Source organism: Balaenoptera ricei, chromosome 18 (genome assembly GCF_028023285.1).
Source record: "Balaenoptera ricei isolate mBalRic1 chromosome 18, mBalRic1.hap2, whole genome shotgun sequence".
NCBI lineage: Eukaryota > Metazoa > Chordata > Mammalia > Artiodactyla > Balaenopteridae > Balaenoptera > Balaenoptera ricei.
Window position 1 is genome coordinate 8,685,765 of NC_082656.1, and position 481,993 is coordinate 9,167,757.

Sequence of the window (481,993 nt, forward strand, 5' to 3'; positions counted from 1 at the left end):
CAAGACTAATCCCCCGAAGTCAGAATCAGTGTCCTCAGCCATTAGCGGGGGTTAGTAGGTAATGCCATTCGCTCATCCAGTACGTGATAATCGAGTGCCTCATGGGCGCCAGACGATGTTCTAGGTGCTTGGGACACACCGATGAGCAAAATAAACAGACCGCTGTCCTCCTGGAATTTACGTTTTAGAGAGAAGGGGGACATTATAAATAATCAAAATGAATAAGTAAATTATATACCTCAGACTCCACCCCAGCCCTACTAAAAAAAAAGGAATCTGTATTTTAACCAGCTCCTCCAGTGATTTTTATGCATATAAAAGTTTGAGAAACACTGTGAGTCTAGGAATCACTGGCTTTTCCATTCACAATTCTGCATCCAATTATCACGGTTGGATTGGCCTTCTGCCATATCGACACCCAGCTTGTTCTTGGTAACAGGCAGTTAGGACATCTCTTGGCGATGGGAAATAGTACTTGTGAGCAGATATTATAGGCAACACTTACCAAGTCATTTTGAATTTTGGACTCCTTCCTTGGCTATAAATGTGCCTATTTCTTATACCGAGCAACTACTGGCTATAATTAAGGCAACTTTAATGGCAGCAAGTGGTTTTGTTATTTTATGCCCCTTGCTATTCTGGACCAATTTATTTTAGTTCTGGTACATCTGGTTATACCAAGAAATATGAATTCCTTTGCTACATAAAGGCGTTTTCACTCTTTTCTTCATTTTAGCACAAAGAGGTGGGCAGGTAGTAAGAGCCAAAGACAGTGGTCAGAATTGCCTGAAGTGCTCTCTCATCTGCACACATCCACCGCTGCCGCTTCCAGAAGGTTCTCTTCCTGTTCCTCTGCCAGAACAAAACCTTCATTTTGGTACCCAGTTCCTAGTTAGTCTATTCCATTAATATTTTCCTGCTCATCTCCAAATGAAGTCATTATTTTTAACTTTCAACTCATATAGCACCTACTGTTTCTGTCTCTGTGATTCATTTCGAAATGAATCATATACTGACTTATGCCAGCTCTTCCACACTTGCTTTGAACTGTCATTTATGTCTCGTGAACTGTCATTGAAGTCTCAGATTATTTTTTACATTCTCATACTTTTAAATCGTATTTTCCAGGATAGATTTTAGATTCCTTACAGACAAGAACTCTGTCTCACATATCTTAATGCACTTCACGCATTGCCTTGTACACAGTAGTCATTGGATACATACTTGTTGATTTTAGTGTGCATTTGCTCTATGGGTAAAGGTTTTTCCTTTGAAAAGCCAAGAATCCAGTACATAAATTATAAAATTTGGGGCTGACATCACACAGACATTTCCATTTGCTATTGGGGTAAAGCTTTAAGTAATATTTTAAGGAACTGAATCATATTTAGCTTGGAATGACATTTCTCAGGCAGCTGGTTTGTTCCCAGCATGTGAGATGATAGAAACTGGATTCCTGTTTGAAGAGCAAGATAATTGGCCTCCACCGTTAGAAAACAAGCTCAAAGGGAATTTAGAATTCAAATTGAAAGCTATTAGTTTTTAGTATGGTGTTCTTTGTGCAATGTCTTCACCAGACATTTGACAGAAAGCTATGACTCAATTGTAAATAGAATTGTCATAAAAGCAGAAAGAATATGAAAAGCATAGAGAATTTTTTTCACATAACACTGTGGAAAAGCAATTCTGTACTGAATCTAGCACAGTTCCCAAAGAAATGGTGTAGATCACTACACTACAATGTTTAATCCATTTATTCTTTTTTTTTTTTTAATTCTCTTCTTTTAAGAGGTTTTCTCTCTTTTTTTTTTTTTGGCTGCGTTGGGTTGTTGAGGCATGCAGGATCTTTCATCGCAGTCTCTTTGTTGTGGTGCTTGGATTTTCTCTCTCTAGTTGTGGCGCACGGGCTTCAGGCGCATGGGCTCTGTAGTTTGCGGCACGTGGGCTCTCTCTTTGAGGTGCGCAAGCTCAGTAGTTGTGGCGCCTGGGCTTAGTTGCTCCGAGGCATGTGGGATCTTAGTTCCCCGACCAGGAATGGAACCTTCCTGCATTGGAAGGCGGATTCTTTTTTTTTTTTTTTTAAACATCTTTATTGAAGTATAATTGCTTTACAATGGTGTGTTAGTTTCTGCTTTATAACAAAGTGAATCAGTTATACATATACATATGTTCCCATATCTCTTCCCTCTTGTATCTCCCTCCCTCCCACCCTCCCTATCCCACCCCTCTAGGTGGTCGCAAAGCACCGAGCTGGTCTCCCTGTGCTATGCGGCTGCTTCCCACTAGCTATCTATTTTACATTTGGTAGTGTATATATGTCCATGACACTCTCTCACCCTGTCACATCTCACCCCTCCCCCTCCCCATATTCTTTACCACTGGACCACCAGGGAAGTCCCTAATCTGTTTATTCTTAACTATGCAGTTTACCCAATAAGAGGAGATTAGCAGGAACTCCAAAAGTGAGAGATTATTCTAGAGCTAGGATAAAAGATTACTTTTCCCGTGCAGTCTTTTTGTCTTCAAAAGATGCACATTCTTACTGTATCCTCTTTCCTCTTTCCAAAGACCTTCCCTTTATATTGATGAAAGGAAGAAATGGGCTATCCCATTCTTCAATTTATTTTTAATAGCTTAGCACGTCATTCTATGCTACATTGGGCCAACTGGGATCTTGCTAGAAACCAAACTGCCAGACTTCTAAGTGGGATGAGCTGAAGTTGCCTACAGAATTGAATCTTTGGAAGGTGGGGAAAACAAAATAATAATAATATTAAACATTATTTATTATTAATATTAATTAATAGTTAATTATATAATTATTAATGCTGATTATTATTATGCTAAACACTGAAAGCTTATTTTGGAAAACACACAGCCTCCTTCTATTTCATGACTTTTCCAGAACTTTTACATTAACTGTAAAATTTCATATTCTAAAAGTAAATCTGCTTATTTAACCCAGAGTAAACAGCAACCAGTGTTTTAGTTTGAACTGTAGCACCCATACTCAAATTTTTAAAAACCTGGTTGACTCTATTTCCCAGACTCAGATGTATCTAAAGATAGGGAATGGACTTGGAGGTCCCAGTGTCCAAGAAGGATCCTGTTGCACCAAAACCCATCTTTGTGGTTAAACATTTCCTTTTTAGAATGAATTTGGTCTTCCTTTCATTTACCTATTTGGTTCTTCAAACTGTAGATGTATTTGTCCACATATAAATACTGGGTAAAAGATGAAAAAGATGACTCTTGGTACTTTTTTGTGAGGTGTTTACTGTGACCTTAACATGAGTAGAAAAAGTAATGGCCATGTTAAAGATGGTTTCATACAGTCAGTGTAAATAAACTCTTATATAAACGAAATTTTTAAATGATCGAAATCACTGATTATTTGACTTAGGTAACATCAGCTCTCTCTGAAATATCAAATCTGTGGCTCACATATTCTTTGAGGGAGTTTTGCAAAAATTGAACTAGATTTAGAGAAGATTGTCATTAAGCCACAAGGTATTTAAGCCACTTGTTATATGACAGAAGTTAAAAAAAAAGAAAGAAAGAAAGAGAAAAAAAGAAAGGAAAAAAAGCCTGCTTAGAAGAGAGAGGGGACTCATTAGAGACAGAAAGAATGAATTTTAAATAACTTCAGGGTTAACATCTTCCCATATTAAATTATTTAAAAATATTTTCATTGTACTTTCATCTCCTTGGAATTTAAAGAATCAAACAATTTTACTTTCTTAACAATATGAGCCAACACTAACTTGGGTACTCTGAATCACAGCCATTTGGGTGGAAAAACATCTTTCCTCTGAACATAACTAAAGTAGTAAAGTAGGATGAAGAAAACAGGGTTAGGAGGCATTATTTGAAAGACCATTTCAAACAACAAGAATCAGTCATCTCTGCATACTCTCTATTATTAAGTGAAGGGACCAAAGAAGGGAATTGATTTCAACCAGCTGACATGTTTTGGGTTCAGGTTCTGGCATTATTCCTAGCCAGCTCACGTGATTGTCTTCAGTTACTAAAGACTTACTGACCAAGCGATGTGCTGTCCCGCGATGGATAAGACAGACACAGTTCTTGCCTTTGTGCAGCTTACAGTTAGTGGAAAGTTCTTTTGGAGGCCCTCTTTGTTCAAAGGGCAGGGTCACCCCAATGCCCAGTGATTCTACATAGTATTTACTTCTTTGACTCTTTGAAATTCCCCACCTTAAGAAGCTCTTCTCCCTCGAATTCCAAAATATTATTGTCTTCATGTCTTCTCTAATTTTAGTTCTGATCTTTTTCTTTCTTTTTCATGTAAGCATTGTTGTTGTTATTGGCTTCACGCTGGCCTTGCTTACTATTCTAAAGTCTCTTTTGGGGGCAATCTTCTATTTCTTTGGATTCAATGATCACCCAGATACAGTACACCGATGACCGCTCCGTCAGCCCCAGCTCTGACTCTCCTGAGCTCCAAACACCACGTCCATAGTCCCTGGATATTTCCACGGCCTGTCTCTCAGGTAACTCAAGCTGAACTCATCCTGTATTTTCCCAACCCCCTCCTGTCTTATGTATCTTAAGAGCATTATCCATCTCTCAAGCTAGGAATCTTGGGGTCATCTTTGACCCCTCCCTTTCTCACAGTGTGGGTTCTCCCAAGTCTGCCGTTTAGTCCTATATTGTAGGAATATTTGTAGGACTTGTAATATTCTAATTACAGAATCCCTTTCTATCTGTTTAGTTCTCCACATCTGTATTGTCTCTGTTCCCGTCTCAGGTTCACCTGCTCCACATTGCCTTGAACTGGTCTCCCTGCATCCAGACTTTGTCAGCTGCCTTCCCTGCTGCTCTGGGGTGGGACGGACAGATCGACAGATCGTGGGTGTGCAAGCAGGGGGATCCGCCTTAGAATCCTGCAACAGGACTGTTGTAAGAATTCAATACACAGCACAGTGCCTGGCCCATAAGTAGTTCCTCCTCCTCCTAACACTTATTTCTCTATGTTTTCTTTTTCAATCCCCTCATCTTTATTTTGTACTCAAAAACGTTTACCTAAACTCTTCTAACAGTTTAACTACTCTAAGTTTTCTTAATATGTTATCTGAACCCATTCATTAGAATGTGAGCTCAACAAAGGCAGTGGTTTTTCTCTTTTCTTTACTAGCGATCCTCAGATCCTAGAAGTCTGGCACATAGCAGGCCTTATGTGTTTGAATGAATGAATCGATCAAGGAATGGCCAAAACTGTGGAGAGAATAGCTACTACGGAGCAGTTAGGAGGTAGTGGGGAAGAACCTGTAATCTCAAATGTAGGCAGTTTGCTTCAGAAGGAAAAGGGAGGCGGCTGGGGAGAGAGGGGCACAGACAGTTACAGACACAATTAAATTGTGATGAGTGAGTAGAAGGGTGAGTGCAAGATGCCAGGGGAAGGTCTGGAGAAGGGTATTTATATTGAGAACGAATGGATAACTGTGAGTTGGCCAAAGGAAAGGGGGACTCTGTGAACATCTTTCCATAATAATAAATGTGTGTCTGTATCAGTATAGCTGTGTAGTCTCCTATTGTATGTGTGTTCAACAAGGAAAATACCATTCTTTTTATTCTTTGATAATTCGATCAGTGAAAAATCTCATTGTTGCTTGCATTTCTTTGATCATTACTAAGATTGAACACTTTTCCCATACATTTATTGGCTATCATTCACTCACCTCTGAGGAATTACTTGTTCATGACCTTAGCTTACTTTTCTGTGGGAGTTTATACATAATTTTTAAAAATGTACATAGTCAAATCTACCAATCTTTTTCTTTATAATTCCTGTCCTCATAGCCATACTTTGAAAATCTCTCTGTACCCCAAGATTGACTTTCCTTAATGGTTTGAGATTTCAGCTTTATCCTATTCTGAATTCTTACTGATACTTGTATTTGCTGCTGGACTTTCTACTCTGTTTTGTTACTCTTTCTGATTACTTATGTTACCACGTTGTTTTAATTATCGTGGTTTTAAAACATACTTTCATGCTAGGAGTATAAGCCACTCATTATATATATTATACATAATGCATATTATACATGTATACATAACACATATGTAGTTGTAACTTTTCATATTGATATGATTACAAACTTATACAAGGGTTGCAAGAATGTTACAAGGAACTCTCCTATACCCTTTACCCATCCCTCCATCCCTATTTCCCTGTACACACACACACACACACACACATATATTTTTAGCTGTTTGAGAATCAGTTGCAGACACAACTGCAGTGCAGATACCCTAAATCCTTCAATGTATATTTTCTAAGATCAAGGATATTCTCTTATAATTCTACAGTACATTTATCTAATTAGGAAAAATTGGACAAAGTCCATATGCAAAATTTGTCAATTGCCCCAATAATGCCCTTTATAGATATTTATACCATGACCACCACTACCTTCCCCTCCTTCCCACCTCCCCACCCCCATGCCTCACGCCCCCAAGTCCAGGATTCAATCCAGGATCACACATCACATTGAGTTGTTTTGTCTCTTCCGTCTCTTTTATTTTGTAACAAGAGGTCCTCATTCTTTGTCTTTCTTGACCTTTTAAGACTACAGGTCAGTTGTAGAATGTTCCTCATTTGAGGTTTGTCTGACGCTTCTTCATGATTAAATTCAAGTTAGGCATGTTTTTGGCAGGGATATCATAGTAGCAGTGCTGTGTCCTTCTTGTCATAGTATATCAAACATGCTGTCAGTTTGTGCCAGGACAGGGGTGTTAGCTCTGATCACTGGTTAAGCTAGAGTCATCCAGATTTCTCTGATTATTTTAGAATTATTTTGTCACATTCCCAGAAAAATCTATTTTTAAATTGTAAATCCACCTGATTTATAGATTAATTTGGAAAGAATTCGATGTTTTCTCTATTTTTAACTCCACTTTTCTGTCTCTCATCAACATTTTGGATTATTTTTTCTTCTTATGAGTTCTACAAATTTCTTATTCAGTCTTAGGTTTTAAATATTTCTGACTAGTTGGAAACAGCATTTCTCTTTTCTTCATGTTTTCTTTCTTTGTGTGGCTGCTAGATAGAATTCAACGTATCTTTGTAGATTTGTATAACTACCCATCTCTGATAGTTTTTATAGTTTTTCATGATTCTCTTACATTTTTTAGGTGAATAATCTTATTACCTGCAAATAATGATATTTGTCTCCTGGGTTTGAATTCAGAGTCTACCATTTTTTAGTTTGAGTATTAACACTTTCTAGCCACAGTTTCTTCATCTGTAAAATGGGTATAGAAGTACTTTATATCACTGCTATGAAGAGTAAATGCTAAAATACATATAAAACTCTCAGGACAGTATTAGCAAGAGATCAAGCTCTCAATATATGTAAGCTAGTTTTAGAAATTATAGTAAACTAATCTCAGAATTCATGGCATAGATCCTGTACTTAAGTTTTTTTTTTTTTTATGGACTGAATCTTTGTGGCAAATTTATATCCCAACCAATTATTGCTAACACATAGGAAAGCAATAAATTTTTCTATATTATTGTAATGAGCTTTTTTACTAAAATTACTAATTCTAATGCTTTTTACAGGTTTTACAGGTTTTACAGGTTTAAATTCATATAATCTGCAAATAATGCAAATAGTTCTTTCTCTTGTTTGATTACATTAGTCAGAATTCCTAGATCAAACTGTTCAATACTATCAGTTTCTGATTTTGCTGAGACTATCTAGAGTGTTTCACCATTTTAAAGTGTTGACTGGTTTGGGATTATAATTCTATTATATTAACAATTTATTCTTCTAATCCTAGCAAACTATAATTTTTTAATCAGGAAGTGAATTTTTTTAAATTTAATTAATTTATTTATGGCTGTTTTGGGTCTTTGCTGCTGTGCGTGGGCTTTCTCTAGTTGCGGCGAGCGAGGGCTACTCTTTGTTGCGGTGTGCAGGCTTCTCATTGCGGGGGCTTCTCTTGTTGCGGAGCACGGGCTCCAGGTGCGTGGGCTTCAGTAGTTGCAGCACCCGGGCTCAGTAGTTGTGGCGCACGGGCTTAGTTGCTCTGCGGCATGTGGGGTCTTCCCGGACCAGGGCTCGAACCCGTTTCCCCTGCATTGGCAGGTGGATTCTTAACCACTGCGCCACCAGGGAAGTCCAGGAAGTGAATTTTATTAAGTGCTTTTCAGCATCTACTGAAATGAGAATCTGTTTTCCACTTTTTTCTGAGATTAATTATAATAGATTGAAGTAATTAATTCTTAACAAATATTCTAACGTTGAACTGTCTTTGCATTGTGGAATATCTATTTTGTTATAATTTTTTTTACACTCGCTTGCTTTACTAACAGTTTATTAAGATTTCTGCATCTATATTCCTAAGAGATATCAGACTATAGATTTTTGTTTTGCTTGCTTTTTGTTTGGGGGCACTGTATTTTTCTGTTCTTTGCAGCAAGGATCTGTGAGTTTTATTAAATGAATTGGAAATCTTCCCATCTTTTTCTGTTCTCCAGAATGACTTGAATAACATAGAAGTTCTGTTCCTTAACATTTGCTTATAAAATAATTTGGTACTAGTGGCTTTTGGAAAACTGGGTTTTATTTTCTAATCATTGCTACAATTTCTTTCATAATTATCAGCATTTTGGGATGTCAAAATTGTTTCATGGGTCACTTTGGTAACAGCTTCCTCTGAGATCATCTATTTCTTACAGATTTTGGAATTTGCTAACATAGAGTGTGTATACTGTTCTTCATCGTATATTTTATGTTTTATTCCTAAAGTAGTGTATTTGTACTTTCTCCCAGGTTCAATCTACCTTTGGCAGAAGCTTTGATCTTTTATTGTTATTTTAAAGAGCCAATTCTTAGGTTCATCAATTCTACAGTTTTCTAATTGATTACTTTCTGGTTTTATATGTCTCAAATCTTTCCCTTCTACATTCTTTAGATTTATGTATGTCTCTGTCATCTTAGGTACTATATTTAATTCATTTTGATTTGTTCCGATTTAATAACAGTAATCTTAGTTGTGTCCCATAGAGTCACAAGAGTTTTGGAACTGGAGAAAAGTGTCAAAACCATATCATTCAAACCCTTTGTTTTCCATATTAGGAAAGCAGACAGGTTAAAGACTTGTTCACAGCCAGCCACCTGCAGAACCAAAGTATCAAACAATTTTCCTGATCCTCTTTTCCTACTCCACCACTCTTCCTGGATGCTTAACCAAGAAAAGACACGAGAATAAAGCAAAGAGGGATAGTTTCTGGTGGGAAAGTGACTTGTTTACAGCTTGGGAAACCCCTCAAAAGGCCAGGACTTAAAGTAGCCAGCTAAGGGCTTTCTGAGCACTGTTTTTCTGTCTCTGGGACAGAGGTTAGTTTATGTTGACACAGGCTGACTAAATAAACCTGTTGATTCAGGAAGGGTGCAGGGCCTGTAGAGGGCGGCTTTGGAACTAGACTTCAGGCCAGTGGAGCCACACCTGTCGTAAAGGAGTTCACGTTGCTTCAGCTGCCCAGCTCTGAACCAGACCTCCCAGGTGAGAGAACCTCCCTCTTCCCACTCGGAGCTCCAGTCTGACCACTCCTCCCACCCCTGCCCATTGTCCCTGCATCCTGACCTGATTGCGTTTCCACCCCAGAGCCGCCTGGAAGGAGGATTGCCATCTGCTTGAATTATAGCTCCCAGGGTAGGGCCAGGAAGCTCAGCAGTGGGGGCGGGGAGAGAAGAGCAAATGGAATAAGAGCAGCTCAAGTGATCAACAGGCTGGCCTGTGTGTAACTGTGCTCCCTCCATTTTTCTCCTTTCTTGCCCTGACTTGTATTAGTGAAGGTGGTGGAGTGGGGCAGGAAACAAAGTGGTGTAGACACGGATTCCAAAATGAGTTTTTCTTCCTTTTTACTTACAAAAGCTTATGAAAGTTCATTACTTTCATTTAGCATTGGATATTGGTGACCTTTTGAGAATGAAGATGTAAAAAGATGGATGTGTGTGTACAGACATGTATTTCTACCTACATATGTATATACGCACACACATTTTACACACATAGAAGAGTCTGAAACCCAAGGGAGTCTTGTGATGGAGCATCTTTATATAAAGTGATGAATGTTTTTGCCTTGGGAATAATTTTACTCCTTCTTTAAGTGTCTGTTTTGTCTGGGTGTTTTACGTTTTATATAGAATAATGCTCAGTATATTTTTTTATTCCTATTTTTTGCCCTGCATGAAGATAAGAGATGTTTTACTGTTGTTACCTGGAATTACCTGTAAAAGTCAATGCAGCTCACAAAAATTCCGAGTCAACCGATGTTTAGTAAGGACTAACTCTGTGCCCAGGGGCTTTCACAAGAATTATCTTGTTTACTATCCCTTAGCCACTTCCTGCATAGTGAATGCTGTCATTCTTGCTTTACAGATGAAGATGCAGAAGCTCAGAGAGGTTAACTCACTTACCCTAGATCACACAGCTAATAAATGCCAGAATCTAAAATCAAACCCAGATCTTCTGATTTCAAGTTGGATATTCTGTCATCTGCCTGCCAGACCAAAGCCATTTCATACTACATGGTCAATTCCTCAAGGTCTAGGATAATGCCTCATTTATCTTCATACAGTGCATTGTCAGCTGTTTCCCAGGGGATTATATACTTTGTGTATTATTACCTTTTATTGATTTTTATTTTTTCAAGGTATTACATGAGCATTCTTTGAGAGGTCAGGTAACAAAGCTATAAGACCTTTCAAAACTAGTCATCTCCTGACCCACCACCCTACATAATAAGTTTTTTGTTCCAGAATTATTCCATGCAATTTGATTTAGAATTTGAAAGAGAAAGGAATAAGAAATTGCTGTTACTTAGCAAATACTATATCCCAGGCAGAATGAGTTACATTCCCCCAAAGGTATCTTATTTCATCCTCAGAAGGACTCTCACTTATCCTGGGACTCCAGCCCCTGTGCTATTTCCACCTCACTGGACTGCCCCCAGTGCCATGAGAAACGCATCTATTATCAAGTGTCAAGATCATCACCACGATGGTTAATATACCATGTGGAAGTTCAGCTGGTTTCGGAAGTTCTTCCCTCTAGTCAGAAATTGATTGGTTACTAATAAGTTAAAAACAAAGTTCAGGCAATCTGCACCAGAACTTATTTTAAATGAAATCCAAGTATTCATCCCTATTTTCTTCCTTCTGAAAACTGATGTACATCTTATAACTTTATTTGAATTTTTGTAGTTAGAAGCTACACAAATCAGAAGTAGTATGTAATTTTAAGTAAATGTTCTTCTAAAATATTGCATTTTACCCTGCCCGCAGAATGGCACATAGATAACCCTTTGAACTAGTGAACAGACAGCATGTTTTGCTGCATTTGTGAAGTTCGGCGCAAACACTGGACCATTTGTTGGCACAAATTAAGTTTACTATTTTGTATGTGTGCTTATATTCATTTTTCTATTTCAATTGTTCATTCAATACCTATGATGAAAATTTCATCTCTCCTCCTCTCCCCGACCCCCCACTGCTTTTTATTATTCAAGGTTTACCCTGGCTCTTCTTTATAGTAGCCAGACAATTCATCTGGTCAGGTAGCGCTGTTCTCCTTGGTTCATTACACTGTAGATTCCTCCAGCTCAGGAATTTTTTTCTTCTTTTATTCCCACCTCCCTTCCCTGGACTTACATTGCTGATACATAAGAGAGCTCAGTAAATGTGTGGTGCATTGAATGGAATGGAACTGTAGCATCCATCGGCCCTTGGTGGGTGTCCTGGTTGTACGTCCACCAGCCCTGTGGTGTGTTCAGAGACCAGTGCTTCCGGAAGCGGACTGAGGTCCCTTGGAATGGGGCTGCTGTCATTGCCCAAATCTATTATGTATCATTTAGAATCGAAACTAAATGTCAATTAAATGGATTAGCACTAGAATTCTCTTCCCTTCTTTCTCTTTACTTGGTATAACTTTAAAAAAAAAAAAAAGACTTTTTTTGTGATTATTTGCACTCACTCCTTTTGAAACTTAACCAAAGCAGTTGTTTATAGTCATGTTTGAGCCATCTGTGAATCAAGAAAATCAGCCTTAGAAGGTTAGAGTCAAGTGTTCAGGCCTTATCTTGCCATATCAGCCTTTTACCTACATATTTCAGTGGGTATTGAACTCATTTTTCTTTTTCTAACTTCCTCTCTTCTGCTGATGTCCACTAGTTAGGTATTTGTGTTTAAGTGTATGAAAATATAACTCCTGCAGCCCCAAACTGCTTCTAGAAGCTGCAAGGACTCAGAAGACACGGTTCTCCTGGCATCCACCTCCGCTCCCCGATCTTAGCCCCGGGAGCCTGGCATGGGTGACCCCAATAAGTAAGGAGAGTGCACCTCCAGCTCCACAGCCGAGCAAGCAAAGGTGTGTAAGACATGAGTTACATGCTAGCAAGGGAGACGGATGCGTGGGCAGATCAACTATACAACAGTGTAGGAAAGGCGATGGTAAATAGTTGAGCAAGGGAGTTAGGAGCTCAGAGGGGCAACTAAGGCAGCTGGGAAAAGCCAGAAACAGTTTCTTAATGGAGCCTGGGGAATTGGGGTTGGGGGAGGAGAGAGGGGTGGTGCAGGGAGCGAGCGAAGGGAATTAAGGTTGAGGAGAGGGTAAGAAAAGGACTCCAGGAGGAGGTGGCCACGTGAACTAGGGCACTCACTGAGCGATGGCTGGGAGTGGGGAGTGTTCAGGGCACCAACCGCGCGCAGCTGAGCATTGCTGAACAGGCAAGTGCAAAGAAGGCAGTTGTAAGAGGTGAGAGTACGGAAGCGAACTGGCGCAGGTCATGGAGGAGAGGCTTGGTGGTGCCAAGGTGCTGAATGGAGCCATCATTGCCTTTCCACCTACAGACCCAGGGAGCCTTGAAGACAATTTAAGCAGAAGGACCTGCCATTTGTCTTTTCAGTGGAGCCATTTGGCACCAACAGTTAGGACACATTTGAGGGGCAGAGGCAGAGAGAAAACCATCGCAGAGTCTAGGCAAGAGTTAATGGAGACCTGCCTTAGGACAAGGGTGACAGGAATAGAGGAAGCGATGAATTCAAGGTGGTAAAATTGGCAGCACTGGGTAAGCGGTATGTGTGGTGGCAGGGAGAGGACGGAATTTAGAATGATTCCCAAGTTAGAGACTCAAGTGGTCAAGAAAATTCAAGAGGGGTAGCAATTTAGAGCCCATGATGATTTCAGTTCTGGACCTGCCGAGCCTTGGGTGATCTTGAGTATCCAGATGGAAATATCCATCATGTAGTTGGATGTGAGCCCAACGATGACGTGGTAGCATAGATGTGAGGATTTTATGTATCTGAAGAACACACAGCCACTACTTGAGAATGCGAGCACAGGGTGATTAGATTTTATCCCTTGGTTAATAGTGCCTGTCTAAAAATTCCAGGCTGCTTAGACATACGGGATAAAGATATAGACGTGCGCACACACACACACACACACATATACGTGTGTGTGTGTGTGTGTGTGTGTGTGTGTGTGTGTGTATATATATATATATATATATATATATATATATGTTCCCCCTGCTCCCTTCCCCCACTGAGGATTAATAAAATAGTAAATATTCTGTGAAGCATTGCATCAGAAGAAGCGTTTGCAAGGAATGTAGACAAAACAACATAAACCAAAACCACATACCTCCTCCAAAAAAAGAGCAGTGCATGTAGAAAATTACAGCTTTGTATCCACGTCAAGGAAGAGTGTTTGACAGCTACAGGATGTGAGAAGATTCAAATGACCAGCTTGTTTGGTTTGGGGAAAAAGAATGTTCACATGAAGTCACAAGAGAACCCCTTATGTCCTCCGTATCGCATTAAAGTCACCATTAATACATCCCTGGCCCACTCACCCTAACAATGTGTTCACCCAGCCATTTTTCCCACCACCCTGGCCCCCGTAAGTACGAAACTGTACAAAATACTACTGATTTTTTAGATCTGGGCATTCACTAAAGTCATTTTGATATTTCAAAGTGGAACTTAAACTGTAGATGTTTTCTAGGGAAAAGAAGCTTCGTATGGATATCTGTATAGCACGATATATACAGCTGGCCCTCCATTATCTGCTGGTTCTGCATTCTCAGATTCAGCCAACTGCGGCATTTTACAAAGGGACTTGAGCATCTGTTGATTTTGGTATCAGCTTTTGGGGGTCCTGGAACCAGTGCCCCTTGGATACTGAGGATGATTGTGTTACCTTACTAAACAACAACTCAATACAGGGAACTCTTGTATTAAGTGATTTAAAGAATTTTATTTCTTATGGCTCCTCTCCTGGAATGGCAAAGAAATGAAACATTTGTAACAGTTGATGAATATTATATCATTTTTTCAAGTCTGAATTACACTGAGAATCCTATGCTAGTTTCTCCAAGACTCTAAAATTTTCCACAATTCTTAAACATTTCATTACTGTAAGAATTCTCTCTCAGTGTAGGAAAGGGGAATTAGAGAAACTACAGTTATAAATACCTGGCCTTTCAGGTCAACAGTAAATAAAAATAAAGGCCTGATAGATATAAAGACATACAAATGCTGGAGCTGAGGTAGTGGTTCATCTTTTGAGAATTTCAGAAGAATTACTGTGGGAAAATGGAAAACCACAAAACAGCATTTATTAAATTACTAGTCAAACTTCTACATCTCTGTAAAGACCAAAATGAAACCACAAGCGATCATAGATGGAAAAAAACTGACTTCCCTAATAAGGTAGCATTTCATCAAGGTGGTGTGATAGCTGATCTTTGTGGAGAAACTTGTTCAACAACAAGAAGAATACAGGTTTGTGTATAACAGAGTAACTGCTGATTGAGTGAGAACACTTGAGTTTCAGTTATTTTCTGTCTACTTTGAAGACAATCTGTAGAAAAATATAATTATATTTTGACTTCCCTTGCCCCCTTCCAACCGTTGGCATGTGTTGCAAGAGTAGAAACTCACTTCTTCAGTTGCCTGGATAACTTATAAAGACAGTTTCTGTGGCTTGTATTGGACTCCTGAGCCTGATATAAATTGTTTGAAGTTACTTTCTCTGGTCCATTTTCTTTAGCACAGGCAAAAGTAGTTGATTTTGTATTGATTGCATAGCACCGAGGTCTGTTCTCCTTGTATGGGAGGGGGGACCTGGCAAACAATGTGCAGGGATTTAAAGCTTGTTCGTTTCTTCTACATGGGCAGTCAGGATGCCCAAGAGGCCATTAACAAATGGCTTTTTGTTTTGCAGAACATTAGGGTCAAAAGATACTAATAGTTGTTTGTTATGTAGAAAACAGGAGGAAAGAAAGTTCTCTATTCAGCCAAGTTTGGAAAATGCCAGTTAAACGGAGTTAAGTAGGATTGGTTCTTTGCTGCAAGATTCAAGAGTCTTCAACATGGACCCCTGCATGGTGACTCTCCAAAAGAGATTTGTTCGCAGAATTTCCTAGACGTTTCTCACCTGGGCACAGCTTTGTCACGAGGGCTTTCACAGACCCACTGTTTGAAAATGGTGGGTTAAGGCACGGACTCCAGAAGTTCTGTGAACATTTGACCGTGTGGCCTGGGGAAGGGGGTTAAACCAGAGGCCTCAACTGATACACAACTTTGGTTTCTTCGGCCTATACACTGTCTTTAAAAACATGAAGCCAACATTTACAAATCAGGGTATTTCAATACAAAAATCAGGGTTGCAAGCTTCTCTTGAAAAATCAGAGGATGAGGCAAACTGGGCCTTCAGTCCTCCACAAGCACAGTCCACTGGACCTTGGGAAGCCACTGCCCTTCAGGGGAGAGATGTTCACCCCATTCATCACTGTCTCCCCACCCCGTTTCCATACACACGACAGCCTCACTCATTAATCTCCCTTGGGTGGCTCCAGACATACTGGCCCCTCCCAGCCACATGGTACCCTTCACACGGATGAGAGGGGGCTCTGAGGTTGAATCTGGGCGAGTGGTGGATGGCAGGACAAAGCCTGGAATCTGGAACCAAATATGCCAAAATGTTGACAGTGGTTGTCATGATTCATGAGGTTATAAAATGTTTTCTGCTTCCTTTTATTTACTTTTCTGTGCTTTCCAAATATTCTGCAACAAACATATTTCCTTTGTAATAAAAAATAGAATTAAAAAAAAAACAAACAGAAAGAATCTGAAATAGGGATTTTTTTTTTTTTTAGATTTAGCTACTATGAAAATATCTCCCTTCCTTTAAATCCTGATTACTAATAGAACTTATAAAACCAGTAAGAGAAGCATGAATTTATGCAAGAAACCAAAAATAGGTCTGCTTCAAGAGTTGTCTTAAGATCCTGTCTCTTAGCTATTCATCATGAGTTAATGATATAAATTTGTAGTTATATTTTATGGAGGTGGGGTTGAAAGATGTTGGTTTGGCTTATATGAAGTTTGGTTTCTGATACTTGGACCTTTCCTAGCTTCTAGAATATGATAAAAAAATAAATCACCTTTTATATGGAAAACGATAAAAATAAGTAGAAGGATAGTTAGATCTTTCTGAGATGATAGAGGAAGCTGGGAGAATTGAAGTGGAAAATAAAGGCCCACCTTACTTACTGGTGAAGATAGTTCCAACTTTTGATAAAATTTCCTCCAAGCTGGCTAGGACTCAACAGTGAGTAAACAAACATGACACAATCTTAAATCTTGCGTGAAACAGACATTTGGAATCCTGAGTTGGAATTTAATTCCTGGACAAAGGAAATAAAAGGGTGGCTCCTTTCAGCACCTGAGGGAGAGATACTGGAAGGACACCATTTGAAATTTCTTGTTTGATTCAGTTGCTCTTTCCTGGTCATAAAAGAAGGCCCAGAAATCAGGGTGGGGCAAAGGAGATGCTTTGTGGATAAGGATAAGGAACCAGGGAGAGGGAAGACAAAATCAAAAGGGAAAAGCCTGGAGGTAGCTGGGAAACGAAGACTCAGAGGGGAAATGTATATGTTAGAGAGTTTGGTATTAAAGGAAGACTGGGCTTGGTTGTGATCAGTTACTGCTGCGGTTTCTTGGCCTCTCTTAACGAGTTTCCTCCTCTATCAAGTAGAGAAAATGGTAGTACTGCATGAGAAATATCAATACTTAGCATAGTACGTGACTAGAGGGAATACACAATAAATACTATTACCAGCATTGGATTAAAAGAAAATGTTTGTTGCTATGTTTTATATTGACTCCCAGTTTTGGGGTAGTGATAAGAGAATGTCTCATAGGGTATGACAACAAAAAACAAATTGGTATTTTGAGATTTGTTTCATGGCCTTGTACGTGGTCCATCATTGTTTTAGATGTCCTACATAAATTTAAGACATTGTTTTTGGGTACAGAGTTCTCGGCCCACTGGATCAGGCTTTTTAATTGTGATATTTAAATCTGTATTCTTACAGTTGCTTTTTTTTTTTTTTGGCTGCTTAATATCAGTTTCTGAAAAACTTTACTTTTGTTTGCATAAGAAGCAATACGATGTTTGTAAAAATGCTAACCATATAAAGCTAAACTGGGGTTTAAATGGCCGTGAGTTATAAAGTTTTTCTATTGCTCACACCTGAATTTGCACAGAATAGCGCTAGCTCAATGACTAGGACATTTCACATTTTTTCATTAAATGGGTGGTGTCACCTGAATAATCAGTGCAGTGTTTGATCCAGCTCCAAAGCTATTGAAGGCATTCATGCTGCCAGTTACCTCTGGAAAGTTCAAATCCTAGAATCTAAAGAACATCAGCAGTGTCGGAAATTGTGGGAAGAATCTTCAGACTAGCTCATTTCATCCAGTGCTTGGGTGTTTAGCAAGGCTGCACCTAAGTCACCTAAGATAACCGACGTTTATCCTGATCTTGAAGTTCTTTGCCCTAAAAGATTGCACACTTTTTCTTGGTAGCTTGTGAGGAAACTTCCTGTTAAGAAGTGCCTTCTTTTTTTTTTCATTGTAGTTTTTTACTCTTTTACTTCTCCGTTCATTCTGTAATATTTATTGAGCACCTTCTCTAGGCAACTCACTGTAACAGTGAATGTGTTACCTGGGAGTATCATGTAGACATCTTTCAGGCATTCTTGGAGTTCTACAGTGTGTAAATTAAACACTAAAGGCATAGTTCAGGATAAGAAAATTCTTAAGTGAAAATGACTCACATAACACTTGAGTCCATGTATATTTTTCTCTCACTCTTGATGTAGATGATGGAATCAGAAGATTGTTTTCACTTTTATTTATTAATTTTATTAGCTGAAACCCGGAACATGTCTGAATCCTGGCCGAATGCACTGGGGGAAGGTATAACGTTGCCTTTTTAAAAAAAGTTTTATTGAGGTATAATTGACATATAATAAATTGCTTATTTTTGAAGTATAGAAGTTGATTAGTTTTGACATATGTGTACACCTATGAATCCATCACCCCCCAACATTTTAAATCTAGAACACTACGGAGAAGTGTGGGTTGGGGCTTTGGACTTCACGTCATCGGCACCCAGATGAAAGTTGCAGTCGTGGTTGAGAACGTCCGCTGAGCGCCACTAATACTGCTGCCATATGAGTGACAGCAGTCACTTGCCAACCTGGTTTTAGCTACCGCATTTCTGAGGTTACACCATCTAGTATTTGGACAAAATATTTTAAAAGCTTCGATTCTCTTATGAATGCAAATTTCAGTTTAGTTCCTTAAGCCGAAGAATAACTATCCGTCCTTCCTCTCAGAGACCATGTGGGTGTGTCAGGGACGTAGTACAGGGAGGGAGATTTGTTTATGCTGTACCTTCTCACCAGAGAACTCCACAACAAGCCCAGAAAAATGTGTCCTTAAGCCCTACCTTAATTTGAGAAAAGGCCCTGCAGTTATGCTGACATTTTGCTGAGACTTGCAAAATTGAACAAAGAGGAATGCAAGTGCAAATGAAGTAGGATTTCAAGCCAGTAAGACCTGGTTCTAAAGATTTTTTTAAAAGGTACAGTCTGCATGACATTAAAAACTTGCATAAGAGTCTGCTTCAGCAAATCTCTGTATCATAGATTCTGGAATAAATAAAGATGATTCAGGAGAAGGGTTATTTACTGGAGCCAGATTTTTTTTAATGTCTTTTTACATTTTGTTAGGAATTACCAAATTGTTTGAACAGGTTGGAACCAGGTTTTTAATACTGATTTTTTTAAAGGAGGTGTCTTCTGTATGTCTCATTTGTGGTGGTGTTTGAACAAATATGTAATAATGCCAACTTCTGGTTTTTCCTTCTGTTCCCTATTTGCTAGGATTGCTCAATCTCACTTTTTCAATGTCTGTAGTTTTGCATGATATAATGCCCCAGGGTAGGTACGGGATTGCTGTGCTTGCCATTTTGTGGGCATTTGGTGTGATGTCACGTCTTAGTGCCTTTGCACTGGTTCCCTTCATCTGCCTTGTGAACTCTCCTCTTCTCCCCTGAAAACGCTTCACTTCCCATTCCCCTCCCCATCAGGAAGAGCTGACCAAGTAGCTTTTTTTATGTCACCTCTGCACAGAGTGATCTCTGTGTTCCAGTAACTCGTTTGTTATAGGTCTTCTCCCTTCCTAGATGAAGAGGTTCTTGAGAGCAGAGACCTTGGACTTTGCATGGTGTCAGACACATAGTAGATGTGTCCACTCAGGAGGCTTGCCAAAGAGAAGGAATGAGGGAAGGAGAGAAGAAAGTACCCTTCTAAGGAGCCCCTGAAGAATCTGAGCAGAATGGACCTGAGACATAGGAGGAAAACAAGAGATAATAGTGTCATGGACGCCAAGGGAGCAGAGAATTTGAAGAGGGAAAGGCTGGTCATTAGTGCTAATTGCCAGGGAGAACCAATGAGATAAGTACTGAAAATCTCCATTGTATTGTTAGCAACTGAGAAAAGATTTCCTCAGCCATGGTCACACCCTAGGTAATACTGCAGGTGTGTTAACAACACTAAGCAAAGACGTGTTGGCAGTAAGAGGTGGCAGGTGACCTCTCGGAGGGATGCATCAGTGGAGTTGCTTGGCTTGGTGATATCCTTCATTCTGACATTCTACACGATGATTTTTTTTTTTTCCTGGTGGCAAACCCACTGAATAATTGGTCCTCTCAGTTTACAAACTGAATAAAGAGTTCAAAAATCAGAAATACTTGCAGGATATACAGTACAGCAGAGTCAGACTGAGATTTGGAAGCTAATCGGTTGAATCTTAACAGGCCTAAAATCTTGGTGGATCATTTCTCAAAAGGTAATGAGCAAGGTGGTTACAGTTGTAAAATTGTACAGTTCTCAACTTGCAGCCTTCTCAAAAAATCCAAATAATTTAGTAGTGCTATTTAAAAGCTATCAAAATTCACAAGGAAATTATAGCTGCAAATGAGGAAATAAATGTCTTTCTATGGAATATTTGAACATTCTAAGAGAAAGAAGACAGTGTCTTATTAGCAGGAGGAATAAAATGTTCATGAGATGGTAACAGCATTTAATAAAAAATACACAAGTTCTTAACAGAATAGAGTCACAGATGTAGAAAATAAACTTATGGTTACCAAGGGGGAAAACAGGGGAGGGATAAATTGGGAGACTGGGATTGACACATACACACTACTGTATGTAAAATAGATAACTAATTAGGACCTACTGTACTCAATACTCAGTAATGACCTATATGGGAAAAGAATCTAAAAAAGAGTGGATATATGTTTATGTATAACTGATTCACTTTGCTGTAGAGCAGAAACTAACACAACATTGTAAGTCAACTATACTCCAATAAAAATTAATTAAAAAAACAAAGAAAGCTCTAAGGCTTTTGGTACCACACAGATTAAATTTAATCCATTTTGGTAAAAAAAAAAAAAAAAAACACAAGTTCTTGAAGAATAAGAAATTAAAATAATTCAAAAGAGATTAATATATTGGATTTTTAGGAGAATGGAAACTTTTAAAACGTAATGGTTATTAAAGGTATAGGAATAGAAAATGTCCGGTTATATATTTTAAATTACTTAACTATGCTATAAGTTTCAAGATTTCTTTTAGCTCAGAGCCTAGTATATCATCATTCCTTTGACTACCTGAAAAAAAATGAAATTCCACTTTTGGCTGGTAGTATGAAGAGGGAGGAATGGACTTAACATTACAGTTTGTGAATATTCTCGTTTAGCCCAAACCAAGCTAAATTATTTGTGGCTGATTATCACTCATGTTGTCAGCCAATGTAAATATTTTGAAAAGAAAGTTTACTTTTTTTTATGTTCACAAATTTAATAATATTTTAAAATAAATAAAAATTGTCCTTTTTTTCATTACCCTAAAATTTGAATAATAGCAAATTCAAGCTGTTCTCACTTTTCTCTTTGAGAAAATATATTAAATGAGCTAGATTCATATCTGTTTATATTCTCAATGAGTGGAGAATAGTTGGGCAGGAGAGGAATTAAATTGCGCATATCAGGAACCCTGAGCCCTCTCTTACATCGTTTTATTTTTAGAGGATCAGGAGATTAGGGGCACCTTCACAAGTAGGGTAGGATTTTTTTCCCTAATTATGATTTAAATCTCAGGAAAATGGAATACGTTTATCTAAAATGCATTTTAATATGCAAAGTCTCAACATGAATACTTTATTATTAAAGCATAAATTGGAATTCTCCTTCTGTTTTTTCATACTTTCATTCCATGGATCTTAAAGATGTCCTGACAGCTGGGTTACACGGGGGAGGCCCAGTTAGATCAGCCAGACCATTCCTCCCTCACTCAGTGATGCAATGGAAATCTGCCTAAAACCAAGAATTGTGTTAGGAAAATAGAGAAAGACTTTAGAGTTCTTTCAGATTTCATGTATACATTTAATAATGCAACATGGTGTTCTTTTGTTTTGTTTTGAGTATGGTGTAGTTTTTTGTTTTTGTTTTTGTTTTCAGTGTGGTGTAGTTTAAAGCATGGCCTTGGGCATAAGCGTTGGAGTCAGGTCAAAGCTGTGTTCAGATCTCTCCCCCAGTTCCCCGGGCATTTGGCAGTCTCAGTGTGCTCATCTGTAGAACAGGGGGATTAGGAAGAATCAATGAGATGATGCATGTCCAAAGCTTAGCACAGAACCTGGCTGGTATTAAGCGTGCAATAAACCACAGCTATTGTTACAATGCCTTCCAGATGCATACACTCTTAACCCTGTGTTTGCAGCCAGCCTCTCCAAGGTGCAGCCGTACCTGTTCCACACTCTGTGTGATAATAACACCTTTCCTCTAAGACTCCATTTCATCTCATACACACTCTTATTTAGCCCCGTGGGGATACCGTGAATTGGGAAAGAAAGTCACTAAATAGCTCGACTTTCAGCTTGTCTTTTGCTAGATTTCTCGCTGTTAGCATCCAGTATTTTGTACCCTAGGGCTCTACCCTGTTAGGTATTCAAAACTTAAACAACATTCTTGAGATTTACATTATGGAAATGCATTCTTTCTCCTATTAAATCGTTATCTCAAACTTTAAGTAATGCTTTACTTTTTATTTCTTTACTAGAAAAAAAAATGTATCTTCATTAAGCTAAGGGAGATTCAAGAAGTCTCATGGGCTTTTCAGAATAGTTTTGTACAAGCCACTCATTGTTTTGAAGTTCGTGATACGTTCCAACTTGACAAAATAGTTTTAAGTCCTGCAAGGGAAATGGTGTAGATGTTTCTCAGAATTAGTAAAATAATTTAATAATCTAATATGCAAATAGCTTGCTGGATTATAATTATAATTTATGGGTTATAATGCAACCCTAATCTGGACACACTTGTTAAAAAATACTTTTCTCTTCAGAAAATCTGTTGTAGTTTGAAGACCTATTTGCTAAAAGGAGAAACGAGAATGAAACTTATACTTGTGTTGAAGTGTATCCTCAGTTAGGTGAAAAGACCCAGCTCCTAAATTCTACCAAGTAATACAACCTACTTGGCAGCCAGGAAACCTAAGTAAACAGTGATTTCTGAAACAACCCCTAAATCCTTTATAATGGTATGTATCTACTGATTCCAGGCGCTGGGAAGAGAAAAGGCAGATTTTATCTTCTTTATCTTCTGACTCACACTGCAACCAGACAGAACATAAGAGGGGGGTGTGTGTGTGTGTGTGTGTGTGTGTGTGTGTGTGTGTGTGAGACCGAGACAGAGGAGGGGGTTGGGGAGAGGAGACCCAGCCCTGGGACATGAGGGAATAAATGATCGAGTTATGATTTCTGCACAGTCAATTAAAGAAAAAAGGGCAGAACATTTCCACATAAATAGAGCAAGGGGGAAGGGAACAAAGGACACAAAATGCAAACTCCGGAAGAGAAAGAAAGAAAGTATGGGACGGGTCAAGCAGGAATCTAGTAAATGCTGCTTTTTCTCGGACCACCAAACCAGTTGACCACGTTAGTTGAGAGCAAGGCAGAATCCCCGCAAAGATCACAGAGTTTCCTTTCCCTTTGCTGAGTGGAGGCTGCCATCACTTATAGGTCACAGCTCATTTGCTAGACCTCTGACTTCGCCGCCAGACAGCTGACCTTTTCAAGAAGCTGTGTGCCAGGTAGAGCGCAGGATGGAAGGGGTGGGTGGGGAGCTGCGCTGCTGCCAGGTACACGCCCACCGCGGGTTCCTTCCTCATCTCCCCAACCATCTCTCATCTCCTTCGTCCAGCCAACTTCCAGTCGGCTGCCTGCCAGATAAGGAATTTAATAAAGACAGATGTTTGTTCTGCGTGTGTAGTTTGAAACAAAAAGGTAGGAGGAAATGTAAAATGTTTCCCAAAAGCTTGTAAAAAAATCTTGAATAGTTTGGAAAGTAATAATAATTAGGCTTGCGATTTGCATAGGTATTCATTCTTAAAGAATAAGTTGTGTTTGCTTTATGACATCGCACTAATAAATAATACAGGTAATTTAGGGTAATGAATAAAACAGAAATTTCACACAGTAACCATCACTTTTATTACCCGTGTGCCACATCTGTTCAAATTCTTCAGTCTTCTGAACCTTAATGATATTTTGGATCTCTCCTCCCTGGTGCTATTAGCTGTGGATAGGAGGGGCTCCTTCGTAATTCTACACCTGTTCAAGTACACGCCTATCAACTTGCTAAGCTTCCCAAACAAGTGCGGCGTAAAGCATGAGAACATCTGAATCTGGGGTGGAGACGCAGATGGCTGAGGCTGGGTTTGGCTTTTCAGATTTTGTTGAGAAAATCTAATGTATTTCCTACCATGGCAGTTGATGACGGCAATTTATATTCCAGGACAAAGAACAAACTAAATTCATCTCAAAATGATTGTAAATCATCAAGACGGAGTAGCCTGCCACCTGAACTACTCATAGGAAATGACATTAAAGGAAGACTTCAAAGAAACATTAAAAACTTGGAACCCATTCACCTGAGGCGCCCGAAAAAGAGACCATCCATATTTCCAGGTAGGATTTATTTCAGTTGATGCCTGCCAGTTAAAAAAACAAACCAAAAGCAACAAGGACTGTATTTTGTTTGTAATGATCAGATGTGTTACATTTAAAATTAACTTGGGACATGTTTGAGAGCTTGAAGCAGCCAACTAAACATGTTTGAGTATAAAATACAGAATGATTCTTTCATCTGAAAACACCCCCATCTTTTTTCTTTCTTTATTTTCATATCTTTAAGGGTCTAAATAGGCGGCTGTTTTATTATCAGGCAGCAGGATCAGGGAACTGCTTTGCTTGCAATCCTGGAGAATTCCATGCTGCATTTCATTCTCTGGTGTATTTTCTTTATTTTGCAAGATTATTGGATTGTTGAGTGAAGCTGATATTTGTGTGCCCCAGAAATTAACACCATTAAATACTCCAATGCATGCTTCAAATTCCTGTCTTGCATCAGAGCCTAAAACATTTGTAGTAAAGGGCTCAATTAAACAATGTGGATGGTGAAATGTATTGGAGCACAGAAGACTCAGGGATTTCAATCTCGATAAAGAGACTCTGATGGCAGCTTTAGATGTCCATGCCTGGTATTAGAGGTGTGTAGCTTGTATAAGACACCTGTGATTGTGAACTCTCACTGAGGTGTCACTGGTGGGTGCGTGGTCACTGGAGAGGATGAATTATGTAGTCAACTTATTTCAATACTGTTTGCATTGGAATTTCCTAGAGAAACTGAAAGTGGCCTTTTTGTTGTGATTGATTGATTGGAGTCTTTAAGGAGGATAGATTAGACCCAACTGCTGAGGGCTAACTCTGTGAGGATAGAAAATAAACAAGAATAATTCATTCAAGCTTTACTTCATCATGAAAATGAAATGAACCCCCCTAACAGTTGAGTCTTTTTAAAAAATATTTATTTATTTATTTATTTGGTTGTGCCAGGTCTTAGTTGCGGCATGCGAACTCTTAGTTGCGGCATGCACGTGGGATCTAGTTCCCTGACCAGGGATCGAACCTGGGCCCCCTGCATTGGGAGCGCAGAGTCTTATCCACTGCACCACCAGGGAAGTCCCACAGCTGAGTCTTTATATTGAGGTGGGAGCTCAATGGATTCTCGTCTAGACTGTGTCCCTAAATGGTCTCCAAGCCACCTCACCGACCCCTGTGGCCTTCAGGTACATTATTTTTTCTGCCTATTTCTGCTGCCATTCCCCTCCTTGGGGACAGCAACAGGAGATGAACTCTTAACATCCTCCCTATCTGCTAGGGTCTCCAGTTGACAAGGTAGAGAGTTGCCTGCCTAAAGTTTGAACAATAGTGGCTACTTTTTTTTCTAAATTCCCTTTCACATGAACCACAACTTCATTGTCATGTAGGTCTCACTAACTTCTTTTTACAGTGGTTGACTTAGAAATGCCACCAGGCTGCAAATCCCACCACAGCTCCTAAACATCAGCTGAAAACAGAAATGTACGTAGGTTGTGATAACCATTCCTGTTATATGCTGTGTGGTTACACATAAAGAGCGGATATAATGTGGGACCTGAGCGTCAGAGAAATTAAGACGCAACTCAAAATTAATAACTGGCAAAACTACGGGTCAAACGTGGGTCTTTTAACTCCAGTGTTGAAGCTGTTTCCCTCTATTACCCTGCACTGCATTGTCAACTGTTGTTCTCATTTGTCTGATGAGATGCAAGATTGAAGACATGTCAGCGTTCCGATGTGCATTCACTCTGACCCTTACGTACACACAGACAACTTTATCCTCTCTCTCAAGTCTCCTGTTTTCAGTCCTGCACTGAATGATTGACTGATGGGTTGATCAGCTTGTTCATTCACTCATGAAATATTCATTTAGTTCTTGAGCTGGTCTAGGGTGGACCTTGAAGAACCTAGCTACGTGTTACTCTTGTGTTCTTATCTCCTGTTTCTCCTCTAAGGGCCGTCTCACACTGCAGATAGTTATCTACCCAAAATGCAAATATGTTTGGTTCATTCCCTTACAATTCTTCAGTGGCTACCCTCGCTCTTCGGATAAAGTCCAGACTCTTTAAAGTGAAGTACCCGAGACTGCCTACCTGGCCACTGCTTCCGTCCCCGGCGCATCTCTTTGCTCTCGTCCCCTTGCAGTCGTGCAAACTCATCCAACTTCAGATCCCTGTGGTCCATCATGCTTGCTCTTCTAGGGTAGGTGCTATACAAGCTACCTGCGTAGTTTCACTCAACTAATTCCTACCTTGGCTTCAGGTGTCAGCTTGACAGCCTTTGTAGGGAATGTCTAGGAAGTTTTCCTGACCCTCCCATCTGGGTGGGGTCCATTCTCCATCCTTCTCATAACACCTGGACTTTGCCCTATCACAGCACTTATCACGTTGTATTGTAATTATCTGTTTACTTGTCTGTATCTTCCACTAGCCAGTGAGCCAGGGACCATATCAGTCTTGTTAACCATTGTGTCCTTTGTACCTATCACAATGCTTGGCACATAGCATGAACTAATAAATATTTATTCAGTTGACTCAAATCGTGCTGGACAGAATGAACTCTTGGCATGCCTTGTATGCTCTGCTTTCTTCCACTTTTGCATCCTCCCTCACCTCCCAACACACCCACAGGTGCACACACACACGCCTGTGTTCCTGTTATGCCCTTTCTTCCATTCTCCACCTGGGCTCCGAGGCCTAATTCAAGACTTCTGCCTTCTGTAATCACCCAGTCTTCCGATCTCTTTGAGTTCTCCTTTAATGCCTACCACCCACCTCCTTGGCCTCAGTACTGCATAAAGAGCCCTTCCCTTTCTTCCTGGGATGGTGTTCAATTGTCTTAGTTTGTGAATGGGTTCAGTGGTCACTTTGTCACTTTGTGGCAACTAAGTTTCTATTTGTATAGAAACTCTTTGAAAACAAGGGCAATATCTTATATGGCCCAATTGTATCGGAGAGGGAATTGCACATAGTAGGTGGTCAGTTAACATCTGGTGGTGAATTAACTAATTTGCTGTGAGGCTGTGTCCATCCTGTGGGGCCTATCTGATTCTAGCTCCAGGAAAGAACTAGTTGGCAGTAGAGACTATCAAAGGGGAAGGTCTTTATACTGATTTTTATCACCATAGGAACTCCTGGTGGGGGAAATGCAGGTACCCCTTGTCTCAGTGTGTAATTCATTTGTTAAAACATGTGTTAGGATTCTGCTATATGCCAGGATCTATTCTAGACCTTGGGAAGAGAGTAGAAAATAAGACAGTTTCTTATGTAGCTGATGGGAAAGAATTTTCCTAGCAGGATGCCTTGCATATTGTGCAACCCGATAAATACCTCTTGAGAAAAGGAGTGAAGGGGGTACCATACTCACAGCAGTGAATCTTAAAAAACAAAACCAATACATTTATTTATTTATTTATTTATTTATTTATTTATTTATTTATATACAGAGAGATGTCAGAGGAGCTAGTTAGAGTAGCAAGTATTAAATTTATTTATTTATGGCTGTGTTGGGTCTTCGTTTGTGTGCGAGGGCTTTCTCTAGCTGTGGCAAGTGGGGGCCACTCTTCATCGCGGTGCGTGGGCCTCTCACTATCGCGGCCTCTCTTGTTGCGGAGCACAGGCTGCAGACGCACAGGCTCAGTAGTTGTGGCTCACGGGCCCAGTTGCTCCGCAGCATGTGGGATCTTCCCAGACCAGGGCTCGAACCTGTATCCCCTGCATTGGCAGGCAGACTCTCAACCACTGCGCCACCAGGGAAGCCCCCACCAATACATTTAAAAATCATATTTTTATGATTTTTACAAAAACATCAAAAACTAACCGTTTTTCTTCCCTTGAAGAAGCCTCAACCGTAGAACTAGATTGAGTTGTTCGGTTGAAGTTCTTCCATCTCGGCTTCACCAGACCAGGCATTAAGAGTGTAGGTAGGGGGCTTCCCTGGTGGCACAGTGGTTGGGAATCTGCCTGCCAGTGCAGGGGACACGGGTTCGAGCCCTGGTCCGGGAAGATCCCACATGCCGCGGAGCAACTGGGCCCGTGAGCCACAACTACTGAGCCTGCGCGTCTGGAGCCTGTGCTCCGCAACAAGAGAGGCCGCGATAGTGAGAGGCCCGCGCACCGCGATGAAGAGTGGCCCCCGCTTGCCGCAACTGGAGAAAGCCCTTGCACAGAAACGAAGATCCAACACAGCCATAAATAAATAAATAAATAAAATTAAAAAAAAAAAAAAAAGAGTGTAGGTAGGTCTCTAGCGGGCGGCTAGCCTTGCTTCCTCGTCCTCCTGAAAGAACTCCAGCAGCTCCAGAGCAGAGGGCTCAGCTCTGTGAAAAAAAGCAAAGGAGGAGAGAGATGTGGTCCTTACACATACCTCATCCATAGGCGCGTCAGATTGAAATGAGCATCTCATCCTGCACCTAGAAGAAAGCGGGGCTCAGGTGCCAGGTGTCATGGGTTGTTCACTCAGCACTCGTAAGCAAGCAAGTTAGAGTGTTTGATCAGCTCATTCTTAAAATAGCCTACTGATTTTACGATCATCTGTTTGAAAAGCAGGGAACCATCTGCTTGGAGGAAACAGGCAGTTCCATGTACTTCCTTGTTGCTTAGTCAGAGGATGAGTGTGGGACCTCAAGGAGGAGGGCCCTCTGGTCAGGACTCACACGGCAGATAGGCCAGCACGTAAGCTAACCTCCATTCTCATTTTTCAGTCAGTTCTGTTCCAAAGGGATGTTTTTTAAAAAAATCCTAAACAATCTAAAAAAGTTATTTAAAATCATTTTAATAAAAAAAACAGATTTTGAACATTTTCTAAAGTAGAACTGCTTTTTTTTTTTTTTTTTTTTGCTGTATGTAGGAGTTTATTGGAAACACAGGGAAGTAGTAAGAACACTGGCAGCTAGATGGTTCTCGCCTCCCTGAGGGTGGCCAGAAGGAGACAGCGCAGCTGGGCAGTTGGGTTCGGGCTCCCTCCTGGGCGCCTGCTTATCCCAGGCACAGGGAAAGACACTCTGTAATTAAACCCACCTCCTCCAGTTTTGTGCTCGATGTTAGGATTCTGTCACTCTGGGGACTTTCCTGGCTTCACCTTCCAATGCAGGGGGGGCGGGTTCGATCCCCGGTCGGGGAACTAAGATCCCACATGCCTTGCGGCCAAAAACCAAAACATAAAACGGAAGCAATATTGTAACAAATTCAATAAAGACTTTAAAAATGGTCCACATCCCCCCCAAAAAAAATCTTTAAAGAATAAAAAAAAAAAGAATTCTGTCACTCAGGATCCCTGCTGAGTAGTGATTTGATGACGTTTGAGCAGGGCCTTCCAGGGACAAGGAGGACGGGGGAGGACCTCCTTAAAGTCGCACTGTAAACAGTGCTTCCCGGGATTGTGTGCAGTTGGATTCGGTGGCTCCTCCTGGTGATGACAGGACCCATGTTTCGTACACCTGGGTGTCTTTGATGTGGGAGGTGCCCTGGAGGTGGTGAGGTGTGCAGGCAGGGTGGAGGCGCGTGAGAAGGACCATGTCACGACCTCTCCGGAGCTGCACCCCCGTCCATCTGGTGGTGTGACTTCCTACCACGGCTGCTTCCAGAGGTGGCTGTGCTCAGGGCCTAAGACAAGGGAGCCTCAAAGGCACGAGTCTGAACTTGTGCTCTCATGAAAGGATTTCAGACAAAGTATTTCACCAAGGAAGTATCTACCTCACAACTGGGTTCACGTTCTGATCCCCCATCTTACTAAACGTGTATTGGACGAGTCACTTGATCCCTGGGAACCTGTTTATTTCTTCATCTGTGAAATGGAAGTGAAAACACCAGTGTCACAGGGTTACATGAAATGCACATGAGATAGTACCTGACGATGAAATGATACACAGCTGGAATTGACTGTGTTCGCTTATTCTTTGTTGATATCAAAGGTTTCGTTTCACATAATTTGTACTTTACATGGGTGGGTGTAAGTGTAATTGGAACACTTTTGCAAATCTTCATGGATGGAAAGTTATCCTAAGTCGTCAATCAAACCCTCTGCTAAGGTAAATTCTATATGAGACATCACTAAAAGACCTATTAATTTTCCATGAAAAGAGGGTAACATGGAAGCTCTTCTTAATAATAAAAATATCCACATATTTTCTCAACATGAACCCGTTAAACTTGAGAGTATTGTCATGTCAGGCCTCTGAAAATTGTTCTGTATTAGAAACAACACTATCTGTGATTTCAAAACTTACTTGTGGCCTTGTGTTTAATGATTTTGCCTAACTTTGTCTAACACCTTGCTTTTGGAAATTCAGCTTAGGCTTTTTTTTTTTTCCGGTTGTACCACGTGGCATGTGGGATCTTAGTTCCCCGATCAGCGATCTAACCTGTGCTCCCTGCAATGGAAGCACGGAGCCCTAATGACTGGACCACCAGGGAAGTCCCAGCTTAGGCTTTTCTTTGAACTAAAAGTTGGACTAGGACGGTAGTTCATTCACAATTACATATAATATATAGCTTATATATAAGATTATAAATGAATTCACCACTTGAAATTAATCTTTTTAAATATTAGGAGTATTTAGACTTCCAAAAGTTTTGAAAGTCAATGTTTGACATTTTGATTTAAAATATTATAGCATTTCTTACTCAAAAATACTAATGCAACAAAAACTGAGGTATCCTGCTTCCTTAAATAATCGTATTTGTTTTTTGGACAGGTTTATTCAGGGAGGTGAAATTTCTGTTCTTGTTTTGCTTTGTTTTTTTTTCTAAAAAGAAACAAAACCAAAAACTTTTAATGAGGATATTAGTGGTAACCCAGTTACTTTTAAGGAAAACAAAAATGCTAATACTAGTCACATGTGTGATAAACAAAGGGAAATATGTTTTACCTTTATGCAGGGACACAGAATAAGCAGAAGGCATTAGATTTACGGCTTGACTTCAGGCTTTTTCTCCTTGTCATAAAAAAATAAATACAAATATACGGTTCTGAATACAGGACTTACGATATAAGTATATTGAGAAGTGGCTTAAATGCTCCTGTTCTGAAAGCAGTTCATTTCCATTTGCTGATCTATAGCAAATGTATAACTTTTCAGATTTGAGAGCTCCCACACACTTTAAATCTAACACTCTAAGGTCTAGTAGTCACATCTAGACTATGAAAAGATTGTGTTTTTACATCCACATAACTTTATATTTACTCAAGATACTTCAGTGATAGTTTTAAGCATTTTAATTGTTTTCATAAATAATGTACTTTTAACAAATACTTAGCAGGGTGTATGGCCATCCAGTTACTCAGTTATGCAGAGAAATGACCATACCCCAACATTCTTTTGCTTCAAATACTTTGGGACTCTGTACAGAATGATTACCTTCAAATTTTAATTAGAATATCTCCAGCATTTCTTTAAAATCTAGGAGCTTAAACAGGTAGTCATTTTTGGGTGACATGCATGTAAAAACTCTCATTACAAGATGGTCAGAGTATTTTAGGTCACGATTTCCAAACCTTTCCATACTAAGTGGGGCATGAGTTAATTTTTTTGTGCCAAACAACAGATTATCAGATTTACCTTTGAACATCCTGGGAGTTCAGAGCACAGAGATGGAGGAACCACAAAGGTGGTGTATACTTTTGTCAGTAGATCAGATTTCTCCATGGTGCTCCCTCAGCTGTCAAATCATGCTCTTCTCTCCTACCCTGATACTTAAGAAAGACTAAGTCATCTCGATGGATAATCAATACTGGATGGCGTTTTGGAGTAATTATGGGCCAGAGATATTCAATTCAAAGAAACATTCTTTAATTTTAAGTATCAAAATAGTGCCCAAGGATAAATGGAAGATATGCACATGAGAAAGACTGCAACATCTATTCAACAAAAATCTAAGCTATCTTGCTGAATGACTACTAGATGCAAAATGCTACGAAGGACGGGTTGATGGGTAAGACATTGATACACAGCAATTTGTTCTCCTTTCTAATTTTTTACTAGGAGAGCAGGGTGCACTAATTTGGGTGTTCATGCTTCTCTGGCACAAGTGTTTAAGCTCTGTGTTGCACCAGCTAATGGCAATACTGACACCGTGTCATCCGGCACGGAAACCCTAATTGGCAGTGAAGCATCTCCCTACAGGAAAGTCCCAGGGGATCTTAATTGTCCTCTGCATCAGGGTTTCTTTGTGGGGGATTGTTTACCTTTTGTAAATTGTGACTCTTCTGCACCCTCTAAAACACTTCTGGCCTGATCAGTCGCCTGGACTTGAGTTTTGTCAGCTCAGGAACCTGAGGACAATGAGGAAAGAATACCAGGGCCTGAGTTCAGATCCAGCTCTGGGAAGGACAGGTGGAAGAAAGCCACGCTCCTCCCTAAGCTCTGGGCCTCTGGGCAGGGCAGGCAGATCCTGGGGCACTGCTGGCATCTCTGTGCTCCCCTTCAGGCCACACTCCGCTGATCTCCCTCATCCGGGCTGGAAACAAAATAAAGATCAAGCCTCCTGGATGCCAAAATAAAAAAACAAAAACAAAACTCAGTGGGAAAGAGTTATAAGTTGAGTGTTCCTCCCCAGGGCCCAGCTCAGGAAGGGTTTCCAGTCTTCTGAGATTTTCAAATGCTTGTACAACTAAGGGAATATTAACTGAGCAACTTAGGGCATTCATTTTCAATTAACTGCGCAAATGCAAATTACTGGAGAAGGTTTTTCAGAATCCACAGGCACCAGCCCTGGAGATTTGATTGAGGAAGTCTAGGCTGGGGCTGGGCTTCTAACCGCTTTGTGAAAATTATCCACAGGTACATGGGACGTTTGTCCCATCCCCTAGTTGAGAACTGCAGACTTAAAGGAAGTGGAAAAGATCCTCAAAGATCAAAGTTATTCTTAAACTATCCCCTGCTTCACATGTAGGAAGCAGTAGGCATCTATTCATGGCAGGCCCCCGGCCCCTGCCCCTTGTCATTCAGTCCCCTCTCCCACACACCCAGCCATCACCACCCTCAAAGGTCAGTGTGTTCTTGGGCAGGAAGAGAACCTGTATTTTCTCTCCTAATAGTACCTGGATTTGAGTTCCATTATATACAGGCTTCCTCCTGGTTCCCCCTCATAATCTTACACACTACCCATCTAGGTCTTTGTTCTAACCTCTGCTCACATCAGAGGGTAAAACACTAGGACTGTTTCTGCCACCTCTTGATCAATTTTTAGAATGTTAACGATGTGCTGAATGTTTGTGTACCCCCCCAGAATCCATATGTTGAATAATCCCCAATGGGATGGCATTTGGAGATGGGGCCTTTGGGAGGCTGTTAGGTCATGTGGGTGGAGCCCTCATTAATGAGATTAGTACCCTTGTGAAAAAAGACAGGAGAGAGATGATCTCTCTCGATTTCTCTCTCTCTGTCTGCCATATGAGGACACAGCGAGAAGTCAAGAAGAGGGTTCTCACTAGACACCAAATCAGCCAGCACCTTGATCGTGGACTTCCCAGCCTCCAGAACTGTGAGATGTAAATGTTTGTTGTCAAAGCCACCCGGTCTATAGTAATTGGCTATAGCAGCCTGAACTGACTAAGCCAATTGGATGAATGAGAAATAATTGAGTCCGTAAGAGAAGAAAAACTCTTAATACAACAAACAATACAAGTAATATAATAAAATATAGAAATGTTTAATGAATGAAAGTTGATGAATATCATGCACGATACTTAGTGCTGCACAGAATTGCATTATTCAGAAATAAACTATAGCGACTTATTTTCTTTTGTTATTGAATCACATCCATCCAAAATAAATAGCAGTTGGGCAACTTCTCAAAAGAAATATTGCCAAAATGTAATTACTTTTAATAAAGATGCCACAAATTACTACATAATTATTTAAACAAAAGGCAATGCAGTTTTGGAAGACTGTAAACATCCCGATGTTGTGACCTTGTACTTTGTCTTAATTTCTGCTGAATTAGAAAGGGCTTTGCTGTTTCAAATATACTCATGCTATTATTCAGTCCTTCAGCAAAAAAGTAGGTGACTAAAGTCTGTGTGCTTAACCATGCTTGACGAATATTTATAATGATAGAAGCCATTTTACTGGTGGTAAATCAGCTTCTGATTTCCACACCAGACACTCCCACAAGCACAAACATGGTTGGACAGGAGGCAGGGAAGTGGTCCGGAATCATATCCTTCACGGACAACCTGAAATGAAACTGCAAAATCTCCATCAATGGGGTGATAGTTGCGGGTAAGGGGGTACAGAGTGAAGCCCAGAAGGAATTTATCTAACATGCTCAGCAGAGGGAACTTAAGAAAAAAAAAAAACAAGCAAAAAGAAAATAATGTTACACTTACATCTGTCCCCCACAGCAGGGAATTTGCGGGGTGGTTTTTATTTTGAAAAATTTACTGCTATGGACGGGGCAAAATGACTTGCAGAAATGAAACTGTGTTTGGTGCTTGCCGCTGCGGAGTGGGGAAGCTCCCTGAATGTCACCGAGATGGTGAAGAGGAGGGTGGTGGCAGGAGTGTAATCCTTGTTTATTTGATAAGTAATGGTTCTCTCTTTAAAAGGCTCTTTTAAAGTTTCCCGACCTTGAAAATAACGATGAGTGAACACATGACTAGATAGAGTGAGATAGAAAGAGTGGAAAGTTTCTGTTCCATCCTCTCCCCCAGACAGCAACGGATTCTATATCTCTATCCAACCGCTGCCTCGGGGAATTGACTTATAGGAAACTGAAGCGGTGGGAGGGAGACAGAGCAGCCGGGAAGAGTCCACTGGCTTCTCCTCATTGCCACACTGCTCCTTGAAAGGCTCCCCAGCTCAGCCCGCACATTATTGCTTTAAAACAATGTTAGGATCTAGCTCAGTCGTATTTGCGCAGCAGAGATAGAAATGACCAACATATGAGCTGCTGATGTTTAGACAGAAGCCCAGCATTGCACGTTGCTTTCATTAAGTTGGAAAATACCGTGCGTAGACGTTGATGAAAAATTTACTCAAAAATCCACCACACTCTTTCAGGGGCTACAGTACAGGGGTACATATATGGTTCTGCTTCTTTAAAGTGTGGACATTTGAGATTAACACTGTAAAATAGATTAATATGTAATTGTTGTACACAAAATACAGGTTAATCAGCCAACTGGAATTCTGTCCCTGCTCTGGGCCAGAGTGTTTACAAGCCTGGGATCCTGCTTACTGTCCAGTACAGTTATCATATTAACATCCCACATTGCTGTATGCGACTCATTGCTACATGGAATGGCTCATAACATCTGTTTAAAAGCAGCATAAGAAACTATTGCATAGTTTAGGACGTTAAGTTTTAAAAGTTATAAAATGTTGTGAATTTCATCCCAAGTGGCAATATTTCTCCAATCAATTTTTTTTTAAAATCATACTTCAACATTAGTAATAAAGAGATTATTTTTGAATTTTATTTTTTTTTATACAGCAGGTTCTTATTATTTATTTATTTATTTATTTTTTTAAAGAGCTCCTGACTTATTTATTTATTTATTTTATTTTTTTGGCTGTGTTGGGTCTTCGTTTCTATGCGAGGGCTTTCTCTAGTTGTGGCAAGCGGGGGCCACTCTTCATTGTGGTGCACAAGCCTTTCACTGTCGCGGCCTCTCTTGTTGCGGAGCACAGGCTCCAGACGCGCAGGCTCAGTAGTTGTGGCTCACGGGCCCAGTTGCTCCGCGGCACGTGGGATCCTCCCATACGAGGGCTCGAACCCGTGTCCCCTGCATTGGCAGGCAGATTCTCAACCACTGCGCCACCAGGGAAGCCCTCCAATCAGTTTTTAAGGAATATGATTAGATGAGAAGTATACCTCACTTTCAAAATATTTTAATTTCATCATTGGGAAAATTGGAAGGACACCCATTTTAAAGTCGTGGGAATTCTTCAAGCTTCGATCGTGCCAATTCTGGGCATTAATGAGCTAATTCAGCTTTTTGGTCATCATTGCTATTGTTTTATTCAATGAGAGGGCATCTTAGAAGACTTATGGTGTTTCTCCAAAAGTTGAATTCTTAATTCCTTGCTAATTATTCATCTTATAGATATGTCTTTGAGTCCTGGGATTTACTGTTTTTTCAGAGCTCAAACTGCAAAAAGTGCTTGGTGGTTGTGTTGTTGAAGAACTTAGACAAGCATATAACTCACTTGACAGGGAGCACAGTGGAAAATCAGAGCATTGTTGAATTATGGATCTGAAAGAAATCTTAGAGAGCATCTAATTCAATGCACTCATTTTACAGATGAAGAAATACAGACCTACACAGACAGCTTACATTGAGGGTCTCCTGCTTCCCAGCATAATCTTTATGAGATCATCACCAAAACCTAGTTTTAAGAACCTCTGGGGTCATCTTTTGTGAACAAGAAAGTGAGGAGAAAATGATGCCCACAGCTTTCCTTGTGGGTCCCAGAGGCAAGCAATCCACGCACCAGCCTGTGTTTATCCAGCCTCCACACACCCACCCTTCTGCACAGGACACTGCAGTGGAGAGGCAGGGCAGGGGGAGGCTGAAGCTTTAAAAGGTACATGTCAGTCACAGGTGGTGACACACCCAGCTGAAGGGCGAGCCTGGTCCCGTGCACGGCATCAAGATCTCAGCTGGCTTTATTTTTCATTCTGTCCTTAAGAGATGAAAAGTCTGTTTCTTTGATGAAAGGAATCAAGCGAGAGAGGAGTAATTTTAGTTTTGGGAAACTTTTGTTCAAGGAAATGCACAGGAAACATGATTGCCCTCAGAGATGTGATCCAGAGGAAAACCTAGACCCTATATAAACATTTCTTTTGTGGGGGGAAAGCTGTAGGACTATCTTCCTCTTGAACGGTGAAAAGGTCTGCTAAATTGTCATTGTCCTCACAGACTAAGATCACCATTCCCGTGTCACAGTGGGGAAGCTAAAGCATATGGAAATACTCTGTTCAATGTTAGGAGAGCAAATTTGAGACAAGATAAGATTTCACAACTTTTCAGTTTCAAGTTCTCCTTCACCAAATATTCTCTGAGGTTTATTCCATTCTCATGTTCAAAAAGTTATAACCCAAAGCAGCTTTAAAACCCTATATCTTAGTGATTGAACAAAAAATGTATATATCTCTTTTTTCCACACAGGGTATAACCAAATCCCTAATTAAAAATCAGTTAATAAGACCCCTGATTAAAGGGGCATCGAAGGTGAACAGGAGACTTAGCCTGACTGAGCTTGTGGAGCAGCTGTGTACCTGCATCTATCATTGAGAAGTAAATACTTTGCTCAACTGAGGGAAATGTATTACTTTTTAAGGTTGTCAGGGCTCAATTTAATCTTTGAGAAATAGGTCACCCTGTTGTTTTGTGTGGCCCTCAGTTTAAAAAATTATCTAACAGCAGGTTCTATACCTCTGAAGGGGTATGTAATAAATAATCATTACTTTGGGAAAAGGATTCTAGAAGAGCTCAAAATAAAGCAAAAAAAGGTTTTTTTTTTTAAAGCTAATTTCTTCTAAGCACTAGGGTTTGAAAATACAGAAGTTTCTTTTTTTTTTTTTTCTGTTTTAAAGTTTTAAAGTAATAGAAGGAGAAGATCATATAACCTCACATAACCTAAAAGTCAGCTGGGAGCAATTTGCTCTTAAAATTTAAGTAAAGATTGATCAAGCGTCCATGCCAATACCTACAGAAAGTCCCAGGCCCAGCCCGCAGATCTCTGTAACTTCAGAGACACTGTCCTTCTGCTTAAGTTCCTGCTTCTGCTAATGTTTTGTTTGTTTGTTCTTTTTTGCCGTTTATGGATTTTCCCATTATCTTCTTATGCTGTGTGGATTCAGAAGGGAAGTTCAGCCTCTTTCCTTGATTTCCACAGACAAAAACTCAACCATAAAAGCCTGTGTGTATAGCAGATTCTGTGGATGTCCAGAGAGACAAAGAGGATGTAGGTTTTAGATATTCATTCAGCACAGACAACGCTGATTTAATATTAGATGCCCCTGTTCTTGAAAAGCCCTTTCAGCCACCCTGACATTTGAGATTTCTAAGTGCCTACTCTACCAGTATTCTTAACCCCTGGACATCTTGGTGACTTCTTTCTTCTTTTCTTTTCCCATCGATTCTTTCAAATTCCTTTCTACCACACCATCCCCAGAATTTCATGTTCTTCTCCCTCTGTCATATAGAGCAACTCTGATCTTACCAGCTCCTACCCCCAACTCTTCCTTTGGCCTGTCACAGCACATCCAAAACCAATATAGGTGCTCATGAAAATCAAAGGACCATCTGAGATTACTCCCTTTAAGCCCATGGTCATCATAAGGCTACATAAGAACCATCTCAAATTTTGTTAAAATTAAATTCAGATGCTGGTTCATCTGGTTTGGGGTTGGCCTGGGAGTACTTACTATTAATAGTCATGATTTGATTCTGATTGAGGGATATTCCACTCATTCTTTGAGAAACTCTGTAGTCTAATAAGAGTCATCCTCTATAGGAGGCAGCTGGATTCTAGTTAACAGGGTTTTTCCTCCTTTACATATAGAGTGTACCTACAAAATCCTGCAAAGACCCCACTGTGATTGGGGTTAAACATCTCGCTATCATCCTATTGCTCGACCATCCTATGGTGTAAGATGTAAGCCCAAGATCACTCTGCTTAGAAGCTCTGTCAGTTAAAACTTTGGTAGACTCATTAGTAGGGGATAAGACTCATATTTCCTGTCTTAATAGGATTTATCTTGTCAAACATGTTTGTATTCACTTGAACAGGGCCAGTGACCCATGTAGCTAAGTTACATAGAGGACACAGCTTGCTCTGGGACAACCCAGGGAACTTTGCTTCCCATCTTCCAACGATGTAGAACAGAAGACAGTCTTAAGGGATCAGGAATTAAGACCATCTTGGGTTAGCAGGTGTTCACGTTATATTATATTTTTAATACCCACACTAGTTGTGGTAATTTCACATTGATTTGGGCAGCATTATTCAATGAGATTAGCTTTGTTTTCCACTCAGTTTACAGGATAGCTATGTCCCTTTTAAAAGATAATTTAATTACAAACCAGAAACTGATCAGAGCGTTATTATAAAGTGTATAAATTATCCATACTATGAATTAATAAATTCTCTTACCTAATATAATGCATTTTAAATAATTTGTTTTACAGAAATGTGGTGCACTTTTCAGGAAGCTGTCAACTGTGTTGTGTAAAGAAATACGTATATATCTATCCTATCCTTCCTAATACATCTACTGTCTTTTGTCTAGTTTCTGTCATCCTTCTACCTCAATTCTTAGCTCTTTGATTAAAAGAGCTAAATTTTCTATTTTTTTAATGTCCCTGAAACATTTATCTAATGATTTCTGCCCTCAGTGGATGTTCAGGAAAATGCTTACGCCCCACCCAGAGCTGTGTCATACTCTTCCCTCTTCCAGTAACAGTGTGTGGACCTAGATACGTAATTTAGCCACCCTGTACACCCTAGAATATTCCCTGAAAAGTGGGATAAAAATAGTATCTAATTTCTAAAATCTGTACTATTTTAAGGACCCCTCTGGAGTCTAGAACTGCATCCCTGAAGTAGTTCTCTCATCCACTGGTAGCTTTAATTCCCTTAAACGTTGAGATATTCTGTAACACCCCGCACCTTCTTTCTGATAGTGCCTCTATCGTGTTTTAGCCCCTTTACTTTCAGGATCAAGCCTACACTCTTGAGCATGGCTTTGAAGACCCAGGAGCCCTCCCAGGCTGACCCCGTGCTCAGATGGAAGGCTTCGTCCCTGCCCCTGACCTTCCTGCACACGTTCCAGCCACATGGAACCACTGATGCCCTCTGGCCCTGCTCCCCTCTCATTGGGGCGGGTCTTCACACAGGCTTACTTGTAAATCTGCCCACCTTGCTTTTCTCTGTCATATTCTTTTTCAAGGCTGAGCTCAAATGTCACCTTATCTCCCAAACTGTCCCTTAACACTCCCAACCTCAGATGGTTTTGTTGTATCTTACCTTTTGTTTCAAACGTCTTCACACACTGTTATGGTGTTTAATGCTGTTTGTATCGTTAGTACTACCCGCTCTGTTCCAAGCCTTTTTTTAAAAAATAAATTTATTTATTTATTTATTTTATTTTTGGCTGTGTTGAGGCTTCGTTGCTGCGTGCGGGCTTTCTCTAGTTGCAGCTAGCAGGGGCTACTCTTTGTTGCGGTGTGTGGGCTTCTCATTGCAGTGGCTTCTCTTGTTGCAGAGCACGGGCTCTAGACGCATGAGCTTCAGTAGTTGTGGCACACGGGCTCAGTAGTTGTGGCGCACGGGCTTAGTTGCTCCACGGCATGTGGGATCTTCCCGGACCAGGCCTCGAACCCATGTCCCCTGCATTGGCAGGTGGATTCTCAACCACTGCACCTGAAGGCAGATACTGTGTATCCCATGCATGAATGAATGAGTGAGTAAATGAATGAATGGATGCTTTTCCTATCTGTCTATATATTAACTGCCTGGTCTGTCTTAGTGATCAGTAACATGCACAAAGCTAAACTATTTCCCAAGAATTGATAGTCATCCTTAGTATTAGTTTTCCAGTGAAAGTGGTTTATTTTCCTCTCTCCAAATCCCTCATCACCTGGACTCCTGTTATTTTACTCTTGCCTTAATATATCCCATTTCGAGAAGATTTTTTGCTTATAGTATTAGTTACTTCAAATCCTTTGCAGATTTAAGTAAGTGAGAAGTATAATGCAGCATCTTCTGAGCCTCATGTGAGCTGCATAAAATCTTTTTCCATCAAAGGCTGCATCATTTTTTCCACTTCCCTTCCCCACTTACTGTATCCTGGTTAAAACCGATGTCAGCTCTGTATGTGTCCATCAAGTTGCCTGATGTTTTGAGTCAGTACCCTTTATTAACTTATTTTGCTCCTGCATCCATGATTGGCTAGAATTATTTGACAATTTCTTTTTGGCTAACATAGATTTACAAAACAAAACTTTCTAATGTACTTCGCTTTTGCTGGTACCATTATGCATGCTGCAATAGCAGAGAATATAATTGTGTTTTGTGCAACAGTGTGGAAGAGTTAAGTAGAAAGAAGGAAAAGAGACTCAATGAAAAGAGATAAATGTAAGCTTGTCAGAGAATCAAAGTGAATTTCCTAAAATTATTAATATGGTGACAAGTATCTGCAACTTCTGTATTAAATCATCGGATATAAAGTCTTATTCCTAAGATACCTCATCAGAATGATGGTTCTTTGATGTATGGAATGGATTGTTTACCTGATGAAGGAGCACAACAGATATGTCAGGAATAACCAGCTTTACAGCTGACAGCAAAAGCCTTCGGGCAAGGACTTTATACGTTTGGCACAATTATACTTATTGTGTATCAGTGCTGTATAAATATTTAATAACAGTTCCTCCCACACCTATTCCTGGCAGGTCAAGCCTTCCTGACTTGTTATGTCCGTAATCAAATATATTTTTCCACATTAATCTTTTGAGGTGTGGTGCCACTCTTAGGCTGGTTTCTCTGGGACCACCCATCTTCTCTAGGCTTGGGGTGTGCTCTGGATGACTGGAATATAGATAAATAGCTGTGAAAAAAATCTCTTCATTTTTAGAGTTCAGTGACTTACAGAGTGAGCTATATTTTCTCCTAAAGCTGAAACAATCACCTTTGTTGAGGTTACACCAATACCTGGGCTTCTCCATCCAGGCTCTGTAACTCACAGCTAGACTCTGGGGAGCTCACTTTACCTCTCCTGAGGTCAGTTTGCTCAGCTGAAAAAGATCTAATCGCAAATATTGATTCTGGCCCCAAAGTTTTAGCGTACTGCCTATTTCCAGATATACTATTGGTGCTTCTTTACTCAGAAGACATAAATTAGCTCATTCTTAAGTCTGTCTTTCTAGTGAATGTGAGAAATGTGCTACTACTTAAATATTTCATCTGTTGTCAGACTTTTTTCTTTAAGAGGAATTTACCTAATATTCACTATATAGAAGAAGAGAATCATTATGGGAACAGATTGGAGTTCCAAAGGACATACATATAGAATACCATAGCTATTTAATTATGTGAATTTTAAAAGAATAACACCTTTAAAGTGATCTGAAAGAACAAAATCTACTGGCTCTGGGAGACAAAAGTCTGCTAATCGTGTGAACTCTGTCCCTTGGTTTCTTCATCAGTAAAATGAGATAAAGACGTAAAGGGGGACTTCCCTGGTGGTACAGTGCGTAAGACTCCACGCTCCCAGTGCAGCGGGCCCAGGTTCAGTCCCTGGTCGGGGAATTAGATCCCTCATGCATGCCGCAACTAAAGATCCTGTGCACCACAACTAAGACCCAGCACAGCCTAAATAAATAAATAAATAAATATTAAAAAAAAAAAAAAAAAAAAGACGTAAAGGGCCATTAGGGGCAGTTATAGGAGTTTCAACTGGAAACTTTCTTGTAAAAAGATACTTCCAAGGCTGGTGTTTCGAGTTTTCTGACGGTGCTAGTGTCTTCATCTTCGTCCCTCACACTTTCTGTCCCGATCCCTCTCATGACTTTTGCCACAATTCCTTTATGTCTGGCTCCCTTTGGAGCTACCATCTTTGCTCATGCAAAGCGATATTTGTTATTGGTGGTGCAGCAACACTAATCAGCCCACAGAAGGATTTAATCTGTCTTTTGGTTCCATCAACAACTTCCTCCAAAGCCCCAAGTTTATTTGCCAAAAGTGAAGTAGTTAAGGCCCCGTAAAAAAGCTGTGCAAATCCTTTTGGTTTTATTCACCTTGTCTTCCTCTCCTATCTGGGAACTCCCAGTCTGCAGAAGTTTTGTTTGTGCACACTGAGGTTTCCAAGGGTGACTCGGGTAAACCTGAAAAGTTCTTTGGTCCAGGCCACCATCAGGATTATTTCTACCTGTAGTCACTTTCACTTTCACAGAGTTAAACAATCATTCAGGAAAGTGAACCCCAGGTAGGTTTTCCTGCAGGTACACAGAGAGCTCTGTCTATTGCACTGAATCTTCACAGTCAGGTGACCAACACCTAACAGTAACTATTGTGCTTCCCATTACAATGATTTACACCTATGTTACTCTCAAGTTTAAATTATTAATATAATCTATTAATAGTTAATACATGGATATATTATCATATAAGCCACTGACACTGTTTCTAAGTACGTTATGTCTTATTTATTCCTCTGTATGCCTTTAAAAATGTATACTTCTAAAAAAAAAAAGTATACTTCTTCCAAGTCCCCAAATACTGATTTTGACCTCTCCATCACACTAGGATCACCTTGCTTAATCCGATCTTCATTTCTATATTAGTAAATCTTGTAATTTGTATTGTTACGATAATTTTTCCACATTGATTCCCCTACCAATAGCTGTGATTCATAGAAGAATCACGTACCAGTTCATCCATTCATTCATTCTGTAAATTCTTTTTGAGTACCTACTACATGCCAGGCAGTGCACTAGAACTTGTTCGTAAGTATTAAAGTGTCCTATACAGGTATACCTCATTTTATCATGCTTCGATTTATTGTGCTTCACGGATACTGCAGTTTTTACAAATTGAAGGTTTGTAGCAATCCTGCATTGTCAGACAAAGCTTAGCATTTTTAGCAATAAAGTATTTTTTAATGAAGATAAGCTTGTAAACATAATGCTGTTGCACATGACAGACTACAGTATAGTGTAAACATAACTTTTATATGCACTGGGAAACCAAAAAATTTGTGGGACTTGCTTTATTGCGATATTCGCTTTACTGTGGTGGTCTGGAACTGAACCTGCAATATCTGAGGTACGCATACCTCAGCTGAGCCTTCAGTGACCCATATTAGTGACATCAAAGATCACTGATCACAGATCACCATAACAAATATAATAATAATAAAAAGTTTTAAATATTGCAAGAATTTCCAAAATGTGACACAGAGACACAAAGTGAGCAAATGCTGTTGGGAAAATGGTATTAATAGACTTGCTTGAGCAGGGTTGCCACAGACCTTCAGTTTGTAAAGTAGCCAATATCTACAAAGTGCAATAAAGTCAAGTGCAATAAAGCAAGGTATGCCTGTATTTCTCCCTTCCATTCTGTCAATTTGCTTCATATTTTGGGGAGCTCTGACGTTTGGTGCATACATAATTGTTATATCTTCTTGGTAAATTGACCTTTTTATCATTATATAAAGTTCTTTGTCTCTTGTAACAGTTGTTGGCTTAAAGTTTATTTCTTGTTATTACTATGCCACCCCCACTCTCTTTTGATTATATTAGGATGGATTCTCTTTCTCCATACTTTCACTTTCAACTATTTGTGTCCTTCAATCCTTAGATCTAAAGTAAGTCTCTTGTAGAAAGCATATAGGTGGATCCTGTTTTGTTTTGTTTAATCTATTAAGCCAATCTACATCTTTTGATTTGGGGAGTTTTAATCCATTTACATTTAAAGCAATTACTTATAGAGAAGGACTTACTATTGCCATTTTGTTATTTGTTTTCTGTAAGTTTTATAGCTTTTTGTCTCTCATTTCCTTCCTTGCCTTCCTTTGTGTTTAGTTGATTTTTTTGCAGTGACATGTTTTGATTTCCTTCTCATTTCCTTTTGTGTATATTCTATAGATATTTTCTTTGTGGTTACCATGAGATTACAAAACATCCTAGGGTTATAACAATCTATTTTAAACTGATAACAACTTCAATTGCATACAAAAACTCTACTCATTTACATCTCTGCCCCACCCCTAGTTTACATTATTGATGTCACAAATTACATCTTTATATATCGTGTACCTGTTAACATAGATTTATAATCATTGTTTATGCTTTTGTCTTTTAAATCCTATTTTAAAATGAATGGTGGAGTTACAAACCAAAATTACAAGAATTCAAGTTTTTATATTTGTCTATATATTGACTTTTACCAGAGGACTTTTACAGTCATATGGTTTCAAGTTACTATCTATTAATCGAATCCTTTTGTCTCAACTTTAAGGACTCCCTTTAGCATTTCTTGTAGGGCAGGTCTAGTGTTAACTCCCTCAGCTTTTGTTTACCTGGGAATGTCTCAATTTCTCTCTCCTTTTTGAACAACAGTTTTGCCTGATATAGCATTCTCAGTTGATGGGTTTTTCTTTCAGTACTTTAAATATATCACCCCATTCCTTTCTAGCCTGCAAGATTTCTGCTGAGAAATCCACTGATGATATTATTGAAGATTCTTTGTATATGACAAGCCACTTTTCTCTTGCTGCTTTCAAGATTCTCTCTTTGTCTTTGACTTTCTACAGTTTGATAATAATATGTCTCAGTGTGGGTCTCTTTGGGTTTATCCTACTTAGAGTTTATTAAGATTTTTGTATGTGTATATCCATGTCCTTCCTCAAATTTGGGAGATTTTCACCATTTTTTCTTCAAATAAATTCTCTGCCCCTTTCTCTCTCTCTTCTCCTTCTGGCACTCCCATAATGCCTATATTAATCTGCTTAGTGGTATCTCGTAAGTACTGTAGGCTCTCTTCACTTTTCTTCATTCTTTTTTCTTTTTGTTCCTCAGATTCAATAATTTCAAATGACCCATCTTCAAGTTTTCTGATTCTTTTTTTCTGCTTGTTTGAATTCATTGTTGAACCCCTCTAGTGAATTTTTCAATCAAGCTATTTTCTTTTCATCTCCGTAATTTCTGTTTGGTTCTTTTTTAATAATTTTGATCTCTTTGTTGATAGTCTCATTTTGTTCATGAATTTTTTTCCTAAATTTGTTTAATTGTCTTTCTGTGTTCTCCTTTATCTCATTGAGCACACTTAAGAAAATTGTTTTAAAATCTTCGTTAAGCAAGTCCGAGACTTGTGTTTCTTTAGGGTTGGTTTCTGCAGATTTATTTTGTTCCTTTGAATGGACCTCTTTCTCTGTATGTTTTCCTCTTTCTCTGTATGTCTTGTGATCTTCTGTTGAAAATTGGGCATTTGAAAAACCATTTTCTCAGTCAGTCTTTGTGGACTGGCTCTGCACAGAGGAGGATCTTCACTAATCAGCCTGGAATGAAGGCTTAAGTTTCTCTCAGACTTTTTCTGGGGATATGTCTTCCCTGCTTTTTTCCCCCTCCAATTCTCTTATACATGGCTGTTTTTAAATCTCTTAATTTTTTCTGAGTCTTATCCCTGCTCATTCTCAGGACCTTAGATGTTCTGTTGTATTCCTCTGCCTGTAATCTCTTGCCCCCGGGTGCCCATGGGTCTGCAGTTACCTGAAGTTGTCACAGGCCACTTCACCCACCACTGCTTTCAGCAGCCTCCAACCTGATATACAGAATATGTCACCATTCCCATCAATGCTCTGAGTCAGGCCAGAAAGAAACCAGTTCCCCAGACAAACCAGAATGTTGCAAGCAAGTTCTACTCTTTCCTTCTGTCTTGAAGGAGGGACCAGAAATTGGATGGCATCCTCCTGACCACATCATGCTACACTGGGAAGGGGGTGGGGTAAAAGTGAGCAAAAAAGTCACAAATGTCCTGTTGTTTTGAGTGTGGCTTTTTCTTCGTTAGGCATTCACTTGGTTGCCGTGGATGCTTAACTGGTTCTAGGGTTCCCACAAAGCTACTTTGGTCCATATGTTGTTGTTCATTTGGTATTTCCATGGGAGAACAAGGGCCTGGAGCTTCCTATTCTGTTATCTTGCTGATGTCACCCTTATTAATAAGTAACTCATGATCCAGGGAGAAAGAGAGACATACAATAAGAATGACATAAACAGATTTGTGTTCTTGAAAAAAATAACTCTTAAGATTACACATACTTGTACAAGAGAAAATAAACTTCAGAGCCAGAGAAACCATTGGAAACCTGTGTATTAGACTAGGTGAGAAATGATAAGAGCCTGAACTAAGACAGAGGCATGTGTTCAAGAGATATTGAGGAGGTACAGTTCTAAGGCTCAGTGGCCTATTGGAAGCATGCTCCAGGGATGTGAAGACAGAGGAAATATGGAATCAAGAAACAGACAAGTAGATCCCAGTAATTCTGATTTTAAGCATGTTTCTTAGGCATTCTAAGCTCATTTTCTCATGTATTAAGTAGGATGGTTGTGAAGATTAGAAAAGATAACACATGTAAGTGTAGTATATTGTAGGCAACTAATAAGAGTTAGTTTCTTTTTTTCCCATCCCCCTACCTCTAACCAACATTACTAGATTTTGCAGTTTTCTGGATGGTGGCGCTGCTAACTAAAATGTAGAATAGGAAAAGTGCAAGCCAATCTTTTAAATCTCTGGGTTTGTTGGGGTTTTTTTAAACTCCTACTCTTCAGCAGTAATACACATTAGACAGATTCTGTATAAGGACATGTTTGCATTAATGTTTATCTTTCTCAAATAAGCTGTCCTAAGTGTCCTAAAATTATTTTCTGATTCCCAGAATATTCCCGTAAAATCAGGCAGGAAGCAAGGTCACTTTTAGCACACTTGTTGGTTCCAGGTATTTCAGTAAGTTTGGAGCAAAGTGATAAAAATAACTTCTGTCTCCTGGCTCTTGAGCCAATACTTTGTTATCAACTCTGAGGCTTTTAAAAAATTCTGTGAGAATCTCTCCAAATGGCTCTAGTTTGACAGATTTACAGCCATGTAAATAGATGTGTGCATTCATGATGACAGTTTAAATGTTATGTTTAGAGATTATGAAAGGAAAATAGAAAAAGGAATTTCAACTAGCCCTTTTTTTCCCCCTCAGGGTACTGACCTTTTTATAAATTATGTTTCTATAGGCCAAGATTCAAAGTTCTATCACTACTAGAGAATGTTGGTTTTCATGCAACTATTATTTTGTATGGACTATGTCTAGCTTAACAAATCATAATGTAGTAGCTTATAAAAGATAAAAAAAGGACAATTTAAAAACCTCTTTTTGAAATATTGTAGAATAATCAAAATAGTGTGTTTAACCCTTGGGAAATAATGCTGTAGTTAAGATCTATGTGTCAAATTTTAAAAGATGATCACTATATATCCAGATATTCCATTCTGATAGGAGAAAAATCTATTGGCTTGTAAAATACGAAATCTGAGAAATTGGGATGATCCAGGCTTCTAGCTGGGGAATGACGTAAGCAGTTATTGCAACTGTACCCCTGGGTTCTTTCCTCTAAGTCATACTCCCCTTTCCCACACCACCAAGAAATGGAATTTTCCAGAATCCTGCATTTTATTAATCATATGTTTTGAAGTATTTTCAAGAAAAATAAAAGCTATAAAAATATCAAGTAACAGCAGCTAATTCGTTTCTGCTCATCCAATAGCTGTGGTACATTTCCTGCATCTCATTTCTTATCTAGTGAAATAGCCAAATATGTCATCAAATGTCACCTCCCATAGAGAAAATAATGACCACATTTTTTGGGTGCTGAAACTGATGAAACACTGTTGGAATTCTTATCATAACTCATTGTTATGCACTTAGAGATATTTTTCTTTAGCAAAGTCCTGATGGCTGGAAAGTCACGATTGTTCAGTGAGTGATGTCTTTATCTATTTTCACATGTGATTGTTATTCAGAGATTTGACTCCAGCAGATCATAGGGCTGCATTTCTCAGAGATGATACATGGACACTCACAGACACAGAGAATAGTTTTGCCTCTTAAAGCCTTATCTCTTGAAAGGCCTGGCTCAGGTGATAAGGTTGCCTCACAAAGGCCTGATGTCATGAGGCAGGTGCCCATCTGGATAACTGCCAACTTTCCAGACTCACCTCTGCACTCCAGGCACACTGAACCCAAAGCAGTTACACCATTTTCCTCACCATGTGCACCTCCGACCCAGCATTCATGCACCATCCCTCACCCTCACGCTGTCCCTCCCCACTGGCTGAAATAGACTCCACCAATGCCCTCCTTGCCCTATAATTTCCAGGCTCCTTCAGAACTCTGCTTGGGCATGAGCCCTTCTGGGAAGCTTAGTATCCATGCTAGGTTGGGTCCCTTTCTAAGCACTCCCAAGGGCCCTCTGCAAACCTTGGTTTTAACATTCTAGTCACTTGCTTCTCTTCCCCATTTGACAGTGAGCTTCTTGAAGATAAAAACTATGAACCTTGTCTTTTTATTAAGAATACCTAGGATACTGCCTGGCATCTGGGGGGACTCAACAAACATGTGTTGAATGAATAAGTGGACAAATGAATGATTGATTTCATCCTGGTCTGTAAATGAAATATTGACAAGAATTATAAATAACTCTTACCAAGTTTCTTCTATGTGCCCAGCATGGTGTTGGGCTTTTTAGAGGCATTCTCTCATCTAATCCTTTTAACAACTCTATGAGTCACATATCTTATTGTCCCCATTCTATGAATGAGAAAATCGAGACACAGGAGAGTTAAATGACCAAGATCCCACCATGCAGACAGATTTCAACTTTAGATTTGTTGAGCCCTTTACACTCAGTCTGCCCTGAGGGGAAGTGCCCCAGATCCAACAACTCAGAGTACAGTCTGTGGAAGAACCCATAGTCTGTGCCATATTATTGATACAATACAGAATAAAATCTGGTGAAAACTGGCATCCATCATGGCTACAAATGAAGGTCGGGGGAAATTGTCAAAAAGGGGCCATGTACACATGAGATGTCTGTGTGGAAGAGAGGGGTAGCCCAGACTGCAAAATATGCCTGCATCTTTTTGGTGGTCCCTGGGGACTTTATTCTGAAAATCTCAGAAATTTAAAACAAAAAACAAAACCCTGCCAGCTAGTGTCACTGATGTCGGCCTCCTGGCCCAGGTGGCTCCAGAGCCACTGTAGAGCTAGATTTCTCGAAACATTTCAGAGAGAAGAGTGTTGTCTGTGTGAAGATAGGGGTCATTTCTGTTTTTGTAGTTTGTGTGCAACACCGTATATCAAGCATTTAGCACAATACTTGGCACGGAAGAGGTGCTAATTAAATATTTGTTTAAATGAAGCCATGGGTGGGGTAGAGAGCAAATGCTTTAGAATCAGAAAGAGTGGGGTTTGAGACTTGTATCTATCACTGATGAACTAACCGGCCTTGGACAAGTGACTTAACCTCTCAGAGCTTCCATTTCCTCATGTAAAATGAGGACAATATGATTTACCTGGCCTGGTGATTTACATGGCTGCGTGGGTGTGTAATGATTATAGTAAGCAGGAGGTAACCACAGGGAGAGGGGGAGATCCAAAGATTGCCTATAGCAGAACAGTGTCTCAAGTAAGAGGTAAATAGGTGGGAGAGAAGTATGCAGGAAACATAACTTCACCTAAAAGTAAGAAAGCTGCAGAAAAATAGGTATAATGTGTGGCAGGAACTCGCCAGAAATGTAATAGAAAGGGAAAGAACCAGCGTTTCCATTTATATATTTATTTAGGCCTCGCCGCACAGCATACAGGATCTCAGTTTCCCAACCAGGGATCGCACCTGTGCCCCCTACTGTGGAAGCATGGAGTCTTAACCACCGGACCTCCAGGGAAGTCCCAGAATCAGCATTTCTGATCCTTACAAAACTGATTAGTTATTTCCCACTTGTTGACATTTTAGCCCCTTCTATGGGTAATCTCATTATTTTCATACTGGTTTCTTTTTTACCCCAAGTATGTTATAATTATAACTCACATAAATAGGAAACAGATTTTATAATATAGGGATTTTGAAGGATTGTCTTTAAGTAGATCTTGCCATTTTTTAGAACACATGAAGTTTATTTTGAAACTCTTATTTGGCCTCCAGCGTGCTTCCTAGAAATCTTTTTAGAAGACTAATTTGGCATAAAATAGAAATTACAATTTGGTAAGAAGCCCAGAATCCTCATTTGTCCCTTTTTTTTAGGTATAGTGTACTCCATTTAGGTGTGTGTGTGTGTGTGTGTGTGCACGTGCACGCGCACACTTCAGTAATATAGTGTTACATATTGCAGATGCTGGTTGAGGACTCTTAAAAACAAAAAAAAACTAAGTAAACAACAGTAACAACAACACTGTCTGCAATTCCTGTGCTGATCTGCTCAAAGACTCCTCCTTATTCTCCTGTCCTTTCATACTCATGGATTGCTGTCTGCACCGACCCCGCCAAGCATTTCTTTCTGATTTTCCAAGCACTCCTCCATCATTTAAAGAGCACCTCCAACCTTATAAAGTCTGAAGGTTGATTATGAAAATACCTGCCGACTGGCAAGTGGACCCCCAAGCTCTTCATCATCAGATCAGGACACCAGCTTCCTTGACCCTCCCAAGAATGGATGTGCTTTTCCTTTAACTCATAACATATCTTTCCTTTATTTTATTTGTGGTTTATATAGCTTTAGAGCTTTTTCTTTAAATTGAAAAAATAATTATGAAGTGCTTCAAAAAAAAAGAATAAAAAAATACAATGTCAAATACCTATGCACCCACCCTCAAAATAAAACAGATGCTGATAATGTAAGAAATTAAACTTTGCAGATACAGCTAAATCTCCATCTCTGTCTCTTCCCCATTTCTCCCTCCAAAGAAATAACCATTGTTTCCTGACATTGGTAAACTTCATTTCTATGAAATGTCTTAGTAGTGCTACTATATATTTATATATCTGCTCAAAATTATGTCTTGCCATGAGCCCCAACTCTGATTTCCTGACTCCACACTGACCAAGCTCCTAGGTTCCCAAGACCAGCCACTGCTCCCTGCTACTGTGTCCCAGGGTCACCGTCATGTCACCTCATGTCTCACTGGTTGTCAGTTCCTGGGGCATTTTAGGAACCCTGAAATTGCCCCTTCTCTCTTACAGACTTAGCCACGCGTGTTAACAGTTGCATATTGTACTTTAGCAAGCACATCTGAGTGATTTTAACAGGAGTGTTTTCTGGTGATGTTCTCCACAACACTGCAGAAAGCAGAAGTTCTAACTTCATTTTCATGGCCCAGTCATTCTGTAATAATTCTTTCATGTCTCGTGTTAATATTTTGACGAGACTATGAATAATTATGTACCATGTTTTGCATCAGTGTGTATTAGGACCCTTATCTAGAACCCTCATCTAGAAGAGCGAGTCTCCCAGGCCTGTTTCCTCAGTTACCTTCTAACTGTAAGATTCTGTGATTGTTATGAACTGTATGTAACATGAGATGATAAGAATTTAGGACTTGACAGAAGTTGTTTTTCAATAAGATGAACTAATAAATGTCAGCATAATACGGCATAAAATATTTTATAGCAATTTTATTGTAAAAACAAATTTCATTTCCATTGTTAAGAGTACTTTCTAGAAGTGACCATAGATATTTTCTTAAAGAGACATGTATGGTCATGAAGTGAAATGATTTGTTTAATAAATGAATATGTTGGTTTGAGCAAATTACCTCAAATGTTTGCATTCTTTTCTTTAACAATGGGTATTTTATAATCTTTTCCTTTAACAAAGCTTCTTTTGCCCTTATCCACTCCTTAGTCAAGACCACTGCCAAGTTTTTAATTATAAAGTAGCTTACTTCATAGGTTGAAGGAGATGAATCCTGGCTGATTCCTGGAAGGATAAAACTAGAAATCCCAGTTAAGTAAAGTTTCACCCAAAACATTCTGTTCCGACAGAGTCATTTTTCCTTTGAGAAAACCTGGCATAGGACTCCCTCCCCTAGGCCGAGTTAACACCTATGTTTTCCAAGGTCTCTAATGCTTTCTACAATCTCCATTTGTTCTCTTAAAGGCCAGTAAACTTAAGGTACACAGTGGGTTCTCAGTCAAGCTGAGAACTAACACTGAGTAATTTAATATCCTTCCTGATTAAGCGTGTCCTTGTGAGATGGGTGGAGATAACGCATTCCTTGGGCTTCACTGCCCGGAACCACGCACCGAGGCCCAGTCCCAGGCTGTCAGCATCAGCTCCGTACCACCCCATCCCACCCAGCACGGGAGTTGCATAGGGTACCATTTACATGTATGGAGCTTCAGGACCACCGGCCACACCTCGGCCAGCTCCCTGTTCCCAGCACAAGATTTGCACTCAGTGTCAAACCATGACTGGAAGCCTTTTTAACGCTGTAACAGGATAGTTATAGTACCCCGTTATAAAATGGTTTGAAATACATATTATATCACTTGGAGGGATGAACATAAGCTTAGGAAACCTGATTATGATGGAAAACGAAGGGCCTGTTAAAGGGGCAGTGTGGTGGGAGAACCCTGGCAAATGATTCTGGGAGTTTTAAAGAAATCTTGAGGTAGAAGTCTATCAGTTCTGAGAGCCTGGGGGGAAGGTGAGCTCTTTAAGGTCCCTTGTCACATGGGAGTTGTAAATGGGGTTCTCTTTTGGAGTATGGGGAAAAGAATTGAAGTGACATCCAGACCGAGGGACAGGAAATCTGGATTCCAATCCCAGTTCTGCCTCAAAGTGCCATCTTAGGATACAGGGCAAGACACAGACCCCGTGGTCCACGGTTGCCTCTGCCTGGAGTTCTGCTGAGGTCGGAGTGATGACCTTGGGAGTTCTTTTCCATCTCCAAGGAGCATGTACACAGCAGATCCTTTCCAAATAGAGCTGATTTTAACTGTTTCCTTTAGTACTGGTGAGCCAGCTGTGGAAGTCTGGCACACATCTGCTGCCTTGATTTCATAGACGCACTCTCTTCACCTCGTTGACTTACACAGGATTGAGTGGCCTGCCCCACTGTTCCCTGGAAACCATTCTGTTCCCTTGAGATTCATTCCTCCAGGTCTTTGCATTAGTTCAGTGCTGACATTAACTTTTTCACTCCTCTAGTCTAGTTTCACTACCAGGGCATCTATTGCTGATATTTCAACCTTCCCACCATGCTACTGCCCTGCATCTAGGTCCATTTATTCATCCATGTATTCATTCAACAAACATTAAGCATCTCCAATGTTCCAAGCCCGACAAAGGCTCAGACTGAGGTTGCAAAGTGGACGGAGAATGCATTCCTTAGTAATGATCACAGTATTGTGAACACTTCTCCAGTAAAGGTCAACACGGTGTCATGAGATCCACACAGGAGGCAGCTCTTTGCTCTGTTATGTTCCTCAAACACTATCAGCCAGTAAATGATATTCCAATCATAACTCTTTACTTGTTTCCATATTATTGAACAATTTCTTCTACTTTGTACTCTAGTTATTCACTGAAGTATATCTAGTCACTTACTTCTCTATCCCCCATCCAGTTTCCTCATAAAATGGTACTTACATTTATTTCTCTTTTCTCAAATGGACATTGTATGGAAAATATTGAGAAGTAAGCTACATTGGGAAACCGCTCCACAAAGAAAAGTTCTCTCTAAGACATTGTACTTACTAGAAAAGACATAACAAAAATTAGAGATAAAAATGTAACAGTCGACCAATTATATTTACAGTTGGTTTATTCAAATGTTTATTTATATTCTTAATGGCTTACTCTAGAGGTATTTGAATGCCTAATTTTGAGGCATACTCTGGAGATGTGAGATTTGTTTAGAGTGTAGCTAGAAATCAAGGATGTGAGTTTGTGAAGAGAAAAAGCAGAAAAAGAAATCTGGATGAAGGTGTGATGAAAGATGGCAATTAAATACCATGTTTTTCTGAAAAGAAGACAACCACTTTACCTATGTAGTTTAACTGGAAAAAGGGGGAGCACTTACATTTAAGAAAACCAGTATCTACTGATGAAAGGAAGTAATGGTTAACATGTTTATTGATAGTTCCACAGTATAGAAGTAGTTAGATTCAAACAGCTTAACCAAAGTAAAAGTGGGAAAGAATTTTAAGATAGAAAACACGGTGCCTATAATGAAAATTATACAGAAATGTGAGGTATATAAACTGAAGATAATAATAGAATCATGCATTAGAAGGAAGCTGGGCGGAGGCCTCAGCTGTTTTTTCTTCCAACCCGAGAATACCCCATGTAATACCCCCGATATTTAACAACCTGTTGGATTGTTAAATGGTTCTTTGACCTCTTCTGGAAATTTTCAGTTACAAGGATTTTCATACTTTTAAAAAATCAGTCTATTGCATTAATGAACAACTCTAATTGCTAGAACCTGGTCCTCATGACATAACCAAATTCACCCTCCTGTACCGTCTACCTGGTTCTGGGCTCTGAAGACACATGAAGTAAATCCAGTCTTTCTTCGTTGTGACAGCTCCTTTGTAAATACTTGAAGAAACTGGTCATGTTTCTTTTGAGTTTCTCTTCTCAACCTAAATATCTCCCAGTTTTCAAGTAATTCTTTTTTCTTTGGCTGCATTGGGTCTTCGTTGCTGCGTGCGGGCTTTCTCTAGTTGCAGCAAGCGGGGGCTACTCTTCATTGCGGTGTGCGGGCCTCTCATTGCGGCGGCTTCTCTTGTTGCAGAGCACAGGCTCCAGGCGCACCGGCTTCAGTAGTTGTGGCTCGTGGGCTCCAGAGCACAGGCTCAGTAGTTGTGGCGCACGGGCTTAGTTGCTCCGTGGCATGTGGGATCCTCCCGGACCAAGGCTTGAACCCGTGTCCCCTGCACTGGCAGGCAGACTCTTAACCACTGTGCCACCAGGGAAGTCCCTCAAGTCATTCTTCATAGGAGCTTGTTTTGATACTTTTCAATATTGTGAGCCTCAGTTTATCAAGTTTCCTTTTAAAATATGGTGCCGACACCTCTGATGTGGTCTGAGCGCTGCTGGAATGACAGATGGGCTCCTTATTCATCCAGCTCAAGATTATATTTCCTTTTGAAGGGTAGTCCTATCATGTTATTGTTTATAAAGAGAGTTTAGTACTTTCATTCCCAACCTTTCTGAGCTTTGGGTATGTCTATTCGAGGTTTTTTCTTTGTTTTGTTTACAAACACTAATTATGTTTGCTAATTATGCTATTTCAGGCATAATTCTGGGCCCTGCGGACAAAAGATGAATAAGATTCTGGCTGGAGGATTTTATGATGTGCTAGTGGGAGCGACAGACACACAAAAAATAATTACAATATGACGTGTGACATATCTGTGAACTGAGTGCTCTAAGAACATAGGAAAGGGAATGAACTGCCTTGGGGAGGGGCAACTAGTAAAGACTAATCATTCATACATTCATTCAGTAAGTCAGTGTTTACCGAGAATCTTCTATGTGTGAGGCGCATAAATAGACACTCATTTGTATGATTATGAATCCCCCAAGTATGGTATCCGGCCTATATTTTTCTGGATTATCTATGAAAGTTTAATGAAAGATTTTGCAAACTTCCTTGCTACATTTCTGTGATCTTTTAATCTACCAATATGAGAAGAGGTTAATTTCATGAACAACTATTAGTTCGTAGTGATTACTGATTTCTTTTCAAAGTACTGAGAAACTACTTGTGTTATAATTTGCTCTTGAATTTGAACATAAAATCCATGTTATAGCTTTGCAGTTTCTGGAATATGCTTCTCCCCTTTCTTTGGAATTTACCACTTCTTCCTTTTTTTTTTTTTTTTTTAAATTCCAGGGATAGGTAGGTAGGCTATTGGTATGACTGGGTGAGGGAGTTTTTTGTTTGTTTGTTTGTTTGTTTGGCTGTGTTGGGTCTTCGTTTCTGTGCAAGGGCTTTCCCTAGTTGCGGCAAGTGGGGGCCACTCTTCATCGCGGTGCGCGGGCCTCTCACTATCGCGGCCTCTCTTGTTGCGGAGCACAGGCTCCAGACACGCAGGCTCAGCAATTGTGGCTCATGGGCCTAGTTGCTCCGCGGCATGTGGGATCTTCCCAGACCAGGGCTCGAACCCGTGTCCCCTGCATTGGCAGGCAGATTCTCAACCACTGCGCCACCAGGGAAGCCCTACCACTTCTTCCTTTTGTTGTAATTTTTCCAAGACTAATAACAGCAGTTTCATGATCACATCTACAGTTTTTTCAGGATGCTCATTTATGATTTATTTGGGTTTGAGGGCTGGAACTCAGAGTGGCTGGGCCCTCTCTTACTATCTCTTACTTATACTAGGCTTTTATTCCCTCTAACTCATGTAATTTAAAAATAAGGCTGACTGATTAAGAAGATAGACACAAAATGCTTGAGTAATTCAGTATCTGACCCCAGTCCTGAATCCACCCCTCCTTCATTCAGTGCATATTCGTAAGTTGCGACCCAGACGCTGGCTTTGGATGTATCTGAAAACAGACATCTTTAGCTCAACACATTGTTCCTTTATACCCTTAACTTTGGTTCATTCTGGGCTTCTAGCCTTCCTACTGTAGAATGCACAGATTTGAGCTGCTTCTGTATATCTGCTTCTGAAATTCTTGGTCCCCAAAGAGGTCACTTTGCAATTACATGAGTATCTTTATCTGTCTCTGTTGTTATTTTTCATTAGTATCATTTGGGATGTGGGTTCAGAATATTTTTTAAGCTGTATTCCTTTTAAACTTCCTGGCCAAAAAAAAAAGTAATTATCTTTTCTTTGAAATAGTAATAAATGATAAGAAAAGAATATAGGGAATTCCCTGGCATTTTAGTGGTCAGGACTTGGCGCTTTCACTGCCGAGGGCCTGTGTTCAGTCCCTGGTCAGGGAACTAAGATCCCACAAGCCACGTGGTGCGGCAAAAAAAAGAAAAGACTATAGAACACCTTTAGGCAAATTTGGGGGGTGGGGGGAACGTTACAAGGTTAATGTGCAAAAGAATAAACAATGGTCTACGCACAGCATTAGGTCGAAGCTAGTCTATATATGACCAAGAGTTGTGAGGGTAGCTCCCTATCTTAAATATGCTTGATTTTTTCTTTTAGTGCTTAAGTTATTTTTTAAGTATATAGTTTTTAATATAATAGATATTCACATGATATAAAACATAAGAAGTGTAAAAACTATACAGTGAAAGCCTTCCTCCTTTCCCTATACCCTATCCATCCAGTTTCCCATCCTCCCCTACCCCCTCAGGTTACCACAATTATTGTTTTCTTTATCCATATGTAAATAAATATGAATATAGATTACCTCTCTTTTACGCAAAAGGTAGCATATGATAAAAATGGTTTTGCAACTCGCTTTTTTACACTTAATATATCTTAGAGATTTTTCCATGTCAGTAATAGAGAAGGTCTTTGCTCTTTCTTAAAGATACATGTATTCCCTTGATACATGTACTATTTTTTAAAATTTATTAATTTATTTATTTTTGGCTGCATTGGGTCTTCGTTGCTGCGTGCGGGTAGCGAGCGGGGCTACTCTTCGTTGCGGTGCACAGGCTTTTCATTGCAGTGGCTTCTCTTGTTGCGGAGCATGGGCTCTAGGCCTGTGGGCTTCAGTAGTTGTGGCTTAGTTGCTCCGCGGCATGGCATGTGGGATCTTCCCAGACCAGGGACCGAACCCATGTCCTCTGCACTGGCAGGGGGATTCTTAACCACTGCGCCACCAGGGAAGTCCCTATACATGTTCTATTGTTTACTTACCTACTACCCTACTGATGGACATTTATGTTGTTTCCAACATTTCGTTATGACAGACAGTGCTGCAGTGAATAACCTGGTATATATATTATTCCAAATATAAGCCAGTATATCTGCAGAACCAATTTCCAAAAGTGGAATTACATGTATTTGTAATTTGGATTGAAGTTGTCAGTAGCATGGATCCGCCAATAACATGAGAGTACCTATTTTCCCATAATCTCACCAGCAGATGTATTGTCCAGCTTAATTTATTATTAAAACTTATTATAAACTCATTTATAACAAACAAAAAGTTTAAATTTCCCTGATTCCTATAGCTATGACATTTCTTCACGCCCTTTGTGGGGAGCACACCTTTGCTTACCTAATTTTCCCTAATTTCAGAGCATAAGGTGCCCCTTGTCATGTTCCGGGTTTCAACCTTGTTCCCCTACATCTGTCAGGACTCAGCTTCTCATCATCCTCTTGCTCTTCTGAATCTCCTGATGTCGCTTTCTGTTTCTTCCCAGCACCCATGAGTGTGCTCCCACTCCCCTTATTTAAAATAAGTAAATGAGAAAACCCTCCCTCGGCCCCCTGTTTCCCTGAAGCATCCGTTTTCAAGGTATGGTCTATTGATAGACCTTAAGAGGTCTTCTGTTGTGAAGAGATCCGATCCAGAGGCTCTGTAGAGAATTGTGTTGTGATGTAACATAATGTATGTGAATTCTTACTCTTCTCTTGTAAATAATAAGCAAGTCACATCTGCTCCTGTCCTATTCTATGTCACAGATGAATCCCCAAAGGAGAGCCCAGCACAGCCGTCTTTACAATCCCAATACTGTTTATCTGATTGCCTGCGAGGCACAGATTCCCGGAGTCTTATCATCTCAAAGGCAACAAGCTCAAAATTGAACCCAGCTTCCCATCTACACCGGTTTATCTCCTGGCACCCTCTCTCAGTTGGTGACCTCACTATTCACCTGATCGCCCAAACTAGAACTCAGGGAGTAGTCCTTAGTCATCTCTCTCCCTCACCCCAAATCTAATCAGTGGCTTTCTGTTACCTCGTAACTATTCATCGACTCTGCACCCCGACTACTACTGGCCTGGTTCAAGTCCTCAGCATTCCTTACCTGATCTTTTGCAACAGTCTTTTAACTCATCTCCCGGTCTACTTTCTTGTCCCCGTTACTCCATCATTCACTAGCTGTGTTCCCTGATGTGAAAATCTTACCATCTTAAAACCCTTCACATATATCTACCACCTACAGAATGAAACCTAAACTCCCTAACTCTTGGTGAAGAGCCACTTATGGTCTGGGTCCTCCACCTCTCCAGTCTCCTTTTGCCACGTCTTGCCCCCTCATTTTTATTCCAGTGACTCCAGTTGATTTCAGTTCCCTTCATTCTCCACGTCACATCTCCTGTCCGTGTCTGTAAAAGCTTTCATTGATTGAAAATCTATTACACGCCAAGTCCTGAGCCATGGAAATCATATGCACTGCCCTAACTGAATGGCCTTCTTTGTCCTCATTCCCTTCACACAGTTAGCTCCTAGTCATCCCTCGAGACTTAGCTCACGTGTAACCCCCTCTAGCGGGTGTTTATTAAGCAACACACCACCCACCGCATACCTGCCCCACACAGGCTGAGATGGGAACTCCTCCCTCTCCTCCCATGTGGTTCCCAGTGGCTGCCTCTATGCCTGCACTTACCACATTATCCAAATCACATATACAGTTTTCAATTTTCTAATAGTCATAATAAAAAAGGAAAAGGAAGAGGGCAAATTGATTTTAATAACATTTTCTATTTAACCCAATATGTCCAGTATGTTACCATGGGAACATGTGGTCAATATAAAAATTACATACTTGAGATATTTTTCATTCTTTTTTTCTCCTAAGTCTTTGAAATCTGATGTGTGTTTTACACAGCACATCTCAAGTGCTCAGTAGCCACGTGGGACTATTGGGTACCATATTGGATAGTACAGGTCTAGTCTATGACTCAGTGAGGACACAAACCAGGTCTTGTGTCCCTGGCACAAAGCCCAGGACCTGGCATGTAGTAGATACTCAATAAATGTGGAAGTAGAAGAGCGGAAGGGAGCAATCTGCAAATCACCTGCATGTGTAACAAGTATCATATTTATTCAGGTGTTTTTCTCTTTTACATTTCCTTATGTTCAAAACTGCCCTATTGTGCAAGGGATGTGCTTAGAGAGGGTTGCAGCAGAAATACGAAGTGAAAGAAGGAATTGTTATTTAGCTTTCTGACATCCAAAGCCAAGTTTATTTATTAGTTTAAGAAAGAAAAACGATTTTTAATATTTTTTAGCTCTCATTGACATATCAAAATTTAGATCTTACAGACTATCAGATATACTAAAATCTGCTTATAATTCAACACGTCCAAGAAATACCTACCTGTCCTCAGTGATAATAAAAGGAATTTTGTATGTAGTATACAGAACTATGTGTTAATATATTTAGGCTATAATAAGAAATTAACAAAAGAAATATCACTATGCAAGGTGGCCAAACGATTTTAATGAAACTGAGACCTGGTTATGGAGTGTTTAGATAAAAGATATTGTACTGCAGGGTAAGGAACAAAGGTCCTAATTTAAAAATTAAGAATGATAAAATTCACGAATCATTTTCCAGGTTTTTGGCCATCTACACAAGAGGTTCTTTAACATGTGGATTCTTGCTCCACCTTTGACCCATTCAAAATGTTCTAACACTCTGAAAAAATGTTGTAAGATAATAAATGTAGGAGAATGCTAGGGAGGAAGGATAGGGAGAGTGAAGACAAAGGGCTGATCTGTTGCTCTTTGAGTTACTAGAAAAGATCATTAAGGCCAGGTAGGATACACACGGTAAAAGAGGGCACCTGAACAAACAGGTATTGAATTTAGAGAATGCCTACAAGACTATTCTGGGCTACGTTCCCAGAGCAGACTCAGAAGTTACCTGCCCTGCCAGGTACCTACTAATCTATCCCCCTCAGAAGGGAACATTTTCTCCATGACTGTATGAGGTGCCTCTTGAAAGCGCCAAGTCTGATTTTTTTTTTTCCAATTACATGCTTAATTGGTAAAGTGCTAAGTTTTAAATAATTATATCAAGTAATTTTTGATGGTGGAATGAATCCAGTATTCCCTGAAACTGCCCTAATGATCCCACTTGAAGGAAAGACTTCACAGACATTTCAGTGTACCTACAACTGAGAAATTGATGTCAGCCTCTAGATTGAGGCTGATGGTTCCCCGGGGAGCATGCTAATTCAAGGTGAACTAGAAGACAATGTGAGATGCCATCTGTGAAATAAGAAACTGAACACTTTATTTAAATTCTTGGTTTTCTCTTAGCTTTCTAATCAGAAATGTAAAAAAGAGGTGCTTGGTATAGCCTCCTGGAATAAACCACTGAAGTTTCTTTTGGCTTTCCATGTGATCTTATTATTTCATATTTATGGAATGTATAAAATATACCGAGGGCTACATCCTCCATTTTTTACCTCAGGCGTTCAACAGCTTTCGACCTACGTGGACCCGCCAGTTGCACACACTCGGTACCTACCAAGTGGCTAGTTGGGGTCACCATCTTCCCCACTGTGTACCTTCCTCTAATGAAGCTTTCATTATCCCACGCAAATACCCGTGTTCTCCATATCCTATCCCTACCAAAATGCCCTCAAGAAATGATCTGGAACTTTTACAGGAAACTGATAGAACAAAGCCTCATCAGAGGCTTGAACAATGGAGGCTCCTGTGTATGTCTGTGTGTCTGTTTCTAATATGACAAGGAGTCTTGCTGTCTGCTCTTTTCATGGGTTGAGGAGGATGAATTAATTCACAAGGAAGGTTAAGATTTATCAAGAGCAATTGGCTGCTCTTTCTCAGAACTAAAGATGGGGTGTTTTTTGAGGGGTGGGGGTCCTAAAGGCTGGGCCTGCTTCCTGATAAGCTGTCAAAAAGGGATGGAATTAATTTTTTGGTTTGGGTGGAAGGTGGGGTGGGAATCAGTGGAACGTGGCTCTGTTGATCCCCTTGGGCAGGAAGGGGACAGAGTTGCAGGTTCTGGGAGAGGTGGATGCCCGTGTGCTTGGATCCATCCTGTGAGGTAGAACCTCAGAGGGAGTGGGGTTTGGGTCCATGGAGCTTTGACCTTGGGAGACTGAGCGGGGGGAATCTGCGGTGAGCTTCAGGCAAAGGGAATGGAGCTCCTGTGGGGCACTTCACCTCAAAATTCAATCCCATTTGGGGCAGAAAGGGGAGCGGATGAGGCTTGACCTCCACACGGAGGAGCAGCTTCAGACAGCAAAGAGGCTCTGAGCCCAAAAGCAGCATGTGGGACGCGGATGGGGTCAGAGGACTTAATGCGACTTGTTCACTTTCAAACGGTTGATTTTATACATGTGAATTTCACTTCACTTAAGAAAAATAAGGCTTAGTGGTAAGGACTTAACCCTGCTCAGCTCAAGAACTGGAAGTCTGGCAGACCTTGTTGGAGCTGTCAAAGCCACCAGGGGTTCTCGAATGAGCTGGTACCAGCTCTGATTTATTGGAGAAAATTAAAAAGTGTGGTATTACTTGACCGTCACGTGTTGTGGAGCAATGCCTAATATCCTATAAAAAAATATCGATGGTTTTTCATTGCCCACAGAAATAAAAAAAATCTAAAACTGTTTTTCTGGCATTGCAGGCTCTCTTTGTGAAGCTCCAAATCTTGGAGTTTCATTTCCTGCCATCTTCCAGACACCCTGGTTCCATTGCCGTTCCCTGATGTGATTTTTGCTTGGCTATCTCTCTGCCTTTACTCTGTGGTGAAAATGGGCAGATGCCAGTTTGGGATTTTTAATGGGTTCCATGTGTGGGGACCCATTAAAGAACCTAAAGAGCCTTTGACTCTTTGACTTCCAGCAGACCTGCTGTCCATCCCTCTCCTTCCTAGCTCCCTATTTCTCCTCCACTTGCTGCCTCTTGAGCCAGTATCTTCCTGAACCACATAAATATCTGATATCTCAGTAAAAAGAAATTCCAGGGGCTTCCCTGGTGGTGCAGTGGTTGAGAATCCGCCTGCCAATGCAGGGGACACGGGTTCAAGCCCTGGTCCAAGAAGATCCCACATGCCGCGGAGCAACTAGGCCCATGAGCCACAACTACTGAGCCTGCGCATCTGGAGCCTGTGCCCCACAACAAGAGAGGCTGCGACAGTGAGAGGCCCGCACACCGCGATGAAGAGTGACCCCCGCTTGCCACAACTAGAGAAAGCCCTCGCACAGAAACGAAGACCCAACACAGCTAAAAAATAAAATAAATAAATAAATAAATAAGTCAGGAGCTCTTTTAAAACAAAACAAAACAAACTGCTGCTCCTCTATTTAAAAAAGAAAAAAGAAATTCCATTTTGCATCTAATCAAACAATTAAATACCTTGTCATTTCTTGATCTGATATATTCATTTGTTCACCCAACAAATACTCACCAAACATGCCAAGTATGATGTTCGGTCCTAGGAATCCAAAGATGAATAGGTCATGGATCCAAAAAAGGCCTGTAATTCTGAAAGAAACTAAGAGAACTAGTTTTCCAAGAAGAAAGGCTCATCTTCAGTTGTGAAAGTTATTTGATTTTATGGATGCTTCTTTACATCTGTTTGGAAGGATTCCAGAGTACAAGTGATTGAAAGATGTTTTGAAGACTTTTTTGTGTTTGCCTCATTGACACGATCTTTGTTTGCTTAAAATATGAAACAATTAATAACAATCCCTTATCATCCATTGTGGTACCTCACACCTTTTTTAGTAAAAACAATAGCTAAAAGGCCACATACTCTGATGCAGGATCTCTCAAAGTCCCTTTTTCCAGTCCATTGCATCTTTGAGTATGAAGCATGAAAAGTTTGAAACGGCATGTCATGGGAGAGCTAATTTAGCCAAAATAGGGCATTAAACAGCATATGGGTCATAGTTTAAGAAAACCTAGATGTAGGCATGTGAACATGACGTTTTTTCTCTTCCAACATAGGTGCCAAAGGAGGGAAGAACAATACACTGGACTGTATCCAGTTAGAACAAAAACTATATAAGAAAAACAAAGGCCAGAATTTTCATTTTCCCAAGAGATTAAATCTGGATGGGCAAAGATGATAGTGTCCCAAAGGACAGAAACATCTCTGGGGAGATGCTGAATGCGTCTCAAGTTAATATCTCCAGTCGTACATGAGTACTCTTCTCTTGGCTGGAGTATTTTAATAGATATTTATTTTGAAAAAGAGAGGCATAACAAAATGTATCAATTTAAATTCTATGATTTCTATGACATGACTTCAACTAATTTCCCACAGGTTTTACTCTCTTCTATAATGATGTTTCATAAACTTGTCACAAGAAGGAAATACTTTCTTTTAAGTACATTACTTGGACAATGGTGAATAGATGATGTGGAAACTTACCTGAAATAATGAAGTACATTCTGGAATGTAAATTACCCTCTCTCCATCCATAACATTCTGTTTGTGGCTTAACTATTGCCTGTTCATACTGATTTTTCCAGCCCCTAGAGTTTATGGGGAAGAATGTTTAGCTCTGACAAAAAAAAAAAAGTGTTCCACATATTATATTGTTTAGCTAAAAGTTTTTGCCTTGAATTTTCTGTGTCTGTTTTATACATGAATGGTTCAGCTGTTACTTTTGGAATATTTGGAATATGATTGGTTATATTAAATGGATCTACCACTGGAACATGCCCAAGTTATAGAAGATCATAGTGAGGAATAACATCTTCTATTTATAGAGCATATTATGTATTCGTATGTAGCCTGATATTTAATTATCAAGCTAATCATAGGAATCAAATAATACTATTATTCCCAATTTGCAAATGAAAAAACTGAGACTCTGAGTGTTATGTAACTTACTAAGAAACACACCTATAAATGGCAGAGCTGAGTTCAAATCAAATTGTTTTGACTCCAAATCCAGCATTGATTCTATTTTTTCCTTAAAAATTATTACTTTTTAATGTTTCTCTGAAGCAGTATGGCTCTGGAATCAGGAGGCCTGAATTTAAATCCCAGTCCCACCAATAACTAAACATGTGGCCTGGACAAGGTACTTGACCTCTCAAAGCCTCACACCCTAAGACCATAACATCCAAATGATGATTGACCTACCTCTTGGAATTGTGAAGATTCAATCAGATCATACTTGTAAAGCTCAAGCATGCAGTAATCCACTCAATAAATGTTAGCTATTTTAATTTTTTTTCTCAGAACAATTCTTAAGGAAATGTTTTGAGTTGACATGAGATTTCAACTCTTTTAACCCTCAAGTTCTGAATGTCTGTCTGGTCTTTCTTCTCATTTTTCCCACCACTAACTCTCTTTGGCAAAGATATCTAACCATGCATGAGCCCCCCATACTCAATATTTCTGTTTGGTACTCTCTTACCGCACCTAGCAATAATCTTGGAATCCCATTTTTACCACACTGAGAGTCAGTCTCCTTCTTCCATTTCTTTCATAGTATGAATTTCCCCTGCTTATAATTCAATTTAATTGACACAGTTGGGGAATTCTCAAGTAATAAGTCAAAAAATGTCAATCCTGTTCTTCAGGAACTGTAATTAGATGTATATTAGAATTTCTCATTCTATTCTACTGGTGTCTTAAGCTCTTTCATATTTCCTGTCTGTTCCTCTGTCTGTGCTGTATTCTAGATAATGTCTTCAGATACATTCACAATTCTTTCTTCTAGCTGTGTTGAATTTGTTGTTAAATCTGTCCATTTCTAACTTCAATTATTATATTTTTATTTCTAGAAGTTTGTTTTCTTGCCTAAACCATTTGGATATCCTTTAATATTTCTGGTTCCCTGAACATATCTTCAATCTTGTCTTGTACGTATTTAAACATAGTAAATATGGTTATTTATCTGAAATCCTTGGGGGTCTATTTTTGCTGTCTGTTGTTTCTGCTAATTATTTCTAATGGTGCCTTATTTCCTTGTGTATTTAGCTAGTTAGCTAGTTAGTTTTTTTTACTGTGAACTACTTATTTTCCTTGGAATTTTATGTGTGACAATTCTTTGAATCCAAGGCAGAGATGCATTCCTTCAGAGGGGTTTGGAATCTGTTTCTACCAGGACACTACCTGAGGGCACTACCCATCAAGGATCACTCAAAATCAGATTTTTGGTCTGAAATACTTTGGACTACCTAAGTAGTGTGAATTTGACCACCAAAGTAACATAAGGACTGGTTTGTGAGCCCAAATTTTCAGCAATGATTATTCTCAGCTTATTGCCTAAATTTGAAAATATACTATTTATTTGGCATTCCCCTGGGTGTGGCGGAGTGGGTGTCATTTTCCATTCACTTACACTAAGGGTGTAACCTTTTGCAGTCTCAACTTTATGTTGGAGAGGAACTCAAACTACCCCCCCCCCCCAATCTAGGAGCAAGTCCTAGACTTTTTACCCACACCCTATGTGGTCCTAAAGATCAAAGTTAAAGTTCATGCACTTTAGCAAGTGCCCTCAGAGAGAGAAAGTCAGCTGCAGTGCTGCACTTAACTCTGAGATCCTTCACTTAGGTTTTAGGTCCAAGAATTTAAATATTTTATGCAGAATATTTAAGCTGTTTCCAGAAGGAGGGTCAGTCCATGTACCTATTCTCCATATTGCTCAAAGCAGAAGTCCCTACCCATATTTTTACCAATTCCATCTTTGTTTCAAATTTGGTACAAATTTGGTAAAATTGGCAACCAGTAGGGAAAAAAAATTGATTCAATAACATCAGAAAAATATGGTTAAGCAATCAACTAAGTTATTCCTTTTAGAAGATTATACTGTTTATGCACCTGAGCTAACTCTACAATCACTACATGATAACTGTCTAACAGGGGTGGCAATCACACTGGTCCTCGCCCAGAGGGCAGCCTCAGACTGATCCATCCAGGCTCACATTGTTCAAGCCACCGTCACTCCATAAGGTATATAGGGCCCTCAACCTCTGGCTTGTAGGGTCCAGAACTGCTGAGTATCAGAGTGAGAGTTGTCCACACTAGAAGGGCAGGCAGACAGTGGGGAGGGGTGGGAGTGTTAAGTAGACTCTTCGGGATACAGTGGAGCATATCCAAGAAGTTCAAAGAGCAAAGGGCTAATAGACCACCAGGTGTTTTCCCGAGAAAACAACAAGAAAGTTAGATCTGGGTTAACTAAGCTTCTCAGCAGCTCTCTAGGCTCTTGACAGAAGATCCTTTCACCTTGACCCTACTGCCCCCAACCACAACTTCCACCCCCTTGGGCTGCAGCTTTCTCCCTCAGCCCTCTGCTATTCTTAGGCTGATGTCATTTATTAAGCAGATAAATATCTATATAAGTAGGCATCGAAATCTTTCTCTATGGAGCAATTTTCATAGCCTTTTGAGCAAGACAAAGACATGTTTGGAGCTGTGAGTTAAGGCAATAGTTTTAAGGTTTCTTTTTTTTTATTTTTTTTTTTATTTTTTATTTTTTTTTTTATTTTTATTTTTTTTATTTTTTTGAAAATTGGAAAGATTTTATTCAACGACAGTTATAGAGGAAAAGTAAGAAGAATAGAATTTTCTCACACTTTTAACGTATTGCAAGTTATCAATAATTGTTGAAATGAATGAAGATGAATAAAGGAGAAAAGATTCTCTAAGGAAAGAAGAAAGAACTGCTTCACGGGTCTTCTTTTCCTTGTGTCCCCTTCATTTTTTTTTTTTTTTTTTTCACACACACACACTGTATTTTATTTTTACAAGAGATAAATCGACTGACACCAAGCATTGTACATGGATGACCACAACAAAAGCAACAATGATTGCAATTACAAAACATGAAACACACTCATACTATGTCATAATATTGACATTCAGTCCAGTAATCCTCCACTGTAACAGCTCCTTTACTTTGCAGTGAAAATTGATTTGTATATTCTTTGCCTCTGAGTCCTTGTGGAATTTTTTTTTTTTTTTTAAATTCAGACAGAAAGTCACAAAAATTATACTCATCCTCATCAGTTCACTCAGTCCCATGTAATTAATTTTTTTTTTCATCTTGATCTTTTGTTAGCACTTTTATGAGTTCATCAGTTTTTCATTAGAGTTCTGAAAATGCTTATTCATTCAGTTCAGCAGTACAGTCCGTTACCAGAAACCTGTACTTGTCAGAGTCTTTTCCATGTATTTCTTGAAGATGAAACCCTTTTATAGGAACATATTTGCAAAATCATCAGAGTACACCCAGAACGGTCTGTAAATGACAAAAGACTTAAAAATGACCACGGTTAAAGATTTGATGAAAGTTCATAATAATGCAGTTGACAAGAAAATTAGTTATTTCTGAGATATACATTTTAAAGTAATAACTAGGATTATTACTTATAACATTATACCAGAACATATAAGATTTTTAGAAATTTCATGTAATGTCTGAAACATTTATATTAACATATTTCCATACATATTTCCATACAAGTACAAATATAAGATTTTTAGAAATTTCATGTAATGTCTGAAACATTTATATTAACATATTTCCATACATATTTCCATACAAATACAAATATAAGATTTTTAGAAATTTCATGTAATGTCTGAAACATTTATATTAACATATTTCCATACAAATAACCCAATGAAAGTTTAGTATTAGTTGTTTTGTTTGTTTTTTTATACTGCAGGTTCTTATTAGGCATCAGTTTTATACACATCAGTGTATACATGTCAATCCCTGTGAGTTAAGGCAATAGTTTTAAGGTTTCTTAAAAAAAAATTTCCTGAACCAGTTAAATACTTAGAAAATTAAAAGTGCTGGGCTTCCCTGGTGGTCCAGTGGTTAAGAATCCGCCTGCCAGTGCAGGGGACACAGGTTCGGGCCCTGGTCCAGGAAGATCCCACGTGCTGCAGAGGAACTAAGTCCATGTGCCACAACTACTGAGCCTGCACTCTAGAGCCCACGAGCCACAACTACTGAGCCCGCGTGCTACAACTACTGAAGCCCGAGCACCTAGAGCCCGTGCTCTGCAACAAGAGAAGCCACCGTAATGAGAAACCTGTGCACCGCAACGAAGAGTAGCCCCCGCTCGCGGCAACTGGTGAAAGCCCGTGTGCAGTAATGAAGACCCAACACAGCCAAAAATAAATTAATTAAAGAAATAAATTTTTTAAAAAGACCCTAAAAAAAAAAAAAGTGCTTACAAAGAGTATTCACTATTTTGTTTTCTAAGTATGAATGTATATTTTTAAACAACTGCAGCCTAGTTTCTGCTGTTTTATCAATTTGCTGCATAAGAAACCACCCCAAATGCAGCGGCTTAAAACAGCGACATTTATTCTCGTCGTGCCTCAGAGGCTTTTCTTGTCTGGACCTGCTGGCCTGGGGCTGAGCAGTCCAAGATGCCCTCATCCATATGTTTGGGCCCTCAGGGTGGGCAGCTAGGATGGATGGACAGGGCCTTTCTTCACTTGGCCTGTAATTCCAGGAGGCCAGCCCAGGCTTGTTCCTGTGGGGTCACAGGGTCTCAGCAGCAAGAGAGGAAGTCCCACTGCCCAAAACAATGCACATGGCGAGCTCAGATTCGAGGGCTAGAGAGATGCAGTCCTCCTCTTTCTGGAAGGAGCTGCCGGTCACATTGCAAAGGGATGAACAAACAGGTGAGAATTGTGACCATTTCTGCCGCGGTCTACTACAATTATAATTATCATTTCATAGAAAAAAAGCATCTTACCAAAAAAAGTTAGAATAAAAGTTCCTCAAATTTAAAATATTTAGCTTTATGGAAAAAAAAACTCACCACGTTGTCCTTTATTATTCCTCTTCCTATTATTATTACTGATACCATGGACTGTTGAAAACTTCATTCCTGTCCCCATTATTCTAGAGAACAGTGCAGGGAACTATGATGTTATGAAACTGAATCTGGCACCATTGCCTCGGATTAGAGTAAAGGGTGGGAAGACTAGGGGGAGGGAAGCCAGGTAAGAATCCAGATAAAAGATAATGAGAGAACATGAAGTGACTACTGAAATAGTGAGGGAGCAGGGAAATATGATAACTAACTCAGAGTAGCATTTAGTACCAGGATAGAATAGGCTGTGTGTGTGTATGTGTGTGTGTAAGTGTAGGGAAAGGATGGAGTCCTAATTCTGAGGCTTCTGCTTTGGTATTATCCAAAAATTTGATAATCATCTGTATTAGTTTTCTATTATTGAGTGGCAAGTTGCCACTAACTTAGCAATTTAAAACAACACCCACTTGTTATCTCACAGTTTCCTTGGGTGAGGAGTCAGGCATGGGTCAAACCTTGATCTCTGCTCGAGGCTCCGTAGGCCAGAATCAAGGTTTTGACTGAGCTGGGCTCTGACCTGGAGGCTCGAGGGATGAATCCCTCTTCAGGCTTACTCAGGCTGTTGGTGGAACCCAGGTCCTTGTTACTGTAGAACTGAAGACCTGTGTCCTTGTTGGCTGTGAGCTGGGGCGCTTTGCATCTTCAAGCCAGCAATGGCATGTTGAAACCCCCGTTTGCTTCCAATCTTCTGCTCTCTTCTTCTGCCACCAGCCCAAGAAAGCCCTCTGCTTTGAAGGGCTCCTGTGATCAGATCAGGCCCACTTGGATAATCTCCCTGTTTTAAGGTCATTTCTGCCATATGACATAACATTACATAACATGATCCTGGAAGTGATATCCCATCAAATTCATGGGCTCTGGAGATTAGAGCAGGGCAGCTTTGCGGGACAATTATAGAAAATTTGCCTGCTCCGTCATCTCTTGGAGAAAACAGTGATGGAATTAAGGAGACTTTTTTTCATGAAGGTATAATTTTATTGTGAAATCACCATCACCTCCCAGGATTATTGCTAGACACTCATGGTATTAAGAATAAGGAAATGTGTCGTAAATATAAAGAGCTGGAATGAGCACAGATTCACCCATTTGGACATTGAAATCCACTGCCACTGCTCACAAGCCGGATCATCTTAGGCAGGTCAGTGACATCCAACAAACATCTCTCCTCCTGGGGGTTTTGTTACTTGCTGCCACTAGGTGTCACTTACACAGCTTAGGAGAAGATCAGTTCCTGGTGGCTGTTTCCTCTGTCTCGGGGCTGATTTGGACGGATATCTGTGCTACCCCCCTGTTGTGGAGTCCAGAATTCGAGCTCCTGGTCCCTGGGGATTCGGAAGCTTGGAGGGACCTTGAGGAATCCAGCTCTCCCAAAGGTGCAAGCCACACATTCGCTCTGGGAAGGGGCTTCTCATCAGTGCAGTAGGGGGTGAGGGGTGCTGAGGAGAGGGGGTGGGATGCATTTGTCATGCCTTTGGCCTCCTTCACCAAGATCCGGTGGCCCGGCTGGTTTTGGCCGGGAGGTGAAGTCTTCTTTTGCTCTGCCAGCCTCAGCACGTGGCTTGGGACCATCGAGACAGGAGTGGATGGTATGGGCCAAAACGAAAACCAAAGTGCCGACGTTCAGGGTCCCAGGTAGAGTGGTGGAATTCTTTGTTACAAAGGCCCCTGTGAAACTTGGCTCTCAGGGCCAGACAAAGTTCACTGTTGTTCTTTACTGGGTCAAACAAATGAACTTTAGCTACACCTCGGAGCCCCCAGGTTTCTAGGTCAGGAAGCTGGCATGAGGGGGCAGAGCCACTGTGGACTTGAGCCCAGGACTATTGCAGGTGCCTGATAGAACATAACTGACTTGCAAAAGAGAACTTTTGCCATGAAGAGCTTCTCCTGCAGGATGTAGGGTGCAGGCTTAAAAAGAGACAACAGCTCTTAATCGATGCTGATTGTCTGTTGTTATCAGTTGTGGTGAACGAGCGGTGATGTTCATATATGCTTTTTTATCACTAGACCCTTATTATCAAACTCCTCTAGCAGTAACTGCCCGTGTCTTTACAAACCAATGCCACTGAGGAAAATACAGACTTCACAGGTTAAACAGTGTATTTTATTAATTCATATCATCTCTGTACAGAGATCACTGATGTTTCAACAGCTTAGTGGTATACGGAAGGCTTCAGTATTTAAAAAACACACAGAAAAATGTAGAAAGTGAATTATAAGTGAAGTGCTTTTTTTTCTTACCATGTATTATGAGAAAATCAATCTTGAGAATTATCCCCAGAAGCTGAAGTCTGCAACCTTTTATGACTTTCTCAAAAGGGCATTAGAATATGAAGAAATTACAGGAAAACAAATTAGTTGTGTTTTTTACAAAAAACATTTGCCCAAGCAGATAATGCAATACAAAAATTAAGTAGTGAAGGAATGCAGAAGATGTAAAAGTAATGCAGGCTTGTCCCCGTAATCTAAGGGGAGACCGGGATCTGGGAATACCCCACGGGCCCCAGGCCCTTCCCTCGGCTGGCAGGGACCTGTTGCTTAGTCAAAGACCTGTTTCCTTGCTAGTGAGTCTTGGCTTATGTCTAGAACATAAATTCATGTAGTAGATAAAACCCTGTGATCTGTGCAGATGGCCATATCTTTTTTGAACATCATTTATAATCAGATCCTGTTTGCTGTTTCACCTCTGCCATGACAGTTCTGAGTAGGTTTATTTTTTTATATTAGAAGTGTATTTGGTGATGAGAGAGCTCTCCGATATTTGCAAAAGGAATAATAGTGATGAGTGGCATTTTCGAGTTTTCACTGTGTACTAATATAATCCTCATAATGACCCTTAGAGATAGAGATTATTATTAGTATCTCATTCTATGGAACAGTGAGGCACGGGAGGGTTTAGGAATTTTCCCAGTGACATGGCTACGGTGTGACGGAGGAGGACTCTCAGTGGGGCCGGAGGACCCCAGACTCTCATCTAGGGCATCTCACCACCGTGCTTCTCGGGAAGCATATGCTCGCCTGAGTCTGTGCCTGGAGCCCGTCACGTCCCCAAAGACAGTGTGGCAGGAGCGTGGCACAGGCTAGCAGTCCTAAAGGGAGGTCCCTGACCCTGTAAATACATGAAATGGGCTTTCACCTTTGAGTCTTCTTTCTACCACCCATTTCAAAGGAGGAATTGGTTTTTCAGAGCCCCAGTCTCCTAATTTGTAAAACGGGTTTAATTTCTTTCTCTACTTAAAATCTATACGGTATAAGAATCTCCATAATGTATAGTCCTGTGCTCATGAAACTATAATGCATTATCTCATACCAGATGTTATTGTAATTATCTCTTATAATTCAGCTTTAATAAATAGATAAGGCCTGAATTATATTTTTACTTGAAATTACCACGCCACTTTCTGATAATTACTTTTATATTCTTTCAAAAATATCTAGATTATATTTTGCTTCCTGACAGATATTTTGTGAGTTTTGTGTTTCCTCTGGAAAGAAAGGGGTGGGGGGAGTACACCATTGAAAAGCAAGTTTCGAGCGCTTCCTTGCTTGTCTCTAAGATCGCATTTAATTGAGCATCTCTCCTCCCAAGGCTGTGCGGACATCCTCATTCAGCCTAGTGTAAGAGAGCATTTTGAGATGAATTCTTAATCATGTAGAATTCTTTTAAGAGCAGAGGCCAAGGGGAAGTATGCTTCCAGGCCTTAATGATTACCTTATTTGTCCATGACAAAAGCTGTCTCCTGGAGGTCACTTTTTCTCCCAGGATATTCTAGAATGTGAGTTACATGGTTGAGTCAGAAGAACATAGTAAATCAGATCTCATCTCCTGCACATTAGTGAGTGTCGCAGCAGGGCCAGGACAGAGTCGCCTCCTTGCGTAGATTAAGCAGCTGAGAGACTCCACCCAGCAGCCACGGGAGAAATCAAGTGTCTCCTCAGAAATGGACAGCAGGCCAGGATGCTCTCGATCTTAGAAGCAGCAAATTTGGGCAATAAAAAGATTAAAAATGACAACCAGTTAGGATGGATCACCTTTCTTAAACTCAGTCAAACCTTTATTAAAAAAAAAAAAGGAGAAATTGTTTCAGTCTCTCAAAAAATGAGACATCATCTTCTACTCCAAAAACAGTCAGGGTTAGATTTGTGTTTAGCTGGTGACATATTAAAGAACCATTTTGTGGGCTTCCCTGGTGGCGCAGTGGTTGAGAATCTGCCTGCCAATGCAGGGGACACAGGTTCGAGCCCTGGTCTGGGAAGATTCCACATGCCGTGGAGCAACTAGGCCCATGAGCCACAATTACTGAGCCTGCGCGTCTGGAGCCTGTGCTCCACAACAAGAGAGGCCGCGACAGTGAGAGGCCAGCGCACCGCGATGAAGAGTGGCCCCCGCTTGCCACAACTAGAGAGAGCCCTCGCACAGAAATGAAGACCCAACACAGCCATAAATAAATAAATTAAAAAAAAAAAAAGTGTCTTCTCTTGGGGAGACCATTAAAAAAAAAAAAAAAAAAAAGAACCATTTTGTGAATTAGCATTTTCCTTTTCCTCCCAATAAAATAATTTTTTGAGCTGTAACTTTTTGTTCAAATTATTGTGTTGTAACCTAAGCAATGTGATTTTGTTTAGCCTTATACAAGTGCCATGACTGTCAATGTGGCTCAATTCCTGTTTTAACTTTCCTACGCTACCATCATCTATTAATCCAAAATTCCGAAATCATGTACCTCAAAATAATCAACATGCAGATCCTTTATTTAAAACAGAGTTTCCTCTTCCGAATGCTTAAAAGATCATATTTATGCTTATGGTAAAATTGCTTAAAAAACAGACTTGTGTAACCGCCCCAAATGAATCTCTATTATAGTTATTTACTGAATATATATAAATATGACTTTAATTTTGACATTGATATAAGATCAGTCAGTTCAGTTGTAGCCTTCTCGTGAATATTCCCCGTCTTGCCTTTCCCTCTCGGTGAGACAGTCCCTTGGCTGTTTATGGTCCTTTTCTCCCTCCATCCCCAAGTTTTAGCCTACGTCACTTCTCTCGTCGAGCCATCTTCCTGGTAGCCCACCAGCAGGTGCACCCGTGGGAACTAGGTGAAATATGCATCCCTTCTCTATTGAATTCAAGGTACTTAGTGTCAGGGTCCTCCTAGTGTGAAGGAAACTGCACATAGTATTGCATGTTGAGCTATGTTGCAAGCCTGTGAGGGCAGGGATTTATTTTACACTTCTCTGGGTTCCCATTTTTAATAAATAGGTCTTAATGGTTTAAATTATTATATCTTCTTACTTTCTGACTCCTCTTTTGTTTTTTTAATAAATTTATTTATTTATTTTTGGCTGTGTTGGGTCTTCGTTTCTGTGTGTGGGCTTCCTCTAGTTGCGGTGAGCGGGGGCCACTCTTCATCGCGGTGCGCGTGCCTCTCACTATCACGGCCTCTCTTGTTGCGGAGCACAGGCTCCAGACGCGCAGGCTCAGTAGTTGTGGCTCACGGGCCCAGTTGCTCCATGGCATGTGGGATCTTCCCAGACCAGGGCTTGAACCCGTGTCCCCTGCATTGGCAGGCGGATTCTCAACCACTGCGCCACCAGGGAAGCCCCCTGACTCCTCTTTTGAATGAATTTTTTCATTCCTCTTAGGTGGATGGCAATGGCTTGTTCAATGCAGCAGTTGATGGTAAAAATTTTCTCTTTATATATGTCTGCCTTTCTTCTCTTTTCCCAAATCCACACCAATGCCACTCACTGCAGGAAGAACACAGAGATCAAATGGGGCCTGCTAAAAATACCCATGATGCAGAAACATAGAAGACTGTAGGAAGCCCTGTCATGGCATGCAAAGATAAAAGAGGAAAAACTAAAAAAAAAGGAATTTGACCTCAGTGTTAGGAACTTTGTCTTTACATTTCTTTAGGAGCCTAGAACTAGTGATTCTCAACCTATTAGGTCCACTCCCCGTTTTATCACAAATATTTTGTCACATCTCCTTTATTATCCTGAAATGAAATTGAAAGGTAATACAACCCACCTATCCATATAATTTCTTTTAAAAAAATCTGTATTTAAATATATGTATCTGTATCTCATATCCGTAATATAAAAAGAGAAAGGTAAGGAAAGTAATTCACGATAAACTACCCTGACCGTCAACACATTCCGTCTTCTGACACTGTCACATGGAGAGATATGCTGAAACAGTCAGATGCACACCCCTGTCCCAGAGCCGCCGTGAAGGCACAGCCCTTCGTGCACACTGACCCAGGCATGGCATTGCCTTGGGCGTTATGATTTTCCAAATTGATGACCAATTCTTGTTAAAGCTCCAACACAATAAAGTACAGTCTCTCCTCCACTTACGTTAAGTAGTTGCATTCCTTGAAAATTTAGAAGATATTTAACTTGTGCGAAAACACTTTGTTCACATGTACAACAGCTTCCAGACTTAGATCATTATAAGTGAGTTTTTCATGTACAAGGATGTCAAGGGGAGCGTTTGAATGTCAGTGGGACGGGAGAAAATTCTTTGTGGGCAGGAAAGCTCCAGGCATTGCAGAACATTGAGCAGTTCTGCCCCCGCCCATGTAATGTCAGCAACCCCTCCCCCATCACTGGTATGACCAAAAGCATCTCCACACATTTTGAAAAACCCCCCTAAAGAGTGGTTTCACATCCTTTAAGAACCACTGCTATCGAACATTAAGGATGCCTGGTAATAAATTTGATTCTATTTTATTAAAGAGTATAATTATTATAGAAACTTACATTATAGCCACCATTGTATTGAATGATCACCATTTGTCTTGCTACTAGACTGTAAGCCTATGGAGGGTTAAGACCATATCTTACTGTATGCAGAGTGTCCAGCAGGGCCTCAGGCAATTAACTGGTGCTCAGTAGCTACCCGTTCAAAAAATAAAGACATGAACATCTACCCCATTTTCAAAGGAACTTTCCTAAGTAATACATGCCGCATTTATCAAACTGCATTGTTAAGATATTACTATTAAGCTATTAAATGCTAGACTGTGCAAACCTAGAAAATAGTCAATGATCTGTGCCCAGCTGGAGAAGGTTATCTTTCTTTCTTTGTTGAATTTTTTAAACATAACATGTAAGAAAAAAGATGCTAGCAACCACAGACCCTGCAGTGTTTTCCCTTAAGAAAATACTATTCCGTTGTTATAAAACAATTAAGAGCTTTTTGAATACAATAGGGCAGAGAAAAACAACAAAGATAGTCTATCTGCAAGGACATTATTATCCATTTGGAGAGATGGGCTACACATCTAGAAGCATTAAAGCTAATAAGCAAGTGCCATGAGGAATAGGGATGTCATTAAATACAGTGAGAGACTAGGAAGAGATGATCATTCCTCCCTGGAATGGGAGAGTTGTGTCATTGAAAAAACAATGTTCATGGTCTGATTTTGGATTGAATGCTTAGTAATCACGTTAAGCAAGTTAAAAACAAGAATTAGAAAAGAGAAAATGTTATCTTTTGTTTTTATTTTATTTTATTATTATTTTAGATTATTATTTTTTTATTACCTTCATTCAGATAACTAATATTAGAATAGCTGAGCACACAAAGTTAAAGGAAGGCTGTGTTCCGAGCTATGCTTGGGTTTGGGATCAGAAATCACTTGCAGCTGTGCCACCTTAGGCAATAACTTAACACTGATGAACCTCAGTTTTCCCATCTTTAAAATGGGGGTAATACTTGATTCATAAACACGCACAGGTCTTTGGATTAAGTGCAATAACCTGTCAAATAGCCCATTATGTGGCACATAGAATACACTTAATAAATATTAGGTCTCTTATTAGATTAAAATAAGATATTTAACCCCTTTAAGTTTAGGTGAAATTTGTGTTCAGTCATGGAACAAGCAAAGCTTATAAAAATTACGTCTCATCAGCTAAGCAAGTGTTTATTATCTGAGTGACCTTGGATTCTCCGAACTTCAGTTTTCTCATCTTTAGGATAGGGATAATATACCAAGCTCGGAGAGTTATTATGAGAATTAAGTGAGGTGATGCATGAAAAATGCTTAGCATAGTCACGGGCACAAAGCAATCTCTTAATAAATGTTATCATTGGTGCCATTATGTTACTAGTATCACAATGATGCCTACTATATGCTATGTACATGTCCTGTCTCTATCTTTATTACAGTCCTAAGTGGTGTGTGTTTTTTAAATTTCATCTTTACTGAGGTGTAACTGACATATAAAATTGTAAGATATTTAAATTTCACATTATGGTGATTTGACATACATACACACTGTGAAAATATTCCACTCATCTAGTTAATTAACACATCCCATGGTATGTATTATTAATGTTCCTAATTTTATATGGCCAGGAGCTGAAGAATGGGGAAATTAAATGGCCTGCTCAGGGTCACCAATTGGTTAACTGGCAAAGTTGGACTTGAACACAGATCTTCCAATTCCAAGTCTGGAGTGTTTTCCATCATGCCTGTGCTGCCTCAAGCCATTGTAATGTGCCAGGATAACCCTTTCCTTCAAGGCCCACTGAGAAAATGATTCATAGGGCAGTTTGGAAACCACTGGACAGAATAACAAATGTTTCTTGAGACCCCAGAGCCTCAAGTGACATTTTATATATAGTACCAGTCCTGCCTAGTACAAGCCCTGCTTTTCCAATGATGAAGATAAAGATGGAACAGATAACCCTATTCTTGGCAACTCCTCTTTGTCGTCAGTGCACGTCTCCCAATGCTTTCATGCTGGCGTCACGGGCTGTGGGAGTTGGGTGGGAAATTTGACTGCTGGGAATAATTCAACACAGTTTACCTTGCAGTACTGAGCACTGCTACCTGGGGTTGTAAATACGTTTGACTCATCGCCATCTATGTCATAGCAGAGTTTTTTAAGCTGGTTGCCAATCAGTGTTGATCATTTCTTTGGTTCCATTTAGAGTGGTGATATTCCTTATGAAAATTAATATTTTGGAGCTACAGCTAGAATATAAACAAACATGCAAGTGGAGGCCCTACAGACCTCGACATACGTTGGGTTGCAGAAGTTGCCATCTTGGCTGCATATGTAGTGCTGCTCTGGGCACATGGCAGAATTTCAGCAAATTGGAAATTAAGTTTCTGGGAGCCAACCAATGTTAAACATCTGCCAAAGTGAATTATGAAACAAAAATTTTCTTTATTGAAAATGTTGGTGCTTTTCAATTACCTGAACATTGTAATGCTCAGTATTTCTGAGCTATGCGAAGGGCCTGAAATCGTGACATTGGGACTCAGCATCTTCCATGGGATGGAAGAAGGAGGGTGGCCCGTCCCCCTTACTCTTTTGTATTCAAGGACAGACCTACTTTTCAAAATCTCTGTAAGGTCATCTGGTGATTATTTTTTAACTGAATGGCCATGATTGAAAGTATATAGGCTCATCTGCTAGAGCAGAGTCTGTGCCAGAAGAATCTTTGGAACAACAGCAACAAAATTCATGAGATTCTTGTGAGTTTCACTATGTTCTTTGAATGCTGGCTTCTTGAAAGATCTATGGGCAGCCACAGGCACAGCGAGAATTAGGCACAGCCAGAATTCACCATCTGCCACTACGCTTGGGAGTATAAGAAGAAGATGATGATAGTTAATATTATTAATTATTCATCATGAGACATTTATTAAGATACCACAGTCTTCTGCTGTTGGAGCTCATGCATTAAATTAAACAGACATAAGAAACAGAAATGTCTATCTTCCTCAAAAAAAAAAAAAAACAACCTGAAAAGAGCTGACTTTAAGCAAACAATATATAGTAAACTATACTTAGAATTTTTTTTTTCTGTGTTAGGAGATAATACATTCAGGCTGAAGACATGCAAAATATAAGTATGTGGGCCTGAAACTTTGACTAAAATCCACACATGAAGACAACTGTTTAAATGTGGACCTTTACCTGTATTTCATTCATCAGTAGTAGAATCAGATTAATAAAATTTCAACTTTGAAAAAGGACCCTGAAGTAGCCTAACCCTGTGCCCTCTGACAGAAGCTTCTCAATAATATCCTCATAGACAGCATGTTTGGCTTCTGTTCACATACCTCCAGTGACAGGAAACTCATTATCTCCAGAGGAAATGCATTCACTCAGCATATTTACTGAGCACTTACTAAGTAACTGTCTTTGTGGAGCTTATCTCTAGCCAGAGGAGTCAGCCATAGATGATAAATTCAGTACTTAAGTAAATTATATGTTAGGGTGTTCATTCATTCCATTTTCAGATGTCTCTTTTTGCTGGAAAGTTTTCCCTTATAGTTCCTTTCCTATAATGATGTTTAGGTATTTGAAGAAAGTGCTCATTGCCCTCTTAATTCACCTCATTTTCAAATTATACACTCTTAGTTGGTTAAGCAGCTACTTAATACCTACCAGTTTGCTACAGCAGTCATAACAAAGGACCACAGACTAGGTGGGGTAAACAACAGAAGCTGGCTCAGAGTTCTAGAGGCTGGAAGTCCAAGATCAAGGTGTTGGCAGGGTTGGTTTCTTTAAGGTCTCTCTTCTTGGCTTGCAGATGGCCATCTTCTCCCTGTGTCTTCACATGATCTTTTCTCTGTGTATGTCTGTGTCCTAATCTCTTCTTATCAGGACACCAGTCAGATTGGATTAGGACACTAGTGACCTCATTTTAACCTAATTACCTCTTTAAAGACCCTACTCCAACTACAGTCACATTCTGTAGTCCTGGGGTTAGGACTTCAACATATGAATTTAATGGGGGACACAATTCAGCTTATAACATATATTCTTAAACTGGAACACCCACAAGCAGGCAGAGTACTCCACAGAAAGAATCAGGCAGGATGGTCACATCCCATGTGCTAGACATCTAGATTACCTTTGAAAGCCCCAGCCTATTGACTGACATTGAACTTGCAGTCAACAAAAAGTGCCAAGCCTTTAAATGAGGGGTCCCCAACCCACAGTACTGGTCCATGGCCTGTTAGGGACCGTGCCACACGGCAGGAAGTGAGCGGTGGGCAAGCTAACGAAGGTTCATCTGTATTTACAGCTGCTGCCCATCGCTTGCATTCAACATTAGATTCTCACAGGAGTGCGAACCCTACTGTGAACGGTTCATGAGAGAGATCTAGGTTCTGTGCTCCTTCTGAGAATCTAGTGCCTGATGACCTGAGGTGGAGCTGAGGCAGGGATGCTAGCGCTGGGGAGCGGCTGCAGATACAGATTATCATTAGCAGAGAGGTGTGACTGCACAGAGATCATAATAAACAATTGCTTGCAGACTCAAATCAAAACCCTATCAGTGAGCGGCAAGTGAAAACAGGCTCAGGGCTCCCACTCATTCTGCATTATGGTGAGTTGTATAATTATTTCATTATATGTTACAATGTAGTAATAATAAAGTGCACAATAAATGTAATGTGCTCGAATCATCTTGAAACCGTCCCCCTCCTTCCCCCCACCCCCGTCTGTGGAAAAATTGTCTCCCACGAAACCGGTCCCTGGTGCCAACAATGTTGGGGGTCTTCCCTGGTGGCGCAGTGGTTAAGAATCCAGCTGCCAATACAGGGGACACGGGTTTGAGCCCTGGGCCGGGAAGATCCCACACGCCGCAGAGCAACTAAGCCCGTGCACCACAACTACTGAGCCTGTGCTCTAGAGCCTGCGAGCCACAACTACTGAACCCGTGTGCCTAGAGCCCGTGCTCCACAACAAGAGAGGCCACCGGAATGAGAAGCCTGCGCACCGCAACGAAGAGTAGCTCCCGCTCAACACAACTAGGGAAAGCCCGCACGCAGCAACGAAGACCCAATGCAGCCAAAAATAAATAAATAAATAAATAAATTTATTAAAAAAAAATAGGTTGGGAACCGCTGCTTTAAATGCGTTGGTTTTTTTTTTTTTTACATCTTTATTGGAGTATAATTGCTTTACAATGTTGTGTTAGTTTCTGCTGTATAACAAAGTGAATCAGCTATATGTGTACATATATCCCCATATCCCACCCTCCCTCTCCCACCCCTCTAGGTGGTCACAAAGCACCGAGCTGATCTCCCTGTGCTCTGCAGCAGCTTCCCAATAGCTATCTATTTTACATTTGGTAGTGTGTAATTAAATGACTTGGTTTTAAGTCACATCTTCTTCCATCCTTTGCATAGATTATTCATTCGTTCAGTTATTCATTCAGTGAATCTGTCCTGAGCACCTGCTACTTTGGAGGTACTGCACACACTGTGTATGCAGCAGGGAAACAGGCAATGTCCCCGCCTTCTTTGGAGCTTAAATTACGTCCGTGAAGCCTTTCAATAAACAAGTGAACACACAAATATGTATTATAAATTGATACGTGCTACGAAGCAAATGAACATATAAGAGAGGCACCCTACTTCTGATAGTTTTTGGGGGGCGTGGCCAAAGTACAGAGTTTGAAATAAAATATTATATTTTAGGTTTGGCCCATATTCCGTCCTGTCCCAGTCGTTTACAGGAGAGATCCTGGCTGTCATTTATTGTATACAGTGCCTCCCCGTCTCCCAGATCAGAACAATACCACTGGAAAATGTCATAGAACTAACAATAATATCCATCAGCTATACATAACTAAAGGTCTAGCCATCATATATAAAGTGGGACTCTAATTAGAAATATTAACAAGAATCAAGCTGCCCACTGCTAGCTTTTCTGTATCACTAGCCTGAGCCTTAAATGTTCCTCTGGTTGTGTCACATTTATCCCAAAAGGCCTTTGAAGTTGTCTGTTTGATGATTCTTAAAAGGTCAAGTCCATTTAAAGTGTTTCACTCATAATGTGGGGTAATGAAAGTTGTTTTCAATTTAAACAGAAAGAACACCATTTGCAAAACAGAATGCCCATGTTTATGGTATCAAGGCTCAAAGGTGATGTCCATCAACTTCTTTCAAATGGACCTGACCTGCCCATGTGGGGCTACTCCAGAAATCTGGGTCCAAGGCAGTGTGGGTCCAAGGCCAGCCCTCACCCAGACCAGCTCCATGGTGCCCTCTCTCTTCTTACCTTGGGCATCCTTGGCATTTTTAAAAAAATTTATTTACTTATTTTATTTATTTTTGGCTGCGTTGGGTCTTCATTGCTGCGCGTGGACATTCTCTAGTTGTGGCGAGCGGGGGCTACTCTTCGTTGTGGTGCACGGGCTTCTCATTGCAGTGGCTTCTCTTGTTGCGGAGCACGGGCTCTAGGTGCGCGGGCTTCAGTAGTTGTGGCTCACGGGCTCTAGAGCGCAGGCTCAGTAGTTCTGGCGCACGGGCTTCGTTGCTCCGCGGCGTGTGGGAACTTCCCGGCCCAGGGCTTGAACCCGTGTCCCCTGCATTGGCAGGCGGATTCTTAACCACTGAGCCACCAGGGAAGCCCATCCTTGGCATTTTAACAACCAGTTCTGCACGTGCTGCTCTGGTTCATCCTGGTTTCCCCCACAGACACAGCCTCTGTCTTTGTCCTCAGGCAGCACACCCAACATTGGGGTAAAAGGTACCCCACATTGCTCGGCTGCCACTCCCCTGAACTGACTGACTCTCTTTCTGGTTGGGGTAGGGAGAGTGCAATCAAATTCAGAGAATTGGGGACTGAGCAGTTCATCCAACAGGTGCGTCAACCTAGACCATCACCGGGCTACCGACCCCAAGGTGATGTTGCCTTCACATCTGTGGTAGCATACTGAGAGCAGTAGAGAAAATGAAATGTTTTCATACACAGTCAAACCTCACCTTTAATTTAGCATGGACTACGGCTTGTCAAGCTTCCTGAGCAGAGAGGTACTGTGGTAATAAGCATTTGTTCACGTAGGTATTATTTGACATTAGTTTGCTTATTGAATCGGCACATTATAATCCACGATATACACAGAGTAAGTTAAATTGCAACAAAATTCATTCATTCATTTATTCATTCTTTCAGGATTCCTTGAGCACCTATCTTGTCCCTGTATTCTTCTGGGTTACTAGCATTACAGCCAGGAATAAAACAGGCATAACCCCTGCCCTCACAGATCTTATATTCTAGTGAGGATGGGAGACAGACTATGAATGTGGACATATGTATTCTTTAGAAAGTGAAACATGCTTTGAATAAAATAAATGAAGGAAAGGAGGATACAGTGACAGGGGGAATGAAATCTTACCTTATAGATGGTGGTGGTCAGGGCAGATTTTGCTGATAGGCAGAGACTTGAAGAAAGAGAAGCAGTAAGGCATGTGGACATCTGGATAGAGAGAGTTCAGGTAGAGGAAAGAGCAAGTGCAAAGGCCCTGGGCTTGACCTGTTTGAGGAGCAGCAAGGAGGCCACTGTGGCCGGAGTGGACCTAGTGCTTCTTCATTGCTGGTGTTTCAGAAAGTGTAACAGAAAATTAGATCAATTCTTCACTAGACTTGCTCTGTTTTGTTACTGCTGTTGTTCTTGTTGCTAACTAAAAGTATGTGAGAAAAGGGTGTTTTAGTTCTACTAAGTCTATGTTATTAACTGGCTGAGTAGGTAATCCCAGGTGTGTGTGTGTGTGTGTGTACAGACATGTATGTCTGTATATCTACATATATACAAGTTTAATGAAATTAGGAGAGCAGTTGAGACATACATTTTTATGTTTAAATGTGAGAGTGAGACTCATCTACCTGATTTTTAAAAAAGCCCTTTGTGGCCTGTGATGCAGTCTGCCCTTAGCAATCACTTCTGCCGGTGCTATCCTTTTCATCCTCCAAATAAGGCACAGGAGTTGGGTAAGAGCCAAAGTAGTTAGAAATGTAAATAAGAGCTCTGATTCTTGGCAGGATTCCGCACACCTGTGTTAAACTACCACAGGCGCAATCCCATTGGTGCAGACAATTTTATAAGCAAAACCTGAGGGGCGGGGGAGGTTACTTCCTGAGGCCAGTCTTCTTTTCACGCACAGTCAGCCTTCCCTGACCTCCTGCTGGCCCGCTTCTGGGTACTATGCATCCTGAGAAATGTTGGGAATTTTTTTTTTTCGGTTACAAAGATAACAGTTCTCACGCTTCCAAGTGTTTCCATGTGTCAGATTCTGAGGGGTGACCTGTGTTGGGAGCAGAGCGCATGCAGGTGATACTGTGCTGGTGAGCCTAGCTCAGCTTGTCTAGCGGGAGTGGTTCTGACAGCCCAACGGGGCCATGGCTGTGACCTCAGAGGACGCCAGAACACTTGAGGTACCAGAAGAGCAAATGAATAAAACTTTACCTGCTTCAGAATTAGACTCTGAAATGCACCAATGTAGCTTCAATTGGTCCTGAGAGCAAGTTTGCAAATTTAAGAACAGTGTTTGGACTCATTCTTTGGCCATAACCAATATTTAAATATTTAATATTTTATTAAATATTTTAATGCTTCAGTCTCTCCATTGGTGAAATTCAGTGGTGTGGTGGACCTTCACGTGATGTGAAGGTACGCTAATTAATTGGTATCTTCTCAGGAAAAAAAACGTCACAGTGAGCCGTGGTGGTCCTTCTTGGTTGGAGCTGCTTCTCTGTGAATGACCGGCTGGGTAAGTGTGTCCCAGTAAAATTAAGTCTTGTCCTTGACAAGTGTTTTCAGAGCATTATAAGATTTCATGGATCACATCCTGTATCAGCCTGGTTGTTTCTAAGGGCTGAACAAATGCACTTAAAGAAATTTTGTGGTAATGGCAGAATATATCAGAATTAATCTCTAGAATTACATCTCTCTGCTTGGATATTTTAGTAAAAACAGGCATGTGATTTTTAGTCTTTGGTTTGTATGAAACAATTAGTTGTTCTCCGTTTTATTGTGTCTGTGGATTTTTACAGAAAACCACTTGACAGATGCACAACCGAAGAGTACATTTTGTATATTTAATGTATTGAGAGGGATGTTATCATAGCCGTTGCTTGTGGGCTCACCCACAAAAATAAACTTCAGCAAGCGTTTTATAGAATCTGTGATGTTCCAGGCACCATGCTAGAGGCTGGTAATTCAGAGATGAGGGGCACGATCTTCCACTTCTTTGAAGGAGCTCTCAGTTTAGTGGGAGGCAGACAAATAAACTAATAATCTCAAGACTGTGTAACAAGTGCAACTGGAGCCCAATGAGGAGCATGGGGGAGGGTTAGAGTTGAGAAAGAGGGAAAGAGGAGAATATACAGTGCAGAGCATAGCCGTATGGTGAAGTGATGTTTGGACTGCGGACAGTTCCCTTTGGCTGAAGCACAGGGTTGCATGAAGTTAGAGAAGTAGGAAAGGGTCTAGGATGACAACCAAAGGTTGAGCTTTATCCCCAAAGTGATAGAGGACCATTGAACAATCTGCAGCTGTAGGCAGGACTGCAAGACCAATGAGAAGACTGTTGGCATTGAGCCCGGCAAGGAATCATCAGGACCTGAGTTAAGACAATGGTGGTGGTAATGAAGATGGGAAGACAGATACAAGAGATATTTAAGAGGGAGAATTGACAGGGCTTGCTGAGTCTTTGGATGTGAGGGATGAGAAAGAATGGAGTTCTTGGCTTTCTAACTTGAGTGACTTAGTAAATGGCGGTGCCATTCAGGCAGTAAAGGAGACAGTGGGAACTGGGGAAGGGAAGTGGTGAGTTCAGATTTAAAGCTGTTGAATTTCAGGCACTTGCATGGTATCTAGGTGGAGACAGACAACAAAATGTAAAAAGGTACACATGGATGGAGACCTCAGCGGAAGATCAGAAGCGTAGAAATAATTCAGGAAATGTAAATTGGAGAGCGAGAGGGATTAGGAAGGGTATTCAGAAAGGGTGTGTGTGTTTAAGAAACTCTGCTGTAAGGAGGAGAGGGTGGTGCGTTGTTTCATCAGGTGCTGCTGAATCCATAAAATTGACTTTTCCCAGCCTAACTGGCCACGCGTCAGGGCATTCTCTATCATCATCAAATCAACAGGTTCCTCGCAGCACTGTTTGAGAGGATAAGGGTTGAAGTTGTTACATTAAAAGTCAGTCAAGGTCAGACAACTGTCTGGGACTTTCTAACACCTCCTGCTATTCCTGTGTAGAAAAAGAGTTTCAAAATCTCATTAGAGATGTTCTGGTCTTGATGCTTTGAATAGGATGGATGTGGGACAGCTCCACAGAGAAATCTCTCCTTATCATGTCAGAAGGAACACCTGGCCTCCTACCTTAACAGGCACTTGGTGGTTTGTAAAAGAGCACTGGATTTCAGTTCTTCCACCACTGGAGACCTGGGGTGAGTCCCTTCCAGCTTAGGCTTGGGTTTTCCCTCCATATAATAAGTGGATTTGACTATATGACTTACAAGACCCACTCCTCCAGGTTCACCAGACTTTGATTCTGTCGTCAGAGTTTCTATTTGTTTTCCCTTCCCCATCCCTCCCATGCTTTGCTTCTTCTACATGATGGTTTCTGTAGTTTTCGGTTTACAATACACTGCTAGGAAAGAGCCCCATCTACAACTGACACGGTTGGAAATTGTGGCAGGGAAATGAGAAATCAAACACCAAGAAAATTGAGACTACTTTCTTCCAGCTTACTTTCTCCTTGGCTTTTCGCCTCTTTGGGCTGCCAGCTTACTCCTCCTCTTGGCCAAAATGGGAGTTTGTTCAAACAGATATCTGGGAGCCTGAAAAATTATGGACAGCTTCTCCATGGGGGAGATTCAAGGCCTGGAGCCGCCAGGATAAAGTCACTAATGTGCTTTGACCCCCTGCCATTGGTTAATTCTAATGATTCATTTACCCCAGTAGCTGTTCATTCAGTGATTACTTACCGAGGGCCTCCTGTGTGCTGTTTATTGGGCTCACCTGGGGTCCCAGGGTGCCGGCCTGAAAAGGTGAACACAATGAACATGGAATCTACCCTAGTGGAGTTAATAGTCCAAAGAGGGAGGAAAGAATATTGGAAAAAGTTACACAATAAAAGCATAACTACAAATTGTGACAAGGGCTATTAAAAAAAAAAAAAGTAAAAGTAGCAATGAGGAATTTTAAAAGTAGGTCTGGATTTAGACCAGTATGTCAAGGGAAGGCTTCTCTGAAGAAATGATGCTTAGACAGAAAGACAAACAGGATTTAGCCAAACAAAGAGAACAGAGAAAGCATGTAGGCAGCGGAGCAGCGCTGCTTAGACCCTGAGGTGGCCAGAGAGTCGGGGGTGGGAGAGAAGGGGAGACGGGAGACACAGGTGTGGCCAACCGGGCAGGAGCTGCAAAACCAGGAAAGTTTGAGAAGAAGAGTGGAGGTCAGGGCAGCAAATGCTGCTGAGATGCCACTTCAGTTAAAGACTAAGCAATGTCTGCTGGCTCACTGGAGGCTACTGGTTACCTTAGCGGGAGTGTGGCCACAGGAGACTGAAGAGGAAATGGGGGGACAGGTGTAAAAGCAGCTGCGCTAAGACACTAAGCTATGATGGGGAAGTCGGGAAGAGAAGGTAGAAATTGGAAGGAAATGTGGAATAAAAGGAAGGGTTTTGTATTGTCTGTTGCTGGCTTTTCAGATGAGAGGTTTATTCAGCGTTTTAATAAAGACAGGAAAGATCTCATAGAAAGAGGAAGGTTAAGATACAAGAAACTGAAGGAGTGAGGTCCCAGCAAGGCGGCAGAGACGGGTCAGAAGCTGCGTTTCCTCCATCCTAACAGGAGATGCGGGACGGTGGTATTGGGGATTTGGTGGCAGAAAAATGGGGGCCTTCACATCCGATGCCACCTGTGAGGCAAAGTCGTCCCTGCGAATGGGATGGCAGGAGGGGAAAATGCAAGACATGACAGCCGCAGAGGAGGGGGCCCTGCTTACCCCATGACCCCTGGCGGGGCAGCCTGGTCCCCTGTACCTGCTGGCAGGGCTCTTTTCTCCTCACCATCTGTCCCACTGATCCTGTCAGCGTTCTTAGAAGTGTATGAGGAAGGTGTTTTGAGTTTGTTTCCTGTGGTTTTCCAATGCCAAATTACACCACTTTATGTAATTTCCTTATGAATCCAGAATATTCTCCCATGGGAGCAGTGCATTTTGCTCTGGTAATTTTTCTTCCCTGTTTTATTTCTAATTAATTTCATGATCCTCCCCCCTCCATGTTCTTGCTTTTACCCTTTAAGTTGCTTATACCCTTTGGCCTTGTAATCTGAAAAGCACATGATTTTGTGTCTGTCTTTTCTGGTTGTTTTTTGTAACTACATCTCACAGTTCAGTCTGCCTTCCATCCCATTTTTATAGAACACGTTATGAAGTTGGAATCTTTCATGCAAGCCCACTTGCAAAAATATTCAAATACTTTGCCTTGTGTATTTTTTGGCCTTTCTCTCCCCCGACACCCCCTCTCTCTTATGATGAGGAACTTTCAGGCAACATTTATGGCAATAACTAGAATGTCTGCTAGATCTTTCCTTTCCTTCCCTCTTCCCATTTCTGTTAGCCACCTGGCACTCACCAGGCCCTGCTGCTTTCACCTCTGGGCTTTGTATTTGTTGTTTCCACTCTGTGTCCTGTGCTTGCACTCTCCAGATCCCTGTCTCTTTGCTCCAAGCACCCAGAGTCTCTGTTTTTCTTCTGGATGACAGTCTGAAGCAGGGGAGCCCCCTTGGAGGTATGAGTGCTCTTGTTTGGGGTTCATAAGTCCATACCAAGTAGCTTTAGAAATAATGACGGATGAGGAAGGGAACTAACACTTGGTGAGCATTTACCTGCTAGGTGCATTCCTTATGCTGTATGAACCCTTATGGTAATCCTGCTGTAGGGAGTGTGGGCCCCAGTTTATAGACAGATAAACAAATCCCAGAGACATTCCTGACTTCTTGAGAAATATTTCAGGGCCAGGACTGGAAACTGTCCTTCTTCCCTGCCTGAAGCTCAAGGGGACCGGAGGTTATCACTGTACATCCTCTGGACACTTATGAAGGAGAGGCCTGGGTAAGGACCTTGACTTGCTTCAGACGCTGCACTCCCTCTGATGTGAGGGTGGCTTGCCTGGCAATCAGGAGTCTTCAGCCCTCGAGTCCAGACAGGAATCTCCTTCACCACTAGGTGGAGATGTAGCAGCACCGCAAGTGGTCCCCAGGCAAATGGAAAAGTAGACCTGGGGACAAGCCTTCTAGGGCTAGGGCATTCGAACTTTTTTTTTCCTCTTTAAATAATTTCCTGACATAAAACTAACCATTTTGAAGTGACAGTTCAGTGGCATTTAGTACATTCACAATGGTGTGCAACCACTGCCTCTATCTATGGCTCCAAAGTAAAACCCCTTAACCATTAAGCAGATTCTCCCCAATTCCCCCATCTCTGCTCCCTTGGCAACAGCCAATCTGCATTCTGTCTTTATGGATTTACCTATTCTGGGTGTTTTTAATAAATAGAATCATACGATATGTGACCTTTTGTGTCTGGCCTCGTTCTCTTAGCATAATGTTCTCAAGGCTTATCCACGTAGCATGTGTCAGTACTTCGTTCCTTTTTATGGCTGAATAATATTCCATTATATGGATATACGACAATTTGTTTATTCATTCATCCATTGATGGACATTTGGGCTGTTTCCCCCTTTTGGCAATTGTGAATAGTGTTTCTATGAACATGGGTGTACTATTTGTTTGAGTCCCTGTTTTCATTTCTTTGAGATATATACCAAGAATGGAATTGTGGGGTCATTTGGTAATTCTACGTTTAACTTTCTGAGGAACTCCTAAACTTTTCCACAGCAGCTGAACCATTTTGCATTCTCGCCAGCAGTGTATAAAATTTTTTAAACTTTTTTGACTAAGACGCACAATGAGAAATATATTTTACATTGCAACCCAGCATTCACATGTGTGTATGTATTTATATAACATATGTATATATCATACATATTTATATGTCATACATATATATATAAAAACAGAAGTTTTATGAAATAGGGCTCACCCTTATTACTACATGATGCACCCTGATGTGTCCTTCCTATTCTATTTTAATAGAAAAATAGGCTGGTTTTGATCCACCAAATTAGTTCCACAACTCAAAGCAAAATGAAATCTTAGCTGTTAAGATAAGAGTACTATTCTAAATGTAAGTAATAACATATCTCCTTTCCATTTGGATAGTCAAAGAATTTAGGCTATCATTCATCAGTTTAGCAATGCACAGGTTTGGGGGGGAGCTTATTTACCTTATGAAAATGACATTTTAATATAGTATATTCTCAAACATGGACAATTTAGATCATATACAAATATAAGTTGTACTGCATGTACTTGACAATGTGAGGATTGTAATTAGATGTTATTCTATAGTCAAGCAATGAATTTTTGGGTGGGTATTGTACCTATGGTTTCTAGGGAAAGTCCTGTGGTACATGTTATTTTCATTTATTGAATGGTTCAGTTCTTTATGTATCACTTGAATATTTCATAGTAGAGTAAGATACTGCAGCGTGCCATGGGATGACAAAGAGCAAGTGGTAAGAGAAAGAAATAGAATCAAGAGAATTGGAAGAGGGACTTCCCTGGCAGTCCAGTGGTTAAGACTCTGTGCTTCCAATGCAAGGGGCATGGGTTCCATCCCTGGTGGGGGAACTAAGATCCCACATGCTGTGTGGTGTGACCAAAAAAGTATTAGAAAAAAAAAAAAGAATTGGGAGAAAAGCATTAGAAGCTTCTCAAATCTGCAGTGATAATTTATGACCATCTTCGAGAACCTGAAACTGTGAGCTTTCCTGGAAGGCGAGGTGTTTGGGAGCAGTAGAGACTAGGGGTTAGAGGAAATTCTTTTAGAAAGAATGAAGGACTGATACAAACAGGTCCACTCCTTGGGCAGATGGGGAAAAAATTACATTTTACTTCTCATTAACCTCTAACTGAAATTTTGTATTTTCTTCATTTATGAATATAGGCAAAAAACCTAGTATTAGCAATACCTACGACTTCACTACTAATTGAAATCAGAGATAAGTTTCATCCCATTACAGTTACTTTAGGTAGATTTCAATATTGTTTATGTTCATTATTTCATTTAAAAATTATAACTCTTAGGCTTGTCTCTAGATTATGTTTAGTGCATTGTTAAAGAAATGCATACATACAATACCATAATTTAAAATAATTTGATTTTTTAATCTGATTTTTAAAATAATTTGATAACTGTATTTCAGAATAACTGGTTCCCCCTCCTCATACACTGCTGGTGGGAATGTAAATTGATACAGCCACTGTGGAAAACAGTATGGAAGTTCCTTAAAAAATTAAAAATAGAGCTACCATATGATCAATCAATTCCACTCCTGGGTATATATTTAGAAAAAATGGAAACACTAATTCAAAATAACTGGTTCCCTTATAATCCCACGTCTTTGGTCTCAGTCATGTAAACACATTCTGAGAAGGAGCCATTGGCTTTGCCAAAGGGGTTCATGCCCTGAAATAGTTAAGAAGCCCCTAGAGCTGTCCTCCCAGTAAGAGCCAGTGGCCGCATGCAGCTCCTGAGCGCGTGGACTGTCGTGGCTGGTCCAAACTGAGACGCACTGTAAAATACACAACACGTCTCAAATATTTAGTGCAAAAAAAATTCCACTAATTTATACTTATTGCATGTTGAAATGATAATATTGGGGGTATATTGGGTTAAATAAAAGATATTAAATTGAATCTAACCTGTTTATTTTTAGTTATTATAAATGTAGGTACTAGAAAATTTTAAATTGCATATGTGGACATCACTGGCCTAGTGTCAGACCTGAGCTCCAATCCTGGGTTGACCACATAACCAGCAATTATCTTCATTGTTGTTATTATCATTATTCCACCATGTCCTAGCTGTCAGATCCCCATCAATTGCCATTTCCTCATCTCTAAGGGTAGATAGAGAGCGGAGGAAGAGTATTGCTATGTTCATTCCAGACTGAGCCTTCTTCCTAATACATTTCTTACTCTCAGAAATGCCCTGCCACCGTATCTTACCCAGAAGTCCAGCAGAAGCCCCACAGCCATATCCCTTTTCCTTATTCTTCTGCTACTTGTTGTCTTAATGAACAAAAAAATTTAATTATATACGTGAGAGTGATATACAAAGGTGAGGATATAAGAATTCATAGACAAAGTGAACTTTTTTTAATTTAAAGAATAAGAGAAAAAGAAATTCCAAGGGATATTCCCTTGGAGAGTGAAGAAGATGGAAATAAGTTTTGAGGTCGGGTGGAGTCCTAGGCAGACTACAGATGCCACTCACTCATCCTGTATTTATCCAGAGAGACTCAAGTGGCATTTGGATAAGACCCAAGCAAACCACCAGCAGATGCTTGGAGTTTGGAAATGGCCACTCAAATAGCGGGACAACCCTGGTGTGTTCCTAAACTAAAAGTCCAGCAGGCTACGTTCAATAGCTGGGAAGGTGACAGTGTGTTTCTTTAAGAGGAAAGGGCTGAGGAGGGACATCCCACCCTTTTGTTTGTCTGATCCTTAAACTGATGGAGCCCTGAGCATCTTAACACTAGTGCCCTGGGAATCCAAAGCCCTTTCATCTACAGAATCTCCTCTGAGATCATGAAATAACTTTCTGTAGACAGCAGATAGTAGCGTATCGCGTGCATCTTATGGATGAGAAGGGAATAGCTCAAGCACAGATGTGGATCACTGTGGCAGTACCTGGTGGGAGAGGGGCTGACTGAGCTTGGGTTTCTCCATAGGTAACACCACGAGGGTCAGAAGCATGACCTTCCACCTCTGTTTCCCTAGGCTTCTCAGAGTGACCTCACCCACCCCAACCATCTGCAGAGATCATTGTTCTCCCTTCTGGCTCCTAAGCATTTGGAGCTGCTCTCCCCACCAGCCTGTTAAGCTGCTCCCTTCCATCATTCAGCCGGTTTCTAACAGCCGCACCCTCCTACACAAAGCACTGCCTGTCTGGTCGAAGCAGGGTGGTGATTTCCCCACCCTTTCTGAAAACATGCCTTGCAAAAGATTTTCTCTATCCTCTAAAATATACTTGCCCCTTCACAGTTACATTTTCTACTACATTTGAACTGTGTCTGTTGGAAGAAGCATACGATGTAGGTGTTTCTCTGATTCACCGTTGCTGGGCTCAGACCACAGTCTTCTAAAGGTAGGAATCAGAGGGTCCGAACCACACGACCCCAAGAACAGATGGTCACTTTGAAGATTTTGAAGGTTTAGTCAGTGATGCCCAGTGAGGCAGACACTTGTTTTTAAAGCATTATTTCCGAACAAAGGGATATTCAATATGGCTTTAATTCCTTAGCTCAACTATTCTTAATCTCAGTGGTGATGATCTGGCTTCAGCTATGGTTTATCCCTGGTTTACAGGATGCGTCCAGTTGTATAGTTCCTATAGAATTGTATAGTTGTACAGTTCCTAGTTTTCCTCTGACCTGAGTAAAGCACTTTGACGTTGGCTCATTAATTTCCCAGTAGACAACTCCCATTATTTTCATATCAATTTATCTCTTTCTAATTCCCAATTATTTTTTGGTCCTGTGTCAACTTCTCCTACTAGTCAGCCAGTGTGTGCTTTATATTGGATATCTTCGATACTAGCTTTATCAAAACATAATTGAGAAGGTGACTCTGTTGCCAAAAAATTCAAATAATAAATGCCAAAGACTTACATAAACTTTATTGCCCAGTGTTCTGCTTTCATCATGCCATGGTTCCTCCCAATAGTATGAAGAATCCAAGGCTGGCCTGCCCAAGAGATGAGGCAGTTTGGTGATAAGAAGCAGCATCCTTCGTTCAGTAGAAAAGTAACTTGTCCAGGGTCATAGTATCAAGGTCAAAATTAGGAGCACAATAGTTTCCTGATTCCCAGTCCTTCAACTTTTGTTCGTAGGTAACTATAAACATGTGATCATACCTAGAAGAAGGAAAAAAATTTTAGTGTATGTAAAATTTAACTAGTAAGTGTATAAAAAAAACTAATCAAAACTTCTAATTTTGTCCAGTTTCATTGATTTTATAGATTTCAATAACTATACACATTAAATGGTACCTTTGAGCAAAAGTTGATCTGACCCTTATGACTTAAACTCTCATGTTTATTTTTATGCATGAAATTAGGACCATTAATGGGAATATTAGCTCTAGCCCTAAAAAGTACTTAATTTTTATCACTCAGTAATGGAAATAGCCTACCACATCTCAAAAATTTTAATGTAACTATGAAAATGCTCCTTTTGGGCTTGTTAAATTATCATTCCTATGGAGAAGAACCAACATTTTCTTAGTTCTCATTTAGATGGCAAATAGTGTTTGGGGAAGAGTGATGATTAAGATAAATAGAATTGTTTTTTACTTTATTATCTGTGCATTTTTGGTAAATAGTATGTGAAGCAAATGCCATTTTTTACTTCTTCAGAAAGGACTTAATATTTTATAATCATATATTAATTGTTAGCTGTTGTAGCTAGTTATATTGGAGCTGTTTGTATCTCAGTGTAAATAATTTTTCAGGTTGCTGGTGGTATATGAAAATAGGGTAGGAAAGTAGTACCTTTGTGATGAAGGTAAGTGGAAGAAACCTTTCCACATTTTCTCTTTACATGCACGTCTGTCAGAACAGTATTAAATACTAAGTGTGCCTTGCATTTACTCTGCAGAAATTGAGGTCAAATCTTTATATTTATACGTGCAAAATATATATGAACCACAGCATCTCCTGGGTTGGGCTCTAGGTTAATAATATCCAAACATGCAGGCCCTACCTTGAGAGGTTAATGGGAAGAATAAATTAGGTAAATATTGAGCTGATACTAAGCTAACCAGAACCCTGGGCACCGGAAGTTAGAAGCACTAAAATATTAAATACTTTTTTTTTTTTTGTACGTGCACGTTTAGGCTTTTATCTTTGCGAACTTCAGCCTTCCCCTGGTAGCCAGCTGGGGTGGGTGGCTGGACCGGGAGGACCCTCTGTGATGAGCAGGGTTCCTCTCTCCCCCTTTCCCTAATCTGGCCCTGGAGTGAAGGGGGCATTTTGCACTGGGTATTCTGGGTTCATTGCTAGCTGTAGATCTGCTACTGAACAGTTGTCTTCTTCCTGTGCGTTCATTTAATTCTTATAAAAGAACCTGTGAGATAAGCGCTATTTTTCAGACAAGGAAACTGAGACCACGAGGTGTTGAAGACTCTGGTCTCCTATATTGCTCCCCTTCTAATTAATATCCCTTGAATATTTGCTCTCAAAGTCTCCATTCATTTGTCTGGAACAGTGTTGAGGGAGAAGCCCAGTTTTCAGTTCGCCAGTTAGGAAGGTGCTGGGGTGGAGACCTGAGTTAAGGGACACTTTAGTCCCAATTCCTTGTCCTGGTGTCTCAGTGCCCGTTGCAGAAAGGCACCCCACAGATGACCAGCAGACCTACCCCTTTGTTCAGCTTTGTCCGTACAGGTCCTCTAGTTACAGCGCATTTACATCGAGGGCTCAGTAAGTGTCCATCTTTCTACTTGACTCTGAACTTGTCAAACACCCTGGGTGACACGAGCTCATGAGGGAAGGAGGCCTTCCCTGTGAGAGCAGCAAGGGGACGGACTTCAGGCTTGTCCTCTCCTCTTCTCCTGCTTAAATCTTTTAGGGCTTCCCATTGCCCTAGACCAACGTTCAGTTCCTTTGTCATGGCCAGGAGAGATGAGTGGGGAAGAAAAATGGGTTCTGCTGCTGTTTTTTAATGAAAACAATTTTAGGAGACATGATTTTCCTTGTTTATGTCTGAATCTGTGCAGCAACAAGCTGTGCTTTAATGAAGTTCTGTCACATTCAAAAAATTTAAATGTCTTTCAATTCATTTCAAAGAATTATTTGTACTGGATAGTAATGGAGTAAATGTTTTCCAAACTTGCGGAATCTATTTTTGTGAAGATTTGTATACGTGGGTTGGATTATTTTAAGGGAATGATGATTGCATTCCGTGTTTACGAAATGAGCGTTGTGTGCCATCACTTCCTATTTTTTTCTCTAATTTCTTAGCATAGGATAGATCAGCCCAAATTATGCATAGACCAAAATAGCAGCTTGTAATTTATGTCAATCATTTGTTCTTTAGGTTATCTCTAAAAGGCCTCTTATTCTACTGCTTAAAGAAAATCAAAACCCTTTCTCCACAATTGTCTCCATTGATCTCAACTGCTGTCTTTCTAACTCAATCCAGGTGATGCTTAATTTGACTTGGAACTGTTCTTATTAAGAAACAATATATATTAGTAGGGATATAATATATTTAGTGCTGTTTTGGAATTTGAAAGTCCAGATCAAAAATTGATACAGGAATTTTTTTCTTACATTAAGCAATTTTCCTTTGTTTCCTCAGGATGCTGGTAAAACATTTCTCCTCTGCCTCATACATTCTGTGCATGAATGTACATGTCACTCTGTGACAATAATTACATGTGTGTAGCCACGTGCAGCCATCCACAGGGAAAGGGGGCGGATTCCAGTCCTAACCCAATCAACTCACTCAGATGCTTTAAAATCATTAGATAATGGCTCTCCATGTTGGCAAGCAACCAGATAGTTTGCCTCGCTTTGTTTTCACATTTGTTTTTAATACCACACATTTCGGTCTCCAAAAAAATTGTCAAAAATGCTAAGAAAGGGAAAATTGAATATGAATTAGAGCACAAACTGATTGCACTTCTGTTGCACGTTTTTGTCACAGGCAACAGCCAACACTAGGCACGCATGACAAGTCAGTTCTTTCACTCACTCACTCAGTGTGTGTATTTTGCATGAGGTCTTACCATGTGCTAAGAGGTGGGGGGGGATACACAACAGAGGGGGGACATGGGACAGATGGTTATAATAGGAATCCAGGTAGGATGTGGGTAAATGCCATGGATTGTAAGATACAATCCATGCGCCCTTTACCACCCTCATCCCACTGCCATTCAGCAACCTGGGACCTGGGTGACCATTTGGCCTCTGCCTTCCTGAAACACTCTTGTTTTCTTAGTTCCTGCTGCACCACCCAGGCTATCCCCAGCCCATTAGGTATCTTGATCACAAATAGGCACCCCTTCCTGTGGGTTGAGTATTGGGTAGATGCAGTCCCACACCAGGGTGGACACAGCTCATCACCACCCGTTGACAGCTTGGAGAGTGGAGTTCGGACTAGATGTCCACCCTTAATCGCCCCACTCCCACCCCAGGTCAGGCGTCCCTTATACAGAACACAACCTGTGGGATGAATCAAATTAATGTGAAAAATCATGGCATTCTTCTCTGGGTTCCTTTTAGGTAGGGCTACAGCCCCTCAGGGGACAATTCCTCCTCCAGACTAAAGCCAGACAGGAAGGCAGTGAGTAGTCCTGGAGAGCCAGTGGGGCCTGCAGCACTCCTTTTAGTGATAACAAGGGTTTTAGCACCTCTTCCTGAACTTTCGCTAAAGAGGTTGGTAAGCATGATTCTGGCCTTGCTTGTGGTTAAAGTAAATAAATAAAATTTAGAATAAATGACTCAGGCTCTAAAATTTGCTGGACCTCAATTTTACCAGCCATATGACTTTGACCTTTGGTCTTACTTTATGCCTCTTTAAACCTCCATTTTCTCATCTGTAAAATGGGGCTATTAATAGTACTTCATAGGGTTGGGGTAAGAATGGGCACCTTTAAATGTGATAAAGTAGGGATTTTCAGGACAATATTACTTTTCAACAAATGTAGATGGTGTCATTAATTGTTATCACTGTCTCAGGTCACTTTCCAACTCCCGCCCACCCCTACCTTGATACCATTTCCTGAGGCCTCCCACTTTTTCTGTATTACTGCTACTTTTCTCTCAGCCTCCAACATCTCTGCCTAATTCCTTGCCTAAAGATTCATGTTCTCCTAAGATTCTTAAGGAAGGGTCCCTCTTTTTTACAGATATGAAAGCTGAAATAGTTTTAGTTCATCTTAAATGACAACTGAAGTCTCATAACAAGCCAGGGACAAATTCAGATTTTATTTTGTATTTTAAATACCTCTGTCCAGGTGCCCATTCTGACTACATTTTTCATAAGCCTCCCCCACCCACCTAGAGAGAGAGGAAACCAAAGGGTAAATATGTCTTATCCCAGCTTGCAGCAGGTGTCATGCTATTTGGTTTGCAGGGCTTTCAACAAAACAAAAGGCCTTTTCTGTCCTTTTACAATATATGCTCTCTTTAAAGGTACTCGAATGAGAAAAAAGAAAAAAAAAAGCCTACACTGGACAAGATTTCGGCTTCTAACAGACAGAAACTGGGCTTAGTTGCTGATTCACTCTTCACAGGGAAAACTAGATGCCATTAAACACATTCTTTTCTAAATAGCATTTAAAATTTTATGAGAGCGTCCTCTTGAAATAACATATATGAGTGACATTCTCAGCAAATTAATATGTTTGTAGTAGGATTGAAAACTTTTAAAAGCCAGTTAAGATCTCTTTTATAAAATCAACAGAGAAAATTCTGTCTGCTTGAGTAACAGTATATAATAGCATTTGGTTATTGAGCTGTTTTAAATGTCTCCACCTTGCAATCCCCATAGTTACCATTGGTGTTCAAAGGTGATAGAGCTTAAATGGTACAAAAATGTATTTAACCTAAATTTAAAAGTTCTAGACTCCCTAAGGGTTCATAATAAATATCAAGATAGCTAAAATTTAATTAAGCATTTACTGTATGCAAGACAGTATGCTGAACACTTTCATTCATAATGTCATTTAATCTTTCCAGCAACTCAATGAGGTCAGTACCACTATGGATCCCCATTTTACAGATGAGCAAACTAAGGCTTAGCAAGGTTAATAGCTTGCCCTAGGTCTCAAAGCTAGGAAATTCTGATGAGTTTTGAGAGGCTTTGTGCTCATTAACTCCAAGGCACCCTGCAGCCTCCCTGTTCATTCATTGCCAACCACAGTGAGGGAGGCACCAGAAAGGTGGGCGTGGATATTTTTGTTTTCAGATGTAACAGCCATTTTGGTAAATCCTTTGGGTCCTGTTTCACCTGGAATCCATATATTCAAAGTACAGGTGATAGAACTAAATTAGCTCATGAAACAGAAGTCAATCTGAGGAGACTTCATGAGAAGCAAGTGCTGTGAGTGGAGTTGGAAATCTTGGTGGTGGAGTGCTTACCTTTTCTATAAGGAGTCTGAAAAGCTCATTGTATTGATAGGGTCTTAGGGCATTTCAGGACATAGTCCTAAAAGTTCTCTTTAGTGTTGAATTTTTAAAAATTCTTAGTCTTAGGAAAAGTGTACTCTTTCCCTACTATTTCTCAAATGAACTGTTAGTCTGGAAAGTCCTATTTGTGTGTTGATTTTGAGTGGGGGAGGGGTGCTCACTTTTTTGGTGAAATAATTATTAATATAGTTTATTAACGCCTTTGGAAAATGTTAGTCGTAAATGTACTGGGGAGGGGGAAGGACTCATGGTTGATGAGATGCTTAGCCAAATCCCACCTACTCAAACGTAGCCTGTCAAGATTAAAGTTCTCGTTTAATCGTCTAGTCCAGCTAAATAATAACATGAAACAAAGCTAACTGAAATCAGGACACCTGATATCAAGATTTCATGGAGTAAAAAGCCATTGTGCCGCAAGGAATATAACGCTTTGCTTCTTATCTTTTGATAACAAATAAAAATAAGCTTTCCTGGGCTCGGTGGCTCGTAGAAAAGACAGGCTTGAAGGTCCATTGTGGAGCCTGGCATTCGGTAAACAAGCCTGAGCGGTTCGTACTGTCCCCTTCGGACGCACACGTGGGGGCGGGGGAGCGGGTGCCCCTCAAAATGACAGCATTTCTGGGAGCGAGCAGCACAAAGTGCAGCTTCCACTGCGCCCGTGAAAGGAGGGGAGGAAAAAGCCCAGGCCGATATCCTGTTATCAAGCTTTCCTGCTGCAGCGGGGCGGGCGGAGGGGGCTTTTCAGAAAACGTCGCTGCAAACCAGATCCAGGGGTGCCGCTCGGCTTCCTGCGGCGACGCGGGTGTGTGGATTTCGGGGGGCGGACGCCGGGGGAGCCGCGGCGATGCAGCCGCGGGCGGCTCACCGGCGGCCGTTCTGAAGCCGGGAGGTCCCTCCCGCAGCCGAGCCGGGACTGAGGAGTGGCTCAGGTTGAGCCCGGGGGGCGGAGGCTGCCCTCCCAGCCCATCCCTCAGCCCTGCGGCGGCCCGGAGGAGCCGTGGGAGCCGGAGCCTGTCTGCGCCGCGTCCGGCAGGCCGGCCGAGAGACCCTCCCTTCCGGGGCAGGTGGGGGACTTCCTCGGTGGGTCCCGTACCTGCCGGGCCGAACCTGTGGGCGGCAGGCAGCGGGCGTGGCTGGTTATAGCAGCTCAGAAATGAAAGCAGTGGCCGCCGCCGCCGCCTCTCAGGGCTCGGGATCAGCCCCCAGCAAATAAGGAGCCAGTTCTGGACCCGAAGGAGGAGGAGCGGCCGAGCATCTCTTTCTCCCCGGCTGCTCCGTGTCCTTTAAATGAGGACTCGCTGCTGGCGCTGGAGGTAGATCTGCAGAGCCTCCCTCCCGGCCGCTGACCCCGCTTACATCACTAACCTGTGACAAGCGCATCTCCACGCCCGGTACCTGCTCCCCCGGCGGCTCCGGTCCAGTCCGAGGAGCAGCCTCTTTGTACGCCGCCGACATGGCCAGCCAGCAGGATTCCGGCTTCTTTGAGATCAGTATCAAATATTTACTGAAATCCTGGAGTAATAGTGAGTAATAGAAAATAACCTTTTGTTTGTTTGTTTGTTTGCTGGGTGTTGCCTAAGGTCCGAGAAATGAAATCTCAACTGGACGCATAGGCTTGTGAGCCGAGGAAGTTATTTTTTTTGTTTTTTTGGGGTTTTTTTTGCTTCCATCTGCTATGAAAATCAAAATGTCAGAGACTGAACTAGCTTTCCTGAAGTGCAAAGGCTGCGGTGGAATGACAGTAGCTTTGGTTTGATTAAATTTTCAAGTGGGATGGCCCTTCAGACTCTGGCCAGCGCAGGATGGGGCATTCCAGGCTGCATCTCCTGCCTTGGTGTTTGTTTAATGTGTTTAGGTTTTATTGAAATATTTTGTGAAGTGTGGTTTAATCAAAGGGGTGTGGCAGGGTTTCAGAGTACTTCATAATTGTTTTATTAGGGTATTGTCTAAAGAAAAAAAGTACTTAATAGTCCAAAACCTGACTCATCTTTTTTTTTGACTGTAGAGGCATTTGCAGATTTATTTGATCTCTCCCTGTCCATGTGGATGTTGTTCAGAATGCTATTACAGTATTTGACTTTTTGAAAAATCCTGACGTTTGTGATCGTCCCAATAATGTGCTTTTCTGAAACATAAACAAGTGAGGTGCTGACCGTAGAATCATTTATTAGGATATCAGAATGTTATGGCTTCTGAAGTTCCATTTCTGACCTACTTAAAGGTTTTTGCAGTCAGATATTTCCAAAAGACAACCTCTAAGGCATCATGGATCTGGAATCAAATTAAAATGAGGCCTTCAGGTGATCAGTGATGCCTTGTATTTTCTGAACAGTTTAAAAACAAAGTCTTCTTTATTTCACCAACCAGCCTTTGTACTTGTTTTGGATAAAAGACCGGCTGGTGTTACAGATCCCTAATTGTTTGAAATTTTAAAAAATTTTCCAAGAAAAAAATTTATGTTGTATTCTGTGCATACTAATGAACCTACCTGAGCTCAAAGAGCTGGCGATTAATTATCTCCTACACAAATGACTTGTGGCCAAGATTTTTCTTATGTAAACAACCCGGGCAGGAGAACCTGTGCCATAATTGCTTTGAGAAAAGAGCCAAAGTACCTTCAGCCTGAAGGTATTCAGGGATATTCATCTCTAAATGCTATCCATAGAAACCTTCTTTTCCAGATCATTTTGCACCACTGTATACACTATGGGGCTTGTCTGAAGCTGTTTTTCTACAAGTGGGAAGCCATTTGGGAGTAATACTGTCACCCTAACACAGCATTCCTTTGTTATAGTCATAATTCATTTATCTTGGATTCATTACTTGTGTAATACTTCACACTCAGAGGGTGAATATTCCTTTGTCTGTTTGCCCTTTGATTAATGAAAAGAATTTGACATACAAGGTTCTTTATGGAGCAGTTTTCCGATATCTGGAGAGACTTAACTGTTGGACATCAGTGTGTGGTTTTGAATTATTATTTTGAGTACTTTAAGGCCAGATTATTTTCTTCCATCCATTTCTGTCATTGCCTCATTAGATAGAAAATTATGTTGTGACAATCCTGAGGCCAATGGGATTTCTTTTAAAATCTTTCTCCCCTTTTGTCTATTTTCAAATTACTCTAGACAAAGTCTATATTCTCTCCACCCTTCCTAAACTCTCCATGCCCCCACCCCAAAGCCCCCTTCACATCAGGAGATGGTTCAAAATGACTGTTCATTTCTACTTTGAGAGTGTCTGGGACACAATTTTGAATTCTTTCAATTCATTCAGCAAATATTTATTCCACACCTACTACATGCCAGGCTGTGGAGCTACAAAGGTGACTAAGACACAGCACCTGCCCTCTATCTTAATTTCTTTATCGCAGAAGAGTGAACTTGGTGATTCTCTAGCATGCCTTTGGGGGTCAGAATGTTTTTCAGTCCTTTCTTAAAGGAGGAAGAGGAAATACACCTTATGCTTAGGCTTCCTTAAGCTTGTTGCAACACTAGCATAGCTCTCAGTTTTACATATTTTCAGTGGCAAAAAAGAGAAAGGAATTTGTCTGTGTGGAAGACAAAGTAAAAAACAGGAGCCTTAGGACGCTCAGCCTACTCAGGGCACCAGGGCTGAGAGGATGCACCATGGGGTCGGCAGCTTGTGGGCCCAGCATCACAAGTTTGACAGGTGAGGAAGCCCCCCTCTGCCACATACCCGAATGGAGAATTAGGCCTCTAATTATGTAGTGGTGCTTATTTATAAAAGTACAACAATTAAAAAGCAATAAAACAAACTCTATAACCATGGCTGACTGCTTTGCAAGGTGGTAGTAAGAGGAAAGATGATTCTGTGAGTATTTCCAGGTTAAGATTTCTATCTTTTTTTTTTTAAATGGCACATTGTAATTTTGTATATATTTGTCTCCTCTGAAGAATTAACAAGTCAATTATATCAGTCATTGCCTGGTGAGATGTATTAGCTTTTCGCTCACTGTTCATTTTGACACTCCCTTCTTCCCTGGCCTGCCCTCTCTGTCAGGCTGCCCTTTCATTTTAATGGAGTTGGGAATTCAAATGGCCTTGATGTCTGGAAATAAAATGTCCTTTGTAGACTTCACTGCTTTCCTTATCCGCTTGGACACCTGTCCTGTTGCTTCTTCCCCACTCTTATCCAGGCCTTCCCCAGCTGGTCAGTGATTCTCACAGCTGCACCCCCTTGATGTTCATGGCCATGGCCACCATGGGCCCTCTTCAATTTAACCTGGAATATTGCAGTGGTCTCCTCATGGTTCACCTGACATAGAGCAGCCTGGAGAGGCTTCTGCCAGCTTTTCAAAGACTGTATCACAGCCTCCTCTGCCCCCAAGTGTCGGGGACCACCATACAGGACCCTCTTTGAATTCCTTGTTCGTATTCTCTCATGTTTCTCTATTCCAGCCATAGTTAATCTGCTTCCCCCTCTGCATTTCACTAACTTGCTCTCCAGTCTGTGCCTGTACACATGTCAGCCCCCTAACCTGGCACGCCCTCACCTAGAACACACAAGCTGCAGAACCAAATAGGCCTGGTTCAGATCTCTGATTCCTGCATTTGTGAGGCCTTGGAAAATCAATTAACTACTCTCTGCCTCAATTTTCTCGTCTGTAAAATGGAGGCAACAATAATGAATACCTCACAGGAGTAAATGAGGCATTAAGATGTCAAGTACTTAGCACAATATCTGGCACATGGTGAATCTCAATAAATTTTAAAATAATATTAATGTATTCCAGTGCTTCCCTTTCTTCTAAACCCACTTAAAACCAAACTTAGACCATTTTTCACCTTAGCATTGACAGCCTCTCTGGAGTATTCCATGAATAGTCAGCATTCACTACAGCCCCTGCTTTGGGCCATTCTTTTTTCTAGATTTACTTTTTATCTTTACCCCTTTTTCCACCTCAGCTTCTAGTGGACTATGCCTACCTTCCCCAAGTACATACCTTCCAGCAGCGTGGGAGATGGCCTGGGAGTATTCTCGGTGGCAGAAAGTCACCTTGGCCTTTCAGGTTTACTACAGAAAATGTTTAGAGCAGATAGTTCCAAGCTATTTCATGGGAGAGGAGGGCTTGCTTTGTATTGATGCACAGAGCTGCTGGGTAGGCTCTCCTGCTGATCTGAAACTTCTAACCGGCGTTCCTTGGGTTTCTATCCACCCCATAATGACCAGTGAACACGGGGCCCAGTGGATGAAGGGGCATTCGGGGTCCATTCAACATCTCCATCTTTCCAGGGCAGGACAGTTTGTATCTTTCCTACAATGTTGACAAACCTTGCTACCCCATAGAGAGAAATCTTTGAATGCCTGTTAACGCTTCCAGGGAATGAGAATTCCATTGACAAACTGCTCTGGGGAACTGAACAAGCCCCTGGCCTGTTTTGGAAGGGACTGCTGTACATTATAAAATGACTCATGGTGCTGTAGAAAAACTTGCTTTAGTGGAAGAATTGAGTGTGGCATTTTTCAGATACGCTGTAGTGAGGTAAGTCATGGTGGTAAGGACAGTATTTCTGTCCAACATAGAAATGCTGGTTATTATATGGTAAGCTCTGGGGGCGAAGAGAAACCACGTTCAAGTAAGGATTGAAAACATGTCCGATTCACTGCAGAACACTACTCATTGATCCCTATTTATGTCACCAGGATACTGCAAAGATGCTATGAGAAAGCCTTAAGAAAAATCTCAAGATGTTAGCTCAGTTAGTTTTGTAGAGTTGGTTTAAAGAAGTAGAAAACTAAAGAGGTTAACCAAGTTGCCTTAGTCCAGCAGAGCAGTACAGCTCAAGTGCAAGCACACGCACCTCATTCTTCTAACAGTGGGGAGCACCCAGCACTGTCCCAGGCACTTAGAGGAGAGTTACTCCCGTGTTCCTGTAGCCATGGTCACCTCTGCTGAAGTTGTGAGAAACGGAACCCCAGATCAATACCCGCTCTAAGTAGAAAAAGTTGATGTATCCTGGGTTTATGATGGAGGAAAATATGAGGTTTTTATTTGCTTTTGTTTTTTGGGGTTTTTTTTGGGTTTTGTTTTGGCTTTTTTTTTTTGGTTGAAATGCATGAACAATCCTAGAATCTAGAATAGCAGTAGCTGCCACAGTGCCTGAGGGCCCACCCTGTGTCAAATGTTATGCTTGGTAAATTATATGTAGGGCAAACCACATCACTATTTGTCCAAACTGAGACACCTTTAAGAGTGAAAGTTAATAATTATGCTGGGACACTAGGCATAAACGGGGACTGCCCTGGGCAAAGGAGGCCATATGACCACTCTGTTTATTATCTTTACTCTTTCCAGTAACCCTGCAAGGTTACGTATTATCTACATCTTACAGATGAAAATGAGAAAAATGAAAAAATGAGAGTTGAATAAGTGGTTTGCTCAAAGCCAGGATGGTAGTAAGTGCCATAAACCCCTCCCCCAATCCAGTTGATAATCTCATTTTTAAAAAATTACCCATAGAATGAGCAAAGGGTCAAGAACACTTTGGGGACTTTAGTGCTTTACAGGTACTTTCATTCTTGTTGGCTGATGACACTCCCAATTCTTTGCCTCCTCCTTCCCTGTCTACCTCTGAAACCGCCCCCTGCCCCGCCATCTCTATCAAGACGCAGCGCTGGAGAATACCATCCCCTTAGCACAGACCTGTCTGAAAGCCCTAAGTATTAACAGCTCTTTACTCTCATTATTAAATATAATATGCAGCCAGTTCTGTGCCCTATGGTCATTTGATTTCACACACACACACACACACACACAGGATTATAGTAAAAAGGTACATTTCTTCTGGTAGAATATTTTATGTTGATTACCCCCATTTTTAAAAGTACATGTAAATACTTAATTAAATAGCTCAAATAAATAAGAATATATTAATGGTCTTCTTTTAGAATTGTCCTTTGCTTATCTTGTTGGGGTTTCTCTGCTCTGTTGTGTTCTTTTTGGGAAGCAGTAGCAAACCCCTAATTATCTTCAGCAGTGAGAACAGGGAGACTATTTCCAGGGATGCTGGAAATCTGTCTATAATTCGGGTATCTCATTTTACCTGATAGCTCTGGTTTCCACCATCATAAAACCCCCCACGAGACTGGCCACACAAAATGATTCAGTTTCAACTTCTTTGCCTACTTTTGCATGCTGCTGCAGAAGTTGCCACCAAGAACCGAAATAGTCAGAAAGGCAAACAGCAGTAGGCAAGAAGGAGAAATGACCTGGATATTTTTACAATGCGGGAACAGCCCAGGATATTTGAGAAAGTTGCCAGTATTTAGATGTTTCAACTGATATAACATGCAAATATGCCCTTTATTTAAAAGACATCTGTTTCAAAACAGTTTAGTACCCATGACTCATTAGTTCACTTTTGGGTACAGTTCAAGGAATTGAATAGATTCCATGTGTCCTGATCATCTTATTAGTTACATCTATATTTTTGAGCCCGGTGAGATATTCAGAATGTGCCGGGCTCAGAAGTAAGTTTGGGCTGATGAGAAATGACATTTTCCTTGTGTTGGAGGTGTTCTATAGATTGACAGCCCTGAATATAAGCCTTTTGTGCAGGTTCTTTGTTAGTACTAAACCTTAAATGTATTTAGTGCCTTGTAGTTTGCTCAGCGCCTTCAGACACCACATTACCTCATTTGATGAATGAGATGCATTGATTCTGAATAAACTAGCTTCTTCTTAAATGTTCCTGGTTTGGGATGAAAAGGCTTAATTCTCCCAAAGTTCAGCTTCTGTGGTATGAGATACCCATACGGCATCACATAGGTATATTTTGTGAGGTTTCAGATCAAATGAACAAATAATGATGTTAGTCCATGGTCTTGACCTTTGAATGGGACTTTTTAAGTGCAGTATACCTTGGCATTTATCTCATAAGATATACAGAGGTGAGTCCGTCCAAAAAACATATGTATTAAAAATTCCCAAATTTATTTGTACCCTAGCATTTCTTAGTCCTCTTTTTTTTTAAACACTTAAACATTTCTACTTTTTCGCAACATGGTGCCTTTTGGGAATCACCCACTATTTGCAGATGACCCCAGTGCGGAAGGTTTAGCAGGCACCGACTTCCTGGAGAGTGGCATTTATGGAAAAGATAGTACACAGCTTTATCTCTTTCTTTTTTCTTACTAATCTCTCTCATTTGATAGATCCCATTCATCATATTCATTTCAGTATTGTTCCATTGTAGAACTGTTGGCTATATGAATAAAAGAATCCTCTTTCTTTGAGCTGAAATGTATCTCCCAGTTTCGGAGGAGCAGTGGGAATAGCCTTTTCCATTAGAACATCTTTACTTACTTTTCAATGCTGCCTTATACTCAAAAACTTACTATCTTAGCATCAACTTTTCTTGGTTATTACTCCAAAATATCTTGCTGCTTGACAGTGTCAAAGACGCAACGCAAACGCTATGCGCTACTTCTTTCTTGAGCATCTTCTGTGCACTAGACACTCTGCTTTGAGAGCTTCGTAGCTGAATCAGACCTGGATCCCACCATCAAGGGTCTCAGAGCTTCCCTTCTTCCTTCCTTATTAGAGTCAGAATTCAGGACTATTAGTGCAGAAGTTCCCAGGACTAGGAGAGGATCCAGTGATATTTCAGAGACACTGTATGCCCCAGAGAATTTTATTTGGGAGGATGTGTTTGATAGATTCTGTTGACTTTAACTTTCTGGATTTGTACTTTCACTGCATCAGAGAACTATTGGAAGCCTGGTGTTTGCAGGCAGAGTCCTGTGAGGACATTTTCCAATATTCCTCCTAGCAGGATGGCTGAAGGAGAAAAGGAAATGTAAATTATTTACTCAGGAACACTTGACCAGATGTCAGTATTTGGGAGAGCAAGGGTTTCAGATAGGCATTCTTTACCTTAGAAAAATGTGAAGAAGAGTTACGATGTTTATCAGAATTTTGGCGTGGGACTAATTTAAAGCCATTATACTTCATTTGGAGTGGTCCTCTCACTCTTCAGCATATTTGGGGGATTAGAGAGAAGGACTGTGTATGTATGTGTATATGTGAATTATATATTTCTATACGTTGTTTAATGATCATATATCTCACCTATGTTCTTACAAACACTTCTTTTTACAGAACATACAAGCACAAGCATTTAAATGTTAGTCATCCAAAACTCCAGATGCTAAGTAGTGAAAGTTTATATTCTGCCAGCATATCAGGCTCTGTAATGAGTCTGATTTTGGTTTAATTCCTTTCTACTGTTTAGTCATTTGATGAGCTGCAGATGGAAATTTAAGCCAAAGCCATAATATTTCAGCCAGTACTTTTTATGCTACTGTAAGGACTTGTTGTCATGTCAATTAAAGGGAGTTGAAATCTTTTTCAAGAAGACATTCAAATCTACATTAAGGGCTTTTATCAACTCTAATTTGATATACAACTCTAATTTGATATACAACTCTAACTGCCTCTGCTGTTCTAAATCAGTTGCAAAGTGCAAAGTAGTTTAGCAGTGGAAGACAGCTTTGAAATGTCTAGTATTTCTTGGCTAATGCCACAAGCATAACATTATGGAACTATACAATTAAATCTCCATTAAATTTTTTTGTCCTAAGCTTAAGAAACACTAGGCTGACTTCTTTGAGTCTGGATTTAAACAGGTAAATATATATTTTGGCAGCCATGAAAAGGAGAAGGTATTAGATTAACTAGGGCAATACTTTAGTAAAATTCCATTTGAATGCTATATTTATGTAGGAAGGATTCAGCAAATCAGTAAAATGATTTATTATGTAACCGTCAAATCAATAAAATGCTTCAGTTGTGCAAATACAAGATTAGGTTTTCCTTCCCTGTTTTTGTTAATTTTCTGTGTGTGACCTTGATCGTCTCCTTCCCTTACTTCCTTGTGTGAAAGGAGCAAAGCTGACCCTGTCTCTAGCTGTTTTGTATGAAGGGTTTTGAATGCCTCCACTGAAAAAAGAGGTTTCTGTAAACATTGTAATACTTGTCGGTTATTTCTCCTGCCCCATTAAAGCCAGACCAAAGGAGGGTGAGCTGTACATTCTTGAACTTGACTGATAAGTAGAGACCAGTCTCTGACTTTCTAAGCTTGGTCAGTTTCTTGGACTAGCTCGCTCTTCAGTATTCCGAATAAGAAAAAGTTGTCACACTACACAGCCTATCGGGTTCTTTCTATTGTTATTTTTACAGCAAAGTGACTGTGTGTCTAACTCAGTGAATTTGAACAGGGTTGTCTCCAATCTGAAGTGTGGCATTCTTGATCCAGAGACGGGCATTTCTTTCTGCACAGTAAGATATGGTGTTTTTGGAGACTGCTGGCATTCTGGAGGTTTTATAACATAGGATCGTACAGCCAGAGGATACGCTCCTAGGTTTTGGTAGATATCGTGTTTCAGTTAAGCTATGTTGAAATAAAGTAGTTCGTAAGGATGCAAGATGCTATTAAAAAATCTGTCTGAAACATCGTTTGGTTTATTATACTGTTCACCTTTACTTAATGCCTGCAGCTAGGTAGAAAGCTCTGTGACAGCTTTAAAGAATTGTAAAACTAGAAAAGTTGCTCAAGATAAGCATACTGCCTATGACTTTAGCAAATTATAAGCAGTTAGTTTAAAGTTTGCAGGTTGGAGCACCAATGAGAAGATAAAAAAAAAAAGACACCTGCTTTTTCTTAAAAAAAAAAAAAACCTGCTTTTCAACTTTTAGTTTTTGAAAACCACATTTTAAACAAATCTTCACTAAAAATGAGGCCTTGCAGTTGAATGACAACATGAACTTAGCCTTAGTATCACTTGTACTATTTCAGCGCCCCAGAATTAATCTTTTACTTTTCTTTTTTTTTAATTGAAGTATAGTTGATGTACAATATTATATGTTGCAGGTGTATAATATAGCGATTCACAGTTTTTAAAGGCTATACTCCATTTGTAGTTATTGTAAAGAATTGACTATATTCTCTGGGTTATACAATATATCCTTGTAGCTTTCTTTATGCATAATAGTTTGTACCTCTTCATCCCCTACCTCTATATTGAGCTTCTGTTTTTCTAATGAGAATCGTAGCTTCCTTGAGGAGTTTATAGAGAAGCCCACCCCGTGTTGGGCCACACTGGGTGTTTGGTCTCCCTTCCCTCATGATGTGAAAGTGGCCCTGAGGCCTGCCCTCGTCTTTTTTTCTAAGACAACCTGTCCTCTTTCTGTTTTACTTGACTGAATACAGTTGCAAGCAAATAGGAAAATGAGACATTTTAGTCTTCTCATTGTGCATTCCATTTACTAAACAAACCCCCAGTCCTTATCATTATGGGAAAGTTAATCCTAGTTTATGCCAACTGAGGTATCAGTTTTGAAGGTGTTTTAAAACGTGGCCCATTTTCAACTGAGAAAAACTATTTTTTTAACTAACAGTTTAAATGTTTGAACTTTAAGAAAGGTCACAATTATGAATGAGAATGAAGATTCTATCACAGTTTAAATATCCAAAAATCTGTTTTACCTTAGCTTCTTTTCTTTCTCTTGTTAACTGTTCTATTTGCCATTTCAATGATTAGTACCATTTTCTTAGGGGGGCAAAGGAGTTGAAATTCAAATTATTATTGTAATTAGTCAACCGCTTTACTTATTTAAGAAAAAAGGAAAATATATATATATAAATTGGAAACTACTGAGTAGGATTCTGAAGATCAGTGACTTTCATTTCTAAATCCTAAATCCTTCTTGTCACAACTCCAAATACAGTAACATACCTGCCATAATGGTATGGTTAGTCATAGAACTAACTTTGCCATCTAGTAATTTGAAATGTGTCATTTTAGGATGCTTTTGCTATACGTAATAGGATAACTTTATAATGGCTGAAAGAATAAAGACTTAATTAGCTTGCCTAACCACAGCCTGGATGGAGCTGGGAGGTTCTGAATGGCTTTAGAAGCTGGAGGACCCAGACCATTCAGTCTTTAGACTTGTCACTGCATGATTACAAAATGGCCACCTTAGTTCCAAATATCTTTGCTTTACTTAAGAGGAAGGAATGAGGCCCAGTTTAGGTCTGTCTTCTGGCAGGAAGGAGAAGATTTTGCTGAAAACCCCGGCAAACTTCCTCTTGCAGTCCTCTGACCGGAATTGGGTCACATGCCAATTACTGGCAAAGTTGAATGGAATTACCATGTTGGCTTCGACAAATCATGATGCATTCCCTGCACTGGGGTGGGTCCACCTTCTGTTAGACAAGACTTCTACCTGGTACCTGAACAGAATACTCTTTTACCAAGAGAAAAGGGTAGCAACCAATAACAACCCCCATAAAATATAAACTGTACAATGGTAGATGACTATTAATCACCACCTGTTGTTATATAACATCGCATTAAGCGCAATAATAGTAGCTGATATTTATAAGCCCTTATGACGTATCAGCGCTGTATTAAATGCTTTACCTGCATCATTTCCTCGAATCTTCACCGTGACCCAACTGGGCGTATACCATTTGTAAGTGACAGAGCCGGGAATCAAACCTAGACTCTAGGATAAACACTAAATTATGCTACCTCTCATCATTATTTGTAAGATAAAGATATGGATTAACAGTAGGTGAAATTGATGAACCTCAGGTAGGAGCAGAAGTATATTGACATGTAAGTCCTAATAAGTTACCTCAGTGGTGTTTGTCAAGAAGCAGTGGCAAAGAGTTCGAGAGCACTCAGAATAAAAATTCTCTATCTCTTTGCCTCCAGTTTCAGGAAGAGGAGAATTTTCTGATGTTTTCTTTCTTATGCCCATTCAATAAGAACTTGAGTCTGCTTTTCTTTTTTTTTTTTTTTGAAGCAAATTGTAAGGAAGAATATTACTAGATCAGAAACTTGAGCCCTTGAAGATTGTACCCAGTTCTCAGCTGAAAGAGAAAAAAACCAAAGGAATGTAATAGGTTTATTAAAATCTGTTGTTAGATTAAAATGAACAAATACAGTATTAATTTGAGGGCCATCCGACAGTAGTAGATGAAATACCCTTAATCTTGTCATTACCCAAGAATGACAAAATGTTTTCCTGTTTTCAGATATTTCCACTTATGTAGAAATGTCAGTATTTTCCAATGAGGTTTAGATTTCAATCTCACTGTTCAGATTCAGCTACTAGTTTGAAAGGGCCTTAGCTTGACTCACTTTACCTATCCACGGCCCCCATAAGCTAATCTTGCAATGGTCCAATAAGAAGAATTGGCTGTGTTTCAGCCAATGTGCTAAGCACTATCTCATTTAAACTTAAATCAAATCCTACTGAGGCAAATCTCATCTCATAGATGAAGAATCCTAAAGCAAATAACTAAATAAATCATACACACATACACACATAGAGACTTGCCCAAGGGAAGTGCGTGAATAAGTACTGGCACCTGGATTCGATTTGCTTCTGGCTCTGGAGCCTCTATTCCTGTTGGCAGCCCAGCAGGAGTCATGCCCAGCGCCCTTCTCCTGTGATGATTTCCCACCAGAATGTTTGAAAGAGGCAGGTCCTCGCTTGTTCAGCCCTCGGTGCAAGCTTGCAACTGTGATTCAGTTGCTGGGGGAACTTCTGGAATGCATGTTTCTTCCTGAAAATAGGAAAAATTCATTCTTTGCCACTCTGATTGACCTGTTGCATCCAGCCTTTGGACACGATCTGTATAGACAGCAGAAAAAAAAACCCAACAAAACCCTACTAAATTCTAAAACCCAGAGATGACTTTAAGCTGGACATGGATCAAGTTCCCGCTCTTAAGGAGAGGATTGTCTAGTGAAGGAGACCTACATAAATCAATAATTACAATCAAATATGACCAGGAACCAACCCCGTGAAAGATGAAATGCATCTCTGAGTAAGAGTGACTATAGTTTGTACATAAATGTAGCCCCCTGACCCCAAAGGCCAGCTTTTCTCTGTTATTTCCCTGCTTTGCTGATAGTCATCTCCAAAGCTGAATCTTTTCTCAGCAGCCTGGAGAAGCTGTGATTCCACCTCTCTCCTCCAGGTCCCTCACTGTGCTCATTTTCCTCATCACAGATACTGCACTTTCTCTACTGGTCAGGCCCAGGCAAGAAACTGAGTCCTTTTCAACCCTTCTTTGTCGTTCGTTCAAAACATGGCTGAAACTTCTTGTGCTTCCCTTTCCACATCTGGATCTCTGTCACCATCACCTCTGCCACAGCCTTGTTCCAGGTCTTCGTCACCTCCCATCTGGAGCATCAAAACTCTTCCTCTCCAGACTCTGCTGCCACCACCTGGCCGCCTTTCCAGGATGCTCTGGTCCTTGCCACATCCTTGAGTGATGACCTTCACCTTTGTTCTTTTAACTGTGTGCCGGCACTGAGGGTGAGGTTTCCACAGGCAGGGTTGGCACGATGTCTATGGTAGCAAGCGCCCCGAATAATTAAAATGTCATTATGAGCTCAAAGTCATCATCTGAATTCATTGTCTTGACCATGTATATCCAAAGCGTTTGTTTTGGTAGGTTTAAGAGTTCTGTAGAATGCAGAAATGGACTCCATCTCTGACCCACACTCTGTAATCCCAGTCATGGCCCAGGGGTGGGATGGAGGGTTATTGTAGTGCTGGGACTGCACTTTAAGGTAAAAGGAGTAACACATACTACTACTATGTGCATTTTCATGCTGCTGAGATTTGAAGAGTCTGGATTCGACGGGCATGATGCAGAAATTAAGGAAAAGCTGGCTTAAAGTTAAGTAAAAGACCACGCTCTAAGTGTAATTATCTGCTAATAAAATAAATGAACTCAGGCAGAGGATCTAACTACTCATGGAGTGTCCACACTCCGATGATGGAAGGCCCACTCAACAATTCTCAAGTGTCCCTTATACACAAAATAACAGTCATCAAACTGGCCCAATGAGCTCATTAAATATCATATTGTTCTGCCAGATAAGGCTCTTGTTTTAGGGATTGACTCAGAGACTGTCACTTCTTGGGCCAGGAGAATGAAAGTACTCTTCAGGCTCTGGGAAAAAGAGAGAAGTTGTGGATAGAGGATACTGTTCCTAGGCCATCCCTCCCATCTCAGTCTGTCTGACTGGACTGTGTGTTATATTGAAAGATGACTACTCGGCTGATTTATTCAGCAGTGTTTCCATGAAGTTTCTGCTATAGACCCACACAATGGAGAGGAGGTTAGAATGTTCTTTCTGGACAGGGTTCAACTAACGCCAAAGAACAACCCAGGCTTGATGGTGCTGGGCTGGCAAAGTCACGCGTGCTCAGGGCTTGAGTCCAAGCCTCCATCTCCTTCCTTGTAAGTGGAAAGTAAGCCACATCCAGAAGAGTCAGCCAGGAGTGTCATCCCATTTTATTTGCTTTTATTTTTTTCTTGCTAAAAACAGAAGTGAATCACACTCTTCACGGAGCCCTGCTGCCGAAGGAAATGATGCAATGCTGGTCATGTGGCACAAAGGAAAAAGGCCCATTATGCAAACCTAGTTCTTCATTGTGTTCTCGTGTAAGGAGAGGTTCAATCCCCACGCAGGGAAGCCACATAGAACTGGGATTCTTTTTTTTTTTTATAGATTGAGAAACTGATTGGAAATTGAATGCAAACTAAGACCACTTGACTGTTACTGAAATGAATAGCCCAGTTTGCTTTTTTTTTTGTTTGTTTGTTTGTTTTAAAGAAATTCACGTTCTTTTATTTATTTATTTATTTATTTATGACTGTGTTGAGTCTTCGTTTCTGTGCGAGGGCTTTCTCTAGTTGCGGCAAGTGGGGACCACTCTTCATCGCGGTGCGCGGGCCTCTCACCATCGCGGCCTCTCTTGTTGCGGAGCACAGGCTCCAGACGCGCGGGCTCAGTAATTGTGGCTCACGGGCCCAGTTGCTCCGTGGCATGTGGGATCTTCCCAGACCAGGGCTCGAACCCGTGTCCCCTGCATTGGCAGGCAGATTCTCAACCACTGCGCCACCAGGGAAGCCCAGAACTGGGATTCTTAAACGTGGATCCTTTTTCTACACGGAGGAACCATGTTTTACTTCATTTTTGTCTCCTTTTTATTCTTCTGCCTTTTCCCATTGGATTCATTAATTTTGATTGTAATACAAAGTATGGAAAGAATTGATTTAAGCTTGTTTGATTTACTTTTTCTGTATGATTTGGGATAATTATGAACATGTGCTTTGCCTCAGCCCCTAACTTGCTATGTGACCTTGAGCCTAAGGTGCTTCAACTCTGATTCTGTAGAAAGGTTTTAATATACATCATATATATCTTCATAAATAAAAGGTATACATGTATATTTAATATGCCTACCATAAAGCCTTCCTAATTAAATGAGTTAATGTTTATGAAATGTTTAGTATACAGCCTCACTATTGTAATTGCTTGATAAATGGTAGCCATTATTATTATGAATTTATCTAATGAATGCTTGTCTAAATTCCTCTGTGAGTTAATGGTTTTATCATGTTTGCTCATTGCCAAGACAATAGGACAGGGACCCAAGAGTCCTGGAGTCTCTTTGTGCCATCTTCTTGGCTTGGATATCTGGTCTTTACCACTCCCTATAGCAGACATTTTGGTAAAGAAGTATGTTTGTGGAACGTCAGAAAATAAACCATCTGAAGAGGTCCAAGTTGAAATACCTTCCTTTCAAATTCAGAGTTGTGTGTAGTGACTGCTAATACAGCAAGGTATTACTATGTGCTACAGTTGCAGCCTTTCCTGTAAGTGTCACATGAATTAAACCATAAGCACATGTTTTTTTGGACCTGAGCCAAAGTCCTCTCCCAAGTGTGAGTTCAGTTGTCACCTTCAGGGTGAAGTCTTCTTTGATTGCCCCACTTCCCCTGCCCTTTCTACATACCCCCATTGTAGCAATGGTCACATTGTTGTGTAAGCATGCTTTGTGGTCTAGGTCCCTCCTGGGATAAGAATCCTCTGTCTGTTCATCATTATATTCCCCAGACCTTTCGGGGTACACTGGCTCTTGTTAATAAACTGTCAAATGTTGACAGAGTGAATAAAATTACCTGAATGGGTGTGGGAGGCTTATGGCCAAACTTAACTAAGCATTTATCCCATCTTGGATCAGCCCCCAGCAAGCAGTAACAATGTTTTGTATTTGGAGGTTCTTTCTTTTACTCCAAGCAGTAACTCATCATCCACTCTCAGCTATAAAGTCTCTTTCCTTCTGTGACCCTCACCTGTTTTCTTGGAGTGGATTTAACCTGTTAAATTGCACCTTTGTGGTCACAGAACTCAGGGCCGATGTGTCCATGAAACTCATAATGAAGTGACAGTGAAATAATTATGTAGTAATCAGCCAACTTCAGGGAATATTTCTGTGGTGGGTTTTTTTGTTTTTGTTTTAAATCAGTGAACACTGTCAAAGATTGCTCTCTATAAAAAAGTATTAACTTATTCCTACATTCGTCGAATTTAACTTTACTTTTAAACCTTCCAGCCACTTTTGCCAAATTGGAAGAAAACCATTCTCAGTGAAATTACTGAGCTAATTTAATTCTTTACTGATCAGGGTCTTTTTCCATGAGAGGGATGCCGCTGTTTCACATTTGGAGAAATTGATTGCCTTAGTAGAGAAAAAGTTCTGAACCCAAAGATTTCATCATGATGCTTATGGTGGATGTACTTGGAACATCGCCCCAATTGGTCATGCCTGAATGGGCTTCAGGAAGTACCTGCAAGTGAATCAACAGTCTTCCCCTTCTCTTCTTCTTCTTTTTTTTTTTTTAAATTACTAGCTACTTTATTTATTTATTTATTTATTTATTTATTTATTTATTTATTTATTTATTTTTAGCTGTGTTGGGTCTTCGTTTCTTGCGAGGGCTTTCTCTAGTTGCGGCAAGCGGGGGCCACTCTTCATCGCGGTGCGCGGGCCTCTCACTATCGCGGCCCCTCCCGTTGCGGGGCACAGGCTCCAGACGCGCAGGCTCAGCAGTTGTGGCTCACGGGCCCAGTTGCTCCGCGGCATGTGGGATCTTCCCAGACCAGAGCTCGAACCCGTGTCCCCTGCATTAGCAGGCAGATTCTCAACCACTGCGCCACCAGGGAAGCCCCCCTTCTCTTCTTATAAATTATTAGATGCCTACTTGAGTAGGGCACCGGGCTGGATAGAGCTCACTCGGAAGGCCTACCTCCTGCCTTCTATGGGCTTTACAGTCAAAGACAGCTGGCTTTGATGAAAGGAGAGATATAAGGAAGTCACAGAGAACAAAAATGCTGATTAGATAAATGTTCTATCTGTGCCAGGCCTTTTGCTTGGACTCAGGGATACTGACATAAATAATCATCCAGAGGATAAAGTGATTCATCTTTTTATGTGGAAGAAGGCAGAGCCTGTGACATTTGAACTTGAAGAATGCCACAGAAAAGAAGGGAGAGGGCAGAGGGAAGATCATGATCAGATGCTGGGAGGTATGAAATTCGTGGGTTCAGGGAGCGACAGCTGGATCACAGGGTCCCAGAAGGAGAGTGATAGATGGTAGCCATAGACAAATGGGGTCAGATCATAAGGAGCATTCATGAGCTGCTGAAGGGTCTGGGCTTTACCCTGAAAGCATCGGGCGAGCCCCACAGCTTTGTAAAGCCAGGAGCAACATGGTCAGATCCCAGCTAATTCTGGGAGTCTTGGCTGAAAATGGAGGTAGAGAGGATCTCTGTGAGGAAAACCCAGGAAAGAGATGACAAAGACTCAAAGCCAGGTAGAAGGAGAGGTGTTGGAGGGGAGGGAACGGTTTCAAGCCACTTGCCTGGGATAGAGTTGCCAGGGCTTGGTGTCCTCCCTAAATCTAGCCTGTGCTTGATTTTAATGCACGATATGAACATGTATGATGATGTAGCTCATGCAAGCTGCTTAAAAGAGAGAGCAAGAGACGGAAGCAGTTACCTGAGGAACAGTGTTTTGGAATTATACGTGGAACAGAAGTTGTGCTCTTAAAGTAGAGTATTTGTGTTGAAGCTAAAAGGTGATGGTGGAGTTAGCTCTTGACAAAACTCATTTGATTTACTGCACCAGAATAACAGGCATTTTGCTGCTAATGTATATAGCCTCTGTTGAATTTGCTTCATGGTTATTCCCAGGTTATAGATTGACAGAGGTTTTATTTTGTTTTATTTTTCAATAAAATGTAAAGTTTAGATGAGCAAGTGACGTTGAATCATTTAAATGTACAAATAGGGCTCTAACGAATGCCGCATAGCCCACTGGAATACTTTGGGATGGTTTGAGGGTATCAGTTCATCTAAATTGTCTAGCCAAATTTTGTATGTGGAAGTCTCCCGGGAAAGTGTAGTGTAATTTTCACAGGAAGGCCATGCATCAGGAACAGTCCCAAACAGAACAGTTCTTAAGAAACAAGGTTCAAGATGATCTCTGTTAGCTGCTTTTTGTTGCATCCGTAGCCATACATGGTTTGGTCCTGCTCAGATAGACAGGACCTGCTCTCACTTTCCTTTCTACCTTCTAGGAAGAGCAGTGTGCTTTCCAGGCCCATGTGTACTTCTATAAATTGCTCTAGGAGAAAATCTCTCCTAGTCTTAGGCAACTTGATGATGACATATCTTTCTGTGTTTTTGTGCCAGTTCAAACTAGGCTAGTTGAATCAGATTCTCCCAATGCCTCCTCCGTGCCCTTACGTGAGGAAACTTCTGGAAGTTGTATTAACTTTTGTGGTCTGCCAGGCATGGCAGTCACTACTTCAGAATGCCGCAGAGTGCTCTGTAACAATTAATAAGTCATGGCAGGTGGTTCGTCATCACATAAGAAAGTAAGGCAGACATGCACCTAGTTTGTCATAAAACAATACTGTAAACCTTACGCCTATAACTGTCTTGCACACTCAATTCTCTGAATTATAACTTAAAGTTATAATTGTGTATCCACCACATACAGTATTCAGGAAGACGCATCAGCATGTGAACAAGCTCTTGAAAAGCTCCTTAATAATGAGGATTATTTAAGTAGATGAACCTATAGCAATAAAGTTGGGACAGAAATAATATCGATACTTTAAACGGAGAAGTTATACAGTAACAAAACTCCACTCATATAGATACATATTTAAATATTTCCATCCCTTTCCAGTCTGAGAGCTCAAAGTTATTGCATCCCAGGATGTAATTGGGTGAGGAAAATAACTGTTTCCCTTTTATTTGGTTAAGGGAGGTTTTGTGGTACAAGTCGGATTTGTAAAACGTCTTTGAAAGAGAAGATGTGTTGGCAGGATTGGGAGGAAAAGGTATGTCAAGCAAAAAGTGTGTAGTTGGAGTGAAGAAGCAAAGGAGAGGAGTGGTGGGGTGGCTGGCCAGAGCAGCTGAAGGGAATTCCAGAACTACCTCCTGGAATGAAATAGAAGCCCACCAAAGCTTCAGATGCACATCTGCCAGTTTAGCTTTCTGCTTGAATAGGATCCCATTTTCCCCAGCACTCAAAGTACTTCCGAGGTTTCAGGTGGGGATTAACTGATGAAATGATTCTGCTGTGGGAACAGTGTGAATCGAGATTGTGGTGTGCCTGTATTGCTAATGCAAGTCTGCATGAGGAATTGACATATTGTCAGACCGTTTTACCAGTTTTTCTTCCCACGTTGATGTGGCTTAAAAATTAAAGACATAAACAAATGAATAAATATTCATTGAGAATACACTGTGTGCAAAACACTGCAGTAGGAGCCAGGTGAATTGCAAAGAAGTGTGAGGTGCTGACCCCAAAGAGGCAGGCAAGGTGGAAATGTATATTTAGTAAGAATGATGGTGGTAATACAGTGGCTATCACAAATCCGTGTGTACTCAACTGTAATGTGGGCAATATAGTGAGACAGGGCCAAGGGAGTATTAAGATGTTTAAAAATCAGTTTCCTAGTCAGTTTTATATTTTTGGTTTTATATGGATTTGGCTGCCACGTGGAAGCATTTAATATCCGAGATATCTTTTATGGTGTTTTTGCGTCTCAGCATCTAGGAGGCAATCTGGTAGAGCGGGAAGAGTACAGACTTCTGAGTCAGGAGAGCTGTATTTGACTCCTTTTTTTCTGGCATCAGTTGAGTGTGCGATCTTGGACAAGTTACTTTAATTTTCTCAGCGGGGATAAAAGTAACCACCCCTCAGTCTTGAAACCAAGTTCCCAGTCTTACCCGGCCTGATGGTGTTTTGGGTTTTTTGTTTTGTTTTGTTTTGTATTTTTTTTTTTGTTCTTTCTTTTTTTGGCCACACCAGGCGGCATGTGAGACCTTAGTTCCCCAACCAGGGATCGAACCCACACCCCCTGTAGTAAAAGCTCGGAGTCTTAACCACTGGACCGCCAGGGAAGTCCCCCTAGCCTGACAGTTTTTCAAGTGATTAATAGATATTTGCTTATTGAGTCAATAAATCAATATTTTTATCACCTATTTGTGAATATTTATGACTACAGATATTTACTAATTCATAGATATGCAACACTGGCTTTTCTTAATGGCTTTCCGTGTTTATTCACAAAAATTGTTTCCAATATGTTTTAAATTTTATCAAGTGGTAATTGGTCTAGAGAACAGCATGTACAATAGAAATACAATGCGAAGGCTTTATGCAATTTAAAGTTTTCTTGAGGCCACATTAAACAGAGTTTAGAAGCATCTGAAATTAATTTTAGTATTTTACCTAGTCCAGTATATCTAAAATATTATCATTTTGACATGTAATCAGCATAAAAATTATTAATGAAATATGTTATATTCTCTTTTGGGGGAATAATTCAGTGTGTATTTATCTCGTACCACCAGCACATCTAAATTTGAATACCAAATTGGTCAAAGATACTTGATCTCTATTTAGATTTCATAAAACTTACAGTTTAAAAAAAAAATAGTTTTACGTATGCAAATTATTTACAAACGTACCTAAAATTTTTCCAGTAACTGAATCAAGCATCAGGTTTTCAATTTTAAACTGATTAAAATTCAGTAACTCAGTTGCACTAACCACATTTCAAGCGCTTAATAGCTATATTTGGCTGGTAGTGAACAGCACAGGTAAAATTATCTTGAATTATTTTTCAGTAGGTCCCCAGACTTTTAGGCAGCAGAATCATTTCATAAAAAAATAAAGATGTTCTAAACCTGGATTTCATTTTGGGAGTTACCTTATACTGACTATGCTTAGTGGTGACTTCTGGCACTCAGCTTGTTCTGCCTGCTAGATTTATGACATCTCCTTTGAATGAAGCTCTCTAGATTAGCCTAAGGAATGTTTAGTTGCTTTTAAAATGCTGCAGAAAGATCGGCGTTTTTTCATAGTAAGCATCTGAATCCATTATCTTTGCAGATGAATAGTCTGGGTCTCAAGCTGCTTGACTTGCCCAAGATCCCATGGCTAGTTGTGGGGCAGGTATCCCTTAAACCTGGACTTACGGGTCCTTGCTGCTCCTTATTTTGCCTCATTTAGGTGCAGGTGGATCCCTGATGCCCTTGCTTTGGACACTTAACATCTTACCTGAAGGAGGACCCTTTCTCAGGCCATATTTTTTGATTCTCAAAAATATCATCAACCCCAAATCCAAAGTGGAGTGTGGAGACCATATTGTAGACTGAATTGTCTCAAAGAATCCTTGGGCAGAGCAAGGTTGTGGAGATGAAGGTCGTGGAGAAAGAGGCTTCCTTAGTAGTAAGAATGTATGCGGCTAAGTGCCTTCTTCCTGCTCCTTCACTGACTTGTAAAGGCAAAGTTTAACTTAATAGAAAAACAACCATTACAGTCCTCAAAATAGTGGTGCTCTTACTATGTACATTTCTGTTGTATAAAGTTCTCTTTTGGAAATGTCTCTTTTTTGCTGCTAAATAAAACCAGTAAAGATGATTCATAAGCATTGGGTGGAAATGGATATGGGATACTTAGCTGAATGATTCCTCAATGTTCAATGTGACTGGTTTTTAGACACTGTTGGCTCCTATATGCTTTCTTAATGAATAGTCAAAAGGGATATGAGCTAATTCCTTGAGCTCCTGCCATTAACTATTTCACCAGAATTTACATACTTTATAGAAAAGGTTAATGTTTTCAGGACTGGCCAAAACTTCAAGTTCAGAAATCTTTGTTTAAATGATGCTTTCTTAGATGCAAGTAGTTGTTTACTCTCGTTTTAAATGTACCTATCTGAGCTCCTATTGTCAAGTTTATTGTATTAAGTATTTAGATGTTTTGGATAAAAATATGAAAATCCTCGAAGTTTTCACCCTCTACTATTGACACACTAGTACATCGTGAAGACGCCCCCTTTTCTGTTCTGGGCCGCTAGTCAGAAATGTCCTTACAGACTATTAAGGGTTTCCAGGAGGCTTACTCTGAACTAAAGGCAGGTATTGCCCTGTCTTTGGCATTGTCATTAATTGTACGAATGCTTTTAAGAATTTTTGCAGCTATGAAGCGATCATTTGTTACACATCTTACCTTTTGATTTTCTGCATCCAGTTTGCTGAGGGTTTAAAAACTGAACAAAAACCTGCTTGATTTGTGTGTAAACAAAAGTTAGACTTGGAGTAGGAACTTGCATTAGACTCTGTATAAAGTACTTGGATTTTGTGACATCTCTTTGGGCAAAGAAGCTGTGAGGCTGTTTTAAGATGAAAATCACGTTCAGGACAAGGTAAGTAAACCCCAAGTTTTGGGGGGTTACTTCCTGATTCTTCATTATGTTTTGAGTTGTAAGTATGAGGTTACCAACTTGATAGCTCTGTTCAAGATGGTAACTATTTTAAACTCTCCTATGCATTCCCCTGTCTGGGGAGACAGTTTACAGGATACTCAATTATCATTTATTATTAAATATTCCCAGAGGCCACCAGTAGCTTCCAAACCTGGCTGTACATCAGAATCACTTGTGGAGCCTTTAAAAAAGACAGATTCCAGCCTCACCAGAAGTTGGTGAAATTTGTACTGGAATTTGTACTTTTTAAGAGCTCCCCAGCTTTGGGTAAATGGGCTTTTGTCAGGCCCCTCCCCCCAAAATAAATGAGTTAAATGCAAGAAGCAGGATCAATGCAATGTTCCTCCAATATAGAGTAATAAAAAGACTGTAGGCCAGGGAAAGATCCAGTTAGGGATTGCACTTAATAGCTGTGGGACTGGGGAATGTCACTAAGCTGATTCATCATCAGAGAAAAGTTTCTGGAGAGAAAGCATTTAGAGTATTGCCAACACACGTTAAGTTCTTTCCCTTCTCAGTAGCATAGAACCCCTTCTGATTTTCCTCTCTAAGGTTGGGCTTAAGTGCACCTGGTAATTTACAAAAGCATGGGTGATACACAGGTTTAAAGAGAGCCCCTGTATAGGTTCAGACAATCTGTATACAATAAGTATTGCACACCTGTTGGTAGAATACTGCTTTAACAGTGGCTGGGTTCCAGAGGCTCCCTGTGCCAAAACAAACCAGTATTTTCCTAGAGTCCTTCCTGGCAAACATTTTGGGATTGCGTTTGTTTGCTGCATATGTCTTCAGGTAATGACATGCTTGGCAGTGTTTACCTACAACTAGAAGCCTGTTTGATAACCATTACCTCCAAGCATAATGACACATTGTCTTTTAAAGGTTCTCTGCCCTTACGGTTTCCACAGGGAAGGGGCAAGGCTGCACGTGATGTTTGCTTATGTTGTACTTAATTTGGTTCCTACCCTATGACAGCCTCAGAGGTTCTTTGTCTCTGAAAGATTTGTTAATCCAAGTGAATGAATATATTCTGTGCTATGTTATCTCATGGAAAAATAGTGAAAAGAGATAATCCTCTTGACACTGGCATCTATCATTAACGGCCACATTTCTGTGGTAATATTTTAACACTTGCATTTACTAAATTTCTAGAAAGACTAGTGTGCACATGATTATGCAAATAAAATGTAACATCTCATTACTGAAATATTTCATTAAATATATCCCAAATTGGTTCTAAAGCCTCAGTGAGAAATGTTGAGTTTTTAAGACCAATGATGGGGAAAAAAAAGAATTATCAGCTTGAGTTTCCTATGACTTTAGGGTTTTGATTGATATAGGTTGTGTTCAGTGTCACCATTTTAAATGCTGACTTTTTCTTCAAGCTGGAAAAATTTCTTGAGTTGGTGTCTGAAGGATATTTTTTGCTTCCCATAATATAATAGACTAGATTGTACATTAAGGAAGGTGAATACAGTCTAATAGGCTACATTTGATGAGAGTGGTTATATAATCTAACCTTCATGCCAGTAAAGTAGCATGAAGTAGTATCAGTCGGTCAGTAGCCTAGAAACAGTCTGCCAAAGCAATAAGGTTAACTAGACACACTGAGGAACGCCCTTGCAACTTGTAAGCTTGTGAAGATAGAAGCAACCAGTTTGGACTTTCACTTGCCCTTAAAAATATTTGTAGTCAAGCCACCATGCCACACAGAAACAGAAAGGAAATTTTTATGAATATTAGATTAACTTTTTTTTAACATCTTTATTGGAGTATAATTGCTTTACAATGGTGTGTTAGTTTCTGCTTTATAACAAAGTGAATCAGTTATACATATACATATGTCCCTATATCTCTTCCCTCTTGTGTCTCCCTCCCTCCCACCCTCCCTATGCCACCCCTCTAGGTGGTCACAAAGCACTGAGCTGATCTCCCTGTGCTATGCGGCTGCTTCCCACTAGCTATCTATTTTACATTTGGTAGTGTATATATGTCCATGCCACTCTCTCTTTGTCCCAGCTTACCCTTCCCCCTCCCCGTATCCTCAAGTCCGTTCTCTAGTAGGTCTGTGTCTTTATTCCCGTCTTGCCCCTAGGTTCTTTGTGACCATTTTTTTTTTTTTTTTTTAGATTCCATATATATGTGTTAGCATACGGTATTTTTCTCTTTCTGACTTAACTTCACTCTGTATGACAGACTCTAGGTCCATCCACCTCACTACAAATAACTCCATTTCGTTTCTTTTCATGGCTGAGTAATATTCCATTGTATATATGTGCCACATCTTCTTTATCCATTCATCTGTTGATGCACACTTAGGTTGCTTCCATGCCCTGGCTATTGTAAATAGAGCTGCAGTGAACATTTTGGTACATGACTTTTTTTGAATTATGGTTTTCTCAGGGCATATGCCCAGTAGTGGGATTGCTGGGTCGTATGGTAGTTCTATTTTTAGTTTTTTAAGGAACCTCCATACTGTTTTCCATAGTGGCTGTATCAATTTACATTCCTACCAACAGTGCAAGAGGGTTCCCTTTTCTCCACACCCTCTCCAGCATTTATTGTTTGTAGATTTTTTGATGATGGCCATTCTGACCGGTGTGAGATGATTAGATTAACTTTTAAAGTAATAAAAAGCATCAACTTTTAAAGTCATCATTCAATTAATATTTGAGGGTTATTATGGAACTATCAGTTAAGCATGCCAGCAGTCCAGTGTATGTTATTGATTAAACTTAGATTACATTAATATCGTTTAAAATGCCTAACATTTATGTAACATCATCGGGGGACAAATGATCTCTGAGTAAATTTCTCCAAGTCATGAAGCTTAACCCTTGAAGTGTCAAAACATTTCAATTTAATAATTTTGAATAGAATTCTTTGTAAAGTGTACTTTATTATTCTCTGTGCTGTATCTGTGCTATTGTATGCTATCATAATTTAACCATGTCTAAATGAATTCAGATCATCAGCACATGTATTAATTATTAAAGATTCATCATATATGGCTACCTTTAGCGCTCTTGAAATGTTAAGGGCTCTCTCTTGTTATACTAAAATATCCTAAGGCTGCTATCCTTCCCAAGTTTTATGTCTGCTTTTTGTCGTTGTTTTCTGATTTTTCTATCAATATCAGCCATGAGCTGACAGCTGTCACTTACTCAACTGTTAGTGTGCTGTAGGAGCCTTCACCCATCCATGATCTGATGTTTTCAGTCTAACATAGATTGAGGCAAGGGCAAGATGGTTAAAATGATGTGTACCGTAGGAGAAATAAGCTCTGAGTGGAGATGGGTGAGGTGAGGTGGGAATTCTTAATAACAAAGACTCTGAGCTTTAATGGATGGACTTTGCGTCATCTGTTTTGACTCTAAAAGACACCTTCTATTACTCATTAATTCAACTCTACTAGGCATCCAAAGATGAGAACAATGTGGTTTATGCCCTAAGGATGTTCCCCAAACTGGTAAGGGCCAGGTTACCACAGAAGCACGAACAAACCATGGAGGGCATCAAAGGAGACTAGACTCTCTGGCATTCAGCTGGGTTTGGGATATGTGAAATTTCTGGATTAAAAAGTAGATTACTTGGGGGCTCCTCCTAAATGTATACAAAAACAAATACTCTAAGGTTACCATTGTTTAGAAGTTCCAATTCATAGTAAGGAATGTACTAGAATAAAAATAAGTGTAGTGACTCTGGAGTCTGACAACCCTGTATTTGAATGACCTTGAGCAATCTTATTTTTAATCCTTTTCATCAACTGTAAAATGGAGTTGGTAATGCCTACCTTATAAGGTTGCTGTGAGGATTGAATGAAGTAATACATGAAAAGTGCCTGGCAGAGTACCTGAATCCAGTTCCATGTCTCACTAATGTTAATTCTTTTTTCTACCTCTTTCTCTCTTGTACTTCCCTTAAATACTGTTTGGTAATTGGTATCTGTAAAAAGAGTGAAAAAATAAAATGATAGATACTTTTTTTCTTATTGGTATGAGGCTCTTTTAAGTAACTTTTTTTAATTGAATGACAGTCACATCATTTGAAAGTTTGATCTAATAATAGCACTAGAGACTTGAAGCTGACAAAGTGCAAATTTTCAGTTGAGTCTTGATTCCAATTTAGATCCAGAAAGAGGAGAATTGAAGAAGAATTCTTATTACTCAAAACTCAGATACCTCCCTAGGCACACTTGTAATTGTTTTGGCCCCTTTTAGCAAAACATAAACCAAATGCCACATAGGCATCTCAGTCAACTCTTTAAAAAAGGCGTTATAAACCCTGGATGTGTAAGACACAGTGGTACCATGGGGGCATCTTTGCTGGTGTTTAGCTTGCCTGAAACACTTGGAGTGTTCATTTTGGTAATGTGGACATTTTTCTCCTTCCTGTGAAATGTTTCCGTTCATCAGTCAATTCCCCATACCATGCTGTTTTGTAATTCCAACCTATGTTGCTAGAGCAAACCTTCAATTACCCTGAGCAAATCAAAAATAGAAAATGACTTGGGTTTTGTGCTCTTCACAGCTGTGTTAGTGAAGAAATAGATTTTCACTGACCCTCATAAAATTCTTCTGCCGGAAATAATGCCCACTGAAAGATCAGTTAGTTACACTTCTATTTTGTTTTTAAGTAACTTTGCATTTTCCTTCCCAATCTCCTCATTGGCCTAAACCTGTTTTCTTTTGAAGATAGAACATGCAGCGCTCACCAATGTTGGCTCCTTCTTGGTGTTATAAATTAAGTTTTTAACAAGTCGATTTCGGCTGTGCCTTTTAAAATAATATAACTATAGATTTAAACCCAATCACTTTCCTTTACTCGTTATGTTAACAGATGTTCAGTGTTTCGTTTTCCTTAAGGGTGTATAGTTTCTCACTGACTCTTGGCTTCAAATAGGGATTCTCTGCTGTTGGTTTTGTCTGTAAGAACTTAAGCTGTTTAAAGCTGTTCACACTTGTGGCCAAGAGATCCTGGTTCCCAAAGCAACGGTTTATCACCCACCCTGTGTTATCTTTGCTCTTGTATTTCTTTGGTCCCAGGAACACTCCTGCGGCCCGGTGGGTCGGCTGCATGGGTTGTGCGTGGAATCGGAATGCGTGAACTGTTTGTGGTGCGCTGTGGAGGTCAGGCTCATGTTCCTGGAGTGCTGTAAGCGGCTTGACTAATCTGGCAGCATAGTATGTTCTTGCGGTTAAATATAGACATACAGGCACTTTGCTAGTTGTAGGTCACTGTCTTACTGTGCAGCTAAAAATTGTCCCATTGGTATGAACAGCGTGCCCTGGACGGAAGGCCTGTTTTAGTTTGTCTTCTACTGTAGGTCTTTAGCACCTGACTAAAAATACACCTTGAACCAGAAATAAAAGAGCCCTACCTTGTGGCCGAGACACTTACGGTGGCAGAGAGCAGGAGGACCATGGACTTGGTCATTCTCTTTTTCTGCTTTGGAACGTAGTCTGTGTTAACGGTTCCAGACTGTGAGTTCGGGCTCCTTTTCAGGCTCATGGAGATTACGACAGCTTGTTGGAGACAATCCTGTGTGATCAGCTTCATAAAAGGGCTTGGTAGGTATGAAAGGCTGTGAATTGTGCAGAGTGGGTAACTGGTTATGAAGCGCTGGGTGTAGGGAGGATTTTCCTAAAGCTTACCATGGATGGGGGTGGGAGGAGCACCTGCATCTCCATGCAGGGAATTACTTATAATGTCACTGTTCAGAGACAAGAATGATACCCTTTAGGGTTTCTGTTTGGGATTGCAATGTTTCTGAGGTAAGATTTGGTCAGTTTTATACATGAGTCTATGGAACAACAAAGCCATGATGTCATGGAATTTTTCTGTGCACTGAAGTTTCACTAAAAGATTCGATATGACTATCTGTTCTATAAAATTGCTAATCTGTAAAAATTGCTAACATGTATTTGGAAAATAGTCAATACCATCACATTTAATATTACAGCAGAGGTAGGGTTTATGCTTGATCTCTTCTAAATACTGTTGTAAATATCCTTATTTGTTTTCTTTCAAACATTGAAATGGGCCTAAAGCAGTTTTTCCTTTGCTTTTGGCCTAGCCTTCTCCAACATTTAAAAAATGTTTTTTCTTTTTTATGAACTAAAAAACAGGATACCATATGTTAACCAACATTAACTGGGTCCAAATTGCATGCTGCTGCCTTTTCTTTGTGCAAGTAATAGCCTGGTTACATTAGCTCTAGCATAACCTTGTAAGCAATATTGTACAAGAGTTCCAAAAATTTAATGAGAGGAAACTTCCATGACACAGAGTTAATTACATGCATCTTGGATATCCACCGTTTAACTTTCTATTTAATGAAGGTGGAGGAAAAGTTAATTTGTAAGTGGTAAAGGCACAACATACTGCTCTAATAGAGAAGAAACATTTTGTTTATTAATGATTTGGGAGACTTAATTACTTGTCAATTATCCTACACTATCTCTAATGAGACTATAGATATTTACATATAATACCATTCTGTTTCTAGGAATAAAATCTCTATTAGTCATTAATTTACCCCTTATAGTTTATAAAAGTGGAGTGTATGTTAGGAAACTTTTATTCTCTCAGGAGATTTTTTTTCATGTATAACAAGCATACAAGTTAAAAGACAAAACGTATGGATGCATTTGGAAAAAATGCTCCATTGTAATAGGACTTATGTGAAATGCTTAATACTTTTGTTGTTTGATGTCTCTTGGAAATGTTACTGACCCTTGCTGTGTTACCCCTGGACAGACCACTCCCATGCTCTGGTAGCCATCTCAACTTCTCTGTAACTCATTGTCTTTCTTGCTCACAATATATAAACTTAACTGCTAAGAGATCAGTAACAACTAATATGTTTTCTATGAATTGGTAGATTTATCATTGCCTTAGATGATAAACTTATGGTAGGCATGTATCAAGTGAATTTTACAGTCATTGTACAGTTCCATAACTACTTAAGAATTTAATAAAACCTAAAATATTTTTTATTAAATGAGTTGACATCTAAATAAATAAGCACATATGAACCAGGAATTTAATAAGTATTTTGATCTTGACAAAATCAAAAACTAACCAGACTATAAAGGATTTCAGTTATTCAGTTAATTCATGGACAAATTATAGAGTTTCTATTGTATACCCTGCACTGGAAGTCCTTCTCTCACTCTAGATGTTGCAAGCATATCTTGTGTTATCATATGTATTAATAATGTATATGCATAACATCTATATTATACATATGTATATGTAGATTATTGCATACATATATATGTGTATATATTTTATAGTAGAATGCATATTGTAATGTATATTATACTGATGTGTATGTATATTTTTTTGCACAGTAGCATGCTTTATTTAATTTAATTAATTAATTTATTAATTGGGGGTATAGTTGTTTTACAATGCTGTGTTAGTTCCTACTGTACAGCAAAGTGATGTAGAGTTCCCTGTGCTATATAGCAGGTTCTCATTAGTTATCTATTTTATACATATTGGTGTATGTATGTCAATCCCAATCTCCCAATTCATCCCACCCCCTGTATGTATATTGTTATAGGATATATATTATATTAACAAAGACATATGTAGGATCGGACTCCTTTTCAAGTCCCCTCACCTCCCGCCCTGCATCATGTAGTCTCCAAGGGTATCCTGAAGGGGAACAGCTAAAACTTTGGTTCGTGACCTTTAATGTCAAAAAAGGGCAGTGCCTGGCCCTGCTTTCTGGTGGCCGTCCCCACACATCCAGCCTGCCCTGTCTTCATTGTCCCTTCAGGTTGGGTCCCTGTGTCATGCGCCCACTAATGCAGCTGCAGAAACTTCTGTTCTCTTACCCTTGATTCTGGCTTAAACATGGTTCTAATAAAATAGTTCAAGAAGCTGGGTCTGTCCTTTTGGGTGGACCTGAGTCTAACGCCTAGACAGCAGCCTACAAATGACTGCTGTTCCTGCAGCCTCTAGAGCCTTCTTGGCCATGACCCACAGTGAGAAACACATTTTGCGTTATGGCCCAGAGCACACACACACATACATATCTGTGGGCACAGACAGAGACTGGAAACAAAAGTGTCGCGAAGCAGTGCTTTGCCTCACTGTGCAGGGTGTCCTCGCTCTGCTGTTTTTCCTTCCACAGTTTTCTATTCTGTTTCATTGCAGTCATGCTGGTCAGCACCCACTCGGTTGGTTTCATGATTGAGTAATGGGTCACAACCAGCGCTTGACAAACTCTGCCGTAAAGATTTCATAAGCCAGCCATCCTCAACACACCATTAGTCAACTTCTCTACTGAAATGACGTGCTGTCGTCCTTGATATAATATTCTCCTCCTGGGCATCTTGGTGCTTTATTTGTCAGCGTCCTGTTAGGTGGCAGAAAGAGCTCTCCCAGTAGACTTGATGTGAGTCTTGGGTTGAATATAGAGATGCTAGGCTGGAGACAGTTCGTGACCTTATATATCTTAATGCTTCCTTCCTCCTTAATGCAAAAAATATTTACTGAGTACTGGCTATTAAGCTGGAAAGTGAGGATACAAGAGGAATTACACAAATTCTTTGCCCTTGTTGTACTTAAGTGTAGTAGAGGAGACAGATAGAAAACAAATACAAAATATATCACTATATATCAAGAGGTGGCCAGCACTCTGCAGGAAGGCAAAGCTGGGTAAAGGGGATGGAGGCTGTCAGCAAAAGGAAGTGCCAAGGAGTGTCTGGCCAGAAGAGCCTCTCATAAAACCAGAAGGAAGTGAGCAAGAGACACCGTGAGGCGTCCTTTTCCCCCACTTTGCCCTCATTCTCTTCTGCCTTGAAGCCTTCTCTGACTGTATCTATCATCAGTAATTTCTAGGTCTCAGTGTCAATGTCACCACCCCAGACGGTCCTGCCCTGACCCCATAGTCACAGATATGTCCACCCTGTCTGTCTGTCTCTCTCTCTCGTAGGATTTTTTTTCATTGGAGTATAGCTGATTTACAGTGTTTCAGGTATACAGCAAAATGATTCCGTTATATATATGTATGTTCTTTTTCAGAGTCTTTTCCATTATAGGTTATTACAAGATATTGAATACAGTTCCCTTTGCTATACAGTAGGTCCTTGTTGTTTATCTATTTTACATACAGTAGTGTGTATCTGTTAATCCCAAGTTTGTAATTTATCCCTCCCCCGCCCGCCTTTCTCCTTTGGTAACCATAAGTTTGTTTTCTGTGTCTCTGCGTCTTTTCCCCTGTTTCTCTCTTCAGCAGCCCTCATAGCACTTCAATTTGTGATTCTCTTTCTGGGTGTATTTATTATGTAATGCCTATCTCCCCCACATACCCCACGTACCATCAGCTGTATGAGGACGGGAGTCGTACCTGCCTTCCCCCCCTGCAGCTGGCACACTGCTTGGAGCAGAGTGGGCTTTTAGTAAATAGTTGATGACCGAGTCAATGAACAAATTAATGCTCTCCTAAATTCATGTGCTCGTCCATTGACTCATCAACCTGACACTGTCTTGTGGCACCTTGTGACTGAATGTACTAAATTTTAAAAATCTTTCAAATTGTCACTTTAAATTTATCTTTGTATTCTCCACTGAACTTTGCAGAGCACCTTATCCATATTAAGGACTCATTTGTAGCAAATTGATTAACTGATTGCATTCATAGTATTTTCAGACAAAAATATTTCTGAAATATCATAACACAAGTATGAAAAAGGACACCTAGGGAAATGACATCCCACCTGTATTCACCCTTGCTGTGTGTTGTAAGTGTAAATGCTCCAAGATACACACCATTCGGTCCAACACAGTTAATGTGAAAGGATGTAGCTGGACTTGAAATCTTAGTGAACATTCTAACTTACGTGATCAAACCTAGATTATAGATGGTGTTCAGTTTTCTTATATAATAATTTATTTTTTGAATTGAGGTTCTAAGATAGCATTCCTTCATTATTGCCCGCTATAAGGCAATAAAGGAAACTTTTTACAAATGAGCCTTATCTTTTAAAAATGTTTTATTATGAAAAATTTTCAAACAAACACAAAAGGAGAAAGAATAGTACAATATACAACGCATCTCCATCACTCAGATTTAACAGTTATCAAGATTTAATCATGTTTACTTCATGTATACCTTTTTTCTCTTAAGTATTTTGAATCAAATATGGACATCATTTCATTGAACTCCATATAATCAATATACAGTCTAGAAAATATAGGTATTTATTAACCTGCCCACAATGCTGTTATCATTCCTAACAAAGTTAACCATGATTCTTTGATATTACCTAATATCCAGTTCATATTCAAATTGCTTTGTCATTTTTTTAAATGTCTTCTAACAGTTGGTTTGCTCAAGTCACGATTCAAAGAAGGTTTGCACGTTATATTTGGTTGTTCTGTCTCCTAAGTCTCCTTTAATCATACTATTTTTATCTCTTCCATTGATTGGTAGACATTAGTGCACTTTGCTTATAAAATGGACCCAATTCTGGATTATTTCATTTGCTTCCTTAGGGTGACATTTAACTTGTTCCTACATCCCCATTGTTTCTTGTAAATGGATATTAGCTCTGCTGTTTTGAAAACTTGATGAGCATGGACATAGGGCAAGATACAATTCCCTCTCTGCCCTGCTGCTCTGTTCTAGCACTAGGAGACTGGGAACCCCTCTGCTATTCCCAGGAATACCTAGCCAACAGTTTTCAGTGCTTGGGGACAAGAACCCTGACTAGTATCCTGCCACAGGGGGGGAATTTTGAGAAAGCTTCTAGAGTCACTATTCTAAAAAAGTTTCTCCAATGCCTTAATCATTATAACATCTCACCAGGGAAACATATCTTGCATGATTTTCTTTTTTTTTTTTTTTAATTATTAGCACCTTTAATTATTATTTATTTTATTTTATTTTGGCTGTGTTGGGTCTTCGTTTCTGTGCGAGGGCTTCCTCTAGTTGCGGCAAGCGGGGGCCACTCTTCATTGCGGTGCGCAGGCCTCTCACTATCGTGGCCTCTCTTGTTGCGGAGCACAGGCTCCAGACGCGCAGGCTCAGTAATTGTGGCTCACGGGCCTAATTGCTCCGCAGCATGTGGGATCTTCCCAGACCAGGGCTCGAACCCGTGTCCCCTGCATTAGCAGGCAGATTCTCAACCACTGCACCACCAGGGAAGCCCTTGCATGATTTTCTTAATGGAAAATCGTGATGTGACAGGATTTCAGATCATCTCTGTAAGATGTAGGACCTTCCTTTCTGCTCTCATGGGCCCCATACAGGTTCCCACCTTCATTGTTTTTCTCAGAGTTGGTACAGTGATCTTTAATTTGTGTTGTCCCTCAAACAGCCCTTTTTCAGCCCATCCTACACAGCAATATAGATCAACATTCCTCCCAGAAACCTGCTAGCTCCAAATAGAATCCAAACTCGTTGACTTGTCATCCAAGATCTTAATTCTAATAATAAGAATTAAAAACCTACATTTTTTTCAAGCCAAAGGTATTTATTAGGATGATGAAAAAACTGTAAAGTACTGAATACTTTTTTTTTTAAATTTTTTATTTATTATTATTTTTTTATTTTTGGCTGTGTTGGGTCTTCGTTTCTGTGGAGGGCTTTCTCCAGTTGCGGCAAGTGGGGGCCACTCTTCATCACGGTGCGTGGGCCTCTCACCATCGCGGCCTCTCCTGTTGCGGAGCAGAGGCTCCAGACGCTCAGGCTCAGCAGCCGTGGCCCATGGGCCCAGTTGCTCCGCGGCATGTGGGATCCTCCCAGACCAGGGCTGGAACCCGTGTCCCCTGCATTGGCAGGCAGACTCTCAACCACTGCGCCACCAGGGAAGCCCCTGAATACTTTTAAGTGATATAAAAAGTGGGTAAGGCAATGAATATTATTGACATGATATAATGGCAAAGGAGAAAGAGGAAGTTGTCATTTGGATAGAAAATTCCCCTTATTGTCTCCCCATTAAAAAATTATGCACAGGGGCTTCCCTGGTGGCACAGTGGCTAAGAATCTGCCTGCCAATGCAGGGGACACGGGTTCGAGCCCTGGGCCGGGAAGATCCCACATGCCGCGGAGCAACTAAGCCCGTGCACCACTACTACTGAGCCTGCGCTCTAGAGCCCGCGTGCCACAACTACTGAAGCCTGTGTGCCTGGAGCCTGTGCTCCACAATAAGAGAAGCCACTGCAATGAGAAGCCTGCGCACCGCAACGAAGAGTAGCCCCTGCTCGCCGCAACTAGAGAAAGCCCGCGCGCAGCAACGAAAACCCAACGCAGCCAAAAATAAATAAATAAATAAAATAAGTTAATTAAAAAAAAATTATGCACAGGAGGAGGTCAAGATGGTGGAGTAGGAGGTCGAGGAACTCACCTCCCTCCGTGATCTCATCAACAATACATCTACATGTGGAACTGCTCCCACTGCAAACCAACTGGATGGAGACTTGGAGAAAGACAAACACCTACATTTTTATAGGACTTAGGAGTTGAAGTTGTTCATATATATACTTGTTCAGTGATTTCATTCACACGAAGACTGGGTACTGTGGAATCAGATGGGTGTAGTTCCATTAAGTAAGCACAATGGTTTAATTAATTACGCCAGGCATTGTGCTCAGTGCTTGAGATAAAGACAAGATGTGGTCCTGTTCTTGAGAATTTCTCAGTTCCTTGGTGAAGACAGAGTGCGTGTGTGCTGTGAGGGGGATGCGTGGTGGGAGGGTGAGGGAGGAGAGGACAAGAGACCCTCAGCAGATGCCTCCAGGCACCTGCCATGCTGAGCCCTCCCGTGGGTCGTGCCTTTCTCATCTCTGCCTGTCAGGGTCCTACCTGTCCTTGAAGCCTTGGGTCAGATGCCATCTATTCCACAAAGTCTGGCGCATCGGTGGCCGGGAACAGAGTTGATGCCTCTGTCCTTCTAGGTCTACTACAGGGATTTGTGAAAGGCAGACTCTCAGCACCTAATGTTTTTGAAAAAATGTTGACACGAGTCCTGAATTTACAGCTAGGCATGAAGTCAGGTTTCCTCTTGTGTCTACCTGGAGTGTAGGGAGTTGCCAGTCTCAGAAAGGTGGGTGGGAACCAGAGCAGAAATGGAGGTAGACCTGGAAGGGTCAGGAGTATTTGTCAAGCTTTCCTCTACAGAGAAGACAGACAATGGAATCTCATTGATTTATATTAATTCCAGGGAAGGCAAGTGTTTGAATAAGTGATGTTTTATGCGGCGTCAGTGCATATTTTTATACAGTCATAGAATACTGGAGCTAGAAACGACAACGAGGCCTGGCCTCTTTAAGAAGGACAGGTAAGGAGAGCAAAGACCAGTTGTTGCAGCTTCCTCTCCCAGGGACACACACAGCTGTGCTGGGGCTCAGACCTTGGACTCTCCATTCAGTGCTCTTCCTCTGTTTGGCCTACAAAGCATTAACTTAGTTGGAGTTCATGAAGCATATGTTTTGCTATAGGCAAAAGGAATGAAAAATACTTCTGAAAAACACAATGTAGAAACAAAGTGAAAAAAAATAGTAATGATAATAAAAACTTGCATTTTCAAAAAAAAACACTTCTATCAACTGGATTAATTGGTCCCCTTTGCTTTCCTCAGAGATCTCAGAATATGGTCCCCAGGCCAGCAGCATTGGCATAACCTGGGAGCTGGTTAGAAATGCAAATGCTCGAGCCCCCCACCCCAGAGTCCCTGAATCAGATAGGGCCCAGCCTTCCAGGAGAATCTCATGTGCAGAGTTTCTGAGCACCCCTGATTCACATCAAAAGGCAGCAAATCTTTTTCAAAGCTAACATAAAAGAATGCAAGGCCTTGTCCAATGTATCATCAATTTTAAATTAAGGAATTTCAAATTAATGAGACTTTACTGCATAAAATGAGCCATAAGAGGAAGACAATAAAAAGGAGAAAATACAAGAAAGAGGAGGAGAGGATGGCCAGCGAGGGCCACATGAATGAGAGCCCCTTGTCAGTTCTGTTCGGGAGAAGACGGAAGTTGAAATTGAGGATTATCCCGCCTCTAGCAGGTTATTCTATCTCCTTTTGGTGAGGAAGGACCTTGAAATGTCAATGTAACCTCATCTTCCTTTGCTCACAGATCTTGGCAAATGTTCTTTCAGGCTCTGATGACAGTACTTACTTTGAAGATCAGGGGAAAGTCCATGTAATTGCATCTTAGCAGATGACAGACGTTTATAAAGGAAATCACTGAAGTGTTACTGTCATTTCTCTAAGATAAAATACTGGCAGGTAAAGGAAGAGAGAAAGAAAACAGGGCAGTGACTTGATGCTTACTCTCTCTTTACTGAACTTTTTCTCTCTCTCCAAGGTATTCAGTCTTTGGGAGACCAAAGACAAAAACAGTTTTGAGAGGCAGCAGATTGAAGTAAACACAGAGAACTGTGCCTTCAAGTTCACTTGCTTCTTCTTAGGATAACAACCAGTTAAAGGTTATATCATCAGGAAAGAATAGTCTCTAGACCTTTCTAAGGTGTGTCATTAATCAGATTTCATATGTTTATATGGGTCCTCAATTCTTTTTTTTTTAAGATTTTTTTTGATGTGGACCATTTTTTAAAGTCTTTATTGAATTGTTACAATATTGCTTCTGTTTTATGTTTTGGTGTTTTGGCCGTGAGGCACGTGAGATCTTAGCTTCCCGACCAGGGATCGAACCCGCACCCCCTGCGTTGGAAGGCGAAGTCTTAACCACTGGACAGCCAGAGAAGTCCCGGGTCTTCAATTCTTGATTCTTTTTTGTACTCCTAGCCTTTCTCAGCCTCCTCTAATGGCTAAAAGATGCATTCAAGGTCAAGAAGACATACAACTTGGCAGGGGACCCATGGCTGGAGGTTGTATGAGTCTTTCTAGAAAATAACCATCTATACTAATCCATAAGAAGCCTCATTCTCCAAATTACAACATTTATATTTTATCTTGTCATCCCTTGAAGTCCCCAAACTAGTTAATGCCAGGGGAAAAACCTTGTGGGTGGGTAAAGGGACTTATATTATTTAGTTTTCATCACAAGCAACTGCTATGTTTTAAGACAGGGTGATACGGGAAGCTCACAAGATATGCTGTCAGGTAAACATGGGTTCAGATCCTGAGTCAACCACTCTGTGACCTTGGGAAAATCATGTAACCTCTCTGAACCTACATGGTCTTATCTGTAAAAGGGAGATTGTTTGACCTTCTAGGATTATTTTTGAGGATTAAAGATATTAATTGTCCTAGAGATATCTTGTGAACCCTGAAACTTGAAGGAACACAATTTGAGAACTATAGAATAGAGAGCTAAATAGTGTAAGAGAAAGCAGGAATGTATTTAATCAACAAAAATGGGAGGAACATTTCACATTATTAGAACTTTATGGAAATTAATTAAGCAGAACTTAACATGTCATTGAATATATTTCTCTTCCAAGGCAAAAATTATTTCTGAGTATTTTTGCCTAGTAGTCTTTTCTTGACCTACTTTGAAATATATAATATTATTTAGGAATCTTCTATCCCTTAAATATTTTTCTGTTGCTCAAGCTAATTGTTTCTTCTTATCCCAATATCTTCCACTTCTCCTTTTTATTTATTTATTTATTTATTTTTGGCTGCATTGGGTCTTCGTTGCTGCGCGCGGGCTTTCTCTAGTTGCGGCGAGCGGGAGCTACTCTTCGTTGTGGTGCACGGGCTTCTCATTGCAGTGGCTTCTCTTGTTGTGGAGCACAGGCTCTAGGCACGCGAGCTTCAGTAGTTGTGGCGCACGGGCTCAGCAGTTGTGGCTCACGGGCTATAGAGTGCAGGCTCAGTAGTTGTGGTGCACGGGCTTAGTTGCTCCGCGGCATGTGGGATCTTCCCGGCCCAGGGCTCAAACCCATGTTCCCTGCATTGGCAAGCGGATTCTTAACCACTGTGCCACCAGGGAGGCCCTCCACTTCTTAATAATACTCTTCAGAGGAAAATAATTCATCTGATCATAGTTGGAGGGTTTTTTCTTTTCGTCCTAATTTACTTTTCATGACCCTCAGGGTTTCTGGTCATTTTGAGTACTTGCAGTCCCTTTAAAATGCCATTTCTTAAGTGCCCTCATAAATGCATTAGTGGACAATTTATTATTGATCTATACACAGTGTGACACGTTCTCACAGTAGCTGCGTCATCCTTGGTTTATGTTTTATGAAATGTTCCTGTAATCCCAGTAAACAAAATGAGTCTTACAGGAAAGGAGGGATTGAGGGGGGGACGTATGGCCCTAAAGAAGGACCCAGTTCTTGGTTACAAAAGGGGTTTGCTCTCCAAACCTCCAAAATGAACGAGGCACCGAGAACCAGCAGAAAGAATAACGTATATCCAACTGTGAACAAAGAAATCTAATCAGTTTACTCCTATTTTGAAAGATAAGGTTACTTAGATCTCTAGAAAGTAAAGTTGTTTAAATATACCTCCATTTCTAGGAGGAGTACCTACTTTGAACAGTTACTACATACTATCTCAGGATACTTTAAAAAAAAAAAGTAAACCATTTTCTTTTTCAAATGCTCAGGGTATGGTTCCAGTAATGGGAACATCATTGAGTGTTTTGAAAAGCTGGCTCTTTGCTTGTCTGTCTTTGTAAGCTGCTGAAGAGGCGGCAGAGATGGCCCCTTTCCTGAGTCCTGTACTTTGTGAAGGAGGTGAAGAAGCCGTGTGTGTGGTCAGCATTTTGATTCATGCCCTTCACAAGCTGGTTAAAATTCTCATTTCCAATCCAACTGACACAGATACAGGCAGGCCATAGGGATGGATCAGAAAAGCAGACCCTGCCTGAGCCAAGTGCTCTGGGTTTTTTGGCCACCAAGAATGCACGTGTCTTTCATCCCTCTCCACAACAGTTGTAGCCTGTAACATCTAAGCACCTTTGGGCAGATAGACAAGAGCAGGTTCCTCTATTTGCTCACTCAATTTAATTTTCCCTTTGCCTTTTAGAACGTATTGCAATCTAACACATTTTGTGTGTGTGTGTGTGTGTGTATATACACACACATGAAATTGCTGATTATATGACCCTGCCTCAGTAAAGTGTAAACTCCATGAGGGCAGGACCCATCTGTTCACTGCTGTCTTCCCAGTGCCTAGAACAGAACCTAAAGCCTCAGCCCTCATTCATTAAATACTGGTTGAAGTGAATGGGTGAAAGAATGAATGGATGGTAGGCTATAATGAGCAATGGTATTAACGTGTCTGAAAACCTAACTGAGAGAACCAGTTGCTCTCCTGTAACATAGATCGCCACTTCTAGCCTCTGGGGCACTTACACGAGGAAACTCGTTACAGCCTTTCCTTTCCTTAGTGTCACAATAAAAATGTAGCTGCACCATGCGTTTTGGGGCTGTTTGTGCTGGTGTTGCAGTTAGGAGGTTAGGAATTCGGGGAAATGTGGGTAACTCAGGGAAATTGTACTGAAGACCGTAGCCAGCTAAGAGCAGTCAGGCTAAAAATTAAGGTATTAGTCGATGAAATTAGGGGAAAAGCGAGTCACCTTCAAAAGATCATCACTTGTGGTCAGAAATAGATCTAATAAAGAGGTAACAAATGGGCTGCAAAAACCTAGAACAGACTTCTAACAGATTAAGGGATGGAGCCTGCTGGATAGAAGAAGTAGACACCCAGTAAAGGGGGGAAAACACCTCCTGAAACCATCCAGCAGAACCAACTGACACAGAATTTAGAATGAAAGCAATAAAATAGCCTCAACAAAACCCATTTAAGACAAAAGAAGAAATAGAACATGTTTCATCCGAGATTAAAATGTAAATGGGAAAATAAAAGCAAAGCAAATTTCTAAAGATTCAATAGTTAGAGGCCTGATTAATATTTGAAAGTGATGCTCTTCTTTTCAACCCCACCTGCCCCTAGGAACACTGATTTCAGTGACTTTCTAGGGACATTGAGCTGTTGTGTGAATATAGGAAGATGAGATGAAGAAGAAAAGGAGAGAGGATAAAGGCAGATGGAGTTGAAGCTTAAAAATCCATCACATACAAGAAATTTAAATGAGAAAAGTGTTTACTCCAAGTTAAATTGTTCCTTCCACTTGTATTTAGGTGGGGAAGAGGAGATAATGACCTGTCAGGACTCTTTTATCCTAAGGGGTAAGAATGAATGGATGGTAGGTCCCATGTTAAGAGGATGGTCCCATATTTCCAGAGGTCCCATGTTAAAAGGATGCTGACCATCTGGAGAAGCTGGGTGGACTGCGGCAGAGCCCAGTGGCCGGCAGGGCCTAGACCCAGCCAGTGGAGGAGAGGGTAGTGACCGGACCCTAAAGTGTAGACGGGCTTGCTTGCCCGGCTGGATAGAAAGCAGGGAAAGCAGTGGAGAGAAAGAGACTCAAACTGTAGGGTCGTCCCTCAGTGTCCACGGGGGATTGCTTCCAGGAGCCCTGCAGATTCCAAAATCCACGGATGCTCAAGTCCCTTATATAAAATGGTGTAGTATTTACATATAACCCTGGCACATCCTCTCCCGTATATTTTAGTTCATCTCTAGATTACTTATAATACCTAATACAATGGAAATGCTATGTAAGTAGTTGTAAGTACAATCAATGTAAATACTATGTAAATAGTTGCCAGCCCGTGGCAAATTCAAGTTTCGCTCTTTGGAACTTTCTGGAATTTTTTTTTTTTTTTAACATTTTCCAGCCAGGGTTGGTTGAATCCACAAATGCGGAAGCAGAGGAGACAGAGGGCAGACTGTAACTGTCTGCATTTGCAGAGCTGGAAAATGGGGCCTTAGTGTGGCAATTACTGAATTAGTGGTTGGTTTATATGTTTCAATGAAAAAGTAGTTTTTGTTAAAAATCAGACCTGTGAAGAAATAGATGTAATTTTTGAGAGCAAAGTTTACCCCTTAATATACCAAAACTCTTTTAGTGTTTTCCTTTTGAAATGGAAACCTTTTGCAAATTTATATCGTTCTTTTTCCTCACCTTCTCAAATACAGGACTAGATGTTGAACTTGTTCTAACCTTTCCACGGGACTCAGGCTTATCATCGTGAACGCTAATCATGACAACCTGCAGGATGGAGATATCCTTGCCCCCAGTGTCATGTTCTGTGGCCCTGTGCTAAATGGCCTCAGGCAACTGCATTTTTAAGTTCTGGCGGCTTTGGAGAGTTGTGCCTTTTTTCTTGTTTTGCTGTTGGTGCATCTACCCATAGATGTTGTACCTTTCCCTTGTAATTTTCAGTTTCCAGACTATTATGAACTTAGAAACCAGACAATTGATCTTAATTATGTGTAGATTAAGGGCAAGCAAGTGCTGAGGGAGGATATAACGATTTTTTTCCAATGGTAGTGGTCTAATGTTTAGTGTGAACTATGTGACTAAATTTCTAGTACCAGGAACATGTATTTTCTGCTTCTCAACTATATTTGGTAACAATATATAATTTGAGTCACTGAAAGGTGCCATGAAAATTATCCTAACAAAAAGCTAGAATTTGTTATGAATTACGGTGGGATGAAGAGGGGTTTCTAAGACTTGGGAGTGGATCTAGTTCAAGGACACTTACCCATTAACTCTCATGGCGTCTCCATCTGCCCAGCTGGTCTGTTTGCAGCCAGAATGATGGGCACCCTCTCCTTGAGTCGCTTTCAGCTCTGACACAGGGCTCTGCTGGGCTTGGATAGTTCCAGCTCACTAAGGCTGTGCACACAGACTTTTGTACACACAAGGATGTCTGGGCTTTGAAGTATAGGCAGATACCATTTTTTATGATAGCAGTGAATTGGTACTTTGGCCTTTTAAATGGAAGAGTTGTCTGGGAGACATTCTGGTATCTGCATTTCAGCTCTTCTGGTTGAAAATGCAGCTTTGCAGGAGGACTGCTACAGGTCACTGTTAGGAAAATTCTCTCACTATAGTTAGGACTTTTAAGCCCCAGAGCCTTATGATTATGGATCTGGTCTTGCAGTTGTATCCCATCCACCTGATTATTGCTGTCTTCTAGAAATAGATTAAATCCTGTGGAAAACTAAAGGGAATAAAAAGTCCTCCACTTAGACTTCTTCAGTTTCTGTTTCAGTCTCAGTCCTATGGCACAGTGCCCTTGATACATTAGAATGATATCTCGTGGAGATCCCACGTCCTTCTGTAGGTTGGACCTGGGAGGCTTCCTACTTCCACCAGGTTCTTGCACTTAGGGTAGGAGGTAAGGCAGAGGAATGGACTTCATTTGCATCACCTGATTTTGAATATGCTCTTTAGAATTAATAGTACCTTTCAGTAAGCTGCAAGGAGTGCCATTTACTAATGACTCTTCACTGCAAATGTTTCACCCTGTTCCTTTAAAACTGTGACCACTGATTCTTCTCATAGTGTACCCTCCTTATGAATCACTTCAAGGCATACAGAAATAAAGTTAGATGTCATTTATTTATTTAAAGAGATTTATTAAGTATTACCTGTGCGAAGAACTCTGTGTGAGATCTGGGAGGCTACAGTCTTGTGAGGGGACACAGAAAAGTATATGGTTCAGTTACAGAGCCAGCCCTCAGCAGAACTGCGTGACTGATTGATAATGATTCCACCTGTCAGCTCTCTCTGGAGCCTTCCTTAGGTCATGCAGGATGTGCAAGGCCAAAGCGCGAGAGTTAAACGTTTAAACCTTGTCATACAAACTGACCGGTGCGGATTGGCCTGGTGGAGTAGGTTTCATGGAGATGAGAGTCAGAGTGGTTCTGAGAGGCCAGGAGGATTAGATGAGCAGAGGAAAGTGGAAAGCAGCAGCTGAGGGACAGCAGGAAGTTGCAGGTGAGGGCGGTGTACCCCTGGGCCAGCCGGGGCCGTCAGCGTGACTGGGGTGCATTCAGAACCAGGCCATGTGCTTGAGGCTTGATGATGAGAATTGAGAGCCGTTGCACATTTTGAGCAGAAATGTGTTAGAATTAAGCTGAAGGAAGATTCGTTTGGTATGTGAAACGAGTGAAGTTAAGCCAGCAATGGGGCTGCCATAATAATCTAGCCGTAGGTTTCCAAAGGCCTAGACTAGGATGGAGCTAGTGAGAATGGAGAAATGAGAAAATGGAATCATATACAACCGATTTTATTTTATTTTTAGAACTTGAGCGGCCATATTCTTAAAGTTTAGTGGTAGTTGAGATATGGGAAGACCCTCCAGATGTAAGGGAGTCCCCACCTGTATGGCAGGTTAAATGAAGTGGAGAGGAGGGGACGTTAGGAAAGAGTAAGAAAGATGACAGAGAATCTACATGACGTGAGGACATGCTGGTAATTCCATAAAATTAATAAAATTTTTGCCTGGCTTCCTCAGAATTTGGCTTGAGATAGAAAGAAGTTTAAGAGAAGCCTTGAATTTATTTGTAGTTTTGAGAAGAGAGTGTTCAGCTTTCATGGAGAACTTTTCCCCTCCTTTATTATCGATGACATACCCCCATTCTCTTGACAGCCAAACCAGTGTCCAAACTGGAAATCTGCTTTTGTTTTTCTTGACTCCTCTCCTTAATCTCTGTATCCAGTCACCCAAACTATCTAGTTTTCCTTCTAAAAGTCTACTTTATCATCGTCCTCTCCTCAGTATACCTAATGCCTGTCACCTAAGCTCACCTACTCTCATATTTCTTCCATTGAATATTGATAACTGACCATCTTACAGGTACTTAGATGGAAGGGGCTAGTCCTTGTTAGAATTCAACATGTCAAAGGATAGTCAAAAGTAGAGAGACATGAAATTTTCATTTATGAATAAAAAATTTTTTTTCTGTAACTGTCAAATTAAAGCAGTGGTCTGTCTGTTGCATCCTGAAAGGAGGCCACTCACTGGAGATTCTGATAATGGCCTCTGTTCAAGATCTAATCCAAGTAGGGAATCTGCACATTTTATAAACAATGAGGAGGGGCATCCCAACTTGAACCAAAGAATGGTGAGAGGGAAAAGAACCCACACCTTGGATGGCATAGATGGCACTGCTTGAGCCTTTTATCTTTCAAGAGGGGCATCCCTTTCAGGAGCAAGAGCCAGCTGGGCTTCTGAAAATTGCTTCTTGGAAACTTCTGGAAGGGACGACCCCAGAGTCTTTTCCATTATTAGAATGAATCACAGAAGACAGAGTGCTCCTGGTTATCAGGAAAACCAGGACAAGGAATCACTTGTTTTCCCCTAAGCATTTTCTTAGTCCATTTCCCTGGAACATAAAAAAGAAGCTTAAAACATCCTAAATGTTTTAGGATTTATCAGCTGTATTATGTCTTCGCAACACGATTTACCTAAAGCAATGTGGTAACCAGAAGTATTTCAAGATAAATGTGGCATCAGACACACTTACGTAATCAAAATAGCTAAATCCTAACACCATAAGGCCAGGCTATGATACTGAGTACAGCATTCTTCATGTGATTCATATCCTTATATTTATGGTTTAACACAGCCAATCTGAATATTGATGATGTTATTTTCAGCCAGTAAGAATATCCATTCTATTTTTTCAGCTTCTCCAGTTGGCAACGGTTATATCAAGCCTCCAGTTCCACCTGTATCTGGCACACAAAAGGAGAAAGGGCCACCAACCATGTTACCCATCAGTGTGGACCCAGACAGCAAACCTGGAGAATACGTCCTCAAGAGTTTATTTGTCAACTTCACCACTCAGGCTGAGCGCAAGATTCGAATCATTATGGCAGAACCCCTGGTGAGTATGCACAGGAGACTTGCGTCTTTTTAAATTCATCTTGACACTGAATATAGATTTTACAGCTCTAAGAAAGGCTGGATGGCTTTCCCCCTAGTTTCCAAATGTTTGATACCATAGGTAATTTTTTAAAGATAATAGTTCAGTTTGCTGATTTAAGAAAAAAATTGTGGATCCAGGACTTCAAAACAATCCTTAGACAATACAGTTCAGCAGCACGCTTCACCACTGCATTTCAGGACAAATAAGCATAATTTAACGTTAAGCATAATTTAACGTTATTAATCATAGAAAAATTGTGTTCATAGCCTCTGCTGTGTCATATACTTTAGTCAAAATCTTTTGTCCTATTTTTAAAGTAAAAGAAAAAAAAAATCATCATTCTTCAAGGGCTGGCCTGAGCTCCTAGTTTGAGAACATATGGTCTCAGTGACATCTTATCCAAGGAAATTTTTTGTTGAGTCATTCAGAAATACCACTCTGTTATCTGAAAACTGGAAGACTGGAAATTCTTGACTCAGTTACCTTTAGGTCCTTTCTTAGATAGATAATGCCCTTCAACGTCAGTAGTCAGTATCTTTCTTTGCAAATGATTCTGCTGCAAAATAAGGCTTGTGGCTTCAGCCTTATGTTCATTACTTCAGCAAGGGCTCTAAGGACAGTGTGCTAAATCTCCAAAGGACAGTCAGAAAGGAAGAAAGTCCAAATGGAAGATTCAGATTACATGTTTTCTGACCTTGGTAGGCCACACACAATAAGAGAAAGGAAAGGAATTCAGAGTGACGCAGCTCTTTGTATGAAGCTTGGCTTTGTACCTCCTGTGAGGAGACTGGGACAGGAGAAGAGGTCTGGGGTTGGCTTTAAGGCAGGGGTCCCCAACCCCCGGGCCGCTGAGCTGTCTTGTTAGGAACAAGACCGCACAGCAGGGGGTGAGCAGCGGGTGAGCCAGTGAAGCTTCATCTGCCGCTCACTCCCCATCGCTCCCCACCGCTCCCCGTCCCTCCCCGTCGCTCCCCACCGCTCCCCGTCGCTCCCCATCGCTCCCCGTCGCTCCCCATCGCTCCCCGTCGCTCACCATCCCCCCCATCGCTCCCCGTCACTCCCCGTCCCTCCCCACCGCTCCCCGTCGCTCCCCATCCCCCCCGTCGCTCCCCATCGCACCCCATCATTCCCCATTGCTCCCCACCACTCCTCATCGTTCCCATCGCTCCCCACCGCTCCCCATCGCTCGCATTACCGCCTGAACCATCCCCTGCCCCCCCTTTCCATGGAAAACCTGTCTTCTATGAAACCAGTCCCTGGTGCCAAAAAGGTTGGGGACTGCTGCTTTAAGGCATCATAGCTTAAAATAATTAAATGTAATATTGAGCCCACTGCCCAAGTCTCAAAAAAATACGTAACGGATGATATTCAACATCATCTGTTAAAAAATAACCTTTATGAGAATCACAATTTAAGGTTTGGGAATCAAAATTCAAGAATATTTAAGTGTATGGTTGCCCAAAAGTTACAAACTTTGCATTTTAACGTTATTAGAGCAGTGAATTCTAACTTCCTATTAAGGAAAACGTTTTCTTGGTTTTACAGTTTAAATCATTTATAATAAATGAAACCTTAGTACTGTACCTTTTCCCCATTCACCCATGTTTTTGTGTTTTTAGTACTCTTACTACTAATAATAACTAATATTTCTGGAGCACTTACTATGTGCCAAGCACTGTGCTTAATGTATTATGTCCTTTAATCTTCACAATGACTTTAGGTAGGTAGTATTTATATCCCTGTTTATAGATGGGAAAAGCTGGCACAGAGAGGGGAAAGTAATTGCCCAAGGTCACACAGCATTGATTTGAATTCAAGCTCGTTCTCTTCAGAGCCCACCTCTGAGCGATTCTACACTCTACTGCCAGGCATTTTCACGTAAAGATACCTTCTTTCACTTTTTTGAACAAGCCAATACAGGGCTCTCCATAACTTGAGTCCAAAACTCATGTGCCCACATTCCCATTGCTCCAAACGGTGCTGATCCCTGGAACCCTCTGAGCTCCTTGAGAGGTGCCGAGGCAGCCCAGGCCCCCTCCCCATGTCACCTGGGTTCCAGAGATCACGGGGGAGTTAAGGAGGAGAGAGTGGGAAGGCACAGAAAAGAATCATTTCACTCCTTGACAGTGGAACAGTGCCAAAGTAGCAGGCCAGGGCTCTCTGCAATTGTGTATCATGGTGGATTTTCCCAAGAAACTGGGAAGTTGTACAGTAGTTGAAAGAGGTGCTTAGAAGGCTAGATCCTGAGCCATCCCTGTTTCCAAAATAATCGTTTAGATACTGTTACTTAAGAATTTATGAAGTAAAATAGTTTGGGTTTAACTTTTTCATCTTTAGTTTACTCAGTTTGGCATGTGTCTGCATGACATTTTTCTTCCTGGAGTAAACATTATGTCTGAAAAAGTAACATGTACCACAGCATTCTTTTAATTAGAGGTAGCCATTTTTTTTCCTTCCTATGAGACAACTTAAAGGTCCCCAAACAAGAAAAATGGAAAAGAAAAAGTGCAAGTCCTCCTCATCAGCAAATTTTCATTGTGTGCCCAGGGTGAGAGAGTTTATTAGATGCTGATGGCCAAGTAGATGGACATTGTGTTTTTAGCTGAAGAAATGTATTCAATCAATTTTCAGTATCGTTGCTTTTTATAAAAAGAGACTATTTGCTCCCCTTGCATTTTTTGGCAGAGATGTAAGCTTCTGTGCCATTTCCATTTCTTGTCTGCTGAAAAGTGCTTAGTAATTTTTGCCCTTGTATTTGCTTACTTATGGGACAATAAATGTGAGTAGATTCTGTGGCTTGTTACCTGATTCTAATGTAAATGTGCATTTGGCATTTTGTTCTGTAGCCATAGCAAGAAGAAGTGTTATTTTTGATGTATGTGTAGTACATTTAAAGCGAACTCCAAGTAAATGTGCCCTACTATTTCTTTTGCTGAGGTTGGCTTTATTTAGAAAGAAGCTGAGTCCTTTAAAAACCTGGATTTATGTGGGCTTGTATCATATCACAAAGTTGTATTCTGTTATCTCTAATATAATTAAAACTTGTATGGAATAGCAAAGGTAATTTTTTAAAATTTTGAAGTATAGATTTATTATCTATGGGGCTACTCAGGAATCTGTATTTTTCAGTTTTATTTAGAAAACTTAGTCCTTCGGAATTCCACATCAGTTAGACTGTGTGGGATCAATTATATACAATACTAAATTAAAGTTGTATTTATGAATTACCAGTATCCAAATAGGTAACTTAAATGGGGAAGAAAGGACAGGAAACAAAAATGTTCTACCAAAATAAAATATTAGATATTTTTCTTGTTAAACATCTTTCACTGGTTCAGCAGTATTGTTCTTTGTATCCAAAAGATGCTCAGATCATATTCATTAATATTTATGGATAAGTCGATAATTTTATTCTATTTTTGTTGCTTCATGGGGTCATTTGATAGCATTTGCTCTTGGCTAGTCTTACCATTATTTCACCTTCCCCAAGCGAAGTGTTTTAAACAAGGTAAATTGGGTCATCTGTATCTTTTTAATATTTTTATTTCAAAACAGAAGAAGTACAGAAAACAATGTAACAGATGGTTTCCCTCTTGCCTCCTACTCCTTTCTTCTGGTTTAAATTTTCTTTTTCCCAAAGTATATCTTTTTGTAGTTCTTTAAGTAACAATCAGTGGGTGGTAAATCACTGTCTTGTTTATCTTGGATGCCCATATTTTCCCCTCAATTATCAGTGATAGTTCAGCTAGGAATAGAATTCTAGTTTGACATTTATTCTCCTTCTAGACTTTTGACAATATATTTCACCATGTTGCCTCAAGCATTGCTGTTGAAGAGTCTGTGGTTGATTTGCTATTTGTTTGTGGATTATTTACTTTTTTCTCTGTTTGCTTTTATGGTTTTTTGCTTTGTGTATAGTGTTCTGCAGTTTCACTACATTGTGTGTTTAGATGTGGATTTATTTTTTTTTTAATTTTATTTTTTTTTAATTTTATTTTTGGCTGCACGCAGGCTTTTCTCTAGTTGAGGTGAGTCGGGGCTACCCTTTGTTGCAATGAGCAGGCTTCTCATTGCAGTGGCTTCTCTTGTTGCAGAGCACAGGCTCTAGGCGCACGGGCTCAGTCGTTGTGGCACACAGGCTTAGCTGCTCCGTGGCATGTGAGATCTTCCTGGACCAGGGCTCGAACCCATGTCCCCTGCATTGGCAGGCGGATTCTTAACCACTGTGCCACCAGGGAAGCCCCTGGATTTATTTTTATTTTCTTGTTTGAGACTCATGTTTCTTGAATTGAGGGTTCATATCTTTCATCAGTTCTGGAAAATTCTTAGCCATTAATTATTTGAATATTGCCATTTCTCCACTTTTCCTCTTCTCTTTTTCTGGCATTCATATTAGATGTACATTGGACCTTCTTGTGATCTATTACATATCTTTTTACCCTTCTTTAATTATTTCTACCTCACTGTCTCTGGCTACCGTATCCTGAGTAATTTTCTCAGGTCTATCTTCAATTTATTAATCTTATCTTGGGCTATGTCTAATCTGTTGTTTAATGTGCCCAGTGAGAATTATAATTTTGGTGATAGAATTTTTTATGTCTAGAAGTACTGTTTTAAAATCTATTTAGGTTGGTTTTATTTTTTTAGTTTTTTTTAGGGGTTTTTTCCTTATGTTTAGAATTTCTTTTTTCTGTCTTTGATCACTTAAACATACATTTTTGTGTGTGTCCTCTTTTAGGTTAGCCCCAGAGTCTTCACCATCTGGGCCAAATATTACGTTAATTTCTTGGTTTGCAAGTTTCTGCACCTAGAAGGTGATATAAATGTAAGCTCCAAACTCTTGTAAGACTTGAGACTGTGGTTTCGAATTTTTGGGGAGGATTTTGTTGTTGTTGTTTTTACCTAGAACCCAGGCAGGGATCATTGGAATATCTTTTCATCTTCCTGTGCCAGTGCATAGATTTGTCCCTAGTCCACTGTTTCATTGTTTAGGACCAGGGTTTATATAGGTGTCTTATTTCCAGTGTCCCACCTCTCAAGGCTCACAGCTTTGTTTCCTGTCCCCAAGTACACAACAACAAAAAGCCTCCAGCATAACGAGACCAGTAGTCCTCTCCCTGTGTAGCCACTACGTCACCTCGTATCTTTCTGCCTTTCATTTCCCTTTTCCTTTCTTGTGAACTCATTTCTGCCTTTAAAAAAAAATCTTATACTCCATTCAACATTTCCAACTGTCTGTAGCATGTGAGTTTTTGCATTATCTTTGTCCATTATCCTGCCAAAGCCCTTTGCAGAGCTCTTGGTTTGCTTTTCATGCAGATAAGGGCAGGGTGGGTCTTTGCACTGTGAGGTTCCTGTGCAAGCAGACGTTCCCATGGCGAGGTGGGGGTGTCCCCAAGATGCATAAAAGGGAGAGTGAGGGGATTGTCACCAAGTCTTCCTCTTCTGATCCTGAGTGATGAGTTTCCCCTAAATACAACCTGTCCCTTTCATTCTCTTATTCAGATCCTTCATATCACACCCGTCTGCTCCTTGATTAAACTCCAGCCTACCTTTCTTCCTCCATGGATCTTTATGAGCCATGTTTCAATTCTGTGCTTGCCTGCCAACGTGTGTATAGCACACTGTCCCCTCTTCCTGGAATCCCCCTCATCTCTCCATCCTGCCTATCTTTCAAGGCCCAACTCAAACACCTTTGAAAAGGTTTACTTGATTTCTTCCCTGCTGACTCCACACAATTATGCAGTTGTGGATATACACACTTGTAAATCTCTACTTTGTCTGAACCGCCATATCATTAGCTCAAGCAAACTGCCTTTATTAAATAAGAGTATTAGAGTAGACTAGAATAGAAAATATCAGAGAACATTATAGATTTTAAGGGTAGATGTTGTTTTATGGAACTTTCAGTTGTGTGTATATATATCAGACCTTGGTATAAAATGTATATTTTTATGGTATAAAATTTATATTTTAGGGGTGGAGGATACAGACTTTTTGTAAGTTAAAGAAGCATGTTACTAGTCTTTAAGTTCCTACAGGCATTAACTGTGTCTTATCTACACACACACACACACACACACACACACACACACGTCCCTGTGTCTAGAAAATCTCCTTTATATACAGTAGACAGTGTTTTTTGAATGAATGAGTATATGAATGAATGAATGGATAGATGAATGAATGGATAGATGAATGAATGGTTGAAAAAAATACTAATAGGGACTTCCCTGGTGGCGCAGTGGTTAAGAATCCGCCTGCTAATGCAGGGGACACGGGTTCAAGCCCTGGTCCAGGAAGATCCCACATGCTGCAGAACAACTAAGCCCATGAGCCACAACTACTGAGCCCACGTGCCGCAACTACTGAAGCCCGCATGCCTAGAGCCTGTGCTCCACAACAAGAGAAGCCACCGCAATGAGAAGGCTGCACATTGCAACGAAGAGTAGCCCCTGCTCGCTGTAACTAGAGAAAGCCTGCACGCAGCAATGAAGACCCAATGCAGCCAAAAAAGAAAAAAACTATAAAAAAATATTAATATAGTAGCTCAAAAGGAATGTAGGATCCTGTGTGTTTCTGAGGGTCGTCTTGCCAACCTCTAAACAGATAATAATGGATTTTGTTCTGTCCTTTGTACCCCTCGGCAGATGAATGCCCTACAATCTGCAGAGTACAAGGGACGTTAATTCTCAGCCTTCTGCCTTGGGGCATCTAAGGATACCTCATTATTCATTGATACAGTCACCTGCTCCCATTTCACCGGAGCAGTGTGTGAAGAGGAGAGTCAGGCTGACTCTTAGCGGTCGGACTCAGCCTCAGAATATACGCTCTCATTATCTGAGTCTCTCCGGTTATATACCATCTGTCACTGGAGTCACAGGCAATTACCTTCTCAATAAACTCTCTTCCAAAAAACAAGGCTCTCCAGCTTTTCGAAATTCAAGAGCTCGCATAATCTTGACTTTGCAGATTTAATGGAAAAGAAGAGATGAACAACTTTTCATTCAGCTTGATCTGGATCTGAATCCTGATTCTGCCTCTTTAGTGTTGTGAGGCCTTGGGTCAGCCAGTCAGTCTCCCTTGTTTCTCCTTTGCAAGAGCCTCGCTCATGGGGTGGGTGAGAGAATTCGAGGTAATGTGTGGAGCTGTGGCGCAATTCTTAGCACGTTCTAGGTGCTCAGTTTTCACCACCATCATCATCCTCATTGTCATCTAGGAATTGGTATCAATAACCTCATCTTCTGGTATGTTTCTCTGGTGGTCAGCCTGGTGCTTCCTCTCTTTGTGTTCATTCAGAAGGAGTGGAAGCTTGAATAGGGTGGTTGGATGCCTGCTGTTGCCATGCCCTGTTATTGTCAGATTGTTGTTCTGATCTCTGCCTTGGCAATGAGAAAGGTACAGCCAAAGCTGGTTTAAGCAGACCTGGTCTGGATCCTTTAGGGATTTACGCTCTGGGAGGTGACAGAGGCAAACAAAAGTCTACAAGAGAAGGCAGCAGCCCCGCTGGCTCACTGTTATCTCCCGCAAAATACTTATGCGGGTATAAGTTGTGAGGACCTAGGAAGTGAAACCAGGGATTTGAGGCGAGTCCACATAGAATGGTTTTCCAAGGCTTTCCAAGAGGAAATTTCACAGGACCCTGAGGATCGGGGTCTCGGAGACAAGTAGGAACATTGTCGTGCTGGGTCATGCTGGGAAGCCAATGGCCCAAAATGTGAGAAGCTGGATTATTCAACTAAGTAAAGCAAGTTCAGAAAATTTCAGAACTTTCTTTTTTCTCATGCATATGTTTAAATTTATTGAAAACGTCAGATGGAGAAATACCTAATTTTCTTAAAGTTAGTCATCAAATCAAACTGATTTTTCCTTTTTTCCTGTTTTATTGAGCTATAACTGACGTGTAACATTGTATTAGTTTCAGGCATACAACATAATGATTTAATGTATTGTGAAGTGATCCCCGCAATAAGTTTAGTTAACATCCATCACCACACATGGTTACAAATTTTTCTTCTTGTGATGAGAACTTTTAAGATCTACGATCTTAGCAACTTTCAAATATACAACATGGTATTGTCAGCTGTTGTCACCATGCTATATGTTACATTCTCAGAACTTATGTTTGTAATAACTGGAAGTGTGCACCTTCAAGAATTTTCAACCACACTACTCAGGCTGCCTGTTTTGTCCACCCTCCTTCCTATAATTTGACCAACACACAAAAAACTTGGTTTTTCATCACAGCCCTGCTACTAGCCTCTGCTTCCAACAAAGTCACTTACGTGTGATCCATCATTGTTTTTTCTATGAAATGTTCACAGTCAAGCCCAGTTTTAGCTCTAATGTGTATAACAAATGAAATATAAGCATTAACTCTCCACGTCTCTGAGTGAATAAGTCACATCCCACTGAATCCACCCAGGTTAAAGCTTCCATTGTCTTTGCGAGGAGCTGCAGTGAAGCTAAACTGCGTACTGGACCAGGGGTTTCATCTGGATCTGCAGCCTAACAGCATAAAATGTCAACAGGAAGAAGAAGAAATTCTAACTCACCTAACACTTAGAAAGCAAGTAATGTATTCTCTACTTTAATTGAAACCTGGAGAGAGGAAAAGATCTGCATAACCTCAAAAGAAGAACACACACCTTTCATCTTGTCCTTTAGCAGAGCCTGTGCCTGAGCAGGAGAGCAGAGCTCGCCTTCCTGTAAATGTTCCCGCATTTAAAAACATATTTAGGATGAAAGATGATGTGACAGTGGGAAGATTTTATTATTGGGATTGCTTGAGCCTTGATAGCCGCTGCTCACAAAATAGCTAATGGATGAGATACAGGCAGGAGCTTTCAGGTATTATCCCTGTGTTGAGCTTGGAGCAGAGGTGAGGGAGGGGTGACAGATACTCACTCATAGAGATGCTAACTGGGGGATGCTGGGATGGAGCCTTAACAGTCATGTAACATGATCTAGCTGGTTTGCTGACATAAGAGACACAAGTCAGGGAATTTCTGCTTTAATATAAGACTAAAAATAAACTAGAAGTAACACAAAATAGTTTCTTGGTGTGCACATGTTTAAAGAATCCAGGATGCCAATGTCTGTTGCACTCACACCACCAACCTGTAGTGAACGTGTCATGCCTTGAGACCAAGCCTGTAGGGACAGCGGTCACGGCCAGCTGGCACAAACATGGAAAGGCTGAGCAATTAGCTCATGGCCACATTAACCGCAAGCTAATGTGGTTCTAGGTTCACGAAGTACTACTGCCTGTTGACGAACACTTGTTTCTTGGCCCTGCGTCTCAGGCTTTCAGCTCCTCCTCCACCTGATGTCGCAGGGCTGGCATCAGGACAGCACTCCAGTTAACCCCAAACTTAAGCTGGACATTGTGCTATAATAGTGACACAGGTGATCCACCACCAACAAAATATGTACGGTGAGTGGTTCTAGTTGTTTTAATGAACCTGACTGTGGCTCTAAGTAAGCAAAGCCTTTAGTAAGTGAAATACACACTCACTCCAGCCTCCTCTTAGGATTTTAGACCGGATCTAATGAGAGGTTAAGAGACTATGGTTGGGATACAGTCTACTTGTAGTTACAAAAGAGCTCTTTTTTTTTTTTTTTTTTTTAGCCTCTGGCCCATATACAGATTGAACATTCTGCTGTAGTCTTGTGTTTCACCTCTGCAGGTACCTGAATAGTCTGCTGATGTCTAGATACCAGAAACTATCAGATTCTTTAATCAGGAACTTTTTTAATATTTAAGGAATTTGTGAATTAGGGAATCCTGCTGCACTAATTGAAAGGCAGAATTACTACCTCTAATTAAATTTGAATCTTTATATGGTGAATTTTGTGAAAACTGTTATAATTAGTCATGCTTATAGCCTGATAGCCATTCACTAATCTCAGTGTTGATATTTCAAGATAGTATTTCATCATACTGAGATTTGCACGTTGGTGGGTTTTTTGCACTGTTGTATATGCAAGTCTTCCTATACCACCCAACTGTTACATGTCTGTCATCTAAGGATGTGTAAATAGCAGAAACAGCAGCTTTAATATCTCTCTGCACTATGGATTCAAGTCAGCTTCCCAAAAGGACAACCAGCTAGTGTTTTTAGCCAAACTTCTCTTTAAATAGAGGCTCCTCTTACTTCGACAAACCTAGTAAGGGAAATATAAAGAGAATAAAAATAATTTCTAGATTTAGCTGCCTGAGTATAGTGATACAATCAAAGTAATGCTGTCCTTAAAGGAGACTCAGAAACAGTTCAGGTCAGATAAGGAATATTTATGTTACACTTAACAAAGTACTAGCTTATTTTCCAAATTATAAATAAAAAAATAACTTTAAAAATAGCTATTTCTTAGCAGAGCAGCTCAGCCTGGCACCCCTTACTTAATCTAGTAAGACTTTCACCAGAAATCTGAAAACTCACCCTAACCCAGAAAGAAAATAGTATTAATAGCTAAAACCAGACATAATTGTTGAAAGGTTGCATTTAGCCGCCGAATGAGGTGATCTTTCCAATGAGCTCACAGACTCACTTTTTTCTGTGTACTGTTCAACTTGAAGTTTGTTTTCCTTGTTATGAATATTCTTGGATTCACACAGATGAAAAGTTGTTCTTTTGTGACTGTTAAATGGAACTTTTTTGGCCATGAAATGAAATTTAATGCACCGTGAGAGTAAAAGTTTCACTGAACCTTATAGCAAATAAACCATATGGAAAGTATCATGAAGTAATACAAAAAAAAAAAAAAAACCCAAAGGGGTTTTTACTTCAACTTAATAGTATCCAATTCAATTCATCCATGGGTGAGGCCATAATTTTTATGTCCAGTGACTATGAGAAGATTATCAAAGTTTCTTCTTTTTGAGAGTACAAAATCAGGTGAAGATTATTCCTCAAGTTATTTTCAGTCTAGCCTTTTCTGATTATATGCTTCTTCTTACTATTTATAGAGACATCATTTTTAACACAAAAGATCATTTGAAAATACATCATCATTTTTTAAGTCACAGAAAATACCAATAAAAGTAAGTTCAGGGACTTCCCTCGTGGTCCAGTGGTTAAGACTTCGCCTTCCAATGCAGGGGGTGCAGGTTCGATGCCTGGTCGATCAGGACCTGCCTGGTTCGATGCCAGGAAGCTAAGATCCCACATGCCTCGTGGCCAAAAAACCAAAAGACATAAAACAGAAGCAATATTGTAACAAATTCAATAAAGACTAAAAAAAAATGGTCCACATTAAAAAGTAAGTTCATTAATATGACATAATAAGCATGGAAGGCCCATTCCTACAATCACTATGATATAATATCACTATATTTCCACACAGCATTTTGCATTTTGACTTTCCTGAAAGTCATCGATACAGTTTTAGGCAGCAGCAATCTTTAGCACTGTAGTCATTTTAACTGGTTAAAATTCCACAGGTCATGCTAACAATAAGAAGACATATTTTATTAGGTAATTTTGATTGTCACTTACGTATATATCTAGTATTTCCGACTTAAATGATTCTTAAAATTCAGCATTCCATATGATGGTATTTCCTGATGCCTTTAGGGGTTTCTACTCAATTCATAAGTTGTAATCACAGAAGTTTGGTGGAGGTTAGGTACTATAATCTTAAAATATTTTTGATTGACCTAAAATGTAGGTATTGCTTTTTTTTTTTTTTAAATTAATTAATTTATTTATTTTTGGCTGTGTTGGGTCTTCGTTTCTGTGCGAGGGCTTTCTCTAGCTGCGGCAAGCAGGGACCACTCTTCATAGCGGTGCGCGGGCCTCTCACTATCGCGGCCTCTCTTGTTGCGGAGCACCAGCTCCAGACGCACAGGCTCAGTAGTTGTGGCTCACGGGCCCAGTTGCTCCGCGGCATGTGGGATCTTCCTGGACCAGGGCTCGAACCCGTGTCCCCTGCATTAGCAGGCGGATTCTCAACCACTGCGCCACCAGGGAAGCCCCGGTATTGCTTTTTTTTAATTGAGGTATGTTCACATACCATGAAATTCATCCTTTAAAATTGTGCAATTCAGTGAGTATTCACAAAGCTGTACCACTAATTCCAGAATGTTGCCTTTTAATAACACTTCAAAAGAGAGAGTAGGTAAGTAGATTTTCATCTATTTTTTTTTTTTTCAACTCTTTACCCCCTGGAGTTTTCCTTTTATTTTTACCAGAAAACCAAACCTTTTTTTTCTTAGTTAAAGTAATTGGGTCATTTCAGTTTTAACTGGGACATTTTGATTGGCTGCATGAATTTGGGTACGTAATGAATACTATATGATGCTTATCATGAAGAGGATGCTGCCTTTGAAATTGCCTTTTTTATCTCATGTGTAAAACAAACATTCAAGATACTTAGGGGCTGTGGAACTTCAACAGGAATGAAAATGCTCACCCGTGAGTCAAGCCAAATTCCAATTCAGAAATGGCAGCAAGGGCGGCATTCCCCCTTCACTCGCCTTCTAGCTGTTGGTTCAGATAACGGTGCTGTGTCACCAAATCCCACCTGAAAAGAGGCTTCTCTGTGGTGCTGAGTGAAGTGGTTTCCATTCTCTCGTGTTGGCTACTGACCTGTCAGTAACGCTCTGAGAGGCACTTGGCTGGAAAGGCTTGTGGAGTGTGTGTCACATTCCTTTCCATCTAAACAATGCCCCGTACGTACCAGATTGGTCAGTCAGGATGTTCTAATTCCAGAGATTTCCAGCCATCACATTGGGATCAATGTCTTACCCCATAAATATCAGCTCTGTGGCTTCATGCATACCCACTTCCCAAGGTTTTCTGGGATTCCCAGTGGGTAGCATAATAAATTGTGAACTTCTCGAAGGCAAAAACTATCATGCTTATGCTCAGGATGGAGATTGGGAACGAGACAGTGGTTCCCCCTCCTAAAGGTAGGTCGTTACTATCAGAATTGCCTCCCCTCCTCCCTTTGGTGTCCAAGAAAATAAAATGCCTTTCAGACAGATTAGGGATTCTTCTTCCCATACATTCCATGAAAATTTTTACTTTAATCAGTATTCTTAAAGTATACAATACAATAAGCTACAGGGGTTTAAAATCTATGATTTGATGAATTTTGATAAATTTGTACCCTGGTGTCAGCATCACCTCAGTCCAGATACAGAACATTTCCGTCATCCCCAGGAGTTTCCTGAGCCCCTGTGCAGACAGCCCAGACCACCACCCAGGCCCTCAGGCAACTATTGATCTATATATAGATTAATTCCCATTTTCTAGAATTTTGTATAAATGGAAGCTCTAGTTTGTTTCATTCACCATAATGTATTTGAGGCGCTTCCATTTATTATTTATCAGTAATTCATTCATCTTTATTGCTGAGTAGAATTCCATTTAATGTATATACCACAATGTGTTTCTTTAGTTACCTTTGAATGGCCTTTGGGTCAAAAAACAGTGTTTGAGTACAGTTTTAGCCAGCACAAGTCTTTTTTTTTCCTATTCTTTTTCAGATTCTTTTCCGTTATAGGTTATTATAAGGTATTGAATACAGTTCCCTGTGCTATACAGTAGGTCCTTGTTGTTTATCTCTTATATATATAGTAGTTTGTATCTGCTAATCCCAAACTCTTATTATCCCTCCCCACCCCCTTCCCCCTTTGGTAACCATAAGTTTACTTTCTGTGTCTTTGATTAGCCAGCACAAGTCTTGATTTCCATAGATCATGCTAATAATTATAACAATGTATATTTTATAAGGTGTGTAAGTTTACTTTCTGTGTCTTTGATTAGCCAGCACAAGTCTTGATTTCCATAGATCATGCTAATAATTATAACAATGTATATTTTATAAGGTGTGTTTTTAAGTTTTATTGAAGTATAGTTGATTTACAATATTGTGTTCATTTCTTCTGTACGGCAAAGTGACTCAGTTATACATATATTTAAGTTATTTTTGATAGTAGCTTATAGATAGGTAGGTAGGTAGATAGATACTACTTTCTATAGTAACTTCCAAGTGTGATTGTACTTGAGGCTATGCATTATACAAAGAGGAATAAGACAGATTTTTATAAGAACAACTGCCATTTTTTGGCTTACCTGTCATGTTTCAGATGTACTAATTTTCACATTAACCCTAGCAGATAGGTAATAATAATAGTAATAGTTCATGTTTCTCTAGTGCCTACTGAGTGCCAGGCACTGTTCTTAATACTTGAATAACATCAACTCACCTAATTTTTCACATCAACATCATGAGATATGTACTCTTATACCCCACTTCACATACAAGGAAAAAACTTGTCAAAAGTCACACAGTTAGTAAGTGGTGGGGCTGGCATTCAGTGTAGACCACCCATCTCCTGGATCCTTGCTCTTAACCACTACACTCGTGGCCCCCTTCATTTTTAGTCGGAGATGCTGAACCTGGGAGATTTAATAAAACCTTACCAAAGGTGGTGGAGCTAGGGTTAATGTCCTGATTCAAATCCTGGTTTGATTGACTCCAAAGTCCAAGCTCTAATCTACTCGGGAAAGGATGTGTATGTGAATAACCAGGATGACTTTGGTTAGGTACACAAGAACTAGAGAATACCAAAAGAGCTACTAAGAGTGAAATCTCTGTCACTTCTTGTAGGAGTGACCAGGGAAAGTGTGGTGGAGTGAATGAACCTTAAGGGACAAGTACGATTTTTTGATGAGAGGTGGTTTGGTTGGGTCTGAGAAGAGTGTGAGTGTGAGTGAGTGTGTGTGTGTGTGTGTGTTAGTGGTGCCAGAAGATAAATCAGAACATGATTGATTTCAAGTCCCCAAGAACATCCCTGGGGAATGTAAACATTTGAGGAGAAAGACCAGCCTATGAAGGACACAGAAAAGGGATGTCTAAAGAAGTAGGAGGAGAAAAAGTGGGGGATGGCATGAGTCAAGTGGAAAGAAGGGAATCATCGATAGTGTTTCATTGCAGCTGAAAGACCAGAAAGAAAAGTACTGAAAGATGTCCACCAGATTTATTGTTTGGAAAGTCACTGGGGCTTCTAGGGGAACTATCTTTAGTGGTGACAGAAAAGTCAGATTTCAGGTGGTTGAAAAAGGAGTAGGGGAGGAAGGGAAGACAGGAAATGTAGACCGCTCATTGGCGAACTAAGGATGAGAAGGAGTAGGGGAGGAAGGGAAGACAGGAAGTGTAGACCGCTCATTGGTGAACTAAGGATGAGAAGGAGTAGGGGAGGAAGGGAAGACAGGAAGTGTAGACCGCTCATTGGCGAACTAAGGATGAGAAGGGGGTGGAAAGAAAACAGTAGCCAGAGGTGGAAGTGTGGTGAAGGCAGATGCTAAGATGAAAAGCTCTAAGCATGTTGATAGCTGAGAAAAAGAGCCAGGAGTGTGGGGGAGGCTTGCATCTGGGGAGTGGGGAGCTGGGTGACTGTGCAGAGCCCCAGAGGAGGCAGGGAAAGATCCATCCACGTGTAAATGTCCACTCAGTGGACGTAACGTGCACAACTGGCGTATATATTGGGACAAAAAAATCCAAAATACAAAGCCAGAAACAGATGAGTGAAGGTGGCATCTTGCATTTCTCAGTAGCTGCTGTAGTTTTTACAGAAATGCCTGTGGGAGATGCTCTTTTGTTCAATTAAAATGAAGATTAACTTTGTATCCAAATTTAATTGAAGTTTCCCCTCCAATGTTCAAATAATGGATTTGTCCTTGGGACTGTTAGATTTGGCAGAGAATTGGCTTCTCTGAAATGTGCAAAGCCAGCTGCAAATAGGACAGGTTCTCTCAAGAGTTTTTAGTTCTTAGAAAAAGTGCCAAAATATTCCTCCAGATTTGAATCTGCCTTCTCATTTCATATCACAGGGTAACAGGCAGCATCTTACTTGCTAATACCTGAACTGATTGGAGATACTCTCATTCTCTTGATCTGGGGATTTTTCCCCAATATTCTGGGTAAGAATCAGCATATATTGTCTTGTTTAAAGAAATCTGTTTGTAACTGAAGAGAAAAGGGAAACACAGTTTCATCCATTTCTATTAGCCCCCTTCTTCCATAGATCTCCAGTGGTTTTAACTAGTGCTCGTGAATTCTTGCTAGAAACCTAGCCAGGTCAGTGTGAAGTGATGCTCATTTTTACCTGTGGACAAACTGAGGCACCATCAAGGAGGCTGAGTCTTCCGCCAGAAGTTCAGTGATCCCTGCAGGCAAACAAAATGACCGGAGTGTATCTTCAGGATGATTCCAACCCCCAGGTCCCTGATTGACCCTCGTCGTGTAGGGAGAGACTTTTGGGGAGAAATGGTCAGTATTCAGAACTGTGACTTCTCAGGCTTATTCCTTAGATCTGTTTCCAAGGTTGAATCACAGTTGGCACAAATAAGATCTGAAGAAAAAAAATATGTGTCAGACATGAAGATACTTTGAACCTCATTTTTCTTTGGTTCAGCCTGAGAAAGGTGCCGGCCGCTGTGTGCTGATTGTTCTGGATGAAATGCCTTAGCGGCATCTCAACAGTCGAGCCCACGGCTGCTCTGAAGGGGGCAGCTCACTACACATCCTCCCTGTGTTCTGGTGAAGAAGAGGGATCCCAGTTGCGGAAGCTCAGATCTGAAATTTTTTTGTTGACTACTCAGAACAGACATGTGTATTATAAAATTTCACTGCTGATGGTATCAAAATCCTGAGTCAGTGATGCATAAACAAGTTCTTATAATCAAAAACACTAGTTTCAAGACTTGAGAAGTTTGGTGTTTTTTTTTTTTTTAAACTTGGTTGCTTTTATAGCATCCCACCATTAAATTAAAAGGTTTCCTCTAAATTACATATTAAGAATTAAAGTCACTGTAGTCATGTTAGATTTTTTTTTAAGAGAGAGGGACAATTACCCTTTATAATGTTTCTTTCCTACTTTCTGTAATACAGCTTTCTAGTTACACTTGGAAGCTTCCAGGAAGGTAAAATTAAAGCTTTAATTAACGTTAGTGGGAGTATGCGTTGCCCCAGGAAAAGAGGTGGAACTTAGTTTCAGCTCCTGAACATTATGAAAGAGGTTACACATTTTAATGTTTCTAGTTCCAATAATAATGGTATTAAAAGGAATTTTAATAGTAGTAATGACTCTCAATTATTGAGTACTCTGTGTCATTCATCTTCTAGTTCTATGAGATAGGTTGGCATTATGTATCCTTATGTTACCTAAAAGTTAACTGAAGCTTAGAGAGGTTAAGTAAGATCCAGTAAGGGACCTAGGGGTCAAAGTCAAATCTCTCAGGTTCCAAAGTCCATGCACTGAACTGCTATATAATAATTAAAAGATGTTAAAATAGTACCTCATAAGCAAGGCTGGTGACATAGTTAACAAATTGAATAAGCTCATATTAACTCTAGTGACATTGCTGGGTGACGTGTTTATTGAAATATCTCTGAGGACAAAAATACTGGGATCATTTGAGATTAGTGAAGTCCTACCTGTGTGGGGCACATTGTGGATTTTTTTAGGCCACTCAAACTTCAGAGGTAGAAAGTGATTTATTAAATAAGCCCCTTGTATTCCCCAAATAAAACACCTTTTGATACAGAAGAGTCTCTCTAGACTTGTCTCACTGCCAGGTCCTGCTGTGCTATGGCCATCTTTTCTCTTGCAGATTACAGAGAAACCCAGTGTGAAACAATTATAAAGTGAAAATGTAGCTAGTAGGCACTGAAATTGTTCGAAAATTGAGGTAGAAGTCAATGGCCTTTTTAGGTAGGTATGGGCACAAAGAGCTTTTAGAGTTTGTGTTTTCTTAAGGGAGGGAGAGGTTGGAACGTCCCAAGGTTTGAGAAGCACAAACAGGGACCTTTCTCTTTTCCTGTGGAAATGCTTGAAACCCCTACAGGTTTCTTCGTGACAGGAGAAAATTCCTCTTGGATGGGTTGGGACAGCAGTGCTCTTTGATTCAGGGGAAGCAAACTGGAAGAAAAGCGCACAGTGCAGACTGAGAAGGGCAGCTTGCTCCTCACACAGCAGGCGAGATGCTCGCCACCCAGATCCTGCCTGGAAATATGAAGAAATGGGGTTGGGTGGGGTTCCTTCTGCAGCTCCAGCAGGAAAAGATAAAGAGTTGTGTAAGTACTATAGAAATCAGTTTTAAGTGACTTAGGCCACCTTGGAAAGTGAGACATTATAAAAAAAATGTTTTCATGGTGACAGAAGTGATACATCATGTTCCCCTGTTTTTAGTTGTTGTTTGTTTGTTTTTTTATGGAGAATTTCAAACATGTGCTAAAGTGGGAAGACCGTGTAATGAACACAGTGACCATCAGCAGCAGTTATCAACTCATGGCTAATTTGTTACACTCCCAGCTCCTCTCCCCAGTAGTATTTGAAGCAAATGCTAGAAACCATATCATTTAATCTGTAAGTATTTCAGCATGTATCTCCAAAAGATAAACATTCTTTTTTAAACAAAGACCATTATCACACCTAAAAAATTAAAATAATCCCGTAACATCATCAAATATCTAATGTGTTCAAATCACCAATGGTTTCATGAATGTCATACTTTCTCTTAACAGATTATTTGAATCCGGCCCCAGATCTGATTCACATAGTGCAATAGCCTTTAAAAAGAAAATCAATAGGCTCCACCTCCATTTCTTTTTTTCTTACTCTTTGCAACTTTTTATTGAAAAAATATCTTTTTTTACTTCAGTTTCCTTCAGTCTGAGTCTTGCTGATTGCATCCCTGTGGCTTAGTGTAACATATTTCTCTTACTCCTTCCTAACTCTTGTATTTCCTGAAAATTGGAAATGATATCTAAAGGCTTGGTTAGTTTCAGGGTATTTTTTTTTTTTTCTGTTTGTTTTTGTCAAAACGATTTCATAGTGTTTGCTTCCATCAGGAGGGGCTTAATGTCTATTTTGTTCTCTTTGTGCTGTTAGCAACCCCTGATGTTCAATGCCAAGTCTCAGGATGTTTTTGGTTCGCCCATCTCTTCTGTTCACTGTCACCCAGTGAGCCGGGGCTTCTGGGCAAGGTCAAGTCACACACTGAGATCTTCTAGCTTTGGACCACTAAGAATTTTCAGGGATCCATGACCCCAAAGTTTTGTTTTTTTAGAATGATTTTTGAAAAACAAACATATCATTCAATTAATAAACCTTTAGTAAATAAGTAAATCTGTACTAAAATACAGAACAAAGACAAATTTTAAAAGCATACAACGCACACTGTTCTTATTGGACAAGTGAGGCCATTATTTTGAGCCTCCTCTGTCATAGTCTGTTTCTACTTGTTCTTTAATTATCCATTGTTTACTCTGTGTTAATTTCATTTTACTACTTATTTAATGCTCTTTGAGACCCATGATGTCTTGAATGTGCAGACCTTGGATTCTTGCAGACCTTAGATTCGGTGTGCTGATCTCCTGCAGGAGAAACTCAAGCAGAACCGGGCCTCTGCAGATCTCTTTTCTCAAGTGGGCATGAGCCTTATTGCTCTGCCTTGTTTTCAGATGCCTCTCTCCTGAGCTTGAGCAAGTTTGCTTCTCTCCTCTTTTCCATTCTTCCCTCCTTCCCTCCCTTCCTTCCTTCCTCTCTTCCTTCCTTCCTTCTTCCTTTTCTCTTTACTTTTTAGCCAGCGTGATACTGTCTTCCCCAGGTCTAGTTTTTAACCTCTTGACACTGATAAAATCTATGTTGATACACAGAAAATCTTGGGAATGTTAAAATGTGAACTTGATTCTCTGTGCCCAAAGCTATCTTTCCAAATGCATAGGGATATATTCATTTAATAAACCCTAATAATAAGTTTCAACTCTGTACTAGGAGTGTAGGGAGACAGTCAAGTTACAACACAGTGGAAGTGCTGACAAGAATAGGTGCAAAGTGCCGTGTGACAAGGAACAGATGACTCTGCCTGGGAATAGTGGGGAATGGCTTAATCTTGGAAGTGACGTTTAAACTAAGTCTTCAAGGAATATGATTAAGACAGCATATTTGTGTAAGAACCGTTCAGGAGAACATAGCGTAAAAGTATGCTGTTTTACTGGGACATGGAATTCAAGTAATTGGCTAATGGACTTGACTTTTGAGTATAGCAACAACTTACCATATTAACTTTGCTTGCTAGACATAGTAAGACTTGCCATAGGCTATTTCCTTCATATGTATGCAAATATGTGAGCATAAAATATCATGTTTTTCACCATTCCCACCCAGATAGTAGTGGGAAAAAATGACTTTTAGGCATGGGATGTTCCAGGATGTGGGTGGACAGAGTCACCTTCCATCCCCCACTGTGATAGGATCTCATCTTTTAGGATGAAAGGATGGCAGATTCCCAAGGTATGGACTGCTGAGTTATTGCAGGGGTCTACAGATCCACATGTGTATCAGCCATTTAGGGTTTTTTGTTTGTTTGTTTGTTTGTTTATAAGCCCACACCATGCAGCATGTGGGATCTTAGTTCCCTGACCAGGGATCAAACCCATGCCCCCTGCATTGGGAGCACAGGGTCTTAACCACTGGACCTCCAGGGAAGTCCCAGCCATTAGCGTTTGACTGAGTACGTTATAGTTTCCCATGTAGATGTATCCCCACTTTCCTAATGTATATAAAATAAGTATTGTTGCAAGATAGTACAAAACCATTTAAAAGTATCATTGAAATCATAGTATTAGCTCTGTCATTATGTATGGTCTTAAACAAGAAGATAGAATTACTATCTTGTATGTTTGGGGTATAAGGCTGTGCTTGGTGGTTGAGAATTCCTTGAAAATTTTTGACATTAAAAGGGGTCCTCGGGGCTTCCCTGGTGGCGCAGTGGTTGAGAATCGGCCTGCTAATGCAGGGGACACGGGTTCGAGCCCTGGTCTGGGAAGATCCCACATGCCGCGGAGCAGCTGGGCCCGTGAACCACAGCTGCTGAGCCTGCGTGTCTGGAGCCTGTGCTCCGCCAAGAGAGGTCACGATAGTGAGAGGCCCGCGCATCGCAATGAAGAGTGGCCCCCACTCGCCGCAACTAGAGAAAGCCCTCGCACAGAAACAAAGACCCAACACAGCTAAAAATAAATAAATAAATTAAAAAAAAAAAAAAAGGGGTCCTCATAATAGAGTGGTGAAGGTTAGACAACATTGTAAATGCACTTAGTGTCGCAGAATTGTACACATAAAAATCGTAAAAATGGTAAATCTTGCATCATATGTATTTTGCCACAATGAAAAAGTATATTAAAAAATTCCTTTAACTTACAGCAAAACACACACATGCCAATAAGAGGATCTCATAGTTGAAGAAACTGGACATCATTAGCCTACAGCTTTGATTAATTTGGCAAATGTTTAACCGTTACCAAGCAGAGCCCTGTCCTGTAACTTTAAGTGCCGGGGAGAAATAGAGGGGACTGCGTTCTGCAGCTTGTAGTCTACCGGGGGTGTCAGTCAGCTCATCACTCTTGGTAAGTGCTATAAAAGGAAAAGTATAATATACTTTGAAGAGGCAATGTTTATTAGCCCTGAAGAAGGCTGCATTCTTTTTATTTTAGGTGAATATGCATTTTGAAGCTGTGTATTTTGCAAATGAGACAGAGCAGTTAATTCATATGGTTCCTGGTAAAGCTTTAGATACCCAGACTGAGCCAATCTCTTCAAGAACAGAGACTCTATGGGGTGGGGTGGGGCTCGCATCCACCTGAGGGTATATGTCACCTTTTCAGTGGAGGAGAATGGAAAACTGAGGCAGGGAACGGTCTATGCGATCAGCAAAATGTAAATGGAATCTTTCTGGGACATCATCATTAGCTAAAGTAAAACACTATTTTTTTTTAAACAACTTTATTGGAGTATAATTGCTTTACAATGTTGTGTTAGTTTCTGCTGTATAACAAAGTGAATCAGCTATATGTACACGTATATCCCCATATCCCCTCCCTCTTGCATCTCCCTCCCAGCATCCCTATCCCACCCGTCTAGGTGGTCACAAAGCACCGAGCTGATCTCCCTGTGCTATGCGGCTGCTTCCCACTAGCTACCTATTTTACATTTGGTAGTGTATATATGTCCATGCCACTTTCTCACTTCGTCCCAGCTTACCCTTCCCCCTCCCCGTGTCCTCAAGTCCATTCTCTATGTCTGCGTCTTTATTCCTGTCCTGCCCCTAGGTTCATCAGAACCTTTTTTTTTTTTTTTACATTCCATATATATGTGTTAGCATACGGTATTTGTTTTTCTCTTTCTGACTTACATCATTCTGTATGACAGTCTCTAGGTCCATCCACCTCACTACAAATAACTCAATTTCATTTCTTTTTATGGCTGAGTAATATTCCGTTGTACATATGTGCCACATCTTCTTTACCCATTCATCTGTCAGTGGACACTTAGGTTGCTTCCATGACCTGGCTATTGTAAATAGTGCTGCAATGAACATAGTGGTACATGTCTCTTTTTGAATTATGGTTTTCTCAGGGTATATGCCCAGTAGTGGGATTGCTGGGTTGCATGCTAGTTCTATTTTTTAGTTTTTTAAGGAACCTCCATACTGTTCTCCATAGTAGCTGTATTAATTTACATTCCCACCAACAGTGCAAGAGGGTTCCCTTTTCTCCACACCCTCTCCAGCATTTATTGTTGGTAGATTTTTTGATGATGGCCATTCTGACTGGTGGGAGGGGATACCTCATTGTAGTTCTGATTTGCATTTCTCTAATGATTAGTGATGTTGAGCATCCTTTCATGTGTTTCTTGGCAATCTGTGCATCTTCTTTGGAGAAATGTCTATTTAGGTCTTCTGCCCATTTTGGGATTGGGTTGTTTGTTTTTTTGATATTGAGCTGCCTGAGCTGCCTGTATATTTTGGAGATTAATCCTTTGTCAGTTGCTTCATTTGCAAATATTTTCTCCCATTCTGAGGGTTGTCTTTTTGTCTTGTTTATGGTTTCCTTTGCTGTGCAAAACCTTTGAAGTTTCATTAGGTCCCATTTGTTTATTTTTGTTTTTATTTCCATTTCTCTAGGAGGTGAGTCAAAAAGGATGTTGCTGTGATGTATGTCATAGAGTGTTCTGCCTATGTTTTCCTCTAAGAGTTTGATAGTGTCTGGCCTTACATTTAGGTCTTTAATTGATTTTGAGTTTATTATTGTGTATGGTGTTAGGGAGTGTTCTAATTTCATTCTTTTACATGTAGCTGTCCAGTTTTCCCAGCACCACTTATTGAAGAGACTGTCTTTTCTCCATTGTATATTCTTGCCTCCTTTATCAAAGATAAGGTGACCATATGTGCATGGTTTATCTCTGGGCTTTCTATCCTATTCCATTGATCTATATTTTTGTTTTTGTGCCAGTACCATACTGTCTTGATTAGTGTAGCTTTGTAGTATAGTCTGAAGTCTGGGAGCCTGAATCCTCCAGCTCCGTTTTTCTTTCTCAAGATTGCTTTGGCTAATCAGGGTCTTTTGTGTTTCCATACACATTGTGAACTTTTGTGTTGTACTTCTGTGAAAAATGCCATTGGTAGTTTGATAGGGATTGCATTGAATCTGTAAATTGCTTTGGGTAGTATAGTCATTTTCACAATGTTGATTCTTCCAATCCAAGAACATGGTATATCTCTCCATCTGTTTGTATCATTTTTAATTTCTTTCATCAGTGTCTTATAGTTTTCTGCATACAGGTCTTTTGTCTCCTTAGGTAGGTTTATTCCTAGGTATTTTATTCTTTTTGTTGCAGTGGTAAATAAGAGTGTTTCCTTAATTTCTCTTTCATATTTTTCATCATTAGTGTATAGGAATGCTAGAGATTTCTGTGCATTAATTTTGTATCCTTCTACTTTACCAAATTCATTGATTAGCTCTAGTAGTTTTCTGGTAGCATCTTTAGGATTCCCTATGTATAGTATCATGTCATCTACAAACAGTGACAGTTTTACCTCTTTTCCGATTTGGATTCCTTTTATTTCTTCTTCTTCCCTGGTTGCTGGGGCTAAAACCTCCAAAACTGTGTTGAATAATAGTGGTGAGAGTGGGCAACCTTGTCTTTTCCTGATCTTAGTGGAAATGGTTTCAGTTTTCACCGTTGAGAATGATGTTGGCTGTGGGTTTGTCATATATGGACTATTATGTTGAGGTAAGTTCCCTCTATGCCCACTTTCTGGAGGGTTTTTATCATAAATGAGTGTTGAATTTTGTCAAAAGCTTTTTCTGCATCTATTGAGATGATCGTATGATTTTTCTCCTTCAACTTGTTAATATAGTTTATCACATTGATTGATTTGCGTATACTGAAGAATCCTTGCATTCCTGGGGTAAACCCCACTTGATCATGGTGTACGATCCTTTTAATGTGCTGTTAGATTCTGTTTGCTAGTATTTTGTTGACAATTTTTACATCTATGTTCATCAGTGATATTGGCCTGTAGTTTTCTTTCTTTGTGACATCTTTGTCTGGTTTTGGTATCAGGGTGATGGTGGCCTCTTAGAATGAGTTTGGGAGTGTTCCTCCCTCTGCTGTATTTTGGAAGAGTTTGAGAAGGATAGGTGTTAGATCTTCTCTAAATGTTTGATAGAATTCACCTGTGAAGCCATCTGGTCCTGGGCTTTTGTTTGTTGGAAGATTTTTAATCACAGTTTCAATTTCAGTGCTTGTGATTGGTCTGTTTATATTTTCTATTTCTTCCTAATTCAGTCTCAGAAGGTTGTGCTTTTCTAAGAATTTGTCCATTTCTTCCAGGTTGTCCATTTTATTGGCATATAATTGCTTGTAGTAATCTCTCATGATCCTTTCTTTGTATTTCTGCAGTGTCAGTTGTTACGTCTCCTTTTTTCATGTCTAATTCTATTGATTTGAGTCTTCTCCCTTTTTTTCTTGATGAGTCTGGCTAATGGTTTATCAATTATGTTTATCTTCTCAAAGAACCAGCTTTTAGTTTTATTGATCTTTGCTATCGTTTCCTTCATTTCTTTTTCATTTATTTCTAATCTGATCTTTATGATTTCTTTCCTTCTGCTAACTTTGGGGGTTTTTTTGTTCTTCTTTCTCTAATTGCTTTAGGTGTAAGGTTCGGTTGTTTATTTGAATTGTTTCTTGTTTCTTGAGGTAGGATTTTATTGCTTTAAACTTCCCTCTTAGAACTGCTCTTGCTGCATCCCATAGGTTTTGGTTTGCTGTGTTTTCATTGTCATTTGTTTCTAGGTGTTTTTTGATTTCCTCTTTGATTTCTTCAGTGATCTCTTGGTTACTTAGTAGCATATTGTTTAGCCTCCATGTGTTTGTATTTTTTACAGATTTTTTCGTATAATTGATATCTAATCTCATAGCACTGTGGTCAGAAAAGATAGTTGATATGATTTCAGTTTTCTTAAATTTACCAAGGCTTGATTTGTGACCCAAGATATGATCTGTCCTGGAGAATGTTCCATGAGCACTTGAGAAGAAAGTGTATTCTGTTGTTTTGGGATGGAATGTCCTATAAATATCAATTAAGTCCATCTTGTTTAATGTATCATTTAAAGCTTGTTGTTTCCTTATTTATTTTCATTTTGGATGATCTGTCCATTGGTGAAAGTAGGGTGTTAAAGCCCCCTACTATGATTGTGTTACAGTCGATTTCCCCTCTTATGGCTGTTAGCATTTGCCTTATGTATTGAGGTGCTCTTATGTTGGGTGCATAAATATTTACAGTTGTCATATCTTATTCTTGGATTGATCCCGTGATCATTATGTAGTGTCCTTCTTTGTCTCTTGTAATAGTCTTTATTTTAAAGTCCATTTTGTCTGATATGAGAATTGCTACTCCAGCTTTCTTCTGATTTCCATTTGCATGGAATATCTTTTTCCATCCCCTCACTTTCAGTCTGTATGTGTCCCTAGGTCTGAAGTGGGTCTCTTGTAGATAGCATATATATGGGTCTTGTTTTTGTATCCATTCAGCCAGTCTACGTATTTTGGTTGGGGCATTTAATCCATTTACATTTAAGGTAATTATCGATATGTATATTCCTATTACCATTGTCTTAATTTGGGGGGGTTTGTTATTGTATGTCTTTTCCTTCTTTTGTGTTTCCTGCCAGAGAAATTCCTTTAGCATTTGTTGTAAAGCTGGTTTGGTGGTGCTGAATTCTCTTAGCTTTTGCTTGTCTGTAAAGGTTTTAATTTCTCTGTCGAATCTGAATGAGATCCTTGCTGGGTAGAGTAATCTTGGTTGTAGGTTTTTCCCTTTCATCACTTTAAATATGTCCTGCCACTCCCTTCTGGCTTGCAGAGTTTCTGCTGAAAGATCAGCTGTTAACCTTATGGGGATTCCCTTGTATGTTATTTGTTGCTTTTCCCTTGCTGCTTTTAATATTTTTTCTTTGTATCTAATTTTTGATAGCTTGATTAATATGTGTTTTGGCATGTTTCTCCTTGGATTTATCCTGTATGGGACTCTTTGCGCTTCCTGGACTTGATAGACTATTTCCTTTCCCATATTAGGGAAGTTTTCAACTATAATCTCTTCAAATATTTTCTCAGTCCCTTTCTTTTTCTCTTCTTCTGGGGCCCCTATAATTCGAATGTTGATGCGTTTAATGTTGTCCCAGAGGTCTCTGAGACTGTCCTCAATTCTTTTAATTCTTTTTTTTTTTTTCTGCTCTGCAGTAGTTATTTCCACTGTTATCTTCCAGATCACTTATCCATTCTTCAGCCTCAGTTATTCTGCTATTGATTCATTCTAGAGAATTTTTAATTTCATTTATTGTGTTGTTCATCATTGTTTGTTTGCTCTTTAGTTCTTCTAGGTCCTTGTTAAACGTTTCTCGTATTTTCTCCATTCTATTTCCAAGGTTTTGGATCATCTTTATTATCATTACTCTGAATTCTTTTTCAAGTAGACTGCCTATTTCCTCTTCATTTGTTTGGTCTGGTGGGTTTTTCCCTTGCTCCTTCATCTTCTGTGTATTTCTCTGTCTTCTCATTTTGCTTAACTTATTGCGTTTGGGGTCTCCCTTTTGCAGGCTGCAGGTTTGTAGTTCCCGTTGTTTTTGGTGTCTGCCCCCAGTGGCTAAGGTTGTTTCAGTGTGTTGTGTAGGCTTCCTGCTGGAGGAGACTGGTGCCTGTGTTCTGGTGGATGAGACTGGAACTTTTCTTTCTGGTGGGCAGGACGGCATCCGATGGTATGTTTTGGGGTGTCTGTGAACTTATTATGGTTTTAGGCAGCCTCTGTGCTAATAGGTGGGGTTGTGTTCCTGTCTTGCTAATTATTTGGCATAGGGTGTCCAGCACTGTAGCTTGCTGGTCATTGAGTGGAGCCGGGTCTTAGCGTTGAGATGGAGATCTCTGGGAGAGTTTTCACCATTTGATATTATGTGGGGCCAGGAGGTCTCTGGTGGACCAATGTCCTTAACTTGGCCTGACACCCAGCCAGAGCACCAAGACCCTGTCAGCCACACGGCTCCAAACTCCGGAACTCCACACTCCAGAGGCCCTCCTCTGGACGTGCTTCCTCTCCCCTTCCGCGCAGGTCCAAAACACTATTTTTTGATGTATAACTTTTTGCATGGTTTCTAAGCCTAAATCAAATTTGGGTCAATATTAACTTCCAAAAAAAGAGAAAGATACAGGTAAGGCTAAATAGTTATAAAATGCCCTCCTGAAAGGTCAGTTAAGGCTTCCTAATGTAAATGAAAAAATAATCATTAGGAAAATTTATTTCTGTAGACCTTTGTCACTTCCCAGATTAGTTTTGCAGTGATTTGGATGTCGCAAGTCAAAATATCATGCTCAAAAATCACCGATTACGCCTAGTAAGTGTGTGATTGATAGGCTGTCCATCCTTCAGACTAATAATTATACCTTATTTTGTTTTTAAATCTTAGGACCTGGAATAGTGTATCACTTTCAACTTTTTATTATCTATCAAGTCCCAAGATAGGTAATAAAATTTCAAACGAATTCCCTAGTTTTTCTTATGTGGTTTCCATTGAAAACACAGGACCACTTATAGCATCAGATTTGAATGTCTTCGTCAAATGTGTGAAGATGAATAGTAAAAATCCTGGTGGTGATGATCAAACATTATACTTTAAGGTTTGAATAGTAAGGAAGAGTTTCTCACATATTTGAAAACCGGTGTCTCTTCATCCCATAAAGGGAGAAATAGATGAGAAAAATTTTAATAATAATGACATTTCTTTTGTAATATTTAAAAGCCTCTAGTAATTTTTCTTGCCTATGTTTCTTTCTAGGAAAAGCCATTGACAAAATCTCTACAACGTGGAGAAGACCCCCAGTTTGATCAAGTATGTAATATATGTTATATACTGGTTTTTATTTGTTTGAAGATGTACAAAGGCAAGGGCTCAATGCTCACTATGGTGTATTGATGAACTTCCTCAAAGAGGATACAGGAGTGTGATCTTAGGAACTGTATCCTGCAGCTTTTACAGTGACGGCTTGTAGTAGATGTTTAGTAAATGTCTATTGGTTTGAATTGGAAAGAACTGAAGTGTTGAAATAATATGAGGAGGTCATCAATTAATATGAGGAGGTCATCAGTCTTTGGTTACCAGAAAAGATAAAGGAATTTCCATTCAAAAACTTACTGAGATTCTTCTGAATAAATGGTACCATATGACGATCAGATCTCTGCCCTAGAGCTTTCTTATATTTTATCCAGCGTTTTGTTGAATGCCAGCTATATGCTTGACACAGCACTAGGCTCTGGTGATACAAAATCTAGGACAAATTTTAGCAATCCTGTGAGAGAGAGAGACCACCTAAGCAATAATTATAAAACAGTATAGTAACTTAGATTCTAATAAAGTGATGCATGAACAAAACAGTTTAAGACAGAATAAATACAAAAAAGGTCCTTTGAAAATAGATCAGGACTAGTAAAAGGACTTCCAACTCTAAACAGCAGGTAATAAACATAGGAAACTAGGATCTTATCAATCCTGGTTGAGTCACTTCAGGAGGGCTTTAGGTGTGTTTAGAATGATGGATAACAGGACATCAGAGGAGGTCGGAAATGTGTTTGTGGTGTTTCCTAAATGCCTGCATTTAATGACAAAGAGGACAGCATGTTCTTCTTTATAAACCTCATTTGGTGCCAGTAGCAGAGGCAAAATCCTGCTGGATGCACCATGGCCTGATCTAATACAGTGGGATTTTTATATTGTCTTATGGAGAACACACAGAGAGTACGCTTTCTGCAGTGCTTTGAAATTGCCTTTAATGTGGAATCAAGAGGAAATGCTTTGGCTGTTAAAGTTCAGACTTGTTCGATCCAAAAATGTTAAGGCCTGACTATAGAGACAGAATCCTCCATTCTCTATTTTATAAACTGTTGGCTGAGGGAGACCTCACAAGTTTGCAGTCACGGCGGGTCTTGGAAGGCTGGTGCGGCCCTGGCTTTGCGCTCTGTTGCTGGCAGAGCTGGCTGTTCTCTGGAATGCTGGTGGAATGGAGTATGGGCTTCGTCTCTCTGTGCCATGGAGCTGTCTTCTCTCCTCATATTATCCTTAGTTGCTGTCACCTGGTCCTGCTTGGGAGGTCAGGGACCTGGGGTGAATGTTTGGGGTCATTATTTTCGAAATGTGGCAAGTGTGGCTCTTTCTTTTCTCCTTAAGAACGTAACTATTATCTGTCTTCCATAATTTTTCACTCTTATTTTCTTTGTCTCTATCCTCTTAGATTATCACTGTCCTTTCCTCAAAAAAATTGTGTTTTCTTTTTCTCCAGTTTAGTGTACTTCTTTCTTTTTCCTCTGGGAGAATAGTACTTTAGCATTTTAACATTACATGTAATAGTTATCCCAAATAATTTGGCTTAGACACAATGTCTCATTTATTATTCAGCACTCTATTTCTGCATTTCAGCATTGTGGGAAAGAGATAGACTTTGGGGTTTAAATCCCAACTTTGCCACTTAATTAGCTATAATACTTTTAACCTTGCTGCTCAAAATGTTGAAATGCAGAATCACTGCCCTGCCCTGATCTACTGAGTCAGATTCTGCAGCTTAACGAGATCTCCAGGTGACCCCCACCCACATTGATGCTTGACAACCACTGCTTGTAACACATCTCTGTGTATTAAAGACACTTTAGGGGTGAACCAGTAGTGAGGTGGTCACTGAGGACTTTCAAATAAGGCACATGAAATTATCCTCTGATTGTAAAATCATAAATTTACGCATGAACCATGAGAGAAGACAACCTACGAAGTTGGTCTCATTTTAAAGAGATAGCAAGATCCCCAGGCCAGAAGGAAATGTGATTGAAGTTGGTCCCTCTGTGGATTCAATGAAAAAGAAAGTCAGCCAAGTCACCTTTGAAAGTGCCCGTCCACTGTTTCAACAGCAAATTATAAGAATTGTGGTTCTATTGGCAAGGCCGTGAATGTATCAAGCTCTCTTAGGGTTTTGATATCAAAGGTCCAATTTCTGTAATTCCCCTTATTCTGATTCCAAGCAGGAGGATGTTAGTCTGGAGTCACACAGGTCCACCTACGGGAGAAGAACACGCTGGTGACACCTCCTTGGAGCTATAGACTCCATTGCTATACTCCCGGGAGCAGTGGTACCCACAGAAGTGACATTTATTTAGTACTTACCATAGGGGAGGCGATATGCTAAGTGCATCCTTTGGACAACGGACAACTGTTCCCTGTTTGGAGAATATTTTTATCAATTTCTCCCTTTTAAATGTCCCTGGCATGAGTGATAGGCTAAAGAGAGCTGCGCTTCTGCACTTTCAGTGCCTGATGCTGGGTGGCCCTGTTTAATCCTCCACTTGCCAAGCCCAGGATTCATTTTTCTCCTGTTAGAAACAGAAGCAAAAACAAAATAACAAGAATCATGTAATACTTTATAATTTACCAACCCTCTTCTAAATTTTTTTATATTATTATTTTTATTATTTTGGTCACACTGTGCGGCATGCGGGATCTTAGTTCCCTGAGCAGGGATCGAACCTGTGCCCACTGCATTGGAAGCGCAGAGTCTTAACCACTGGACCGCCAGGGAAGTGCCTTACCAAACCCCTTCTCACGTATCGTGTCACCTGACATTACTCAACCCTTCCAACAAGCCCAAGAAGAAGGTCTCATCGTCATCTCTGTGTTACAGCTAATGGAAATGAGTCCTGGAGAGGTTGCCCTATATTATATGACTAAAGCCTGAAGGGACCGAGACTGGCATCCATATGTTCTAACTATGAAGCCTGTGCTTTTTACTCTGTAACATGCTTAGCTTATATTTTTAAAAACTAAGTTGGTGAGAATATAGAGGGGAGTTTTCAACAGGTAATGGATCTAAGATCCCATATCAGTTAAGATTAGGTTTGGTGGCAAATGGCACATAAAATAACAGTGGCTTAAACAAGATAAAAGTTTATTTCTCTCTCACATTGAAGAAGTACAAAGAAAATCAGTCCCGTATCTTTGTATTTTTGTTCTCCTGTGTATGGCTTACATTCCCAAGGTCATCTCATGGTCCACTTTGGCTTCTGGAGCTCAGCCGTTACATCTGTGCTCCAGGCAGCAGGAAGGTGAAATGGAAAAAGAATCACAGAAAAAAAAAAAACAAATAAAAAACAGAACATCCTTACACTGCACACCCTACTTCTGCTTATGTCCAGTTGACCGGATCTTAATCACACAGCCACGTATACCTATAAGAAAGATTAGGAAATTTTATTTTGGGCAACCATGTGTCCATCTAAAAATGAGGTATTTTATAACTAAGGAAGAAGAGAAGAGTGGATATTGGGTATTACCTGTCTCTACTAGATATTATATAGCCTATTTTTTGTCAAAATTCCCAGTAAAGAGTATTATGTACAATTCTCTATCTCTTTTTTTTTTCACCGTGAAAATCTCCGAGAATTTGTCAGCTTTCCAGTTTGAATTTTTTTTCATTATTATTTATTTATTTATGGCTGTGTTGGGTCTTCGTTTTCTATGAGAGGGCTTCCTCTAGTTGTGGCAAGCGGGGGCCACTCTTCATCGCAGTGCACAGGCCTCTCACTGTCGTGGCCTCTCTTGTGGCGGAGCACAAGCTCCATACACGCAGGCTCAGTAGTTGTGGCTCACGGGCCCAGTTGCTCCGTGGCATGTGGGATCTTCCCAGACCGGGACTCGAACCCGTGTCCCCTGCATTGGCAGGCAGACTCTCACCCACTGCACCACCAGGGAAGCCCTCCAGTTTGAATTTTAAAATGTATATTTAGAGGTTAAAGCTTTGTGTTTCCTTAAGTTTTCTTTTCTGTTGCTTTTCTATTTAATTAACTATTGGTTTAATATCTCTTATTTAACCTAATTACAATCTAAACATGTATAGGATAGACTTGGTTAAAAAAAAAAAAAAGCCCTATTGTTTCATAAATGACAAGTTGTCTAAACAAGATTAATTTTTTGAAGCTCACTATTAGTGGGAGAAGAACTGTACCAGTGACTACTTTGTATATTGGTGAGCTAGGAATTTGTACCCTAATTCCCAGAATTTCACTTTTACAAATGTTATGAATGTGAACTTGACGCATTCTTACACAGTACCTACCTTGTGGCAGCCATGTGCCAAACATTATGCCAGCTTGTGGAAATAAACATGAAGGAAACATAGTGCCTCCCCTGGAGAGGCCCCCAGTCTAGTGTGAGAGACAAAGAAGAAAGATGTAAATCAGATAAATTATAACCTCAGTCTAGTAAGGAAGCTCGCAGTGGAAGAAGCAGGCGTGGTATGAACCCGAGAGCAAGCTTTGCCCTATACTAGGGAGACAGGGAGGGCTCCCAGTTCCTGCTGGTGAGAAAGTCATACGGTAATGAGAAGTAATAAAGGTGATGAGATTTCCAACAGCATTTTGAAAATGTACACTGCCACTAATTTATTTTAAATGCCTAAATTAACCCTCAGCGCTTAGAAAGCAAAATAAATGAAAAATTGTCCTGGTAATCAAGTTATTTTAGCAAACATTGATTAGGTGAGTGAGAGCGTGTGTGTATGTGTGTGTGTGTGTGTGTGTACATATACAACAAAGCCCTGTGTGGGACAAAGAGATGTAAGAATGTGGTCCCTGCATTCCAGGTAGGAAGGGTCAGACTGTGGAAGACCTTGATGCCAGCGGGTGGGGCCTTATCCTCTACATGCCAGTATCAAAGAGATCAAAGTGCAGCCTTGATGTTAAACGCGGACTGGAGAGATCCTTAAAGTTTGGAGGCACTTTGGGAGTTGGGGCATCGATAAAGATTTGAGGCTAAAATGGAGACGGTGGAACTAGAAAGAAAGAATGACTATAAGCAACATTATATGAGAAGAATCAATATTGGTTGAGAGAAGGAGAAACAAAAGGTAACTTCAGTTTTCAGCCATGATTTGGAGCCATTTCCATTCAATTTAACAAACATTGAGCACCTGAATCATGCCAAGGTCTGTGCAAGGTGCTGGGGTTACAAAGCAGTGAGAAAGAGTTTCTTCTCTCCAGAAATTCTCAGTCCCAGGAGGAAGACAGATACCTAAACAAATAGTACTGTGATGTAAATATAATAAGAAGATCCAGTTCAAGTGCTTTGGGATCTCAGATAAGGGAGTAGTTAAGGATGCTAGAAAGGTGGTGGTGGGGGGGAGTGTCATAGGAAGCAGTTAAGGGGCAGTGACATACTAAAGATATCTGCTATCCAGATGGGCAAGATGCGCTGGGTCGTGCCAGACAGGTAGAGCCGAGTGGACAAAGGAGTTGAAGGAGAGAAGAGCAGAGTTCTGGGGAGTGGCTGGGAGGAAGCTGGGAAGGCCGACCGGAGCCCATTGCTCCCGCGACCATGGGAGCCATACTGAGGAGTCTGGACTGTTTTCTATGGATAAGGAGTTCTTCAGAGGAATGCTGTGCTTGGGGAGAGGGGATAAATTAGTTTTACACATACTGAATTTTCAGTGCGGGTAAAATACCTCGGGAGAAATAACCGGGGCTCGTTCATTTATATGGTCACCCAACAAACACTGAAAGATTAGGGTAGAAAAAGTGGGTGAGGCATATCATAGGGAAACATAGTTCATTTAGGACCAGAAAGTGGGATCCACAAAAGAAAGCCCAGAAAAGGAGTGCCCAAAAAAGTGAAAGAAGCCTAAGAAGATGCATCTTCCCAGGGCAGGGGTGGCCCAAGATGGCAGCCTGTGCAGGGACCCTGACGGAAGAATGAGAGGTTAGCAGTTAGGAGCGCATGGGAAGCCCGCTTTGAGAAAGCCTTTTGCTGCAGTGGCTATTCATTGCCATGTAGAATACATTTTCATATTGCTGGATTAATGTTCAATAGTTTAAGAGACTTACTTTCACAGCCAAGTTATAGTGGCTGGTCATGATTGGCAACGTTTAAATTAAGAAACATTATACCAGGACACAGTCATGGTACCAGTAATGAGTTCCCTATCTGTGATCTGTGCAGAGCACCCTGAGAGTGAAGGGCATGGTGAGCTCCCCATTTTAACTCCAAGTGACTTTCCTCTGTTATCAAAGTTTACAGATATTCTTTTAAAATATAAAGGCCAAGGCATTTTATTTTGGATTTTCCAATGAAACAACAGCTCACCTGTGATGTGTGTGGACCTGAGTAGATGGTGATCAAATACAGCTCACATATCAAGTTAACCCATTTTAAAAAGTGAAAAACACCTCTCCGAAATAACCCTCACCTGAGGGAGTACGTAACCCTTACCTGGTACAGTATGTACTAATGACAGTCACTAGATACATTTACAGAGAGATGAAAAGTCTTGCTTGAGTAAAGTAACAGCTGAATCTTTATTATTTCACATACCTTCCAGCTACATATGCTTCTTGCCTATTTTCTCTGCCCCTTGGCCTTTAGACCTTTGCTTATATCTAATGGTGGCGTAAACATGCAGTAAATTAAATGATACAGTTGTACACTGCACGATGTGCTTCTATTTGAAGGATTGCTCCAACTTTGTTTCTTAAAACAGTCTCATAGAATAAGTGGAAGTTACTTCCTCTTTGCTTAGGAAAGTGTGATTTACTCCCCAAAGGGGCTTGTGCCGGAACAACCAGGATTAGAATCCAGCCCCTTCTTTTCACAGGTGCGTTGTCTTTCTGCGCTTTGGTGGTGTTTAAATAACCATACGGGAGACGGCAGAGAGTGCAGTCTAGTGACTGCCTGGCGGTGTCGCAGAATCCCGAGGAGGAAAGCGCTGCCGGCAGAACCTGAGACATGTTGTCATGTGCTCAGGAGACTTCAAGGGCAATGATTGCAGAAAGGCCATTGGCGGGTCGTGGGTTTGTCCTTTCTGATCTTCCATAGAATAAAGTGTTGGTACTGTAGCAAGAGTAGAAATCAGGTCTCAGGCATGAAGAAGTGAGGCAGGAGGAGGAAGCATCGCCAGTCCGTGGCTGATTGAGCCGTCGGCCAGAAGAGGGACCCGTCAGTGGGTCAGAGAGGGGAGAGCGGAATCAGAGAGGGCTGGGTGCGTTTACGGAAATGCGAGAAATCCGAGAGCTGCATGAAATACGAGAGCTTAATGCCGTGCCTTTCTGCCAAGGGTTGTATCCATTCTTCTTTTTTTTTTAATAAACTGGCTTATAACAGTATATGTTTCCTGTGTTCAATATTATAATTCTACTTCTGTATTCACTACACCATGCTCACCACCAAAGTTTAGTTTCCATCTGTCGCCATACAGCTAACTCCCTGGACCCATTTCACCCTCCCCGTTGCCTCTTCAGTATCTATGTGTTCATTTTTGTTTGGTTTGGTTGGCTCATTTATTTGTGTGTGTGTGTGTGTGTGTGTGTGTTCGTTCTTCACTTACATTTGGACTCAACACCTTTTTCAGGATGCTGGAGTCTCCTGAGAGCCAGACTTGTAGATGAGTCAGGACTTACAATTATTGGTTTTTCTTCAACAGATTGATTGTGGTTCCAGAATAGTTACTTTCTCGGTGTCCTTTCCCATTTGCTTTAGAGCCAGGTGTGCATGCAGCAAACTCGGGGAGCCCAGTGCTGCTGCCTTTCTCTTAAGGAGCTGATGTAGGACAGGCGTTGCTCAGAGGTCTCTACAGTAAGCATCTGGAAGGCACTGTGTTTACATCTGCTGGGGCCAGAAAAGTTGGCTTATTTTGGGAATACAGACTAAGCAGAAAGGTTCTAATGGAGGCCTTGGTAGCTTGTGCTTGGGTAAGAGATAGGTGGGTCTTAATTTTTTCCCACTACGGTTGTCCAGGGTATCCACGGGGCATTGTTTCCAGGGCCTCTGACCTACATGGATGCCAAAATCCACAGATGCTCAAGTCCCTCCTATAAAACGGTGTAGCATTTGCATATAACCCACACACATCCTCCCATATACTTTAAATCATCTCTAGACTACCTATAATACCTATTACAATGTAAATGATATGTAAATAGTTACAGATACAATGTAATGGTGTGTAAGTCATTGCCAGAGAGCGGCAAATTCAAGTTTTTCTTTTTGGAACTTGTGGCATTTTAATTTTCTGAATATTTTTGATTTGTGATCGGTTGAATCTGCGGATACAGAGGGCTGACTCTGTACCTAAAAGCAACATTTATCAGCTCTGATAACATCTGTCATCAACTTCTGTCATTCGTTCCGTCATTAACTTAGCCTGTGATCTTATCAAAGTCAAAATAGTTTGTGTCTGTGCTTCAGTTTCAATATTTGGAAATGGAAGAGGGAAAAAAGAAACAGACACTTTTGAAGGTCTGTTATATGTCCCACACTTCAGAGTTTCTCCTTTAGTCTCCATAAAAGCCCAGTGAGGGAAGTATTCTTAAGTCCTGTTTTACAGCTGAAAACAGAGCTTCAAAGAAACAGCAGCATGGCCAAGCTCATACAGCCAATAAAGGGCAGAGTTGTAACTTGAACCCCAAACCCGCCGGATCTTCCCAGTACGCTGATGAAATTATGAAAATGTGGCTTTTGGAGATCAGGCTTCAGATATGCTGTTCTGAGAACATTAAGTTGCAGCTATTTGCAATTCAGTGTGACCTATTCTTTACTTTACTCTAAATTCCAGATAATTTGCTCATACATTCTAAGTAACTTCTTTTGGGATTTTCTTCTAGATGGTATATGTTTATGTCCTTTTGTGGCACCTTAGTTTCTTAATGTGTTAAAAATGCTATCTATAAACAGGAAACACATGGTAAAATAAATCTATTATAAATCTATAATAGAACTAAAATAACTTTTTATCATCTTGGGTAGTAATATTTTCCTGCAAAAGGAGGCAGGTGAAATTCTAGTGCTTTAACATTGATTCTAATGCTTCAATTCAATGAAAATCTATTTAAAATATATAAGTGAAAAATATAAGCAATTAAGAGAGTAAAAACAAATTAGGTAGCATTGGATTCACATTAGTGTTATTCAGTGTTTCTTATTCTCCAGTGGAACAGTGAGTTCCATAAAATGGACCAAGATGGTAAAATCAAATAATGAAGATCTTTTCCTAATTTGCAAGAAAAACATATTTAACATATAGGTTTTTATAATAAATTATTCTTAAGCCTGCAGTGTCTATCATCACTCATCGAATACTGTAAGCTAGCAATAGTATGAAATGTGATCGAGTAAAAAAAAAAAAATGCCTCTGAATTGCTATAATAGATCAGTACACAGAGAAGTACCCTGCCCCCAGGTGCTTGGCTACCTGAACTAGTTTGAGAAATTAAGCCATCAGTGAAGTTACTTTAAAATTTTTCGTTAAATGCACCACTCATGACAAGTCAGCCTTATTACTGTAAAATATGGAACGACTCCACTGAGTAATTATTCAAATATTTATGTGTGAAGTTTCCTTCTTTGCATTCAGCCAGTATAATAAAATGCTTATGAAAAATTAATGTCTTAGATACAGCATAATGGACAGTTTCTTTTAGCCTATTTATATATAAAACGCCAAAATAAACGTTAAGAAAACATTTGCAAAGTACATTTAGTATTCCCCTCTGTCACCCCTCCAAAAGAAAACACCAGCATGAAATAGTTCTGTGATTCTGTGCACTTCGTCTCCTCAAGCTGCACAGTACCTAGCTCATCTGTGATGGAAGAATATGATCATTTAAATGCAACAAGAACATCTTTGTAAATGGGCCTCTCCTTGCACAACAGCACAGAGCTAGAATTCATCTCACCATTGGCTCTGCTTCCCATAAATGAAGGAGCTGAGTAACCAAGAAGCCAGCTAGACCTTCCTCCCTTCCTGAGCTTTGAGGGCCAGGTCTTTGCAAATTCCACCCTTCCTTCCTGAAAGTCTGAACTCAAAAGGGCAGTAACAGAGAGATGGAAAAAACACACACATCCACCCCCTGCTGACCTTTCATCTCTTCTAAGATGGTCTCAGTGTATTTGCCATGGAAAGCATGCCCAATAGATATAATACCAAGAATGGCTTCAGGATGACTTTTTAACGGGTAGAAAAAAATGATTACAGCTGAGGTTTGAAGAACACTCCTGACGTTCTCTATGGAGAATGTGGGTTACACCTAAGTGAAGTAGCTGAATGCTCTGTTAGAGAATGCTCTGCCCAGAGAGGTTTATAGGAGTCAAACACAGGTTTATATCACCTTTATGGGTCTGAAGTAAATAAAGGAGCTTGTAAATGTTCCACAGAAATTTTTTTTAATTTTTATTTTATATTGGAGTATAGTTGATTAACAATGTATTAGTTTCAGGTGTACAGCAAAGTAATTCAGTTATACATATGCATGTATCTATTCAAATATTTTTCAAATTCTTTTCCCATTTAGGTTATTATAGAATATTGGGAACTCTACTCAATATTCTGTAATGTTTTTTAAATAAACATTTTATTTTAGAATAGTTTTGAATTTACGGAAAAGTTGCAAAGATAGTACAGACAGTTGTCATATACCCCATACCCAGTTTTTCCTATTAACATCTTACATTACCAGGGTACATTTGTCATAACTAAGAAACCAATATCAGTACATTATTATGAACTAAATTCTATACTTCATTTGTATTTCATTTGTTTTTCCCTGATATCTGTCTTCCGTTCCAGGATACCATTGAGGATGCCACAGTACATTTAGTCATCATGTCTCCTTAAGTCTCATCCAGACTTGCACAAGTATTTTTAAATTGCTGAAATATAATCGTAGTGGCTTTGGGATTGTATTACCTATTCAGTAATTAAGACAGAATTAACCCTTGGTCAGGGACTCTGAATTCTGATCCCCTTTCCCATGTGGGAGGAACCCTCTTTGTTTCCCAATTCAAAATATTCTAGATGATGACAACTTGAAGAAATATCCTTTCTGGTGCTGGGGTAACTTTAGAGAGAACTAGGAAATTACCCCCTTGGCACACCATAGTCGGCTTTCCTCCAAAAATTTACTGCTGTTATAGCCAAAGGAAGAGCAGGAAAATTTGTTGTGCCTGTGGATGTTACAGCCTGGCGGGGAGGGCTCTTTTTTTAAAGAAAATAATTAGATATTTTAAAATTACAGAACCCTATAACGGTGACTAGGTTCACCAGGCAGGCTAAATGCAATAGCCTGTTTATTTTTTTTTAACTTAACCCATAACTAAAGATAATGCACAATTTTGTATTATGTACCTAAAACCATAATTATAAGAGAGAGAGCATGAAATAAGCTATCAAGAAATAGAATCTGAGAAAGAAAGCAATCATTGCTTTGCTCAATCTTAGGGCTTGTTTTAAAGGTGACAGTGGAAAGTCCTGTTGACATGAAGCACTTGCGCTTTCATTGCTCTAGTTTCCTGCTTTTGTAAAAGGAAGTTAAGCCTAGGCTGCTTAACTACAGAAATATTTTAAGTTAACTAACGTTTTCCGTTTCTTCTGCCACCTCCCCAGCTCAGGCTCTGAGCCCTGCACTCCTGGAACTGTTGCAGTAATAACCTCATTAGATTCAAGCATGTGTTGTGTATTCTCTTAACTGCCTCTGTTTGCAAACCACTTCGGTCCAGCCTACACGTCACTGCTAGATTAAACCTCCCCAAACATCATTTTTATGGACTGAGTATCCTACTCAGAAATCTTTAGGGGCTTCTCATTTTCTAGAGAAGAAAACTGAAGTTGTTTAGACCGTCATTAAGTACCTTTTATGATTTAGTTCCAACTTAAAATTTTCAACATTATTTCCCTCCACTCTGGTGAACCAAAGTCCCTACATCAGTCAGATATTTCTTCTTTCAGTTCCTTCAAAACCTTCATTAATCACATAATCATTATCAACAAACAGTTATTTTACAGCTTCATGATGGTAGGATTTCCTGCTTAGGCTCCTTACTTAGTTTCTTTCTTGACTCTCATTTCAAACTTCTACCCTTTCTTTTAAAAAGGCCCAGGTAAAATCCTACTTTCATTTTTTTAAAACTCCCACTTACCCTCTCCCTCTGGTGATCTCTCTCCTGACATCTCTCCTGATTGTAATATGTACTCTTAATATGTTGGTATATTTCCTCCTGATCTTATTTTCTATATATGCATACTTATATGGGTCTCTATCAAATTGGGATCATACCAATTAAATGATTTTTCACTCTTTTTTCGCTTAACATATCATGAACATTTTCATAGCATTAAATATTTTTGAAATGAGATTTTTAATGGTTTCATAGATAATCTACATCAAATTCCACATTGGATTCAGGCATTTACCTATAGCAGGACATTTGTTTCCATTTTTTTGCTATAATAAGTAATGCTGTCCTGAACATTCTTACTCATCTCTAATTATGTACTTGAGATAAATTCCTGTCTCATCAGTGCTGGGTGTTATGATTTGCCTATACTGTTTGTTAATTAAATAATTAAAACCTATCTCACTGTACTTTGACACATTCTGGTTATAAGACCTTTATCAGAGACGTGTTCTGCAAATATTTTCTCCCAGTCTGTGGCTGGTCCTTTCATCACTTAACAGCATCCTTCTAAAAGCTTAAACTTTTAATTTGATGATTTTCAAAATATCGAATTTTCATGGAATTTGCTTTTGGTTTGATCCCTAAGAAATCCTCACCTACCCCAAAGTCACAAGGATTTTCCCCTATGTTTTCTTCAGAAGTTTTATAGTTTTAGGTGTTATACTTAGGTCTATGACCCATTCTGAGTTCATTTTTGCATGTATTATAATATGAGATATTGACTGAAGTTCAGTTGAGGAGTGATACTTAATAAAAGATCAGGAATCTTTCCAAAATAAGGAAAGTAGAATAACTCATCTATCAAAGGTATGTTTGTTGTTTAAAGAGGGGAGATGTTTGCCTTTGATGTAATAAAGAGTAAATTACTGCTACTGATTCATTGAGTCTAATTTGGGGCACACCTCAGATTAGTTTATGAATGATTATTGGCAGAAAACCATACATTGCATTACCACTTAGGTTATTTGTTTGGGGGATAGAATTGCTTATTTCACCTAAGCCATTAAGGTAATCATATTAATTAATGTATTTATTTATATAACAAGCATTTTTGAGGACCTAAGAGGTACCAGTCACTGTACTTCTTAGATGCTGTGGGAAAATAATTTCTTTGCAGTCCATGAATAACCTGTATGCAATTAACATCTGATTTCTAGAATGAAAGGGAGTCAAAGTAATTATCTTTCTTAAACCACAAAGTTATTATATTAGGAACATCTGTCAACAGTAAGAAACGGGTTCTTGGGAATGTACTACTAAAGATTATTAAGAAGAGGACCGTGATAAATAAGAAAATTTTGTAGTGACTATGGTTTGAAGTTATTTGTGAAATAAAAAGTTTCTCAGTAATTGGCAGTGCCACCAAAGCTTTTTAATCGCCTGCTTTTCTCTGTAGGTCATCAGTTCAATGAGCTCCCTTTCTGAGTACTGCCTGCCTTCCATTCTACGTACATTATTTGACTGGTATAAAAGGCAAAATGGCATTGAGGATGAATCACATGAATACAGACCAAGAACCAGCAATAAATCCAAAAGGTACGCTTCTCTATGTAAGGATTATGAGGATTATAGTTTTTTCTGTCTTTCTTTCTCTTTCTTTCTTTTTCTTTCTTTCCTTTCTTTCTCTTTTCTTTCCTTTCTTTCTTTCTTTTACTTTCTTTTTCTTTCTTTCTCTTTCTTTCTCTTTCTTTCCTTTCTTTCTCTTTCTTTCCTTTCTCTTTCTTTCTTTTCTTCTCTTTTCTTTTCTTTTCTTTCTTGAAACAAATCAAAGTGGGAGTTGGGTGGCTTCTAGATCTTCCTGCCTCTTTACACATGAGCACCACCTTGTCTAGCAGGTGGCACATTTGGAGTATTTGTCACTGCCAGCTGTCACAGGTTGAAAATTCTTACATGGCCTTATTTTGACAGTGGTGGGGGCAGGGTGTCAAGGACCCTAGGTAACCTTCTTGCCTGCTTCTCTCCTGGGCCCTCTCTCCTCCAGTCTGCACCTGAAGGCAGAAAGCCTGCAGCAGGCCCTGCCCGACATTGCGTAGATATTTGGATCTGCGTTCGTAACCTTGAGTGCCCAGGGTACTGTAGTGCAAAGGACGCTGGGTTGGACCTTAGAGGTAGTCATGGAGCTGCCACTAATTAGCCATGTGACTTTGGCCAGCTCCCCAACAGCTGCCCAGCTCCCAGCCTTTTCGTGAGCAAAGGGGGAAGTCAGATCACCCCATCTCTAACTTCCCTTCTAGCTGAGAATTTTGTTTATTGGATTTGAAAAGTGGAACTTGCTGCTACATGAGTTCTTCAGCCATAAAACTTAAGATTCTCGTTCTGTCCAATGAATGTAAGTCCCCCAGAATTTTAGGTAAATATGTATAATTTCATATGTTTGAAATCAACCTATTATAGCAAGGTAGCAAATATAAGAAAGTTTAATACATTTACCTTTCTTTAAAAAAAACAAGAGATTTTTCAAAGCACTTAGATTTCTCCACATGGTTTATACATTTTTTAATGCTTTTAAAGACAATATAACTGAAATTAATCACTCAGAAAATCAGATATTAACTACTACTTGTGAGTGATTTATCCCTCTCATTTTTCTTGACACTCCTAGTAAAAAATATGTAAACTTCTCTTGAAATTGAAGACCTGTTATTTTACCAAATTATATTTCATCTGAACTTGTAATTTCATTTTGTAATATGCTTGAGTTTATTCAAGATTCATTTACTTATCATTTTGTTTGGGGGAGAAATTAATAACTTTTGCATATTGAATAATTATTTTAGTTGAAGAAGAATTTTTTTAAATGGAGGTATAATTCACATACCATAAACTGCGTCCTCTTAAAGTGTGTTATTCAGTGTTTTTAGTATATTCACAAGGTTGTGCAGCCATCGCCACTGCCTAATTCAAGAGTATTTTTATCGCCCCAAAAAGAAACCCCGTACCAATTGGCAATCTCTCATAAATATTTTTAATGTATCAAATTTAAAGGTAAAATTTCAATCCTGTGTCTGAAAATGGTTCAGCCTGTATGATTAATAAATTAATGGTGTCATTTTAGTATTTCCCCCTATTTCATGTTAGCTTATGAATAGATACTAAAACTTTCTAGGGGTGGAGAGTGGGGCAGTTTTAGTGAGCTGAATTAAGTGAGTTTTAGTTTTGTCCTGTTTTGTCAGAATTTAGTTACTAAAACTAGATTTTTCATGAATTGATTTCTTTATGGATTGAAAAGAATAGCTCTTTAGGTTGTATTACTGATTATTTCCAGGAGATCAGTCATTGCCGAGATCAAACAGAGAATCGGGACAGTGAAATTCAACTCAATTGCATTTTAGTTAGCACTTGAAAGTTTAAAATAAGAGAGAGAGAATGTGTGTTTGGGACAAAGCCAAAAGAATGAGGGTCTCTAGAGCATGATGTAGCTAATAATAGGGGTTTCTCTTAATAGAAACAAGAAAAGAGGAACTTAAGGAAGAAGCATAAGCAACTGAAAACAGTCAAATGTGATGGATGTGTATTTGGGTTATGATTTCTAAGATTAGTATAGTATCAACATTTTGACTGCCAAATAAATTTGTCAGATGCCTCTGGCTCCTGGCAGTTGGACCTCAAACTAGCAATAAAGCTGAATTCATTATTGGAAAGATATATGTCTTCCTTTTATTTGAAAGCATAAATTGGCTTATTAAATAAAACAGAATCAGGAGTTTAAAATTTTGTTTCTACCAAGATTTTTTTGCTACTTTTTCAAGTTCCTCTGGCCCCTTTTGGAGACCCCTTACTATAGCCCTCTTCTCTCTACTGCTGCTGGCCATCTTTGAGAGTTTTCCCTCCCTGTGGTCTTCAGACTTCCTGTTTCTCTTCTCCATGATGTAATTTCTGGGTCAGACTTGTGGACGCCCTCTTTTTAATGCAGCTCCATATGTTTTCCTCTCCTCCCTTCATCTGGCAGCAGCACTTTCTAGTTCTAGTGGGTCTTGAAGGGCTCCAGATGGATGGTTTGGTCCATTGCTCTTTCTCCTGGCAGGACTGTTTGTAAATGATCCTGAATGAATGAGTTCCTGCCCGGTCCATACATTTCCCCTTGAAAGTTAAAGCCGCAGCTTCCCTTGTTGACCTGCTCTGTCACCTACCAGGCTTAACTGGACTTGCTCAAGGAGGCAGAGCTCCTCCAGAGTTCTTTTTTATATCTTTTATATGCTTTCCTCTCATTCCCTCTTGACTGAAGAGAAAAGCATTCCATATTTAAAATAGTCTTGATTTATTTTGAAAATATCTGCCTGACAAATCCAAATTCTGTCATCCTTTCTCATTGCTTTTATTTAATATGCAAGTACTGAGCAGTTGTATGTTTGGGAGACTCTACTAAATACACGTTTTTCTCTTAATACTCAAGCAAACCTTACTATAATTACTATTATTATTTCCATTTTGTAGATGGAAAAATTACTGGTAAGTAGAAGAGGCGTAATTTTCACCCAGGACTGTTCTACACCAAAACCAACACTCTTTTTTTTTTTAATTTATTTTTTTATACAGCAGGTTCTTATTAGTCATCAATTTTATACACACCAGTGTATACATGTCAATCCCAATCGCCCAATTCATCACACCGCCACCCCAAAACCAACACTCTTAACCACTATTCTGTGCTAAGGAACTTTGCAGTCACTTCAGTTGCTCAATTCCAAATTAGTCCTCAGTACATTAGAGAAGCAGGAAATATGAAGGGAAGGGGGTATGAACTCACATTTCTGTCCTCCTGACGGTGATAATTCTGCTCCCTCACTTTGGAATGAGTTCAAATGGCTCCACTTTGTCCCTCCTACCTCTTCTTCCATCTGCTTTTTAATCTGTCTCTCTTCCACCACCCCCTCACATCTTCTTTCTTCCTCTCATAAATCTCAAGTGGCAAAAGGTCAAGAGGAAAGGGACGGGGGGAAAGAAACGAAACGTAATGCTGATCCTTTCTCCTCCCACTGCAGTCCTGATTCCATAGGTAATCATATTATTTCTTTCTGTTGTTTAACTCTTTTCACAAGATCCTCTCAGGGTCTACCTCTGGCACCGGGGCCCTGTATCATGTTTGTTTCCATTTTACAGATGATAGTATTCCTGTGCTGAAAGGTACCTTAGAAAAGTCCACAAGATGAAATTGTAGACTCACAGATAGCTACCCAAGTTGACATGGTTGGATATTTAAAACCTGAAGTCAAATATTCAAATCCGGTGTTTGTCCACTGCATCAGACTGATCATAGGAATAACTTCAGTGTGTATTTACCACTGCAGTTTCTTCATAACAAAATTGGTTTGCAGTCCACTGGGGATGAGTCCTAGATTTTTGGGTGAATTACATCACTCTGAGGATATTTTCAGTGCTCATTTAATGTGAATATTTTAAATTTTACAGTGATGAACAGCAGCGAGATTATTTAATGGAAAGACGGGACCTCGCCATTGATTTTATTTTTTCTTTAGTATTAATAGAAGTTTTGAAACAGGTATGTCATTAATTTAATGTTACTTTAGATAAGATTTATTTATCTAAAAACTACTTATGTTTTTAAGGTCAAGTTTATTAAATTGTTCTTGAATTTCAAATACTATGTCATATGAATTATATTTATTGATTGTTAAAGGCCATATATAGTTCATTGTAAGTACTCTTACTAATTTGATCTTTAATATTCCCTTCCAAGTTAAGAGCCATCTTTTTTTTTTTTTCCAGATTCCACTTCATCCTGTAATAGACAGTTTAATACATGATGTTATTAACTTGGCTTTCAAGCACTTTAAGTACAAAGAAGGGTAAAGTAATTTGTCATCTTCGAATTTGAAGAAGTTGGGTGCTTACAACTAAATCAAGTTTGCTCTTTTCAGATGACCTGGGGGTATTCCTAACTTGTCTAATTGTATGTTATTTAGGTACCTTGGTCCTAACACTGCCAATATGCACATTGTGGCAGACCTGTATGCAGAAGTGATTGGAGTGTTGGCACAAGCTAAGTAAGTGAACCTCAGAATCCTTCACCATAAGAACATGAGTGCCTCTTCTGTGCCAACCCAGCCCTACTCTCAGGAAGGGGGAGGGTGTGAGCTTACCAGAAACTAGGGTTTATTTATGCTGTGTGTGCCCTGTCTCTGAACCTCACAAGAAGCTCCCCAGGGCAAGTACCAAGTCTTTTTCCAATTTGTTTTCTCCTTTAGCTTTTTCACTTGGCAATTGATCCAGATCCTACCAAGGGTCCATGAGTTTCAGACTATTGCATCCGAGAAAGAAATGAACTAACCAAAGTACTTTTCTTCCTGCTTAATTTTCCAAAGAAGTTTATCAGTTTTAAAAGTTTTGTTTTCTATATTCCATGAGTGGGTGGTTATGATATAGCATCCATGAGTGGGAAAATTCCATTCTAGAATGTCCCTTTACTATAGACCTTACTTAATTCAGCTGAGCTAAAAATGTCCAAGACACTGTCATGGAAACAAGTCAGAAAATTCTCATTGCTAAATATATCTGGCCCCATAACACTACTTAGCAGGCTAGAACAAAGTGGTATTAGACTATTAGCAATAATATACTTCTTCCAAAAGTGATGTCACACCCTATTCACCCATCTTCATCTTATTCAACCCTGAGGCAAATCGGGCAAGATCCTGAATTTCTAGGTTAGGCAAAGTGAGCCAGAGACATAATGTGAATCCAAGCCAAGAGGCCAGCTTGGAGCAACAGTGATGCCCTGATCTTTGTGAAATTGCAACCCTCAGAGAGATTTGTATCTTCAAGAGATGGAATTTCCTAACTTAGCAGTGTGGAAACACTCAATTTATCACAAAACAAAATTTTTAAAAAGTACTTACTCAGCACCTTTAGCTAGCCAAAACATAGTCAAGAACTCAGGAAACAGACCCCAAAACTCCTTGAGGTGACTTATTTAATCTAACCCTGTTTGTCTATTCATCTTGACTACCTATTTTTTTTCTAACACATAAAACATCAGTACTAGATGAAAGAGACTTAGATACACTGACGCCCTGAGAAATATCAAGCTCAAAAACTGACAGCAACAGAGAGGAAAGAGAAACTGGCCAAAGCATACATGAGAACTAAACATTAGAGTTACCTGGACCATTTTGCATGAGAATATATATTGTACTTTTATTATAGCCCATTGTAATAATTGTAGTTCATGAAAAAAAAAGTGTAATGCGTTTTGGAGAGATTTCCATTGCAATTAAATAATAAGAGTATTGGCTTTTTGAAGGAATAAGCTGCAGTTATCTGGCAAATTAACTCATGTGTCTCTACCTCATTCCTAGAAAAGATCAGAAAAATGAGTTGTTAATATGTATTTTGGCTGCTTTGTCAAACCCTGGAAATCTCATCATATTCCTTTGTAATTACCCCAGCCTAACTCTGTTATACAATCATTTGGAAAGTTTAATATGCCAGAAATGACTTCTTGTGTTTTTCTTAGTTTTGTGAAATGTACATAACAATATCGGTTACTATAGAATGACTTGCCTTAGCTACACCGATTTTCAGTTGGTTGAGAATGAATTGAGAGACAACGTCATAATTAAAGCAACATTCTAAGGTTGTAAGAATTTCCGTATTAGGTCTGATTGATGATCCACTGAGCCAGTGTTTTCTTGACAACAGGGACTTTTTTAAATTTTCATGTCAGTATTTGTCTCAATTCTGCAATAGTAGGCTATAACAAATGCCTCAATTTGGATAATGCTCTATTATTTTTTAGTCACAAGAAAACGCTTTCACCAGTGGCTTCTTGCAGTAATTGCAGTAATATATAGTAATCCCATTGATAAATTCTTAACCAGCCAGTATAGAGTTAACCTTTATTGATAGACAGTACAGTCTTAAACTGGTGTCATACTACAAATTATCACATTACATTCTTCTCATAAGTACACCAGGACCATTACTTTATTGTCGCCTTAGAAAATTATTGCTTCCTTTGTTCTCAGTGGGGGAAAAAAAGGATGTATGCCTATTTGGTATAGGATGGTTATCTTTTTTTAAAAATAAACTTGAGTAATGTAACAATTCTAATTTTAGATTTTATATCTAGATCACAGTGGTAATGCACATAAAATATCTTCTTCATTATGACTTTAGATATTAATATTTAGTTTGGTCTTTAAGTTTTAGCAGAATCACTATTTTTAATCTTACTAGTGATAATGTGCTCAATTCCTGTCATTAAGGGAAATTTTTTTTTTTTTTTGCTATTAAGTGATATTCACCCAGGGTCTTGACTTTTTCAAAGTCAATTAAGTTAAAATTAGATTTTTTAAGGTAAGTTTTTTGGATTAAAATCTGACATATTCATTTAAATAGTGATGATTGCTTATAAGATTCATTCCAAAACTGCTCTCTCTTTATGTGATATAATTTCAATATATATATTCTTATACTCTCACTTTAATAATATATACTATACATTTTAAAGCAGAAGACTGAGTAATCGTTTAGTTACTGTATTTACTAAAGAATACTAAACACTCTAGGCGTGCTCATTGAAAAGAAATTTATTTTTCCCTAAAATTATTTTAAGAGAAAATAGATTTTAAGTGCAAATAGATTTTTGGATTATTTTTATTTTAAAATAACATGTTTATGTCATGTGGGACTTTTTAAAGTAAAAGATAGCTATATTTATTTTTAAATGAGAAATAAATGGACTTTTAGCCACTAACTTGTGAGAATACTGAAATGGTGAGGTGTACAAATACCCTGCCTTTTCCTCCCTCTCCTTGTTTTAGTCACGAATTAGAAAAGGAAAACACACTTTCTAAGTATCATGTGATGTTTAAAACAATATAACTCTAACCTGTAAAGTTACTTTTTTCTTTTAAAGTCTCACATTTCAAAATTAAAACGATAGATTTTTTTTTTTTTTTAGTGTTTGGAAATAATTTGAAATAAAATATAATTTTAAAAAATCTAGTTTTTATAGATTTTATAAATTTTTATAATCTTGATTGAAAGTGTCACTTCCGTCGCTTTGCTATACCACTTCTGCTTCCCGTCCTTCATCTGTCTCTGCCTAAAACCTCTGTTCACCCTTTACCCTAACATAAATCACCTCTGAAATCTTTGATTATCCAGCTGGAAAGAGGCCCTTCATTCTCCAGTGCCCCCGGAGCCTCTTCAGGTGTATTATTCACATAAAGGACAGTGTGAAATATGAGAAAGTGATCTGGCCTGGGGCATTTAACCTCCCTGAAGGACCAGAGAGATCCAGGCAAAGTCCCAGGCCCATGCTAACATACCTCATAAATAATAATACTGGTTATTATTAAAATTATTACTATTATTCACATGGCTCATGGTCAGTGCTACATTGTCTTATCTTTCCAGTTAAACTGTATACTGTTCTAAATAGACAGGGACTGCATTTCACAGCTCATGACTGTCTAAGGCAGCTACAAAATAGTGGAAATTCCTGGAATTCACATCAGAAGATCACAAAGTCTCATCTTTTTCACTTTGACCTTCCAATCTGTTTCTTCATTCATAAAATGGAAACACATTCACTACCTATTTTCTGCTCCATTGCCTTCTTAAAATCTTTTTTTTTTGTATGCAGCAAACGTAAAGAAAAATCCATAAGTTGTTTAGAAAATACAAACAATTTTAACAAATTGTTGCCAAATGAACACCATGTAACCTCCTGCATTCCAGCCGAGAACGAGAAAATTGCCAGCTCTCATGAAGCCCGTAAACAGCCAACTTGCCAATCATACACCTGTTGCACTGCCTTTTGGTGACACCATATCTGTATGTTTACCACCTCCCTTATATGTCCTAAAATTTCTGCTTTGAGGTGTCAAGAGTTGCGATTCCAAACTTCTGGGATTCTATTAATTGGCCTTTAACTTTTATAGTCGTAATTACCCTCTGTGATCATGCCTTGCTCCTAATTGATCCTTTGCAGAAACTCAGGCTGATAGTTTCAGGAAACAAAATACAATGAGTCTTAGAATGCTTTCCTTGTTTTTCCTTTTTTTAACCAATAGTCAAACCAGCCATCTCAGAAATAGTTTGGATAACTTGTTTGTATGTGTTCCTTTACCCTTAGGCACTTTGACAATCTGCTACTTTCCATCCTCTTAGGATCGATTCTCTTTTTAAACTTTTTATGATAATGTTGTTGTTGTAATTAATGTTATTAATTATTAATATTATTTTACTTTCAAACAATATAAATACCTTAAGTTCCTTGGGGACTGTGTCTTTTTATTTGTAAAATCCCATACATGATTAGAGAGCTTATTCATCTTCTAGAGATGATTTGAATTTTCCCATTACTAGATTTTCCTTCAACCTGAAAATATTTTTTTCAATAATCATTAACTTAAAACTATAAAAGAAGCAACAACAGAAAACTGTGGAAATGGATGTAGGAATATTACTTGGCGTTATTTGCTGTCATTGTCAGAAATACCTGGCCTCCTACATTATTGCTCGTCTTCTCACAGTTGGATACTTCAGGCCCTTGGGATCTGTAAGTACCTGGGAAACTGCTAAACCTGAGGAAATGGAGCTTTTCATCATGCTCAGTTTAAGAGCTGAACCATTTTGAGAGGCTCTAAATAACCTTGGATCTTCTCCCTAGCCTGAAGGAGACGTTGAGCATCTGATAGAATAAGAGAAGAAAGGAGAAGATGGGACTCTTTACTAAATCCTCAATATCAAAACCTTTACAAGATGACAGCCATTGTACTTCAGCTGATTCGAAGGTCCCCGCCACTGTGCCCTGTCACTCTTAGATGCTGGGGACCCGCATTACAGTTACTCTCCTACCCATCATTTGATAAATCACTCACGTTCTCTTCCTAGATTCCCTGCTGTAAAGAAGAAATTTATGGCAGAGCTCAAAGAATTACGGCACAAAGAGCAGAGCCCATATGTTGTTCAAAGCATTATCAGCTTGATAATGGGGATGAAGTTCTTTCGAATTAAGATGTATCCGGTGGAGGACTTCGAGGCCTCTCTCCAGTTTATGCAGGTACTGTCTTGGGCAAGAGAACTAAGGGGCTGTCAGCTTGAAGCGTCTGCCTTCCTCAGAGTGACTGACCTGGACTCTGAGAACCCATTCACTCGCCCATATGGAAAAAATCCTACGCATTTTCCTCAATAATTCATAAAGGGCTTCATAACCAAGTAATAGAGTTTCAGGCACTTAATTTCATTTTTAAACTCATGTCACCTTTGGAGTAGGGTGTACAGTGGAATCTTATTTGTAGACTTTTTTTTTTCCTCGTTTTTACCCATTGGCTGCATATTGTTCTGTCAATAAAATATAGCTGATTTTTTACTTTTTGAGATCGATAGCATTGAGTTGGCGATGTTAACATTTCCAGGCATCAGAACTTTAAGTAATGATATCTTTTTTATTCATACTATAAAAAGGAATCCATTTTTAAAATCTCAACTAAACCACACAGGTTTAGGTGTCTGTGACACAGTGTTCACCATTATGTACTAAAAAAGAGAATTATTGCTAATGAGGATTTCCCAGAATACACAGCTCTATTAGTTTTTCTGTGTGTGTTTTGCTTTGTCGTGTTTTGTTTTTTTGGCCACGAGGCAGGCATGTGGGATCTTAGTTCCCCGACCAGGCATCCAACTTGCGCCCCCTGCATTGGAAGCGCAGTCTTAACCACTGGAATGCCAAGGAAGTCCGCACAGCTCTATTAGATCTTATAAAACTTTAGTATCGGAAGGGATTTTTTTTCTAATGCTACTGTGAATTAGATTTAGTGAGGATCTTAATAAAGAGTTTAGATAGAGGGGTTATGAGTGTAGGTTGTACCACTTCATACCCACTAGGATGGCTGTGAGCAAAAAGACAGACAACAGCAAGTTATCTGTTGGTGAGGATGCAGAGAAATTGGAACCCTCATACACTGCTGGTGGGAATGTAAAATAGCACAGCAGCTTCTGAAACAGTTTGGCAGTTCCTCAAATGTTTAAATCTAGAATTACTATATAATCCAGTAATTCCAATTCTAGGTATAAAGCCAAGAGAAGTGAAAATATATGTCCACACAAAAACGTGAATGCAAACGTTCATAGGAGCATTATTCATAATAGCAAATGTCCAGGATAGGCAAATCCGTAGAGACAGAAAGTAGATTAGTTGTGTAGGGCTGGAGGAGGAGCTGTGGATACAGTGGTTAGGGATGCCTGCTAACAGGTACAAAGTTTCTTTCTGGGATAATGAAAAGGTTCTAAATTTGATTGTGGTGAAAGATGTACAATTGTGAATATACTAAAAGCTATCAAGTTGTATACTTTATAAGGGTGAATTGCAGGGTATGTGAACTGTATCTCAAAAAAGTAGTTAAAAAAAAAAAAAAGAATATAGGCCCTGTATCAGATTTCTTGGGTTTGAATTCAAGCTTCAGCACTTACCAGCTCTGTGACCTTGGACAAGTCACACTTAACCCCTCCCAGCTTCACTTACCTTGTCTGCAGAGTGGTAATAATGACACTAACTTTGGAAGGTGGTTCTGAGCATTCTTGGCACGTGGTAAAGGACTCCCTAAATGCTAACTATTTTTATTTCTCTCTCATGCTAATGATTTGTGTATCTATGTACTTGAATTAAGATTTGAGACAGTATTTACATATGTATGCAAAATAATGTAGGAAAAGGGCCACAATTCTGGGGACCATAAAGCTCCATTCTGTACTGGGAAACTCTCAAAGACTTCCCATGCTGGCAGTGCCTGTCTTGGACTGATGTCTTAGTATGATATTGATGTACTGTGAACCTGAGCAACTGTTGTTGGTGACAGTCCCAATGTGGACTGAAAACAAGAGGTAATAGCTGATACAGATATCAAAGTGTCATCACAAATACATGCAGCCTTGGACCTTTCCATGAAAACAACATCTAAAAAAGACCACAGTAAGTTACTACCCAAAAGGCCAGGAAGGGGAAAGGGGCTGGCAGAATTCTGGACAGGCCAACTCTTCTAATATATTATTCCCTGGGCAACCAAAAATACCCTTTTGTAGACAGGAGTCCACAAGCAGAGACATCCTTGCTTAAGAAACTATTCCAAAGGTTTCTTGTCTGAGGTGGGGAAGGGAAGCATTCCAGACTTGCTCATGAAACTATCTGAATAATAAATGCCTAAAATGTCAGGGCCCAACAAGTAAACGGCTCTGTGCCTGGGGCTGTCAGGGCCTAAAATAAGGTTAATGTCTTCTGCCTCTCTTCCCGTGGTTACCTTCTCTGGGGATCTGTGCTTGTGGGTTAATCAAGGCCCCAGGGCCCCCCACACAGTAGGTAGTCAATAGAAACTTCTTGCAAATGAGTCACTGAATGAACCAACCAGTAAGTCAGTGGATGAATGTCTGCTTGCTGGTTATAGATGCTTTGTCCTTTCAGCAAAGGACAAAGTGATTTTCAGTGATTTGGGGATAGAAGTTAGGGGGAGAGTGAGAAAACCAGCCTTGTAAAATGTCATTGTAAGATATTGTGAACTTAAATATAAATGCTTGAATTAAGTGATTTTTTTAATAGATTATGGAATATGCTGTGTTATTGGGTGTGATTAAATTAAGATCTGTTTGCTTAAATTTGCTTACATACATTTTCTGTGCACATTTCAATCTTTCTCCCTCCCTTTACTCTGTTTCTACTTCTTAGGAATGTGCACATTACTTCCTCGAGGTCAAAGACAAAGATATCAAGCATGCCTTGGCTGGGCTTTTTGTTGAAATTCTTGTCCCAGTTGCTGCTGTGAGTTACATTTTCATTTTTAAGAACTTCTTCAAATTGGATTAGAGAAGCAACAATTTCATTAATATAATATAAACATGCATCTCTATTTCAGGCTGTTAAAAATGAAGTAAATGTTCCCTGCCTCAGAAACTTTGTTGAAAGCCTATATGATACCACGCTGGAACTTTCTTCTCGAAAGAAGCATTCCTTGGTTAGTAACTCTGAGAAAATTCAAAAGACAAAACTGCAGAGACTAAAATTCCTAGGCTGAAATCTATTTGAGAGTCATAAGGGTTCCACAGATGGGAGAATTACCTACAGCTTCCTCAAAGAGAGGTAGCATTTCAAATTTTGGAACTTCCACCTATTATTGACCATGACTGAATCATGGTAACATAAGGGGATTAGACCATGTCACCTCAAGGACCCTTCTAGTCCTAAAGATTCTGCTGTTTATTTTCAAGATGGGTTTAACTTAATTTTTATTTTAATTTCTGAGTATTTTTTCAATCTGAAGGCTAAAGTTTATAACAACAGTTTCTTTTCTCAATCCCCAGGAATCTTCACTGGGTAATTCCCATCCTGATATTCAGAATCAAAATAGAACCAGGCAGGAAAGGGAGTTGGGACACAGATAGTTGGCCATTGGAAAGATTCTCTGAAGGCTGAGAAAACAGTTTTGGGGAATGCTTTTGTACTGAAGAGCAGCATAGAAAAGTCTTTTAAATTACCACAACTTTTTTCCTCCATGGTAAATAAAGCTCTGGTTTATGAATCAGCAGGTGGTAGACCAGCTGTAATTGTGATAGTATGGAGGAAGCAGGTTGCTTAGGTAGCTGGTTTCTGGCATTGTTTATGCTAATCTTTAAAGTATGAACATTACCACCATTATTTGAGCAAATACTCAGTTGCCTTGCGGGCAGTGGTGACAGATTTGCTCATTTGTCTGCATTCTGTGGTCGTTGTGACTGCTTGTATTTTTGTTTTTAAATTACTGGCTGGAATTAGAGTTGCACTCAATGGCAGTAATAGTTCAAAGTCAGTTTAAAACTAAGTTAACAACAACAACAACAACAACAAAATAAGTGTATGGATTGTTAAGCACTGAATCTCATCGTGGCAATAGATTTTTGCTAATTCAAGTTAATGGATGAGCGAGTTATATTTTTGTTTAAATCTTCACTAGCCCTGATTTTGGGGAGCGCCATAATCTGGTTCGGCAAAATGGTGGTGGGTTCTGCGTGTATATTGTTTGGGTGGCCACCCACAAGCTTTTCTGACTTCTCCAGTTGCTGCGGGAAATCTGCCCAGTTAGGCAGGAAAAGCACAGTGGCACCTCTGTTTTTTCGCTCGTGAGCAGATTCCTCCTGCGGTTAAATTTGTCTGGGTGGAGTTTACCAATGCAGTAACATTTCTTTTAGGAATCTTCCTTAATTACAGGAAGATTGCATGCAAAGGAAAACACATACACCTACCTCTAAGACAGGGACAAACTGGTAGATGTTTATGAGCAAAAAAGCCACTAACATTTTCAAGATCAGTGTGCCTTTCTGCTTTTTCTCCTGAGGATTGAGAGTGATCTACGATAGTTTGTTTTTAAAATTTATGAGTGAAGACTAAATCAGTGAATCAGATTTCCACTTACGATCCATGAAACTCACTCTCTACCCTCTACATAACTCTAGAGTATTCCATCCCCATCGTCCTCAGAAAGCATTTGCAAAATATCCACCTCTGCACGGCACTTGTTGGGCCTGGGTGTGTTACAAAGTGTCCTGTTTATTCTGGCCCACACAGCACACAGGGGGAGATGTATGGGTGGTGGTTCCAGAGAGCGTGTGTTACCTGGTTGGTTGAAATAGACATCATCCTGTGACCTCATCTTCTTTCTCCTCAGGCCTTGTACCCGCTAGTGACCTGTCTGCTCTGCGTCAGCCAGAAGCAGCTATTCCTGAACAGGTGGCACGTTTTCCTCAACAACTGCTTATCCAACCTTAAAGTTAGTATTTGTCGGCTCAGAAAAGTCTTTTATAAAAATATGTATGAGTCCGAGGCTGGTATGTGTGTTTCTGAGAGTGACTCCTGATGTCTGCAGGGGAAATGATCCTGTACTATTTTGGAATAATGAAAAAAATATTAAGAAGAGTTTTCCTTATTAAATATAGTCAGTTTTAGAAGGCGACTGGGGTTAAGAGAAATCATGTCAAATTGAGGGGGGGAAATCTTTTCTTTTAAAAATTTTTTAAATTTTAATTTTCTTATTGAAGTAGAGTCAATTTACAATGTTGTAAAATCTCGTCTGAGAAGGATCACTTTAGGAGCTTTTTTTTTTTTTTTTTTAATATTTATTTGGCTGTACCGGGTCTTAGTTGCAGCACGTGGGATCTAGTTCCCTGATCGGGGAGTGAACCCGGGCCCCCTGCATTGGGAGTGTGGAGTTTTAGCCACTGGACCGCCAGGGAGGTCCTTAAGAAGGATCATTTTAAAGGTAGAATTAAATGTCCCTCTATATGCATCTATGGTCACACTCATTCTAAATGATTAAAAAAAGGGAGGCCACACTTCACTGGCAGAAGCTCACCTAAACCTCCTGCAGCCTTTCTCTAACCTCCTCCAGGCTAGGGAAATATTTGGGGGGGGAAACGTTCCATTCTGTGGGAGGATTGACCTAGTAGCAGAGAACACTTATTTCCTGTCCCTGTTATTTGTGATTGTTTGAAGATGTTCTGTTAAAGCCAAGTGCCAGTCAGTCCTAAGCATTCACTGAACAACAGCTGTTCAGATGCTGGGTGACGTGAGGAACCAAGTCATGGTGCCTGAAACCGAGGAACCTACAGTTAAAACAACTGCAATGGTTAGCTTTAAAATTGGCTTTATAACTTTTAATGTTGTGAACATATTTTAAGTTTTAGTGACCTATTGATAAAAGACAACTAAATGAACACTGTTTCTAATATGTGCAAATAGCACATATTTTTCACAGTTCTCAGTTGTATCCAAAGAGTTGAATTCCTTTTACAAGGTTAATACTTGCTTCTTTAGAATTTTTGAAATGCACTTAGTTATAAAATGCTGTATGTGCTTATACATATTGCCTTGTCTTTTTTGTTCTAAGACCCTTTAATTTGGTGAAATGGTCAAGATTAATTATATTATTTTGGCATTTACCATATAATGACACAATAGTCTGCATTGGGGCTGTTTTAAGCACCAGCTATGTACTGGCTCTAAAAGCTGACTGTGAAATCCAAGATTAGAATCGTTTATTTTCTTCAAATTGGCAGGGAAATATAATAGCAGTGGATATAGAATTAGCTTTTAAGAATTCTGGAAAACACAATGTTTTTCAGGGTATCAGCTATTATATAATGGCCACTTTCAGATGTTTGATTCAGGGATTTATCCATCTGTCAAACGCCTCCAACACGTAACCCAATGTCATTTTTTTGTTATATTGGTCCATTTTTAAGTTATTCAGCTATTCCATTTAAATATTTTTTCTTCTACATTTTACACAAAGAGGAAAAGTTCATTTTGTTCAAAACGAAACAAAAAGAGAAATGATTAAGAATGTTCATTTTTCTGTATATATTATGCTAAATGTGTTTGTGATGAATTTTAGTTAGAATCAAAATAGTGTTTTGCCTGACAATTTACTGTTGTGGCCAAAAAGACCAAAATTCTTGGTGTCCAGAGTTGCTTTTGAAATACAGCAGCATAATCTTACTTTGAACTTAATTGCTTTAAAGTTAAAATGTTTGAAGGTCTGGTCGAAGCCCACCAAAAAGACTTAATAACAGGGTTACACACAGCCCTACAGAGAAGGGCTGCACGCTGATGGTGTTTCCCTGTGCAAACATTTCAAGCATCAGGATTTCTTAAAGGGAGAGGCAATAGGATCAGAAAGAGTAGAGGTGCTAGGGAAGGTGCCGGAAATGGGAAAGATAGGGATGTCAGTTATATAAAAATTAGATCTAGGGTCCCTGTTCTCAAGGAACTTGGCATTTCATTGGGGGATATGTAATGAAGTTTCAAAATGCGTGATGCAGACAAGGAGGGATGTAAAAGGTGGGAGTAGGGAGTTACCTGTGCCATTTCTGGAGGTCTGGTAATCCATGAAGCATGAAAGAGGTAGTTATTAGGCAACGGAAAGGCAATGATATTTCACTTTATGGGTAATAAATTGTTGGAATTCACCTCCTCAAGGGTAAAAGATACAGAAAGATCCTTGATGAGTTACAATCGGAATAAAATTGTATCACACGTATTTAGAACTAAACCCAGTAGGGATTAAGTGGGACCATTTAAAAATATACAGAAAACCCTCCAAACCTCCTCAAGTGTCCTCAACAGGGAAGAAATACCTGAGGAAAAACTAACATGGCTTTAGGAGTACACTTTGTCTTGAATGGCTTCAGTATTTTGTGGGATTTAGAGCCAAACATATCATTTCAGAAAGGACCACCAATCCAGCTCTTTCCTCTGGTCACCATCCCTTTTTCCCTGCACCCCCTCCCCTACTTGTCTCCCCATCCCCTATAGGTACTCAAGTATAACGAACCCAGTGTTTGAACCTTACATGTTGAACTTGGTAGCCACCTTTGATGTGTTCTGCAGGGGAGAGCCATCAAGGTGGCAGCATGACATAGAGCAGAATAGAAATGTGTGTGAGTGTGAAAAATCTGCTTTCAAAGTAAACAAGCTCTCAGATTCAATGCTCATTTAACGTCAGTGCCCTGGTTTATCCTCAGCGTCAGTCTGTCAGAAGCAGGCTGCTTTGGTAACACAAACGTGAAGTCTTTATTTACACTTGTTAACTCGGTCAACCACATATTAGCAATAGACCCTTGTAAAGTGGCGAGAAGTTTACAACACCTTCTCACCACGACCTTGACATCTTTCAGGAACCCCTGGTAAGTAGTGACCAATACTTTTTTCTTCTGTGTATTTTATGTCAGAATCTGAACATATTGAGCTATTTTAAAATGTTACATTCCCTTCACATCTGCCATAATATATCTCATTCTGAAAAAGGGAAATATGTTTTGAAAAATTGACTTAATAGTACTTTTTTTTTGTCACGAATCCCCATTTATTAATAGTTCGTTTCAAATGTCATAATTATTGTGCTCATAATAACTATGTACAAGTTTCTTATCCTCGAAAATGGATAATATAATTGGGAGAATCTTTAAATTTCCTTTTTCTTACAATAATGAATATAATATACCAGTGAGGTCTTGATCACAGAAACAAACAAAAAAAGAAACCTCAAAAGTTAAGAAATCTATTTACTGTATAATTAATAACAACAATAGGTCTCATTAATTGGAGATCTGTTATGAGCCAGGCCAGCAGTAGGGCCTTTACATTCATGTCATGGATTATCATGACAATGTCACAGGCTGCATTGACCTCCCCCTGTGCTTTCATGATATTAGTTATGTTTTTCTAAAAATTTTGCTCAGATAGCAATATTGAAGGTATATCATCTGAAGGTTAGACATTAGTCAGCTTAGCTTCATAGTACTAGAAACCAAAGTACAGAATTAAAAAGGATTCTTCTTTTGTCTCAGTCACTATTTGCACTGGGACTTGAATGCATTCGCTTAGTCAATTGGTCAACAACTCTTCACTAGAAATGTACCAGGCACTGTTCCAGGTGCTGGGAATAAGTGATGAATGAGATAGTAACACTCTGGTCTCTTAGACCTTGTAATTTAGTGGAGGAAACAGACAGGAAACAAGTAAACAAATAGATGAGGAAAAAAACTTCAGATAGTGATAACTGCTATGAAGAAAATCAAATAGGATATGATGATAGAGAATTACGGATTCAGGAGGGGCAGGGAAGAGGAGGGGACAAGGAAGGTCTTTTGCTTTTCACTAAGAGTCTCAAAGTTTCGTTGCCATAAATTTTTTTGATGAAACTTGTGTTTGGCACTTAATATATCTTTGTGTGTAATAATCACTATGAAGTTAAAGGAGTGCTTTTTCTTAACTTTTCACATAAAAGTAAGGGTATTAATGATATCTTTATTTTATGAGGGGAAGGATTGAGTAATATATTAAGGATTCCACAGTCATTGCCTGAATGCATTAAAATGTATGGTACCATTTAAAACAACTACTATCCTCTTTGCAAATATCAAATGTAAGCGATGCAGTATTAGCTATTTAAATATTAATTTTCAAGAAATAGTTATACTGCTTTAATATTAACTTTATTTCTATAAACTTGAGAAAATCTCTTATCTATGTTTCAGATCTGTCAAAGGCACATTTCAAAGTGGAATTTATAAATTCTAATAGTGCACACAAATTGAGTCCGAAAATTAGTGATCAGATGACAGGTGTGTTACTTTCTGTGAATGCCTTATTTATTCAGCCAATGAATAGAAAAGTAATCTCTGTAAATTTTTGGTACAGGAATTTTAGAGGTTATCCTAAACTATAGCATGTATATTATTTGGATAATACAGTCATCAAAAAGATTGAATTATGATCAGAGTAAATTGATTCAGGTATCAAAAGGAAGGAAGGTGTTGACTGTGATATGCAAGGACATATGAGAAAGAAATAGGTTTACTTCAATTGCTTTAGTTGCAATGGAAAAGAAATCTAGAAGAGTTTTGAGTATAACAAGATCAAAAGACTAAAATTATTTATTGATCTGTAATCAATGGATCTTTACCTCTGTGTGCATAAGGATCTCTAAGGAAGCCTGTTATAAATGCAACTTGTTGAAACCTACCTCCGGAGATTCTGGTTTAGAATGTCTGGGTGCCGCCGAGGAATTTGCATATTCATAAGCAGCCTGGGTGACTGGGTGCAAGTGGTCAGCTGATGGATCATGGGAAACATGGGTCTGTCCAATGACCCTGTCACTAGCCAAGTTATCAGTGAATTCAGTGCTCCCTGCTTGTTACTGTTAACACTGAATTGCTTTAACTAAATCAAAAGCACAATTTAAAGAAGGTGGGCATGGTGTTGGGCAGGTTGACATGTCACATGAAGTCTGTCTGTGACCAGCACTGAGATTAGATGCCAGGAGACCAGGGAAGATCCACTCTGAAACCTCCTAGATTCTTGAACAGTTTTATCACTGTAACCTCAGAGCTGGTATAAATAAGTTGTTGGTTAATTAATTAATTGAGAAGCGTATTCCAGTGGAAGAATAGAATAGTCTTTCCATCTTGGAGTGGAGACTTTTGACACAGAAGTCGGTGGTTTGAGACATAGGTTAAAAGTATCAAAATCCTGAAACTATATATCAAGGCCTTGTTATGTTAGCTGCCATTGACATACAAAGACAATGAGGAAATAGTCCTGTTTTCAAGTAGAGTACAGTCTAGTAGGTGCCAGCAGCGTATTTGATCAGCCTCCATATAATATTTCCACTGAAGTGGGAAAATTCATGTTTGGAAGACACCGGGGGCCAGATTGCTTAGGTTCACATGCTGGCTCTGCCACTTTTTAGCCCCTCTGGGCCTTGATTTCCTCATCTGTGAAAGGATACAATAACAGTATCAACTTTATGGTTCTGAGAATTAAAAAGAGTTAATATGTGGACAACTTTGATAACAACGCCTGATATAATAAGTGTCCTGTAATATACACATTCCAGTTTCTGAGAAAACAGTCCTTACTGGACCAGAAGTCAGTTCCTATCCCACCTGTTATTTACTGGCTTGAAGACTTGAGCCAGTGATTTGGCTTCTGTCAATGACAGAATCCCCCAGTTGATGTCATGGTCTATGAAAGTACTTTTGAAATATCAAAAAGCTGTACAAGTGTAAGATGTTTAGTAATATGTCCATTAGTTTCAGCTACGTACTAAGGGTTGCCTTTTGTACAGTTTCTGTATAAAGACATTTTGCTTATGCATCACATTGTTCAGCTACTACTCACAGTTTGCTTTTTTAAAAAAAATTTGATATTTACTGATAACCTGCTGTATGGCAGTCACTGAGGGCACAGAGATGAACAACCCAAAATTCCTGGAGCTCACAGTCTGGTAGGAAACATATCAATACAAGTAAAGGCATAGAACAACATTCTAGAAGACAGAGAACAGGAATACTTGGTAATCTCTCTGGGATGGAGGAAAGAGTGGAGGGGCAGGGGAACGTAACAGAGGAGTGACACCTAATGAATCTTGCTGGGGAGTAGGAATTTTCCAAGTAAAACAAGGAAGGCGTTCCAGGCATTGGATGAATTGCAGAAGGGATGTTATGGCACAGAGCACAGTGGGGGTGGAGGCGGAGGTTGGTGATGTGGGAGCCCGGTCACCAAAGGCCCCTCATGCACCACATCATGGAATTTGGACGTCGTCCAGGAGGTGATTAGAAGCCACTTAAGTGCTTTAAATACAGGGAAGTAAACAATCCTGGTTGCAGTTTAAGAATATCATATGATAATGCCGAGAATGGAAGAGAAACAAGGGAAGTCATTTTAGAAGAGAATTGCAGTGATCAGTGATATCACCTTGAAATGCTACAAAGCAATTACCGGTACAGGATCCACGGTTAAAACAAAATAAAAACTTAAGTCAGCCACTTTGCTCTTCAGTCTCTATGGGAGCAAAAATAGACAATCTCAAACATATTCTTAAGAGTAAAAGCACATCAGTCACAACAACATGCCCCCAAAAGATAATTGTGGGTAGGAGGACAGGAAAAAAGTGTAAAAGAAGTTGAAGATAAACAGAAGACAGTAATATGAATCATTTAAACTAGAGATCTTAGTTAAGCTCCTAAATGAAAGTTAGATGTTACTTGCCCTACCTGGCCATGATTCACAGTGTGAGATAAGGCACAAGAGAGAATTTTGAATGACACACTATGCAAATATGAATATAAAATACTTATATATACACCAATAAAGGGAAATTCACAAAGGAGGAGACATTCCCACTAGAAAGGAAGCTCCCTGAAGTCAGAGACTAATCTCCTTTGTTTGCTGCTGAACCTGCACCTTGTAATAATAGTTACTATGGGCAGGAACAGTGCTAAATTCCCTCTATGCACTAACTCTCAGTTCTCCTAACACTCCTAGGAGGGAGGGAGGATTAGCATCTGCATTTCACAGTCAGGGAAAATCAGGCCCAGAGAGATTACAGAGGGTCCCTGAGGTTGGCCACACAGCTAATGAATTGCAGAGCAAGGATGGGTTTAAACCCAGGCAGTGTGTGTCTAGAGTCTGCTTTTAACCACTGTGTTAACATCATAGACATTTGCTGATCTGGAGTGATTAGAGGACAGATAATTAGAATTCCTGAAATTTTTAAATGATGGAATATTTTAAATGCAACTTTACTATTTTAGTAGTTTATTAAAATTCCTTTATGTAACCAAGACATTCAACAAGTTATAAGGTGTATCACTTGTTTTACTAACAGACAAAAAAAAAATCTTTTGTGTATAAATGTATGCTTCTAAAAAGTTGGGGCTTTTTTTTTTCCTGGAGCTAGAAAAGTAGTTATAAAGTTTATTTGGAAGAATAAGTATACAGGAATATCTGGGGAAACCCTAAAAATAGAAAGAAAAGAAAAAGAGCAGTGGATGGTGGAAGGTAGGCCATACCAGATAGGAAAACACATCATAAAGGCTCAAAAATTAAAGTGATGTGTTTTATCATTTTATTTATTTACTTATTTAGATTAATAGAAGAAAAAAATCCAGAATGAGACCAAAATGCATGTAGAAATTTAGAATTTTATAATAATGATCACGCCAAGAAGTTATTTTAAAACTGTTTAGGCATAAGAAATCTTTCCTAAATCTGAAAAACTACTCCCTACAATCTTTTCCATAGAATTTATTTACGTGACTCATCTTTATTCAGCAAGTAGCTTAAAGGTAAACTTATCCTAGATTATATCTAAACCGTTAAGAATTCTTAACAAATCAGGACCCGAATTATCTACACTAAGAACAGAACAGCAGAAACGGTTGTGACGAGATTAATAAATGAGTAGGGAAGAGACGTAATGTAAAAGCAAAAGACCTATAGGAAAGTTGAGTGACGTTTGAAGACTGTTTAGCAAACATGTATTGATCCCCTGCAGAGTGGCAGGAATTCTAATAGATGTTGGGTAAATAATGCCCCTCACTTTCAGAGAACCCACCTTCATGTGGGAGCTGATGTCTATGCAAGACCACAAGTAAAGAGCTGAAAGGCTATGTTACGTGTTTGTATGAGGGTCAGGGGACACTCAGGAGGGAATAATTCGTTTTAATGGGATGGGATTCAGGATATTGAGGAGGAACAGAGAAAGCCTGCACGGAGTTGGGAACATTCAGGTAGGCTGTGAAAGAGTGGGGTTCACCTGGTAGAAAAGAAGGACGCAGGCGAGGGTAGGAGACCCACTCCTGATGCAGAGATGGAATGAACGTGGCCTCGCTAGAGTTTGGGGAGCTTGTGGGAGAAAAACAGGGTGGGTGGCATCCTTCACGGGTAGGTTAGAGCCAGATACTGTCTGGTCAGGTATGCCGTGCAAGAAATGTTAACTTGATCCCATAGGCATCAGGAAAACCACCCAATCTGTGATTTTTAAATAGAAAGGATTATAATCAGTGTAAGATAGGACAGCAGTGAGGGAATCAATTTAGAGAGACTGTTTAGGAGGTTACTGCAGCATCCCAGGAGAAGGTGCTGGAAGCCTGAACTGTAACAGAGGAAGTGGGAATGGAGAAGATGCCAAATTCAAAACATATTTTGTAGATAAAACCTATAAAATCAGTTGAAAGGGTGGAGTGAGAGTCAGAAAGGGAGGAATGAAGGTGATGTCCGTTCAGTGACGAACCATTCCCTCCCCCTGGCCAATTTGTTAGACCCTGGAAGCTGGCAGCTGCGCTCTGGCTGGCCTCCCTGCCCCTGCTCCATGCCCCACGCTGCAGACTTCTCACATGGTCTCCTTGAGCTTCATGGCTTCCTGTCACCATCATGAGAACCCTGGTCCCGTTATTTAGCATGGCACGTAGGGTTCTTCGTGTGACCCCTGCCTTCCTCTCAAGCCTCGTCAGCCACTGCTTCTTCACCTGGCCCTATGTCCTGCCATACAAACCATCCCCAGTTTCTGAAACATGACCCCTCTTCACCTGCTCTCTTAGCTTCTTTGTGCTGTTGCCTCTCCGTAAAACGCTCTTCACTCCGCATCATCTTGGTTTCTAGTGTCAAGCATAGTACCTGGCCCAGTGTAGCCACTCGAATGTTTGCTTAATGAACAAATGAGTGAATGGATTTAAGTTCGTCTGAGTTTTCGTCTGCCCCTGGAAACCTTTCCTGACCCCAGTCCTTGTGTTTGCCATAGGTTGCCCTTCTTCCCATCCTCTAGCTCCTGTCCCCGCCAGTTTTTCACTGTGTCTTTGAGTTGACTGTGTATTATTTGTCTCCCAGCTGCCACCACCCCCCCCCCCATAGACTGTGAACATCTTAGGGAAAAAGGATACACTTTTATCTCTATGTCCCAGTGCTTATTATATATTAGTCTCCATTGATGTCGGAGGGTAAAGAGATGGGAGGTGAAGGTGGGTGGTGTTTACAAGGGCATAATCAACAGTAGGACGGATTGATTCTCCTCTTGGTGCCAGGGGATGTGGTTCCCTAGGACCTGGAGGAAGAAGGCAATCGCCAGTATTCACCTTAGAAAGGAGAGAAAGACATGACTTCCCCCATAACTACTCAGTCCTGCCCTCTTGGCTATTTGGATCCATCATCATAGATTATTTACCCAATGGGCACCAGGAGGCAAATACCCCATAAGTCCCAGGTGGTGCAGTGTACCTCATAGGCACCCTGCCACCCACCTGTGGCCCTCCATTACCAGGCATTCAGAAAAGAATAACCTGTGTACAGTACCATTTAATCTGCAGTCTTTTATCTTGGTTTCTGTTGTAGAATAAAGACCCCAAGATGGCTCGAGTTGCACTGGAATCTCTGTACAGATTACTTTGGGTTTACATGATTCGAATTAAATGTGAAAGCAACACAGCCACTCAGAGGTAAGGAGCTGGCCTGGGTTAATGGTAACCCCATCATTGAGTTACCCGTAACCACGTCACTCAGCCAATGAAAAGGGTGTTTTGTTTCATTGCCACCTACGCTAACCAAACTAGAAGCTGTTCAAAGCTGACAGTTTGTAAAAGCTCTAAGTCCTCTGGACATTTTCAGGCTTTCCTTAGACATTGGCTTCAACAGCCATTACAGAAACTCCAACCTCTACCAGGATTGCCAAGTTCTGTGTCAGGACTACATTCACCACTTTAACAAAGGAAATGGCTATAATTTTCCAACTGCCCTTAGTTTTCCAGAAAACCTTTTCAGAGAGTAATTATGCTAATGGAAAAGAGATGAAGTGGTTTGTTTTTTTTCTCTGAATTCTCTCTGATACTTAGATAAGATGAAGCATCTGCCATTTTCCCTTAATGTACAGGAGCTCAGCCAATCTTGCTTGTTTTCTCTTTTTCTCCCTTATCTTTCAGCCGTCTTATAACCATCATCACAACACTTTTCCCCAAAGGGTCCCGTGGTGTGGTGCCGAGGGACATGCCTCTGAACATCTTTGTGAAAATCATCCAGTTCATTGCCCAGGTAATGGAAATGCTTCTGGCAGTGAGAGTCTTCTAATTGCCTTTAAGTAGCCACCTCCTTCTTATGAAGTACTAACGGATGAAGAGTCTAAAATAATCTCACGTGGGTAGACTTTTCAGGATGGTTTTGCAAGTGTTTGCACACATAGCTTTTTTTTTTTTTTTTTTTTTTTTTTTTTGCTTCAAAACAAATTGTGACACGGTGTGCCAAGTGTTTTCCGCATTTGACGAATGAAAGAACTGAGAGGCGGGGTTTAAGTGACTGATCTGAGGTCAACAGAGCCTATTCGTAAGAGGGTCTCTTGACTCCTAGTCCTTGTTTTTTCCTGCTTCTCCGCTCTAGATTCTTCAAGTCAGGAGGAAATTGAGTCTGATGTTTGGAGGAAATAAGAAGACGATAATTTAGTGAACCTGGAGGAGTAAATAAATCATAATGCTCCTTCACCCTGTGAAAAAGAAGAATGTAACGGGAATATTAGCTTTTATCAAGCACTTATTCTTTGCCAAGAACCGTTCTAAGCACTTCATACATACTATTTTACTTAAGAACTGGGTCCAGTGATATTAAACATTTAGTGTTTACTATTTAGACCCAACACTTTTAGTTTTTAAAACACTTTGTGTATAAATGGTTTTTATCCCAACTTTGGCTTCCTTGTGATTTAGAGAGAAGCATGAAAAGCCGGTTATTCCAATCCAGCCTCTGCCGTGAGCCAGCTCCATACCCTAAAGAAGTCATAGAACATCTTTATTCTCAGTGTCTTTATCTATAAAATGTGGATGAAAGTGCTTACCCAGTATCCCTCAGAACGTTGTGTGGATAAAGGGAAATAATAGGCATGAAAGTACTGTTGAAGTGTAATTGATATTGCTATAAAGACATAAGGTTCAATGGCTACTTCACAGACCATTTAATGTATAATATCTCTCTGTGTGGTTAATGCAGGGAAGTGTCTCTCTAATATTTGTACTTAGGGAAAGGACAGTGCTTGCTTTGCAGGTGGATGAATTAACAGAACTTTTCTACATGTGGTTATCATGTGGCTGAGAATGTGCTTTGATTATTCTGGAATATATTGTATAAAATGAACGTGACATATCTTAGTAGTCACCGTCTCAAATTATTAGAATCTGGCTTAAACGTTCTCATTTAAGTAACCTTAATAGTTCTTATTTGTTGATTATTCATTTCACTTGCAGGATTGTCTGTTGTAATATGAGCCAAGGGATTGGAAATGTTAGAGAATAGAAGAAAATGGTCATTTGGCAGCGGTATTTTTAAAAATATATTTTAAACTGAGTTTCAAGAAGGTGTCAGCATTTGCAGGACAAGCAGGAAGAGTTTATACTGTGTAGAAGCCCAGATACTCAGAGTGTTTTGGTTTTTCATTTTTTAGTTTTTAGTTATTAGTCATTCTGTGCTTTAGGGCCTAATTACATATATTATATAAAGCATCTCCATGTGCCACATGGAAATAGGAGCAGCTCCACCGAAGGTTCGGATGGACGTGGTTTTCCTTCAGGGATTCTCTGTGATGCATCGAACTAAGTGATACCCCTCTTCTTTCAGAAGCCACCTGTTTGGTGCATATGACAAAAACAGACATTTTCATGTTGAATTAAAATAACGCTTTGTTTTGATTTCCCTTTTTCACTATAGGAACGTTTAGATTTTGCAATGAAAGAAATCATTTTTGATTTTCTTTGTGTGGGAAAACCAGCAAAAGCTTTCAGTCTCAATCCAGAGGTAAGAATGACCCTTTTGCGTTTATCGACAGAAGCCTACCTTTGCTTTGCAACGTTGGGGGATGGGGTGAAGGCCATCTTCTCCAAAAAAGTCTTCTGTTTGTTTCTCTCCATGTTATTTGACTAAAATAGTAGAGAAGTAAGATTTTGGGGTGAATAGACTTAGAATGATGAAAAGTTGACGTCCTACCACATTCTGTTCTTGTAGAAGGGAGTAAACCTTGCCCCGAAAGGTAATCTGTCTCTGTATGTCTGGTTGTTTATTATAGAAAAGTCAATACTTGTAACTATTTTGATGCAGATTAGCAAGTTGAGGAGTATTGAAAGTGATGAAACAGAAGAATAAATAGATGCAATGATAAAATACTAAAATCTAGTGAAATTAAATAAGTAATGTATGCATCTTTGATTCTGTGACAGCATCACAATTCAAGGACCAGGCAGATCATGGAAATGAGTGTATAATGGGTATGATGTACCTCATGGTGGGGGAGGGGGGCGGCTTAGGCAAATGAAAAGCACATGCAATTTTAAACTTCTAAAAAGACTGTTGGTGGGAATTCCCACCAACAAAGTGCAGAGTCCTAACCACTAGCTATAAGACATTGACCTCTCTGAGCTTCAGCTTTTTTACTAGTAAAAGGGACAAACTACTTTTCTAGATCACCTCACAGAATCATCATGATGTTACAAATTCATAAGCAAAAACAGAAAGAAATTGAACACCAGAAAAAAATTTTTAAACGTTGTTCCTGTCGTCACTATGATATTGTCTGGCTCCTTCATTCTGTCAGTGAGGAAGGAGACCCAGAGCCCAGAGGCTCAGAATAGGCAGCTGGTTAGCCGGAAGGGGAACCCAGGTCTCCCTGCCTCCTCATGCTTCCTCCCACCACACCCTGAATTCTCTTCTTGGCGCTGAGGTTGCCGTGTGTGTAGGGACAGCCCAACAAGCCCAAAAATGGGAGTTTCTGTCTGGTGTTTAATGACATCACAGGCTTCTGGAATGGCTGCAGCCAGGGTCAGTGGGCCAATGGGAGGGGGACAAACCCAGTGCAAATTCAGGGCATTTTGGCTGGAAGGAGGCCCATGGTCCAAGTACTAAAGAGTCTTCTCTTGCTTGAGAACAGTGGTTCCATGCTTTTCAATGGATGAAGGATAGTCTTTTTTTTTTTTTTTTTTTGGCTGTGCCATGTGACTTACGGGATCTTAGTTCCCCGACCTGGGATTGAACCCTGGCCCCTGGCAGTGAAAGCGCAGAGTCCTAACCACTGCACCGCTAGGGAATTCCCAGGATAGTTTTTCTAGTAAATGGTACTAAACAGTTGGACATCCACTTGCAAAATCATCAACTTCAACCCATAATTTGCCCTGTCAGGAAAAATTAACTCATAATGAATCATAAGCCTAAATGTGAAATCCGACATCATAAATCTTCCAGAAGAAAACAGAAGATAAAAATCTTTGTGACCTTTGGGTAGGCAAAAATTTCTTAGATAAGATACAAAAAGCATAAATTACAAAAGAAAAAGTTGATAAAATAAAATACAAAAGTATGCACTTTAAAAGTCAATGTTAATAAAGTGTAGAGCCACAGACTGGGAGAAAATATTTGCAAAACACGTTTTGACAAAATCTTCTATCCAGAATATATAAAGAACTCCCAACTCAATAACCCAATTTTTTAAATGGACAAAATGAAGAGCCTCTTTACCAAAGAAGAGATACAAATGGCCAATAAACCTATGAAAGGATGTTCAACATCCTTAGTCATTAGGGAAATGCAAGTTAAAACCACAGTGAGATGTGCTGAGAAGGATACAGAGCAATTGGAACTTTATACTATTGATATTTTAGTGAGAATGCAAAATGGTACAACCACTTTAGAAAAAAGTTTGGCAATTTCTTATAAGGTTAAACATACACTGGGCATATGATCCAGCAGTTCTACCCCAAGGTGTTTATCCAAGAGAAATTAAAACATTTGTCCACAAAGATTTGTATCAACATTTATAGCACCTTTATTCATGATCACTAAAAACAGGAAAGCAACTCATGTTGAAACAGCTGGTGAATGTCGAAACAACTTGAGAATCATCAACACAATGGAATACTATTCAGCCATAAAAAGGAGCAGACTACTGATACTACAACAACACCTCAGAAGCGTTAAGCTGAGTGAAAGAAGCAAGACACAAAAGGTTGTGTCTGTTTGCTTCCATTTACATCACATTCTGGAAAAGGCAAAATTATAGGCAGAAATTAGACACTGATTGTCAGGTGCTGAGGTTGGAGGAGAGGACTGACTGACTGTAAAGAGGCACAAAGGAAATTTTGGGGATGATGGAAATATTTTATATCTTGACTGTGATGATAGTTACCTGACTATATATGTTTCTCAAAATTCAGAGAACTGTACAACTAAAAGGAGTGTATTTTACTACATGTGAATTATATCTCAATAAACTTGACTTCAGTAGAAAACAGTGGAGATTCTAGCCTACAATATATATTTGCCAGCGGGAACTTTTCAGGTATTAATCCTCACCGTAGCCCTATATGATCAATAGGTGTTATTATTCTCATTCTACAGAAAGGAAGCTGAGAATTGGACTTGGAAAAGTTAAGTAATTTCTCAAGACCAGACAGGTAATAGAAGGAGAGGTATGATGCAGAGCTATATAAAACATAAGAAGAAATTGTTTTTGAAATTAAGTTAAAAATATGTTTCCCAAACTATCCCAACTTACTTCTGCCCTTAGAATTATTCAGAGAAAAGGAAAACTAAGAGAACTGGCAAGGATGGCTCATAAATTGGATAATCCACTTGCAAATAATTGAAGCTTGATCACTTAAGTCAATTCACAGTCATCCTATTGATACTGCATCTCCAGAATTGAACACTGTATTTCCTCACCCGAAACAGTGCTGTGTCTTGAAAAATATCCACAAATCTAGAAAACATTTCATGAAAGAACTACTAAAATAAATGAGGAAACTAATGGACTTTAATATACATTTCAACTTTTTAAAATGAATACTCTTTCATTTTAGAAAATGGAGAAAGAATATTACTGAAGACCATAAAATCATAAAATACACATTGGATTGGGTATGAATGGGCCAGAGAAATGTTTACCACACCCTGGTTGAAATACCCCTACTCCTTGAAGCTTGAATAAATAGTTTAGAAGTCGATATTACTTCATGTTCTAAGATATCATCATGTACTACAGAATAGGTGGTTCGGGCAAACCCAACTTGAATGTGTAGCTTCCCACCTACTAGTTATGTGGCCCTTGGTTTCCTCACCTGAAAAATAGGAATAATCATACCTTCCTTGCATGGCTATTTTAAAGATGAGAGTTAATGAGCAGTTCTGGATATATTTTAAGAACTCAATAAATTGTAATTAGATTATCATTGTTAGTAATGGTAATTATTTTCTGTATTAGGTAGCGGTCTACTTAGGGAACTTATTACTTGATGTGGTTTGAAAATATGAGTGTAAATGTTTACACATGGCTGTTTAAGGAAGTACAGATGTTTTAGTACCTTCTGACTTTTAAGATTATTGCTGCTGGGAGCAACTGTCCTACTGAGTCATCTTTCAGAGCCAATATTATGCCTTATCTGAGCCTGGGGAAGAAAATGGTCTGGCCCAGAATGACATTTCTTCTTACGAGTTTATGTGTTTTTATCAGTAACAGGTTCTGTGGCTTCGAATTCTTTAAATTTATTTTCAGACTTGCCAGTCTTTGTGAATCAAAAGTCAACAACCTGCAATTCAGAGCAGACGACTTACATTTTTATGATTCACATTTGGAACTCCCGTTTGTTTTCATTCAGTCTTTGTGAGTTAACACATGTCTCCTCCCAGGAGACAAAGAGATTTTTGCTGACCTCGGTTTACCTTAGTTGCAGCTGCTCCAGAGGGTGACTGCCTATCCCTTGGAGGTGCACCCAGGATCCCCCCAAACAGAATGAGTCTGACCATCTCAAACATACCCTCCAAGTTTGGTGAAAATCTTCCCAGTTGTTTTCTTGTGATGCAGCAACAAAGAGTGTCAGAAACTTAATTTCATTTTCTTAGGTTTGCCCTAAACCCTTTTAAATGATTTTCCCACACTAATCTAGAAGGCAAACCATGCTTAACTTCTTTGAAAGACTGATGGCTTAATTTCACGACAATAATTGGGTCTTTCGCTTTATCATGAACATATTGTCTCTTACAGAGGATGAACATTGGTTTACGGGCATTCTTGGTCATAGCTGATAGCTTGCAGCAGAAAGATGGGGAACCTCCCATGCCGGTTACGGGAGCCGTTCTCCCTTCAGGAAACACACTGAGGGTGAAGAAGACATATCTGAGTAAAACACTAACTGAAGAGGAAGCCAAAATGATAGGTGGGTTTCAAAGATATGTTTGCACTGGGCCTTATTAAGCCTTTAAAATGACCAATAGACACTTACCCTTAGTGAGATATATTTTAAAAATCTTCATAAAAGTAGCTGATGAGACATTTCAACATTAATTGTTTTGATTCATGCTGTGGTTTGTTTTACTGCCCTTTAAACTCTTTGGAACTTCCTGGTAAACATTTTGCCATTTAAATGTTAGATTTTTATCTGTGGTCTTTTCAAACTTCTAATATTGATTATTTGCAGTTTACAGTAAATTTCTAAGACATCTGTGTGCTTTGGTAGATAATCCTGTTTATAAAGCAAACATATAAATATATTCATTCATTTATTCATTCCCTCATTCATTTTTATAGTTCCTTTTCTTCATTTTTTTTTCAGTAAAATTAGTTTAATCTGTGTTTTAAACATGCCAAGTCCCATACATGCCAGGGTATATTGTGGGTTTAGCCTACGTGAGATTATTTTCTTTTTAATTTAACTGTCTTAACCCAAAGAGATGATTTTTTGCATTTGTTTCTCTTTTACTGAGTTCCTGAATTTAGAAACCTACTGCAAACTTGTTAAGTTAGTTCCTGGATTCCAAAGACCTAGAGGAAACATATGAGGAAACTTTTTCCTTTAAAATATTTATCTTTAGTTATGCAATGCTTAAATGAGTTCAAAAATATCAATATTTAATACATGACAAATAACTATTAATAATTATTTCATTAAAGTACAAATTTTAAACACAAAGCAATTTACTTTACATTTGTATTATATACATAAATATATAAAATGCATATACATATATGAAATACATATTCTGTACACATTTTCTTCCACTGAGAGCGGTAAAAATAATATACCTGAGGTAAATTTTCCTTCATTTAAAAATTTATGATGTGAAGTCATTTGTTGCCTTTACTAAAAAAACCCACACATATACTTCAGAGAATAATATAAAGTTATTAAAATTCTAACCCCAAATGAGAATTATCTTTTATTCACATAACCACTCGTTATGGTGGATTTTTTTATACTAACCAGAGACATAAAAATTCTAGTGTGGAACTTTGTTTCCTTGTTTATTTTTACTCTTCTGGAAAATATTTCCCTTTGAAGTATTAGAATTCCTATGTGTTAAATTTAAATGATTCTTTCGGGAATACCCACTACACGTGGGCACTATGCTAAGAGTCCTGCAGATAAGAGATTAAATTAGACTCTGCTCAGAGAATTCACTGACCCACAGAAGGTCTTCAGTAAAAATATATCACAGAGGGTGAATAAAATAGGATTTCACTCTTTGATAGATTTAGTCAAAGATGTAACTGTAATGCATATTTTTCAGGCATGTCATTATATTACTCTCAAGTACGAAAAGCTGTGGACAACATTTTAAGGCACCTGGATAAAGAAGTAGGAAGGTGTATGATGCTGACTAACGTCCAGATGTTAAACAAAGAACCCGAAGACATGATCACGTGAGTATAGTGAGGACTAAGTTTTCAGTGAAGGGTTAATGAACCAAAAGACACCAGCAGAGGTTGTTCCCCTTTATTCTGTATTTTGTTCTCATGTTATTAGAGTCCGAGTTCTAAGAAGTGTTAGGGATAGTAAAAACATCGTTTGATAATATTTGACTAACTGTAAAAATAAAGTCAAACCTGAGATTGATCTGTTTTGATAATATTTCAAGTATCATTAGGACAGTAAGTTAGAAAATGGGCTCAAGGCACTTTTACTGGTCCACATTATTCAGAAGTAATGTTTTGCTCTCAAGCCCACGTGATATAGCGTCATCACCAGTTTAGAGACATTCCATCTTTATGAATCTCAAGTTTACTTGTTTCTAGTGAGCGTTCCTGAACAGTGAGAGTTAAACCTGCTTAATATTCTCTATGTAACTGTGTCATAGAAATACTGGATTTTAAGAATGCATTTGTAGCTTAGAATGTAGAAATCAGATGTTCTTACCCAAAATCCAAGATCTAGATTTGTAATTAGAGCTCCTCATTAGAAACTCACACAAGTTGTATTTGCTACTTGTAATTAATTATGGCAGGAACGCAGGTTAGGTTATGACTGTTTTAAGACAGTTTGGACTTTGTTGTTGAACTATGAATTAAATTATATTTGGCACCTGTGGCATACATTTCTAAACATATAATTAGGAAAATTTTCTTTGTCACTCAGTGTGTCCAATTCCAAATATCACAGTTAGTTGGAAGGTTGTTACCTATATAGGGAAGTTCATATTATGGGTGTGTATTTTCATTACAATGGTAGTATGTCAAAAACAAACTACAGTGAAACACAACATGATAAAAAAGTTTAAAATACAGAATTATTTTAAATACGTATTTAGCAGTATGGCAAGTTAAAATGAAAGCCTCCTCCACAGAGCTCCACTTGAAATCTGCATCCATTCCTTGGTTCAGTGTGATTTCTTCCAGACCTTTCCCAATGTCAGCACAAATGCATATACACATTTTCTTTTTTACAAAAATGGAGTCATACAGTGTATATTGTCCTGCAGCTTGCCAGTCACTTCATTTAAATGATATGGAGAGCATGTTGCTTTAGATTTTTCAACCAAAATGATAGCAGAATTGAAATTGACCAAAGTTAATAACGTTAAATATCTTGTCTACAGCTCTGGTACTTACCTCACAAATTGCCAGATTGTCCATAAACCTTTAACCTCCTTACTGCATACTCTCTGAATATATTAAAGCAGTTTTCAATTTACAATGTAGAAGATGTAAGAAATGCTTTGAAAACTTCTGCCATATAGTTGTTTCCTCTAAAAGAGTAAGGAAATGAAAGACCTTGAAAGGAAAACTATGTTTATAATCCAGAGATCATAAGACAGGGTCAGGAGAAAAACAATACATTCAGAACCATAAAAGGTACAGGTTTAAATGTAAATGTTAACATTTCATTTGTATTTTCACAATACCTTAAACTTTTTCTAAGGTGATTCTTTACTTTTTCCTATTCAACCGTCTTAAGATGCCCCACCCCAAATAGGGCTAGAAATAGTTTTCATGCTAGACTTTAAAGCAGATCCCTGAGTGGAAAATGGCTTCTGGCTACATTTCTAAAAAACAAAGAGATAGGGAGACCTTCAAGATGGCAGAGGAGTAAGACGTGGAGATCACCTTCCTCCCCACAAATACATCAGAAATACATCTACACGGTGAACAACTCCTACAGAGCACCTGGCAGAAGACCTCAGACTTCCCAAAAGGCAAGAAACTCCCCACGTACCTGGGTAGAGCAAAAGAAAAAAGAAAAAGCAGAGACAAAAGAATAGGGACGGGACCTGCACCTCTGGGAGGGAGCTGTGAAGGAGGAAAGGTTTCCACACACTAGGAAGCCCCTTCACTGATAGAGATGGGGGATGGGCGGGGGGGAGGCTTCGGAGCCACAGAGGAGAGCACAGCAACAGGGGTGCAGAGGGCAAAGCAGAGAGATTCCTGCACAGAGGATCAGTGCCGACCAGCAGTCACCAGCCCGAGAGGCTTATCTGCTCACCTGCCAGGCAGGTGGGGTCTGGGAGCTAAGGCTCGGACTTAGGAGGTCAGACCCCAGGGAGAGGACTGGGGTTGGCTGTGTGAACACAGCCTGAAGGGGGCTAGTGAGCCACAGCTAATAGGGAGGGAGTCCAGGAAAAAGTCTGGACCTGCCTAAGAGGCAAGAGACCATTGTTTTGGGGTGCGCAAGGAGAGGGGATTCAGAGCACTGCCTAAATGAGCTCCAGAGACAGGCGTGAGCCACGGCTGTCAGCGTGGACCCCAGAGATGGGCATGAGACGCTAAGGCTGCTGCCGCCACCAAGAAGCCTGTGTGCAAGCACAGGTCACTCTCCACACCGCCCCTCCCGGGAGCCTGTGCAGCCCGCCACTGCCAAGGTCCTGTGATCCAGGGACAACTTCCCTGGGAGAACGCACGGTGCGCCTCAGGCTGTTGCAACGTCATGCTGGCCTCTGCTGTCACAGGCTTGCCCCGCATCCGTACCCCTCCCTCCCCCGAGCCTGAGCGAGCCAGAGCCCCCTAATCAGTGCTCCTTTAACTCCATCCTGTCTGAGTGGGGAACAGATGCCCTTAGGCAACCTATACACAGAGGCGGGTCCAAATCGAAAGCTGAACCCCAGGAGCTGTGTGAACAAACAAGAGAAAGGGAAATCTCTCCCAGCAGCCTCAGGAGCAGCGGATTAAATCTCCACAGTCAACTTGATGTACCCTGCATCTGTGGAATACCTGAATAGACAACGAATCATCCCAATATTAACATGGTGGACTTTTGGAGCAACTGTAGACTTGGAGTTTGCTTTCTGTATCTAATTTGTTTCTGGTTTTATGTTTATCTTAGTTTAGTATTTAGAGTTTATTATCATTGGTATATTTGTTTATTGATTTGGTTGCACTCTTCCCTTTTTTTTCTATATACAGATATATATATATATTTTTCCTTGTTTTCTTTTTGTGAGTGTGTATGTGTATGCTTCTTTGTGTGATTTTCTCTCTATAGCTTTCCTTTTACCATTTCTCCTACGGTTCTGTCTGTCTTTTTTTTTTTTACTACAGTTTTTAGTGCTTGTTATCATTGGTGGATTTGTTTTTTGGTTTGGTTGCTCTATTCTTTCTTTCTGTTTTTTTTTTATTACTTTTTAACTTTTTTATGTTTAATAATTATTTTTTATTTTTTATTTTAATAACTTTATTTTATTTTACTTTTTTCTTTCTTTCTTTCTTTTTTTTCTCCCTTTTCTTCTGAGCCGTGTGAATGACAGGGTCTCAGTGCTCCGGCAGGGTGTCAGACCTGTGCCTCAGAGGTGGGAGAGCTGAGTTCAGGAGATTGGTCCACCAGAGACCTCCCGGCTCCACATAACATCAAACAGCAAATGCTCTCCCAGAGAACTCCATCTAAACACTAAGACCCAGCTCCACTCAACGACCAGCAAGCTACAGTGCTGGACACCCTATGCCAAACAACTAGCAAGACAGGAACCAACCTCACCCATTAGCAGAGAGGCTGCCCAAAATCATAATAAGGTCACAGACACCCCAAAATACACCACTGGATGCGGTCCTGCCCACCAGAAAGACAAGATCCAGCCTTATCCACCAGAACACAGGCACCAGTCCCTTCCACCAGGAAGCCTACACAACCCACTGAACCAACATTACCCACTGGGGGCAGACACCAAAAACGTCGGGAACTACAAACCTGCAGCCTGCGAAAAGGAGACCCCAAACACAGTAAGTGAAGCAAAATGAGAAGACAGAGAAACACACAGCAGATGAAGGAGCAAGGTAAAAACCCACCAGACCAAACAAATGAAGAGGAAATAGTCAGTCTACCTGGAAAAGAATTCAGAGTAATGATAGTAAAGATGATCCAAAATCTTGGAAATATAATGGAGAAAAATAAAAGAAACGTGTAACAAGGACCTAGAAGAACTAAAGAGCAAACAAACAATGATGAACAACACAATAAATGAAATTTAAAATTCTCTAGAATGAATCAGTAGCAGAATAACTGAGACAGAAGAATGAATAAGTGACCTGGAAGATAAAATAGTGGAAATAACTACTGCAGAGCAGAATAAAGACAAAAGAATGAAAAGAATTGAGAACAGTCTTTGAGACCTCTGGGATAACATTAAATGCACCAACATTCGAATTATAGGGGTCTCAGAAGAAGAAGAGGAAAAGGAAGGGACTGAGAAAATATTTGAAGAGATTATAGTTGAAAACTTCCCTAACATGGGAAAGGAAATAGTCAATCGAGTCCAGGAAGCACAGAGAGTCCCATACAGGATAAATCCAAGGAGAAACATGCCAAGACACATGTTAATCAAAGTATCAAAAATTAAATACAAAGAAAAAATATTAAAAGCAGCAAGAGAAAAACAACAAATAACATACAAGGGAATCCCCATAAGGTTAACAGCGGATCATTCAACAGAAACTCTGCAAGCCAGAAGGGAGTGGTCGGGCATATTTAACATGATGAGAGGGAAAAACCTGAAAAAATTTTCAGATTTCAGAAAAATCTGAAAATCTCACTCAGATTCGATGGAGAAATAAAAACCTTTACAGACAAGCAAAGGGTAAGAGAATTCAGCACCACCAAACCAGCTTTACAACAAATGCTAAAGGAACTTCTCTAGGCAGGAAACACAAGAGAAGGAAAAGACCTACAATAACAAACCCAAAACAATTAAGAAAATGGTAATAAGAACATACATATTGATAAATACCTTAAATGTAAATGGATTAAATGCTCCAGCCAAAAGACATAGACTGGCTGAATGGAAACAAAAACAAGACCTGTATATATGCTGTCTACAAGAGACCCACTTCAGACCTAGGGACACATACAAACTGAAAGTGAGGGGATGGAAAAAGATATTCCATGCAAATGGAAGTCAAAAGAAAGCTGGAGTAGCAATTCTCATATCAGACAAAATAGACTTTAAAATAAAGACTATTACGAGAGACAAAGAAGGACACTACATAATGATCAAGGGATCAATCCAAGAAGAGGATATAACAATTGTAAATATTTATGCACCCAACATAGGAGCACCTCAATACATAAGGCAAATGCTAACAGCCATAAAAGAGGAAATCGACAGTAACACAGTCATAATAGGGGACTTTAACAGCACACTTTCACCAATGGACAGATCATCCAAACTTAAAATAAATAAGGAAACACAAGCTTTAATTGATACATTAAACAAGATGGACTTAATTGATATTTATAGGACATTCCGTCCAAAAAAACAACAGAATACACTTTCTTCTCAAGTGCTCATGGAACATTCTCCAGGATAGATCATATCATGGGTCACAAATCAAACCTTGGTAAATTTAAGAAAATGGAAACCGTATCAAGTATCTTTTCTGACAACAATGCTATGAGACTATATATCAATTACAGAAAAAAATCTGTAAAAAATACAAACACATGGAGCCTAAACAGTACACTACTAAATAACCAAGAGATCACTGAGGAAATCAAAGAGGAAATCAAAACATACCTAGAAACAAATGGCAATGAAAACACAATGACCCAAAACCTATGGGATGCAGCAAAAGCAGTTCTAAGAGGGAACTTTATAGCAATACAATCGTACCTCAAGAAACAAGAAACATCTCAAATAACCTAACCTTACACCTAAAGCAATTAGAGAAAGAACAAAAAAACCCAAAGTTAGCAGAAGGAAAGAAATCATAAAGATCAGAACAGAAATAAATGAAAAAGAAATGAAGGAAAGGATAGCAAAGATCAATAAAACTAAAAGCTGGTTCTCTGAGAAGGTAAACAAAACTGATAAACCATTAGCCAGACTCATCAAGAAAAAAAAGGAGAAGACTCAAATCAATAGAATTAGAAATAGAAAAGGAGAAGTAACAACTGACACTGCAGAAATACAAAGAAAGGATCATGAGAGATTACTACAAGCAACTATATGCCAATAAAATGGACAACCTGGAAGAAACGGACAAATTCTTAGAAAAGCACAACCTTCTGAGACTGAACTAGGAAGAAATAGAAAATATGAACAGTCCAATCACAAGCACTGAAATTGAAACTGTGATTAAAAACCTTCCAACAAACAAAAGCCCAGGACCAGATGGCTTCACAGGAGAATTCTATCAAACATTTAGAAGAGCTAACACCTATCCTTCTCAAACTCTTCCAAAATATAGCAGAGGGAGGAACACTCCCAAACTCATTCTATGAGGCCACCGTCACCCTGATACGAAAACCAGACAAAGATGTCACCAAGAAAGAAAACTACAGGCCAATATCACTGATGAACATAGATGCAAAAATCCTTAACAAAATACTAACAAACAGAATCCATCAGCACATTAAAAGGATCATACGCTATGATTAAGTGGGGTTTTTCCCAGGAATGCAAGGATTCTTCAATATATGCAAATCAATCAATGTGATACAGCAGAGTAACAAATTAAAGGATTAAAACCATATGATCATCTCAATAGGTGAAGAAAAAGCTTTCGACAAAATTCAACACCCATTTATGATAAAACCCCTCCAGAAAGTAGGCATAGAGGGAACTTACCTCAACATAATAAAGGCCATATATGACAAACCAACAGCCAACATCGTTCTCAATGGTGCAAAACTGAAACCATTTCCACTAAGATCAGGAACAAGACAAGGTTGCCCACTCTCACCACTATTATTCAACACAGTTTTGGAAGTTTTAGCCACAGCAATCAGAGAAGAAAAAGAAATAAAAGGAATCCAAATCAGAAAAGAAGAAGTAAAACTGTCACTGTTTGCAGATGACGTGATACTATACATAGAGAATCCTAAAGATGCTACCAGAAAACTGCTAGAGCTAATCAATGAATCTGGTAAAGTTGCAGGATACAAAATTAATGCACAGAAATGTCTTGCATTCCTATACACTAATGATGAAAAATCTGAAAGAGAAATCAAGGAAACACTCCCATTTACCATTGCACCAAAAAGAATAAAATACCTAGGAATAAACCTACCTAAGGAGACAAAAGACCTGCATGCAGAAAACTATAAGACACTGATGAAAGAAATTAAAGATGATAGAAACAGATAGATAGATATACCATGTTCTTGGATTGGAAGAATCAACATTGTGAAAATGCCTATACTACCCAAAGCAATCTACACATTCATTGCAATCCCTATCAAACTACCAGTGGCATTTTTCACAGAAGTAGAACAAAAATTTTCACAATTTGTATGGAAACACAAAAGACCCTGAATAGCCAAAGCGATCTTGAGAAAGAAAAACGGAGGTGGAGGAATCAGGCTCCCTGACTTCAGACTATACTACAAAGCTACAGTAATCAAGACAGTATGGTACTGGCACAAATTTACTGGCACAGAAATATACATCAATGGAACAGGATAGAAAGCCCAGAGATAAACCCACGCACATATGGTCACCTTATCTTTGATAAAGGAGGCAAGAATATACAATGGAGAAAAGACAGTCTCTTCAATAAGTGGTGCTGGGAAAACTGGACAGCTACATGTAAAAGAATGAAATTACAACACTCCCTAACACCATACACAAAAATAAACTCAAAATCGATTAAAGACCTAAATGTAAGGCCAGACACTATAAAACTCTTAGAGGAAAACATAGGCAGAACACTCTATGACATACATCACAGCAAGATCCTTTTTGACCCACGTCCTAGAGAAATGGAAATAAAAATAAACAAATAGGACCTAATGAAACTTAAAAGCTTTTGCACAGCAAAGGAAACCATAAACAAGACAAAATGACAACCCTCAGAATGGGAGAAAATATTTGCAAATGAAGCAACTGACAAAGGATTAATCCCCAAACTTTACAAGGAGCTCAATATCAAAAAAAACAAAGAACCCAGTTCAAAAATGGGCAGAAGACCTAAATAGACATTTCTACAAAGAAGATATACAGATTGCCAAGAAACACATGAAAAGGATGCTCAACATCACTAATCATTAGAGAAATGCAAATCAAAACTACAATGAGGTATCCCCTCCCACCAGTCAGAATGGCCATCATCAAAAAATCTACAGGGCTTCCCTGGTGGCTCAGTGGTTGAGAATCTGCCTGCCAATGCAGGGGACATGGGTTCGAGCCCTGGTCTGGGAAGATCCCACATGCCGCGGAGCAAATGGGCCCGTGAGCCACAATTAACTGAGCCTGCACGTTTGGAGCCTGTGCTCCGCAACAAGAGAGGCCACGATAGAGGCCCGTGCACCGCGATGAAGAGTGGCCCCCACTTGCCGCAACTAGAGAAAGCCCTCGCACAGAAACGAAGACCCAGCACAGCCATAAAATAAAAATAAATAAATAAAAATAAATTAAAAAAAAAAAAAAAAAATCTACAAACAATAAATGCTGGAGAGGGTGTGGAGAAAAGGGAACCCTCTTGCACTGTTGGTGGGAATGTAAATTGATACAGCCACTATGGAGAACATTATGGAGGTTCCTTAAAAAACTAAAAATAGAACTACCATATGTCCCAGCAATCCCACTATTGGGCATATATCCAGAGAAAACCATAATTCAAAAAGAGTCATGTACCACAATGTTCATTGCAGCTCTATTTACAATAGCCAGGACATGGAAGCAATCTAAGTGTCCACCGACAGATGAATGGATAAAGAAGATGTGGCACATATATGCAATGGAATATTACTCAGCCATAAAAAGAAACAAAATTGAGTTCTTTGTAGAGAGGTGGATGGACCTAGAGACTGTCATACAGAGTGACGTAAGTCAGAAAGAGACAAAGAAATACCATATGCTAACACATATATGGAATCTAAAAAAAATGGTTCTGAAGAACCTAGGGGCAGGACAGGAATAAAGATGCAGATGTGGAGAATGGACTTGAGGACACAGGGAGGGGGAAGGGTAATCTGGGACGAAGTGAGAGAGTGCCATGGATTTATATATACTACCAAATGTAAAATAGATAGCTAGTGAGAAGCAGCCACATAGCACAGGGAGATCAGCTCGGTGCTTTGTGACCACCTAGAGGGGTGGGATAGGGAGGGTGGGAGGGAGACGTAAGAGGGAGGAGATATGGGAGTATATGTATATGTATAGCTGATTCACTTTGTTAGAAAGCAGAAGCTAACACACCATTGTAAAGCAAATATACTCCAATAAAGATGTTAAAAAAAAAGAAAAAAGAAAAAACAAAGAGAAACATTAGAGAATCATGTAAGCATTTAGGAAAAGAGAGTTGAGGTCCACACCACACTAATGGAAATAGTTATTGGAGTTGATATTTGAGGTTGGTCCACCATTTTTCCAGGCTTTGCTTAGGTTATGAACTTGAAAATGAAGCATTCTGTGTTGCTGTGTTTCCATTCCTCATCCCTTTTGTGCTTTATGCTGGCAAATAATAATAATAGTAGTAGTAGTAAGTATAATAATATAATGACTGTAAATAATAATTATATAATATCTGTTAATAAAAATTATGTTGTTTGGGGGACTCAGATGCTTCCTATAAAATCCCAGGCACAGGACTGCAGTAAAAGGAAACCATGCACCAAGCAGAGTTTCTAATCTAGGCTTGCTTTATCAGCTGGGAAGTCTGCCAGTCTATCAGCTGGCAGAATTTGCCTTACACTTCAGGCCAGGCAGGGTCATCTGTTTTCCAACAGATATGAAAATAATCCCAGCTGTTTAAAACATCTGGTGATCATGTTAGGAGAACTATTTAAAAGACTCTGTGCCACACATGAACAATCAGATCACTAGGCTTTAACTCTGTCTAGCCATCGAGGATGTCATTTGAAGACTTCTCTTTCCTTCTGCTGATTGGAAACCAGTGTACAGTGAAGTCCTCTCTGGAGTCCTTGTATGTCCTGTGCAAAAGGACTATGGAAAAGGAGAGAAAATAATCTTACGACTTCCCACAAGAACAGAGTATTTTAGAAATTAACATATATGTGTTTTGTTTTTCACAAAATACAAAAAAGTTTTGTATTTATTCCTAACAAACTTAAAAACACATGCTAAAAAGTAATGTCACAGAGCAAAATTGCTGTCTGATTATTGTCTTTAGTTTACAGAGAGCATGGATTCTGCCTGTTACATTTCTATTCTGACACAGTTACTGTTCCAAGAAGGAATTACTTCTACGCTACTTTGCATTTTCATTATTGTGTTTGTGTCCTACGATTGTGTTAATTTGGTACCAATTTTATATTTATTCTCAGAGGACTAAATCACCAAAATTTAAATATGCTGTTATATTATATCACAAGTTATTTGAACGATTTGATGTGTAGTTTAGTCTTTCCATAAAGGTTATTGATAAATATGTGATTAAGAATCAGTTTTCTATTTAAATAAGTAAAAATTGAAATAGTTTATCACTGAATTTATATTTTTCCTTCAGATTTTACAACAGGATATAGAAGGTATTAATTACCTTTAAAACATTCATATTCTCAAGAAAGTAAAAAGAAGAAATCTCCAAAGAGGTCAGGACCATCAGAGTAATTTTAAAAATCAGAAATGGGTGCACAATTATATACATTTCAGGATTTTACTTGACATTATGAAAGACTTATTTTTGGAAGCATTTAATTAAAAAAAAAAAAATCAGAGGTGGGCACTCTTGAGAGGAGAAGCATAACTCATCAGAGAGAGAAACTTCCAGATGTCATGTTTGTTAATGGCACCATTAGTTGTATACGTTAAAATCCCATTTTTAAATGCTGAATGTACTAATGACTGCAATGTATTTCTTACATACTAATGTGTCCGGACAATTCAGTGAATTCAGTGTCTTAAGTGCAGCCCACAGGGACCAAACCCCATGGAACCCAGCTGAATGGCAAGACATATGATAGCAATAGAATGCTATTGCTATCGGCATTTGTCTTTTCAGATATATACCTCTAACTAACATTTAAATCTTCATAAGTTCTCTTAGAACTGGCCAAGCTATAAAAGGCATAAACCTTTAAGAATAATAGGGAGCAATCACCGGGCAGTGATTCAGAAGGCATTGATTTTAGTCTTTGTTCACATATTTGACCAATTTTTAAAAATTTTTTCATAACCTTTGACTTACGTTTAAACTTTGTCTTCAAATTCCAGGGGTGAGAGAAAGCCAAAAATAGATCTTTTCAGGACCTGTGTTGCTGCTATTCCCCGACTGCTTCCTGATGGGATGTCAAAACTTGAACTTATTGACTTGCTGGCGAGGTAGGTGAGAGCTGTAGTGGGCATTATTTGATCAAAATTGATTTTAATCCTTTGTCATGATTCCTCAAAAAATAGAATGATTATTAAAAATGGACAGATATTTACTAATTCTAGGTACTATTTGGAGTGCCCAGGAGGAATAAAGAGATGGTTTTGATTTGGGGCTTTTTTTTTTTTCCCTGTGCTCAAGGGGTTTAAAATTCAATGTAGAAGCAAATCCATAAGGACATAAGGTAACTAGCAATCCAAGGCTTGAAACTGTGCAAATTAATGGCACCAAAAAAATGTGATATGTAAAATCAGAGGGTAGAAGGATTACTGTGGACTGAGGACGTCAGCAGATGACTCCTGGGAGATGGTGGAACTTGAATGGCCCTTTGAAGGAAAGATAGGATATAGAAATGTAAAGAGCCCTTTGAAGGAAAGATAGGATATAGAAATGTAAAGGGAGTGCCATGAGGACAAGCACAGAGGTGGGACCAGGAAATGAGGAGATGAGCCTGGCTGGGAAAAAGTTCATTCAGGATGTGATTCCCAATCTGAGACCAACACACCCCCGGGGAGGCAAGAAGGTGGGTAACAGGGATCCTAAGCGGATTTTTGTACTTCAGAAAGCTTCCCTAGATCCTACGTTTATCCCCCTCCCCATCCTCCGTAAGAATGCACCGTCCAGCTAGAACCTAAAGGTAACTTGCTTTGAATGACATTACATTATTGTAGTTAAATAAGCTTGATTTTTCTCATGCTGATCTGAAGGTCTAGCTGACAGTTATGCATGTCTTTAATTTAAAAATCAAAAGTGACTTATTATCTCAGTGCATTTAGAAGGCAAAATCATTAGAAACGGGGTCCTTGGAGGGAATGGAATGAGGAGGAAGACAAGTCAGCCTTGCTTTGAAAAAAAGAAAGAAAGAAAAAGGATTTTAGAAAACCCAATGATAAAAATAAATAGAAATAAGACTTTAGAGGTAGATATTTAATTAATCTTTACTATTAACTGAGGCGTTTGGACTAATGGAGTTTCTAAGCAGGAGAATAACATGATAAAAAAATGTCATTTCGGCTGGTTAATCTGATAATGGCGGAATAGAGGAAAGGCCGGAGAAGGATAACAAATATTGATGGTGATTGGATGAAAGATGCTTTATACATAATCTTTTTACCCACATCCTCTAGCCTTCAGAGAGCACCCTTCCCATCAGTATCCAAAAAATAGCCCACGCCCCGGTCCCCCATGACTGCAGATCAGCCGGTGGCCTGCCCACGGCGCTGAGTGTCCTCATGGTGTGCAGTGCACCCTGGTGATCGTGGTCGTCACGCTGTCTGCTCTGCATAGCTGTTTGGACTCCTGTGCAGAGGGGACCAAATCCCGTGGTTGATCACTTCCTGCTATCAGTTAATAGCTTTCGTAGCCTGCTGTCCTTCCCCATTCTCTTCATTCCGAGTGTGGACAAAGGCACTCCTTTCCCTCTTCTGGTCACACTAGCTCAGGATGGTGCTGGCTCCTGAGCTTTACTGAAGATCCATTGCTTTGGTAACCACCGTGTCAAGCTTTGGTTTTCTCTGGCCACAGCCGTCTACCCTGCTAGCTGACTTTTATCACCTATGACCTATATAACCGGTTCTTTGCTACAGTCAGCCATCTCCAGGCCATGGGTTCTTCTTTCTTCCATTCCATGTGTAGGATGCATTTTAAGAAGAATATGAACTTAAAACAAACTACAGTCTAGGCTTTTGCTGAAGCCTGGCGACCAGAATGTGAGCCTAGAGCACCTTATCCGAAGTAGGGGAGCAGTGGGGAAAGAGGGAAAAACAAGCCTGGATCACAAAGGGGCTTCCGGTTCTGGGGGAGGACAAGATCTAAGGAGGAGCGAAGGGTGGATTCCTAGTGAATGACAGACATGGTGATTTGGGGGTTGGGGAGCTGAGGAACAGAGAGACCCAGATACCATAAAGGGCCATCCACGCTACTGTAGAGTCTCCCAGGGTGATGGTGAAGTGCTGAAAATAAAGAAAAGCTGTGAGACAGGTGCCAGAATTACCCAGAAATGTACAGGAGCAGCCTGTCCACTTGCCATGGACAACAGCGGGGAGGATGGTGTGACTAGGAGACAAGTGTTTCCACAGAGGAGGGGCACTGAGTGAAAGGGCTGCAGGTGGCCTTGAGGAACGAGGGGCTGCCATCTGAGAGATGTGGAGGAGGCGCCCCCCCAAATGGGAATAATACTGACTCCTTTGGAAATCCTGAGTTTTGCTTCCCTGCTTTGCCGTTTTACTAGCCGTGTGATCCTGACAAATTATTGGGTTGGCCACAAAGTTTGTTCGGGGTTTTCCACAAGATGGTACAGGAAATCCCGAACGAACTTTGTGGCCAACCCCATATTTAACCCCTCAGCCTGTCTTTTTTCCTTGGTAGAATTGGAATAATGCTGCCTATCTCATAAGACTGTTGAAAGGGCAAAATGACATGGCACTTTGGTTAATCGGAGAGAAAATGTGTCAGCAGGGAAAAGACAGTTATCAGTTAAGCTGAAGTAAAAGGGAAGTTCACTTATTTCATTGAAGTTCTAATTGGTGGTGATTATATAACTAAGCCCTTTGAGATGCTACGTGTTTTAAAGGTCGTGCAGCCTTCTGGTACCGTCTCTAATGCTGTTTTGCTGTAAGTCTGTGTGGGAGACTCTTACCTCTGGAATCACCTTGGTGGCCTCATGCTGTGACGCCTGGATCTGCAGACGCGGTGCCAGGCATGTCAGGAGGGAATTCTGTGAGACACGGTTGGAATGGCAGTGCTATTTATAGTGCCTTGTGTTTATTATTATGTACATTCTTACAAAGCCCAAAGCCATGGGTAATGTTTTTATGAGAGGAAAGAACAAATAAATATACTTGAGAGTTCAAGTCTTCGGGCAAAGTCAAGAAAATGACGGGACTTATATGGGAAGCCTGTGAAGAGGCCTTTTTCATAAGCTTCAAAAGAAGCCAGAGGCCGTTCTCCTCAGGGGAAGGATAACTTGGAGAGCTGGCCCTCACACTGGGTCCATTAACCTATGAGAAAACAAGCCCCTTCTAGATCTCAAGAGGGTCAGAGGACAGAAGTGAAGAAATTGAAGAGCAGTAAATGTGGGTTTCAAGTCTTTAGTCACTTTGTCCCCCTATAGTCCAGTCACGTTTGGATTCATTTGACTCCTGACACGGTCTAGTCAGAGAGGTGTGAGACCTTTTATTTCAGACACTTCCTGGTTGCATCCATGGTGCTTTTTTTACTGGAGAAAATCTTGGTTTTCTTCATACTTGGCAATATAAGACCAAATTCCATGCAGGCTCACCTGCCCCTCACAGCTTGGTTCCCCGAATAAGGAGTGTCGACTGAAAAAAAATGCACAACATGAGAGTTGTGAGTTAAGTTTTATCTGGGGCAAAATGAGGACTATAGCCCGGGAGACAGCATTTCAGATAGCTCTGAGAAACTGCTCCAAAGAGGCGGGGGATGCTCAGGATATATGTGATTTTGGTGAAGGGGGAGTACGTGCAGTCAAGCACATTTTTTTTTAAATTTATTTATTATTTTTTTATTTTTGGCTGTGTTGGGTCTTCGTTTCTGTGCGAGGGCTTTCTCTAGTTGCGGCAAGTGGGGGCCACTCTTCATCGCGGTGCGCGGGCCTCTCATCGCGGCCTCTCTTGTGGCGGAGCACGGGCTCCAGACGCGCAGGCTCAGTAGGTGTGGCTCACGGGCCTAGTTGCTCCGTGGCATGTGGGATCTTCCCAGACCAGGGCTCGAACTCGTGTCCCCTGCATTGGCAGGCAGATTCTCAACCACTGCGCCACCAGGGAAGCCCCAAACACATATTTTTTGCAGAAGGTTGATGCTAGTCACGAGGAGCAGACATCACCATGAAGGGTTTTAGTGTTTTTCTAGATACGAGGAGATGCAAGAATTGGGCTCATAAAATCTTTTCCTGAAAATATCTAATTATCTGAAGACCCGTTCTGCCAGTTTTTCCCAGAGCACAGAGCACCTCATTCCTGATCTTCACCCTGAACTCCTTTCAAGGGGTGTCGAAGGTCAGCAGCTGCAGCAGCTCATGATTTAATCCTTGTAGAGGTAGACAGCAAGTGCCAATGGCAAGTGCCAGTTTGTAGGTGACAGGAGTTTCAAGGATATGTCCCCCATAACTGCCCCCAGGCTCCCTTCCCAGCTGTCCACATATTGACTAAATACCACAGACACTCTAATCTCAGACTTGTATTAGTATGTTTAGCATAACAATGGTTTACAGGATGAAACAGACAAAGAAGGTGGAGCTCACTTTTCTCCTTGGCAGTCGCTGTCTTTTTTCTCTGTCTCCTCCCAGGTGTTTCCTGCTCTACCCTTGACCACAGGAAGGACCTTTTCCCCCAACAGTCTACAGGCTCCTGTCCTCTGTCCCTTCCTGCAGCACTATAGATGCACTAAGGGTTTGCTGTTCCATGTTTGCCCTCCTTTCAAAAATCTGAAATAGGGTTGTGAGAATTAAACAATGCATATAAATCACTTAACATCGTGCCTAGAACACAGTAAGCTCTCAGCAAATGTTAGTTATTATTTTTAGGCATCTTTAAATATGAATAACGTATTATGCCACGATGTACAATGCACTTTCATATACTTTATGTTAGGAAAGCTGGGTACATATTCATTCCTATTTTCGGACAAAGAGATTGAACTTCAGAAGAGGAAAGTTGGTTGCCCAAATGTACAGAATTTTCCAGAAGCCAAATAGAAGTGACAAATGTCGTTGGTTTTATACAAAATGACAAACATTTTGTGCAGTGTTTCTTTACAACTTGTGGAACTTTCTGAGGTAATGCATATGCAATTTCATGATCTTTAGTGGTGTCTGAAAACTATTTATCATTTACTGTTTATCATTCAGTCTTCAGCCTGTGTCTGTGTAGCGGAGGGCGGCTAGCTGTTTTGAGTAGCTGGGTGAGAACTGTAGACTCAATCGCATATACTGCCTTGATAAACCACTTAATCTTATTACTTTATTTTAATTGAGATGCAGTTTAAAGCCCTGTAGATAGGTGGGAGCTCATTCTTCTTTTTTTTTAATAAAGTTCCCATTTTATTTTATTTATTTATTTCTTCGGGAGGGGCCACGCCATGCGGCATGTGGGATCTTAGTTTCCCGACCAGGGATTAAACCCGCACCCCCCTAAATTGGAAGCACGGAGTCTTTTTTTTTTTTTTAACATCTTTATTGGAGTATAATTGCTTTACAATGGTGTGTTAGTTCTGTATAACAAAGTGAATCAACTATACGTATACATACATCCCCATATCCCCTCCCTCTAGCGTCTCCCTCCCACCCTCCCTATCCCACCCCTCTAGGTGGTCACAAGGAGCACGGAGCCTTAACCACTGGACCACCAGGGAAGTCCCGGGAGCTCATTCTTTAATACCTTAGAGAAGAAGTTTCCGCCACTTCTGGTGAACATGCCAGAGGTTAACAGTCCACTGGTCAGCAAGTCCCTCCTTTCGGAAACCTTCGTCTCCAGGCCTTCACTTCTAAACCATTTCTTCCGCTGCTGCCCTTGGTGACGTTATGGGGCAGCAGGTCCCTCACCGCTGCCTGATAACCTTGTGTCAGTCCTGCCAGAGCTGAGAGGAGGCTATTCCTCCTAATGGATCTTTTCTTCTGGGTATAGTTTGTGAATTTGAAGTCACTCCCTTTTCCTTCATGCACCTCTAGCAACAAAATTCTTCAAAGCGACTGAGCTGATTCCATCTGAACCTGAGCTCACCTTTACGAAAGTGTTTCTGTTCAGTCGTTTGTCTGATCTGACCAACCAAGAAGGCGGCCTTGCTCAAGTTCTGGGTTTTCCCCCTTTTACCCACATCCTTACTTAGTGTAAGTGCCCCTCACACCACACCGCCATCCTAGATCACTCCAAGCAGGGCCTCGGGACTGTTGCCTCATGCAGAATGTCGCCGCCTGGTTAATCAGGCCAGGCTGGTCCATGCGCCTCATGCCAGCTGCTGGGGAAGGACAGATGCAGTTGGTGTCGGCAATAACGGTTTCTTTCGGTATGCTTCACTACTGTGTCACGGTGGAGTCCCTTCAGGCCCCCTTGGTGGTTTTGTGTGTCACCACATACCTGTGACCCCATTTTAGGCTCCTGGAAACCAGGTCAGCGTCTTAGAAATTTTTCCTCGGGTCCCCCAACCTAGTCAGACTTCCTGAGCTGCCTTCTCTGAACGTCTCTCTTCTCTTTCCATTGCTGCCACCAGACTCTCACAGGACTGTTGTTTATTGTCCTCACAGTCGTTCGCAGGCAAGAACCTGTCCTTTCTTTTCTGGCTTCTCAATGGGATGGCCCTGCAGGAGTTTGGGGGATGCCCTCTCCTCAGCCACTCCTTGCTCGCTGGACCAGCAGGCATCGTGAGACTGTAAATAGGTCGGCCAGCATCATGCAGCTTCCCTGCACGTCCTGCATCCTCAGGGTGGCTGAGCATCTTGCGCCTTTAACTGAATCTTCTTTTCCTTTCTCGTTAACTAAAATTTTTTTTCCTGTTTTCTGTTTTATAATATTAAATCCCATGCGCTTCACAAGATGATCTGTGATTATCTGGTTAAAATCTAACAAAAGTAAAAATGAGGAAGATCGGGGTGGAAGAAACGGCGGCTGTATCTGATAGGCAGCTCCCTACTTAGACTCTCCAAGGAATGACACGGGGGCGGGGCTCTGGCTCTTCTCGCAAATTCTTCTCCTTCTCCCTCGCCTGCTGCCACTCAGACTTGCCTTGATACGTTATTTTCACTCCATCTCAGTTCTGTGACACTGGACCTTTTTCTTCCACAAATATTCCACTTTTATTATCAACTGGGCCTTTTATTCCCAAAGCTCCCTCCCCTCCCTGGTCCTGTCTCTTCGTACTCCAGGAATATTTTTGAGTGTTCTCACTGGTGAGGCATGTGAATACCATGATTTCAAGAGGAGTGGTCACCAAAAATAGCAAGAGCTGCACCACCTTGGGGTCTCAGAGTCCTTAAAATGATCCTGCACTGTTGGTTTAAAGTTAAGACAGCTTCCAGATTGCAAATTGGGAATGATGCCAAAGTTAGACGAAGAGTAGGATTAATCTCATTGGAAATCTGAAAGTATTGGCCCTTCTTTAAAAGCTTCATCTAAATAGACCATGGCATGGTTTTTATTTTGACTTTTGACCCTAAAGATATGTGCTTGCCTAGTTTCATGTGTGTAATAAAATAGCACACACTGGGTGGCTTAAATAACAGAAATTTCTTGTCTCACAGTTCCACAGGCTAGAAGTCATCAGGGTTGCTTCCTTCTGAGGCTGTGGGAGAGAATCTATTTTGTGCCTCTCTCCTAGCTTCTGGGGGTTTCTGGCATTGTTTGGCCTTGCTTGGTTCATAGAAGCATCACCCTGATCTCTGCCTTTATCTTTACATGGTGTTCTCCCTGTGTGTGTCTGTCTCCAAATCTCCCCTTCTTATAAGGACACCAGCCATATGGATTTTACCCTACTCCAGCATGACCTCATCCTAATTTAGCTAATTCCATCTGCAATGACCCTATTTCCAAATAATGTCATATTCTCAGGTGCTGAGTGTTTGGATTTCAACATGTGAATCTGGGAGGAGACACAACCTGTAACAATGAACAATATCATTACCATCAGTTAACATTTACTGAGTGCCTCTTGTTCCTGTCCTTAAAAGGTGGTTCGTCAGCTGCAGAAGCTTATTCTCTAAGACATTCAGGACTATAGACAGGTATAAATGTAATAAATTGGAACAATAAACTTAAGATGGAAACATGACCTCAAGTGTTTTCCATAAATTAGTGTTTTCAAACCATGGGCTGCAAAGGTGACTGGAAGCTGCCTGTAGATTGAAGGAATGTTTCCTCTCACAGGGGGGCTTCAGTTACCCAGCTTCAACCAGAACAACTCGTTTCTTTCTTTTTAATAAATAAATAAATTAATTAATTAACTAATTTGTTTATTTATTTATTTATGGCTGCGTTGGGTCTTTGTTGCTGTGAGCAGGCTTTCTCTAGTTGCGGCGAGCGGGGGCTACTCTTTGTTGCGGTGCAAGGGCTTCTCATTGCGGTGGCTTCTCTTGCTGCGGAGCACGGGCTCTAGGCGCATGGGCTCAGTTGCTCCGCGGCATGTGGGATCTTCCAGGACCAGGGCTCGAACCCCTATCCCCTGCCTTGGCAGGCGGATTCTTAACCACTGCGCCACCAGGGAAGTCCCACAACTCGGTTGTACTATATACTAGAGTTCTACATAAAATTTTTTGAAAAAAATATGGAGCTGCTGATTAAAATACAAAGAAAATTTGTAAATTCCTGCCTTAGTCCTTAACTAGAAGCCCCGGTTAAAGACCTCTGTGCGTTATTTCAGCAACTATGACCTACTTAATAGCTATAGACTTAATAGCAAGTCTGCCCTGAAGAATTAGCTCAGCTCTTCCTTCTCAGCAGTTTTGTAGAACTTAACTTGCTTTTGGAACAGAAGATATATCTTCCCTGACTTGGTATATTTCTGCTCATTAATGAGCTTTTGCCTGGTTTATATTGTCAAATTTGGACCAATTAGTGTACTTTATACTCTAGAGAATAAGAAGGGTATTCAGTATCAAGTTTTTGAAATACTATCTATTCAAAAATATGTAACTGTATCAGGCCTGTTTTATGTAGAAAACTTTGGATTAAAGATGAGAAGTCCTGGGTTGGAATCCTGGACTTTGAGGAAATTCCTTAACCACTCTGGTTCACAGTTTCTTTTTCTGTTGGTTGAAGATATTATGTCCTATTTAATGGGGGCCCCTGTTGACTTGGCCAGCTTCTTCTTTGACACTGAACAATTCCGGGCTGCTGAGTCCTTGAAATTCTATCTCCTGGGTATCTTTGCTCTCCATCTCTCCCTTCCTTACTACTTCTCTGCCTTGGGTCAGGCCCCCGCCACTTGGTGCCTGAGTCACTGCAATGACCTCCCAGCCGGTCTCTGCCCTCCGTCTTGTGGCTTCTCCAACGCATCCTGCATATTCCTGCCTAACTTTTTTTTCTCAGGTGTGAATCTAATCATGTTACTTCCCCTGTAACTTTCTGAATACAGTTCATTTTCTTCTCATAGTAAGAGCTAACCTGTACTGAGTGCTTACTGCATGCTCAGTGTGGTACTAAACACTGTTCACAGATCATCTCAATGAACCTCACAACAGGTTATGAGCTACAAGTACAGCTATTATCCCCATGTTCCAAATGAGGCTCTGAGGCTTAGAGGGGTGAAGTAACTGGCATGAGGTCACATAGCTAATGCATGACAGAGGCAAGGCAGTGATCAGGCATTCTGATTCCAGAGCACTCACACTTAACCTCTTCCTGCTGTGTTGCCTCCTTGGGTGGCCCACAGACCCTCCACCAGACCACCCCTGCTCCCTCTCCAGGACTGTCTCATACCTTGCTCTTGCTAACACCCTACCCAGTAAACACAGCCATACCGTACTCCATATCCTAAGGGCTGAACCTTAGGAGGGCCTGAATCTTAGGAGGACCTCAAAAACATTTGTTTATTAAATAAGTGAATGAATGAATCTATAAGGCATGATGTTAATTATAACGCTCCATACCAATGTTGAGATTTATTTAATAATATTATGATGATGTTCTGGCTTAAACCACAAATACACTGATATTATTTCAGTTGACAAACTCAGGATTTCTCAACTTTGCCACTGTCAGCATTTTAGGTCAGATAATTCTTTGTCATAGGAGTTGTCTTGTGCATTGTAGGATGTTTAACAGCATCCCTGGCTTCTACTTACTACATAGATACCAGGAACACACTACAAGTTGTGACAACCAATAATGTCTGTAGATGTTACCAAAAATCCCTTCATGGGGGCAGAACCAATTGAGGACAGCTGGCCTAACTTTTAATTACTCATTTTCACTGAACTTCTGGATGAGTCCCTTAGTTTCTCCAGGACCATCCTTAAAAGTGTTAAGGTTTGATACTAATTTATTCTGTAGTCAGTAATGTATTAAAAAGAATTCATGGTATCTCGGATTGCAACATGGTATCTCGGATTGCATTCCGAAACAGAAAGGACATTGATGGAAAACTGGTGAAATCTGAATAAAATCTGTACTTTAGTTAATAGCATTGTACCAATGTTAACTTCTCAGTTTTGATCACATACCATGGTTATATAAGGTATTAACGTTAGGGGAGCTGAGTGAAAATTATAATAATATATTAGGGGAGAGTGACCCATTTTTCAGATACAGTAAAAGGCTCTGGCCTTATATATGTTCCTTTACAGATATAGAAGAAAAACTAATAAAGTAAATGACTTCATTGTCTTTATTCATCTCACAGACTCTCTATTCATATGGACGATGAACTGCGACATATTGCGCAAAATTCTCTTCAGGGTTTACTTGTTGACTTCTCAGACTGGAGGGAAGATGTCCTGTTTGGCTTTACCAACTTCCTGCTCCGGGAGGTGAATGACATGCATCACACACTCCTCGATTCTTCCCTCAAGTTACTGCTTCAGCTGCTCACCCAGTGGAAACTGGTCATACAAACTCAAGGAAAAGTCTACGAACAAGCCAACAAAATCAGAAATTCAGAGGTGATTTTCACCCTTTTCCCTCTAATTTTATATTCTTGATGTCACATATATATAAATAAGTTGCAGCCCAGAGAACCTTGTGGTTCTTACTTTCAGCTACCTAGGAACTTTCTCCCTAGTGATGTCCCTAAGTTTTTCCATCTGCTTAAATTGTGGCCAAGAAATTCAGGGCATTTTATAAAGGACAAATTTTGTGTTATGTTTTTATTTTCATTACATTGTATAAAATTGTAAGATTATGTATGTCCTAATTTGCATTATAAATGTTTTTTTCCTACGTAAAGGCATAAATATAGCAACTTTGTATAAAGGTAGCTTATTAGATTTTTAATTTTGTCTTTTATAAAAAATTGTCTAACAGTGGGACTACCATTGCCAAATTGTATATGAAATATGAATTTTACCCCCTATAGTTAATTTTGTTTATAAGCATTCCATATTTCTCTAATAAAAGACATAAGTGATACTATAAAAAAAAAAAAGAAATTCAGGACATCATATGCCACACCAGGTTAGATTTATTAACATTAGCAAGGCCATTTACGGAGTAGAAAATGATTTTTTTTTCAGAGAATTATGATTATAAATCTGTTTGTAAGAGCAAATGACCGTAGGGAAGAGATACAGAGCTGGGTATGAATATGGATCTAGATATGGATGTGGATATAAAGCTGGAAATGGATATGGATCTAGAGTTGGATATGGATGTGTATCTAGATTTGGATATGAATATGGATTTGGATTTAGATCTGGATATGAATATGGATATGGATCTAGATCTGGATATGACTTAGAGCAGATATGGATATAGAGTTGGATATGGATATAGAGTTGGATATGGATATAGAAAAGTTAGCTGCCCACCAGTTTTTTCCCCCTAGTCAGCAACAAATTGGTTGCTTTCTCCAATATCCAGAGAAGAAGATAGTCTTGTGGTTTCTTTATTCTTTCCTGCCTCAGTCATGAATGGTAAAAATTAATGATAACATTTTGAAGAGCAGGTTGAGGAGGAGTGTTGTCAGATGGGAACCAGGGCTGTGTGACTTGGTGTTGGCAACGAGCAGACGGAGAGGGGTCTGGCCGGAGAAGAGCTTAGCTGAGGATCTGAGGAATGTTGAGGCTTGGGAAGTATGATAGCGTTTAGGATCCCAGATGGGCTAACCTCAGAGATGAGCTTCAGGGCGTTACTCCTTCCTTGTGTCCTGCACTTGCCAAAAGATGACAGGGAGGAAAACAAGGATTACCTATGCTTGAAAAAGGGAGACTGAAATGGAGATGGAATCTGCCCTGTTGTCTGGCTTGCTTTTGTTTGAGACTCACTTGGTTTGGGAACTTTCAGAACCCATCTCATTAACATGCAAAACCCAGATTAAAATCTAACATGAAAAGAACTCTGATTAGAAAATCAATGTTTGAAAATTCAATTTAGTAGTAACTAAAATAGAGAATTTAAAATAGAGAATTCTCTATAGAGAATTTAAGTAAAGCCAAATTAGAAAACTTTAATTAAATATACAGTGTCATCTCAAATGATATGGATGGAAGCAGTTTTGTTTTTATTCCTGCTAATAATAACCTTTGAAAAGTTATTCCTTATCAGAGGTAACAGAGGGCTGATGGTATTCCAAAGTGACAGTTGGTCTGAAAATAAAAAGGGATCTATGATATTTCATGAATAATAATGAATTCATAGACATGTCTGGTTCTAAGCTGGTATAATTTATTTTAGTATTACAAGGTCAAACATGCCAGAAGATGTACATAGAAGAGTGGCTTCTTCTTCCACTGTTGTTTTTCTGAACATAGAATGTTGTTCTTATTGCACAATAGCTCATTGCCAATGGCTCCAGCCACCGAATGCATTCGGAGCGAGGTCCCCACTGCAGTGTGCTCCATGCCGTGGAAGGCTTTGCTCTGGTTTTACTCTGCAGTTTCCAGGTGGCCACACGCAAACTGTCTGTTTTAATACTCAAGGAAATTCGAGCTTTATTCATCGCCCTGGGTCAGCCTGAGGTATGGATTATTTTTCTGAATTTTCCAATTCATATCTTTCAACAGTTTCAAAGTTTAGGTTAAAAACCGTAAAGAATGCATTACTATTTTATGTACTTTCATGTCCCATGATGTCAACAAATAATTTTTGATTCAGGGTGGGTTTTTAATTATGAAATCGTACTGTTGATCTACAAGAGCTAATTCATATATTCTGAGGGCAAGAGAATAGACCATTCCTGATTCTCTAAGAGGTGGTGCTTTGTGAAGAAGTGAATCTTAAGCTTCAGTTATAGATCATTTTCTTTCATAATGTTCAACGTACATAGAATTAAGAAGATATTACATTTATATTAGAGAATGAACTTGAGAAAACCATGCATCCCATTTAAAATGAGCAAGGTACCAAACAGTCTGGCTCACTGAAAATTGTTTAATCTCAATAGTGGTAGAAAAATGGCATCACAAGAAAATATGTCCACTTGAGACGGGAGAAGTAAGCTGACTAGTAACCATGATTGACTCCAGTTATTCTCCTGCACTCGGTCAAGGGCTGTACACCCTTGTTTAGATGTTAAGTTTCATTGCCTGTCGGCACAGGTGGCCAAACTCTATCCACAAGTTGATGAAAGAAGGACCAGCTTTTTACGTCACATACTTCTTTAGAAAAATACTACTTTCTGTTTTCTTGTTTTAAATCACTAATCTTGGTTTCATGATCCTTAAAATGATCAGTGTTTTCACAAAATATTTTCAAATGTGTCTCAATCCTTTCTGTTCACATTTCCGCAGCAAGCTTTCTGATGTATTTTAGGACATCTCTGGGATCTGGTAAATGGATCTCTAGGACATGCTGTATTTTGATAAACCTCCATTAAGTCTCTAATTATGATAATAACGATAATAATTACCATGTATGTGTCAGGCAGTGAGCTGTGCTTTATACATATTATCTCACTGAACCTTCACAATAACTTAAGAATTGGTACTGTTATTTTCCCCATAGTGCAGATTCTGAGACTGAGGTTTAGGGGGGTTAAATGTCTTACCCAAAATCAACAACTAGGATGTGACAGAGCTAGAATTGAAAGCCAGATATACATGCCTCTACAGCCCAGGTTCTTAACTGCTATTCCAGCATACTGTGTTAAGAATATTTCTCATATGGTGCTTTCTTTGACCAGCAACAGCTTTTTTTTTTGTATAATTTTTTTTATTGAGGTATAATTGACATACAACATTATTAGTTTCAAGTGTCCAGTATAATGATTCCATAGTTGTACATATTGTGAAATGTTCACCACAATAAGTAGTTAATATCCATCACCATTCATAGCTACAGGATTTTTTTTCTTGTGATGAGAGCTTTTAAGATCTACTCTCTTAGCAGCTTTCCAACATGCGATACAGTCTTGTTCACTCTAGTCGCCATGCTGTGCATTACATCTGTATGACGTATTTATTTTATACCTGGAAATTTATACCTTTTGATTCCTTTACCCATTTTGCCACCCCTTCCCCCACCTCTGGGAACCAACCAATCCGGTCTCTGTATCTACAAGCTTGGTTTTTTTGTTGTTTGTTTTTTTTTCAGCCACAATCTTTTTGAAACCATTCTCATTCATACATGAATAAGGACATTCCAAAGCTTTCCTATAAGGCTTCTAAGTAAATAATTTCATATTTCTGAGCCTTTCTATGATAAAGGATGGCAAACACACATGTTCATGTATATACGCACTATCATGTAGGAGAATTTCCTGTAAGATACTCTCTCCTGTGCTTTTTTCCAATTTGCTTCTTTTACCAAATAGCTGTGCACAACATAGATACTACAGAGTGTGTGGTCAGTCTCCTGTGCAGTTTCTTTGGGACTGAAATTCAATCACAGTCAACAATTTACCAGTTATTTTAGCAGATCAGTGACTTAAGTAAGTAGCATTTTCGTGGCTTTTCCATTTTTTAAAATTAATGACAACATGAACACTTTAGTGAATAATGTGTGATGCTGAGATTTAGATTCCAGTCTAAATAAGTGTATGTGCATGAGTTTTTGAAATTCAAGTACGTGTCTTTTCAGTACAATGTCAAACTGGAGCTCTAATTATCTTCCACTGAAACTTGTAAGACTAAACTCAGAATTACAGGGAGTTTTACCCACTACCTTTCACCACCTTGGCACTCACTTTTCTGTGAGAAAACCCTTATCACTACCTTGCAAGCTGTTATGCTTCACATGCTGGACAAAGGCGGTGGAGAGGGTGGAAGGATTCATTTTCCCATGGAGAGTAATCGTCTCCTTTATGTACAGGACGATGACAGGCCTATGATTGATGTCATGGATCAGCTAAGTTCTTCCATTCTCGAAAGTTTTATTCACGTAGCAGCTTCGGATTCAGTAAGTACACGTTTGATCTTGATTACTGATAATTCTTAAGTATAAGCTCTGGGCCTGGCTGGCAAAGAGACACAAAGAAAAATGATATGGAAGAATTCTGGGATTTTATGTCAGGTTAATAGACCAAAACAAAAGTACTTAGGGAAACAAGACTAGCTTTTCAAATACTAGCTCAGGAGACCTTCAGATAAATTTAAATCAAAATTTGAGTCTGAGGAAGATAGATAAAGTTTTGCAAATTGCAATTTCAAGAATTGCTCAGGATTCTTTCAGAAAATTAACTTGCTTTATTTATTACACTTAATGCTATATAACCTATATTTATGTGTTGTTTTACAGTTTACAAGGTGCTTTCACATTTATTATCTATTTTGACCCTCATAGGTATTGAAACTCAACAACATTAAGGGGCAGGGCTGTAGTCACACAGAGTCTCAGGGCCTGGACTTGACCCTCTCTGGACTCTGAATCTAGTAGAGGTTTATCTGCTACACAAATACATTCTTTGTTTTAAAGAGCATATTGGCAGCTTTCAATTTCTGATGAAGTAGAAGGAAAATTGGAACTGATTTTAATTACCTGATTTTTAAAAAAATTAGTAAAGCACAGTTATGGGACTTGGATTGATTTTAGCTAAATAGCTGAAGAGAGGCAGGACACATCTGCAGAATCCACATTGCTGATGCCCCTTGTATATTCTGATCAAATAACTATAAATGAATATAAACATATTTGACAAAGAGCTATAAATAAATATAAAACCTAAAGGCACCTGTGAGCTTTTTAATGACCTTTTCTGACCGAGAGTGAACACAGATCCCTATTTTTAGCAACCCTGTTCTTGCTTATGGTTGGAATATTCATGGTGATTACTAAAACTATTAGCCAAGCAGTGCAGACCTTAACAGTGATAGTGAATACCTCTACCTCTTCTTTTAGAAATTCAGATTGTTTTGACACTGAATGGAAGAGTCAGGTGTAATTGTTTTATATACATATCTTGTTTCCCTATAGATTATATTCTGTTCCTGTGATTTTGTTCTGTGTTTATCAGAATCTGAATCTTGAGCCTGGGTAACCAGATCAGCAGTACTGCACGTAGGAAGATGCACTGAAAGGGGAGAAGAGGCGTGGGGGGAAGTAGCGCCTGCTTTGTGCCAGGTTTTGACATCCCTTATCTCATGTCATCCACTTAAAGATTAAGTGAGATGAGCATTATAATTTCCAAGTCATAAATTAAGCAGGCAGAGACTCTGGTGTGTTCAGAAGTGTTCCCAGGTCAGGGGCTTTGGGCAGGGCCAGTGTTGGAGCCTTAAGTCTCTGGCTCTGAAGCTGAAGCTGCGCCTCTTCAGCCCATTAACCATGGAGGCCACAGGTGCAGCACGCTGGCACATGGGAACTCGGAGACCCAACAGATAAAACGGGTCACTTTAAATGCCTGACAAACGTAACGGTGATTTTCTCTCCACGAACAACAGCTAGATTATTTGAAACTTGGTCTTCCCTCAACTTTGATACTCTGGACTTAAAAGAGAATGAAGACTTAAAAGAGAATGAAATATAAGACATTATGTGGTATCAATATATAAATATATATCTCTATATAATATAGATTAAATGTGGATACAGATAGCTTTCCAAATGTTTTAGAATGTATTATTTTGGCTTGATATCATAGGACAAGAATAAGTAGGTATCTTACCTCAAAAATCATTAGTAAAATGCCCTTCATAAAAGAGATTGCACTTAGCCATCTCCCTAAGCCAGGGAGAATGTATTTTGGTCCAAGTAAAGGTAAACAAGATCATGGCTTAAAAAAAAAATACTAATTACAGGGATAATATATGAATATTATATAATATGATAATATGAATCTCAGAGATTAATAACTTTTCAGAATTTTAAGTTGGCAAATCCATGGTCAAGTTCAAATTAGCTCATGTTGTATATTTGTTCCACAAGTATTTAGTGGGCAGCTCCTGGGTACTAGTGTGTGGGGCTCTGTGACATTGACCCCTGCCCTTGAACTCTGCACTTCCGCTGCCTGCAGTCTCCCATAGGAATGGCCGTGACCACAAACCCAGGTCCGGCGTGGGAGGTGTGGGAAGGGTGCTTCAAGTTCCAAGCTGGACCCATTGCAGAGGTGGACGGGAAAAGCATCGTGGAGGAAGGGGCGTTGGGCTGAGGCAGGACGAGGACGTGGAGCTGGCCGTTCAGCACTGGTTCATCGCCTGCTTCTTGCACCTGCAGGTGACCTTACCCCTGACCCACAGCGTGGACCTGCAGTGGCTGGTAGAGTGGAACGCCGTCCTGGTCAACAGCCATTACGATGTGAAGAGCCCTTCCCACGTCTGGATTTTCGCTCAGTCTGTCAAAGACCCCTGGGTCCTCTGCCTCTTCAGCTTTCTCCGGCAGGAGAACTTGCCCAAGCACTGCCCCACTGCCCTCAGCTACGCCTGGCCCTACGCCTTCACGCGGCTGCAGTCCGTGATGCCTCTGGTGGACCCGAAGTAAGGGACCCCTACGCTTCCCTCTGTTTTGTTTGTCTCACCATTTGCCCTCTTACATTTTCGTTTTATATATGAGATCGGGATATAATTCTCTAGTTTCTGACCATCTTACTACAGAAGTCTTCACATTGAGTAAACACAGGTTAAAAGTTCTTGTCTAGAGCTAATTTTTTTTCCTCCCTTAATAATCATTATGATTGTCTGAGTATAGAATCTCAGCCCCTTCCTGGTGAAAAGTTCTATTCAACTTTCCATCCAATAGAGACATTCCCTGTCCAGACAGACAGTCCTTGACAGACAATTGTTCAACTCAGTTGGAGCGCTTCCCAGGATCTTTATTTAATAAGTGATACCTAAAATCCGGAACTGAGTTTCACTCTTGTTTTTGACTTCGTATTTCTAGCAGCCCAATTAATGCCAAGAAAACCAGCAGTGCCGGCAGTGGAGACAACTACGTTACATTGTGGAGAAATTACCTTATTCTTTGTTTTGGAGTCGCAAAACCCAGTATTATGAGCCCGGGACACTTAAGGGCTTCCACTCCAGAAATAATGGCGACTACACCTGATGGTACCATGAGCTACGATAACAAGGTGACATGACATGCTTCAGAAGAATTATTCTGTAAGGTTTTTTTTTAGCTTGTTTGTCTAGATTTCACAGTGCGAATTGCACTGTGCCTGCCATCTGGAATATATGGGATCAGATTTTCATCCTACACATTTCTAAATTCCATTGAGCGTTTGTGTGAATAATTTATTATTCCTCCCTGACAAGTGGGGAACTGAAAATAAAGGGAAGTTAAGAAACTTGCCTAAGGTCGTAGAGTGACTTATATTTATTAGCGCCCTGAGGTTTGGTTCATGTCCTACGTACCACGTTTCTCTCACTCCTCACCGAGTGTTCACCTTTAAACCATGTCTTGATTAACTTATCTTGTTAAAGATGGTTTTGTGGATTTAAGTATTTAAAAAAAAAAAGAAGACTATTATAATACGAATGTTCTTTAGAATTTGTGTCCCAGGTAAAAAATGCATTCATTGTGCTATTTTAAAATTTATGTGTGTTTTTTTTTTCCTGAAATGATGGCAGTGCCTTGGGATGTGGTTCAGTACTAATTTAAAACTGTTATAATGGAATCATCGTTTGATTAAAAGAAGCATCAGTTATCATGTTACCTCTTTTTCACTTTTAACAACTTGTTTCAGGCCATAGGCACCCCATCGGTGGGAGTTCTGTTAAAGCAGTTGGTGCCTTTGATGAGACTAGAGGGCATTGAGATCACAGAGTCCTTAGTTTTAGGATTTGGAAGGACAAATTCCCTTGTTTTCAGGTACGGTAGTCTTAATGAGTTGTTCTAAACTCCTGTGTACTGCTGCTATCGTAGTTCCTGCTTCTAACTCAAGTTTGAGTTCGTGTTTGGCATGTGTCTGGAGGTCTGCAGGCTTTGCACAATTCCTTTTATGTCCTCATTGGTTGACATGCATGTGACAAGCATTCCCTGCAACTGCTTCGAATTTCACTTTTAGACGTTGCAACTTTGATTTTACGTCTCAGATTTTCTCTCACTTGCAAGCTTTGTTTTAGATAACCGTAAATGAAGATAATTCCGTGTCGATCCCCAGTTAGCCAGACTGTTCAGAGGCTATAAAGTCAAAATAATGAGTGTCTGCTCATCAGCCACTTACACAACAGACTCTCAAAGGTTAAACATTGACAGAACACTTTCAGGGGTGTCTGTTGTGTGTCACGCTTGCTGGTCTTTCTATAAGATGCTGTATCTGCCTTAAGAGAACCATTATGTCTCACTTTCTGGATTCCTTACTCATTTCACACCTTTAATCAAATAACCATTCCATCCGAGGCAGTGTCAAAGCCTTTTCAAAGAGTCATCATAAAATTTTATTTCAGGCTGCCTCTGATGATTTTATCGAGCAACGAAAACCTATAAAGACAAAGAAAATCTTAGTTTTTCCTATACACAGAAAAGGGAAAGCTCCAAGCATCTGTGAGAAACCCTATCTGAAAAATAAAGATTAACGAGACGTTTTAGAAGCAACTGAAAAAGATCTGTTACAGTATAGAGTCAAATTTTATCCTTAAAAAAAGCAATTGTGAGTTCTGACTACTGGAGTGCCAGTTAACCGGTGTTTTCACTGATTAATTAGTTAAGACAAAGCGTCATACAGAAATACTACAAGAAGATAATAAAAACAATTCCTGGAATTACCTAATGTCTTTCCCAAAGAACCTAAGGCTCTTTTGCATATCTTACCGTCTGAGTACTCCTAGGAGCAACTAAGATTACGCAATTTACTGGCCACGTGGGTCTGGAAAACAGTGTCCCTGGGACTCAGTTCCTTCACCTGTAAAATTGTTATAATAAATAAAAATAAAGTGTATCTCTCTAATTTAAAAAAAAATGGTATAATTATAGAATCTATCTTATAGATGTATCAAGAGGATTGAATGTAAAAATGCACGTAAATATTTGATAAATGATTGCTATTAGATGAAGGAGACCATTAGCGTTATTTCCATTTTTTGAAGAAATTCTAGCATCTGTGTTGGAGAAATCTGGAATGGAATACAGGATTTCTGTTCTTCAGTACAGAATGCCATAGAGTTTTTACCTTCGTGTCCTTGGATTTCCCTGGAGGGTGATGTCTAATAGCACAAAATATTCTACCAGAAAATACAAGATTTTCAGACATGGAGCAGACTATAGACAAAATACCTAGCCACAGGCTAGATCTCCTAATTTTGTCTGTTTTGACAAAGCAATTCAGAAGTCAGTTCCTAAAGATGACAGCTGGTTAGATTACCAGGTATAAAGCTGAGAATTGGAGAAAATGGGGACAGATGAATTATATACATGTAATATCAGACATGTATTAATATGATAAAATTTTTTAGTTTTACTACACAAGGGAAAAGATTTTGATGAGAACCTCACTATTAAAGTAGTTGCCATAATTTACATTTATCATGTAGCTCAAATAAAGGAATTCATCTCTGAAATTCCAAAAAGACTTTATTTTAAAATCAACAGTCCTCTGAGCACAGATCCCAAAGGTAGTGCCATAGTTATTACACCTGTTTCTTTTGCTCTAATTAGACTGAAAATTTCTTCTGTTTAGGGAATCAATTTTATTTCTCTTCAGTCCCTCAGCCTGTGGGAAAATGCTTTGAATTTAGTAAGCACTTACAAAATATTGTTGGTTTAGTTGTTCAGGTAGGGATTTTTGCCATAGACTCTCCAGAACATTAAATCAAAATCAAGTCAACAAATATGTATTGAGCCCAAATTATATACGTAGCACTGGAGTTAAGACTGATAATACAAAGTACAAGCCAATGGCAATTTCCATTTCACCACATGATACAGAAATGGAAAGGCCAGAGGAGATTTTGATGTCAGAAGCAAAGTTTAAAAAGCAGATGATTTGGGATTGAATGGCTGTATTTTGCGACAAATTTGGTGTCAACAATAATGAATTCTAAATGCTCACCTTTTTCATTCATAGAGAATTGGTGGAAGAACTTCATCCATTAATGAAAGAGGCTCTGGAACGAAGACCAGAGGTAAGATTTTGAATTTATATAATTAATGCCTTGGCAGGAATAAAGAGGTAGACATAGAAAATGGATTTGAGGACATGGGGTGGGAGGGCGAAGCTGGGGCGAAGTGAGAGTAGCATCGACGTATATACACTACCGAATGTAAAATAGTTGGCTGGTGGGAAGCAGCAGCATAGCACAGGGAGATCGGCTCGGTGCTTTGCGATGACCTAGAGGGGTGGGATAGGGAGGATGGGAGGGAGGCTCAAGAGGGAGGGAATATGGGGATATGTGTTTGCATATAGCTGATTCACTTTGTTGTGCAACAGAAACTAACACAGTATTGTGAAGCAATTATACTCCAATAAAGATCTATTAAAAAATAATAATTAATGCCTTGGTTTATTTGGACAGTAGTGTGAATTTAAACCATACCCAATGGTTTCCCCTAAAGAATACAAACATACCAACATGCTTTTAACAATGAATCTTATTATTTTAACTTTTGTTATTTTCATTAATTTTTGATATTTGAGTATTTAGTATAATCTGGTTCTGATTTTAAAAGATTTTAAGTCCTAAACTTATGAAAGAAAAGCAACCTAAATAGTCATATGTATGTTAAGATATTATATTCTTTTGTAAGAGGCTTGAGTTAAGATTGAATTTGGGGTTTTAGTTAGTTTGCTTTTTTTATAAGGGGTTGAATAGCCAACAACATTATTTGTTTCGTCTGGTGTATAAAGTACTTTCCTCAACATTATCTTCCCTGAAGTGAACTCTGAAAAGGATAAACTTAGAATGTAGCCGGATAAAAAATTAAATAAAATAGAATAAGACTAAAAAAGAGGCTTCCCATGTAGTAGATAAGATACAAGAAGTAGCAGAAGTTTGGCAATTTAAGTAAGAACAGTGTTTCCTCTGTGACCAGAGCTGGTGGGACCGTTAGTGTCCACTGTCCTTTGCCACTCCTTTCTGATGCTTTAGTTCTTCAGCAGCTGCTGGAGGCCTCTAGGAAATGAGGCTTGTTGACTCTCAGCATTTCCAACTTACAGATATTTATTGGCCTACTTGTGATCTGTTTCTCTTATAGCCTGTGATAGCAAGCATTTTCTCTAAGGATTAGGAAGAAAGAAAAATACTTTCTGTCCTTTGTGTTTAGAAAATTGAAAATGACTAGATTACATCTTCCTTTAAAGCATAGTTAACATTATTGTGCCCATGTTTATAAGCGGTATTACCTCTTTCTGCACAGAACAAAAAACGCCGAGAACGGCGAGACTTGTTAAGGCTACAGCTACTTCGAATTTTTGAACTTCTGGCTGATGCTGGTGTAATAAGTGACAGGTAAGGTGGAAATACTACTGAGTTGATCTCTCCTCACCAAACTGATGTTTTTGCCTCTCTTTTTTTCATTCTTTCTTTTTTTTATATAAAAAAATATATTACCTTTAACTTTTACTTAGAAAAGTCCAAAAAACCTTGTTTTTTTCATATTCTGTTTACACTGCATATTCGTCAAGGACAAATTTAGTGTGCGAGTTCTGACAGTGAATCTTATTTTCCATGAAGCATGTACTACTTTGACATCAAGACTAATCATCTAAAAGTTTAATTTCCTTTTATTCCAGCACCAATGGAGCCTTAGAACGGGATACTTTAGCCCTTGGAGCTTTGTTCTTAGAATACGTGGACCTGACCCGCATGCTCCTAGAAGCTGAAAATGATAAAGAAGTGGAAATTCTTAAAGATATCCGGGCACATTTTAGTGCCATGGTTGCCAACTTGATTCAGCGTGTTCCAGGTACAGTGATACATCACTGCAAATTACCTTTCGTGCTTGAAATATCATCTGTGTTCCTCATTACTGTGCTTTCCTCTTTAAACCTACTGACCTGTTTGCAGGTCTGGGATGGGATCGTTTATTTGTTTGGAAATCCTTGGAACAGATCGTGGGCATGCAGCACAGAGTTGGAAGGGCAACAATAGAAATTAACTTTGGCTTTGTGCTCGTCATTATTTCTGTTCTTTGTTTTGGTTCCCATCTGAAAATGAACCTGTATGATTTCCATAGAAAGGAAGTAATTCAGAGGGAAAGTTCGCAGAGGCTCTAGTTTTTCATTCTCACTGTGCTAATCTCTGAACATATAATCTCAGCAATATTCCTGCTCTTGTCTCTATCCAGTCAACACATTATATAGAATTCTATATAGACTAAGAAATTATATTATTGGGATTTTTTTCATAGAACAAATGGGTCTGAAACATTTTCATATATTAGAAGCATAGAGAATAAAAATAGCTGGTCAGTTTGGTATAAAAATTAATTGCTGGGATTAAAATTTTTTGACATAATTACAAAAAGCTGCAGCTCATCTGTTTCTGCTTTTTCATTATGATTTAACATTATGATGTTGTAAAACATTCTTACCAATCCTCCTCATTTTTGATGACTCTAAATTAAGATTTAGCGTCTTCAGTTAAAGAATGTTTGTTTGAAATAGACAGTCTATCCGTTGTATTTCACAGTTCTTCCTAAAGACGCAGCAGCAGTCAAGAGAACGTTTTATATGTAATCAGCAGCCGAGTGGAAGGTGTTGCAGTTTTTCTAGATAATGCTTAGAAAACAGTGTCTGTGAGTCCATTTTCTATCTCTACTTTCTGCTCTGAGACAAGGTGCTGTTGACTGAAACATGAGGAGAGGAAAGAAAATTAAGCTTGACTTTTTAAATACATATTTCATTACGTAAAGAAAACTTGAGTTAGAAAACGAAATTACTCCTTTCCCCAAAACTTAAGAATCATGCACAATAGCAACGTAAACTGTATTCACTGTATTTTTCAGTCTAGTAGACTCTTAGCTCTGTTTTCTCTTTAGTTCACCACCGAAGATTTCTCTTCCCCCAGCAAAGCCTGAGGCACCATCTTTTCATCTTATTTAGCCAGTGGGCAGGACCCTTCAGCATTATGTTCACTCCTCTGGATCGTTATAGTGATAGAAATCATCAGATTACAAGATACCAGTATTGTGCATTAAAGGTAGGTCACCTTTGCCTCATGAATGACTTTTGTCAGATTGATGGTCTCTTTCCTTAAACAACCATGCCTTAAATAAGATTAAAATAAATAATATAATATGACATGATAAAATATAAGCACACATGCAAAAAAACCCAAACATATACACGTATATAAATACATAAGCTTACTTTATAAATTCTAAAATATCCGTACATAAACAAGGTAGATAGCTGTGTATAAACATGTAAATATTCCGATCGTGTTCACAATTTCAAAATGCGAAACTTTTCCAAGATCCCACTTTTATCTAAGGTTTCTACTATATGAAAACCATAGTTTTTGCTTATTTACCCTTTAAGTAACTGCCTTGCCAATTAACTTCCAACTTAAAATATATATATTCCCTTTTTAGTCTCCTCCTATCCTAGAAGACTCCCAGAAATAAGTTTCTACGCTACTAGGACTGTTCAAAATTTTCAGAACCATTATTTCTTACAGCTTAATTTCCTTTAGAAAACTAACTGTATATTGTCTCAGTCATATATACCAGGAGTTGCTAACTGTCAAGTTGACTTTTGACTTTATGGAGCTAATAAAAGCCATGGCCCTGATAATCATTTGGACCTACGGATTACAAAGTGAATCAAGATCTTCCCTTCTCTTCCCTTCTCTTGCTTTCTCCCCACCTCAAAGGAACTAAAGTTCATATTCTTCATTTTCTTTATCTTTGATTAAGAATCACAATTATTTATTTCTACATTTTTCATAGTTTGCAAATTTAGTGCATCAGTCAAATATTTGTCAAGTTTGTCGGTTCAGTATATTAGTTAAATATTTGTCATCAAAACAAAATTTGAAAAGCTATATTTATCATAAGCAGAATTCATTCACTTGAAGTCACTGATGGTAAGTTTATTTTAAGTCTTGTGAAATGGTCATTTTGTTTTGAATATCTCAGCCTTTCATTATAAAGATTTATTATAAAATTACATGTCTACAAAGTTCAATTTATGGATTTTTAACTCTTATAAAAAGAGACAAAATTGGGAATCTGGTATTTTTTATTGAACCTACTAAGGAATACTTTAAAATCTTGTGGAAATAACTGCTTTAAAAGACCCTCATCGGGACTTCCCTGGTGGCGCAGTGGTTGAGAGTCCGCCTGCAATGCAGGGGACAAGGGTTCAAGCCCTGGTCCAGGAAGATCCCACATGCCGTGGAGCAACTAAGCCCCTGTGCCACAGCTGCTGAGCCTGCGCTCTAGAGCCCGCAAGCCACAACTACCGAGCCCACGTGCCACAACTGCTCAGGCCCACGTGCCTGGAGCTCATCCTCCGCAGGAGGAGAGGCCACTGCAGTGTGAGGCCAGTGCACCACAGCAAAGGGCGGCCCCCGCTTGCCACAGCTAGAGAGGCCCTGCGCGCAGCAGCAAGGACCCAACACAGCCAAAAATAAAAATAAATAAATAAATTAATTAATTAAAAAAAAAAAAAGACCCTCATCATTTATAAATCTAGTAGTATGTGTTTTAAAGTCAGTTATGTACCATTCAGTCATCCCAGGTTGTGTTCTGTTTTATCATCAGGCAATGTCAGCAGTGTTGTGCTGTGGCCCAGTGTTTGACAATGTGGGCCTTTCCCCAGATGGCTACCTGTATAAGTGGCTTGACAACATTCTGGCTTGTCAAGATTTACGAGTAAGTACTAGCCAAAAATACATTGTTTTTAAATGTATTGGTTATCCTGCCGCAGTTGGGTTACTGACCTGTCTAAGCATTGTTCACAGCACAGTCTCTTCACACATCAGCCTCAGAACTGTAGGCTTATGTGTTGTTCACATTACACTATGATGCATCAGGATAAAAAACACAGTAACATTTATCAAAATTGACTATAAACTAGGCCATAAGGCAAGTCTCCACAAAGTTCAGATGATTGAAAGATACAGACTCTGTTCTCTGATCACAGTGGCATTAAGCTACTAATCAATAACAGAAAAGAATTAAGAAATGCTCTTCCAGTTAACCAATGAGTCAAAGAATAAATAAAAATAGAAAGTGAAAAATATTTTTAACTGAAGAATAATGAAACCACTACATACTAAACTTGTGGGTTATAAATAAAACCTTGCTTAGAATATGGCCTTAAGTGCATATATTGGAAAGAAAAAAGGCTGATGACCTATGCATCCATTTCAAGAAGTTAGAAAAAGAATAGCATATCAAACTCAAAAAACGTGCATTGAAGAAATAATAGAGATAAGAGCAGAAACTAATTAAAGAGAAAAAATTGCTGGAAATGATCATTTAAACTAAAAGTTGAATTTGTTAAAAGACTAATAAAATTAGTATATCCATGGCAAGTCTGATTAAGAGAGAGAAGGTGTATGTCACCAACCTCAGAAATGTTAAAGGACATCACTACAGAGGCTACAGATATTAAAAATAAGAGAACAGGGCTTCCCTGGTGGCGCAGTGGTTGAGAATCTGCCTGCCAATGCAGGGGACACGGGTTCGAGCCCTGGTCTGGGAAGATCCCACATGCCACGGAGCAACTGGGCCCGTGAGCCACAATTACTGAGCCTGCGCGTCTGGAGCCTGTGTTCCGCAACAAGAGAGGCCGCGACGGTGAGAGGCCCGCGCACCGCGATGAAGAGTGGTCCCCACTTGCCTCAACTAGAGAAAGCCCTCGCACAGAAACGAATACTCAACACAGTCATAAATAAATAAATAAATAAATAAATAAATAAATAAAATAAGAGAACATATGAACATCTTTGTGCCAATAAACTTCAAAATTTAGATAAAATAGACAAATTCCTAGAAAAACACAGCACAGGAAGAAAAGAAAATCTGAATAGTCATATAAGTAACAAAGAAAGTTAATCTATAATTGAAAGTCTTCCCACAAAGAAAACTTTAGGACCAGATGGCTTTATGGATTAATTCAACATTTAAGGAACAGATTGCATTGATTTAATGCAAATCCTCAAAGAGAAAACAGATTAAGAGGAAACATATCTCAACATGTTTTATGAGACCCAAATAACTTTCATACTAAAACCTGACAAGAATTTAACAAGAAAGACAGTTAAAAGGCAAATTCATTCATTCCCAGAAATTTTAAACAAAATATTAGAAAATTGAATTCAGTGATATATTAAAAAGATGATTCATTATGATCAAGTTGGGATTATTCAAGAACTACAAGATTGGTTTAATATTCAAATGTCCTTCAATTCATTTGTATATTAATTATATTAAAGTCTCAAGAAGGAAATATCATCTGATCATTTCAATAGATGCAGAAAAAGCATTTAATAAAATTCTACATTCATTCATGAGAGAAACTAATGAAACTAAGAATAAAAAAGAACTTCCTTAGTTTGATAAAGGGTGTCTTCCTTAGTTTGATAAAGGGTGTCTTTGATAAAGGGTGTCTTTAAAAAAAAAAATGGGCTTCCTTGGTCTTTAGAATGACCAAGGAAGCCCATTTTCATTACCTCTATCAACATTATACTAAAGATCCTAGCCAATGTTTTAGAAAAGAAAAAATAAGATATCACGAGTGAAAAAGAAGAAATAGTTTATACAGAAACAGACTCACAGACTTAGAGAACGAATTTATGGTTATGGGGGGAGAGGGATAGATTGGGAGTTTGGGATTGACATGTACATACTGCTATATTTAAAATAGATAACCAGGGCTTCCCAGGTGGCGCAGTGGTTGAGAATCTGCCTGCCAATGCAGGGGACATGGGTTCGAGCTCTGGTCTGGGAAGATCCCACATGCCGCGGAGCGGCTAGGCCCGTGAGCCACAACTACTGAGCCTGCGCATCTGGAGCCTGTGTTCCGCAGCCAGAGAGGCCGCGATAGTGAGAGGCCCGCGCACCGCGATGAAGAGTGGCCCCCACTTGCCGCAACTAGAGAAAGCCCTCGCACAGCAACGAAGACCCAACACAGCAAAAATAAATAAATAAATAAATAAATAAAAAATTTTAAAAAATTAAAAAAATTTTAAAAAAATAAAATAGATAACCAACAGGGACCTACGGTATAGCACAGGGAACTCTGCTCAATGCTCTGTAATAACCTACATGGGAAAAGAATTTGAAAAAGAACAGATACATGAATATGTATAACTGAATCACCCTGCTGTACACCTGAAACTAACACAACATTGTTAATCAACTATACTCCAATATAAAATAAAAATTGAAAAAAAAAAAAGAAATAGTTTGTAGATCTAAATGTGAAAGCTGAAAAACTGAAGATTCTAGAAAATAAAACAGGAGGCTATTTTAATCCCTGGGGTTAGGGAAAGATTTATTAAACAGGATGCAAAAATTACTAACTATAAGGAGAGACTAATTAATAACTTCTGTTCACCAAAAGACACAACTAAGAGTGTAAACAGGCTAGCTGTAGAGTAAAAAAAGATATTTGCAACATAAAGCCAACAGAGTTCTTATCTAGAATATATAAAGGACCTCTACAAATAAATAAGGTAAAGACACTCAGAGAAAAATGAGCAAGAGACTTAAACAAGCAATTTACAAAAGAGGTTATTCAGTATGTGCAATGTAAGACATGTATAGAAATATTCAAAGCAGTATTATGAAGTCAAAAGCTGGAAACAACCCAGATGTTCATCAGTAGTAGAATGAATAAATTGTGGAGCAATCATAAATTAGAATACTATACAATAATGAAAACGAATAAATGTTGATGACTTTTAAACATAAGTTGAGTGAAAGAAAGACACAAAATTATATACTATATAATTCTATTTACACAGAGTTCAAAACAGCTCAAACTAACCAATGGTGGTAGAAATCCAGATAGTGGTTACTTTTGAGGAAGAGAGAGAGGCTAGTGATGAAGAGAATACACAAAGCAGGCTTCAGTGGTGCTGGTGATCTGGTTTCTTCTGGTATTCACACTAGTGTGTTTAGTTAACATAACTCACCATTTACTTGTGAATTATGTACTATCTACATTTTATAAAGTTTCTAAAGCACAATAAAAACTTGCTGATTTTCTTTCAAGTTGAACTAAGTTTTTAATGAGATGTTATTTTTAAGTCCTTTGCAATAGTATCACCAGCTTTTATCTGCTTCTAAGTACTTAAGCCCATGGGGAACTAGGTTGATGATATTTGACCATCCAGTTAGAATATAGCTCCCCAACTATACTCCAATAAAAATTAATTTTAAAAAACGGTAATTTTGGTACACAATAAAGTTTTTTAGTTTAAAAAAAAGCGAAAAAAAGAAAGGAAAAGAATATAGCTCCCATCTGGGCCCATACCCTATAATACAAGAACAAACAAGGCATAATCTTTCCTTCTCCACCTTGTTGCTACTGGCAGGAGAATGGACAACTTCAGGAAGAGGCAGGAAAATGTTCCTTTCTGAGGGGAATACAGCCTCCACACACCAGGCTTGTCCTGGACAAATGTGACCATCCAGCATTTAACAATAGCTTCAAGAATCATCAGTTAATGATCCTATTAATTCTATCTAGTATGATGATCTTTTCATATGAAAGTCTCTGATTAAAAAGAGCTTATTGATACTGTATTTCTTTTTAAAAGATTGCCAGCTAAGCTGTACACCGTATATTTAGTGATCAAGCCTCATAAACATATTCCCTCTGATCTTCTTCATTAAAAGACTTTGCATTCATGAAGGCTATCCTTTTATATATTTAAATTTTTTAAACCAAATACATGTATTTTTCAAAACTATTTTAAATACAAAAAAGAAACATTGCCAATGAAGTCTTTATCACCTTTTCAGAGTTAAAAATCGAGAATGAGTGGACCCTATATGACAGATTTACACTGAGTCAAATTTAGTTTATACATTTCAGTTTTCAGTTGCAACATTGCATCCTCTTAAAGAGGAATTCCTAGAATAAAAACTAATCAAGATAAATGTTTAGTGTTCACTTTCCTTTTACACAATTTGTATTCGCTAAGCTTGATTTTGTGTCTTTCCCTTGAATAATCTTTCATTAAGCGTGAATGATTGCTTTCCTCCATGTGTTCAGGTTCATCAACTTGGCTGCGAAGTTGTTGTCTTGCTATTGGAACTAAATCCTGACCAAATAAATCTTTTCAATTGGGCAATTGACCGATGCTACACTGGTTCCTACCAACTCGCATCCGGCTGCTTCAAAGCCATAGCAACTGTGTGTGGAAGCAGGTATGAATTCTTTAAGTGGAAGGTACTGGGCACTGGCAAATGCAATTAAGGTTACTCTTCATCATATGAATAATTGAGAGCTGACTGTTTTTGCAAATATTTGAACAGAGTAAATTCTAAGGAAATACAAAATGGCCTATCTTTCCCCAGCAGATAGCCTATTCCCTCTAAGTTTACAGCTACATTGATTTTTCATTCTACTAGGAGAATGGTTTGGAGTTATAGCCTGGAAATTTTTTTTTAATTGCCTGGAAATTTATAACGAAGTATTAGAGCAGGATTTGAAAATGATAAAGATACATTAAAGGAATTTCTAGAAATGTTTGTGACAGGTATGAACTGTGAGCACTTCAGCCATTTTGAGACCAAACTAAACACAGGAAGCAACGTAAAAATGTTACATTTCTCTTGCCCAAACCTTGAGAAAAGAAAAAAAGAAAGGGAAATGTGTCTCCTGGGATTCCATGGATTACACTTTTAAAACCACTGCCCTAGCTATGTAAATTAGTCATTCAGTGGAGTCATTCAGTTCTATAATTTATTGAAAGAAATGTTTTCATGACTAAGACGAAAGGATTAATGAAGGCTCCCCATATTGCAAAAGCTATTCCCAAGAAAGAGCTTATTATGTATTAGAAATCGAGAGAAGGCAGCTCAAGTTTATTTTATTTTATTTTTTTTAACATCTTTATTGGAGTATAATTGCTTTACAATGGTGTGTTAGTTTCTGCTGTATAACAAAGTGAATCAGCTATACATATACATATATCCCCATATCTCCTCCCTCTTGCGTCTCCCTCCTACCCTCCCTATCCCACCCCTCTAGGTGGTCACAAAGCACCGAGCTGATCTCCCCGTGCTATGTGGCTGCTTCCCACTAGCTATCTATTTTACATTTGGTAGTGTATATATGTCCATGCCATTCTCTCACTTTGTCCCAGCTTACCCTTCCCCCTCCCCGTGTCCTCAAGTCCATTCTCTACGTCTGCGTCTTTATTCCTGTCCTGCCCCTAGGTTCTTCAGAACCTTTTTTTTTTTTTTAGATTCCATATGTATGTGTTAGCATACGGTATTTGTTTTTCTCTTTCTGACTTACTTCACTCTGTATGACAGACTCTACGTCCATCCACCTCACTACAAATAACTCAATTTCGTTTCTTTTTATGGCCGAGTAATATTCCATTGTATATATGTGCCACATCTTTATCCATTCATCTGTCAATGGACACTTAGGTTGCTTCCATGTCCTGCTATTGTAAATAGAGCTGCAATGAACATTGTGGTACATGACTCTTTTTGAATTATGGTTTTGTCAGGGTATATGCCCAGTAGTGGGATTGCTGGGTCGTATGGTAGTTCTATTTTCAGTTTTTTAAGGAACCTTCATACTGTTCTCTATAGTGGCTGTATCAATTTACATTCCCACCAACAGTGCAAAAGGGTTCCCTTTTCTCCACACCCTCTCCAGCATTTATTGTTTGTAGATTTTTTGATGATGGCCATTCTGACTGGTGTGAGGTGATACCTCATTTGTAGTTTTGATTTGCATTTCTCTAATGATTAGTGATGTTGAGCATCCTTTCATGTGTTTGTTAGCAATCTGTATATCTTCTTTGGAGAAATGTCTATTTAGGTCTTCTGCCCATTTTTGGACTGGGTTTTTTTATATTGAGCTGCGTGAGCTGCTTGTAAATTTTGGAGATTAATCCTTTGTCAGTTGCTTCATTTGCAAATATTTTCTCCCATTCTGAGGGTTGTCTTTTGGTCTTGTTTATGGTTTCCTTTGCTGTGCAAAAGCTTTTAAGTTTCATTAGGTCCCATTTGTTTATTTTTGTTTTTATTTCCATTTCTCTAGAAGGTGGGTCAAAAAGGATCTTGCTGTTATTTATGTCACAAGTTTATTTTTGAAAGGACTGATATAGGCTGTTGATTGTCCCTTTTAATTAAATATTGCATTTTAAATAGCTATCTTGAGCTACAGGGTGAAGGGAATAAATGTAAATTAGTTGTAAATTCCAACCTGTTATGGTTCTAAATTAATAGGAACAGTATTTTAGAAGACATCTACTTTCAATCAACCTAAAATGAACATGCTTTTTAAAGAGGCAAGTTTCTCTTTAATATTTTTCTTTCTTTTATAAAGATAGTAGATAACATTTCATGTCTAAAGCTTTCGTTTTCCATAATCTTAGTAGTAAAATTTTTTTTCTATATATACGTTAATTTCCATAAAAGTCATATCAGATGAACATAATCTAAACTGTCTGATTTTCCATTGGTTTATTTCTTGATGTTAGCAATACCAAGTAATATTTATTTATTGTATTGGATATTACCAAAATAACATTTTTTATAAGAGTCTCTTTCTCTGGAGTGTTGTTTTATTTTCAGGTATTTCAACATTCTAAAAATAAATTTCTGTTCTTTGATTTTTAAAAATGTATTTAGAATCTATGACTTAGACCATAGATTCATTTGACAGAAATGAGAGTAATAAAAGTTTGCTCTCTTCACTGCCCTTCTCCCAGTGAACTTGGTTTGAACTATCCTAGTCACATTTATTTCATTACATGGCCCTCTCCTAAAATATCACACTGCATTCCTCTGGATAAATCTAGGTATTTTTTTTTAGGGAGCACAAATAAATGTTTTATGACTTTAGCAATATAGTCTCAATTCCAGTAATATCTCAGTCACAAAAATATTAGGATATAAAGCCCTCTATGTTTAGAGTAGATTTTTTAAGATAGCATCCTAAAATATTTTGGTTTCTTAAACAAATATCGCCTATCAGCTTATTTCACAACACTCATCTGTTCAGAGGGAAGGTCAGAGGGCCAGGCAATGCCATGGCTGCAACTTCACTGCCAAGGCAGTAGCCAACATGTGACCACAAATGGTGGTCGTTTCTCACCACAGGGCACGTTCAGAATTTAACGTTTCAGCTGTGGCTTAAATTTGCCCTCTTTTCCCATAAGTTCTCCGTCTGTATAGTCTGGATAAGCCTCCAGATTTGTTTGCGCAATCCTCACACCTCAGTTTTCAGTACTTTTTTCAAAAGCAATTCTGGTGTTTTAGACTTTGTTTTCTGCAAGTTTGCTTCTAAAAAACACCTAAATAACTTATGAAATAATCTGTTCCTAAAAAAATCATACATGAATTGGATCATATTTTAAATTCCTCAAACAAGGTGTCTGTGCAGTAACTCCTGCAACAAGACATACCCTAAAGTGAAGAATTCTTCCTGTAAAGAAAAGAATTACCTCTTCCTTGTCCAATGAGAATGATCATACACTGTATTTATTTTTGTAGGAATATGACAGTTTATAAGCAGACTCATTTATTAAGGAACCACTTATAACTTACCTTAAAATACCTAAAAGATTTAACATTTTAAAAATGCTCTTGTGGATTAAAATTTTCTACCTTTAGTTTTAGAACTAAAGCAATTTTTACGTAGTTAATATATCAATCCTTATATTCAGCAGCTGTGATAATGTGAAAAAATGGTTCTCTGCATTCTTCTTTTTAGTTTATTTCTATAAATGACTCTCTGTGTGTGTGCGTACGTGCGTGTGTTGTGAACTTGCTGGTCTCCAGTCAAAACTATAAGTTAACTATAACTACGATCTGACTGGTGACGTTGAGAGATTTGGAAGTCAGAGTGGAACATGAATAGGACCAGGGGAAGTGAGGATAAAAGTAGAAAGTGATGGTAGAACTAATAATATTAGTTTTGAAGCATTTTTCATAATGTATGTTTCATATTTGATTAAAATCTATTAAATGCAGCTCAGTACTATAATTTAGCCCAAAAGAAAATAGCTCACCTGTCAGGCAGCATTAGTTCAAATAACTGTTTGGTTTCTGTGTGTGTTCTTATTAATTTTTCCCTCAACTCCAAGTTATATCAGTTTGGAAGAGATAGGGAAATTGAGAAAGAGATTAAATGGCTTTCCAAGGTTATAAATCAAGGTAAATAGTATGCTCTATATTAAAAGTATAGACCGCTTCCAATCACTAGCTTAACTCAACAGAATTCTCTTCACATTTAATTAAATACTTAAGAATGCCATTGTTTTTACTCTTACTCTGTAACATACTACTAGAATATAGTTAATAGATGTCTTAGAATTATATGCAAGATCAAAGTTTTAATTTTTAAAGAATTTTGTTGGGTTTATTTTTGGAGGTGGTTTTTGTTGTCATTGTTCTTTGCATGTCTGCCTTGCCTTAACTGTCTATAAATCTTTTCTAATTTAAATCAGGCAATGCAAACTTGAATCCTTAAAAGTAAATGCCCCACATTTCTTAAGGGAATAGCATCCATCTGTTGCCAAGGAAGACAAGGGAAGCTTATGATTCATGAATCTCAGTCATACGCCCTAACTGGTGATGTAGAGCCTCATTTGGTTGTGTCACTCAGCTGGAGAATTTCAGGAGAGTATACAGAGTTTGGGAATTTGGGCTCTGGAAACATACTGTCTTGAGTTTGAATTCTAGCTCTGCCTCTCATTAAGCTGTGTGCTCTTGAACAAGTTACTACAAATGCTTACTCATTTGTGAAATGGGAGTGATAATAGGGTTAGGGTAAGAATTAAATAAAACCAATCTATTGACCTAAGGTCTAGCACGTAGTAAGCACCCTGTAAACACAAAGCTGTTATTATTCAACAGCTGTTGGAGGCAAAGAGCTATGATGTAATCATATCAGCTGGTAAAATCTGCTTCTCTTTTTTTTTTTTTTTTTTAGTATTTGTTTTTTTTTTTAATTAATTAATTAATTAATTTATTTATTTAATATTTTATTTATTTATTTATTTATGGCTGTGTTGGGTCTTCGTTTCTGTGTGAGGGCTTTCTCCAGTTGCGGCGAGCGGGGGCCACTCTTCATCGCGGTGCGCGGGCCTCTCACTGTCGCGGCCTCTCTTGTTGCGGAGCACAGGCTCCAGACGCGCAGGCTCAGCAGCTGTGGCTCACGGGCTTAGTCGCTCCGCGGCATGTGGGATCCTCCCAGACCAGGGCTCGAACCCGTGTCCCCTGCATTGGCAGGCAGATTCTCAACCACTGCGCCACCAGGGAAGCCCTTAAATTTATTTATTTAGGCTGTGTTGGGTCTTCGTTTCTGTGCGAGGGCTTTCTCTAGTTGCGGCAAGCGGGGGCCACTCTTCATCGCGGTGCGCGGGCCTCTCACTATCGCGGCCTCTCGTTGCGGGGCACAGGCTCCAGACGCGCAGGCTCAGTAGTTGTGGCTCACGGGCCCAGTTGCTCCGCGGAACGTAGGATCCTCCCAGACCAGGGCTCGAACCCGTGTCCCCTGCATTGGCAGGCAGACCCTCAACCACTGCGCCACCAGGGAAGCCCTCTGCTTCTCTTTAGAATAAAATTATCCTGAGCTTCGTCATTTAGTTCTAAGTAAGCCAGAGCTAGTGGGTATGTCTCAAATTCTTCAAAATCTCCTCTCTTTCAGATTGAAAAAACAGTTTTATTTCTTGTTTACTTTCTGACCCATATTTACCTTTCATATTTGTTTTACCATTTTATTTTTATTCTGTATGAGCACAGCTGTCTTTATTTCTTTTACCCTTCCACTGCCTATGTTGAATAATTAAATACTGAAAAATGTGAGATTTGGTTTCTAAGCCTATTTTAAACAGCTAAGTACAGATGTTTTATTTATGCTCTTGTACTCATTTGAGAGCTTTCTAATTTTTTCCTTCTCTGGGTTTCTTTCATTTTCTCTATCTGTGTTATTTCTTTCACTGTTGTTCCCCTTAAACTCCGTAGCTCAGTCTTAAGCAGCTAATTGAATTCCCTAATTACTTGGTCAAGTGCATAGCCCTGCATAAGAGGGAGGCTTTGTCTACCCTTCTACTGCCTTTAAATCCCCAGTGATCCTTAGTAGTTTCCAGTGTTTATTTATATTAAAAAAACATATGTATTAAATCCCAGTGTCAGAGACAGCAATGTAGGTAAGACATCTCTGCTACTATGGGGCTCAGAAGAAAGTTACCTTTCTATTTTCACAGTCAGAAAGGTCTGTTTCCAGATACTGCAGTTTGTAAGAATTCCAAATTAGACTGGCCATGAAATGATCTATTGTGAGGTGTCCAAGAGGCTGATAGCACTGTGGATAAGTGTTTGAATTCTTTGGAGTCATACAAATCCAGGATGGAATCTAGGCTCCACTACTTCTCCCTAACCTTTGGCAAGTACTTAACTTCTTTAAGCCTCACAAGCTTGTTGTGAAGATTAAATAACAAATCTAGATAAAGGACTTGGTACAATAACTAGCACAAAGTAAGCACATCGTAACATAAATGTTACCCATTGTTTATCGTCATCCTCACCACCATTATTTGGGGGCTTTGCCCAATTTCTCACCTAACCCATCAACCTCGTGCATTTTTGCTTCCCTTAAAATTAAAGTTCTAGAAAAGCAATCATTTGGGAGTGCTAACTGGTAAAGCCACTTTGGAGGGCAATATAGCAGTTATCTACCAGAATTTTAATGTGCCCTTTAACCCTGCATGACCTCTTCTAGAAATCTGTTCTTCTAAAGAAATACTTGCACATTTGGTGTTTGTGGTATTATCAGAGTGAAAAAAATGAAAATAACCTTTAAATGTCTGTCAACACATGTCAAAGTTCGGCTTCGCCAGGAAGCAAGACTCTGAGGTGGAGATTTGAGTCCAGGAAATTTATTAGGGAATGCCCTTGCGATCAACATCTGTGGGGAAGTGAGGGAAACAGAACAGAGGGCAGAGGAAAGAAGCCTCAGCCAATCCCACAGGGGTGCTGCGGGGGAGTAGGCGCGACGTTGGCCTAGGCAATTCCCAGAGAGGTATTCAGCCAAAGGTATCAGCCCGCAGCACCGTGGTGGGAGGTTGAGTGCCTCAGTCCTGGAGGGGGACCAGGGTGGCACACCACAGCACCCACTACGACAGCGGTTAGTAGCGGTACGTCCGTGCTGTGGAGCACAGTCCGGCTACTCGAAAGACTGAGCCTCACTGTCTGGTGAAAAAGCGAGTCCCCCAACAATGCACGTAGGTAGTATAACCACATTTATGTTTAAAATTCTGTGTAACGGGGGAGAGGTGTTTTCATATATAACCTTTCAAAATGCTGTTCTCTCTGCCCCATGCTACCCCTTCCATGACCTTGCTAACAATTACCATGTCTCTTGGCGCTTCAGGGCTTAGTTTACTTGTTTCCTCCTTCAAAAAGCGTCCTCTAACCCCAAGTCTGATGTAGGTGTCCCTTGTCGGGATTCTGTATCATGCTGTGGATAATCCCACCATAGCTCATCATAACTAGACTGTATAGTTTGTCTCCCTAACTAAACTGTAAGCCTTCCTTAGGGGAGGGCACCAGCCTTACTAACTTAGTATCATCCGTACTTTGCAGTTGTTTCTGATAGATGTTTGGTGTTTAATAAATTTAGATAGATTGAATGAAAATAGTACGTCAGTGAGCTGTTGAGAAATTTAGACATATTGTCTTCTTCTTTTCCTCTTGTATTTGGTTTTCATTGAAATCTATTTGCAGTAGATAGACTTTTGTGTTCATTTATCCTGGTGTGACTATATTCAATTTTAACCAAAAATGGAGCTATTTCCCTTCACCTGCTAATAAACAGCAAAAGAATGAGGGGGTGGGGGAATGGCCACGTGGGCTTGGGAATGTCATTAGTAAGTGTGACCGAGGTCAGTGTGCCATCTAGAATTTTGAGAGGTAATGATTTATCAAGATTACTAGCCAGGCTGTCTCTTAAACTATGCTGTTTATTTTTTTTTAGGAACTATCCCTTTGACATAGTGACATTGTTAAACCTTGTTCTATTCAAGGCTTCTGACACCAACAGAGAGATTTATGAAATCTCCATGCAGCTCATGCAGGCACGTATCATTGACTACGTTGAAATTTCCATCCTCGAGCACAGAAAATAGAAATGGTAGTTGATCTACTGGATTGCTATTTATTGATACGTATTTATTTATTTCTGCATATCACCGGTGGATATGATGAGTGAGAAAACAATTACATAATCTCCTGTAAACATAGGAAGCAGCTGATGCTTTGCCTTTAATACAATATTAAAATATTCATTCATTAGTTTTTATTACAAAACTTTATTCAATATAAATACTGTGAGATAGCCAGCCAATATTTTTTCATACTGTTTATTACTTTCCTACTACTTCTTTATAGATCCTTGAAGCAAAGCTTTTTGTGTACTCGAAGAAAGTAGCTGAACAAAGACCTGGAAGTATTCTCTATGGAACACACGGCCCGTTGCCGCCCCTGTACAGTGTGTCACTAACCCTCTTGTCGTGTGAACTGGCCAGGATGTACCCCGAGCTCACTCTTCCTCTCTTCTCAGGTACCATGTGATAGTCAGTCATGACATGTGTGATCATTTCTGCTTTAAGTGTTCTTACTTTTTAAATTCTAGTGTAATTTAGAATCAAAATTATTGATGCTAAATTTGTAGCTCAAAATTACTCTGGGCTAAGTTCGGTTACATATAAAAGTAAATTCTAGAATATCTTTAAAACAGTGTATTTATCTAAAATAGTGTAGGTATAAATAAACATAGGACAAATGTGAAGATGCTTAGATGAATCATAATACTTTACATACACTGTGTATGTAAAATTTCCCAAAGAAATTAAATACGGGTGGTATAACTTCTAATACAAATAATTGCTGTAAGTTGTTTTTTGGTGGTGGTGATGATGGTATTTTGTAGCTTGAATGTTGCTACATGTATCAGTTGTTGAGAGTTTGAATCAGGGCACATCTTTACGAGTAGTCTTTGTGAATCATGTTTTGGAAAATCCATTTATCTGAGACAGACTTAGTCACATCCTTGCATTGTGCCTGAAACAGTGGAAGGTTTCAAGGAAAACCTTTTTGATAAATTAATTTTCTTCTTGGAAAACTAAAATTTATTTTTACTCACTTCAACCAAGATTTGAGTGCCACCTGTATGCCAGGCACTGTGATTGGATCCTAGGAATACCGCGGTGAATTAAACAGCCTCTCCCATCAAAGTTTCATTGTCTAGTAATAAAGAAAGCTGTGCAATCATATGATTATGATACAATTTTTAAAAAGCACATTCTCTGTATGAGATGGAAGATCAAGGAGTAATCAGTTACTGGGCCAGGAATATCAGAAAAGACTTCCCAGAGAAGTTGATGTCTGAGCTGCAATTTGAAAGAAGAGTAGAAATTTGCAAAGCAGATAAATAGTTGACATTGCAGTTGGCAAGCAGACAGGCATTACAGGCCAAGGAAATATCATATGCATTGGCTTAGAGGTATAAAATAGAATGATGCATTTGAGAGATTATATAGTAGTCAGTTTGGCTAATACAACATGCAGGGAAGGGGGAAAGTTTGAGATGGTCACAGACAGGCAGAGAGGCAGAAGTCAATCTTGGAAGGCCTTGTATTGTACCCTAAGGAGTTTGTAGGCCAGTGACCACATACGTTCTCCTTAAAACCCCTCAGAAGCCTGTGAACAGGAAGGGCATCCAAGCAAGCTGCTTGGTTTTTGAAAGCCACTCATCAGTTTCAAACAAGAAGAGAGGGGACGAGATCAGAGTGCATTTTAGAAAGACTGACTGCAGTGTGGTGAATGGATTAGAGAACATCCAATCTAGAGAGAAGAGACCAGTTGAGAAATGATGACAGTAGTCCACGGAGGAAATGAAGAGGACCTGAACTCAGACAGCCCAGTGAGAGCAGAGGGGAGAGACCAGAGTCAAGAGCTACTGGGCAGAGTGCACAAAAGGGAGTGCCTAGTGCCGTATCTGGGAAATGGGTGGTGATAACCCCACCTGGAGAGCCGATTCGGGGAGAAGAGGAGAGTCAGGCCAAGGAAGAGATCATGAGCTCGGTTTGGGTTATTGAGTGTAGGCATCTGTTGGACATCCTGAGTACAGACAGACCAGGGTCAAGGGAAGGCCAGCGGTAGTGACTCATGGAAGACCAGAGGGGTCAGAACCATGGGAATAAATGAGGTCCTGAATGGAGAGCGTACAGAGTGAAAGAAAGAACCTGGACCCCCAACTTTTAAGGACCAGGCCAAGGAAGGGCGAGGGAGCAGAGAGGGAAGGGAGGCATGTTTATAGAAGGAGAGCACCTAGAAGGTGTGTTTTATGGAAACCTAGAGAAGACAGGACTTAGGAAGACGGAGTGGAGCAGTCCACAGTCCTATAGATCCCAGGAGATAAGGTCTAAAGATTACCCTATGGATTTCACAATTCATTGGTAACTGTCAGTAGTTTCCATGGAGAAGTAGCAGCAGAAGCCAGATCTCAGGGGCTTGGCTGAAAAGAAGCAAAAAAAGAGAGGATGGGGCTATAGTAGGATGCAGAGTCAGAGGATGAGCGAGACTCGAGCTTGTTTCTTGGCTGAGAAGGAGAAGCCAGTAAAGAGGGAGAGGCTGACAATTTGGGAGAGAGGAGATAAACAGTCCAGCAAATTTAATAAGAAAAGAGGCTCATGTATTGAGTTGCAAGTTCAAGCTAAATCTCTGTCAAGAACTGACCTTTTGGCTATTTTGATTTATGAGGAATAAGTTGTTAAAAATAACATGGAAAAATAAGGAGGTTTTAATAGATTCCTCGCTTTTGTTTATACTGCCTTCACCATTAAAAACCCTGTGGTGGGATTTTTACTGCCTGTAATTTCAGATGACTTAATTCCTTGTACGTAGCCAGGCCAGTTGTTCAGGTCTCTCCCCAAAGCCAGCAAATGTATACGGGATCCCACTGACATTGTCTCACAGTTTATTTAATTTGTTTCTAAAGAGGTGAAGGAGGGGTTGTCCGTGTGCCATGGCATTTTTTTTCTCTTTTCCCTTTAAAACACCTCTAAAAATCCAGGCCCTGATCGAGGTGCCTGGGGTACCACAGACAGACATCCCCACCCCCTCAGACCTTATGTCTGACAAGATAAAATAAACATAAATAAGCAAATTATTTATAAATATAAAGCTATAAATGCAAACTTATTTTACACAAATGAGTAATATGATAGAAGGTGATTATTGCTACGTAGATTTTTATACCGCTGTTGAAAGATGACAGGTATTCTTAAAGCAGTTGTCCCTCTGATTGGAAAGGTTTATTTCTCTCCAAAGTCCCAATAAATTTTTTGTGTCATAAAAATCCATGATATCAGTCATCACATTCATGTAAGTTTTAGAAATTAAGTAAATTTTGAAATTTTGACCTGTGTGAAATATAACAGCATAACATGTCTGATTATTGTGCACAGCATTAAGTATATTCTTATTCTTCAAAATAAAAAATTGTCATTTTAATTTCAGGACAAGTGCCAAATCAATTAAAGCTACTGTTTCAGGGATGCGGTGGATTATCTCGGTATAATTCCTAGCATCCATGTTGTTCTATTGTGTAGCAGGCATGGGCTCTCTAAATGAGATTACATGCCTCGCTGGATGATAAAAAATGCATCAGGCCAAGCTTTCTAATTTCCCTTAGGATAAAACAGTTTCTTCCATAAATATTAGAAATAGGAGATGACTTCAGAACTTGCAGCATATACATAAAGCTGTGCTTTTATTATTTCTATAGAAAGCTTATTCAGATTGTAAAATTAAATGCTGCTGGCAGTGAAACAATGTAAGAATGCTATCAGAGGAAGTAATGGTGAGATGACCGGGCTGGTCATATAGTTTTACCCTTTTGACTCCTTATTTCGTAAAACAAAGCGTGGCATTGAAGGCACACTTTCCACATAGTTGGCAGTTTTCAAGTAGACACCACGGACATGAGTCCACACACTGGGTTTGTTCTTCCTGGAAGTTTGCATTTCACTTTTTAACAGCTAATGGTTCATGCAAGGCACTCTGTAAAATATAGGCATAGTTGAAAGGTAAGTCATTGTTACAACAATCGTAACTGCTGTTTATTAAGAGCCTGCTGGATGGCAGGCCCTGTGCTGAGTATATTATACACGTTATGATTGTATCTTTTAATCCTCACAATCGCCTAATGCAGGACCCGATGGGCCCCATTTTACAGATGAGGAAATTGAGGAACAGAGAGGTTAAATAACTATCCCAGAGTCTCATGCAGCTAATAGGTGGAAGAACTGGGATCTGGTCACATGTCCTTCTGACTCCAAGTCCCCTGTTTTGTCCACCCTAACGTACCTCTTCCACTAGCAGTGGATCTGAATCCAGGAGGTCTTGCATCCCATCCCACCAAGCCTGTGCTCTCCCCGCTGTGCTCTCACTTTCCTCCACGGAGCACCTGCTGAGAAGTGAGGGGCTGGAGGACAAGCCTCAGTTGTAAGATTGTATGGCCTTGGGGAGCTGCTGTATATGAAAATGCTTTGTAAACGGAGGGCTCTGTTGGATCTGTCACTTGCTGTTCATCTTTCGGTTTAGTCTGATGAGATGACGTGGCTCTCGGTCCCTGCCCTTCCCTCTAGAGGTCAGCCAGCGGTTCCCCACGACGCACCCGAACGGCCGTCAGATCATGCTCACCTACCTGCTGCCCTGGCTGCACAACATCGAGCTGGTGGACAGCAGGCTGCTCCTCCCAGGGTCGAGTCCCAGCAGCCCAGAGGACGACGTCAAGGACCGGGAAGGAGAGGCGACGGCTTCTCACGGGCTGAAAGGCAGTGGCTGGGGCTCCCCGGAAGCTACGTCCCTGGTGCTGAATAACCTCATGTACATGACAGCCAAGGTGAACTCCAAGGAATCACGCCTCCATCCCGTGCTCCCACATCCCGGGAAACCCGGGATTATACCTGGGGGAAGTGTCATCTACCATTAAAAGTCACAAAAATAGGGTGTGGTTGGTGGTGACGGTTGCATAACAGTGTGAATGTGCTTCATGCCACTGAACTGTACACGGAAAAATGGTTAAGATGGGAAACTTTATGTTTATTTTACCACAATTTTAATCGTGATCCTAATCATCATCATCATCATCATCCTAACATTTGAAAAATCATATGAATAAATATTGTGCATTAGTGATCTGTGCATTATAAATTCCTAAAAAGTGGCATCTTTCTGATGAATGGCCATTTTCCCCCTTCTTATGATTTTGAGATGACCGTGACCCTTAAAATGACTTTTGATCGGACATTTTGCATCCTCACGTTTTTCCTATGTGTCTCCCGAGCCGGTTTTTATTTTGTTGGTTACAGTATGGAGATGAAGTTCCTGGACCAGAAATGGAAAATGCCTGGAATGCTTTAGCCAACAACGAGAAATGGAGCAACAACCTGAGGGTCTCCTTGCAGTTCCTGATCAGCCTGTGTGGGGTTAGCAGTGACACGCTTCTCCTGCCCTACGTGAGTGCCCCTCTGACCTTCAGTGGTCGTTACTCCGTCAGTGGTTCCATCAGCGGTTTGCAAGTCGGAATGTGCTCTTTGCTCCAAGTAGAACAGAGATGTCAGATTTCATCAGTCACGCTAATCTCCTGTGAGCTTTCTAGCTATTATATAAAAGTTCCCTTCTGCCCCTCTGAGATGCGGACTAGTGTCCTAGTGACACCTCTGTCATCCCCTTTCTAAGACTTTGGACACAGAAACCTATGAATTTAGGCATAGACATTTTTCTAACAATTACCTATAAATCTATCTTCTAGAAACATTAGACCCACCTGTTATGTAAGAGAAACTAGGTGTCCCATTATATTTTTACTAATAAAGTGTTTCATGTTTACTTCCTGATGCTCTTCAGACAATAAAAATGCAGAATATCCCAGTTTGTCTCTTCAAAGGCAGGTGGTAAGAGAGAGAAAGAAGCAAAGAGAAATCCTACTGAGATTCCCACCACTTAGTGTTTGTATTTAAAGGTGAGGTGATCAACAAACCCACTACACGTTTAAAGCCCTGACTCAGTTGGCCTCTGTGCGCTGGTTGCTTTTCTGAGAGATTCTGTGCCTGCCGGCTGTTCTGGGTCACATCAGCCGCGTTACAGCTTCCGTGCCTCAGGTCTGGGGGCTATGGTGATGCAGACCTTTAGTCCAGAGTTATTTTTGCAACTTAAAACTCTGCAGACAGCTCAGACTCGTTTGTTTCTTGGGTAGAAGAAAGTAGCAGGAGACTGAGGTTTTGTTTTTTTTTTTTAACAGAAACAGCTAGCAGTTTTTCCCCCATGGTTTTGTATAAATAAAATACTTTCTCAAGATAAGACCTTACATGGCAAGTTTTTAGTTTAGATAGAATCATGTTTAGCCCACAAGTTATCCCCAAAGTAACTTTCGTAAACTCAGCCATTAGGGAAGGTAAGGCCTTTAACCACACACTCCTATCAGCTGTGCATGTGAAAAGGGGTGAATTTTAACCCAGACACTTGACTCCTCCTGGGAGAGAAGGAGGATGAGCTATAGGGTGAGCGCTCCTGGGGGATGATGTGGTCATCAAAATGAACGGGTTACCATCTCTGCTGTCGACAGCCTAACATACTTGCGGGCGTGCTCTGGAAGATATCCCTTGTGTTCTGTTTTTCGTCTCAGATTAAAAAGGTGGCCATATACTTGTGCCGTAATAACACCATTCAAACCATGGAGGAGCTTCTGTTTGAGCTACAGCAGACGGAGCCGGTGAACCCCATCGTCCAGCACTGTGACAACCCGCCCTTCTACCGCTTCGCAGCCAGCAGCAAGGCCTCGGCAGCAGCCTCCGGTAGGACACAGGCGGCTGGGTAGACACCTTGTCGTGGAGCTCTGGATTTACCTTTATGTAGAGCATTGAAAGGATATGAGTATGTGTTTGTTACTTTCTCTTATTCCTGCATATACACTCATTTAAAAGACGGCTTACGGATAGCTGAGACTCTCAGGGCCTTGGCTGATGAATGAAATGATTTTGTAAGGATAACCAGTAGTCGGGATCCAGGGACTCACATGCCACAGAGCTTTTTGCTTTAGGCTGAGCTTAGAGTGGACACTAATCATTTAGGTATTTCATTTCTGGACCTTCCTTCTTGTATCGATGGAATTCTCTTGGCTATTATTCTCCCAGGGTTTACTAAAATGCCCCCTGACCAGTGTTATCACTTTCAATAAATTGGTCTCTCAGCATCATTTTATGAAATATATACCACCCTCCTCAAATTCCTTGATGCTATCTTCCTTTCAATTCACCTAACACTGTAACTACCTTCAAACCTCTCTCCTCCCCTGGTCTCTTATGCCCTCTGTGTGCCCCACATCCTGCTGCCAGAGCAGTGTTCTTGCGAAGAAGCAGTGGCCTAGGGATCAGAAGCTCTAGGTACTTGGAAATGCTTCACTAACATTCGTTTAATAACTCCTGGACCCAGAAATGCTAAAGCAGCTAACAGCAGGGCTGGCCACTATAAATAAGCTTGTTACCTAAGTAGCCAGGAAGAAAGGGTTTCAAGAATGTTTGCAGCCTCGCTTTATAAGAGAGTTGAGGAATTTGGTTTGACCATAACAGATGTCTGGGATTCTCCATTTCAGTGGGGCAGGCTTGGAAGGTTGTTTAGAATGTCTGAGATTGTGCAGAAGATGTAAGGAATCTCACAAACAGATTTTACAGGAAATCCTTTCCTGGAATTACTTGAGACTTGAGCTTGACCCCATCGCAGGAATTTCTTTCTAAGTGTTGTTCTTTAATCCCATCTACAGGAACCACCTCCAGCAGCAATACAGTGGTTGCTGGCCAGGACAGTTTCCCAGACGCTGAGGAGAGCAAGATATTGAAAGAATCTGATGAGAGGTTGGTGCACAAATTTGGTTTAATATCCAGCTTAACTTTCAGCAATTGTCTATACAAAGCATTAGCAAAATTTGTGGGGCTTCATAAATTTCACACACACACACACACACACATACACACATCCTTCTTTGTTTTTTAGAAACACAGATTGACTTTCAGACTCTGCTCTGTATATCCCTAAAGATAACAATTTCCTGCTGAGCAAAGCCAGAGGAGAGAAAGATTAAGAGAGATGTTGTTCTGGTGGCTGAAGCCTACTTACCCCAGGGCTTAATAAAAACCACAGGTTGTTCTGCTAGTGGGCACAGACCATCTGGAGTTAGAGGGAATTTCCACGTGAAATGTTCAAATCTGGGTCTTGAATAATTTCTTAGAGATAGAGTAGTTATCTTGAGGTGAATTCTATGAAACATCATCATTCTTCTTTTACCTTTACTCTGTCACCTCTGGGTTAACGAAGAACACTGTCTAAAAGAAGTCTCAATCCCCTTCCTATTAGCTCTTTAATGGTAATATTTCTCTTGTTCGTATTTCTGCCCTCATGTTGTCTAGGAGCTACCCATAAGTAAGCAAAATCTGGATCACTATTTCCTGCAGTTGGTTATGAAGAGCAGAGAGACAAACCAAAAGAGATAACAGGACTCAAATTTGAAAATTAAAATTAGAATGATTCTCATGGTGTTGAAAACTCCTTAGGTTGAATATTTTCTAGTGAAAAGTAATGGGGAGCCCTGTCCCATAAGAAATTAATAACAAGGGTGAGATATTCAGAAATTCATACTGGAGAAAATTTAGTGGATCAAATAATGAAAATAATTCATTTAGCCTAAAAAGCCCCTAGATGCTTCATGACCATCCTCGGGATTTCATCCTGTACACGAGAATACGTCAGGGGCTACACGTGGAAGATTATCTGACATGGGGCTGGAGTTCTGAAAGTTCATTCTCTAATTTAGGCACTTATCAAATTCCTCAACATGTTGATTACTGGCTGGCTGCAGATGCTCATCCTGTGAGCTTGTCTTCAGATCAAAAGCTCTAACTCAGTAGGTCATGAATTATAGACCTTTTCCTTTACAGTTCTCCAATAAAGGCCTTTCTTTCTCAGAAATAGATAATTTTCATACTCTATACATCAATGACAGTACAAGATTATTAATTAATGTGTTATTTTTTCATCTATATTTGCCAGTGCCTTCTTTGGAAAACTCCCTCATGGTAAAAAAAAAAAAAAAATCACATATTTCTCTAAAGATATTTCTACTTTCTGGTGGGAGTGTAGCATTCTTTATCATTTAATGTGTAGTCTGAATTTTTCATGTCAATTGTATTAAGGGTAGAAAGGTGATACATTTCCATACATTAACATCTCATTACAAAGGCCCCTTTAGGACCAGAGTTCTGAGTGTCCTGCCTAAATTTTTAGTGGTAGCCTTTAAAATGAAGAAGCCAGAGAATATGTGTACTAGGCTTTCTTGTTTATCTCTTGCTTTCCTGCTCTATCGTCACATCCCTGTTGGCCATTACAAAGCCTGGTGCTACCCACATTTTTACATATTTGTGCACATCTATTATTTCATACTGACTCTATCTGTTTATCTACCTATAGGTAGATTAATTGGTCATATTTATATGTATGATCATACCTATATGAATATTCTATTACAAAGGATACTGTTATTCCATTGACCCTATATTCCACCTATGCTATTTCTCTAATATAGTCTGTCTTTTCTTTGAAGGTAGACTGTGCCCTCAGCCTAAAGTATCTTTTTTCTCTGCAATCTACTTATCGCCTTCCTCCCTGTCATGTTGATTTATAGATACTTGTAAACACGCTTGTGTCTCAACCACTAGATTTTCATTCTTAGAAAACAGATTATGTAGCTCTTATACATATTTCTATCCTCAGTGATTACCCTACTATGCTGCACATGGTAATCATTTTTTTAAATGTGTATTCAGTATGTGAATGAAAATTGGAGAAACATCACAGCCCCAGAGGTGGATAAGCTGTCCAGACACCCTCCAGCCCCCCTTTCTCCCTCCCTCTTACTAACCCCATTACACAAGACAGTTATTTACGCTGTTCTTTACAATCCTTCTAGACAAAGAGCCTACATAGGTAATCTTGGTCACAAATACTCATGACCTGGCTGCTGTGTGACACAACTCCCGGGGGTACCAGTCACCAGAATGCATTGTTGGGCTCCAGGGGGCACCGTGGAGTTGTGCAAAGCGGCAGCCCTGATGCCATGTTCTTTACAACTAGTTAATGGTTCTTAGATATAGTTCAGAAATATTTAATAATACCGTACCTACTGACATAAAATTTAGATACCTTATAGTAAAACCAGGGTAAAAGAAAAAGAGTCAAGCTAAAAGGAAAGTAAGATAGTTATGTCAAAAGTCCTAAAGAGAACTACTAAAAGTTAATATTAACCTAACATTGAGTTCCTCAATAGTCAAAGTAAGAAAAGAAAAATAGAGCAAATTTTGTAACTTTCAATACATCAAAAAATAAACAAACAAAAGCAATTCATTGGCAGCTACTAAATAAGTATTCCTAAGCTCTAAGAAGTATTTATCATGTAGTTTTTAAAATTAAACAATAAAGTGAACATATATTTTTAATTAAAATAACAGTTTGTAAAATATGCAGAAACAAACCGTTTAAGTATTTTTAATGCATCAACCATTAATAAAAGCCATGAAAGGATTGTTCATAAGGAACTAAAAGCAATAAACTTTAGCTATGTAAGTTTCTGGTGATCTGTGTTGATACAGGGATAGAGATTAGTAATCCACAGAAAGTTGTGTAAGTATTAATTTGAGCAAAGTCAGCAAGAGAAAATTTAGGGAAACACTTCGTGCTTCTCGTTTTTCTCTTAGCAGAGCTATTTTTATGATACATTTCTAAGACATGTACCTTTATATTAAAAGACTGTTCAGTCTACTTAGTCCTTGAAATTCCTCTAGGACCTAGACCCAAAATTATTTTCTTCAACCCAGGAAAGCAAATGAACACAGAAGATTTTACTCTTGGGAATCAGTTTTTTACTTTTTCTTTTTGCCAAGTGTACACTTCCCTACTCTGTGGTTTCAACCTTCTCCAGAATAAAGAGAATAGTCTGGAAGGGGCTTGCTCCTCCCATTCATCTTGGCCTCATAAACTCTTCCTAGCAATCCTTTAGATCTATCTCAAAAGGAAAAGAGAAGAATTGCCATCCATTCTATAATTCTTCCCTGCCTGGCCTTCCCGAGCACGATTGTAAAACCGACGTATATCACAATTCTTGAATAGCTGGGAAGGCTGCAAAGCTCTCTGTCCTGTGGAAATCTCTGGATGTGGAATTCTTTTATCACCCTTTTTTATTCCCTGTTGAATGATGTCTGGGCTCTGCATATGCTGTTTATAGCTTTGCATTTATCAGCATAAATATGATTGTAGAACTTCTTCAGAAGGTAATAGATTTGTCACTTTTCCAATTTCATAAGTACCAGTCCGATTTAGACAATCACGTGGCCTGATTTATATGAAACTAAGCAGATGTCCTCCATTTTCTGTTTTATGGATTCACAAATTAATAGCCCAAAAGATAAGAGAATGAAGAATGTTTGAAATACAAAGTTACCGGGAGAAAGATGGCTTGTCAGGACCAAAAAAAAAAAAAAAGCTGCTGCAGATATCTACAGAGTGAATAAAACCAAAGGCTTTGTACTCAATATATTTCTATATTCAGAAAATCCAAATCATCGTTGCAGTGTTCTGAGGGTATACCCTGGGACAAGGCAGCATCTTAATGGTACCTCCAGTACATTTTCCTGAAATATCACTCTTTCTCCATACATTGATGAGGACAGCTACAGCCGTGTATTTTCTGGTGTTCCAGAGGGAAATAGAGTGTTGATCTGCTATCAATTAGGATGGAACACCCAGTTAGTAATGTAGATAAAACCCACTTTGTATCATTTTATGTAAAGTAAATATAGACGTACCATTTCACCCACCCTTCCCCTCATCCACACCCTTGCCTGACCTTATAGCTCTTTAGATGGTAAAAATGCTGTTGATTTGTAAGTCTTTGGTGCCCTGAAAAGGCATTCTAGAAATCCAAGGTAGCGGTATAATAATTAATACCTTATGGTTGGATGGCGACTTGCAGTTTTGGAAATTCTCACATCATTTCTTTTGATTCCCACAGCAGTCCCAACAAAAGATGGGGTGAAATAAATGGTGAAGTGTTATTATTATTCCTTTTTGGCAGGTGTGGAAACAGGGTCCCCAAGGAGGTAAAGGACTTGCCCAGGGTCACCAAGCTAGTGAGCGAGAGCTCAGCCTGAGATCACATGTCCCCCATTCTCGGAGGCAACACGGCAATAAAAGCGTCCCTGTACTGCCACCTTCCTCGGCCTGACACTGGACAAGTTGCTTAGCCTCACTCGGCCTGTTTCCTCATTTGCAAAGTAAATGATGCTTATCTCAAAGTTGAGTGAGTGAGATTAAATGAGTTAATGTATGTGAAGTTATTATACTTCGACCTTTTTCTCTTTTTTTTTTTTTTTTTTGATTACTTCTTAAGCCACAAGAGAGACCAGACAGAAAGAGTCCCTCTGGTCCTCCTTTTCCGGTCAGCGGCCTGAGAGGGTAAAAGGAATGATGTCCGTGTCACTAGTCTAGTGTCAACACTGCTGTAGTCACTGGTAGTTGCACACGGGAAGAAACAGTGGATAGAAGGATGGCTGCGGTGATGGCATTTCTTAGGACACCTTTGGATTAATCATGAAAACAACTACCCTCTGAGCAGCTGCGGGCAGCGTTTAGTACATAAACTGTCATGCAAGTCGAGAGGTTCAAATCTTCGTGTTCACTTTAAGAACACTCGTGAATCAGCCCAGGCCATTAAGGGTATGCATATCCGAAAAGCCACCAAGTATCTGAAGGATGTCACTTTAAAGAAGCAGTGTGTGCCGTTCTGTCATTACAATGGTGGAGTCGGTAGGTGTGCCCAGGCCAAACAGTGGGGCTGGACGCAGGTTCAGTGGCCCAAGAAGAGTGCTGAATTTTTACTGCACATGCTCAAAAATGCAGAGAGTAATGCTGAACTTAAGGGCTTAGATGTAGATTCTCTGGTCATTGAGCATATCCAGGTGAACAAAGCCCCCAAGATGCGGCGCAGGACATACAGAGCTCATGGTCGGATCAGCCCATACATGAGCTCTCCCTGCCACATTGAGATGATCCTTACTGAAAAAGAACAGATTGTTCCTAAACCAGAAGAGGAGGTTGCCCAGAAGAAAAAGATATCCCAGAAGAAATTGAAGAAACAAAAACTTATGGCCCGGGAATAAATGCTGCAAAAAGTAAATGCAAATAAAAGTAAAAAAAAAAAAAAAAAAAAAGAGTCCCTCTGGTTATATTACACCTCCACTAGTACCTTTTCCTAAAAACATTTTAAGGAAAACTTTAAAGCTGGTTAAGTCCAAAATTTGTTATGAAACTATTTTTGTTTCCAACTATTTCCAATTCTATCTCCTTTCACTTATTCAATCATTCAGCAATTATTTCTTGACCACCTCCCATATGCCAGGTTACCATGTGAATAAAGGATTCATGTTATTCAGTAGCATGCCCATTTTATTTCCAAACAAATGTTATAATTTTCTAGTTTAATTCAAATATTAGTCTTAAAATGTTTCTTTTCAAGGTTTGAACTTGTGCTCCTGAGCAAGAGTGACCACTGGCCCTCTCGAGGACAAAAGGAGTGTTTGGTGTACACTTTTTACAGTATTCTTTTAGGAAAAGGATCATGAGAACTAGCTGCCCAAAAATAGTGTGTTTTTTTGTGTCACAGCACAAACACACATCTCAGTATCTCATGATGGTTGTTCTTGTATTTGAAGGTTCAGTAATGTCATTAGAGCCCATACCCGTCTGGAGTCGAGATACAGCAATAGCTCTGGAGGATCGTACGATGAGGATAAAAGTAAGTACCAACAGGCTGGGGGGGTTCAGATGGAAAGCAAAGGGTTGGAGAATAAAAAATGAGTATTTTGATTATTCTTGTTCTAATCACTAAAAAGGGGCCCATAAGTATTAAGTAACCATTTAATCCAACTATGTAGATGGGCAAGTCAGCCTCTTAGAAGTAAAAAGAAGCCAAGCAGTGCATGAATCAAAACTGTTAAAACTTCAAGCTACTACCTAAAACCATATTTTTGTATTCTTGGCCCTTTTCCTTTGTTGGGGAAAGGCTAGTAAGAAATTGTCTCATGAGAAAACAAAGGTTTCCATTCAATTTTTTGACCTGTCTTGGGAGTGGATTTAACCTTTAAGCTTTGTGAGTCAGCTCACCCAGGATAGATTTGTTTTCACATTGAATATCTCAGTGGCACAGTCTCAGTGGCCAAGTGAAAACCTTGCCAGACTGGGAGATAAAATTATCACAAAAATTTCATTGTACCTTGGGAAGTTGGAAAAACCAAAAAGGTCAGTGCATTCATTAATTTTGTTTAAGCCCTGGACAGGTTGTGTAGATACTCAGAAGGTGATGGGTATTACTTGTTCACAAGTTACAGAAATCCTGGAACCAAAGAACACTCCCAGTGACATTTAGGTATGCTAAGGAAATCGGTAAACTATCTGGTAGAACGTATTTGTCTATTTTGGTGGAAATCGTAATATGATATCTCATGAATTAGGTTCATTTTGTAAGTCAGTGCATTGGGCCTTTGTAGTGGTTGTTTTGAGTTGTTTTGTTCTTATGGGAAATGTGCAGAGTGGGGTAAGAGCTTAGCAGTTCTAATGACACCACATTTCAGTTGCCCTTACTTTACTTCCTAATGCAAATATAGACAGGCAATTCTCCGCCATTCAAAATACCAATGGGAGGAATGTCTAAAATCCATATATATTGCCATACTTGGGTTAAGTTTTAACTATGTCCCTGTAAAACCTTTTTCTAGAAAGGTCAGTATGAGATTAGGGGGAAGAAAAAAAAGCTATTTGCATTTTCCCTCCTTTCTGTGCCCCATCAAGGGGCTCTGCCATCCAGACACCAAACAGTTGAATCTAGGCAGGACCAGATTTTATAGATGAAGAGAGCAGTGCCTGAGGAATGGAGTTGTTGGTTCAAGAAAAGTCATTGCTATGCAATATTTGGTAACACAGAATTTGAGGACAGAAAAACTGAATCATGAAAAAGTTAGGCAGTCAAATCCTGACTCCCCCAGAATGTGACAGGCATGATATAACAAAGCAAAGCTCTCTGTGACTGTGGCTTTTACATTAGGAATATTGTTGCACTTTGGCCAGTTGACTCCTTCAAAGTGTATCTCTTTGTTCAGGGTACACGACCCAGAATTTGGTAGAAAATGCCGTAACAAAGTAACAATCATTTTGAAAATACATCTTCAGAGCCCTCTGGTATTAAAACTTCATATTCCTTATATATTTTAAAATAGTGAATTTCAGGGGATAATTATAACAAAATAAGCTAATAGTTGTGTCATTGTATAAACTCAGATCACTGACTTTAGGGACAAAAAGAAAAAGTAGTAGAAGTATTTATAAAGGGAAAGAAAGACTACTGTGAATGCAGATAAGGCATAAAGAGTAGTCTAGTATTATCATTATGGCCTCTATTTTACCCAGAAATGCTTATAACTTTGTCATACCAGCATAAACAGCATTTTAATGGGAAATTTTGGGTACAGAACTTGAATTTAATTGAGTCAGGTGTCAGTAATATTCTTCACAAGGTTACTAATATTAACTAGGGAAATTGGATTTCACAGAAAAGTAGTTTGGGTGCTGAAGCTCAAATCTTAAATTACTCATTGAAAGAGAAAAATGGAATCAAGCTTCTCAAACAGATCCTCATCACAGAAAGTACATAAACTATATGCTAAGATCCTTTCCCAGGCATTCAAGTACTAGAACTTGACTTTGGCTGTCTTGGATGAAGCAGTGTGTCTAATAAGGCACGAATACCCTCAGGACTTTGGTAACTGGGTCCTCCCAGATGCGTGTTTGGTTCCAGCTACCCAATGATGGATACAAGAGTATGCCACAAGAGAAGCAAAGGTTAGCAGGCTCAATTCCAAAACCTTACGGCCAGCTGTCTGGTGTATGTTAAGGGCAGTTATTTCCTCCCTGAATTCCTGAGGGTATCAGCAGGGGTAAGAAGAGTGAGAAGGGATCAGGAGAGACCTCGTGGCCCAGGGCTTCATGGTCTGGGTTATCCAAAAATAAGGATGATGTGTACCTCCTAAATGTATTTTTTATTAAAAAACCATACCACCTTGAGTAAAATGGACAAGCAAACTGATTTAGACCTGGTCTGTAAAGCAGTTTTCTACCAACGTTATGTAAACTTTTTTTCTTTTCAGAACTACTTAACATATCTGGATTATTTTCCAAGGCCATATGCTAATGTATGTAACCCCACAATAAGGATACAACTAGTTAAGTTGGATAGCAGCTGAGTCATAGCAGTTTAGGCCTAACCGTAGAAAATCAGTTTTAGGTCAACTTAATCCCTCGCAGCACATTTTTGCTGACTGGATATACATCTGAGAACATCAGAAACAAAAAATAGCATGTCCTTTCCTAACAGAAATCTCACAAGTTTTTTTTTTTTTTTAATTCTTCAGTGTTCTCCCATTTTTGCTCCCCTTTCTAGTTTTGTAGAGTAACTAATTATTTAGAAGTGCATTTTGCAACTAACTCACCTTGGACAGTTATTCAAGAAGGTAATTTGCTGAAAGTGATGCATCCTGTAGGTAGTTTACCGAGTGGACTAAGTTGAGTGACTGTTATACCTGCTTTAAATTTTTTCTGGGCTAAAAATGTGGCCAAGCTTCATGGCATAGAGTGACAGGTTTCTAGTTGCTCATTTGCTTGTGTGTTAGAAAGAGTCAAGAGTCACTTTCTGAGGTGACTCCTGATCTTAACCCCCGGAGACTCCCTTAGCTCACATCCCAGGAGAAGCGGGCTGTGCTTGGCTCCAGTCCCTGTCTGGGTTTGGAGCCTCAGTTTTCGCCATAGGAAGGCACCCCCTCCATCAGCTCTGCTAACTGTTAAGGCCAGCGTCCTCCACTGGACCAGCAGCATCGAACCAGCTACCTCTCACTACCTTCACAAGTGCAACCAAGAAGAATTGGAGAAATTGCCTAAGGATGTTATAAAAACATCCTTCCTCTTCATACACTAAAGCCTATCCCAGGATTAAGCCAGCTTGTCTGAAGCCATATGCATGGATCGTATCATGTGGCCCCAAGTGCAGTGGCTTGTCTTGAATGCCACTGGCCTATGTTGAGAGCGTTATAAAAAACAACTCCATGAAATTTGTTGCTGTGCTTACTTTAAAAATATTTTGTTCAGGAAGTTCATTAATGCATTCAAAATACATATGTACTGATCTCCTACGACGTGCCAGATACCGCTCTATGTACTAGGAACAAAATAGAGACAGTCCCGCTCTCGGGGAGCTTGTGTTAGAGGCAGAGGAGGGGGGAGCCGTCAGTGCTGGGGAATCTGTGCCGCGGGGGAACTAAAGCAGAGAGAGGGAGAGAAAGTGATTGGGGATGGGGTGGATTTTAAATGGAGTGGTCACAGAAATCCTCTGCGATAAAGTGATACTTGGGCAGAGACTTGCGTGAAGTAAAGGAGTGAGCCACGCAGCCATCTGGGGAAGAACACTGCAGCTCTGGGGTGGACGTAGGTGGACGGCGCCTGGCGTGGTCACGGAACAGCAAGAGAGCCAGGGTGAGTGGCGTGCAGTGAGCCGAGGGGACAGCAGTAGGAGAGAAGCCAAGAAACAGGAGAAAGATCTTGTCAGGCCTTAAAGGCCCTGGTGTGGGTGCTGCATTTCATTTTGAGTGTTGAGGGGAGCAGAGAAAGGGCCAGTGGTAAGCAGAGAAAGGGACTCTGAATGAACTTCTGTTTTAAAAGGATGACTCTGCCCGCTCTGCAGAGAATAGACTGTAGAGGGGCAAGGAGGGAAGCAGGGAGAGACGGTGGGAGCTTAGCCTAGGATAGTAGTGATGGAGGTGGTCGTAGCCTAGATTTGTTATGAGGTAGAGCTCACCGAATATGTGGATGGTAACAAGTTACTTAACTTTAGTGTCCCCTTTATGAAATAGGGATAATAGGTACCCATCATTGGGTTATTAATATGTGAGATGCATAGACCAGTGCCTGGCATAAAGTAAGCACTCGCTATGCTAGTTCAAATGTTGTTATTTTAATTATTACTGTCACCACCATCATGATCATGATGATTAGAAGTTGGATATGAGCTGTAAGGGAGAAGTCAGGGAGGACTCCAAGGCTCCTGTCCTGAGCGAACTGGAAAGAAGGAATCGCATTTTACTGAGACGGAGGAGATCAGAGAAAGAGCGAGTCGTCACAGTGATGGGAATTCACGTGATTTAATGTTTTTCTTCTTGTGTATCTATATTTTCATATATTTAATCACTCTATAATGAATAACCATAAATTAGATATCCAAGAAATAAAGGAATGAAAGAAACTTAATCAAGTAATTCCAACCCATTTGATCATATAATTTCATACTCACCAAATGGAATGGTTAGAAAGTTATTTTTACAAGCCTGAATTTGTACGTTTCTAAAAAGTCAAGTAGGGAAAACAAAAACCTGCTCTCCCTGAAACTAAAGCACGCTTGTCTTTCTCACGCTGTAGATGACCCAATTTCTCCCTATACTGGCTGGCTGTTGACTATTACAGAGACCAAACAGCCACAGCCCTTACCCATGCCTTGTACTGGAGGATGCTGGGCCCCCCTGGTGGACTACCTTCCAGAGACCATCACTCCCCGGGGGCCACTCCATAGGTGAGTAGCATGTACAGGTAGAAGGAAATGATCACTTAACTTTGACTGGACTTTTCTTCCTGTGAAAAGAGGGAAAGGTATTCCAGGTCCCATCAAGTGAAATGACCTTCAAAATCAGAGGGAACATGCTAACCTGATCTGCAGCTATCAGCATATTGGCAGAGTCTGGTCAGCCATTAACCAGGGTGCAAAGCTGCCTTGCAGCCCTTTGAATTTTTCCTTGATGTCATCTTGGTAGGGGTACTCATTCTGTTATGCTTTTTAGATTGTGAGCAGCTTGAAGAGAGAGTCCTTGTCTTCTGTTTCTCTTCATTCCTCAGCTCTTATTGCCTAGTAACTAGTAGAATCCCCATTATGTGAATTAGCTCAACTGAAGTTTCTTCTCCTCATAGAGCTCTGTGCTGTGTCAGAAGTTAAACTCCATTTCCCTGGAATAAGGGCCTTACGTAATTCTTCAACAAGGTTTACAAGTTGGATGTAATTGTGACTTAATGATCTATCAGTATATTTTCATCCTCTTCAGAAGTTGCATTAATTTCATCATTTCATTGATTAGGTGCAATATTGCTGTCATTTTTATGACTGAGATGGTGGTGGATCACAGTGTAAGAGAAGATTGGGCCCTTCATCTCCCATTGCTACTCCATGCTGTCTTCTTAGGTAAGACTGGAACCAAGAGGAATTCTAGCCGATAGGGTCAAAAACCTACAGAAGTCACCCATAGAGCTTTCCTTTTACGTGGACATCCTGCTTTTCCTCATTTCCAAAATATCTAGTCTCTTCCGTTTTTCACTGTCTTTCTGTGACATCTCTAAAATTCTAGTTGATCAGTCATTGTTTAAAATTGTACTATCACTACAATATAGAGTGGTACCTTGCCAGTGCTATTTCTATAAAGATATCCAAAACAAGTTGGGCCTCTTTGTGGGTCTTTGGTTCGACGTGATAAATTTAAAGCCATGAGACACAGTCGATGCACAGAGAGAAAGAATGTAGTGCATGGTGGGCCAAGGACTGAGATTTTAAAATACTCAAGTTGTAGAGCAAAAAAATGGGAAGAGGAACCAGCCAGGCAGGGAGACTCAAAAGTTCAGTTAGAGAGAGAGAGAGAGAGAGAAAATTAGAATCTTTCAGTAACAGGGAGATCCAGGGGAGAGAACATCTCAGGAAAGAGGAATGCTAAGCAGAGGTCAAGAAAAGTGCGTCTATCAGTGCTTTATGAGAACATTTGATTTAAGGAATAAAACATTTTATTTTGCCTAAACCCAACTTCTTTACGTCGGTAACACAAACAATAACAAAGAAAACTAAACATTCTTTTAACATGTTCCTCCTGGGTATCTTGGAATCTTTACTATCCCTGGAATCTAAAGGTGCTGAAGATTTGTTTATACTGAGAGATTCCACCGTTTTCTTCCAGGTTTGGACCATTACCGGCCTGAAGTCTTTGAACACAGCAAAAAATTGCTTCTTCACCTCTTGATCGCCCTCTCTTGCAACAGCAATTTCCATGCAATTGCGTCCGTGCTCCTGCAGACTCGAGAGATGGGTGAAGCCAAGACTCTAACAGTGCAGCCAGCTTATCAACCCGAGTATCTCTACACAGGTAACAAAAGAAGGAGTGGCAGGGAACCTGAGACAGAGTCACAAGTATGAGGATAACTCGAGGTGTCACTGGAGCCCACATTAACTTCTCAGGTGCTATTACCCGCCCCCCAGCTTTCTAAGTGGTAAATGACGGGACTATAAGTATGCACCATTTCACTTGATGTGAACTTACCTCTCAAAATCTTTCTTCATTAGTAAATATTTTCAAATATACTCTTTAAATTATTATGATGACTGCTGTTTTCATTAAATATGTTCCTATTGGTACATTGAAAATTAAAATGTCCGTTGACCAAGAGCGTGAGTCTAGAACACCCGTAACCAGTGACCATCTCCATCACCTCAAGAGCAGACGTCACCAAGGTGCCAGATGTTTCACTCTGTACCCTCTAGTTCCCTTGAAGGAATCTATTAAATGACTGACTTTTTTCTGGAAGGCACCATTAGTGGAAGTCTATTAAAAATCATTGCTGTTTTGAAACCAAAAATTTCTTCTTAGAAATGAGGACAGAAGGCATTAGCTGAGTCAAAGAAATGACCCTGTTGTGTCCAAGCTACTCATGAAAACTTTCCCAAAAGGGTTGACCAGCGGTTCTCATTGAGAACCAGAACATTTAAAATATCTTAAAATGGTGATGAACTGACAGAGTTCTGGGGCCACTTTTCTTTACCTCGTTATTTTGTACATCACATTGGCACTGGATATGGGCTGGCATTTCACAAGTCACCACGTACTTCTCTCATTACCTAGAAAAAGAAGGACCTTTTATGCACTCTTGTCCTGGGCCCTGTCTTGTCTTCTGACAGACGTTGCATATTTCTCTGGAAAACAAATCTGAAGTCATTAACTCTGAAATGTAAGGACTACTGACCTCAGTTTAAGCTCTTTATTTTGAACCAAGCTACACCTAATTGAAAGTAATCCATCAGTAGCCTCTCAGAGACACAAAACTCTCTTTACTATAGACGATGCTTAATTAAAAGATTCTGAAGACTCTGGCTGTTCTAGCTCCCCAAGGTAGGGATGTATTCCATTAAGCACATGGCCTTAGAATGAGAAAATTTTAATCTCTGTTAAGTTGTGTATCTCTGAATGCATCAGTTTTGTATTCACTATACCACTGATGTGGCATAAAATGGTCTAGAGTGGGGATTTACAAAACCAAACCAAACACAGTATACCGTAGGCAAGACCTGGTAAAATGATTGAATCTCTATATAGTACACATGGCCTAGGTGTACAAAAGCTTTGAGAAGTATCTTCTTTTTATAAACATTTGTTAAATGTTTATTGAACACCCAGTTTCAACTATAGTTGCTTTCAAATCCATACTAAAAACCTATGTGATAAAAATTATTGTCTTCATCTTATTGTAATAGGAAACTGAGGTACAGGGAAGTTACGTGACTCCCTGAGATTACACATTAAATGGCAGAGATGATACTCAGACCCAGGGCTTCTTACTCCTAATTTAATATATCTGTCAGACACACCAGAACTATGTACTTTTTATAATTATTAAGTAGGAGAAAAGGAACGGTCATGTGTATACATTTTCAAACCCACAACCTACCCAGAGATGTAGAATGCTAACTGTAGTATTTACTTACACCATATTTATTTTGCCTACCTTGAGACATATTTTATTAAAATATATTAATATACACACAGTATTCACAATTCTGGGTACATTTACTCAAAACATTATGTATAACCTACTTATCGCTGGTTAGTGTTGATATCTTCAAAAATGGTATCATTTCACATATTTAAGTCATCTATTACCCAAGAATAATTTACTAACAGCACAGTTAGGTGCACATGCATAGCAGAACTATTCATCAGCCTGTGCACGTGTGTGAGAATGCACACGCAGACACACACACATGCTTCTTTTGTAGAAAGCATCAATTAAAACACCAGAGTAGAAAATAGCAGATCGCCCTCTATTACCAAATACACTCTCATTTACACAGCAGTGCAACTAATCCGTAGGCAGGGAAAGAGTATCAGTCTTATTTAATCATAGCCGTAGCCAAAATGAAGCATTTTTCCCCCCCCAAAATTAAATAACTACACACTTCTTCATGCGCACCTCCTGACCTCATTAAGTGCCCGGCCTGCAAATTCCACCTTGACCTTGTCTTCCACCAGGTGGCTTTGACTTCCTGAGAGAGGACCAGTCCTCCCCGGTGCCAGACTCGGGGCTGAGCTCCAGCTCCACCTCCTCCAGCATCAGTCTGGGAGACAGCAGTGGGAACCTCCCGCAGATGACCCAAGAGGTTGAAGATGTGGACGCAGCTGCTGAAATAGACGAGAAGGCAAACAAGCTCATTGAGTTTCTGACCACCAGGTAATGAGGGGTCAGGAGATGGGCTGCTGTTTTCAGGTCAGTCTTTTGGAAAAGGGACATCACTTTAAAACCACAGATGGAAAAGCATGCCTGGAGTTCTAGCAAAGTCTTCTCTCTTCTAAATTGTGTCTGCTGGAGTCTGTGTACAAGGCAGACACTGGTAGACATTGTCATAGTTGAGGGGCAAGGAGATTTTGTGCATAAAGACCCTGCGGCAGACGGAGGTGGGAGAAGTAGCTCCCGGAGGTGAGCGTGACTTTCACCATCTATTGGAGCTGCCAGGATCTGGGAGTTGAGACTTGGCAAAGAACATCACTCTGGAAACCAAAGATATTAGCCACGGTCAACCCAGTGGCAGCTGCAGAGAGGACAGCTGTCTGCTCCTGTAGTCCAAAGAGGCATTTCTAAATGGAATTCAGAAACCAGAAACAATAAGGACGCGTGATAGGAAAGGGATCAAACTAATAATAAATCAAAATCGAGAAAAACCGCGAGCGATCCTGTTTTTTGCAGGTCTTCTGGCTCTTCTAAGGAACAGTTTAACTTGGAAGGCTTCCAAATCTCTAGTCCCCTGAGGTGCAGTATTTGTATAAACGCATGCTTACCTGTGACCTGGGGCGTGCTGACCTTCCTCAGTGAGTTAAGTCCTGGAAGTCTAGTCTATATAAATATTTGTTATCTAGTATCTCACATGATTTTTCTTTATTCAACTAATGCATCAAGTAATGCAAAAAATGAAGAGAGAGCATCTTTTTTTCAATTAATGGTTTAGAGTATTCTGTGCACTCAACTCAATATAGAATTTAACGTACAGGAAGCTCAGGGAGGGGCTGGTGGTGCCTCCATGCTGGGTACCTCAGAGACCTGACTGGTTTGTGGAGAAGAAAGGTATTGTCACCACTCACTGCTGTCAGTGCTGGGAAGGGTGTTCTCTAAAATTCTCACCCCTGGATCCATCCCATTCTTACTGCAGAAAACCAAATAAGCAACAGAGGTTGTATCTTCAAGTTGGTGCTACAGTATTTGGCAACCTAATGATGTGATCCTGATTAAAAGCATTATCTCTGCAAATTCTAAGACATAGAAATTGAGTCTGTGTCTAAATCTATATTTTATTTAACATATTATATCATTTTGTTTAACAAACACTTACATAGCACCTACTATGTGCTAAATAAACACTGTCCTGGTGAATCGAGAGGTTTTAATTTTGTGGGTAAAACATAAGAAAAAGTGTGTCTCCATCAATTAGCTAGATCTGTTTGAGTATGCTCTTAAGCTTTAGAAGACTGAAATTTACCACCAAATTAATATGTAAAATTTTAAAAAATGTATGTTGTACCTTTGGAGTTAGAACTGTGTATATGGTTTTAAAAATGCAAAATGATAGTTACATTTTTGACATTTTGTGTGTTTTGTTGAAGGGCATTTGGTCCACTTTGGTGCCATGAGGACATCACACCCAAAAATCAGAATTCAAAGAGTGCTGAACAACTCACTAATTTTCTACGTCATGTTGTATCCGTGTTTAGAGATTCCAAATCAGGTACTTCATCCTGTTTCTCCAAATCCCACTTCAGTATTTTTCTATAATGGAGCTCATTCTCCCCATATACCCACACATTGTGTATGTATTTGTGTGTGTGTGTGTGTGTGTGTGTGTGTGTGTGTGTGTGTGTGTGTGTGTAAAATCCTGCATTCAGAAGCAATAGCAAAGGAATATTCATAGGGGATATTGAAGCTTTTTCAGATGTGCCTGAGTGATAGTTAACGTCACATATACTGATACTTGCATTATGCTCTATCAAATAATTTCCCCAACGTCTCTGTTCTCCTTGCTTCATTTACCTTACTAGAATTAAACTGTGCCTATATTAATTTTATTTAAAGAAGGCCGTGAGAAAGAAGTCGTAGTCACTGACTGTCAGACTCAACTGTGAAAACTGTCAGCCTTGCAAACTGTATTTTTTTTAAAAAAAGAATTTTGTGATAAAATGTTTTTGGCTTTAAAAGTATTTGCTGGCAAGTCCTGTGCCAGTGACCACTCAATATTCTGAACACAGTCTGATTCTAATTTAGACAGTAGTACCATCACAACATTTAAGCCCTTAGCTGCATTCCATTTAGATTCAGCTTGGCCTGGGCTGATACGTGTGTGAAATTTAAATTTGCTTCCTCAGCACGATACAACATCTATCCCTGCCTTTTTTCACACAGCAGGCTGGCCATAGTAAATAGGGCTCACCACCTCTCCTGGCTGCTCTGATAATTAGCACATTTCACAGTTGAAACATTCCAGATTAGCCACATCTCTTTTCATTATCAGAGGATACTTACTAAAAAACAAAAAATACTGTTAAACTGAAATGGGAAAGTTGTTCTAGGAATAGGATTGCCATTTCTTGTTTTGAGTTTCCCCTTTGGAATTTCTTTGAAATATTAAGACTGCTTTTATTGGTATTTCCCCCACTTAAAAGTCACTTAATAGCCTAAAGGAAGAAATTTATGATGCATGTGAACTCTTCATTTGTGTAACACTCTTGATTGTATGAAGATACTAAAAATGAGAAAACGTATGAATACCTTATATAGCGTATTCTCAGAGGGTATTTCAGGCTGCTTAGAATATTGTATGTCTTTTCACATCTTGCATGAGATACTTTTACCCACCTCAGTTTCCTTGTACATCGCCACTTTCTGCCTGTTTCCAATCCAGCACAATAAAATGTGTTCCTGGAAACACTTGTATTAGTCAGGGTAGCATAGCTGCTATAACGAATAACCCCCAAAGCTCAGAGACCTAACACAAGAGGCTATTTCTGGATCACATAACAGTTCAATGTGGACATTTGGGAGACAGCCTTCCACCTGGTGCTTCAGGGACCCTCTGCCCTGTGGCCCCGTCACCCCCTAGGCTCGGAGGTCTCTACTCAGCCCTCTGTGTCCATGGGGCAGGTGAGGGAGGAGAGTGCGTGGAGGATTGCTCGGGAGGAGCTTACGTGCTGGCTTTGCGTGTGACATCCAGTGCTTCTTCCCACATTCCACTGGCCAGAACCCAGGCACGAGGTCACGCCTGATTGCAAGGAAGGCTGGGAAATGTACGTTCGGTGTGTAACAGGGAGTAAAGGAAACCTTTTTCTTTTCTCTGCCACCCATTAAATAGCTTTTCCCAAACGACGTCGTCTTAGTGGTGGTGGGACGGGGGAGGATTCTGCAATCCTACTAGTACAGTTCCAGCAGTATGATTTAAATAAGCTTTTGTTCATTGCCAGGGGACCTAACCCCCATATATTAAATGGCTTAAGTAGAAAAATATGTTTTGAAAAGCAAAATAAAGATGTAAAAAACTATTTTGAAACATCCATTCATAGGTTGTGAACTGCCTATATGGGTTTAATCCTATATTTACTACCCTGAATGTCTCTTAAGTCCATTTTCCAGGACCCTTTGTTGACTCTGCAGGAACATTTTCTTATGTGGTCTACGTGTCCCTGGGGTGAGACAGCCAAGCAGCAGCTAACAACAATAACACTGAATTATCCCTCCTGGTCCTCATGCGTGAGACAATCGAATGTGCCCCAGAGCCTCTAGACCACGGAGACAGCTCAAGTCGATGTTTTCATCATGTCTTGTGACTCTCGTAGCCTGATTTTCTCCCTGTAAAGAGGCACAGCAAGTGTAGGGTTTAGTGGCCCAGAATTCAGTCATGGACTTTTCCCTTTTGCTTTCATTTCTGTCTGATCACATGATTTTCTGAGGACTGAGATTACCTTCATGCTGGTGGAAGAACAAATATTCAAGCGAAAGTTTAAATGATGCCTGCCGCCTTTGCAGTGCCTACGCCTCCATATCTGCATGTTTATGGACTATTCTGAAGAGCAAAGACTTTGGCCCAGGCCTTGGCTATGCTTCGCTTTCCTCTGCATACACAAGTCCTCCAAAAACTTGTTTCTAACAAATTCTCTTACGAAAACAGGAGTGAAAGTAGTCTATGTAAAAAGTAGAGAAGAACAATGTCAAACAATAGCAGCGTAATAAATAATAATACACTTGTGAGCACATATTATGTGTCAGAGACAGTACTAAGCCCTTTTTAAGTTGTTTGATTTTCACAACCCCTCTGAGGTAAATGCTACTATTCACAAGGTAAAAGACAAGGAAGCAGGCTCACAGAGAATTAGCTTCTTTCCCAGAGTCCCAAATCCCCCATTCAAAACTAGGACCACCTTGCTCCAAAGCTTCTGACTGTACTCCACTATGCCTCCTTAAGACTGATTCAGATTTGGGTTTCATTTTAAAATGGTTAACTTTTAAATAAGTACCGCCAGGAGGTAGCGCTGTGCAGCTAGCCTGTTGTAAACGTGCGGATAGCTGGTGCCCGAGGTTTGCAGAGGAGCGGCTGACCTGCTCCCACCCCTGTGCCCTAGGTTTCCATCTGGAGCAGCAGCTGAGTGAAGTTGCTCTGCAGACAGCTCTCGCCAGCTCTTCCAGGCACTATGCCGGCCGGTCCTTCCAGATATTCCGGGCCCTCAAACAGCCACTGTCAGCACACGCCTTGTCGGACCTTCTCTCGAGGCTGGTGGAGGTGATTGGAGAGCATGGAGATGAGATTCAGGTACGGAAGGAAAGTCCGGGAACTCACCCTTCTCTCAGCTCAAAGATGAGGAGTTAATAACTTTCTTTGAGCTTTCTTCCTCTCGCCAAGTATCCCAGCCATTTGGACGTGTAAAATTTATTTTAAAATTCTAGAGGTTGACCTTTATTTTTACAAAAATCACCCCAGGGGGCATTGTCCTAGAAATTCAGGGGACACTTTTATTGAGCCAACAGCTGAAATCCTGTGGTGACTCTTTGTGTTGTTTTGTCTTTATTGATTTTATTTGGTGGGGGCTGAGGGAGTTGTCTTGTTTTGTCTTTTCTACTAACAACCTAAGATGCAGTTGTGCAACCTGCCCACCCAGAGAAGGGATCGCTATTGTATCTGTGCAAAGCACCCCACCTGTCTGTGTGGTTAGCCTTCCATAAACTGAGAAAAGCGAAAGAAGTAGTGGGGAGAGTAGATGCCACAGGAAGACCCTGTGGACTGGGGACCCCAGAGACCAGGGAGCTGGAAAGCCAGGGGCATTACAAGCTCTGTAGCTTGGGCCAAGCCCTCCTTTTCCACCAGAAGTGTTCTGCATCTCAGAGGACCTGCACTCCTGTAGACTTAAGCTTCTTCTCCTCCTCCTGGCCACTGGCAGCACACTATAAAATGCCCCTGGGACACAGCCCTTCTCATACTTCATCTCTTAATCTCTGGCTTTCAGACGTTGCCACTCTGTATTTCAGATGCCCACCATCCCCCTCAACAAGGGGCCATGCTTGTCCCTTGCCCCCTCCCTGTTGGATTTCAAATGAGATTGATCTGTGGAAGACCTCACAGCTAGGGAAATAAATCTTCATGATGATCTGCTAACTCCTAAGCCATCTGAATTTCCTAAGTGGCCCTTAAAATTTGTTTGTAGCCTTTGTACATTAAAGTAACCATGACTGTCTAGCTTTCAATATTACCATTATTTGAATAGTTTGCTTTGATTAAATTTATCTTCAGGAAGTTACTAATAGTTATAAGCAGTACAGAATGTTGTCTTTGCCTGTTTGGCAGGGTTACGTAATGGAAGCACTCCTTACCTTGGAAGCTGCTGTGGGTAACTTGTCTGACTGCCTGAAGAACAGTGATCTCTTAACTGTATTATCTCGGTGAGAATCAGTTTAACGACGTTTTGAAAATCAAATACGCGGTACTGAATATTTGGGAGATGCCTGGACTTTGGGCAATGTCTAAAGAACAAATCCAGTTTTGGAAGTCTGTGTATGATCCAAGAAAGTATGTATGACATTTCCTTAAGTTAAAAAAAAGGAAGTTACAACACACACACACACACACACATGCACACAGTAGATAAGTATTTTAAAACATCAGCAGGATAGACAATAAATGTTATTTCTAAATAATACAAATATTAATGATTTTTCATTTCCTATTTCTTTGAGTATTTTTTCAAATTTTATGTAATTATCCTATTTATTACATTCTATAGAAACAAAGTATTTTATTTTTAAATTTTTAAAAATTTTTTTATTTTGGCCGGCTTCTCATCATGGTGGCTTCTCTGGTTGTGGAGCATGGGCTCTAAGTGCATGGGCTTCAGTAGTTGCGGCATGTGGGCTCAGTAGTTGTGGTGCATGGGCTTAGTTGCTCTGCGGCATGTGGGATCTTCCTGGACCAGGGCTCAAACCCATGTCCTCTGCATTGGCAGGAGGATTCTTAACCACTGCACCACCAGGGAAGTCCTATTATTTACTTTTGGCTGCATTGGGCCTTCACTGCTGTGTGCGGGCTTTCTCTAATTGTGGAGAGTGGGGGCTACTTTTCTTTGCGGTGCGCGGGCTTCTCATTGCGGTGGCCTCTCCTGTTGCAGAGCATGGGCTCTAGGTGCGCGAGCTTCAGTAGTTGTGGCACGTGGGCTCAATAGTTGTGGTGCATGGGCTCAGTCACTCCACAGCATGTGGGATCTTCCCAGGCCATGGATCAAACCCATGTCCCCTGCATTGGCAGGTGGATTCTTAACCACTGTGCCACCAGGGAAGCCCCAAAGCATTATTTTTTAAATGAATATATACGAAACACAACTGATCGATCACTATAAAAACAGTTGGAATAAATGTTGATTTTACTTGAAGAAATGTCTACCTTAGGATCTTTCTTTTTTTTAATTTTTCAATTCCTTTTGCTCCTGGCAATGTTTAATAGCCCATTTCAAATCATTCACAATTTTGCATTCTGTTTGTGTAGTTAAGCTCATCTTGCTTGAAATTCAGTCAGCAATGTTATATCATGTTGAGCTTTGTTTCATTTTTAAGTTGAACATTTTTATGCATATGTAATTTTACTGTGATTACTACCATCATACATACTTATCTATAGAAACCTACAGATTAATCTAAATCAGTAAAAATTTAGCAAGAATGTTCATAAAGAGTTCTATCTTTTCAGCCTGTAATAGATTTAGAAATCATTTTTCATAAACGTTTATAAGTGCAAAAATTTTCCTTTGACACATTTACTTTTTTTCCCTAGATATTTCTTTATCTGTTCTTTTTATCAGTCAGTTAATAGAATATTAACATTTGTACCTATCAGGTACATTTTATTTTGTAATCACTCTTACCCAAATTCAAACAAAAAATAAATGAAAGATCAGTAAACTTTACAGACAACTGCTTATTTCTTTAACTTTTTGATAAGTGGAAATCAGTATTCGGTTTTGTTGGTGAGGGTTGTTCTGATTAAGTTTTGTTTTTCATAGCTTTATGTTTAAGAATAAGGAAACATATTCTTTCAGTTTAAGAATATGGAAAAATGAATAGAAAGTAATATTTCCAAAGAATGATTTCCCTACCTCATTGTTTGTTGATGGATCTTGAGAGGACTAGCCTTTCACTGAAATGTGTTGGCTTCCTATTGAACTTTTTAACTTTTATACCCAGCTCTTCATCACCAGACTTAAGCTCTAGCGCTAAACTAACAGCAAGCAGAAAGAGCACAGGACAACTCAATGTGAACCCTGGAACAGCCAGCGGCAACGCAGCAACTGCAGAGCGCAGCCGGCATCAAAGGAGCTTCTCTGTGCCCAAGAAGTTCGGTGTTGTCGACCGGTCCTCAGACCCACCTCGGAGTGCCACCCTGGACAGAATTCAGGCCTGTACCCAACAAGGCCTCTCCTCAAAAACCAGAAGCTCATCTTCCTTGAAGGACAGCCTCACGGACCCATCGCACATAAACCATCCAACCAACCTGTTGGCCACCATCTTTTGGGTCACGGTGGCCTTGATGGAATCCGATTTTGAGTTTGAATACCTAATGGCCTTAAGGCTGTTGAACAGACTGCTGGCTCACATGCCACTCAATAAAGCTGAGAACCGAGAAAAACTGGAGAAACTCCAGGCACAGCTCAAGTGGGCGGACTTCTCAGGGTTGCAGCAGCTGCTCCTGAAGGGATTCACCTCCGTCACCACCACCGACCTTACCCTGCAGCTGTTCAGCTTGCTGACACCGGTGTCTAGAGTATCCATGGTGGACTCATCCCAAGCCATTGGTAAAGCCCACATCACTCACGCTCTTACAGTTCTGGTCATGGTGGGACTCATGTTTAGTGTAATAAGATAATGTGGGCTTAGTACTTCTAACGATTCTGCTTAAAAATGGGTCTTTGGGAATACTTTGTTCTTTCTTTTAAAATTCTATATAAGTCTTAATTATGTATATTGTAAGAGATATTTTTAAGGCAATAACATAAAAGGGGCAGGAGTAATACATAAGACAGTAATCATTTCTTTATGCTTTCCAGATCAAATTGCAGACAGTGTTGGTTTATTTCATTGCTCTTGTACAGACTTTTTTCCCTTTTTTCTTAACTCCTAAATCTTTTATTTTTCTAAGCCTTTCTTTTCCTCTTGAAAATTCCCTTGGTTCCCTATCATTTTGAATTAAGCCAACAACAAACCAGATTTTTAATACCATGGCATGTGGCCCAGAATTCTTTCCAGGAAGCCAAAGCTTAATACAGTGGAACTAAGCTACTCCTCATCATTTTAAAGAGTCTTTCTGATTACATGAGTAAGACTTAAATTGATTGGCCTGTGTCTTCTCAAGCAGGTTTTCCTTAAAATACATTTTTTGATAAAAATTCAAACTAGTGCTTCAGTTCATTTTAATCTGCTTTTAAAAATCTGTGCCAATCATTCTTATTTGTAACAGTCCGTAGCAAAACAGCCGCTGAACCTGCAAATTACAAATGTACTTCAGTGCCTCCTTTGAAATGGTGCCATTGCAGTGGTACATTTTTCCTGGATTTATGTTAGTTCAGATCAAAGCTGCTTCAAAAGGCTGCTTTTACATCACCTCAGAATAAAATCTGTAATATGCCTTCCCGCTATTAATGGTTCAAATGCACCGTATTCACTTGTCTCCATTGTATCTTCTCTAATCCAGGGTTTCCACTGAATGTCTTGTGTCTCCTGCCCCAGCTGATACAGCATTTTGAAAACCCCAGCCAGTTCTGTAAGGATATAGCCGAAAGGATTGCTCAGGTATGCCGTATGGTTTCACCCTCAGGCAGATCCAAGGCCTAATGGTGGACAGAGTTTACCAGGCTCAGACAGGGCGATGAGTTTCATAAACCTGAAAATAATAACTGATATCACTAGTAATTCACATCTCTGGGTGGCTGATTTGCATTGTCATTTCATTATTGAGAAAACAAGTGGAAAAAATTGTGAAAATTAAATTACTAAGAGCCTCTGCAGCTACCCAAAAAATATATCGATCAATTTTCCAGGCTGCTGGGGCTTATAGCAAAATTGCTGACATTTCTTCCTATTCATCAGGCTGTTTTATCCCTAATTGATTTTCTTCTTGTAAAAGGTTTGTTTGGAAGAGAAGAACCCCAAACTTTCCAATCTTGCACATGTCATGACTCTTTATAAAACACACAGCTACACGAGGGACTGTACCACGTGGGTCAACGTGGTCTGTCGATACCTTCATGAAGCATATGCTGACATTACCTTGAACATGGTTACCTACCTGGCAGAGGTAAGCTCTTCAATTAAGGATAAAATCTGTTATAGTTTCTATGGGTAAAATATGTATGTAAAACTGATAACAATAGCCTTAACTTATTGATCGCCTATTATCTACTGGCATAGATGCTGTATGGAATCATTTAAAATCCTCACAACAACCCAGTGATGTAGGATTCTTTATTTTAACAAAGAATCCGAGGCTCAGCCGGGTTAAGTAATCTGCCACAAGTTTAAGGTGAAATGAGGTATAGCTGCCTCTGAAGCTTAAACTCCTTTTTACTACACTAATACCTGTCAGAAATGGCAGAGATGAGGAGATTTTATCTGCATTATTCTGGGTGTTCAAATCTTATTTAGGGAGTTATTGTGTGGCTTGTATGTTTAATGGTTGTTTGCTCTGAACTCATTAACAAAGCACGTATTTTTGAAAAAAACTTTCTATCTTCATCTTTTGTGTTTGTTTTTAAAACTGGGATGGGATTTTTGTCCTCATACCATGTGTTCCTAGCACATTCATTGCAAACCCCTACTCTGACTTCTGTGTACGCTGACGCTAGAAATACATACCACTCTCGGCAAGTGAAGAAATGTATTCTCTAGCACCCCCAGACCCCAACTAGTTTACCATACAAGGTCATGAAATCTGTGAGGCAAGTGACTGATAGTATCACCTTGTTTCAGCATTTTCAGCATTTGCTCTTCCTTTCTGGATCTGCGTTCATGCCTCTTGCTGGGGCCTTTTCAGAAGTGATGAGGACAGTCCATTCTAATTTTTCTTGTATTATATCACCAATCCAGAGTGCTGATAGATTAAGAATCAATCAGTCATTTTCGGAAAGGCTCCGTAAGACTGAAAGCCTCTACCTAGAAAAAGGTAGCTGCTTCATCCACCAGCATATATAGTTGACCCTGCAGGATTTTGATTTGCAACACAGATCAGCAATATTGGGCTGTATTCGCACTGTCAACAGCCGAGGATTATTTTGCTCTTTTCACACCCCAATCCCTGGCATTTAAAGAACCTCTCTTAAGTGCCACCCTACTGCTTTTGACAATCACCTTGGTCACATCTGTCCCTGCAAGAGTTACTAATCCAGCACACACATACCTTAGCACACAGGAAGTACCGGGATAAACAATGCAAACACCCTGCTTACCAAGGCAGCCGATGCCTGTTTTAAAACAAGGTGAACTGGGAGAGAGCAAGGAGGCAAAATTTGTTTGGTTCACTAGACATAAAAGTTTCAAAAATACAAATGGGCTGTGGTCTGTACATACGATGGAATATTATTCAGGCTTAAAAAGGAATGAAGTACTGACACATGCTACAACATAGATGAACCTTGAAAATATTATGCTAAGTGAAATCAGCCAGACACAAGAGGACAAATACATGATTCCACTTATATGAGGAACATAGAAGAGGCAAATTTATAGCCATTGTTTTACAGTTACAGAGTTTAAGTTTGGGATGATGAACAAGTCCTGGAAATAAATAGTGGTCATGGTTGTGCAACAGTGTGGGTGTACTTAATGCCGCTAAAGTGTACACCTAGAAATAGTTAAAATGGTAAATTTTATATTATATGTATTTTACCACAATAAAAAAATAAATTAAAATGGATATCCTAATTTGTTCTGTGCTGCCCTTATCAACAATTGTCACCACAAATTTTATTAAAAACTTACCTACTCACTACATATGATATAAATTAACTGCTATTTCAGTTAGTCCCATGTTCTTTCAGGTGTTGGCCAGGTACCTACATATAATTTTAGGCGGCTGTGGTCACTGTTTCCATGAACCTGCTGTGCTCACTTCACACTAACTTTGTATGTGTGTATGTGTTGACAGAGCTCACATCTTGTCACTTTCAATAACTGTGGAATTATATCGTTAACCATCTGCCTTTTGTTGCTTGTATTCATAATTTTTTTAAAAATAGTCCTTTGATGCAGACTTTTTATCAGATTATATTTAGCTCATTTTTCCTGGTGGCATTTCCCAAAAAATCTATCCAGGTAAAGCTCATGGATACATTTGGGAAAATGTATGCATTTGGGAAATTGGTCTTCACAGAGATTTTCCCAATTTACAAAACTACAAACAATGTATAAATATTCAGGTTATCCCATATCCCCACTAAATTCTATCATTCCATTTATACATGTTTTCAGTTGAATATTTTTATTGGTACTTTAAAAATCTCTTTATGTATTTCCTTTCTAGTGAAGATATTCCTTTTTTCATACAATAGATTTGTGGAATTGTATATTTCCTCATCTGTTAACTCTTCAGTTATTTCTTTGGGCCACTTTTTTTTTAAAATTCATTTATTGTATTTTTGGCTGCGTTGGGTCTTCGTTGCTGCTTGCAGGCTTCCTCTAGTTGTGGCGAGCGGGGGCTACTCTTTGTTGCGGTGCACAGACTTATCATTGCGGTGGCTTCTCTCGTTGCAGAGCACGGGCTCTAGGTGCGCGGGCTTCAGTAGTTGTGGCTCTCAGACTTCAGTAGTTGTGGCTCACGGGCTCTAGAGCGCAGGCTCAGTAGTTGTGGTGCACGGGCTTAGTTGCTCCGTGGCATGTGAGATCTTCCCGGACCAGGGCTCGAACCCATGTCCCCTGCATTGGCAGGCGGATTCTTAACCATTGCACCACCAGGGAAGCCCTGGGCCACTTTTGATGTGGAATTTCAGCATTTATTTGAATCATTTCTATTAATTTTTAATTTTGAACAGTAACCTTTTTCATTATGTCTGTCACATCAGTTTTCTCATTATTTTGCTTTCCTTTTTGAAAATGTCATTGATTTTTTCCCCCGGATTATAAAAGCAGTATGTTCAAAAATAATTATATTATCTAGGGAGAAACTCTATCAACATTTTGTTGGGTTTACTTCCAGCATTATTTCTATATAACACACACCCATTCACATCAATGTTGGCATCATCTATTATATAGAAATTATATATCCTTCCTCTTTCACTTAATATTATCTGATATCCTTTACGATCTTTAACAATGTCATTCTTTTGACTACATGATATTTCATCATACAATTTACCATAATTTATGTATCCATTTCCCTAGTGTTTGACATTTAAATTGCTTACAGAGCTTTCTTGTTTTGTGTGGGTTTTTTGGTTGGTTTTTTTTTTACCATTATAAATAATGCCTTGGTGAAATCTCTTACTTAAATCTTAGTATTTATCTCTAGGTTTGGAAAAGTTCCTAAAAGTGTAATTAGTATTTCAAAAGATATGAACCCTTTTAGTACTATTGATCTCAATTGCCAAATTATCCAATTTACATTTCCACTGATGTGTAAGAATACTCTTCTTATATCCTCACCAATACTATCATCAATTTCTAATCTTTGCCACTTCGATAACTGATAAATGTATCTTTCGTTTTCATTGATATTTTTCAGTCATTAGTGGTGTTTGATGCTTTCCTTTTGAGGTTTATTTTGTTGCATGCCATTGTGTAATATTATATACTCAGACCTACCTGCGTTGCCTTTGATAATACCTCCATTTCTTCAATAGTTAGGATTTTCTTTTCCCTCCTAAGGAAATGTGCAATCATAAAGGTACTAGGAAACCCTGGTGCTTCTGTGTGAAAATCTGGTGTCAAACTGACTCACTCTGTGCTTTTCCCCACAGCTGCTGGAGAAGGGCCTTCCCAGCATGCAGCAGCCCCTCCTGCAGGTGGTCTACAGTCTGCTCAGCTACATGGACCTTTCTGTCGTTCCGGTAAAGCAGTTCAATGTGGAAGTTCTGAAAACCATTGAAAAATACGTGCAAGTGAGTATTTGAACCAGGATGTTTCCCGAAAGTCATTCCAGAAAGACTGAGGCTTTGCATGGAGCTTTCTTTGTACTTGGCCACAGAGCTGTATGGGTGCCAGGCTGCATGTTCATTCATTGGTATCCATAACGTGCTGAGAGCGGCTGAGACGGTGGCCGACCACCCCCAGGTGGTGTCCTGAGGAAGAAGGCAGGACCAGGCCGCAGTGTGTTCCTGAGCCTTCGGAGGACACCTCTCTGCCTCTTGGGCTTCTAGGCTGGGTATTGAAAGCGCACTCCTGGCTGGGAGGGCAGGGGCAGGGTCTCATTTGAGCGGTCCTATTTCAGTGGAGAAGGAAGAAGCCACTTGCTTGTGCCTGGTTCTAGGCCAGGCGTTTCAAATGCGAACAGTTAATTCAGAGGTTCACATTGTCCCTTTAGAGCTGAAGGAATTAAGGTTAAGAAAGTGGCATAAATGTACTTGAAAATACTCCAACAAACAAACATAGTGTACTTGGTAAGTTTCAGAGTTCAAGGGCAAATGCTAGGTTTTTCTCTGGTTAAGCTCATTGACTAAGCCATACAATTTTCGACTTTTTTTTCCATCCTCACTTCACCAGTCACATTACTTGCAGAAAATTACTTAATGCTAAAAATGATTTTCAAGCTTTTCTTTTTTTCGAGTGGCGTTGCTCCAGTAATAGTTGTACCATGTGGTAGGCATTCATTACCACTTTCTCACTTTACACTCGTGAGAGACAGAGGGTCAGTTCACATCTTTCTACTAATCATGTGCCCCTAGTTTAAAAAAAAAGTGATTGTTTTATTAGGCTACCTATTCTTAGGCCTGTGGGCCATCCCTGGTACTCAAGATCTTATCTTGAATGGTGGCTAATTTCATATTCAAACCATGACCTCCCGTGTGCAGAATTTAACAGTGAAGGAAATGTGTTTTATTTCATGCACTTTATTCCAAGGCCTAAGCAGATAATAACTTTTATCATGCTAGTTTATCTGTGTTCAATATTTTTGTGGGAGAAGTACCTCAGTCGGCCTGGGGTTGTCAGGGATCCAAAGAGGGTGAAACAAATGAGACTTACAGGAAGAGTAGGAGTTTGATAAGGCAATAAGGAGAGGAAGGGCATTCCAGGATGAGGGAATAGCATGAGGAAAGGCACAGAGGCTAGGAGACCTTGGCTGGTTTGGGCAACTCCAGGAGTTGCCTGGGGGAGATTACCCCTGCAGGCCTCGCTCAAGGAGTGTGGACTCCACCTTGTCCACCAGAGGGAGCCCTTGAAGGAGTTTAAGCAGGGAATTGGCTTGAGCTGAAGATTCTAGAAAGATCACTGTAGCTGGTGTGGGTTTGATGACGGACCCAAGGAGAGGCTGCACCTGGGGAAACCAGTTAAGAGGCCATTGAAATAGTCCAGGCAGAGGCCAGAGAGGATTCAGCTGAGCCAGTGCCAACAAGAATGGAGAGGGAGTGGATCAAGTTCTCAGGAGGGAGGGAAAGAGGGGAGGTAAGAATGGCTCCCAGATTCCTGGGTTAGGTCATGAGGAAGATGTGGAGAAGAAGAGAAGAGGGCTGAGGGCAGGGGTCAGATGCCCGGGAGCAGGTGCAGCAGAGAAGTAGGAGAAGGGCCAAGGGAGCTTGGAAACTGCAGGTGGGGCGAATCTTGAGAAAGAGTGAGTAGACAGTAGCATAAAATGCAATGAGGGTTGCTGCAGGGGAGGGGGGGCAGTTGTTTGTCTTCTGTTTTGTTTTGTTTTTCAAACTGAAGAAATACCTCATCAGCAAAAATGGTACCTTGTTATTTTAAACTTTTACTTATTTGAATGTGGACAACACGTGTCTTTTTTTATTCTTGTTTCCTAAATGTAGCTCATCTTATGCATAAATTATCTTTTTATGTCATTTGCCTTTTACTTATCACAGAATTTCCTGCACTGTTTTAAATCAGTGAGCTCTGACCGGTCATTAGAAGTTTTGGTAGCTAGCGGCATATTAGTGTTTTGTTTTTTTTTTAAATTATTTTTGTCCATTGACTGTTTTATTTCCTTCAGAGCATCCACTGGAGAGAAGCTTTGAATATCTTGAAGCTAGTAGTTTCTCGATCTGCCAGCCTAGTTTTACCTTCCTACCAACACAGTGACCTTTCAAAGATAGAAATACATCGAGTATGGACCAGTGCGTCTAAGGAATTACCTGGGAAAACCCTGGACTTTCACTTTGATATTTCAGAGGTATGTTAACTGTTTCTGTAAACTTGAGCATGAATACATAGTGGCAAAGGTCAGAACTAGTTGCCTGGAGAAGGGGAGACTTATTTTACAGTTATGTCAAGTGAAAGCTCCTAAGGCCTAAATTAGGTTCAACACATTGTCCTATTCACTGGGGCTCTTCTCTGGCAGCTTTTAAAAATAGAAGCTAGCCTCAGTTATATAAAAATGATTTCCCCAAAAAAGATAACTTTAAAATGGAATGATCTTAAGCATTTTAAACCATGACCTTCACTCATTCTTTGTTTGACAGCTGTCACGTCCTATCTTGTATCCGCAACCTTGTTTCCTGAACTGCAACCAAACCAGCGGATGCCTGAGATTTACAGGAATACAGAATCTGCCTTTATGGTCACTTCCCCAAGCCACACTGCTTTTTAAACCAGTATAACTATCTAAATTCTTGCCTTGAGGGAGATGGGTGTGCGGAGGGAAGAGACTTATGAACTCAGGAGTTAGGAAGAGAAGAAGACAGAAAATAGTCAGGTTTACCTGCTGGTCCATGAACAAACTTTTGGGAGGCCTGTACTTAACTATTTTAGTCTAAGATGTAAAAATACGTTTGCTTTCCTGTCTCCTTTACCCCGTGACCCATAAACCCCCCAAAGCAGAAACAATGGCCTGTCCACTTTGTAAGCAGGGTCTGTACAGTGTCTGATGCATGTTAGGTACTTCATAAATATTCTTCAACACGGCTGAATGGATTCATTCACTAAAGGAATAAACTAGATCAGCTTACATGGGACTTACTCTATTAATTAGGTTGTGGCTAGATTGGGTTTTTTCACACAGTAGTCTCATTGACCGTTCATCATTTCAATACTCAGGTAGAGGTGCTGTTGTGCCACCATTGTGATATTTAGTATCTCTATGATATTAAGGTATCAACTCAGTATTTTTCAATTTTTAACATTTTTTTTACATTGCTGGAGGTGGGGGAAGCTTACTCTTTGACTGTTTACTCTGTCCCAAAGAGGTACAGAAAACCTGTAGCCAGTCAGCTGCATGCCCCGGAGACCCAGCTGCTCCAGAAAGATGTGCCTTGAGAGGCAGGTGGAGAGTTACCAGCCAGCGTCTGCCGTCTCTGAATGTAGGCCTACGAACAGGTTTCTGCAGAGACCTCCCTGGGGCTAAGGTTTGGGAGGTGCTGCCTGCCCAGCCACCACACTCCGGGACTCTCAGGAAGTGACATTTCTGAAGTGTTGTCAAGAACCTGGCCCTGACCTCATTCATTAAAATAATTGAAAAGATATAAATAATTTAAATAAATTTTTAAATAATTGAGAGTGTATCAAGATTGGTGATTACAGGTTGGGATGAGGGGAAGGGATTTTGGTCTTGTTTTAACTATAAAGAAAGTCTTTCAAGCTTAAACATCTGAAAACTATTTTGCTTTCCTGCATGTCTTCCTTCTTATCTTTACAATCATTTCTAAAGTGTGTTTAAGAACAAGCAATTGGATTTGTTTTCAGCTGCTAAAGAGGGTGGGAAAGGGTTGAAGATGCAAAATGATCTGGAATATGTATTTGAACGTAAGGAAAATGAGCCTCCTTGTAACACTGAACTTCTCTAATCTAAGTTTTAATCAGATAAGCAGTTCTTGGTTGCTGCTGGGACAGAGCGATCCGTATACCCCAGAAGTATGAATGAGGTAGAAGAACGTGTGCTTCTCTATTCTTTTTTCTCAAGACGCCCATCATCGGGAGGCGATATGATGAACTGCAGAGCTCTTCCGGGCGTGATGGGAAGCCCAGGGCCATGGCTGTCACCCGGAGTGCATCTTCCACCTCATCAGGCTCCAACTCCAATGTCCTTGTTCCTGTAAGCTGGAAAAGGCCCCAGTATTCTCAGGTAAAGAGTCCTCGACTCCCAGGATTGGAAGGGAGCTTAGGGGACCTATTGAACCCAACTGTGATATGGGATTCCTGCCTCCACCATCCCAATATTTCCCGTCTGGGCATCGACACTTCAGTGATGAGGATCTTACGGTATTCTGTATCCCGAGGGAACCCATTTTATCTTTGAACAGTTCATTACATTGAGTTGAAGTCTGACACTCTGTTGCTTCTACTCATGGGTCCTAGTTCTCTTAAGGCTTAGAAAATGCAATTGGATCTGTCTTTCACATGGCAGCCCTTCGAACACTTAAAGAAACCCTCCCCCCTCTGCCACTCATCCAAATCAGTCCTCTTTTCTCCAAGTAATACATGCTTAGTTCTCCTAAGCAATCCTGCGTGACAGGGCCACACCCCAGTGACCATTCTGGCTGCAGTCCCGCGAGCCTGCCCTCCAGTCAGTGGGTTCCATGCACACCTGACCCCGCAGAGCAGGCTGGACGGCCAGGTTTCTCTGCGGTTCTGTTATCTGTATGCACTTTCTGGGTGACTGCGTCACAGCGTTGATGTCATTGGACTTACTGCCAAGTGAAACCCATGCATTATTTGGGGCTCTTTTGGTGACATGTGCCAGAAGCCCAGTGAAAAACTGCCTTAAGTGGAAAGGGAACGTGTTAACTCCTATATCATAACTTCAAGCAGAACTGGATTCTAGCACACACAATCCTTAGACCCTCTCTGTCCTTCTCACCGTCCCCACCTTGTCTTCCCAAAGTCTTAGGCCTGCTTTCCTCCCTGCTGACCTCATTCTCAGGCAGACTGTTCCAACGTGAGGCCCAACAACCTCTGGCAGCTCCAGATTTACATGGTCTTTGGCCCTGACGATCTCAGGACAGAGGCCTCCCCTCCCCAGCGTCGTAGCAATTCTGGAGCAAGGGCTCTGTGCAAGAGAGGCAGGGCCCCATTTGGCGGGAGAAGAGCCGTCCCGAGATAAAAAGAGGGACTGCATTACCAGAGGGAGGCGAAGTGGGTGCTGCGCAGAGAAAAGCCCTTTGTTTGCACGCCCAGCAGGACTCATCCCACCCTCAAAGGTTAGGGAAATGGAGCTTAGAGCCCAGCGCCTGCTGGGGCAGAGCTGCTTCTCAGTGAGCGCTCACTGCGTGCCTGAATGGAGAGCCCGCTCTACTCTCTTGGGAATTTGGAAAAGAGAAGAGAAATGTACAGCCCAATTCCATGCTCCTCTACATTCATTCCTTCCCAGAATCGTAAAATGCCCACTAAAACTTAGGGAAATAGGTCAGTGAATCTCTTGCCATTCTTCAACATCAAGGTCCTCCTGTCTTTGACCTTGAAATGACACCATATTGAGTGTCCCGTCTATAATTTGAAAAGAAGGATGCAGGGAACTGAGTTCCATTAAGTAGGAAAATCTATGAGCGATACTGGCCTCCTTGCAGTCTCCATATTAAATCAGATTAAAAGGGAAAAAAAAAAATCATTTTCAGGAGAGGAGGACGATTGCTTTAAGAGCAATTCTGAGGCACATTAATGTTTTTTAGGCTCTGGTTACTCATCCTTTTCACTCTCAACTCACCAGTCCTTCTGAGACCTACTTTGTCTATGTCACTGGGAAATGTGATGGTTTGTAGAAGAATCTCCATGCTTAAGGAACTGAAAAGTAAGGTTTACGAAGAAAAGCAAAAGGAATTCTATCCGTTTAACTATAGGAAGAATAAATTGAGAAAGATTTAATATGCCTTGCAAATAATCGAATTTAATTCTGCAGAAAGCAAATTTATCCTCCCATTTGAGGAAAAGAGAATTGTGTTGTAATATAATAGATTTAATTAAGGTGTAAGGAAAGGCTTGCTAATGATTGAAAGTTGTAGCACACAAGAAAGATTATCAAGGAGAGTAATGAATATCTGCTAAAGAGCCAAGGGGTTGACTTTCACATCCCCTCCCTTGGGAAAACTTAGATCAGCACTGTCCAGTAGAAACATAATGTGAACCTCATTTTAAATTTTCTAATAGTCACCTTCTGAAAAAAAGAAAAAAAAAACAGGTAAAATTAATTTTAATAACACATTTTAGTTAACCTAATATATCTAAAATATTATTTTTTCAACATATAATCAATATTTTACAATTATTGGTGAGATATTTTACATTCTCTTTTCATACCAACTCTTCATGTATTTTATATCTCCATTCTCACTGGCCACATTTCAGGTGGGTTAGCCCTTTGTGGCTGATGACTACAGTATTGGAGTAGATTTGATCACAGGACCCCATGATTAAAACCTGCCTGTGTGTTTCTTTTCCAGAAGAGGACGAAAGAGAAGTTGGTACACGTCCTTTCTCTGTGTGGCCAAGAAGTAGGATTAAGCAAAAATCCATCGGTAAGTTCTGTCCTATATCACATTTATTTTGGTGTCATAACCTTTTTACCTTTGGTCATGTAGTTTGGAGGTTTCAACTATGAATTACAAGTATGATATCCATCATCTAGATCAAACCCTTAGATTATTTCTCTCCATAGTATGATTTTTAATCTCAGTTCAGAAACAATGAAAGATGTTATTGGTTATTTGCTCCAGTTGGTAAATAAAAACTCAGTTATTTTAATTTTTTTAGTATCTTGGATCTTTTTAATAAATATGCCCATACTTTCTTAAAATATGTATATGTGACCGTCTTCTGCACCACCATATATGAGATATGTTCCTTTTGGGTGTAATTTTACTCTCTGTACACACATCTCTTACCGTGATGTCACTATTTTACTCATGTACAATAAAGGTGAAAATAGTGATATATTATCATGTTTTTTCTCATATAAACTTCCACTGAGGGACTTCCCTGGCGGTCCAGTGGTTAAGACTCCATGCTTCCACTTCAGGGGGCATGGGTTCAAGCCCTGGTCAGGGAAGTAAGATCCCGCGTGAAGCGCGGCCAAAAAAAAAAAACACAAACCAACAAACAGAAACTTCTACTGATGTTACAGTTGCACAAAAATGCCATTGAGCTTTGAAATAAATGAATAATTTAAGTATTAGAAGTTAGCTTCTGAAGCTTTTATAAAATTTAGAAAATTCAAATTGTGTGTGTGAGAATACTGTAGCAAAAGCAATAAAAATCTCAGGGTTTGGTTTTACCGGGTATTTTTATTTCATCTATATCACATCATCTTTATTAGTAACCAGAAAAGAAAATAGCAAACTAAGTGATTTCCCAAGTAAGAAGTAGCAAACAGTGTCTCTGTGGAACTACTTTTAAAATTCCAAAATGTATATACTAATGTAGTTCATGAGCAGGTGAAATATGAGACTCATAGATTCGTGCTAAAGTGCAAGTTGATACTTGTAATCGTCTGGGAATGTGCCCCAGCCAGAAGGGTGGCCTCCGTTGAAGTCACCTTCTGAGTTATTGATCAGTGGGTTTGCTGCTGCTCCTGTGACATCATTGAGGGCAGAGGAACGAGGAGATAGTGTGGGGCAGATTGAGCCCCCCCAGACTGAAAGGGAGAGGAATGAGAGCCCTTTACCTCTGCACTGGCACAGCCAGAGAGGTCCGTTTCTTACCACCCCTGTGGTTACACTGTCTCCTTCAGATCCAAACCGCCTGCTTTGGTGCCAGGCCTTTCTAGCTAGAAATGTTTACTATGTTACAAATAAGAAAAGTGGCACTAACAAGGAAAGGGAGGCTTCGGCTGAGGAAATCAGAATTTTAGTCTCTCATCTCTCACTGACTAGTTGCCTGGTCCTCAGTGCTCTTTATCTCATATACTCATTTGCAACCCCTGTACAGACTGTGTGTCTTGTACCATTTTATGAAAACCTAGTGCAAATCCTATGACTGCTCTTAAACACTGGAGAAAAAAAAGAATGTTTAAAATCCATTCCCGGGCTTCCCTGGTGGCACAGTGGTTGAGAATCCACCTGCCAATGCAGAGGACACAGGTTCGAGCCCTGGTCTGGGAAGACCCCACGTGCCACGGAGCAACTAAGCCCATGCGCCACAACTACTGAGCCTGCACTTTAGAGCCCGCGAGCCACAACTACTGAAGCCCACGCGCCTAGAGCCCTTGCTCCGCAACAAGAGAAGCCACCGCAATGAGAAGCCCGCGCACCACAACGAAGAGTAGCCCCCGCTCGCCGCAACTAAAGAAGAAGCCCGCGCGCAGCAACAAAGACCCAACGCAGCCAAAAATAAAAAAAGAAAGAAAGAAATTTTTAAAAAATAATTTAAAAAAAGTAAAATCCATTCCCCTTTTTTTTTCCTTTTGAGAGATATTTGTGATATTTAAATTCTTATAAATGACTTGCTTACTTTCAAGGAAGACCAAGACGTTGTAACGGTTAAAGAATACTGTTCATTTTATTTAATATCAGTCTATGTTCAGGAGAGGCTGGCGAGCAAAACATTTAGATTTATTTGAAGTCTGTTATTTCTACAAAGTTATATTAAAATGGCCCAAGTGAAATGAACCTAAACATAGAAGTTAATTTTAAAATATTAACATACTAAAATTTTAATAGAAAAAAAAGTTTTGTTTGAATCGACAGGACAGGACTTCTAAGTATGAATTATGAGCACGGCTGCTCAGCTTCTCCTCTGTAATTCACATGAACAAGTACTGTACTTCCTGACTTATGTTTCTTTTTCCCTACCAGTTCCTGGTTTATCTCTAAGAGGGTTAAATCCTTTGCTCTCACAGTTCGTTCTACAATAACATATCTTGGCATCAGTAGTCCTTAAAATCTTACATGATAATATGTATGTGACGTGTGTGTGAATCTGTACAGTTTCTAACCTCGCTCAGTGCAGAAACAGTGGAAAATTTCTTGGCTGCTGTAGACTGTCTGTGAACACACACTCAGTTGTCACACACACACACGCGCACGTAGGATACACTTTTCATTAAGAAGCAGCGATCTGACTCTTGAACACTCTCCTAGTGTGTGAACTTGCATCTTTGCAATGAGTTGAATCTGAAGGCACCTGTCCAACATAAATAATAAAAGAACATTCTAAAAATACCCACTTAAGGAATTAGGTGTGTACTGGAAATACAGTGCTCTGAGGAGCCAGTTACACTTTTTGTAGCACAAACACAGAAGGGAGAGCGGTTTCTCAGGAGAGGACTCTTGGTTCGTAGGTGATTTTCTCGTCGTGTGGGGACTTGGATCTGCTGGAGCACCAGACGAGCCTCGTGTCCTCCGAGGACGGAACCCGGGAGCAGGAGAACATAGATGACACCAACAGTGAGCAGCAGTTCCGGGTCTTTAGAGACTTCGATTTCCTAGATGTGGAGCTGGAGGATGGAGAGGTACGGCCCGGGCTCGGTGAAAACCATCCGCTCAGCCTTTTCCTTGACTAACAGCACAGTTTCTTTCTATCTGCTAAATAATGAGTTCTTTAATTAGAAAGCTGTAAACTTTATTTTTAATCAATTTATTCAAAGTACAGCAGCGTAACTTTGGCAAAAGGCACCACACCCTTCCTGTCTAAGCCCACGGCCAAAGCTACCAAGTTCTTTCTAAATGGCAAAGATCTGACTTTGACCACACAGAGACTCTGTGTGTGTGTAGTCCAAAGGTGAACTTTAAAAAAAAATCACAGAAACATGCAAGGTCTGAGCCTGTTCTCTGGTACCTGGGTAAAACAGGCTAAGCATTTTATTATTTTCAATGTGAAATTGCTCTCATGGGTTGACGTCAAAGCTCGCCTGCCGCAACCTGCGATCAGAGCCTGAGGGCCCCGGCATCTTTGTGCTGTTTGATGAAATCCTCAGAACTTGAAACTAGATTTAACATACAAGAGCTCTTGGCTCTGCTTTCAGTTGGTTCTTGACACCTGGAGTAGCTGAATTCAAGTATCAACAGGCAGATGCAGATCTGTTTATCTGAATGATAATCATGGTAATAAGATGCTTTCCATTATGAGTCATGCTTTTGAAAACCTGGGATTGCAAGGAGGAGCATCATTTCGGTAGCTCAGGGGCACGTTCCAGCTGAGAGGCAGGCTTTTCCCTCCTGGGATGGACACTATGTTCCCTGAAGTGGGGCTGGCATCTGTAATAAAGCCTGGTACCCAGCCTGGCATGTGGTGGGATCCATATACTTCAGCTCACATTTAACCAAGCACACTCTATTTCCCAGACAAAGAAAGGGCTTTCTGCTAGTCGTACAGTTAGAATGGAGGCTCAAATTCAAAGTTTATCATATCCTATGGCAGGTAGGCTCCTCCTAAGTTAACGATAGACTTGTGGGAAATGATGCTTCAAGTAACTGCTTACCTTCCCTAAAAAGATATGATTGCTGACCAATCCACTTATGTCAAGGCAAGGCCACGGAGCTGGACAAGCGCTATTGAGCTCTATTTTTGTCCTTACTGGCCACTGACTACCCTGGCTGTCTGTGCCAGCAAGGAAGAATCATGTCCTCAGAATGAAGAATGTTTTCTTTACCAATTCTTTCCCTGGAAACAAGTTTAGCAGATCCAGTCCTTTAAGAGTATAAAGGCACCAACTGCAAGGCATCTTTAAAATGTGTAAGCTTTCATCTTGAATTGTTCTCAAACCAGTAACAAGCATTGCAGTTTTCTGACTGTTAACCATAATTAGTGATAAATCAACTGCTAAATGCGGTGAGGATTGTTTTAAAAGTCTAATGCAAAATACAGCTGTTTTGAATACTTTCGAAATGATCCAGAGGTATATGGAATGTCAAAAGTTTAGCTTCCTGGTCTGAGCAACTGACCCAATCTTTGCTCTTAGGCTAGAATTCAAGCTTGGGCACCCTCTTCAAGGGTTAAACTACGGAGAGAAAAATTGATGGAACAAGAGAGGCATCATTTTTCAGTGTCAGCCAAAGAAAAATGTGTTACGTGAAGGGACCTAGGAGGAATGGTGTCAGATAGAGAAATCAGAAACAATTTCAGAACAACTAACAAATTTAATTTCTATCAAAATAAAGTAAGGAAAACCATAGATGCCCATCACTTGAAAGTAAATATTATACTAATATTTTTCAAGGACAATAAATAACGATTACTATGCCTTCCTTCTAGTGTTCTCGCTACTGTCCTAGCCAACAAGAACTAAAAAACATAGTGATTATTTTATCTTGTATGATTAAGATTTTATAAGAAGTTCAAGAATGTGAAAGTATATATTTTATCCAAATAAACCATTTGAGAATATTTTGCTACTTCTCAATAAGGTTATAATAAGGGATTCTAGCAAGCTTACAGAGTGGCAGAGTGAAAATGCAAGCGTTTTGGAGTCAGGCAGGTCCAACTCTGACTTTCAGCTCTGCCACTGACCCAGCTCAAGCCTGGATGCAGTTTCTCTTGGCGTCTTCATCTATCGAATGGGAGTGATAATACCTGCCTACAGAGTTGATGTAAGGATCAAGTAAGATGACCTATGTAAAGCTTTTAGCGTAATTTCAGGCAGTAGGCATTCTAAATATCTGTTCCTTTGTACTGTCTTTGGTGAATAATTTCAGTATTTCCTCATCTGCGAAAGGTAAGCATATTTGGCTTCTAGATCAACACACATTTACTAAAAAAAAAAAAAGACAAGGTTTTTGTCATGTCTATTCCTTTTCATTAAATAGTCTCAGAATTTATTGACTAATATCTTTAAGGGTTTGCCTTTGAACTTCTCAGAATCTTTAAAGGGTGCTGTGTCTTTGCTATTAATTGCACCTCAGCAGTGAAACAGATCATGATCACAAACACTTCTGCTTTTGTGAGCAGGATCAGGTGATGCCACCTTTTTTTCCCAGCTGATGACCCTCATTTAGTCTTTCCATGACATTTCACGATTTTCTCACAAATAAAAATTTAGGCATTCCAAAAAAAAAAGTGTTGAGGAGACCAAAGTTGTCACTGAAGTGGAAAGCTATTTCAGAAATTGTATTTATGATTTATTACCAACTACATCATCCACCGCTAAGAGGTTTGGAATTTCCGGTGTTTCGTACTAATTTTTCTTTATGGGGTTTGTGTATCTTTGCCTGTTTTCTTTAAGTTGCATCTACTGACATATATACTGTTAGCACTGTTAGTTGCTGTTGTATTACAACTAAGACAAATGCACTTGAGTATCTAATATAATCATTTTAAATAGACCTCTTATTTGTTTTTCTGTCCATTCAATCTGCTACACAGGAACTTCAGGTAAGATGATGCTATTTTCAATTCAGATGCACTAGTAGATGTTTTGCATCATTGCAGATTTATAACTGCATAACTGCTTTTTCCCCCCTTCGAGAGTATGTATGCCTATTTGCACATTTACATTGAGATGTGTGTGATAGAAGTATTTTTCTTGGTTGCTGTAGAAGGGAAATATTTTCTGAAGTATAAATATGAGACAGTCTTAAAATCTTTATATGTTTAGTTCTGGAAGTTGCATGATTATATCTCTTGAGAGAGAGTGAGTTTTTAAATATGATCCATGGAAATCCTACAATTTCTCATTAGGCAGTTGTACAGCTGGATTGGTTTTGCTGTTAAATTCTTTTATTAAAAGTGAAATCAACAAGCTGTATCTAACAATATACCACATATACTGCCAATCAATTCCTTTTATTTTCCAGGAGTTAGGAGCTATCTTTGGATGGTGACTATATAAAATTGCATCCAAATGAGGACCCTTTTCAAGTAAAAGGGGTCCGGTAATAATTACACCCAGACAACAGGCATAAGCTGGGATTATCCTGGGCAAACTGACCTATGATCACCCTGTATCTATGTCATATAGACTTACTCTAAGTAGGTACATTTGGGGGAACATATTTTGACCATCCAAGTTCCTTCAACAATAATTCTTGTTTTTTGGAACTCCAATATCAAAGAATACGATTTCCAACATTTCTGGAACATTCAATCGTGAATACTTTCTCATCTCAGTATAAATCCTGAGTGGTTATTTAAGTTTGATAACTGACATATGCAAATTGTCCATCAGGAATAGTTAGCCATCTTCTAAATTTTCTCACACATAGAAAATCTTACTTAATCAGTGAAACACTCTTTTGGCTTTTGACCTTGTAGGTAACATAAAATGCAAATCTGACATTTGGGTGTGGGGAAGTTGGAAGGTGGCTCTCCCAATAGGGTTATTCCTGTGCTATGAGAAGGCCCGTTGACTTTTTTTTTTTTTTTTTTTTTTAATTATTTTTTTATTTTTTAATGCTATTCTTGTCTGCTTACATTCTTTTTATTTATGTATGTATGTATGTATGGTATGGCTGTGTTGGGTCTTCGTTTCTGTGCGAGGGCTTTCTCTGGTTGTGGCAAGCGGGGGCCACTCTTCATCGCGGTGCGCGGGCCTCTTACTATCGCGGCCTCTCTTGTTGCGGAGCACAGGCTCCAGACGCGCAGGCTCAGTAATTGTGGCTCACGGGCCGAGTTGCTCCGCGGCATGTGGGATCTTCCCAGACCAGGGCTCGAACCCGCGTCCGCTGCATTGGCAGGCAGATTCTCAACCACTGCGCCACCAGGGAAGCCGCCCAGTTGACTTTTAATCACCACCGACTTTAACGTAGGCTAGGCTACTGTTCCATCTCAACCCCTCAGCTACCACCAGGGAAACAGTTTCAACATCTTTGCCTCTAATGGAGTTATTGCATCCTCTAGCAAGACACCCAGATATTATTCCTGCAAGAACAACTTCCCTGACTCTCAGTTCCCATGCCTGATTGATTCAGATCTTCACCTGAGCTGCAATCAAATTAACAGCAATGGCTATCTATACCCAATGTAGCATTCTCTGGCCCTAGGTGTCTGTATTTCTCTGCAAGCTCAGTGCCACCCAGGTTCAGTGTGGGAGACTTCCAGAACTGCTGCCTGAGATAGTTCATCTAACCCATCCATTGATTTGGTACAAGAGAATCAGTTTTGTGAATTATGTTTTACAGTTGTACGTTTTTCCCAGTAACTTTTACATTCTTTTTTCTCTGTATTGTAATCTCATTTTTCTTTACCCTCTTTATTTCTTCACACATTGAGTTTTCTTTTTCTTCCCAGAACTCTTGCCTCTTCCACATTTTTTTCATTTTTTCACTGAAACAGCTATTTTAAAGTACCACCACAACAGTCAGCCTTTTCTACCAGGAAAAAAAAATAATTTGGTGGTAATTTATCACAGCACTTACAGATAAAAGGTACAAATACAGCTATAAACTATGGAAAGCATATTCTGAGTCTTATAATCAAACAGTCCTAAGAACAATCATAAATATCATAAATGGGGTGAATAATGATAATTTCCATATCATATCCATAATGTGTTCAGGATTCTTACCTGTTGCCTTCCACCATGAATAGCCAAAACAGACTTTGGAAAAGCTAAGCATCTATTATATGAGAGATCTGTGAGAATGGTAAGATTCATTTCATTAGGAGCTGGAAAAAATAGACCCTTAAAACCAGAGGAAAATTAATAAATTTAATGCTCATTAATTTTAATAGTAATTTACATCTCTCACTGAAATTATATTATTATGCTATTTACTGAGCTCTCATCAGAAAGTTATTTATGGGAGTTCCCTGGTGGCATAGTGGTTAGGATTTGGTGCTTTCACTGCAGAGGCCCAGGTTCAATCCCTGGTCGGGGAACCATCCCACATGCCATGCGGTATGGCCAGAATACAAAAAAATAAAATAAAATAAAAATAAATAAAACATCACATTTAAAAAAAAGTTATTTATGTCAGTGAACCATCAGTGTTTCAAATGACTAATATAAATAAGATTCTGTGCTAGATTTTATTCAGATTACCTATTTGTTTAGGTTAAAATTTGCTCACCAATGAGCTAGTAATACTTCTCTAGCTTTATTCCTATCTTAACAGAGAGAAAAATAAAACCCAGATTGGTTTTCAGAAAAAAAATTTATGTTCATCAAATAAGCTTATTTAATATCTGATGGTTTGTAGAGAAAGTCTGAGCTATACCTAAAATCTTTATTTAACACTTTACAGTGCCACTTAGCCCGGTTCTCAGTGCAAATGTACAATTCAGCAATAATCCTTGGTACCGAGTCAGTCCATTCAGGTATAGGGAAGGAACTGTTTTCTATGTTGGGACAATTATTTAAAGATGAGCCTAAAGCAAAACTGAAGCCTTGCTGCTCTGGCCTCTGCGTAGCGCATGATTGTCCGACTGTGCCCAGCTGCTCTCTGATACCCTTTAACTCTGCATTTTATCTGTGAAAACTGCTGCGGCAGAAACAGCCTGGAATGTTTACCTAATGCTCTTCTACTTAATACCCAGAGGGTGTGGAACGTGCCACAAGCGTAGCTCCTACTTTTTCTCCTTCTGAAAAGAGTACTAAACAGGGGCGGGGTTTGGGGAGGGAACATCTCTTTTGAAGTTGTTTTAATATTAACAGTCTCTTTCTGACAGATTTTTGTTAACACGGATCATTTATAGAGTATCCCAAAATCAACTTGTTAAAAAACAAGATGTTACCCACTGTGCCAGAGTAGAGTGTATAATCATGTCTACCTATGATTTAATACGCATTTTGGTGAAAACAGTGTGCTTCTTACTACTCTTCACATCACGTAAGCAAAATGTTTGGTGCCCAAGGCCATGAGGGCTTGAGAGTTCATAATGAAAATTTTTATTACTAAGCTATGGCTAATCGGCTGTGTAAAGGCGTGAGTGCAGGAGGATTTTGGCCTTAAAAAAGCAGCTGATGGTGTGATTTCAGGGCGAGAGTATGGACAATTTCAACTGGGGAGTCCGCAGGCGTTCTCTGGATAGTCTGGACAAGTGCGACATGCAGCTTCTGGAGGAGCGCCAACTCTCAGGAAGTTCTCCCAGCCTAAATAAAATGAACCACGAGGACTCCGACGAATCCTCCGAAGAGGAGGATCTCACCACCAGCCAGATCCTGGAGCACTCTGACCTAGTAAGTAGGAACTCTCCACCTACTCTTCCCAGGACATTGGGAGACTTCTTTTTGTGATTCAAGCAGTAGTGCAGTTTCCAGTTGCAGCTAAAGAAACTTGCTACAGCTGCTAAACTCAACTCTGAAACATCAGGTGGTGTCTGCTTCTCACCGGTCTCTTCTCTGTAGGTTGCAAATGGAAACAAACACTGGGGTTTTTATAAGCCCTGAATGCCATCAAATCTGCTCAGGCCTAGATTTTCCCCAAATAACTTTTATTATGCTGAAATCTTTTTTTTTTTTTTTATAATTCCTCAGACATCTGAAGTTTGAGGAAATATGACACGGACATTTTGATGGGGTTATCTGGAAATAGGGGTGTTTGTATTTTTCAGTGCTGGGCCTTGCCTGCTACCGTGCTTAAGTTCTAATGACAGTGACGTATGTATGTTAAACAGTTATTACCTGTCCACCAAAAACTAGCTTGTACACTGGTTTGTACTCTTATGTAGAGAATAATTAGAGCTTTTAAAGAATGGGAATGTCACACTCTGTTTTGTTTCCTATGCTTTCTTAACAGATCATGAATCTCTCCCCTTCTGAGGAGACTCATCCCATGGAACTCACGACCACCTGCGATATGACCCCCGCTGACCCTCATGCCTTTAACACCAGAATGGCTAGCTTTGACGCTTCTCTGCCTGATATGAATAATCTTCAGATTTCTGAGGGTTCAAAGGTGAAGAGATTTTGGCAATCGTTGATTGTAGTTTTCTTTAACAAAAAAAATGTACTTCCAATTTTCTGAGCATTCTTAGCAGGTTATAAGTGGAGGGACTATATTTTCTTTCTTTCTCTTTTGAAGTAGTTGAGTTTGTGCCCCTAAACCTAGGTTTTGAAGTTGCTTTACTCTCACAGACCTGAGTGGCCATCTTCCTGTTGGTTGAAGGAGATTTGATTTGAGGTCCTTTTAAAATGAAACATTTTGCATTTTCCATAGAGCACGAACACTGCTCGTGTTTTGCCATTTGATTAATGGCAAAACAAATTGGTGTATGTCGGAGATTGCTGAGACTGGGAAACTGCTGTTCTTTGTCATGACTTTTATAAAACAATCTGCTAAGTGAGGTGTGGGTGTATGCACGTATCGGGGGGAAATTTTTTCCTATGTAGGAACCAATTTTACAACCTGTACATTGATTCTGTTCTCGCCTTTGGCGGACTATCAGAATTTTCAATATCAATCACAGTATTATGCACAAAACTGTCCTAGCCAGGCTCTCTGAGGAGAAAAGTAAGTAATGGATACAATTTCCTTATTTAAAAGGTCAGCTTTAAAAAAAAAAAATCTAAAAATGTGTATTTCATTTAAGGTTTATTTTATCAATATTTCCATAAACTACCTTGTCCATAAAACTATCAACTCCCACACTGTGTTCACATATGTGCCCACATAAATGCCCATTAGTACAGAATTTTATTTTCTTATATTAGAAATACCAAAATAACCTATTGCTGTTAGGATAAGGTTTTCTTTATCTTTAGTTTGGTTATGGTGGTATAAGTTTAAGGAGAAAATGAAATAGAAAAAAATTTACGAAAGTATATTCTTTCTGATGCTTCTACTAGAAAAATATAATACTGGCTATTCTGTATTCTTTTACAGTGTGCTAAAAGATATGTCTGCGATCTAGCAAAATCTAATCTACTTTAAACCAAGGGCAACCAATGAAACTGCAATCACCTAAAAATATTGAAGCTTAAAAAATAATTATTTCTAAGACTTCCCCATTGCAAAAGGATGGTGATCAGGGTTCTTAGAATTAGCAGAGTCCTTTTTTAGCCAAAAAAGGGGCCAGAAAGAAAACTGTCTGAGATTAAAATGCCAGAATCTTAATATTAAGAAATGAACTTCATGGAAAGGACACCACAAAATAAATGTGAAGTTATTAGCCTTTATTACTGCTCAGTCTTGCAATAGTCATTTTCTCAACTTTTCTATTTTGAATGCTAAGTTGTATAATTCCTCATACAAAGCATTGCCTAAGGAGTAATATTTTCATGGACTCATACAGAAATCTATCAAGGAATTCTGTCAAGGAAAGGCTGAGTCTAATTTCTGAAAAGCTATCTCTGTTTTTCACATCAGCTGGGCTTCTGCAATGTTTGATGATGTATCTGTGACGTTAGAAAGAGAAAATAGAAAATATTTTTGTAAGAACTCAGCCCGCCCCTAATAGATTAAGTCTATATACATTAATAACCCAGGCCAGTCAGCAGTCTCGTTGGAACCACTCTAGTTTTAAAAAGCAGGAAGATGTAAATCAACTATACTCCAATAAAAATTAATTTAAAAAATAAAAAAATAATAAAATAAAATACAGTGCTCTGCCCACTCATCAGACACAAGAAAGCAGTGAATCTTTCATCTTCTAGCCAAAATTAAGCTGCTGAACTGCGCGGCTGTCAACCTTGACAGTTACTGTTTACATTCAAAATTTGGGGTAAAGGATAAATGAGTTTTTAACAACAACAACAAAAATTATATGAAGTGGACCATTAATGAAATTCTAACTGGACAAGAAACTAAAGATTTTTTTAATGGCAATAGTAAATGTTTTAAAGATAAAAAAATAAAAATAAAATAAATAAAAAGCAAGAAGCAGCAGATATGGATACATCTCTGAAATGCAGTATTTATGAGCAATTCCTTCAAAGACATGAGATAACCTATTTCCCTAACATATCTGTAAACATTTCTAATTTCCCTCTTTAATCCTAGACTCAAAATACTAAATGGGCAGCCAGATGTCAACCCACGATAACTCTCTAATTCATATATACATCTATTTCGCCTTGATTTTGTTTTTGTTTTAAGAAAATGACTCACTGAACCACGTACGTGTGATTTCTTCCTCTCCTCTTCTGCTCTGTGATCCAGTTGCCTTCCTTCCTCTCCCGAAGAACAATCAGTTCTCCAGATGATTTCCCCCTGGCCCAGGTTCAAGCCCAGCCTCTTTTTCCATTTGACTTGCTACGTCTTTTTCCTGCCCCTCAGTGATCCCAGCTCTGCCTGCCCTAGAGCCCTTTCATCTCGCAGATCATTCTACATTTTATAGCAACGTGAGAGCAGCCTCTCATATCTGTTATCTTCAAGGGATATTCCCAAGAGTAAAGCATATGTGTATATGGATCTTGGAGGATTTTCAGCATGGAAAGGCCTGTCAACGTGGCAGGCTTGGTGAATAACTCTGGATCACTTGTGAGCACTGCAGACACTTCTGGAGCCTTTACTATGCCAGGCACTGACAATTCTAAATTCTAGTTTCCATAGGTAATATTGGACATGTTATATAATATATTGGAGAGTTAACTCCAGATAACTTGCTTTAGAAGACTGGGGTTGTACAATGAAAAGAGTTCTGAATCAGAGATGGTGTCTCTAGTCCCAGCTCTGGCTCTGATTATATACCTGATATTAGGCAAGTCCTTTTCCCACGTGGAGCAACTGTTTCCTCGTCTATAAAATATGGAGATTGGACCAGGGGGTCTCTACGGTCTCTTCCAAGTTTAGCATTTTATACTTCATAAGCATGGGTCAAATATGGTAATCTACTGAGAGCCTCTTTGGGAACTCTCCCGGAAAAGACTGAAAAGAAGATAAAGAAAGAACAGTACTTCAGAGAATTCTTGAGTTTGGTTATAGAAATTGACTCTACTGTAGCTAGAAGACAAATGCCCCCAATTTCTATTACTCTCAGGGTTGCAGATTTTCCTGTGGATAGTCTTACATATTGGGGGGATTCTTTTCTCCTTTTATGCTCCCAGGTCAGTGCTGTCCAGGAGGAGGAGGACACCCCCGTGCATGAGGATGATCTTTCCAGCTCCATCAATGAGCTCCCGGCAACTTTCGAATGCAGCGATAGCTTTAGCCTGGATATGACCGAGGCAGAAGAAAAAGGCAGTCGAGCGCTGGACCAGTTTACTCTTGCCAGGTGAAGAGTGTACAGGGCACATCGTACTGGCTTCGCTCTAACTCCAGTTAAATGTCAGGCTTGTGCTGCTGGGACTTCCTAACAAAGGAGTCCAAGCGGACATATAACTTGGAGGGCTCTCGGCGGGTGGGAATCATCCAACCCCAGAGCAGGGCCTTATGCGGAACCCGTAAAGCCCTAGAGTTAACGTAAAAAGCCAGAGGGGAGCCTGGGGACATGGTCCAGGCCTTGTAAGCTTTGAAAATAAGCAGGCTTGGCAAGGCTTGGAAATAGGGAGTTCTTTTCATTTTGAGTTAAAAGACCAGAACAAGAGGCCCCTTATAAGCCAAATACCTACTCTTTTTTTAAGTGGGTGGCTTTCAGCCTCGTGGCTGACATTTCTGAGACAATTGAGATCTAGTCAGAGAATACAAATAGGAAAAAATATAACAAGGATAGATTTTTAAAAACCCCACTAATGTGGCATCTAGAATAAATCACAAATAATAATGCTACAGATTTACTTTAGGAGAAGAAAGTCAGAATCCTAAAATCACTCCTCTGAACGTTGAAAATAAGAATTAAGTAAAAGCTTCTGATGTGGCTGGACAGAGGCCTTCTGTTATGGTGACGCATATCCGCCCATCAGAGAACCGGCTTACGGTGATACCTAGAGAAGAACTTTGACTTTTCACAGTTCGTTCATTTTTCTCTCCTTTCTTCGTTCTTCTCTGTCTCCCCCTGCATTTCTCTTCTTTCATTTCCTTTCCTCTCTCTGCCCTTTTCTTCTGGGCATTTGTGTATCTGCACCCACTAATACTGTCCCTCCACAAAGGAAAAGTGAAAAGATTCAGAAATTTTCTCATCACTTACTGTATTGAAAAATGAAAAGGACTGCAATGGGCCACAGCACAGGAATGAATGTATCCTGTGTCCGGGGAAAGGCTGTCCAGGAAAGTGAGGAGCAGTTACTGAAGGCTAAAAGAGGGACCGAGTCTATAAAGGAAATCCTTTATAGAGGAGAGGGAGGAATCCCAGAAATTCTACAGGTGAAAATTCTCTTTTCTAGAGTCAGAAAAGAATCTTGGAGACCTCTGAATGGGAGCCAGGCCCCCAGAGCGACCCCAGCGGGAGGAGTGGGCAGAATGGGTGCCTCGGGGTGAGAGGACGCCACTTCCTGACGCTGCCGTTTGCCTTTGTTCCAGCTTTGGAGAAGGCGAGAGGGGAGCCTCGCCGCCGCCCTCGCCCTTCTTCTCGGCCATCCTCGCTGCGTTTCAGCCCGCGGCCTGTGACGACGCGGAGGAGGCGTGGCGCAGCCACGTCAACCAGCTGCTGTGCGACTCGGACGGCTCCTGCGCCGTGTACACGTTCCACGTGTTCTCCTCCTTGTTCAAGGTACGGCGCCCACGGAGGGGCCCACAGACGCGCCGGGGCTGCGGTCTCTTCGGGGAGCCAGCTGGCCTCCAACTGAAGGGGTTAAGTGCTGGGTTTACACTACTTTGTCCTCCCGACATCCTTCAGTGTCCTCTGACTTCATCCTGTCTTCTCCTCAACCTGCATCTTCTCAGGCTGGCACTGTGGAGACGCTGCGCTCGGGGATTCAGGCCGCCGTGCTGTGCCCCTCGCTCCCCCACTCTGGTTTTCACTGGCATCATCAGTGCCAGGCAGGCAGCCAGGACTTCAGAACCACAGGGTGGCACCTTCTGCCAAGCCCAGCCTCCATCTCTTCTTTCCGCTTAGACCTCTCCTCTGTCCTTTTAATTCACTGTGTTTTTCCTTGCCTTTTATCTTTCCCCACCATGGAGTCCTTCAACGTGCCGGCCTGTGAAGCTTTTCTAGAGGTTGAGTTCTGCTGAGTATATCACGAGAGAGGCACAGGAACTTAGCTGGACTGAGGGATGGAGCCCTCTGACCACCTTCAGGAAGAGCCATGGGAAAGGCAGAAGGGAAATGAGGAATTATATAAAAAGTGGAAAATGAAAAAACTGGGATCATCTGCTTTAAATGATTTCAAATTCAGGAAGCCATAATTTAGTTAACATAAAAGTCAACTTGGTTTTTGAGCCTGGGGGCCCTTCCATTTTTGGAGAAGTATATACCAATAGTACTTAGAGCTAGTTTCCCAGTATTCTGAGTGTTATCTATGCTGCTCTCTCTCAAGTTTTTCAATTTACTTTTCGTGAGACCTGTTAGAAAACTGAATGGACAAACACTAAGGCTGCGTCTGAGATGCACTGGGGGCTGGAGGGACTGTTGGCCTTAAGACAGAAAACAATGGGCTGCTGAGAGATAAGAATCCAGACACACCCTAACATTAAGCCAGACTGAAATTTAAAAACAACAACTATCCACAAGCTACCATTTGAGGTAAATTTAATTGTTAAGGATTCAGGAGCAAAGTAATTTATTATATTGTTCTAACGTCAGTGTTTAAATAATGGTTAATAATGTATATTTAAGTTTGGCTGTTGTAGTAATTTTTTCTTATTACGGTTACTAGACTCTTCATGCTCGCTTTTATAGTCCTGAGCAGTACTTTTCCCTCTGCTGAGAACTGTCATCTCCTGTTTTCCCACAGCTGTGCTCCCAATGACATGCAAATCCCTGATTGACTGTCACTTCAGTGAATGACACCTTCCTTTACCTCTTTCTACCTGCCCCCCCACACACACTTGGGATCCCGAGCCAATTGTAGTTGTATCTGTTATACTTGTCACACTTGTTTAGGTGTCTGTCTCCCGGGAGACGGCAGGTAATGGTGTCTTGCTTTGATTCCCCAGCAGCTGGCACAGTGGCTCACACACAGTAGCTGCTCAGTAAATGCAGAAAGAATGAATGGGAAAAAAAAAAACCTTTTTAATGTAAATCTTAAACGTACAGTTTCTGACTTAATGCCAGTATGGCAACAGATTGTCATGTGAGCTGGGACGTGGGGCTGGGCCCTGGGAGGTACACTGGGGTTTGGATTTTTTTCATCAGTGTATTGGACCAATTTCTAAGGAGCTTATCCGCAATAATAATAATACAAATGTGTACCTCCTATTTCAGTTTTTAATATTACATTTAGCTTTAAGAACTTTCTCAGCTACCATCAAATGCTCTGTGATTGAGAGCAACATGGGTAGCGAAATCGGTATTAATCAAATATGCTGGAAATGAAACACATTTCAGACATGCAGTCTATTAATCTTTCGTCATGTCCTCACCATGGCTGTTTACTGTTTTCTAACATTTTTCCTGTGAGTCTGGACACCACGTTTTCCTGTATTTGGTTGGATTTTGGACGGGGTAGAGGGGAGGTAATTGCAAAAATAATTTGGTTTTAAAAACAAGGAAATGGTTTCTAAAGGTCCAGCATGGGTAGCTTTCCGAGTGTCTCAGTCAGTGTATTTCCTTCCTGCTGCTCCTGTGTTAGAATATTGTCATTTGATCACACAGTGTCACCAAATTATATATTTTTATATGGAAGTCATGTGTGGCTCTGAAGTTCCCTGAAAGATCTAGCTTCTCAGTACAATAAAAAACAAACCCAGGGACTTCCCTGGTGGTCCAGTGGTTAGGACTCCACGCTGCCACTGCAGGGGGCATAGGTTCGATCCCTGGTCAGGGAAGTAAGATCCTGCAAGCTGCTCAGAACGGCCAAAAAAAAAAATTAAAAATACAGAAATGAACCCAGATCTCACCATATCCTCGGGTAAGATGGAAAGAAACCAAACTATCTGCAGGACCTGGATCCTACTCCCGGCTTTGCCACTCCACTAGCTGGTGACACGTGGCATTTCCTGTTCCTTTCAGCAGCAACATCCTGTCGAGTTTTTTTTTTTTAATTGCACATAAAACTAAAAACACCATAAAGACATATGTATGTTATGCATTATAGCAAGATTCTCAGAGGTATTAAATAAAAAATAAATAATATGCAACATGGTAGGCATTTTTCTAGTATAACTTGTAAGGAACCAAGAGCCTGCTGCTGTTTTGGGGACCTGCTAATTTCCCCATAACAGGGCAGAGAGGATTTCTCGTGGGTTAGATTCTCCAACTCAAAAGGTACGACATCTCTTTGGGGAAGGCCAGTGCCTAGAACTGGAATTATTTTTTGGTTAAATATTTTGTTCTTTTTGTTAAAGATGTTGTGTGTTGGAAGTTGGGGCTAAAAATATTCTCATTTTGGCACTGACACCGGCCCAGTGAGTCAGATTCTTCCTAATTATGGTTTTTCTTCAGGCAGTATAGGGGGAATAGTAACATTTAGGAAGCACTATAGGTTTACGGAAGGGATGTGAACTTAGAAGTCAAGCTCATCCTTAACTCTTTCACTTACTAGTTGCATGACCTTGAGTCCTTTAACCTCTTTTAACCTCAGTTCCTTCACCTGGTTGTGAGGATTGATGAGTTGATGTGTGCAAAGCTATCAGACAGAGTTACAGACTCCTAATCAGAGGCGCTCTCACAGGGAGACAGGTCCCGTGAATTTACCCTTTCATTCTTCAGAGGCTTTATGGCCCATTTTAGTGCTCTATCTCAGGGAGCTGTGATCTTGGGAAACAGATTATATCTCATGACCTTTTTCCTCTCACCCACATTGCAGTAATCTCAGAAATTCTCACTCATCTGACAAACACGCTAGGCAGACTCAAGCTGCTGACCGGCACTGACAATCAGCAAAAAGCAAAAGCAGCATTTATTTAAAAGATTATATGAGCACCCATGCATTGGGAAATGACATTTTAGGAAGAAACTTTGTTCACACTGGGTGATTACTCACTTGACTTAAGACATTCACTCTGCCCCTATCACCGCCCCCCCTCCCGCCACTTCATGGAGGACCTGTGCTCATCTGATATTTTTATGAAGATTAAAAAATAGTTTTTTCTGGTACAAAAGTTAAAACGTGGCCATTTACAAATAGTAATTATGTTGCCTTTCAGAATATTCAGAAAAGGTTCTGCTTCCTAACCTGTGATGCGGCCAGTTACCTTGGAGACAACCTCCGGGGCATCGGATCCAAGTTCGTCAGCTCTTCCCAGATGCTCACCTCCTGCTCCGAGTGCCCCACGCTTTTCGTGGACGCCGAGACCGTGAGTATCTCAGGCCTGGTCCCGCGGCAAATGGCCCACGCAGCTGATGCTGCGGAACTTGAGGGAAGCACACGTGTGTTGTGGTTTGTTTGAAAGACACTCTCAGTGTTTGCGAGCAGCGCTCTGCTGTGCTATGAGTCCCAGAGGCCTGGGCCTGCACAGGAATGACTGCATGGCCAGCCCAAGCCGAGGCAGTCACTGCAGGGAATCAGGAGGAGATCCCCCTCTGTGCTCCCTTCGCGGCCTTGTCGCTTCTCTCCGATGACTCTTGACTTTGAAGGCTGTGAATGTGGTGAGCTAACCCCCCAGAGCGGACCTAGCCAGTCCCCACGATGCCAGGTTGGCTAAGCAGATGGGTTCCCAGAGGCAACGATGTTATCACTTTCCCTACTTCCAAGAGACTGATTGCCCTCTGGATGGATTCGTCCAGCCCAACTGCAAATGATGAGTTTAAAAGCAGGAGTCCCCAACCCCCAGGCCGTGGACCGGTACCAGTCTGCAGCCTGTTAGGAACCAGGCCATAGAGCCAGAGGTAGGCGGCGCGCGGGCGGGCGAGCAAAGCTCCATCTGCCGCTCCCCACCGCTCGCATTACCGCCTGGACCACCCCCCCACCCCGTCTGCGGAAAAATCGTCTTCCATGAAACCGGTCCCTGGTGCCTAAAAGGTTGGGGACCGCTGGTTTAAAGGATGATTAAAAGTCCCTGGCTGACTGCTGAATCGTGACTGTATAAATGTAATACTAGTGATTTAAAGTACAGATTAAATACAAAATCAGTTTGAAAACCTGTTTGGCGGTCTGTCTTCGCACTGCTGGATGAAGACACTAGAGTCCATGCATAAAATGGATGCTGTATCTTAATGTGGGCTTCTGTGGAATACTTGTTAAGATTTGTCCGTCTATCCTGATATGGGGAAGATGGATATTTTCACAGGAGACTTTGATTAGCAGTATCCAATGCAATTACCGCTGATAGTGGAGCTAAATTACAAACTGCACAACTTATTAAAATGGATGCTACCAGCCCCCCCGCCCCACACTTTACATCTAAATATACTTCTCTTTTCTCTCTGCGTAGCCATGCCTTTGTCTAGGTGTCTCTCTGGAAGTTGTTTTAATACAAATTATTTTCCTGTCTTTAGCTCCTTTCTTGTGGACTTTTGGACAAGCTCAAGTTCAGTGTTTTGGAACTGCAAGAATATTTGGACACCTACAACAACAGAAAAGAGGCCACCCTCTCAGTAAGCTTCTATGTTTCTGTGCCTATACATTTACTTAAAACCAAATGAACCCAACCACTGTGAACTCTTGGGAGGCGATGTGATTTACCCAAGAGAGGCTCTTTTGGGAGAAGACAGATTTCATCTATTCTTCTGTGAAGGATTACAGTTCCAACTTAATGGTGGCAGAACTGTCAGTACTATGGATTATATAAAAATGATTACCTACAAGAGAGAAAATTTTCAGCTTTCGATTTTAGCCCTATAATTTCCCTACCAAGAAACTGGGGAAAGTGGGTATCTGCTTAATATGTCAGTTTATCAACATTATAACTTTTCTTTTCTCAGAAATTTAAAATTGTTAATTACTTCCTTCCAGTGTCCGCCTCCCCCAAAACTGGTTGGGACGGACCTCCTCTCTCTTCTCCTTTTAACCACCCTCGGTAGCTGCTTCTCCATCTCCGTGGTTTCTCGTGGCCTCGGCTCCTGCTCTTTGCTTTTTTCTCCCTTCCAAGATGTAAATTGTAAAATGTTAGAGACAGAAGTGATTCAGAAACCATCCATGCAAACCCCCTGATTTCCAGCAACTTCCATGTGTAATTTCCATGGAGCGCTTCCTATCATATACCAGGCACTATAAAAAGAGCGTGGATTTTTAAGTCAGATGGACTTGAGTTCAAATTGCAGCTCAGTTACTTCAGGGTTAGTGACCTTGGGTAAGTTACCTCCTCTCATCTCAGATTCATCATCTCTAAGACAGTGATAATAGTAATTAATTTGCAGAACTGTTGTAAGAACATAACGATTATAACAGTCATAGCAGCTGTCGTTTCCTGAGTCCTTTCTATGTATCCAACAACCTGATAAGAGTTACATCTCTTAACTTAAATCATGTAATGCTTACAACTACCCTGGGAGTTGCTATTATTATTCTCATTAGCTAGGAGATAGCATAGTGGTATTGAAACCCAGGTCTGTGGGATTCAAAGGTCCATGCTCTTAACCACTACACAATATTGCCTTTAAAATAGAAATAATATATGTAAACTGCCCAGCACAAGTGCGTCGTACATAGAAGATATTCATTCTAAAGCTACTGGGTTTTTTTTTCTTGTTGTTGTTATCTCATGACCTGTCAAAGAGAGTTCTGACATTCTACTGCAACAATTCCCTTTGTCTTCTATTTCTGTGGCTCTTTCGCTGTCACTGATTTCCAGCTTCTCAGTCATCAGTTAATAAAAGTAATCCTTTCATTCTGGTTGGTGAACGAGCCAGTCTTTTGATGTCAAGTGTGAGTTTCAGTTCTTCAGTGCTTATTGTTTTCTGCCCAAAGGTTCCTTTCACATCTATACTAGTTACTATTCCAGATACTTAAGACCGGCAGAATCTTTTTTTTTTTTTTTTTAATTTATTTATTTATTTTTAGCTGTGTTGGGTCTTAGTTTCTGTGCGAGGGCTTTCTCTAGTTGTGGCGAGCGGGGGCCACTCTTCATCGCAGTGCGCGGGCCTCTCACTGTCGCAGCCTCTCTTGTTGCCGAGCACAGGCTCCAGACGCGCAGGCTCAGTAGTTGTGGCTCACGAGCCTAGTTGCTCCGCGGCATGTGGGGTCTTCCCAGACCAGGGCTCGAACCCGTGTCCCCTGCATTGGCAGGCGGATTCTCAACCACTGTGCCACCAGGGAAGCCCAAGACCGGCAGAATCTTTAAATAGCTGGGCTATTACTATAATAGCCTTTCTTACAGTGAAATAGACCTGCCTCAAAGAAGCCACCTCAAAATAACAGAGAAGAGGGGCTTCCCTGGTGGCGCAGTGGTTGAGAATCTGCCTGCCAATGCAGGGGACACGGGCTCGAGCCCTGGTCTGGGAAGATCCCACATGCCGCGGAGCAACTAGGCCCGTGAGCCACAACTACTGAGCCTGCGCGTCTGGAGCCTGTGCCCCGCAACAAGAGAGGCGGCGATAGTGAAAGGCCCGCGCACCGCGATGAAGAGTGGCCCCCGCTTGCCGCAACCTGAGAAAGCCCTCGGACGAAACGAAGACCCAACACAGCCAAAAATAAATAATTAATTAAAAAAAAAAAATAACAGAGAAGAAGGTGTGCCGTGAGTCAGGGTGCATTGTCCAGCATGACCCAGCCTGCGAGGAAGTGTTGGGACCTGTCTCCTAACCTCAGTCGTATGAAAAGTTTCTAACCATATGTGAATTTAATCTATACATAAATTTGGAATGCTCTGGTGAAACCATTCTTCAGGGTGATACATCACAACACTGAAATGATAAATGTTGAAATTTTTAAATGACCATCACTGAACCCATCTAAGCAGATATTTTAATTTCAAATTATTAATCTTTAACCAAAAAGTTTTCAAAAAGTCGTTATATAAAAATTTTATTTTACTGTGATTAGAAGCTTAATCTATTTTTCCTGACAGAATTGATTGTAAAAACATTCTTAGGACATCACTGAATTTATCTATGTCTGTATCTCTTTCTGACAACAGTGGCTTGCAAACTGTAAGGCAACATTTGCAGGAGGATCAAGAGATGGAGTAATTACCTGTCAACCAGGGGACTCAGAAGAAAAGGTAATAAAAGCCTGTTAGAGTTTATCTTTTCTGTGCTCTGACTTTGTGTGTTGGTGTTGATCTACCCAAGAAGTGTGGAACTTGAAAAAGGAAGAGGCAGAATGAGTTCATCCCATACATTCACATGACACCTCTAGCGTAAGAAAGAATGACATTCGCACCAAGCATGACTGTGTTGATGGGATTTGGGGCGGGGCGGTCTTCTTTTTGGAAACGTAGAAGTATAAAAATAACCTTTCTGCTGACGCTAACTATACTAACCGTTTCCTAATAAATCTGTTCTTCGTTCAGAATATAAAACCAGATGTCATTAATTCTTCACTGATCCACTTAGCTCCTTCAATGAAGAAAGTCTTTGTTGACCTTTCAGCAATCAATCACTCAGACTTTTTTTTTCCTCATTTAGAATTGCTTTAAGTACACACCTCAGACCACCTGGCTTATAAACGTATGTCATATTGTAAAGGAAACTGGGCAGAAAAATGTGAACAGATTAAGATCATTCAATTCTGCAGTTACTCCTGTGACCCCCGTGGTGGGTACAACAGTGAATTCTGCCCCAGGTGGAGCTTCTGATCTGTTCAGGGGGATGGACGTTAACCAACAGTCATACACGTGTAAACCGTGACAAATGCCATTAAGGAAAGGAAGGAACAGTAAAGCTATGAAAGAATACAGCAAGAGAACCTGGCCTACCAGGAGGGCAGTTCTGGGATGGCTTCTCCACGAAGTGCCATCTAAGTGGAGATCTCGGCTCTGAGCTAGAGTGCAGGGGGGTGGGTGGAGAGCCTGTGTGAAGGCCCCGAGGCAGGAGGGAACCTGGCCCTTTCCAAGGACTGACGAGAGCCTGTGGGGCTGGGCGTGTAGACAGTGACAGGGAGAAAAGTTTGAGTCTGAAGAAGCTGCACAAGCCAGACCGTGCAGGGCTTTGGGTGCTTATCTTAACAGCAATGGCAGGCAATTAAAAGTTGTAACAGGTGGGTGTGATCAGAGTGGGGCTCGCCCGCTCTCCTGTGGAAACGGACCGAAGTGGGCAAGCGTGGACTTGGGAAGACAAGTTAGGGGGCTGCCGATGGGTCTAGGCAGAGAGGTCACCTTGTAATTACATTGTCACACCTAGAAAAGCATGTTGGAGTGTGCATCCTTCAGAGGGTGAGAAATCGTCTTCAGGGTGGGCCTTGAGGAGAAATGACAGTGTCAGTCCATCTCAGTATTGATCTTATATCCAGAGTGGGAAGAGAGATTATTTTTCTGATTAGAGCTATCATTTGGCTTCCATCCCAAGGCAAAACCCAACAAGTGTTTGACCTCAGAGCACTGCTTACCCTCCATTGATTGATTCACTCCAGCTCTCTTTTTTAAGTCAGATTCTCTATCTTCTGGAATAGTTTGATGTTGCCAGTTATTCTGAGTACCCTTTGCATGGGGACAAGTGAAGGGGGGAGATAGGAAGTGAGCTTTAACTTGAAGAATCTATGTCTGGATATAAATTGCGAAGTCAACACGCCAAAACTTATTCCACGTGTGTATTCTGTTTCAGAGAAGCGTGGACTTTATGGAAGGATTAGTACTTACCTTACTAAACCTAGCAAACTCTTGAGCAGTTAGAGATGTCAGTCGGCCAGAGATGGTGACCAAGTACAGATAGGCATGTGAAGTCTTCCCACCCCAAGCCCTACCCCAACCGGTCTGGTCTTGGGCAGTAGCTGATTTCTCGTCATTCTTAACTGGTAACATAAGTGATAAATTGCTGTGGAATTGTTTGTGGAACAGAATATAACTCTTTGTTGGATGCTGAATATTTATTTTCTGATTTTTCTTCTATTCTCAACATGAAGTTGTAGACATCAAGGTAATGAGGAAAGGTTACACACTGGTAGCCTGTAAGCTGTAACCAATTCAGACATGTTTTATTCAGCTTGTACAATTTAAATTTGACCCAACAGTTTAAACTTAAAATTGTTCACACGTACACTCAAAACAGCATTCCTGGCATCTCTTAAAAAAAGAGAAAAAAGAGGGAGCAACACCAGGCCTGCCTTCCTAAAGTGGCAGCAGTGACCTTGAGCTGGTTGGCTCTCCACCGTCCGCTGTGCACACTGAGTTCCCGACCCTGCCGGCAAGAGCCAGGTGCCAGTCATCACGATGTTCTTTTCTTTATAATAGAAACATGTGCCTCTGCACCTAAGGCCCCACAATGGGGAAGTGAAAGCTAAATAGAATTGTGCCTTTCAAGAAAAACAGGAGAGTTCCTCTTTGCCGCAGTGAGAACAATCTCTGCGTATATAAGATGCTAGTGCCCGTGTGCTGGCCTCACTCCCTGAGGGGACCTTGGAGGAGTCGTTGTAGCGTGTGTACAAAACAACAGAACAGTGTTCCTGAGAAAAGTGCTTCTAATACATGGGAAGTATTTTGGAGGGAAGGCTTTTGTTAAGACAGGTGTGATTAGTCAGTAATTTAGGCTACTTGGTGACTACAATACCCGTTCTCCTAGAATGAGGCACGGCGCACAGCAAATAAGATGTAGAACAAGGCGGGCGTGTAAGTCGCGCCTGTCGTGAGGGCAGCTCCTTGGCAGACGCTGCTGTACCAGTGTCTTCTCCGCCTGCACACACCCAGCGAGACAGGTCTCTTCACGACTTAAAGCCAGCACCTCTAAATAAGGATTGTGGTTTGCGGTGACCTCTCCTGTCGCCCGCGAAATTCATCCTGGAGCGGCTGCTGCTGGGGAGTTTAAGTTCCCGGAAACGTAGGATGCGGTGAAGCATCTCGGCTCTGGGCTCTCCAGGCAGAGGCATCGGCCTCGACCCTACAGCGAATTAGCACAGCTCACCTCCCCGGTTCTGCAGGGCTGGCCCTGGGCAAGCTGGAGAGATTGCCACTTCATTTGCCATAAGTGATTTTAGTTGACGCACTCTTAATTCCACAGCCATTTCTGAGCACTAATTGAACATTCGACTCTTTGGACTCAAGTACAAGAGTTTACATGTAGCTGCACTACATTTTATCTTATTACATTCAGACCATCCTAGAGTCTTCATGGACACTAACCCTCTTAGCTCTGTATTTCCTATCCCTGTCTAATCCAAGAACGAGAGAAGCCTGCAACCTCTGTTCTTCTACAAATTGAACAAAAAGCTAAATGTTGAACAAGACGAGATGTTTCTCCAGCTAAACTGTAACCCATTAAACATTATCCTTCGGATACAGTCAGTCAGTCCTTTGCTATAAGGAATCTCTTCTCTAGACTGAGTAAGGAAATGTCTGTTGAAATGAAAGTTTTCTTGAAAACAGTAAATACGTCAGGCTGTGTAATCTGTATTAGAGGCTTAAAGGTATTTATCTTTCAAATCTTTGAAAGATAGTCATGACCAAGGTCCAAAAAACTACTCAACAAATATAATGCAATAGTCATGAATGTGCCAGAGCCAAGTGATTTTAACAACAGCTGAGTACATATTGTACCCACCTGCTTAGGAGATTACATGCATCTATGTAATATTGAGTAGGAAAGCTTCAACATTTGGCTAGATTTCCTAAATTTTATCCAATTTAGTTTAAACCAGTGACTTTCAGAGGTTAAACATGATGAAAATTATAGGTAATATAGTATACTGTGACTTATCTTCTGACATGTCGAAAATTTCTCAGATTTTTACCTAACTGGCTACATCATAAGCAAAGAACTGGCTTCAGAGCAGAATACAGAGAAACAAGAATGGCTATGCTACTTTTTTTTTTAACATCTTTATTGGAGTATTAGTGCTTTACAATGGTGTGTCAGCCTCTGCTTTATTACAGAGTGAATCAGTCACACATATACATATGTCCCCATATCTCTTCCCTCTTGAATCTCCCTCCCTTCCACCCTCCCTATCCCACCCCTCTAGGTGGTCACAAAGCACCAAGCTGATCTCCCTGTGCTATGCGGCTGCCTCCCACTAGCTATCTGTTTTACGTTTGGTAGCATATATATGTCTATGCCACTCTCTCTTTGTCCCAGCTTACCCTTCCCCCTCCCTGTATCCTGAAGTCCATTCTCTAGTAGGTCTGCATCTTTATTCCCGTCTTGCCCCGAGGTTCTTCTGACCATTTTTTTTTCTTTTTTAGATTCCATATATATGTGTTAGCATACGGTATTTGTTCTTCTCTTTCTGACTTACTTCACTCTGTATGACAGTCTCTAGGTCCATCCACCTCACTACAAATAACTCAGTTTCGTTCCTTTTTATGGCTGAGTAACATTCCATTGTGTGTATGTGCCACATCTTTATCCATTCATCTGTCGATGGACACTTACGTTGCTTCCATGTCCTGGCTATTGTAAATAGAGCTGCAATGAACATTTTGGTACATGACTCTTTTTGAATTATGGTTTTCTCAGGGTATATGCCCAGTAGTGGGATTGCTGGGTCATATGGTAGTTCTATTTTTAGTTCTTTAAGGAACCTCCATACTGTTCTCCATAGTGGCTGTATCAATTTACATTCCCACCAACAGTGCAAGAGGGTTCCCTTTTCTCCACACCCTCTCCAGCATTTATTCTTTGTAGATTTTTTGATGATGGCCATTCTGACTGATGTGAAATGATATCTCATTGTAGTTTTGATTTGCATTTCTCTAATGATTAATGATGTTGAGCATTCTTTCATGTGTTTGTTGGCAATCTGTATATCTTCTTTGGAGGAATGTCTATTTAGGTCTTCTGCCCATTTTTGGATTGGGTTGTTTGTTTTTTGAATATTGAGCTGCATGAGTTGCTTGTATGTTTTGGAGATTAATCCTTTGTCAGTTGCTTCATTTGCAAATATTTTCTCCAGTTCTGAGGGTTGTCTTTTCCTCTTGTTTATGGTTTCCTTTGCTGTGCAAAAGCTTTTAAGTTTCATTAGGTCCCATTTGTTTATTTTTGTTTTTATTTCCATATCTCTAGGAGGTGGGTCAAAAAGGATCTTGCTGTGATTTATGTCATAGAGTGTTCTGCCTATGTTTTCTTCTAAGAGTTTGATGGTGTCTGGCCTTACATTTAGGTCTTTAATCCATTTTGAGTTTTTTTTGTGTATGGTGTTAGAGAATGTTCTAATTTCATTCTTTTACATGTAGCTGTCCAGTTTTCCCAGCACCACTTATTGAAGAGGCTTTTTCTCCACTGTATATGCTTGCCTCCTTTATCAAAGATAAGGTGACCACGTGTGCATGGGTTTATCTCTGGGCTTTCTTTCCTGTTCCATTGGTCTATATTTCTGGTTTTGAGCCAGTACCATACTGTCTTGATTACTGTAACTTTGCAGTATAGTCTGAAGTCAGGGAGCCTGATTCCTCCAGCTCCATTTTTCTTTCTCAAGATTGCTTTGGCTATTCGGGGTCTTTTGTGTTTCCATACAAATTGTGAAATTTTTTGTTCTAGTTCTGTGAAAAATGCCAGTGGTAGTTTGATAGGGATTGCATTGAATCTGTAGATTGCTTTGGGTAGTAGAGTCATTTTCACAATGTTAATTCTTCCAATCCAAGAACATGGTATATCTCTCCATCTATTTGTATCATCTTTAATTTCTTTCATCAGTGTCTCATAATTTTCTGCATACAGGTCTTTTGTCTCCTTAGGTAGGTTTATTCCTAGATATTTTTTTGTTGTTGCAATGGTAAATGGGAGTGTTTTCTTAATTTCACTTTCAGATTTTTCATCATTAGTGTATAGGAATTCAAGAGATTTCTGGGCATTAATTTTGTATCCTGCTACTTTACCAAATTCATTCATTAGCCCTAGTAGTTTTCTGGTAGCATTTTTAGGATTCTCTATGTACAGTATCATGTCATCTGCAAACAGTGACAGCTTTACTTCTTCTTTTCTGATTTGGATTCCTTTTATTTCTGCCTCTTCTCTGATTGCTGTGGCTAAAACTTCCAAAGCAATATTGAATAATAGTGGTGAGAGTGGGCAACCTTGTCTTGTTCCTGATCTTAGTGGAAATGGTTTCAGTTTTTCACCATTGAGGACGATGTTGGCTGTGGGTTTGTCATATATGGCCTTATCATGTTGAGGAAAGTTCCCTCTATGCCTACTTTCTGGAAGGTTTTTATCATAAATGGGTGTTGAATTTTGTCAAAAGCTTTCTCTGCATCTATTGAGATGATCATATGGTTTTTCTCCTTCAATTTGTTAATATGGTGTATCACATTGATTGATTTGCGTATATTGAAGAATCCTTGCTTTCCTGGGATAAACCCCACTTGATCATAGTGTATGATCCTTTGAATGTGCTGTTGGATTCTGTTTGCTAGTATTTTGTTGAGGATTTTTGCATCTATGTTCATCAGTGATATTGGCCTGTAGTTTTCTTTCTTTGTGACATCTTTGTCTGGTTTTGGTATCAGAGTGATGGTGGCCTTGTAGAATGAGTTTGGGAGTGTTCCTCCCTCTGCTATAATTTGGAAGAGTTTGAGAAGGATGGGTGTTAGCTCTTCTCTAAATGTTTGATAGAATTCTCCTGTGAAGCCATCTGGTCCTGGGCTTTTGTTTGTTGGAAGATTTTTAATCACAGTTTCAATTTCAGTGCTTGGTGATTGGTCTGTTCATATTTTCTATTTCTTCCTGGTTCAGTCTCGGAAGGTTGTGCTTTTCTAAGAATTTGTCCGTTTCTTCCAGGTTGTCCATTTTATTGGCATATAGTTGCTTGTAGTAATCTCTCATGATCCTTTGTATTTCTGCAGTGTCAGTTGTTACTTCTCCTTTTTCATTTCTAATTCTATGGATTTGAGTCTTCTCCCTTTTTTTCTTGAGTCTGGCTAATGGTTTATCCATTTTGTTTATCTTCTCAAAGAACCAGCTTTTAGTTTTATTGATCTTTGCTATCGTTTCCTTCATTTCTTTTTCATTTATTTCTGATCTGATCTTTATGATTTCTTTGCTTCTGCTAACTTTGGGGGTTTTTTGTTCTTCTTTCTCTAATTGCTTTAGGTGTAAGGTTAGGTTGTTTATTTGAGATGTTTCTTGTTTCTTAAGGTAGGATTGTATTGCTATAAACTTCCCTCTTAGAATTGCTTTTGCTGCATCCCATAGGTTTTGGGTCGTTGTGTTTTCATTGTCATTTGTTTCTAGGTATTTTTTGATTTCCTCTTTGATTTCTTCAGTGATCTCTTGGTTATTAAGTAGTGTGTTGTTTAGCCTCCATGTGTTTGTATTTCTTACAGATTTTTTCCTATAATTGATATCTAGTCTCATAGAGTTGTGGTAGAAAAAGATACTTGATACGATTTCATTTTCTTAAATTTACCAAGGCTTGATTTGTGACCCAAGATATGATCTATCCTGGAGAATGTTCCATGAGCACTTGAGAAGAAAGTGGATTCTGTTGTTTTTGAATGGAATGTCCTATAAATATCAATTAAGTCCATCTTGTTTAATGTATCATTTAAAGCTTGTGTTTCCTTATTTATTTTCATTTTGGATGATCTGACCATTGGTGAAAGTGGGTTGTTAAAGTCCCCTCCTATGATTGTGTTACTGTCGATTTCCCCTTTTATGGCTGTTAGTATTTGCCTTATGTATTGAGGTGCTCCTATTCTGGGTGCATAAATATTTACAATTGTTATATCTTCTTCTTGGATTGATCCCTTGATCATTATGTAGTGTCCTTCTTTGTCTCTTGTAATAGGCTTTATTTTAAAGTCTATTTTGTCTGACATGAGAATTGCTACTCCAGCTTTCTTTTGATTTCCATTTGCATGGAATATCTTTTTCCATCCCCTCATTTTCAGTCTGTATGTGTCCCTAGGTCTGAAGTGGGTCTCTTGTAGACAGCATATATATGGGTCTTGTTTTTGTATCCATTCAGCCAGTCTATGTCTTTTGGCTGGAGCATTTAATCCTTTTACATTTAAGGTAATTATCAATATGTATGTTCCTATTACCATTTTCTTAATTGTTTTGGGTTTATTATTGTAGGTCTTTTCCTTCTCTTGTTCTTCCTGCCTAGAGAAGTTCCTTTAGCATTTGTTGTAAAGCTGGTTTGGTGGTGCTAAATTCTCTTAGCCTTTGCTTGTCTGTAAAGCTTTTAATTTCTCCATCAATTCTGAATGAGATCCGTGCTGGGTAGAGTAATCTTGGTTGTAGATTTTTCTCCTTCATCACTTTAAATATGTCCTGCCACTCCCTTCTGGCTTGCAGGGTTTCTGCTGAAAGATCAGAAGCGTACACATACACACTCACGAAAAGAGAAAAAGGGAAAAAAATAAATATATGTATCGTTACTCCCAAAGTCCACCTCCTCAATTTGGGATGATTCGTTGTCTATTCAGGTATTCCACACATGCAGGTACATCAAGTTGATTGTGGAGATTTAATCCGCTGCTCCTGAGGCTGCTGGGAGAGATTTCCCTTTCTCTTCTTTGTTCGCACAGCTCCTGGGGTTCAGCTTTGGATCTGGCCCTGCCTCTGCGTGTAGGTTGCCTGAGGGCGTCTGTTCCCGCCCAGACAGGATGGGGTTAAAGGAGCAGCTGATTCGGAGGCTCTGGCTCACTCAGGCCGGGGCGGAGGGAGGGGTACGGATGAGGAGCGAGCCTGCAGCTGAGAGGCCAGCATGAAGTTGCAGCAGCCTGAGGCGCACCGTGCGTTCTCCCGGGAAAGTTGTCCCTGGATCACGGGACCCTGGCAGTGGCGGGCTGCGCAGCCTCCCGGGAGGGGCGGTGTGGAGAGTGACCTGTGCTTCCACTCAGGTTTCTTGGTGGCGGCAGCAGCAGCCTTAGCGTCTCATGCCCGTCTCTGGGGTCCGTGCTGATCGCCGCAGCTCGCGCCCATCTCTGGAGCTCCTTTAAGCGGCGCTCTGAATCCCCTCTCCTCGCGCACCAGGAAACAAAGAAGCACGAAAAAGTCTCTTACCTGTTCGGCAGCTCCAGACCTTTTCCCGGACTCCCTCCCGGCTAGCCGTGGGCGCACTAACCCCTTCAGGCTGTGTTCACACCGCCAACCCCAGTCCTCTCCCTGCGATCCAACTGAAACCCAAGCCTCAGCTCCCAGCCCCCGCCCGCCCCGGCGGGGTAGCAGACAAGCCTCTCGGGCTGGTGAGTGCTGCTCGGCGCCGAGCCTCCGTGCGGGAATCTCTCCGCTTTGCCCTCCGCACCCCTGTGGCTGCGCTCTCCTCCGTGGCTCCGAAGCTTCTCCCCTCCGCCACCCACAGTCTCCGCCCGCGAAGGGGCTTCCTAGTGCGTGGACACCTTTCCTCCTTCACGGCTCCCTCCCACTGGTGCAGGTCCCGTCCCTATTCTTTTGTCTCTGTTTTTCCTTTTTTCTTTTGCCCTACCCAGGTATGTGGGGAGTTTCTTTCCTTTTGGGAGGTCTGAGGTCTTCTGCCAGCGTTCAGTAGGTGTTCTGTAGGAGCTGTTCCATATGTAAATGTATTTCTGATGTATTTGTGGGGAGGAAGGTGATCTCCGCATCTTACTCTTCTGCCATCTTGAAGCTCCTCCTATGATACTGTTAATGAATAAGAACTAGATGATTCTAGGCTTTTAAGCTACCTTGTCTATGATCAATTCTTAACATCTTGACTTCTTGACATTTTTTTTCTCATTTTGAGAAAACATACCTCTAAATCCAATTTATATATAAATCAAGCCATATCAGGAGTACAGGAACCGGGTTTGAAGAAAATCCTTGTGACCAAGTAAAACAAATTCCCACATTTTCAAAAGAATCTTGAATCACCAAAACATAGATATATCTATAAAGACTTCTAAAGGGATTATTTTTAAAACCTGGATACCAGAAAATATTTGCGCGGGGGGGGGGGCAGTTTTAACATTTTCCTTGAAAGGCTTTTTTCACTATCTTTTTGGAGCTCTAAATGCAAACTACATCCAAGCCTGTGGCCTAGGAAAAGATTCTGGGGTAATAAATATCAATGCAGCTTGGACTAGCCTACCTAGAAAGGAGAGTGTAAGGAGGACACTGAGAACTGGTGTTCGTCAAGCTGGCCATCTCCCCAGAAACACAAGTGTGTGCCCTGAGTGTGGAGTGGAAGGAATTCGTTGACAATGAAATTCCTCGGTACCAGGCTGAAGTCAAAAAGCCTCATTTGCCTTCACTGAACAGAGAAAATTTTTCTTTAGCTGACTTGATGACCTAGGATTACAACACTGTTTTGGAAAACAGTAAAAAAGATAGCAGTTTTCTTCACATAAGACCATGTAATTTACTCAGCACTTGCTTCATTCCATGCTTCTGAAAAGTAAATTCCATGGTAGAAGCAGTTATGTACTAAGGTGCATACTAAACGTTTCAATCAGATTTGACGTTTTCTAAAAAGTCTTCACAGTGGCAACTCTGTATATGTAGACTTAAAACTCTGGCCCTGTACTCCTTTCTTGTGTGACATTGTCTTTCAGTACATAAGGTTTGGTTATAAAAACTTCTAGCACAGTTAAAGTTTTCTTGAAAATAGTAAATACCTCAGGTTGTGTAATCTGTAACATGGCCCAGTTACAAATTTATAATCTTGTAGACTAACATCCGTTCTAGATTACTTTTAGAAATTGTCTGCTGGGGAAAAATATTATAAAAACTAAAATGCAAGATTACTTGTCATATCTCACACTTGTTTGGGAGTATAAAGACAATGTTCAGTCCTTTGAAATAATATCTAGCAGTCCTGTAAAATATTCTCAATGTGGAAGGCAATCTGACTCTAAAGAAAATGCCACTTAGATTGTTAATTATATTCTATGCTAATTGGATAGTCATAGTGTAGTAGATATGAAGCCAAACATATTAAAGACTCTGCCTTAACTTAGCAATAGTATAATTTGTTTGGGGCTGTAGTTCTTTCAGATTAATCAGTTGGTCTCCTCACAGTTTTACTATGTTTACTATGTTACTATTCACATTTAAACACTAAAATCTTCAAGCAATATAAGTTTTCACTTATGGTCTCTCCAAGACTGACAAAGTCTAAATGAACTAATCAGAGAATCTAAAAGATCACAAATTATGTTTTCTCAATGACATGTTTCCCATTAGAGCTTGTTTTTAACTGGACTGCTGTGCATGTTGAATGGGTACAACATTTGCAACCATTTATCACGTTGGGGCAAGCGATGCTAATACGGCTGACGGCTGATGGTTCTGCTCTTGGAAGAGGGCCGTGCTTTCTGTTGCATGCATTACACTGACCCTGTACTTTCTTTCCTTTCCTTTGTTTCCTGTGCCATGCTTGCTGTGTAGCAAATGGAATCTCTTGCAGTAAGTTAACTTTCTTTCATACTCTTTGTCCATTTAGGCATGGACCCATAACAATCTTATTTTTACTGTTACTATTATATCTCTTAGCATGTTTTCCCTTTTTTGTTTCATTTTCTTTTATTTGGTAGACTGAGACATGTAGTTGATTAGCATTCTGGGCTGCTTTCCTCACAAAGTAGAAACCTATGTTGCTATGAACTCTCATGTTATCACTAGAATATTTTTAGAAATAACTACCATTATCTGACACTTAGAAAAGTCAGAGTTTTCATAGCTAGGTTTCACCCTAAATTGTGAAAGGTAACATTTTGTTTTTAAACAATACTTTTTTTGTCTGAGAGTCTCTGGCAGTTGTCTTTTATACCAGATTTTGAAAAGGTTTCCACAAAGTCAAGTTTAAATTATCATAAAATGTGTTACTAAAACAACGAAACATCTAGTTTGGGTTAGCAAATGAGTGTAGCTACTTCTTTACACTTAGGCTGGTTACCAGCATTGAGAGATCAAATCAATCTAAGTAGAACTGCTTTTTCCCCCCTAAGGGCCAGGGAGAGAGGAGAAAGAAAACTCCATCCAGCATGGTCTTAGCATGAACTTTCGTCACTTTAAAAATTAGGGTCCAGAGTAATAATACTATTAATGGAATATGCTTCCTAAAAACCTAAATTTAAATTCTTGTCATTTCTCTCCTTAAACTGACTTGGGGGGAACAATTTTAAGTCACTTCAATGGCTCTCAATTCTTACTGAGTTCTTTATAGTCCATTAGTGAAAGAAAGGCCCTATTTATTCTTACTTAACCACATTTGAAAACTGAACAGTGAAGTGTTTGGTTTAAGCCACATATCTCACCCACTTTCAGTGGTGACTGCTGAGCCATTAAATTCTATCTAGTGAAGGCTGTCCTTTTCCTCTCGCAGAATCCCATCTGCTAGCTAGGAGCTAACCCTTTCTTGGGATAAAACAGGCAAAGTTTAGAGGCCATTAAGCAGATAACAGCTCAAAGAGTACTATGATCATTGGTGTTGGAATTACTCATGGTTTATTCTTCCCTTACAGTACATGTAAGCTGTATAATGAAAACATTTTCAATTCCAGAGGTGTCTATAGAGCTCCAGGGCCATTTTGTATGCATATTTTTTAACGTTCTTTCTTTCCACAGAAAGTTTTGCATGCTTTCATGATTTCTCCTTTTTGTAAGCATTTTGGGCCCTTTTTATCTCTCTTTAATGCAACAAATTTGTTGAGCACTGAGTAGAAGCATCATTAAACCTGATGCAGCACCTTAGACAGTCACGTGACTCTTGTGTTTACACAGACTTTAGGATGAGTGCCTACACCCTAAATGGCAGCCAGAGTTGTCACAAGGAATAATCTCCCAAGTGTCTGCTGAATTTATGAATTTAACACCTAGAACCACTTAATGTGCCTTTCAAATATACTTTTAATAAAAAGAAATTGTGTTCAAAGATGTATAGCTTATAAAAATTAAGACAACTACAGCTATAATTTGTAGATATTAAACCTGTAATTTAATTGGCAAATATAATGGAAATTTGGCAGTCCACTAAGTCCCTTTATAGCTAGCTACTACTTCTTTCTAATTATTCATCCTCCAGGAGCTGTTTTATTCTATATGACACAGTGAATTTCTCACTGATAGTCATTGATTGGATTTATTGTTCTGTTTTATTTAGAATGGTAACAACTAGTTATGGTTCCTTGATTTTTAAAAAAAAGGTGCATTAGTCTCCACTAAGATTTCACTTACTATACAAGAATGATCCTTAATAACTCTTTCTTCCCATGCAAATTCTCTCTTTAGCAACTGGAACTGTGTCAGAGGTTGTATAAGCTACATTTCCAGCTGCTGCTGCTTTTTCAGTCATACTGTAAGCTCATCGGCCAGGTGCACGAAGTCAGCTCCACGCCAGAGGTGAGCCTGCCCACTCCCGACCCCAGGTCCTGCCCTGAGTATCACTGCTTTCCTTTTGTTCTCCCTCCTGCCAGTTTATCAATGTCCAAGTGATTTTATTCCCACATAAGCCTTTCACTCAAGCACAAGTCTTAAATACCAGTGTCTTATGTTTATTTCCGTGCTCACGTGACAGTGCCAGGACTAGGGTGAGGCAAGCGACATACCTGGACACAAAATACAAGGACGACCTTGAGGGTGAGCCCCTCCCTGAATGCTGTGCCGAGGGCCTCACTTGCCTCCCCCTGGCCCTGTGTCCGGGGATCCTTATTTGAAAAAGTTCCTTGTGTTACGGTTTTTCTTACCTCTAGCTGTTCACACTTGATCCTACGTTGAGGTAAGAAGGAAATAACTACATGATATTCGATTCTCTTCCGCTTCCCTGCTCTGCTTATCATCCGGATGCATTAATATTTTTAATGTAAAAGGTAAAATAACTTCAGCATACAGCTTCTGAGTGAGCCAAATTTTTCCTAGACTTGAAAAAATACTACTGCAGTGTAGTAGGCGAAATAATGGTGGTGTACACTGGATATTGTGGACGCTCAGAGGGTGAGTGCCTAGTTCACCTGGAGACAAGGAGGTTGAAAGAGGAAACTTTCTGGAGGAGATCACACCTGAGCTGATTCTTAAAGGATGAGTTAGAATTCGATGAAGTGGGGGGTAAGGAGGAATGTTCCAGTAAGAAACAACAGCGTGGGCATAAACATGGTAGTGAGAAGGAGAAAGGAACTACAAGTACAGGCAATTGAGGATTGCTAGACTATAAAATGCAAACCAAGAGGAACGATGGACTAAGGCGGAAGAGATAAGTAAGGTGAGATCATGCAAGATGCTGCACCTGTGAGTATTTTAGTTCGATCTTCACGGCAGGGATGTGGAGGGTGGATTTGATGACAACTAGACTGGAGACAGACCAGTCAGTTATGAGGCCGCTGAAATAGCTCAGATGAGAGGTGAGAGTTTGAACTAGGACAGAAGTGCTAGGTAAGGAGAGGGAGGAAACGTGGGAGATATTTTAGGACAAAAGGTCACTGAAACTGATTGGGTTGTGGGGGGCGGGGAGAGGGAGGAGTCGAGGACGATGCTCAGGTCCCCTCTCAGATGAACTACGTAACCACAGTGCCACCGCTAAGACAGGGATGTCAGAGGAGGACTGAGACAATGGTACATCCACAGCTCCTGCCTGCTCGTCAGTGACCGACTCTGCCTGCTAGATCCCATCTTGCTTGTAGTTAAATACAAGGATCTGCTGCTAAAGGTGCAGATGTGCTAACTGTCAGGGAACAGTCATGAGTCCATGAAACAATCCCATTGCAAGCAGCGGAGTGTGGATGGAGCCCAGAAACCTCATGTCTGAGTTGGGGGTAGGGGAGGAGGAGACAGAATGACAGCCATTTAACCATAGTTATTACTCAGTGTGGAAAAAAGGAAAGTGACTATAGTTTTAAAATATACAGTTCGCCCTTGAACAACATGAGTTTGAACTGTGAGTCCACTTACCTATGTGGATTTTTTCAGTAAATATATTGGAAATTCTGTTGGAAATTCGAAAAATCTCGCAAACATACCTAGAAATAGATATGTCGTGACTGCATAAAATATACGTAGACATACATATAACATACAAAATATGTATTAATGGACTGTGTGTTATCAGTAAGGCTTCCAGTCAACAGGAGGCTGTTAGTAGTTAAGTTCTAGGGGCGGGGGGGCGGACCAGAAGTTAGACCGTGCCCCTAACCCCGAGTTGTTCAAGGGTCAACTGTCCTTTCACAGATCCCAATTTCAAGGGAGACAGGAGTCAGACATCTTTGTTTATGAAGAACTCTTCACAAACGAGTTTTCCTCCACAGAATCACAAATTATCAGATAAAAGAAAAGACAGTTGATGACTGGGATTTGCCCATTGTCAAGATAAGCTTTTCTCTTCTGGAAAGTAGGAACCGAACCCTCACAGTCCATTCTTTGCTCCAAAAATAGAGGACAATGCACGTGCAATTCACATGTCATTTTCCATATTAAAAAAGTAATTCACGTTTCACTTAAGAGTAGTAAATTACATGTTTCATACCGTGTGTGTGTATATAATTATTTTAAATCTAATAAATTTAAAGTGAATTTTTCCTTAATTATTATTATTTTTTTCTTAATTATTTTAAATCTAGGTAAGTTTTAAATACTTTACACACACATACAGTATTTGAAACTTACCTAGATTTAAAATAAGAAATTCACTTTCACACTTAAAAACTATATGTCTAAGACACTCTTAACAACTTATGTAAAAGGATTACCTCCTTGAATTTTGAACCTGGGGCTGGAGTACAGAGTTGTATTTAATCAGCATCTGTGTGAAGCCAGTCCTTGAGGGCTTCAGTTCTATAGCTTGTGCAGTGAGCAAGCTGGGAATGAAGACAGGTAAAGATGCTGGGTAAATCAACTTTTCTAAGAAACTGGGCATCCTCAGCTTACATGACAAAGGGAAACAAAAAACCTTTAAATTCATCTCAGTTTCTTTTAAATGCTCTTGAGGTCAAACTGCAAAAGAGCTGTCTTCCACTGTACACTTTGGAGTCACTAAGAAGTGACATAGTTTCTCTTTATGATTTACTTTTTAACAACTCAGAATCTTTTGGTTCCAGTAATTCTGAGGGAAAATATCTCTTACCTGTAACATGAATACTAACATGACATTGAGAATTTTCCTCCTTCCTCTTAAAATTATGTCTTTCATCTTTTCCCGTGGCACAGGAGTAGTGAGAAAAGTTTATTCTTCAAACAGCATCCGTGTTCATAATTACATTTATTGGGCACTTTTGTGCCAAGCTGTTTGTTTAATCTTTAAAATAACCTGAGAGGTGGGTAATATCTTCAATCTCACAGATGAAAAAACTAAAGCACGTAAAAGTTTGTTTACTTGACTATGCAGTAGTCAAGAATGCAGAACTGGCATCTAATAAACCCAGCTTTATCCAACTCCCGAGCCTGTTCTCTTGTGCATTTTACTTCTGTGTATGCCCTTCTGCTTAAATAGACGAGATTTTAAAAGGAGTCAATCTTTTCTATAAGGAGAGCATCCCAGCTGTTGATACATAGTTGAATACAACGCATTCAGCCCCATAACCCTACATATACCACGCAGTACGGTTTCATCTGTCCTATTTTAGTTTACCGAGATATTAAGCTTCTGCTTCACCAGACCTCATACAAATTTATTTTTAACTTTGGGGATGAAAAATCCAGCCTGCAACTAAATACAGTAAAAATACATTTTTTTTAAACAGCTGCTAAATATGTCCAGGGAACTGAGTGACCTAAAGAAAAACCTGAAGGAGGCTACTGCAGCCATCACAGCCGACCCTCTCTACATAGAGGGGGCGTGGTCTGAGCCGACCTTCACATCCACTGAAGCAGCCATCCACTCCATGCTCGAGTGCTTGAAGAACAACGAACTTGGCAAGGCTCTACGGCAAATCCGGGAATGCAGGTGACGCTGCTATTTCTGTTTAGAGACGGTTAAAGGAAATGCATGCCTAATAGTTACTTTGTCATGGTTGGGGACTAAATCACTACGGAAGGAACACCGAGATGTTTATATAAACTCTTCTCAGATCCTTCCCATTACCATGCCAGAAACATCAGATTTCAGAACTTATTGTTTAAAGTGTTGGTTTCGGTTCTGGTCATCTGTCATCTCTAAAATGTTCAAACACTTCAAAGTATACGCCAACATAATTTTAAAACTAATTATTTGAATGTAGCCTCTTTGGGTTTTTTCTCCCTATATTTTGATAGTATATTCACATTCATTGTAACCAGAATGCTATAGCAAATAAATATTTTAAGATTATGGGATTCCATTCTGATATTTTTTTACTTTAGATATTTTATCAAAACCAATAATATTCAATATTCTAAAACTGATCATGTGATGTCTGCACAACTCTGAATATTACTAAAAAAGCCACAGGACTGTGTATTTTAGATAGTGAATTGTATAGTTTGTGAATTATATCTCAACAAAAGCTTTTGTATTAAAAGAGCAATTTTCTTATACTAATAAAGACTCGTAACATCTCAACCTTGTGAATAATGGTGCCTCTAATTTGCTCTTCTTTTCTGACTGCAGAAGTCTGTGGCCCAATGACATCTTTGGAAGCAGTTCTGACGATGAGGTCCAGACACTACTGAATATTTATTTCCGTCATCAAACTCTGGGACAAACAGGTACTTACGCACTGGTGGGGTCTAACCAGAGCCTGACCGAGATCTGCACCAAGCTGATGGAGCTGAACATGGAGATCCGGGACATGATCCGCAGGGCCCAGAGCTACCGGGTCCTCACCGCTTTCCTTCCAGACTCCAGTGTTTCCGGCACTAGTCTCTGACAGGAGCCTTCCGTCCCCCATGGGTGCCAAGCTGGGGGTGCTGCCATGCTGGGGTGACGTCATTCAGTGTCTTCTCAGCCTTCAAAAGGCTTGGTCAGACTGTTCTCCCTCTTGTTACCTGTAGGACTTTTTCTAAAGAGGATGGCAGAACTTCCCACGTGTAGCAATACTATAAGAACCAAGGTAGCATAGGACATTCTGGAACAGCCTCCATCCGTCATGCTGTGTGGCACAAATGTGTTATTTTACTGAGCAAATGCAACTCACTACTGAAGATGTGACTTCCATTGCATACCAAAGCCGACTACTCTGAACAGTACCTTCCTTTCTAGAAACAATTTTAGATTGGCAAAAGTGCAATGTTTTCTTCGCTAAAAATATTTTATATTCTAAAACTTGTACATTCTTTCCTTTTCTTTTTTTTTTCTTCTTTTTTTGGTGGGCTGAGGAAGGGACAGGCAGAATGAAGCTGGCCACTGAAAATTGTAAGACAGTCAAAAGCTGACAGCCTGTATATGTGAAAAGGGAATTGTAAATGGACAATTTAATGTACACTGAAATTTGAATACAATTACTGTATCTAAAAGGAGCTGCTATGAAGTACCTTTCTTATGTTGCTAGGCTACTGTTTCGAAAGCCCTGGATCTCTTTGCAGGGGTCTGTGATTAGGACCCTCGCACCAAAAATGGTCCAGAGAGACCTTTTTCTAAAGGATCTTGGCTGCTTTTTACTATAAGGTTGCTTTTATGAGCATATTTATACTACAGAAGGATGAGTGTTAATTTTAACCAACTTGGCCATTTTGTAGAAAAAAGTTAAAGACATTCAACATTATAAATTCCAAGTCTTTCCACCTGTTACGCATGCATATTTTAATATCCGTTTGGATAGCTGGAAGTAGAATCATAACGGTAAAATATGAGTTGTCACTTCGTTTCTTAAGAAATGTCATTTTATTTGTAATATATATGTAAAGGGCCATTCTTAAGTTTTCTCCTTAAACTTAATGCTGTCAAGTGTTAGCTGTGTGCATGTAAACCTGTTGCACATTAGAAACATATTCAAAGTTTATCTGTGTAACTTATTCACTCTGTAAATACATTTAAAGTTTTTGTGATGTAATCTCGGTTAATACTCTGTTCAGAACTGCCTTTAGACTAAAAGAAAAAAATACATATTGACCACAGGTTTTATTTCTGCTTAATGAAGATTTTTGCCGTTGACACATTTATAGTTTTGTGTGTGGGTTGCCACGGTGACAACCCCAAGGGGTGCCACACTCCTATGTGTTCCATGAATGGCAGCCAGTGGGGTTGTGAGGCAAGTACAGTGACCCTGGGGAGCAGGAGGTCTCTGGAACCTCTTGAAGTGGACACCAAAGACTGTGACCCTCAACCAGTGCTCACTGGGATCAAAGAGAGAAATCAGAGAAGAACAAGAGCTCTCATTGTCCATAACCTATCATTAGGTTGTCATCCTTAACATTCTGAAATAGACCCATAATGATCAGGAAAAAGTAGTAAGAGTTTTTGTTCTTTCACCAAAACCCATCTATTCTTCACCCCACTCAAAAAACAGGGTCATGGAGACACATAACAATCTAATCTCTATGGTCTTCCTACTCATACTTCTTAGATTAACAAATATAACTTGCTTTCGTAACATGCACCAACTAAATCATAAGTAGTAATTTTCTAGAAGTACCCTGCAACAGAGCCTGACCCAAGATTTTTTTAATGTTACCATAGGTACAACTATTCACTCATTTTAAAGACTTTCTGGACATTGCTGTCAACATACTCTTCTGATGATTTTCACCTTACCTTAAAGATGATTCTCCATGATTTGTAGAAAAGAAACTGAATCACAATCTCTCTGAAAAAAAGTCTTACATAATGCAGGTCTCTGTGGTTAACAACACTAGCCAACTCTCAGAGTTCTGCTGGGACCCACAGTAGAAAGGACTGACCAGTCGTGACTGAATTTTCCACCATGGCCTCTTACCCAGCAAAGAACCACCATGATGGGTTACTCTTTTAAAAAATGGAGATTTCAGTAATATAATCTGTAGTCATGGGAACTAATGGGTTTTTTTCTGTTTATTTAAAAAAAAAACAGATTTGTTAATGTGAAAGATTTCTTCTACTTTTCCACTATTTCTTAACCTTCTCTCCCTTGAGTATAAGAGAAAGGCCCTTTGAAGCTGCAGACCTGCCCCATTTGAGCCCAACAATCAATGACTTCAGAGCTGCAGTCAAATCTCCTTGGGTATTGTGTTGTGCCTCTGTTACTGAAGTGTTAATTTTCACTTCCCAAGGAACAGGGATGGAGAGGAGGGGAGAGGAGAGGTAGAGATATCCACCCAAAGGAGAGGGCAGATATCAAACAGATGCTTCTGGGATAAGAGAAATACCTCCTCATACCTCCGTGCTTTCTAGTCCCAAAACATGATACACTTTACCCACGGGCATAAAACAATTCAGACAGGTGCACTGCAACTTAGACATAACTTGATTAAAATTGTAATGTCCAAATCGAGTATTTTAGAAAAAGCACCATACATTTTAGAGGCATGCGAATGTCTTATTCTCACCAATAGGTGAGACTGTTAATATGTTAGTACAGCTCTGAAATAAAGATGCTTGTAACTTAGCATTGCACCTGCACACGTGTCCACAAACATGCACAGAGTTAGGTCTTAAGGCTCTTCAGGTTCCAAATCCTAATTCTGTTCTTTTCAGTGAATTGCAAATTACAGAAACAAGGGGGGAGCATCTAGGGAGGGGAACAAGCAGGGGTGCCCAGAGCGGTCATGGAAGCTCTGCACGCTTTCCCCAAGCCCTGCCCTACACATCTGTTCCATATGGATGTTCATCTGTATCTTATCATATCCTTTAAGAACAAACCAGTAACAGTATTATCATTTAAGACAAATTCGTTTCAGAAGCTTGGTGTTATCCTCACTACAGTCTTGCTGCTCAAAGCACACAGATCAATATTAGCTACCTTTTCTGGGAGCCTGGAAGAAACACAGACTCTCAGGTCCTACTGCAGACCTACAGATTCAGAATCTGCATTTTGACAGAACCCTCAGAGAGATCCCCAGAAAGATGGCAGAGTAGAAGGACCTGAGCTCACCCACCTCACGAAAACACCAAAATCAAAACTAACAGCTGAATGACCATCGACAAAAAATGACTGGAACCTACCAAAAAGATAATCTACTTCCAAAGACAAAAAAGAAGCCACAATGAGATGGTAGGAGGGTTCCATTCGTGATATAATCAAATCCCATACCCACCAGGTGGGCGACCCACAAACTAAAATAATTATATCGCAGAGGTTCTCCCACAGAAGTGAGAGTTCTGAGCCCCAGGTCAGGCTCCCCAGTATGGGGATGTGGAATTGGGAGGAGGAGCCCCCAGAGCATTTGGCTTTGAAGGTCAGAGGGGCTTCATCGCAGAAACTCCACAGAACTGGGGGAAACAGAAATGCCACTCTTGGAGGGCGCACACAAGATTTCATGTGCACTGGGACCCAGTGGAAAAAGCAGTGACTTCATAAGAGCCTGGGCAAGACCTACCTGCTGATCTTGGAGAGTGTCCTGGAGAGGCAGGAGGTGGCTGTGGCTCACTGTGAAGACAAGGACACTGGTGGCAGAGGTACTGGGGAGTACTCATTGGTGTAAGCTGTCCTGGAGGCCGCCATTTTGATGCCAAGACCTGGCCCTACCCAACAGCCCAAAGGCTACCCATAATGTTGGGATGCCTCAGGCCAAACAACCAACAGGGTAGGAATGCAGCCCCACCCTTCAGCAGACGTTAAGGCTGCTTAAAGTCTTCCTGAGCCCACAGCTGCCTATAAACACACCATTTGACATGGCCCTACCCACCAGAGGGACAAGACCCACCACCCACCAGTGGGCAGGCATGAGTCCCTCCCAACAGGAAGCCTGTACAAGGCTCTTAGACCAGCCTCATCTACCAGGGGGCAGACACCAGGAGCAAGAGGAACTATAATCCTGCAGACTGTAGGACAGCAAACACATAAAGTTAGACAAAATGAGACAGCAGAGGAATATGTTCCAGATAAAACCCTAGAACAACTAAGTGAAGTGAAGATAGGCAATCTACCCAAAAAAGAACTCAGCGTAATTAAAGATGATCCAAGATCTCAGAAAAAGAATGGAAGCACAGACCAAGAAGATACAAGATATGTTTAACAAAGAGCTAGAAAATTTAAAGAACAAACAGATGAACAATAAAACAACTGAAAGGAAAAATACACTAGAAGGAATCAATAGCAGAATTAATGAGGCAGAGGAATGTATAAGTGAGGTGGAAGACAGAATGGTGGAAATCATTGCCACAGAACAGGATAAAGAAAAAACAATGAAAAGAAATGAGGACAGTCTACAAGACCTCTGGGACAACATTAAACACACCAACATTCCCATTATAGGGGTCCCAGAAGGACAGGAGAAAGAGAAAGGACCTGAGAAAATATTTGAAGAAATAATAGCCAAAAACTTCCCTAACATGGGAAAGGAAACAGTCACCCAAGTCCAGGAAGCACAGAGAGTCCCATACAGGATAAACCCAAGGAGGAACCTGCCGAGACACATATTAATCATATTGACAAAAATTAAAGACAAATAGAAAATATTAAAAACAACAAGGGGAAAGCAACAAATAACATACAAGGGAATCCTCATAAGGTTATCAGCTGATTTTTCAGCAGAAACTCTGCAGCCCGGAAGGGAGTGTCATGATATATTTAAAGTGATGAAAGGGAAAAACCTACAACCAAGAATACTCTAACCAGCAATGCTCTCATTCACAGTCGATGGAGAAATCAAAAGCTTTACGGACAAGCAAAAGCTAAGAGAATTCAGCACCACCAAACCAGCTTTAAAACAAATGCTAAAAGAACTTCTCTAGGTAGAAAAGAAAAGCCCACAAATAGAAACAAGTAAATTACAAATGGGAAAGCTCACTGGTAAAGGCAAACATACAGTAAATATAGGAAATCATCCACACACAAATATGATATCAAAAGCAGCAATCATGAGAAGAGGACAGTACAAATGCAGGATATTGAAAATGCATTTGAAATTAAGAGACCAGCAACTTCCTGTATATATATAGACTGCTATATCAAAACCTCATGGTAGCTGCAAACCAAAAATCAACAATAGATATACACACAAAAAAGAAAAAGTAATCCAAACACAACACTAAAGACAGTCATCAAATCACAAGAGAAGACAACAAAAGAGGAAGAGAAGAAAAAAGACCTATGAAAACAATCCCAAAACAATTAACAAAATAGAAATAAGAACATACATACTGGGGGACTTCACTGGCAGTCCAGTGGTTAAGACTCTGCACTTCCAATGCAGTGGGCATGGGCTTGATCCCTATTCAGGGAACTAAGATCCCACATGTTGCAAAGTGTGGACAAAAAAAAAAAAAAAAAAAAAAGAACATACATATTGGTAATCACCTTAAATGTAAGTGGATTAAATGCTCCAACCAAAAGACACTGACTGCTGAATGGATACAAAAACAATACCCATATATATGCTGTCTACAAGAGACCCACTTCAGACCTAGGGACACATACAGACTGAAAGTGAGAGGAGGGAAGAAGGTATTCCACGCAAATGTAAATCAAAAGAAAGCTGGAATAGCAATACTCATATCAGACGAAATACATTTTAAACTAAAGACTGTTATAAGAGACAAAGAAGGACACTACATAATGATCAGAGATCAACCCAAGAAGAAGATATAACTATCGTAAATAGTTATACGCACTCATTATAGGAGCACCTCAATATATAAAGCAAATACCAACAGCCATAAAGAGAGAAATCGACAGTAACACAATAAGAGTGGGGGACTTTAACACCCCATTTTCATCAATGGACAGATCATCCAGACAGAAAATCAATAAGGAAACACAGGCCGTAATGACATTAGACCAGATGGACTTAATTGATATTTATAGACTATTCCATCCAAAAGAAGCAAAATACACATTCTTCTCAAGTGCATATAGAACATTCTCAAGGATAGATCACATGCTGGGCCATTAAGCAATCCTCAATATTTAAGAAAATTGAAATCATATCAAGCATCTTTTCTGACCACAATGCTATGAGGTTAGAAATGAATTACAAGAAAAAAAAACTGTAAAAAACACAAATAGGTGGAGGCTAAAAAATATGCTACTAAACAGTCAATGGATCACTGAGAAAAGCAAAGAAAAAATCAAAAAAATACCTAGAGAAAAATGAAAATGAAAACACAGTGATCTAAAACCTACGAGACACAGAAAAAGCAGTCCTAAGAGGGAAGTTTACAACAATACAATCTTACCTCAGGAAACAAGAAAAATCCCAAATAAGCAACCTAACTTTACACCAAAAGCAACTAGACAAAGAAGAACAAACAAAACCCAAAGTTAGTAGAAGGAAAGAAATCATAAAGATCAGAGCAGAAATAAATGAAATAGAGATGAAGAAAACAATAGAAAAGACCAATGAAACTAAAAGCTGGTTCTTGGAAAAGATAAACAAAATTGATAAACCTTTAGCCAGACTCATCAAGAAAAAAAGGGAGAGGGCTTAAATCAGTAAAATTAGAAATGAAGAAGGAGAAGTTACAACTGACACCACAGAAATACAAAGGATCATAAGAGACTACTGTACAAGCAACTATATGCCAGTAAAATGGACAACCTAGAAGAAATAGACAAATTCTTAGAAAGGTACAATCTTCCAGAACTGAACCAGGAAGAGAAAATATGAACAGACCAATCACAAGCACTGAAATTGAAACAGTGATTTTAGAACCCCTACAAACAAAAATCCAGGACTAGATGGCATCACAGGTGAATTCTATCAAACATTTAGAGAAGAGCTAACACCTATCCTTCTGAAACTATTTTTAAAAAGAGGGAGGAGGGAACACTCCCAAACTCATTCTATGATCCTCTATCACCCTGATACCAAAATCAGACAAAGACACCACAAAAAAAGAAAATTACAGGCCAATATCACTGATGAACATAGAAGCAAGAACCCTCAACAAAACACTAGCAAACCAAGTCCAACAATACATTAAAGGATCATACACCACGATCAAGTGGGATTTATCCCAGGGATGCAAGGATTTTTCAATATCCACAAATCAATCAGTGTGATATACCAGATTAACAACCTGAAGAATAAAAACCATATAATCACCTCAATGGATGCAGAAAAAGCTTTTGACAAAATCCAACACCCATTTATGATAAAAACCCGCCAGAAAGTGGGCATGGCAGGAACATACCTCAACATAATAAAGGCCATATATAACAAGCCTACAGCTAACATCATGCTCAATGATGAAAAGCTGAAAGATCAGAAACGAGACAAGGATGTCCACTCTCCTCACTTTCATTCAATCTACTTTTGTAAATCCTAGCCATGGCAATCGGAGAAAAAAAACAAATAAAAGGAATCCAAATTGGAAAAGAAGAAGTAAAACTGTCACTGTTTGCAGATGACATGATACTATACATAGAAAATCCTAAAGACGCTATCAGAAAATTACTAGAGCTCATCAATGAATTCGGTAAAGTTGCAGGATACAAAATAAATGCACAGAAATCTGTTGCATTTCTATACACTAGTAACAAAAGATCAGAAAGAGAAATTAAAGAAACAATCCCAACCAGTCCCTCCCATCAACCCTCTTAGATAGCCTCATCCACCAGAGGGCAGACAGCAGAAGCAAGAAGAACTACAATCCTGCAGCCTGTGGAACAAAAACCACATTCACAGAAAGATAGACAAGATGAAAAGGCAGAGGGCTATATAGCAGATGAAGGAACAAGTTAAAACCCCAGAAAAACAACTAAATGAAGTGAAGATAGGTAACCTTCCAGAAAAAGAATTCAGAATAATGATAGTGAAGATGATCCAGGACCTCGGAAAAACAATGGAGGCAAAGATCGAGAAGATGCAAGAAATGTTTAACAAAGACGTAGAAGAATTAAAGAACAAACAAACAGAGATGACCAATACAATAACTGAAATGAAAACTACACTAGAAGGAATCAATAGCAGAATAACTGAGGGAGAAGAACGGATAAGTGACCTGGAAGACAGAATGGTGGAATTCACTGCTGCGGAACAGACTAAAGAAAAAAGAATGAAAAGAAATGAAGACAGCCTAAGAGACCTCTGGGACAACATTAAACGCAACAACACTCGCATTATAGGGGTCCCGGAAGGAGAAGAGAGAGAGAAAGGACCAGAGAAAATATTTGAAGAGATTATAGTCGAAAACTTCCCTAACATGGGAAAGAAAATAGCCACCCAAGTCCAGGAAGCACAGTGAGTCTCATACAGGATAAGCCCAAGGAGAAACATGCCGAAACACATAGTAATCAAAATGGCAAAAATTAAAGACAAACAAAAATTATTGAAAGCAGCAAGGGAAAAACGACAAATAACATACAAGGGAACTCCCATAAGGTTAACAGCTGACTTCTCAGCAGAAACTCTACAAGCCAGAAGGGAGTGGCATGATATATTTAAAGTGATGAAAGGGAAGAACCTACAACTAAGATGACTCTACCCAGCAAGGATTTCATTCAAATTCGATGGAGAAATCAAAAGCTTTACAGACAAGCAAAAGCTAAGAGAATTCAACACCACCAAACCAGCTCTACAACAAATGCTAAAGGAACTTCTCTAAGTGGGAAACACAAGAGAAGAAAAGGACCTACAAAAACAAACCTAAAACAATTAAGAAAATGGTAATAGGAACATACATATCGATAATGACCTTAAACGTAAGTGGATTAAATGCTCCAACCAAAAGACACAGGCTTGCTGAATGGATACAAAAACAAGACCCATATATATGCTGTCTACAAGAGACCCACTTCAGACCTAGGGACACATACAGACTGAAAGTGAGGGGATGGAAAAAGATATTCCATGCAAATGGAAATCAAAAGAAGGCTGGAGTAGCAATACTCATATCAGATAAAATAGACTTTAAAATAAAGAATGTTACAAGAGACAAGGAAGGACACTACATAATGATCAAGGGATCAATCCAAGAAGAAGATATAACAATTATAAATATATATGCACCCAACATAGGAGCACCTCAATACATAAGGCAACTGTTAACAGCTATAAAAGAGGAAATCGACAGTAACACAATAATAGTGGGGAACTTTAACACCTCACTTACACCAATGGACAGATCATGCAAAATGAAAATAAATAAGGAAATACAAGCTTTAAATGACACAATAGACCAGATAGATTTAATTGATATTTATAGGACATTCCATCCAAAAACAGATTACACTTTCTTCTCAAGTGCACATGGAACATTCTCCAGGATAGATCACATCTTGGGTCACAAATCAAGCCTCAGTAAATTTAAGAAAATTGAAATCATATCAAGCATCTTTTCTGACCACAATGCTATGAGATTAGAAATGAATTACAGGGAAAAAAACATAAAAAACACAAACACATGGAGGCTAAACAATACGTTACTAAATAACCAAGGGATCACTGAAGAAATCAAAGCGGAAATCAAAAAATACCTACAGACAAATGACAATGAAAACATGACAATCCAAAACCTATGGGATGCAGCAAAAGCAGTTCTAAGAGGGAAGTTTATAGCTATACAAGCCTACCTCAAGAAACAAGAAAAATCTCAAGTAAACAATCTAACCTTACACCTAAAGGAACCAGAGAAAGAAGAACAAACAAAACCCAACGTTAGCAGAAGGAAAGAAATCATAAAGATCAGAGCAGAAATAAATGAAATAGAAAAAAAGAAAACAATAGCAAAGATCAATAAAACTAAAAGCTGGTTCTTTGAGAAGATAAATAAAATGGATAAACCATTATCCAAACTCATCAAGAAAAAGAGGAAGAGGACTCAAATCAGTAAAGTTAGAAATGAAAAAGGAGAAGGTACAAAAGGCAGCACAGAACTACAAAGCATCCTAAAAGAATACTACAAGCAACTCTATGCCAATAAAATGGACAATCTGGAAGAAATGGATAAATTCTTAGAAAGGTATAACCTTCCAAGACTGAACCAGGAAGAAATAGAAAATATGAACAGACCATAACAAATAATGAAGTTGAAACTGTGATTAAAAATCTTCCAACAAACAAAAGTCCAGGACCAGATGGCTTCACAGGTGAATTCTGTCAAACATTTACAGAAGAGCTAACATCCATCCTTCTCAAACTCTTCCAAAAAATTGTAGAGGAAGGAACACTCCCAAACTCATTCTATGAGGCCACCATCACCCTGATACCAAAACCAGACGAAGATACTACAAAAAAAGAAAATTACAGACCAATATCACTGATGAACATAGATGCAAAAATCCTCAACAAAATACTACCAAACAGAATCCAACAACACATTAAAAGGATCATACACCACGATCAAGTGGGATTTATCCCAGGGATGCAAGAATTCTTCAATATACGCAAATCAATCAATGTGATACACCATATTAACAAATTGAAGAATAAAAACCATATGATCATCTCAACAGATGCAGAAAAAGCTTTTGACAAAATTCAACACTCATTTATGATAAAAACTCTCCAGAAAGTGGGCATAGAGGGAATCTACCTCAACATAATAAAGGCCATATATGACAAACCCACAGCAAACACCATTCTCAAGGGTGAAAAACTGAAAGCATTTCCTCTAAGATCAGGAATGAGACAAGGATGTCCACTCTCACCACTATTATTCAACATAGTTTTGGAGGTCCTAGCCACGGAAATCAGAGAAGAAAAAGAAATAAAAGGAATGCAAATTGGAAACGAAAAAGTAAAACTGTCACTGTTTGTAGATGACATGATACTATACATAGAGAATCCTAAAAATGCCACCAGAAAACTTCTAGAGCTAATCAATGAATTTGGTAAAGTTGCAGGATACAAAATTAATGCACAGAAATCTCTTGCATTCCTATACACTAATGATGAAAAATCTGAAAGAGAAATTATGGAAACACTCCCATGTACCACTGCAACAAAAAGAATAAAATACCTAGGAAGAAACCTACCTAGGGAGAACAAAAGACCTGTATGCAGAAAACTATAAGACACTGATGAAAGAAATTAAAGATGATACCAACAGATGGAAAGATATACCATGTTCTTGAATTGGAAGAATCAATATTGTGAAAATGACTATACGACCCAAAGCAATCTACAGATTCAGTGCAATCCTTATCAAATTACCAATGGTATTTTTTACGGAACTAGAACAAATAATCATCTTAAAATTTGTATGGAGACACAAAAGACCCCGAATAGCCAAAGCAGTCTTGAGGGGAAAAAACGGAGCTAGAGGAATCAGACTCCCTGACTTCAGACTATACTACAAAGCTACAGTAATCAGGACAATATGGTACTGGCACAAAAATAGAAACATAGATCAATGGAACAAGATAGAAAGCCCAGAGATAAAGCCACGCACCTATGGTCAACTAATCTATGAAACAGGAGGCAAAGATATACAATGGAGAAAAGACAGTCTCTTCAATAAGTGGTGCTGGGAAAACTGGACAGCTACATGTAAAAGAATGAAATTAGAGCACTCCCTAACACCATACACAAAAATAAACTCCAATTTGATTAAAGACCTAAATGTAAGATCGGACACTATAAAACTCTTAGAGGAAAACATAGGCAGAACACTCTTTGACATAAATCACAGCAAGATCTTTTTTGAACCACCTCCTAGAGTAATGGAAATAAGAACACAAATAAACAAATGGGACCTAATGAAACTTCAAAGCTTTTGCACAGCAAAGGAAACCATAAACAAGACCAAAACACAACCCTCAGAATGGGAGAAAATATTTGCAAACGAATCAATGGACAAAGGATTAATCTCCAAAATATATAAACAGCTCATGCAGCTAAATATTAAAGGAACAAACAACCCAATCCAAAAATGAGCAGAAGACCTAAATAGACATTTCTCCAAGGAAGACATACAGATGGCCAAGGAGCACATGAAAAGCTGCTCAACATCACTAATTATTAGAGAACTGCAAATCAAAACTACAATGAGGTATCACCTCACACCTGTTAGAATGGGCATCATCAGAAAATCTACAAACAACAAATGCTGGAGAGGGTGTGGAGAAAAGGGAACCCTCTTGCACTGTTGGTGGGAATGTAAATTGATACAGCCACTATGGAGAACAGTATGGAGGTTCGTTAAAAAACTAAAAAGAGAATTACCATATGATCCAGCAATCCCACTACTGGGCATATACCCAGAGAAAACCATAATTCAAAAAGATACATGCACCCCAATGTTCATTGCAGCACTATTCACAATAGCCAGGTCACGGAAGCAACCGAAATGCCTGTCGACAGATGAATAGATAAAGAAGTTGTGGTACATATATACAATGGAATATTACTCAGCCATAAAAAGGAACGAAATTGAGTCATTTGTTGAGACGTGGATGGATCTAGAGACTGTCATACAGAGTGAAATAAGTCAGAAAGAGAAAAACAAATATCGTATATTAACGCATGTGTGTGGAACCTAGAAAAATGGTACAGATGAACCGGTTTGCAGGGCAGAAGTTGAGACACAGATGTAGACAACAAATGTATGGACACCAAGGGGGGGAAACCACGGTGGGGTGGGGATGGTGGTGTGCTGAATTGGGAGATTAGGATTGACATGTATAAAATTGATGACTAATAAGAATCTGCAGTATAAGAAAAGAAATAAACAAATAAAAAGAACAACTAATACTAAACTTTCTTTGCTTATCTGTATGGAAATATGTTAATATAAATGTTTCAGACATTACATGAAATTTCTAAAAATCTTATATGTTCTGATATAATAAGTCATAATTCTAGTTATTACTTTAAAATGTATATCTCAGAAATAACAGAAAAAAATAAAATAAAAATCTAACTTTCTCTTTTGAAAATCAAAGAGTAATTCCCATAGTCCTACAATAATGGGATAATTAGTTCTGAAACCTGTCAAGTTTCATGTTTCATACGGAAAGAAAATCATATTAAATAATTTTTAAAAATTAAACATGGACTTTGTAGCACAAAGACAAGGTCTTCCCCCCCCCAAAAAAAAGAAACAATTCCATTAACTATCACAATAAAAAGAATTAAATACCTAGGAATAAACCTACCTAAGGAGGCAAAAAACCTGTACTCTGAAAACTATAAGATGCTGATGAAAGAAATCAAAGACACAAACAAATGGAAAAATATACCATGTTCTTGGATTGGAAGAATCAATATCGTCAAAATGACTATACTACCCAAGGCAATCTACAGATTCAATGCAACCCCTATCAAATGACCTATGGGATTTTTTGCAGATTTAGAACAAAAAAATCTTAAAATTTGTATGGAAACACAAAAGATCCTGAATATCCAAATCAATCTTGAGAAAGAAAAACAGAGAGGGAGGAATCAGGCTCCCTGACTTCAGACTATACTATAAAGCTACAGTAATCAAAGCAGTGTAGTACTGGCACAAAGACAGAAATATAGATCAGTGGTACAGGATAGAAAGCCCAGAAGCAAACCCACACACTTATGGTCAATTAATCTACAACAAAAGAGGCAAGAATATACAATAGAGAAAAGACAGTCTCTTCAGTAAGTGGTGCTGGGAAAACTGGGCACCTACATGTAAAAGAATGAAATTAGAATATTCTCTAACACCATACACACAAAAAAAAACTCAAAATGGATTAAAGACCTAAATGTAAGACTGGATACTATAAAACTCTTAGAGGAAAACATAGAAAGAACACTCTATGACATAAATCACAGCAATATCTTTTTGGATCCACCTCCCAGAGTAATGAAAATAAAAGCAAAAACAAATGGGACATAATTAAACTTAAAAGCTTTTGCACAGCAAAGGAAACCATAAACAAAATGAAAAGACAACCCACAGAATGGGAGAAAATATTTGCAAACGATGCAACTGACAAGGGATTAATCTTCAAAATATACAAACAGCTCATGCAGCTCTATATGAAAAAAACAAACAACGCAATCAAAAAATGGGCAGAAGATCTAAATAGACATTTCTCCAAAGAAGACATACAGATGGCCAAGAGGCACATGAAAAGCTCCTCAACATCACTAATTATTAGAGAAATGCAAATCAAAACTACAAAGAAGTATCACCTCCCACCGGTCAGAATGGCCATCATCAAAAAATCTACAAAGAATAAATGCTGGAGAGGGTGTGGAGAAAAGAGAACCCTCTTACACTGTTGGTGGGAATGCAAATTGGTGCAGCCACTATGGAAAACTGTATGGAGATTCTTAAAAAACTAAAAATAGAGCTACCATATGATGCAGCAATCACACTCCTGGGTATATATCTGGAGAAAACCATACTTCAAAAAGATACATGGACCCCAATGTTCACTGCAGCACTATTTACAGTAGCCAAGATATGAAAGCAACCTAAGTGTCCATCGACAGATGACTGGATAAAGAAGATGTGGTGTATATATAGACAATTGAATACTACTCAGCCATTAAAAAGAACAAAATAATGCCATTTGCAGCAATATGGATGGACCTAGAGATTATCATACTAAGTGAAGTAAGCTAGACAGAGAAAAGACAAATATCATATGATATCACTTATATGTAGAATCTTTAAAAATGATACAAATGAACTTATTTACAAAACAGAAACAGACTCACAGACTTAGAAAACAATCTTATGGTTACCACAGTGGAAAGGTGGAGGGCAGGGATAAGTTAGGAGTTTGGGATTAACATACACACACTACTGTATATAAAATAATCAACAAGGACCTACTGTATAGCACAGGGAACTCTATTTGATACTCTGTAATAACCTACATGGGGAAAGAATCTGAAAAAGAATAGAGACACGTATATGTATAACTAAATCAGGTTGCTGTACACCTGAAACACAACATTGTAAATCAAATATAGCCCAATATAAAATTTAAAAAACAAATTTTAAAAAAAAAGAAATAAGGGGATCTCCAGGCTGCTTACATCAATAGCTTACACCTGCTTCCAAATACCTGCCTGAAGAACATAGACGTTAGTGTCCGTGGGTGGTTTTACAGTATCTTAATTATATCTCACTAAAGCTGGGTTTTTTTTAAGCTTTTTTATACACTTACTCACAATTAATTGATATTTGAATGCCCATCATGAGCTGAGTTTTTTCCTTCATCCAGCAAGTATTTATTATGTACCCACTCTGGGCTAGGCACTGTTTCAGGGGATACTGCAGTTATTAAAACAGATATATCCCTGTTCTCAAAGATTTTATATTTTCATGGAGAGGAGATGTGCTTGTTTGTCTATGCCAGGACATGAAGAACAAGAAAACAGGACACAGGGGATATCTCATTGTAGTTTTGATTTGCATTTCTTTAATGATTAATGATGTTGAGCATTCTTTCATGTGTTTGTTGGCAATCTGTATATCTTCTTTGGAGAAATGTCTATTTAGATCTTCTGCCCATTTTTGAATTGGGTTGTTTGTTTTTTTTGATATTGAGCTGCATGAGCTGCTTGTAAATCTTGGAGATTAACCCTTTGTCAGTTGCTTCATTTGCAAATATTTTCTCCCATTCTGAGGGTTGTCTTTTGGTCTTGTTTATGGTTTCCTGTTTATTTTTGTTTTTATTTCCATTTCTCTAGGACGTGGGTCAAAAAGGATCTTGCTGTGATTTATGTCAGAGTGTTCTGCCTATGTTTTCCTCTAAGAGTTTGATAGTGTCTGGCCTTACACTTAGGTTTTTAATCCATTTTGAGTTTATTTTTGTGTATGGTGTTAGAGAGTGTTCTAATTTCATTCTTTTACATGTAGCTGTCCAGTTTTCCCAGCACCACTTATTGAAGATGCTGTCTTTTCTCCATTGTATATTCTTACCTCTTTTATCAAAGATAAGTTGACCATATGTGCGTGGGTTTATCTCTGGGCTTTCTATACTGTTCCATTGATCTATATGATGAAAAAATTCTGGAAATAGAGTGGTATGGTTACACTACATGGTGAATGTACTTAATGTCGCTTAACTGTGTACTTAGATGGTAAATTTCAGGTTATACATATTTTACCACAATAAAAGTAAATTTTTAAAAAAGGATCACTCTGGCTGCTATGTTGCAGAACAGACTATAGGACGGCAGAAGCAGGAAGACCAGTTAGAAGGCTATTGCAACAGTGCACTCATGAGTTATGTTGGCTTGGGATAGGGGCGTAGCAACGGAGGTTATTAGAAGTGGGCCTATTCTGGAAACATTTCAGAGATAGAGCTGACAGGACTTGATGATGACACATGGAAATGTGAGAGACTCCAAAATTTGGCCCAAATAACTAGAAGAATAGAGTTGCTATTTACCAAGACAAGGAGGTACACATATGGAAAGTGGAAAACAAGATTTAATTTTAGACATGTTAACTTTGATTTGCCTAATTAGACACCCAAGACAAATGGCGAGCAAATGGTTGGATGTGTGAGTCTGCTACTGAGAAGTCTAAAAACACAGAGGTGGTATGCAAAGTCTCTGAGAAAAAAACAGGATACTCACCTGTCTCTCCTGTAAGAATCAGAGTGTAGTGCAGTGAGTTTGAAACCTTAGTTGCACATTAAATCATGTGGGGAACTACAAACTCCAATACCCACTCCACTCCTCCAGAGATTGATTTAACTGGTCTGAAGCGTGCAACTCCAAGGCTGTTTAAAGTTCCCCAGGTGATTCTAATCCACTCCAAGATTGTTAACACTGCTCTGGTGGTTCTTGAACCTAAGAATCACTGGAGGAGGCTAGTCAAAAGTAAGTGCTCACTCAGGTAAATCCAGAGCAGGGTCCACCAAACCAGCATCTTAATAGCCAACTCACTTTGAAAGCTGTTGAATTAGGAGAAATTTATTCTCCAGCGAAGTTCACACCCTCAATCATTTTTCCATGGAGGGTGTTTGTGTAGTGATTCAACTCCAAGTCTGTCATTGATTTGTTACTTTGTTTTGTATTTGAGGTCACAGGAAGTGAGTGACTAGAATTCACTCAGACCATTACAAAGCAGTTTCCTGTCAGGCACTTCCTTCTCTGTCACCATCTCCTCTAGCCCAGACTTTGTTTTTAACAGCAAACTCTTTCTCTAACATTGTAAGCTAACTTTGGGTTCCAAGAACTTTGGCCACCTGCCAACAACTTCCAGGAGTTCCTGGGCCAGCAGGATGACAAAACTCCCCCCTGCTCCACTCTACGGATTTCCAACCCTTCTTTCTTTATTTCTCTTTCAAACAGCCCAGAGACTTGATATTCACGCTGCCCAGGTGCACTAACCATCCTCCTTCCTCAAGCCCATCCCCATCCCCATCACCTGCAGCAGTAGTTGTGAACCTTGGAGTATATTTGAGTCATTGGGGAAGCTTTTAAGATACTCTGGGACACAGGTCCCACCCCAGATCCCTTAAATCAAACCCTCAGGACAGTGGCCCGCCATAGTTACTTATAATGTCCCTCATATGATTTTAAGGTGCAGCTGTGGCTGAGAACCGCCGACCTAAAGCCCTCCTGCTCACACTGCCTTATTCACTGAATAAACAATAGCTTATTGCTCACTGTCTTCCTATCCATCCCAACGTCTGATGTCATTCTCAGGGACTGCAACATCCTCGTGGCTAACCCAAACAGTACCTTTTTCCTCTCAGTTTTAACATTCTTACCTCCAGGGAATCTCTGCTCCCCTCCATCCCACCTTGGCCACCCAATTTCATGGCTATACCAAAACCCCATCCATAGCAATAAGTGTATCAGCTCCAGAATCTCATGCTTAAGCATCCCACTCAGATATGCTTTCAGGCTCCTTTTGCTCTAGCCCCCGGCCCTTTCCAAAAATTCTTCTCCCATCATCAATAACAATCTGTAGACCTCGCTACTTTTTCCACTACCCACCACCTATCTTCACTCCTCTTCCGAACAAGTTTAAATTCCATGGATTATAATCACTCCCTTGCTGACAATCAAAAATATTAACTAGTTAAAACCTTCCCACCTAATGAAACTTAAAAGCTTTTGCACAGCAAAGGAAACCATAAACAAGACCAAAAGACAACCCTCAGAATGGGAGAAAATATTTGCAAATGAAGCAACTGACAAAGGATTAATCTCCAAGATTTACAAGCAGTCATGCAGCTCAATAACAAAAAAACAAACAACCCAATCCAAAAATGGGCAGAAGACCTAAATAGACATTTCTCCAAAGAAGATATACAGATTGCCAACAGACACATGAAAGAATGCTCAACATCATTAATCATTAGAGAAATGCAAATCAAAACTACAATGAGATATCATCTCACACCAGTCAGAATGGACATCATCAAAAAATCTACAAACAATAAATGCTGGAGAGGGTGTGGAGAAAAGGGAACCCTTTTGCACTGTTGGTGGGAATGTAAATTGATACAGCCACTATGGAGAACAGTATGGAGGTTCCTTAAAAAACTACAAATAGAACTACCATACGACCCAGCAATCCCACTACTGGGCATATACCCTGAGAAAACCATAATTCAAAAAGAGTCATGTACCAAAATGTTCATTGCAGCTCTATTTACAATAGCCAGGACATGGAAGCAACCTAAGTGTCCATCATCGGATGAATGGATAAAGAAGATGTGGCACATATATACAATGGAATATTACTCAGCCATAAAAAGAAATGAAATGGAGGTATCTGTAGTGAGGTGGATGGAGTTAGAGTCTGTCATACAGAGTGAAGTAGTCAGAAAGAGAAAAACAAATACAGTATGCTAACACATATATATGGAATCTAAGGGAAAATAAAGGTCATGAAGAACCTAGTGGCAAGACAGGAATAAAGACACAGACCTACTAGAGAATGGACTTGAGGATATGGGGAGGGGGAGGGGTAAAATGTGACAGGGTGAGAGAGTGGCATAGACATATATACACTACCAAATGTAAAATAGATAGCTAGTGGGAAGCAGCCGCATAGCACAGGGAGATCAGCTCGGTGTTTTGTGACCACCTAGAGGGGTGGGATGGGGAGGGTGGGAGGGAGGGAGATGCAAGAGGGAAGAGATATGGGAACATATGTATATGTATAACTGATTCACTTTGTTATAAAGCAGAAACTGGGAACATATGTATATGTATAACTGATTCACTTTGTTATAAAGCAGAAACTAACACACCATTGTAAAGCAATTATACTCCAATAAAGATGTTTAAAAACAAAAACAAAAAACTTTCCCACATCTGCACATGTTGAAATGTGACATTACTAGACCACAACTGCAACCAAGCATATCTTAAAGAGTGCCAAATCTCACAATGAGCCCTCAATGCTATCAGACAATCCTATAATACAATTATGCTCCCTGATAATTTCAAATTCCTATTATGAGATAATTATTTCATATCTTGCTGTCCCTCCAGTTTTCCTGCCCGTGTTTTTTATTATTAAGGTATAATTGACATACAACATTAGTTTCAGGTATAGAACATGATTTGACATCTGTGTGCACTGAAAAATGATCACTCCAATAAGTCTATTTACCATCTGTCACCATACAAAATTACAAAAAAAATTATTTTCGGGATTTCCCTGGTGGCACAGTGGTTAAGAATCCGCCTGCCAATGCAGGGGACATGGGTTCAAGCCCTGGTCTGGGAAGATCCCACATGCCGCGGAGCAACTAAGCCCGTGCGCCACAACTTCTGAGCCTGCGCTCTAGGGCCCGTGAGCCACAACTACTGAGCCCGTGTGCCTAGAGCCCGTGCTCCGCAACAAGAGAAGCCACCACAATGAGAAGCCCACGCACCGCAACGAAGAGTAACTCCTGCTTGCTGCAACTATAGAAAGCCTGCGTGCAGCAATGAAGACCTAATGCAGCCAAAAATAAAAAATAAAAATTAAATCTTAAAAAAAATTTTTTTTGCTTGTGATGAGAACTTTTCAGATTTAATTTCTTAGCATCTTTCAAATTTGCAATATAATATTATAGACCATGCAGTATATTACATCCCAACGACTTATTTATATTATGACTAGAAGTTATATTTCTTGATCTCCTTCACCCATTTTGCTCACCCTCCAACCACCTCCCCCAACTCTGGCAACCACCAATCTTTTCTCTGTGTCTATGAGTTTCGCTCAGTTTTCTCTGCTTGTTTTGTTTTTTATATTCTACAGGTAAGTGAAATCATATAGTCCTTGACTCTCTTATTTCACTTAGCATAATACTCTCAAGGGCTATCCATGTTGTCTCAACTGGCAAGATTTCATTCATTTTTATGGCTGAGTAGTACTCCATTGTGTATATATGTACTACATCTTCTCTATCCATTCATCCATCAATGGACACTTAGGTTGTTTACATATATTAGCTATCGTAAATAATGCTGCTATAAACATTGGGGTACATTTATCTTTTCAAATTAGTGTTTTCATTTTCTTTGAATAAGTAACAGAGGTCGTACTGCTGGATCATATGGTAGTTCTATTTTTAATTTTCTGAGGAACCTCCATACTGTTTTCCATAGTGGCTGCACCAATTTACATTCTCATCAACAATGCATGAGAGTTTCCATTTCTCCACATCCTTGACAACACTTGTTATTTCTTACCTTTTAATAGTAGCCATTCTGAAACATGAGGTGATATCTCATGTGGTTTTGATTTACATTTCCCTGATGGTTAGTGATGTTGAGCATCGTTTCATGTGCCTGTCAGATGTCTCTATGTCATCTCTGAAAAAATGTCTATTTAGATCCTCTGCTCATTTTTTAATTGGATTGGTTTATTTTTTTTTATTATTGAGTTGTATGACTTCTTTATATATTTTGGATATTAACCCCTATCAGATATATGATTTGCAAATATCTTCTTCCATTCAGTAAGCTGGCTTTTTTTTTTTGGCTGCATTGGGTCTTCATTGCTGTACAAGGGCTATCTCGAGCTGCGGTGAGCAGGGGCTACTCCTTGCTGTGGTGTGCAGGCGTCTCATTGCGGTGGCTTCTCTTGTTGCAGAGCACGGGCTCTAGGCACGCAGGCTTCAGTAGTTCTGGCACACAGGCTCATTAGTTGTGGCTCATGGGCTTAGTTGCTCCACAGCATGTGGGATCTTCCTGGACCAGGGCTCAAACCTGTGTCCCCGGCATTGGCAGGCAGATTCTTTTTTTCTTTTTTTTAACATCTTTATTGGAGTATGATTGCTTTACAATGGTATGTTAGTTTCTGCTGTATAACAAAGTGAATCACCTATACGTATACATATATCCCCGTATCTCCTGCCTCTTGCATCTCCCTCTCACCCTCCCTACCCCACCCCTCTAGGTGGACACAAAGCACCGAGCTGATCTCCCTGTGCTATGCGGCTGCTTCCCACTAGCTATCTATTTTACATTTGGTAGTATAAATATGTCCATGCCACTCTCTAAATTCGTCCAGCTTACCCTTCCCCCTCCCCGTGTCAAGTCCATTCTCTAAGTCTGTGTCTTTATTCCTAGCCTGACCCTAGGTTCTTCAGAACCACTATTTTATTTTATTTTTTTTAGATTCCATATATGGGTGTTAGCATATGGTATTTGTTTCTCTTTCTGACTTACTGCACTCTGTATGACACTCTCTAGGTCCATCCACCTCACTACAAATAACTCAATTTCGTTTCTTTTTATGGCTGAGTAATATTCCATTGTATATATGTGCCACATCTTCTTTATCCATTCATCTGTCGATGGACATTTAGGGTGCTTCCATGTCCTGGCTATTGTAAATAGTGCTGCAATGAACATCGTGGTACATGACTCTTTTTGAATTATGGTTTTCTCAGGGTATATGCCCAGTAGTGGGATTGCTGGGTCGCATGGTAGTTCTATTTTTAGTTTTTTAAGGAACCTCCATACTGTTCTCCATAGTGGCTGTATTAATTTACATTCCCACCAACAGTGCAAGAGGGTTCCCTTTTCTCCACACTCTCTCCAGCATTTATTCTTTGTAGATTTTTTGATGATGGCCATTCTGACTGGTGTGAGGTGATACCTCATTGTAGTTTTGATTTGCATTAATCTAATGATTAGTGATGTTGAGCATCCTTTCATGTGTTTCTTGGCAATCTGTATATCTTCTTTGGAGAAATGTCTATTTAGGTCTTCTGCCCATTTCTGAATTGGATTGTTTGTTTTTTTGATTTTGAGTTGCATGAGCCGCTTGTATATTTTGGAGATTAATCCTTTGTCTGTTGATTCGTTTGAAAATATTTTCTCCCATTCTGAGGTTTGTCTTTTCGTCTCAGTTATGGTTTCCTTTGTTGTGCAAAAGCTTTGAAGTTTCATTAGGTCCCATTTGTTTATTTTTGTTTTATTTCCATTTTTCTAGGAGGTGGGTCAAAAAGGATCTTGCTGTGATTTATGTCATAGAGTGTTCTGCCTATGTTTTCCTCTAAGTGTTTGATAGTGTCTGGCCTTATGCTTAGGTCTTTAATCCATTTTGAGTTTATTTTTGTGTATGGTGTTAGGCAGTGTTCTAATTTCATTCTTTTACATGTATCTGTCCAGTTTTCCCAGCACCACTTATTGAAGAGGCTGTCTTTTCTCCACTGTATAGTCTTGCCTCCTTTATCAAAGATAAGGTGACCATATGTGTGTGGGTTTACCTCTGGGTTTTCTCTCCTACTCCATTGATCTATATTTCTGTTTTTGTGCAAGTACTATACTGTCTTGATTACTTTAGCTTTGTAGTATAGTCTGAAGTCTGGGAGCCTGATTCTTCCAGCTCCGTTTTTCTTTCTCAAGATTGCTTTGGCTATTCGGGGTCTTTTGTGTTTCCATACAAATTGTGAAATTTCTTGTTCTAGTTCTGTGAAAAATGCCATTGGTATTTTGATAGGGATTGCATTGAATCTGTAGATTGCTTTGGGTACTATAGTCATTTTCACAATGCTGATTCTTCCAATCCAAGAACATGGTGTATCTGTCTATCTGTTTGTATCATCTTTAATTTCTTTCATCAGTGTCTTATAGATTTCTTCATACAGGTCTTTTGTCTCCTTAGGTAGGTTTATTCCTAGATATTTTATTCTTTTTGTTGGCAGGAGGATTCTTAACCACTGTGCCACCAAGGAAGTCCAGTAGGTTGGCTTTTTATTTCATTAACGGTATCCTTCCCTGTGCAAAAGCTTTCTTGTTTGTAGTCCCATTTGTTTATTTTTGCTTTTGTTGCCATTGCCTTTGAAGTCAAATCCAAAAAAATATCACCGAGATCAACATCAAGGAGATTATGACCTGGTTCTCTTCTAGGAGTCTTAAGGTTTTTACATTCAAGTCTTTAATCCACTTTGAGTTAATTTTTGTGTATCGTGTAAGATAGTGGTGCAGTTTCATTCTCTTCTACGTGGCTGTCCCATTGTCTTAACATCATTTAATCAAGAGACCGTTCTTTCCTCACTGGATATTCTTGACTCCTTTGTCATAAATTAATTGACCATATGTGCATGAGTTTATTCTGGGCTCTCTATTCTGTTCCATTGATTTGTGTGTCTGTTTTTGTGCCAATACCATAATGATTCTGATTACTATAGCTTTATAATATAGATTGAAATCAGGAGTGTGATGCTTCCAGCTTTGTGCTTGTTTCCAAATATTGCTTTGGCTTTCACAAACTTTTGTGATTCTGTATAAATTTTTGGATTGTTCAATTTTTGTGAAAAATGTCGTGGGTATTTTGGTAGGGATTGCATTGAATCTGTAGATTGCTTTGGGTAATATGGACATTTTAACAATATTAATTCTTCCAATCCAGAGCAAAAGAAAAATACAGACTGAAAGTGAGGGAATAGAAAAAGATATTTCACGCAAGTGGAAATGACAAGGAAGTGAGGGTAGCAATACTCATATCAGAGAAAATGGACTGCAAATCAAAGCCTATAACAAAAACATAAAAGGGCATTATATAATGATAAAGGGATGAATACAAAAAGATGATACAACACTCATTAACACATATGAACCCCAATATAGGAGCATCTAAATATGTAAAACTAATATTAACAGACATGAAGGGAAAAAAAGAGAATAATAAGTAATAGTTGGGGATTTTAACGCCCTACTTACATCAATGGACAGATCATCCAGATGGAAAATTAATAAAGAAACAGTGGACTTACATGACATGTTAGACCAGTTATACTTAATAAATTATCTACATGACATTCCATTCAAAAACAGAATACACATTCTTTTCATGTGCACATGGAACACTCTCCAAGGTAGATCACACACTAGGCCACAAAACAAGTCTCAACAAATTTAAGAATGTAAAAATTATATCAAGCATCTTTTCCAACTACACCAGTATGAAACTAGAAATCAGTAACAGGAAGAAAAATGGGGAAAACAAAAACGTGTGGAGACTAAGCAACATGCTACTAAAAAACCAATGGGTCAATGAATCGAAGAGGAAATCAGAAAATACCTTGAGGCAAATAAAAATAAAAGCACAACTTTCCAAAATCTATGACAAACAGCAAAAGCAATTCTAAGAGGGAAGTTTATAGTGATACAGGCATGCCTCAAGATACAACAAAAAACTCAACATAACCTACCATCTAAAAGAATGAGAAAAAGAACAAACAGCCCAAAGTCAGCATAAGGAAGGAAATAATAAAAATAATTATTTTTAATTCTTTTATTTCTTTTATTTCTTTTAAAAGAAATAAAATAGAGGCCAAAAAAAAATAGATCAAAGAAACCAAGAATTGTATTTTTAAAAAGATAAATAAAGCTGATAAGCCTTTAGCCAGGCTCATGTAAAAAAAAAAAAAAAAGGACCCAAATAAACAAAATAAGAAATGAAAGAGATATCAAAACTGATATCACAGAAATACAAATAATTATAAGAGGATACTATGAACAGTTATATGCCAACAAATTGGACAAATTATAAGAAATGGATAAAATGATCAGTTATATGCCAACAAATTGGACAAATTATAAGAAATGGATAAACTCCTAGAACCATACAATCATCCAAGACTGAATCAGAAAGAAATAGAAAATCTGTTGAGTATGATAATAATACCTGTGGATCTGTAACATATGGCCTTTATTACAATAAGGTATGTTCCTGCTATGCCCACTTTCTGAAGACTCTTTTTATAAATGGGTGTGGAGCTTTGTCAAAAGCTTTTTCTACATCTATTGAGATGATCATATGGTTTTTATTCTTCAGTTTGTTAATGTGGTGTATAACACTGATTGGTTTGCAGACACTGAAAAATCCTTGCATCCCTGGGATAAATCACACTTGTTGATGGCATATGATCATTTTTAACATCTTGTTGCATTTGGTTTGCTAGTATTATGTTGAGTATTTTTGCATCTAAGTTCATCACTGATACTAACCTATAATTTTCTTTTTTGTGGACTATTTATCTGGTTTCGGTATCAGGGTATGGTGGCCTCACAGAATGAGTTTGGAAATGTTCCTTCCTATTGGAATAGTTTCAGAACCACAGGTATTAACTCTTCTCTAAATGTTTGATAGAATTCACCTGTGAAGGCAACTGGTCATGGACTTCTGCTTTTTGGGAGCTTTTAAATCACAGATTAAACTTCAGTATCGTAACTTGTCTGTTCATATTTTCTATCTCTTCCTGGTTCAGTCTTGGGAGACTGTACCTTTCTAAGAATTTGTTCATTTCTTCTAGGGTGTCCATTTTACTGGCATATACTTACTTGTAGTAGTCTCTTATGATCTTTTGTATTTCCATGGTATAAGCTGTAACTTCTCCTTTTTAATTTGTAATTTTAAAGATTTGGGCCCTCTCCCTTTTTTTCTTGATGAGTCTGGCTAAAGGTTTATCAATTTTGTTTATCTTCTGAAAAGCTGAAAGCATTTCCTCTAATATCAGGAAAAAGACAAGGATATCCACAGTCACCACTTTTATTCAACATAGTTTTGGAAGTCCTAGGCAGAGCAAACAGAGAAAAAGAAATAAAAGGAATCCAAACTAGAAAAGAAAAAGTAAAACTGTCACTGTTTGCAGATGACATGATATTATACAAAGAAAACCCTAAAGACATTACCAGAAAAGTACTAGAGCTCATCAATGAATTCGGTAAACTTGCATGATACAAAATGAGTACACAGAAATCTCTTGCATGTCTATACACTAACAACAAAAGATCAAAAAGAGAAATTAAAGAAACAATCCCATTTACCATCTCATCAAAAAGAATAAGATACCTAGGAATAAACCTACCTAAGGAGACAAAAGACCTGTACTCCAAACACTGTAAGACGCTGACGAAAGAAATCGAAGATGACACCAACAGATGGAAAGATATACCAAGTCCTTGGATTGGAAGAATCAATATCATAAAATTGACTATACTACCCAAGGCAATCTACAGATTCAACACAACCCCTATCAAATGACCAATGTCATTTTTCACAGGACTAAAACAAAGTATTTTAAAATTTGGATGGAGACTCCCTCTTGCGAGAACATCGGAATCACAAATAACTGCTGAACAATCATCAACAGGAAGACACTGGAACTCATCAAAAAAGATACCCCACATCCAAAGAAAAAGGAGAAGCCACAATGAGATGGTAGGAGGGGTGCAATCACAATAAAATCAAATCCCGTAACTGCTAGGTGTGTGACTCACAAATTGGAGAACACTTATACCACAGAACTCCACGCACTGGAGTGAAGGTTCTGAGCCCCACGTCAGGCTTCCCAACCTGGGGGTCCGGCAACAGGAGGAAGAATTCCTAGAGAATCAGACTTTGAAGCCTAGTGGGATTTGATTTCAGGACTTCGACAGGACTGGGGGGAACACAGACTCCACTCCTGGAGGGCACACACAAAGTAGTGTGCACATTAGGACCCAGGGGAAGAAGCAGTGACCCCAGGGGAGACTGAACCGGACCTACCTGCTAGGGTTGGAGGGTCTCCTGCAGAGGCGGAGGGTGGCTGTGTCTCACTGAGAGGAAAAGGACACTGCCAGCAGAAGCTCTGGGAAGTACTCCTTGGCATGAGCCCTGGCAGAGTCCTCCATTAGCACCCCCCCCAAAGAGCCTGGGTAGGCTCCAGTGTTGGGTAGCCTCAGGCCAAATAACCAACAGGGAAGGAACTCAACCACACCCATCATCAGACAAGCGGATTAAAGTTTTACTGAGCTCTGCCCACCACAGCAACAGCCAGCTCTACCCACCACCAGTCCCTCCCATCAGGAAGCATGCACAAGCCTCTTAGACAGACTCATTCAGCAGAGGGAAGGCAGCAGAAGCAAGAAGAACTACAATCCTGCAGCCTATGGAACAAAAACCACATTCACAGAAAAATGGACAAGATGAAAGGCAGAGGGCTATGTACCAGATGAAGGAACAAGATAAAACCCCACAAAAACAACTAAATGAAGTGGAGACAGGCAACCTTCCAGAAAAGGAATTCAGAATAATGATAGTGAAGATGATCCAGGACCTCGGAAAAACAATGGAGGCAAAGATCGAGAAGATGCAAGAAATGTTTAACAAAGACCTAGAAGAATTAAAGAACAAAAAACCAGAGATGAACAATAAAATAACTGAAATGAAAACTACACTAGAAGGAATCAATAGCAGAATAACTGAGGCAGAAGAATGGATAAGTGACCTGGAAGACAGAATGGTGGAATTCACTGCTGCAGAACAGACTAAAGAAAAAAGAATGAAAAGAAATGAAGGCAGCCTAAGAGACCTCTGGGACAACATTAAATGCAACAACATTCACATTATAGGGGTCCCGGAAGGAGAAGAGAGAGAGAAAGGACCAGAGAAAATATTTGAAGAGATTATAGTGGAAAACTTCCCTCACATGGGAAAGGAAATAGCCACCCAAGTCCAGGAAGCACAGAGAGTCCCATATAGGATAAACCCAAGGAGAAACATGCTGAGACACATAGTAATCAAAATGGCAAAAATTAAAGACGAACAAAAATTATTGAAAGCAGCAAGGAAAAACGACAAATAACATACAAGGGAACTCCCATAAGGTTAACAGCTGATTTCTCAGCAGAAACCCTACAAGCCAGAAGGGAGTGGCATGACATATTTAAACTGATGAAAGGGAAGAACCTACCCGGCAAGGATCTCATTCAGATTCGATGTAGAAATCAAAAGCTTTACAGAGAAGCAAAAGCTAAGAGGATTCGCACCACCAAACCAGCTCTACAACAAATACTAAAGGAACTTCTCTAAGTGGGAAACACAAGAGAAGAAAAGAGCCTAAAAAAACAAACCCAAAACAATTAAGAAAATGGTAATAAGAACATATATATCAATAATTACATTTAAAGTGAAAGGATTAAATGTTCCAACCAAAAGACACAGGCTTGCTGAATGGATAAAAAAAACAAGACACATATATATGCTGTCTACAAGAGACCCATTTCAGACGTAGGGACACATACAGACTGAAAGTGAGGGGATGGAAAAAGATATTCCATGCAAATGGAAATCAAAAGAAAGCTGGAGTAGCAATACTCATATCAGACAAAATAGACTTTAAAATAAAGACTATTACAAGACACAAAGAAGAACACTACTTAATGATCAAGGGATCAATCCAAGAAGAAGATTTTACAATTATAAATATATATGCACTCAACATAGGAGCACCTCAATACATAACGCAATTGCTAACAGCTATAAAAGAGGAAATCAACAGTAACACAATAATAGTGGGAGACTTTAACACCTCACTTACACCTATGGACAGATCAACCAAACAGAAAATTAATAAGGAAACACAAGCTTAAAATGACACAATAGACCAGATAGATTTAATTGATATTTATAGGACATTCCATCCAAAAACAGCAGATTACACTTTCTTCTCAAGTGCGCATGGAACATTCTCCAGGACACATCACATCTTGGGTCACAAATCAAGCCTCAGTAAATTTAAGAAAATTGAAATCATATCAAACATCTTTTCTGACCACAACGCTATGACACTACAAATAAATTACAGGGAAAAAACTGTAAAAAAACACAAACACATGGAGGCTAAACAATACGCTACTAAATAACCAAGAGATCACTGAGAAAATCAAAGAGGAAATCAAAAAATACCTACAGACAAATGACAATGAAAACACGACGATCCAAAACCTATGGGATGCAGCAAAAGCAGTTCTAGGAGGGAAGTTTATAGCTATACAAGCCTACCTCAAGAAACAAAAAAAAAATCTCAAATAAACAATCTAATCTTATACCTAAAGGAACTAGAGAAAGAAGAACAAACAAAACCCAAAGTTAGTAGAAGAAAAAAAATCATAAAGACCAGAGCAGAAATAAATGAAATAGAAACAAAGAAAACAATAGCAAAGATCAATAAAACTAAAAGCTGGTTATTTGAGAAGATACACAAAATAGGTAAACCATTAGCCAGACTCATCAAGAAAAAGAGGGAGAGGACTCAAATCAATAAAGATAGAAATGAAAAAGGAGAAGTTACAACAGACACCACAGAAATACAAAGCATCCTAAGAGACTACTACAAGCAACTCTATGCCAATAAAACGGACAACCTGGATGAAATGGACAAATTCTTAGAAAGGTATAACCTTCCAAGACTGAACCAGAAAGAAATAGAAAATATGAACAGACCAATCACAAGTAATAAAAATGAAACTGTGATTTAAAATCTTCCAACAAACAGAAGTCCAGGAACAGATGGCTTCACAGGTGAATTCTATCAAACATTTAGAGAAGAGCTAACACCCATCCTTCTCAAACTATTCCAAAAAATTGCGGAGGAAGGAACACTCCCAAACTCATTCTATGAGGCCACCATCACCCTGATACCAAAACCAAAGATACTACAAAAAAAGAAAATTACAGACCAATATCACTAATGAATATAGATGCAAAAATCCTCAACAAAATACCAGTAAACAGAATCCAATAACACATTAAAAGGATCATACACCATGATCAAGTGGGATTTATCCCAGGGATGCAAGGATTCTTCTATATACGCAAATCAATCAATGTGATACACCAGAGTAACAAACCGAAGAATAAAAACCATATGATCTCAATAGATGCAAAAAAAGCTTTTTACAAAATTCAACACCCATTTATGATAAAAACTCTACAGAAAGTGGGCATAGAGGGAAACTACCTCAACATAATCAAGGCCATATATGACAAACCCACAGCAAGCATCATTCTCAATGGTGAAAAACTGAAAGCATTTCCTCTAAGATCAGGAACAAGACAAGGATGTCCACTCTCACCACTATTATTCAACATAGTTTGGAAGTCCTAGCCACGGCAATCAGAGAAGAAAAAGAAATAAAAGGAATACAAATTGGGAAAGAAGTGAAACTGTCACTGTTTGCAGATGACATGACACTACACATAGAGAATCCTAAAGAAGCCACCAGAAAACTACTAGAGTTAATCAATGAATTTGGTAAAGTTGCAGGATACAAAATTAATGCACAGAAATCTCTTGCATTCCTATACACTAATGATGAAAAATCTGAAAGAGAAACTAAGAAAACACTCCCATTTACCACTGCAACAAAAAGAATAAAATACCGAGGAATAAACCTACCTAAGGAGACAAAAGACCTGTATGCAGCAAACTATAAGACACTGATGAAAAAAATTAAAGATGATACCAACAGATGGAGAAATGTACCATGTTCTTGGATTGGAAGAATCAATATTGTGAAAATGACCACACTACCCAAAGCAATCTACAGATTCAATGCAATCCCTATCAAATTACCAATGGCATTTTTTACGGAACTAGAACAAAAAACCTCAAAATTTGAATGGAGAAACAAAAGACCCCAAATAGCCAAAGCCGTCTTGAGGGAAAAAAAACGGAGTTGGAGAAATCAGACTCCCTGACTTCAGACTATACTACAAAGCTACAGTAATCAAGACAATATGATACTGGCACAAAAACAAAAACATAGATCAATGGACCAAGATAGAAAGCCCAGAGATAAAGCCACGCACCTATGGTCAACTAATCTATGAAACAGGAGGCAAAGATATACAATGGAGAAAAGACAGTCTCTTCAATAAGTGGTGCTGGGGAAACTGGACAGCTACATGTAAAAGAATGAAATTAGAGCACTCTCTAACACCATACACAAAAACAAACTCAAAATGGATATGAGACCTAAATGTAAGAACGGACACTATAAAACTCTTAGAGGAAAACATAGGAAGAACACTCTTTGACATAAATCGCAGCAAGATCTTTTTTGATCCACCTTCTAGAGTAATGGGAAAAAAAACAAAAATAAACAAATGGGACCTAATGAAACTTCAAAGTTTTTGCACAGCAAAGGAAACCATAAACAAGACCAAAACACAACCCTCACAATGGGAGAAAATATTTGCCAACGAATCAACAGACAAAGGATTAATCTCCGAAACAAATACACAGCTCATGCAGCTCAATAATAAAGAAACAAAAAACCCAATCCAAAAATGGGCAGAAGAACTAAATAGACATTTCTCCAAAGAAGACATACAGATGGCCAAGAAGCACATGAAAAGCTGCTCAACATCACTAATTATTAGAGACCTGCAAATCAAAACTACAATGAGGAAACACCTCACACCTGTTAGAATGGGCATCATCAGAAAATCTACAAACAACAAATGCTGGAGAGGGTGTGGAGAAAAGGGAACCCTCTTGCACTGTTGGTGGGAATGTAAATTGATACAGCCACTATGGAGAACAGTACGGAGGTTCCTTAAAAAACTAAAAATAGAATTACCATATGATCCAGCAATCCCACTACTGGGCATATACCCAAAGAAAACCATAATTCAAAAAGACACATGCATCCCAATGTTCATTGCAGCACTATTCACAATAGCCAGGTAATGGAAGCAACCTAAATGCCGGTCGACAGACGAATGGATAAAGAAGTTGTGGTACATATATACAATGGAATATTACTCAGCCATAAAAAGGAATGAAATTGAGTCATTTGTTGAGACGTGGATGGATGTAGAGACTGTCATACACAGTGAAGAGTGAAGTAAGTCAGAAAGAGAAAAACAAATATCGTATATTAATGCATGTATGTGGAACCTAGAAAAATGGTACAGATGAACCAGTTTGCAGGGCAGAAGTTAAGACACAGATGTACAGAACAAACGTATGGACACCAAGGGGGGAAAACTGCGGTGGGGTCGGGATGGTGGTGTGCTGAATTGGGCATTTGGGATTGACATGTATACACTGTTGTGTATAAAACTGATGACTAATAAGAACCTGCAGTATAAAAAAATAAACAAACAAAACAACTAATACTAAAGATTCTTTGGGTTATTTGTATGGATCCCACATGCCGTGGAGCAACTAAGCCCGTGCGCCACAACAACTGAACCCGTGCTGTAGCGCCTGCAAGTCACAACTACTGAGCCTGAGTGCCACAACCACTGAAGCCCGCATGCCTAGAGCCTGTGCTGTGCAACAAGAGAAGCGACCACAATGAGAAGCCCATGCACTGCAATGAAGAGTAGCCCCCGCTCACCACAACCAGAGAAAGCCTGCGTGCAGCACTGAGGACCCAACGCACCCCCCAATAAATAAATAAATAAATAGGTATGTAAGTAAATTTATTTTTTTTAAAAGCATAGGCATATAATATACATACAGAATCCTAAAGATACCACCAGAAAACGTCTAGAGCTAATCAATGAACTTGGTAAAGTTGCAGGATACAAAATTAATGCCCAGAAATCTCTTGCATTCCTATACACTAATGACGAAAAATCTGAAAGAGAAATTATGGAAACACTCCCATTTACCATTGCAACAAAAAGAATAAAATACCTAGGAATAAACCTACCGAGGGAGACAAACGACCTGTATGCAGAAAACTATAAGACACTGATGAAAGAAATTAAAGATGATACCAACAGATAGAGAGATATACCATGTTCTTGGATTGGAAGAATCAATATTGTGAAAATGACTATACGACCCAAAGCAATCTACAGATTCAATGCAATCCCTATCAAATTATCAATGGCATTTTTTATGGAACTAGAACAAATTATCTTAAAATTTGTATGGAGACAGAAAAGACCCCGAATAGCCAAAGCAGTCTTGAGGGAAAAAACGGAGCTGGAGGAATCACACTCCCTGACTTCAGACTATACTACAAAGCTATAGGAATCAGAACAATATGGTACTGGCACAAAAACAGAAACATAGATCAATGGAACGAGATAGAAAGCCCAGAGATATACCCACGCACCTATGGTCAACTAATCTATGATAAAGGAGGCAAAGATATACAATGGAGAAAAGACAGTCTCTTCAATAAGTGGTGCTGGGAAAACTGGACAGCTACATGTAAAAGAATGAAATTAGAACACTCCCTAACACTATACACAAAAATAAAGTCAAAATGGATTCGAGACCTAAATGTAAGACCGGACACTCTAAAACTCTTAGACGAAAACATCTGAAGAACACTCTTTGACATAAATCACAGCAAGATCTTTTTTGATCTACCTCCTAGAGTAATGGAAATAAAAACCAAAATAAACTAATGGGACCTAATGAAACTTAAAAGCTTTTGCACAGCAAAGGAAACCATAAACAAGACCAAAAGACAACCCTCACAATGGGAGAAAATATTTGCAAACGAATCAACAGACAAAGGATTAATCTCCAAAATATATAAACAGCTCATGCACCTCAATATTAAAAAAACAAACAACCCAATCCAAAAATGGGCAGAAGACCTAAATAGACATTTCTCTATGGAAGACATACAGATGGCCAAGAAGCACATGAAAAGCTGCTCAACATCACTAAATATTAGAGAAATGCAAATCAAAACTACAATGAGGTATCATCTCACACATGTTAGAATGGGCATCATCAGAAAATCTACAAACAACAAATGCTGGAGAGGGTGTGGAGAAAAGGGAACCCTCTTGCACTGTTGGTGGGAATGTAAATTGATATAGCCACTATGGAGAACATTATGGAGGTTCCTTAAAAAACTAAAAAGAGAATTACCATATGATCCAGCAATCCCACTACTGGGCATATACCCATAGAAAATCATAATTCAAAAAGACACATGCACGCCAATGTTCATTGCAGCACTATTCTCAATAGCCAGGTCATGGAAGCAACCTAAATGCCCATCGACAGACGGATGGACAAAGAAGTTGTGGTACATATATACAATGGAATATTACTCAGCCATAAAAAGGAACGAAATTTGGTCATTTGTTGAGACGTGGATGGATCTAGAGACTGTCATACAGAGTGAAGTAAGTCAGAAAGAGAAAAACAAATATTGTATATTAATGCATGTATGTGGAACCTGGAAAAATGGTACAGATGAACCGGTTTGCAGGGCAGAAGTTGAGACACAGATGTAGAGAACAAACGTATGGACACCAAGGGGGGAAAGCGGCAGGGGGATGGGGGTGGTGGTGGGATGAATTGGGCGATTGGGATTGACATGTATACACTGATGTGTATAAAATTGATGACTAATAAGAACCTGCAGCATAAACAAACAACAAACAAAAAAAACAACTAATTCTAAACTTTCTTTGGGTTATTTGTATGGAAATATGTTAATATAAATCTTTCAGACATTACATGAAATTTCTAAAAATCTTATGTGTTCTGGTATAATGTTATAAGTCATAATTCTAGTTATTACTTTATAATGCATATCTCAGAAATAACTAAATTCCCTTGTCAATTGCATTATTATGAACTTTCATCAAATCTTTAACCATGGTCATTTTTAAGTGTTTTTTCATTTACAGACAGTTCTGGGTGTACTCTGATGCTTTTGCAAAAATGTTTCTATAAAAGGGTTTTATCTTCAAGGAATTCATGGAAAAGACTCTGACAAGTACAGATTTCTGGTAACTGACCATAGTGCTGAACTGAATGAATAAGCATTTTCAGAACTCTAATGGAAAACTAATGAATTCATAAAAGTTCTAACAAAAGATCAAGATGAAAAAAAAATTAATTACATGGGACTGAGTGAATTGATGAGTATGATTATAATTTTTGTGACTTTCTTTGAATAAAAAAAAAATCCCACAAGGACTCAGAGGCAAAAAATATACAAATCAATTTTCCCTGCAAAGTAAAGGAACTGTTACAGTGGAGATTTACTGGACTGAATGTCAATATTATGACATAGTATGAGTGTGTTTCATGTTTGGTAATTGCAATCATTGTTGCTTTTGTTGTGGTCATCCATTTACAATGCTTGCTGTCAGTTTATTTATCTGTTGTAATAATAAAATACAGTGTGTGTGTGTGAAGAAAAAAAAAAAAACAAGAATGTTCTTGAGGGACTTCCCTGGTGGCGCAGTGGATAAGACTCTGCACTCCCAATACTAGGGGCTGGTTTCAATTCCTGGTCAGGGAACTAGATCGCACTTGCATGCTGCAACTAAGAGTTCGCATGCCACAATCAAGGAGCCCGCCTGCTGCAACTAAGGAGCCCACCTGCTGCAACTAAGGAGCCTGCCTGCCACAACTAAGGAGCCCACGTGCTACAACTAAGGAGCCGGCGCTTTGGAATTCAGAAGCCCACAAATAGAATGTTCTTGATAAAGCAGTACACATTCATTTTACGAAATCTCACCTCTTAAGTACACACGTTTTAAATATTCTGTGTAACTAGATGGGAAGTACACAAAATACTTCTTTTGCATACCAAAATATGAAGGTTATCTAGAGAAAAATCACTTGTGAGACTGAATTACAAGCTGAACTAGCTACCATGCATCGTCACTTTCAAGTACCACCATTTTAACTTGAAAGACTGACTGTTAACTAGTTATTCATGACTGAGTGTCAGACATTTTCTTGAAAAAATGAATAAAATGAGCCTATCAACTCCAAAGGAAACAAACAAACAAAAAAACATAGGCAGGGACTTCCCTGTTGGTGCAGTGGTTAAGAATCCACCTGCCAATGCAGGGGACACAGGTTCAATCCCTGGTCCAGGAAGATCCCACATGCCGTGCAGCAACTAAGCCTGTGCACCACAACTACAGAGCCTGCGCTCTAAAACCCACGAGCCACAACTACTGAAGCATGCGTGCCACAACTAATGAAGCCTGCACACCTAGAGCCCATGCTCCGCAACAAGAGAAGCCACCACAATGAGAAGTCTGCACACGACAACAAAGAGTAGTCCCCGCTTGCCGCAACTAGAGAAAACCCGCATGCAGCAACGAAGACCCAATGCAACCAAAAATAAATAAATTTTTTAAAAATTAGAAAAAAAAAAGAAAACATAGGCAGTACACTCTTTGACATAAGCCTTGGTAATATTTTTTTGGATCTGTCTCCTCAGGCAAGGGAAAGAAAAGCAAAAATAAATAAATGACACATTATTAAACTTTAAAGATTTTTAACAGCCATAAAAGGGGAAATCGGAGGTAGAGAAGATGGCGGAAGAGTAAGACGCAGAGATCACCTTCCTTCCCACAGATACATTAGAAATACATCTACATGTGGAACTGCTCCTACAGAACACCCACTGAACGCTGGCAGAAAACGTCAGACCTCCCAAAAGGCAAGAAACTCCCCACGTACTTGGGTAGGGCAAAAGAAAAAAGAAATAACAGAGACAAAAGAATAGGGACAGGACCTGCACCAGTGGGAGGGAGCTGTAAAGGAGGAAAGGTTTCCACACACTAGGAAGCCCCTTCGCGGGCGGAGACTGCGTGTGGCAGAGGGGGGAAGCTTCGGAGCCATGGAGGAGAGCACAGCCACCGGGGTGCGGAGGGCAAAGTGGAGAGATTCCCGCACAGAGGCTTGGCACCGAGCAGCACTCACCAGCCCGAGAGGCTTGTCTGCTCACCCGCCAGGGGGGGGGGGTTGGGAGCTGAGGCTCGGGCTTCGCTGGGATCGCAGGGAGAGGACTGGGGTTGGCGGCGTGAACACAGCCTGCAGGGGTTAGCGCACCACAGCTGGCTGGGAGGGAGTCTGGGAAAAAGTCTGCAGCTGCTGAAGAGGCAAGAGACTTTTTCTTGTCTCTTTGTTTCGCGGCGCACAAGGAGAGGGGATTCAGAGCGCCACCTAAACGAACTCGAGATGGGCGCGAGCCGTGGCGATCAGCGCGGGCCCCAGAGACGGGCATGAGACGCTAAGGCTGCTGCTGCCGCCACCAAAAAGCCTGTGTGCGAGCACAGGTCACTCTCCACACCACCCCTCCCAGGAGCCAGTGCAGCCCGCCACGGCCAGGCTCCCGTGATCCGGGGACAACTTCCCCGGGAGAACGCACGGCGCGCCTCAGGCTGCTGCAACGTCACGCTGGCCTCTGCCACCGCAGGCTTGCCCCGCATCCGTACCCCTCCCTTCCCCCGGCCTGAGTGAGCCAGAGCCCCCGAAGCAGCTGCTCCTTTAACCCCGTTCTGTCTGGGCGGGGAACAGATGCCCTCAGGCGACCTACACACAGAGGCGGGTCCAAATCCAAAGCTGAACCCCGGGAGGTGTGCGAACAAAGAAGAGAAAGGGAAATCTCTCCCAGCAGCCTCGGAAGCAGTGGATTAAAACTCCACAAACAACTTGATGTGCCTGCGTCTGTTGAATACCTGAATAGACAATGAATCATCCCAAATTCAGGAGGTGGACTTTGGGAGCAGGATATATTAATTTTTCCCCTTTTCCTTTTTTTGTGAGTGTATATGTATATGCTTCTGGGTGAGATTTTGTCTGTATAGCTTTGCTTTATAATAGCTTTATTTTACTTCACTATATTTTATCCTCTTTCTTTCTTTCTTTCTATTTTTTTCTCCCTTTTACTCTGAGCCGTGTGGACGAAAGGCTCTTGGTGCTCCAGCCAGGCATCAGGGCTGTGCCTCTGAGGTGGGAGAGCCAAGTTCAGGACACTGGTCCACAAGATACCTCCCAGCTCGATGTAATACCAAACGGCGAGAAACTCTCAGAGATCTCCATCTCCACATCAAGACCCAGCTTCACTCAACGACCAGCAAGCTATAGTGCTGGACACCCTATGCCAAACAACTAGCAAGACAGGAACATAGCCCCATCCATTAGCAGAGAGGCTGCCTAAAATCATAATAAGGCCACAGACACCCCAAAATACACCACCAGACGTGGACCTGCCCACCAGAAAGACAAGATCCAGCCTCATCCACCAGAACACAGGCACTAGTCCCCTCCACCAGGAAGCCTACACAACCCACTGAACCAACCTTAGCCACTGGGGACAGACACCAAAAACAACGGGAACTACGAACCTGCAGCCTGTGAAAAGGAGACCCCAAACACAGTAAGATAAGCAAAATGAGATGACAGAAAAACACGCAGCAGATGAAGGAGCAGGGTCAAAACACACCAGACCTAACAAATGAAGAGGAAATAGGTAGTCTACCTGAAAAAGAATTCAGAATAATGATAGTAAGGATGATCCAAAATCTGGGAAATAGAATAGACAAAATGCAAGAAACATTTAACAAGGACGTAGAAGAACTAAAGAGGAACCAAGCAACGATGAAAAACACAATAAATGAAATTAAAAATACTCTAGATGGGATCAATAGCAGAATAACTGAGGCAGAAGAACGGATAAGTGACCTGGAAGATAAAACGGTGGAAATAACTACTGCAGAGCAGGATAAAGAAAAAAGAATGAAAAGAACTGAGGACAGTCTCAGAGACCTCTGGGACAACATTAAACGCACCAACATTCGAATTATAGGGGTCCCAGAAGAAGAAGAGAAAAAGAAAGGGACTGAGAAAATATTTGAAGAGATTATAGTTGAAAACTTCCCTAATATGGGAAAGGAAATAGTTAATCAAGTCCAGGAAGCACAGAGAGTCCCATACAGGATAAACCCAAGGAGAAACACGCCAAGACACATATTAATCAAACTGTCAAATATTAAATATAAAGAAAACATATTAAAAGCAGCAAGGGAAAAACAACAAATAACACACAAGGGAATCCCCATAAGGTTAACAGCTGATCTTTCAGCAGAAACTCTGCAAGCCAGAAGGGAGTGGCAGGATATACTTAAAGTGATGAAGGAGAAAAACCTACATCCAAGATTACTCTACCCAGCAAGGATCTCATTCAGATGTGATGGAGAAATTAAAACCTTTACAGACAAGCAAAAGCTGAGAGAGTTCAGCACTACCAAACCAGCTTTACAACAAATGCTAAAGGAACTTCTCTAGACAAGAGACACAAGAGAAGGAAAACACCTACAATAACAAACCCAAAACATTAAAGAAAATGGGAATAGGAACATACATATCGATAATTACCTTAAATGTAAATGGATTAAATGCTCCCACCAAAAGACACAGACTGGCTGAATGGATACAAAAACAAGACCCATATATATGCTGTCTACAAGAGACCCACTTCAGACCTAGAGACACATACAGACTGAAAGTGAGGGGATGGAAAAAGATATTCCACGCAAATGGAAATCAAAAGAAAGCTGGAGTAGCAATTCTCATATCAGACAAAATAGACTTTAAAATAAAGACTATTACAAGAGACAAAGAAGGACACTATATAATGATCAAGGGATCGATCCAAGAGGAAGGTATAACAATTGTAAATATTTATGCACCCAACATAGGAGCACCTCAATACATAAGGCAAATACCAACAGCCATAAAAGGGGAAATCGACAGCAACACAATCATAGTAGGGGACTTTAACACCCCACTTTCACCAATGAACAGATCATCCAAAATGAAAATAAATAAGGAAACACAAGCTTTAAATGATACATTAAACAAGATGGACTTAATTGATATTTATAGGACATTCCACCCAAAAACAACAGAATACACATTTTTCTCAAGTACTCATGGAACATTCTCCAGGATAGATCATATCTTGGGTCACAAATCAAGCCTTGGTAAATTTAACAAAATTGAAATCGTATCAAGTATCTTTTCCGACCACAACGCAATGAGACTAGATATCAATTACAGGAAAAGATCTGTAAAAAATACAAACACATGGAGGCTACACAATACACTTCTTAATAACGAAGTGATCACTGAAGAGATCAAAGGGGAAATCAAAAAATACCTAGAAACAAATGACAATGGAGACACGACGACCCAAAACCTATGGGATGCAGCAAAAGCAGTGCTAAGAGGGAAGTTTATAGCAATACAAGCCTACCTCAAGAAACAGGAAACATCTCGAATAAACAACCTAACCTTGCACCTGAAGCAATTAGAGAAAGAAGAACAAGAAAACCCCAAAGCTAGCAGAAGGAAAGAAATCATAAAGATCAGGTCAGAAATAAATGAAAAAGAAATGAAGGAAACGATAGCAAAAATCAATGAAACTAAAAGCTGTTTCTTTGAGAAGATAAACAAAATTGATAAACCATTAGACAGACTCATCAAGAGAAAAAGGGAGAAGACTCAAATCAATAGAATTAGAAATGAAAAAGGAGAAGTCGGGCTTCCCTGGTGGCGCAGTGGTTGAGAATCTGCCTGCTAATGCAGGGGACACGGGTTCGCGCCCTGGCCTGGGAAGATCCCACATGCCACGGAGCAACTAGGCCCGTGAGCCACAACTGCTGAGCCTGCGCGTCTGGAGCCTGTGCTCCACAACAAAAGAGGCCACAATAGTGAGAGGCCCACGCACCGCGATGAAGAGCAAGCCCCCGCTTGCCGCAACTACAGGAAGCCCTAGCACAGAAACGAAGACCCAACATAGTAATCAATCAATCAATCAATAAATCTTTAAAAAAAAAAAAAAAAAGGAGAAGTAACCACTGACACTGCAGAAATACAAACGATCATGAGAGATTACTACAAGCAACTCTATGCCAATAAAATGGACAACCTGGAAAAAACGGACAGATTCTTAGAAATGCACAATCTGCCGAGACTGAACCAGAAAGAAACAGAAAATATGAACAGACCAATCACAAGCACTGAAATTGAAACCGTGATTAAAAACCTTCAAACAAACAAAAGCCCAGGACCAGATGGCTTCACAGGTGAATTCTATCAAACATTTAGAGAAGAGCTAACACCTATCCTTCTCAAACTCTTCCAAAATATTGCAGAGGGAGGAACACTCCCAAACTCATTCTACGAGGCCACCATCACCCTGATACCAAAACCAGACAAAGATGTCACAAAGAAAGAAAACTACAGGCCAATATCACTGATGAACATAGATGCAAAAATCCTCAACAAAATACTAGCAAACAGAATCCAACAGCACATTCAAAGGATCATACACCATGATCAAGTGGGGTTTATCCCAGGAATGCAAGGATTCTTCAACGTATGCAAATCAATCAACGTGATACACCATATTAACAAACTGAAGGAGAAAAACCATATGATCATCTCAATAGATGCAGAGAAAGCTTTCGACAAAATTCAACACCCATTTGTGATAAAAGCACTGCAGAAAGTAGGCACAGAGGTAACTTTCCTCAACATAATAAAGGCCATATATGACAAACCCACAGCCTCAATGTGGGTCCTCAATGGTGAAAAACTGAAACCATTTCCACTAAGATCAGGAACAAGACAAGGTTGCCCACTCTCACCACTATTATTCAACATAGTTTTGGAAGTGTTAGCCACAGCAATCAGAGAAGAAAAAGAAATAAAAGGAATCCAAATCGGAAAAGAAGAAGTAAAGCTGTCACTGTTTGCAGATGACATGATACTATATATAGAGAATCCTAAAGAGGCTACCAGAAAACTACTAGAGCTAATCAATGAATTTGTTAAAGTAGTGGGATACAAAATTAATGCCCAGAAATCTCTTGAATTCCTATACACTAATGATGAAAAATCTGAAAGTGAAATTAAGAAAACACTCCCATTTACCATTGCAACAAAAAAAAAAAATCTAGGAATAAACCTACCTAAGGAGACAAAAGACCTGTATGCAGAAAATTATAAGACACTGATAAAAGAAATTAAAGATGATACAAATAGATGGAGAGATATACTATGTTCCTGGATTGGAAGAATCAACATTGTGAAAATGACTCTACTACCCAAAGCAATCTACAGATTCAATGCAATCCCTATCAAACTACCACTGGCATTTTTCACAGAACTAGAACAAAAAATTTCACAATTTGTATGGAAACACAAAAGACCCCGAATAGCCAAAGCAATATTGAGAACGAAAAATGGAGCTGGGGGAATCAGGCTCCCTGACTTCAGACTATATTACAAAGCTACAGTAATCAAGACAGTTTGGTACTGGCACAAAAACAGAAATATAGATCAATGGAACAGGATAGAAAGCCCAGAGATAAACCCACGCACCTATGGTCACCTTATCTTTGATAAAGGAGGCAAGCACATACAGTGGAGAAAAGACAGCCTCTTCATTAAGTGGTGCTGGGAAAATTGGACAGATACATGTAAAAGTATGAAATTAGAACACTCCCTGACACCATACACAAAAATAAACTCAAAATGGATTAAAGACCTAAGCGTAAGGCCAGACACTATCAAACTCTTAGAGGAAAACATAGGCAGAACACTCTATGACAGAAATCACAGCAAGATTCTTTTTGACCCAGCTCCTAGAGAAATGGAAATAAAAACACAGATAAACAAATGGGACCTAATGAAACTTAAAAAGCTTTTGCCCAGCAAAGGAAACCATAAACAAGACCAAAAGACAAACATCAGAATGGGAGAAAGTATTTGCAAATGAAGCAACTGACAAAGGATTAATCTCCAAGATTTACAAGCAGTCATGCAGCTCAATAACAAAAAAACAAACAACCCAATCCAAAAATGGGCAGAAGACCTAAATAGACATTTCTCCAAAGAAGATATACAGATTGCCAACAGACACATGAAAGAATGCTCAACATCATTAATCATTAGAGAAATGCAAATCAAAACTACAATGAGATATCATCTCACACCAGTCAGAATGGACATCATCAAAAAATCTACAAACAATAAATGCTGGAGAGGGTGTGGAGGAAAGGGAACACTCTTGCACTGTTGGTGGGAATGTAAATTGATACAGCCACTATGGAGAACAGTATGGAGGTTCCTTAAAAAACTACAAATAGAACTACCATACAACCCAGCAATCCCACTACTGGGCATATACCCTGAGAAAACCATAGTTCAAAAAGAGTCATGTACCAAAATGTTCATTGCAGCTCTATTTACAATAGCCAGGACATGGAAGCAACCTAAGTGTCCATCATCGGATGAATGGATAAAGAAGATGTGGCACATATATACAATGGAATATTACTCAGCCATAAAAAGAAATGAAATGGAGGTATCTGTAGTGAGGTGGATGGAGTTAGAGTCTGTCATACAGAGTGAAGTAAGTCAGAAAGAGAAAAACAAATACAGTATGCTAACACATATATATGGAATCTAAGGGGAAAAAAAAAGGCCATGAAGAACCTAGTGGCAAGACAGGAATAAAGACACAGACCTACTAGAGAATGGACTTGAGGATATGGGGAGGGGGAGGGGTGAGATGTGACAGGGTGAGAGAGTGTCATGGACATATATACACTTCCAAATGTAAAGTAGATAGCTAGTGGGAAGCAGCCACATAGCACAGGGAGATCAACTCGGTGCTTTGTGACCACCTAGAGGGGTGGGATGGGGAGGGTGGGAGGGAGGGAGATGCAAGAGGGAAGAGATATGGGAACATATGTATATGTATAACTGATTCACTTTGTTATAAAGCAGAAACTAACACACCATTGTAAAGCAATTATACTTCAATAAAGATGTTTAAAAAAAATAAAAAATAAAAAAAAATTAAAAAATAAATAATTTTTAAAAAAAGGGGAAATCAACAGTAACACAATATTATTAGGGGACTATAACACCCCACTTACACCAATGGAAAGATTATCCAGACAGAAAATTAACAAAGAAAAACAAGCCTTAAATGACACATTAGACCAGGTAGACTTAATTGATATTTATAGAGCATTCCATCCGAAAGAAGCAGAATACACTTTCTTCTCAAGCACAAGAACATGGAACATTCTCCAGGACATCTCAGGTCACAAATTAAGCCTTGGTAAATTTACGAAAATTGAAATTATATCAAGCATCTTTTCTGACCACAATGCCATGAGATTAGAAGTCAATTGCAGGGAAAAAAAACTTACAAAACACAAACACATGGAGGCTAAACAATATGTTACTAAATAACCAATGGATTACTGAAGAAATCAAAGAGGAAATCAAAAAATACCTAGAGAAAAATGACAACAAAAACACAACAGTGCAAAACCTATGGGATGCAGCAAAAGCAGTTCTAAGAGGGAAGTTTACAGCAATACAATCCTACCTCAAGAAACAATAGACATCTCAAATAAACAACCTAACCTTACACCTAAAGCAACTAGAGAACGAAGAGCAAACAAAACCCAAAGTTAGTAGAAGGAAAGAAATCATAAAGATCAGATCAGAAATAAATGAAATAGAGATGAAGAAAACAATAGCAAAGAGCAATGAAACTAAAAGCTGGTTCTTTGAAAAGATAAACAAAATTGATAAACCTTTAGCCAGGCTCACCAATTAAAAAATGGGAGAGGACTCAAATCGATAAAATTAGACATGAAAAGCAGAAGTTACAACTGACACCACAGAAATACAAAGGATCATAGGACACTATTACAAGCAACTATATGCCAATAAAATAGAAAACCTGGAAGAAAGAGACAAGTTCTTAAAAAGATACAACCTTCCAAGACTGAACCAGGAAGAATTAGAAAATATGAACCGACTAATCACAAGTAATGAAATTGAAACAGTGATTAAAAATCTTCCAACAAACAAAAGCCCAGGACCAGAAGGCTTCATAGATGAGTTTTATCAAACATTTAGAGAAGAGCTAACACCTATTCTTCTCAAACTCTTCCAAAAATTTGAGAGGAAGGAACACTCCCAAGCTCATTCTATGAAGCCACCATCACACTGATACCAAAACCAGACAAATATATCACAAATAAAGAATATTACAGGCCAATATCACTAATGAACACAGAAGCAAGAATCCTCAACAAAATACTAGCCAACAAAATAAAACAACACATTAAAAGGATCATGCACCATGATCAAGTGGGATTCACTCCAGAGATGCAAGGATTCTTCAATACAGTATACGCAAATCAATCAATGTGATACATCATATTAACAAAGTGGACAAAAATCATATGATCATCTGAATAGATGCAGAAAAAGCATTTGACAAAATTCAACACCCATTTATGGTAAAAACTCTCCAGGAAGTGGGCACAGAGAGAACCCACCTCAACACGATAAAGGCCATATACGACAAACCCACAGCAAATATCTTTCTCAATGGTGAAAAATTGAAATCATTTCCTCTAAGATAAAAAACAAGACAAGGATGTCCACTCTCGCCACTTTTATTAAATATAGTTTCCTAAGTCCTAGCCATTGCAATCAGAGAAGAAAAAGAAATAGAAGGAATCCAAATTTGAAAAGAAGTAAAACTGTCACTGTTTGCAGATGACATGATAATACTATACATAGAAAACCCTAAAGATGCTACCAGAAAACTACTAGAGCTCATCAATGAATTTGGTAAAGTTGCATGATACAAAATTAATACACAGAAACCTCTTGCATACACTAACAATGAAAGATCAGAAAGAGAAATTAAGGAAACAATCCCATTTACATTGCAACAGAAAGAACAAAATACCTAGGAATAAACCTACCTAAGGAGGCAAAAGATCTGTTCTCAGAAAACTATAAGAAACTGATGAAAAAAAATCAAAGATGACATAAACAGATGGAGAGATATACCATGTTCTTGTATTGGAAGAATCAATACTGTGAAAATGACTATACTACCCAAAGCAATCTACAGATTCAATGCAATCCCTATCAAATTACCAATGGCATTTTTCACAGAATTAGAACAAAAAAAATCTTAAAAATTTGTATGGAAACACAAAAGACCCCAACTAGCCAAAGCAATCTTGAGAATGAAAAACACAGATGGAGGAATCAGGCTCCCTGACTTCAGACTATCCTACAGAGCTACAGTAATCAAAACAGTATGGCACTGTCACAGAAACAGAAATACAGATAAATGGAACAGTACAGAAAGTCCAGAGATAAACCCACACACCTATGGTCATCTAATCTATGACAAAGGAGGCAAGAATATACAATGGAGAAAAGACAGTCTCTTCAATAAGTGGTGTTGGGAAAACTGGACAGCTACATGTAAAAGAATGAAATTAGAACACTCCCTAATATCATACACAAAAATAAACTCAAAATGGATTAAAGACCTAAATGTCAGGCCAGACACTATAAAACTCTTAGGGGAAAACATAGGCAGAAGACACTTTGACATAAATCACAGCAACAACTTTTTCAATCCATCTCCTAGAGTAATGAAAATAAAAACAAAAATAAACAAATGGGACCTAATGAAACTTAAAAGCTTTTGCACAGCAAAGGAAAACCATAAAAAAGACCAAAAGACAACCCTCAGAACGGGAGAAAATATTTGCAAATGAAGCAACTGACAAATGATTAATCTCCAAAATATATAGGCAGCTCATGCAGCTCAATATCAAAAAAATCAACAACCCAGTCCCAAAATGGGCAGAAGACCTAAATAGACATTTCTCCAAAGAAGATATACAGATTGCCAAGAAACACATGATAGGATGCTCAACATCACTAATCACTAGAGAAATGCAAATCAAAACTACAATGAGGTATCACCTCACACCAGTCAGAATGGCCATCATCAAAAAAATCTACAATAAATGCTGGAGATGGTGTCGAAAAAAGAGAACCCTCCTACACTGTTGGTGGGAATGTAAATTGGTATAGCCACTATGGACAACATTATGGAGATTCCTTAGAAAACTAAAAATAGAACTACCATATGATCCAGCAATCCCACTCCTAGGCATATACCCAGAGAAAACCATAATTTGAAAAGATACATGCACCCCAATGTTCATTGCAGCACTATTTACAGTAGCCAGGATATAGAAGCAACCTAAATATCCATCAACAGAGGAATGGATAAAGAAGATGTGGTACATATACACAATGGAATATTACTCAGCCATAAAAAAGAACAAGAGAAAGCCATTTGCATCAACATGGATGGGCCTAGAGATTTTCATAATGAGTGAAATAAGTCAGATGGAGAAAGACATATGATATGTCTTTCATACAAATATCATATGTTATCACTTATATGTGGTATCTTAAAAAAGGGTACAAATGAACTTACTTACAAAGTAGAAGTAGAGTCACAGAAAAGAAACTTATGGTTACTAGGGGATAAGGGGTATGGGGGAGGGATGTATTGGGAGAATGGGATTGACATATACACACTACCATATAAAATAGATAACTAATAAAACCTACTGTATAGCACAAGGAACTCTACTCAATACTCTGTAATGGTCTACATGGGAAAATAATTTTTAAAAAGAGTGGATATATGCACATGCATAACTGATTCACTTTGTTGTACACCTGAAATTAACACCACATTGTAAATCAACTATACTCCAATACAAATTTAAAAAAATAAAGGCACCTTGGATATTAAAAAAAAAAAAAAGCTTTTGCACAGTAAAGGAAACCATCAACAAAATGCAAAGACAAACTAGTAAATGGGAAAAGATATGTGCAAACGATACATCTGATAAGGGGTTAATATCCAAAATATATAAAGATCTCATACAAATTGATAACAAGAAAACAAACAACTGATTAAGAAATGGGCAAAAAACCTGAATAGACATTTTTACAAAGATGACATACAGATGGCCAAAAGGCACATGAAAAGATGCTCAACATCACTAACCATCAAGGAAATGCAAATCAAAACCACAATGATATATTGACTCAAACCTGTCAGAATGACTATTGTTGAAAAGACAACAAATAACGAGCATTGGGAAGGATGTGGCGAAAAAGGAACCCTGGTACACTGGTGGTGGGAATGTAAACTGGTGAAGCTACTGTGGAAAACAGTATGGAGATTCCTCAAAAAATTAAAAATAGAACTACCATATGATGAGAAATTCCAATACTGAGTATTTATCCGAAGTAAATGAAAACACTATTTCTAAATGATAAATGCACCCTTATGTTCACTGAAGCATTATTTACAATAGCCAAGATATTGAAGCAACCTAGATGCCCACTAATAGATGGATAAATATTACTCAACCATAAAAATGAATGAAATCTTGCCATTTGTGACAACATGGAAGAACCCAGAGGGTATTATGCTAAGTGAAATCAGTCAGACAGAGAAAGACAAATACTGTATGACTTCACTTATATGTGGAATCTAAAAAACAAATGAACAAATATAACCAAACAGAAACAGTCATTGATTCAGCGAACAAACAGGTGGTTGCCAGAGGGAAGGGGATGGGAAGGGAACAAGATAGAGGAATGGGATTAAGAGGTACAAACTAATATAACCAAAATCTTATAATAATAACTTTAAATGAAGTATAACCTATAAAAATATCCAATCGCCATGCTGTACACCTGAAACTAATATTGTAAATCAACTATACTTCAATTTAAAAAATCAGATGGTCTTATCTTCACTCCCAAATCTATACACCTACCTTTATCTAATTCTAGCCCATGTTCTAGGTGTTCCATCTTTTTACAATAGAAGGAATATCACTGTTCCCACTCAGGCCTAATCACTTTACCTCTGCTCTGGACCCCATTTCTTCTCCCTTTTCATAGGTTTTGACCTGGAGGCATGGCTTCTACCTGCTATAACATCAGCTTCCATCTACTGAATTATTCCATTCATAGACAAACTTACTCAGCACCTCTTTTTCCCCAAGTGCCCTTCCTGAGTATCACTAATTTCTCTGCTTTCTAACAGCAAAACTTCTATTTACTGTCTTCACTTTACTAACTTTGGCTTCCATCCCTACCAGTACATTGAAACTTCTCTTTCCAAGGTCACCAGCCACCTTCATGTCACCAAACCCAACAGACATGTCTATCTTCAGCTTTCTCATTCACCAAAGAATTTGACTCAGTTGACCACTCCCCTCCTTCTTGAAATACTGTTTTATCTTTGCTTTCATGACACCATCCTCTGCTGATCCTTCTTGACCTCCTCTTTTATCTGACCTTTAACTTCTTGCTACCTAAACTGTGGTCAGGACACCAGCGGCATTGACTGCAAATCTAAGACGCTCCCAGATGCTAAGGCTCAGACCCCTGACCTGCTGGATCAGAATATCAAATTAACAAGATCATCAGGGAAAAGAAGGGAGATAAGATGGCAGAGTAGAAGGACTTGAGCTGACCTCCTCTCACAAAAACACCAAAATCATAGCTAGCTTCTGAACAACCATCCACAAAAAAGACTGGACCCTACCAAAAAAGATATTCTACTTCCAAATACAAAGAAGCCACAAAGAGACAGTATGAGGGGTGCTTTCACGATATAATCAAATCCCATACCCACTGGGTGGGCAACCCACAAACTGGAAAATAATTATATCACAGAGGCAAACATACAATAAAGGTAGGAAATCATCCACACACAAATATATCAAATCCAGCAACTGTGAGAAGAGGAGAGTACAAATGCAGGAAGTGCATTTGAAACTAAGAGACAAGCAACTTAAAACAATCTTGTATATATATAGACTGCTACATCAAAACCTCATGGTAACTGCAAACCAAAAAGCTACAATAGATAAAAACACAAAAAAGATAAAGGAATCCAAACACAACGCTAAAGATAATCAAATTACAAGAGAAGAGAAGAGGAAAGGAAGAAAAAAGACGAACCCCCAAAAAATTAAGAAAATGGCAATAAGAACATACATATTGATAATTACCTTAAAAGTAAATGGATTAAATGCTCCAACCAAAAGACACAGACTGGCTGAATGTATAGAAAAACAAGACCCATGTATATGCTGTCTACAAGAGACCCACTTCAGATCTAGGGACACATACAGACTGAAAGTGAGGGGATGGAAAAGGTATTGCATGCACATGGAAATCTAAAGAATGCTGGAATAGCAATACTCATATTAGACTTCAAAATAAAGACTGTTACAAGAGACAAAGAAGGACACTACATAATGATCAAGGGGTCAGTCCAAGAATAAGACATAACAATTGTAAATATATATGCACCTAACATAGGAGTACCTCAATATATAAGACAAATGCTAACAGCCATAAAAGGAGAAATCAACAGTTACACAATAGTAGTGGAGGACTTTAACACCCCACTTACATCAATGGACAGATCATCCAGATGGAAAAGCAATGAGGAAACAGAGGCCTTAAATGACACATTACACCCGATAGATATAATTGATGTTAATAGAGCATTCCATCCAAAAGCAGCAGAACACACATTCTTCTCAAGTGCACATGGAACTTTCTCCAGGATGTATCACATGCTGGGCCATAAAAAAAGCCTCGGTAAATTTAAGAAAACTGAAATCATATCAGGCATCTTTTCCGACCACAACACTATGAGATTAGAAATCTACAAGAAAAAATGGTAAAAATAACAAATACATGGAGGCTAAACAATATGTTACTAAACAACCAATGGATCACTGAAGAAATCAAACAGGAAATCAGGGAATTTCCTGGCAGACCAGTGGTTAGGACTCTTCGCTTTCACTGCCAAGGGCCCAGGTTCAATCCCTGGATCAGGGAACTAAGATCCCACAAGCTGTGTGGTGCGGCCAAAGAGAAAAAAAAAAGAGGAAATCAAAAAAATACCTAGAGACAAGTGAAAACAAAACACGACGATCCAAAACCTATGGGATGCAGGAAAAGCAGTTCTAAGAGGGAAGTTTATAGCAATAAAATCTTACCTCAGGAAACAAGAAAAATCCCAAATAAACAACCTAATCTTACAGTTAAAGTAACTAGAGAAAGAAGAAAAAACAAAACCCAAAGTTAGTAGAAGGAAAGAAATCATAAAGATCAGAGCAGGAATAAATGAAATAGAGATGAAGAAAACAACAGCAAAGACCAATGAAACTAAAAGCTGGTTCTTTGAATTGATAAACCTTTAGCCAGATTCATCAAGAAAAAACGGGAGAGGGCTTAAATCAGTAAAATTAGAAATGCAAAGGAGAAGTTACAACTAACACCACAGAAATACAAAGGATCATAAGGGAATACTACAAGCAATTACATGCCAATAAAATGGACTACCTAGAAGAAATGGACATATTCTTATAAAGGTACAATCTCCTGAGACTGAACCAGGAAGAAACAGAAAATATGAGCAGACCAATTACAAGTTGAAAAACTTCCAACGAAGTCCAGAACCAGATGGCTTCACAGGTGAGTTCTAACAAATATTTAGAGAAGAGCTAACATCTATCCTTCTGATACTATTCCAAAAAATTGCAGAGGAAGGAACACTCCCAAACTCATTCTATGAGGCCACCATCATCCTGATACCAAAACCAGACAAAGGCACCACAAAAAAAAAAGAAAATTACAGGCCAATATCACTGATGAACACAGACATAAAAATCCTCAACAAAATACTAGCAAACCAAGTCCAACAATACATTAAAACGATCATACACCATGTTCAAGTTGGATTTATCCCAGGGATGCAAGGATTTTTCAATATCCACAAATCAATCAGTGTGATACACCACATTAACAAATTGAAGAATAAAAACCATATGATCATCTCAATAGTTGCAGAGAAAGCATTTGACAAAATTCAACACCCATTTATGATAAAAACACTCCAGAAAGTAAGCATAACAGGAACATACCTAAACATATAAGGCCATACGTGACAAACCCACAGCTAACATCATACTCAACAGTGAAAAGCTGAAAGAACTTCCTCCAAGTTCAGAAACAAGACAAGGATGTCCACTGTCACCACTTTTACTCAACATAGTTTTGGAAGTCCTAGTCACAGCAATCAGAGAAGAAAAAGAAATAAAAGGAATCCAAATAGGAAAAGAAGTAAAACTGTCACTGTTTGCAGATGACATGGTACTATACATAGAAAATCCTAAAGATGCTAACCAGAAAGTTACTAGAGCTCATCAATGAATTCAGTAAAATTGCAGGATACACAAAATTAATACACAGAATTCTCTTGCATTTCTATACACTAACAATGAAAGATCAGAAAGAGAAATTAAAGAAACAATCCCATTTACCATCACATCAAAATAAAATAAAATACCTAGGAATAAACCTAGCCAAGGAGGCAAAAGACCTGTACTCCAACAACTATAAGACACTGATGAAAGAAATCGAAGATGACACAACCAGATGGAAAGATATACCATGTTCTTGGAATGGAATAATCAATATTGTCAAAATGACTATATGACCCAAGGTAATCTACAGATTCAACGCAAGCCCTATCAAATGACCAATGACATTTTTCACAGAACTAGAACAAAAAATCACAAAATTTGTATGGAGAAACAAAAGACCCCAAGCAGCCAAAGCAATCTTGAGAAAGAAAAATGAAGCTTGAGGAATCAGGCTCCCTAACTTCAGACTATACTACAAAGCTACAGTAATCAAGGCAGTGTGGTACTGGCACAAAAACAGAAAAATAGATCAATGGAATAGGAAAGAAATCCCAGAAATAGACCCATGCAGCTGCGGTCAATTAAGCTAGGGCAAAGAAGGCAAGACTTTACAATGGAGGAAAGACAGTCTGTTCAATAAATGGTGCTGGGAAAACTGTACAGCTGCATATAAAAAAAAAAAAGAAATTAGAACACTCCCTAACATCATACACAAAAATAAACTCAAAATAGATTAAAGACCTAAATATAAGACCGGACACTATAAAACTCTTAGAGGAAAACATAGGCAGAACACTCTCTGACATAAATCACAGCAGTATCTTTTCAATCTGTCTCCCAGAGTAATGGAAATAAAGACTAAAATAAACTAATGGGACCTAATTAAACTGAAAAGCTTTTGCACAGCAATGGAAACCATAAACAAAATGAAAAGACAACCCACAGAATAAGAGAAAATATTTGTAAATGATGTGACCAACAAGGGATTAGCCTCCAAAATTTACAAACAGCTCATGCGGCTTAATATCATCAAAACAAACAACCCAATCAAAAAATGGGCAGAAGACCCAAATAGAGATTTCTCCAAAGAAGACATACAGATGGCTAAGAGGCACATGAAAAGATGTTCAACATCACTAATTTTTAGAGAAATGCAAATCAAAACTACGAGATATCACCTCACACCAATCAAAATGGCTATCATCAAAAAGTCTACAAACAGTAAATGCTGGAGAGGGTGTGCAGAAAAGGGAACCCTCCTACACTGTTGGTGGGAATACAAATTGGTGCAGCCACTATGGAGAACAGTATGAAGGCTCCTTAAGAAACTAAAAACAGAGCTATCATATGATCCTGCAATCCCACTCCTGGGCATATACCCAGAGAAAAACATGGTCTGAAAGGATACATGCACCCCAATGTTCATTGCAGCACTATTTACAATAGCCAAGACATGGAAAGAACTTAAATGTCCACTGAAAGAAGAATGCATAAAGAAGATGTGGTACATATATACAATGGAATATTACTCAGCCATTAAAAAGAATAAAATAATGCCATTTGCAGCAACATGGATGAACCTAGAGACTGTCATACTGAGTGAACAGAGAAAGAGAAATACTGTATGATATTGCTTATATGCAGAATCTTAAAAAAATGATACAAATGAACTTACAGAACAGAAACAGACTCACAGACTTAGAGAATGAACTTATGGTTACTGGTGGGAAGGGTGGGGTGGGGGATAATTCGGGAGTTTGGGATTGACATGTACACACTGCTGTATTTAAAATGGATAACCAACAAGGACCTACTGTATAGCACAGGGAACTCTGCTCAATATTATGTAACAACCTAATTGGGAAAAGAATTTGAAAAAGAATAGATATATGTATAACTGAATCACTTTCTTGTTTACCTGAAACTAACACAACATTGTTAATCAAGTATCCTTCAATATAATATAAAAAGTTAAAAAAATTAAAAATACAATACTTAGCAAAATGAAAAAAAAAAAAGCCTGAGTTAGACTAACCCATGACTAAAAGGAGATTAGAATCAGAATGGAGGTTATTAAATTGTTTCTAGTTTACATTCTTTAAACACTTTGAATTATATGTTATATTCTTTACTGAAACTAATAAAAATTTAAATGATTAGAAAAAATTTTTTTAAATGGTCAGAAGATCTAAATAGACATTTCTCCAAATAAGACATACGGATGGCCAAGAGGCACATGAAAAGATGCTCAACATCTCTATTAGAGAAATGCAAATCAAAACTAAAATGAGGGGGGAAAAAAACGTGTGTGGAGGAGCTTCAAGATGGCGGAAGAGTAAGACGTGGAGATCACCTTCCTCACCACGAATACATCAGAAATACATCTACATGTGGAACAACCCCTAAAGAACACCTACTGAATGCTGGCAGAAGAACTCAAACATCCCAAAAGGCAAGAAACTCCCCATGTACCTGAGTAGGGCAAAAGAAAAAAGAAACAACAGAGACAAAAAATAGGGATGGGACCTGCACCTCTGGGAGGGAGTTGTGAAGGAGAAAAGTTTCCACACACTAGGAAGCCCCTTCACTGGCGGAGATGAGGGGTGGCGGGGTGGAAGATTTGGAGCCAGGGAGGAGAGTGCAGCCACAGGGGTGTGGAGGGCAAAGCGGAGAGATTCCCGCACAGAGGATCAGTGCCGACCAGCACTCACCAGCCCGAGAGGCTTGTCTGCTCACCCGCTGGGGCGGGCGGGGGCTGGGAGCTGAGGCTTGGGCTTCAGAGGTCGGATCCCAGGGAAAGGACTGGGGTTGGCTGCGTGAACACAGCCTGAAGGGGGCTAGAGCGCCACAGCTAGCCGGGAGGGAGTCCGGGAAAAAGTCTGGAGCTGCCGAAGAGACAAGAGACTTCTTCTTGCCTCTTTGTTTCCTAGTGCGCGAGGAGAGGGGATTAAGAGCAGCACCTAAACGAGCTCCAGAGACGGGTGTGAGCCGCGGCGATCAGCACGGACCCCAGAGACGGGCATGAGACTCTAAGTCGGCTGCTGCAGCCACCAAGAAGCCTGTGTGCAAGCACAGGTCACTCTCATCACCTCCCCTCCCAGGAGCGGGTGCAGCCCACCACTGCCAGGGTCCAGTGATCCAGGGACAACTTCCCCGAAGAACACACGGTGCATCTCAGGCTGGTGCAACGTCACACCGGCCTCTGCCTCTGCAGGCTCACCCTGAATTCCGTACCCCTCCTTCCGCCCGGCCTGAGGCAGAGCCCCCGAACCAGCTGCTCCTTTAATCCTGTCCTGTCTGGGCTGGGAACACATGACCTCAGGCGACCTACACGCAGAGGCAGGGCCAAATCCAAAGCTGAACCCCAGGAGCTGTGCGAACAAAGAAGAGAAAGGGAAATCTCTCCCAGCAGCCTCAGGAACAGCGGATTAAATCTCCACAATCAACTTGATGTACCCTGCATCTGTGGAATACCTGAATAGACAACGAATCATCCCAAATTGAGGTGGTGGACTTTGGGAGTGACGATATATATATATTTTTCCTTTTTCCCTTTTTGTGAGTGTGTATGTGTATGCTACTGTGTGTGATTTTGTCTGTATAACTTTTCTTTTACCATTTGTCCTAGGGTTCTGTCTGTCCGTTTTGTTGGGGTTCTTTTTTTTTTAGTATAGTTTTTAGTGCCTCTTATCATGGGTGGATTTGTTTTTTGGTTTGGTTGCTCTCTTCTTTCTTTATTTTTTCTTACTTTTAAAATTCTTTTTTATTTTTAATAATTATTTTTTATTTTAATAAGGTTCTTTTCTTATCTTTCTTTCTCCCTTTTCTCCTGTACCATGTGGATGACAGGGTCTTGGTGCTCCGGCCGGGCATCAGGCCTGTACCTCTGAGGTGGGAGAGCTGAGTTAAGGACACTGGTCCACCAGACACCTCCCAGCTCCACGTAATATCAAACAGCAAAAATCTCCCAGAGATCTCCATCTCAACACCAAGACCCAGCTCCAATCAACGACCAGCAAGCTACAGGGCTGGACACCCTATGCCAAACAACTAGCAAGACAGGAACACAACCCCACCCATTAGCACAGAGGCTGCCTTAAATCATAAGAAGGTCACAGACACCCCAAAACACACCACTGGACGTGGACCTGCCCACCAGAAAGACAAGATCCAGCCTCATCCACCAGAACACAGGCACTAGTTCCCTGCACCAGGAAGCCTACACAATCCACTAAACCAACCCTAGCCACTGGGGGCAGACACCAAAAACAATGGGAACTACGAACCTGCAGCCTGCGAAAAGGAGACCCCAAACACAGTAAGTTAAGCAAAATGAGAAGACAGAGAAACAAATAGCAGATGAAGGAGCAAGGCAGTAACGAACCAGACCTAACAAATGAAGAGGAAATAGGCAGTCTACCTGAAAAAGAATTCAGAATAATGATAGTAAAGATGATCCAAAATCTTGGAAACAGAATGGAGAAAATACAAGAAACGTTTAACAAGGACCTAGAGGAACTAAAGAGCAAACAAACAATGATGAACAACACAATAAATGAAATTAAAAATTCTCTAGAAGGAATCAACAGCAGAACAACTGAGGCAGAAGAACGGATAAGTGACCTGGAAGGTTAAATAGTGGAAATAACTACCACAGTGCAGAATAAAGAAAAAAGAATGAAAAGAATTGAGGACAGTCTCAGAGACCTCTAGGACAACATTAAAAACACCAACATTCGAATTATAGGGGTCCCAGAAGAAGAAGAGAAAAAGAAAGGGACTGAGAAAATATTTGAAGAGATTATAGTTGAAAACTTCCCTAATATGGGAAAGGAAATAGTTAAGTCCAGGAAGCACAGACAATCCCATACAGGATAAATCTAAGGAGAAACACGCCAAGACACATATTACTCAAACTATCAAAAATTAAATACAAAGAAAAAATATTAAAAGCAGCAAGGGAAAAGAAACAAATAACATATAAGGGAATCCCCATAAGGTTAACAGCTGATGTTTCAGCAGAAACTCTGCAAGCCAGAAGGGGGTGGCAGGACATATTTAAAGTGATGAAAGGGAAAAACGTACAACCAAGATTACTCTTCCCAGCAAGGATCTCATTCAGATTCGATGGAGAAATTAAATGCTTTACAGACAAGCAAAAGCTAAGAGAATTCAGCACCACCAAACCAGCTTTACAACAAATGCTAAAGGAACTTCTCTAGGCAGGAAACACAAGAGAAGGAAAACACCTACAATAAGAAACCCAAAACAATTAAGAAACGGTAATAGGAATATACATATCAATAATTACCTTAAATGTAAATGGATTAAATGTTCCAACCAAAAGACATAGACTGGCTGAATGGATACAAAAACAACACCCGTATATATGCTGTCTACAAGAGACCCACATCAGACCTAGGGACACATAGAGACTGAAAGTGAGGGGATGGAAAAAGATATTCCATGCAAATGGAAATCAAAAGAAAGCTGGAGTAGCAATTCTCATATCAGACAAAATAGACTTTAAAATAAAGCCTATTACAAGAGACAAAGAAGGACACTACATAATGATCAAGGGATCAATCCAAGAAGAAGATATAACAATTGTAAATATTTATGCACCCAACATAGGAGGACCTCAATACATGAGGCAAATGCTAATAGCCATAAAAGGGGAAATCGACAGTGACACAATCATAGTAGGGGACTTTAAGACCCCACTTTCACCAATGGACACATCATCCAAAATGATAATAGATAAGGAAACACAAGCTTTAAATGATACATTAAACAAGATGGATTTAATTGATACTTATAGGACATTCCATCCCAAAACAACAGAATACACTTTCTTCTCAAGTGCTCCTGGAACATTCTCAGGGTAGATCATATCTTGGGTCACAAATCAAGCCATAGTAAATTTAAGAAAATTGAAATCCTATCAAGTATCTTTTCTGACCACAACACTATGAGACTAGATATCAATTACAGGAAAAAAATCTGTAAAAAAAAAAAAAAAAAAATACAAACACATGGAGGCTAAACAATACACTACTTAATAACCAAGACATCACTGAAGAAATCAAACAGTAGATCAAAAAATACCTAGAAACAAATGACAATGTAAACACGACGACCTGAAAACTATGGGATGCAGCAGAAGCAGTTCTAAGAGGGAAGTCTATAGCAATATAATCCTACCTTAAGAAACAAGAAACATCTCAAATAAACAACCTAACCTTACACCTAAAGCAGTTAGAGAAAGAAGAGCAAACAAAACCCAAAGTTAGCAGAAGGAAGGAAATCATAAAGATCAGATCAGAAATAAATGAAAAAGAAATGAAGGAAACAATAGCAAAGATCAATAAAACTAAAAGCTTTTTCTTTGAGAAGATAAACAAAATTGATAAACCATTAGCCAGACTCATCAGGAAAAAAAGGGAGATGACTCAAATCAACAGAATTAGAAATGAAAAAGGAGAAGTAACAACTGACACTGTAGAAATACAAAGGATCATGAGAGATTACTACAAGCAACTCTATGCCAATAAAATGGACAACCTGGAAGAAACGGACAGATTCTTAGAAATGCACAATCTGCCGAGACTGAACCAGAAAGAAACAGAAAATATGAACAGACCAATCACAAGCACTGAAATTGAAACTGTGATTAAAAACCTTCCAACAAACAAAAGCCCAGGACCAGATGGCTTCACAGGTGAATTCTATCAAACATTTAGAGAAGAGCTAACACCTATCCTTCTCAAACTCTTCCAAAATATTGCAGAGGGAGGAACACTCCCAAACTCATTCTACGAGGCCATCATCACCCTGATACCAAAACCAGACAAAGATGTCACAAAGAAAGAAAACTACAGGCCAATATCACTGATGAACATAGATGCAAAAATCCTCAACAAAATACTAGCAAACAGAATCCAACAGCACATTCAAAGGATCATACACCATGATCAAGTGGGGTTTATCCCAGGAATGCAAAGATTCTTCAATATACGCAAATCAATCAATGTGATAATCCATATTAACAAATTGAAGAAGAAAAACCATATGATCATCTCAATAGATGCAGAAAAAGCTTTTGACAAAATTCAACATCCATTTATGAAAAAACCCCTCCAGAAAGTAGGCACAGAGGTAACTTACCTCAACATAATAAAGGCCATATATGACAAACCCACAGCCAACATTGTCCTCAATGGTGAAAAACTGAAACCATTTCCACTAAGATCAGGAACAAGACAAGGTTGCCCACTCTCACCACTATTATTCAATACTGTTTTGGAAGTTTTAGCCACAGTAATCAGAGAAAAGGCAGAAATAAAAGGAATCCAAATCGGAAAAGAAGAAATAAAGCTGTCACTGTTTGCAGATGACATGATACTATACATAGAGAATCCTAAAGATGCTACCAGAAAACTACTAGGGCTAATGAATGGTAAAGTAGCAGGATACATATTAATGCACAGAAATGTCTTCATTCCTGTACACTAATGATGAAAAATCTGAAAGTGAAATTAAGGAAACCCTCCCATTTACCACTGCAACAAAAAGAAAAAATATCTAGGAATAAACCTACCTAAGGAGACAAAAGACCTGTATGCAGAAAATTATAAGACACTGATGAAAGAAATTAAAGATGATACAAATAGATGGAGAGATATACCATGTTCTTGGATTAGAAAAATCAACATTGTGAAAATGACTCTACTACCCAAAGCAATCTACAGATTCAATGCAATCCCATCAAACTACCACTGGCATTTTCCACAGAACTAGAACAAAAAATTTCACAATTTGTATGGAAACACAAAAGACCCTGAAGAGCCAAAGCAATCTTGAGAAAGAAAAATGGAGCTGGAGGAATCAGGCTCCCTGTCTTCAGACTATACTACAAAGCTACAGTAATCAAGACAGTATGGTACTGGCACAAAAACAGAAATATAGATCAATGAAACAGGATAGAAAGTCCAGAGGTAAACCCATGCACGTATGGTCACCTTATGTTTGATAAAGGAGGCAAGCATATACAATGGAGAAAAGACAGCCTCTTCAATAAGTGGTGCTGGGAAAACTGGACAGATACATGTAAAAGAATGAAATTAGAACACTCCCTAACACCATATACAAAAATAAACTCAAAATGGATTAAAGACCCAAATGTCAGGCCAGACAGTATAAAACTCTCAGAGGAAAACATAGGTAGGCAGAACACTCTATGACATAAATCACAGCAAGATCCTTTTTGACCCACCTCCTAGAGAAATGGAAATAAAAACAAAAATAAACAAATGGGACCTAATGAAACTTAAAAGCTTTTGCACAGCAAAGGAAACCATAAACAGGACAAAAAGACAACCCTCAGAACGGGAGAAAATATTTGCAAATGAAGCAACTGACAAAGGATTAATCTCCAAAATATACAGGCAGCTCATGCAGCTCAATATCAAAAAAACCAACAACCCAGTCCCAAAATGGGCAGAAGACCTAAATAGACATTTCTCCAAAGAAGATATACAGATTGCCAAGAAACACATGAAAGGATGCTCAACATCACTAATCACTAGAGAAATGCAAATCAAAACTACAATGAGGGCTTCCCTGGTGGCGCAGTGGTTGAGAATCTGCCTGCCAATGCAGGGGACACGGGTTCGAGCCCTGGTCTGGGAAGATCCCACATGCCACGGAGCAACTGGGCCCGTGAGCCACGATTGCTGAGCCTGCGCGTCTGGAGCCTGTGCTCCGCTACAAGAGAGGCCGCGGTGGTGAGAGGCCGGCGCACCGCGATGAAGAGTGGTCCCCACTTGCCGCGACTAGAGAAAGCCCTCACACAGAAACGAAGACTCAACACAGTCATAAATAAATAAATAAAAGAACGTGAATTTCTTTAAAAAAAAAAACTACAATGAGGTATCACCTCACACCAGTGAGAATGGCCATCATCAAAATATCTACAAAGAATAAATGCTGGAGAGGGTGTGGAGAAAAAGGAACCCTCTTGCACTGTTGGTGGGAATGTAAATTAATACAGCCACTATGGAGAACAGTACGGAGGTTCCTTAAAAAACTAAAAAATAGAACTAACATGCAACCCAGCAATCCCACTACTGGGCATATACCCTGAGAAAACCATAATTCAGAAAGAGACATGTACCTCAATGTTCACTGCAGCACTATTTACAATAGCCAGGTCATGGAAGCAACCTAAGTGTCCATCGACAGATGAATGGGTAAAGAAGATGTGGCACATATGTACAACAGAATATTACTCAGTCATAAAAGGAAACGAAATTGAGTTATTTGTAGTGAGGTGGATGGACCTAGAGACTGTCATACAGAGTGAAGTAAGTCAGAAAGAGAAAAACAAATACCATATGCTAACACATATATATGGAATCTAAAAAAAGTTTCTGAAGAACCTAGGGGCAGGACAGGAATAAAGAGGCAGACGTAGAGAATGGACTTGAGGACACGGGGAGGGGGAAGGGTAAGCTGGGACGAAGTGAGAGAGTAGCATTGACATATATACACTACCAAATGTAAAACCGATAGCTAGTGGGAAGCAGGCGCATAGCACCTGGAGATCAGCTCGGTGCTTTGTGACCACCTAGAGGGGCGGGATAGGGAGGGTGGGAGGGAGGGAGATGCAAGAGGGAAGAGATATGGGGATATATGTATATGTATAGCTGATTCACTTTGTTATAAAGCAGAAACTAACACACCATTGTAACAAATTATATTCCAATAAAGATGTTAAAAAAAAAAAAAACTACAATGAGATATCACCTCACAGCAGTCAGAATGGCTATCATCAAAAAGTGTACAAACAGTAAATGCTGGAGAGGATGTGGAGAAAAGGGAGCCCTCCTACACTGTTGGTGGGAATATAAATTGGTACTGCCACTATGGAGAACACTATGCATGTACCTAAAAAAGCTAAAAATAGAACTACCATATGATCCAGCAATCCCACTGCTGGGCATATATCTGGAGAAAACCATAATTCGAAAAGATATATGTATCCTAATGTTCACTGCCACACTATTTACACTAGCCAAGACATGGAAGCAAACTAAATATCCACCAACGGACGACTGGATAAAGATGTGGTGCATATATACAATGCAATATTACTCAGCCATAAAAAATGAAATAATGCCATTTGCTGCAACACGGATAGATCTGGAGATTATCATACTAAATGAAGTAAGTCAGACAGAGAAAGACAAATATATGATATCACTTATACGTAGAATCTTAAAGAAATGATACAAATGAACTTATTTACAAAACAAAAACAGATTCACAGACTTCAAAAACACACCTATGATTACCAAAGGGGAAAGCTGGTGGGGAGGGATAAATTAGGAATTTGGGATTAACATATACACACTAATATATATAAAACAATAAACAAGGATCTACTGTATAGCCCAGGGAGCTCTACTCAATATTCTGTAATAACCTATAAGGAAAAAGAATCTGAAAAAGAATGGATATATGTATAACCGAATCACTTTGATGTATATCTGAAACTAACACAACATTGTAAATCAACTATATTCCAATATAAAATTAAAATTACAAAAAAAATAAAAATAAAAATGGCAATCTGGATACAAGATGAATATCAGAGGCTTTGGGAAAAGCACATCATAGGTCAGTAGAACTGGCAGTGCCATAATAATTACCATAAAAGTTCTAACTTAAAACCCAATACAGAGGGAGGAAAAGATAAGTTAAGCTAAAAACAGAGTCAACTTATGGTAGGGAACACAGGGTAAAGAGTTATTAATTATAGTTGAAATCTAATTAAATGACTCATTTAATTAAAAAAACAAAAAACAAGATCACCAAGTAATTCCTGGGACGTTAAAGTTTTAGAATCGTTGTTCTAAATGTTGCTGTGCCCCAGGGCCCTGTGCTGTACTCTCCTACTAGGTGACACCATCAGGGCTCACAGTTTTAAATTTTATAATTTTATATATATATATATGTATGTATATATATATATATATATATACATATATATATATATATATATATACATATATATATATATATATACACACACACACACACACACACACACACACACACACACACACACACACACATACTTTGTGGTTTTTTTTGGCCACACTGCTCGGCTTGCGGGATCTTAGTTCCCCGACCAGGGATGGAACCCAGGCCCACTGCAGTGGAAGTGCAGAGTCCTAACCATTGGATCACCAAGGAATTCCCAGTACTATGGACTTTTTTTTTTTTACGTCTTTATTGGAGTATAATTCTTTACAATGTTGTGTTAGTTTCTGCTGTATAATGAAGTGAATCAGCTATATGTATACATATATCCCCATATCTCCTCCCTCTTGCATATCCCTCCCACCCTCCCTATACCACCCCTCTAGATAGTCACAACGCACCAAGCTGATCTCCCTGTGCTATGCAGCTGCTTTCCACTAGCTATCTATTTTACATTTGGTAGTGACTACAGATTTTTTAATCTCCAAATCTCTCTCTCTGTAGCTCTTACCTCCCTCCTAAATTCCAGATTCATATAAACAACAGCCTACATGACGTCTCCATTTGGATGGAGTTTCAAATATTTCAAAGTTAATGTTGAAAACAGAAGCCTTCTCCCATCTCACTATATAGCCCCACCAAAAAAGGACAGCTAAGTTTACTGAATACCTGTTACAGGTAGTAACCTAAGTGCTTAATATGTAACAGCTGCTTTAGTCCTCACATCACCACCACCAAGAGACAGTTACTATTATTGTCCCCATTTTACAGAAGAGTAATTGAGAGAGAGGGCATAAGTAACTTGCCCACAATCATACATCTCCTAAGTATCACACCGAGGATTTGAAGTTAGGTAATTTGAGTCCAGAATATGTTCCTGCTATACCTCTCAGTTCCATCCAACCCAGAGCTCAAAGAAACCTAAAAGTCATAATTTATTTCACCATCACCCACTCCTAATCCTGTTCATTACATTTTCAAACACTATCTGAAATTCATATATTTCTCTCTATCTCCATGGCCACCCACTCTTTTCCAAGCCATCATTTTGCTCGTGCATTCATTAACCTCCTAACTGGTCTCCTTCCTCCCACTCTACCTGGTATTCTCTCATAGCAGTAAGTTTTTTATAGAAAGAATCTGTTGTCAGTGCCTTGTTTAAACCCTTTCATGGGCTGCCATATGCTTGACCTGAGACCTGCCTTCTCCAGCCTATGCCTGACTTGAGCCTCAGGGGCTCTTGTTCCTCAAACATACCAAGTACATGTCCCAGCCCACCGCAGGGTCTTTGCTCTTGCTGTTCTGTTGGATCAAATTCATCTTCCTTTCTCCCAGCTCCCCCTCATCCGGCAGGTCTCAATTCTCATGTCACCTCTCTTCAACAACTCTTTATAAAAGAGTCACTCTATTATAGCCCCGTTTCCTTCATTGCACTTAACACATCTGAATCTGAGAAAAAAATCTAAGTAAATCTAAAGCCATGGAGAATGTACTAGTCTACCTAGGTTCAAATTCTGGCTTTACCCTGTAACCTCCCTGTGGCTCCCTCTCCTCATCTATTAAAAAGGAGTATAATAAGACTGCTGTGATGAGTAACATCAATGCCTGGCATATACTAAGTACTATTTATGCATTTGCTATAATGATTAAGTATACTTGAAGGCAAGGACCTTGCTCCTGATTGTCTCTATATTCCTAGCACTTAGAACACCCAGTTTATAAAAGTTTGTCAAATGAATGACTGTTCCTCTTCATTGTTCCGTTCATATTAGTGATAGGATCTACCATTTTCCCAATGTTTTAGTGATGTTTTTACCCTGGGATCACCAATTAATGTGTCTTCATGGTCTATTTTACATGCATTTATTTTATTCTATTCACATCGACAATTGTCATACCACCTACAAAAAGTACAAAAGCCTAAACCATTTTCCAATACCAGGTCAGAGCCAAGGTGCAAAAGAGGAACTATACAGTAAATTACAAGAAGAGTTCAGGTGTCCCGTACGAAGCATGCTGCCTGTCACATGATGCATTTAAAGCTGTAAATATTGCCACAGGAGAATCTCTTGTCTTTGCAGCGGCCACACAGCTCCTGCCGATGAGGCCTCCTTAGATCGATGTGTCTTTTCTTTTGAAGACAGGAACAACGAGACTTTGAACAGGTCTTTTGAAAAGAAGCAACAGTTTGGGGACTAAATGATCAAATTAGTTCTTCAAATGTAGTCTTCAAATGAAAATACTTCTCCCCATCACCCCTATCCCCGATATCTTTCTCCTCCTTTGAATCCTATGAGAAGTCCAAGACCAAGTTGCACAAAACCACTCACAGCCCACTAAACGTCATGCATTTTTCAAAATGAATGATCAAAGACGATATTTAAGAGAACAGTGATGAGCCAGTCCAGAAGATACAAGAGAAAAGGTTTAAAAGAGCTTTGTAGAGTCTCTTCATTATGCAGGTTTCTACATTTGTAGCCAGGTGGGAGTGAGCAGTGGGTATTAAGTGATTTGATTACCTAGACTGGAACATTTAAAAAATACTAGAGCAGTGATTCTCAACCAGTAGTATTTTACCTACCAGCAGACATTTGGCAATATCTGGAGAGATTTTTGGTTGTCACAGCTGGAGGGAGGGGTGCTCTAGAGGAAGCTACATGTTTTCCTTCCAGTCATGCCTAATCTCTGCTGGAATTTGAAGTGTTTTTAACCATTATCCTATTCTGTCTTCTGATAAATAAAAATCACACCCCATGGAGACTGGTATACTACCCTGGTCCACCTTCCCAACCCTGCTAATCTTTGAAAATTTATAATCACTGCTCTATTTTCTGCATATGTCCATAGCCAAAAAGAATAAGTCAAGCTTTACCTTTTATATTGTGAAAATAGGCATTTTTATTTTCCAAATGAGTGTCTCAGATATGATTTATCAAATGTTGTACTGCAATTACATCTTCCACTCTCCTGTTGATGAGTATGCATCCTTAAGAAAATTCTAACAGCAATACTCACATGTTGTTTACTCTAGGTACTGCTCCAAGCACTTTATATAAATTCACTTAATCCTCATATCACCTTTATAACGAAGAAAAGGCTTAATTCAAAACAAATTTTTTTAGTTAAAAAAAAAAATCAGGATTTAGTCTAAAGGTAGGTTTCTGGTTTTAGTAATGGTGGATTAGGTAGTTTTGACCAAATCTCCTACTTAGGACAACAAGAAAAGCTGAGCAGAGAAGATAATAATTAAAAACAAGAACTCCTTGAAGGCACTGGAGAGTTACCAAAGTATCAGAGAAGGAAGCCCAGAAAGAGAGATGAGCCTGACATTTGGGACTATTTTCTCTCTAAAGGCAATTCTGTAAGAGGTGAAAGACTCTATTTGCCCCTACTTTTTCATTTTTTTCAGTATTTCAGGAAGCTGAAAATGAGTTTAACAAGTTGATGAGGCTGAGGGATAATCTTAAATATGTCAAAATAGGAGAGACCTGGTAAACAATTCAGGTTTTGTGCTGGGACCCTGAAGGGCCCTGAAAGGCTACACCTAAGAATAAGAATGAACCAAAAATTGACCAGCCTTCAACTGCTGAAGCCCAGTTTCAAAACAGCTCAACCCTGATTGGAAAATAGTAATCTGAAATTGCTAGTGTTCCCATGTGCCCAACAGAAGCAAGTCTTCTGTGAAAAACAATACTATCCTAGGCCTCGAATTATTATTATTATTATCACTATAATTTTTCATATACAATATATAGCACTCAAAAGTAACCAGGTATATAAGGAGACAGAACAACATACTCGAAAACCAAGGAATGTGAAGAGGATAGCAACAGAACCATAGAGGATTAAATTAATGGAGTTTTCTGGTACAGATTTTAAGAAGATGATGTTTAATATGTTCAAAGAGATGAGACTGATATTTCCAACAGAGAACTGGACATCACTTAAAAAGACATAAAAATTCTAGTACTGAAAAACACAGTAACTGAAATCTATAACTGAATAGGTAGGTTTGACAGCAGATTGGAAAGAGCAGAAGGAAAAATTAGAGAAATGGAAGATAGTTTAGTAGGTGCTAACCAAACTGAAGCAAAGAGAGACAAAAGCATAGGAAAAACAGAAAAGAGCATAAAAGAGATAAGGGATATGGTACAAGGTCTAATATGAGTAATTAGAAGAAAGAGAGAATGGAGGTAGAAGTAATATTTTAAAGATAATGGCTGATAATTTTCCAAGAGTGATAAAAGTCTTCAAGCTACAGATTCAGGAAACACTATGAATTGTAAGCAGGATAAATACAAAGAAACTACAATTGGGTATAAATTGTAAAATTTATTTTCTGTAAATTTGTCTCTGCTGAAAACCAAAGCAGAGAGAAATATCTTAAAAGCAAACAGACTTAAGAAGGTAAGAAAAAGTGAGATATATTACTTCAAAGGAGCTGCAATAAGACCAATAGCCAACACTACAGAAACGATGAAGGTCAGGATCCTTAAAGGGCAGAAAGAATCTACTGCCAACCTAAAAATTTTACACTCAGCAAAAATATCCTTTAAAAAACCTATCTAGACAAAATAAAATGTGTCACCTTCAGACCTGCATTACAGGAAATATTAAAATGTGTTCTTCAGGTAAAAGGAAAGTGGTCCCAGATACAAAAAGGACCTGAGAGCAGCAGAAAGGGTAAATATGTAGCTAAAGCTAAATTAATTATGACTATAACAAATAATGTCTTTTAAAGTTTAAAATTAACATACAACAATAGCAGCAAAGAAGTTTGGATGAAGTGATAAGGAGTTAGTGTGACCTAAGGTCACTGCATTGTCAAGGAGAGGTGAGATTGACTTATCAACGTCTACATAAGTTGTTAAAGAATCATGCTGTAAGATGAACATTAAAGAATGAATAACTGCCAAGATATTGGATATCCATCCAAGATAATAGGGGGGGGGGAATATAAAAAAATCAATTCAAGTGAACACAAGAAAAAGGAGTATAATAGTAAGAAAATATATTTAAATCCAAAGTAATTATAGTAAACAGACTAAATGAGAATGTCAGATTAGAAAATCTAAAGATAAATCATTTATAAACGATTAGACTAGTTTTTTAAGTTATTTATTTCTTAGTAGTATAAAAATGTTTTTAAGTAAGTGAAGGATTTAGGTTAAAAAAAATTCTTGATTATGAAAATCAACTATGTCACACTTTTCTGAAAAGCTTCAAGAGATGTCTCCTGCAAGCTGTTTTAGGTAAGAGCTCATCGAATTCTGTGACATCCTAGACCTTGGGGACACCATGGAATCTGATCTCAACTCTAATACTATCTGTCCAACCTTGGGCAAGTTATTTTCTTATTGAACTTTAGCTTTCTGGTCTGTATCATAGGAATAACATCTACCTCAAAGGTTAGATTACAGGAGATAATGAAAAGCACTTGGCCTCAAGTTTGGCACATAGTAAAAGCTTAATAAAGGTTACCTGTTAAATTATTACATGCAAATTATACACAGGGTGTTTGAGGAAATACACACCACATACATAAACACACCACATAAGGCAACTTAAGAGTAAACCTTCCCCTTCCCCCCCATAAAAACCTAGAATTAATGCTTTTTCTAAAATATTATAAAAATTCAAACATACAGAAAACCTAACACTCCTGTACAGATATCTAAGTCTATCAAATCCTAACATTTTGCCACAGAAGCTTCATGCTTAAGAATGAAAACATTATAGATACGATGGAAATATTCTATTTGCTTACCTGGCATTGGATTGCTTCTACTCGATAAGGGTTAAAACTCTTTTGGCATTTGCAACAGAGTTGTTTGAAATAAACCTAAAGAGAAATTTGTCTTTTATACAAGTTTATATTTACTCTAGGCTCCCAGATCCTAAGTAATCCATTCCTTCACCTTGCAGCTTGCTTTTGCCCAACCTCTATGCTGAAGTCTTAAGCTCTTCTAGTGCTATCAGTCATTTTTTCTTATTCTTTGAACCTCATTTTCCTTACCTGTAAAATTGAGACAATACCACTTCCTTTTTCTATAATTCTGACAACTACCCAATAATGTACACAAAGTACCACAGTAAAAGTCTTCAGTGAGAAGTAGCTATTATAACTTTATTCATTGTGCAGGCAGAACCCTTGACCTGCTCCTTTTGTCCTGGTCTATTTGCCCCTACTTTTTCATTTTTTTCAGTATTTCTCAATTTGAAATTACTTATAGTTACCCACCAACACACATGGTTTCCAGGCTTTGTGCATTTTCTTGTGCACTTTCTCTCCCTTCCTCTCTTGGTGAACTCCTATTTATAAACCTTTAAAATCCTGCTTGGACATCAAGATGCCTTCCCTCTGACAGGGTTAATCGTCCCCCTCCTGTATCATTTCTGTACCACTTCCATGCCACGGGTGCCAATGCATATACCACCAAATATCATTTTGTCTGCCTCACTCCTATCAATAAATTTCTCCAGGATGAGTTCTATGTCTTGTTCTTTGTTTCCTAGTGTCACCAGCGTTTGAATTAAACCCACTGTTTCTTTTTTGGCAAGAGAAGGAAAGTAATTTTAGTTTAGTTTAAAAATCTATTCACCTCCAGGGTCTAGTAAATGGCTAGGGTTAAAAAAAAAAAACAAAAAAACAAGTTTTCATTCAGGTCATAGCATGCCTCCTTATCCTCTCCCTCTACAGTCCTTAAGCAGGAAAAGCAGTATCTAAAATGCAACAGCACAGGGGCCTCAAACTCAAATGCTCGTAGAGGTGAATGCGAGACACCAGATGTAGACTGTTGTGAAATAAAGGCCACATGCCCAGTGAAAGGAGACAGAAGCTGCTCAAGTCCAGCCTACTGCTCTCAAACTGAAAGTGTTTAATGACCGGAGTCTGATGGTTCAGGAAAATCCGGAAACGCAAAATGTGTAAACTTTCCCAACCTAAATATGTTGACAACTAATTCAAATTAAGGCGGGGAGCCTAAATGAGTAAGGCTCTCAAGGTTAACCTTTACAATAAATTATTTCTCTCATTGCCCCACCTTGTGGACAGACAGTGGAAATTTTCTAGAGCTAAGGCCCAAACCTGTTACAATATACCAACTAAAAAATGATTATAGCAAGTCCCAATGTATACAAGAGCAAGAGTTCATTTAAATAACCGGACATTTTGCCCAGTGCAACTACCAAACCAAATATAACACCAGGGTATGGTTCAGGAGCTCAGGAGCTCTTGTGGACAGCCCAATTCAGTTCAACCCAAACATTTACTGAACACCTGTTATGTGCCTGGCACAGAGGCTGCCAAGATGACCGAGACAGCATTCTGGTCATGCCCCATTAGGAAACATGGTCTTCCTCCATGGAGCACCTGCGCCCGCCCATGCTCTCCCTTGTCCCACTCACTTTTACTTACCTTATTAGTTCCAGAAATGCACCACACATAAGCACTCTCCCATCTCGTCTTACAATCTTTACAGTGAAAATAGCCATATTTTGGTTCTAAAAACTGCAAATAAGGAGGAAAAGTCCTTTACTATCTTGGGGTGGTGGGGAGGGGGGGGTGCGGATAAAAAGCCAGATCCTTCTATCCTTGTGGCTTTGTATACGGAACAACAAGACGCCTCCTTAATCTTATTCATAGCTATTCTCAAGGTCACTACGTGAACTCGGCTCTCAAGGATTGATTACTCTGGGACGCTTCTAGCTGCTCTCATGCTTTTCCAATCTATTTTCCCCAAGGCCATTGGCACCACCTGCACAAAACGAAGATCTGATCACAGATTTCACAAACCTGAAACCCTTCTTTGTCTCCTCATTTCCAATAGCTATGGTTCCCAAACTTTGGGTTTTCATAGGCTTAAAGTTGGCACCCCATTTTACCAAAAAAGTTAAACACACACACATACACATAGGACATGTAAAATACATGTTTGCGAGAGAAGATTCTGCTCTCGTTGCGCCAGAAATGGAAAAAAGGAAAGAGAGGGCTGAGACGAGGGAAGAGAAAGCTCACCTGGAAGTTGGGCTTCCGGGGCGGCTCGCTGGCGTCTCCCTGAGCTTGCTTGCTCTTCCTTTCCCGAGGACTTGAGGCATCTTCCTCCCCCAGCTCCTCCTGTTGCCGGAGTTCCTCCCGCTGGTCCTCTTCCGACCTTGGTGTTGGTGGTGGCGGCGGCGGCGGCTGGCTGGCCTCGGGAGGACCCGAAAGCGCCTTCCTCTCCTCGTCTTCCCCATCCTTCTGCAGCCGCACCAGGCCCCTGCGGCCCATCACTGGCGAATAGACTCCCCAGGCTGACAGGGGCGCTTTGTGCCCCGTGCTGCCCCAGGGGGAGCGGCTGTGCAAGGTGCGAGGCCCCAGTGAGCATTGCACGGACTTGTCCACCCGGGGGCTCACCTGCACGCCCACCTCCTTGGTGTCGGCCTTGCACAGACGCAGGCTCAGGCTGGGGTTCATCTGGGAGAGAATGGCCTTAAGCTGGGCCCTCCTGTAAGGGTCCACGCAGTAGTCGGAGGCGTTGGAGGGCACCAGCAGCCCCGGCCTGGCCAGGAAAGCGGGGGGACCGTTGTTGTGTCTCCAGTCGGGCTGTTTGTGCTCAGAGAGTCCAGGCTGGCCCAGAGGCAGCGTGTTCCCATAGCCCGGGTACAAGCTGTAGGGAACACGGACCAAGCGCTCCATCCGGCCGCGGCCGCCGTGCGCCCAGGCGCAGCGCAATATCCTGGGGCAGTTTGTTTGTGTCCTTGTTTTGCCTTCCACCTTCATCCGCCCCCTCTTTCTCCAGATCAAGTTGGTTCAGGTTCTTCCCGAGCTTCTCCATTTATTTCTGATCCTGATGGGTGCTGCTTCCTATTACCCTAATTGGAGGAGGGAACGCGATCTTCCTACCTACGGAGGTCTAATTGCCACCTCATCCCTAATTGCTTTTTTCTGTCTTTTCAATTCACTGCTCCTGAATCTTTTTTCAAAGCTGTTTTTCATTTACCTTCTTATTCACACACGTTTTAATTAGCAATTCATTAATTCACTATTCCCACAGTGACTTACCATTTTAGAGACCCTGTTTTAAAAGATACTGTACATCCAATACGAGCAGTAAATTACTTGAGCTGCCGCACTACAAGAGTGAGTATAAGGAAGAAAGTATATTATGGCAGAGCTAATGAATGTAAAAAACCTGGTACTACAGGAGCAAGGAGCATAAAGTTATGGGCAGAGTGCGGGGGGTGGGGGGGGCCAAGGAACGGTGTATATAGTGAAAAAATATATTTCAGAGGGTTGTATGACATACCTACAGTTCTCATTAGTCCACTCTAGTGGGCCCGCCCCCCCAAAAAGGTGAAAAGCAGCAAATTGTTCAGATTTAGAGGTTAAATGCAGACAATCACAGGATAGTTAAGTATCTGAAGTTACACAGACTTGAACTGAAACCTAGGCCTTGTTTATCATGCAACTTACTTAACTAGATGATTCAGATTCCCCATCTGACAATACTAACCAATTTATAGGATTATTGTAAGATTAAACGTGATATTGTTTATAAAGCAAAGCAGAATAACTCATAGATGTTCATTAAGTGTTAGCTGTTATTGGGTAAGGATCCCAGGCCCGTGTTTCTTTGCTATTTAGACATAGATGATCATAAGCTTTGGTATCTATCTGTATTGGTAAGGCTTCCTACTACAGCAAAGGATTATGATCAAACTAAAATGACACCTCAGGTACCAAGTAGAGGCCACTCTTTCTCAAATCCATGGTTGCTTCCACTGTTTACTGCTCAAGAGCCTTGGGAAAGCAGCAAGGCCCATGAGCCCCTCTCACCTCCAGAATCCAGCTGAAGGCTTTCTAGGTATTACAATAAACCTGAATTAAGCCTTGTGCTAGGCATATCACAGACCCTGTGAATGATGAGACTGCTGTCTTCCAAGGCAGTTTGGAGGGGAAGTCACGCACAAAACAGGTGTTTGGTACCCTAGGAATGTCAGGGATACTACGGAAGCCTGCAGAGGGAAGTGCCTAACACTTCAGGAGACCTGAGGTGGGTTTCATAATTTTTCAAGCAGGGAAACAGGCTCAGAGGTTTTGAAATCCTGCTGCCTAAGAGCAACACGCGGACTAGAAGCAACGTCCTCTGGCTTCAAATCTCAGCCTCTTCCACTCTTTAGGGAGCACTCAGCCGGGAAGGGAGTTATCCACAGCCACGGACCACTCTGGGGTTTTCTAACGTCTGCCCACTTTGGGGGACGCCCGCTCTTAGGACAAAACAGAGACTTTTCACAGACCCCAGGCCGCATTCGAGGGCGACCACCCAAACGTGACATGGAGCGGAGAGAAGGGGGAGGAGGCGGCGAGTATACATAGGGCGTGGTGCCTCCAAGCAGCGCGGCCTAGTAGTCTGAAGGCTCAGGAGAAGAGAATGGGCACCTCAGCTCCGTCTTTAGCGGCTCGGAACTGACTGTCAGGCAGCCGAACAAGTATTCGCCTTGTCCACAACTGGAGGCGGCGGCGACCCGGCCCGAGTCTAACTTCCGGGTGGCGCGCGCGCGCTGCGTGCAGCGTCATGGCGTCATCGCGTGACGTATCCCGTGAGCGGGCTTTTGGAGCGAGAGTCTGAAACCCGCTGGGCGGAGGTGGGGCTGCTACGGCTCCGCGCCCTGGGAGTCGTCTGGTGCGGTGGGTCGCGGCGAAAAGGAGCCTGCGGGGTCAGATTTCTGATCTGAGTGCCGGCGCGCGTTTTGTCAGCCTACTCTGGACAAAAACAGCTGCACCTCTGAAGGCGGTTAGTGTTGGCAGGGGTGGAGACGGGCGGCGGGGAGCGCCTCCGGTGCCCGGGTGGGAGCCGGGCCTCGGGCCCTCGCTGGTCCCTGCCCGCCCCTCACCGACGGGGAGAAGGGACCCGCTCCTCGGGGGGGAGGGTCGAGCCCCGCCCCTTCCCGGGGACTCCATTGCCCAGCTTTGGGCACCGCTTGTCCCAGACGTCGAAAGCTGAAGTTTCCTTAATTGGAATCACGATGAAGTTACTTTCACGGAATATTGCTATTTTGGAAAATGTCTTAGAGCCTGTGGCCCACTGTATCTGCCTCACTTAGTCCCCGGGTAACTGCTGTGTTAACGAAGATTTACTGATTGGGAATTGCCGAATGGTGTTGATCTAATAGCCCTCGCTAACTGCGCAGCTACTAGCCACACGTGACTAGTTAATTTAATAAAGAGTAAATAATATTAAAAATTCTGTTCTTGAGTCACACTTGCCACATTTCAAATGCTGAATGTGGCCAGTGGCTGCTCTATTGGACGGCACAAATATACAATGCTCTCTTCATCGCTGTGAGTTCGATTCTTGTCCCCGAATGGGACCGAGGTAAATAAACAATGTAACTTTAGGCAGGTTTACCCGCTTCCGCTTTTACCTCAGAGTCACTTAAGAAGGACTGCATCCCTGTGAAGTGTATTTTGGTGTTCTCTTTTGCAGACTCCGTTACCAAACGTTGGAATAATATTGTAGATAAAAATGCCGATTGGATGCAAAGAGAGGCCAACGTTTTTTGAAATTTTTAAAACGCGATGCAACAAAGCAGGTATTGACAGATTTTATATAAATTGATTGTTTACATTGAGAAAAATGTTTTCAGAAAAATATGTAATTATGCATGCTTGCTGAATTCAGTACTTCATGTTTTTGTTTACACTATAAACTATGCTTTATGGAGTCATAAATCAGGAAAATAATCATTTACAGTTAAACAAATGATAAGTATAGAACCTGTAGTGGATAAAGAGGAGACTGACCCCTTGATTAGCAGAATTGTTTTTAAAGCAGAGAACTTCTAGCAAATCAGAAGCACTGGTAACGTTATAGCAGAAGTTGTCAAACTTTTTGGTCTCAGTTCTCCTTACACTCTTAAAATGATTGAGGACTAAGAGCCTCTGTTTATGTAGGTTACCACATTAGAAATTAAAACTAAGAAAAAAAAATATTAATTTAATTAATAAAAATAAACCCATTGCATGTTAACGTGAATAATATGTTTATGAAAAATAACTATTTTACAATAAAAATGTGAGAAGAGTGACATTATTTTAAAATTTTGCAGTTCTCTTTACTATCTGGCTCAATAGCTGGATTCTCATACTCATTTCTGCATTTAATCTGTTACAATATGTTGTTTTGGTAGAAGTACATGAAGAAAACCCAACCTCACACAGTAATGTAATTAGAAAAAGAAGTATTTTAATAGTCTTCACTTAAGTGTGGGTATTTTTCTTTGGTACGACTCCAAAACTTACGACAAGTGGTAGTTTCTTAAAAGTTGCAATGTGGAATCTGAAACCATGTAATGAATTTTTCATACTCTTGTTACATTAAATTCAATTAGTCTTACTTGTACCTCGAATAAATCTTTTATCCATGTTGTAACATCATGTGTGGATTATTTGAAAAATATTAATGATATTCCATATATTGACACATTGCATTAGACATTATTTAAAAATCACATTGGGGGATTTCCCTGGTGGTGCAGTGGTTAAGAATCCGCCTGGCAATGCAGGGGACATGGGTTTGAGCCCTGGTCCCAGAAGATCCCACATGCCACAGAGTAACTAAGCCCGTGTGTCACAACTACTGAGCCTGTGCTCTAGAGCCCACGACCCACAACTACTGAGCCCGTGAGCCACAACTACTGAAGCCCATGCACCTAGGGCCCGGGCTCCGCAACAAGAGAAGCCACCGCAATGAGAAGCCCTTGCACCGCAACGAAGAGTAGCCCCCGCTCGCCGCAACTAGAGAAAGCCCACGCGCAGCAACGAAGACCCAACGCAGCCAAAAGATAAATAAATAAAATATAATAAATAAAAATCACATTGGTTACCTCACTGATCTCATCAGAAAAGTCTTTTAAGATTGGGAAGACGTCAAGCTCACAGAGGCTGATAGAGTTTTTAATAAAATTCTAATTCTCATTTGAAAGCTCACATGTTATCATTGGCAACAAACTGTTGTTTTCCCTGCAGTAACAGGCTCACTTCATTCATTTTCGACAAAATGTCTACCAAATCACCCAACTCAGAATAACTTAGTCGTTCTTTCTCATGAAAATGGCTTTCCATGAAAAGTGCTAATTCAGCTCACAACTCATCACATGAGTGCTTTTTCTAAACAACTCTTGAGCTTAAATATGCAGAAATGCTTTATGAATGCTTCCATTTTTGTCACAGAGAATATTAAAAAGATGTGCTCAAGGGTTAGGCTTTAATAAAACTAACTTTTGCTGCCTCGTTAAGGACACTTTAAGTTAAACTTGCTTTTTGTTTTTTTGGCCACACCGCACGGCATGTGGGATCTTAGTTCCCTGACCAGGGATGGAACCCGTGCCCCCGCATTGGGAGCATGGAGTTTTAACCACTGGACCGCCAGGGAAGTCCCGCTTTTTTGTTTTTGTTTTTTTATAAGTGCATGGTGACGAAGAATACAGTGATTCCTAGTACAGTTTGTGACCACTGCCTTGACTCAGGCAAAGCTGTCATCAGTTTTACCCACCAGTGGTGTAAATGTCAATGTTGGGAAAAAGGCAACTGATGGCTAATATTATTATGAAAATAGTTTTGACCTTATGGACCCCTTGAAATGGTCTTAGTGACCTTCGCCTCAAGTGGTCCACAGACCACACTTTGAGAACCACTACTTTAAGGATAGATCACAGGAGAAATTTTGTCTTTCTCTTTAACAGAGAATCTATTCCATTTGATTTGTGAGTCTACATGTCTCTTGTATCTATAGATTTATCACAGCCACTTATGTAGTATTGATAATTACTTGAATTGTATCTGTAGAATGCATTCTTACTATGGATGATTTTTGTTTCTGAGTCGTGAATATGAAAGAAAACTTTAGAAGAGCTAATATAGCTCATAATCTCCTTGTAACTTTTGTAAACTTCTGTTATACCTTACTACAGATTCATAAGAGAACATATTAATGATCCTGTTTAATTAGTATTCCTTAAAAGTAATCCACAGTCAAAATCTCAAACAATTATAATCTTTACTGGCTCATGGATTTTATTGTGTCACTGATTAAAACCCAGATGGGATTTTAATTTTTCTTACAGATTTAGGACCAATAAGCCTTAATTGGTTTGAAGAACTTTCTTCAGAAGCTCCACCCTATAATTCTGAACCTTCGGAAGAATCAGAATATAAAATCAGCAGTTATGAAACAAACCCATTTAAGACACCACAGAGGAAACCTTATCATCATTTGGCTTCAACTCCAATAATATTCAAAGAGCGAGGTCTAACTCTGCCACTGTACCAATCTCCTTTAAAAGAATTAGATAAATTCAGATTAGATTCAGGTAAGTAATGGGATGTGGTTGACTAGAAAAAACATGAACTAGTAATTCAGACAAACCTCTGTTAAAAATCCCAGCTCTGTTACCTATGTCATGTTGGTCAGATCAACCTCTCTGGCCACACTTTCCCCACCTGAAAAGTGGAAATGTGAAAATACTACCTAGGTTTGGTTAAATAAAATAGGTCCTTAAATAAAATGTAGGTCCTTGATAAATGTTTCTTTTCCTCCTTCCTTTGATTAATATATCCTGCCCACTGAGATTTGCTAAATTATATCATTCCTATACAAAAAAACCTAGGGCTTGTTTTGATGTTAAACTAAACTGTATTTCTGCAGGCTATCACAGAGTACAGAGATTCTTTTTAACAATTGCTATAAATGTCTTTTGATTTGATAGCACTTTCTCTGGCCTGTGTGCCAGATGTTTGCAACTTATCATGTAATAAGATTATATATTCATTTAAATATTTATTACCTGCTTGATTTAAGTAACATACGCTTCCTTTCTTTGGAGTATTACTCTCTAGTGAGAGGAATTAACAGTACACGGATTAAGTACAGTTCAGGGTTGAATGTGGTACATGCCAAAAGAAAAGTACAAAAAGTATAATGAGAGTTAAGAAGAAAGGAAGCATAAATAATATTGAGGGCAATTAGGGAATATTCAGTTGAATTAAACCTTGAAGAATAGATGAGATTCAGAAATTTGAAGATGGAGTAGAGTGAGCGTGTTCTAGGCAGAGGGAAAACCATGAGGAAGAATATGTAGTTTGTGAAGTTAATAGCAAGTAATTCAGACTGTTTGGAGTGTTGTGTGTTTGAAAGGGACCAATAAACAGCTTAAGGCTAAAAAAAGCAGATTAGAGGCAGGCATTGAATGCCAGGCTAAAGAAATTGAATTTATTTGATAGGTTGTTGAGCAGAGAAGTCACATGCAAATTTAATCATGCTACTTCCTGCTTCAAACCTTTGATTACCTCCCTTTGTCCTCATGATAAAATCCAGACTCCTTAATATGATTTACAAGGTCCTTTATAATCTGTTCTCTCATTAACTCTTGCCTCATCTTGCCATAATTCCCCTCCCACCCACCCTCAATTTACCATTCATTTGTACTGAATTTCTTTCCGAAACCACCATGCTCTGTGGCTCTTAACACAGTTACCTCTGCCCAGTACTTACTTCTTCTTATGCTTTGTCTAGCTAACTGACACTCATCTTTCAAATCTTGACCTATCTCTCTGCTTCTGCGAAGTAGTCCCTCTTGCACTCATTTAGCTTCCAGTGAAGGAGACTTACATAAGCAATTATCCTCTGATTAGTGCTATGAAATAGGAAACTCATGGTATTAGAAAATGCACATATAAAAGGGGATGTAGGTAATGAGCAAAGATTTTCTTAAACGTTATTGGATACCTAATGGCATACGTAGTGAGTATTCAGTAAGTATTTGTAGAATAAATGAATATTTATTTTGCTTAGAAAGCCTAAAAATCTGGCAGCAGTCTTTGGAGATGTGTTTTTCAAAATGTGAGGCATGGACCATTAGACTCTCCTGAAGTGCTGATTGAAAAGGAAGATTCCAGGCACTTTTCTGAATCTATTAAATTAGAATCTCTGGGAGTGGTGGTCATGAATGTACATTTTAAACTAATTGGGTGATTCTTATAGGAAGAGAAGACTGCAGGCAGGGAGATCAGTTAGGAGACACATAGTGGTCCAGGTGATGGGAGCAGGTGCCTGAATTAGAGTAATGGTAGTGAAAGCGGATATAGAAGGTAGAAACTACAGGACCCTGCAATAGCCTAGATATGGAAAATTCAAAAGAAAGGATCAAATCACAGGTGTAGGGCATGACTAAGGATGTAGTGGTGACATTCGTAGAAATTGTAAGCACTGGGGGAAAAGCAGGTTTGAGAGGGAAAAGGTTTGAAAGGATGAAGAAAAAGTAGGTTGAGGTTTGGATTGCAGTTTGAGAAAGTATTGGGATGTGAAGGTGGAGATGTCCTGAGAGCTTTTGGGAATACAAGACTGAAACTAAAGAAAGATACAGGTGGGAGAGAAAGATATAGGAATCAACTATCTGTTTGGAAAGTGAAGAAGTCATCAGATATGGTGAGAAAATTGATTATGATGAGGCCTAGGATAGAACCTTAGGGAATATTTAACAAATGAAACGTAGAAGAGAACACAGAAAAGGGAATCATCCATTCAACAAATATTCCATGCTTGCTTTTTGCCTGGCAGCTTGCTTGGCATTAAGGATACAAACATGAATAAGATGGCTTTTGACCTCTGGAACTCAGTCATGTAAGAGAGAAAAATATATAAATATACTGGTTGGTATATGTTATAATAGGAGCATGTACAAAGTACAATGTTATAGATATAGTAAAGGTAACAGCCATCTGTCTTAGTTGGTCAGGAAAAGCTCTGTAAACCAGTTTGTACTGAATCTACTGAATCTTGAAAGACATACCTAGAGTTGGTGGTTTATTGTCTAATTGTAACCTGCTGGGATTGGTCTTTCTATAACCAAGGAAGGATAGGAATGAATTAATAAGGTCACTGTGGACTCACGGCAGAGGAGTTAAGTTTTTTAAGGTTGCATAAATAATTCTGTTGACTGTAGTATCTTGAGACCTTTTGCTTTTAAGTTTACTTTAAATTGAGTATTGAAATGTAAGAGTAGGACTTAAACTGTTTTTAAATGTACTTAGTTCAGTTCTAACATCTAATATATTATTTTTAAATTATCCATTAAATTCCATGAGGCAGTGTGCTGTTTCTCCTCAGCAGTCTTTCCTCTTGCATAAGATCCCATGAGTTTATCTTAACCATCATTCGTCCTATTTATGAGATCCTCAAGTTATCTGGAAAATATTTATTGGGGTATGAACTTCATTTTGCCTGGTTCATTTATTTATTTACTTTTCATTTCTTACAGTTTCTATTCTTTTGCACTTCTTTTTATTGCTGAGCCAATATCAATACTTTATTATTAACTAAAGCCCTGTGTTTACACTAGGGTTCATTCTTCATACAGTTCTGTGGATTTTGGCAAACATGTAATGTCATGTACCCACCATTACAGCATCATACAGAATAGTTTCATTGCCCTGAAAATCCCATGTGCTCCACCTATTCACCCTTCCTTCCTTCACCCTAAACCCCTGGCAACCACTGATCCTTTTACTGTCTATAGTTTTGTCTTTTCCAGAATGTCATATAGTTGCTTCTTTCACTTAGCAATGTAAGGTTCCTCCCTGTCTTTTCATGGCTTGATACCTCATTTCTTTTTATCACTGAATAATGCTCTTTTATATGGATATACCAGTTTGTTTATCCATTTACCTATTGAAGGACACCTTGGTTGCTTCCAAGTTTCAGCAATTATGACTAAAGCTGCTATAAACATTCATATGCAGGATTTTGTGTGCACCTGAGTTTTCAGTTCATTTGGGTAAACAGCTAGGAGTACAATTGCTGGATCTCATCATAGAAGTATGTTTAGTTTTGTAAGAAACTGCGAACTGTCTTCCTGAGTGGCTGTCCCATTTTGCACTCCCGTCCCCAGTGAAGGAGAGCTTCTCTTGCTCCACATCCTTATCATCATCCTTGTCTGTATTTTAGATTTTAATCGACATACACGTGTGTAGTGGTATCTCATTGTTTGCCTTCTTTTTTAAGTCCGTGTTTTTGTTTGTTCTGATTAGGATCTTTGTTTTAAGAAAGATCCTTAATCTTTCTTAAAACAAAGAAAAGGGAAAAGGTGAAATTTCAAAATAGGTTTAGTTACTTTTCAGTATCTTTAACTAAAAGTCTCTTAGAGAAGGAGATTGGATATCTTGTTGAAGAAGGGTTTGCAATTTACACCTACAGTTGGCTTATGTGTATTGCCTGTTTCTTGAGAAAGGAGAATATAACACAATGTTTGAGTAGGCTGCTACAAATAGTTTTCAGCTTGGTCTTTGCTTTGTTTCACTAACACTAATGCAGCTTATTTTCCCCAAAGCTTCTCTAAGTTAGAGATTATAGGAACAATTAAAGCGATTATTTTTATTTTTTTATTATTAATTTTTATTGAGTATAGTTGCTTTACAATGTTGTGTTAGTTTCCTGCTATAAAGCAATTATTTTTATTTTTTTTATTTTTTTAAATTTATTTATTTATTTATTTAGTTATGGCTGTGTTGGGTCTTCGTTTCTGTGTGAGGGCTTTCTCTAGTTGTGGCAAGTGGGAGCCACTCTTCATCGCGGTGCGCGGGCCTCTCACTATCGTGGCCTCTCTTGTTGCGGAGAACAGGCTCCAGACGTGCAGGCTCAGTAGTTGTGGCTCACGGGCCCAGCTGCTCCGCGGCATGTGGGATCTTCCCAGACCAGGGCTCGAACCCGTGTCCCCTGCATTGGCAGGCGGATTCTTAATCACTGCGCCACCAGGGAAGCCCAAAGCAATTATTTTTAAAAGCAATTTTTTAAGAGTAATAGTAAGCGCCTCAAGTGCCACATTTGTGATACAGAAAATAGGAATGTTGAAAAACTATAAATTGGATTTGATAGAGCCACATATAGTTTTAGAAACATTATTGCCTTAGAAAGTAGATGTGTTCAATAAGAACAGACACAAATATTATGTGTCACTGTCTACAACCCACTTTTGTTATCATTGCTAATTCATTCAGCCAGTATTTGTGGAGTGTCTATAACGTATCAGGCATTATTGTAGCTTCTAAGGATACAGTGATAAATAAAACAAGTTCTCTACTTCAAGGAGCACACAGTCTAATAGGGGAAACAGGAACAGTGTATGATAAACTACTCTGTGGGGAACACGTCGGAGGGGCAGTCAGTCTCACCTTAGGGACCAGTAAAGATTTCTGGAGGAGGAACTTTCAAAATGGAAACCTGAAAGAGAATCTAGGTCAAGAGAAATAAAAAGAGGTAGAAAGAAACAGTTTGTACAAAGGCCTAGAGTGAAAGAGAACATCCTTGCAGAATATGCACGTGGATGGACATGGCTAAAAAGTAGATTGTGAAAGAATGTCATCGTAAAAATTAAATCAGATTGTGAAAGGCCTTGTTACTAGGGAGTTTTGTTATGGAGTTTGAACTCAATCTTGAAAACAAGATCTTGAGAGGTTTTCAGCAGAAGAGTGATATGGTCAGGTTTTTTACTTTGATAGGTTTTAAGTAAATGTCTTTTCCTTTACTCTCACCTGTCAAGATACCATAGTACTGTGTGTAACTTAATGACAAGTCATGCCACATTTATTTTGTATTCCACTTGTGCACATTTCAAACAGTTTTCCCTACTATACTGTGAACTCCTTGTGGTTAAAGCTCTGTCTTGAATTGTATTACTCAAACTGTCTTGGGCTTGTTGTATGCGTCACATGGTTGTTGAATGGGGGCAGACATCCTTTGAGACATCCCTTTTTGAGAGGAGTGAGCAAACTGAGAAACCAGTTCAGACTGAATTCCCCATATATTCTCTTCCCAATATAGATGAGGCTTTTTGTTTTCAAATACTTCCAGAGAATAAAAATTCACAGTCTAGAACATACACATACTCACTGAATTATTGCACTGTTTCAGGAAAGGACATTGTCAGTGGTAAACATAAAAGTTGTTGCACAATGAAGGCAAAAATGAATCAAGTAAATGATGTTACCAGCCCACCTCCAAATTCTTCTCTTAGTGAAAGGTATGATGAAGTCATTATATTAAAATATTTAAATGAAACGTTTTCCTACATGTGATGTTTGTTATATACAGATGCATGTAATTTTCATGGTAATATTTTGCTGTAGAGCCTGGTAGAGGATCTTCTATTTTAAAATAATTTCCTTTTAGATTGAGTCCTTTAATACAATAATTTTTACATTAGAAACATTTACTTTGTTTTTCTTATAACATTGAATTCACTATTTTCCTGTGTATCCATGGAATTTTTAAGTAACAAAAATATTATTGATGAAAAGCAATGCCTTTGAAATATCCTGTTTAAAATAATTTGTGTACTTTGAATCTTTGGAGAGAATATGATGCTATTATAGAGTCACTTTATATCATTTTTAAATTCAAAATATACAATTCCTAACATCTAAAATTTGTGAGTACTTTATACATTACTTTCGATGGGGATTTTAAACATAAGTTAGTGGTTACTTAATTCTTCATGAGATATTTACTTTTTAAAAAGTAATCTAAAAATATTACAAACTAGTATAATTCTAATAATTGATATGACTGAGAGTCCTTTTTTTAATAAGATTAGTATTTTGTTTCTCTTTGCTATTTTTGTTCTCTTTTGAAATAATCTGAGGGATTTGTTTTGTTTTGTTTTAGTCCTGTTGTTCTACGATGTACACATGTAACACCACAAAGAGAAAAGTCAGGTATGATTAAAAACAAGGCTTTTTATTTTTCAAATACTCTAAATTTTAATAAAAATAAAGCTTAGTAATTTTGTCCCTTGTTTTATCCCCAGTGATATGTGGAAGTTTATTTCATACACCAAAGCTCATGAAGGTAAATATTCTGCCTAGTTTATTTTTACTATGTAGTAATTGAGAATTTGACAGCAGTGTCATAAGTTTGCCCTGAGATTTACAGGTCTGTACTTGAAATTGACTCACATAGGCATTCAGTAAATGAAAAATGAAAAAAATAAGTGAATGAAAAAATATTCTTAATCATCAGTGCACTTCTGTGAAATAAACTATTTTCTTTATTTTCAGGGTCAGACACCAAAACGTATTTCCGAAAGTTTAGGAGCCGAGGTGGATCCTGATATGTCTTGGTCAAGTTCTTTGGCCACACCACCAACACTTAGTTCTACTGTGCTCATAGGTAATCCTAGCAAATATGTATTATATAAGATGATGTTGATAAATTATCATCTGTAATGCTTCTGTCCAAAAAAAAATATGAAAAGATGATTAGATAGTAATCAGATTAGATAATACTGTTTTTGATAGGTGTCTTGGTAGTTCAGAATAATTTTATTCTATTTAGTGTAGATTGAAATAAATCTCAAGTGCATTAAATGGTATTTTAGAGGAATCAAATTAATTTATACACAAACCAGGATTTTTTTTTATTCTAGGAAAAATACATTCCATGTTGATTCCTCTTTAGCTGGGCATTTAATTTTCTTCTTTTCTTGCTGAGATGAAATAATATAGGTAAAAGCATGTTGAAAAGTAAGAAGTGTTTAACATATGATATGCCTTTCAACTATATTGTTATCCAAAAAAATAGTAAAGTCTACAAGCTTTTGCTTTTAAGTCATGACCTCACAGCTTCGTCTGATTTTCCAAGCCTTTGTGGACAGTATTACCTTCAAGTATTACCTTGTGGACACTATTACCTTCAAGTCAGGATCAGCAAACCATAGTTTTTTACCACTTTATCAGTGGTACTAAGGAATTGTGAGCACAGCTTATCCACTGTGTTGATTGACCTTTCTAATTACTATACTTCGATCAATTAATTTTGTTTCAAATGTGTCATTTAATCCAATAGTGCATGTTTCTTTTGATGTCTGACCAAAAAATACATAAGTTTTACATGAACTTTAATGTACGACATATGATACAGTATAGGTAAATTGAACTTTTTATCTTTTTACAGTCAGAGATGAAGAAGCATCTGCAACTGTAATTCCTAATGATAGTACTGCTGTAAGTAAATATGACAAATTGATTATGCTGTTGCAATTGCATAATTTCAGAATGCCTTGAAAAATTATTTATCTTGCATTTTTCATTCTCTAATTTATGATTTATCTAAGCCTTTGAGGAAGTCTCTAAACCTGTTTCTATATGTGATTTTCTTTGACTTACTATGAAACTTTGCTGTCTCTCTGTTTAAGAATAAGTTGAATATACTATAGTGAGGGTTTTTATACTAGTGATTTTAAAACATAACTTTTGCAGATTTCGAAAAACTGTTTTTCTAACCATGATGAAAGTCTGAAGAAAAATATTACGTTTATCCCTTCTGGGCCAGACAGTGAAAACAAAAATCAAACAGAAGCTAAAACTCATGGTAAGTCCTTCTGTTTAATTGAACTACTGTTTTCAACTGACATCATTGAAATATTGCTCCTCTTTTCTTGAAGAGAAAACACATTGCTTCTCCTTTCATGATTACTGAAGGTATTGAGAATAGAAACTAACTTGATTTAGATGAAAATGTTTAAACATCATACTAGGACAATACTATTCAAAGATGCTGTTGTGACACAAAAACAAAAGAAAACCCATAACTCAAAACTCACAGAGATGCAGATTAAGACTTAATGATTAACTAAATGTGAAAACCTTATTTTCTAATTAGAAAGTAAGTATGGTTGCAGATATACCTAAAGTTACCTAATCAGGTCATTGGAATATTGCATATTCTTAGTATTTGTGTATATCTATATGAATGTGTAGGATTGGATATCTGTGTGTGTGTGTATGTATGTATAAAATCAGATTTTATTGCCAGTTGTAGGGCCACAAAATTTGGAACTTCTAGTTTGATAAATCTTAGAATATTCAATTGTGTATATATAGTAACATTGAGTGAGTTTCAGTTGTGTAGAGCTGGTAAAGAAAGGTTATTAGGGATTGAGTATGAATAAAAGGCTTTGAGTACAGTGGAATCAGTCTTGACCAGAAGAACAGGGCAAGGTTGATGCCTCCCTACCCAAAAAATATCTAGCACTCAGGATAACCCTTTAAATGCTAAATTATGTGTTATTCAGTGTATACTATTTCTATGAAAAAGGTTTGAGAGTAGTATAAATTAATATGGTTGTGTTATAAAACATTATTAATAATGCTTCTGCTTTACATTTTAACAGGATTGGAGAAAATGGTAGAGGATTCATTTGGTAAAGTAAATAGCTGCAAAGACCATTTTGAAAAGTCAATGCCAAATGTCCTAGAAGATGAAGTATGTGAAACAGTTGCAGATATCTCTGAAGAAGATAGTTTTCCAGTATGTGTTTCTAAATATAAAACAAGAAATCTACAAAAAATAAAAACTGGCAAGACTAGGAAAAATATTTTCAATGAAACAAAAACCGATGAATATGAAGAAGCTAAAATACAAATGACAGAAAATAAACATTCGTTTGTATCTGAAATGGAGCCAAATGACAGTGATCCATTAGATTCAAATGTAATAAATCAGAAGCCCCCTGGGAATGGAACTGACAAAATCTACAGGGAAATTGTACCATCTTCAGCCTCTGAATGGTCTCAGCTAACCCTCTCAGGTCTAAATGGAACCCAGATGGAGAAAACATCCCTACTGCATGTTTCTTCTTGTGACCAAAATAATTCAGAAGAAGACGTCATAGGTACAGAGAAAGAACGTACCAACTTCATTACTTTAGAAAATTCTTTGCTGCACATTTCAAGCATATCAAAAACAGTGAAGATATTAAATGAGGAAACAGTGGGAAAAAAGAGAGATGAAGGGCAGTGTCTTGAGTCTCGTGAAGATTCCACTGTTGTGGGAAAGCAAGCAGTATCTGATTCTTCTCTAGTAGCTTCTCCACTTCTGGGTATCAAGAAGTCTGTATTCAGGATAAGAGAGTCACCTGAAAAGACTTTCAGAGCAGATTTCTCAAGTAATATGACTGATGCAAACTTTAAAAAAGAACCAGAAGCCTCTAAAAGTGGATCGGAAGTACAAACTGTTTGCTCACAGAAAGAGGATTCTTTACATACAAGTTCAGTTGATGATGGCAGCTGGCCAGCCACTACCAAACATACTTCTGTAGCTTTGAAGAACGCAGGTTTAATATCCAGTTTGAAAAAGAAAACAAAAAAGTTCATTTATGCTATTTGTGATGAAACATCTTATCAAGGACTGAAAATGCAGAAAGACCAAGAATCAGAACTAACTAACTCTTCAGTCCAATTTGAAGCAAAGCCTTTGGAAGCACCACATACATTTACAAATGTTGATTCAGGTACCTCTGTGTGTGTGTGTGTGTGTGTGTGTGTGTGTGTGCGCGCGTGTGTGTGAATAGTGTGTCTAGTTTTATGGATGGTGACAAGTTTCTTATTTGAATATGTGAATCTCTTTCTTCAACCTTTTTAAAAAACATATTTCCTGCTTTCATTCTGTAGTTTTTTCTTCTGTAGTGTTTTGGGTTTTTTTTTTTTTTTTGGGTTTTTTTTAAATCTGTATTTTATATTCAGTATCAGGCATTGTTGTTTAGGCCTTTAATTACCAATGTGCAGAATCATTTCATTCAAACTTGTTGGATTAATTTGCATAGTATATATATAATCATAACTCTTGAGACAGAGCATGTGATTCATAAACATCAAGAGCTTGGCTACTTAATTCCTGCTTTAATTTTCAGTATTTATTATATGCAAGTTGGACAATTCTATAAATATGTTGTGCTATTTAATATGTATTTTCTTTAAAGCATGTAAAAAATAGAAAAAAGCTAACTGCCAGCTAAGTTTAATGTAAGGCAGTCATAAAATAGTGACTTTTTTGTTGTTATTACATAGTTTTCTTCAATATTTAGAGATTGCTTAGAGTTATTACTATATCTCTGGGTGTCAGGAGTGTGCACAATGAAACTCATTTTTTATTTGAGCAACAGTTTATTTACCAGTTAACTATACTGTATGTTAAAAAGGTGATTTTATCTCCCTGTGCGAAGATTTGAGTGGGTGGTAGTATCTCAGTGAACAATAGGTTTGGTGGAACTGGAGTAGAGAACAGTTTGAGATTTAGGTTAATTTCCAGAGAAAAATGTTTGATACTGTATATATCAGAGATAAAACCAATGAAACAACTAATATGTAGTACTGGTTAGTAATTAAATGAAATGAGATTAATAATTTTGACTTGTTAGTAGGAAATTCAGAGGATCAATAAAATTAACGAAACAGAGCAGTTTAACCCATTTGCCTGACATTAGGTAATCTTTCAGGCCTTTCATGCGAAGAACCTTTTTTAAAAAGTTCGTTTTGGGTTTTGTTTTTTTTTTTCAAAGTGAAAGACTGAATTAACCAAGGGAAATGTTAGTTTTCTAATACCTTTTCTTTGCCTTGCTTTTCTGACTCCTATTACATCAATATTAGCAAAGAATTTTTTCTAATTTTATTTTCCAATAAAATTACTTTGAATTTTACTTATGGCAGCTAGCTGCTTTCTTGAACTACATACTAATTTTAATTGAGTTGATAAGTACTATTAAAAAAAACTAGGTCCTATATATCTTTAGTTGGGAAATGTAATAAATTCAAAATAGAGAATATTTAGAATTCTTTTAAACCTGACATTCACTTCTTGCTTTTCATGTAATTCTTGTTTTAGACACTACCTTTTTAACTTAGTGGAAAATATTTAGTGAATGTGATTGATGGAACTGCAATTTCATCTTGTCACTTTGTGTCTTTATGCTTAGGTTTATTGCATTCTTCTGTTAAAAAAAACTGTTTACAGAATGATTCTGAAGAACCAGCTTTGTCTTTAACCAGCTCTTTTGGGACAATTATGAGAAAATGTTCTAATAATGAAAGCAGTTCTAATAATAATAAAATAATATCTCAGGATCTTGATTATAAAGAAGCAAAAATTAATAAGGAAAAACTGCAGTCATTTATAACCACAGAAACTGGTTATGTGTCATGTTTGCAGGAAAAGCACTGTGAAGATGATCCAAAAAGCCAGAGAGTTTCAGATATAAAGGAAAAAGTATTGCCTGCAGTATTTCACCCTGCATTGCCACATTCAGAGGAATATAGTGATATTCTCTTCCAATCCCAGGAGAGCTTTTTACATGGCCATGATAATACCACCATTTTAACTCCTAGCTCCAAGGATCTTCTGTCAAATCCAGTTGTGATTTCTAGAGGAAAAGAATCATATAAAAATATGTCAGAGAAAATAAAATCTGGGAATTGTGAAGCTGGTTTTGAATTAACCAAAAGTATTTCCATGGAAAAGAATCAAGAAACATGTGTTTTAACTGAAAATTCTAAAAAAGCTGAGCTGTTGTCACCTGAAAAATACGTAACAGAAGCATCACCTTCTATGAAGGTACAATTCAACCAAAATACAAATCTCACAGTAATCCAAAAAGACCAAGAAGAAACTGCTTTAATTTCAAAAATAACTGTCACTCCAAACTCTGAAGAACTTTTCCCAGACAAAGAGAATAATTTTGTCTTTCAAACAACTACTGAAAGGAATATTCCTGTTTTAGGACATATTAAGGAAGTTCATGAGGCAGACCTCAATTGTTTAAGAGAACCTGTTCCCAAGAACTCTGCCATAGTAGCATGTACAGACATAGATGACGGACAAGCAGCCAAAGTGTCACTTACAAAAGATTTTGGTTCATCAGATGTAGTCCGTGATCTTGCAGAGAAGAATAGAAATAGTGTAAAGCAACCACCAAAAATGACTCTAGGTCAAGATTCAAAGTCAGATGTCTCGTTGGATATAGATATGAAATCAAACAGAAATAATGATTGCATGGACAAATGGGCAGGACTCTCAGATTTGATTTCAAGTCACAATTTTGGAAGTGGCTTCAGAACAGCTTCTAATAAAGAAATAAAGCTCTCTGAACACAACATTAAGAAAAGTAAAATGCTCTTCAAAGATATTGAAGAACATTATCCTACTAGCTTAGCCTGTGTTGAAATTGTAAATACCGTATCATTAGAAAATCAAAAGAAAGGAAGCAGACCTCATGAACTTGATTCACAGTCAGTTAATACTGTATCTGGATATGTGCAGAGTAGTGCAATTGTTTCTGATAGTGGAAATAGTCACACAACTCCTCCAGTTTTATCTTTAAAGCGAGACTTTAATTCAAACCATAATTTAACACCTAGTCAAAAGGCAGAAATTACAGAACTTTCTACTATATTGGAAGAATCGGGAAGTCAGTTTGATTTTACACAGTTTAGAAAACCAAGCCACATGTTACAGAGTAATCCATTTGAAATGCCTGAAAACCAGATAACTGTCTTGAATACCACTTCTGAGGAATGGAAAGATGTTGATCTTCATCTCACAATTAATGCCCCATCTCTCAGTCAGGTAGGTAGCAGCAAGAAATGTAAAGGTATAGTTGGAGGTAAGCAAAAGTTGGCTTGCTTGTCAACAACAAACTGTAACAAAAGTGCTTCTGGTTATTTAACAGATAAAAACCAAGTGGAGTTTAGGGGCTTTTATTCTGCTCGTGGCACAAAACTGAATGTTTCTAGTGAAGCATTGCAGAAAGCCATGAAACTGTTCAGTGACATTGAGAATGTTAGTGAGGAAACTCCTGCAGAAGTAGATCCAGGAAGTTTCTCTTCAAGTCAGTGTAACGATTCTGATGTTTCAATGTTTAAGGTAGAAAATTACAGCAATGATAAAAACTTAAGTGAGAAAAATAATGAATGCCAGCTAATATTACAAAATAACATCGAAATGACTACTGGCATTTTTGTCGAAGAATATACTGAAGACTACAGGAGAAATACTGAAAATGAAGATAACAAATGTACTGGTTTTATTTGTAACTTAGAATCTGATGGCAATGCTTCAAGTAAAAATGATACAGTTTATATTCATAAAGATGAAAATGGCTTGCCATGTATTGATCAACAAAACATACATCTAAAATTATCTAGCCAGTTTATGAAGGAGGGAAACATTCAAATTAAAAGTTTGTCAGATTTAACTTGTTTGGAAGTTGTGAAAGCTGAAGAAACATTTAATGTTAATATGTCAAATAAAAAAGAGTCAACCGCTAACAAGATGAGGCAAAATATAAAAGATTCTGATGTTTTTGATTTGTCCTTTCAGACTGCAAGTGGGAAAAACATCAGAGTCTCTAAAGAGTCTTTAAATAAAGTTGTAAATTTCTTTGATGAAAAATCTGCAGAAGAACTGAATAATTTTTCAGATTCCTCAAATTCTGAATTACTTTCTGGTGTAAATATCAACAAAACAGACATTTCAAGTCATGAGGAAACAGATATGGTCAAAAACAAAATATTGAAAGGAGGCGACCCAGTTGGTATTAAAAATCAAGTACTGACTCTCCAGCAGAGACCTGAATGTGAAATCAAAAAGATCATAGAACCAACCATGTTGGGTTTTCATACAGCTAGTGGGAAAAAAGTAAAAATTGCGAAGGAATCTTTGGACAAAGTGAAAAATCTTTTTGATGAAAAAAAGCAAGATAATAGTGAAATCACTAATTTCAGCCATCAAGGGGCAAAGACGCTGAAGGACAGAGAGGTATGTAAAGAAGGGCTTGAATTAGCATGTGAGACAGTTGAAATAACTGCCCCAAAGCATGAAGAAATGCAGAATTCTCTAGAGGAGAAAAAGCTTGTTTCTAAGGAGACAGCCATGCCACCCAGGCTCTTAAGTGATCATTTATACAGACAAACTGAAAATCTCAAGATATCAAATAGTATCTCTCTGAAAGTTAAAGTACATGAAAATATAGAAGAAGAAACGAGAAAAAGTCCTATAACTTCCTTAAGTAACAGCATGTCTAACAGCTATTCATATCATTCTGATTTTTCTCATTCCAATGAGTTATTTAATAAGTCAGAGTATCTCTCAAAAAATAAAAGTCATAATTCTGATATTGAGTCAGTAGTGAGGAATGTCAAAGATAGAAAAAACACTAGTTTTTCTGAAGTACTATCCACTGTAAGAGAAGCAAACATAAACCCACAAGCTGTAGACAAAGATAGTTGTGTTCAGAAACTTGTGACTAACTCTTCACCATGCAAAGATAAGAACACAGCTGTTGAAGTGGCCATATCTGGTTCAAATAATTTTGAGACAGAGCAACCTGCACTCAGTATAGCAAGTGATAAAATAGCCTTTGTTTCTCATGAAACAAAAGTGAGAGAGAGGTTTACAGACAACTGCAGGAAGGTAACTAAGCAAAACACTGAGAGTGAATCAGGCACTGGCCGAACAAAAATTGTGACAGGTTCTCATAAGGCATTGGGTGATTCAGAGGATATTATTTTTCCTAACTCTCCAGATAGTGAAGAACATAGTATGCATTCACACGAGGTTTTTCCTAACATTCAAAGTGAACACATTTTACAACATGACCAAAGTATATCTGGATTGGAGAAAGTTTCTAAAATACCAGTTTGTCACATTAATTTGAAAACTTCTGATAAATGTAAATTTAACATGGGAAAATGTCCCAAGTCAGTCTCTTCTATAAATGTTTGTGGGATTTTTAGCACAGCAAGTGGAAAATCTGTACAAGTATCAGATGCTGCATTACAAAAGGCAAGACAGGTATTTTCTAAGACAGAAGATAGTGCTAAGCAACTCTTTTCCAAAGTATCATTTAAAAGTAATGAAGAACATTCAAACAAGTTTGCAAGAGAAGAAAATACTGTGATACATACCCCCCAAAATTTACTATCATCTGCTTTCTCTGGATTTAGTACAGCAAGTGGAAAACAGGTTCCAGTTTCTGAGAGTGCCTTTTGCAAAGTTACAGGAATGTTCAAGGAATTTGATTTAATTGGAACTGAATGTAGTCTTCAGCATTCACCTCCATCTAGACAAGATGTATCAAAGATACTTCCTCTTTCTTGTATTGATAAGAGAACCTCAGCACACTCTGTAAGCTCCAAAACAGGAAACGCCTATAATGAAGAATTTAAATTATCAAACAACTATAACATTGAAAGTGGTTCTTCAGAAAATAATCATGCTATTAAAGCTTCTACATATCTCTCTCAGTTTAAGCAAGACAAACAACAGTTGATGTCAGGAACCAAAGTATCACACGTTGAGAACATTCGTCTTATGGGTAAAGAACAAGCTTTACCTAAAAATATAAAAATGGAAATTGGGAAGACTGAAACTTTTCCTGATCTTCCTGTGGAAACAAATACAGAAGTTTGTTCTACTAACTCCAAAGATCCAGAAAACTATTTTGAAACAGAAGCAGTAGAGATTGCCAAAGCCTTTATGGAAGATGATGAGCTGACAGATTCTGAACTTCTAAGCCACGCCAAACACTCTCTTTCTACGTGCCAAAAAAACGAGGAAACGGTTTTGATAAATTCAGGAATTGGAAAAAGAAGAGGAGATGCACTTGTCACAGTTGGTAAGTGTCTGTTATTTCCTGTTGGTTTCCCAATCACTTTTTAAATTAAGTGCTTAATAATTCTGATATGCTAGCTTGTAGCAATTAGGATATTATACACTGAGTATATTTTTTTCAGACTTTTATGTGTAGTTTGGGAGAATGCGATTTCACTCGTGATATCACTGAGTCTGTGTACCAAGAAGTCATTGGTTGAGTCCTGTTTACATACATACACATAGAGAGGGAGAGAGAGTGCAGAGGTTCAGACTCTGGGTCTTAAGAACTTTAAAAGTTAGTTTCTAATTACAGGTGTTGGTTAGCTTGCTTTTTTTTTTTTCATCCAGGAAGTGTTCTAAAATCAGTTACCATTAGCAAATAGTATTCTGGTCTTAATGCCATCTGGCGTATGTTCTAATTTCTCTTTTGAATGTAGTATGTTTACTACAACTTAGTTCAATTATTAGGTTAATTGGATGTTTGTTTTTTTTCCTATTAGTATCTCTGACTAGGAGTAATCTTAAATAATTGAATCTGTTGATCAGTTACAATTAAAGTAAATAAAAACTAACTCTCCAACTTTTAAGTGGATGATCTTAAATACCTAGCTCCTGTTTAAAAACTCTAGACTGGTAGAGTAGTTGAGTTACCACAACTTTTCTTGTCCAGTCCCTTCACATTACAGAGAAAGACACTGAAGCCAGTCAGTTCATTCTTCCACTTGGTGCATTTTGCCCTTAAGTCATCCTGGTGGATACAGACTTGCTTAATCAAGTCTTATCCAGGTCACATTCTTTACCAAGTTTATGTTATGGGCAAAGTAGTAAGTTTATAATACTTACCTTAAACCGTTGCTGTTCTCTAGTGCAAAATTCTGAGGTGCAGACGCTTAAAGATATTCATAATTCTTTCATGGAAAATAATGGCTTTATTTATAGGACCCCGTTTTGTTCATGTGTGAACTAAAGTGGGTTGGCCTTATGCTTAGGAATAAAAACAACTCAGACTTCTACTAAATGTGCTCAACAGCATCACTGTTTCATTTCCCTCACTTCTGTTAGATATAAATATATATAGCTTAATCAGCTTCTGGTTACTTGAATAGTACAGGTTCTTGTCAAGCAATTAAGTCACTTTATAATCTAACACTTGATAAAGCCTTGCATGGACATTTTTACTTACTAAATCCTTCAAGTTCGCTTTCTTAAATAAAACGTCAATTCCTAATACCCAGTGACTTTGTGGTTTATCTCCACCTTGACTGTATGCAACTCAGGTTTCCAATAAAACTTGATTTATACTTTTAAAAAAGTATCAAAAAGCAAAGTATCTTTTAACACATATTATCTCAGGATGACATGGAAATGCATAACAAATTATGGTTTAAGTTTACTCTCAGCCTTTGTAGAGTTTTTAAATAAGAAGTACATATTACTTTTGCTAATACTTTAATGTAATTTTGGTAATTTAAAATCTTTTCTCCTACTTACTGACTCTAATTCAAGGACCTATATAATAAATTCCTTCTTGAGTGTAATGCAAAAAAAAAAAAAAAAGTTGAAGAAATTTTGTTTGTCCTTATTGCCAGTAAACCTAGAGTTACTAAGTGGCAGTTTATTAAAAAAATAGCTTATCTGTGATATCTGGTAACACCTGTTTATCCCTGGACCCTATTAAATAGTGGTATTTTAAATGGTCAAAAAATAATAGAAATTAAGTTGACGTTGAAAAAATAATTTTCTCTTTCAAAATAGAATTTTCACTATTTAAATTATAATTATGTATTTTTTAGTTAACATATTGTAAGAGTCAGTACTTTAGTTTTAAAAAAATGGACTATAGGCTTTTTTTTAAAAAAATTGATATTATTTGTTTTAAAAACATGTATGGAAATTTCCTTTTAGGAGAACCCCCAATCAAAAGAAACTTGTTGAATGAATTTGACAGGATAATAGAAAATCAAGAAAAATACTTAAAGGCTTCAAAAAGCACTCCAGATGGTAAAATTTGCTTTTTATCCATATCTTTTTCCCCTCTGTAGTTACTATACTTAGTATTCTTTAAGTTATTTTTCTTTGGGTATGTCGGTAATTGGGCACGCCTTTACAGTGTGGTTTGTTAAAGCTTACATCTTGCCTTGTTTTGTTATGTGAGCTTTTCCTTCATAATACCTAGTATAATGTGGAGGTTTTCCATAATTGAGAAATGTGAAATGATAACAAAATAATGGCTTTTAAAATAAAAAGCTGTAAGAATTTAGTAAGAACTTAGAATACTTTAAGCTCAGGTTCTAGAATCTAGTTGATTTCATAATATTTATGTGAATCAGTTATTTAATTGAAAAACAGTGACTTTCGAATTATGTTATTTCTTATACATTTATTAGATGGGATTCTTCAGCAAGGAAGAGCTTTCCCTTAACAACTGGGGATGAACTCTATAGTTCCTCCTAAAAAGGCAGGGTAAATATTGAATTCTTTCCCTTTACTTACCAATTTTCAGAGTAAAGAGTAGTTGGTATAGTAATCACTACTAATGGTAGTAAAGGAATTTTTTTCTTAGTTGAGTAAAACTGATTTCTTAGATTTTTATTTATAATGTATATATAAAGTTTAAAAGAACACATTATAAATAATGTATTTCTTTACAAAAGAAAACATTCTTTTTGATGCTCAAATCATTTCAAATTTGAAAATGGAAACCTCTTCAAGTATTTCCTAAGAGTTTTTTTTTTTAATATGCTTTAATTAACCTTTGAACACTTTCTTGCTTTTTATTATCACGAGATTTCCTAGGGAGTTGTTGTAATTCCCTGCCCCAGTTCTAGAATCCTTAGAATCTACAAAGATCCTTCCAGTGGTTAATATTTTTTAAAAAACAATATTTGAATGCTAACTATGCTCATAGCTGCTGGTGTATTTTTTATTAATGCTGCATTCTTGGTTTCTAATAGCATTAACATATTTACTTATTTGCTTTATCTTCCAGCCATGGTTCTCAAACTTTTTGATCTCAAGATCTCTTTATACTCTTAAAAATTATTGAGGATCCCAAACTGCATTTGGTTGTGTAGATATATCTATTTATATTTGCCATATTCAACATTAAAACTGAGAAATTTTAATATTTGTAAATATTAAATATTGTGCATTGGTCATTTTGAAAATATTAGTTCAGAGTTATGCAGCTCTTCCAAATGTTGACACATTTTATTATACAATCTTAAACAATTACTTTTGTTAATGTCACCACTGATCTAATCTGAAAATTTAGTATTGGGAAATTGTCAAGCTAACAGCCAGATACAAGCGTTCCAAAATTGTCATTTTGTTTAAAAGCTTGAATTTTACAATTCAGTTTGTTTGGCAACAGATACTCTCACTTGTTTTTTTGTAGTGATAAGCTCATTTCATTCATTTTTGAAGAAATGTCTGCTGAATACCCAAGTCTGAAAGATTGTGGTTTGTTGGTTATTCTTTCAAGTAAAAATGGAATTCTTTGGGACAAAAATGATTAGTGCAGTTCACATAAAGTGCATTTCCTCAAGACAATTATTGCACTAAAGTATGCAGCAGGACATACCAGCAGTGCTAATGTCAACACAGTGAGAAAGATATATATAACTTCTTCTCCTCCTCCTTCTTTTCCTTCTTCTTCTTCTTCTTATTATATGATTATTATTACGATAGTTTGACAGCTTGGATCCCCTTTAAGGGTTGTGGGTTCCTCCCACCCAGGGTTCCATGGATCACTCTGAGAATCACTGTCTTACAGTATATGTATAATAGCTTCAAGTTTACAATACCAGTGTTACTAAATACCAATAATAAAACTACTAAGGGAAATTAAAAATTCTTTGCAGTTTTTGTCCTAAGAATATATATCATTAAGAATGTGGAGTCAAAGTTCTGTGTTCAGATGCCACTCAAAATAATTATTTTGTTGTTAACAAGTTAATAATTAGGTTAGATTCATTTGTTTTAGTTAGTTTTCAATTTTAGGATTTTCTTTTTTTTTTTTTAATTTTATATGTGAATAAATAGAATGTTTACATAGTTCATTCATCAAAAGTACAGAAAGGTTTACTTGGAGAAGCCTTATTTCCATCACCATCTCCTCTACACTGTTCACCACCTTCCTCACTTCTTGCTCACTATATTGGTAACTATTTTAAATGGTTTTTGGTCTATCCTTTTAGGTTTCTTTTTGTGAAAATAAGTAAATATGTGTATATATGTTCTCATTACCTTTCTTTCTTACTCAAAAGGTATCAGTATGCACATGGTTTTGTACCTTCTTTGTTTGTTGTTTACTTTAGAATTTATCTGGAGATCGTGCCTTAATGAGTATCAAGAGATCTTCCTCGTTCTTTCTTGTGGTTGTATAGTACTTGATCATGTGCCTGTATCAGTGTATTCTGGTTTATTCAACCAATCCCGTCCCTACTAATGGACTAGTTTTGAAGATTTAAGAAGTACAAGTTACCTGCTGAGAATGAATAATATCTACAGTTTAGCTTGTCAACCTTCATAAAACTAAATTTTAAATTTGCATTGGCAATTCACTAACACATTTGAGTTATGATTAACATCAGCTGACTAAATTTATACTGATTTCTTATATATGTTTGCACTGTGAGTTATTTGGTATTAATCATTATTAATTTGTGAATCAAATTTTTGATGGTTACTAACTAAGCATTCATTATATGCACTGAAAAATTTTAAATGTATAATTTTCTCACATTTTTGTGTAAATATTTACAATAAAGTGTAATGAACAGACATAGGAAATAAAATCTCCCATTAGATTTTCATTAATACATAATATAAAAGACATTTCATTAATACATAATGTAAAATAATATTTTTCTAGGCACAATGAAAGATAGAAGATTGTTTATGCATCACATTTCTTTAGAGCCAGTTACCTGTGGACCCTCTTGGTAAGACATGTTTAATTTTTTTTTTTTTAATTCTACTAATATAGTGTAGGAAAAATGTGGGTTTTTTAAATAAATATTTCTGTAAATACTGGCTCTAACATATAGTACAGACATTAACACTTCCCTTTTTTGAAAGCCTGCATCAGGATTAAAGAATTCTGTACTTTGGTAGTACTTTATAGTGCTGTGCATATTATTATCTCATTTTTAATAACTTTGTAAAGTAGACAAACAGATTTTATTGCAGTTTTGTGGATAAGGTACTGAGGTTGAGAGGGATTAAGGAAATTACTCAAAACCAATTAATAAAGGTGGTGTATATTATATCTCAATTATATTAGTGAAAGTGAAAGAAAAATTAAAGATGGCATATGTTGAAAATATGCTTTTATCTCTCCTCCCTCTCAAAACCCTACTAGTCACTAAGAGAATTTTTTTTAATGTATAAATCTGTAAGTACAGTGTTGTTTCAGAAGAAACAACAAAATTTTAGAAGCTAAAAATCATGAATGATTTAGAAAGACATAGAAAGCTAAAACCTGACATTAGAGCAAGCAGAGAAGCTACTCAGTTTCCCCTGAAGAACCTGAGAAAGACTCAAATTGGCAGCAACATGTACTTCTGAAGGTGAGGTAGAAAATAGGAAGATTAGTTGAAAATCTGTTTAAGAGACATCTACATCCCCTCCCCCACTGCACGCAGGCAATTATCCCTCTTCTGTCAAAAGACCAGAAGGTCATTCTCTAGAGAAGATGAATTGGAGGGATTCTGATTTGGGGATGGGGTTGGGGGAAGATTCTGAAAACAAAGATTAAGTAAAAATCTGGATGTCAAGTAGTGAGACTCCCTAGCCTCCTTCCCACACTTGGCTCCCAAATGCTGGCAGCCAGTCCTCTAGGCGGAACACTAGACGATTGTTTCTGTGGGTAACAGGAATAGAAAAGACTGAAAATACCGACAGTTGTGGTTACTTAAGTTAAACCGCATACCAGATCACCAGACAGTGAAGCCAACAACTGACAAGCCACACCAGCACACAGCTTCCAGTCAGCTCTTCAGTGCTTCACACTTAAATGAGAATAGATAATCAAGGATCACTAGTCATTGGAAGAAAGCCTCTGGGAAAGATAGTATCCAAAGTACAAAAAGCAAAGGACAGAAAAGGAACTTAGAGGAAATAGAACATGCAACAAGAAGAAAACTTCAAAAAAAGTACTAATATTTTCAGGAAAGAGAACATATTGCATCCTTAAAATAAGAACAAGTTGCTATAAGAAGAGCTCTTGGAAATTAAAAATATGATGGCACAAATAAATTAACTCAGTAGAAGAAATAGAAGATAAAAGTTATGAAAACTCCCAGAATATAGTACAAAAAAGAAGAGGAGATGAAAAAGGAATGAAAGATAATTTTAAAAGTCCTGTGGCTCTAACATCTGAAGATTTGGACTTTGAGAAAGAAGTAACAGAGGAGAAATACAAGTTTTCAAAGAAATAATTTAAGATATTTTATCAGTACTGAAGGACATGAGTTTCCTTGATTAAAAGGACCCTCTGAGTAAGCACATGAATAAAAATGACCTGTACTAAAGTATATCCTTGTGAAATTTTAGAACTGTAGGGGCAGAGAGGAACCTTAAAATTTCCAGAGGGCAAAAAAATCAGGTTTCAAATAAAGTTTCCCGAGTCATAATGGTATGAGTCCTCTCATCATTAACAGTGGAAGCTAGAAGGTTATAGATTCTAAAATGTATAATACAGAGCAATACCTTTAAAATTCTGAAAGAAAACAATTTTCAACCTAGAATTCTACCACTGACCAAAATATCAAATAAGTGTGAGGATAAACATTTTTCAGATGTAAAGTATCAAAAGGTTTGTCTCCCACACACTTTTCTCACGGAGGTAACTAAAGTCCATAAATCAGAAGGAGGAAGATACAGGATTTAAGAAACAGGAATTCAACATAGGAGAAAGGTAAAGGGAATCATCAGGATTATACAGAAGGGGGAGATCCCAGAATTACAGCTGTGTGGCTAAACCTAGACAGTTACCCAGACCATTTTGGAAGAATAAAGCCCTGGGAGAGTTTGCCTACAAGAAAAAGATTAAAGCAGAACCTGAAGTATTTTAATGTATTAAGAAACTTCTTGGTAAAGATGGTGAATTGAGCATACTCACCTACTTTAATTGCCTCGCAAATTTTTACCAAAACAACCATGAAGGAATTCATACACACACACACACACACACACACACACACACACACACACACACAGAGACACACACACACAGACACACACACACACACACACATACGTCCCCTCCCCAAAGACAGGGAGAATGGGAGAGGAGAGACCACAGTGACTACATTGTTCAAAGCATACATACAGGAGAAAACTGATTTGAAAGTGGTAGTGGGGAGAGGAGAGAACCAACCATTTTACACTAAAGCCTCAAGCTCAGGAACTGGTGAATCTTCAGAATTGGGTGGTGAGGGACTTCCCTGGTGGCGCAGCGGTTAAGAATCCACCTGCCAGTGCAGGGGACATGGGTTCAAGCCCTGGTCTGGGAAGATCCCATGTGGCGCGGAACAGCTATGCCCATGCACCACAACTACCGAGCCTGCACTCTAGAGCCCGCAAGCCACAACTACTGAAGCCTGTGTGCCTAGAGCCCGTGCTCTGCAACGAGAGAAATCACTACAATGAGAAGCCTGCGCACCGCAACGAAGAGTAGCCCCTGCTCGCCACAACTAGAGAAAGCCCGCGCATAGCAACGAAGACCCAACACAGCCAAAAATAAATAAATAAATAAAATTAAGAAAAAAAAGAAAGAAAAAAGAATTGGGTGGTGAAGAAGGAGCCAAAATAAGGGTATATAGGTTGAAAGTCTATTTAAGATGCAGTCAAATCCCCTCCTTCACTCCATGAAGCTGGGCACTACCTCTTATGCACTCTAACAAAAGACTAGAGGTTAACTGTCCAGGGAGGGTACAATACAGGGTTTCTTTATTGAACACACTAGGCACAGTTGAAGGCAGGAGTAATATACTGAAGGCAGGGGGATCAGGTTAATGTGTGCACACTGAATGTTCGGGGGCTCTCCTCTCCAGGTCTTCTTCCCCCACTCAGCTTCCAGAATGCCGGTAGCTAAGTTTTCACTGTTGGAAGCTTCCAGTTAATCTACAGTGTTGCTTACAATCAGTAACGGTGTACCAAAGGCTTCCAAACAGCTCTTTGATCCCTGACGCTTAAATATGAACAGACAAACAAAGATTACCAAACATCACAAAAACCAAAAATGAAATAACCAAAAATCAAACTAATGAAAATAACTTAGAAGAAACACTATTCAAGGAGCAGAATGAAAAGAGAATTCTATATATAAAGCTTAGAGTTTGGGTGTGAATGAATGATAGGTACATAGAAAAATAGCAGAGTTTTAAAAACAAACCAATGGAAAGCAAAAGTTGTAAAGATAGGAAGTACAATGAGTATGTACTACATATTAATACCACATAATACTTTTTACTAATATAACACATTCAGCTGTAAAAAGTATTTAGTCATGATGTAAATGTGAAATATTGACAGAATCAAATACATAACTTGGGAAGATGAGGAAAGGAGAGAGAGAAAGAGTGTTTGGTAAAGTGAAAGTGGTCTTGTGGGAGCTAAATCTTCATTCTCCATGGTGGCTTTTCAATAGAAAAAAGCCCAAAAGAAGCAGTTACTGAGGTGTCTCTTATAGATAATGGGTGTGAATATCACAGAAGCATCTCAAATTGTAGACAGCAGTTGTAAAATCTTTTCTAATGGTAAATTTTTAAGCCCAAAGATGTGGTTTAAATTGCATTAATGTTATCTTTTCAAAAATAACTACTTGTGGCATTGTTGAAAAAGTCATCGAACTGTATTCTGGAATATATTTTTCAGCAGGCTACTAATATACATGTTTTGAATGTAGAAATCCAGGTGATTATTAAATTTTTCATTTTCAAAAACAGGTTTTAATATTAAAAATAAAGTAAATGCTTACTCATCTACATATTACCTTAATTTACTCATATGATGGGAAAACAGTTTTATGCATTTAACAAACAGGTATTAAGCACCTTTTCGAAGTATCTAATTTATACTGTGTTGATAGATGAAAAGATATGTAAGTCCAAGTCAGATTGCTTGTCTTGGAGCCAGGCATGAAAAGAATTATTGTGCTATAAATACTAAGATGAATATAATAAAGTGATGTAAGAGCATAGAAAAATTGGCAGCTTAATTATGTGACAAAAGCTTAATAGGAAAAGTACTTTAGATGGAATGTAAAGAATGCTGCTTAAAGAGGGCATTGCAAATCTGGAAACAGTAAGAAGTTGTGTGACTTTCATCATGGGTTTTGGCAGGCTGGGGGTGGGGTGAGGACTGGGAGGAAACACAAAGAAATGGAGAGAGTAGGACCAAAAAGGAAGCCTCCTGTATGTCATTTCTGACAAGTCGAAACCTGGATAGGCGATAGTTTGTGTTTGGAAGTTTAAGAAGAGAAGCGACGTAACCAGATTTGTGTTTTAGAAACAGACCAGAAGAAAATGTTGCAAGGAGATTAGTAAGGAAGTAAAGGCCTTAGTTTAGTTAGTACATGTGGTAGAGAGCAGAGAGTGAGTGGAAGATAGATTTAAGATTTGGCCAGAGAGTCATTAACTGAGAGTGGCAAAATATCTCCATGTGGATTCAAATAGAGGTCTTGATCATAACTTGCAAAGCAAACTCCTCATTTTCACGATATTCTTCATATTTAAAAACACTGGAGTGAAAAATCAGTGAAAATAAGTTTTGGAGTGCCCAGGTTTATTCATTCCTGTGCACTTGATCTCATCTAGGTCTATTCAAGGAAACCAGTCCAGCCATTGTCCCCTCTCCCTCCTGCACTGATCATTTTTCCACTTTACTGGATTAGTCCCATCAGTTTAGGTAGTTGCTGTAAATCTCGCGTCTTGAAGAGAAAAGCCTCTCTTGACTCCTCTTATCCCACCAGTCCATTTCTAGGCCCCACTTAAAGCACATCTCATGAGAATTGTCTCAGCTCACTTTCTCTACTTCATCTCTTCCCTTTCTCTCTTGAGCCCATCCCAGTCTTTCATCACGACCCACTACCCCTCATCAAGATTACCAGTTACCATTTTCTTTACTCTGGCTTCTGGGACATCTGTCTTACGTCTCCTCCTATCCCACTGGCTGTTCTTTCTTACTCTCCTTTGCTAATTCTTCCCCTAACTGCTAAATGTTAAATTCCCCCATGGTTGAGCTCCAGATGGCTTCTCTTCCTGCCCTTCCTCCCTAGTATCTCATCCACTCTCATGACTCCGTATACCATCTATTTGGTGACAGCTCCAAAATTAATATCTTTAGCCCAGATTTCTTCCCTGAACAACATATTTATTCAGCTACCTACTTGACATTTTTATTTGGGTGACTTATAGACATCTTAAATGTAACATCTCCAAAGCTGGTATTCTTTCCCCTTACCTGTATTCCTATAAATGTAAAAGTCTAACAACTCTGCTTTCAAAATATACCCCAAATCCAATCATTTCTCACCATTTCCTCCCTTAACACCTGGTTCAAGTCACCATAAAACTGTCTAGATTATTTCAACAGAACTGGTCTCCTTACTTCCTACTTTGCCTCCCCCCACCTCCCTATACACAGTGAATTTTCAACAAAGAAGCCAGAGGGATCCTTTTAAATATAAGACAGATTATGTCATTTCTGGACTCAAAAACTGTTCCATGACTTCCCATCTCCTAGTACAAGCCAGAAGTCCTTACCATGGTATGCAGGTTCTTTGTGATCTGGCCTTTTTGCTACCTTTCCAGTCTCACCTGCTAACTTTCCCCTTGCCTGCTGTGCTCCAGGCATACTTGTGTCTAGCCCAGGATGTGATGTCCACTCTTCCTGTAGCAGTCTTCTCCCAAATCCCTTCATGGCTTTCCCTCTCACTTCCTTTAGGTCTCTGTATAAATGTCACCTTATCAATAACATTTTCCTTACCACCCTATATAAAATATCATTTATTTATTTCTGCTGGACACTTCCTGTCCCCCTTACCATGCTTTAATTTTCTCCATAGCATATATAATACCAATTGACATATTTACTTGTTTGTTTCCCTCCACTAGAATGTAGACTCTATGATTTTGTTTCATTTGTCACTATATCCCCCAGCCAAAACACTGCCTGGCAAGTAGTAGGAACACAGTAAATATTTGCTGGATAGATGAATGGATAACTAAATAAGTTGTAGGGTAACTTCAAGTTCCATGGGCTTAGGGTTGGGTAAAAGGAAGTATGGGGTTTTCAACAAAATATCGAGGAAGAACATGTACGCTAGGGAAGGTGGTAGGTTTGGTTTTGGACATGCTTAGTTTGAGATGAGTGTGGAACATCAAGATAGGGATGTCTGGTACTAGATGCAGTTCAAAGTGTAGGAATAACACCTGGGGAATGTCGGGCATAAAGATACAGATTGATATTTTTATTGTTAGATGGTAATTTAAGCAATGTAAATGACTCATATCACCCAGGGGAAGTGTCTAGGGAAGAAATCCAACTTTGGAGGCAGGAAGATTTTTAAGAGAAAGAGGAAAAAAACAGTTAAAAAAAAAAGAAGGAAAGAAAGAAAAAGAGGGACAATCGTGGTGTAAATATTCACGGTGAGAATTTTAAAAATGAAAAAGTAGTGAAAACTGTTAGAGATCAAGCAGAATGCGTTTACACATGAAGCTTTTTTTTATTTTGGTATTGGGAGGTCATTAGCAACTTTATTGAGAACAGTTTCTATAGACTAGTGGGGAAAATGAGAGTTCAGAGAGTGGAAAGTGAGGAAGTGAAAATAGCTACTTTAGATTACCTATGGAGGAAGGTTGGCCATGAGGGGTACGTAACAGTATCAGCTTGAAAGGGAGATAAGGTTGAGAAAAAAGTCTAGGGTGGGCAAGGCTTTCTGAATGAAGAAGGTGTAACAGATGGTAGAAAGAGAAAGGAAGGAGATGGAATAATCATTGCAAGAGTGGGGCTCCCGAGGAGACTGGGATACTAGATGGGGTCAAGAATACAGGTGAAGAGGTTACCATGAGAAGAGGACGGGTAGACAGACGTCTGGGGAAGGAGGTAAGTGAGGAGCTGTGATAGACCTGGAGGAGACAGACGGGGGAATCCATGTTTGACAGATTCTCTTCTCTCATGTTGGTAGGTGGTTAAGTCAAAGGCTGGGAGTCAGTGTGTGAGAGACTTGGAGAGTGTGGTATTGTTTTGGAGGGCAACCATGATGAAATGCAGAACGGTTACCAGAATAGGATTGCCATGTAGCAACTGAGGGTCTACAAAAAAAAATACATATTCCAAAACATTTATATATATGTACATTTACTGGTAAATAATCAAGCTTAAATATTTTCTCCCCATTGTAGCACAAGTACGGAAAGGCGAGAAATGCAGAATCCAAATTTCACTGCATCTGGTCAAGAATTTCTATCTAAATCTCATTTTTCTGAACACCTGACTTTGGAAAAGTCTTCAAGCAGTTTATCAGTTTCAGGGCAGCCACTTTGTAAGGTTCCTGCCCCAAGAAATGAAAAAAGGAGACACTCGATAACTACAGGCAAACCAATGAAAGTCTTTGTCCCACCTTTTAAAACTAAATCGCATGTTCACAGAGATGAACAGTGTGTTAACAGGAATACTAATTTCGAGGAAAACAAGCAAAAACAAAAAAACATAGATGAACATGGCTCTGGTGATGGTGAAAATAATGTTAATGACAGTGAACTTCATCAAACAACTATGCTTTTCACAAAGGGTGAAGAAGAACCTTTAGGTATTGTGTGAAATTTTGTGTTGACGTATTTTTGCCTTTCAGATATATATTTCTTATATTAAATAACACCTTGAGGATTTTTCCCCCTTTTATGATGATTACTAATTTCAAAACCTTTTGTATTGCTTTAGATTTTTCTGTCCAAAGATTAAGTTTAAATTACTCTAATGTTTTCTTTCAAAGGTAGCTAATTGTAGACATTCTTCTTAAAAAAAAAAAAAGCTATTAGACACGCAGTCTAGGACAGCTATTATTGGATTATGATTTTTATCAGGCTACTAATTTTCTTCCAAATTCGAAATAAAAATAATCTATTTCTGTTCTTTTAGAAACATTTTTCAAGTAGAAACTTTTTTTCATCCCTTAAGATTTAAAGTTAGAGCAAATTGATATATATCATTTTATAAAACAAGGGTTGTGCTTTTAAAATTTTATATTCTATTTTATTTTTTGTTAATTATTTATTCTTTAATAGATTTAATTACAAATCTTCAGACTGCCAGAGATATACAGGATATGCGAATTAAAAAGAAACAAAGGCAACGTATTTTTCCACAGCCAGGTAGTCTGTATCTTGCAAAAACATCCACTATGCCTAGAATCTCTCTGAAAGTAGCAGTAGAAGGCCGAGTCCCCACTGCATGTTCTCATAAACAGGTATGCTTTTGTCTATAATGCTAATTAATAGCTTTTATAGCAATGTGTAACTTTATTTCATTAACTGGCATCTTCAGATTGTGTAAAGAAAACAAATTGATGCAGAAATGGATGAGTAAGATCATCTTGCTTCCTAATCAGCCTGCAGTGGCAGCCTCCTTCTCCTCTGCTGCCTTATCCTACTAAAGTGATCAGTGCTTCAAAATTACAATTTCTCTTTCACCCTCAAAATGTATTCATTTTATTACTATAAGTGCTCTCAGCTGGGTGTTAGAGGAAAGTAGTCTCATTGAATTTAAAGTGTGAATGACTCATAACCCTGAACCTGCTAAGAGCCATTTACATTTTTAAAAGGATTCTTATTAAGCCAGTACTATCTAGTTGGAATTTGGGGCAATGCAGAGGTGAGAGTCTGGGCCCCTTCTGAGTTTTTTTAACTTAAGAGGTTTTCTTAAACATTAAATTACTTTTTTATCCCCACAACGACTTCCTATGGCAGATATAGCAGGAGGCATGTACACAACGGGAATGGGAAAGGTGCAGCAGACTCTTGAATGTATAGATCATTTATATTATGTAAAAAGTTTTTAGCTTCTATTAAGTACGTTACATATTTTTATAGTGAATATTTTCATATTTAAATGAAAAACTTTGGGTAGATTCAGTTTGGGTGTGTTATAATTTTTTTTTTCTGTGAAACATTCTTTTGTTTGATGTTTTTTACTCATCAAATTTTTCTATCATTTATTTTGTGCAGCTATATAGGTACGGTGTTTCTAAACATTGTGTAAAAATTAACAGCAAAAATGCAGAGTCTTTTCAGTTTCACACTCAGGATTATTTTGGTAAGGAAAGTTTATGGGCTGGAAAGGGAATACAGTTGGCTGATGGTGGATGGCTCATACCCTCCAATGATGGAAAGGCTGGAAAAGAAGAATTTTATAGGTACTCTCTGCAAAAAGAAATTTTGTATTAACTAACTTTTATATGTTCCATCATCTCTCTCTTCCTCACAAGTCCCTTTTTATCTTTCCTTATCTCTCCTGAACTTAAAAATTTGGCTAGAAATCAAAAGTTTATACATTGAATCATTCTAAGTACATGTGGTTCACTTGATATTCTGTTGAAATCTTTTGAAAAGTGAATTTTGGTTTGTCTTAGGATTTAGTGCATTGGTTTTTCTTAAACTAGGACATTATTCTTATAGCTTTTACAAAATAAAGACTGATAAGAAAAGTTAAGTGTGAGTTGGCCTTATAAACCCACACACATGTGTATACTTGTGTGGATATTCTCTTTCATTGTGTATTTCAGTAAATGTAAAATATAAAAAATAAAGTTAAACAGAAATACTTAAATATCAGTAATACCAAGTGACTAGAAAACTCCAGTGCCCTAAAAAATCAACAGTTTAGGAACTATATATACTCTTAGGATTCTAGTGTTTATACAAACATAATTTTAAATGTTTGCTATCAGGGAGGTATTACCTCATGCCAATGACAAGAGATAGGAGACCTTTCTCCTGTGTCCTTATTTTTGAGATCTCGGTATATCTTTCTAAAGTTTATAGTTTTGAGAAAAGTGGTAAAATATTTTTTCTTTAAATTTTTGTTATGTTTTTGGAGTATTTTAAAACACGAATGTTATTTACATCTTGGTACTTGTCCCTCATAACAAATATCAGCTGTTGATTCTAGTTGGAAAAGTAACAGCTGTATCACTTAATTGTATTAGGTAGACTGCATAGTGTAGAGGTTGAGTGATTACTCTGTAATCAGGTGGGCATGGTTCAAACTGTTCGCGTGTTGAGTCTCAAGCTGTGTTTTTGATGATTCAACAAATATTTATTGAGCACCTACTATGTGTCAGATACTATCTTGGGTACTAGGGATAGCAAAACAAAAAAACTCTGCCCTAATAAATCATATATTCTAGTTTGGGACAGGGAAAGAAAAATTTTAAAGGAAATAAGTAAATGGTATAGTATATTAAAAAGTGATAAATACTTTGAAGATAAAGCTGGAAAAAGGGGGTAAGAGAGAGGTGAGGAGAGGTACAATTTTTTAAATAGAGTAAGAAGGCAATGTGTAAGGGTACTGATGCTGGTGGTTGGTAGATAGGAGGGTGGAAGTTTATGGAAGTTCTCTTTTAATTAGTTCTGTTTATGTAGTGCTGAGAGTGAGAATGGGAAAGGAGGAGGAGTTGTAGATTTGAGCAGAAAGGGCCCAAGTTGTAGATTTGAGCAGATATCAAGAAGAGAACCAGGACTAGGTGATTTCTAAAAACAATCTCTTTAACAAGAAATATATAATCTAAAATATAATTATTTTACAGTAAGGATCTCATTTTCCAGTTGAAATAATTGTATTGACTGACATGTTAAGTGAAATTTTTATTAGCATATTTTGATACATGTCATTTTCTAAAATTATAATACTTATTATGTTAACTCATAAAAACTTATTGAATGATCTTGTACAATTTAGTTTTTGTGCAAAGAATAGTCGGGGTTATTGAATTCAATAACATCTTACCTGGCTTTTATTATTTCTTCTACCTTTATTTGTTCAGAGCTCTGTGTGACACCCCAGGTGTGGATCCAAAGCTTATTTCTAGAGTTTGGGTCTATAATCATTATAGATGGATTATATGGAAACTGGCAGCTATGGAATTTGCCTTTCCTAAAGAATTTGCTAATAGATGCCTAAGCCCAGAAAGGGTACTTCTTCAACTCAAATACAGGCAAGTTTAAAGCGCTATATTATGTAATCATATATTGTATGGGTCAGACTTCTGTGCTGTCTGTGACTTGCACATCAGAGCCAGTTGTTGGTGACAGCTGCCATCCCGCACTGCTGTTCAGTTGTATAGCGCAGTTCTCTTGTCACCCTCCAGCCCCCACTTAAGAGCAATCACACATTCATACACCCTATGCCTCCCTCTTCTCCCACCCTCTCCATAACCTCTTGGCACATGAGAAGAATATGAATTACTAATTTGATCCACTATTCAGGGATTGCTAGTAAAGCATTTTTGCATTTTGGGGGTTTTAATATTTAATTCATATTTTAGCAGTATAAAACTTAATATACTACCAGCTACCAAATTTTAAATTCTCTTCAGTCTCAGTATTCAATAAAGGTATTTAATTTTTATTCTCAATTATTCGGTGACTTCTTTTTACAATGAAATTCTAGAGCCAAAATTTCTAAAATAATTCATTTTTTTTCTTTTTAGATATGATATGGAAATTGATAGAAGCAGAAGATCAGCTATAAAAAAGATAATGGAAAGGGATGACACAGCTGCAAAAACGCTTGTTCTCTGTGTTTCTGAAATAATTTCATTAAGCACAAATATATCTGAAACTTCTAGCAGTAAAACTAATAGTATGGATACCACAAAAGTGGCCATTGTCGAACTTACAGATGGATGGTATGCTATTAAGGCCCAGGTGGATCCTCCCCTCTTAGCTCTCTTAAAGAACAGTAGACTAACTGTGGGTCAGAAGATCATAATTCATGGAGCAGAGCTGGTGGGCTCTCCTGATGCCTGTACGCCTCTTGAAGCCCCAGAATCTCTTATGTTAAAGGTAAATTAAATTAATGCACACTCTTGGTAAAAATCAGTCACTGATTCAGTTAAATTCTAGAGAGAGTTTACATTTAAATTTTTAAATTTACTTATGCCTATTAAGGATGCTTTGTTTCTTGAAAATGTACTGATACTGTTATTCGTTTAAGTGGCATATTTCTCAGATAGTTAAATATTTGTGTTTTCGGAAAGCCAGAGATATTTACTGAGCTGAAATAATGCAGTTGCAGTCACAGAGCAGGAGTAAATTGGCACCGGATGTTTGATTTTGGTACCTGTAGCCCTCATGTTGTTGTCATAGTATTGCTCTGCTTCCACTGTGATTACTTGGCCAAATCTCTGTTCCAGTATGATTAGAACATTAGATTTCAGTGATTCTTGGATATAGAATACTAAAGTACACCTTTCATCTCTATGTAGATTTAAACCTAGATAACAGGACTTTGTCATGTTGAATAGTCTGTAATATTGCTATCAGAAATGACTGCTAATGTTGCACAGTCAGATTCACTTATGAGGTAACCTTGTAAAGAATTTACTTCTGTTGTCTTCTGGATCACTGTAGTTCAGGAAAGCATTTTAATAAGTCAGTCATTTTTAAGTTAAAGAGATAATTTGTCATTAACTTGAGTTGCTTTCAGTCAGGCTGAAACAGGCTTTTGTTTTATGTTGCTTAGAATATCAAAGTTGCACTGGCTTTCAATTTTTGTTTTGTTTTTATCAAATCAATATATGTGCATAATTTCAGAACTCAAGTAAAATAAGGTGTATAGCCTGCCCCACAAAAGCAGTCACTGATGCAACCCTGCCTAACCCCGCTTCATGCTCCCCAAAGGCAGCCACTTCCAATCCCTTTGGCTGTTTCTTTTGCTTATACTGTTAGGTCTTCTTTTCACCTTCAGTTTAGACATTAACTGTTAGCTTCCTGCTATGAAAGATGAGGAGTGAAGTCCGTATTCAATGTTTATGTTATAATGACTGTGAAAAATATTTTTTGCAACTCAGCATACAATATACCATGATTACATTTCCTTTCTTTACAACTTACTGCTTTCCCTGGAGTTATTAACTGTCTTGTCTTTTTTGTTTTTGTTAATTTTCTGTATCCTTATTACCAGCTCATTCCCACACAGGAGCCATATAAAAATTGTCTCACTATGTTAAAATATCTTTATCAGTTCCATTTCTTTTTCTTGGAGATTCCTTGGATCTCTCCATGTTCCTGCTCAGTTCTGAAGTGGTTATCTTCTATGTGTGCTGCACAGTTATTCTTGAAATTATTTTCACCTCTTTCTGTGTTAGAAGCCCTCTACTCTGGATTCCATACCTTTCTAGATGTATTCCCTAGCTTTAAGGGCACACAACCGCCAGAGGCTTCTTGAGAAAGGGAACATGCAGTGTTTTTTTATCTTATTACAAGGTTGGCTGAATATAGAATTTGAGGTTGAAATATTATAATTCCTTCAGAATTTTGAAGACATTTCCTCTATTACCTTCTTGCTTCTGGTATAGTTTCTGTTAAGTTCAGTGCTGGTCTTATTCCCAGTCCTTTACTATGTGATCTGTTCCTAAGACGTTTTTAAGATTGTCTCCATCATTCTGAAATTTCACAATGAGGTGATTTGGTGTCAGCCGTAAAAGAAGGAAAATTATTATAAAATCTGAAATAGAATTGAATACAGGTATATATTTAACTTATAAATCAATTTATTAATTTGTCCAGATTTCTGCTAACAGCACTCGGCCTGCTTGCTGGTATGCCAAACTCGGATTCTTTTCCAATCCTAGACCTTTTCCTCTTCCCTTGTCATCACTTTTCAGCGATGGAGGAAATGTTGGTTGTGTTGATATAATTATTCAAAGAGCATACCCTATACAGGTATGATGTATTCTTGAAACTGACTCTGTATTTCTTTCTTTAGAGACAATTAATTTGAATAATCACTCCCTACCCTGTATTTCTGTTTGACACATTATTACAGTGGATGGAGAAGACATCATCTGGATTATACATATTTCGCAATGAAAGAGAAGAAGAAAAGGAAGCAACAAAATATGCAGAAGCCCAACAAAAGAAACTGGAAGCCCTATTCACTAAAATTCAAGCAGAATTTGAAGAGCATGAAGGTAAAAATGAGTTGTATTTACAAGATCTTTTTTTCAGAGTTTCAGAGGCTTCTAACTGGGTGAATTGTCTTTATTTCTAATTCTGAATTTGAATTTTTTCTGATTTGAAAAAAAAAATATTACATAGGTAAACAGATAAGCATTGAATTGGCCCCAAAATATCACATCTTTATTCAACATAGTGAGCTTTTAGATCCTCACAGATTGTCTTAGGCAATTAAACATTACATACCTACAGCACTTTTCAGAAGTCTTAATTAAACTGGCCCATAAGCTTTAGTACTAAAGTATTTGTAGCATCGATTTTTGGTATTAGAGGAAAAAAAGCAGCAAGGGAAAGAACTATCAAATTATTCTCCCCAAGCTGTTTGTCATTCTCTTTCCTCTGTGTCCTTATCTACATTATAGAACTTGCATTTTTGCTGTTGTAGTTGTTGATCTTTATGTTTTTATACCTGGAACTAGAGCTTATTTTCCCTGTGGCATCAATTTGAATAATAAAAATCATAGTGTTTTATGCTTAAAGGACATGAAATTTTACTTTTTTTATCTACCTTTTTTTATTGCAGAAAATTTTATGTTCTCCTGCATTTCTTCATGATTTTCTTTATTTTTTTTAAATTTTATTTTTTATACAGCAGGTTCTTATTAGTTATCTATTTTATACACATCAGTATATACATGTCAATCCCAATCTCCCAATCCATCACACCACCACCCCCTCCCCCCTGCAGCTTTCCCCCTTTGGTGTCCATACATTTGTTCTCTACATCTGTGTCTCAACTTCTGCCCTGCAAACCGGTTCATCTGTACCATTTTTCTAGGTTCCACATATATGCGTTAATATACGATATTTGTTTTTCTCTTTCTGACTTCACTCTGTATGACAGTCTCTAGATCCATCCACGTCTCCACAAATGACCCAATTTCGTTCCTCTTTATGGCTGAGTAATATTCCATTGTATATATGTACCACCTCTTCTTTATCCATTCGTCTGTCGATGGGCATTTAGGTTGCTTCCATGACCTGGCTATTGTAAATAGTGCTGCAGTGAACATTGGGGTGCATGTGTCTTTTTGAATTATGGTTTTCTTTGGGTATATGCCCAGTAGTGGGATTGCTGGATCATATGGTAATTCTATTTTTAGTTTTTTAAGGAACCTCCTTACTGTTCTCTATAGTGGCTGTATTAGTTTACATTCCCACCAACAGTGCAAGAGGGTTCCCTTTTCTCCACACCCTCTCCAGCATTTGTTGTTTGTAGATTTTCTGATGATGCCCATTCTAACTGGTGTGAGGTGATACCTCATTGTAGTTTTGATTTGCATTTCTCTGATATTTAGTGATGTTGAGCAGCTTTTCATGTGCTTCTTGGCCATCTGTATGTCTTCTTTGGAGAAATGTCTATTTAGGTCTTCTGCCCATTTTTGGATTGGGTTGTTTGTTTTTTTAATATTGAGGTGCATGAGCTGTTTATATATTTTGGAGATTAATCATTTGTCCGTTGATTTGTTTGCAAATATTTTCTCCCATTCTGAGGGTTGTCTTTTCATCTTGATTGTAGTTTCCTTTGCTTTGCAAAAGCTTTTAAGTTTCATTAGGTCCCATTTGTTTATTTGTGTTCTTATTTCCATTACTCTAGGAGGTGGATATCATGATTTTCTTTATGTTTAACTTCATGTTCTAAATAAATCTGCAGGAAAATGGGACTCAATATTTGATTTACTTAAAATTATCACTAGCTCATAATTAAGTGAATCATGAAATCATTTACTTACATGAAATCATTTTCATGTAAATCATGTAAATTTCATGTAAATCATGAAATTTACAAATTGCTCTAATGAAGTAAACTCTTTGTATGAGAATTTATTAAACCATGAATACACTAGTTTCAAATTTTCCTGGAGAACTTTTAGCAAATAAGTGGTTTATTTTTAACCTTCCTTCTTTGGGTGTTTTTTTTTGTTGAGTTCTCTAGTTTTCACTATTCTTAAATTTATAGTTTAGCTAATTAGTGTTGCTTTTTTCCTAGAAAATATAACAGAACGATGTATACCATCACGTGCACTAACAAGACAGCAAGTCCGTGCTCTCCAAGATGGTGCAGAACTTTATGAAGCTGTGAAGGATTCACCAGACCCAAGTTACCTTGAGGTGAGAGAGTAAGCTGGCCTACAGTGAGGCTAATCTTCATCCTTCAACGTGGAAAGCTATAGTCACTCATCTGGCCATTACAGGAAGCACTGTGTTGAAATGCTGTGTTTCTCCAAGGGATGTGTACCTCAGTGATGGGGTCCTCAGTGATGTACCAAACCAGGGTGCTACATTTCTACTTCTGTACCAAATAGAGGATGAGAGGGGTAAATAATTTATGTATTAAATATGGTTTAAAATGGAGGCAAACTTGCTTATTTTTAAGATAAAACAAGTACCTTCAGGGCACTGTCTCAGTTTCCATGTTCTCAGCTCTTTCTCAGATCCTACCTAGAGTTTATTTCATAATCCTCTACCTTAAGGATACTTAGGTGGAAAACTTTCAGAAGCATGAAAGTGTGTTACAAATAGCATAGGCTTTAGATCATGGCTCAACCATTTATTAGCTAAGCAAACTGGATATAAAAGAGCTATCAAATGGGCACAAAAGATGTTGTTTTAGGATCAAATTGGATAATGTATGTAAAGTGTACTGTTAGAAAGTTCTATGTAAATATTATTATTAGAATATCATTTCATACATTAAGGTAGGCTACTTCCTAAATTTTTAGACACCTGGGAATCTAATTAATGCAAATTCTAGGATTAGTTTGCTAAATAGGAGAGGGGAAATTTTAGGAAAAGTTTATTGATTAATCTCATTTATTTGATGACAATAAATGTTGTATATAACCTTAACTTTCTTAAATATTGGGACCTCAAAATAAACAATACTCTGCTTGGAGAGTGAGCAGTGCTATTCTGAACAGAATTCCCTTATATTCCCAAATGTTACAACTCAGATTCTCCCTGTGGGAAGTGAGTCTGATTTTCAAGCCTTGCTACAAGTCTGTAAGGCTTTATTATGCTCTCCTGAGAAATTATTTGCCTCTATCTCTTTGTGTTTGTTGAAGCTTTTGAAGATAGTTTTAATTTCATCCATAAAATTTAACAAAATATTATTCTGGTTTCCTTTTATAAAATTTACTTATAAGGAGAAAGGGGGCAGAATGAGAGTTAGAAGACTAAGTTCTAGACCTGGCTCTGCCCCTGTGTAGCTGGACAGGTGATTTCTCTCTCAGACCTCCTCTCTGCCATCTGCCAGGGGAAAGCCTGAGAGTAGCTTATCTCTAAGGTTCTAAGTTTATGTGATTCTATGAGATTCACTGAAAGGTATCATTATCATTCTCAGAGGGGAAAATTGCCATCAATTTCTAAAATACCCTGTTAAAAGGACTTGTTTTCAGTGACAATGTTTAGTATTGTGGGACTTCTGAAATCACATATTTTATTTTAATTCATGTTTAACCTAAACACTGCCTATTTAGGAAGACCTTTGTAGGGCACAGGGATTTCATAATCCCCCTTCTCAGTATAGATTAGGGTATTAACATGGGTAAGTCAGCAGCAGTCTAGTAGGTTATATGTCAGAATTACTATTTATTTTATTTTTGGTTTATTTTTTTTTTGTTAATACTGGGTGAGGTTCCCAGGAGGTTCAAACACCAATTTGCTAAATGATTGGGAGAGAAATGTAGAGGCAGAGATAAGTGCTTATAGTACATATCTGTTTTAAATTGTATCTACTGTTCCAGAGAGTTAATGAAATTATACTACAGGGGGATAAGAATGAGGCCCCTTGAGCCAACCCCTGCCTATATGCCTCTGCAAATTATTTATTCTGTCTGTACCTCAGTTTCATCATCTACCACATGGAAACAGGGATAGTACCTACCTCATAGGATTATTGTAATGATTAAATGAATTAATACATTACCCACACATAGATCTATTTCTCAAATATAATAGGCATTCAGATGTTAACCATTTATAATGTCAGTGTTGATTATGATTATTAGAGTATATTTATAAGTAGGGGTTGTTTTGGCCCTACGTAAATTTTTCTTATTCATTCATTCATTCATTCATTTATGGCTGCGTTGGGTTTTCGTTGTGGTGCACAGGCTTCTTATTGCGGAGCACAGGCTCTAGGCATGAGGGCTTCAGTAGTTGTGGCACACGAACTCAGTAGTTTTGGCACATGGGCTCAATAGTTGTGGCTCATGGGTTCTAGAGCACAGGCTCAGTAGTTGTGGCGCACGGGCTTAGTTGCTCTGCGGCATGTGGGATCTTCCCGGACCAGGGCTCGAACTCATGTCCCCTGCCTTGGCAGGTGGATTCTTAACCACTGCGCCACCAGGGAAGCCCTGCCCTAGGTAAATTTGTCACAAAGATTAGTAAACTGTTTAAGTCACTTGAAAATATTTGTTATGTGATAAGCTGAGTACATTAATCTCAATTTTTATATTGTCACATCCTTAAAGTGAACTAAATTCTGTTGTATTTTGACCCCATTTAAAGAGATTCATTTACAATAGATGAGGTGGTTTGTTTCTGTTTTGTTTGCTTTTTATTCCAAAATCATCTGCCTCAATATACTAAATGGCCACAGGGTTATTTTAGTGAAGAGCAGTTAAGAGCCTTGAATAATCACAGACAGATGTTGAATGATAAGAAGCAAGCCCAGATCCATGTGGAACTCAGGAAGGCTATGGAGTCTGCTGAGCAAGGGGAACAGATTTTACCAAGAGACGTTACACCTGTGTGGAAGCTGCGTATCGTGAGCTGTAAGAGAAAGGAAAAAGATTCAGGTCAGTATGCAAAGTTTTTGTTTTTATCAATTTTAAGTTTAAAAAATTATTATCTTATTAATAAAATGATTTCAAATGGTAGATAAAATGTTAAGAGGAGCAAAAATGGGCTGCCAGTACCCACAAAGTGATAACATAACCCTTAGATCTTCATTGTCCTCAGTATTTATTTTTAAACAAGACTCTCGATGATTATCATTTCTTATATTGTGTCTTTTTCCTCTTTCTCTAGTTGTGTTGAGTATCTGGCGTCCATCATCAGATTTATATTCTCTCTTAACAGAGGGAAAGAGATACAGAATCTATCATCTTGCAGCATCAAAATCTAAAAGTAAATCTGAAAGAGCTAACGTACAGTTAACAGCAACAAAAAAAACGCAGTATCAACAACTACCGGTATAAACTTTTCATCATGATTTTTCAGTTTTGATAGATGTGTATTTGTTTATTGAATGTCCGTACACTGATACATTTTGTTTTCTTGTAGTCTTCGGATGAAATCTTATTACAAGTTTATCAGCCAAGGGAGCCGCTTCACTTCAACAAATTATTGGATCCAGACTTCCAGCCACCTTGCTCTGAGGTGGACCTAATAGGATTTGTAGTTTCTGTTGTGAAAAAAATAGGTAATACACAGTGTATTTAATGGTAGCTTTTTATTGATGCTTTTGAAAAACATTATATTTAAAAATTTTTCTTCCTTATGATTCATTGGAGCTACTAATCGGCAAGTTTGGTAACTAGTGATGTGAAAGTAGGGTTTTTTAACCTTGATTCTTAATGAAAAGCAATTCTACAATATTACAAGGAAACAACTTACATCCCATTCTGTGCTACTTAATTTTAAAGAAATTGCTAGAAACTGTTTTGCATATTAGTGATTACTAGACAAATAATTATAATCTTCTGCAGTTCACTGAACTATCTATCAAGCCTTCACCTCCTACTTCAGTCTTTACCACTCTCCAACATATTAGCCAAATTCATTTATATTTTATTCCTTCAGTATGACATTGCTCGTTCCTCCTTCCATACCTTGAGTCCATAGATTTTATCTGAAAGCAAGTGTAAAGGCCCAACTATGTCTCAACTTAAGCACAAAAGCCTTCCATTTATTGATTATTTTGTGCCAGGCCCTCTCAGCACTTGGTTTCACCACTCTCACCTCCCAGAACGCTGTCCCTCATCCCCCTTCAGCTGTATTGACACCTTCCTTGCTATTCTTGAGCCCACTTTCATCACAGAGCCTTTACACTCACTGCTGCCTCTCCCAGAAACCCTTTTCCCCAGGTGGCCACATAGCTGGCCCCCTTGGCTCCTTAAAGTCTCTGGTCAAATGCAACCTCGTAAGAAGCCTTTCCCTGAGCACCCTTTGTAAAAGAGCTGTACTTTCTCTGCTCCCAGCCTAGCACTTTTACCCCTTTACTCTGCTTTATTTTTCTCCATAGCACCCACCAGCACTAACAATACATATTTATGGGGTTTTTTGTCTCCCTCCTCCGGAATGTTAGCTCTCTAAGGGCAGAGACTTTGCTACTGCTGTATCCTCAGCTCTTGAAACAGTCCCTGGTTCAGGGTAGGGTCTCAGGTTGGTGGATTCCTTGTTTATCAACTGCCCTGTCACAGTTTCTCCCTTCCTCAGTTCTTTAGCTAAGGTTTATTGTCAATGTTTCTTTCAAGAAGGTTTCAAATGTGCCATATTCCATGAATTCCTCATATGTTTGCAATGTGAACCTGTTGCTCTAATTCTGAGACTGTATTTTGGCAGGCATAATAATATGGGTTCTTGCTTCTTTCTTCCCTCAGAACTTTGTAGAAATTGCTGTTTTGACATTGAACAGTCTGGGACTGGCCTAATTTTTCCCCCATTTAGGTGATTGTCTTTTTATGTCTAGATGTCTGAAGAGTATGTTTTGAAGTCCAAAAGTTTAAGCTATGTCTTAGTATAAGCAGTCTGTATACAGTTCTCCTGGAACACAGATGCCTTTTTAATCTGCAGATTCAGTGCTTTCTTTATATTAGAGAAATTCTGTAGTATCTTTGAATAAATCTATTTCATTTATTTGGATTTCTACTTCAGGGACAGCAGTTAGTCTTATGTTGGATTATGCTTCATTCACCATGATTATATCCAGCCTTTATGTCAGTAATTTTATTTTCTACAATATACTGATATGTTTTATTCCTTGCTATTTGTAATGCATGCATGTGTCCCATTATGATAGTATACTGGTGTCCTCAGTTTATTTCTCTGGCCCTGCAGTCTCCTTTTTATCTTATCGGGCTATTTTTCATCCCATATGCATATCCAAGCTTTTAATTTTTTTTTGAGTATATGTTCCTATTAAGTTCAACAGCATGAATCAGTTTTGAGGACTTCAGAAATTTTCTTCTGTTCTTCTAGTTTTGTTTACTTTATGGGATGTGCTCTTTGTCTTTTGTTATGCTCTTTTCTCCTTTTTGTTTAACATGTTTTTGTTTAGTTGTGCTTTAGTGCTTTGTGGGGTCTTCTTTGACTGTAGTTATGTTGATATGCTACATGGATTTTGTAGCATTTTATTTCGTCTTGGTCATGCTTGGGTGACTCCACTCGTTATATTATTGTTATAGAGGGTGGGTAACTTTTATTCAATTCAATCAGTATTTACTGAACGCCTTTTATGTGCCAGGCACAGTTCTAAATGCTAAGTACACAGCAATGAACAAAACAGACAAGTATCCCTGTCCTCATGGAACTTACATTATAGTCGAGGAGGGAGATCACAAACAAAATAAGTAGCACATATAGTTTTCTTAGTATGGCGAAGGAAGAAAATTAAGTCGGGAGTGACAGGTGGGATCAGGGGGAAGGGGAGAGGAATGTAGCTTTAGACAGGGAAGTGAGGAAAGAGCTCACTGCAGAGTTGACATCTGAATGAGTTGAAGGACTAGAGGAGAGAGGCATGTGGACATCTGGGGGAGGAACATTCCAGGCAGGAGGAATGGCAATTACAAAGGTCATGTTACAGGAGGATCCTCCCTGGTTCCTTTAAGTATTAGCAGAGGCCAGGGAGTGAGCAGTAACAGCTGGGAGGAGTGAAGGACCAGGCAATGGCGTGGTCCTTGCATGTACTCTAACTTTTTCTCTGAAGGTTTCAAGTAGAGGCGTTGACACCACGTGACGAGGTTTTCACAGGATCACTCAGGCTGCTATACTGAGAATAGACTGTAGGGGGTGTGAGACGCCAAACAGGGAAATCAGCTGGAGGCTGTTGTAGAAATTTAGGCAATTGAGAATAGTCTGGAGCAAACGAAAGCAATGGGAGTGTCCAGAAATAGTCAGACTGTGGTTGTATTTTGAAGGTAGAGGGACAGTGTGGATGAAGAGAGGAATCGAGGAGTGAGGGCCGAGGTTTTGGTCTGAGCAGCTGGACAAATGGAGTTGCCATTTCCTGAGGGGGGTGACCACGAGAAAAACAGGTGTGCAGGGAAAGTCAGGAGCTCAGTTTTGGACAGTTAAGTTTTAGTTGCTTAATCTACTTAGAGATTTCTACTTGACAGCTGGATATAGTTCTAAGGGAAGGACTGGGCTGAAGATATAAGTTGGGAAGTCATCAATATACAGGTGATGATTAAAGTCATGAGACTGGATGAGGTCGCTGGGTGTGGGAGTAGATAGAGAGCCAGGGCCCGACTCAGGCCCGTCAGAAGGTATTTGATAGCAAAGAGAGTGGGTGAGGCTAAGAAGGGAGGGGTCAGAGATGGTGTCCAGAGAGGCAATGTGCAAAGCTCTCTGGAGACTGAGTCCAGGGAGTGCAGGATGAACTGGGAGCCTGGGCTTCTTGTGGAGACAGACATGAGATTAGTTCTCATGGTCCCACAGCAGACTGTGGTGTGGAGATGAGGTGCACGGGAGAAACTTGCCAGCATCACATTGCAGTTCTTGACTCTTTTTCTCTGCTGTACTCAAGACCAACTTTCCCCCTATTAGTTACTGTATGAGGGCTGGGTATTTCAGTTCCTATCTGCTATATATTCCATATCCCTGGAAGATATTGTCTCTGTTCTAGATCATTTTCCCTAGTTCAGTGAGTAACCTCACCTATTAATTTGCTGAACCATAAACCAGGTGGCTTAAACAACATACTGGCTCACAGTTCTGAAGGCTTGAAGTCCAAAATCAAGATACTGGCAGGTTCGGTTCATTCTGAAGGCTGTGAGAGAGAATCTGTCCAATGCCTCACTCATAGCTTCTGATGGTTTGCTGGCAATCTTTGGCCTTCCTTGGCTTGTAGATGCATCACCCCAGTCTCTGCCTTCATCTTCACATGGCACTCTCCCTGTGTGCCTGTCTGTGTCCAAATTTCCCCTTTTTATAAGGACATTGGATTAGGATGTACTGAAATGACCTCAGCTTGATTTTTGTCAGCAAATGCTATGTTTGCAAATAAGGTCCCATTCACAGGTTAGGACTTCAACGTGTTTTACAGGACACAATTCAACCCATAACACAACTGTTAATCCTGTCAGTCAATCCTGATCACCTGTTTTACACCATCGCCATTTTCATTATTTCTGATCAGAAGAGGAAAAAGTAAGGATACCCATTCTTTTTGCTTTTCTTCAGATTTAAGGATAACAGAATTCTTAAAATGTGTGTCATCTCCCCAATATGGGGAAGGAGGCTAGAAGCTGAGCCCTCCTGTGCTTGGTTCTGTCCACAATCTTTTTTCCTTCATCACCAACTTTTAAATTTTATATCAGGATATTCCTTATTTGTATGTTTTTCGTGGACATTTCTTTCTTTTTTTATTTATTTTGATGTCAAGTATGAGAGAAAGAAATTTCTATCAGAAAGTTTCAAAGTGCCACCTTAAGCCTGAAATACCAGTTCTCCAATACCCAAATCTAATGTTTCCTAGCTTAAAATCTTTGGTGGCTCCCTGGCCCTTAGAAAATGAAACCAAAACTCCTTCAGATGCCTGAAAAAACCTTCAACTTCCTGCCTTAAACCACCACCCCACATACCTCAGTTAAACTGTAGTTTCACATTCTTGACCCACTAAAGCATTTAACATTCCTACCTTTAAAAATTCATTCACTTTGCTTAGAATGGCCTTTTCCTTCCCATCTTGATGAATTTCCCCTATTCATTATTCAGCTTACATGTTGCCTGCTTCCCCATGGCATCTGTAACAGAATGTGTTGTTATATTGCATTGAAATTTTAGCACCATAAGCAACAGGTTGTTTTGGAAATCCTGAGCTTTCTCTAAATTTAGTTATTTTGATTTGTTCTTACCATTAGCATACCAAAATTAATGGCCATATTTAGAGGTTCCTTGTGTTTTTAAGTTTATCTAACACATATATAAATGAAGTTCGATTTTTTGTTTTCTACTTTTTGGATTTTGTTTTTTCCATTTTAGGTCTTGCTCCTTTGGTCTATTTGTCAGATGAATGCCGTAATTTATTGGCAATAAAGTTTTGGATAGATCTTAATGAAGACATTATTAAACCTCACATGTTAATTGCTGCAAGCAACCTCCAGTGGCGACCAGAGTCCAAATCAGGAATTCCTACTTTATTTGCTGGAGATTTTTCCATGTTTTCTGCCAGTCCAAAGGAAGGCCATTTTCAAGAAACGTTCCACAAAATGAAAAGTACTATTGAGGTAAAATTAGCTTTGAGCATTATCATGCATGTTGGCATTTTCCTATTTCAAGTCAAATGTTAAGGAAGTGGCAGCTTTTATGAAAATTGGATAGTTGACGTATAATGTAAGTTGAGACTTCATCATAATGTCAATTATTCGTGAACCTGAGGAGATGCTGAGTGACAGCAATCAGGGAGAAGAGAGTGATTTGAAAGGAACTGAATTAGGAAAAGTTCTGAGAAGGATGTTCAGAGATATATAGACCGTGTAGGCAAACTGGAAATTGGTAACAAGAATTATATGAGTTACCCATGATTTACAGCACTTGGCAGTGTAATTAGTTAATAATATTTAGAATCCACATTTACATTTTAGGGACCTCCCTAACAGTCCAGTGGTTAAGACTCCATGCTTCCACTGCAGGAGGTGCAGGTTCAATCCCTGGTCGGGGAACTTAAGGTCCTGCATGCCACGCGGCATGGCCAGAAAAAAAATTTTGTTTAATTTACGTTTTAAACTCCATTATCTAATATTTTATACAGTTTATACCTGTTTTTTTTTTTTTTGGCTGTGTTGGGTCTTCGGTTCTGTGCAAGGGCTTTCTCTAGTTGCGGCAAGCGGGGGCCACTCTTCATCGCGGTGCGCGGGCCTCTCACTATTGCGGCCTCTTGTTGCGGAGCACAAGCTCCAGACGCGCAGGCTCAGTGGTTGTGGCTCACGGGCCCAGTTGCTCTGTGGCATGTGGGGTCTTCCCAGACCAGGGCTCGAACCCGTGTCCCCTGCATTGGCAGGCAGATTCTCAACCACTGCGCCACCAGGGAAGCCCTATACCTGTTTTTGATTTGAAATAATACCAAATAGGAGAACAAAGTTTATTGAGTGCTTACTGTATGTCTGGCCTTGTTCTAAGCCTGTCAGCGGTCCTGAAAGTTTTTGGCACCAAGGACCGGTTTTGTGGAAGATGTTTCCACGGACCGGGGCGGGGTGGGGGGGTGGCAGGGCGCCGGTGTGTGGTTCAGGCGGTATTAGCGAGCAATGGGCAGCCGCAGATCGCTTGCTCGCCTGCCACTCACCACCTGCTGTGCGGCCCGGTCCCTAACAGGCAGCAGACCAGTACCAGTCCGTGGTGGGGGGTTGGGGACCCCTGAAGTAGGGAACTGTTTTCCCATTTCATTGATGAGAAACAAGTTAAGTCACACAGCCAAACTGGTAGAACAAGGATTCATACTTAAGCCATCTGAATGCAGAGCCCAAACTATTAACTACTATGCAATGCTGCCTCCCAGTAAAATTTTGGATTTTATAAATTGCTAACTTTTAAAAAATCTACAGAAGATAAGCCTCTTCGTTCTGCAGTTTAATATTTGAAATGTGTTAGTCAAAATTCATATAAATAAAATTATATTTTAAAAGCATTAGAGTAGCTAGCTATATAAAGAAAGTTTGTATGTTTTACCTAGACTTGATGCATATTGTGAAGAATAACACCCTGATTTATCTGGTTTCTAAACTGGGGGTTACATTCATTATTTGGCTCACATGCAGAGTACCTATTGCTTACATCCCAGATTTTCTCTGACACCATTCAAGGGCAGTTCAGAGATGACTGAGTGTCATTTACGTATCATTTTGAAGTTTAACAAAATACTCTTATAAATTAGGTTAAACCATAACCAAATTGCTGGTATTTGACCATTTGTGACTTCTGAAACAACAGTTTCATGTGGTATGACCAAATGTTATTTCAGTTAATTCTTGGAACAGACATGAAGCAGTTCTCATTTTACTTCTAACCTAAGGAGTACTCTGTGCGATGTTAGATGATTTACGGCTGTCAGGTAGTAAATAAAACTGAGACTTGAGTCCCAAATTTAGTATCATGATAACTTGATTAAACCAGATGGTTGGGAAGCTCTCTTACATTTTTTTCTTTCCCTGACACACACACACACACACACACACACACGGTTGGGAAGCTCTCTTACATTTATTTCCCTGACACACACACACACACAGCCCCCCTCCTTCTCTCCCTCTAACAACTGACAGTTGCTATCAAATTTGGGGTGTCTCATCCTTTTTTTCTGGTCTGTGTTTTTTTACTTCTGCTTTTAAAGGTAACCATTTACCTTTTCTGAAAACATGAATGTGTAGGTTTGCATTTTACAAAATAGCTCTTCCAATTTATTTTCTTAGAATATCGATATATTTTGCAATGATGCAGAAAACAAGCTTATTCGTATACTTAATACAAATAATCCCAAGTGGTCCACCCCGACTAAAGACTATACTTCAGCACCACACACTGCTCAAACAGTCCTTGGTACAGGAAATAAGTTTCTGGTAAGTTAATCTAAATTTAAGGAATTTTATAAATATTATATAGAGGCAACAACATATTCTGATGTATACCTAGTAAACATCATAAAATGTAATTAAACTTAATTATTAAGTGTCATTAATTGTTAAGTGCCTCCTGTAGGTATAGGTTATCTGGAAATTTTATCTGGTTTATTGAAGCCAGAGTGTAACACTCTTTGGGGCAAATTTTATAAACAGGTGCTTTGAATTTTAGCATTCCAAGTACATTTGATTGAAGAAACTTTTTTTGCCTGTGTCTTTTTGCTTAGAGGACTAGTCTATATAATTAGGGTTGTTTCTAAGTTCAATTTGATTTAACTCTTTAAATCACAATAAAAGCAAATCAAGCTAAAGTCTGTAATATTGGCTAAGGACTAATTCTTTAGCTAACACTTGCTAAGTTATGTATATTAACTCATTTAATCCTCACAACAACCCTCTGAGATAAAAAGTATCTCCATTTTACGGATGAGGAAACTGTGACATACAGGAGGGGTTAAGGAACTGCCTCCAGTCACAAAACTAGAAAAGTAGGAACACAGGCAGTCTGTATTCTTAAAATGGTTTTTAAATGCTTATCTTTGTTTAACTTGTTAATAACAAAAAGGAAAAGATTAAAGCATAAGTTATGTCCCCTACCTCCTGTTTTGCTTTTAATCTTCATCTTTCTTTTCACGTCATTTTTATGTCCTCTTATGCAAAAATATTTCCTTCTGGAATAAGAATAATAATATGAATGTCTCTTGAAATCATAGCCACTAGGAGAGTGAAAGTGACTGGCCTTTGTGTGTTTAAATATTTTTTAATGAAAAGCTAATTTGATTTTGTTTTATGTATTGGGACATAATTATATAGGCTACTTAATTTTTTTTTATTAGATGTCTTCTCCCAGTAGTGAGATGAATTATCAAAGTCCGTTATCACTTTGTAAGCTAAAAGGGAAGTCTGTCTCCACACCTGCAGCAGCCCAAATGACTTCGAAGTCTTGTTGCAAAGGGGAGAAAGAGACTGATGACCCAAAAAACTGCAAAAAGAGAAGAGCCTTGGATTTCTTGAGCAGATTGCCTGTACCTCCACCTGTTAGTCCCATTTGTACATTTGTTTCTCCAGCTGCACAGAAGGCATTTCAGCCACCACGGAGTTGTGGCACCAAATATGAAACACCTATGAAGAAAAAAGAATTGAATTCTCCTCAGATGACTCCACTTAAAAAATGTAATGACATCTCTCTTTTGGAAGGTGATTCAATAGCTGATGAAGAACTTGCCCTGATAAATACCCAAGCCCTTTTGTCTGGTTCAGCAGGAGAAAATCAACTTACATCTATCAGTGAGTCCACTAGGACCGCTCCCACTAGTCCAAAAGATTATCTCGGACTGAAAAGGCCTTACACTGCATCTGTGATCAAAGAACAAGGGAATTCCCCAGCCAGGACTGAAGAACAGAAGACTAATATGCAGGACACAAGTACAATAAAAAATATATCCAAGAGACTGCAAAGGCGACAAAAACCAAAATGATGATAAATTAGGTATTGATACAACCTTTCCAGTTTGTAAAACATATACAATTTCAAACTCTACATCAGAATTTGCATAATGAGAAAAGAAAGGAAAAAGTTCAAAATTTATCTCTGTGCTTATACATCACAGCAATGCTCTTTGCCTGCTTCTATATTGGTATGCTCTTATTTCAATTATATATCTTAAAACTGTGACTGTATATTAACTAATCAAGAAAAAAATCTTTAAATCTTTATGACTAGATTTGGTCACTATAAGTATTATTTTACAAACGAAGTAAACATACCTGTTTCTTTTAGATTGTGTCCTTATAATTAAAAGAAACTAGGTTTCTAAGTGCAGTTCTTTTGACTCATATAATTCCTCTTAGTTTAGTTCCTATTTTAGGTTTGTTTTTAAGAGGTAACCCACTATGAACCAGTTTTCCTTAATGCACATGTTGGTTCTAACACAGTTTTATCCTGATCAAAAACGTCAGGATGAGTAAGATATTACAGTGGTGTTTTCTTTTGACCAATTCTTCACCCTTAAGTCAGTGTGACTACAAGAAAAATAGAACGCTCAATGTACTTCCCTTTTATGATTCCAATGTGATCTGTAAAATTAAATTATTTATTAAAAGTTCAAATACTTTAAATCTGAAGCAGATTTCATAGTGTTAATTTGTTTTTGTTTCTGATTTTTAACAAAATGATCGTCTGGACTGCAGCTTAAGAGAAAATCTTTCAAATTGGCACTGATTCTCCTTGCTTTATTTTTAGCCCTATCACAGGATTCAGCAGGTAGACCCTTTTAAACCTAGTTTTCTCTAACCACCAAAGCAGAAGAGAACCATTCATTTGTTCCTTTAAGTTTAATAGAAAAAAGAGAAAGCAGTTCCAACTAGAAGCTAATAGCATGGAGAATCAGGTCTTTTAATATGTCTTAAGTTTATATACAATATCATGTTTTTAAATCTTATTATAAACACATTTTAAAGCCAAGAATAAATCCTTTTAAAAAGCAATTTCCTTTCTTCCATAGCTGTGACCAGTGATTTTTCTCACTTCTGAAAATCATTAAAACATAATAGTCTATTCTACTATTCTTTCTAACTTAAGTGT

General features: G+C 39.3%; 4 protein-coding genes and 1 non-coding gene across 12 annotated transcripts; 4 read left to right on the forward strand and 1 right to left on the reverse strand.

Annotated features, from left to right (window-relative positions):
* Positions 1-24,127: 24,127 nt before the first annotated feature.
* On the forward strand, positions 24,128-355,059 carry FRY (FRY microtubule binding protein). 7 transcript variants are annotated; one of them, XM_059903260.1, is made up of 63 exons: positions 24,158-24,173; positions 24,253-24,425; positions 146,877-147,076; positions 175,301-175,354; positions 188,895-189,034; positions 192,908-192,998; positions 193,226-193,305; positions 193,423-193,503; positions 198,362-198,530; positions 201,186-201,278; positions 201,373-201,471; positions 203,158-203,259; positions 213,162-213,265; positions 213,746-213,854; positions 215,514-215,600; positions 219,832-220,003; positions 221,355-221,487; positions 232,662-232,769; positions 243,166-243,424; positions 245,255-245,437; positions 247,728-247,814; positions 250,065-250,324; positions 250,728-250,917; positions 251,533-251,657; positions 253,852-253,909; positions 255,141-255,232; positions 255,517-255,689; positions 256,764-256,924; positions 258,492-258,602; positions 262,960-263,114; positions 270,913-271,012; positions 271,326-271,497; positions 275,588-275,844; positions 276,314-276,460; positions 277,630-277,798; positions 278,764-278,854; positions 284,759-284,841; positions 289,563-289,713; positions 290,270-290,373; positions 291,134-291,319; positions 293,477-293,675; positions 295,100-295,221; positions 298,103-298,290; positions 299,320-299,414; positions 301,206-301,813; positions 302,710-302,807; positions 303,142-303,312; positions 306,968-307,108; positions 309,154-309,333; positions 311,059-311,220; positions 313,532-313,606; positions 316,366-316,536; positions 322,939-323,139; positions 323,699-323,857; positions 326,947-327,113; positions 328,298-328,487; positions 332,024-332,173; positions 333,315-333,413; positions 335,894-335,977; positions 347,193-347,210; positions 349,035-349,145; positions 352,472-352,674; positions 353,317-355,059. In XM_059903260.1, exons 1-63 carry the CDS (start codon positions 24,160-24,162, stop codon positions 353,573-353,575), a joined length of 9,174 nt encoding a protein of 3,057 aa, XP_059759243.1. In that variant the 5' UTR covers positions 24,158-24,159; the 3' UTR covers positions 353,576-355,059. The 7 variants fall into 7 exon arrangements, with proteins under 7 accessions (XP_059759240.1, XP_059759242.1, XP_059759243.1 ...); XM_059903264.1 differs by lacking the exon at positions 24,158-24,173 and adding an exon at positions 86,060-86,131 and having other exon boundaries at positions 24,368-24,425; XM_059903257.1 differs by having other exon boundaries at positions 24,128-24,425.
* On the forward strand, positions 283,598-283,663 carry LOC132352793 (small nucleolar RNA SNORD58). The gene has a single exon (XR_009498874.1). It is a non-coding gene; the product is annotated as a small nucleolar RNA SNORD58 (small nucleolar RNA).
* Positions 283,698-284,244, forward strand: LOC132352644 (large ribosomal subunit protein uL22-like). The gene has a single exon (XM_059903267.1). The coding sequence runs from the start codon at positions 283,766-283,768 to the stop codon at positions 284,204-284,206; it is 441 nt and encodes a 146-aa protein (XP_059759250.1). The 5' UTR covers positions 283,698-283,765; the 3' UTR covers positions 284,207-284,244.
* Positions 355,060-357,126: 2,067 nt separating the features above from the next.
* On the reverse strand, positions 357,127-425,861 carry ZAR1L (zygote arrest 1 like). Of its 2 annotated transcripts, none has more exons than XM_059903266.1 (4): positions 424,883-425,861; positions 424,283-424,375; positions 422,633-422,707; positions 357,127-357,208 (listed from the first exon to the last, which is right to left on the reverse strand). In XM_059903266.1, exons 1-4 carry the CDS (start codon positions 425,624-425,626, stop codon positions 357,206-357,208), a joined length of 915 nt encoding a protein of 304 aa, XP_059759249.1. In that variant the 5' UTR covers positions 425,627-425,861; the 3' UTR covers positions 357,127-357,205. The 2 variants fall into 2 exon arrangements, with proteins under 2 accessions (XP_059759249.1, XP_059759248.1); XM_059903265.1 differs by lacking the exon at positions 357,127-357,208 and adding an exon at positions 418,889-419,032.
* Positions 425,862-427,459: 1,598 nt separating this feature from the next.
* Positions 427,460-481,003, forward strand: BRCA2 (BRCA2 DNA repair associated). The gene is made up of 27 exons (XM_059903419.1): positions 427,460-427,640; positions 428,334-428,439; positions 430,972-431,217; positions 436,812-436,920; positions 437,565-437,614; positions 437,707-437,747; positions 437,957-438,068; positions 438,852-438,901; positions 439,157-439,268; positions 440,071-441,189; positions 442,651-447,345; positions 449,229-449,324; positions 452,200-452,269; positions 459,737-460,143; positions 460,619-460,800; positions 461,558-461,745; positions 463,375-463,545; positions 464,041-464,395; positions 466,121-466,276; positions 466,380-466,524; positions 468,561-468,682; positions 471,174-471,372; positions 471,605-471,768; positions 471,860-471,998; positions 476,780-477,024; positions 479,203-479,349; positions 480,246-481,003. Exons 2-27 carry the CDS (start codon positions 428,373-428,375, stop codon positions 480,885-480,887), a joined length of 10,029 nt encoding a protein of 3,342 aa, XP_059759402.1. The 5' UTR covers positions 427,460-427,640; positions 428,334-428,372; the 3' UTR covers positions 480,888-481,003.
* Positions 481,004-481,993: the final 990 nt, after the last annotated feature.

Coding starts and splice junctions, on each gene's coding strand:
- FRY (XM_059903257.1), top strand. CDS start 24,221: ATGGCAGTTGATGACGGCAATTTATATTCCAGGACAAAGAACAAACTA. Junction 311,221..313,531: donor AAAGGCCCCAGTATTCTCAG/GTAAAGAGTCCT, acceptor TTTCTTTTCCAG/AAGAGGACGAAAGAGAAGTT. Junction 332,174..333,314: donor TTTTCGTGGACGCCGAGACC/GTGAGTATCTCA, acceptor TCCTGTCTTTAG/CTCCTTTCTTGTGGACTTTT.
- LOC132352644 (XM_059903267.1), top strand. CDS start 283,766: ATGCATATCCGAAAAGCCACCAAGTATCTGAAGGATGTCACTTTAAAG.
- ZAR1L (XM_059903265.1), bottom strand. CDS start 425,626: ATGAAGGTGGAAGGCAAAACAAGGACACAAACAAACTGCCCCAGGATA. Junction 422,708..424,282: donor GCATTTCTGGAACTAATAAG/GTAAGTAAAAGT, acceptor ATTTCTCTTTAG/GTTTATTTCAAACAACTCTG. Junction 419,033..422,632: donor TAGAAGCAATCCAATGCCAG/GTAAGCAAATAG, acceptor TCTTTTCAAAAG/ACCTGTTCAAAGTCTCGTTG.
- BRCA2 (XM_059903419.1), top strand. CDS start 428,373: ATGCCGATTGGATGCAAAGAGAGGCCAACGTTTTTTGAAATTTTTAAA. Junction 436,921..437,564: donor AATTCTTCTCTTAGTGAAAG/GTATGATGAAGT, acceptor GTTTTGTTTTAG/TCCTGTTGTTCTACGATGTA. Junction 479,350..480,245: donor GTACAGGAAATAAGTTTCTG/GTAAGTTAATCT, acceptor TTTTTTTATTAG/ATGTCTTCTCCCAGTAGTGA.